This window comes from Cotesia glomerata, linkage group LG4 (genome assembly GCF_020080835.1).
Source record: "Cotesia glomerata isolate CgM1 linkage group LG4, MPM_Cglom_v2.3, whole genome shotgun sequence".
NCBI classification, from domain to species: Eukaryota; Metazoa; Arthropoda; class Insecta; order Hymenoptera; family Braconidae; genus Cotesia; species Cotesia glomerata.
Window position 1 is genome coordinate 17543189 of NC_058161.1, and position 576716 is coordinate 18119904.

Consider the following 576716-nt stretch of genomic DNA (forward strand, 5'->3'; position numbering starts at 1 on the left):
ATTTAAATCATCAGAATTTTTTGAGCTTATACATAGTGACATTAAATAAGCGGCAAAATTGATAGTCGTATATCCTGTATATAAATTACGAGTTTCCGGGAATGTATTGGATCGTGTCGAAACGAATTGAAGCCATTATCTTACACAGTATCATGAAAATAACTGAGCCACAGATCCGACATTACTGTCTCTCATAAAATCTCACGACACCCTTGTAGATTGAGGAAACCCATAATTTACTATTCTATCTATACGGCTTACTCCTACCGACTCTCAGTACAGAGCAATACAAGAAATCCCCATCTAATAAAAAAATTCACTTACCATTCTAAATCATATGACTCACTTCTGTCCCCTATCTCATCTCGAAACATTAATCTCAGCTATTTTTTATTGAAATCTTCTTTCTAGTTATTAAACTCTCATTTATTATAAATTTAAACTCGTTAATTCAGTTGAATTTCAATATCCGGTTCGCTGCTACATCCACCATATATATTTAAGAACCTGAGAGGTTTCTTACTTTCAATCTTTTAAAATCAAATATCAGTCGAGTGAGTACGAAAATATTTCTGGAATTTATACAATTACAAATGAATACTGTTAATTAGCTTCGTGTTATAGTTTTTAGTTTCAATTCGAATGTTCACTGAAAACAGAAACTTAACTCTATTGAAGTTTGTTACAATGCTTTGGCATATTAAATGTCAAACCTTTGTTGTGTTATTATTTCAGGGATCAAGGATGAAACACTGAAAAATTTTATGCTGCAAAAAATCTAATAATATTGGTTTTATTTGTATCACTTAATTTGCATTAAGCGTTTTAGAAAGTATGGTTCGCTTATTTTCCTTCCATTTTTTGCACGCCTCACAAGGGAAGCGGATGAGGTAGTGCTCTACTCTCGCCTTACAAAAATCAAGTGATTTTTTGAACTAAAATTGTCTCTATTTATTTTCTATCGCACTTGTAGAATAATATTTACACATAAGTGTCATGGGAAAACATCAGTTACAACACATAACATTTTTAAAAGACATTTTACTTTTCAAATAAATAAAAAAAATGTTTAAAAAGATTATTCCGTAGACGTCTGCACGGAAAAAAGTAAACTGTAATATTCACTCAGATTCTGGTTAATTTTTATAGTTTCAAACAGTAAAGCGGACATCGGGGTGGCAAAAATATAAATATTACAGAGCTTAATGTAGAAAGTATAAAAGCCACAATTTACAATTTAATATCCAAGATAAGTGATTAGTAGCTGTCACTATAATAAATAACGACTCTTTCATCTTAAAAAATTACAGTTTCAAACAGTAAAAATTGCCATTTCTATATATAGTCCATATTATGAGGAGAAGGGGAACTTAGATGAAAGAGAAGGGGGTCTCACTCTGGGAGAATTTAACATTTGAAACAGTAAAAATTATACTTTTAAAATATACATTTTACCAGTCCAAGCAAGTCAATAATTACAGTTTGATTTTTAGCGTTGCGCTTAAAATTTACCATTTTACTTAATAAATATTGACGCTGCTTGTATTAGAAATTTACTAACTTTATTTTATACTTTTTACATATCATAAGATCATTTTTTAGGTACAAAATGATAAATATCAAAGTTTGAATTCTTAATTATTATACGTTAACATTTTAGACATTTAAATAGCGAATATTACTGTTTGAAATAGTATTTTCTTCCACGTAAAGAGTAAATTGTAACGTTTAAATGGTAAATATTATATAGTGAATAGTAAAATCACGATTTTACTGTTTGAAATGGTAATTTTTAGCAGTTGATCATTACTTATTATAAATCGACTGTTATTTATTACAGTTTGCTTTTTTCCGTGTATGCGTCTGATGTATGTATGAAAACTGGCGTGGTCACGATAACTGCCGAAAAACTTAAGGTAGTACTACCGGTTTCAGAATTGACTTTTAGAATTTAATGAAATTTGGCATATTGGTACTTTATAATATCATAATTAAGCAGTAAAATTTTTGGAACCTGAGCAAGTCCTGATAAAAAGATATTAATATCTACATATTTTTGCTTTTACCATTGATCCTTATGGAGAATCACAAACTTTATTTTATTTTACAAAACTGGACGTTCAGATTCTTATAAAAATAAAGACAACGAGAGAAAATAACATCTAGAACATATTTAATAATAATCAGTATGATTTCCAAGAATATGAGAATATTTATTAATAAAAAACATTCAAAATTTATCTCTGTCTCTCTTTCTCCAACGTGATTTAGTATAGGGAAATCTACTACGTTAATCAAATAAGGTTAGGTTTTATAATTTGACTCTTGTGGTAACGGTAGTACTACCTTAACTAATCAAGTCCATTTTTTTATACGCTTCAGTATTATCCAAAACTGTCCTTTCGAAGATCACGGTCTAATTCAATATAGTTTAATTATGATTAGTAATAAACTAAAATCCACTTATGGTTTGTATATCTATATCTATACAAATAAGGTTTGTTTACAACACATGCGCAGTACCTTTCTTTTTTGGGTGGACAATGGCGCGAAAGATTTAAAAGTATTTGTATTTTATTTTAATTAATTTTATTATGGAAAATGAGATTATGAGGCGTGCACTTTTGGATTCTCCAAACTCTTTTTGCACGCCTCATAAGCGAAGCAGATGAGGTAGTGCTCTACTCTCGCCTTATAAAAATCAAGTGATTTTTTGAACTAAAATTGTCTCTATTTATTTTCTATCGCACTTGTAGAATAATATTTACACATAAATGTCATGGAAAAACACTAGTTTCAACACTTATGACATTTGTAAAAGACATTTTGCTTTTGAAATAAATAAAAAAAATGTTTAAAAAAATTATCCCGTGGACGTCCGTGTGTCTAATGAATGTATGAAAACTGGCGTGGTCACGATAACTGCCGAAAAACTTAACTGATCAAGTCCATTTTTTTTTATATGCTTCAGTATTATCCAAAACTAAGTCCTTTCGAAGATCACGGTCTAATTCAATGTACACGGAGAAAAAAATTTTGCTATAGGAACTCTATAGTAGTTAGTTAGTTGTAAAAAGTTCCAGTAGGTTAACGTTTTCTTATGGTAACAATACCGTTTGGCTCCTGCAACTCTACATCGTTGAGCTCTGAGAGCTAAACGTTATTTACCTCTCACAACTCTACAGGATCGTTCTGAGACTATAACAAATTTTTGGCAGTCTGTTTAATAATTTTTTTTACGATTTAGCATTGATAATTTAACAAATAAATGCGGCAGAATAAATTTATATTGCCAACAATAATTGTATATGACAAATAAGAATAGTATTATAATAGAAATAGAATAATAATAGAACTTATATTACAAATAAAAATTATTTGTAAAATAAAAATATGGTCGTCACAAAATTATCTTATTTTCTTAATTATATCAATAAATATTGGACATAAAATCACTACCGTATATGCACGAGAAAAGATAAATAAACGAAAACAAATTTTATTTTGTATTAAATGGGTTTTTTTTAATGTATTTCGATAACTTCTTACTTAATATCACAATATATTCAACTAATAAATTAAATTAACAGTCACTGCAAATGAACCTTGAAAAACCATAAATACAAAACTGTTCTAACGAAATTCAATTTGACAAAAAAAAAAAAAAAAAAAAAAACCTATTTCCTTAAATAAATAAACTGGAAACTTAATTGTCCTCATATATTTTTAATAATATGGATGAGTAACAAAATAATTCTGTTTGTCATTTTAGAAGGTTATAAAATATGTCAGCGCACTCCACTACTGCGCAACGTAGAGCGCTCCCAACTATACCGTTTGGCTCTGAGAACAATCCCATAGAGCTCTGAGAGCTCAACAACATTGAGTTATCAGAACTAAATAACATTTTGTTACTATAACTCTACAACGAACAGTAAACTGTGTATAGTTGTGGTAACTCTACAATTAGGTTACCAGAACGAAATTTTTTTTTCCGTGTAGTTTAATTATAATTAGAAATAAACTAAACTCTTCTTATCGTTTGTATATATATATATATATATATATATATATATATATATATATATATATATATATATATATATATATATATATATATATATATATATATATATATATATATATGTAAATAAGGTTCGTTTACAACTTATGCGCAGTACCTTTCTTTTTTGGGTGGACAATGGCGCGAAAGATTTAAAAGTATTTGTATTTTATTTTAATCAATTTTATTATGGAAAATGAAATTTTGAGGCGTGCACTTTTGGATTTTCAAACTTTTTTTGCAATTCGGTTCAGAATAAAATATTATACTTAAAGTAATTCCTCCAATGTCTCCCTGTAAAACACATATAACCTTGAAAATCCACAAATTCAGGTCAAGACCTTTCAAATGATATTAAATTAAATTAAATAAACTAACCTTATCTTAAATAAAATTTTCTTTACTCTCTTGATTAGATAGATTAAAAAATAAAACTTAATTTTTTTGTGAATGTCTATCAACTAATCTAATGTTAAAAAATATTCATTAAAGAATAGAATATTTAAAAATCATACAGTGTTGAAGCAAAAGTAAAATTTTGAAGTGAATATTTTTTTTTGAATTAAGTAATTTGTTTTTTTAATAATATATAATTTTTTATTACTTTGCTGGTTATTTTCAAGTAGATCAATGCGATTAGTTATAAAAAACTCCCCGACAATTTGGAGTAAACTGTAATTGCTAACGCAACAGCGAGACTTAATTTGTATAAACCAGTCGAAATGGGTGTTTTATGGGATTATAAACTGTAGCAAATAGAGTAATAGAGTAGAGTGTCAGAGAAGACCATTCAAACTGATCACTATCAATTAATACCGGCTTTATATAACCGACTACAATATATGGATACTCGGCGACTGGGGACCGTCATCTATTACATTTCAGATGTATTACGTTATTAGTTTATTACCCCAAGTAAACGTGTCAATTTTAATCTATACTAGGCCGGAGTTACTAGCCCTAGCTACTATAGAGAAATTTGCTTTCTATTCCGAATTCCACATTAGTTTGAACCTTTGAACCGTTATTCGCTACAAATTATAGGATTTTTCGAATTTTTTAGTAAGTATTTGACATTATATATAACATTCTGTGAAATTTTCGTTACATTAAATCGTACCTAACAGTGATATTGTACATATAAATGATACAAAAATCACACTGTTAAAAAGAAAAATGAATGCTAAACTTATAAAAATTTATTTTAAATCGATTAATTGCTATTTTTACATAAAAAAGTCATTTTGATGGCTGGTGTGAATTTATACCTATGGAAGGACAAACACGATAACTTTTGAAAAAATAAATTTTTCAACTCTATTTATTTTTTAATCTCTTCATTTGCCTTATGGGAAGTTGCGTATTGAAAATTGCAGCTTAATATTGTTTTGTTCAATTATAATTAATTATTTTTCGGCTGGCAGTTGGAGAAATTTTCTGTTTTTTGTGCAGCTATTTATAAAAATTTATTTATAAATACAGCTTGAAGACAGCTGATACTATACGCAATTGTGTTCGCTTGCTGACCAAGGGTAATGCAGTCTTTAATTAGTTCTTTTTTATGATTCACTTATCGGAACGAAAGGGGGCGTTCAATTCGTATGAAAAAAATACTATCCGCGGGAAAATTTAAACGAGCTTTAAAATTGAATTGTAAATAAAATTAATTTATTTGTAATTAACTTATTAAAATTATTTTCTTAATTTATTCTTGTAGTGTACAGTAGATAATTTTTTTTAACGACGGTTGATAAAAAATTTTTTAGAAAATCGAAAATAGTATTCAAATTATTAATAAAACTTTGTATATTAATACTTTACTCTAATCAATTTACATATAATACAAATGGTTATGGCCTGCAGATTTTATAACGAAAATATATGAGCAAAATAATTTTCGGCTCGCATTAGAAAATGTTATATTCAAAGTAGAACATTCAGATTCAAGAGTTATTCCGAGAATGTCTGTGTAGAAATTCCAATAGCTTCGTTATCCGAATCCAATAGATAGTATCGCAATTACATATCAGCCCTTAATTACACAATGCACTACAAGCCAGTATACACAGGTAATAAGCTCACACGTATCTTGAGATCCTCTTGTTCTACAGTGGGCTTACGAAGGAATGTCCCGGATTATTGTGTCAGATCAAACACCCAAGAAACCGTCCTATCTCCTTATAACTGATATGCTTTTAACTTTAACTTTAACGTTCCTACACGGGAAAAAATTTCTGGGAAAATTTACGATACAACTATTGTAAAGCTGGACTATACTTTTATTACTATTAAATGTCAAATATTTTAGAAGAAAAAATACTATTTATTCATGAAAAAATACGATATTACTATTGTAAAAATACGATATTACTATTGTAAAAAGTAAGAGATGAAAATTTCCAGTGCTGCCTCTGTATTTTTCCAATAGAACTATAACAAATTTTACAATAGTTGAATTGGAATGTTTCTCAATTAGTGTGAGTGATGGCCGTGCATAGCGCTAGACTCCGAGTTTATGTAAATGTTAAAGGATATGTGTCTTAGTTTACCTCAGGTAGCGTAGAGGGAGAGTCTCTGGCTGCCAACACAGAGTTCTGGGTTCGATTCCCAGATAGCACGAAAATGTCGGTTTCTTTTTTCGATTACTGTACAGGTACCAATTAGTACAACCTTCTATTTCTCTCATTCCCTAATATTTCTTTTAAAAAAACCAACTGTGAATTTTTACAATAGTTGAATTGTAAAGTTCATAAACACATATTGTATAATTTGCTCTATAGTATTCGACTTTTTAAGACTCTTGCTAGTCTTATTTGTTGGATAAAATTTACAATAGTAGATCGTAAAAATTACTAAATGAAAAGTATAGTCCACCGTTACTATTTTATTTAGTAAAGTGTTATGTAAGAATTATTAATTTAGGGAAATTAATTGATTTTACATTTAAATTATTTATTGTGTTTAAGTATTCGGTCCTAGCGTGTTAGGCTAATAGACCGGGAACTTCCGAGTTTCTATTTATTGAGAATGATAGGTTTGTTGAATAAATTGGACGTTGAATAATTTTAATACATATATTGTTTAAATCAAAAATTAATATCATTAGTTAAATTACAATAATTACAATTATTACACAGTAATTCAAAGTTAACTTTTTCTTTCATATAACGATTTTACGATATTATTAAATTCACAAATATTAGTTATTTAAAATGTACCTGATAAAAACGAACTTTGTTGATTTGACTTACTCTTTAGATTTGATTCACTTCATAATTATACTTTTAATTTTACAATCTTTTATTCGTTATTCGGTAAATTTAACACGTGGTCTATTCAGACTTATTAAAACTTTAGGTGATGTTAACACTAGGACGTTAGAACAACGAGAGAGATTTTCTTGTGAAAATTGTAAGGTGTCGAATTTTAGGGCGTTACTAATTTCCACTCATTGGGGGAACCAAATGTCCAATTATTTGTCTATTGTCTTGGGCCCTTACCCTCTCTCTTAAGTTGTTCAAAAATATCGCATGAGTCCCCGCTACTTGGGTCAAAGTGCAATATAGTTTTCTTACTTACTCTTATGTTCTATTAAACATCTATGTGTTTGTGTATACGTAAGCGCATTTACGTATAGACAAAAACAAAGGCAAAGATAAAGTACATTTGTACTGTTTAACAATAATTTATTTATTTAAATCGAATAAATAGATATGTACTTGATTCTAGCATCTCTTACGTTTTTTGAATTTAATTATTTATTTGTAGAAATACTTCTGTTTTATCATTTTATAAATTTGTGGCATTATTTTAGAATTTCATTATTTAATATTTGTTTATTTTAAATTGTTTAACTTTCAAGTTCTATTTTTTTTATCTGTTTCATATTCGTAAAGTTCATTTCTCATTTAATATTTAATTTTGATTATCTAAAAATTATTTAAAACTTGCAATATTAAAATTCATTTAGACATTTGTCTCAACACTCAAAATTCTGTACTTAAGTTACTCTAAAATCTTTTGGTTTAAAATAAATCTTTTTATCTAATATTCTTTGTCATTACTTAAGTATTTTTTGTTTTAAGTATAAGTGAGTTTGCTGACGTATAACAAAACTCCCATTTATCTATTTAATCTCTTAAATGTACCTGGGCCCAAACTAATTACGGGAAATTCCCTGGGCCTCTTACAGGAGTCGAACGAGACACTTAATGATCACACTCGAATTATATTTTACAATCGTTAAAAAATGCAATAAAATCATACTCGAATTTTTTATAATTAATAAATACGTAAAGAAAAATTCTTTTCATAACAAAAGATTACAATAGTAAAATTGTAAAAACTCCTTCAATTTTCTTTCCGTGTAGAAGAACCTACTTGATTCAAGAGCATGAAAATTTCCTCAGAATTTCAGTTTTGCTTTTAAGATGTTTGGTACTTTTGATTCAAGGATCAATTAATTAAAATTCTTGGATAAGCAGAAAGTTTAACAGATTAATTTTACTCTAACGAAGAGTGAGCGGAATTCAAAAGAGGTACACTTCTCATCCTTCGCCTAAGAATCTCTTCTTTTCAGGTTAAAGTATGTTTTAAGATTTCGTTAAAACTATGTAAAATTCATGAATAGTCACTTGTTTGTTTTAAAAAAAAAGTAATTAATATGTTTTAAAATATATGAATGATTTTTTTTATATTTCAAATAATTAAACTGCGATTTTTCCCGAAAATCAAACGTTCTTAAAAAAAATAAAATCATGTGAAGTTTCAGAAAACAATGCGAGTTTACCGAAATTTCTTACCGACTGAAAATCATTTACTCTTAAATCAGACAACCATAGTTACCGACTGACAGTAAAGATTTCTTCAACCAAGAAGTCAAAATTCAAGATAAAAATTAATTTATTAACGACATCTGGGTACTGAATAATTTTTTCATGCATAGAACAATTCTCAAATTAAAATAATTTTTTCCTGTTTGTCAAATTTTCTATATCTTTTAAGCGATATAACTCTTATTGAATTAATGTATTAAACTTTTAAAAAATAATTTAAACTTAAGGTCATCATTATCCTTTATTAAAAAGTTGATGTGACGTTTTCATTGGTGTCGCTTCTTGTTGCTATGGTGTCCACTTTGGCAACGGTTACCATAGCAACGGTTACTATAGCAACGGTTACTATAGCAACGGTGATCATGGCAACGGTTAAATATTAATAAATAAATTTTGTAAAAATATTGATTATTTAAATTGTCGATGATAAACATTTTGACAGAAGCGCGCAGAGCGCTCGATTTTGGTAATTGGAAAAAATAGACCCGGAAAAAATTTTTAAGTTGTGAAAAATTCATATTATTTCATTAAAATTATTATAAAATAAGAATTATAATATCCACCTCCACAATTTTCCTGAAAAACAAACACCCCCAGAATGATCGTTCCATTTTTTGTTACAAAAAAAAATATTATTATTATTATTATAATTTTTATTTTATAATAATTTTAATGAAATAATATGAATTTTTCAAAATTTAAAAATTTTTTCCGGAGTTCCTCGATTTTCTAGTTTTTTTATATTTTTGGAAAAAATAAAAAATTTTCCTATTCTTACAATTTTTGATTTTCTTTTTTCATATTAATCTGTGATATTTTCTGCAAGTCTTTAAATTTTCTCCGACCGGTGTTTTTTTTTTTTTTTTTTTTTTTCACTGGCTTTATTTATCATAGCACAATGTTGAAAATTTTTGAGTACTCATAGAACTTTTAAACTAAAAAAAAAAAAAACATTTTTTTTTTAATTAAAAATAGTAACTAACGAAAATAGTTATTTTCGATACATATGCGCAAAGGTAGGGATTTTGACGACTTAGTGACGTGACAAGTTTGAGGCTATGGGTGCATTATTATCAAGACCGTGTTATTTATCCGGACGAGCGTAGCGAGTCCGAACATAGTACGAGGTCTTGATGAGAATGTATCCATAGCTTCAAACGTGTGCCTTCATTTCAAGTTTCTCAGGGTCCCTACGTTTGAGTATAAAGTATCGAACATAACTTTTTGTCATATCAATTGCGGAAGTTGGATTTGAAAGAACAGTCAAGAATGTTCAATTACTATTTATTTTATTTAAAGGCACAAGAATTATGTCACACGAGATTAAATAGCGATGGATTAAACGCACGTATATGTTGAAGTTGTTTACAAGATTCAACTGTCGCTAAGATTCTTTTTGCGATTTTTACTCCACCCAGCGGACGTTTGTCAAATTAAAAGATAATTCGACTCATCTATTGCGTATTTTAGTGTAGTCGTGCAGAAATGTAGAGACAGATAGAGAGAGAATAGTTACTTTTCGATACTAGTGCGAGGTAAATTAACTATTGCTCGGTGGGTCTTATATACGTGACTGAATAAAGTAGTCAGTACTTGTCTCGGATAGCTTAACTGGTAGAGCCCTTGGCGCGTAACCGAGAGATCTGGGTTAGATTCCCAGTCTGGGCTGTCTGATTATTTTTTCAATTACGGAAAAATCCCCACTGAGTAGGTCCCCCCCTTTCCCCTATCCGTTCTTTCCCAACGCCCTTAAAATTTGCTTTGATATGGCAATATGGCAACTATAGGTTGCCAGAAATCGTATTTTTTGCGCCCTCTGTGTGTTGCTCGAAAATCCAACTTTCGCGGTTGTTATGTTAAAAAAAAATTTTTTCATCCGATAATTGATTTCTGTTATTTTCGCGTTAATTTAAAAAAAAATGTTCTTTTCGTGTATATACACAGAAGTGGAAGGAGAAGTAAGACTGAATTCAATAGTTATAGCTGTAGAGAAGATCAAGATTCAACAACTCAGGACCAGAACATACCCGACTTCTGCTACAGATCCTCCGCAACTGTTATAGATACAGATTAACGGGATTCAACATAACACACCCACACAGTACACACTCTTGACAGTCGACAGCCGAAGATGCACATTCAATTCCATACCCCTAGAGCCTGGATAGAAGCTCCGAATATCGTGGGTGGTTATGGTAACAAACTCCACGGAATTCAATAGAACAGAAGAGAAACAGACTTTGAGTAAACTGAAGACTACACAACATCCAACATGCAGCACATAAACATACAAGGCACTGCGTGAATGTGTGCTTACTCTGTACTCGGTACTCGGTACTCTACTTACCGGTAATACTCTGTTGGAGTAATGTCGTTTGTAAATCCTGGTCCATTAATATTAATGTGTTTGCTGTGTACTTACACCTCTTTTTGTGTTACTTATTAAATAATTTCCAGCATGTTAATCCGCGCCATGTATGCCAGGATTTGTTCCACGCCTCTAGTTATGAAAAGTTTTTATATTAATTACTAAATTTCTGGGTAATACTTTAATAGTATAAAAATGCTTTTATCGGTTCCGAATTTTTTTTCAAGAGATAATATTGAAAAATTTCACTTCTATCGGATAAAAAAAGAAAAAATTCGAGCTGTATTAATTTTATTTACAGGGGCATTCCATGCAAAATGGGAAAATGACTAAAATTTTTAAATTTCTCTAATTCATTCTAATTTAGTCCTAATTTATTATTAAAAGTATATTTTATTGATTTGTGAAGAAAATTTTTTTTAATCAATAAAATCAATTTTTCTCTCCTAGTAATTTTTCAGCCGTACTAACTTGTATCCGGGTCAAATGTTGTTTTAATAGTTTTAAGAAAAAATTCATTTTATGTTTTTTATTAATTAACATATTTAGTATTATAGTTTTAAGAACAAATTTTTTTATGTTCGTTATTAATTAACACCTAAGTTTATCAAGATCGTGTTGTCAGCATGCTAAATCCTTTATTTGAGTTTTTTAATTAGTTTTTTTTTTAATTATCCTAAATAATTTATAGTTAAATATATAAACAATAATGTTTCTAAGGTTGAAATAATATAAAAGTCTTTTTAATAAACAACTTCATGTACAAATTTTGTACTTGTCCCACCAGTCGCAAATGCCTGTCCCACCACTCACAGTAAAAAAAATTTTTTTAATTTTTTCTACGTAGGTAATCAGTCTAATTCTTCATAATATTGAATGTTTGTAGGATAAATTTTGTATTGGGAGGGAAGTATTTTTTAAAAGTTTAGTGGTCGAACTGAAAATAGACTTTAAGTATATCTTTGGTAAGAGAGAAGGATTTTTCGATGTCCCACCAGTCACACTCTGTTAAATGATAATTACGAGAAACTTAAAAAGTAATCGAGATTTTTGACAAAAGGATGTTGTAAATTAGTTATTTTTTTATATTACACGCTTTATATTAGCTTCACTTGTATGTCAGTTTGTTTGTTTGTCAGTTTGTCAGTATGTCAGTAACTCTCCGTGGGTAATCTGCGCGCCTGCGGCCTTCCTTGGTTCTGGTAGCCGTTTCTCAGGCTCGCTCTCCGAAATCGAACTCTGATTCCCCGTATTTATAATATTTATAAATAATTATTTTTTATTAGCTTCACTTGTATGTCAGTATGTCAGTATGTCAGTATGTAACTCTCCGTGGGTAATTTGCGCGCCTGAATATTTTTGATAATCAACAAATAATAGTTTAAAAAAACTAAAAAATCACACTTTTATAAATAAACCAAACTAAAAAGTAAAAAATAAATAATAGTTTAAAAAAACTAACAACACGCTTTTATAGAAAACCAAACTAAAAATAGAAAATAAAATTAAATTAAGAATAGTGTTAAAAATTTCAATAAAGATAAATTAATAATAGTGTAAATAAAAAAAAATGTATTTTATTTTAAAAAAAGCGTGGGGTGCTTTTTAAGATATTATCAAAATGATAATCACTCTACTCATATCTGTCAATAAAATATTTATAACTATTGACACCATGCACCTCACGCTTTTTTAAAAATAAAATACATTTTTTTTATTTACACTATTATTAATTTATATTTATTGAAATTTTTAACACTATTCTTAATTTAAATTTATTTTCTATTTTTTAGTTTAGTTTTCTATAAAAAGCGTGTTTTTAGTTTTTTTAAACTATTATTTATTATAAGATAAATTTTACTCTAGTATAAGTTTCAGCCACATAATTATAGCTTATAATTGATGGAATTCCAGAGTCAAATGTCCCACCAATCACTATGGAATGCCCCTACATAAATACTGAAAATAAAAGTATTTTTCCTTCAAAAACACAAAGTATAACTGAGCGAGTACTTTTTAAAGTAAAAATACAAATTCTTTTGGTAAGAAAATTAAGTTAAAATCCCCTATTATTGACACCCTATTTGATTTTATTATTTTATTATTAAAATCTGTTAATAATCACAATTGCTGACATTTCATGACAATTTTACATACTTTTAAAATTTAAAAATAATAAAATTTAATTCCAAGGTATAAACTATTTACCGCAAAAAAATTTCATTTTTTCAAGTACGCCAAAACTGCTTATACGTTTGTAATTTCTCAACAATATTGTTAAGAAAGACCTTATTTTCAAATCCAGATTTCTCAATGTTGTTTTTATGCACTTGCATTGTTTAAGTTTATTTTAGATTATTTATATTCTAAATAACCATGTAATCATTTATTTATACTTTATCGAGTCAAAATTAATTTTAAAATAGCGAATGTCAATGATGGGGACAAAAAAATTAACTTGCGTCAACTAACGACATAGGCCATAATGTAAGGTAACCTTACCTCTTCAACATACACATCAAGGTATTAATGTTTACAAACTGTCATGTGATTTTATAAGAATCAAAGTATTTGAGACTAGAAAAAATTGCTAAAGAAGAACCTGGTAAAAAATATAGAAAAGCTAGGTCTTGAACGAATTTTAAAATAATAAAAATTATTGATAGTTTTGCATTTGTTAGCAAAAATGATTATTGTTAATGTAAATTTAACTGTAATAAAAAACCTGTCAATAATAGGGCCAATGGTATGTCAATAATTGGCTCTTTGAATTTTTTGCGATTAAAGTTAATAAAGTTAATTAATTACGTTATATAAGTAAAAACAATGATTAAGGTGTCCTATAAAAAAAGTTGACAATATTGATTTGAAACACGACAAAACAATTCAAATATTCATGATCACTCTTATAGTGACAACAATGGGGGCTTTGACTTTAGTAATGTTAATAATTTTTTATTTTTAACGTCAGGATTTATTGCCAAGGCTTAAAAACAAAAAATCTTTATCAAAATTTATTTCAATGTTCCAAAAGTCAAATTTCAAAAAAATATATATAATATTTACAAATTTGAACTTGAGATAAATTGTTTAAAGTATTTGTTAGAAATTTTGAATTTGAGTTAATTAAAACTAGCAACTTTGCAGTCACTATGTGACTACCGTAACTTGTGAACTATACATAAAAAAATTTTGCTTTATTAAATAATGAATTTTGTGAAATTGGACTGTACCTTCTTAATTACTGACGTTTTTATATACATAAGCTCATCTCGATGTTACACTCATCAAGAGCTTTCATTTGATTACCCACATGCAATTTGATATATTTTTCATATATACATATATATGTATATATAAGTATAGATATATATATATATATATATATATATATATATATATATATATATATATATATATATATAAATAAATATATGAAAAATTGATGTGGGTACTCAAATGAAAGGTCTCGATGAGTGTAACATCGGGATGAGCTTATATCTTTAAAAATGTCAACAATTAAGAAATGACCTTAAATCTCGTGGATTATTGACATTTTTAAAGATATAAACTCATCCTGATGTTACACTAATCAAGAGCTTTCATTTGAGTACCCACATGCATTTTGATATATTTTTCATACATACATACATATATATATATATATATATATATATATATATATATATATATATATATATATATATATATATATATATATATATATATATAAATATATGAAAAATTGATGTGGGTACTCAAATGAAAGGTCTCGATTGAATGTAACACCGGGATGAACTTATATCTTTAAAAATGTCAATGGTTCACAAGATATAAGGTCATTTCTTAATTGTTGACATTTTTAAAGATATAAGCTCATCCTGATGTTACACTAATCAAGAGCTTTCATTTGAGTACCCACATGCAATTTGATATATTTTTCATATATACATATATATAATATATATAAATCTATGAAAAATTGATGTGGGTAGTCAAATGAAAGGTCTCGATGAGTGTAACATCGGGATGAGCTTATATCTTTAAAAATGTCAATATTTAACGAGATACAAGGTCATTTTTTAATTATCTATCAAAAGATAGAGTGTTTTCGAATGCAGCCTAAATACTTATCATCATAAATTGACTATTGATGAGAATTATATGAAACCATGAAAAGGCACAACTCCAGGTCAAGACTTTTTCAATGATACCAAATTTAACCATAGAAACCCATTTTATCATATAAAAACACTGGCCACAAAATTTTGCTTATTCTCTAAATAAAATAGATTAATTTTATTGTAAAAACTCTATACTCGAATTTTATTCAAATAAAAATTTATATTCGCTCGAAAAAATCATCGAAATTAACCGCTTTAAATCGATTATCACCATTCAAATTCAAATAACGCGCCTGCGCTCTTCCCAAGCCTGCGCTCTTTCCCCTCACATTTCTTAATTAATCTAGCTTTGTTTAAGAATCCCCCTCACTGTCTGTAATCCCTAAAAATTAAACAATTTTTTAATCAACCCTCCACAAAATTATTTTTCAATAATCTTCATAATTATCGTCAATATATAAATAAATAAATAATAAAACTTGTAAACTTTCGCGTCCCTGAAAATAGTCGGCTACACCAGAGAGCGCAGTCGTTTCTCCGACGTCGAACCGAATAGGTCGTCTCAGACTTTCTCCGTGTTTTTATCGAGCACACGCGTTCTCAATATTTATTTCTACAATAATTATTAGCAACGTTCCCAAATTATTGACAATTAATAATAATAATAATCAATAATTTTAATAAAAAATTATTTAGTGAGTGTAAGTGTGTGGAAATACTTTTAAAGTTTTAAATTAAAATTATTTAAAAGTTTTTTTATTATTGTGTGAGTGATTATTTATTATTTTATTTAATTATCTAATTAAAATATAAATAATGGAGTGCAAACGGGTTAAATTTATTTATTTATTTTCAATAATAAGTTTTATTTATTTCAATAATGCGGATGGTGCCTCGGTTGATTTAAAAATGCGCGAGGATGCCGATTTATCTGAGGTGAGATTTTTTTAAAATAAAATTTTCATTTTTAATTGGTCATTTAGTGTTGAGTGATTGTTTTTGTTAATTATTATAAAGCAGGATTTTTTTATTTTATTTTTGTTTTTACTCGAAAAAAAAAGTCGGAAAATTAAATCGCCGGAAGTTTAAAAATAAAAAGAAACTTTTTATTCTAATTCGATGTTATTTTGTTCCTGTTTTTGTTTCTTGTTTTCTATCCTATTGTTGGAATGTTGGCTGTTTCGAGGTCAGGGTAAAACGACAGGTAGATGCAGATCGAACTTTCAGAGTTTAGTCCTTGAATTTTTTTTATAGATTGTGCTAAAGTTATATAAGTTAGTTTGAGATTTGTTTATTTTGATTTTGGACTTGCAAGATTTTGGGAAGTTTCTGAAGAATTTTGTGATTTTTATAAAATCTGTCAGTGGGACAAAAAAATTGTTCAGGATTTTTTTTTTAGAGTATTTAATTTCCTATCAAATTTGTTTCAAGCAATTTTTTCGTAAGTCCGATAATTGACCCGTAAATTTAATTTTAAAAAATTTTTGATTAAAAATAAAAATTTTTTATTTTTTTATTAAACAAATTTAAATTGTGAACAAATTTCGGATATTTTGAAGAAGTTTTCTTGTAGAAAATAAAATTTTCTACAAAATTTGTCTAGTAGATTTTTGTCGTAAATATTATTTTAGTTGTAATTTTTATTTTTGAAAAAAATTTTTAAAGAAAAAAAAAGAATGTTGTTTGATTTTTAAATTAATTAATTTAAATTGCGAGTTAACTATTAATATTTCTAAAAAAAATTGTAGAGAATTTAATTTCCTATAGAATTTATTTCAAGCAATTTCTTGTAAGTCCGATAATTGACCCATAAATTTAATTTTAATAAACTTTTTATTAAAAATGAAAATTTTTTATTTTTAATTAAACAAATTTAAATTGTGAACAAACTTTCGATATTTTGAAAAAGTTGTTAGAAGTTTTTTTGTCGATAATAGAATTTCTTACAAAATTTGTCTCGTGAATTTTTGTCGTAAATGTAATATTTTAGCGGTAATTTTAATTTTTAGAGAAAAAAAGGAATTTAAATTGCGAGTTAACTATTGATACTTAAAAAAATTTGTAAACGACTTTTTTTAAGAGTCTAAAATTTTTTATAAAAATTATCGTGTGCCTTTAAGCCGTAATTTCAATTAAAAAAAAATTTTTTTATATTGAAAAAAAAATTCCTTTTTTTTGAAATGAATAAAGGGACATTCCATGCGAAATGAGAAAATGACTAAAAATTTTAAATTTCTCTAATTCATTCTAATTTAGTCCTAATTTATTATTAAAAGTTTATATTTCACTAATTTGTAAAGAAAATTTTTTTGAATCAATAAGAAACTCGATTTTTCTCTCCTAGTAATTTTTCAGCCGTATTAACTTGTATCCGGGTCAAATGTTGTTTTAATAGTTTTAAGAACAAATTCATTTTATGTTTGTTATTAACTAACATATTTAGTATTATAGTTTTAAGAACAAATTTTTTTATGTTCGTTATTAATTAACACCTAAGTTTATCAAGATCGTGTTGTCAGCATGCTAAATCCTTTATTTGTGTTTTTTAAATAGTTTTTTTTTTTTAATTATCCTAAATAATTTATAGTTAAATATATAAACAATAATGGTTCTAAGGTTGAAATAATATGAAAGTCTTTTTAATAAACAACTTCATGTACAAATTTTGTACTTGTCCCACCAGTCACAAATGCCTGTCCCACCAGTCACAATAAAAAAAATTTTTTTAATTGTTTCTACGTAGGTAATCAGTCTAATCCTTCATAATATTGAATGTTTGTAGGATAAATTTTGTATTGGGAGGGAAGTATTTTTTAAAAGTTTAGTGGTCGAACTGAAATATGACTTTAAGTATACCGCGGTAAGAGAGAAGGATTTTTCGATGTCCCACCAGTCACACTCAGTCAAATGATAATTACGAGAAACTTAAAATTGGATGTTGTTAATTAGTTATTCTTCTGTATTATAAGATAAATTTTACTATAGTATAAATTTCAGTCACATAATTATAGTTTATAATTGATGGAATTTCAGAGTCAAATGTCCCACCAGTCACTATGGAATGCCCTTAAAAAAATTTTGAACAAACTAAATATTTTGAAAAAAGTTGTCTGGATCTTTTTTGTACAAAATTAAATTTCTTACAAAATATTTCCAGTACATTTTTACGATGTCCAATATTTAAGCCGTAATTTGGATAGTAAGAAAATAATCACTAAATTTTTCATTTTTACGATAAAGAATTTTTAGTAATAACTGTATTTACCGTACGCATTACAAGCACAGTTTTTCAATGCATTACATAAACAATTACTAGCAATGAGCAATGACCAATGAGTAATTACTATCTCTTCGTAGATAACAAGTGAAAACTGAGTAATTATAAATCTATTATTCTTATTATTATCTTAATTATAATTTACGATTTATTAATAAAAAAAAAAGTACATCTATGATAATAATATTATGCTGAGTATGAACTTTATAAAGTGAGTCATACAATAGCAATTCAAGTGACTCGACTATCGTCGTAAAGTAGTATATACATACATGTATACTAAAGCGAGTATGTAAGATGTAAAGGAATTTTTTATAACGTCTAATGTATTCGTAAACATAAAAATTTTCTTACCTTTCGCCTTAAATTTGAAATTTCATCGAAAGACACCATCTGTGTGTTTTAAATAAAAAGGCGCAGGTGGCCGCCGTACTTTGACAGATGATACTTTAGACCTATAGACACTAAAGATTCTACTCTCTTTAATTCCGTCATTATTTTTTAATGATTTACACTCGGCTTTGGTTATTCTATTGGGATGGAATCAATACTGTCTAACTATACTTTACCTGTCTTTGTTGTAGAATATGGGAAATAGATAAGTAGACTATTCATAAGTTGATTTGTCTCGGTGCTTCGATAAATTTTTCAGACTCTTTGAAATTAGACAGAAAAAAAAAAATTTCTTGATTCAAAAAAATAATTTTGAAGAATTTTATTTTCTTGATTTGAATAGAAAAATTCTTAAACTAAGAAATTTTTCTTAGTTTAAGTAAATTTTACTCAATTCGAGAATTTTTTGTCTTTATTCAAGACAATGAAACTCTTCAAAATTATTTTCTGGTTCAAGAATTTTTCTCTTGATTCAAGTTAATTTTTTTTTTCAGTGTAGATACTGAAAAATTTGTGAATTAAGGGAGTCTAAAATATAATTAATCTGTAAGGTCAAAATTTTTACCGCAATTTTTAAATAAATGTTTAATATTACGGCGAAAATATTAGTCTTATAAAAAAATTTTTTTTAAAAAGTTGTTCAAAATTTAATTAAAAACAAATGTTTCTAATGATTTTTTTAAAAAACTAATATTTTCGTTGTCATTCCAAAATTAATATTCGCAATGAAAAGTTAAAATTTGTTAATAATTATAATTACAAATCTTATTTTTGAAATTACAGCTAGAATATTGGTTTTTAAAAAAAATCATAATTGACAGTTTTTTTTATAAAATTAAATTTTGAACTTTTGTTCGTAAACATTTTTAATGACTAATATTTTTGCCATAATATCGAAGATTTGAACCATTTATTATGAACTGTTATTCTTAATTTGCGGTAAAAATCTTGGTTTTATATAAAAAAAATTTTTCCGCTTAAGTTTTGTTGGATTAAATTTTTATGTCACATTTTTAGGAAGATTTATTCATAAATCTACACAGAGAGAAATTTATAGGAACCTTTCCAAAAATTATGGGAATGGTTCCTATAATAAAATGATCATTATAGGTATCAATCCTATGCTAATTATGGGAACTATACCCATAATTTATTGGAAACATTCCTATACAATAATGGAATAGCTTCAATATAATATGGGAATGGTTCCTATAATATTATAGGAATGGTCCCTCTATTATTAAAGGAATGGTTCCTATAACATTATAGGAATGGTTTCTATAATATAATAGGAATGGTTCCTATGATATTATGGGAATGACGCACATAATAATAGAAAAATTTTTATGTTCATAATAATGAAGCAATCACTTCAAAAATATAAAGTAATTATTATATATTTTTTTGCTAATAAATTTTTTTTTGTAAATAAAAATTAATCTTTTACTAGAGTGAAAAAATTTCTTTTTCATAATTTTTATTGACGTGTGTACTTAATCTTAAATTGTTTATTTCAACTCAGTTATTATTGTGTTAGATAATATTGAAAAATATTGTAGCAATTCTAAAGTTTCTCTAATAAAAGGGATATTTTCTCACTATACAATTAGAGGAGCAAAGCAGATATGGAAATTCATTGTTTATTTTTACAATTTCATTTTATTTTTAAAACAAATTATTTATTTACAATCCACACGTTGAATATTTATTAAATATACCACCGTTTGGGTATGTAACTTTTATTGTTTATATGAACAATATTACTTACTTTACATATTTAAAATGATGTTATTGGGAAGCAAGTAAAATGATCGAAATTACTAATAATTTCAAATGCTTCAAAGTGGTCATCGAAGTCACAAATAACTTGAGTTGTAATGATAAATATCTCAATATTATTAGGCATTATCACTATAATATTATGGGAATGGTTCCAGAATATTATAGGAATAGTTCCTATAATATTATAAGAATGGTTCCTATAATATTATAGAAACTATTCCTATATGTATACTATGGGAACCATTCCTATATATTATGGGAATCATGCCGACATTACAGTTATAATTATAGGTATCGTTCCTATAATGATAGGAACCATTCCCATAACTATAGTAACATTTCCCAAAAATTATGGGTACAATTCCCATAATTGAAGTAATCGCTCCTAAAATGGTATAGGAAAACATTTCATTAAAATTATAGGAATGATTTCCATATTTTTCTCTCCGTGTAGCTGTTGTAGCCGGAATTTAAAGGAAATTTTTTTATAATATGTTTTATTTTGTCGAGTTATGCCGAAAAATAGCATTGGCTCAAACATATTTGCAGATATATATGTATATAACGCGCGATGTCGCGTGAAAAAATATTCTGATTAGGCTTGATATGAGCTGATAAGGCCATATAAAAATTTTTGATATGTTCATATCTGGCCTGATATGATCTGATATGTTCATATTTAATTTTTGATATGTCCTGATATGGCCTGATATGAAAATTGGCCATATCAGGCCTGATCAAGCCTCATCAATTTGATATGTCTATATCATACTTGATATAGCTTGATATGCTCATATCTAATTTTACATTATTTTTTAATAGGTCCTGATATGCCCTGATATAACCTCATAAAGTTATATATACTTTGATAAACTTGAAAAAAAATTCCCTGATCAGGGTTGATATAAATTGATATGGATTCATATAGTCTGATATACTCATACCCTTACCAGCACATAAGTAGTCTTATGTACTCATATAAAAGCATACCCGAGTAAAAAAAACTATATATCATTATATATGATTCTTATCTAATTATATAGAAGCATATGTAATTCATTTATAATTATATAGATATATATATATAATTCGTATACAATTATATATGAATCATATAGAATTTTTTTTACTCCAGTGGGTATTTTGTGATTACCATAAAACATTCTCTTTTTCTATCTAAGAGTCTGTTTCTCCAATGATTAACAATCTTTTAATATATATTATTTTTCAGATGAAATAATAGGAACTTAAAAAAAAATTTAATTTCACAAAAATTATTAGTTTTGTCAAGTTCTAAAATTGTTAGCCAGGCCCTCCAGCAATATATAGTTCCATATACTAAACTAATTCCATATACTAAACTAATTCCATCAAAATTTAAGCTTTCAATCCTGATTTTACTTCGATTATTTTTCTAATTTCAAAGAAATTATAAATTCTAAAGTAACGAAGTACCTTAACAATATATCGTAGAATCATTTTTGCGATTTCATGTATACATAGATAATTTTATAAATCTATATATAGATACCATTATTATATATAAATATTGACAATTAATAATTAATAAATTAGATAAAAAATTTTGTTCACTACGAATTAATCATGTATACGATTTGCATTACTTGTAGTTATAATAAACTTCGTTCTACAAGTAAGTCTCTTAGGTAAACGGGTAGTGAATTAGTCTTTCAAGCGGTAGGTCCACGGTTCGATTCTCACTTGCGCTGATTTTTTTTTTCCCATGGAAATAATTATATATAATTATGCCTAATTATACATAATTATATAAGGCCATTTTTCATTTATAATTATGTAATTTAATGATGTATAATATTTTTTACCCGGGCGGGTACATAGTCTGATATACTTATATCAAGGCATATATAGTCTGATATGGCCAATTTCCATATCAGGCCTGATATGGACGGTTTATATCAGGCCTGATATAGTCTGATCAGAAAATTTTTTCACGGGTCGACAGGATTGCGCCCACAGTTCTTAACCGATCCTTATAAAATTTTATGGGTCTATTGATTCTATTTTCGAAAAATTTTTAGTTTTATCAATTTTATCAAAATAATATTTTTATCGTTAAAGATAGTTCAAATGTATTGATTTTATCTAAATCAATTATCTTTTATTTAAGCTATCATTCGTCTCACAGAAAAAAGCAAACAGGAATAATTACAGTACAGTATAAAATGTAAAATCGGTCCCGTCGTAATCAAAAACTAGAAAAATTACAGTTTGAAATAACATTTTTCGAAATTTAATTTTATAATTTAATATTCAGAGCTTTCAATGTAAATACTACATTTTACAATGTAATTCTTATAAAATCTGTAATAATTACAATCTGAAATTGTAATTTTTCCAGTTTTCATCACGAAGCGCCACGTTGCATTATATACTGTAATTTTTCGAGTTTTCTTTTTTCCGTATACTTTAGATGATTTTTTTCAATTTATTTAATGACTAGAAAAATTTTGAAAAATTAAATTAATTGTCAAATTTATACAATTATCTTTAATTTAAGCTTTTGAACTTTCGTTTTAATTTCTTCAATGGCTATAAAAATTAAAAAAATTTTTAATCATTGCCTTCTGTCACTTTCATCAAACTACGTTTTTTACTGTGGTAGATAGTTCGATTCTATAAAATTTATTTTAAAGTTCATGTCATTATCATTAATTTGAGCTATTATTTATCATGAATAAAAAAATACGCTCTAAATATTTTTTAATTAATATAACTTTTCAATTTTATTATTAACTATTCTGTGTTTGTTAAATAAATCCACCTTTAAATAAATCCATGTCGGGCTTGGTCGAATGGCGCTTTTTAATATAAAATGTGTCACTTTAATAACATTATATTAATAATCATAATTAGGTATCCTACATAAATGAAAAATTTTGAAACTCAAATTAAATAAAAGTAAATTTAACTAATAAATTAAATTCTAGCTACTTCTAAAATTGTACTGTATTTTGTATTTCGAGTTAACTGAAATAAAATTTTCCAGTTGAATAATAATTTTATTATTACTAATAAAATACTAGTTAAAATTTGAATTAATTACAACTTTAATTCAATAAATAAAGCGGAAGAGTTAAAAACTTTTTAATTGAGTAATTTGTTACAGTAATTGGATTTTCATTAAAGTTTATGTTGTTAAAAAATTTTCGATCTATTTTTAAAAATATTAATAACACTTGAACTATTTTTTGATAATTTTTACGAGGTAAAATTTCTTTTAAAAAATTTTAATTATTATTAATTGAATATTTTTTAACAAAATAAATTTAATTAATGTCAAAAAGACATATGATTAATTTTTTGGCATAAAAAATGATACTTTTAATAGTATTTGTAGTGTTACTTTAAAATCAACAAAAAATAAATGTTTAAAATAGCAAGTCGAGAACTATCAAGCAATTGAAGTAATATTAACATTGTAAATGTTTGTTTGATAGACAGTTCAATTATTTCTCCGACATTTTTATATTAAATATTGTTTAAATGAAATTTATGCACTTTCAATATAATGAAAAGCCAATTTGAAATAATTGGACAAATATTTTTAATAAAAATAAAGAAACTAACAATTTATTTTTATTTTAAATCTCTTGTTTGTTCGTGAACTAACTCGCTAGAATTGATAACACTTTAAATAGCTTTAGTCGCATTTTTTTTTATTTTTAATTAATTAATAGATGAAATAATTTTTAAAAAATTGAAAACATTTTTAAATTGAATTTTTCAAAAATAAATAAATAATAATAATAATAATAATAATAATAATAATAATAAAAATTAATATAAAAGTAAAATTTCTCATATTTGTTTCAAAAAAATGTAATTATTAAAAAGAAAACCTTATCAATTATTCCGTGATCCGAAGACCGTAGATTAGTTTTTTCCGGGATGCGTGAGTTGGCTAAAATAATAAACTTTTATAATTATCTAATGCACCATATGTTTATACAATATCTTGTTTTCATGAAAATAATAAATAAAAGCTAACACGTGAGTGTACGCACGTTGATTCATTAATCTCCGCACACTATTTATTACATTAAAAAATGTGTGTATAATGAGTGTGCAGTTGATTCTCTCGCATGACTCGGCGACTCAGTGTGTCACGAGCAAAAAATTCAGATCCCCGCCAACTTCCGGCCTCTACGTTAAACAACGTTGCAGTAAAATAGAGAGTAGTCTAAGGACAAAATACCACACCCAGTAACATCATTTTTCATTTTTTATCGGTCTGATTATTTACTCTAGAATAACTATTTTATTTATTATTTTCTTACTACCCGCAGATTAAAATATTAATTTACTCACCCGGATATTGACCGTAAGACTTCATTTATTTAATTAACCTCACGTAATAAATCGTAATTTAGATTCATTATTCTAAATTAAGATTTAAAAACATTTTTTCACTTCATTAAATAAATAACATTGTTTACAATTTTTTATTTTTAAATTTTGAGGTAAGGTAAAGTATTACGTAGTTGATTACGTTTCAAAGTAAAACGTATTTGACACTACTTTTAATATATAAAGATGTAATTATTCAAATAAGTGATTTTCATGAAAATATAAATAATTTTGAATTGATTGAAGCGCAAAATAATGCAGATAATTGAATATTTATATTTTGACAACGTTTGTAATATAGACTATGAAAGGAGTAGTAGTTGAACAATCAATTCTGACAAGCCGCAGTAGTTGAACACTCCGGGAGCAGTAGCTGAACTAACAAAATATATGGCAATAGGCACACCAAAAATTTTTAACGTCTTATTGAAATATCCAAAGATTTATATCATATTATTGAATAATATTAAAAATAATACTGTGAATATTTAATATGTTCATTTAAAAATGAGAAATATTTGTATTTAATTTTTTAATTACATTTTTTATAAATGACAAAGCAAATTTTCAATTATAAACAAAAAAAATTAGGAAAACGGTTGACCCTGAAGGCCATCCCTGCAACTTCCCGCTAATTCCATACTTAAGCGCTTAAAATTGCACCAATGACGTTTTTGAGCTCTTCGAGCTCAAAAATACAATTTATGGGTTACTTTGAGCTCCCCGAGCTCAAAGAGATTTGTTTCCTATGCTTTAAAGTTCTTCGAGCTCAAAAGTCTGATAGAGATTTGATAAGACACTATTTTTTTAATTTTTAAACCGCAATAGCTTTTGAATGAATAAACCGATTTTTACGCGGTTAGAAGCATTCGACGCAGTTTTTTAAGCCTCACAAAGAATCTTAAATTTTGAATTGATCGCGCTAGGAATTTTGGAGTTATTCCGAAAAAACACTTTTTTCGGTTTTCTTTCGTTCACGATATCTCTCGAACGAATCAACCGATTTTGACCGGACTGGTGGCGATCGACGTGGTTTTTTGAGGTTAAGAGCTGATTAGTTTTTGGAATTGAACCTTTAAGCCGTTTAAAAGTTATTCCAAAAAAACCACATTTGAAAAAAATTTTTTTTTTCAGTTTTTTTACGATTTCTCAAAATCTATTGATCTGAATCGGTCCAAATAGTTTTCAAAATCTAAGTTTGGTCAAGCCCTTTCGAATGGCACCAACCGCGATGAAATCGGTCAAGCCGTTCAAAAGTTATAAGCGGTTCACATACTTTCACACACACACACACACACACACACACACACACACACACACACACACACACACACACACACACACACACACACACACACACACACACATACATACAGACACCGTGACAACCTCGCGGGGATAGTCAGGGAAGCTTCCTGTGACCTTCAAACGTCGAGATCTGATGAAAACTCGATTTTTGCAAAACGGGGTGAAAACAATAACTTCCCGATTTTTGAAAATCTGAGATTTTCTTAGCGGGAAGTTAAAAACTCAATTCAAAACATTCAATCATTTTTAACTACACTAATTTTTAGCTAGAAAACTTATTTAACTCGCAGTAATTAATACAAATCACAATACTGATCACTAGTCTATAAACCTATTAGAGGTTAGTGCTGTTAAAATTATACGGCCCCAGCTTGTTCAAGTTCTGGGTACCGCTTTGAAAATTTGGAGGTATAGTTAGACGCTAAAATTTAATATGAAAATTTTAGTTTATGTCTTTGCAAAAAATATGTCTTATTTAGAAAAGACTATTTCATTGGATGGTACAATTTTTTTTTACTTAAAATGATGATATACCGTTTTTTCTACTGATTGTTCGGTTTACGATTTAGTACCTTATACCTTTATCATGCAAAAAATACCAGCTATCAGAGATTCTCGACATGTCAGCTTTTAAGTTAATAAAAATATAATTGTTTTGATTTCTAATTGAAAAAACTTATAGAAATCAATTACTGTATCTTTGAATAATTATAACATGCGCATAATACTCATAATAAATTTACGGATTTTGTATTATAACAATTCGAAAAGTCTGTTTAAGTATTGGTCCCATTTTTATAAGTGTTCAAGTACTGGATACTTTACCTTAAAATTTTTTTTAGATATTTTTGACCAGTCTGTTTTACCCCATTTGTTCCATTCAAGTGATAGATAATTTTATAAGGATTATTTTGAGCTTTTGGTGGCGTTAATCGCTCCACTAATTGCCGAGATATCGCTGAAATAATTATTCAGACGAAGATTAATATTGGAAAGTACGTCGCGGGTTCGAATCCCGGGCAAATTTTTTTTATGAAAAAATTATTGTATTATTTTAACAAATTTTAATTTTCTAATGAAAATAAAACAAATAAATTCCTGAAATAAATAACATAAATATCTGAGAAAAGCAGACGGCTGAACAAACCAATTAGTATTGTTAAAACTACGTCACGTTTAAGTCAGAGTCAATTGTCCCGAACTCGTTGATTGACCTGAATTACATTTTAAATTTTATCTTCATTTTTGTCTCCCATTTGGAATAATCTTACCCAATAGAAAACTACACTCTTCCTCTATTACTCATTACACCAACTAACATAAACTCCTCCTATAATTATCATCATATTGTTTATTTCTCTTTCCTCTCTTTTAACTCTTAATTATTTAACTCTCGAAAAGGTTTTATTACATCACTCAACCCATTTCATTCTAGTGTGCTTTTATTCTATTCAAAGATAAAAATAGGTTTTTATTTTATAACAAAATAAAAGCGTGTATTTTTAAATAAAAAAAAAAATATTATTTCACTGATGGTATTTTAAAAAAAATAATAAAAATTTATTCATCGTATATTTTACATGCTTTGTATTTTGGCTAAACCTGTATGTATGAACATGTTTTTTTACGAGTTGTATGTGTGAGTTTATAGTTTATATGAATGTGGGTGCATTGAATGTGTAACATATGAGACCGAAACAAGCTAAAGGAGGAAGCGAGGACAATGGGACGTGTGTGGTATTAAAGTTATATGCTGTATCGGCTTTGCTCAATCTGATATAAATATTTCCTTCAAATAAATATGGTTAAACTGTTTAGAACTTAATGAGATTTTTTTATTTTCAAAATTGAATTATAAAAAAAAAAACAACAAAATTGATCTGAAACCAAACGTTATCACTTATGATCATTATTTGTAACTAAATGTAATATCATAATATTATGAAGTAATCACAACATATTATTATTATTATTATTATTATTATTATTTATTTATTTATTTAATTGGCCATGAAGTCGAAACTCCTTGCGGCCATCCAAAATTGATACAAAAAATCTTAATATAATATATAAAGTAGTGTGTTAAGTAGTATATATAAAGTATATATATAAAGTAGTATATATAATGTAGTGTGTTAAACACTCAGTCACTCAATCACTCAATCATCACTAAATTCTAATACAATGAATACATATTATGATCTATCAGATTGTAAAAAATATTCATAACAAGCAGTTGGAAACTCCATAAACGTTGGTAACGTCGTACAATCAGCTGGTAATTGATTCCAGATTTTAACCGCAGATATCAAGAATGATTTTTCATACTTCGCTGAATGATAAACCGGTGACTCAAGATAGTCTTGACGAATATCTCCTCGGCGTAGGCGAGGCTCAAGAATTTCTGTCTCGCCTAATTAGAGGCTTTTGATTAAGATACAATGCTTTATAAATAAGGCACGATAAGAAAAATTTACGCCTAGAACTAAGTGTCAGCCATCGAAGCTCAGTATAATATTGAGTAACATGTTCATACTTTCATATTTTAAAAATGATATTTTAATTATAAAATTATAAAAAAATATTTTAACATATGATCATAAAGTATGCCCTGAATAAAAAAAAGTATTGAGACAAAGAAAAAAGTATTGAAAAGTATTGGATTGACTAGAAAACCAATACTTTTCAATGCTTTTTTCTTTGTCTCAATACTTTTTTTTATCAGGGTGCTCATATTTGATCATAATTATAGTCACGTTTGGTCATAATTAATAATTATTAATTATGATCAAGTTTAATCATAATTATGATCACATCATAATCATGGTCACGTTTGATCATAATCATGGTCACATTTGATCATAATCATAGTCAACTTTGATCATAATTATGATCACACTTGATCATATTTATGATCACACGATGATAATTATGATCACATCTGATCATAAATATGGTCACGTTTGATCATAATTGTGATCATATTTGAACATACACTTGATCATAATTATGATCACATCTGATCATAATCATGGTCACGTTTGATTATAATCATGGTCACATTTGATCGTAATTATGGTCAAGTTTGATCATATTTGAACATACACTTGATCATAATTATGATCACACTTGATCATAATTTCGATCACATTTTATCATAATTATGGTCACGTTTGATCATAATTTCGATCACATTTGATGATAATTATGGTCACGTTTTATCATAATTATGGTCACGTTTGATCATAATTTCGATCACATTTGATGATAATTATGGTCACATTTTATCATAATTATGGTCACGTTTGATTATAATTATGATCACATTTGAACATAATTGTGGTCACCTTTGATCATAACCATGATCACATATGATCATAACAATGATCACATTTGATGATAACTATGATCATATCTGATCATAACAATGATCACATCTGATGATAACTATGATCTCATCTGATCATAATTATGATCACATCTGATGATCATTATAAAAAAATATGATCACGTTTAATCAAATATGACCTTATCGGATCATATATGACTATTGTATTATCACCATATATGATCACTATATATCATCATATATGGTCACCATATATGATCAAATATGATCATATAGATGGAACATAGTCACGTGTGATCGCGAATGAACGTATATGATCATATACTATATGTGATGTGATCATAATTACACATGACAATGTCTTATTACAAATGACCGTATGTGATCACATGGCCATGCATAATCATCATATATGATCACAAATATATACAAAAAAAAATTTTTAATTATCAATAAATTTCGAAAAACTTATAAGCAAAGTTCGAAAGAATATACTGAAGTGTTGTTGTGGTTTATTGAAAGTCATGGATAATTAAAAGACTATTAATAATAATGAATAACGATCTTGAGTTTGTTTGATGGGCGTAGGAAAAAATATTAAGGGCATTGTGCTTCTAGTGTCTCGGAAATGACATCTGCTGGTCTACAAATACTTGACGCATTGTGTGTTTCTTTATTCAGTAGAGTACTGAGCATAGGATAACCGATACACTGAAAATGAACAGATATAAATGTATAAATAGGAATCAAATGGGTACCTGAATCGATTGCTACCAATTGTAACAATCTCTATTCTCCTCATACAATATAAAATGTGTGTATGTATGAAAGAGTGAATTTTTAACCGTGACTCGATATGATCCCGATGTACATCATATGCACACACGTCCTCTTTCAATTCTAATAAAATCCACAAGAAAAATCCGAATGTGAAAATTGTATATGAATTACAATAGATTGAATTGCGGGAGAGAAAAATTTGAATTTATGTAAATTGACTGCATCAAATCAATTTATTTTATTTTATTCACAGATTTTTCTTACAATATGAATTTATTTTTGCATTATTAATTTTTGGTAGAGAAAAATTATTGGTTTTTTTAATTTTAATTAAGCTTATTATTCAATTTTATTTCAATTTTTTGGAAATTTAATTTATTTGTAAAAATATTAATCCAATTTTTTTTTAAGTATTAAAATTTCTCACATTCTCTGTGTCTAGATACATAATGAAGAAATGACTTTTTATCTGGTAAACTATTGACATTTTTGAAGATATAAGCTCACTCCGACATTACACTCATCGACACCTTTCATTTGAGTACTCACATTAATTTTTCATATATTTTATATATCTCATAAATATCGTATATATAAAATATATGAAACATATAAAAAAAAAGTTTGGAAAATCCAAATGAGCATGCTTTAAGCGCTCATGTCATACATTAATTATTTAGATTATAACAAAAATTATTCGTTTTTAATTTGAATTTTCCCGCGAGTAGTATTATCCTCTCTGTAGGTCGAGCTAAAGAAAAATTTTAACAGATGATAAAACAGTTAGTAATTATACCATCATGTATGTATAGTTTCTGCTTGTTTATAGTTATTTCAATTTTGTTTATGAAAAATAATATATATGGCTGCCGAAATCGCAGAAAAAGTCACCGAACTGACAATCGAAAAAAATTAACTGTATCGAAACGGAATTATTTTGACACGCAATTTTCACAAGGGTTTTGATAAACTTCCTCAGGAATAAAACAAAAAAAAATTAAGTCGTGAAAGTGATTTTTGACAAAGTTGTGGTGTTATCAAGCCCAGTGCTCCCGTGAATATCACGCTCTTATTCATTTAATTCATCAGAAAAACGATTTTTTTCTGAGAAATCTTATTTAATCGATAAGAAAATTTTTTTAACGTGTTCTGTAGTTACTACTATTTATTTCAATATGCTTTTTATCCATAATTTTTTTCGTTTAAATTATGAAAATCACGTTTTAATCGAAATCACGATTTTTAGGCGAGAATAGAGCATACCTGCGCGCTTCGCGCTTAAGGCATGCAATATATCAAAATGCATGTGGGTACTCAAATGAAAGCTCTTGATGAGTGTAACATCAGGATCAGCTTATATCTTTAAGAACGTCAATATTTAAGAAAGTACAGTGCAATTTAAAAAAAGTCATTATTTAATCAAGCAAAAATTTATTTATAGTTCACAAGTCACGACAGTCACATAGTGACTGCAAGGTTGCTAGTCGAGATTAAATAAATAAAAAATAATACAATCTAAAATTCGTCCATAAAATAATTTTCTCTCTTAATAAACACCGACATTGCATTATAACACAATAGTTTTATTACCCACACATGATCGGTGTCATGACCTCTTCATTTCATGAGTACTGATGCATTAAAATTTTCGGATTAAGTAATTAACTGACAGCCGTAGATAACAAAATAATCCGAATGACGCTGTAAATTTTTTATATTAAATCCTCGGAATAAATGGTTGATGTTTTATGTTTAATGCTTAATATTCACTGCCCGGTACATTTACATCTACATCTATATCTGCATATCCACAGAACATACGGCGTACTTTACTAGAGAGGATGTCATTGAGCTACAATTCAAGTGGCAATCACGAGTATCATTACCAACTCATCCTCACCCACGGCTCTCCCATCGCACTTTGACAATATTTAATATTTTATCATTTAACGTTTCTCATTACTATTATTATTATTATCATCATCATCATTTTTGCTACTAAAGAGGCGATTACACAAATGTTTACAAACGATTAACTCCGCTCTATCCATCTGTGTTTTTAATTTACTGCTTTATTTGTGTCAAAACTAACGATAATATTTGCATATACATCGTATCATGATTATTATTATTATCAGTGCTCCGATATTGAAGTTGAATTCGATATGATACGGCTACACTAGTCAGAACGTTGTAGGTTCCAGTAAATAGTAATCTAAAAGTGGCTATATGCAGAGGAGTATCGATTTCCGGTAGCCAGTCGATATGATGGTGAAATCGTCTCGACGCCGGTGGTACAACTAGAGAAAACCTGATAAGCAGAGTTAATTACCCGTACTGATTGTCGTTTGATCAACAAACTATCCGATCGGACAAGATTTTTTTTTTTTACAATTATCTGCATTTTCTTGGACAATGATCTCAATATTAAGTTACTTTTTTGATTGGATTATAATTAAAATTAGCGTCATTTTTTATCATACACGGAGAGAAAAATATGGAAATCATTCCTATAATTTTAATTAAATGTTTTCCTATACCATTTTAGGAGCGATTACGTAAATTTTGGGAATTGTATCCATAATTTTTGGGAAATGTTATTATAATTATTTAAGGAATGGTTCCTATAATTATAGGAACGATACCTATAATTATAACTGTAATATATTACGATATATATCGACATTATTCCTATAATATATAGGAATGGTTCCCATAATATATAGGAATAGTTTTTACAATATTATAGGAACCATTACTATAATATTATAGGAACCATTCCCATAATATTATAGGAACCAAATATTCAGATAATTATCATTACAACTCAAGTTATTTGTGACTTCGATGACCACTTTGAAGCATTTGAAATTATTAGTAATTTCGAACATTTTACTTGCTTCCCCATAACATCATTTGAAATATGTAAAATAAGTAATATTGTTCATATAAACAATAAAAGTTACATACCCAAAAGGTGGATTTAATAAATATTCAACGTATGTATTGTAAATAAATGATTTTTTTTTTAAAATAAAATGAAATTGTAAAAATAAACAATGAATTTCCATATCTACTTTGCTCCTCTAATTGTATAGTAAGAAAATATCCCTTTTATTAGAGAAACTTTAGAATTGCTACAATATTTTTCAATATTATCTAACACAATAATAACTGAGTTGGAATAAACAATTTAAGATTAAGTACACACGTCAATAAAAATTATGAAAAAGAAATTTTTTCACTCTAGTAAAAGATTAATTTTTATTTACAAAAAAAAATTTATTAGCAAAAAAATATATAATAATTACTTTATATTTTTAAAGTGATTGCTTCATTATCATGAATATAAACATTTTTCTATTATTATGTGCGTTATTCCCATAATATTATAGGAACCATTCCTATAATATTATAGGAACCATTCCTTTAATAATATAGGGACCATTCCTATAATATTATAGGAACCATTCCCATAATTTTTGGAAAGGTTCCTATAAATTTCTCTCTGTGTAGGATGATACTAATCATCACTGATAGAAGGATTTACTAAACTGATTTAGTAACAAAATTTTTAGTCAAGGGACATTCCATGCGAAGTAGGAAAATGACTAAAATTTTAAAATTTCTCTGATTTATTCTAATTTAATCCTAATTTATTATTAAAAGTCTATATTTTACTAATTTGTAAAGAAAATTTTTTTTAATTAATAAGAAAATCAATTTTTCTATCCTAGTAACTTTTCAACCGCACTTACTTGTATCTAGGTCAAATGTTGTTTTAATAAATTTAAGATTAAATTCATTTTATGTTTGTTATTAACTAACATATTTATTATTATAGTTTTAGGAACAAATTTTTTTATGTTCGTTATTAATTAATACCTAAGTTTATCAAGATCGTGTTGTCAGCATACTAAATTCTTTATTTGTGTTTTTTAATTAGTTTTTATTAATTATTCTAAATAATTTATAATTAAATATATAAACAATAATGTTTCTGAGGTTGAAATAATATAAAAGTTTTTTTAATAAACAACTTCATGTACAAATTTTGTACTTGTCCTACCAGTCACAAATACCTGTCCCACCAGTCGCAATAAAAAAAATTTTTGTAATTGTTTCTACGCAGGTAATCAGTCTAATTCTTGATAGTATTGAATGTTTGTAGGATAAATTTTGTATTGAGAGGAAAGTATTTTTTAAAAGTTTAGTGGTCGACTTGAAATTGGACTTTAAGTATACCCCGTTAAGAGGGAAGGATTTATCGATGTCCCACCAGTCAGACTCAGTCAAATTATAATTACAAGAAACTTAAAAAGTAATTGAGGTTTTTGACAAATAGGTGTTGTTAATTAGTTATTCTTCCGTATTATAAGATAAATTTTACTATAATATAAGTTTCAGTCACATAATTATAGCTTATAATTGATGGAATTCCAGTCAAATGTCTCACCAGTCACTATGGAATGCCCCTCAATTGTTTGAGAGTAAAAAAATATTTTTTACCTATAAATAATATTTGTTACACACAGAAAGAAAAATTTCTTGACTGAAGAACAAAATTCTTAGCTTAAGGAAATTTTCGGGTGCCTGAAGGAAGACCGAAGTTGTGTTGGCCGAAGTAAAAATTTCTCTTTAAATTCCATTCTTGGTTGAAGTAATTTTTTCTTTATTCAAAATATCATAAATACTTGATACAATAAATTTTTATATTTGATCAAGATTTTTAGATACTTTAGGGAAGCAGCGCCACCTACTTCAGCTGAGAAAAAAATTTTCTCCTCTTGAGAAAATTTTTCTCTTGAATATTTGATAACCATTTTGTATTATTTTAGCGTGCAATTATACATATTGAATGAAAAAAAATAATGAAATATTATTTGAGCTTCCTATTTGACATGTTAATCAATAAAATATTAATGAAAATTTACTTCTATCTTTATATTTAATTTTTTGGAGCAAGGGAGGAATTTTCTCAAGAAAAGAAAATTAACTTTTATCAAGAGCTAAATTTTTTGGAGCAAGAGGCTGAATTATCTTAAAACAAGAAGATTTTCTTTACTTAAATAAATTTTCTTGGATCAAGATACATATTTCTTAAAGCAAGAGAATTAATTTTGTTGGAATAAGTAAAATTTTTTGTGTCAAAAAAAACTTTTTTTCGCTCAAGAAAATAATTAGGACGAAAAGATATCTTATGATTTTTTGATAAATTCACTTTTTTGATAGTTATTTTAAGTTAAAGGTGGGCATAAACGCCGAAAAGAAAAAAAAATTTAGGATATGCCCAGCTTTATTGTTGCATAACTTCTGAAAGAGTGAATTTGTCATAAAAATTGTAAGAGACTTTATTCGCAGATCATTCAATTTCCATCAAAAAATATTTGTCAAGTTTCTTTTGACGTCGCTTGTAAAACGAGCTATGAATTTCCAAAGATAAAAAATAAATTTTCTCATGTTATTTAAATGAGAAAAAATGTTTATTTGTAATCTTTAAAAAAAAAAAAATTCGTCAAATCATGACATCAAGGTTGCGTTCGCGTCTTACAAATTCGAATCGATACTTTAGTTGACTCCTCACTCGATTTAAATAAAACTAGCAATAAAATTATTTCTGAAACGCACATAAATTTCGATGCATAAAATATATAATAACTTACAGTGAAATATACACCGGGATGTCAAGATACGTAGTGACATATTTTCTACCTCAGAATCTTCGATCGGGGGAAAAAAAATGGAAGAAAAAAGCTCGCGATTTATATGGTAATGGAAACACTTCCTTCCTGTGTACTGCCACAAAAAATATTACCATAACATTGATTTTACAATGCCGATCGATCATTTGTACCATACTTGTACCAACAAAATTATAATTTTCAGTTATTCTCATCCCACGGTTCTCATCTTTGCTCTCTGCTCGCCGTTCATTTTTAATCTGAAAAAAGTATGATACTTTTTGTCTCTACTCCCGGTTATCCTGTGCTTATCATTATCATTATCAGCAAATTTATCTGTCTTCATTGTTTGCATTTAATTTCAAGCTACCGCAGCGTTAAACTTTGTATATGAATGAAATGAAGAAAATAAAGGAAAATAGTTAATACTTACCTTTTACCATATTCAATAATTCATGGCTCATTTTTCTCTTCATTTTTAGATTATCTACAAGACTTAATCTGTTCTTTACGTTTTAATAAATAATAATTCACTGTAGATATTTCGAGGGAATAATTATAATTGCATGCCTTTAGCTTGCTCTATTATCGCCTAAAACAAAGTATGTCGACCTTTAGTTACATTAAATCGTACCTGACAGTCATAAATAATACAAAAAGCATACTGTTAAAAAAAAAATTAATTGCTATTTTTACATAAAAAAAAGTCGGTTTAATGGCTGGTGTGGATTTTTAAAGTTTTTATGGAGGGGCAAACACGATAACTTTTGAAAAAATAAATTTTTCAACTCTATTTATTTTTTAATCTCCTCATCTGCCTTATGGAAAGTTGCGTATTGAAAATTGCAGCTTAATATTGTTTTGTTTAATTATAATTAATTTTTTTTGGCTGGCAGTTGAATAAATTTTCTGTCCTTTGAGCACCCATTTATTAAAATTTATTTGTAAATACAGCTTGAAGACAGCTGATACTATACTAAATTTTGTTCGCTGGCTGACCAAAGGTAATACAGTCTTTAATTGGTTCTTTTTTGTGATTCACTTATCGGAACGAAAGAGGGCGTACAATTTGTCTAAAAAAAATACTGTCCGCGGGAAAATTTAAACGAGCTTTAAAATCGAATTGTAAATAAAATTAATTTTTTGTAACTAAAATATTAAAATTATTTTTTTATTTATTCTTGTAGTGTACAGTAGATAATAATTTTTTCTATCGATTTTTTAAAAGAAAAATGATCGCTAAGCTTAACAATATTTTTTTTTATCGATTAATTGCTATTTTCACATAAAAAAAGTCGTTTTAATGGCTAGTGTAGATTTTTAAAGTTTTTATGGAGGGGCAAACACGATAACTTTTGAAAAAATAAATTTTTCAACTCTATTTCTTTTTTAATCTCCTCATCTGCCTTATGGAGAGTTGCGTATTGAAAATTGCAGCTTAATATTGTTTTGTTTAATTATAATTAATTTTTTTTGGCTGGCAGTTGAATAAATTTTCTGTCCTTTGAGCACCCATTTATAAAAATTTATTTGTAAATACAGCTTGAAGACAGCTGATACTATACTTAATTGTGTTCGCTGACTGACCAAAGGTAATACAGACTTTAATTGGTTCTTTTATATGATTCACTTATCGGAACGAAAGAGGGTGTTCAATTCGTCTGAAAAAAATACTATCCGCGGGAAAATTTAAACGAGCTTTAAAACAGAATTGTAAATAAAATTAATTTTTTGTAATTAACATATTAAAATTATTTTTTTATTTGTTCTTGTACACAGTAAAAAATTTTGCGTCATTGCGTCAAAAATTTTGTATTAAAAATTTTTGTGTTAAATATTTAACACTTTTATATGTAAATTTAACATTTATTGTGTTAAATTAACACAAAAAAGTGTTAAATTGACACAAAAAAAGTGTTAAATTGACACAAAAAAGTGTTAAATATTTAACATAAAAATTTTTAACACAAAATTTTTTGACGCATTGACGCAAAATTTTTTACTGTGTAGTGTACAATACACTGATAGAAGGATTTATTTGTATTAAAAAAATATTTGTTAATAGTTAACAAATCATTTATTAGAGACCATTTTTTAGTATCAAACAAATATTTCTTAGTATTTAAAATGATTTGTTTGTATTTAATAAATCAGATATTCATTTATTAAATATTAATAAATCTTTTTAAATACTAAGAAATATTTGTTAAGGACTAAAAAGTGGTCTCTTATAAATGATTTGTTAAATATTAACAAATATTTTTAACTATAAACAAATCCTTCTATCAGTGTAGATAATAATTTTATCAATGGTTGATATAAAATTTTCAGAAAATCGAAAATAGTATTCAAATTTCTAGTGAAAATTTGTATAGTAAAACTTTACAGTGATCAATTTACATATCATACGAATGCTTAAGTTATGCACATATCAATTTACCAAATTTTTTATGAATAATGATGCAACAAATTATAATTAGACCTTGATAAATCTACACGGAAAAAAATAGTAGGAAAATTTATATAAAATCTTAATTTAAGACCAGACTTTTAATATCTTCGCTTCAATAATTTGCATTAAAAATTCTCATAATAATTACTTTTATTTCCATTGTTTTTTAACTGTCCAATTAGTATATTATTGTTGACATAAGTATCAAATATTTGATATCTGAATTCAAAATATCAATTAGATATATATCAAACAGTAGGACACAATTCAATTATTTCCGTTAACTTTCCAGTCCTGGCGTAGCTTATTAACATATCCCCGAGAAAAAATATTTATATATAATTATATATATTTATATATAAATTGGTTATATATGATTATATATGAAAAATGGCCAAATATAATCATATCTAATTATATATAACAATATTTAATTATATATTTATTACATCTAATTAATTATTGGGTTAATTTTATGGATAGAATATTTAATATGGTCCTACGCAATTCTGTGTAACCAATTAAAATGCAAAAAAAAAATATCTAGACATAATTTTATAGCTATAACACCAGCGGTCACCCATCCAACTATTAACCCTGCTCAATGCTGCTTAACTTTGGTGATCTCCGTGCGTCTTGAAGTGTCTGTCTGCTGTACTGCTGTCTTAGATGATAATGATTCTATGATCTACATAATGTATCATATGAGTTTATCATAAATGGAATATAAAAATTGATTTTAATATATATTTGGATAGTCATTATTCATAATTTATTTATTTTACCGAATTTCATTATAATATAACACTTATTTAAATAATAAAATAAATAATGATTTTACTATTAGGTAGTAGCAGAGTAGACCAAAACATCTCATAGGAAATGTGACAAATTTTGTATTTCAGAATTATTTAAACGTAATTATAAACGTCATTTTACACTTTTTGTGATAACCAAAAAAAATTTTTTTTCAAAGAAAAAATTTTTATGTCTGTTAATTATATATAAGTATATATAGTTATATATACTTATATATAATTATATATGGGACTATATACAATCTTGCATGGCTGTATATTGCTCCATATATAGTCATATATAATTATATATAACCTCATATACAATTCCATATATAATCATGTATGATTATATATAATTATGTATGATCATATATAATTGTATATAATTATATATGTGATTCCATATATAATCATATATGATTACATACAATTATATATAATTATATAGGAACATTTTTTTTCGGATATTGCTCCATAAATAGTCATATATAATTATATATGATTATATATAACCTCATATACAATTCCATATATAATCATGTATGATTATATATAATTCTATATACTTATATATAATTGTATATGGAACTATATATAATCCTGTATGGTTGTATATTGCTCCATATATAGTCATATATATTTATATATGATAATATATAACCTCATATACAATTCCATATATAATCATGTATGATTATATATAATTATGTATGATCATATATAATTGTATATAATTATATATGTGATTCCATATATAATCATATATGATTATATACAATTATATATAATTATATAGAAACATTTTTTCTCGGGTCACGATTTGCAAATCCTCCTATTAATCAAAAAAAAAAACTATCCTGTCAACTGAAACAACAATTGCGAATTGGACAAATTAATAGTCAAAATCACTAAGCTGTAAGAGGTCAGTAATTTTGTTGTCCGCAAGCAAGCTTTGTGATTACATTAAATTGGGTATGTTTCCATGGGTTGGAGAATACGGAAATCTGATTGACGATGAGTATTCAATATTAGATAGACGTGTGTACCACAGGTCAGACAGTTAGTGCCAGAGTATAGTCAGAGTACAGAGATGGAGACAGTAATAATAATTCATCAATCAGTGGCAATAGCCATCGCAATAGCCAGAGCAACACCACCGAAATCGGTGCCTCAAGATCCACTGATCCGAATGCTAATCGATTAGCACGACCGAGTGAACGGCATTCGGTGGGTGCAACCTAAATCCTGGGTAAATCTAACACTGTAACGTTATACATGTTCCGGTTTGATAGTAACATCTCTAGCTTCGACGGCACATTGACGCGCTATGAAAGCTGGCTTCACTTGCCATCATGAAATCCAATGCTGTTTGAGCTGGATATATGTGCTGTATGCGTATATGATGAGTCCTAGATCAACGTCGGAAATTTCCTTCGGCAAATTTATTGACTCTAGAAAATATTCTTGAGAGGTATATTTTTCTTCTCAAATCGAGGAACAGAAATTTTAATTTTGGGAATTGCTATTACACGAAAATGACAGCAATAATGGAACATTCTGCAATTCTTGGAGAGCAAAATTCTTGGCTTAAGAAAATTTTCGGATGTCTGGAAGGAAGACCAAAGTTGTGTTGGTCGAAGTAAAAGTTTTTCTTGAAATTCTATTCTTGGTGAAAGTAATTTTTTCTTAATTCAAATTATCATAAACACTTGATACAATAAATTTTTATATTTGATCAAGATTTTTAGATACTTTAGGAAAGCAGCGCCGCCTACTTCAGCTAAGAAAAAAATTTTCTCACTTTGAGAAAATTTTTCTCTTGAATATTTGATACCCATTTTGTATTATTTTAGCGTGCAATTATAAATATTGAATGAAAAAACATAATGAAATATTATTTGAGCTTCCTATTTGACATGTTAATCAATAAAAATATTAATGAAAATTTACTTCTATCTTTATATTTAATTTTTTGGAGGAAGAGAGAAATTTTCTCAAGACAAGAAAATTTACTACTTCTATCAAGAACTAAATTTTTTGGAGCAAGAGGCTGAATTTTCTCAAAACAACAAGATTTTCTTGACTTAAATGAATTTTCTTGGATCAAGATACGTATTTCTTAAAGCAAGAGAATTAATTTTGTTGGAATAAGTGAAATTTCTTGTGTCAAAAAAAATTTTTTTTTTCGCTCAAGAAAATAATTAGGAAGAAAAATATTTTCTTAGCTCAAGTAAACCTTTTTTTTCTGTTTATGTAAAAAAACATTGAAAAGTACATTGAGATAATAGTGCGGTTATCTTAATTATAACGTTACAAGTATAAAAATATAGTTTTCTGAATTTTTTTTGTAGTTACTCGAACTATACATTAGTTCAATTAACTATTAATAAATAGTTGTATAGACTATATTTTATTTTTTCAATAGTAGTCTACTATTAAGACTTATTCATAGATTTGGAAGCTAATGATACTACTTGTAGAAGAGTTTTCAAGCGTCTGAATATAATTTTGATAAATTTTTTGAACCATAAGGAGCTTATTTATGACAATTTTAAAATTGGCGCCCAATAGATGACTTCAATTGTTATTTTTTCTACAATAATTCGGTGTTAAGAATAATTTATCGATTTGCTAGCTCAAATATAATTTATAGCAGAGTTTTCAAGCTTTTGAACAAAATTCCCGTGAAAAAATATTCTGATCAGGCTTGATATGAGCTGATAAGGCCATATAAAAATTTTTGATATGTTCATATCTGGCCTGATATGATCTGATATGTCCATATTTAATTTTTGATATGTCCTGATATGGCCTGATATGAAAATTGGCCATATCAGGCCTGATCAAGCCTTATCAATTTGATATGTCTATATCAGACTTGATATAGCTTGATATGCTCATATCTAATTTTACATTATTTTTTAATAGGTCCTGATATGCTCTGATATAACCTTATAAAGTTATATATACTTTGATAAACTTGAAAAAAAAATCCCTTATCAGGGTTGATATAACTTGATATGGATTCATATGGTCTGATATACTCATACCCTTATCAGCACATAAGTAGTCTTATGTACTCATATAAAGGCATACCCGAATAAAAAAAACTATTTATTATTATATATGATTCATATCTAATTATACAGAAGCATATGTAATTCATTTATGATTATATAGATGTATATATAATTCATATAAAATTATATATGAATCATATAGAATTCTATATAATTTTTTTTACTCCAGTGAGTATTTTGTGATTACCATAAAACATTCTCTTTTTCTATCTAAGAGTCTGTTACTCCAATGATTCACAATCTTTTAATATATAGTATTTTTCGGATGAAATAATAGGAATTAAAAACAAAATTTAATTTCACAAAAATTATTAGTTTTGTCAAGTTCAAAAATTGTTAGCCAAGCCCTCCAGCAATATATAGTTCCATATACTAAACAAATAATTCCATTAAAATTTAAGCTTTCAATTCTCATTTTATCTCGATTATTTTTTTAATTTCAAAGAAATTATAAATTTTAAAGCAACGAAGTACCTGAACAATATATCGTAGAATCATTTTTGCGATTTCATGTATACATAGATAATTTTATAAATCTACATATAGATACCATTATTATATATAAATATTGACAGTTAATAATTAATAAATTAGATAAAAAATTTTGTTCACTACGAATTAATCATGTATACGATTTGCATTACTTGTAGTTATAATAAACTTCGTTCTACAAGTAAGTCTCTTAGGTAAACGGGTAGTGAATTAGTCTTTCAAGCGGTAGGTCCCCGGTTCGATTCCCACTCGCGCCGATTTTTTTTTTCTTTTGGAAATAATTATATATAATTATATATAATTATACCTAATTATACATAATTATATAGGGCCATTTTTCATTTATAATTATGTAATATAATGATATATAATTTTTTTTACCGGGGCGGGTACATAGTCTGATATACTTATATCAAGGCATATATAGTCTGATATGGCCAATTTCCATATCAGGCCTGATATGGACGGTTTATATCAGGCCTGATATAGTCTGATCAGAAAATTTTTTCACGGGTTGTGTCCGATTTTTCTGGCTTATACGGTTCTAAATTATGACAACTGTGAAATTGGCGCCCAATTTAAGGCTTTAATCGTTATTTTTTCACCAGTAATTTACTATTGAAACTTATTGACCGACTCAGAAGCTACACTGAGAGAGAAGTTCATGATTGGTTGAATTTTAACGTCACAAGGATAAAAATGTAGTTTTCTGAACTTTTTTTTTGTATTTACACCAACTATGCATTAGTTTAAGTAACTATCGATTAATAGTTATATCAACTATATTTTAATAAATATTTTTCTGTTATCGTGTCAAACAAAAAATAATTAGCTGCCGGAAAGGTTGTTACGGACAATGTCTCGGATAGCTCAATCGGAAGAGTCCTTAGTGCCTAATCAAAATATCCAGGTTTGATTCCCGGTCCGGGCTGTTTGAATTGTTTTTTCTGTTTTCTGAGTTGAAGTTAATCAAGATTTCCATCAAATCCATATTTACTAAAAATAGTTCAAGTAATCTATGTATTAGAGTTCAATATAATAAATAATTTTAGATATAAGAACTTCAATTAATTAAATAGTGGTGATGCTATTTAACTAGATTTTCCTAATTCAGAGAATCAGATTTTTCTCTCAATGTACCATTCGTTTTTACTTTGGTATAATTATTTTTTACTATTGTAGTATTAAAAATTATAGTAAAATAAAATAATATATTTCCAAGTGAAATAACCTTTAAAAAAATTAATTAAACATCCAATTTTATTAAATTAAAATCTAGTTTTTCAAAAATAAGAAACCTATAAAATAAATGATAATAATATTCCATTCATAACAATTTGACCAATAATAATCATCCCCTTATCTGTGTGTAGTAAGCTGCATTAATTTTATGTTATTTTACTCGAGAGCTCGGTAAATTTTACTTCTTTGAACTTCGAAAAGTATTGCTGTTAAAAATAATTGATAAAACAGCTCCCTAGGTTACAATGTAGTCAAGTAATTTTTCTCTTGAATTAAACGGTGAATTTTAAAGAAAATTTCTTTCCGTAAAAAAACGCGAATTCCGAGCGTTCTCAAAAATTGATAAAGAAGAATTGACATTTAATATTTTTTCACTATTTAATTATTTATAGATCCAAAACGTACAAAAAAATGAAAATTACAAAAGTTACACACAGGTAAAATTTGTAAAAGGATATTTAGAAAAGGTTCAGACAAAATTTCAAGTAAATAACTCAATAAGAACTTGAGATGTCTTGGCAACCATATTGAAAAAAATATTTTTAATATTTCTAAATAATTAAAATTCTAAAAATATTTTCGGATCATTTTTAAATGTTTAAATTTTGTAAATATTAAAAAAATTTTTTTTTTTTTTATTTCTACACTAAAAAACCCTTTTAAATTTTATCTTGACTATTAAAAAAAAAATAATAACCAAAAAATGTTCGTGACACAAAAGTAATGAGAGCTCTAATGACACATTTAAATACAAAAAACCAAATATTTACCGACACGAAAAAGCGATAAAGAATACTTGACGTTTCTACAAATATACACGTCATACATTCATGTAAAAGGGTTGTAAGTAAGAGATATCATAAAAGCAGAAGCAATCAGGGTGAAATATCAGAGGGATGCTTTGACGCATTAACGTCGAAACGATACCGGAAGTGACGAGGAACGATATCAGCAGATAGTAGACAGTATATAGTGGGTAGTAGATAGCAGACCGTCGGCTGTCGAGAATGAAAGCCGCGCGAGTGAGTCAGTAAAAACAGCAATTCTGTTCCCAGAAGGGGTTGCTAAATTTCAAGCAAATATATAAGAGTCTTTGCCGGGTTCGGCTTCAGCTCGGCTGAATAAGACAACCTTCCTTATACTCATATATACCCACACCTATACCCATACCTATCCACGTACTTTATACTTCCTATATTATAGCTCGTTCCGAAGAACCAAGTGTGGATATAGATCGGTATGGTTATAGATAGATATAGATATAAATGTATAGGGCGCAGAAAAAGGTCTCAAGGGAGGGAGGATAATCCTTGCTGGAGGCGTCGTTGCGGAAATCTAGCCCAACGGTTTCTCGATGCTTCTTTACTTTCTTCCTTTTTTTATTTATCTTTTTATGTTTATTTTCTTCCGACTTCCGTGGATACCAACGTAAATTACTCTGCATTATTCCACTCGAACTGCCACGAAACAAACTTTTTTTTATTTACTTTGTATTTACGATTTTTAAATATTTACTTCTATATTCTGCATAACTTCAACATTAGTAATTACTGCTGTCGATTTATTGGACTCAAATATTAAAAAACTTTCGAGTTTTTATACTTTTAGATAGTAATAAAATCCGTTTATTTTTTTGTTGCAGGTGAGTTTTCGATAATTTTTCATCAACGTCAGCGGCATGGCCAATGAAGGGTCATTTAATTGGATAAACGATTGAATATTTGACACGACACAACACACGCAACAACCAGCGGCAATAGAGTATCAATAGATCTTCAAAGACTGTACACCTGTACAAAGAACGTTTGATTAACTGTCTACTCTCTTTACTCGCAATTACCATGACCCAATGATAACGCTATCTCATCCCCCAATATCAATCATACATTTGTGCAGTTAACATTACCAAGACTGAAGACGCTCGACGAGTTAAGGGACCAGGAAAACAGTCAAAGGACAAAGAGGAACCAATCGAACATAAACAATATTATCAGATTAACATAATTATCTTTTATGGGGAGCTTCGCCTCGAAAACTCCCACCGATATTTATCTCCAAAAAATCAAAATAAGAGATGTCTCTGTATGAGATCAGGTTTGTTGATTAGTCCTCTAGGAATTGCCGCATTTGAGTCCCCAGGCTGAGTCGGTGCAAGGAGTCGGTTCAGGATTGGGCGCCACGGATCGACTCTGTGATAACTGACCGGCGACTTTTGTCGCGGTTTGGGTAAGCGATATAAATTAGAGTCTCGGTGACTCGGTATCCTCGGTATCGCGATATTAATGTCGGGAAGAAAATAAAGTAATCGGGAAAAAATAAAGAAAAGCAACGGGGGTGGGTGTCCGACTCATCAGTCTCAATAGGTAATAAACTGAAACGCTAACGAGAATACTCAATAAACCCTCGTTTCAATAATCCCTAAACGATCGAGTCTAACATAAACCAGAGTTGCGGTGAGGGCGGCACCCTATTCACTATACCGGTTTCACTGGCACGAGCACCGGTGTAGCCTCTATGTAATATGCCGGAGAATTGAGGGTTCAGAATATATAGATTTGGGTTTACGGTTGCTTTGAGGATCATCCGACCCTTGGTGGCTGCGAGTGAACAAAATTACGGGAACCGTGACAAAATGCTCCTATTCGACCATGGAATTAAACCCATCTCGTTCAAAGTGTTCTTGCTTTTAAAGATTCAAACCCGTCGATATAATAGCTGTACCTCTGGTATACCTATATTCACCCCATTTACAAAGTTGGGTGACGTGTGACGTGAAATACATGACATGAATCTCAATCGGCCGATTCTGAATTTTTCCTACGTTTCACCCGCTTTTTAATCCGGAAGCACTGTTTTGAATCTGAAAATCAAATTATTTCCTGATTTTTTATACATTCAAAATTTTTTTGTTCGAGCTCTATCGAAGGGCTAATTTATCGCAAAATACGAGACCTTGTTATTTATCGATCATGTCACAACATGATATTGCACTTGAATTAATGAAAAGTTGAAAAAAAAAAATATCTCGCTATTAAAAATCTGTAGACATTTTAGTTCAATAAAATAAAAGTTTTAACGTCTTGAATTGGAAATAAAATGTTGGTATAAATAAAAAGAACGAATTTCCAGACAGTCTCTTAAAAAAATCCAATATTCGAAAAGAGGTCAACAATGACGCAATGTCAGACTGCACCAAAGTCAGGATGAAATCAATAGCTTGCAACCTTGAACCCAATCCCGCTACTGGCACGCTCTTTTTGTTATTCGCTGGCCAAAATAATTTCTCGGTGCATAATAAAATTGTCCGTGCAAGAGCTATTGAATTAATTGAAGGTTAGCAGTTAAATCGGATTAATTGCTTAAATCCTTCTTGGGAAGGTGTACTCTACATCGTGTACTTTGATTACTTTATCTGAGAATACACTACCATATTCATCCAAAGTACTAACAGCCAACACTAATAAACTCAAGCCGAAACTAAAACTAGAGCTCGAACTTTAAGATTTAAACCTTCGGAATTTAAGCCGACAAAGTTTGGTGAAACAATGGATTTATGCTACTACCTACAGTTTTCTTTAGATAAAGTTGACTTTTTTCAATTCTCGATGAAAACTATTTATTCTATCTTGTCGACAACTGAATTTTTGAATTTTTGATTTTTGATATTAGTTCCTTTAATTAAGTATAGAATTGTAACAATAGGTTCTTAAATTTAATGAAAACATTGCAATTTATTGGAGTTTTAGCTTAAATCAAGAAACTGTTCAATTGGATACAAGAAAAATAATTTAATAAAAATCAAACCAGAAATAAAAAAATAAATTTATTGTTTAAAGTATTTGTTACTGAAGAAAAGATTTTATTTTAAGCAAACTGATAGTAACAGTAATTCGAAAAGTATTCGCGATTTTATTTAATATTTTATTTATTTCAGTGAAACAAATTTTATCAAGAGTAAATAGTGTCCGCTTCAGTCGATAGGTGGCGAGAGGTAGTCCAAAGTTTTCCTGCTAAGACCGGTAGATCGAGTAATTAAGTACCATTCAATAGTTATATTCTTCCACTTGGAACACTTGACACATCTTCGAACATTCAACACGTCGATTCGATGTTATAGATTTATAAATCTTATTGTTGACTACTTTTAACAATATTAATCCGTCTAAATAATCCGGAACTTAAAAATAAATCCTCAGGTTATCTGATAGAAGATTTAGTCTCTTTCTAAATTGATATATAATTTTAAAACTGGATACGCCGAATTGAATTCAATTGAAAAATTTTTTGCTGTAAGAGCATTCCATATCGACTGGTGGGACATTTGACTCTAGAATTCCATCAATAATAAGCTATAATTATGTGACTGAATTTTATACTATAGTAAAATTTATCGTATAATATAGAAAAATAACTAATTAACAACATCCCTTTGTCAAAAACTTCGATTACTTTTTAAGTTTCTCGTAATTATCATTTGACTGAGTTCGACTGATGGGACATCGAAAAATCCTTCCCTCTCACCGCGGTATACTTAAAGTCCAATTTCAGTTCGACCACTAAACTTTTAAAAAATACTCCCCTCTCAATACAAAATTTATCCTACAAACATTCAATATTATGAAGAATTAGACTGATTACCTACGTAGAAGCAATTAAAAAAATTTTTTTTATTATAACTGGTGGGACAGGCATTTGGGACTGGTGGGACAAGTACAAAATTTGTCCATGAAGTTGTTTATTAAAAAGACTTTGATATTATTTCAACCTTAGAAACATTATTGTTTATATATTTAACTATAAATTATTTAGGATAATTAAAAAAAAAATAATTAAAAAACACAAATAAAGGATTAAATTAACCAAGCCAGGAATCGAACCTGAGAGTTGAGTATACCAAGAGAAAGTAAGTGGAGAATGACCCGGTAGTTTAATGGTAAAAGCATCCTGACATGTAATCGGGGAGATCCAGGTTCGATTCCTGGCTTGGTTAATTTTTCATGGATTTCTTCAAAAGTTGCTCTTCATTTTCAGTGGCTATCCATCGTTAATACTTAAAAATTAAATCGAACAGATACTAGCATTCACCAGCTAACTAGTGTTCAAGTTCGATGGTTACCCATCGACCTAACGCTCCGGGGACGATTTGTCCCAAAATGTTAGTGAAGATGGAATAGTACCATCCATTTGAATTAGATTTACACTAGCATAAAAAAAAAAATAATAATGACCGAAAGGCAAGAACGGGTTATAAAGAATTATTAAAACAACATTTGACCCGGATACAACTTAGTATGGCTGAAAAATTACTAGGAGAGAAAAATCGATTTTCTTATGAATTAAAAAAAATTTTCTTTACAAATTAGTAAAATATAAACTTTTAGTAATAAATTAGGACTAAATTAGAATGAATTAGAGAAATCTTTAAATTTTAGTCATTTTCACATTTTCTATGGAATGCCTCTGAAGCTATTTCATGAAAACAGTTGCAAGAATAATATCAATACTATAAAATTTATTCGTGAAAACTTATATATTTTTTTTTAATTAATCAATTAAGAGATTAACATATTTCTAGTAACTTTTTTAAAATTATCTCAATTTTTCCTCATTAATCATTAATGATATAAGACTATATAAAAATATCAGAAGCATTTAAAGTTTTTCAGGCCACCCAGTTTTGATATAGAATTTCAGTATCAAATCCTCTACAGGAAAGGATGAATAATAATGATATCACGCGAGGAAAAACAGGCCTCTAAAAAACTTAGCCTTTGGCATAAAAAAGAAAAAAACAAACTAAAAAAAGTATTCTTTTCCCCACAAAAGCGTTCATCTAAATTCATCCTGACACCAAAAGGGCCCATTTCGCCCCGGGGTCTATTTTACCCTCTTTGCACTCAATATAATACTTATGTAATAGAAGAATGTGGCAATACGGATGACTGTAATACGATCATAAGTGCTAATGCTGTTGTATTTGGAGAATTTTTTTCCCGCTCCGATGTCATGTGACAGACCCAGGGATATTACGTTACGTTTTAATGCATACCTTGAAGTACTAGTACATCTCTGTCTATAGTTATCAAGTTAATAAAATAAAGGGGATGTGGTTAGCAAATATATTAATACACAGCCATCTTCCGGTTTATTATTTTACGGGCAAAATTTTTAGGATGGTATATACTCCAAAGCTGGGTTCCAGCCGAAAAAGACTGCAGTCGTTGGGCGCCAGCTAACAGATGTCGATCGGTTGTAGGTTATTGTTAAAGTTTATCAGCAGCGGAAAGTAAACTTTTAATTGTAGATAAATATTATTTCGAATCTCGGATTGTTCGATGACTTTCTTTAAAACTTTTAGCTAAGTTTTACTTATGGAGCACCAAGAAACAACCTTATTGTTTGTTGTTTCAACAGTATGTTTTATCAGTTGAAGAACGCTAAATAACTGACCCGAAGACGATTAGACGCCCAAGTTTTACTCAATGACTTTGAAAAAAGTTTGGAAAATCCAAAAGTGCACGCCTTATAATCTCATTTTGCACAATAAAATTGATTAAAATAAAATACAAATACTTTCAAATCTTTCGTGCCATTGTCCACCCAGAAAAGAAAGGTACTGCGCAAGTGTTGTAAACGAACCTTATTTACATAGATATAGATTTACAAACGATAAGTAGATTTTAGTTTATTGCTAATTATAATTAAACTACATTGAATGAGACCGTGATCTTCGAAAGGACTTAGTTTTGGATAATACTGAAGCGTATAAAAAAATGGACTTGATCAGTTAAATTTTTCTGCAGTTATCGCGAACACGCCAGTTTCCATACATACATCAGACACACGGACGTCCACGGAATAATTTTTTTAAACATTTTTTTATTTATTTAAAAAGCAAAATGTCATAAGTGTTGAAACTAGCGTTTTTCCATGACATTTATGTGTAAATATTCTACAAATGCGATATAAAATAAATAGAGACAATTTTAGTTAAAAAAAATTAGAAAAACGGTTGACCCTGAAGGCCATCCTTGCAACTTTCCGCTAATTCCATAGTTAGGCGCTTAAAATTGCACCAATGACGTTTTTGAGCTCTTCGAGCTTAAAAATACAATTTATGGGTTAATTTGAGCTCTCCGAGCTCAAAAAGATTGCTTTCCTATGCTTTAAAGCTCTTTGAGCTCAAAAGTCTGATAGAGATTTGATAAGACACTATTTTTTGAATTTTTAAACCGCAATAACTTTTGAATGAATTAACCGATTTTCACGCGGTTGGCAGCATTCGACACAGTTTTTCAAGCCTCACAAAGAATTTTAAATTTTTAATTGATCGCGCTAGGAATTTCGGAGTTATTCCGAAAAAGACTTTTTTTGGTTTTCTTTCGTTCACGATATCTCTCGAACGAATCAACCGATTTTGACCGAACTGGTGGCGATCGACGTGGTTTTTTGAGGTTAAGAGCTGATTAGCTTTTGGAATTGAACCATCAAGCCGTTTAAAAGTTATTCCAAAAAAACCACATTTAAAAAAAAATTTTTTTTCAGTTTTTTGAAGATTTCTCAAAATCTATTGATCTGAATCGGTCCAAATAGTTTTCAAAATCTAAGTTTGGTCAAGCTCTTTTGAATGGCACCAACCGCGATGAAATCGGTCACGCCGTTCAAAAGTTATAAGCGGTTCACATACTTTCACACACACACACACACACACACACACATACACACATACAGACACCGTGACAACCTCGCGGGAAGAGTCAGGGAAGCTTCCTGTGATCTTCAAACGTCGAGATCTGATGAATACTCGATTTCTGTAAAACGGGGTGAAAACAATAACTTCCCGATTTTTGAAAATCTTCAATTTTCTTAGCGGGAAGTTAAAAATCACTTGATTTTTGTAAGGCGAGAGTAAAGCACTACCTCATCCGCTTCGCTTATGAGGCGTGCAATTGACCATATAAAAAATTTTTGCAAATAAAAAAAACTTTGCAGAAACTAAGTACAAGGATTATTGCAGCATAAATTTGATATTCAGCCAATGAAGGATTAGAATTGCCTGTCCTGTTGATATCAAGGAAGCGCAGTATAGATCGAGACACTTGGGGGTTATATCAACCGTTTAATATTGCGGAGTAGAAAGCATGTCCAGTGAAGCTCTGAGGTCGGACGGAAGTCTATGATTCATCGTAGTCCAAGCGGTCCATTGGTTATCCCATGACATAGCCCGAGGGCTTGCCATGCTACTCTTCCTGTCGCTATCTTACTACCTAGCTCGGCTTCCTCTCTCCACTCTCCACTCACCTCTTCACTCTACTGTATTCACCAAGCGATCCCCTAACTCAACTCAGGATCATCCTTTCCCTACTACCCTCTATTCGTCGTAAAACTGTATCACCTTCAACAACAGAATAAATTACTCGGACATATTGCAGCTGTGTTATTACGTGACACCCTATTTAGCAACTAATCGTTGAATTAAGCGCTCTAGTGGATAATTTGATCCTGATTCTGGAAAATGCTAATTTTTGGATCGATTTTTAGTTATTTTTTTTCCCAGAAAGTTCTTATATTTTTTAGAAATTTTCGACCTGACTGTTTTACCTTTCTTCTATGTTCCATGTAGTAGAAAATGAAATAAAGAACATTTTGAGCTTTTTTTGGATCAAATCAGCCGATTAGTTTTCGAGATGTTGCTAAAAACATTTTTTAATTATCGATTCTATCAGATTAGTATTAAAAACTACACAGAAAAAAACTACCTAATTATGTTATTGGGCAAAAAAAAATTTTTTTTTGACACAAGAAATTTTACTTATTCCAACAAAATTAATTTTCTTGCTTTAAGAAATACGTATCTTGATCCAAGAAAATTTATTTAAGTCAAGAAAATCTTGTTATTGTGAGAAAATTCAGCCTCCATCTCCAAAAAATTTAGTTCTTGATAGAAGTAAATTTTCTTGTCTTGAGAAAATTTTTCTCTTGCTCCAAAAAATTAAATATAAAGAAACAAGTAAATTTTTATTAATGTTTTTATTGTTTAACATGTCAAATGGGAAGATCAAATAATATTGAATCATTTTTTTCATTCAATACGTATAATTGCACGCTAAAATAATATAAAATGGGTATCAAATATTCAAGAGAAAAATTTTCTCAAGGTGAGAAAATTTTTTTCTCAGCTGAAGTAAGTGGCGCTGCTTCCTTAAAGTATCTAAAAATCTTGATCAAATATAAAAATTTATTGTATCAAGTATTTATGATAATTTGAATTAACAGGCGAGACCATCTTTTTCTCGCTTTGCTTTCACGGAATTTAACGGAACTATCTCTGTCGCACTTCCAACAGCAGAGCAAGTGCAGTTTCGATTGGTTTCACGAAACGAATGAAGTTTTTGAAAAAAACGCTTTGTGGTGAAATAGTTTATTAAATTATCTATTATCTCTAAAAAAGTTTTTTTAAAATTTCCATTCGTTTCGCTAAGCCGATTGAAACTGCAATCACTGGTCTCGGCTGTTAAGAAAAAATGACTTCCACCAAGAATAAAATTTCAAGAAAAGTTTTTACTTTAGCCAACACAACTTTGATCTTCCTTCAGGCACCCGAAAATTTTCTTGAGCCATGAATTTTGCACTCCAGTCAAGAAATTTTTCTTTTTGTGTAGGTCCCGTGTTCGATTCCCAGATAACTTTTTTTTTTTTTTTTTAATTTAATTAATAAATAATGTTTCTATTTTTTTCCGAATTTTCTCAAAATTTCTTTATTAAATTCATCAATTATCATTTTGTTTTTCGGAAATTTTTTGACCTGACCTTGTTGGCCTTATTTTGTATTTTACGTGAACGAGAATCAAATGAAGAGTATTTTGGGCTTGTAGCGTCGAAAATCAGCCGATTAATTCCGGAAATATTGCTAAAAACATTTGTATAAATATCGATAGTATTACCATAACTATTGAAAGAGAAGTCTAGGGTTCGAACCCCGAATACAGTTTTTTTTTTTTTTTTTTTTTTTTTTTTTCTCAATTAATTCTCTATAAAATTTATCTAAGCCAAATTACTAAAAGTGTTGTAAACTCTAATATGAGCTCGATTAAAGCTGCGTTAATCAATGGTTTATTTTCTTTGTAAACATATACATCGTTTTATAAATAACAAAGTTTAGTTACGGTTATAGTCGATATAAAACAGTATATTGCGTATTTAACTTTCAGAAATTCGATTTCTCGATTAAAGATTTTCCGAGGCTCAGTGGGCGGCTGTTTATACAAGAGCAACAACGTATTTTACTTTATCACCAGCGGGTCGTAAAAAAGGGTCGTTTCGCGAAATTAATATGACGTTATGATGGCTAAGTAATCTGGAAATCCAATACCGTTAAAATGGATACGGTGTACTTGAACTACGGTGTGTAAAATGATTAATAATAAACTTTTTATTCAGATGTCAAATATATTTTAGTTTTCTTAAATTTTTCGTAAAAACTGGGCCCATAACCTGTTAAATTTTTTTTTTATTTATTTTCCATGTAATATGTGCTTTAATTGTTATTATTAACGAAAATTTATTACGGTTTCATCCGAATTAATTAGCCAGTATGTTGCTAATAGAAACTAATTAAACAGGAAAATTTCAATAAGTTGGATTGAAACAAATATAGAATTTCAATATTACTTTGAATAAATTTGCGCTAATATTAATCGAGTAATTAATTACTATATAATACACAAACATTACTTGATATAACAAAGGTTCATATTCAGTACTGCATTTCATAAATATAAAAGGAAACTAATATATACTTTGATTTACGGAAATTAACGATCTCAAGCGTGGTTTAATAAAAAAATACTTTTACATACTTTTCAATGATTCAATTTTTTTCTCGAAAATTGATTGATATTACCATGAACCATAAATAATAACGAGGAATAAAATAATTTAAAATAAAAAATTTGTTTTATAGCTGAGATAAAAAACGGATGTGATCGACACTCGCTGACAGCTGGATATCGCGATAATATCCATTGTCCAAAAAAATATGAATAGCTAAATAAATAAAAAAAAACGCGCATCGTAAAATTCAATAGCAAAAAAATATGTCAGTTGTTTTTTTTTTTTTATTTATTTCTTTGCTCTGTTAAATTTTAATTTTTTTTTTTTCTATTTAAAATAAATATATCCAGACGATAGATGACAGAACGGGCGACAGATATCACAAATTACTGCTGATTCATCTGTACATCGATCTCTAAAAAAAAATTAAATAATAATTATAATAATAATAAATTAAAAAAAAAAATATGATCGAAAAAAAAATATTTTTTTTATTCCATCATTCAAGCGGATTGAAAATTCATATGAGTAGAGTAGAGTAGATAAAACGATTGCAGGGAGTAGAATATAGGATGAATATGTATAACCTACATTGACTTCGAAAAAGTTGTCAATATATTTTTTTTCTTTTTTATTATTTCCACTTTTTTTTTTCTTTTTATAATCTGAAAGCCTACGGATATTGACAGATTCATTTTCCGGGATTGTTTATCTATAACGAGCTATCCTGTCCGTGAACTTTTTTTTGTATGAATGCGGTGAAGAGTTGTAATTGCAATTTATTTTTGTATAAAACACACTAAAGTCTACTGTAAAAAATCTATTTTAGTAACATTAGACAGGTGTTGAGAATAAAAATTTTTACTTTGTAATATTTAAGTCTCTACATTTCTTCAATTAAACTTTATTAGTTAAAAATTTAAAGAGTACACGGAAAAAGAAAAATCGAAAAATTACATTATAAATAGTAATAAGCGTTGCTTCGTATAAAAAACTAGAGAAATTGCAGTTCGAAACAATATTTTTCTATATTCAAACTTTGAATATTAATTTTCAGAGCTTTCAATGTAATATTTACATTTTACAATGTAATTCTTACAAAATTTGTAATAATTACAATCTAAAACTGTAATTTTTCCAGTTTTTTATATGAAGCGCCGCGTTACATTATATAATGTAATTTTTCTATATTTCTTTTTTCTGTGTAGAATTTTTTGAAATTTGTGTAGGTTTGTTAAATTAAAAATTAAAAAAAAAAAATTAGAACTAGACCAAGCCTGGATTCGAACCTAGACCTTTCCAACTATGTGTTCGTGGCTCTAATACTATTTTAACAACGAGATTACATGTGCGATATTCGTTCCTAATATACATGCGACCTCATTTTCATATTTTTACAAAACTTTTTTCATATTTTTCAGTGAATTTATTTTACAACTTTCATTACTATTAGAACAAATTGCAAAAAATGTAAAACATTTTTGATAAAAGAATATTATCAGAATTTTCGAAAAATAACGTAAGGTCAAATGATTAAGCAGATGACTTTAATATTAGAAAAAAAATTTCGAAAATCCAAAATTTCACGCCTCATAATCTCATTTCCCATAATAAAATTGATTAAAATAAAATACAAATACTTTCAAATCTTTCGCACCATTGTCCAACCAGAAAAGAAAGGTACTGCGATATGTGTTGTAAACGAACCTTATTTACATAGATATAGATATACAAACGATAAGTGGATTTTAGTTTATTGCACGCCTCATAGCGTGAAGCGCGTGAGGTTGTGCTTTATACTCGACTCGTCAAGGTCAAGCAATTTTGTGATCTTTAAATGTCTCTATCACAACCATATTACACTTATACAATAATATAAGTAGATGTACACGGAGAAAACACTTAAATTAAACCATCTTTTACTTTCTAAAATCATTTCATGTTGCTATTTTGAAAAAAAAAACGTTTTGAAAAAAATTTTACGTGGATGTCCGGATGTCACCCCATTTTGGATGTACCAATGATTACTCCCGAACAAATTGATATTTCAAGACCGGACCTTTTTTATTAGTTTAGGAATGCGATGAACTGGGTCCGTATTTCATATCAGTAGCCTAGTTTACGTATTTTTTTTTTAAATTGAATTTTTATTAAAATTTATTACGATATAACCGTACAAAGACAAACGAATTTTTCTTATTTGTCACGTGAAAACTATGGCACCACTTGATAAAGCTAGATTTTTTTAGACTGCGTGCGCATATAACAAGAAAAAAGGGCGCTGATATTAAAAAAAAAAAAAAAACTCTGTAAGAAATTACTTAATTATAATTTTCTTTTTTTTATCAGTTACACAATTTATTTTTTCTTAAAAAATGAATGAGCGTTATGAGGCGTGCACTTTTGGATTTTCCAAACTTTTGCTAATTATAATTAAACTACATTGAATTAGACCGTGATCTTCAAAAAGACTTAGTTTTAGATAATACTGAAGCGTATAAAAAAAAATGGACTTGGTCAGTTAAGTTTTTCGGCAGTTATCGTGACCACACACTGATAGAAGGATTTGTTTATAGTTAAAAAGATTTGTTAATATTTAACAAATCATTTATTAGAAGCCATTTGTTAGTCCTTAACAAATATTTCTTAGTATTTATAAAGATTTATTAATATTTAATAAATGAATATCAGATTTATTAAATACAAACAAATCATTTTAAATGCTAAAAAATATTTGTTTAGTAGTAAAAAGTGGGCTCTAATAAATGATTTGTTAACTATTAACAAATATTATTTAATACAAATAAATCCTTCTATCAGTGCACCAGTTTCCATACATCAGACACACGGACGTCCACGGAATAATTTTTTTAAACATTTTTTTTATTTATTTGAAAAGCAAAATGTCTTTTAAAAATGTCATAAGTATTGAAACTAGTGTTTTTCCATGACATTTATGTGTAAATATTATTCTACAAGTGCGATAGAAATTAAAAAGAAACAATTTCAGTTCAAAAAATCACTTGATTTTTGTACGGCGAGATTAGATAACTACCTTATTCGCTTCGCTTATGAGGTGTGCAATATTTATTAAAAATATTTAACCAAAAGTATTTCAATATAGAGAATTGTCTATGATACGAAGAAGAACCCTTAGACACGAAAGACAAGGTTCGTTGCAAGTTAATTAGTCAGTCACCTCTTCGTCCAACCGACACTTTATAAATATATATAAATGTAATATATATAGAAAGCAGAACCCTGAGTATCTTCAGAAATAACACCAGCAAACGTGCTTGCGGGTTTTGTGTGAGTCTTGAGGTCTTTCCGCCATTCCTCCGAGACACCGGAACGTGCCGAGGATTTCTCTCGGTCTTTAACACTTTACACATTCGGGAATTTTACCACTCCAACTGTGCTCCTGAATCATAAATTCCATCTTAATCATAATAATAATTATAATAACAAACTTTAAACTTTCTTAACTACCTTTAGTTATTAAACTTATCCTTTTCACACCATTTATATGAATTTAAACTCGTTTCATCTATCTCAAACTAATTGATAACTTATAATCATGATACTCTCATCCCTGCCAGTCTCTCGTGGGATCGTTGAGAGTTCAAAGTGGTTTTACGGTGATTAATAATTATTTATGATGTTTAATAATATTCCAGACTGAAATGATAATCGATACACTTAAACACGGAACGATATTATCAGTACACAGAAAGAAAAATTTCTTGACTGGAGAAAAAAATTCTTGGCTCAAGAAAATTTTTGGGTGACTGAAGGAAAACCGAAGTTGTGTTGGCTAAAGTAAAAATTTTTCTTGAAATTTTATTCTTGATGGAAGTCATTGTTTCTTAATTTAAATTATCATAAATATTTGATACAATAAATTTCTATATTTGATCAATATTTTTAGATACTTTAGGGAAGCAGCGCCACCTACTTCAGCTGAGAAAAAAATTTTTTCACCTTGAGAAAATTTTTCTCTTGAATATTTGATACCCATTTTATATTATTTTAGCGTGCAATTATACATATTGAATGAAAAAAAATGATGAAATATTATTTGATCTTCCCATTTGAAATGTTAATAGATAAAAATATTGATGAAAATTTAATTCTATCTTTATATCTAATTTTTTGGAGCAAGAGAGAAATTTTCTCAAGACAAGAAAATTTACTAAATTTTTTGGAGCAAGAGGCTAAATTTTTTTAAAACAACAAGATTTTCTTGACTTAAATAAATTTTCTTGGATCAAGATACGTATTTCTTAAAGCAAGAAAATTAATTTTGTTGGAATAAATAAAATTTCTTGTGTCAAAAAAAAATTTTTTTTTTGCTCAATAAAATAATTAGGAAAAAATTAGGAAAACGGTTGACCCTGAAGGCCATCCCTGCAACTTCCCGCTAATTCATACTTAGGCGCTTAAAATTGCACCAATGACGTTTTTCAGCTCTTCGAGCTCAAAAATACAATTTATGGGTTATTTTGAGCTCTCCAAGCTCAAAGAGATTGTTGTCCTATGTATTTGAGCTCTTCGAGCTCAAAAGTCTGATAGGGATTTGATGACACTATTTTTTGAATTTTTAAACCGTAATAACTTTTGAATGAATAAACCGATTCACGCGGTTGGCAGCATTCGACGCAGTTTTTCAAGCCTCGCAAAGAATCTCAAATTTTGAATTGATCGCGCTAGAAATTTCGGAGTTATTCCGAAAAAACACTTTTTTCGGTTTTCTTTCGTTCATGATATCTCTCGAACGAATCAACCGATTTTGACCGGACTGATGGCGATCGACGTGGTTTTTTAAGGTTAAGAGCTGATTAGTTTTTGGAATTGAACCATCAAGCCGTTTAAAAGTTATTCCAAAAAAACCACATTTGAAAAAAATTTTTTTTTCAGTTTTTTGAAGATTTCTCAAAATCTATCGATCTGAATCGGTCCAAATAGTTTTTAAAATCTAAGTTTGGTCAAGCTCTTTCGAATGGCACCAACCACGATGAAATCGGTCAAGCCGTTCAAAAGTTATAAGCGGTTCACATACTTTCACACACATACACACACACACACACACACACACACACACACACACACACACACACACACACACACACACACACCCAGACACCGTGACAACCTCGCGGGGATAGTTAGGGAAGCTTACTGTGACCTTCAAACGTCGAGATCTGATGAAAACTCGGTTTTTGCAAAACGGGGTGAAAACAATAACTTCCCGATTTTTGAAAATCTTCGATTTTCGTAGCGGGAAGTTAAAAAAATATTTTCTTAGCTCAAGTGAACCTTTTTTTTCTGTGTAGGTATTTTTCCACCAAGTTAATTTCTAGCTTTAGTAAAGAAATTGGTATTCTTGTAGGAAAAATATCAAAGTTTAATCCCTACAGCAGTACATAAATTAGAAACAAACGAGCTTAACCTCAATTGATACGAATACATGTCTAGAGAATGTCGGCCTTTTTTATTTAATAAACTATCAAGAATTAAAGGTATTATTTGATAAATATTAACCAACCTTTTCGTAACTGTATAAAGGCTAATTTTTTAAACGTTTAACAATTTGTAAGCAAACAGCTCTCCTTCAAACAATTACCAATAGAGAATAAAAAGGAGAAAAATTATGGCATCCACCATTACTTTTGATATGCTTTAATAGCATAGGGTATAAGTCCCAGGATTAAACTTGGTATTGCTGTGGAGATTTTACTAATTTTCTTACAGTAAGAATACGTATTCTCCCTGTGAAAATACTCGGTCAATTATACTTTATATTCCTGGAGATAAAATACTTTTTTTTTCGTGTATTAATATCAATAAAATATTATTACTATTAATTTTATAAAAAAATTTTAATTAAATCAGAAATTGTGGGATTTTTCACGATCACTTTCATTTATTATTTGTGATAATTTTTACTATTTTAGTAAAAAATACTTTTTTTTTTTTTTTTTTCAGTGTGATTATATTTTTCAAAAAATTTGACTTTTGAAACATTGAACCAAATTTCTATATAAATCATTTCATATTTAAGCCTTGTTGATAAATCCTGACGTAAAAAATAAAAAATAATAAACTGTTAACATTATTACGGTTAATTAAATAAAATTAATTGCGTAAATGCTACTTATGGAAATTATAAATAAATATTAATGTAATTTTTTTTAAATATTAAAATTTATTAGTTGTATCAACTTAAAAAAAAATTTAATATTAATTTTCAAAATCTCGAAATAATTATTTTTTAATTTTTAAACAAATCACAATAATATTTTATTTTCTTTTAATTAAAAAAAAAAAATAAAGAATTAACATAAGAACATATAGAAAAATTTTTCATGCAGTAAATTTCCACTCTTGAGAGATTAAATCGATAAAAAATGATTTATTCCACGAATTTTTTACAGCGGAAAATTTTAATCACTTTTTTTCCATGTAAAATTTATTGTTTAATTCATGAAAAAAATTGCCAGAGTGAAATGTAATCTAAGGCGCTGCTTTACCATTCATTAGTAAGAGCAACTCCAGTGAAAAAAAAAAAAAAAACTGCTCTGAAATATCTGCAGATAATATAAAATTTAAAAAATCACTCAGAACTCTGACGAACTAGAAAAAAATCTCCAAATCTTTCGATAAAAACTCCACAACATAAATTATTACTATTTAATTTCTCGGCAGACTGATTTCCCAATAAAATATTCACCGCAATAGGACAGCGCGTTGTCTTACGTGGATCATGAAATAATAATGATAAAAAAATTTCAATCAACTAAACTAAAGCTTAAACTTTTTCTCTCTGGCGACGTGGAGCGACGTAATAATTGACGAACGAATTTCATCCGCCGATCCTCGAGTTTTCTTATTGTAGAAAAAAATAAAAAATTATATTGAGCCATCATAATAAAAATAGAAGAATAGAATGGAGAAAGCTTGCACGTACTTCTTAACTCAAACCTCAATATTTTTTCTCGATTCCTTTCTCCTTATATTTATTTTTACTTCCTTTATTCCTTTTAGCTCAACGTTTTTTTTTATTAAAAAAACATACATTTTTGCGTTGGTATTTCCGAAACACGTACGGGTTATTTTAATATTTACCGATGAAATTACGTGGGTTACATGATGTATGTTCAATCGGCTGATGCTCGAAGAACTTCACGCAACATTGTGAGTTAGAAGTTATTCAGAGAATCGTGGTTCGAATCCCGCTCGCGGTTCAGGACTTTTTATAATAGAATACTTATTTTATTTATCATGCCCAAAGCTTGAGCGTGAAGGTATGTTCTATTTTCGCCTTTAAATCAACATATCCACCTTTAAACCGTACCTAACAATCATAAATGATACAAAAAGCACACTTATAGAAGTAAAAGTGATTGCTGAACTCATCAAAATTTATTTTAAATCGATTAATTGCTATTTTTACACAAAAAAGTCGTATTAATAGCTGGTGTGAATTTTTAACGTTTTTATGAAGGGGCAAACACGATAACTTTTGAAAAAATAAATTTTTCAACTCTATTTATTTTTTAATCTTTTCATCCGCCTTATGGGAAGTTGCGTATTGAAAATTGCAGCTTAATGTTTTTTTTTTTAATTATAATTAATTTTTTCGGCTGGCAGTTGGAGAAATTTTCTGTCCTTTGAGCAGCCGTATATAAAAATTTATTTGTAAATACAGCTTGAAGACAGCTGATACTATACTAAATTTTATTCGCTGGCTGACCAAAGGTAATACAGTCTTTAATTGGTTCTTTTTTGTGATTCACTTATCGAAACGAAAGAGGGTGTACAATTTGTCTAAAAAAAATACTGTCCGCGGGAAAATTTAAACGAGCTTTAAAATCGAATTGTAAATAAAATTAATTTTTTGTAACTAACATATTAAAATTACTTTTTTTATTTATTCTTGTAGTGTACAGTAGATAATAATTTTTTCTATCGATTTTTTAAAAGAAAAATGATCGCTAAGCTTAACAATATTTTTTTTTTATCGATTAATTGCTATTTTTACATAAAAAAAGTCGTTTTAATGGCTAGTGTAGATTTTTAAAGTTTTTATGGAGGGGCAAACACGATAACTTTTGAAAAAATAAATTTTTCAACTCTACTTATTTTTTAATCTCTTCATCTGCCTTATGGGAAGTTGCGTATTGAAAATTGCAGCTTAATATTATTTTGTTTAATTATAATTAATTTTTTCGGCTGGCAGTTGGAGAAATTTTCTGTCCTTTGAGCAGCCGTATATAAAAATTTATTTGTAAATACAGCTTGAAGACAGCTGATACTATACTCAATTATGTTTGTTGGCTGACCAAAGGTAATACAATCTTTAATTGGTTCTTTTTTATAATTCGCTTATCGGAACGAAAGAGGGCGTTCACTTCGTATGAAAAAAATACTATCCGCGGAAAAATTTAAACGAGCTTTAAAATTGAATTGTAAATAAAATTAATTTCTTGTAATTTATTTGTAATTAACATATTAAAATTATTATCTTAATTTATCATTGTAGTGTACAGTAGATAATTTATTTTTCTATCGACGTTTGATATAAAATTATTAAAAAATTGCAAATAGTATTTAAGAATAATTATTAATATTTCAAAATGACACTAATAAATAAGTTGTAATATTTTTTTGAAAATAAAAAATTCTGAGAAAATAATAAAATTGAAATTGAAAGAAGTTTTATAATACAACTCGTTGGAAAAAAAAAAGAATAAAAAAACTAGAAAATTGACATAACGGGTACAAAATAGTTGACAAAACTGTAAAAAGTAAGTCATACGTATAAATTTGTCATTTTCACAGTTGCTTGAGTACAGAAATGTCAAAGAAATGTATAAGACGTTGAAGTGAATTGTGGCTTTACTTTTTTGCTCGATATTTCACATGTATAAAATTGAAGCCATTGAATACACACGATTGAGATCGAAAAATATGTGTCAAGTGAGGGAATAAAATAAAAAATAGTTTCAGGAAATGTTATAGGAAATGAAAGAGGTATGCTGGGTATGTGAATGATGAAAGTGAGTACGTGTTTGAAAGGACTCTTTCACTAAAATCCGCTATTTTCCTTTTTGCCCTCACAGTAGTCTTCACATTCTTTTGACAATCAACTATTTAAACTTATAATCAAAGGGACATATTTGCATTCTATTAAAGTTATTTGTACTGCTTTTTTTGTTGTTGGGTTAGTTCATTTTTAGAAAAAACTTGTTTCACGTGTTAAAACTGTCTATCGCAAAAAGTTACAACAAGAAAAAAAAGAGCAGTTTAATAATTACAGTTTCTATACAGTGATCGTTAAAAATATCATCAGTAGACAAAATACTATTTAATTTCTCAATTATTGACATTTTTAAAGATTTAAGCTCATCCTGATGTTACGCTCATCAAGACCTTTCATTTGAATATGCACATGATTTTTTTCATATATTTTACATATATGATATATGTAGAATATATGAAATATATAAAAAATTCATGTGAGTATTCAAATGAAAGGTCTCGATGAGTATATAACGTCAGGATGAGCTTATATCCTTAAAAATATCATCATTGGACAGAATACGATGTAATTTCTCAATCATTGACATTTTTAAACAGGAAAAAAGGTTCACTTGAGCTAAGAAAATATTTTGCTTCCTAATTATTTTCTTGAGCGAAAGAAATTTTTTTTTTTTGACACAAGAAATTTGACTTATTCCAACAAAATTAATTCTCTTGATTTAAGAAATACGTATATTGATCCGAGAAAATTTATTTAAGTCAAAAAAATCTTGTTGTTTTGAGAAAATTCAGCCTCTTGCTCCAAAAAATTTAGTTCTTGATAGAAGTAAATTTTCTTGTCTTGAGAAAATTTCTCTCTTACTCCAAAAAATTAAATATAAAGATAGAAGTAAATTTTCATTAATATTTTTATTGATTAACATGTCAAATAGGAAGATCAAATAATATTTCATCATTTTTCTTCATTCAATATGTATAATTGCATGCTAAAATAATATAAAATGGGTATCAAATATTCAAGAGAAAAATTTTCTCAAGGTGAAAAAATTTTTTTCTCAGCTGAAGTAGGTGGCGCTGCTTCCCTAAAGTATCTAAAAATCTTGATCAAATATAAAAATTTATTGCATCATGTATTTATGATAATTTGAATTAAGAAAAAACGACTTCCACCAAGAATAGAATTTCAAGAAAAATTTTTACTTCGGCCAATACAACTTCGGTCTTCTTTCAGGCACTCGAAAATTTTCTTGAGCCAAGAATTTTGTTCTCCAGTCAAGAAATTCTTCTTTCTGTGTAAAGATATAATCTCATCATTGTCATATTACGTAAGAAATATAATTAGCAAAGCAGTCTCTGTGCTATTGATAATTGTAATAAATACTTAAAATAAGTTTTTTGATCTAACTATTTTTTTTCTGTGAAGAAAAAATATTGTATTCGCAAACTCTAGCAAAAATGAATAAAAAGTAACTCATCCAGCAAATTTTTTACTATCGCGCAATGTTGATTTCACTTGCAGGTCAAGTAGTTTTTGATTTCCGACTCTCTGCAAGTTTAATTTTTTTCTTTTTCAAGTTGAGTGTTATTAAATGGGATGTAATTTTGTTGACAAATATAAATGGAGTAGGTGCAACTGGGGCGAGTTGCGACATGAGTGCCACGTAAAATAAAAAAAAAAAAAAAATGTAAACATGAGAAGTTTTAAGAAAAGTTGTACTGCCAAGAAAACTCAAGAGCCAACACGTTATTTTTATTTGAAATAACGATAAGTCGTCGCTGTATATCGGTAATTCTTAAAAATCGGTTACTACAACTTGAGCAACAACTGATCACGAAAGTGTAATTTTTTATAGAGCAGAGAAGACTTCAGCGATTGCAGCGCCGCCTGGAAGTCGGTGGACAATACCGGTACTTTATTGGAATTTTTATAATTAAAATAGTAAAAAATAATTATTAATTTTATTATTTTTTCACGTTTATTATTTTTTAATCAACATACTGAAGTAAAAATTAATGGTACTCTTCTCAATTTTTTTACATTGCACAAAGAAAAGAAAAATTACTTGAATCAAGTAAATAATTTTGAAGAACCATCTTCTTAATTTAAGTGAAAAAATTCTTAAACTAAGAAATTTTTCTTGATTTAAGGAGATCCACGCTAAGTAGTAAAATTTTTAAAACTTCCTGAAAATTTGTAAATTCAATCTACGTAGCCTAATAATAAATAAAAAATTAAAAAACAGTAGGTTTCCGAGATATTTAATCAAAAAATTAGGTTTGAAAATTGTAATTTTTACAAGTAGGTAAATGGAGATTCCACCAGCTGTGTATTTGGTTGAGAATTTAATGCAATTAACGATTTAAAAAAAAATTTATTTTCATTGAATTTGATTGAAAAAATAATAAGCTTTCGATTAAAACAATAAAAAAAAATAGGAAAACGGTTGACCCTAAAGGCCATTCCTGCAACTTCCCGCTACCTCCATACCTAAGTGCTCAACAATTCACTTATTTTTTATAAGCTCTCCGAGCTCAAATAAATCGCTGTTCTGTACTTTTGAGCTCTTCGAGCTCAAAAGGCTAATGGAAGTTTTATAGAACACTATTTTTGAATTTTCAAACCGCAATAACTTTTGAATGAATTAACCGATTTTCTCGCGGTTTACGGCATTCAACGCAGTTTTTTGAGTTCTTTAAAAAATCTTTAAGCGTAAACTGGTTAGACTAAAAATTTCATAGAAATTCTGAAAAAAAACATTTTTTTCAATTTTTTTCGACAACGATATCTCACGAACAAATCAACCGATTTTGACCGGGCTGGTGGCAATCGACGTGGTTTTTTGAAGTTAAGAGCTGATTAGTTTTTGGAATTGATCGGTTTAGCCGATTAAAAGATATTTAAAAAAAAAACGAATTTTTGGAAATTTTATTTTTGAGATTTCTCAAAATTGATCAATTGAAATTCTGTAAATTAGTATCAGAATTTTAGGGGCAAAGGAACTCTTCAGAACGCCGCTTATTTCGATCGAATCGGATGATCCGTTCAAAAGTTATGAGAGATTTACACACACACACACACACACACACACACACACACACACACACACACACACACACACACACACACACACACACACACACATACACGGTGACATCACCGCGGAAATAGTCAGGAAAGCTTTCTAGGTCCTCAAAACGTCGAGATCTGATGAAAACTCGATTTTCAAAAAACGGGGTGAAAACAATAACTTCCCGATTTTTGAAAATTTTCAATTTTCTTAGCGGAAAGTTAAAAAGTAGGTTTTCGAACGTATTGCGGAGATATTTTATATTTTTTATAAAAAATCACAAGGAACTTGCGTTCTTTAAAGTCTTCACGGAAAAAAGTAAACTGTAATAAATAACAGTTGATTTATAATAAGTAATGATCAACTGCTAAAAATTACCATTTCAAACAGTAAAATCGTGATTTTACTATTCACTTTATAATATTTACCATTTAAACGTTACAATTTACTCTTTACATGGAAGAAAATACTATTTCAAACAGTAATATTCGCTATGTGAATGTCTAAAATGTTAAAGTATAATAATTAAGAATTCAGACTTTGATATTTATCATTTCGTACCTAAAAAATGATCTTATGATATGTAAAAAGTATAAAATAAAGTTAGTAAATTTCTAATACAAGCAACGTCAATATTTACAATGTAAAACGGTAAATTTTAAACGCAACGTTAAAAATCAAACTGTAATTATTGACTTGTTCGGACTGATAAAATGTATATTTTAAAAGTATAATTTTTACTGTTTCAAACGTTAAATTCTCCCAGAGTGAGACCCCTTTCTCTTTCATCTGAGTTCCCCTTCTCCTCATAATATCGACTATATATTGAAATGGCAATTTTTACTGTTTGAAACTGTAATTTTTAAAGATGAAAGAGTCGTTATTTATTATATTGACAGCTACTAATCACTTATTTTGGATATTAAATTATAAATTGTGGCTTTTATACTTTCTACATTAAGTTCTGTAATATTTATATTTTGGCCACCCCGATATCCGCTTTACTGTTTGAAACTATAAAAATTAACTGAAATCCGAGTGAATATTACAGTTTACTTTTTTCCGTGTTGTATTTGACTTGGCAACACCGTTTGCGCAGTAACCCAAAGCATAAGTAACCGCGGTTTTTTAAATGCTAGAAGATCTTAGTCATTTTAGTTAGACAGTAAACATAAATAATTTGAAGGTCAGGGAACTCTTTTTGTGTTGTCAAGTGTATACCGGTAATTCAGAGTGCTATATTTTTTATTAGTCAATTAAATATTAATAATCATTTAATGAGGAAATTTTTCGGAGATTTCCTCAAAAATGTTATTAATTAATTAAAAAATTAATTTTAAGATGCATAACAAAAGTATTTCCACGTATTATTTTTTTATAGACATTCCTTACATTAGAAGGATACTTGGATCTCCTTAAACAAATTTAACTTAATTAAAGAATTTTTACTCTTGATTCAATTAATGAACCTTTGTCAAAATTATTTTCTTGACCCAAGAATTCTTCACTTGATTCAATTTAATTTTTTTTTCAGTGCAGTTGTGAATAATTCTTAAAAGAACTCTAATTAGATTTAAAATTACGGAGCATCCCATAATTACTGTCATTATTACGGTAATTAAAAAAAAAGATTCTCAAACATTGAGTGCGCTTTCAAATAGTCATCATACTACGTAGCCACAAAAAAGTAGCCATTATAAACGAAACAAGCTTGCATACTAACCGGTGGGTATTCAAGCGATATTAAATAATAATTTTTCATTCACGGGATTATGCAGAGGTCGTTACTTTTGATGCATCAGGTTTATTGACATTATAGGTAAGCTGTTCTAAAGGGGATTAATTGCCCGCACTAAGCCGTTTATATATTCATAAAGGAAGCTTTCAGTGGCATTCAAAATCATATCACCGTAAACACATTTTTATTTTGATCCAGATCGTTGTTAAAAAATCCCGCTAAAGTTATTATCAATAATAATATTTCCCCTTCTTCTCCCACTCTACATACAGTAAAAATGAAAGGTTGAAAATTATTGTTGCAGATGGGGAACGTTAAATAGTTTAATAACAAAAGTTATATATGTTTTTGCTCATGTATTTAAGTGATGTTAAACCAAGTAATAACATTGCGGTAACCTCATTGCTGTTGTTGTTACACTCAAGCCATTATCCACGCGAGCGAATTCGATGAGGGAACCATGTGTAGATCCCTATATATGTATATATATGATACCGACACTAATGTTATCTAAGTGTATGTGAATACACAGTGAAATGTACTTACAAAAGACTTAACATTTTGAAAAGTTTGAACCAAGTGTTCCTTGCTTATGTTTCCGGAAAACCCAACTTCTGCAATGTTAAAGTCTACCATAAGTTGTTTACTTTCAAACTCGTTATGACTACATCCATGTACATGGTGTATAACGTTAAGTTAATTAAGTTTTTTGAAAAATATTCGGTAATATTATTATAGAAACCCTAATCAAATAATGCTGAATAATAAACGTTGAAAGTTTTAGATAAAATGAAATAAGTTTGGAAAATCCAAAAGTGCATAATCTCATTTTCCATAATAAAATTGGTTAAAATAAAATACAAATAAGGTAAAAGCCCCAATAGATGATCATGTACCAGTATATGATCACTCCATGTATTTGTATACCTATATTTGTGAATATAGATATACAGATACATGGAGTGATCATATACTGGTACGTGATCATCTATTGGGGCTTTTACCTTACTTTTAAATCTTTTGCGCCATAGTCCACCCAGAAAAGAAAGGTACAGCGCATGTGTTGTAAACGAACTTTATTTACATAGATATAGATATACAAACGATAAGTGGATTTCAGTTTATTCCTAATTATAATTAAACCACATTGAATTAGACCGTGATCTTCGAAAAGACTTATTTTTGGATAATACTGAAGCGCATAAAAAATAATGGACTTGATCAGTTAACTTTTTCGGCAGTTATCGTGACCACGCCAGTTTCCATACATCAGACACACGGACGTCCACGAAATAATTTTTTTAAACATTTTTTTTATTTATTTAAAAAGCAAAATGTCTTTTAAAAATGTCATAAGTGTTGAAACTAGTGTTTTTCCATGACATTTATGTGTAAATATTATTCTACAAGTGCGATAGAAAATAAATAGAGACAATTTTAGTTCAAAAAATCACTTGATTTTTGTGAGTCGAGAGTACAGCACAACCTCATCCGCTTTGCTTATGAGGCGTGCAATAGTAGATCGTAAAAGTTATTAAATGAAAAATATAGTCCACTGCTACTATTTTATTTAATTAAAATTACGATTGTAAAATAGTAAAAATTCCTTCAATTTTCTTTCCGTGTCCACAATAAAAAATTTTGTGTCATTGCGTCAAAAAACTTTGTGTTTAAAATTTTTGTGTCAAATATTTAACACTTTTATGTGTAAATTTAACATTTATTCTGTCAAATCAACACAAAAAAGTGTTTAACACAAAAATTTTTAACACCAAATTTTTTGACGCAATGACGCAAAATTTTTTACTGTGTAGTTTCTCCGTGAAACGATTTTTTTAAAGCATCTAAAACTCTCTGACTACTTAAATATTCTCGGTTATATTAAAAAAGTTTGGAAAATCCAAATGAGCATGCCTTAAGCGCTCATATCATACATAAATTATTTAGATTATAACAAAAATTATTCGTTTTTAATTTGAATTTTCCCGCGAGTAGTATTATCCCCTCTGTAGGTCGAGCTAAAGAAAAATTTTTTCCCGGGTTGCTGACTATGAATTACATAGCAGCAATAATATTAAAAAAAATATTAAAATTAGATTTTAAATTTAATTGTTAATTCTTAATAATTCTAAAATTAGTTGGAACGTCACAAAACTTAATTTAGTAATTGAAGACTATTATGAGAACGGTTCGAATTAATAAAGATTTAAATATCGCAAATATGAAAAGGTAAAATGAAGCTTTAGAAATGATTAAAGTGGTGGGATTAAATATTTTCAGCGTATAACTCATAATTAAATAATGGATTGAAAAAGCTACGGAAATACGATGATAGCAATTAAAAGTAATAAATAATAAATAACTACTTATATTTATCATTTAATATAATAATCAATAACGAGTGAAGGAGTGACTAGTTTTGACAAATAGCCGGCATTATCTTTAATTTTGTTTTGATTCGCTATTTGTTATTTCGTAAAATAATTTTCCATGGATGCGACCGCGTAATGGAATAATTCAAAACGAATAGCCAGGTCATCGGCGAAATTGCTAGAGCGGCAGGGTAGTTGCTGAGTGCAGCTGGCACGTCCGATTAATTAGCTGGAAATAACCTCCGACGAAAAACCTCCACCAGATGGTTATAGCCAACACCCAATACTCTCACTGAAACCCTACGCCCTTTAATACTTATGTAACTCCTCCTTCTCTGCTTCGCTCCATTGATATTTATCCTATAATATTCTAATAAATTTATTTTAATTTATTTTGGATTCGTTGTTTGTAATTAATTTATATATTTGAGAGAATTAAGAAAATTCTTCTTATGGAGAGAATCTGGACAAATAATAATAAAAAATTTAAGCATAAAAATTTTTATTATTAATTTCACAGTTAATTATTGAAGAAAATTTATTTTCATACACAAAAATTAAATAATTTTCTGTTATTGCATTAAAAAAATCTTTGGTGTATAATTCATTAAGCGTTTACATGTATACACAGTAAAAAATTTTGCGATAATGCGCCAAAAAAAATTGTGTTAAATATTTAACACTTTTTTTTGTATTGATTTAAGAGACTTAAGGGATCATTCTTATTCCGGCGCTTGAAAAAAAGCCAATATTAACGATTTTTTTGCACAGAAACTATCAAAGATATTAATATTAAATTTATTTAGCTCAACAAATACACACTTAAATAACACAAAAAATATCTAACTTTATTTTTTTTAATATTTTTTATATGAATAAACAACGGGTGAACGGAACTCTGACAAAACGTTGGTATAAAACTGACGTACCTGATAACTTGATAACGGCTTATCTAAAACCCAAAAACCAAAATTATTCATCTTCAATATATAAGTAGCTATGGCCCGAACTACGGAGATTAATATTGATTAATAAATAACAAAATGGCTGAGAGTTAAAAAGAAAAACTGAAAAATGAGCCATTTTTTCACAGTTTTTAGTCCTAAAAAAAATAGTAAAAATCAAAATTTTGATTTGGTTGGAGTTCGGGCCATAGTTACTACTATGTAGAATATGTAGTTTGAATTTCATTAAGATCGAGTCAGTCGTTCTGGAAATATTATTTACGTAAACTAGAAAAACATAGGTCTGAGATAAACGCGTTTAAAAATTTTTTAATAAAAAAAAAAATCCCTTGAGCCTGTTTAAAAATTTGATTTTCTTTCACTCGAAAATCTACATAAGCCTCGTAAAATAATATAGTTGCAGCGGTTCAATTGCTAAAAAATTTTAACACAATACTTGTAATATGCATACTTTAAAAAAATATAAAAAAAAACAATTTTTTCAAAAGTTGATCGAAAATAAACTAGAAAATTTTTCTTCGTTTAGGTAAATTTCACTTCAATAAAAAATTTTCCGTGATTTAAGATAAATTCTTTATTGCACAGAAAGAAAAATTTCTTGACTGGAGAACAAAATTCTTGGCTCAAGAAAATTTTCGGTTGCCTAAAGGAAGACCGAAATTGTGTTGGCCGAAGTAAAAATTTTTCTTGAAATTCTATTCTTGGTGGAAGTAAATTTTTCTTAATTCAAATTATCATAAATACTTGATACAATAAATTTTTATATTTGATCAAGATATTTAGATACTTTAGGGAAGCAGCGCCACCTATTTCAGCTGAGAAAAAAATTTTTTCACCTTGAGAAAATTTTTCTCTTGAATATTTGATACCCATTTTATATTATTTTAGCGTGCAATTATACATATTGAATGAAAAAAAATGATGAAATATTATTTGATCTTCCCATTTGACATGTTAATCAATAAAAATATTAACGAAAATTTACTTCTATCTTTATATTTAATTTTTTGGAGCAAGAGAGAAATTTTCTCAAGACAAGAAAATGTACTTCTATCAAGAACTAAATTTTTTGGAGCAAGAGGCTGAATTTTCTCAAAACAACAAGATTTTCTTGACTTGAATAAATTTTCTCGGATCAAGATACGTATTTCTTAAAGCAAGAGAATTAATTTTGTTGGAATAAGTGAAATTTCTTGTGTCAAAAAAAAATTTTTTTTCGCTCAAGAAAATAGTTAGTAAAAAAAAATATTTTCTTAGCTTAAGTGAACCTTTTTTCTGTTTGAAAATGTCAATGATTAAGAAATTACATTGTATTTTGTCCAATGATGATATTTTTAAGGATATAAGCTCATCCTGACGTTATACTCATCGAGACCTTTCATTTGAATACCTACATGAATTTTTTGTATATTTAATATATTCTCCATATATATGTAAAATATATGAAAAAAATCATGTGCGTACTCAAATGAAAGGTCTTGATGAGCGTAACATCAGGATGAGCTTATATCTTTTAAAATGTCAATAATTGAGGTACATTTGTATGAGATAGTATTTTGTCTACTGATGATATTTTTAATGATCGTTATAGAAACTATAACTAGTAAACTGCTCTTTTTTTTTTGTATTGTAACTTTTCGCGTGAATTAAGAAAAATTCTTTATTACATAAAGTACAAAAAAAGAGTAAAATAAATTTAACTGGACAGGTAAAAAAATTTCCCAGCTAAAAGAAAAAAATCTTAAAACGGGCAATTACCTTAGAGATAAAACGGAGCTTTTGAAAATCCTTATCTTGATATGCCTGACAAAATACCAGTAGCAGCATCAGCATCAGGATCAGCGGTAGCATAGAAAGGCATTGGAGTTTGTTGGCAAGATTGTAAAGCTTAGAATGTGGAGCAACGTGCGTCAGTCTGGTTATAAGCTCCAGTGCCTCCTGTCGTGGATTCCCGATGTATTCCTCTTTCATCTTCCTCAGTGTGTTCTAGCGGGCCATCCTGCTTCCTTCCACCTAATACAGCTACACCCGTTGCCGGATATTTCACGCCACGTCTTATGTGTCGTACATCATCCCGGCCTATAACACATGGCACCGCAGCCCCAAGAGACGCATACGAGTTTACCAGAATTTAGAAAGAGAAGCTCATGAAAGAGCGAGACAGTTGTGGCCTGTACTACAGGTCTCTGCGCCACTAGAGAACTCTATCCCTAAATTTTCGGTTTCAACAACAAGGACGGTTATATAATTTACGACGACTTGTGGTCCAGGTCACTGCTTATATGTTTACTCGTTATTTTGAATAATGAATCAATATTCTATTCGGAACTTTGGTGCATCCACTTGAAGGAGTGATTGTTTATTGAATCCTCGATTAAAATTCCGCTCCCTGGAGTCTCCTGTCAGAATGTCTTCAACGTATCCCGAGATTCTGGCGTGAGTATGTGTGTAGGTGTGTGTTGAAGGCTTTTCTCCAGCTGTTACCACGATACCCAGCAATCCGAGATTATGCATGCAGATTTACACTCGGTCCAGTTGTCTTGACTCTCCAAAGCCGGATTATCGAACAGGATTGCAATATCCACCCGGGAAATTCTACCAGTATTTTGGTTCTCCGGGTCTTTGGCCAAACGCTCCATGGAGATTCCGCTCTTGAGCTTCATGGAGATCACATCATGATACAGAGCTATTGTTCCTACGGAGGATTCTCGTTACCTCGGATTTTATTATTAGTGACTACTTGAATTGAATAGTTGCTTTGCTTCAGATTGTTCTTTTATCAACTTCATTATTACATTTGGAAATCATGACGCTGCTCTCAAACATACAAACTACAGACAAATTTACCTTTTGGAGTTATTTTATTAAAATTCAATTTTATCGAACTAACATTGGAATTTTAGTTGTGGAACAAATGTTTAGAATCAACACCAGCTTGATGAATTTCATGGATTCGAGGATTCTCTTCGGATAAATTGATGGTTTCGAATTTTGCTAGTTCAGTAAACATTTTCATTAGTTTACTGAGAGAAAAGGGTATAGTAAGCTGAATTATAGCATCAAAAGTATAAAAACATAGTTTTCTGAACTTTTTTTTGTAGTTACTCGAACTATGCAGTAGTTTGGGTAACTATTGATGGATAGTCTTATGGGCTATTTTTTATTTTTTCGATAGTAGTCTACTATTAAGACTTATTCATAGACTTGGAAGCTAATGATACAACTTGTAGAAAAGTTTTTAAGCGTCTGACTATAATTTTAATAAATTTTGTAAACCATAAGAAGCTTATTTATAACAATTTTAAAATTGGCGCCCAATAGAGAGGACTTCAATTGTTATTTTTTCAACAATAGTTCAGTGTTAAGAATAGTTGATCGATTTGGGAGCTCAGATACAATTTATAGCAGAATTTTCAAGCTTTTGAACAAAATTGTGAGCAATTTTTGTGGCTAATAATATTATGACAACTTTAAAATTGACGCCCAATTTAGAGCTTTAATCGTTATTTTTTCAACAGTAGTTTACTATTAAAACTCATTGACTGACTCGGAAGCTACACTGAGAGAAAAGTGCATAGTTGGCTGAACTATAACTTCACAAGTATAAAAACTTAGTTTTCTGAACTTCATTTGGTAGTTACTCGAACAATACATTTGTTTAAGTAACTATCGATAAATAGTTGCATAGACTATTTTTTATTTTTTCGATAGTAGTCTACTATTAAGACTTTTTCATAGATTTGGAAGCTAATGATACAACTTGTAGAAGAGTTTTCAAGCGTCTGAATATAATTTTGATAAATTTTTTGAACCATGAGGAGCTTATTTATGACAATTTTAAAATTGGCGCCCAATGGAGGACTTCAATTGTTATTTATTCAACAATAGTTCAGTGTTAAGAATAATTTATCGATTTGGTAGCTCAGATACAATTTATAGCAGAGTTTTCAAGCTTTTGAACAAAATTATGACCAATTTTTTTGGCTAATAAGGCGCTAAATTATGACAACTTTAAAATTGGCGCCCAATTTAGGGCTTTAATCGTTATTTTTTCAACAGTAGTTTACTATTAAAATTAATTGACCGACTCGGAAGCTACACTGAGAGACAAGTGCATAGTTAGCTGAATTACAAATCCTATTTTTTATGTTGATATCTTTTTTAAAACTCATCCCAGAAAACTACGTTTTCATGTCGGGTATGGGTGAATGGTGCTTTTTTTTTTCTTAAAATAACAAACATAAAAATTTTTTTCAAAATGTGTGTTAGTTTTTTCGTCATCTCGAATCGTGGAGGACACTGCGGCTCCCCTGTAGGACGTTTGACTATTGCGTCAAAAGAGTGTTCCGGTTAATGGTTTATACAAACCCATCCCTACCGATGAATCACTCCCCAATATCTTCATCCCTGATTGTATTTCTCGAGAGTGGAATAAAGTAGAGCAGGGGATGGATTCGAGGGGGTTGAATATATGTTCGGGCTTTCAACTGATGGTGTGGCTTAGCGAGTACATATACATATATATAAGTAATACAAGCTTCTAGCTCTATAGACGACGGGGTAATGGGCACCACCCAGCATGCTACGGAATTCTCTCAACATGTATACGAGTAACAAATGTTATGTTTTTATACCTTTGTTTGATTGCTACCCAATAATTTGGTAAAGAACATGGCCGGCTAACTCTGGTTAGTACAATAGATTACTTTTCATCAATTTAAAATGTTTTTTTTTTTTTTTTTTTTTTTTTTTAACATTTCTGTATTGAGAAAAAAATTTTTTTTTTATAATGATCAATGTTGCAAAAAGAAATTTATTTTTGTTGAAAATTTCAAACAATTTTATTTCTTAACTAAAAAAATCAAAATTTTTCTCATTGTAATTTTATTTTTGAGAAATTTTTTAATAATCGGAATAATAATAATAATGTTGCAATAAAAAATTTATTTGTTAAAAAGTTCAAACAATTTTATTTCTTACACAGAAAAAAAGGTTCACTAGAGCCAAGAAACTATTTTTCTTCCTAATTATTTTATTGAGCGGAAAAAAAATTTTTTTTTGTCACAAGAAATTTCACTTATTCCAACAAAATTAATTCTTTTGCTTTAAGAAATACGTATCTAGATCCAAGAAAATTTATTTAAGTCAAGAAAATCTTGTTGTTTTGAGAAAATTCAGCCTCTTGCTCCAAAAAATTTAGTTCTTGATAGGAGTAAATTTTCTTGTCTTGAGAAAATTTCTCTCTTGCTCCAAAAAATTAAATATAAAGATAGAAGTAAATTTTCATTAATATTTTATTGATTAACATGTCAAATGGGAAGATCAAATAATATTTCATCATTTTTTTTCATTCAATATGTATAATTGCACGCTAAAATAATATAAAATGGGTATCAAATATTCAAGAGAAAAATTTTCTCAAGGTGAGAAAATTTTTTTCTCAACTGAAGTAGTGGCGCTGCTTCCCTAAAGTATCTAAAAATCTTGATCAAATGTAAAAATTTATTGTACCAAGTACTTACAATAATTTGAATTAAGAAAAATTTACTTCCACCAATAGAATTTAAAGAAAAAATTTTACTTCGGCCAACACAACTTCGGTCTTCCTTCAGGCACCCGAAAATTTTCTTGAGCCAAAAATTTTGTTCTCCAGTCAAGAAATTTTTCTTTCTGTGTAGGGTCAAATATGTTTTACTTTGAAACCTGTTCAACTACTGGGTACTTTACCTTACTAAAGTTGTAAATTTTTGTAGAAGAGAAAAAAAAATTACAACAGAGAACCTCCGAAAATTCACATTTAATCCAGCATTCTGCCGAAAACATTAACCATTCTCCATTTGACGTACCAAGCCATTTCACTGGCATTCCGCTTCCCTACACAAACAGCTTTCTATTTTAATTTCCATCAACACGACCGATGGCGTTGATAAAAATACCTCCAGCGTATCAATTAGAACCGAATTTGTTTATTGAATCAAAGAAACATTTATTGATATACATAAAAAGTGATATGGAATATACAAGGGCGCCAACAGAAACAAACACAGTCAATCCATTGGATAATAAGCGAGTCGCTTTGTCCCAGCGCCTGCGGCATTCATGAAAAACATCCGCATTCGAGATACAATGTTTTTGAATGAAGTTTAGTCATAGGCACTCTAACAACACCAGAGTTTATTTAATATTACTTTTTTTTTTTTTTTTTTTTTACAAGCCGATTCTAGCTCTCACTTTTAAATTTGTCAAAAAATGTCCCGCAATATTCTCGATAGTTTAATATGCTCCATTACTTCGAACATAGATACAGCCAAAACTATTCATTTGATTCCATGAATATGATATCCCTTTTTTATTGTAAGCTACCTTCAAAGCTGAATCGATCTTCAAAGCTGAATTTTTTTATTATTTAAAATAAAAGTTGGCACCCTGTTCGAGCCTTTGAAGTATTTCGGGGAGACAAACGAATTTTTTGTTATTTAGAGACAAAAGATTTGATCTTTACTGATCGAACATAAAAGAGAGATACTAGGAATAATTACAAAAAAAAAAAAAAGTGAAAATCGGCTTGTTACAAAAATTAAAATACATACTGTAAGTTTTTAATTGTATTTCCTTAAATTTTATTATTAAAAAATTTTTCAACAAGAAAATTTCTGTAAGAAAAATTTTGATTTTTTCTTGACACAAAAAATTTTTTTTTGACACTAAAATTTCACTTATTTCAACAAAATCAATTCTCTTGCTTTAAAAAATACGTATCTTGATCCAAGAAAATTTATTTAAGTCAAGAAAATTTTCTTGTTTTGAGAAAATTCAGCCTCTTGCTCGAAAAAATTTAGTTCTTAATAGAAGTTAATTTTCTTGTCGGGAAAATTTCTCTCTTGCTCTAAAAAATTAAATATAAAGATAGAAGCAAATTTTCATTAATATTTTTATTGATTAACATGTCAAATGGGAAGATCAAATAATATTTCATCATTATTTTTTTATTCAATACGTATAATTGCACCTATAATAATATAAAATGGGTATCAAATATTCAAGAGAAAAATTTTCTCAAGGTGAGAAAATTTTTTACTCAGCTGAAGTAGGTGGCGCTGCTTCTCTAAAGTATCTAAAAATCTTGATCAAATATCAAAATTTATAGTATCAAGTATTTATGGGTGATTCTTTGTAAGGACGTCCTAAGTATGTACGAAATTGTCCGACCAAATTATTTTTGATTATATTAGAAAAAAAATTAACAAGGGCTACAAATCTATCAGCTTAATCATAATAAATAAACAGCCGATTTAATTTTTGCTTTTTGGATATTTGTGTATCTTTTGCCATGTAACATAACAGGAGACTGTTTACCAGGGGACTGTTTTTTTTTATCAAATTGAGAAAAATCAAGCAAACTATTTCAATGCATTCAACTTTGCAAGTTCTCAATGAATGTTTACATTAATTAGAATAATATTAAGACTTATGGATCGAATTTTATAAATAAATTATAAATAAAAATAGTTGCCAGGGGACTGAGTTTTGAAGTGGCCCAGACACATATTTCCAGCACAAACGGTGCTTTGACACTAAATAAAATGGCGATAAAGCGCTAACAACCCTATGGTTATTAACTCAGGGCTAGTTAGGTCCTTATAAGCCTTACAAAAAGTAAAATAACACGCTGGACTTTTCTTTTTGGCTTTGAACTTCTGGCAGGGGACTGTTCTTAAAATGCCTGGGACAAACTTTGGTTTAATGAATTTAATGAAACAAATTAATTTCGGGACTTTTTATTGAAGAAGATTGTTAGTTAACTAGTTAAGTTTATTAACATTATGGACCAAATTATATATTATGGACGAATAACTTAAAATTTAATCTTAAAGTTTTAATTTTGGGAATGGGATAGCCCAGGGGACTGTTATTTCGGTTGTTTACGAATTTATAGTAAAAAAACCAAAATTTATTTCATTTTAGTTTTCAATGCTCCAAATAGAAATGTTTTTTTACTTTCGTAATAAATTTTTTTTAGTAACAAAATAACAATTTTTTTAATAAAAAAAATGTCTGGGACAGCAAAGAACATCCTTACAGAGAATCACCCTTATAATAATTTGAATTAAGTAAAAATTACTTCCACCAAGAATAGAATTTCAAGAAAAATTTTTACTTCGGCCAACACAATTTTGGTCTTCCATCAGGCACCTGAAAATTTTCTTGAGCCAAGAATTTTGTTCTCCAGTCAAGAAATTTTTTTTTCTGTGTAATAAATTTACGGATTTTCTATTGCAACAATTCGAAAAGTCTGTTCAAGTACTGGTCCTATTTTCATAAGTGTTCAAGTACTGAGTACTTTACCTTAATTGTGGTAAAATAAAGCTTAAATATTGTAATTTTTACCATAAATTAACTAGTGAATTTCACAGAAAATTCCTGCTCGTATGGCATTTACATTGGTTCTGCGAATAAATAATAAAAAAAAAAATAAATTAAAATAGTTGAAGAAAAAAGACCAAATAAATGTTTCCATAGTAGAAAACTGTCCAATGCTTTGCGTCGTAAGTCGTGAAATTTCAAATGAAAATCCATGTCAAAGGCTTGTTATTTAAACAAACAAAAAAAAATTCATGGCTCGTATGAGTAAATAAATTTCGTTTGATTTACTTGACATATAACTCTGAAAGGAACCCTCGACATAAATCCAAGGACCCTCGAACCTTTTTTATCCCCGATCCCAGCCCCCAACGGAGCTTTATTTAACGGTGCAATCTACATGAATCCCCATAGGTTCGCCGACAAACGCCAAACGCCGGAGTAAGTACGATAGTTACAGGTGGTCTTACTGAGCCAAAATTCCCCGATTCGTATTGGGCACAAATACATTTCTATTACTATTTTTTCCCGCCTCTTGTCTCTAGCCTCCAGTCTGCTCTGCTCTACAGACAAACTATAATGAAGTTATTCAGCACGGCCACCATTCCGACCACTGTGTAATTATATTTATGGCGAGCACCCCTGGGACGCCTTGTAATCTTTCGGATTTATAACGCCAAGTGATTTGTCACTATATTAATTTTATACTTCTATATTTCTATTTCTATTTTTATTTATTTTTAACCAAAAATTTTTTTCAATCAATTAATTGCTATTTTTACATACAAAAGTGGTTTTAATGGCTCACAGAAAGAAAGATTTCTTGACTGGAGAACAAAATTCTTGGCTCAAGTAAATTTTCGGTCGCCCGAAGGAAGACCGAAGTTGTCTTGGCCGAAGTAAAAATTTTTCTTGAAATTCTATTCTTGGTAAAGTAATTTTTTCTTAATTCAAATTATCATAAATACTTGATACAAGAAATTTTGATATTTGATCAAGATTTTTAGATACTTAAAAGAAGCAGCGCCACCTACTTCAGCTCAGAAAAAAATTTTCTCATCTTGAGAAAATTTTTCTTTTGAATATTTGATACCCATTTTAGATTATTTTAGCGCGCAATTATACATATTGAATGAAAAAAAATGATTCAATATTATTTGATCTTCCCATTTGACATGTTAGTCAATAGAAATATTAATGAAAATTTACTATCAAGATATTTAATTTTTTTGGAGCAAGAGAAAAATTTTCTCAAGACAAGAAAATTTACTTCTGTCAAGAACTTAATTTTTTGGAGCAAGAGAGAAATTTTCTCAAAACAAGAAAATTTTCTTGACTTAAATAAATTGTCTTGGATCAAGAAACGTACTTCTTGAAGCAAGGAAATTGATTTGTTGGAATAAGTGAAATTTCTTGTGTCAAAAAAAAATTTTTTTTCCGCCCAAGTAAATAATTATGAAGAAAAATATTTTATTGGCTTAAGTGAACCTTTCTTTCTGTGCTGGTGTGGATTTTTAAAATTTTTATGGAGGGGCAAACACGATAACTTTTGAAAAAATAAGTTTTTCAACACTATTTATTTTTTAATCTCCTCATCTGCCTTATGGGAAGTTGCGTATTGAAAATTACAGCTTAATATTGTTTTGTTTAATTATAATTAATTTTTTTCGACTGGCAGTTGGAGAAATTTTCTGTCCTTTGAGCAACGAATTATAAAAATTCATTTGTCAATGCAACTTGACGACAGCTGATACTATACTCAATTGTGTTCGCTAGCTGACCAAAGGTAATACAGTCTTTAATTGATTTTTTTTTTAAGATTCACTTATCGGAACGAAAGAGGGCGTTCAATTTGTATGAAAAAATACAAACGGGAAAATTTAAACGAGCTTTAAAATTGAATTGTAAATAAAATTAATTTCTTGTAATTAACATATTAAAATTATTTTTTTTATTTTTTCCTGTAGTATATAGTAGACAATTATTTTTTTTTATCGATTTGTTAAAAGAAAAATAATCGTTAAGCTTAACAATATTTTCTTTTAATCGATTAATTGCGATTTTTACATAAAAAAGTGGTTTTAATGGCTAGTGTGGATTTTTTAAATTTTTATAGAGGGGTAAACACGATAACTTTTGAAAAAATAAATTTTTCAACTCTATTTATTTTTTAATCCAGGATAAATTTGTATCCGGGTCAAATGTTGTTTTAATAATTTTAAGAAAAAATTCATTTCATGTTTGTTTTTAACTAACATATTTATTATTATAGTTTTAAGAACAAATTTTTTTATGTTCATTATTAATTAACACCTAAGTTTATCAAGATCGTGTTGTCAGCATGCTAAATCCTTTATTTGTGTTTTTTAATTCGTTTTTTTTAATTATCCTAAATAATTTAAAGTTAAATATATAAACAATAATATTTCTAAGGTTGAAATAATATAAGTCTTTTTAATAAACAACTTCATGTAGACATTTTGTACTTGTCCCACCAGTCGCAATAAAAAAAATTTTTTTAATTGTTTCTACGTAGGTAATCAGTCTAATTCTTCATAACATGTGAATGTTTGTAGGATAAATTTTGTATTGAGAGGGAAGTATTTTTTAAAAGTTTAGTGGTCGAACTGAAATTGGACTTTAAGTATGCCGCGGTAACAGAGAAGAATTTTTTGATGTCCCACCACTCAGACTCAGTCAAATGATAATTACGAGAAACTTAAAAAATAATGGAGGTTTTTGACAAAGGGATGTTGTTAATTAATTATTCTTCTATATTATAAGATAAATTTGACTATAGTATAAGTTTCAGTCACATAATTATAGCTCATCATATATGATACAAATGCTTATTATGGATTGCACATTTCAATTTACCAGATTTTTTTTGTGAATAATTATTCAAAAAATTGTAGTCAGATTAGAATTTACAAAACGTCCCACAATTACCCTTATTTCGATAGTAATTTTTAAAGGAAATTTTTTCCCATCCTATTAGAAAAATATAACAAACTAAAAAAAACACGTGTAATCACTGTTTACATTTTTAGAAGTAAATATTTAGTTGCGAATACTAGCGCCACAGTTGTCTTTTACTTCCACTCGAATGATTCTCCACTAGATCTAAACACAGAGAAATATCTAGCTGGAAATAACGTCCATTCATTTATTTATGATTGATTTCAATAATAAAGTATAATAACAGAAGACTGTGTACACATAGTAGAGGAAAGTATGTTAGATTGTCATAACAAACACGGACGACGTTTTTCCCAGTGAAACAACCATTAAAGTCTCGTAAGCTAGCTACTAAAAACAAACATTGTCCCATGCCAAAATAACTTTACTCCATTTAGTTGTGCCTTCGCTACTCTGGAAGCCCTCCTTTTTCTTCACTCCGACTGTGAACCCACACTCTGATCATTATAAGTAAGTTTAAGTCTAAGTCTGTGTGCTTTCCCGGTGAGCTATTTGTTGTCATTAGCCGATGCCGTGGAACTTTATGTTATTTGTAACAATACTAACTTAATTGTTTGTTTTGTTCGAACTAATCTGATGTCTCAGCGATATACAGTTATGAATAGTTAATCACCAGGATCGACACCCTTCAATCAATAAATTAAGATCTAAATAAAGTAATTGTTGTTCAGGATTAAGTGTAGTCGCAGGCACGGAAAAATAACTTATTTTAATCATTTTTTTATCGACACTTATTAAATTCATTTTATTAAATTGATAATACTGAGTTGTATTATAATTTAACTTGAATTGACCAAAATTAAAAAAAAAATATTTATTGGAAACAAAGTTATCGCCATTTTTGTCGGAGTCGGTTGCTCAAGCAGTGCTTCAAGGTGACCATTATAACTCTTTATCAGTTCAGTCAAAATAAATCAAACAAGAAATAATCATTTGTTCAATAGTTTATCTAGAAGAAAGATCAAAGCTTTTTTTTATTTTTAAAATTAAGAAAATGTCAGCCTCTAACAGTTAATTCGCGAATTTTGTAGAAAAAAGTAAGATTTTATTGTTAAAAAAGTCGAAAGTGAGAATAACTTTTGCTTTGAAATCAGCCCAATTATTCAAAAAAAAAGTAATCAATTCGGCCTAAAAAAAATTAGAAAAACGGTTGACCCTAAAGGCCATCCCTGCAACTTCCCGCTAATTCCGTTAATACCTGGCCGCTTTTTTGAGCTCTTCGAGCTCAAAAGTACAATCTGTGTGTTGTTTTAAGCTCTCCGAGCTCAAAAAGATACCTTTTCTATGCTTTTGAGCTCTTTGAGCTCAAAAGTCTGATAGAAGTTTCATAGAACACTATTTTTTGAATGTTCATACCGCAATAACTTTTGAATGAATGAACCGATTTTTACGCGGTTGGCGGCATTCTACGTAGTTTTTTAAGTCTTATAAATAATTTCTAAGTTTCAATTGGTCAAACTAGAAATTTCGGAGTAACTCTGAAAAAACACTTTTTTCGGTTTTCTTTCGTTCACGATATCTCTCGAACGAATCAACCGATTTTGACCGGATTGGCGGCGATCGACGTGGTTTTTCAAGGTTGAGAGCTGATTAGTTTTTGGAATCGATCGGTTGAGCCGTTTAAAAGTTATCCCAAAAAAACCACTTCAGAAAAAAATTTTTTTCCTACTTTTTTTTAGATTTCTCCAAATTTCTCAAAATCTATCGGTCCGAATCGGTTCAAATTAACAGGAAATCTAAGTTTGGCGAAGCCCTTTCGAATGGCACCAACCGCGATGAAATCGGTTCAACCGTTCAAAAGTTATAAGAGGTTTACATACTTACACACACACACACACACACACACATACATACAGACATAGTGACACCCTCGCGGGAATAGTCAGAAAAGCTTCCTAGGACCTCAAAACGTCGAGATCTGATGAAAACTCGATTTTCGAAGAACGGGGTAAAACCAATAACTTCCCGATTTTTGAAAATTTTCAATTTTCTTAGCGGAAAGTTAAAAATTATTGTTGGTTTCCTTGGAAATAATAGTGACTCGAGTAATGTATCTTTATAAAAATACCAATAAATAAAATTGTTTTAAAATAACCTCTCAACATAAAATGACGGCTCCCTCTTTCGTTGGTTTTATTGTTCTTAATATATTTATACGGTGGGTAAAGGTAACTATTTGTGGGCATCAACCACCCACATTTATTGTTTTATTTATAAATATATAGATTTTTATTACAAGTAAATACAGTCGACGATAAGTTTTCATCTTTAGTCGTTGTCTTTCACCGGAAGGTGGCGCAGCGGTCTACATGTGTGTACTATAATATACCGAAAAATGGCGTCTGTTGAGTAACAAACCGGGCTACGAGAAAATTTATTTTTTAAAACAGAAATAAAATACTATTTATCTAACGCTGCCGCTCAAAAACTTACACTTGCTCCTAAAATTACTTTTTTATCTAAAAATAATCCATTTTTATTTTTTAACCCCCCCCCCCCACCGTTTATATAATTCAATCCCTGTACAGTTTAATCATCAATCTTTAAGCTTCTTTGGATAATGTTGCGGCACAACACAATCATAAACTTATTCCATTGAAATTATCCATCGAATAAAGCTTGTCTCGAACCAAGAATGATAATTTACTTTAGAACCCTCCCTTATTTACAACCTTTCAGCATATATGATATATTTATCCAAAGGATCACACACATGTGTACAGATCTATATATTTATATATTCCGTGGATGATGTATCTACTATCTGGCCTACCTCTTCCTGTTTCCTGCACGTCTCTCACAGTTTGAAATACTCAGTATCAAGATACAAAGTGCAATACCGCGTTAGCTTGTTCATGTTTATGGATCCAAAAAAACTCACCCCTTTGCGCTCGCGTTCACTTTAGCCGTGTGGTATTTTCTCCATCATAATGTAAACACATCTAATATAAATTTCACCTACTACCAACTATCTACTATGCGAGTCATCCTTTATCATGCATACAAATATTTCACCCGGTAAAACAACGGAGCTTGAAAGCGCAGCCTCCAAAGCCAGCAATGGAAGAGCACAAAATTTTTAAATTATTTTCCACACTGCATTTTTTCAATTTTTAAACTAAAAGTATTTTTCCTACAAGTTAATTTTTAGCTGAAGTAAAAAAAAGTGGTATTTTTGCAGAAAAAGTACTAAAGTTTGATCCTCACGGCAATACATAAATTGAAATCAAACGAGCTTAACTTCACTTAATTGATACGAATGTATGTTCATAGAATGATGGCCTTTTTTATTTTTTATTTAATAAACTATGAAGGATTGAAGGTATTTTAAACAAATCGCGTGCCTAATGCCAAAAGGGCGTATTATAACAGGTAGATAGGGTTCCATGCCAAAAGAGCGTATAAAAAAAATTTTTTTTACCATTCTTTTTAGAATCGCTCGAAGCGTAAAGATCTGCAGAAAAAAAATTTTTGACGTACTAACGCCAAAAGGGCGTATAAAAAAAATCAGGATTTTTCATAATTTCGAACAACAGTCTTCAAAATTATCTGGAGAAAGTTTGTGAAAAAAAAAAATTTTGAAAAAGTCAACATTTTCGATAGTAGTAAATTTAAATTTTCATTATTTTGGACACTCCACACGCAGAAAAAAATTTTGTTAAAATAACCTAAGATATGTTTTAGTAACAAATGCATTTGTTAACATAGGGATAACAAATTATATGTTAAAATAACAAAATTTAGGTTGTAGCAAGTTATTGATTTGTTATAACAACAAAACAATTTGGTTACTATAGCAAAATATTTAAGTAGATTCGACAAAATAATTTAGTTAGTATAACAAATTTTTTTGTTGAAACAGCAGAATTATTCTATTAAAATAACAAATAAATTTACATTAAATGTGAAATTTAATTTTATAAGAATCCGTAATTTAAAAATATGCTATAATCAGTGATATCTGATTTGGAAAATATTTTAGCAACAAATTAGTTTTGTTATTGCAATAAAATGATTTCGTTACACAGATAGAAGAATTTATTTGTATTAAATAATATTTGTTAGTAGTTAACAAATCATTTATTAGAGACCACTTTTTAATATTAAACAAATATTTCTTAGTATTTAAAATGATTTGTTTGTATTTAATAAATCTGATATTCATTTATTAAATATTAATAAATCTTTTTAAATACTAAGAAATATTTATTAAGGACTAACAAATGGCTGATAATAAATGATTTGTTAAATATTAACAAATCTTTTTAACTATAAACAAATTCTTCTATCAGTGTAGGACAACAAATTGATTCGGTGATTTAACAGACTGGTTTGTTAGTACAACTTGAAACATTTTGTTAATGCGATTAATGGATTTGTTACTATAACTAAACTCATTTGTTACCAGAACATATTTTTCAGTTATCCCGTCTTTTGTTATTTCAACAAAATCATTTTTATGCGTGCAATGATTAAAGAAACATATGAATTAAAAATTTTTTCGCTTACGAAAATTTTATATTTTTTATAAATTTCCTTCTTATTCGTTGCATAAAATTGTAGTTAAAATCCATAATATGTATATATAGAATGAAAAACATCTTATTATAAGTAAGAAATTATTAACTAATCGTTAAAAAATTTTTTGAGCTGAGTATAGCTGAATATAGATCTGATGAAAACTCTATTTTCAAAAAAAAGGGGTAAAACCAATAACTTCCCGCTTTTCGAAAATTTTTAATTTTCTTAACGGGAAGTTAAAAATTATACGCCCTTTTGGCTTTAGATCACTAAATTTTCAGTGTTCTAAAGCCAAAAGGGCGTATAACTTGAGACATACGCCCTTTTGGCTTTAGAATTTTTTTTTTTCATTTTTAGGCTTAGAAAATGTTTACAAAACAATTGGCACCAAAAAAAAATTATACGCATTTTTGGTTCTGTAAAGCCAAAACGGCGTATAACTTTTATCCGCCCTTTAGGCATTAGGAACGCGAAATATCAACCAACCTTTTCTTAACTGTACACTGATAGAAGGATTAAGTATGGAGAACTAAACTGATTTAGTAACAAAATTTTTAGTCATTTATTTGGGAGAAAAAAATATTTTTTACCCATTAATATTATTTGTTACAATTTAATAAATGATTTTTTATTCCAAATAAATTATATTAATATAAACTAAGTCTTATTACATGGAAATAAATATTTGTTTCCACCAAATAATATTTAGTAGTAGGTACTAAATATTTATTTGGTAAGTATTGTCGGTAGATGGCTATGCTTTAATTCCAATGTGATACATAACCTATTCACTGACTCAGATTATTTTATTCAGTTCGATTTTATAAACGTCTCAAAGAAAAAATTATAATTCAATAAACGTCTCAAATAAAAAATTATAATTTAATGAGATTCTTTTCTTTATAATACCTTATATTTTTACTTAAAATTATTTATTTTAGTTAATTTGATTTATTTTGAGTAAAAAAGTTTGGTTATACGCTAAAATTAGTTTAAAAATTAATTTCTTTAACTAGTATACGTTGCGCGCGCAAGCGCGCGTGTGAATTTAGTATGGAGTTATCTATATTTTCATACTTATGATATATTTGACCAATCACGTTACGAATAGTTTGTCTTATTGTGTATATTTTCATATTTTTCATCTAAATTATAAGAGTGGATACCAACAAACGATTTATTGAGTAGCAATAGAAAATTGTTAAGTACTACTAAATATTTATTTGGTGGAAATAAATGGGCCTTAATAAATGATTTAGTAACTATTACTAAATCGTATTAAATAGAACTAAATCCTTCTATCAGCGTAAAAAAGCTAATTAAACGTTTAACAATTTGTAAACATCAAACAGCTGCTCTCCCTATAACAATTACCAACGGAGAATAAAAAAGAGGAAAATTATGGCGCCCACCATTACTTCTGGTATGCTTTAATAGCATAAGATATAAGTCCCAGGATTAAACTTGCTATTGCTGTAGAGATTTTACTAATTTTCTTACAGTAAGAATACGTGTTCTCCCTGCGAAAATACTCGGTCAATTATACTTCATATTCCTGGAGAAAAAATACTTTTTTTTTTTCCGTGTATTAATATCAATAAAATATTATTATAATTAATTTTATAAAAAAATTTTAATTAAATCAGAAATTGTGGAATTTTTCACGATCACTTTCATTTATTATTTGTGATAATTTTTACTATTTTAGTAAAAAATACTTTTTTTTTTTTTTTCAGTGTGATTATATTTTTCAAAAAATTTGACTTTTGAAACATTGAACCAAATTTCTATAAAAATCATTTCATATTTAAGTCTTGTTGATAAATCCTGACGTAAAAAATAAAAAATAATAAACTGTTAATATTACTACGGTTAATTAAATAAAATTAATTGCTTAAATATTACTTCTGGAAGTTATAAATAAATATTGATGTAATTTTTTTTAAATATTAAAATTTATTAGTTGTATCAACTTAAAAAAAAATTTAATATTAATTTTCAAAATCTCGAAATACTTATTTTGTAATTTTTAAACAAATCACAATTGTATTTTATTTTGGTTTAATTAAAAAAAAAATAAAAAATTAACATCCCGGAGTTTTTTATAACATAAAGAAAAATTTTTCACGCAGTAAATTTCTACTCTTGAGGGATTAAATCAATGAAAAATTATTAATTCCGCGAATTTTTTACAGTGGAAAATTTTAATCACTAAATAAAATAAAAATGGAATCGCTTGTAGGATTAAATCAACATAAAAAGAGGACTGAGACGCTTTGACGGTTAATATGAGCGGAAAGTAGGAAGCAAATCGATGAGCATTAATTTAAATATAAAATCTGAAGCAAAGGTCAAAGCCGATTTAATACCCGATTATTTGAGATCTTTTGGTCTAATAGCAACCACGTGAGAGGATTAACCTGCGAATTTATTCCTCTTCCTGTTCCTCTTCTTTTTCCTTGCTTTCCACTTTCCGCAGCACTTATTAATTTATTATTTTGAAACTTTTCTGTTGGTAAAGCCCGCGCAATAAAAATCCTAAGCTTGTAAATGGTTAACTTTTTTTGGTTTTTCTCGCTAAAATAAATTATTGAGCAAAGTATAAGTCCGTGCATTAAATAGTGTCGAGCGGAAAAAAAGAACGAAGTTTGCGGTTGACGATACTGAGGAATACACCCTGGGCTGTTGGGGGTCGAATGAAGGCTCTTACACGCTTTTGCTACGATCTTTGAAGCCGTTGACTGCAGCTGAGATAAAGAGTGGTTAGAGGCCACTGAGGCTTTGTATTAACGTTCACTCCGAGCAGAATTGGTGGAAGCTTAAAGGTTACCTAGAGACAACTTCGCTGTTAAGATGACGTAAGTGCACTCAGGACGGTGTCACTACCGCTACCACTTGAGTCACATTATTGTTATTATTATTATTATTATTATTATCCTCGTTGTTATTATTATTTTGTGGTTATTCTTGTTCATTGTCTTGTGTCTGCTTCTGTTGCAGTTCTTGTTCTTATTCAACTTGCTAATCTTGCTTTTTGTTCTCGTTCCTGTTGACTTTTTTGTTCCTATTGTTGTTCTTTTAGTTACTGTTCTTATTCTTGTTGTCCTTATCCATAATAATGTTCTTGTTCTTGTTAATACTGTTCTTATTGTTTTTCTGCTCTTGTTGTTCTTGTTCTCGTTCTTTTTTCTGTTCTTGTCCATATTATTGTTGTTGTTCTTATAGTTACTGTTCGTGTTTCTATGATTGTTCTTGTTGTCTCTGTCCCTGTTATTGTTCTTGTTCTTTTTGCTATTCTTGTTGTTCTTGTCCGTATTATTGTTCCTGTTCTTGTAGTTACTGTTCTTGTTCCTATGATTGGTCGTGTTGTTCTTCTCCATATTATTGTTCTTGTTGTTTATCTTCATATTATTGTTCTTGTTTTTGTTGATACTGTTCTTGTTCCTTTTGCTATTGTTGTTATTTTTATCCATATTATTGTTCTTGTTCTTGTAGTTACTGTGCTTGTTCCTATGATTTTTCTTGTTGTTCTTCTTCATATTATTATTCTTGTTGTTTTTCTTCACATTATTGTTCTTGTTCTTGTTGTTAATGTTCTTGTTCCTATAGTTATTTTATTTTTCGTCGCCGTTCTTGTTGTTTTTGTTTCTGCCACTATTACTATTTTTATTCTCATCATAGTTCTAGTACCTTTTGCTATTATTCTTTCGGCAAATATTGTTCTTGTTCCTACGGCTGTTCTTGTTGTTTTTCTCCATATTATTGTTTTTGTTGTTTTTCTTCATATTATTATTGTAGTTCTTGTAGCTACTGTTCGTGTTTTTATCATTGTTATTGTTGTCTTTGTCCCTGTTATTGTTCTAGTTCTTGTAGTTACTGTTCTTATTCCTATAGTTGCTCTTCTCCATATCATTGTTCTTGTTGTTTTTCTTCATATTATTGTTGTTCTTGTCCATATTATTGTTCTTGTTCTTATAGTTACTGTTCTTATTCTTATAGTTGTTCTTCTCCATATCATTGTTCTTGTTGTTTTTCTTCATATTATTGTTGTTCTTGTAAATACTGTTCGTATTTCTATGATTGTTATTGTTTTCTCTGTTCCTGTTATTGTTCTTGTTCTTGTAGTTACTGTTCTAGTTCCTATGGTTGTTCTTCTCCATATTATTGTTCTTGTTGTTTTTTTTCATATTAATGTTGTTCTTGCAGTTACTGTTCATATTTCTATAATTATTTTTATTGTTTTCCATATTACTGTTCTTGTTTTTTTTGCTATTCTTATTGTTGTTCTTATCCACATTATTGTTCTTGTTCTTGTAGTTACTGTTCTTATTCCTATGGTTCTCGATATTGTTGTTCTTCATATTATTGTGGTTCTTGTAGATACTGTTCGTATTTCTATGATTGTTATTATCTTCTCTGTTCCTATTATTGTTCTTGTTCTTGTAGTTTCTGTTCTAGTTCCAATGGTTGTTCTTCTCCATATTATTGTTCTTGTTCTTGTAGTTACTATTCTGGTTCCTATGGTTGTTCTTCTCCATATTATTGTTCTTGTCGTTTTTCTTCATATTAATGTTGTTGTTGCGGTTATTGTTCGAGTTTCTATAATTGTTTTTGTTATATCTGTTCCTGTTATTGTTCTTGTTATTATAGTTACTGTCCTTGTTTTTTTTTGTTATTCCTGTTGTTCTTATCCATATTATTGTTCTTGTTCTTGTAATTACTGTTTTTATTCCTATGGTTGTTCTCCATATTATTGTTCTCGTTGTTCTTCTTTACATTATTGTTCTTGTTCTTGTTTCTATGGTTGCTCTTCTGCATATTAATGTTCTTGTTTTTTTTCTTCATATTATTATTGTTGTTGTTCTTGCAGTTACTGTTCATGTTCTTATGGTTGTTTTTGTAGTCTTTATCCCTGTTATAGTTCTTGTTTTTGTTGTAACTGTTCTTGTTCTATTTACTATTTTTTTTGTTCTTGTCTATATTATTGTTCTTTTCCATATTATTGTTCTTGTTGTTTTTCTTCATATTATTGTTCTTGTTCGTGTTGTTTCCATTCCTATTATTGTTTTCGTTCTCGCTGCTGTTATTATTCTTCTCGTTTTGTTTGTTTTTGTTCCTATTATCATTTTTACTCTAATTATCATTATTCTTATTTTTATTGCTGCAATAATTTATTTTACTGTTCTTGTAGTTCTTGTTTCTTAATTTTTATATTATTTTTGTTCCACTGACTATTTTTGTTCTCGTTCTAATTTTTATCACAATTCCCATTATAATTTTCGTTATCTCCACTATTTTTTAATTTCCGTTCCTGTCCTTATTGTTGTGTACCTAACCGTTTTTTCTATTGATCCTTTTTTGTACGCTTCAATTTTATTCCTTCACAGTAGTCCTTTTTTTTACAATCACAAATTTCCATTCTATCAAAACAATAAAGAACAAAAACAAACTTAAATTCAGATATCTCCGAGCAAAAGGCGCTCAAGCCACCGTAGGTCGTATCTCGTCCCGTGTGTAAGATTTACCCTCAAGTCTTCTCTGATTGATGACACGTCTACCTTCATATCCCATACCTTCCGGGTAGCTTTTTCACAACACCACCAGACTGTTCACCAACACAATACACCGGTATCTACATCACACCCAGCAATCAAAGTCTATTTATCTCCCAGCCGGAGTAGGATCTCTCTACTGACCGATTTATTTCCTGGGTTCCTATTTTTTTCAATTGACCCGACAAGAGCTCGAAGCTTAGCGAAAAGAGAAACGAACCAAGTAGATTATTGGTATCAACAACTATCGATGATTTTCCTCTTCTCCGTAAGAGAGGTTGCTGGTTAGTCCAAAAACACGATTTTGGTCGAGTGGAATGGTGCGGTTGTGTTGGAGATCGACATGCTAACCGCACCACTGCAACCACAACCACAGTCAGAATTATTTCACATAAAAGTGTTTCCAACAGAGGGTAAACACGGAAAATTGTCTTTATCCATTAGCGGTAAGTGTTAATTTAATTTGTTTCATTTAACTTTCCTTGGGTTCAGTTAAATTAATAATTTTCCGACTATTAATCGATCTAGACAATAACTCTCGTGATTGATCACAAATTACTAAAATAGTTTACCACCTATCGTTTGATTGAAGCATATTTACATTCTTAGTGCTTCATTCCCAGCGAACTAGCGGCCATATTACTCCAAATAGCACTTACAACTTCTGGGAACAATAACTGCCGAGTTTATTATAAACTAACTTTTAATATGTTCTAACCACGTCAAAGGTTGCTTGCGATGCTAACTACTTATAAACTGCTAAACTAATTACTTTGGCGTTCGATCGCTCCAGAACTAAGCTTCAAATTTTATCAAAAATTCTCTTAAGCTCTGACTCAAGTTAACTTTGTCTATCTTGGTTTGATGTTAGAAACTTCTGGCTAGATTATTTTAAAGAAAGTTCGTTTCTCCTAACATTTTGGTGCCTTTTGAAATGGTCAGTAAGATAATTCTAGTGAATGCAAAGCTTAGCTTTGGTTTAAACTCAATAGAATTTGATATCTTATCACTTTAATTCGAAGGATCTATTCATTTCTCCAAGAAACTTGATGGACTTTGTTTTGCAAAGAAGAATACTTCATTGGACTTAATGCAGATAAGCTTAAAGTTAGAATTTAATATAGGTTCTAAACCGATTTGGAACGGAACATGATATAAACATTCTTTGGTACAATTGATAAATCACTCTTCAATGATAATTCGAAATATTTAATCTAGTTTAAAAGAAAGACGATTTAATGAAGATTTAAAATGATTCAATTTGATAGAATTCGATTCAGAAGTAAAATGTGTTTCATTGGAATAAAATGAATGATTCTGTATAAGAATACCTTAAAAAATCTTTTCTTAAATTAGAGATATCTGTCATTTTATGAAGAATTTTTGAACAAAGCTTATTCTGTTAGTTAAAAGCTTAAGATCAATTTTTAGTGTAATTTATCCCGTATATATTTAACACATTCTCTATCGACTTTTCATTTTAGTCTCATGAATTATCTAATTGATACCCATGTTTCTGTCAAATTGTCTGTAGTTCCAAATTTAGCGCATTTAGATTGTTCAAGAATTGTGTTAACCTTTATTATAGACGATATTTAGTATAGACCGGATAGCTCAAATGGTAGAGTAGCCTACATGTCTTCGGAAGGTTCTGGGTTCGAATCCCAGTCCGAGCTATCTAATAAAATTTTTTCCTCGCACATTCTATAAACTCACATTAAGATGATCCTCTCCACATTCCTTTCTCAATCCTTTCCTACCAATATCCTGTTACGTGAATGTGGAACGCTTCACGTAATAATTACCGTAACTCCTATTCTTTCCCGCTTCACAGCATTATTTATATTTGTATTAGCATTTTAATTAAAGCTCGTTTAAGGGGCATCCCATAGTGACTGGTGGGACATTTGACTCTGGAATTCCATCAATTATAAGCTATAATTATGTGGCTGAAACTTACACTATAGTAAAATTTATCTTATAATATAGAAGAATAACTAACTTACAACATCCTTTTGTCAAAAACCTCGATTACTTTTTAAGTTTCTCGTAATTATCGTTTGACGGAGTGTGACTGGTGGGACATCAAAAAATCCTTCTCTCTTACCGCGTTATACTTAAAGTCGAACTTCAGTTCGACTACTAAACTTTCAAAAAATACTTCCCTCTCAATACAAAATTTATCCTACAAACATTCAATTTTATGAAGAATTAGACTGATTATCTACGTAGAAACAATTAAAAAAATTTTTTTTATTGTAATTGGTGGGACAGGCATTTGTGACTGGAGGGAAAAGTACAAAATGTGTACATGAAGTTGTTTATTAAAAAGACTTTTATATTATTTCAACCTTAGAAACATTACTGTTTATATATTTAACTATAAATTATTTAGAATAATTAAAAAAAAACTAATTAAAAAACACAAATAAAGGATTTATCATACTGACAACACGATCTTGATAAACTTAAGTGTTAATTAATAACGAACATAAAAAAATTTGTTCTTAAAAGTATAATAATAAATATGTTAGTTAATAACAAACATAAAATGAATTTGTTCTTAATACTATTAAAACAACATTTGACCCGGATACAACTTAGTACGGTTGAAAAATTACTAGGAGAGAAAAATCGATTTTCTTATTGATTAAAAAAAATTTTCTCTACAAATTAATAAAATATAAACTTTTAATAATAAATTAGGACTAAATTAGAATAAATTAGATAAACTTTAAAATTTTAGTCATTTTCTCATTTTGCATGGAATGCCCCTTAAATTTTCCCGCTAGTATTTTTTTCATACGAATTAAACGCCCTCTTTCGTTCCGATAAGTGAATCATATAAAAGAACCAATTAAAGTCTGTATTACCTTTGGTCAGCCAGCGAACACAATTGAGTATAGTATCAGCTGTTTTCAAGCTGTATTTACAAATAAATTTTTATAAATGGCTGCTCAAAGGACAGAAAATTTCTCCAACTGTCAGCCGAAAAAAATTAATTATAATTAAACAAAACAATATTAAGCTGCAATTTTCAATACGCAACTTCCCATAAGGCAGATGGAGAGATTAAAAAATAAATAGAGTTGAAAAATTTATTTCTTCAAAAGTTATCGTGTTTGCCTCTCCATAAAAACTTTAAAAATCCACACCAGCCATTAAAACGACTTTTTTTATGTAAAACTAGCAATCAATTATTTTAAAAAAATTTTGACAAGTTCTGGAGTCATTTTTATTTCTAACAGTGTGCTTTTTGTATTATTTATGACTGGTAGGTACGATTTAAAATGACAGAAGGTGGAGATCTTAATTTTAAAGTAAAAAGCAAATATAGGTCATGTAAAAATCAAGAAAATTATTTCCAATATTTTGTACAAAATAAAACTTTATCCGTCCAGCAAAATTCCCCGATAGAAGTTCGTCAAAGCAGAGCAAATATCAAAACGAGTTAGTACATAACAGTATTTGTCAGATTGCAGAGTGGAGTAAGGAGCAGAGAGTGTGTAATGTAGAGAAAGTTAACTATTCTATGCAGAGTAAAATGGCAGCGTTGAAAGCAATCTATAGAGTAAATATACAGTGTAATAGTTTGGATGTAGAGAAGAGGGTCTGCTACAACTAGACTCTATATAGACTCTAGAGTCTGGCTATAACATCGAAACTCTAGCCTCTGTAAGGTAGAGAATCTGCAGTGAAACTAGGCGATTGGATAAAATATGTGAGGTAACAAATTTAAGGAAAGGATGAGGGTAGAAATCGGGGAGCAGGAAGAAAGAGATGCATGGCCGGCATGATACCCAGATCATCTGGTATGATGTAGGTTATATAGTTTGGGTTATAGCTGAGCAAACGTGACGACGTAGTAAACTAAATAAAACACGTGAGTGTGCTGACAATGCCGAACAATCTCAGTCCAGGACTGGCATTGTGTGCCCTGGCGCAGCTCAGAAGCTGTTACGTGGGTCGTGGGTTATAGGTTCGAGGTGAGAGTGTCTGGGTGCTGCATTCGACGACAAACATTTATATTATGAGACCAGTGTGCTGTTTGTCAGAGTTTGTTGCCTCGAGTTGATGGAAATCGATTCCGATGGAATATAATCTGGGAAGCCATTTAAATTGTTAAATGTACTTTTTTTGTGCTTTGCTATTTTCCGGAGTTGTATGGTCGTTGTTAACCTCTATTTTGTGTTCATTTTATTGGTTTCGAATTTACAGTATCTGGGAATTCACAGCTCAAGTTCATTGATTATTCTGGTGGATAAGTGCTGCGGGTCTGATGCTATTGGGGAGGTGTCATGACTTAGGTGATCAAAAGGCGTTGATTTCACGATACCATACACTGATAGAAGGATTTATTTGTATCAAAAAATATTTTTAATAGTTAACAAATCATTTATTGAGGTATTACTACCGTTACCACAAAAGTAAAATCCCAAAACCTAACCTTATTTGATTAACGTAGTAGATTTCCCTATACTAAATCACGTTGGAGAAAGAGACAAATTTTGAATTTTTTTTATTAATAAATATTCTCATATGCTCGGAAACCATACTGATCCATAGATTCGGTAGAATCTGGCGCCAAGTTCCGTTCAAATCCGTTGTAAACGGAGCGCCAGACTACCGAGTGTGTTTACCGTAAGCAGAACGGTATTTCGAGGTTACAAAATTTTATTTAATTCTACGGTACTTTTTGTTCCTAAATTTTATATTATAACAGTAATTCATAATTTATTTTACTGATATTAGTTCATTATATTCAATTATAACAATTAATCTACTTGAAATTATTAAATTTTATCAACGCAAACTATAGCAAGCTCAAAAATTTCGATCCTGACTTTTTTTCGATGTAAAAAGTGACATGCCACAGACTAAATAATTTGAGAATGCATGGTAATCCTCCAATAGATGGGAAACTACAGTTAAAAAAATACATTTCACAGCTTGCATCTATACCCGCCAGGGTGCGTTGGAATTATTTTTACATAAACTGTAGCTTCAAGGGGATAGTTTGCTATAAAAAAATGCAGCCAACGCGAGATTTAAGTTGGTACCAATTGTAAATTTTTATTATAATTACAAAAAAAACTAAAATCTGAACAAAAACAGTTCACTGTAAAAAAATCGTGCCAAGTCCACGTTCATAAGACTATTAAGAAAAAAGAAATTTTTTTTTTCTTTACAAAAAGATATAAAATAAAAAAATTAAAAAATCCATGTAACCGATATGATTGTATAAGATTTTCGGAAATTTTTTTTTTTTTTTCACATATTTATGATCATATTGATTATACTGATACATACAATAATTATTTTAAATATTCGTTACTAACTTAAAATTTGAAACTTAAAATTTTTTACAGTGTATAGTACTGCGAATTCGTAAAGTATTTATTAAACCACTCGTCAAAGTTTTTCAATTTTCATTCACTATAAAAAATTTAAAATGTACACACTCAACCCCATGAGAAACTAAAAACCTATTCACACCTCTGAGTATTTCTGTAAACATTTTTATGGGCCATATACTTTCTTCATCTTCATTGAATATTAAAACCACGTGAATAAAAAATTTTATTTTGAACTCAAGCTATAAAAATTAGATAAAAAAGTAACACCTGATGCTTTCTTTATATTTATTTTCTAAATTACCGTACTACATGCTATATAAAAGGTCACGAGTGCTGTGAAGTGAACGGCATGCGTCGCATATCAATTTTGTCGATACTTTTTTCCCTTGAAAAAATTTTTAGAAGTTAATATTTTTCCTCATAGAAAGGAAAATTTTGTGAGAAAATTTTATAAAATTTACGTAAGGTAAAGTACCCAGTAGTTGAAAAGGTTTTTAAGTCAAACGTATTTGACATAACTTTTAATATATAAAGATGTAATTATTAGTTCAAGTTAGTGATTTTCATGAAAATATAAACAATATTGAATTGATTGAAGCTATATAAATAACGCAAACAATTGAATATATATATTTTGACAAAGTTTTTAAGATAGACTATGAAAGGAGTAGTAGTTGAACAATCAATTCTGACAAGCCGCAGTAGTTGAACACTTCGGGAGCAGTAGTTGAACTAATAAAATATATGGCAATAGGCACACTAAAAATTTTCAATGTTTTATTGAAATATTCAAAGATTTATAACATATTATTGAATAATATTAAAAATAATACTGTGAATATTTAATATGTTCATTTAAAAATGAGAAATATTTGTATTTAATTTTTTAATTACATTTTTTATGAATGGCAATGCAAATTTTCAATTATAAATAAAAAAAATCAATTCAAAACGTTCAATAATATTTAACTACACTAATTTTTAGCTACAAAACTTGTTTAATTTGCAGTAATTAATACAAATCACAATGCTGATCACTAGTCTATAAACCTATTAGAGGTTAGAGTGCTGTTAAAATTATACGGCCCCAGCTTGTTCAAGTTCTGGGTACCGCTTTGAAAATTGGGAGGTATAGTTAGACGCTAAAATTTACTATAAAAATTATAGTTTATGTCTTTGCAAAAAATATGTGTTATTTAGAAAAGACTATTTCATTGGGTGGTACAATTTTTTTTACTTAAAATAATGATAAACCGTTTTTTTTGCTGATTGTTTGGTTTACGATTTAGTACACTTTTCATGAAAAAAATAGCATCTATCGGCGATTGTAGACATATCTACTTTTAAGTTAACAAAAATATAATTGTTTTGATCTATAATTGAAAAAACTTACAGAAATCAATTACTGTATCATTGAATAATTATAACATGCGCATATTACTCATAATAAATATACGAATTTTGTATTACAATAATTCGAAAAGTCTCTTCAAGTACTGGTCCCATTTTTATACCCGGGGAAAAAGGTTTAGATCTGACCAGATATAATTATATCTGATCAGATATGGGATTGGAGACATAATCAGATCTAGTCATATCTGATCAGATCTAAACAGATATAACTATATATGAGTGGAAAAATTCATCAGGCATGATCAGATCTAGTCATATCTGATCAGATCTAAACAGGCATAACTATATCTGAGTTTAAAAATACATCAGACATGATCAGATCTATTCATATCTGATCAGATCTAAACAGATATAACTATATCTGAGTTGAAAAATTTATCAGACATGATCAGATCTAGTCATATCTAATCAGATCTAAACAGATATAACTCTATCTGGGTTGAAAAATACATCAGACTTAGAAAGATTTTATTATATCTGGCCAGATATAACTATATTTGTTAACTATTAATAAATACTTATAATCTATTTTAATAAATATACTTTCCTCCCAAATAAATATTTATTGAATGTTAAAAAATATTTATTAGAATTTAATAAATTAAATAATTGTCTTCGAATAAATTAATTTGTTAATAGTTAATAAATCTCTCTATCAGCGTATATTGATAATTAATAATTTGCAAATTTGATAAAAAACTTTGTTCATTACGCATCGACCATGGACACGATTTACATTACTTGTAGTTATTACAAACTCTACTCTTCAAATAAGCCTCGTAGGTAAACAGGTAATGAATTAGTCTTTCAAGCGTCAGGTCCCAGGTTCGGTTCCCGCGTGCGCCGATTTTTTTTTTATGGAAATAATTCTATATAATTATATAGGGCCATTTTTCGTATATAATTATGTATGAGTATATATAATTATATATAATCTCTTTTACCCGGGCAATTTAAAGATCTGACTAGATCTGGTCAGATCTGATTATATCTGGCCAGATCTCGTTAGATAGAGACAATTTAAAGATCTGGCCAGATCTATTTATATATGGCCAGATCTAATCCGTTTTTCCCGGGTAAGTGTTCAAGTACTGGGTACTTTAGTTTAAAAAAAATTTTTTAGTAAGGTAAAGATTGGTTCGAAGTAAACTCTCTGATGCTTCGCTCCATGAGTCGTGCAAAATATAAAATTATCAAAGTGACCTTATTAAAAGTCTAGTCTTGGATATTGCAATTGTCATTTTTCCGAGAATTTTTTTTCCGTGAATTGCTGTTACTGATAAAAGTTAGTGACAAGAAACGTTTAATAAAAAAGTGATTATTGAGCAATAAAAATCAAAATTGCCATAAGGAAAGGATTCATTTTATGAATAATAAGACCATCACTCAGAACCTGACAGCGGAATCATTGAAATATCTGAGATTTATACCCAAGAAAGACACTGTCATGTTTAAAAGTCTTTATGTATATTTAATGGGTTCTCGGTGAATTTATCAACGGGGTTTGAAGCTTAAACGGAGCAACAAACGCCTGGGATCTGTACCGGGAACCTAACTGGTGATCGAAAGGAGCCGGAGCACGACAGTACATTTATAAAAAGAATCAAGGAGAGAGCGATTCTACCGTGAAGAGGAAGAGTGAGAGTGAGGGTTGAGGGCTGAGGGCTGAGGGTGATTTTAGTGCCATTTGTCTCATTCACGGGGCGCCAAAGCGACGAGGGTAATAAATATCCTACTCGTTCATCTCGAGGTCCCACCAAATGTCGATACGAGCCAGCCTACGGTTCTACTTCACTGACGATTAATCCTTGTTAGACATGCGCCCATAAATCCGCGGTTCTAATCCTTCTCTACCTTTTACCCCAATAATTATATTTTATTTCGTTTATTTATTCTACTCGATAATTAAGGTATCGACAGCTTCGATATTGCGCTATTTTCGCTTTAAGCGACTTTCGGTAGTGTGAATTAATCAGACGCGAGAGAAATTTGCGCAATAGGTCATTTTTTATTTTATTTAATCCCTATTAAGCGGAACTTACTCCGAGATTAATTTTAGTTATATACTGATAGGATTTAGTTTTATTTAATAAGATTTAGTAATAGTTACTGAATCATTTTTTAAAGCCCATTTATTTTCACCAAATAAATATTCAGTAGTATTTAACAAATTATTTATTGCTACTCAATAAATCGTTTATTGGTATTAAAGAAATTAATTTTTTAACTAATTTTAGCGTATAACCTAACTTTTTTACTCAAAATAAATCAAAATAATTAAAACAAGTAATTTTAATTAAAAATATAAGGTATTATAAAGAAAAGAATCTCATTAGATTGTAATTTTTTATTTGAGACATTTATAAAATTTAAAATTAAACAAGTTTTTAACGTATCAATAATAGACAAATTGAAAAATTTGAACTAAACTCCACTGAAAAATGGCATAGGCCATTTAGGAGTATGTCTGTTTTCAAAGGTTTAACAAATCTCCCAGACAAGAAAAAGGTTCACTTGAGCCAAAAAAATATTTTTCTTCCTAATTATTTTATTAAGCAAAACAAATTTTTTTTTGACCCAAGAAATTTCACTTATTCCAACAAAATTAATTCTCTTGCTTCAAGAAATACGTATCTTGATCCAAGAAAATTTATTTAAGTCAAGAAAATCTTGTTGTGTTGAGAAAATTCGGCCTCTTGCTCCAAAAAATTAAATAGAAAAATAGAAGTAAATTTTCATTAATATTTTTATTGATTAACATGTCAAATGGGAAGATCAAATAAGATTGAATCATTTTTTTTTCATTCAATATGTATAATTTCACGCTAAAATAAAATAAAATGGGTATCAAATATTCAAGAGAAAAATTTTCTCAAGGTGAGAAAATTTTTTTCTCAGCTGAAGTAGGTGGCGCTGCTTCCCAAAAATATCTAAAAATCTTGATCAAATATAAAAATTTATTGTATCAAGTATTTATGATAATTTGAATTAAGAAAAATTTACTTCTACCAAGAATAGAATTTCAAGAAAAATTTTAACTTCTGCCAACACAATTTCGGTCTTCCTTCAGGCACCCGACAAATTTTCTTGAGCCAAGAATTTTGTTCTCCAGTCAAGAAATTTTTTTTTCTGTGCAAAATCGAGCTGAATAAAATAATCTGAGTCAGTGAATAGGTTATGTATCACAATGGAATTAAAGCATAGCCATTTACCGACAATACTTACCAAAGAAATATTTAGTACCTACTATTAAATCTACAGACTCGGTAGAAGCCTCGCGCCAAGTACCGTTCAAACGCCAGCCTAACGAGTACTATACCGTAAGCAGAGCCTGATTTTAGGGTTAGAAAATTTTATATATTTATTATAATAATTATATTAAAAGTTATGTTTTTTAATAATAGACTACATCTTAATAAACTGTTAATCATTTACTATTTACGTACTTTTTAATGAATTCTATTTTTAATTAATCAATTTAAGCAGCACAAACTAGCAACGTAAATTTTTAGTTTTAAAACTTTTTTCGGTGCAAAATCTGACATTAATAGACTATAAAAAATGCTTATGTGCAGTAATTTCATAGATAGACCGGAAACTCTAGTCTAAAATTGAGTTTTAACAGTTTCTATTTCTACACACTAGAGTGCGACGCGAGAAATTTTACATACACTGTAAGGTAAAAGCCCCAATAGATGATCACATACCAGTATATGATCACTCCATGTATTTGTATATCTATATTCATAAATATAGGTATACAAATACATGAAGTGATCATATACTGGTACATGATCATCTATTGGGGCTTTTACCTTAGTAACTGGATAAGTAAACTTTAGGCGTAAAGTTTTAGAATGCCAGACGTAACTATGGGATTATCTGTTTCGGTCATTAAGGGCCAGATTTTTCTATACAGAATTAAAATTATTATATTTCATAAAAAATATATTTATAATAATAATTTAAGGATGTGTCCACGTTCATAAGACTCATTTGAATAACATTGGCACTTTACAAAAAAATGGGGAATCCGAACAAAAACAGTTTCACTGTAAAAGACCACGCCAAGTCCACGTTCATAAGACTTCGAAAAAAAATAATCGTTTTTTACAAAAAAATATGAAATCAAAAAAACTCCAAGTACTGTTTATAACTTTATGAAAAATATGAAAAAAAGTTAGTAGCAAGTTTAAAACTTAATGAAAATCTTTTTTAACGTACTTGGCGTACGTCATAGAGTACCCCAAATTTTTTCGTGGGCGATATTTAATTTCATGTGCACAAACATATAGAAAACGTTAACGTCTTAAGTTCTAAAAATTTGGGATACTCAATGATGCACGCCAAGTACGTTAAAAAAGATTTTCATCAAGTTTTAAACTTGCTACTAACTTTTTTTCATATTTTTAATAAAGTTATAAACAGTACTTGGAGTTTTTTTGATTTCATATTTTTTTGTAAAAAACGATTATTTTTTTTCGAAGTCTTATGAACGTGGACTTGGCGCGGTTTTTTACAGTGAAACTGTTTTTGTTCGGATATTATTTGGTGGAAACAAATATTTATTTTGATATAATAAGGCTTTGTTTATATTAATATAATTCATTTAGAATAAAAAAATTATTTATTAAACTATAACAAATAATATTGATGGGTAAGAAATATTTTTTTCTCCTAAATAAATGACTAAAAATTTTGTTACTAAATCAGTTTAGTACTCCGTACTGAGTCTTTTCATCACTGTGTTTTACGATCAAATAATTTTTTTCGCCTCATTTCGGCAACTATATTTTTATTATTATACTCTTGTTAGTTCATGGAATCAAATATTTTGCATACTATTGTCGAGATTATTTAATGAATATTAATTCCATGCTTTTCATAAATTTATTTAAGGTAAAAGCTCCAATTATTGACGCTATAAGAGACAAAGTTATGTTTTCATTTTTTTTAAGCAATCAAATATAAATATCGATGAATTTCGTTTGTGGTAATGTCTTCAGTAATGTTTTAACTAGTCAATTTCTTTTTTTAAAATGATAATCAGTGATATTTACTCATTAATTTTAAATAATTAAATATATGATCTGGATACACCAATTATTGACGGGTTAAAAAACTGATTGATCTAATTATTGACGTACCGTAACCCCAATTATTGACGCCCCTACTGCACATGCGTCGAATCATTTGGTTATATTGTTATTTATCAAAAACTTGATATAAAGTAATCAATATTATTAAAGTTAATTAATAATAATTTCTATGAATGAATAATTATTATGAAAAATATAACAATTTATTTAAAAACTTATTTAACACTAAAACACGCCGAGTTATTTGACAGTTAAAAGCCTTGAATATAATCGCGTATATAACGTATTTTATACTTAAAAAAAGGCGTCATAGCGCTGTTGACTGGCTGTCAATATGGGATTCACCATAAAATTATGAACTAGTTATTGACTCCCATTATTTAAATATCATAAAGCATACAATTAATTTCGATTATTTAATTTTATAAATATTTCATATATTGTTAATTAAAAAAAAAAATAGATCATATAATTACATGAAAAAATTAATTTAAACTCGGCAGTTAAAAAAAAATGCTTTTCTAACCAAAGTTGTTAAGAAAATAGACGCTCGTAAGCTGATTTGATGAACTGGTGCTAACTTTATTTTTTTTTTAATAATTAATATTTAATATTTTGAACTGAATGTGATTTTTTTCAATTTTTTAATTAATTAGAATTTAATAAAAATTTATTTGATCGTTATTCTTATTACAGATAATTTAATATATTTAAAAATAATTTAGGGTATCAATATTTAGACCCCCGTCAATAATTGGGGCTTTTACCTTAGTGCATTAAAAACGGAAAAAAACACACTGATAGAAGGATTTGTTTATAGTTAAAAATATTTGTTAATATTTAACAAATCATTTATTAGAGACCACTTTTTAGTCCTTAACAAATATTTCTTAGTATTTAAAAAGATTTATTAATATTTAATAAATGAATATCTGATTTATTAAATACAAACAAATCATTTTAAATACTAAGAAATATTTGTTTGATACTAAAAAATGGTCTCTAATAAATGATTTGTTAACTATTAACAAATATTTTTTTAATACAAATAAATCCTTCTATCAGTGCATAAAAAAATTTTTATAAAATTTTTATTTAAATCCTACAAAGATTTTTTTTTAAATCTATCTATTTTTTCAAAATAAAATGTTAAAAAAAATAGTTATCATTTTTGACATTTAATATTCCTTGTAATAAATAACACCTGAGAAACTGAAGGGGAAGGCTGATTGTGCGTGTAAGTTGCCTGGTACGTGACATATTCTGCGGTGCGTGTGCTTCATGCGTCAACGTGCTCTCATATAATTTATATTCATAGTTATAGTTATATTATACACACAGCAAACACAAAAGATATGTATTTACGATAATATTCTTCAGACCTCAATCACGAACGAAATATCAAATTACAATCTCGCTTTATTTTTTTGCTATAACTTTTAGTTTTACGAGCAAGTTTGTGGTTTTTTCTGTGAATATTTTCCATCCTTATTATATTTTATTTTGATGGATTACTGAGTAATTGATTATGATTAATGAATCATATATAATTTATAGAATAAGTAAAATTTTTTATGAGCACGTTTTTATTGTAAAAGTCATTTTTGTACAATAAATCAAATTTTATTTAAAAATTACCGTAAAATAACAATAATTATCGGACTTTCCGCAATTTTTGATCTAATTATAGTTCTGTTAAAAATTATTCAAAAAAACAAAAAATGTTAAAAAATTGAGAAAAGTATTATTGTAATTTTTACTGCACTTGCCGTTAAAAAATTAATAATCATTTCAATAAATATTTAATATGTAGTCTTACTGCAAGTTGAAATTGCACGCCTCATAAACGAAGCGTTGAGGTAGTGCTTTACTCTCGACAGGTCAAAAAAAGCAATTTTCTCGAAACTGAAATTGATATTATTTTTGCTTATATCGCACTTACAGGATAATATGAGTGCATTTTTATCAAGTCAAATAATCTTTCAGGCACATAAAATATATTTCAATAACAACTAGCAACCTTGCAGTCACTATGTGACTGTCGTGACTTGTAAAATATAAATAAATAAAATTTTGCTTTATTAATGACTTTTGTTAAATTGCACTATACTTTCTTAACTATTGACGTTTTTAAAGATATAAGCTCATCCCGATGTTACACTCATCAAGAGCTTTCATTTGAGTACCCACATGCATTTTGATCCACAGATTCGGTAGAATCTGGCGCCAAGTTCCGTTCAAATCCGTTGTAAACGGAGCGCCAGACTACCGACTGAGTTTACTGTAATCAGAACGGTATTTCGAGGTTGCAAAATTTTATTTAATGGTTCTCCTTTCCCCAAAATGATATATTATAAAAGTAATTTATACTTTATTTTACTGATATTAATTAATTATAATCAATTATAACACTTAATTCACTTAAAATTATTAAATTTTATCAGCACAAACTATAGTAAGCCCAGAAATTTCGATCCTGACTTTTTTTCGATGGGGAATATCAGCACCACAGCCTAGATAAAATAAAAATGTGTAGTAATCCTTCCTATAGACACGCAACTACAGTAAAAAAAAGTGATTCATAGCTTGCATCTATGGCCGCCAGGGTGCACTGGAATTACATCTACATAAACTATAGCTTCAAGGGGATAGTTTGCAGTAAAAAATGCAGTCAACACGAGATTTAAGTTGTTATCAATTGTAAATTTTCATTATAATTACAAAAAATACTAAAATCCGAACAAAAACAGTTTCACTGTAAAAAAGTCGCGCCAAGTCCACGTTCATAAGACTATTAGGAAAAAAAAATTTTTTTTTTCTTTACAAAAAGATACAAAATAAAAAAATTAAAAAATCCGAGTAAACGATATGATTGTTTATGATTTTCGGAAATTAAAAAAAATTTTATTGTAAATTTAAAAATTAAAAAAAAAATTTTAGAACGTACTTGGTATGCGTCATTGTGTATTTCAATTTTTTTAAAGTCCTAGTAAATAAATTTTACGAATTTCATTAAAAGTAAAATATTTTATAACCGCGCACACTAAATACGTTCTAAAATTTTTTTTTTAATTTTTAAATTTACAATAAAATTTTTTTTAATTTCCGAAAATCATAAACAATCATATCGGTTACACGGATATTTTAGTTTTTTTATTTTGTATCTTTTTGTAAAGAAAAAAAAAAATTTTTTTTCCTAATAGTCTTATGAACGTGGACTTGGCGCGACTTTTTTACAGTGAAACTGTTTTTGTTCGGATATATTTTTCATATATACATCTACATAATATATATAAATATATAAAATCTATGAAAAATTGATGTGGGTACTCAAATGTTAAGGTCTCGATGAATGTAATGTCGGGATGAGCTTATATTTTTAAAAATGTCAATAGTTCACAAGATACAAGGTCATTTCTTAATTATGTATCTAGAGATATTTTCGAATGCAGCCAAAATACTTATCATACACGGAGAAAAAAATTTTGCTATCGGAACTCTATAGTAGTTAGTTAGTTGTAAAAAGTTCCAGTAGGTTAACGTATTCTTATAGTAACAATACCGTTTGGCTCCTGCAACTCTACATCGTTGAGCTCTGAGAGCTAAACGTTATTTACCTCTCACAACTCTACAGGATCGTTCTGAGACTATAACAAATTTTTGGAAGTCTGCTTAGTAATTTTTTTTTACGATTTAGCATTGATAATTTAATAAATACATGCAGCAGAATGAATTTATATTTCCAGCAATAATTGTATATGACAAATAAGAATAGTATTATAATAGAAATAAAATAATAATAGAACTTATATTACAAATAAAAATTATTTGTAAAATAAAAATATGGTCGTCACAAAATTATCTTATTTTCTTAATTATATCAATAAATATTGGACATAAAATCATTACCGTATATGCACGAGAAAAGATAAATAAACGAAAACAAATTTTATTTTGTGTTAAATTGGGTCTTTTTAATGTATTCCGATAACTTATCACTTATCACAATATATTCAACTAATAAATTAAATTAACAGTCACTGCAAATGAACCTTGAAAAACCATAAATACAAAACTGTTCTAACGAAATTCAATTTGACAAAAAAAAATCTATTTCCTTAAATAAATAAATTGGGAACTTAATTGTCCTCATATATTTTTAATAATATAGATTAATAACAAAATAATTATGTTTGGCATTTTAGAAGGTTATGAAATATGTCAGCGCACTCCACTACTGCGCAACGTAGAGCGCTCTCAACTATACCGTTTGGCTCTGAGAGCTCAACAACATAGAGTTATCAGAACTAAATAACATTTTGTTACTGTAACTCTACAACGAACAGTAAACTGTGTATAGTTGTGGTAACTCTACAGTTACGTTACCAGAACGAAATTTTTTTTTCCGTGTAATAAATTGTCTATCGGTGAGAATGATATGAAACTTTGAAAAGGCACAAATTCAAGTCAAGACCTTCGCAATTATACTAAATTCCACTAAAAAAAACTGATTTTATCATATGACTATTTTAAATAATGACTTTTATTAAATTGCACTGTACTTTCTTAACTATTGACGTTTTTAAAGATATAAGCTCATCCCGATGTTACACACGTTAAGAGCTTTCATTTGAGTACTCACATGCATTTTGATATGTTTTTCATACATACATATATATAAATATATGAAAAATAGATGTGGGTACTCAAATGAAAGGTCTTGATGAGTGTGATGTCGGGGTGAGCTTATATCTTTAAAAATGTCAATAAGGTAATATGAGTGCACTTATGTCAAGTCAAATAATATATCAAGCACATAAAATGTATTTCAATAACAATTATTTTGTTTAACATAGTAAATAATAACATTAAAAATAATCTTTCCTGGACGTCCGTGTGTCTGTGTTTATGGATCCGTGTATGTGGCAGGGAAATTGCTCGAAAAAATAATCCTACCGGTATAATTTTTTTTTATCATCTAAAGTAACACACTAAGGACTTTCTCAATTAATATGACCGTTCAACTCACTGTCTTTTAATTATTAGTTATGAAAAACTAAGATACGACTGTGTATTTGTATATCTATACATACATTTTATTATAGTATTTTTTTCCTCACCGTAGAATTATCGCGCCACTAAACCATAGCAGAGTTTTCTGTTTTTTATTATTTTGTTTTTTGTATTTTATTTTAATCAATTTTATTGTGGAAAATGAGATTATGAGGCGTGCACTTTTGGATTTTCCAAGCTTTTTTTATAATTACTATTTATAATGAACACATAACCTCGAAGTATTTAAACATTTGTCTATTTTCCTTGATCTGGTCCAGTAACTCCTCAATTTATCTACGTCCTTCATTTGTTTTCTTTCCGTCCATTTTTAAACCGAATCCAATGTTGATTCCAATTTCTTCTATTTATCTTGGGCGCCCCCTTCCACGCTCGCCCTTTCCCAGCTCCGGTTGCAGCGTAGCAATGCGCGCCATTTTGTCCACTTTTTTCAACTGGTCAATTATTTGCTTAGGATCTTTTTCACTCAACAACACGGTTCGGAGTCCTCGTTGGCTTTTTTCACAACTTTGACGCTTCGCTTCGCCAATTCAAGAGTTGTCCGTTTTCAGCTTCTTTATTCCCTTCCGCTTTATTATTTATTTTAAGTGTTTTTCTGTCAAATGTTGACGCTCGTGTAGTTTCGACATCTGTTTTTTCCTTAAAATCTTAATCGATTTTTATAAAAAAAGAAAATAAATAATTACGAATTCGCCTACACTATCTAAAATTTGAGGATGATTTTACATGCCTCCGGAAAAAAAAATCCGGAAAGTGGATTTTTCATTATTTTTATAGGATACAAATATTTGTTTTTCCCACTGAAAAAAAAGTTTAAGTCCTATCGCTGTACGTTTAAGCGTATGACATACAGATGGCGCATTTAACATGGGTTTAAGCCATACACTTAAGATCTCGCTCCAAATTTTTTAAAATTTCAAAAATCGTCAAAAATCGAATTTTTTTTTTTTTTATTTTTTTTCTCGTTACGGGATAATTTTATAGACTAAAAAAAAACAAGTTTCAGAAAATTTCAGTTCAAAATTTGAATTTTGAAAAGTCGCTCATAATTTTTTTCAATTTATTAGTGCATTAGTTTAGATTTTTTCGAGCGACCTTTTACTATTCAAATTAAAATTCCATGCATTTTTTTTTTTATTTAGTACAATAATCGATAAAAATACATCACGAGATGAACTAAAAATCAAGCACAACATAGAAAATATAATTTTTTTTTAATTTAATAATTTTATTTAATCAACCGCCAGGCGTGGGTTCGAATCCCAAGCTGGTCTTAGAAACCAGCTTGGTTGAAATTTGACCTTGCCGCGTAGGTTAAGATTTTTTCATACCAAAAAGACCCCAACGTACCACTCCCAACACTTAAAGTCGGCGATATGACTAATTAAAGAAAAAAATAAAATTATGAGCGACCTTTCAAAATTTAAATTTTGAACTGAAACTTTCAGAAACTTATTTTTTTTTAGTCTATAAAATTATACCGTAACGAGAAAAAAAATTAAAGAAAAAAAAAATTCGATTTTTGACGATTTTTGAAATTTTAAAAAATTTGGAGTGACCTCTTAAAAATTTTTTTTTAAGCTGTCCTTTGGTGAGGGCTCTTGAAACATCAAATACTAACATTTTTTCACTCGAGACTCAAAAAATAAAAATAGTCGGTTTTTTTGCGCCACCCTAATATGTATATATGAAAAATATATCAAAATGCATGTGGGTACTCAAATGAAAGCTCTTAATGAGTGTAATATCATGATAAGCTTATACCTTTAAAAATGTCAATAATCAAGAAATTATGTTGTATTTTGTCAATTTATGATATTATTAAAGATATAAACTCATCATGATGTTACACTTATCAAGACCTATTATTTGATTATTCACATGCATTTTTGATATATTTTTCATATATACGTATATGTAATATATATATATATATATATATATATATATATATATATATATATATATATATATAATACATATAAATATATTAAATATATGAAAAATTGATGTGGGTACTCAAATGAAAGGTCTCGATGAGTGTAATGTCGGGGTGAGCTTATATCTTTAAAAATGTCAATAGTTAACGAGATACAAGGTAATTTCATAATCTCTTTATAATATAGATTTTTTATTTCAAAATTGATCAACAAGACTTAAAAAAAATAATATTTTTAAAAATTAAGTTCAACATTCCAAAAGTCAAATTTCATAAAAATATAATTAATATTTACAAAGTTAAATTTGAGATTAATTTTTTGAAGTATTTGTTAGTAATTTTGCAAACAAGACTTGTTGAAGCTAATCAAAATTTATTTTAATCTAAAAATTACGTACTTATCCACAAAAAACTCCACTCTAACTTACTCTGTATTAAGAGTATTTTCTTCTCAGTGAAAATTTCCAATTTTTTACAATGTATAATTGTAAAAATAGCATAAATAAAATTTATGAATTAATCAAAGTCTACAGAACATATGTGGCAAGTTTCAAATTAAAATTTAATTGAAATAAAATTTCATTTTTATTCGAATAAAACCAAATGAGTTATTCCCCTATCACATATAATTAATCAAAAAAGCAATTACTTTTATTATATTGTGGCCGGGTTTAAATTTCAATTGAATACAGAAATAATTTATACCGTGATTTAAAATTTTTTTTTTTTTATTTTGCCGACGCAAATATTCTCCATTCTATAGAAAAATTCCTGATAATTTCCCAAGACGCGCGCTCCGCATTTCAAAACCTCTTACGCTGAGACAGGATTTTTACTGAAATCCTCTCTCGCATTTTCGTGCATGGTATTTTACCTATAGCTGATGCTAAAGACTAAAAAACTAGATATCTTTATCTACTTATAATTTCTTCGGATTTTACTTATTATTATTCGCTTATTATTTACCTAGTGATTTCTTGTTCTAAGATAGTAGATAGTAAATGGGAAGTAAAAAAACCCGTAAGTATCCGATCTTTAGAGGTGATCTTTCGCTTCTATCTCGGCGACAAATACACCGTGATTGCCTCGTAAACTTTAGCAGAGACTAGCAGAGTTACAATTTTCAGTACGAGGATATTGAGAATCGGAACCCTCGTATAAAAATCGATACTGTTATTATTTTTTCCGTACTATCGGGTTTCCGAAATAAGCGGTCATTAAATTTTTATATTAGTGATAAATCTTTAGTGATTTCCTCCATTCTCTCACAATTATTCACTTTGTATTTACAATTTTCAAATATCAACTTCTATATTCTGCATAACTTCAACATTAGCAATTACTAAAGTCGATTTATTGGACTCAAATATTAAAAAACTTTCGAGTTTTTATACACGGAAAGAAAAATATGGAAATCGTTCCTATAATTTTAATGAAATGTTTTCCTATACCATTTTAGGAGCGATTACTTAAATTGTGGGAATTGTACTCATAATTTTTGGGAAATGTTACTATAATTATGGGAGTGGTTCCTATAATTATAGGAATGATTTCCATGATATATAGCAATGATTCTCATAATATATAGGAATAGTTTCTATAATATTATAGGAACCATTCCTATAATATTATGGGAACCATTCCCATTCCCATATTATAGTGATGATGCCTAATAATATTGAGAATTTTTTATTACAACTCAAGTTATTTGTGATTTCGATGACCACTTTGAAGCATTTGAAATTATTAGTAATTTCGATAATTTTACTAGCTTCCCAATAACATCATTTGAAATATCTAAAATAAATAATATTGTTCATATAAATAATAAAAGTTACATACCCAAAAGGTGGATTTAATAAATATTCAACGTATGTATTGTAAACAAATAATTTGTTTTAAAAATAAAATGAAATTGTAAAAGTAAACAATGAATTTCCATATCTACCTTGCTCCTCTAATTGTATAGTTAAAAAAGATCCCTTTTATTAGAGGAACTTTAGAATTGCTACGATATTTTTCAATATTATCTAACACAATAATAACTGAGTTGGAATAAATAATTTAAGATTAAATACACACGTCAATAAAAAGTATGAAAAAGATATTTTTTCACTCTAGTGAAAGATCAATTTTTATTTACAAAAAAAAAATTTATTAGCAAAAAAATGTATAATAATGGCTTTATATTTTTGATGTGATTGCTTCATTATGATGAACATAAACATATTTCTATTATTATGTGCATCATTCCCATAATATCATAGGAACCATTCCTATTATATTATAGGAACCATTCCCATAGTATATTGAAGCTATTCCATTATTGTATAGGAATGTTTCCAATAAATTATGGGTATGGTTCCCATTATGAGCATAGGATTGATACCTATAATGATCATTTTACTATGGGAATCATTCCTATAATTTTTGGAAAGGTTCCTATAAATTTCTCTCCGTGTACTTTTAGATAGTAATAAAATCCGTTTATTTTTATGTTGCAGGTGAGTTTCCGATAATTTTTCATCAACGTCAGCGGCATGGCCAAAGAAGCGTCAATTAATTGGATAAACGATTGAATATTTGACACGACACAACACACGCAACAACCAGCGGCAATAGAGTATCAATAGATCTTCAAAGACTGTACACCTGTACAAAGAACGTTTGATTAACTGTCTACTCTCTTTACTCACAATTACCATGACCCAATGATAACGCTATCTCGTCCCCAAATATCAATCATACATTTGTGCAGTTAACATTACCAAGACTGAAGACGCTCTACGAGTTAAGGGACCAGGAAAACAGTCAAAGGACAAAGAGGAACCAATCGAACATAAACAATATTATCAGATTAACATAATTATCTTTTATGGGGAGTTTCGCCTCGAAAACTCCCACCGATATTTATCTCTAAAAAATCAAAATAAGAGATGTCTCTGTATGAGATCAGGTTTGTTGATTAGTCCTCTAGGAATTGCCGCACTTGAGTCCCCAGGCTGAGTCGATGCAAGGAGTCGGTTCAGGATTGGGCGCCACGGATCGACTCTGTGATAACTGACCGGCAACTTTTGTCGCGATTTGGGTAAGCGATATAAATTAGAGTCTCGGTGACTCGGTATCCTCGGTATCGCGATATTAATGTCAGGAAGAAAATAAAGTAATCGGGAAAAAATAAAGAAAAGTAACGGGGGTGGGTGTCCGACTCATCAGTCTCAATAGGTAATAAACTGAAACGCTAACGAGAATACTCAATATACCCTCGTTTCAATAATCCCTAAACGATCGAGGGTAACATAAACCAGAGCTCAAAAGTTATTACTATATTTATCACGGTAAAGTGATAACAATATTCTATCTATTGTAGAAAAAAAAAATAAAACTTAACGAATAATCTAACAAAAAAAAGTTTTCATAAAAAAAAAAGCAATAACCTATTTTTTTTCAGTACAAACTTTAATTACTAGCAAAAGTATTAACTATCGATTGGAATATCCTAAAATAAAACCCATATTTTTTCCAATAAAAGCAACAAATACTGGTTGAGATTCACTGATAAAATTCAAGCTAAAAAATATACTTTTTTGACAGCTTCCTTCTAGCCCTTCTAGCCCTGTTCCAGTTGACACTTGGTGCATCAGCACAGAGCCGTCAGAAAAATTAAAGGCGTAAAAGTATGAAATCCTGACAGATTGAATGAAAATGACAGCAAAAGTTGAGTGCGGAATAGCATGAACTAAAAAAAAATGATAAGTATTGCATAAATAAAAATATAAAAAAAAAAAAAAAAGAAAAAACGGTTGAACATAGACAACCCGTAGATAGAAGGTAGACGGCGAGGAATGAACATGTCAGTGCAATAGCACGCGTGTGTTGCTTGCATGCTGAGTAGAACAGAGACCGAGATCCGAGCACGTCAACGAGAAACGTTATCGCAAAACCCACCCTCTTATCCACCGCCATCAGCATCGTATCACCACCTTGCCTCCTCTCACTCATCCCTCTATTCTCTTACTCATTCTCTTTATTCTTTATGCTCTTACACTAAGCCTTTCACCGTCAAGGAAGTCTTTTATTTTTTTAATTTCTCTTCAAGTCGGAAGAAATCCCCTGGGAATTATTCGCGTGGATTTAGCTATTGCGGCTACGTAATAAAGACTTGAGAGGTATGGACACGCGAATTTAGTGGTGATAGACTAGAAACTCAATTTGCTATAAGCGGACACATGAAAAATTTTGACTTTTATGTTGAAAAAATGTTTGGTAAGTTCAAATGTGTATTACGTCATTTTAAAGACTTTACTAACAAATTTAAGAATATGTTGAATTTTGATAATTTTGCATTAAATGGCGATGAAAAAAAAAAAATTATTTACTGAACACTACAAGAATAAATTTGAACAATAATTTTGATGAGTTAATTACAAGGAATTCATTTTATTTACAATTCAATTTTAAAGCTCGTTTAAATTTTCCCGTTTGTATTTTCTCATACAAATTGAACGCCCTCTTTCGTTCCGATAAGTGAATCATAAAAAAGAACCAATTAAAGACTGTATTACCTTTGGTTAGCCAGCGAACACAATTGAGTATAGTATCAGCTGTCTTCAAGCTGTATTTACAAATAAATTTTTATAAATGGCTGTTCAAAGGACAGAAAATTTCTCCAACTGCCAGCTGAAAAAAATTAATTATAATTAAACAAAACAATATTAAGCTGCAATTTTCAATACGCAACTTCTCATAAGGCAGATGAAGACATTAAAAAATAAATAGAGCTGAAAAATTTATTTTTTCAAAAGTTATCGTATTTGCACCTCCATAAAAACTTTAAAAATCCACACCAGCCATTAAAACGACTTTTTTTTTATGTAAAAATAGCAATTAATCGATTAAAAAAAATATTGTTAACCTTAGCGATCATTTTTCTTTTAACAAGTCGATAGACAAAATAATTATCTACTGTACACTACAAGAATAAATAAAAAAATAATTTTAATATGTTAATTACAAAAAAAAAATTTTATTTACGATTTAATTTTAAAGCTCGTTTAAATTTTCCCGCGAGTATCTTTTTTATACGAATTGAACGCCCTCTTTCGTTCCGATAAGTGAATCATAAAAAAGAACCAATTAAAGACTGTATTACCTTTGGTTAGCCAGCAAACACAATTGAGTATAGTATCAGCTGTCTTCAAACTGTATTTACAAATAAATTTTTCTAAATGGCTGCTCAAAGGACAGAAAATTTCTCCAACTGCCAGCTGAAAAAAATTAATTATAATTAAACAAAACAATATTAAGCTGCAATTTTTAATACGCAACTTCCCATAAGGCAGATGAAGACATTAAAAAATAAATAGAGCTGAAAAATTTATTTTTTCAAAAGTTATCGTGTTTGCACCTCCATAAAAACTTTAAAAATCCACACCAGTCATTAAAACCACTTTTTAATGTAAAAATAGCAATTAATCGATTATGTATCGCTTTTTTTATCATTTACATGCACATTTGGACTGTCAATTACGATTTAACGTGAAGTTTGATAACTAACTTATAATAGAAGTGATAGGATTCACTTCCGCGTATATTAGAGCGAAGATTGGCATGAAAATGAACTGATTATAAAAAAGATTGTTAGAAGTCAGAAGTTTGACTGTTAACGGAATTCTGATAGTTAAAAACTTAACGAAACTGTAAGTAAAGTTTAAAAATGATATTAGGATTTTTTTTTTTTTATTAAATTTGTATGAAGTATATAAAGTGAAGATAAGTGAATTTGAGTGTAAGGTGTGTATAGATGTATATCTCTGTATAACGTTGTAAAAGTTTAAGTTAAATTAAGTAAAGTCAATTAATCCCAAGTTCACTAATCCAAGTTCTTACTCTTTTGATTTTATCTTTTGTATTCTTTTTCTATTTTATTCGTTAAATTAAACTGCACAAGTTTAAGTGGAAAATTTATTTTTCTTTTACACTAATTAAATATGTACCTAACATCGGATATTCATTCCGTACCCGGAATTCTTTTTGTATCGAATTCAAACTTTTATTGTCTTTATTTTATTAAGAACATTTTATTCTTTCATCCCAGATGCTTTCTTAATCAGAACTCTATCTCTTTCTTTCCCTTAAAGGATTAAAATTACTTAGAAAAAATTCAGTTTTAAATTTGCTGATAAATCAATCAGAAAAATTATCGGACTGTATTGTAATCTAGGGCGCTGATTGTACCAACAATACTCTTTAAATTTTGTCTCAGTAAAACTTAGCGGAAAAAAATTAATGGTTCAATTTTTCTTTATTTTTAATTTTTGTAATACTCATTAAAATTCATTATTTTAATTTATAATAATCGATCATTTTTATTTATTTAATAAAACGAAGTAATAAAATGACTTCGCTATTTTTGACTCGTACGGTTAAATAAAAAAATTTGGCAACAGCAAGTTGTTGTGCCTTCATAGTCGGTATATATACAAATTACATTGAATAAAGAATTTAATGTAATAAATTATTATCGATAATAAATAATTTAAATTATTTTATGCATTTATTAAAGAACTAAAATTGTTCTTTTTAAAAAACATCAATTTTGAAAGTAAGGTTAGAAAATTAATTTCATATCTTTTCTCTCTTTCTAACAAAGTTTCTATCTCTTTATTTTTTCCCAGCTGTTCTTCTGACGTTGCCGAATCTTCGGTAATGTCAATCGCAATCGATAAACAAGATAAAAAATTAAAATTTAACTTTAATTATTTAGATAATTACATCGATAACTTAATATTGTTTGAATGTTATCATGTTTTAAATTTATTAAAGTTTATTGGATATAGTTTTTTATTCCCTAAAGATTGGGAGGTTAATATAGAAAAAAATAAAAAAAGACGTGACGAAAGCATGTCAGCCATAAGAGCTCATTGATAAGAATTTTAAAATAGTCATTTTTAAAACGTTTTTTTCTAAAAAACTAAATGGTAGATCATTTTCAAATTTTGACAATCAATAAAGTACTCATTTATATGTATACCAAGATTCAAAGCTTAAACTTGGAAAATTTATTGCACACCTTATAAGCAAAGCGGATGAGGTAGTGCTCTACTCTCGCCTTACAAAAATCAAGTGATTTTTTTAACTAAAATTGTCTCTGTTTATTTTCTATCGCACTTGTAGAATAATATTTACACATAAATGTCATGGAAAAACACTAGTTTCAACACTTATGACATTTTTAAAAGACATTTTTCTTTTTAAATAAATAAAAAAAATGTTTAAAAAAATTATTCCGTGTACGTCCGTGTGTCTGATGCATGTATGGAAACTGGCGTGGTCACGATAACTGCCGAAAAACTTAACTGATCAAGTCCATTTTTTTTTATATGCTTCAGTATTATCCAAAACTAAGTCCTTTCAAAGATCACGGTCTAATTCAATGTAGTTCAATTATAATTAGCAATAAACTAAAATCCACTTATCGTTTGTATATCTATATCTATGTAAGCAAGGTTCGTTTACAAAACATGCACAGTACCTTTCTTTTTTGGGTGGAGAATGACGCGAAAGATTTATAAGTATTTGTATTTTATTGCACGCCTCATAGCGCGAAGCGCGTGAGGTTGCGCTTTATACTCGACTCGTCAAGATTAAGCAATTTTGTGATCTTTAAATGCCTCTATCACAACCATATTACACTTATTCAATAATATAAGTAGATGTACACCGAAAAACACTTAAATTAAACCATCTTTTACTTTCTAAAATCATTTCATGTTGCTATTTTGAAAAAAAAAAACGTTTTGAAAAAAATTTTACGTGGACGTCCGGATGTCACCCCATTTTGGATGTACCAACGATTACTCCTGAACAAATTGATATTTCAAGACCGGACCTTTTTTATTAGTTTAAGAATTCAATGAACTGGGTCCGTATTTCATATCAGTGGCCTAGCTTATGTATTTTTTTTTTAAATTGAATTTTTATTAAAATTCACGGATACAACCGTACAAAGCCAAACGAACTTTTCTTATTTGTCAAGTGAAAACTTTGGCGCCACTTGATCAAGCTAGATTTTTTTAGACTGCGTGCACATATGACAAGAAAAAAGGGCGCCGATGTTTAAAAAAAAAAATTAGGAAAACGGTTGACCCTGAAGGCCATCCCTGCAACTTCCCGCTAATTCCATATTTAGGCGCTTAAAATTGCACCAATGACGTTTTTGAGCTCTTCGCGCTCAAAAATACAATTTATGGGTTATTTTGAGCTCTCCAAGCTCAAAGATATTGTTTTCCTATGCTTTTGAGCTCTTCGAGCTCAAAAGTCTGATAGGGGTTTGGTGACACTATTTTTTGAATTTTTAAACCGCAATAACTTTTGAATGAATAAACCGATTTTCACGCGGTTGGCAGCATTTGACGCAGTTTTTTAAGCCTCACGAAGAATCTTAAATTTTGAATTGATCGCGCTAGGAATTTTGGTGTTATTCCGAAATAACACTTTTTTCGGTTTTCTTTCGTTCACGATATCTCTCGAACGAATCAACCGATTTTGACCGGACTGGTGGCGATCGACGTGGTTTTTTGAGGTTAAGAGCTGATTAGTTTTTGGAATTGAACTATTAAGCCGTTTAAAAGTTATTCCAAAAAAACCACATTTGAAAAAATTTTTTTTTTCAGTTTTTTGAAGATTTCTCAAAATCTATTGATCTGAATCGGTCCAAATAGTTTTCAAAATCTAAGTTTGGTCAAGCCCTTTTGAATGGCATCAACCGCGATGAAATCGGTCAAGCCGTTCAAAAGTTATAAGCGGTTCACATACTTTCACACACACACACACACACACACACACACACACACATACATACAGACGCCGTGACAACCTCGCAGGGATAGTCAGGGAAGCTTCCTGTGACCTTCAAACGTCGAGATCTGATGAAAACTCGGTTTTTGCAAAACGGGGTGAAAACAATAACTTCCCGATTTTTGAAAATCTTCGATTTTCGTAGCGGAAAGTTAAAAATAAAAAATACTCTGTAAGAAATTAGTTAATTATAATTTTTTTTTTAAATTAATTATACAATTAATTTTTTTCTTAAAAAATGATTGAGCGTTATGAGGCGTGCACTTTTGGATTTTCCAAACTTTTTTAATCAATTTTATTATGGAAAATGAGATTATGGGGCGTGCTCTTTTGAATTTTCCAAACTTTTTATCATTTGTAACGCTTGAACCTTTTTGAATAAAAAATGCGTTAATGCGTGTAATAAATGGTTAATGATCTGTTACTCATTTCGTTATTTTTTCTTTGATCCATATCTTGAAATTAAAAGCCAAACTTTGGCAAAGATAACAGAGCAAAGTGCGTAACACAATATAACACTAACATTAAAGATGAAAAAGGAGAGGAAGAGGAAAAATTTGTAGTGAACTTCGAAATTGACAAGGCAGTTGGGCGGCTAGTTGGCTCGGCTCTTGAATCGCTAGAGGCTAATTTCGGCAATCAAGGCTATTGTGTCGCTGTCTGATCGGAACCCCTGGTAACGTCCTGGCTGAGGATGTCATCGAGTGCCCTCGGGCTATAAGAGCTGCTTCCTTTACATTAATAAGCCTAAACCAAATTGTCGCCCGCCTACTGAGTCCTTTTAAGAGCTGGAACCCTTTTTTATTTTGGCGTCGCCTGAGGTAGCGATTATTCTCCACCTCGTTTTTTGTCAGCTCAAATTTTTTAAAACTTATGGCAGACCGAAATTACAGCACGCGGTGAAAATTATTTTATCCTAAACTGGAGTCATTTTATAACCCGAAATAAAATTTGTAAATTAATTAGTGACCACATATGATTAGATATTGTACTGCATGCACAGAAAAAAAATAATAATTTTCAAGGAAATAAAAACTATTTTTTTTTTGTTTTTATTAACAAAAAATAATGAAGAATTTACGCCGCGAAAATTATTATCAATAATATGAATGAAATCATTCGATTGTGTCATTCATGTAACTATTATTCTTAATAACATTATTTAATTAACAAAATGTACACTGCATTTCAAATTCTGTTCGGTTTGCGTGAGCGTGAAAACAAGGAGTTTTAATTAAATTACTCATTAAGCGGTTGTTTTTATTTGGGAAGCGTGATACTGAAATGATGATTAAAATTTAAATAATAAATACAGATCGAAAATTTTGTTTGAGCGAACTCGAAAAAAATATGTTGATTGAATTTAATTAATTAACTATTTTAATTGCATTTGTTAATGTAGTATTCGGTTTTACACAATATATTATGCTATCATAATTTGTTATTTTTATTTTATTATTATACTCGTTATTTTTATATTTATTTTATACAAAAGTAACAATCGGCTTTCAAAAATTTCCAAATCCAAATTTTTATGCAAACTGTAAATGGATATAAAATATGAAAGAGTCAAAATTAAGGAACCGGATAAATTTTGCCTCAAAGCGAAGGCCTTTTACTTAAGCTACAATTTTTGTTTAGAAAGTTTTTTTTCTGAGACTAATAATTGCTAAGATATTAATTACAATACTCATGCACAGAAAAAAAAAGTTTCACTTGCGTCAAGAAAATATTTTTCTTCCTAGTTATTTTCTTGAGCGAAAAAAAAAATTTTTTTTGACACAAGAAATTTCACTTATTCCAACAAAATTAATTCTCTTGCTTTAAGAAATACGTATCTTGATCCAAGAAAATTTATTTAAGTCAAAAAAATTTTTTTGTTTCGAGAAAATTCAGCCTCTTGCTCCAAAAAATTTATTTCTTGATAGAAGTAAATTTTCTCATCTTGAGAAAATTTCTCTCTTGCTCCAAAAAATTAAATATAAAAATAGAAGTAAATTTTCATTAATATTTTTATTGATTAATATGTCAAATGAGAAGATCAAATAATATTTCATCACTTTTTTTTCATTCAATATGTATAATTGCACGCTACAATAATATAAAATGGGTATAAAATATTCAAGAGAAAAATTTTCTCAAGGTGAGAAAATTTTTTACTCAGCTGAAGTAGGTGGCACTGCTTCCCTAAAGTATCTAATAATCTTGATCAAATATAAAAATTTATTGTACACAGAGAGAAATTTATAGGAACCTTTCCGAAAATTATGGGAATGGTTCCTATAAAAAATGATCATTATAGGTATCAATCCTATGCTCATTATGGGAACCACATCCATAGTTTATTGGAAACATTCCTATACAATAATGGAACAGCTTCAATATATTATGGAAATGATTCCTATAATATTATATGAATGGTCCCTATATGATTAACGGAATGGTTCCTATAATATTATAGGGATGACTCCTATAATATTATTGGAATGGTTCCTATAATATTATGGGAATGCCGCACATAATAATAGAAAAATGTTTATGTTCATCATAATGAAGCAATCACATCAAAAATATAAAGTAATTATTATATATTTTTTTGCTAATAAATTTTTTTTTGTAAATCAAAATTGATCTTTCACTAGCGTGAAAAAATTTCTTTTTCATCATTTTTATTCACGCGTGTACTTAATCTTAAATTGTTTATTCCAACTCAGTTATTATTGTGTTAGATAATATTGAAAAATATTGTAGCAATTCTAAAGTTTCTCTAATAAAAGGGATATTTTCTCACTATACAATTAGACGAGCAAGGTAGATATAGAAATTCATTGTTTATTTTTACGATTTCATTTTATTTTTAAAACAAATTTTTTATTTACAATACATACGTTGAATATTTATTAAATCCACCTTTTGGGTATGTAACTTTTATTATTTATATGAACAATATTACTTATTTTAGATATTTCAAATGATGTTATTAGGAAGCAAGTAAAATTATCGAAATTAGTAATAATTTCAAATGCTTCAAAGTGGTCATCGAAGTCACAAATAACTTGAGTTGTAATAATAAATGTCTCAATATTATTAGGCATCATCACTATAATATTATGGGAATGGTTCCCATAATATTATAGGAATGGTTCCTATAATATTATAGAAATTATTCCTGTATATTATGGGAACCATTCCTATATATTATGGAAATCATACCGATATTACAGTTATAATTATAGGTATCTTTGTGGAGGGGTGTGCTATTCCTTATAGTAGCACTGTAAAATACCTTGGGGTGATTATAGATAGTACTCTCTCATGGGAGAATCAAGTAACAAATTTGTGCAATCGCGCTATGAGTATTCTAGTACAGCTAAAAATAAACAATAAAATATTTAGTGAAAGTTTACGTATTAAGCTAGTATCTACTTTAATAATTCCTCTCTTTGATTATTGTTGTGCGGCGTATACGAATATGTCAAACAAATTATTATTAAAGATGCAGCGTAAATTGAATTCATGTGTTAGATTTATCTATAAAGTACCAAAATATGAACATGTTACTCCATATTTCAAAAAGTTAGGTTGGCTAAAGCTTGCAGCGAGAAGAGATTATTTCATTGCTTGTCTGTTTTATAAGGAAATTCGACTAAATTATCGGCAGCTATTCGGCTCAAAACTAGACTTTTTGCCTGTAGCACTGCGTAGAGGTGATGTCCGACAAGACTATCTTCGTATACCGCAGGCTAATTGTGTCATGTATGATAATTCATTCTTAATTCATGGCATACGTATCTGGAATGCACTGCCTGCTGAGACTGTGGCTGTAGATAATTTGGTTGAATTTAAAAATGCTTGCTTCAATCACTTTTTTGAACATGACAATTAACAATTGCAATCTTTATTTTTTATCTTATTTAAATATTTTTTCTTGTAGAGTTATTATAACTTAAAATTAAGTTATTAGTTTGTATTAAATGATCTATTTGGATTTTATTACATTTGAAATTAAATCTAATTGTAAACCTTTAATTAGTTAAGTAATCTTGTAACATGTAAACCAATGTAATTTAAATATTGATAGCTTTGAGGGAGCTTAGGTTCCAGAGCCAAATAAAATTTTTATCTATCTATCTACACGGTGAGAAATTTCTGTAGAAATTTACTATGCATACATAATAAGACTGAACCTTAATGACTCAATTCAAAATATTACCATAAAAATTTAAGAATATCATATTGTACCAATCAATATTTACTAGGGACCATAGTAAATTTTACCATGAAACTGTTACATAAACATATATAAAAAATTTTTGTAAACTGACAGAACAAAAACTGTTAGTGTGCTTAAAACTTTTCATTATAGTTCCATAGTAAAATTTCTGTTGCTCAGTCGACAATAAAAATTTATAAAAAAGTTTCACATTTAGTCACGTATACTCGGTTTAAATTTAAAATTGTGACTATGAAATTTTCAAATGTCCCATAGTAAACGTATGCGCCTCAGTCGCGACGCGCGCTCTTTCATTTTTTCGTGCTGCTTTGTTTTGTCAACATAAGTCTACAGACGCTATCAGTAGTGGTTAACGGTGTTATGAAAATTGCAATAAACATTAAGTTTTAAATAAATATTAGTTTATAAATCCATCAACACATGAATAGTTAATGAAAATTTGTAAGATTCATAAATAATAAAATATTTAATAATTTACCGTGAAAAATTAAAATGAAAACAAACATTTGATGGTTAACCTGCAACCGACACTTCTAATAATAATAAAAAATAATTTAAAAGTTATATATTGTGTTTATAATTATTCATAATGAAATTAACTGCCAAAATAAATCCTACATTCATTGTTAAAAATGAAAAAAAAATAAAAAAAACTATATTTTAAAAAAATATTTTTAAAAATTATTGCAAACAAAAAAAATCTTGTTTGGTTTGATATTTTTTTGATTGCTAAAAACATTTTTTACTCTAAAATTTTTTATTTTTTACAAACGTTTTCTTATTTTTTTTGCTATAGTACATTCGGAAATTTAAATTATTGCATATTTCATTTTACTATGGTACATTTCAATTTCTACCATTTACTATGTCTGATTTCATTTGTTTCGGAAATTACTATGGGCCATTGTAAAATTTTATTCTGAGTCAATAAGATTCACTAGTAATATGCACCATTGTAATATCTAAAATCCATGCAGAATAAAAAATAATGGAAATTTCTCACCGTGTATCTATCGTTCCTATAATTACAGGAACCATCCCCATAACTATAGTAATATTTTCCAAAAATTATGGGTACAATTCCCATAATTTAAGTAATCGCCCTAAAAATGGTATAGGAAAACATTTCATTAAAATTATAGAAATGATTTCCATATTTTTCTCTCCGTGTATATCAAGTATTTACGATAATTTGAATTAAGAAAAAATGATTTCCACCAAGAATAAAATTTAAAGAAAAATTTTTACTTCGGCCAACACAACTTCAGTCTTCCTTCAGGCACCCGAAAATTTTCTTGAGCCAAGAATTTTCTTCTCCAGTAAAAAAATTTTTCTTTTTGTGTATAGTCCAGCATTACGATAATTTTATTGGAAAAATAAGTATTCTTAGTGTAAAAATTCCTGAATTATGACAGTATAGACATACCTGTATCATAAATTCAATTAATTGACGCTTATAGTTGGGCGCCATGAATATAAATTTGATGAGTCATCAACGAATTGATCACCACCAAAAATAAAGTAAACGTCCGGAATTTATGATAAAACAACTAAACACTTGACAAATAGTTACGAACACTATAAGGCATGCTTTAGTATCCTACATAAGCCTTATTCAATTTTCTTTGTGTGGGGAGTTATTATTATTCACATTGGGGCATTATACTCCTTGGCATATTAATGCTATCGCCATCACACATATAACCAACAACAACGACTGTTTACAGTATGCTAACCACGTAGTCCTTGTCGTATAACACCACCTAGCTAAATAGTTTTCAGAAACTCCTTACCTACCCTTTGTGTGTAAACACATAACCATACACAAAAACACCCACTCGTATTTAATTATTGTCTAACATAATATTTTATGCTACCATTATAACTAATTATCCATTAATTACGTGGTAATATGATAATGATAGGATTAGCGACTGAAACTGTCAATATTATTTAATGCTAAATTTTTTTTAATTTTTTTGGCATAATTTATTATTTTTATGAGAATTTATTTACATAAAATTTTGGTATAATTTATTACTGTACACTACTGTTAAAGTAAACCTTTTTATATTTTTTTACTTTGTATTTTTGAATAATTACACTGATAGAAGGATTTATTACGGAGTACTAAACTAATTTAGTAACAAAATTTTTAGTCATTCATTTGGGAGAAAAAAATATTTTTTACCCATCAATATTGTTTGTTACAGTTTAATAAATGATTTTTTTATTCTAAATAAATTATATCAATAGAAACAAAGCCTTATTATATCAAAATAAATATTTGTTTCCACCAAATAATATTTAGTAGTAGTTAATAAATATTTTTAACTTCCCGCTAAGAAAATCGAAGATTTTAAAAAATCGGGAAGTTATTGTTTTCACCCCGTTTTGCAAAAATCGAGTTTTCATCAGATCTCGACGTTTGAAGGTTGTCACGGTGTCTGTATGTGTGTGTGTGTGTGTGTGTGTGTGTGTGTGTGTGTGTGTGTGTGTGTGTGTGTGTGTGTGTGTGTGTGTGAAAGTATGTGAACCGCTTATAACTTTTGAACGGCTTGACCGATTTCATCGCGGTTGGTGCCATTCGAAAGGGCTTGACCAAACTTAGATTTTAAAAACTATTTGGACCGATTCAGATCAATAGATTTTGAGAAATCTTAAAAAAACTGAAAAAAAAATTTTTTTCAAATGTGGTTTTTTTGGAATAACTTTTAAACGGCTTAAAGGTTCAATTCCAAAAACTAATCAGCTCTTAACCTCAAAAAACCACGTCGATCGCCACCAGTCCGGTCAAAATCGGTTGATTCGTTCGAGAGATATCGTGAACGAAAGAAAACCGAAAAAAGTGTTTTTTCGGAATAACTCCAAAATTCCTAGCGCGATCAATTCAAAATTTGAGATTCTTTGTGAGGCTTGAAAAACTGCGTCGAATGCTTCCAACCGCGTAAAAATCAGTTTATTCAAAAGTTATTGCGGTTTAAAAATTCAAAAAATAGTGTCTTATCAAATCTCTATCAGACTTTTGAGCTCGAAGAGCTTTAAAGCATAGGAAAGCAATCTCTTTGAGCTCGGTCTTTGAGCTCATTGGTGCAATTTTAAGTGCCTAAGTATGGAATTAGCGGGAAGTTGCAGGGATGGCCTTCAGGGTCAACCGTTTTCCTAATTTTTTTGGTAAGTATTGTCGGTAGATGGCTATGCTTTAATACCAATGTGATACATAACCTATTCACTGACTTAGATTATTTTATTCAGCTCGATTTTGGGAGATTTATCTTCCCTTTGAAAACACACGTACTCCCAAATGGCTTATAGGGCATTCCATAGTGACTGGCCGGACATTTGGCTCTGGAATTCCATCAATTATAAACTATAATTATGTGACTGAAATTTATATTATAGTCAAATTTATCTTATAATATAGAAGAATAACTAATTAACAACATTTATTTATCAAAAACCTCGATTACTTTTTAAATTTCTCGTAATTATCATTTGACTGAGTGCGACTGGTGGGACATCGAAAAATCCTTCTCTCTTACCAAAGGTATACTTAAAGTCCAATTTCAGTTCGACCACTAAACTTTTAAAAAATACTTCCCTCTCAATACAAAATTTATCCTACAAAAATTCAATATTATGAAGAATTAGACTGATTACCTACGTAGAAATAATTAAAAAAATTTTTTTTTATTGCGACTGGTGGGACAGGCATTTGTGACTGGTGGGACAAGTACAAAATTTGTACATGAAGTTGTTTATGAAAAAGACTTTTATATTATTTCAACCTTAGAAACATTATTGTTTATATAATTGAGGTTATAATTGAGGATGGTTTTACTTGTATCACTGTAGAGTGTTTTACAAGGGAGGGTGGGGAATTATTGTCTCTCCACTTTTTTCTCCGCAATATAATCTCTCAACCCCGTCATTATAACTCTCAACCACTTTTTTGTCCCCACCCCCCTGCATGTCGGGATTTTTTCTTTCATGCCCGACACACATGTGCTGCGACTGTGGCCGACTTACGCGTTATAATCAGTACCTGCATTTGCATTACGGTCTTAAATAGTATGGAGGTACTTCTATAATGACATTTTACCTCCATAACTATATGGGAAAACCACAGAAAACCCGACCGGTACAGAGGCTGGCAATTAAACGCACATATTCTTAGTTTATAATCATTGAAAAATATTGGTGCGCGCCGGAATCGAACCCTGGTCCCACTCTTTCGAAATGCAGGTACCGAGCCGACTAGGCTATTGCCAACCTCTATTATTGTTTATATATTTAACTATAAATTATTTAGGATAATTAAAAAAAAACTAATTAAAAAACACAAATAAAGGATTTAGCATGCTGACAACACGATCTTGATAAACTTAGGTGTTAATTAATAACGAACATAAAAAAATTTGTTCTTAAAACTATAATAATAAATATGTTAGTTAATAACAAATATAAAATGAATTTGTTGTTAAAACTATTAAAACAACATTTGATCGGGATACAAGTCAGTACGACTGAAAAGTTACTAGGAGAAAAAATCGATTTTCTTATTGATTAAAAAAAATTATCTTTACAAATTAGTGAAATATAGACTTTTAATAATAAATTAGGACTAAATTAGAATAAATTAGAGAAAATTTTAAATTTTAGTCATTTTCCCATTTCGCATGGAATGTTCCTTATGTCATTTCTCAGCGGAGTTTAGTTTAAATTTTTCAATTTGTCTACTATCGATATGTTAAAAACTTGTTTAATTTTAAATTTTATAAATGTCTCAAATAAAAAATTATCATTTAATGAGATTATTTTCTCTATAATACCTTATATTTTTACTTAAAATTATTTATTTTGATTATTTTGATTTATTTTGAGTAAAAAAGTTAGGTTATACGCTAAAATTAGTTACAAAATTAATTTCTTTAATACCAATAAACGATTTATTGAGTAGTAATAAATAATTTGTTAAATACTACTAAATATTTATTTGGTAGAAATAAATGAGCTTTAATAAATGATTTAGTAACTATTACTAAATATTTGGTAATTAAAGGTTTGTTACTAAATCATTAGTAACTATTACTAAATCTTATTAAATAGAACTAAATTCTTTTATCACTGTACTAAACTCGGTGTTTATTATTTAAAGATACAATTTCGAATTTTTTTTCAATTTTTTCCGTGGATTAGTTAAAAAAAAGTAAGTGTAATTTCTTCACAGTTTTTAAAATTATAAAAATAATCAACATAAGTTAATATTAATAATTAATTTACAATATTTATTATCAAATATGTAATTACTCATAAAATTATTATTATATTTGAACGAAATACTATCTAGAATAATCAGAGTTTCTACCTTTCTACAGTAATTAAGAGTAGTAAATATTGAATGGTGCTTTTTTGTTGTAATAAGCTTGGATGCATGTTTAAGCTGTTTACCGAAAATTCAACATAGATTGATGAACCAAAATGGAAACATCAATATAACTTTGAACCACATAACTCAATGAAAATTACATAATTACATTCCTAAAACAGAATACTTAAAATGTAAAATCAGATGCCAAACTTTCGTGACTAACACATACGATAGTAACAAGAAAATTAAGCTTATCACATTGAATGATTAAACGTGAGCCAATTAAGCACAGCATGCTAAGCCCTCAGACTAGTCGTCATAGTTTAAGTTGTGTGCGTGAATCAAACGCCGACGAATACACGGGCAATTACACACACATGTTGGTCAGGTTTGTACTGATAAGCCCACAGCAACGTCATGCAGCCCTTCATTACTCACGTCGATTAATGTTTACCAACCTCCATCGACGCTTCGCATACTTTTTCATGTTTATACGCACGTCATATACCATAACCAAATTTATTTATTTACGGAAATCGAAAAATAAAATCCTACATTTTTTTTATGAAAACAAAATATTTGTTGAAAATAAAAATATCGTAAATATTTTTTTTATTTTAATTAATTAATTAATTATTAGTTACTAAAAATTCTACCATCAAAAATATTAAATAATTTCAATGATTTTGACGTGTCCATTTTACCCTATTTTTTGAGTCAATATGACAGATAATAAAACAAAGATCATTTTAAATTTTTACTGGCTCAAATCGGCACATTAGTTATTGAAATATCGCTAAGACAAGTTTAAAAATCAAAATTAATATTGAAAATTTGGCCGCGGATTCGAATCCTGAATAATTATTTTTTTTTTTAAATCTTCAATAACCTATACAAATTAAACAATTTTAATTCAACAAATTTTCAGCCACTATAAATTCTACCATAAGAAATATTAATACTTTTAATGTCAAATAGGAAATAAAACAAGGATCATATTGATTTTTTACTGGATTAATTCGGTCCATAAGTTCCCGAAATATCGCTAAGACAAGTTTAAAAATCAAAATTAATATTTAAAATTCGGTCGTGGGTTCGAATCCTGAATAAGTATTTTTTTTTTTTTTTTTAATCTTTATTGTACTTGTACTAATTTCTCAACTAATTCCGACAAATAATCCAGCAAATTAATTATATTCTGACAAACAAAGCTTCAAGAAAGTAAAGATTTAAAGTTTCAAAGTAATTTGAAGTACATAAGAAATATTGTGGCGATAAGAAGGTGAGAAATGCGGTGAAAATAAATAAAATAAATCCATATTATATATCCGACTATGTATATACATATATATAAATGAACAAGTTTAGAGAAGAGCTATTCAGCGGATTTATGAGGGTGCTTTTGTTGGTAGCGTTGCCACCAGCTATACAATTGTTGGCGTTATAAGGCGTAAGAATCCATCAGGATGCTCCTGATGCTGACGTTTTCCTTTTGAATTTAAATATATGTATATGGGTGGTTCGGGTATAAGATTGTATTATTTGCATTACACTATTATATTGTTATAGAATTGAGAATCCACATGAGTAAGTTAGGACTAAAGACTGAGTCTGGCATAGAAACTAGAACTATTCACTCCTTGATGTGATATATCATCACAACTTACTCACACAATCTCTAATCTTCACTATACCGTATAATACATCAACAGTGTATAATCTGCAACAGTTATTACGACGGTTGTCAGTATCTGTGACTGTATCAAACTATTAGTCTGGAATTTCGGAGTTTGTTATCACAGAAGGTATTTTAATCATCAAGTTTAAATACGCATCCAGTTGAGTTATCCTTTTCGGTTTATGTTACTGCATGACTTAACCGCAAGTGCGAAGATATGCTCTAATGTTGCCTAAAAATCAAAATCCCGATAGTTTGTTACTTTAAATCGTATCTGGAAGTCAGAAATAATACAAAAAGCACACTGGTAGAAATAAAAAAGATTCCTGAACTTGTTAAAATTTTTTTTAAATTTATTAATTGCTATTTTTACATAAAAAAGTAGTTTTAATGGCTGGTGTGGATTTTTAAAATTTTTATGGAGCGGCAAACACGATAACTTTTGAAAAAATAAATTTTTCAACTCTATTTATTTTTTAATCTCTTCATCTGCCTTATGGGAAGTTACGTATTGAAAATTGCAGCTTAATATTGTTTTGTTTAATTATAATTAATTTTTTTCGGCTGGCAGTTGGAGAAATTTTCTGTCCTTTGAGCAGTCATTAATAAAAATTTATTTGTAAATTCAGCTTGAAGACAGCGGATACTATATACTCAATTGTGTTCGCTGGCTGACCAAAGGTAATATAGCCTTTAATTGGTTCTTTTTTATAATTCACTTTTCGGAACAAAAGAGGGCGTTCAATCCGTATGAAAAAATACTCGTGGGAAAATTTAAACGAGCTTTAAAATTGAATTGTTAATGAAATTAATTTCTTGTAATTTATTTGTAATTTACTTACTACAATTCTTTTTACAATTCATTCTTTTAGTGTACAGTAGATAATTTTTTTTTTCTGTCGCGGTTTGATTTAAAATGATTGAAAATTTATTAATTTATGTATAACACCTTTGCTTAAAAAATATATAATCGGATTCACCAAACTTTTTATAATTTTTCAATATTGAACACTTCTCGATAATTTATGGAAAAAAAAATATTACTATAATAATATAGCGTTCGGCATATGACAAGTTAAAAGTATAGGTGGGCTCACATTAAAGAAATTCAGAGTACAGTAAAGACACGCGCGCCTACTCGACCAGACCGTTCCTGGATATGAGGGTTCAAATTTATAGCTTTGAATTATAAGATTATCGTAAATTCGATTGAAAAATCCTTCCCACATTCTTATTAAAGTCAATCTCGAAAGTAACATCTCGAATTTATCAGCTTTTTATTTTCTATAATGTGTAAATATAAAAGTAATTGTATTTGTTGAATAGAAGATAAATTATTAACTTCCCATTGAGTGTCATTGGTTTCATACAAACATATATATGAGCAGATGTAATGGTTCGACAATGAGTTAAGTTAGACATTTGTACAATGATAGAATTCGTCCAAGTCTTTTCTTGAAATTTAAAAAGTTAATGTGACATCTGGTCGGTTATCGCCGCCTGTCGATTTCCAATACTGTTCCAAACTCTACTTGACGACGACTTACTAACTTTACACCTCTGTGGATATTTCTATTCAAGGAGAGTTGATAATAATAATAATAATAATAATAATAATTGTAGAAGTACTAGTTATATTCGTTATAATAAGAAAAAGTTTTAAACTTACAGATTTAATCTGGTTATTTACTTTTTATTGAGTTTATGATATTTGTTTCCGTGATAATAGTATTAATGATTATTTTCACGTTCATGATTTCAATCTTTTCTGTAATAATTTTGATTATAATATTGATCGTGTATATGATAATGATAATATTCATCATGCCCACAATGGTATTGATATTCATCATGTCCACAATAACAATGATATTTATCATGTTGATGATATTGATAATATTTATCATATTATGATATTAGTGATATTCTTCATGTGCATGGTAGTGATGATGTTCATCATGTTCATGGTATTGATGATATTCATCATTTTGATTTTATTAGAGATATTGATCATATGCATGACAGCTAGGTTATTCATCATGTTCACAATAATAATGATATTTATCATGTTGATGATATTGATGATATTAATCGTATTATGATATTAGTGATATTTATCATGTTAATGATATTGATGATATTTATCATGTTATGATATAAGTGATATTCATCATGTGCATGATAGTGATGATATTCACCATGTTTATGGTATTGATGATTTTTATCATGTTGTTTTTATTAGAGATATTGATCATATGCATGGCAACTATGATATTGATCATATGCATGGCAACTATGATATTGATCATGTTCACAATAACAATGATATTTCTCATGTTGATGATATTTATCATTATTACGAAAATTAGTGATATTCATCATGTACATGATAGTGATAATATTAATCATATTTATAGTATTGATGATATTCATCATGTCCACAATAGCAATGATATTCATCATGTTTATGATATTGGTGGTATTTATCATGTTCATGATAATGATGATATTTACAATGTCTACAACAGTAATAACATTCATGATCTTGATGATAGTAATGATATTCGTCATGTTGATAATTTTGATGATATTCATCATGTTGATAATATTAGTGATATTCATCATGTCGATAATATTGGTGATATTTATCATTTTGATGATATTTATGATATTCATTATGTATGTTATATTAATGATATCTCTCATGTACATTATATTGACGATCTCCATCATGCATATGATAGTGGTGATACTCTTCATGCCTATAAGATTGATGATTTTATCATGTTCTCAACGATAATGAGTAAATTTCAATTTAATCACGATTCATCTATTATTGTTGTTTCTACTCTCTGACATTCCACTCATTTTACTGTCCCTTAATTACTTCTACTTCTATAACTTCAACTTTCCCCAAACCTCATTCATTTTTTCACAACTTTATTATTCAACTTTGACCTGCAGATATTTTCTCTACGGCTATTTCAACAGATAAATTTCAGTTTGTTATCAGATTAAAAGTCCGGGTACTTTTCCCAATAGTCCTGCGATATATTCATCAAGCTAAAGTAAATTTTCTAGACAATAAAAGCCTTTTTTAACAAGAAAATTTAATAACTTCTCAGAATTTGTAACCATTTCTCATTGGATTTATATTTTTATTTGGATTATTACGTCACGAATATACCGTGATGGTACTAACGACTTTTACGATTGCATTTTATACTTTTACAACTATTTTAACGAACGTCAATAGCCTCTCGATTGGACTTCTATGATTGGAAACGTGAAGAAAGAATAAAATAAATTTTTCGTTATTAAAATGAGATTCGTGATCGTGACAATTGGTCTTACTCAATCCAATGAATAAAGATTCATTTTATTAAGTCCTGGTTTATTCAAAATGAATTTTTCTTCCGCATTTATTTTTTTTATTCTATCAGGCAAAGTCTAATTACACTAAAAATAATCGAATTTTCATAATTTAATATAAATGAATCGTTTATTTGAGAAACCCGATAAGTCATATTTTTTTCAAAATTGGGTTTATTTCATTTTTCAGTTATTTGAATTTCCCCTCACTTATACCAGCACCAAAAAATACTAAATCCGTGTTCAAGACCTAATCAATCGGTCGATATAAATCTCGTTTAGTTGAGAAACCCCATAAGTCAATGACTTAAGGGGTTTTTCGAATAAACATTCAATTTTAAAATTCCAAAAATAAATTTCTTTTTATTTTTTCTTTTTCAAAAAAACTTCTTCTGAGAAGAAAAATTCAGTTCAATGCAAAATACTTAAATTTTAATAATTTACGCAGTATGGGTTTAAAAAAATTAAATTAAATTATTGTTTTATTGTTTGATGTGATTTCACTGACTTTAATTTTAAAATGATTGATTATTAGATAATTAGAAACTAAATTTACTGTTAAATACTTGAATTTTAATGAGTTTTAGAATATTCGCTTGATGGATTAAAATTAAAAATATATTGTTCTATTGTTGACTTTGATTTAACTGATTTAAATTCTGAAATTAATGATAACCAAATAAAAATATATTATATTTACTGTTAGTTTAGTTTAGTTTAGTTTATTAACAAAATTATGTCAAGGCAGTTGCCGAATGACAAAGAGTAAGTATACATATAATTTTACATTATTGTGCAGTTTAACTTATAAATATTTAGAGTGTTTTACACAATAATATTTTTAGATAGGTGATAATATTATATACTACATTAAAAATTAATATAAAAATTTAATTTATAAAGAAATAACTAATAATTTTAAGAATCTTTGATGTTACTAAAGAGACAGGTAGGAAACTTTAAATTAAAAAGAAGCTATATAAAGAAGGTTAACGAAGTTTGAAGATTAATAAAATAATGATAGAAGCATTTACAACAGTTTATGATCAAACATCTAAATTAAATAAATAATGAAAAATTTTATTTTTGAAAACCTCCAAGCTTGATGAATTTATAATGTCCTCTGGTAGTTCTTCCCATAATCGTATAACTGTAATTACGAAAGAAGACTCATAATGAGTGGTACTGAAATTTGGGAATTTAAAGAGAATATTATTTTTCTTGGCTGCTAGTCTCTCAGAGCGTCTTACAGTAAGGTCTTCTTGAAATAATTCGCGCAAATAGCTAGGTTTACCAATTTCTAATAATTTATAAAAGTAACAACAAGTAAATTAAATTCGACGACTCTTTATCGAGAGCCATCCCAGTTCACGTCTATAAGGCGAGACATGTTCATCTCGCTTTAAATTGAAGATGAAGCGAATTGCTGAATTTAAAGAACGCTGGAGTTTACAATCATTTTCATCAGTTGCATTTAATAATACTATAGAGCAATAATCAATTAACGGTAAAATAGTTGCCGATACAAGTAATTTTTTAATTGATGAAGTGTAAATATTTCTACGTAATTTCAGGCTATATAATGCCGAATTGATTTTACTTATAGTTTTTGATGTGTGTAAGTTCCACGATAAATTACACGTAATATGAACTCCAAGGCACTTGATGTTAAATACTTTGATTTAAATAATTTTTGCAATTTTAGTTTTATAAAGTTAGATTGTGATAAATTAAAATGTTGTTATGTTGTTGACTCTCAGTTCACTAATTTGAATTTAAAAATAGATGATTTATTATAATTTTCATTAACTTTAGTTCCAATACAAATTTTGTACTTTATTTTATAAATATAATAAATGATTGACGGAGAAAAATTAATATATTAATGATTTCATTACTATTTTGTTCGTTTTGGTGAGAAACCCCATAAGTCAATCAACTTCAAATCATTATTATGAATAGTAGGAATTGACAATTACATTTTTTCATGCTCGAATATTTTTTAGGGATACTAACATTATTATTATTCATCATTGGTTCATGATGTTAATGCAAACTTAACCGAGAAAAATGTTTTTTGCTTCTCCTGAAAACTTTAGTATTTTTGACTTGTGGGGTTTCTCAAATATAATTTATAATTTTAAAACCAACAACTATTTTTGTATTTTTATTAAATAAAAAAATAAAGAATTTTTTTTAATACCAATAAAATCCTCAGGGTGAATTTAACTCGAGAATTAATTAAATTAAAAATCTCCTGCTCTTAAAATTTATTACCTTGCAATAATACGAACACAATATTAATAAAAAAATCTCATTATCAAAACCACAAAAAGCAACCCTTATGCGTTAGATTTTTGCTTCCCGAGCCGACTGGGCGCCACGCGATAAAAATCTAGACGATCGCGTGTCATCCTAATGACTCATGTCGTCTGTCAGGTACAAGCCAATTGTTTGTGATACCGTACACCAGCTATATGTACATTCGCTACGAAATAATACTAAAATACAACTATACTGACTACAACTCACTCGTATTCTCTACAATTGTAACATCATGTTTGATGTTTGCGCTACATGTTACATGTTACATTCGATACTTCAACTTGCCAGCATATAACAAGAACCGACGCACACACTCACATATATACGTACATCTAACTCCATCCGTGAGCTTATCGATCACGTTAAATTTCCTTCGACGCTGATATTTGACTGTGATGTATGCTTTTTTGAACATCTGCTGAAATCAAGCACGTACGATATTGTTATTTTTCTTCATGTCCGATAGTCATTTTTATGCCTCATATTTATTCATATTATATTGTCAATACACATTCACGATAAATTTACCAGTCAAAATCAAGTTATCTATCTTCGTTTACTTTTATCAGAGTATTTTTATAGAATTTAATCTTTTTTCTGAGAGAAAAGTGCATAGTTAACTTAATTATAACGTTATAAGGATAAAAATATAGTTTTCTGAACTTTTTTTTGTAGTTACTCGAACTATGAAGTAGTTTAGGTAACTATTGATGAATAATTTTATGGATTATATTTTATTTTTTCAACAGTAGTTTACTATTAAGACTTATTCATAGATTTGGAAGCTAATGATACAACTTGTAGAAGAGTTTTCAAGCTTCTGAATATAATTTTGATGAATTTTTTGAACCATAAGGAGCTTATTTATGACAATTTTAAAATTGGCGCCCAAAGGAGGACTTAAATTGTTATTTTTTCAACAATAGTTCAGTGTTAAGAATAATTTATTGACTTGGTAGCTCAGATACAATTTATTGTAGAGTTTTCAAGCTTTTGAACAAAATTGTGACCAATTTTTTGGCTAATAAGGCGCTAAATTATGACAACTTTAAAATTGGCGCCCAATTTACGGCTTTAATCGTTATTTTTTCAACTTAATGTGAATGATCAAATGGTTATAATTACAATGATTCAATAAAGTTTAGTATCTGCTTTACACATACATCACTCCAAACAGTCGACTGAAAAACCGAAATTAACAGTTTCCTAACGTCAGGTCAGTAAATGATGACATAGGAAGCAAAATTGGGTCTCTTGCATCGTACAGTGTGCATGAACAGCTCTACTGACTATAAAAAAGGACAGGATCGCGTGCTGCAAAGCTAGCTGACTATTAATGAAATGGGCGAAACGGGCCGGCCCGTACGAATTATCCAGTTGATTTTTTATTCAACATGAAATATTCAGTGAGCCTACACCAGTAATTAACTTAAGGGTTGCCCAGCTATTAAACAACATTTCAAGGCTCATAAATACTCTATTATTTTTGTTAGATAGTATATTTGATCGATACTTTACTACCAGGTGCCGAAATGTTCCCCGGTTGGCTATTTTGATACGCACTTTTACAATTTAACATTTAAAAAAGTTTGGAAAATCCAAAAGTGCACGCCTCATAAACTTATTTTTCACAATCAAATTGATTAAAATGAAATACAAAAAACAGAAAACTCTGCTATGGTTTAGTGGCGCCATAATTCTAAGGTGAGGAAAACAAATACTATAATAAAATATATAGATAGATATTTTATAAATAATAATTAAACAACAGTGAATTGAACGTTCATATTAATTGAGAAAGTCTTTAGTGTGTTACTTTAGATGATAAAAAAAAATTATTCCGGTACGATTATTTTTTCGAGAAATTTTCCTCCCACATACACGGATCCATAAACACAGACACAAGGACGTCCATGAAAGGTTATTTTTAATGTTATTATTTACTATGTTAAACAAAATAATTGTTATTGAAATATATTTTATGTGCCTGACAGATTATTTGACTTGATATAAGTGCACTCATATTACCTTATTGACATTTTTAAAGATATAAGCTCACCCCGACATTACACTCATCGAGACCTTTCATTTGAGTACCCACATCAATTTTTCATATATTTATATATATGTATATATGAAAAATATATGAAAATGCATGTGGGTACTCAAATGAAAGCTCTTGATGAGTGTAACATCAGGATGAGCTTATATCTTTAAAAACGTCGATAGTTAAGAAAGTACATTGCAATTTAACGAAAGTCATTATTTAAAATAGTCATATGATAAGATCGGTTTTTTTTAGTGAAATTAAGCGTCATTTCAAAGGTATTGACTTGAATTTGTGCCTTTTCAAGGTTTCATATCATTCTCACCGACAGTCAATTTATTATGATAAATATTTAGGCTGCATTAAAAAATGCTCTATCTGTATACATAATTAATAAATAATCTTGTATCTTGTGAACTATTGACATTTTTAAAGATATAAGCTCATCCCGACAATATACTCATCGAGACCTTTCACTTGAGTACCCACATCAATTTTTCATATATTTTATATATTTATATATATTATATATATGTATACATGAAAAATATATCAAAAATGCGTGTGGTTATTTAAATGAAAGCTCTTGATCAGTGTAACATCGGGAGTTCACAAGTCACGACAATCACATAGTGACTGCAAGGTTGCTAGTTGTTATTGAAATATATTTTATGAGCCATATATATTTTATGTTACCATCGTAATTTTTCTCAAAATTTTTTATCCATGTACACAAAAAGTCGGAAAAATAAGTTGAACAAAATTAAAAAACTCACCAGCTATGTTATATAAAATTAATACCCGCATTAACTTTTCACCCCATTCAACTTCAGCTCGCTTTCATCTTTTCGTTCTTTTATTCGGTCGACAAAACTTTCCACACATATGCTATGAGGTACCTCACATTTTGTCTGTCCACAAAAGATAGTTTTTTTCGTATTTCATCCAACATTTTTAGCTTCCGTTACTTGAAGTATATTATAGTAACTAAGAACTGTCGTATGTATATTTACATACAATATATATTTCTTCAACTATCAATTTCATGAGATTCGAACTAAAAATGCACAACATAAATTTGTAAGAAGCATTTTAAAATAACCAAATCCTTTGGTATCATATTTATGTGTCATGTTTGAAATTTATATTGTATGAATATATATACATATATTCTTTGTGGCTTTTCTGGTTGTATCTATACCATTTGATACTGTTTGAGTTGTTTCGGTGGATGTGAGTTAGGGAGGTCAAATACAAAGAAGGGTAGAAATAAATAGAAGAAAATACCATTGACAGAGCCTTGAGCCTAGCTTTTTGTGGGTTTAAATTCCCAAGTTCACCTGGTACGCCCACCACTCATTGTGGTTAAGGAAGTCCTTTGTGTAAGTTATACCTATAAATATAAATATAAATATAAATATGAATGTACATAAAAATAAACAAATATCGATCCCCAGCGCTGAGTACTCCCCGAAAACTTGAGGACTGTCGACACAACCCTTCTACTTTTCTTTAAAAGTTCTTTGAAAATCTTGTCTGGAGACTTCTTGAGTATTCAATCCAATGTTGAGTTTAGGCGTAATTATAAAAAAAGTAGGATCATTAGGGGATGATAAATATAATTGTAAAGGTTTATTATTATTATTATCTATATTATGAAGTGAATAAGAAAAATTTTGTCTCCAGGATAGTCATATAATAAAATCGGTTTTTTAGTGAAATTTAATGTCATTGCAAAGGTCTAGACTTGAATTTGTGCCTTTTCAAGGTTTCATATCATTCTCACCGATAGTCAATTTATTATGATAAGTATTTAGGCTGCATTCGAAAATACTCTATTTCTAGATACATAATTAAGAAATGACGTAGTATCTTGTAAATTATTGACATTTTTAAAGATATAAGCTCATCCTGATGTTACACTCATCGGAACCTTTCATTTGAGTACCCACATCAATTTTTCATATATTTATATATGAATCGTTTATTTGAGAAATTCCATAAGTCAAAAATACTAAATTTTTCAAGAGAAGCAAAAAACATTTTTCTCGGTTAAGTTTGCATTAACATCATGAACTAATGATGAATAATAATAATAACAGCCAATAAAAAAAATTAGGAAAACGGTTGACCCTGAAGGCCATCCCTGCAACTTCCCGCTAATTCCATACTTAGGCGCTTAAAATTGCACCAATGACGTTTTTGAGCTCTTCGAGCTCAAAAATACAATTTATGGGTTATTTTGAGCTCTCCGAGCTCAAAGAGATTGCTTTCCTATGCTTTAAAGCTCTTCGAGCTCAAAAGTCTGATAGAGATTTGATAAGACACTATTTCTTGAATTTTTAAACCGCAATAACTTTTGAATGAATAAACCGATTTTTACGCGGTTAGAAGCATTCGACACAGTTTTTCAAGCTTCACAAAGAATCTTAAATTTTGAATTGATCGCGCTAGGAATTTTGGAGTTATTCCGAAAAAACACTTTTTTCGGTTTTCTTTCGTTCACGATATCTCTCGAACGAATCAACCGATTTTGACCGGACTGGTGGCGATCGACGTGGTTTTTTGAGGTTAATAGCTGATTAGTTTTTGGAATTGAACCTTTAAGCCGTTTTACAGTTATTCCAAAAAAACCACATTTGAAAAAATTTTTTTTTTCAGTTTTTTAAAGATTTCTCAAAATCTATTGATCTGAATCGGTTTAAATAGTTTTCAAAATCTAAGTTTGGTCAAGCCCTTTCGAATGGCACCAACCGCGATGAAATCGGTCAAGCCGTTCAAAAGTTATAAGCGGTTCACATACTTTCACACACACACACACACACACACACACACACACACACACACACACACACACATACATACAGACGCCGTGACAACCTCGCAGGGATAGTCAGGGAAGCTTCCTGTGACCTTCAAACGTCGAGATCTGATGAAAACTCGGTTTTTGCAAAACGGGGTGAAAACAATATCTTCCCGATTTTTTAAAATCTTCGATTTTCGTAGCGAGAAGTTAAAAATTCAGATTTATAGTATTAACCAGTCTACAGAAAATATATTGTATAAAAATAATAATAATGTTAGTATATCGAAAAAATATTCGAGCATGAAAAAATTTAATTGTTAATTACTACTATTCATAATAATGATTTGAAGTTGATTGACTTATGGGGTTTCTCATCAAAACGAACAAAATAGTAATAAAATCATTAATTTATTAATTTTTCTCCGTCAATCATTTATTATATTTATAAAATAAAGTACAAAATATTTATTGGAACTACAATCGACGAAAATTATAATAAATCATCTATTTTTAATTTCAAATTAGTGAACTGAGAGTCAACAATAAAACAACATTTTAATTTATCACAATCTAACTTTATAAAACTAAAATTGCAAAAATTATTGAAATCAAAGTATTTAAAGTAACTATAATATATTTTTATTTGGTTATCATTAATTTCAGAATTTAAATCAGTTAAATCAGAGTTAACAATAAAACAATGTATTTTTAATTTTAATCTATAAGACGAATATTGTAAAACATTAAAATTCAAGTACACTGTAAAAAACGCGGTGTTAAAATGGACTTATTTTTTACAGTGTATTTATTTTAATTAAAAATTTTTATCTACTTAACATTTTATTATTTTAAACTTTCTAAATTAAATATTAACTTTTTATGATTACTTATTTTTAATTATTAAACATAAAAAGTTTAATTATAAAAATTGTGTTAATTAAAATATTATCAACACTGAAAAATTTATAACAACGATTTAACACCGAAAAAAAAAATTTACACCGCGAACGGTGTTAGTGCTACACCGATTTCGGTGTTGAATTTAACACCGGAATTTTTAACACCGTACACCGCATAGACTCACACCGGTTTTTTTTACTGTGTATTTAACAGTAAATTTAATTTCTAATTATCTAATAATTAATCATTTTTAAATTAAAGTCAGTGAAATCACATCAAACAATAAAACAACAATTTAATTTAATTTTTTAAAATCCATACTGCGAAAATTATTAAAATTTAAATATTTTACATTGAAATTAACTTTTCTACTCAAAAGAAGTTTTTTTTTAAAAAAAAAAAAAAAAAAAAAAAACAAATATAAATTTATTTTTGAAATTTTGAAATTGAATGTTTATTTTAAAAAACCCCATAAGTCACTGAATTATGGGGTTTGTCAACTAAACGACATTTATATCGACCGATTGGTTAGGTCTTAAACACGGATTTAATATTGTTTGGTGCTGGTATAAGTGAGGGGAAATTAAAAGAACCGAAAAATGCAATAAACCCGATTACGAAAAAAAATATGACTTATGGGGTTTCTCAAATAAACGATTCATGTATTATATATGCGTACACGGGAAAAAATTTCTGGGAAAATTTACGATATAACTATTGTAAAGCTGGACTATACTTTTATTACTATTAATTGTCAAATATTTTAGAAGAAAAAATACTATTTATTCATGAAAAAATACGATATTACTATTGTAAAAAGTAAGAGATGAAAATTTCCAGTGCTGCCTCTGTATCTTTCCAATAGAACTATAGCAAATTTTACAATAGTTGAATTGGAATGTTTCTCAATTAGTGTGAGTGATGGCCGTGCACAGCGCTAGACTCCGAGTTTATGTAAATGTTAAAGGGTATGTGTCTTAGTTTACCTCAGATAGCGTAGAGGGAGAGTCTCTGGCTGCCAACACAGAGTTCTGGGTTCGATTCCCAGATAGCACGAAAATGTCGGTTTCTTTTTTCGATTACTGTACAGGTACCAATTAGTCCAGCCTTCTATCTCTCTCCTTCCGTAATATTTGTTTTAAAAAAACCAACTGTGAATTTTTACAATAGTTGAATTGTAAAGTTCACAAACACATATTGTATAATTTGCTCTATAGTATTCGACTTTTTAAGACTCTTGCTAGTCTTATTTGGTGGATAAAATTTACAATAGTAGATCGTAAAAATTACTAAATGAGAAGTATAGCCCACCGTTACTATTTTATTTAGTAAAAATTACAATAGTTAAACAGTAAAAACTCCTTCAATTTTCTTTCCGTGTATATATGAAAAATATCGGGATAAGCTTATATCTTTAAAAACGTCAATAGTTAAGAAAGCACAGTGCAATTTAACAAAAGTCATTATTTAATAAAGCAAAATTTTATTTATTTATAGTTCACAAATCACGGCAGTCACATACTGACTGCAAGGTTGCTAGTTATTATTATTAAAAAAATTATAAAATACTCTGTACATGCGAAGAACAAGATGACATTAGATATCATCCCAGTTTATACTCAGTGATATCTGTGGTGAAAAAAAAATTTCACATTGTAGCTAGAAAAATCCAGATTATACTGCGTGATAACTGGATTATTCTCATTGTAATCTGGATTATACTAGCTACTATCTGAAATTTTCTTTCACTCAGTAGAATTTGGGATGATATCCAGTGTCATCTTGCTCTTTCCGTGTAAGAAATTTCTTAATTTTTTTTTCTTTTAAAAATCAATTGTACAATTTAAGTTTTTCTTAAAAAGTAAATAAGCGTTATAAGGCGTGCATTATTGAATATTTTCTTTTTTTTAATTATTAACCAGTGAATTTTTACAATACTAATATCAATAAAACTGCAATATTCTTATAAATGAGACTATAAAAGCTGAATTGTCCATTTTCATCTACGCTATTCACTTCATGATAACCTAAAAGTTAAAAACCAAAACAATTTTCCTCATATTTAAATAATAAATTACCAATAAACTTGTTGGTTTCAATTCGATCGGTAATTCATCACTATATTCTATTAGCAACCTCTTGGGTGTAAATATATGCATGTATTAAGGCGAAGGCGACCTCTTGAGACGCCGTTGAATATCTAGTTATCTCCCTTGGCATCCATTGGCTCTTGAATCGCATCCTTGGTCTTTACTGCGACATATATCGTCACATATACGTGCACTTATGTATATACATATACTATAAGAGTAACGTAGGTATAACCGCAGGCTTCTCTAGTGCACTAATTACCATGGGAAATTAGCATTCGTACCTCGAGCCATCTCAGGCGACAAATTGTCCTCCATTTTCTCTTCTACGCGTTCTATTCATCTCTATCGCCACTCATTCATTTTAAAGCCGCATTCTTCATATATTTAGTTTGGTTTTTTGCTGTTACGCTCTTCACTAGCCCGAGGAATCCAATTGCGGGAAATGGTTAGTTCGGTACATTTTTGTTTAAACAGGGACACGATGGATGGGACGGAAGAAAAAATATTTGAAAATTGAATAGAATGTTGAATATTTCAGCTTTCATGTGTTTTTGGTTTCCACGCAGGCATGGAAATATTTGAACGGTTATGTGAGCGATTAATTTAAAGCCTAACATACTTGGAAGTTAATTAATGAAATTTGTAGGATGCAATTAATTCCGTATGGTCTACATATGTGGTTACATACATTACAAGAAATTAATTTTATTTACAATCCAATTCTAAAGCTCGTTTAAATTTTCCCGCATTTTTTTCATACGACTTGAACGCTCTCTTTCGTTTTGATAAGTGAATCATAAAAAAGAACCAATTAACGACTGTATTACCTTTGGTCAGTCAGCGAACACAATTGAGTATAGTATCAGCTGTCTTCAAGCTGTATTTACAAATAAATTTTTATAAATGGCTGCTTAAAGAACAGAAAATTTCTCTAACTGCCAGCCAAAAAGAATTAATTATAATTAAACAAAACAATATTAAGCTGCAATTTTCATTACACAACTTCCCATAAGGCAGACGAAGAGATTAAAAAATAAATAAAGTTGAAAAATTTATTTTTTCAAAAGTTATCGTGTTTGTCCCTCCATAAAAACTGAAAAAATCCACACCAGCCATTAAAACGACTTTTTTTATGTAAAAATAGCAATTAATCGATTCAAAAAAATATTGTTAAGCTTAGCGATCATTTTTCTTTTGGCTAGTCGATAGAAAAAATAATTATTGACTGTACACTACAAGTATAAATAAAAAAAATAATTTTAATATGTTAATTACAAGAAATTAATTTTATTTACAATTCAATTTTGAAGCTCGTTTAAATTTTCTCGCGAGTATTTTTTGCATACGAATTGAACGCCCTCTTTCGTTCCAATAAATGAATCATAAAAAAGAACCAATTAAAGACTGTATTACCTTTGGTCAGCCAGCGAACACAATTGAGTATAGTATCAGCTGTCTTCAAGCTGTATTTCCAAATAAATTTTTATAAATGGCTGCTCAAAGGACAGAAAATTTCTCCAACTGCCAGCCGAAAAGAATTAATTATAAATAAACAAAACAATATTAAGCTGCAATTTTCAATACACAGCTTCCCATAAGGCAGACGAAGAGATTAAAAAATAAATAGAGTTGAAAAATTTATTTTTTCAAAAGTTATCGTGTTAGCACCTCCATAAAAACGTTAAAAATCTACAACAGCCATTAAAACGACTTTTTTATGTAAAAATAGCAATTAATCATTTCAAAAAAAATTTTAACAAGTTCAGCGATCATTTTTCTATTTAATAGTGTGCTTTTTCGCGTAATTTATTTTCTCTCTATGACAAATAGATGTCATGATCCGTCACCTGAACAGCTTTTGCACCCCTAGACAGGCGATTATTCCCTCTCAATAATTAAATATCACACCAAACCACATCTAGATCTACAGTTCAAACCGCATCACCACTGATCTCGAAGATAATTAGACGCAACATCTATCGCGAGCATTATCCGTAATTATATAATTGAAATACCGTCAATGTAATTGATTAATAGAGCGTCAAGCCATTTAGCAACCTTCATCTTCCCTAAATCTCATTGAGCTAAAAGCAGTGTCATCATTGATCTCTTGCTTTCGGAGTCTGGTCGCCCAATTCAGATCAAATCTATATCTAACACACTTTCCTAAATTATCTTTCCAAACAGATGACTTCTGGGGAAGCACCAGAGACGGTTCTGGTTCTGGTTCTGGATCTTGTTCTTGGTCCACAATTCTGGTACGACTCCAACAATCGATCCATTAATAAATAGCCCGAGTTTATGCGGAGGTATAAAGACCGAATTAGACATTGGGTTTGTTTATTTTCCCGATCATTATCTCTATTATTTATTGGTTCCAAAGTCAAGATGTATATCTTTTTTATTGCGCCGCATAGTCGCAAATTATTCTGCCGATTCGAGGATTTAAGGACCCCAAGACTTTTCTTCTTGTAATTAATTGTTCCATTAAAAACTCGTGGACAAATAAAGGATAATCTAAACTTTTTACCCGCGAACAACTGCGCCTATTCGTAGAAAAATTTATTGATATGGCCTGATTTTGTTATATACGGCCATATCAGCTTACTGTTAGAAATTTCTAGGGTAATTTATTATAATATTCAGCCAAAATTTGAATCAGGTATTGGGGCATTTCATAGTGACTGGTGGGACATTTGACTCTAAAATTCCATCAATTATAAGCTATAATTATGTGACTGAAACTTATATTATAGTAAAATTTATCTTATAATACAAAAGAATTACTAATCAACAACATCCCTTTGTCAAAAACCTCGATTACTTTTTAAGTTTCTCGTAATTATCATTTGACTTTTCAATACAAAATTTATCCTACAAAAATTCAATATTATGAAGAATCCACAGATTCGGCAGAATCTGGCGCCAAGTTCCGTTGAAATCCGTTGTAAACGGAGCGCCAAACTACCGAGTGTGTTTACTGTAAGCAGAACGGTATTTCAAGGTTGCAAAATTTTATTTAATTCTACGGTACTTCTTGTCCCTAAATTTTATATTATATCAATAATTCATACTTTATTTTACTGATATCAATTAATTATATTCAATTATAACAATTAATCTACTTGAAATTATTAAATTTTATCAGCACAAACTATAGCAAGCTCAAAAATTTCGATCCTGACTTTTTTTCGATGTAAAAAGTGACATGCCACAGACTAAGTAATTCGAGAATGCATGGTAATCCTCCAATAGATGGGAAACTACAGTTAAAAAATAAATTTCACAGCTTGCATCTACACCCGCCAGGGTGCGCTGCAATTATTTTTACATAAACTGTAGCTTCAAGGGGATAGTTTGCTATAAAAAATGCAGCCAACTTGAGATTTAAGTTAGTACCAATTGCAAATTTTTATTATAATTACAAAAAATACTGAAATCCGAACAAAAGCAGTTTCACTGTAAAAAAATCGCGCCAAGTCCACGTTCATAAGACTATTAAGAAAAAAAAAATTTTTTTTTTCTTTACAAAAAGATATAAAATAGAAAAATTAAAAAATCCAAGTAACCGATATGATTGTATATGATTTTCGGAAATTAAAAAAAATTTTGTTGTAAATTTAAAAATTAAGAAAAAAATTTTGGAACGTACTTGGTGTGCGTCATTGTGTATTTCAATTTTTTTAAAGTCCTAGTAAATAGATTTTACGAATTCCATTAAAAGTAAAATATTTTGCAACCGCGCACACTAAATACCTTCTAAAATTTTTTTTTAATTTTTAAATTTACAATAAAATTTTTTTTAATTTCCGAAAATCATAAACAATCATATCGGTTACTCGGATTTTTTAATTTTTTTATTTTGTATCTTTTTGTAAAGAAAAAAAAATTTTTTTTTCCTAATAGTCTTATGAACGTGGACTTGGCGCGACTTTTTTACAGTGAAACTGTTTTTGTTCGGATTCTCAATACTCAGTCCTTAAATGTTTTGCAGTTTTACTTCGAAAAAATTTCTCCTCTGAAAAAAACTTCTGACTCTATCCTTCCGCGGAGTGTTTCATTTCTTCCCTCCATTACTCCAAGTGTTGAGAATAAAAATTCCTCCGGAATATTTCCAGTATACAGCCTTCTAATAAATTTTTTTTCCCGGATATGGCTTTCGTTGTCTTCTCATCCGATCCGAAAATAAGCAACTAAACATAAGTCAGTTATCTTTTTATCGTACAGCTCGGTTCACTTTTTCGCTCTTTTTTCGACAACTCTATTACCCATCTACAACGTTGTCATAGCTTCTCTTTCACTTTTCCTCCATCCTTATTCTTTTGCACCGGCATTTTCTCAAGGCATTCATTTTTATACGTATTGCTTTCTCCTGCCGGTTCCGAGGCCATAGTTCCAAATAAAACGAACACAATGGATAAAAAGTTTTTAGATTCCGGCGTAAGGAACCGGCAGATCCCAGATCCGCCTTAGCATCAAGGAAATCATTTGCTAAGTCCGGGCTCCGGTTAAGAAAATCTAAAGGGTAATAATAATATAAAGCGCAAACTTTTGTTTTATAGATCCACACTATGTGCTATATGTATAATCCGACTGAGATAGATAAAAGTACCGAAATAAAATGAGGGAGCTGGTGACAAAGAGTTGTTGGTAGATATGACGTAGATATGCCACCGCTCCTAGAAAATAAGGACCGTGGACTCGTGAGTTCCGGACGGAAAAGAGAAATAAGGGAAGTTTCATCCAGTGGAGTGGAGGGTTGTTTTTTGTGTGTGAGGGTGTGTGTCTAGTGTCTAGGTCTGGTGATGACACACCGAGAACGAACCAGTTGAGCCAATGAAGATCGAGTATAATGGAAGATGGTCTTTGGGAGTTACAGAAGAAAATAAAAGATCACCGGATCTACCAAGAAGGATTCTACTCTATTGAAAATGTCATCGGGACTCATTTTACGGTTGGAAAAGTTTATCCGCTCGTACTTGCGCCAGTTATTCAATGACACTAAGATTAATTCTGTCAATTTCTGATATCTTCTATGGAAGATTTTTTTTTTTTTTTTTTTTTTGATTAATAACGACGCTGCTTTTTTACAAATTTTTTGATTTTTCTTGACCTAAGTGTGTCACCTAGAGAAGAAATTCTTCTTAAAAAATGAATATTTTTCCACTCACAATATTTTTTATGCTGAGAAAAAAAAACTTGGTATTGCTCTATACACAGAAAGAAAAATTTCTTGATTGGAGAACAAAATTCTTGGCTCAAGAAAATTTTCGGATGCCTGAAGGAAGACCGAAGTTGTGTTGGTCGAAATAAAAATTTTTCGGGAAATTCTATTCTTAGTGGAAGAAATTTTTTCTTAATTCAAATTATCATAAATACTTGATACAATAAATTTTTATATTTGATAAAGATTTTTAGATACTTTAGGGAAGCAGCGCCACCTACTTCAGCTGAGAAAAAAATTTTCTCACCTTGAGAAAATTTTTCTCTTGAATATTTGATACCCTTTTTATATTATTTTAGCGTGCAATTATACATATTGAATGAAAAAAAAATGATTCAATATTATTTGATCTTCCCATTTGACATGTTAATCAATAAAAATATTAATGAAAATTACTTCTATCTTTATATTTAATTTCTTGGAGCAAGAGAGAAATTTTCTCAAGACAAGAAAATTTATTTCTATCAAGAACTGAATTTTTTGGAGCACGAGGCTGAATTTTCTCACAATAACTAGATTTTCTTGACTTAAATAAATTTTCTTGGATCAAGATACGTATTTCTTAAAGCAAGAGAATTAATTTTGTTGGAATAAGTGAAATTTCTTGTGTCAAAAAAAATTTTTCTTTCGCTCAAGAAAATAATGAGGAAGAAAAATATTTTCTTGGTTCAAGTGAACCTTTTTTTCGGTGTAGTCAGAATACCAAATAATTAAATAAATTGAGGCATCATTCTGGTTTGTAACTTTTGAAAAAATTATTTTTTTATATTTTTTTAAAGTACATATATCTACAAGTATTGTGTTGAAATTTCTAAATGATTAAACCGCTGCAACTATATTATTTTACGAGGCTTATGTAGATTTTCGAATGAAAGAAAATCAAATTTTTAAACAGGCTGAAGGGATTTTTTTTTTTTTTTTATTAAAAAAACTTTAAACGCGTTTATCTCAGAACTGTTTTTCTGGTTTACGTAAATGATATTTCTAGAACAACTGACCCGATTTTAATGAAATTCAAACTACATATTCTATATAGTAGTAGCTATGGCTCGAACTACAACCAAATCAAAATTTTGATTTTTACTATTTTTTTGGGACTAAAAACTGTGAAAAATGGCTTATTTTTCAGTTTTTCTTTTGAACTCTCAGCCATTTTGTTATTTATAAATAAATATAAATCTCCGTAGTTCGGGCCATTGCTACTTATATATTGAAGGTAAATAATTTTGATTCTTGGGTTTTAGATGAGCCGTTATCAAGTTATCATGTACGTCAGTTTTGTACCAACGTTTTGTCAGAGCTCCGTTCACCCGTTGTTTATTCATATAAAAAATATTAAAAAAAATAAAGTTAGATATTTTTTGTGTTATTCAAGAGTGTATTTGTTGAGCTAAATAAATTTATTATTAATATCTTTAATAATTTCTGTGCAAAAAAATTATTAATATTGGCTTTTTTTCGAGCGCCGGAACCAGAATGATCCCTTAAGTCTCTTAAATCAATACAAAAAAAGTGTTAAATATTTAACACAATTTTTTTCGGCGCATTATAGCAAAATTTTTATTGTGTATACTTGTAAACGCTTAATGAATTATACACCAAATATTTTTTTAACGCAATAACACAAAATTATTTAATTTTTATGCATGAAAATAAATTTTCTTCAAAATTGACTGTGAAATTAACGATAAAAATTTTTTATTATCTCACAACAATATCATGACAAACTTTATTTTTTTTTTTCCTGGACCATAAATAGCAGAAATAATTAAGCTGCGAATCAATGATTGAGAAGCACCTTTCCACTCAAAGCCAGCCAGTTCTCAAATCTAGCGTGAAAAATCCAAACAAACTCCTTCTTCCCCTCGACATAAACACAAAAACATTCTTATCCTTTGACAAAACGTCTGCCTGCGTGAAAGCTACCCCTAGAAACTGGATACAAACGTTTAGCACAACTTAATGCGTGGTTCACCGCATAATGCTCTAAAAGGGCTCTATTTCGTTCTATTCTTCTGTTGCGGAAGAGAGAAATGAATAGACACTATATAAATACGCGTATACATGTATACTATACATAAGGCTAGAAATTGTCTGTATAGCGTCGGCTGATTTGCATCACAGAAGTAAACAGGGGTAACGACGTAACGAGATTTAAAGGGTGAAGTACACAAGCTCGGTTTTGATGCTGCTGAGAAAGTAAAATTTATAACGTGGTTCAGATTTTGGGGTGTTGCCCAAACATGTTGCCGACAAATATATAATATAGAGCTTATACCACTAGCAGTCGCATACCTTTCTTAAAACAGTCTAACGTTGCTTTCATGTACGTACGTATGATTAATTTAATTCTTTGTTTTAATTTAAAAGGAATTTTATTTAAAATCAAAACCTGGAGCAGTGAAAAAAATTTTTTTTAATTAACTTTTTCTACTTTTTTCTACAAAAATATAAATATAAATGGTTGGAGGGTTAAAAAATAAAAATGGATTATTTTTAGATAAAAAAGTAATTTTAGGAGCGAGTGTAAGTTTTTGAGCGGCAACGTTAGGTAAATAGTATTTTATTTCTGTTTTAAAAAATAAATTTTCTCGTAGCCCGGTTTGTTACTCAACAGACGCCATTTTTTGGTATATTATAGCACACACATGTAGACCGCTGCGCCACCTTCCGATGAAAGACAACGGCTAAAGATGAAAACTTATCGTCGACTGTATTTACTTGTAATAACAATCTATATATTTATAAATATATCAATAAATGTGGGTGATTGATGCCCACAAATAGTTATCTTTACCCACCGTATAAATATCGCGTTACTAAAACCATAAGGGCGTATCTCAAAGTATACGCCCTTATGGTTCTGCAGAACCATAAGGGCGTATATTTTGAGATACGCCCTTATGGTTTTAGTAACGCGATATATTAAGAACAATAAAACCAACGAAAGAGAGAGCCGTCATTTTATAATCACTTTCAAGCATCAACAGTTGAGAGGTTATTTTAAAACAATTTTATTTATTGGTATTTTTATAAAGATACATTACTCGAGTCACTATTATTTCCAAGAAAACCAACAATAACTTTTCTTGCTCTTCTAGCCGAAAGTACGCTCTTCCTGGCAGCAATTTACTCCAGGAAGAGCAACTTTTATGGCCTGTTCTAACGCATGCGCGCTACGCATATTTTCTGGCTCGGCAGCACAGAGCCTCGCTTTCTTTCGCATTTTCGTGGCGCGACCGGCCTATACAGCGAGTTTCAACTGTATATATAACAGTCACAACATCGTCTGTATGTAACATGTCAGCGCATAAACTAACCAAAAAATGTCAAAAAAATAAAAATAATTTTTAACTAGATCATTGATAATGAACTATTTAATAATAATACTGCGCAAATAATTTATATGAAAAGTTTAAAAAATAAAACATAATAGTTTTGTGAATTTTATTTGCTTTTTTTTATATTTTGATAGTTAGTAAAGCAATGTTTATAAAACGATCCATGTACTCTACAAACTTGTAATAATTTAATTTCAATCTTTCTTAGCCGTCGAATTCTAATTAAAAACTAATTTTTAATCAACTTAAAAAAATAAATTCTGTAATTAGAATGAGTTTAAATATTTGTGACAAATTCTGTGCATGATATCACTCTTAATCAGAGCATTTGTTAGTAAAGTTTAAAATAACATTTTTTTTCAATTTATTAACTTTTATTTTTTTTTTTTTATACCCGCCCCGACCAGCAAAGCCTCGGCTTTGCAAAAGTCGGGCGGCGCCCCCCTCACGCCCGGCAAAACCTCGGCTTCGCCTCGGTTTTGCAAAACCCCTTTTACGGGGTTGCGTACTTTCGGCTGGAGAGCAAGAAAAATAGTATACAACCCATGACCAGAATGTTGGATATCCCATACGCCAGGAAATCCAACTTTCTGGCCTTGGGTTGTAATATACTATTTTTTGGGCCGAATTGATTACTTTTTTTTGAATATTTGGGCTGATTTCAAAGCAAAAGTTATTCTCAATTTCGATTTTTTTAACAATAAAATCCTACTTTTTTCTACTAAATTCGCGAATTAACTGTAAGAGGCTGACATTTTCTTAATTTTAAAAATAAAAAAAAGCTTTGATCTTCCTTGTAGATGAACTATTAAACAAATGATTATTTTTTGTTTGATTGATTTTGACGGAACTGATAAAGAGTTATAATGGTCACCTTGAAGCACTGCTTGAGCAACCGACTCCGACAAAAATGGCGATAACTTTGTTCCCAATGAATATTTTTTTTTTAATTTTGGTCAATTCAAGTTAAATTATAATACAACAACTCAGTATTATCAATTTAATAAAATGAATTTAATAAGTGTCGATAAAAAAATGATTAAAATAAGTTATTTTTCCGTGCCTGCGACTACACTTAATCCTGAACAACAATTACTTTATTTAGATCTTAATTTATTGATTGAAGGGTGTCGATCCTGGTGATTAATTATTCATAACTGTATATCGCTGAGACATCAGATTAGTTCGAACAAAACAAACAATTAAGTTAGTATTGTTACAAATAACATAAAGTTCCACGGCATCGGCTAATGACAACAAATAGCTCACCAGGAAAACACACAGACTTAGACTTAGACTTACTTATAATGACCAGAGTGTGGGTTCACAGTCGGAGTGAAGAAAAAAGAGGGCTTTCAGCGTAGCGGAGGCACAACTAAACCTTCTTAACCCAGATATTTTATCGGAAAATCTAATTTAATCACCTAGAAGTGTTAATTAATGATTTTTTTAAGTAAATAAAATAAATTAAATCATTAATCACTAGTTAATATTTATCTTAGAATAAATTGTTTACTTAATTTGAATGCCGGGGATTATAAATCTGAATGTAGTTGGTGGTCTATTGTTGACAGGATTTAGTTTAGCTCTTGTATGGTGTTTGTCTACAACTGCTACCTATTCTGTCTCCTGTCCTTTGATGCATGAATCTGCATGAGTGTACTTGTATGCGAGTGTGTGCAAGTATATGGAGGGAGGTATAATGAAGAATCTAAATATCACCACATGTGGTATTTTACACACACCCTATGGAATAATCCGAAGCATTCAACCCTTGCGACATGATCTAAAATTTAGTTTGAGATTATGCATTCTATTAAAATGGTAACGTACTTTTTACGTTTTTTCGGATACTTCAGTTCACCTAGAGGAATTTATTAAATTCATATAAATATTTATTTGAGTTAAAAAGCTGCCAAGCGCTTCTAGAAATTTACGTTATTTGTTGCGCATCTACGGGAGCTACTTTAGTACTGAAATTTGAATTCTTGTCATTTCAATTCGGTTTTTTTTGCACACATTGATTTTTAGAAGAACTTTGATTTTTTTGGATATTAAAATCCACTTAAACTATTTTAAGGGATCATTTCGGTTCCGGCGCTTGAAAAAAAGCCAATGTTAATGATTTTTTTGCACAAAAACCATTAAAGATATTATCATTAAATTTATTTAGCTCAACAAATACACTCTTGGGTAACACAAAAAATATCTAACTTTATTTTTTTATTAGATATTTATTTTAGATTTGTTGTTTGTAATTAATCTATATATTTGAAAGGATAAAAAAAATTCGGAGTAAAGAAATGAAATTTTCCGAGTATGGAGAGAATCTGGACAAAATAATAATAAAAATTTTTATCGTTAATTTCACAGTCAATTTTGAAGAAAATTTATTTTCATGCATAAAAATTAAATAATTTTCTGTTATTGCGTTAAAAAAATTTTTGGTGTATAATTCATTAAGCGTTTACAAGTATACACAGTAAAAATTTTGCTATAATGCGCCGAAAAAAATTGTGTTAAATATTTAACACTTTTTTTGTATTGATTTAAGAGACTTAAGGGATCATTCTGGTGCCGGCGCTCGAAAAAAAGCCAATATTAATGATTTTTTTGCACAAAAACTATTAAAGATATTAATAATAAATTTATTTAGCTCAACAAATACACTCTTGAATAACACAAAAAATATCTAACTTTATTTTTTTTAATATTTTTTATATGAATAAACAACGGGTGAACGGAGCTCTGACAAAACGTTGGTATAAAACTGACGTACATGATAACTTGATAACGGCTCATCTAAAACCCAAGAACCAAAATTATTTACCTTCAATATATAAGTAGCTATGGCCCGAACTACGGAGATTTATATTTATTTATAAATAACAAAATGGCTGAGAGTTCAAAATAAAAACTGAAAAATAAGCCATTTTTCACAGTTTTTAGTCCTAAAAAAATAGTAAAAATCAAAATTTTGATTTAGTTGTAGTTCGGGCCATAGCTACTACTATGTAAATAGGTAGTTTGAATTTCATTAAGATCGGGTCAGTCGTTCCGGAAATATCATTTACGTAAACCAGAAAAACATAGTTCTGAGATAAACGCGTTTAAAGTTTTTTTAATAAAAAAAAAAATCCCTGCAGCCTGTTTAAAAATTTAATTTTCTTTCACTCGAAAATCCACATAAGCCTCGTAAAATAATATAGTTGCAGCGGTCTAATCACTTAGAAATTTCAACATAATACTCGTCGTATACTGATAAAAAATTATCTTCATTCAAGAAAAATATTCTTGATCCAAGAAAATTATTTTGAAGAGAACCAGTCTTATTTCAAGAAAAATATTTATTAATACAGAGAAGAGCAAAAATACAAAAATTCATATGCTCAAAACAAGTAAAATAATATCTTAATTCTCAAGTCACGCCATACTTGGAACAAGTCGGTAATATTTTGAACCAATGTTACCGTCTATCTTAATCCTAGAGAAAGAAATTCTTGGGCGAAGTTGTATATGTCTTATTTTAAAACAACCAAGTTTCTTGATTCGAGAATCAATTTCTTAAGTTAAGAGAATTTAATTACTTAAAACAAGAATGACATTTTGAAGAATAGTATATTACACTATTAGGGCAGAAAGTTTGAGATTTCATCCGAGGCGTAGCCGAGGGCATCACGGCGCGCAGTTCAGAGCTCTCAAACTTCTGCCCGTGTATTGTGTACTATTTTTCTTTATAGCCGGTCGAAAGTACGTAAAATATTTCATGTACTGTATCGAAAAAAAATTGATGCCTGCCCCCGACATTTGCGGCACGAGCGAAGCGAGTGCTGCTTGTCGGAGGGGGGGGGGGCAGGCATCAAATAAAAAAAAATTAATGTAAAATCAAAAAAAAAAATAATTAAAAAACATTTTTTTTTTTTAATTTTTAAATTAAATAAAACTGAAATTTCTTGAATTCAACAAACATCATAAAGATTATTCTCGGTTAAAAATAGAAAAAACGAGCATATTATCTGAAAATTAACAATAATTAATAAAAATCAAATTAAATTGTTGTTACTGCGTACATTTTTCTAAATAATTCATTAATTAAATAAAGTTGATCCATTTTACACACTTCACTGTCAAACTGAATCTCAGTACAGTACAACCTGGTTATAAATTACATCGGATGATCTACTCACTCTTACGACAGTTATATTTTTATCTATATCTCTATCTATTTATGAAATATTTCATGTAAGTAGAGGAAAAGAAGAAATATAACCAAGTTGTATTGTACCATCAATCGTAAATAATCAGCGTTAACAAAACATAGTTAGTAACAAATGACTAATGTTAGTCGCGGTAGCGAAAGCATTTGCTCCCGCTGTTATAGAAGGCGAATGTGTAGCTTAATCAATGTACGAATCTTTAACTGTCTGCCTCGAAATAGGTGCAAAAGATGCGTACTTTCGACCGAGGTATAAAGAAAAAAATTTTTTTGCTCGACGGGCAGAAAGCGTCAACTTTTCTCCCGCTGCGCTAAACGAAAATGCCGCTTTCCGCCTCCGTCGAGGAGAAAAATAGTATACACACCACGGGCAGTAAATAAGAAAGCCTCAGATCACATGTTTATTGACCTCGGCTTCGCCTCGGACAACAATTACATGTGATCTGAGACATTTCTTATTTTACTGCCCTAGATGTGTAATATACTATTTTTGCTCGACGGGCAGAAAGCGTCAACTTTCGGCCTGCTGCGCTAAACGAAGTTGCCCCTTTCTGCCTTCGTCGAGCAAAAAAATAGTATACACTCCACGGGAAGTAAATAAGAAAGCCTCAGATCACATGTTTGTTGACCTCGGCTTCGCCTCGGCATTACATGTGATCTGAGACATTTCTTACTTTACTTCCCTAGGTGCACTGATAGAAGGATTTGTTTATAGTTAAAAATATTTGTTAATATTTAACAAATCATTTATTAGAGACCACTTTTTAGTCCTTAACAAATATTTCTTAGTATTTAAAAAGATTTATTAATATTTAATAAATGAATATCTGATTTATTAAATACAAACAAATCATTTTAAATACTAAGAAATATTTGTTTGATACTAAAAAATGGTCTCTAATAAATGATTTGTTAACTATTAACAAATATTTTTTTAATACAAATAAATCCTTCTATCAGTGTGTGTAATATACTATTTCTTGAAAAAAAAAAAATAATTTTCACTCTGTATTCGATCCAAATTTGTTTCCGATTTTATACAGTATAGTCTTGTCCAGTTTATATCTTCCAAATCTCAGTTCCTCTTCTGGATTATTATTATTATATATTCCCCTCACAAACGATCTCGTTCATAAACAAAGAAGTCGTCGACTCTACTCTCGGGTTATATTTTTAGCCTAATCATAACAGTATCCTTTCGCTCCGCTATTCTTACACCAATGTCAGTTAAGTGTCCAAAGGTCGTTGGAAGAAACCTTTCACGTCAAAACTATCTACTCTTCCGAAATGACCTCATCACTTTATTTTATAGAGAGCACCCAGACCCATATCCATAAAAAAACTCCGGGCTCGAGAAATTAACAGCTCAAAAAGCTTTATTATTTTAATTAATGCAAGAAATAAATTTTTATAATTTTTTTATAAATATTATACATTATATAAATTTTTTTCTCATACGTATAAGCTCCCTCGAGACGTCTCGAGTATCAAAAGAAACCTCAAGTGTCTCGCTAACAAGATGTAATCACCTAAATTGGATGAAATGACGATATCCTTTTTTTTATATCTCATTATGGTTTATTACATTATTTAACTTGCATTATTATTATTATTATTATTCATAGTAAGAAGTTCGGTGAAAAATTATTGAGTGTTAAAAACTGCATGAAAAAAATTTGTTTAAGCAATAATGTGTTGTTTTATCTAATTTAAATAAAATATAATTTAAATGGAAAATTTTATATTTTATTTCTCGACTTTTGTACAGATTAATTTTTTTATCTTTATATAAAAGCTAAAATTTATAATTTAAAATTAAATAAAGTGTTTTGTAGCGTTTAATATCGTAAATATCAGAATGTCACTCGTTAAAAAGTTTCAAACAGTAAAAAGTACTGAGTCAATAATAAAATAGTTCAGTTTTTAACGTTGCGGTTAAAATTTATTATTTCTCTTAGTAAATATTAATATTGGTCACATTAAATTTTAAACTCTTGCTATAGAAATTTAGAGTGCTTTTTTGATAATTTTTACATCCCTATCAAAAAAATCCACATGAGTTTATACAGTCGAACCTCAATACGTCGAAAACCTCTGCAACTCGAAGAAATGTTTCATCCCCTTCCCTTCAAGCCGTAAAACCTCCGCTGCTCGAAATTTTTACCCTCTATAAGTTGAAATAATTAGTGAGTCCCTACAAGCTGTTTCTGTACATTTTTACCCTCCATAACTTGAATACATACACTTGGACCTCTTTATCTCGAATTAAAAATTATTACCGTATGTAAATATCTTATTTGGATTATTAGTTCTACGAAATGGTAATAGAATTCATAGCTGACGTCAAGTTTTCTGTTGGCAATTGTAAAATTATCATACCGTTTACTGAGAAAAAAAATACTTTTACTCAATTAACAATTTCTTGGTTCAAGAAATTCGATGACGACCAAATATTCTATTATTACTAATTATTGATTTCTGAAGATTTCCGAAGAGAAGAGCATCAATATTTATCTTTGAGTAATAGATAAACAAGAGAATAGCTTTATTTAAATTAAGTAATAATTATTTCAATCAATTTAACAAGTCCTTGAGTTAAGAATATGCATTCTTGAAAATTTTCAAGAACATTAATTCTTGTATAAGAAAATTTTCTTAATAAAAGTATTGAATAGTGAAGCAGTGAAGATGAGTCAAAAAAAAAAGGATGTTGCGAAACAGTTTGATGAAACCAGTTACTGCCTAACTTGAAACCCTCTATAACTCGAAAACTCTATAACTCGAATTTTTTTGTCTCTCCCTTCAAGTTCGAGTTATAGAGGTTCTACTGTATATGAATTCACATAGGAAGTATGGATTCCTACACAGAAAAGAAGGCTCGCTTGAGCCAAGAAAATATTTTTAACTTCCCGCTAAGAAAATTGAAAATTTTCAAAAATCGGGCAGTTATTGGTTTTACCCCGTTTTTCGAAAATCGAGTTTTCATCAGATCTCGACGTTTTGAGGTCCTAGGAAGCTTTCCTGACTATTCCCGCGAGGGTGTCACTATGTCTGTATGTGTGTGTGTGTGTGTATGTGTGTGTGTAAGTATGTAAACCTCTTATAACTTTTGAACGGTTGAACCGATATTATCGCGGTTGGTGCCATTCGAAAGGGCTTCGCCAAACTTAGATTTCCTGTTAATTTGAACCGATTCGGACCGATAGATTTTGAGAAATTTGGAGAAATCTAAAAAAAAATAGGAAAAAAAATTTTTTCTGAAGTGGTTTTTTGGGATAACTTTTAAACGGCTTAACCGATCAATTCCAAAAACTAATCAGCTCTCAAACTTGAAAAACCACGTCGATCGCCGCCAATCCGGTCAAAATCGGTTAATTCGTTCGAGAGATATCGTGAACGAAAGAAAACCGAAAAAAGTGTTTTTTCAGAGTTACTCCGAAATTTCTAGTTTGACCAATTGAAACTTAGAAATTATTTATAAGGCTTAAAAAACTACATAGAATGCCGCCAACCCCGTAAAAATCGGTTCATTCATTCAAAAGTTATTGCGGTATGAACATTCAAAAAATAGTGTTCTATGAAACTTCTATCAGACTTTTGAGCTCAAAGAGCTCAAAAGCATAGAAAAGGTATCTTTTTGAGCTCGGAGAGCTTAAAACAACACACAGATTGTACTTTTGAGCTCGAAGAGCTCAAAAAAGCGGCCAGGTATTAACGGAATTAGCGGGAAGTTGCAGGGATGGCCTTTAGGGTCAACCGTTTTCCTAATTTTTTTTCCTAATTATTTTTTTGAGCGAAGAAAGATTTTTTTTTGACACAAGAAATTTCACTTATTCCAACAAAATTAATTCTCTTGCTTTAAGAAATACGTATCTTGATCCCAGAAAATTTATTTAAGTCAAGAAAATCTTGTTGTTTTAAAAAAATTCAGCCTCTTGCTCCAAAAAATTTAGTTCTTGAAAGAAGTTGATTTCTTTGTCTTGAGAAAATTTTTCTCTTGCTCCAAAAAATTAAATATACAGATAGAAGTAAATTTTCATTAATGTTTTTATTCATAAACATGCCATATGAGATGATCAAATAATATTGAATCATTTTTTTTCATTCAATATGTACAATTGCACGCTAAAATAATAGAAAATGGGTATCAAATATTCAAGAGAAAAATTTTCTCAAAGTGAGAAAATTTTTTTCTCAGCTGAAGTAGGTGGCGCTGCTTCCCTAAAGTATCTAAAAATCTTGACCAAATATAAAAATTTATTTTATCAAATATTTATGATAATTTGAATTAAGAAAAAATTACTTTCATCGGGAATAGAAATTCAAGAAAAATTTTTACTTCGGCCAACACAACTTCGGTCTTCCTTCAAGCACCCGAAAATTTTTTTGAGCCAAGAATTTTGTTCTCCAGTCGAGAAATTTTTTTTTCTCTGTACAGTGAATTTATATAAGTGGAATAAACATAGACCTTGCAAGAACGTGACTTAGGCCAGTGAGTATCGTAGAAGACTGTCAACCATGAGGTACTGGGTTCAGGTCCATCAGACGCGAGCAGTTTTTTCATTAGATAAAATTACAAAATTCCTTTTTCAGAATTAATTGTAATTAATAATTAATTAATAGCAATTACTTCATAATTATTTATAATTTTTTAAATAAATTTTTTTCGCCTGATTAATATGAGAATCTATGTAGGATCCTAGCCTGGATTCCTAGGAAATGATGCTCTGCATCATGAGTCGTGCAAAAAGATGAAATTTTTCCTAAACTAGATTACAAAATATAGAAGCGTTGAATGTTCTAAATTTATAAGCTTGGGGTTTAGTATAATTGATAATTCTGACGGTGTTGATTAACATGGAGTGAAAACATAATTAATCACGCTACTAGATGGAAACTGTGAAATATAATTGGATGTGAAATCTCTTTCCGGAGAAGGGGAGGTGTGTTTAAAATTTAATTAAATATTCAAATGAAAATAAATATGTGACTAGAGAAAGAAAAATTAGTTGGATTGGTCGTTTGGATGAGTTATTATTAATAATCCAAACAACACGACATCTGCTAGTTTAACTAGAGTTTCAGAGACTAGTGTTTGTAAAGCTGGAAATACAAGTGGATTTACATGTTTACTTTCGAACTTTAAATGTTCCCTATTTTCATGTAATTTATTTATCAGCATAAATTTTACAGTTTTAAATATTAAGTTCATCATTTATACCTCTGCACGGAAAAAACTACACAAAAAAAAAGGTTCACTTGAGCCAAGAAAATATTTTTCTTCTTAATTATTTTCTTGAGCAAAAAAAAAATTTTTTTTTGACATAAGAAATTTCACTTATCCCAACAAAATTGATTCTCTTGTTTTAAGAAATACGTATCTTGATCCAAGAAAATTTATTTAAGTCAAGAAAATCTTGTTGTTTTAAGAAAATTCAGCATCTTGCTCCAAAAAATTTACTTCTTGATAAAAGTAAATTTTCTTGTCTTGAGAAAATTTCTCTCTTGCTCCAAAAAATTAAAGATGAAGATAGAAGTAAATTTTCATTAATATTTTTATTGCTTAACGTGTCTAATGGAAAGATCAAATAATATTTCATCACTTTTTTTTCATTCAATATGTATAATTGCACGCTAAAATAATATTAAATGGGTATCAAATATTCAAGAGAAAAATTTTCTCAAGGTGACAAAATTTTTTTCTCAACTAAAGTAGGTGGCGCTGCTTCCCTAAAGTATCTAGAAATCTTGATCAAATATAAAAATTTATTATATCAAGTACTTATGATAATTTGAATTAAGAAAAAATTACTTCTACCAAGAATATAATTCCAAGAAAAATTTTTACTCCGACCAACACAACTTTGGTCTCCCTTCAGGCACCCGAAAATTTTCTTGAGCCAAGAATTTTGTTCTCCAGTCAAGAAATTTTTCTTTCTGTGTTGATTCAAGAAAAGCTTTTTATTTAAAATGTCAGTCTTGTTTAAAGTAGTTCAATTCTCTTAACTTAAGAAATTGATTCTCGATCAAGAAACTTGGCTGTCTTAAAATAAGATAAATAAATGATTCTTTGTTAGGATGTTTTTTGCTGTTCCAGGCATTTTTTTATTAGAAAAATTGTTATTTTGTTACTGAAAATAATTTATTACGAACTTAAAAAATATTTCTATTTGGAGCATTGAAAACTAAAATGAAATAAATTTTGGTTTTTTTGCTATAAATTCGTAAACCACCGAAATAACAGTCCCCTGGGCTGTCCCATTCCCAAAATTATAACTTTAAGATTAAATTTCAAGTTATTCGTCCATAATATATAATTTGGTCCATAATGTTTACAAATTTAATTAGTTAACTAACAATCTTCTTCAATAAAAAGTACCGAAAATTAATTTGTTTCATTAAATTCATTAAACCAAAATTTGTCCCAGGCATTTTAAGATCAGTCTCCTGCCAGAAGTTCAAAGCCAAAAAAAAAATCCAGCGTGTTATTTTACCTTTTGTAAGGTTTATAAGGATCTAACTAGCCTTGAGTTAATAACCATAGGGCTGTTAGCGCTTTATCGGCATTTTATTTAGTGGCAAAGCACCGTTTGTGCTGGAAATATGTGTCTGGGCCACTTCAAAACTCAGTACCCTAGCAACTATTTTTATTTATAATTTATTTATAAAATTGGATCCATAAGTCTTAATATCATTCTAATTAATGTAAACATTCATTGAGAACTTGAAAAGTTGAATGCATTGAAATAGTTTGCTTGATTTTTCTTTGAAAAAAAAAAAAAAAAACATTCCCCTGTCATGTTATATGGCAAAAGATACGCAAATATCGAAAAAGCAAAAATTTAATCGGCTGTTTATTTATTCTGATTATGCTGATAGTTTTGTAGCCCTTGTTAATTTTTTTTCTAATAAAATCAAAAGTAATTTGGTCGGACAATTTTATACAGATTTAAGACGTCCTTACAGAGAATCACCCATAACATATACAACTTTGCCCAAGAATTTCTTTCTCTAAGATTAAGATAGACGGTAACATTGGTTCAAAATATTACCGACTTGTTCCAAGTATGGCGCGACTTGAAAATTAAGATATTATTTTACTTGTTTTAAACATATAAATTTTTGTATTTTTGCTATTCCCCGTATTAATAAATATTTTTCGGCATATAGAGAAATACAAATTTTTTTTATTTCAAAGTTTTTTTCTGACTTCAACTTATAACATTATAAATAAAAAAATTTGTTCTTGAATCAACAATCAATAATTCTTGAAATGAAATAAAATTATTCTTTATTGAAGAGAATCGTTTTTGAATAAAGAATTCACTTGTATCGATCGAAGATAATATAGTCTTGAACCAAGTAAAAATGTTATCGATCGGAGTGATTAGATCTCTCACTTCAAGAAACATGAGATCCAGACAAGAATTTGTTGAAATAAGATAACTAGTTCTCTTAAAAATAATTTTCTTGGAGCAAGAATATTTTTCTTGAATGAAAATTTTTTTTTATTAGTGTATTTACCTTCAAAACAAACACTCTCAAGCAAATTAAATGTACATTGCAGTGCTTAGCTTCCTTGAATTCCTTACTTTGTTTATTATTCGTATCAACAGAAATAACAAACCCTCACCGAGGTATTATTTGTCGTCAACACTAGATTATAGAAAATCACAACATTTTATAATGATATATCGAAATATCTCGTGCTCTGATTTAAAATATTGTTTTTCATCCATTAAATATTCCACAAGCTAAAGCCAAAGCTTTAGCTTGAATATCAGATTGAAAATATTTTCACTCGGCAATTAAAATTCATTAAAGTTTGAGAATGGGTCTTCGGAATTTTTCATAAAACCGATGGCATGTTTTAATATTCTCGAAGTAGACAATAAAAACAAATATCGAGGTTCCAAACAAAGTAGAAATACTGACGGGATGACGGGATAAAATATGGAATGGGAGATAAATAACAGGAAAGTTGGGTTGTTGGTTAGGGGGTGTATGAAAGTAAAAGAGCTGAAATAGTGGCTAGAGAGCACCGGGTGGCCTTAGGGGTACACGCGAGGTGGATTAAAAAGACAGGATACAAATGAGAAGAGCCTTAGGCTGTAGAGAATGAAACTCATCTGATGGCTACTTGTCTCTATCCCTCTTGTATTTTCTATTATTGTTATTGTTATTATTATTAGAATTTATGAAAAATTTCATATTTTGTAATAATTATAATATTAAATTTCAAAAAAAATCTTGATGTTATTATTTATATTATTAAGAGAATAAAAAAAATTTGGTGTCCAGGATAGTCATATGGAAAATCGGTTTTTTTAGTGAAATTTAGTGACATTGCAAAGGTCTTAACTTGAATTAGTGCCTTTTCTAGGTGACCTTTTCAATGACCTTGTATCTTGTGAACTATTGACATTTTTAAAAATATAAGCTTGCCCCAACATTACACTCTTCGAGACCTTTCATTTGAGTACCCACATCAATTTTTCATATATTTATATATATATATATATATATATATATATATATATATATATATATATATATATATATATATATATATATATATATATATATATATTATATATGTATATATGTATATATGTACATATGTAAATATGTATATATGAAAAATATATCAAAAATGCATGTGGGTACTCAAATGAAAGCTCTTGATGAGTGTAACATCGGGATGAGCTTATTTCTTTAACAACGTCAATAGTTAAAAAAGTACAGTACAATTTAACATAACTAAGAAACGACCTTGTATCTTGTGAACTATTGACATTTTTAAAGATTTAAGCTCATCCTGACATCACACTCATTGAGACCTTTCATTTGAGTACCCACATCATTTTTTCATATATTTATATATATTATATATATGTATATATGAAAAATATATCAAAACGCATGTGGGTACTCAAATGAAAGCTCTTGATGAGTGTAACATCGGGATGAGCTTATATCTTTAAAAATGTCAATAGTTAAGAAAGTACAGTGGAATTTAACAAAAGTCATTATTTAAAATAATCATATGATAAAATTGGTTTTTTTTTTATTGATATTTAGTACGATTGCAAAGGTCTTGACTTGAATTTGTGCCTCTCAAGGTTTCATATCATTCTCACTGATAGTCAATTTATTATGATAAGTATTTAGGCTGCATTCGAAAATGCTTTATCTCTAGGTACATAATTAAGAAATTACCTTGTATCTTGTGAACTATTGACATTATTAAAGATATAAGCTCACTCTGACATTGCACTCATCAAGAACTTTCATTTAAGTACCCACATCAATTTTTCATATATTTATATATACATAGTCAAAACCGTTTACAGCGACTTCGCTTAAAGCGACGTGTCGGTTATTACGACGAAATTTTTTAGTCCCGTCTCTATTACATATAAAATTCTCAAGCCAAAAGCCGCTTATAACAACATTGTTTATAGCGACAAATCGTTTATTGCAACCGAATTCACAGTACTTATTGTAGTAAACTCATAGTAAAATACATTGGTTATAGCGCCTGATAAATACTTTCGTTCGTTTTGCAATGAACATACTTATGATGTCATCAAATTTTTTTGCAGCTTCAAATTAATGAGAATCATAATTTTCATTTTAGTTAATGGTCTTACAAGTTGTAAAAACAATTTCGTTACAATCTTAGTATAATTCTCCGACAAAGTAACTGATTATTTTCAAAAATAATTATGTTATTAAATCTATATTATTAAATGTAGTATTGAAATTTATACGTGGTTTTATTAAAAACCATTTTATTAAAGTTTTGAATAAATTAATTTATGTGTAGTTTAATAAATATTAAATAAAATTTCATCAAGTATTGTTTTTTAATTTAATCCGTGCATTTTTGTTTTCGAATATAATCTATGCATTGCTAATTTTTACTTATAACGACTGTCGGCTATAACGACTATTAACAGGAGGTCCCTTCAATGTCGTTATAAACGGTTTTCACTGTATTATATATATATATATATATATATATATATATATACGTATATATGAAAAATATATCAAAATGCATGTGGGTACTCAAATGAAAGCTCTTGATGAGTGTAACATCGGAATGAGCTTTGTAACGGGGTGTTTATTAATCCCGTTCAATAGCAGCCTTATTTATTAATTAGATGTTAATTACCAATACCATGAGATTATTTAGATATTAAAATTTTAAGGGCGCCACCAGGTTGTTATAACGTTGTCCTGGAAACCAGAAGAAACATGAGAGATAATCTGCAGGGTAGAGAAAATTAGGAAATTATCAGGAAATAATAAAATTAATCATTCGTGGTACCAATTATTTATTTTATATTAATCACTCACGCACGCATACTATAAATTCAATTGCCAAAATTTCCATAAAATAATTCCTTAATTAATACCCGTAAAACAGAGGGGAAACCGTACCTTAATTCGCTGGTATGTAGACCGCGTGACCTCCAAAATTCCTTTACTAATATTCCGTATTACCAAATGACCAATTTTATTGTAAACTTCTGATATAGAGGGAAAACCGTACCATTCACCAGAAGCTACTCGTCAACTTTCTTAACCTATTACCAAAATTTGGGAAACTTCTGATATAGAGGGGAAACCGTACCATTTATCAGAAGCTTCTTGTCAAAATCTCACTCTCTATTACTCATAACCCAAACCGAATTAATTAAAATAAAATATTAACTTTATCTAACCGAAATATCAATTTTAACCAATGACTAGAATTGAATATTGCGCGCGCAAGCGCGCGCCTGACTATAGAGTTTGCATATATTTTCATGCTTATGATATATTCGACCAATCACGTTACGAATAGTTTGATGCCACATACATTTCATCTCAATTTTATAATAAGATTCTTTCTACCACAATAGATTTAGTGTCGCTAGTAAACGTGACTTTGGATTTTCAGACGCGCAGTTAAAATGTACTGCGTAGTAACAATATTCACAATCTCCTTCTTATAAAATTTCAAACTAACGATCAATAAATTAAATTTTACTTAACCGAAAATTACCAATAATTAATTAAATTAATTTATTAAAATTAATTGTAAAAATGACACGTAAAATAACTTAGCACAAAATCCGCCTCAAGGTCAAACTAATAATTTCTGGGTATCGGACCACAGAATTTCCTGGCAATTATATTTTAATCACTAATTATTTTAATTTAATCCATTTCTTTTAAACAAATAAAATCTTGCCCAGAAGAGGAAATTAGACTGGGTACTAACCACAGTAAAATTTTCGCCCACGAGACATAACCGAGTACCTTGTAAATCGACAAACTACAGCTACTCCTTTGCTCTGCTAGCGTCCTCGTCGTCACTGGTTACTCTCGGGGATGTATCCACTGTTTTCCCAACCGCAATAATATTCCTAGACGTACTAATTGGATTAGTATTTTATAATTTATTAATTAGAAATAATTAACAAATATTTAACATCGCTTGCGTTCCAAATTAAGTGAACGCGCGACTGAATAAAATACCTGTAACTTCCAACTGTGTCCGGTACGTTCGGTGGTACAACCTCTTCTGTTGTCTCGCCGGTCGCCCCTCGCTTGCACTCGGCTCCCGGCCCATCGTCCCTCTCCCCACTACCTAAAAAGCCTGAAGATCGAGACGCGCCAGTGCTGCGTCGCACAATTATCGATATCTGGTGACTTATCGATGCAGGGTATATTTTACCCTGTTACAGCTTATATCTTCAAAAATGCCAATAGTTAAGAAAGTACAGTGCATTTTAACAAAAGTCATTATTTAAAATAGTCATATGATAAAATCGGTGTTTGAATTTGAATTTGTGCCTTTTCAAGGTCTCATATCATTCTCACTAATAGTTAATATATTATGATAACTATTTAGGCTGCATTCGAAAAAACTCTATTTCTAGATACATAATTAAGAAATTACCTTGTATTTTGTGAACTATTGACATTTTTAAAGAAATAAGCTCACCCCGACATTAGACTCATTGAGACCTTTCATTTGAGTACCCACATCAATTTTTCATATATTTATATATATTATATATATGTATATATAAAAAAATATATCAAAAATGCATCTGGGTACTCAAATGAAAGCTCTTGATGAGTATAACATCGGGATGAGCTCATATCTTTAAAAATGTCAATAGTGAAGAAAATACAGTGTAATTTTACTTAATTAAGAAATGACCTTGAATCTTCTGAAATATTGACATTTTTTAAGATATAAGCTCATCCCGATGTTACATTCATCGATACCTTTCATTTAAGTACCCACATCAATTTTTCGTATATTTATATACATTATATATATGTATATATGAAAAATATATCAAAATTGCATGTGGGTACTCAAATGAAAGCTCTTGATGAGTATAACATCGGGATGAGCTTATATCTTTAAAAATGTCAATATTTAAGAAAGTACAGTGCAATTTAACAAAAGTCATTATTCAATAAAGCAAAATTTTTGTTATTCATAGTTCCCAAGTCACGGCAGTCACATGGTGACTGCAAGGTTGCTTATTATATTATTATTTTCTTTTTTTTTTTTTGGCTTTGAGATTAACAAGCTAAATTAAAATGATTAATTAGACCTTTTCCCAATTTCATGCTAACTAATCAGTTAATTATTAATGTATAATCACGGTACTTTGAGATTTAAGGTTACTAACGCGGTACATCAAGCGAGAATTTCATTTGATTACTATTGACGTAATGATTCGTCGCGGGGCACTACGGAGCGTAAGTACGTTAATAATCCGTAGAGAATAATGTGGCGCGATACCGTTGGAGTAATAGTACGGAGTAATAGTAGCGTCATGTACTATTTCAAAGGATATACTGAACATTAGAGATGCGTTATACCAAGTGTGTTACAACCGGGTAATGGCTCTGTACATTTGTTTCAGATGATAACGATGATAATGATGATGATGATTATCATGATGCGGATAGCGAAACAACCCTTGGTTCGGTTATGTTCGGTATTAATCAACGTCTGTACTCATTTTTATGGAAATCTTGATACCATAGGGTGATTCCCTCAACTAATGACAAATGATGGTCGAGAAATCCTTATTGATTAAGTTATATTATTAAGAGTATAAGAAAAATTTTGTGTTCAAGATAGACATATGATAAAATCGGATTTTTAATTAAATTTAGTGTTATTGCAACGGTCTTGACTTGAATTTATGCATTTTCAAGGTTTCATATCATTCTCACCGATATTCAATTTATATGATAAGTATTTAGACTACACGGAAAAAAAATCCTATGAAAAATTACTATGGTAACATCGTAATCCAGGACTAGACTTTCAGTATCTCGATTTTTACGATGCTGCCGTCTACAGAATACAATTTGAATTATTGAAAATTACCATGTTATTTAGTAAATTTTTTTTCCGTAAGAGCAAGTGAATAAGGACGCATACTATATGTTTTAATAAAAGAGAGACAGAGTCTAGTAGTTTGCGACGCCACCACCGAAAGATAACCAACTACTGTATCGAGGGTCTTATTATGTGACTGAACAGAAACTTTAGTTAATCCCTCCGATAGCGTGAGGGAATAAACCTTGGACTTGAGGCGGAGAGGACACCGGGTTCGATTCCTGGATTACAGAATTATTTTTTCGGTGACCTAAACTTCTTTTTAATTTGAGTGATAGAAATTTACGATGTTGCATCGTATAAATTACGATGTTTGAGTTCTGGTCCGGCACTGCAATATCCGATACTAAAAATTACGATGTTTTCATTGTAATTTTTCGTACAATTTTCTTTCCGTGTACATTCGAAAATACTCTATCTCTAGACACATAATTAAGAAATGACCTTGTATCTAGTGAACTATTGACATTTTTAAAGATATAAGCTCACCCTGGCATTGCACTCATCGAGACCTTTCATTTGATTACCCAAATCAATTTTTCATATATTTATATATATTATATATATGTATATATGAAAAATATATGAAAATGTATGTGGGTACTCAAATGAAAGCTCTTGATGAGTGTAACATCGGGATGAGCTTATATCGTTAAAAACGTCAATAGTTAAGAAAGTACAGTGCAATTTAACAGAAGTCATTATTTAATACAGCAAATTTTTTTATTGTTTTTATTTATTAATTGTTTCCAAGTCACGGCAGTCACATAGTGACTGCAAGGTTGCTAGTTTTTTTTATTCGTGAATTTTTTTTTATATTGTACTTGTCAATAATTGTTGAAAAAATTTTTATTAGATCGGGAATTGTTTTAGGATTACTGTCAATTTAAAAAGCAAATTTTTTTCCTTGCGGTAAATTATATGCTTTATCCTATTAAACATGAAAGTGGATTATTATTCTGTCGACATTTTATCCTTCCTGACATTTAATTTTATGAAAACAATAAAAATAATATCAGAAAAATAACTTCTGTTACATTTTAAATGCACCAAGGATTCAAAGGATAAAATGATGTAATTGTAAAAGTTTATAATTTAAAACAGTAAAAATGTACAAACGGCAAACAGAGTAAACTTTAAATGCTATGTCTTTTATTAAAGTTTAAAATTTGTCGCTAAAATAGTTTGGCGGGGTGATGTCGAGAACACTCTGATAGCCTGCGCTGAGCTGTCGCGTCACTAGTGTCGGTCTGCTCAGGAAAACTAGTAGAGTAGAGTCTCAATTTCGTTTGCAATTTCATTCTGTTCGCAATTTTCTTCTCCAACGCGCTCAGCGGCCTTTGTTGCTGTTGTTATTATTCCCATTCTTATTCCTGTTTTTATCATTTCTATTTCTACTGTTATTGTAATCATTACTGTTTTTTCGAGTGTTAGACTTTGAATAAGCTTCTTAGATAGCAGCTTTAATTAGAACTTTGTATTTCGATAGCGACAATTAGGAATAACATGAAAGGCTAAAGTCTACACGCATAAAAACGATCTTGTTAAAATAACTGAAAAATATGATGCAGTAAAAAATTAGTACACTTATAGCAACAAATCCATTATTAGTTTATCTAACAAAATTAGTCAAATTGTGAAAACAAACCAGTTTGTTACACTGAGAGAAAAATCTGGTTCTGTAAGGAGATCCAAAATTTGTAAATTCAATCTACGTAGCCTAATAATTAATAAAAAAATTAAAAAACAGAAGGTTTCCGTGATATTTGATCAAATAATTAGGTTTGAAAATTGTAATTTTTACATGTAGGTAAATGGAGATTCCACCAGACGTGTATTTGGTTAAGAATTTGATGCAATTAACGATTTTAAAAAAATTTTATTTTCATTGAATTTGATTGAAAAAATAATAAGCTTTCGATTAAAAAAATAAATAAAGTAGCTTTCCGAACGTATTACGGAGATATTTTATATTTTTTATGAATAATTACTCGGAACTTGCGTTCTTTAAAGTCTTGTATTTGACTTGGCAACACCGCTTGCGCAGTTACCCAAAGCATAAGTAACCGCGGTTTTTTAAATGCTAGAAGATCTTAGTCATTTTAGTTAGGCAGTAAACATAATCCGAACAAAAACAGTTTCACTGTAAAAAAAAAAAAAAGGCCATTCGGCAGCCGAAATGGAAGTAGATTTTTCAAATAAAAAAAATTGATTTTTAATAAAATAATATAATAACACTGATAATGTATAACTTAATTCATGAATTAAAAACAAAATTCAATAATAAATTTAAAACTATTTACAACAAATTTTGGAAAAAAAATTATCTTGTGAAGAAAAAGTTTCTCAAATATTTACCAAAGAATTGCACAGATTATAAGATTTGAATTATAAATGTCCAAATTTTAAGTAACTGCTTAGAAACAACAGTTTTCAAGTTAATCAGAATGTTGCAACCGGATAAAATTTTAGTTGAAGAAAACAATGGTTAGAACTAATTTGTGACATATTTACTGACAACCTACCCGAAAACATTACACGAAAAACTGATCAATATCGTAATTATTGAATTTACATCATGGTTAAGCTATGATGTAGACAATAATTCTAAAACGGCTGCAACAGTAAAACTGTTTCATTAAACGAACTCTAAAAGGAGTAATATTGAGGCTACTACCACTTCTAAGTAGTGAAAATTGAAGCTTATTAAAAGAGCTTTACAATGCATATTACCGAATTTCAATATCTTGTCTAGTTCAGTAATTATACCAAGTTGAAGTAGTAAAAACATCAATTTTTACGATTTTCAAAATTTCAAAATCCTGTCATTTCCAAATTACTCGCCCGATTAAGCTCATCTTCGAACTTAACCTTGGTCTTGATCGATAGATAAAGCATGCTGAGTTTGAGAAGAATCGGTCCTAAATTGAAAACGCTATCGTGCTGACAAGCCGCGTTATATCGTATAAATATATATATATATATAAATACATACATATATAAACTTTTGAACTATATATATTTTCTGACTCAGCTCGACAAACTAAGTCAGAAAATGGCTAAATTTTTTAAAAGTTGCGCCACGAGGACGGCTGCAATGGTTAGATTTTTATAAAATCTACTAAAAATCACGCCAAGTCCACGTTCATAAGACTATTAGGAAAAAAAAAAGTTTTTTTTCTTTACAAAAAGATAAAAAATTAAAAAATTCAAGTAACCGATATGATTGTTTATGATTTTTGGAAATTAAAAAAAATCTTATTGTAAATTTAAAAATTAAAAAAAAAATTTTAGAACGTATTTAGTGTGCGTGGTTGCAAAATATTTTACTTTTAATGAAATTCGTAAAATCTATTTACTAGGACTTTAAAAAAATTGAAATACACAATGACGCACACCAAGTACGTTTTAAAATTTTTTTTTTAATTTTTAAATTTACAATAAGATTTTTTTTAATTTCCGAAAATCATAAACAATCATATCGGTTACTTGGATTTTTTATTTTTTTTATTTTGTATCTTTTTGTAAAGAAAAAAAAAATTTTTTTTTTCCTAATAGTCTTATGAACGTGGACTTGGCGTGATTTTTTTTACAGTGAAACTGTTTTTGTTCGGATTTTAGTATTTTTTGTAATTATATATAATAAAAATTCACAATTGGTACCAACTTAAATCTCGCGTTGACAGCCTTTTTTACTGTAAACTATCCCCTTGAAGCTACAGTTCATGTAGATATAATTCCAGTGTACCCTGGGGGCCGTAAATGTAAGCTGTGAATTACTTTTTTTAACTGTAGTTGCGTATCTATAGGAGGATTACTACACATTTTTATTTTATCTAGTCTGTGGCGCTGACCTTTCTCCATAAAAAAAAAGTCAAGATCGAAATTTGTGAGCAAGCTATAGTATGTGCTGATAAAATTTAATAATTTCAAGTAAATAAATTGTTATGAGTGAATATAATTAATTAATACGGTGAAATAAATTATGAATTACTGTTATGATAAACAAATTGGGTAAAAAAAGTACCATATAATTAAATAAAATTTTGCAACCTCAAAAAACCGTTCTGCTTACAGTAAACATAGTCGGTAGTCTAGCACTCCGTTTACAACGGATTTAAACGGAACTTGGCGCCAGATTCTACCGAATCTGTGGATCAATTTTAAGGTTAGGGAACTCTTGCGGTGTTGTCAAGTGTATACCGGTAATTCAGAGTGCAATATTTTTCATTAGTCAATTAAATGTTAATAATTATTTAATAAGTAAACTTTTCGGAAATTTCCTCAAAAATGTTATTAATTAATTTAAAAATTAATTTTAAGATACATAACAAAAGTATTTCTACTTATTATTTTTTTACAGACATTCTTTACACTAGGAAGGTACTTGGATTTCCTTAAATTAGGAAAATATAGTTAAATAGATTTACAACTATTTTATTGAAGTTCTTATAACTACAATTATTTATTATATTGAACCCCAATATATAGTTACATAACTATTTTTAGTTAAATATGCGCTTAGTAGTCATCTCGATTAACTTTAACTTAGAAAACAGAAAAAATAATTCGGACCACCCGGACCGGAAATCGAACCCGGATTTTTTGATTACGCACCAAGCGCTCTTCCAGCTAAACTATCTGAGACATCGTCCATAACAACTTTTCAATCATCAGTCAGATAATAATTTTTTATCACGATAATAGAAAAAAAGTTTGGAAGATTCAAAAGTGCACGCCTCATAATTTCATTTTCTACAGTAAAATTGATTAAAATAAAATACAAAAAACAAAATAATAAAAAACAGAAAACTCTGCTATGGTTTAGTGGCACCATAATTCTAAAGTGAGGAAAAAAAACACTAATAAAATGTATGTATAGATATACAAATACACAGTCGTATCTTAGTTTTTTATAAATAATAATTAAACGACAGTGAATTGAACGGTCATATTAATTAAAAAAGTCCTTAGTGTGTTAGGGGGCGTCCATTAATTATGTGAGGTGTTCTAGGGGGGGGAGTGGATCATGCTAAATCTTACCAAATCTCACTTAGGGGGAAGGGGGGATCTTAAAAAATATCACGTAATTTTTTCTCTAGCAGAAAACAGTGTAAAATTGCGTGAAAAAGTATTTCTATAATAAAATATGGCCAAATTTGACACAATAGTGTTTGTCGTATTCGTCTGAACCCTGCAGAGCAGCAAAGTAGCGCTCGATTGTTTAATTTGATTATTGATCGATAGGATTCACTAATTTTTTAGGTATAGATTTCTTTAGAAATCTATCGGTGATAGCCGGTCTCATGTCGTAATTTTAATACAATTTTGTCATAATATGTTTAATTATCTTCAATTTAAACTATTGTTCGTCGACTTTTAATACTTTTTTCAATTTATTTCGTAGTTGAGAAATTTCAAAAAAAAATCAATAATAAATTAAATTTTAGCTTTTATCATCAAATGACTTTTATATGTAAAAAATCCTATTTTTTAGGTAGATGTCTTTAAATATCTATTTGCTGTAGTCAGTCTCATATCGTTATTTGCAAAAATATAATAAAAAATAAATTTTAGGACATTACGGCCTTTTAATAACGTGTTTTTTTCAATATTCAAACAAGAAATCTACCTATCCATGTCGGGTGTGGCTGAATGGCACTTTTTTTCTCAATAATCCAACCCGTTTACAGCCAAAACATAAATTTTGAATAATCTCGCGTGAGATTAGGGGAGGGGGGAGGGAGTTGAGAAAATCTTACGAAATCTTATCAAGGGGGGAGGGGGGGTTAAAAAATTCTCAAAAATGCCTCACGTAATTCATGGACGCCCCCTTACTTTAGATGATAAAAAAAAATTATCCCGGTACGATTATTTTTTCGAGCAATTTCCCTGCCACATACGCGGATCCATGAACACAGACACACGGACGTCCAGGAAAGATTATTTTTAATGTTATTATTTACTATGTTAAACAAAATAATTGTTATTGAAATATATTTTATGTGCCTGACAGATTATTTGACTTGATATAAGTGCACTCATATTACCTTATTGACATTTTTAAAGATATAAGCTCACCCCGACATTACACTCGTCCAGACCTTTCATTTGAGTACCCACATCAATTTTTCATATATTTATCTATATGTATATATGAAAATATATCAAAATGCATGTGGGTACTCAAATGAAAGCCCTTGATGAGTGTAACATAGAGATGAGCTTATATCTTTAAAAACGTCAATATTTAAGAAAGTACAGTGCAATTTAACAAAAGTCATTATTTAATCAAGCAAAATTTTATTTATTTATAATGCACAAGCCACGGCAGTCACGTAGTGACTGCCAGGTTGCTAGTTGTTATTGAAATATATTTTATGTGCCTGGCAGATTATTTGACTTGATATAAGTGCACTCATATTAACCTGTAAGTGCGATATAAGTAAAAAAAAATCAATTTGTTATTATAACAAAACTTTTTTGTTGTTATAACATACATACTACTTGTTACAACCTAGAAGATAACATATGATTTGGTTCCCTTAGTTAACATATTCATTTGTTACCACACATGTTTATAATGATGTTCCAACAAAACTTATTTTTGCGTGTAAAAACTTAAATTCTAACTATCGTCGTAAGTAAATAGTTAGAATATTGAAAACCGTGAATTAATTAATTAAGTTCAACCAAATATTTATGCGCAAATATATAAATACACATGTCATATTCTAGAAATTGTGCATGTTTCAGTGAAATTAACTCCATTGCTCGATTATGCAAGCATTTAAATATCCAATCTGTGAATCAGATGATCTAAATACTCAAACATTAACTTCACTCGCAATCCAACACATTAAGCCACAGCACCTCGTTTGAGTATGTATATGGAAACCATTTAATTGGAAATCATTTCTGTGTACAAAGACTTTGTTTATAATAACAGGAATGCACGTAATATTTCGCTCCGATGATAGCATTGGGCGTTGATTCGTTCAAGACTACATTTTTAACATAGTAATGAAAGAGGATTTTTTGTTCGATTGTTACTAATGTTAAGTAAATTTTCTAGATTTAAGCTTTTAAATTTGGTATGCATGTAAATAAGTACTTTATTGATTGTCAAAATTTAAAAATGATCCACCATTAAGTTTCTAAGAAAAAAACGTTTTAAAAATGACTATTTTAAAAGTCTTATCAACGGGCTCTTATGGCTGACATGCTTTCGTCACGTCTTTTTTTATTTTTTTTTTTTTATATTAACCTCCCAATCTTTAAGGAATAAAAAACTATATGCAATAAACTTTAATAAATTTAAAACATGATAACATTCAAACAATATTAAGTTATCGATGTAATTATCTAAATAATTAAAGTTAAATTTTAATTTTTTATCTTGTTTATCGATTGCGATTGACATTACCGAAGATTCGGCAACGTCAGAAGAACAGCTGAGAAAAAAAAGAGATAGAAACTTTGTTAGAAAGAGAGAAAAGATATGAAATTAATTTTCTAATCTTACTTTCAAAATTGATGTTTTTTAAAAAGAACAATTTTAGTTCTTTAATAAATACATAAAATAATTTATATTATTTATTAAAAATAATGATTTATTACATTAAATTCTTTATTCAATATAATTTGTATATATACCGACTATGAAAGCACAACAACTTGCTGTTGCCAAATTTTTTTATTTAACCGTACGCGTCAAAAATAGCGAAGTCATTTTATTACTTCGTTTTATTAAATTAATAAAAACTAGCAACCTTGCAGTCACTATGTGACTGCCGTGACTTGTGAACTATAAATAAATAAAATTTTGCTTTATTAAATAATGAATTTTGTTGAATTGCACTGTACTTTCTCAACTATTGACGTTTTTAAAGATATAAGCTCTTCCCGATGTTACACTCATCAAGAGCTTTCATTTGAGTACCCACATGCATTTTGACATATTTTTCATATATACATATATATAATATATATGAATATATGAAAAATTGATGTGGGTACTCAAATGAAAGGTCTTGATGACTGTAATGTCGGGGTGAGCTTATATCTCTAAAAATGTCAATAGTTCACAAGATACATGGTCATTTCTTAATTATATGTCTAGAGATAGAGTATTTTCGAATGCAGCCTAAATACTTATCACATAAATTGACTATCGGTGAGAATATGAAACCTTGAAAAGGCACAAATTCAAATCAAGATACTAAATTTCACTAAAAAAACCGATTTTATCTTATGACTATCTTGGAAACAAATTTTTTCTTATTCTCTTAATAATATAGATCGATTATTATGCTTGTTATATTATAAATAATATGAATTTCGATAAGCATTGCAACGATCGAAAATAAAGAAAAATTCAAACTTTAGCTCAAAGATAACTAAAAACTCTGAATTAGGCAAATCAGAGTTCCAAAATATCAAGCTTATGCTTCTGCTAATAATTCATCAAAATGAAACAACTCGGTAACTGAATAACATTCTGTACCAGAAAGATATATATATATATATATATATTCACGCATCAGAAACAAGCAAAACTAATGTACTAGCTACCGTGTAGAGTGTTTATTATACACATAAGTTTAATGCATTTCCTGAATATAGTATTTCGTAAAATCTCGCGACGAGAACTAAACTAATTCCCGAGTAAATTTTCAAACCGGTAAAACGACATGGACGATAAATCACCGAGAGCGAGTACCACCAAAACCAACAAGATATTCCTCCTATCCACTTTTATTCCAGCCCACTTCCGATATTTCACTTTTAAATCAATCCTCCAATAAATTCAATTCCCTCCTCTTTGATATAAAATTTAACCTGCATGCTTCTTCGTATTACCAAACATCGGACAAATATGAATTCCCAGTCATAAGAAGTACTGTCACTGGGGACGTATGAATATCCATGGAACATTAACGCACCAGTTAAGTGGGTGTTAGACTCCTAGAGCAGGCATAAGAAATTGCCCTTGCCCTCTCACTTCTTGCTCCTTACTCTTGTTCTTGTTCTTGGTCTTGTTGTCGTCTGGTTTCGCTCCGACTAGTTCAGAAACTACAAGCTAGCACACCTCCAAGACCAAGACCTACACTTACATCTACATCTGGATCCGCATCTATTATACAGCTATAACTGTGTACGTCTATTTATCTGCAGGCATGCTATATCCCAGCAGCTGTCTATGTACATCCGAATGTACACATAAACATCGAGAAGTCAGCAAGTAAAGCATGGAAAGGATCCTCAGTATTATATGTATTGGGGAAGTACAGCAAGAGTAGTATGTAGAGCCTTCATTCTGCTCATGGCTTGGTGCCAAGTGCCATGCCATGATGCCGTGCCATTGTTCGCCCTCTTTGCTCTTTACTCTATACCATATCAAGTTAAGACCAAGTACTAGAACAAGCCCCAGACTTTAAGACCAAGACTAAGACTCCGGCCAAACATCCCTATAAACACGGGCTTTAATCATTTGTGATTTTACATTGCCTTTTTTTAACTCTAACTAATGAGCAAATTTATCTTTATGTTGCAGGTGAGTTTTCGATAATTTTTCATCAACGTCAGCGGCCTGGCCAAAGAAGCGACAATTAATTGGATAAACGATTGAATATTTGACACGACACAACACATGCAACAACCAGCGGCAATAGAGCATCAATAGATCTTTGAAGACTGTACACCTGTACAAAGAACGTTTGATTAACTGTCTACTCTCTTTACTCACAATTACCATGACCCAATGATAACGCTATCTCATCCCCCAATATCAATCATACATTTGTGCAGTTAACATTACCAAGACTGAAGACGCTCGAGGAGTTAAGGGACCAGAAAAACAGTCAAAGGACAAAGAGGAACCAATCGAACATAAACAATATTATCAGATTAACATAATTATCTTTTATGGGGAGCTTCGCCTCGAAAACTCCCACCGATATTTATCTCCAAAAAATCAAAATAAGAGATGTCTCTGTATGAGATCAGGTTTGTTAATTAGTCCTCTAGGAATTGCCGCACTTGAGTCCCCAGGCTGAGTCGGTGCAAGGAGTCGGTTCAGGATTGGGCGCCACGGATCGACTCTGTGATAACTGACCGGCGACTTTTGTCGCGGTTTGGGTAAGCGATATAAATTAGAGTCTCGGTGACTCGGTATCCTCGGTATTGCGATATTAATGTCGGGAAGAAAATAAAGTAATCGGGAAAAAATAAAGAAAAGTAACGGGGGTGGGTGTCCGACTCATCAGTCTCAATAGGTAATAAACTGAAACGCTAACGAGAATACTCAATATACCCTCGTTTCAATAATCTCTAAACGATCGAGGTTAACATAAACCAGAGTTCAAAAGTTGTTACCATTTTTATTACGGTAAAGTGATAACAATATCCTAATCGTGGTTGGGGTAAGCGATGTAAATGATAGTCTTAGTTACTCGGGATTCTCAGTATCGCGATTTGAAGCCGGGAAAATATAAAGTAATTGGGAAAAATATCTCTGATATCGCCAATTTTCACATTGGCGCATGGAAAAAAGTAAATTGTAAAATTCACTCAGATTCCAGTTAATTTTTATAGTTTCAAACAGTACAGCGGATATCAGGGTGGCACAATTCTAAATAATACAAAACTTAATGTAGAAAATGTAAAAGCCACTCTCTTAAATCGAAATAGTGACTTTCGACTATGAAATAGTGACTATTCACTATTTAGTAGTGAAAAGTATACCACTATTTGAATCAGTGATCTACTCTGCACTGCAAAAATAGTGAATAGTCACTATAGTCACTATTTCGATTTAAGAGAGCACAATTTATAATTTAATATCAAAAATGTGATTAGTAGCTGTCACTATAATAAATACCCGTGTAAAAAAAAGTTTCCTGAAAAGTTCCGGAATAGTTCCTGGTCCGGAACGTTCCTATGATAAGACAATTCGGAACATCCCCGGAATACTTTTGCAATGTTCTCGAAATAGTTCTGTAACATTCATGGAACACTTCCGGAACATTTCCGGAAAATCTCCGACAGACTTATAAAACATCGCTGGAATACTTTCCGAATAAATTGGGAATACTTACGGAACATAATCCAAACGTTTACCGGAAATGTTCCAGAAGCATTCGAGGATTTTTCCAGGGATATTTTAAACATATCCCCGATGTATTCCCAATATATTTTGTAACTATTCCCGATTTGTTCCGAAAGTATTTCGGGAATATTCCAGGAGTGTACTGGAGATGTTCCGGAAGTATTCCCAATTTATTCTGGAAGTATTCCAGCGATATTCTATAAATCAGCCGGAGATTTTTCGGAAATGTTCCGGAAGTGTTCCACGGATGTTCCAGAACTATTTCGAGAACATTGCAGAAGTATTCCGGGGATGTTCCGGATTGTCTCATCATAGGAACGTTCCGGATCAGGAACTTTTCCGGAACTTTTCAGGAAACTTTTTTTTACACGGGTAACGACTCTCTCATCTTAAAAAATTACAGTTTCAAACAGTGAAAATTGCCGTTTCAATATATAGTCTATACTATGAGAAGGATAAGGTCTCACACTCGAAGAATTTAACATTTGAATCAGTAAAAATTCTACTCTTAAAATATATATTTTACCAGTCCAAGAAAATCAATAAATATAGTTTGATTTTTAGCGTTGCTTTTTAAATTTAACATTTTACTTTGTAAATATTGACGTTGCTTGTATAGAAATTTACTTAACCGTAGTTTGTATTTTTCACATATCATGCGATCATTTTTTAGGTACGAAATAATAAATATCAAAGTCAAAATTCTAAATTATTATACTTTAACACATTCGACTTTCACATAGCGCATATTACTGTTTGAAATAGTATTTTCTTCCGTGTAAATAATAAATTGTAGCATTTGAATAATAAATATTATAAAGTGATTGTTAAAATCACGATTTTACGGTTTGAAATGATAATTTTTTCCAGTTTATCATTACACAGAAAAAAAGATTCACTTGAGCTAAGAAAATATTTTCTTCCTAATTATTTTCTTGAGCGAAAAAAAAAATTTTTTAACACAAAAAATTTAACTTATTCCAACTAAATTAATTCTCTTGCTTTAAGAAATACTTATCTTGATCCAAGAAAATTTATTTAAGTCAAGAAAATCTTGTTGTTTTGAGAAAATTCAGCCTCTTGCTCCAAAAAATTTAGTTCTTGATAGAAGTAAATTTTCTTGTCTTGAGAAAATTTCTCTCTTACTCCAAAAAATTAAATATAAAGATAGAAGTTACTTTTCATTAATATTTTTATTGATTAACATGTCAAATGGGAAGATCAAATAATATTTCATAATTTTTTTTCATTCAATATGTATAACTGCACGATAAAATAATATAAAATGGGTATTAAATATTCAAGAGAAAAATTTTCTCAAAGTGAGAAAATTTTTTTCTCAGCTGAAGTAGGTGGCGCTGCTTCCTTAAAGTATCTAAAAATCTTGATCAAATATAAAAATTTATTGTATCAAGTATTTATGATAATTTGAATTAAGAAAAAATGACTTCTACCAAGAAGAGAATTTCAAGAAAAATTTTAACTTCGGCCAACACAACTTCGGTTTTCTTTCAGGCACTCGAAAATTTTCTTAAGCCAAGAAAATATTTTCTTTCTAATTATTTTCTTGAACGAAAAAAAAAATTTTTTTTAACACAAAAAATTTAACTTATTTCAACTAAATTAATTCTCTTGCTTTAAGAAATACGTGTCTTGATCCAAGAAAATTTATTTAAGTCAAGAAAATCTTGTTGTTTTAAAAAAATTCAGCCTCTTGCTCCAAAAAATTTAGTTCTTGATAGAAGTAAATTTTCTTGTCTTGAGAAAATTTCTCTCTTGCTCCAACAAATTAAATATAAAGATAGAAGTAAATTTTCATTAATATTTTTATTGATTAACATGTCAAATAAGAATATCAAATAATATTTCATTTTTTTTCATTCAATATGTATAACTGCACGCTAAAATAATATAAAATGGGTATCAAATATTCAAGAGAAAAATTTTTTCAAAGTGAGAAAATTTTTTTCTCAGCTGAAGTAGGTGGCGCTGCTTCCCTAAAGTATCTAAAAATCTTGATCAATTATAAAAATTTATTGTATCAAGTATTTATGATATTTTGAATTAAGAAAAAATGACTTCTACCAAGAAGAGAATTTCAAGAAAAATTTTAATTTCGGCCAACACAACTTCGGTCTTCCTTCAGACACCCGAAAATTTTCTTGAGCCAAGAATTTTGTTCTCCAGTCAAGAAATTTTTCTTTCCGTGTATAAATCAACTATTATTCATCACAGCGGAAAAATAAAATCTTCATCAAATCAGCACAATAAAAATCTTTAAAAATGAGCCAGTCTCAAGGCGGCTTTATAAAATCTGTATGACAGTCACTCTCAATCTAGGGTACTCTTCACTTCATATCCTACCCTAACGATATTACGTGAACTGGGTTAACGTAATTGTGACGTCAGCGGACGAATGCGGTAACCCAGTTGTCCTCCTCGGGGTCACCATATTCGGCACTGCGGTAAAAGCTCTCTCCTATTTTACTTAAACTTATACTTACGGATAAAAGTAATAAGAGCAAATATGAAATAACTCCATTAACCTTTTAGCTGTAATATTATATCAAAGGTGGAATATTATTGATAATAATGAAACTAACCACGTAATATGTTACGTTGGAAACCTGTAAAGTATAATCCAATTTACTCTAGCTTTCATGATTATTTAATAAAATCAGCCAGTCGTAAAACCGTCTATTAACTTGAAATTGATAAGTCTGGTAAATTATTAAACCCTCATAAATAAATATTTCAGTATTGATTTTCTCAACAAAAATACGTGGGTATGTTTAAGAGTACTCTGAGCGGATTTTTCTCAACATTTACTTTTTTTTTTATTCTTAAAACCTTGATGCGGAAAGCTTTGCTTTACGCTGGTTTCTTAATGCTTCGATGGGTACAAATGCGGTCAACTGTTGGAAAAAGTGTCCCGACTACAGAATCAGACTAAAAACTTACCAAGAAATCATTCGAAAAAAAATATTTCTTCAACAAAATCAAATATCTTTTTTTATACATTTACTTAGCGCTGATAAATATATAAGGAAAATTTTTCTTATCCTGTAAGTAATTGTAAAACTTTTTCCGGGAGATCAGAGAGAAAACTTTAAATTTTTGAGATAAAAAAATAATCAGATTATTTATTTTTTTAAACTTTTTTGTTTATAATATTTTTAGTAAAAAATTTTTAATACTTAAACAAAAAATGCATCGATTTTTTTTTTAATTCCTGCAAGTAGCATTTTTTTTATAAATTCTTTCTATAATAATTTATTATCAAAAATTGCTAGAGAAAAGTTGATTTCAAAAAGATTAAAGCAATTAATTTCATTAAATTAAACTTAGGAGTGCTAATAATTTATTATTTTTCATATTTAAGAATTTATCAACAAGACTTAAAAATAAAAGATTTTCTTAGAGCAAGAATATTTTTCTTAAATGAAGATATTTTTCTTATCAGTGTTCAAATAACAAGTACAAGTCTTGAAGCTAAATAAAAGTTTCCGTTAAAAAAAAGTTTAACTCTACACGGAAAAAATTTCTGGGAAAATTGACGATACAACTATTGTAAAGCTGGACTATACTTTTATTACTATTAATTTTCAAATATTTTAGAAGAAAATTTACTATTTATTCATGAAATTTTACATTCATGAAAACTCTGATTTCTTTTTTCGGTTACTGTATAGGTACCAATTAGTCCAACCTCCTATCTTTCTCCCTTCCTAAAATTTCTTTTAAAAAAACCAACTTTCAATTTTTACAATAGTTGAATTGTAAAGTTTACAAACACATACACAGTAAAAAATTTTGCGTCATTGCGTCAAAAAATTTTGTGTTAAAAATTTTTATGTTAAATATTTTACACTTTTTTGTGTTAATTTAACATTTTTCTGTGTTAATTTAATACAATTAATGTTAAATTTACACATAAAAGTGTTAAATATTTAACACAAAAATTTTTAACACAAAATTTTTTGACGCAATGACGCAAAATTTTTTACTGTGTATCCACAGATTCGGTAGAATCTGGCGTCAAGGTCCGTTCAAAAATCCCGTTGTAAACGGAGCGCCAGACTACCGACTGTGTTTACTGTAAGCAGAACGGTATTTCGAGGTTGCAAAATTTTATTTAATTATATGGTTCTCCTTTTTCCAAAATGATATATTATAAAAGTAATTTATACTTTATTTTACTGATATTAATTAATTATAATCAATTATAACACTTAATTCACTTAAAATTATTAAATTTTATCAGCACAAACTATAGTAAGCCCAGAAATTTCGATCCTGACTTTTTTTCGATGGGGAATATCAGCGCCACAGACTAGATAAAATAAAAATGTGTAGTAATACTTCCTATAGACACGCAACTACAGTAAAAAAAAAGTGATTCATAGCTTGCATCTATGGCCGCCAGTGTGCACTGGAATTACATCTACATAAACTGTAGCTTCAAGGGGATAGTTTGCAGTAAAAAATGCAGTCAACACGAGATTTAAGTTGTTATCAATTGTAAATTTTCACTATAATTACAAAAAATACTAAAATCCGAACAAAAACAGTTTCACTGTAAAAAAGTCGCGCCAAGTCCACGTTCATAAGACTATTAGGAAAAAAAAATTTTTTTTTTCTTTACAAAAAGATACAAAATAAAAAAATTAAAAAATCCGAGTAACCGATATGATTGTTTATGATTTTCGGAAATTAAAAAAAATTTTATTGTAAATTTAAAAATTAAAAAAAAAAATTTTAGAACGTACGCGAACGTACTTGGCGTCTTGGCGTCTTGGTGTGCGTCGTTGTGTGTTTTTCAATTTTTTTAAAGTGATTAAATACCCGAGTTTTTTTTAAATAGATTTTACGAATTTCATTAAAAGTAAAATATTTTGCAACCGCGCACACTAAATACGTTTAAAAATTTTTTTTTTAATTTTTAAATTTACAATAAAATTTTTTTTAATTTCCGAAAATCATAAACAATCATATCGGTTTCTCAGATTTTTTAATTTTTTTATTTTGTATCTTTTTGTAAAGAAAAAAAAAAAATTTTTTTCCTAATAGTCTTATGAACGTGGACTTGGCGCGACTTTTTTACAGTGAAACTGTTTATATTATTCGACTTTTTAAGTTTCTTGCTAGCCTCGTTTGTTGGATAAAATTTACAATAGTAGATCATAAAAATTACTAAATAAGGAGTATAGTCCACCATTACTATTCAATTTAATAAAAATGACGATGGTGAAATAGTAAAGATTCTTTCAATTTTCTTTCCGTGTAATTTATCGATTTGGTAACACTGATAGAAAAAATGACTTGATTCAAGAAAAATTTTCTCTTCAAAATGTCATTCTTGTTTTAAGTAGTTCAATCTTCTTAACTTGAGAAATTGATTCTCGAATCAAGAAACTTGGTTGTTTTAAAATAAGATATGTGCAACTTCGCCCAAAAATTTCTTTCTCTTGGATTAAGATAGACGGTAACATTGGTTCTAGATATTACCGACTTGTTCCAAGTATGGCGCGACTCGAAAATTAAGATATTTTACTTGTTTTAAGCATATAAATTTTTGTATTTTTGCTATTCTCTGTATTAATAAATATTTTTCGGCACATAGAGAAATACAAATTTTTTTACTTCAAAGTTTTTTTCTGACTTAAAATTATAACTTTATAAAAAAAAATTTGTTCTTGAATCAATAATCAATAATTCTTGAAATGAAATAAAATTATTCTTTATTGAAGAGAATCGTTTTTGAATAAAGAATTCACTTGTATCGATCGAAGATAATATAGTCTTGAACCAATTAAAAATATTATCGATCGGAGTTATTAGATCTCTCACTCCAAGAAATATGAAATCAAGACAAGAATTTCTTGAAATAAGACAACTAGTTCTCTTCAAAATAATTTTCTTGGAGCAAGAATGTTTCTCGTGAATGAAGATATTTGAATCGTTTATTTGAGAAACCCCATAAGTCAGAGACTTAAGGGGTTTTTCGAATAAGCATTCAATTTCAAAATTCCAAAAATAAATTTCTTTTTGTTTTTTTTTTTTTTTTTTTTTTCAAAAAAAACTTCTTCTGAGAAGAAAAATTCAGTTCAATGCAAAATACTTTAATTTTCATAATTTTCGCAGTATGGATTTAAAAAAATTAAATTAAATTATTGTTTCATTGTTTGATGTGATTTCACTGACTTTAATTTTAAAATGATTGATTATTAGATAATTAGAAACTAAATTTACTGTTAAATACTTGAATTTTAATGAGTTTTACAATATTCGCTTGATGGATTAAAATTAAAAATATTTTGTTTTATTGTTGACTCTGATTTAACTGATTTAAATTCTGAAATTAATGATGACCAAATAAAAATATATTATATTTACTGTTAAATACTTTGATTTAAATAATTTTTGCAATTTTAGTTTTATAAAGTTAGATTGTGATAAATTAAAATGTTGTTATATTGTTGACTCTCAGTTCACTAATTTGAAATTAAAAGTAGATGATTTATTATAATTTTCGTTAATTGTAGTTCCAATAAAAATTTTGTACTTTATTTTATAAATATAATAAATGATTGACGGAGAAAAATTAATAAATTAATGATTTTATTACTATTTTGTTCGTTTTGGTGAGAAACCCCATAAGTCTATCAACTTAAAATTATTATTATATATAGTAGTAATTAACAATTAAATTTTTTTATGCTCGAATATTTTTTCGGGATACTAACATTATTATTATTCATCATTAGTTCATGATGTTAATGCAAACTTAACCGAGAAAAATGTTTTTTTGCTTCTACTGAAAAATTTAGTATTTTTGACTTATGGAATTTCTCAAATAAACGATTCATTTCTTTATCACTGTACAAGTAACAAAGACGAGTCTTGAAGCTAAATAAAAGTTTCCGTTGAAAAAAATTTAGTTCTAATTTATCGATTTGGTATTAGTTATAATACTAAACTTGAATATTTTTTGGTGCATTTTTTAATTTCTTCTTCTGCTAAAAAAAATAATTTTTTCTTTCTAATCTCAGACAAACATCCGAATTCCTGTCAATCAACAATAGCCCCCTAAAAAAAAAAAAAAAAATAAATAAAGAAGATATATTAAAATGATCATTAAATTCTTCAAATAAATATACTTCATTATATCTATATATGTATACATATATATGTATAGATTTGTCACGAGACCATATTTCATACTCATTATTGTTACAAAAATAGTAACGAATATTTGTGGGGCTGATGGTAAACCAGCGGGTGGCATAAAATGAAAAGGGAATGAATTTTATCCGAGGGAGGTTTTTTGAATTGTATAAATCAAAGCTCGGTGACAACCCAGCCCATCAGGAAGCACCGCATATATGCGAGTCAAATAATTTAAGGTATGACAAAACGTTTTGTTTGGAACGACACTTGAGATATTGACGGTATACATTATCATTATTATTATTATTATTATTATTATTATTATTATTATTATTATTATTATTATTATTCATTATTTATGGGATATACTACACGATATAGCTTTGTTTTATATTTATTTTTGTTTTTATGACAGTTTAACGAGCGTTTAAATAACCTTCATGAGAATTTGATGGAGAAACTTTTGTTTTTTTTTATTTTGTTCTTCTAGCGCCAGAAAACACAAAAGTTATAGAGTTTACTGAAGAAATAAAAATGAAAATGAGCAAGAGATAATAAGTAAGTGGAAAAATAGCTGTAAAAGTTTTAATAGCTGAAGAATATAAATGCTCTGGATAGAATAAATAGGTTGATCGTATCAGGAAAATTAATAAAAAAAAAAAAAAAATTTATTTTTATTTGGATCAACTGCTGTGGGATGTAATTTTTAGTCGAAAGTTTTTTATTAGAAAAAAAAAAATTTTTTTATTATTATTGTTTACATGATAATTTATTGATGAACACATTTTTTTATCCGTCTATAAAAATTCTTCTAATAGACAGAAAAAAAGTTTGGAAAATCCAAAAGTGCACGCCTCATAATCTTATTTTTCACAATAAAATTGATTAAAATAAAATACAAAAAACAAAATAATAAAAAACAGAAAACTCTGCTATGGTTTAGTGACGCCATAATTCTGAGGTGAAGAAAAAAAATACTATAATAAAATGTATGTATAGATATACAAATACACAGTCGTATCTTAGTTTTTTATAAATAATAATTAAACGACAGTGAATTGAACGGTCATATTAATTGAGAACGTCCTTAGTGTGTTACTTTAGATGATAAAAAAAAATTATTCCGGTACGATTATTTTTTCGAGCAATTTCCCTGCCTCGTACGCGGATCCATGAACACAGACACACGGACGTCCAGGAAAGATTATTTTTAATGTTATTATTTACTATGTTAAACAAAATAATTGTTATTGAAATATATTTTATGTGCCTGACAGATTATTTGACTTGATATAAGTATACTCATATTACCTTATTGACATTTTTAAAGATATAAGCTCACCCCGACATTACACTCATCGAGACCTTTCATTTGAGTACCCACATCAATTTTTCATATATTTATATATATGTATATATGAAAAATATATCAAAATTCATGTAGGTACTCAAATAAAAGCTCTTGATGAGTGTAACATCGGGATGAGCTTATATCTTTAAAAACGTCAATAGTTAAGAAAGTACAGTGCAATTTAACAAAAGTCATTATTTGATAAACCAAAATTTTATTTATTTATAGTTCACAAGTCACGACAGTCACATAATGACTGCAAGGTTGCTAGTTGTTATTGAAATATATTTTATGCGCCTGACAGATTATTTGACTTGATATAAATGCACTCATATAATCCTGTAAGTGCGTTATAATTAGAAAAAAAACAATTACGGTTTCAAGAAAACTGCTTTTTTTGACACGTCAAGAGTACAGCACTACCTCAACGCTTCGCTTATGAGGCGTGCAAAAAAATTAAATTAATTCAAGAAAATTATTCTTGAATTAAGAAAGTTCGTAGGAACCAAATTTTTTTTCTTGGTTTCTAATTCTTGCTTAAAAATCTATGTTTGATAAAAAAAAAAGTATAAATTTTTAATTCAATATAGTTTTCTAACCAACAAAAATAATTTCTTGGGATAAATAAAAATTTCAACACCAGATGGCGCGTCAGCAAATAGCCGTATTACTGATGACGTCATTTTTTTCGGTTAGTTGTAAGTTTTTATTTTTTAAATCTAAAGACCGTCTTCCCGTTTAATTATTATTGTAATGCATAAATAAATACAATTTTTATTAGAACAAAATCGAATATTATTAATAACTGCTGGGTGCAGAGATTTATCCAACGAACGTTGTAAAAACCTAATTGAAGATTTTTATTTACTAGATAACCTAAAAGCTTCTATCGTTGATCATTTAGTCATAAAATATTAAAGATATTAAACAATAACTAGTTTCTTATAATTGTAAAATTGTTTATTAAATAAAATGATCCCGACATCATCACAGAAAAATTATTTTTATAAGAAAAATAATCTACTGTGTATAATTGTAACTACATGCAATCTCTAATATTTGTAAACAAAAATTTTTATAAATAAAAAAAATGTATTTAGTTTTATAATCAGGATTTGATATGAGTATTGTAGAAATTAACTGGTTAATAATTAAAAAATAAATAGATATATTTTTGAAGCAAGTAAAATAATAGCCTGATTGAAAAAATGCGGTATTCTTAAAAAAAGTATGGTATTATCTTGAATCAATTTTACCGGCCTCAGACCAAGAGAAAAAAATGAGGAAAACGGTTGACCCTAAAGGCCATCCCTGCAACTTCCCGCTAATTCCGTTAATACCTGGCCGCTTTTTTGAGCTCTTCGAGCTCAAAAGTACAATCTGTATGTTGTTTTAAGCTCTCCGAGCTCAAAAAGATACCTTTTCTATGCTTTTGAGCTCTTTGAGCTCAAAAGTCTGATAGAAGTTTCATAGAACACTATTTTTTGAATGTTCATACCGCAATAACTTTTGAATGAATGAACCGATTTTTACGCGGTTGGCGGCATTCTATGTAGTTTTTTAAGCCTTATAAATAATTTCTAAGTTTCAATTGGTCAAACTAGAAATTTTGGAGTAACTCTGAAAAAACACTTTATTCGGTTTTCTTTCGTTCACGATATCTCTCGAATGAATCAACCGATTTTGACCGGATTGGCGGCGATCGACGTGGTTTTTCAAGGTTGAAAGCTGATTAGTTTTTGGAATCGATCGGTTGAGCCGTTTAAAAGTTATCCCAAAAAAACCGCTTCAGAAAAAAATTTTTTTCCTACTTTTTTTTAGATTTCTCCAAATTTCTCAAAATCTATCGGTCTAAATCGGTTCAAATTAACAGGAAATCTAAGTTTGGCGAAGCCCTTTCGAATAGCACCAACCGCGATGAAATCGGTTCAACCGTTCAAAAGTTATAAGAGGTTTACATACTTACACACACACACACACACACACACACACACACACACATACATACATACAGACACAGTGACACCCTCGCGGGAATAGTCAGGAAAGCTTCCTAGGACCTCAAAACGTCGAGATCTGATGAAAACTCGATTTTCGAAAAACGGGGTAAAACCAATAACTTCCCGATTTTTGAAAATTTTCAATTTTCTTAGCGGGAAGTTAAAAATAGTTGGGTAAAATATATATGTACCTCGTTTGAAAATAATAAAATTCTCGGCCGAAGAATTAAATTCTCTAAAAGAAATTTTTTCAATCTCTATCGAAGAGTTATAATTTTTTTTAATTAAGAGATTTAAATATTTTGAAACAAGACTAAAATATTCTGTTTTTTTTTTTTTTTTTTTTTTTTTTTTATATGACTGTATCAAAATAATTTATTAAAAAGAAATTGATTTGAAAAAATACGAAATAATAAAAATCTTCGAATCAAGACAATGTAATATGCAATAATGTAAGTAGAGAAAGCAATGATTTAAGATCGAGGCGAAGTGAGTCACGTTAGGGTGGCTCGGGTAAATAAATTACCGAGTCAAGAAGTGAGATAATGTTATTTGATTCTTGTACATTCAACTCATACTGTCGATTTATGCTTGATACTTTATTCATCGAGGGTAAAGATGAGAAATAAATAATAGCCTACCGTGTCATTACGTAAGCCGATGCACTTACACTAAGTAGAAAGTAGAATAGCAAAAGTTAGCTCATCGCTCATCCCTCATAGCTTGTAAGGAAAAAAATCTACCCCTGCAATTCACTATTTCTGCAATCCGGAAATAAAACTGACACTGAGTTTATCTTTGGGCTTTAGCGCTACTTTTGATCTCTCCGGAACAAGGAGATTTCAAATCTTCAGGAGGATAATTTTATATTTCATGGCTCTAGTACCAGAGTTATGTAAAAGTTGATAGAGTCCTTTGTTGTCAGGAATTTAATTTACCACTGAAACTTTAAATCTATTCGTCCCATCTTTCAACAATTTGATCCGCTGCCCGCTTTGAAAGAGTATTAGAATTTATGGAATATTTATTTATAAGATCACTGAATTTTCATTAACGTTTTTTTTTATTAATAAATTATTTGAAAGTTATCTCAAAAAAACGATTATTTAGAAATTTTTAAATAGCTATAATTTTAGAAAGCACACTCATAGAAGGATTTGGTACGGAGTACTAAATTGATTTAGTAACAAACTTTTTAGTCATTTATTTGGGAGAAAAAAATATTTTTTAACCATCATTATTATTTGTTACAGTTTAATAAATAATTTTTTTTGTTTAAATTAATTATGTTAATATAAACAAAGCCTTATTAACATGCACAGAAAGAAAAATTTCTTGCCTGGAGAACAAAATTCTTGGCTCAAGAAAATTTTCGGGTGCTTGGAGGAAATTCGAAGTTGTGCTAGCTGAAGTAAAAATTTTTTGAGAAATTTTATTCTTAGTGGAAGTAATTTTTTCTTAATTCAAATTATCATAAATACTTGATACAATAAATTTTTATATTTGATCAAGATTTTTAGATACTTTAGGGAAGCAGCGCCATCTACTTCAGCTGAGAAAAAAATTTTCTCACCTTGAGAAAATTTTTCTTTTGAATATTTGATACCCATTTTATATTATTTTAGCGTGCAATTATACATATTGAATGAAAAAAATGATGAAATATTATTTAATCTTCCCATTTGACATGTTAATCAATAAAAATATTAATGAAAATTTACTTCTATCTTCATATTTAATTTTTTGGAGCAAGAGAGAAATTTTCTCAAGACAAGAAAATTTACTTCTATCAAGAACTAAATTTTTTGGAGCAAGAGGCTGAATTTTCTCAAAACAACAAGATTTTCTTGACTTAAATAAATTTTTCTTGCTCTCCTAGCCGAAAGTACGCTCTTCCTGGCAGCAATTTACTCCAGGAAGAGCAACTTTTATGGCCTACTTTAACGCATGCGCTTCGCATATTTTCTGGCTCGGCAGCACAGAACCTCGCTTTCTTTCGCATTTTCGTGGTGCGACCGGCCTATACAGCGAGTTTCAGCTGTATATATAACAGTCACAACATCATCTGTATGTAACATGTCAGCGCATAAACTAACCAAAAAATGTCAAAAAAATAAAAATAATTTTTAACTAGATCATTGTTAATGAACTATTTAATAATAATACTGCACAAATAATTTATATAAAAAGTTTAAAAAATAAAACATAATAGTTTTGTGAATTTTATTTGCTTTTTTTTATATTTTGATAGTTAGTAAAGCAATGTTTATAAAACGATCCATGTACTCTACAAACTTGTAATAATTTAATTTCAGTCTTTCTTAGCCGTCGATTACTAATTAAAAACTAATTTTTAATCAACTTAAAAAAAAAAATTCTGTAATTAGAATGAGTTTAAATATTTGTGACAAATTTTGTGCATGATATCACTCTTCATCAGAGCATTTGTTAGTAAAGTTTAAAATAACATTTTTTTTCAATTTATTAACTTTTATTTTTTTTTTTTTATTCCCGCCCCGACCAACAAAGCCTCGGCTTCACCTCGGCTTTGCAAAAGTCGGGCGGCGCCCCCCTTACACCCGGCAAAACCTCGGCTTCGCCTCGGTTCTGCAAAACCCCTTCCACAGAGTTGCGTACTTTCGACTGGAGAGCAAGAAAAATAGTATACAACCCATGACCAGAATGTTGGATACCCTGACGTATGTGATATGATGGCCGAGGCGTAGCCGAGGCCATCATATCCCATACGCCAGGAAATCCAACTTTCTGGCCTAGGGTTGTAATATACTATAGTAGTAATTACTAAATATTTATTTGGTAAGTATTGTCAGTAGAGGGCCATGCTTTAATTCCAATGTGATACATAACCTATTCACTGACTCAGATTATTTTATTCAGCTCGATTTTGGGAGATTTATCTTCCCTTTGAAGACACACATGCTCCCAAATGGCTTATGTTATTTCTCAGCGGAGTTTATTTTAAATTTTTAAATTTGTCTATTATTGATACGTTAAAAACTTGTTTAATTATAAATTTTATCAACGTCTCAAATAAAAAATTATAATTTAATGAGATTATTTTCTTAATAATACCTTGTATTTGTACTTAAAATTATTTATTTTAATTATTTTAATTTATTTTGAGTAAAAGAGTTAGACTATACGCTAAAATTAGTTAAGAAATGAATTTCTTTAATACCAATAAACGATTTATTGAGTAGCAATAAATAATTTGTTAAATACTACTAAATATTTATTTGGTGGAAATAAATGGGCTTTAATAAATGATTTAGTAACTATTACTAAGCCTTATTAAATAGAACTAAATTCTTCTATAAGTGCATCATTCGATTTTCACTTGCTTTGCCGTATTCGATGCACTAATGAACTAAAAAGTTATTATTATAAATAAATATCGATATTTCATGAATGGGCCGTATTATTTTGACAACTAATAATTTACTGCAGAGAAAAAGACGGACCGTGATTTTAATGATCCTTTTAAGAGAAAGGTCTAGCCTAGTCAGAATCAAAGTTTATGTTGAAGCACGTGAATTTAAGGGCTCCGAGGGACGTAAAGTTAGTAGACTCAAAGACTTACTTCAGCAGCGTCAACTATTACTTGAACGGGATTTTACAGTCGACTGGGCTGGTTGTCAAGCGTTCAATTTTTATATTTTTCCCTATAAATTTATTTCGTTATTAAATATCATTTATTTATTGCCGTTCTCTTTTAGTTCGTGTACTTGGGTTGATATTTATTAATTAAATTTCAAGTACCTACCAATCAAAGTTTCCCACTAATATATGAATCGTTTATTTGAGAAACCCCGTAAGTCAAAAATACTAAATTTTTCAGGAGAAGCAAAAAAACATTTTTCTCGGTTAAGTTTGCATCAACATTATGAACCAATGATGAATAATAATAATGTTGGTATCCCGGAAAAATATTCGAGCATGAAAAAATTTAATTGTTAATTATTACTATTCATGATAATGATTTGAAGTTGATTGACTTATGGGGTTTCTCACCAAAACGAACAAAATAGTAATAAAATCATTAATTTATTAATTTTTCTCCGTCAATCATTTATTGTATTTATAAAATAAAGTACAAAATTTTGATTGGAACTACAATTAACGAAAATTATAATAAATCATCTACTTTTAATTTCAAATTAGTGAACTGAGAGTCAACAATATAACAACATTTTAATTTATCACAATCTAACTTTATAAAACTAAAATTGCAAAAATTATTTAAATCAAAGTATTTAACAGTAAATATAATATATTTTTATTTGGTCATCATTAATTTCAGAATTTAAATCAGTTAAATCAGAGTCAACAATAAAACAAAATATTTTTAATTTTAATCCATCAAAAGAATATTGTAAAACTCATTAAAATTCAAGTATTTAACAGTAAATTCAGTTTCTAATTATCTAATAATTAATCATTTTAAAATTAAAGTCAGTGAAATCACATCAAACAATAAAACAATAATTTAATTTAATTTTTTTAAACCCATACTGCGAAAATTATTAAAATTAAAGTATTTTGCATTGGACTGAATTTTTCTTCTCAGAAGAAGTTTTTTTGAAAAAAAAAAAAAAAAAAAACAAAAAGAAATTTATTTTTGGAATTTTGAAATTGAATGTTTATTCAAAAAACCCCATATGTCACTGACTTATGGAGTTTCTCAACTAAACGAGATTTATATTGAACGATTGGTGAGGTCTTGAACACGGATTTAATATTTTTTAGTGCTGGTATAAGTGAGGAGAAATTCGAAGAACCGAAAAATGCAATAAACCCGATTTCGATAAAAAATATGACTTATGGGGTTTCTCAAATAAACGATTCATGTAACAAGTTAAAAAAAAAAATTTATCAATGATTCAATAATTCAAATTTAGTACTCAATAATGTTTAAAATCATCTATACCACTTACTTCAATTTCTGTTTAAGCCACATAAGTCATATTTTTTTCTAAATTTTTCTTCTACGCAATAGCTGTCCTTGTCTTGATGATTCCTACATTCTGTTTCCATGATCGAGAAATCCGGATCAAAGCCTTCATCAGTTAACAATTTAAAAGGATTGTCTTTCAATACGAAATAGTCAACTAGAAATTTAGCATGTTTTATATCGCGCACGAAGATATTATATTTCAGAAGATCATGCATCAGTATAAACAGATGGTCGTCGACGTAGTCACTTCTTTTGCTCCAAATGATTTTGCATTTGTTGTAAAAGTCTATAGCGTCTTCACTTTCATAAATTGCATCAGACGAAATTGAAGTTATGTTGTGTCTATCAAAATAGGAAGTTTAACGTAAAACGATTGTTTAGATACATAAGCCGCGCAGAACTCTTTTATGATAGTTTTGTTTCCGAGCCTAAACCCAGTGAAATCAATTATTACACTCGTCATTTTCTCTCTTCTAATATAAGCTGATTATTTTAAAAATTTTTAGTTTTTTTGCAGCCTGAATTTTATAAGTTGCTTTTACTTCCCAAGTAACATGTGCTTGAGCAAGATTTATGTGCCAGTGTCTTCGCGAAACCCCCAGTTGCTAGTGTCTTTTTCTACATATGGGTCTTGCTCAAGTTCATGTAGAAAGTGGTTCAGATTTATATAAAACTAGCTCAAGACATCTTGTGCAAGAATATGAGACAAATCTAATGCAAGGTGCATTGAAAAACTTTCTGACGTATTTTTTGAATCAGAATTTGAATCAGAAACTCACAATAGACACTTACCCATGACTTGCTCAAGATTTGCTCAAGATCCGTAATCCTTAGTAATTTTTTCATTTCTAAAGCTTTTATGAACCAAAAACTAACAGCAAATGTTCAAGCGTGACTTGCTCACACAGTAAAAAATTTTGTGTAAAATCAACACAATCCTAGTGTTAGAATCCGTAGACACAATTTTAGTGTTAATTTTCAACACAAAAAATAGTGTTGAATTTTTAACACAAATATTGTGTCAAAATTAACAGTAATTTTGTGTCAACTGTATCTAACACTAAAATTGTGTTGATTTTACACAAAATAAGTGTTAACTTACTTATTATTTGAGTTTGAATATAAAGGTTAGGGAATTATTTAAAAATAAATAAATTTTTCATGGTTATTAAGAAAATTAGTTTATTTCATTTATTTAAATTTGAGTCAAGTACCAATAGTCTTCAACTTAAATATATGATTTACTCATCTTAAACTTACTTAATGCTTAATTTATTTTTTATAAATTAATAACAATAATTAGAAATCATCACAGAATTTTCGGCATCCAATTCGTGCAATTCCCAGCTTTTAATGTATGGTAAATCTAAAACATTGATGACAAATGTCTGACATGTTTGTTCAGTAGCGTAACCAAAACATAAACATAATATTTCCTTGTGAACTATCAGTCATCTTTATAAAAAATAAAACTAGTGTCAGAAAATATAAAATAAAAATGCAAAAGAAAAACATAAAATCAATAAATTTTTTGATATTTTTTTTTATGAATTTGTTAAATTAACAGAGAAATTGTTCAAAGTCTGTCATTTTTAATAACTATTATAAATTTTATCGTTAAATAATATTTTATTTAGTAAATTTATTATAGGAAAGTGAGGTTAGTTGAGCATTTTATATGATTATAAATACAGTAAACTTTTACTTACTTTAATGAATATCAAATTTACTTTTTTTTATTGAAAACAACCTGATGCTTTTATCAAATATATTTAAATAAACTATTTTTTACAATATTTAACACTTTAATTTATACGCACGCGTGGTTAAATAGCTGTCCGGTAATACAATGCGTTTGGTGCGTAAACTGAAGAAAGAACGCGCTAACAACACAAACTTAATGTTAATATTTCTCGCTTAGCACTAATTTTGTATCATTTTATCTAGTAACATACAAAAAGTGTTGATATCGTGAAAACAACACTATTTTAATGTTAAAATTCAGGTAACACAAAAAAAGTGTCAAATTAACACACAAAAATCAACACACAATTTTTCAACACAGACCGTTTTTGACGCAAATACACAATATTTTTTACTGTGCAAGATTTGCTCAAGATGCATGATGCATTATATATTTTATAGCACTTTTTCCCCTCCACTACTTGAAAATGTAATGATTCAGTGGTGCTTATTTTAAAATAATTTTGTCTTGATCGATAAAACAGTATGTCTATACTCTACAAGGTTAAGCTGAATGAGATCCACTGATCCTATAATAAATATAGGAGGGGTAGAATGATGCGAACGGTCATTCGAAAACATTTGACCTTGAGCAGATCTTGAGCAAGTCTTGCACAAGTATATTCAGCATGCTTCTGGTGTCAGTCTTTCTCAAGAATTGATATAGTTAGTTTATCGATAAGCATCTTCAGATTTTCTCAATTTTCATACACAATTCTTGAGCTATAATCTGGCCCAAAGTTCTTGTAGAAGGCTTGTTCAAGACTTGTCAATTGAATTTGCTACAAGTATCTGGAGCAAGACCCGTAGATAGAAAAAGACACTAACAACTATTGAAATTGAGACCAGACTTAATAAAGCCTTGAAAAAGATTGCTATATGGAAGAAACTCACAATAGACACTTACCCATGACTTGCTCAAGATTTTCTCAAGATTCGTAATCCTCAGTAATTTTTTCATTTTTAAAGCTTTTGTGAATCAAAAACTAACAGGAAATTTTGAAGCGTCACTTGCTCAAGATTTGCTCAAGATGCATGATGCATTATATATTTTATAGCACTTTTTCCCCTCCACTACTTGAAAATGTAATGACTCAGTGGTGCTTATTTTAAAATAATTTTGTCTTGATCGATAAAACAGTATGTCTATACTCTACAAGGTTAAGCTGAATGAGATCCACTGATCCTATAATAAATATAGGAGGGGTAGAATGATGCGAACGGTCATTCGAAAACATTTGACCTTGAGCAGATCTTGAGCAAGTCTTGCACAAGTATATTCAGCATGCTTCTGGTGTCATTCTTTCTCAAGAATTAATATAGTTAGTTTATCGATAAGCATCTTCAGATTTTCTCAATTTTCTTACACAATTCTTGAGCTATAATCTGGCCCAAAGTTCTTGTAGAAGGCTTGTTCACGACTTGTCAATTGAATTTGCTACAAGTATCTGGAGCAAGACCCATAGATAGAAAAAGACACTAACAACTATTGAAATTGAGACCAGACTTGCTCAAGCCTTGAAAAAGATTGCTATATGGGAATGAACGATTTATTGAGTAGCAATAAATAATTTGGTGAATACTACTAAATATATATCTGGTGGAAATAAATGGGCTTTAATAAATAATTTAGTAACTATTACTAAATCTTATTAAATAGAACCAAATCTTTCTATCAGTGTGGTTGGTCAAAAAATCATATTCGTCAATGATTCAAATGTCTTTCATCATCATCACAACTGATATCAGGACTAACAATCAGTGAAAGCTAGCCCTCATAAAGTTTCTGCTGAAGGACCCAACGGACCATATTCCTAACTCTTTCTTCACAAGACTCATCTGCCCTTTCTGCATAATCATAATCATCTAGAACAACGACTCTAAACGACGAGCCAATAACAGCATGAATAAAGTCTTTATGTCCAGAACTTTTCACAAAGACGAATTCAATCGAATATTCACGCAAAATATTATTCAATATACTTTTAATTCCCGCAATTTTGAGATCGTGCTCATTCCATGCAACTCCACGTACAGCTTGATAACTTCTCTTGTACGAATCAGTGACATTGCTACTGTCATAAACCGTGACCGGAGCAATAGCTTTGTTGTTAACAACGATGCCTCTGGGATCAAAACAACAAACGCGCACTTCATTGATTCCAAATTCAGACATTTCGAAGTTTATAACCGCAAGATTGGTTTTGCTATTCGATAATTTATCCAATTTTCTTTTCAACCAACGTGCCATGCACCTGACATTGTCTCCGATACAGTAGCTGTTTCTGTCCCGATGGTTACGGCACCTTGTTTCTAAGATCTGTTCATTGGGATTGAAGTATGTCAGTTAATAATTTGAATGGATTTAACTCTAAATTCAAATACCGGGTGAGAAAATCCGCGTGTGAGGCATCGCGGACGTAAACATTGCCTCGAAGAAGACTCTGTACTTTTGATGCTAGATCAGCTGCTGTGTGGCTAGCTGGCCCGCCAAATCTCATTCTGCACTTTTCGTAAAAATCACGGAAATTTCTGCTATCTGAAAGTAATTCAAGGATAATTGTTGATGAATTTGTGCTTATTACCATCGGATCTTCGACGTGTATCGAGTTGTCTAGTAAATGAGCTACACCAAATTCTTTTATTATAAGAATATCTCCTAATTGAAAACCCGTGAAATCCAACACTGTAATCTCCATCTCGATTTTTTTCTAATGTTATCGAATTATTTTTTTTTGTCACGATACTCGCTTCTAATATAAGCAGTCTCTATTCGAAAAAATTATTCATCGATGATTAAATAATTGTAAATTTGTAACGCTGATAGAAGGATTTAGTTCTATTTGATAAGATTGAGTAATAGTTACTAACTGATTTAGTAACAAACCTTTTATTACCAAATATTTAGTAATAGTTACTAAATCATTTATTAAAGCCCATTTATTTCCACCAAATAAATATTTAGTACGTATTTAACAAATTATTTATTGCTACTCAATAAATCGTTTATTGGTATTAAAGAAATTATTTTTTAACTAATTTTAGCGTATAGTCTAACTTTTTTACTCAAAATAAATCAAAATAATTAAAATAAATAATTTTAAGTAAGAATATAAGGTATTATAAGGAAAAAATTCTCATTAAATTATAATTTTTTATTTGAGACATTTATAAAATTTAAAATTAAACAAGTTTTTAACATATCAATAATAGACAAATTGAAAAATTTAAACTAAACTCCACTGAGAAATGACAAGCCATTTGGGAGTATGTGTGTTTTCAAAGGGAAGATAAATCTCCCAAAATCAAGCTGAATGAAATTGAGTCAATGAATAGGTTATATATCACATTGAAATTAAAACATACAGAGAAAGAAAAATTTCTTAACTGGAGAACAAAATTCTTGGCTCAAAAAAATTTTCGAGTTCCTGAAGGAAGACCGAAGTTGTGTTGGCCGAAGTAAAAATTTTCAGGAAGTTTTAAAAATTTGACTGCTTCATGTGGATCTCCTTAAGTGGATAACTATTGCAATCGCTCTTACTCAATTAACTCTGCAAACAAAAGTCTTACTCATAAACAATATTTTTAACAAAAATGAAACCTAGATCCCCGGGTCGAAAAATTTTAACTGATTTTAAGCTAAATGATCTGCATTTGAACTTATCGATCTGTATTTGAACTTTTAAAAACATTTTCATCTGTATTTGATCTACTATTTAAATTATTTTTGATCTGTTTTAAGTCTAAATAACTTTTTAGTAAAATAATTGAGCAGCTATGAATATTTTATGCTGTTTCTAATCTAATGAGACTAAAAAGTTTTAAAAGTTTGATCGGTTTTTAGTCTAGTTAATTTGTAGATGGACTTTATGTATTGTTTTCAAATTCAATATGAAATCTTATACTGTTTTTGATCTACAATTTTCACTCTAAATGTTCGAAGGCCAAAAGTCGACTAAGATAGTGACTTATAATTTTTTGGACACAAGTATCTCATTAAAAATTATAAGTCGGATTTATTTGAAAAAATAAATTAATTTATAATATATTCATGCGCTCTCTTGTTTTATGAACTGAAGGTCGATTATAACCTTACATTTGTCATATTTATTTGTCATAGCTTAACATTTCATAGATTATAAGTTTTGTAACTGCGAATATTAGTTGCAGAGATAACTAATAAATTTGTATTAACATACGTATATAAAATAGTTCTCATCGTTTGATTATGGATCTAAATTTAGAGTTTTCTAATTATCGTTATTAAACACAATGTGAATACATCGACAAGATTAAAATGTTGACAAGATGACAAGATTAATGTTAAATTTTATACTTTCACGCATCATTTAATGAGCGATATTCACTATTTGGTAGTGCGAAGAATACCGCTTGGTATACATTGCACTATGAAATAGTGAATAGTCACTATTTAAATTTCAGAGAATGAAAAGCTGTGCCCTGTAGAGGATCTTCGAGGACATGAATAAAATAATAATAAATAAATAAATATATTATTATTATTTTTATTATTATTATTACTACCTAATTCGTAACAGGTCTGTTTTTGATCTACAGGCGATCAAAAACCGACTAAAAATTATGCAACGTTTTAGTCTGTTTTTGACCTTGATGCGATCAAAACCAGTTAAATGATTGTGACAAAAAAAGTCTGATTTTGGTCTTGAAACAATAGAAAACAATTTTATTATAATATTAAAAATGATCTGAAATTGGTCGGAATTGGGAATAGTATGGGCAAAAACAGATTGAATTCTTATATAAAATAGATGCACATAATACAATTAAATTGAATGAAAAATATTAAAAATTTTTATTAATCATAAAACAGACTAAATTTTTTGACCCGGGTTGTCATGTTTCACCGTTAAATTTACACTCGATTTAACGCGTACACTTAACGATGGGCAAATAAAGAATGCACACCCTCGTAAATTATAATCCCTCTGTATCTGAGCTTGAAAAAGCCCAAGGCCGTCTTTCAAAGTTATTACAATCCACTGGTTTTTAAACATGAACAAATACTCAACAATGTTATTATCCATGAAAATTTAATTTATTTTTTCATGAATATATTTATTTATTTTTATTTAATTACACATTAAATATTCATCCGAAATTAATTAGAATAAGTTACTTTCACCTATTTTTATTCGAAAGATTTTAAAATTTAACAGCTACTACTTTAATCAAACACTCAATTTATTTTGTAATTGTAATAATATTTTTTTTTTAATTTAATAAAAACATTGCAATTTATTGGAGTATCAGCTTAAATCATGAAACTGTTAAATTAGATACAAGAAAATGAATTTAAGAAAAATTAAACCAGAAATAAAAAAATAAATTTATTGTTTAAAGTATTTGTTACTAAAGAAAAGATTTTATTTTAAGCATACTGATAGTAACAGTAATTTGAAGAGTATTCGCGATTTTATTTAATATTTTATTTATTTCAGTGAAACAAATTTTATCAAGAGTAAATAGTGTCCGCTTCAGTCGATAGGTGGCAAGAGGTAGTCAAAAGTTTTCCTACTTAGACCGGTAGATCGAGTAATTAAGTACCATTCAATAGTTATATATTCTTCCACTTGGAACACTTGACACATCTTCGAACATTCAACACGTCGATTCGTTGTTATAGATTTATAAATCTTATTATTGACTACTTTTAACAATATTAATCCGTCTAAATAGTCTGGAACTTAAATATAAATCCTCAGGTTATCTGATAGAAATTTTAGTCTCTTTCTAAATTAACATATAATTTTAAAACTGGACACGCCGAATTGAATTCAGTTGAAAAATTTTTTGCTGAAGCTACTTCAGGAAAATAGATGCAATAATAATAATAATAATAATAATAATAATAATAATAATAATAATAATAATATCAATAATATACGTACTTTTTGCCGTAAACATATTCTTATTTGACTTGAATTAAGGAGATCCACGTGAAGTAGTAAAATTTTTAACTTCCTGGAAATTTCTAAATTCAATCTACGTAGCCTAATAATTAATAAAAAAATTAGGAAAACGGTTGACACTAAAGGCCATCCCTGCAACTTCCTGCTAATTCCGTTAATACCTGGCCGCTTTTTTGAGCTCTTCGAGCTCAAAAGTAGAATCTGTGTGTTTTTTTAAGCTCTCCGAGCTCAAAAAGATACCTTTTCTATGCTTTTGAGCTCTTTGAGCTCAAAAGTCTGATAGAAGTTTCATAGAACACTATTTTTTGAATGTTCATACCGCAATAACTTTTGAATGAATGAACCGATTTTTACGCGGTTGGCGGCATTCTACGTAGTTTTTTAAGCTTTGTAAATAATTTCTAAGTTTCAATTGGTCAAACTAGAAATTTCGGAGTAACTCTGAAAAAACACTTTTTTCGGTTTTCTTTCGTTCACGATATCTCTCGAACGAATCAACCGATTTTGACCGGATTGGCGGCGATCGACGTGGTTTTTCAAGGTTGAGAGCTGATTAGTTTTTGGAATCGATCGGTTGAGCCGTTTAAAAGTTATCCCAAAAAAACCACTTCAGAAAAAATTTTTTTTCCTACTTTTTTTTAGATTTCTCCAAATTTCTCAAAATCTATCGGTCCGAATCGGTTCAAATTAACAGGAAATTTAAGTTTGACGAAGCCCTTTCGAATAGCACCAAACGCGATGAAATCGGTTCAACCGTTCAAAAGTTATAAGAGGTTTACATACTTACACACACACACAAACACACACACACACACACACACACACACACACACACACACACACACACATACAGACATAGTGACACCCTCGCGGGAATAGTCAGGAAAGCTTCCTAGGACCTCAAAACGTCGAGATCTGATGAAAACTCGATTTTCGAAAAACGGGGTAAAACCAATAACTTCCCGATTATTGAAAATTTTCAATTTTCTTAGCGGGAAGTTAAAAATTAGATAACAGAAGGTTTTCAGGATATTTAATTAAATAATTAGGTTTTAAAATTGTAATTTTTGCATGTAGGTAAATGGAGATTCCACCAGCCGTGTATTTGGTTAAGAATTTAATGCAATTAACGAGTTAAAAAAAATTTTATTTTCCTTGAATTTGATTGAAAAAATAATAAGCTTTCGATTAAAACAATAAAAAAGTAGCTATCCGAACGTATTACGGAGATATTTTATATTTTTTATGAAAAATCACTCGGAACTTGCGTTCTTTAAAGTCTTGTATTTGACTTGGCAACACTGCTTGCGCAGTTACCCGGCGCATAAGTAACCGCGGTTATTTAAATGCTAGAAGATCTTAGTCATTTTAGCTAAACAGTAAACATAAATAAATTTTAAGGTTTGGGAACTCTTGTAGTGTTGTCAAGTGTAAACCGGTATTTTAGAGTGCTATATTTTTTATTAGTCAATTAAATGTTAATAATTATTTAATGAGTAAATTTTTCGGAAATTTCCTCAAAAATGTTATTAATTAATTTAAAAATTAATTTTAAGATAACAAAAGTATTTCAACGTATTATTTTCTTATAGACATTCTTTACACTAGGAGGATACTCGGATCTCTATAAAATTTGTTAAATGTCGGCAATTCTAATTACTAAATTCAAATTTTTGATATTATTTTATCGAGAGATTGCTTTTAATAGAAAATTATTATTCTCGGTTTATGAAAATAAAGTAGCATAAATTTTAATATCTTTCCGAGTGATTTCAATTGTGACCTTAGACATATGATTTAAAAGGTGACGAATGATCACAAATGAAATACAAAAATGAAGTGCGGGTAAATGGTTGTAGAATGTTTAAAAAAAAGTCGGATGCTCGGTTCGGTGGTTAAATAAAGGCGGGTGGTTTTACGATGATTTACGAGAGCTTTTCGCCACTTTGAATATTTTCCCCAGTGTGTTCTGTTCTTGGGTGCACAAAAGACCCGATACGAGACCAGGAGAGCGAAGCAAAGAGGAAGAGAGAAATGGACGTTGAAAGGTCACTTTACCCTTTACTTTTACGCCCACATACTCTCGGGATATATTATTTTTCGGATGTAAACATTTTTATGCGTCAACGCTCCTCGGGCTTTTAAGCCGCCGCTTTTTACTGCCGAGAGCTTTTATTTATTTTAAGAGAAAAGAGACAACGAGTAAAATCGCCGCTTCGATTATCGCCCGGAACCCGGAGGTGTACAAGTTCTCTGTAGTATCTATTAAAGAGACCAGAGTCTTATATAGGATTTAATCTACTCCTTGGACAGTTAACAGCTTGCACGAAATAATAAATTTTTTCCAGAAAAAAATTTAATTTAAGCTCATTGTAATATTAAAGCACTACTAGCAACCTTTATTAAATAATTACTTTTGTTAAATTGCACTGTACTTTTTTAACTGTTGAAGTTTTTTAAAATATAAGCTCATCCCGATGTTAGACTAATCAAGAGTTTTTACTTGAGTACCCACATGCATTTTCATATATATATATATATATATAATATATATTTTAAAGATATAAGCTCATCTCGATGTTACACTCATCAAGAGCTTTCATTTGAGTACCCACATGCATTTTGATATATTTTTCATATGTACATATATATAATATATATAAATATACGAAAAATTGATGTAAGTACTCAAATGAAAGGTCTCGATGAGTGTAACATCGGGATGAGCTTATATCCTTAAAAATGTCAATAGTTCACAAGATACAAGGTCATTTCTTAATTATGTATCTAGAGACAGTGTATTTTCGAATGCAGCCTAAGTACGTATCATCATAAATTGACTATTGGTGAGAATATGAAACTTTGAAAAGGCACAAATTCAAATCAAGACCTTTGCAATCGTACTAAATTTCACCAAAAAAAAAACCGATTTTGTCATATGACTATTATTAAATAATGACTTTTGTTAAATTGCACTGTAATTTCTCAACTATTGACATTTATAAAGATTTAAGCTTATCCCGATGTTACACATCAAGAGCTTTCATTTGAGTACCCACATGCATTTTGATATATTTTTCATATATACATATATATAATACTAGCTGTTACTCGCCCGCTCCGCTGGGCGCTTTATAGAATTGCATTTTTAGATCTAGACTTGAAATTTAATTAGAGTATTGTTTTGATTTGCACAGATTCCAAATTTTGTCGAATTAGCATGCACCTTTTATCCATGTAATTATTCTAGCTAATATTCAATGGGCAATCATTATAACATTTTCGTGTCTTTCTTACAAAAATGAATAATAATTGATATGAAAAAAAAATTTTTTAATGAACATTGAAAGTGTCAGTTTAAGAAATTGCAGGTCTCATAAGTGAAGAAATCTGCCTAGTATATAAACATAACCAATAGAACTAAAAAATTTATTTTAAACAAATGACAATCGAATAGAATAAATTTAGTTGCAATAAAAATTTATTATGTCTTAGTAAAAAAAAATATAGGTTCCGGATAAGTAATCACCAACAAATCATATACTAAAACCTTTTCCGAAGGCTCCGACACGCTGCATCTTATGGTATTAGTATTATTCCGATCGGTTCAGTACTTTTCGCAGTATAACCGGACAAAAAAACCGGCTCTCCATTCATTAGTATAGATAAAATATATAAATATACGAAAAATTGATGTGGGTACTCAAATGAAAGGTCTCGATAAGTGTAACATCGGGATGAGCTTATATCTTTAAAAATATCAATAGTTCACAAGATACAAGGTCATTTCTTAATTATGTAACTAGAAATAGAGCATTTTCGAATATAGCCTAAATACTTACTATCGGTGAGAATAACATAAAACCTTGAAAAGGCACAACTCCAGCTCAAGACGTTTCCAACGATACTAAATTTAACCATAAACACCCATTTTATCATATAAATACACTGGCTACAAAATTTTGCTTTATTAAATAATGACTTTTGTTAAATTGCACTGTAATTTCGTAACTATTGACGTTTCCAAAGCCACATGCATTTTCATATATTGTGTTTTGTCGAAACCTCGTCAAAGCGCCGAGATTTCGTGCTTCAGTTTTTCAGAATTTGATTTTGATTATTAGTGTAGATGGATAGGAAATTTAAATAAATTACACTCGATGTTTGGGACAACAGGAAGAAATTTATTGTCCCAGAGGAGGAAAAATCTGATGATCAGATAAAAAAAACCTCCTCGATGATAATTACAAGAAATAAATGTGTGTGAATGTGTAATTGTTGTTTAGTCAGGATCTGGCCTGAGCTATTGTTATTTCGTCAGGATAGGACCTGAGCTATTGTTGTTTCGTCAGGAGCTGGCCTGAGCTAGTGTTATTTTGTCAGGAAGGACCTGAGCTATTGTTGTTTCGTCAGGAGCTGGCCTGAGCTAGTGTTATTTTGTCAGGAGCTGGCCTGAGCTATTGTTATTTCGTCAGGAAGGACCTGAGCTATTGTTATTTCGTCAGGAAGGACCTGAGCTATTGTAATAATAACTATCTCTTGGTGAGAATAGCTTAATGCGTATTGCCAAATGTAGGCGAATACTGATGACTCTTCTGGAGAGTGCTATTAGATTGTATGTGTGTGAGAGAGAAACGATCAAAGCCAAGGAGGCACGATCAAAACCACGGGCCGTCAATACCCAAAAGAATGAGAGAGAGCTCGGATGTATGGCGTTAGTTCTAATTACCGTGTTATTTCTATAAAATTGCGTTTTACCGAAAATAATTGAATTCGTGAATATGATTCGAATGATAGTAAATAAAATGATGTTAAACGATGTGATTTTTGAGAATGTCTCAATTGTACTGTATGATGCGTAATATGCGAGAACGATTGCGTGAAATTTACTTCTGATTCAAGGGCCTCAGAGCAACTGGTGGTACTGGCCACCGCACGAGCAAATTTGGTTTTTCCTATACGGCCCCGATCGGCGCTATACCGTTCTGCGCATCCGCCGCAACTTGTCGCTTACGATGTCTCCCGAAATTGTTCGAGAAAATTCTCGTTGAAGCTAGAGCTAATATATATATATATATATATATATATATATATATATATATATATATATATATATATATAGTCATCTGATTTCGTACGCCCACGCTCTCTCTCAACAGATATAGATGTAATTGTATAGTACAATACATGCATGATTCTACTCTACACACACACACGTTCATGGTCTATCGTATAGGTACGACTCGACTCGACATATTGTTCATATATACATATATATAATATATACAAATATATGAAAAATTGATGTGGGTACTCAAATGAAAGGTCTCGATGAGTGTGATATCGGGATGAGCTAATATCTTTAAAAATGTCAATGGCTTACAAGATACAAGATCATTTCTTAATTATGTATCTAGAGATGAAGCATTTTCGAATGTATCCTAAATACTTATCATCATAAATTGACTATTGGTGACAATGATATGAAACCTTGAAAAGGCACACCTTTAGCTCAAGACTTTTCCTACGTTACAAAATTTTACTTATTTTCTTAATAATACAGATAAGTAACATAAAAAGGTTGTATACTCTTCTAATAGTTCGGCAGTGTTAAAAGAATGCATTTAGAAAAAATTAGTACATTAATTTTTTATCAACAAAAAAAATATCAAACTAAAACAAAAGGGTGAAAGCAGATATGTGTATTATCCCTTGATTTACCCATTAAATTTTTATCTGACAATAAAAAGTGAAATAAAGAAAAAAAGTAGCTGACTTTTTACCCTCGATATTCTCGTAGAGTTTTTCCACTCACCCCAGCACTCTCCGCAATATTCTTCCGTATCCATGGAGAAAAATATTAAGCGAGCGAGACCGAGAAAGTTAAAATAAAAAAATTACAGGATAGAAAAGTTATCGAGTTTCACTCGGTCTCAGAAACCGAGCGAGGGTGTAAGAAAGTACCGGAGCTAACGATAAAGATGTCTGATGTCTCTGGAAAAATTTTTTAAACATTACTTCTTTGCTACCCTCCATGCAACACCTCGCATTATTTTATTTATTTAACGGTATGCTGGATAAATAAAACTTTCAACTTTTATTCACTTAGTGCTCTGCTTTTTTTTTTTTTTTTATTTTTTACATCCGGGTTGTAAGTTTATGGAAATAGAATCAATTGACTTTTTTGCGAGTTATTTGGATTATTGTTAGTATTGCATGGATAAAGCTTGAGCGCAGATGCTATATTGTGGACTGGAAATCGAGATCCCGACGTTTTGTCACATTAAGACGTGCCTGACAGTCATAACGTATATATAAATTATACCAAAAGCACACTGTTAGAAAGAAAAATGATCGCTGAAACTTATTAAAAATTTTTTGAAATGATTAATTGCTATTTTTACATAAAAAAGTCATTTTAATGGCTGGTGTGGATTTTTAAAGTTTTTGTGAAGGGGCAAACACGATAACTTTTGAAAAAATAAATTTTTCAACTCTATTTATTTTTTAATCTCTTCATCTGCCTTATGGGAAGTTGCGTATTGAAAATTGCAGCATAAAATTGTTTTGTTGAATTATAATTAATTTTTTTCGGCTGGCAGTTGGAGAAATTTTCTGTCCTTTGAGCAGCTATTTATAAAAATTTATTTGTAAATACAGCTTGAAGACAGCTGATACTATACTCAATTATGTTTGCTGGCTGACTAAAGGTAATACAGTCTTTAATTGGTTCTTTTTTATGATTCACTTATCGGAAGGAAAGAGGGCGTTCAATTCGTATGAAAAAAATACTCGCGAGAAAATTTAAACGAGCTTTAAAATTTAATTTCTTGTAATTAACATATTAAAATTATTTTTTTATTTATACTTGTAGTATATTTAAATCAAAAGCCTTTGAATTATTCTATGAGCTTGAACTCAGGGAGGCCTAGGGATCAAAGTCTGCAAATTTTCTAAAATAATTTATATTATATATTGATATGTACAATACAAAATTACACTGCTCTGATCTATGATTGTTTATATTGTTAACTTTCCGCTAAGAAAATCGAAGATTTTCAAAAATCGGGAAGTTATTGGTTTTACCCCGTTTTTCGAAAATCGAGTTTTCATCAGATCTCGACGTTTTGAGGTCCTAGGAAGCTTCCCTGACTACTCCCGCGAGGTTGTCACTATGTCTGTATGTATGCGCGTGCGCGCGCGTGTGTGTGGGTGTGTGTGTGTGTGTGTGTGTGTGTGTGAAAGTATGTGAACCGTTTATAACTTTTGAACGGCTGATTCGATTTTATCGCAGTTGGTGCCATTTGAAAGGGCTTGGCCAAACTTAGATTTTGAGTATAATTTGGACCGATTCGGATCAGTAGATTTTGAGAAATCTTAAAAAAACTAAGAAAAAAATTTTTTTCAAATGCGGTTTTTTTTTTGATAACTTTTGAACGGCTCCACCGATAAATTCCAAAAACTATTCAGCTCTAGACAATAAAAAACCACGTCGATCGCCACCAAGCTGGTGGAAATCGGTTGATTCGTTCGAGAGATATCGTGAACGAAAGAAAACCGAAAAAAGTGTTTTTTCGGAATTACTCCGAAATTTTTGGTTCGATCAATTAAAACCTGAAAATTACTTATGAAGATAATAATACTGCGTCGAATGCCGCCAACCGCGTGAAAATTGGTTGATCCATTCAAAAGTTATTGCGGTTTGAAAATTCCAAAAATAGTGTTCTATAAAACTTCTATCAAACTTTTGAGCTGGGAGAACTCAAATTTTTAAAGTTTTTTTTTTTAAAGGATTTTTAAAGTTTTTATGGCGATGCAAACACGATAATTTTTGAAAAAATAAATTTTTCAACTCTATTTATTTTTTAATTTCCTCATCTGTCTTATGGAAAGTTGCGTATTGAAAATTGCAGCTTAATATTGTTTTGTTTAATTATAATTGATTTTTTTCGGCTGGCAGTTGGAAAAAATTTTCTGTCCTTTGAGCAGCCATTTATAAGAATTTATTTGTTAATACAGCTTGAAGACAGATGATACTAAACTCAATTGTGCTTAATAGCTGACCTCCGGTAATACAGTCTTTAATTAGATCTTTTTTTATGGTTTACTTATCGGAACGAAAGAGAGCGTTCAATTCGCATGAAAAAAATACTATCCGCGGGAAAATTTAAAGGAGCTTTAAAATAAAATCATTAATAAAACTGATTTCTTGTAATCAATTCATTAAAATTATTTTTCAAATTTATTCTTGCAGTGTACAGAAGAAGAATAATTTTTTTAGTTTGATATAAAATTATAAAAATTCAAAAATAGCATTAAACTTATTAAAAAAATTTTTACTTTGATCAATTTACATTTGAAACAAGCGCTTAATTAAGGCTTGCACATTTGTATTTATTAAACTCTTATAATTATTATAATTGTTAATTAAAAAAAATCTCTAGGTCTGAACTTTTTACCAGATCAAAAGCAAGAAATTATAACTTGAACAGAAACAAAAAGTTATATTTTCTATTTCTTTCAATCAAAAGTTTTATTTAATTCGAAATGAGCTCTAATTCCTTTGAAGCTAAAGAATAATTTGCATTGCATTTTTCTTACAATGATTACACACTCTTTCAATTGCAAACTCATAACTAACTTCTGTATAAAGAAAACTGAAATTCTCATTTTTTATTTGTTCACTTTTTATTATCCAAAGGTGAATAAAAATAATAATATTATAATTGAAGGACCCTCGAGTGAGACTTGTCGCAGGGTGCTTTCTTATCCGCGTTGAAAATTCAAAAATTTCTCATTATAAATTCCTTAAGAAGGCGCATTTCTTGCTCTATCTATATCTACGCCGACAAGAGGGTCTTGATAATTCGATACGACGTTTAAAATCCCTTTACATCGCATGCAATAGCGTCAGCTACAGCTTTATTATTATCATTGTTTATTTTTTTTATTTATTTTGGTTCGAGTTGATATTTAAATTGAGGTGACTTTTTGAAAGTTAAGTTTATTTTAAAGGATATGTACTACTGTATTTAATAAATATAAAGTATCTTAGTCTGTCTACTAATAGTTATTATTTTCAATTGAAACTATCGATTTTTAGTGGAAAAGTTAAAATAAAATAGAATTTTAAATAATTGGATAAGCTTCTTTAAATCATAATTAATACTCTGTGAACTGCACAGAAAAAAAGGTTTACTTGAGCCAAGACAATATTTTTCTTTCTAATTATTTTTTTGAGCGAAAATAGTATATTACACACCTAGGGAAGTAAAGTAAGAAATGTCTCAGATCACATGTAATTGTTGGCCGAGGCGAAGCCGAGGTCAACAAACATGTGATCTGAGGCTTTCTTATTTACTTCCCGTGGAGTGTATACAATTTTTTGTCCGACGAAGGCGGAAAGCGGCAACTTAGTTTAGCGCAGCGGGACGAAAGTTGTCACTTTCCGCCCGGAGGGCAAAAAAAAAATTTTTTTTTGACACAAGAAATTTCACTTATTCCAACAAAATTAATTCTCTTGCTTTAAAAAATACTTATCTTGATCCAAGAAAATTTATTTAAGTCAAGAAAATCTTGTTGTTTTGAGAAAATTCAGCCTCTTGCTCCAAAAAATTTAGTTCTTGATAGAAGTAAATTTTCTTGTCTTGAGAAAATTTCTCTCTTGCTCCAAAAAATTAAATATACAGATAGAAGTAAATTTTCATTAATATTTTTATTGATTAACATGTCAAATAAGAAGATCAAATAATATTTCATCATTTTTTTTCATTCAATATGTATAACTGCACGGTAAAATAATATAAAATGGGTATTAAATATTCAAGAGAAAAATTTTCTCAAGGTGAGAAAATTTTTTTCTCAGCTGAAGTAGGTGGCGCTGCTTCCCTAAAGTATCTAAAAATCTTAATCAAATATAAAAATTTATTGTATCATGTATTTATGATAATTTGAATTAAGAAAAAATTACTTTCACCAAGAATAGAATTTCAAGAAAAATTTTTACTCCGGCCAACACAACTTCGGTCTTCCTTCAGACACCCGAAAATTTTCTTCAGCCAAGAATTTTGTTCTCCAGTCAAGAAATTTTTCTTTCTGTGTGATAAATTATAAATAATCTGGAATTGTTTTTGAAATCAGTTTTATTAAATGGAATTTGTTTAATTCATTTCGCTGGTTTATCTTTAAATTTGTGGAAATTTTTAAATACAGATTTATTACCCGAGTTTCTAAAATTATACATTCACTGTTTGGCTTGAGGGACTAAAATGTACTACGTAGCGTGACTCAAGTTTTGGTTATTTCATAAACCGTTAGTAATTGCCCGAGAAAAAACATTTATATATAATTATATATATTTATATATAAATTGGTTATATATGATTAATTGATTATATATGAAAAATAGCCAAATACAATCATATCTAATTATATATAATTATATATAACAATATTTAATTATATATTTATTACATCTAATTAATTATTGGGTTAATTTTATGGATAAAATATTTAATATGGTCCTACGCAATTCTGTGTAACCAATTTAAATGCAAAAAAAAAATATCTAGATATAATTTTATAGCTATAACACCAGCGGTCACCCATCCAACTATTAACCCTGCTCAGGATTGCTTAACTTTGGTGATCTCCGTGCGTCTTGAAGTGTCTGTCTGCTGTGCTGCTGTCTCAGATGATAATGATTCTATGATCTACATAATGTATCATATGAGTTTATCATAAATGGAATATAAAAATTGATTTTAATATATATTTGGATAGTCATTATTCATAATTTATTTATTTTACCGAATTTCATTATAATATAACACTTATTTAAATAATAAAATAAATAATGATTTTACTATTAGGTAGTAGCAAAGCAGACCAAAACATCTCATAGGAAATGTGACAAATTTTTGTATTTCAGAATTATTTAAACGTAATTATAAACATCATTTTACACTTTTTGTGATAACCAAAAAAAATTTTTTTTCAAAGAAAAAATTTTTATGTCTGTTAATTATATATAAGCATATATAGTTATATATACTTATATATAATTATATATAGGACTATATACAATCTTGCATGGCTGTATATTGCTCCATATATAGGCATATATAATTATATATAACCTCATATACAATTCCATTTATAATCATGTATGATTATATATAATTATGTATGATCATATATAATTGTATATAATTATATATTTGATTCCATATATAATCATATATGATTATATACAATTATATAGAAACATTTTTTCTCGGGTGTTTATTTGTATTGATAAGAAATAAGATTTAGGGATGATAAAAGTTCACGCTAACTCAGTTCGGAAAACTGATACAACAAGTTTGGAAAATCCAAAAATCCACGACTCCTAATGCTCATAGATTTTTTAATAAAAAATACAGTACATTGCTCATTGATTAGAGTAAACTGGAAAATAAGGAATAGTATATTACAACCCAAGGCCAGAAAGTTGGATTTCCTGGCGTATGGGATATGATGGCCGAGGCGTAGCCGAGGCCATCATATCACATACGTCAGGGTATCCAACATTCTGGTCATGGGTTGTATACTATTTTTCTTGCTCTCCAGCCGAAAGTACGCAACCCCGTGGAAGGAGTTTTGCAAAACCGAGGCGAAGCCGAGGCTTTGCCGGGCGTGAGGGGGGCGCCGCCCGACTTTTGCAAAGCCGAGGCGAAGCCGAGGTTTTGCTGGTTGGGGCGGGTATAAAAAAAAAAAAATAAAAGTTAATTAATTGAAAAATAAATGTTATTTTAAACTTTACTACCAAATACTCTGATTAAGAGTGATATCATGCACAGAATTTGTCACAAATATTTAAACTCATTCTAATTACAGAATTTATTTTTTTAAGTTGATTAAAAATTAGTTTTTAATTAGTAATCGACGGCTAAGAAAGATTGAAATTAAATTATTACAAGTTTGTAGAGTACATGGATCGTTTTATAAACATTGTTTTACTAACTATCAAAATATAAAAAAAAAGCAAATAAAATTCACAAAACTATTATGTTTTATTTTTTAAACTTTTTATATAAATTATTTGTGCAGTGTTATTATTAAATAGTTCATTAACAATGGTCTAATTAAAAATTATTTTTATTTTTTTGGTTAGTTTATGCGCTGACATGTTACATACAGACGATGCTGTGACTGTTATATATACAGTTGAAACTCGCTGTATAGGCCAGTCGCGCCACGAAAATACGAAAGAAAGCGAGGTTCTGTGCTGCCGAGCCAGAAAATATGCCTAGCGCGCATGCGTTAGAGCAGGCCATAAAAGTTGCTCTTCCTGGAGTAAATTGCTGCCAGGAAGAGCGTACTTTCGGCTAGGAGAGCAAGAAAATTTATTACTGTCAATTATTGACGTTATTTATATTTAAAAAATTTCGCGGGTTTTCTCTTACTCAACTCAGCTCCAGCTGTTATTATTACGCGCATGCGTTTAGGGAACTAAATTAAAATTTATTTTAGTGTAAAAATTCCGCAATCGGATATTTTTCCGATGGAAAAAATTTTTTGAAAATCCAAAAATTCACGACTCATAATGCTCATTTAATTATGAAATAATAATAAAATAAAAAATCCGCACAAGGGACTAAATTTTTAAATGAATAATAAAGTGCTACAATCTATGAAAAATTTATTAGTGCATTGAAAGGAAAGTAATTTTCCTCCAATAATACAAAATATAATTGAGCGAGTATTCTTATTGTAAGAAAATTAGTAAAATTCCTACAGCAATATCAAGTTTAATCCTAGGAATAATATTCTATGCTATTAAAGCGTACCAAAAGTAGTGGTGGGCGCCATCATTTTCCTCCTTTTTACCTTCTATTGGTAATTGTTATATGGAGGGCAGCTGGTTGTTTATAAATTAAGAAATTTTTATTTATTATAAAATAATAATAAAATAAAAAATGTATAATAGCAGTAATAACAAAAATACTTGCCAAAATGAAGCAAAAAAAATTTTTCGATCGTCAAGCGATCGTCAAGCGCTTCGCATCATTAGTCGTGCAATAAATTCCAGTTTCTCAATAACTAGATTCAATAAGCGATGATTAATCTTCCAAGAAATCTCAACTCTTAATAGAAGACTGGGAAATTAATCACAACGAAGCATTTTGTTACCATTTGTCTTCTCGATTAACATAACAATCTAAAACAGGAAGCGATCATCAGCCCTTGAATATAATGTCTACGTAACGTAGATCGATGGTCTGAGCCCACGGGCAGCTAATATGAGAGACAAAATAAACATGTATACTTTTTTCCTTTAAATTTACATAACCGGACGCATTTTTTCATTGTCTTCCCACAAAAACTTTATAAATATTTATTAATTTATTTCCATTCATCATTTTAATTATTTTTTCATTCAGAGATCAGAGCCGTGTCTGATTTAGATGAGGAGGTGAAACAACTAGAAAAAGAATTGGGGAAATCCAAAAGTGCATGCCTTATAATCTCATTTTCCATAATAAAATTGATTAAAATAAAATACAAATACTTTTAAATCTTTCGCGCCATTGTCCACCCAGAAAAGAAAGGTACTGCGCATGTGTTGTAAGCAAACCTTATTTACATAGATATAGATATACAAACGATAAGTGGATTTTAGTTTATTGCTAATTATAATTAAACTACATTGAATTAGACCGTGATCTTCGAAAGGACAGTTTTGGATAATACTGAAGCGTATAAAAACAAAAAATGGACTTGATCAGTTAAGTTTTTCGGCAGTTATCGTGACCACGCTAGTTTCCATACATGCATCAGACACACGGACGTACACGGAATAATTTTTTTAAACATTTTTTTTATTTATTTAAAAAGCAAAATGTCTTTTAAGAATGTCATAAGTGTTGAAACTAGTTTTTCCATGATATTTATATGTAAATATTATTCTACAAGTGCGATAGAAAATAAATAGAGACAATTTTAGTTAAAAAAATCACTCAAATTTTGTAAGACGAGAGTAAAGCACTATCTCATCCGCTTCGCTTATGAGGCGTGCAAAAAAAGTTTGGAATATCCAAAAGTGCACGCCTCATCATCTCATTTTCTATAATAAAATTGATTAAAATAAAATATAAATACTTTTTAATCTTTCGCGCCATTATCTACCCAGAAAAGTAAGGTACTGCGCATGTGTTGTAAACGAACTTTATTTACATAGATATAGGTATACAAACGATAAGTGGATTTTAGTTTATTGCTAATTATAATTAAACTACATTGAATTCAATGCACTAATAAATTTTTCATAGATTGTAGCACTTTATTATTCATTTAAAAATTTAGTCCCTTGTGCGGATTTTTTATTTTATTATTATTTCATAATTAAATGAGCATTATGAGTCGTGAATTTTTGGATTTTCAAAAAATTTTTTCCATCGGAAAAATATCCGATTGCGGAATTTTTACACTAAAATAAATTTTAATTTAGTTCCCTAAACGCATGCGCGTAATAATAACAGCTGGAGCTGAGTTGAGTAAGAGAAAACCCGCGAAAGTTTTTAAATATAAATAACGTCAATAATTGACAGTAATAAATTTCCTTATTTTCCAGTTTACTCTAATCAATTAGCAATGTACTGTATTTTTTATTAAAAAATCTATGAGCATTAGGAGTCGTGGACTTTTGGATTTTCCAAACTTGTTGTATCAGTTTCCCGAACTGAGTTAGCGTGAACCTTTATCACCCCTAAATCTTATTTCTTATCAATACAAATAAAAAATTACTAACGGTTTGTGAAATAACCAAAACTTGAGTCACGCTACGTAGTACATTTTAGTCCCTCAAGCCAAACAGTGAATGTATAATTTTAGAAACTCGGGTAATAAATCTGTATTTAAAAATTTCCACAAATTCAAAGATAAACCAACGAAATAAATTAAACAAATTCCGTTTAATAAAACTGATTTCAAAAACAATTCCAGATTATTTATAATTTATCACACAGAAAAAAAAATTTCTTGACTGGAGAACAAAATTCTTGGCTCAAGAAAATTTTCGGATGCCTGAAAGAAGACCGAAGTTGTGTTGGCCGAAGTAAAAATTTTTCTTTAAATTCTATTCTTGGTGGAAGTCATTTTTTCTTAATTCAAATTATTATAAATACTTGATACAATAAATTTTTATATTTGATCAAGATTTTTAGATACTTTAGGGGAGCAACGCCACCTACACGGAAAGAACAATAATCCACTGTACATCCTCGTATAGTATACTCCATGGTATTTGTAGTGAAAAAAAATTTCAGACTATAGTCAATATCCTTCAAAGTATACTAAATTATTTTTGGACTGTACTCAGTGAAGTCTCCGATTTAATCGATTAATTTTTCTGGTTATATCGCGTAAAATTTCACGGGATATAATCTGAAAAATTATTTCGTGTAAATTAAATTATACTCTGTTGAAATTTGGATCATGCCCACGGTGACTCCGCCAATTTTTTTTATAGCGCCTGCGCACTTAGCATTATCATAACTATTATGTATTTTTAATATTAGGTTAGTCAAATATTGTTTCCTAAATTGTATATTATAACAGTAATTCATACTTTATTTGACTGTTATTAATTAATTATATTCACTTATAACAATTAATCTACTTGAAATTATTAAATTTAATCAGCACAAACTATAGCAACGCAAAAATTTCGATCCTGACTTTTTTTTCGATGGGCAAAGTGATCTGCCACAGACTAAATAATTCGAGAATGCATAGTAATCCTTCATTAGATGAAAAACTACAGTTAAAAATAGATATTTCACAGCTTGCATCTACACCCGCCAGGGTGCGCTGGAATTATTTTTACATAAACTGTAGTTTCAAGAGGATAGTTTGCTATAAAAAATGCAACCAACGCAAGATTTAATTAAGTTGGTACCAATTGTAATTTTTTATTATAATTACAAAAAATACTAAAATCCGAACAAAAACAGTTTCACTGTAAAAAAATCGCGCCAAGTCCACGTTCATAAGACTATTAAGAAAAAAAAATTTGATTTTTTCTTTACAAAAATATATAAAATAAAAAAATTAAAAAATCCATGTAACCGATATGATTGTTTATGATTTTCGGAAATTAAAAAAAATTTTGTCATAAATTTAAAAATTAAGAAAAAAATTTTGGAACGTACTTGGTGTGCGTCATTGTGTATTTCAATTTTTTTTAATTTTGCAACCGCGCACACTAAATACGTTCCAAACTTTTTTTTTAATTTTTAAATTTGTAACAAAATTTTTTTTAATTTCCGAAAATCATAAACAATCATATCGGTTACTTGGATTTTTTAATTTTTTTATTTTATATATTTTTGTAAAGAAAAATACAAATTTTTTTTTCTTAATAGTCTTATGAACGTGGACTTGGCGCGATTTTTTTACAGTGAAACTGTTTTTGTTCTGATTTAATTTACACGAAATAATTTTTCAGATTATATCCCGTGAAGTTTTACGCGATATAACCAGAAAAATTAATCGATTAAATCGGAGACTTCACTGAGTACAGTCCAAAAATAATTTAGTATATTTTGAAGGATATTGACTATAGTCTTAAATTTTTTTTCACTACAAATACCACGGAGTATACTATACGAGGATGTACAGTGGGTTATTGTTCTTTCCGTGTACTTCAGCTGAGAAAAAAATTTTCTCACCTTGAGAAAATTTTTCTCTTGAATATTTGATACCCATTTTATATTATTTTACCGTGCAATTATACATATTGAATGAAAAAAAAATGATAAAATTTTATTTAATCTTCCCATTTGACATGTTAATCAATAAAAATATTAAATAAAATTTACTTCTATCTTTATATTTAATTTTTTGGAGTAAGAGAGAAATTTTCTCAAGACTAGAAAATTTAGTCCTATCAAGAACTAAATTTTTTGAAGCAAGAGGCTGAATTTTCTCAAAACAACAAGATTTGCTTGACTTAAATAAATTTTCTTGGATCAAGATACGTATTTCTTAAATCAAGAGAATTAATTTTGTGGGAATAAGTGAAATTTCTTGTGTCAAAAAAAAAATTTTTTTTTGCTCAAGAAAATAATTAAAAAGAAAAATATTTTCTTGACTCAAGTGAACCTTTTTTTCTGTGTATACATACATCAGACACACGGACATCCACGGAATAATTTTTTTAAACATTTTTTTATTTATTTAAAAAGCAAAATGTCTTTTAAAAATGTCATGAGTGTTGAAAGTAGTGTTTTTCCATGAGATTTATGTGTAAATATTATTCTACAATTGCGATAGAAAATAAATAGAGAATTTTAGTTAAAAAAATCACTCAATTTTTGTAAGGCGAGAGTAAAGCACTACCTCATCCCCTTCACTTATGAGGCGTGCAATAAGTACTTTTGATAAAGTTGTATGAGGGATGAGAATGTCAGGAGCATTCTCAGGATGCGTGGTAAGATTAGGGGCAAGACATGCTCTGCTTAGGATATTTATTCAATGTTACGAGGGTAAAGTATGTGATGCGGGAGTGGGAAATCAAACAGAGATTGGGATTGTTTTGGGATTGATTGAATTTATATTACGGCTTGTATGTTGCATGTTACTCTTGAGGATTTCAAATCTAATTACGAGTTTTCTTCTTCATGATTAATGATAAATAATAAATGCAGGGGGAAAAAATGTTTTTCGTGATTTAGTATGAAAATAAATTCATTTAAATTTATTTGAATTTGAAATTTATTTATATTTTCAATATTGAAATATTTTAGTGTTCGGAAATGGTTTGAATTAAACGGAAGTTGAATTCATTTGTGGGATTTCAATCGCCGCAGGCTAAAATATAAATTAATGCTCAAGGGGTAAATACAATGATAATAATAATATTGATGATGATAACAATAAAAGCTGCCATGTATAAACGAAATCGTTACTACTTTTATGGTTCTGATGCTCAATTTAGTTAACAATTGATAAATAAATGTTTACACGGAGATAAATTTTTTTTTATTATCGGAGATATGACAGTAATTGTGAGATATTCTATAATTCTTGATATAATTACAGTTTTTTTAATACACAGAACAAAAATTAAAAGAATTTTTACAATTTTTTTATCGTAATTTATCATATACAGAATTTTAGTAATGAATAATACTACACGAAGAGAGAAATGTGGAAATCATTCCTATAATTTTAATGAAATGTTTTCCTATAAAGTCTGTCGTTCTCGAACGAATATTGTGGAAAATAGCTAGGAGCTTGGCGACACCTGGACTTGGAGGTACTCCTCGTCGGAACACCTAGGGGGAGATACGGCTGGGTGTCGAGGTAGTTGACATATCCCGGTATCTCTATATTTGGACAACCGAGCCTCCCTTGGTTGATAGAGGGAACTGGGGACAGTTTAGATAGACCCGCGGACGCGACGCGAAGTCCCCAGTAGGCTGCAAGTAGGTTACGCACTGAAAAAAAAGTTTTTTCTTTATTCACGGCCGAAAGCACGTACTTGCTACTTCTGTTGGGAATCAGAAAGACCGACATTTTGCTCCAAAAAATTAAATATCTTAATAATAAATTTTCATTAATATTTTTATTGACGAACATGTCAAATGGGAAGATCAAATAATATTGAATCATTTTTTTTCATTCATTATTAGTAATTTTTATAATTCTTATAGTTCATGTACTGGTAATAGTTGTGATGAAAAAGAAAATATGCAATAATTAATTAAAAATAGTTGACAAATTACTCGAAATAATTAAAATTCTGATAAAATTAATGATTTTAATGTATTTGAGTAATCAAAAATTAATAAAAATAAGACTATTCAATTGAATTAATTTAATTTTAAAAAGTTACTATTATTTTTGTCTATTTAGATGAAGTCGATGTCCGCCCCCGACCAGCCGCACTCGCTTCGCTCGTGCCGCAAATGTCGGGCGGGCATCGACAACATACTAAGAACATTTAACTGTAACGTTAATTGATTTGTAAGTCAGCGTACTTTCGGCCGAAAATAAAGAAAAATAGTATACACCACACGGGCAGAAAGTTTGAGAGCCCTGAACTGCGCGCCATGATGCCCTCGGCTTCGCCTCGGGCATCATGGCGCACAGTGCAGGAATCTCAAACTTTCTGCCCTTGTAGTGTAATATACTATTTTCCACCTAGAAAATTTTTCCCTCCCGTAAAGAACCTGGTATTCTAGTTATTAAAATACCAAAGTTTTTTTCCCATACTAATAAGTATTCTGATTGCTAAAAAACTCGGTTTCCTTCTCAGCAAAATACCAAAATAAAAAATATGGCTGACTTAACCTCACTCAGTTGACACATATTTAAGTAATGTTTATTTTACTACGAGCCTTTTTTTAATAATATTAAATTAACTACTAATTTTAAAAGTTGTATTTATAATAAAATTACTGGAAAATTTAATTTCTATAAAATGTAGTGATTAGGATGTAATTATAATTACCTTGAATAAAGTTAGTAGCCACTTGATAATTTTTTAATTATATTTAACAAATAAATTTTTTCTGAAAAATTATTTTCAAAAATTGTACTATTAATTTTTTTTAATTTCTACAATTCAATTTTTTTTTCTCATTTTTTTGCCATAATTTATTTGTTAAAAAAATTCTAAAAATTATTAAACTTCTACTATTATTAAACAGCTTGATTTCTATATTTATTTTATTACAGTAAATTTAAATATTGAATACCCATTAAAAACTTACAAATTCTTATTAATGTCAATATTTTTACTAACAAAATTACTATTATGACAATTTATTATAAGATAAGAATGTATTAATAATAAAAAAACTATAAATTTCTGATTAAAACAAGTAATATATTTTTATGAAATAATTTACACAGAGTCAAAACAGAAAATTTGAATTAAAATTTCATTTTTATAAACAATGACGCAATATTATATAATATTTTTCAATTTTTAATGTTAAACTTAAAGGCTTAAAATAAAATAAATCATTATAGCTAATAATAAATTTTAATAAAATAATTTTTTAACTGAAAAACTTTTCGAGTGTAAACAAACACCAGCACTGTGGAATTGGAGGGAAATCAGAGAATTGGTGGCGCCACCACTGCGGTTGCTATGGTAACGCAGCATTAAGTTTTAGCTCTAGAAAAAACTTAGGTATTCTCAGGGGAAAAATACCAGTTTTTTAATATTAAGAAACTTATACTGGATATTAAAATACTCGGATAAAAATATTTTGTATCCTGGGAGGAAAAAAACTTTTTTTTCAGTGCGGCTTGTCAGAAGTATTTGTAAATGTGTATATTAGATTTTGGGGTAAAAGTTAAGATAATACGTATGTTTATTGTTTGTAATATATTGATTATTGTGTATTGAATAGTTGTTTCTTGGTTTGCAATAACGAATTTGAGTTGATTATTATTTTTATGAAATTTGATGAATAAATTAACCTTATATTTGGAATCTGTGTTATTATTTGGTTAATATTAGTTAGTTGTAAGTTTATCTGTGTTGCGTGATCCCCATCCCGACCCTGGACACGGCAAGCTAGAGCACGGGGAAGTCGTGTTCATCACGACGAGGTTTTAAAACCTTCCGTAACGTCACATATTGTAATAGTAATTTTAATCATCCATAGTTCAAACAATGCAATTCGACAGACCGAACAATTATCATCCCTAAATTATATAAATTTGTAAGAGAATTTCCAACTAATTGTAAAACTTTTATTATAATTTGAATATCAATTTACGCTTCCAAATATCGTGCTTTGTATTTTATTCCTTTGAATGAATGTTTTATTAATATTTATTATTTAACATAAATCGAATCAATGGAGAATTTCATTCAATACTTCAATTTAAGCTCTGATTATCACTGTTGTCCAAATGAAACCTCTCATAATAATATAATAACATAAATCGATCTGAACCTCTCATCTCTCCATCGGATATTTTTGATATAAATTAACGAGTTAATTTTTAATAATTTAATCATTCGGGTGTATATAATCTTGATCATTACTAGTTTTAAATAAATTAACCAAGTTTAAGCTTTTAAATTTGGTATGCATGTAAATGAGTACTTTATTGATTGACAAAATTTAAAAATGATCTATTGTTTAGTTTCTTAGAAAAAAACGTTTTAAAAATAACTATTTTAAAAGTCTTATAAGCGGGCTCTTATGGCTGACATACTTTCGTCACGTCTTTTTTTATTTTTTTTTATATTAACCTCCCAATTTTTAAGGAATAAAAAACTATATGCAATAAACTTTAATAAATTTAAAACATGATAACATTCAAACAATATTAAGTTATCGATGTAATTATCTAAATAATTAAAGTTAAATTTTAATTTTTTATCTAGTTTATCGATTGCGATTCATATTACCGAAGATTCGGCAACATCAGAAAAACAGCTGGGAAAAAATAAAGAGATAAAAATTTTGTTAGAAAGAGAGAAAAGATATGAAATTAATTTTCTAAACTTACTTTCAAAATTGATGTTTTTTAAAAAGAACAATTTTAGTTCTTTAATAAATACATAAAATAATTTAAATTATTTATTAACAATAATGACTTATTACATTAAATTCTTTATTCAATGTAATTTGTATATATACCGACTATGAAGGCACAACAACTTGCTGTTGCCAAATTTTTAACTTCCCGCTAATAAAATTGAAAATTTTCAAAAATCGGGAAGTTATTGGTTTTACCCCGTTTTTCGAAAATCGAGTTTTCATCAGATCTCGACGTTTTGAGGTCCTAGGAAGCTTTCCTGACTATTCCCGCGAGGGTGTCACTATGTCTGTATGTATGTATGTGTGTGTGTGTGTGTGTGTGTGTGTGTGTGTGTGTGTGTGTGTGTGGGTGTGTGTGTGTGTAAATATGTAAACCTCTTATAACTTTTGAACGGTTGAACCGATTTCATCGCGGTTGGTGCCATTCGAAAGGGCTTCGCCAAACTTAGATTTCCTGTTAATTTGAACCGATTCGAACAGATAGATTTTGAGAAATTTGGAGAAATCTAAAAAAAAGTAGGAAAAAAAATTTTTTCTGAAGTGGTTTTTTTGGGATAACTTTTAAACGGCTCAACCGATCGATTCCAAAAACCAATCAGCTCTCAACCTTGAAAAACCACGTCGATCACTGCCAATCCGGTCAAAATCGGTTGATTCGTTCGAGAGATATCGTGAACGAAAGAAAACCGAATAAAGTGTTTTTTCAGAGTTACTCCAAAATTTCTAGTTTGACCAATTGAAACTTAGAAATTATTCATAAGGCTTAAAAAACTACGTAGAATGCCGCCAACCGCGTAAAAATCGGTTCATTCATTCAAAAGTTATTGCGGTATGAACATTCAAAAAATAGTGTTCTATGAAACTTCTATCAGACTTTTGAGCTCAAAGAGCTCAAAAGCATAGAAAAGGTATCTTTTTGAGCTCGGAGAGCTTAAAACAACACACAGATTGTACTTTTGAGCTCGAAGAGCTCAAAAAAGCGGCCAGGTATTAACGGAATTAGCGGGAAGTTGCAGGGATGGCCTTTAGGGTCAACCGTTTTCCTAATTTTTTTATTTAACCGTACGAGTCAAAAATAGCGGAGTCATTTTATTACTTATAAAATAAAATATTTATATATTTATTATATTATAAATTAAAATAATGAATTTTAATGAGTATTACAAGAATTGAAAATAAAAAAAAATTTAATCACTATCATTAATTATTTAAGCTTTCTGTATTATTATTAATTTTAACTTCGATTAATTCTATTGATGTGTGTAAAAATTGTTTGAAAACTAAAATCAATCATTTAGTGAATTAAAGTACCATCACAATTTTCGTAAAAAATGTTAAAAGGGAAAAAAAATCTTTAGAATTGCCTGGTGTCGCACTCGACATCGTTCTACCGGTGTATATACTTCACAGAAACTCTTTTGCGTCTTTTATTTTCGACTTTACTTATTCTCATCTGTGTGTACCATTCGCTCGAATAGACTCGAAGCTGCTGGTATAGTACAGAACTTCCCATTCTATTCCCTTTGTTCTTTATCGCAGAGTTCCTGTGCCACGTCTTTGTAACGACAATGTCGGTTTCAGTTCTACTTAATACTCTTCAATATAAAAGAATTGTTTGCAGTAGTAAGCGCCACTCAAAATCGATAGATTATTTAAATAAAAAATTCTTTTTCACAACTTTTCAACGAAATTTTATCACTGACAATTTTTTTAAACTAATAAAAGTTTTTATTTATTTTACATTACAAGAAAATAAAATTTTTTTTAAATGAGCAAAGACACCAAATATTCACGAGGCAGCATAACAATTTTATGTAAAAAAAAATCTAGTAATTTAATTTTATATTCAGTACGTAATTATCAATTTTTTATTTAAAATTAAAAATAATTTAAAAAAAAAATTGGAAAATCCAAAAGTGCATGCCTCATAATCTTATTTTCCACAATAAAATTGATTAAAATAAAATACAAAAAACAAAATAATAAAAAACAGAAAACTCTGATATGGTTTAGTGGCGCTATAATTCTAAGGTAAGGAAAAAAATACTACAATAAAATGTATGTATAGATATACAAATACACAGTCGTATCTTAGTTTTTTATAAATAATAATTAAACGACAGTGAATTGAACGGTCATATTAAATGAGAAAGTCCTTAGTATGTTACTTTAGATGATAAAAAAAAATTATTCCGGTACGATTATTTTTTCGAGCAATTTTCCTGCCACATACACGGATCCATAAACACAGACACACGGACGTTCAGGAAAGATTATTTTAGTAGATTTTATAAAAATCTAACTATTGCAGCCGTCCTCATGGCGCAACTTTTGAAAAATTTAGCCATTTTCTGACTTAGTTTGTCGAGCTGAGTCAGAAAATATATATAATTCAAAAGTTTATATATGTATGTATTTATATATATATATATATATTTATTTATACGATATAACGCGGCTTGTCAGCACGATAGCGTTTTCAATTTATGACCGATTCTTCTCAAACTCAGCATGCTTTATCTATCGATCAAGACCAAGGTTAAGTTCGAAGATGAGCTTAATCGGGCGAGTAATTTGGAAATGACAGGATTTTGAAATTTTGAAAATCGTAAAAATTGATGTTTTTACTACTTCAACTTGATGTAATTACTGGTCGAGACAAGATATTAAAATTCGGTAAAATGCATCGTAAAGCTCTTCTAATAAGCTTCAATTTTAACTACTTAGAAGTGGTAGTAGCCTCAATATTACTCCTTTTAGTGTTCGTTTAATGAAACAGTTTTACTGTTGCAGCCGTTTTAGAATTATTGTCTACATCATAGCTTAATCATGATGTAAATTCAATAATTACGATATTGATCAGTCTTGTGTGTAATGTTTTCGGGTAGGTTGTCAGTAAATATGTCACAAATTAATTCTAACCATTGTTTTCTTCAACTAAAATTTTATCCGGTTGCAACATTCTGATTAACTTGAAAACTGTTGTTTCTAAGCAGTTACTTAAAATTTGGACATTTATAATTCAAATCTTATAATCTGTGCAATTCTTTGGTAAATATTTGAGAAACTTTTTCTTCACAAGATAATTTTTTTTCCAAAATTTGTTGTAAATAGTTTTAAATTTATTATTGAATTTTGTTTTTAATTCATGAATTAAGTTATACATTATCAGTGTTATTATATTATTTTATTAAAAATCAATTTTTTTTATTTGAAAAATCTACTTCCATTTCGGCTGCCGAATGGCCTTTTTAATGTTATTATTTACTATGTTAAACAAAATAATTGTTATTGAAAAATATTTTATGTGCCTGACAGATTATTTGACTTGATATAAGTGCACTCATATTACCTTATTGACACTTTTAAAGATATAAGCTCACCCCGACATTACACTCATCGAGACCTTTCATTTGAGTACCCATATCAATTTTTCATATATTTATATATATGTATAGATGAAAAATATATCAAAATGCATGTGGGTACTCAAATGAAAGCTCTTGATGAGTGTAACATCGAGATGAGCTTATATCTTTAAAAATATCATATGTTGACAAAATACAATATAATTTCTTAACTATTGACATTTTTAAAGATACAAGCTCACCCCGACATTACACTCATCGAGACCTTTCATTTAAGTACCCACATCAATTTTTCATATATTTATATATATGTATAGATGAAAAATATATCAAAAATGCATGTGGGTACTCAAATGAAAGCTTTTGAAGAGTGTAACATCGAGACGAGCTTATATCTTCAAAAATATCATATGTTGACAAAATACAATATAATTTCTCAACTATTGACATTTTTCACGATATAAACTTACCCTGACATTACACTCATCAAGACCTTTCATTTGAGAACCCACATCAATTTTTCATATATTTTATATATTTATATATATGATTATATGAAAAATATATAAAAATGCATGTGGGTACTCTAATGAAAGCTCTTGATGAGTGTAACATCGGGATGAGCTTATATCTTTAAAAACGTCAATAGTTAAGAACTTACAGCGCAATTTAACAAAAGTCATTATTCAATAAAGCAGAATTCTATTTATTTATAGTTCACAAATCACGATAGTCACATACACGGAAAAAAAAGTGTTTTTTATAACAAATTCTTAATTAATAAAAAAATACATACGACACAAAACATCAACAACAAATATAACCTATACGATATTCAGGCACATGCGTGTAGCGCAATCATAATTTACTTCACTGTGATGTGGAATCTACATCACGGTGATACAATATTTGTATCACCTCAAACAAAAACTAACGCCACTCGTACAATCGGATTTTTACATCATTAGTGATGCAATTTTTGAATCATCTTTTTTTTCTGTGTAGTGACTGCAAGGTTGCTAGTTGTTATTGAAGTATATTTTATGTGCCTGACAGATTATTTGACTTGATATAAGTGCACTCATATTATCCTGTAAGCGCGATATAAGTAAAAAAAAATTAATTTTAGTTTCGAGAATACTGCTTTTTTTGACTTGTCGAGAGTAGAGCACTATTTCAACGCTTCGCTTATGAGGCGTGCAATAAACAACTTGCGAATTGTAATCCAAAATTATTTTTTTCTAAATTTAAAAAACTTTTTTTCAACAAGAAAATTACTGATAAGAAATAAAATTGTTTAAAATATGCAACAAATTAATTTCTTGTCATAACTATGTCCATTTTTTTTACCAAGTAATTTTTTCTCTCAGTGTAACTCACGAGCAATGAAAAATTTTTAAATACAGATAAAAAAAATTTTATTTAAAATAAAATTTTTCTGTTTCCGGTTTGTATATATAGATTCAAATGTGAGTCACGAATTCAATAAGAAATTCCTTTAGTACAGTTCTCTATTGCTCTGTCAACCCTATTTTATCGGTACCTTTATATTTTCTTATTTATTATATCGTACAAATATATAAAAATAAAACTCTTGCAGACAAATATTTACTGTACGTTGTTTTTCAACCCAATATTATTGCTTATTTTATATTTTTCATTCCATTTTTATGCCTGCACATCGAAGGAGACTGTAAAACTATCGATAAGAAGTTTGTAAATCAAAAAAAGCATTATTCAGGCACATCCTGAAAAAATTGTTTAAATTTTTAATCAAAATATTAAGATCCAAGTAAATAAAAAGTCGTTTCGATAATTCATACCGTCGATTTCTTTTAAAATAATGTTGACTCGAATTCAGTATCTTCGAATTTATCTGATGTCTCAGCGATATACACACTGTAAAAAAAGCGGTGTTAAAAATGGACTCATTTTAACACCGTTATGTAACACCTGTGTATCAACACCGGTGTAGCGGTGCTCTTTTGCGGTGTTAAAAATCCGGTGTTAAACCGGTGTAATACCAGTGTAAAAGTAAAATAAATTTACACTGTATCGGAGTATGAGTATTACATGGTCCATAAAACACAATTAATATTCAATATTTATCAAAATGGGACAAGTAACATTTATTTAAGAATTTTCAATTTATAAAATAACGCAAAAATCGATTTAATGAATGTTATTTAACAATGACTTTTGTTAAATTGCACTATACTTTCTTAACTATTGACGTTTTTAAAGATATAAGCTCATCCCGATGTTACACTCATCAAGAGCTTTCATTTGAGTACCCACATGCATTTTGATATATTTTTCATATATACATATATATAATATATATAAATATATGAAAAAATGATGTGGGTACTCAAACGAAAGGTCTCAATGAGTGTGATGTCAGGATGAGCTTAAATCTTTAAAAATATCAATAGTTCACAAGATACAAGGTCGTTTCTTAGTTATGTTAAATTGTACTGTACTTTTTTACTATTGACGTTGTTAAAGAAATAAGCTCATCCCGATGTTACACTCATCAAGAGCTTTCATTTGAGTACCCACATGCATTTTGATATATTTTTCATATATACATATATATAATATATACAAATATATAAAAAATTGATATGGGTACTCAAATGAAAGGTCTCGATGAGTGTTAAGTCGGGGTGAGCTTATATCTTTAAAAATGTCAATGGTTCACAAGATGCAAGGTCATTTCTTAATTATGTATCTAGAGATAGAGCATTTTCGAAAGCAGCCTAAATACTTATCAGAATAAATTGACTATCGGTGAGAATGATATGAAAAAGCACAATTCCAAGTCAAGACTTTTCCAACGATACCAAATTTAACCATAAAAACCCATTTTATCATATAAATACACTGGGCACAAAATTTTGCTTATTCTCTTAATAATATAGATTATTTTAACTTCCTAAATTAAATATTAACTTTTTTTAATTATTTATTGTTAATTATTAAACATAAAAAGTTTAATTGTAAAAATTGTGTTTGTTAACATATTATCAACACCGGAAAATTTATAACACCGATTTAACACTGAAAAAAAATATTTACACCGTAAACGGTGTTACTGCTACACCGATTTCGGTGTTGAATTTAACACCGGAATTTTTAACACCGTACACCGCATGGACTCACACCGGTTTTTTTTTTTACAGTGTAGTAATGAATAATGACCCTCCCGCTATTTATATAATTCATTCAAATAAATTAATACTAAGTACTTCATTATTTTGATGATTGATATTTAATTTTATTAAATTGATACATTTGTGGTCAATTAGTGGATATTTGTTATCTATTTACCCCCCACTCAGTTCTTCCATTCCTCTCGAATCAATATATATATATCTATATATATATAGATATATATATGTATATATATATATATATATCCATGTATGTATACTTACATATAATAACAACAAGCTTATTAATTAATATCTCCGATAATTACTCCTTCAATAATCAATACTCGATATTATGCGAATCAAAAAAGACCAATCAAATTATCGTACAAATGCCAAAAGGGCGTATTACGGCAGTTATTAGTATTTTGAGCCAAAATATTTTTATTTTTTTTTTTCATTTTTCGAATGTATACACAGAGAGAAAAATTTCTTAACTGGAGAACAAAATTCTTGGCTCAAGAAAATTTTCGGGTGCCTGAAGGAAGACCGAAGTTGTGTTGGCCGAAGTAAAAATTTTTCTTTAAGGTAGTTTGATCGTCGCATTCCGAAGTCAAATTAATAGATATTTTTTTTTTCTTATTTGCAAGAGATCACTCGAAAAATAGTATAAAATATAAAATTATTTCTAATCAGAATTTCATTGATTAAATTCAATTCATAATTATGGTCAAATAATTATAAAAATATAACTATTAAAATATCAACTGACAAGTACTGGGCTGTCACAAAACAATAACAACTGTTATAGGTTATGTAAAGTCGGTACTCAAAATAGTTGCTCACAGTGTTCATTTATTGTTTAAATTTGCAAATATCACTTCAATATATTAAATTTGCTATAATTTACGTGAACTTTTAATGTATGTTTAATAACAATTTATTTTAATGCAAAAATACTTTATGATTATATTTCAATTTCAAATTTGCCACGCACCGAGAAGTCGCCATTTTTTCCCTAATAAAGATGGGGGAGTAATGTCTCCGACAAACAACAAAGATAGAAACCAATTTTTGATATTAGAAAATTAAATTAAAACTATGTGGTAAATCGTTATCAAATTTTGATAGAATATGTATGAAATATTGTTCTATCTATTGGAAAGTGTTTTTATTGGGTCAAGTTGGCCGATTTTCTATAAATCCTCTATTTCCAGAGTTAATGAACAAGGACACTCATAAGAGACCGTGTATTTTTGAAAAACTTTAATTAATTATATCTCTTAAACGGTGTGGTAAAAAAATCTAATTTTTTTTTTCTATAGATGTATTAAATCATAATCTTTCGAATAAATATAAAAAAAATATGGGGTCAAGTTGAAGTCATTTGGAGCCCAAACTACCTTAAATTCTATTCTTGGTGGAAGTCATTTTTTCTTAATTCAAATTATCATAAATACTTGATACAATAAATTTTTATATTTGATCAAGATTTTCAGATACTTTAGGGAAGCAGTGCCACCTACTTCAGCTGAGAAAAAAATTTTCTCACCTTGAGAAAATTTTTCTCTAGAATATTTGATACCCATTTTATATTATTTTACCGTGCAATTATACATGTTGAATGAAAAAAAAATGATGAAATATTATTTGATCTTCCCATTTGACATGTTAATCAATAAAAATATTAATGAAAATTTATTTCTATCTTTATATTTAATTTTTTGGAGCAAGAGAGAAATTTTCTCAAAACAAGAAAATTAACTTCTATCAAGATCTAAATTTTTTGGAGCAAGAGGCTGAATTTTCTCAAAACAAAAAGATTTTCTTGACTTAAATAAATTTTCTTGAATCAAGATACGTATTTCTTAAAGCAAGAGAATTAATTTTGTTGGAATAAGTGAAATTTCTTGTCAAAAAAATAATTAAAAAGAAAAATATTTTCTTGGCTCAAGTGAATCTTTTAGGTAGATTTCGTAGAAATCTATCTATTGCATTGGTCCTTGTGTCGCAATTCACACGGAATTTTGTCATTTTATCTCTTAAGTAGTCGAGTAAAGCTCAAAATTAGCATTGGTTCAAAAGTTTATATATTTGTGTATATATATATATATATATATATATATATATATATATATATATATATATATATATATATATATATATGTAATATAACGCGGCTTGTAGACACGATAGCGTCTACAATTCTCAACGGACTTAGATGAAACTCGGTACACATATTCTTTGGGTAGTGACCTTGAACGAGTTCGAAGATGAGCAAAATCGATCAATTAGTTTAGAAATGGCGGCCATTTAAAATTTTCAAAATAGTGAAAATCACGTTTTTGGTCACTTCATTGATGTACAACTTTTGATTGAAAAGAGATAGCTGATTTTTGAAAAATTCATGAGATTGCTCATAAAATTACCTTTAATTTGACGTATATGACATTGACATTCTGACCATTTTTAGTTATTTTATCAAAGTTAAGAGTTCTATTGAACCATTTTCAGGCAATGTATAGTACAACCGACTTATGAATGTTATTCTATCGAGAATTCTTAACAGATCCTAACGAAATTTAGTATATAGATTCCTTAAACAATTAGCTTGCATGAGCCTTAAAATGAGCGAGATTCGTCAATAAGTTTAGAAATGGTAGCTCCTTAAAATTATCAAAATAGTAAAAATCATGTTTTTGGTGACTTCATTGATGTATGAAAAGAGATTGCTAAGTTTTGATAAATTCATGTGAAAGCTCATGAAATTGCCTTCAATTTGACGTTTATAACATTGACATTTTGACCATTTTTAGTTATTTTTTCAAATTTAAGAGTGTAATTGAACCATTTTTAGGCAATGTGTAGTACAACCGACTTATATACGTCATTCTATCAAGAATTTCATTCAGTAAAATCTACCTTCCATTTCGGGTGTGGCCGAATGGCGTTTTTTAGGTAGATTTCATAGAAATCAATCTTCTGCATTGGTCCTCATGTTGGAATTTACTCGGAATTTTGTCGTAATATCTCTTAACTAGTCGAGTAAAGCTCAAATATAACGTTAGTTAAAAAATTTATATATGTATGTATATATATATATATATATATATATATATATATATATATATATATATATGTAATATAACGCAGGATGTTGCCGCGATTGTGTCTACAGTTCTTGACAGATCTAGATGAAATTTGTTACACATATTCTATAGATAATAACCTTGGATGAGTTCGAAGATGAGTGAAATCCATCAATAAGTTTAGAAATGGCAGCTCTTTAAAATTATCAAAATAGTGAAAATCACGTTTTCGGTGACTTCATTGATGTATAACTTTTGATTGAAAGGAGATACCTAATTTGTGACAAATTCATGTGAAAGCTCATGAAATTACCTTTAATTTGACGTATATAACATTGACATTTTGACCATTTTTAGTTATTTTATCAAAGTTAAGAGTTCTATTGAACCATTTTCAGGCAATGTGTAGTGCAACCGACTTATGAATGTTATTCTGTTGAGAATTCTCAACAGATCCTAATGAAATTTAGTATGCAAATTCTTTACACAATTAGCTTGCATGAGCATTAAAATGAGTGAAATCCTTCGTTTAGTTTAGAAATAGTAGCTCTTCAAAATAATCAAAATAGTAAAAATTACGTTTCCGGTGACTTTATTTATGTATAACTTTTAATAGCAACAAGATAGCTGATTTTTGATAAATTCATGTAAAAGCTTACAAAATTACTTCTAATTTGACGTATACAACGTTAACTTTTTGACAATTATTAGTTATTTTATCGAAGTTATTCACCACAAAAAAATTATTAAAATTACAAAAATTATAATAATTGTGATTTTTGTAATTTTACTTCTGAACAACTTTAAATTGAAAAACGATAGCTCAATTTTAAAACTTTCACTTTAAAGTTGACACACAAAAATAACGAAAAATATGAAAACATACGATGGTTCGATTTGAAAATAATTAAAAGAAACTATACTTTCATTAATAAAAGTTTAAGTAATAATTATTCGACAAATTTTTTTTATAATTATTTATAATTACAAAAAATTGAAATCTACCTTCCATCTCGGGCGGAGCCGAATGGCTTACTTTTTTTTCTGTGTGGCATTCCGTTTGAGTACGAATTTTGTGCAAAAAACTAAAAAAAAAGTTCATTTTTGTAATTGAAGATTTTATTTATCATCTCTAACAACTTTTATAAGCATATCTTTCATAGAAAGCTCACAAGAAATTCCCAAAAATCGCCTATTTTTTTTTGCCGACAAACTAGACTACTAAGTTTGTAATTTGTTCGCAAAAATAAATGTTATCCACCCTTTCGGCATTTGTCACGCGTTATTAAAGATCCATTAATAATTTCTTTCAAAAAATTTTCATTTTGCTTAAATTAAAATTTATATTTTCTTGACTGAAATAATTCATGACACAATACTGGAATTAAAATAAAGGATGCTAGAGCTAGATCTTTAGAATTTGCCTCGTCAAATAAAAAAACAAAAATAATACTTAAGCCAAAAAATAAAAATAAAACAAAGTAAACAATTAATATTCCGCATTCATCTGTGCTGGTATAACGTAGAACCTTGTGGCTGTCATTGTTGTTACGTTTTACAAATTACTGCTTTCCCATTCATTCCTCACCTTAACTCATTGTTGAAACTCGCACTCATCCCTCAAACAAAAATAGTAAAATAAAAAAAAAACACACCTCATTCCTGTTAATTTTCCCTCTTGCCATTTTTTTATTTTATCTTGCAATTCAACGCTATTTCCTTTTCTGCTTTTCGTGCTTCATTAACCCTTCGATCGTTTTATTTCATTTTATTTTATTTTTTTTATTTATGATTATTTAACATACAATCATAATATCACTTTGTATTTCCTCTATCTTTATCACGCACTTTTTATCATTATATTTAATTTAAAATAAAAATTTTTATTGTTACAGTTCTACCATCTGCTAGAGGACAATCAAGTGGCAAACAATACATTGATGTATCGACATGTTACCGTATTCGCACCGACAAATCGTGCATTTCAAGATTATGTTCCCCAAAACAAAGACGCGCTAGTTCTCTATCATATGTGTGAGTATTATTTTATATTTATTTTTATTAATTTTATGTAATCTATTAGATTGTCGGAGGACAAAGTCTTTTTAGGAAAATAAGGTAATGTCAAATAAAAAATTTAATACAGAGTTAATGAAAAAAAAAAAAAAAGTTGAAAACTAATCTGTATAAAGTAAAAAGAAGATAATCCTCTATAAAATATGTACTAAAAAAAAATTAATTAATTAAAAACAAATATTTTTTATTAGAATAAAATTATTAAGAGAACTTTTTATGGAAAGAAATTTTTTATAATATTGACAGTAATTGCACTTGTAGAAGGATTTAGTTCTATTTAATACGATTTAGTAATAGTTACTAAATGATTCAGTAACAAAGCTCCCGGGAAAAAAAGTTTAGATCTGCTCTGATCAAATCAGATCAAATTCATTAGATCTGAGCAGATCTGCATTTTGGCCAGATCTGTTCAGATCTGGTTCGATTGAAACAGAATCAATTTATAAAAAAGTTTATAAAATAAAAATAATAGTAAAATTTATATTATTTTTACTTACAAATTATAAATTATGTATTTTATATCAATTTTCCGTGATTTAAAGTCGAGCTATCGTTGAAAAACAATTTGCGATGTTGGGGATTCGAACCTGGATCCTCATGCATGTCAGTCCCAGAGTGTACCATTCAGCTACTAGAAGTACCTGACTGAGTTACTCTTCAGATAATAGTGTAGGTACTGTATTATCTTTTCGTAAAATTTTGAGGTCGGTGTACAAAATATGCTGACTTTATGTATTTTAACCCGCTGAAACCGAATATCACAGTCATTTTTGCGAAATCCCGGGCCATCTATTGTTTATAGCCATTTGTTTAAACAATTATTTGAGAAATAATTTTTTTTTTGGATCAGATTTTTTTTTTCAATATTTTAGGCAATTTTAAGATGAAAATTACTCTTATAAAATTTGCCGTAAGTTAATAGTTTCTGAGTTATAAATTTTTGAAAATTGAAAATTCTTGATCTTCAACAATTTTGATGATTAATTACAAATAAACAAATTACTTATCACCAGGTTTCATTTCATGCACGTGATTGTAAAGAAGAATACTCAAAGTTTCTATTGAAACAATAACATCCGGTTATAATTTGTATTAAATAAAAAAACGTGATCAAAGTTAGTGCATTTGTAAGAGCTATCCGAACAAAAACAGTTTCACTGTAAAAAAATCACGCCAAGTCCACGTTTATAAGACTATTAAGAAAAAAAAATTTTATTTCTTTACAAAAAGATATGAAATAAAAAATTAAAAAATCCAAGTAACCGATATGGTTGTATATGATTTTCGGAAATTAAAAAAAATTTTGCTGTAAAATTAAAAATTAAAAGAAACAATTTTGGAACGTATTTAGTGTGCTTGGTTACGAAAAATTTCACTATTTATGAAATTCCTAAAATCTATCTACTAGGACTTTTAAAAAAAATTGAAATACACAATGATGCACACCAAGTACGTTCCAAAATTGTTTCTTTTAATTTTTAAATTTACAGCAAAATTTTTTTTAATTTCCGAAAATCATATACAACTATATCGGTTACTTGGATTTTTTAATTTTTTATTTCATATCTTTTTGTAAAGAAATAAAATTTTTTTTTCTTAATAGTCTTATGAACGTGGACTTGGCGTGATTTTTTTACAGTGAAACTGTTTTTATTCGGATTTCAGTATTTTTTGTAATTATAATAAAAATTGACAATTTTAATTTAATACATTTCCGGTGGCAAACTATCCCCTTTAAGCTATAGTTCATGTAAAAGTTATTCTTGCGCCGCCTGGCGTGTGTAATTGCAAGCTGTCAAATATCTTTTTTTCACTGTAGTTTCCCATCTATTATAAGATTAGCATGCATCCTTATATTATTTAGTCTCTGGCCGTCCGCTTTTTACATAAGAAAAAAGTTAAAATCTAAAAATCTGGGTCGCTATAGTTTGTGCTGATTATTTTTAATAATTTTAAATAGAAATTATAAAGATAATTGATAATAATCAAGTAATACGCGTAATAAAAAGCATGAACTACTATTATAAAATATCATATAAAAAAAAATCAAAATAAATTTGAAAAAAAATTTGTAACCTCAAAAAACCGTTCTGCTTACGGTATATACACACTCGGTAGTCTGGCTTGAGAACGGAACTTGGCGCCAAACTCTATCGAGTCTGTTGATTTATTAGAATATAAAGTATAAAAAGTCGTACCTAAGTAGATCTGCTCTGATCAGAGCAGATCTAATTAGATCTATCTATATCACCTTTATGATTACATATATTCATCAAGCTTGATTTGATTTGATCTAACTTGATCTGATCATATCTAAACTTTTTTTTCCGCGTAATAATCAGGTTAAATTAGATCTGCATAGATCAAGTCAGATCTATTTATATCTAATTTTCAATTTAATTTTAATCAAACTTGATCTGAATTGGTCTAATTTGATCTGATCGGATCTAGTTTGATCAGAACAGATCTCTATTCATATCTACTTTTTAATTTCATTTTGATCAAACTTGATCTGGATTGATCTAATTTGATCAGAGTGGATCTAGTTTGATCAGAACAGATCTATTCATATCTATGTTTCAATTTCATTTTGATCAAACTTGATCTCGTTTGATCTAAGCAGATCAAATTAGATCTGTCCATATCTACTTAGATCTAAATTTAGATCAAATCTGATCTGCTCAGATCAAATTTGATCAGAGTAGATCTAAACCTTTTTTCCCGGGCTTTCATTACCAAATATTTTGTAATAGTTACTAAATCATTCATTAAAGCCCATTCATTTCCACTAAATAAATATTTAGTAGTATTTAACAAATTATTTATTACTACTCAATAAATCGTTTATTGGTATTAAAGAAATTAATTTTTTAACTAATTTTAGCATATAACCTAACTTTTTTACTCAAAATAAATCAAAATAATTAAAATAAATAATTTTAAGTAAGAATATAAGGTATTATAAGGAAAAGAATCTCATTAAATTATAATTTTTTATTTGAGACATTTATAAAATTAAAAATTAAACAAGTTTTTAACGTATCAATAATAGACAAATTGAAAAATTTGAACTAAACCCCACTGACATAAGCCATTTGGGAGTATGTCTGTTTTAAAAGGGAAGATAAATCCTCCAAAATCGAGCTGAATAAAATAATCTGATTCAGTGAATAGATTATGTATCACATTAGAATTAAAGCATAGCTATCTACCGACAATACTTACCAAAGAAACATTTAGTACCTACTACTAAATATTTTTTGGTGGAAACAAAAATTTATTTAGAATAAAACAATGATTTATTAAACTGTAACTAAAATAATATTGATGGGTAAAAAATATTTTTTTCTCCCAAATAAATGACTAAAAATTTTGTTACTAAATCAGTTTATTACTCCGTACTAAATCTTTCTATCAGTACGTGCATAAAAAAAAAGTATTTTTCTTTTATAAATGATGTCGATTGAAAAGTCAATTGCACGACTCATGATGCGAAGCATCAGAGAGTGCTTTACGATCGAAAAATTTTTTTCGCTTCATTTTGGCAACTATTTTTAGTATTATAGCCTTGTTAGTTCGCGGAATCAAGATATTTTGCATACTATTGTCGAGATAATTTAATGGAGCTTAATTCTATACACTCTAAAAATTGATTTAGTGTAATAGAAACAGAAAAAAACATTAAAATAGGTCAAAAAATTTTCCTGTCCGTCATGTATGAAACTCCGGAAACACTGTAACTTGTGAAAAAATCAATTATTTGAGTAAAATTTTTTTTTTTAAATTCTATTCGACAATTGCAGGTCACTGAATGCGAATGGCTAATTAATTCAGCGTCGTTTAGTTACAATTAATAAAAAACGAAAACTACAAGGCTGTATATCTATATATATCCATGTAAAATTAACATGGATGGTGATATATCTATATCTGTAGATATTATGTACATTTATACCACCAGGGACGCTTGTGCAGTACCTTCCTAGTACAGCCGTTTTTTTGGCAACTAATTTTGAACGACTTATGTTTTTTTTTTTTTTTTTTTTTTTTTTAATATTTCATAATTAAATGAGCATTATGAGTCGTGCACTTTTGGATTTTCTAAAATTTTTTTTGACAATTATTTTTAGTAAAAACAAACAACTAAAAGTTTATTTTTATTTTAAATTTTTTGATTGTTAATGACCTAACTTGCTGGATTTGATAACAATTTAACTAGCTTTAATCGTACTATTTTCTTGGTTATTTTTAACGGATGAAATATTTTTTAAATTACAATACTTCACTACTAAAATACCTGAAGAATATGTAAGTAAGTAGATTTAATCGTTAAAAAGGGTTACCAACCAGCTTATAGTGGGATCAAGTATGAGAGGCAAGCGAATAGTTAATCTCAGTATCTCAGTATCTGTAGAACAGAGGTTCTATATAGTCCTTAGAGAAGCAGGGTGTATAATACCCCCATGGACCTTTGACCCAATCCTGTGGCTCCTGTACTCTGGCACAACAATATTACGGGAATTCAAACGTTAGATTAACTAACTAGGATCGTCAGATCTTGAGTACATTGTCTTCGTCTAAGCTTCTGCAACCTCGGAATTTGCCTAGTAAATTAATTAAATTTATCCTTAATAAAAAATTATATTCTTGATAATTTATAGCGATAACAATAATAATAATAATAATAATAATAATAATAATAAATGCATAAATGAAAAAGATTCGGTGGGAAATGGTAGCGAAGCTACTACCAGCGAAAAGCTGTCGTGGTAGAATACTCAGAAGTCCGGTGGTTCCGAAGCAATTTTGTATATCGCTGGGAAAACTTTGACAATTAGTCTGGAAACTTTAATAATTTTGTGGCTTAAGCACCGTTGTTTTGCAGGAGGGGGAACGGATGAGCAAGGTACCACCTTGCTGCCCGCTTATTTATCATTCAAATATCTTTCGTTGGATTGTTAAATTAGTTGGCTAGTTTTTATTATGAGAGTTATGAGAATTTTATGTAGCAATCTTTCGGTATCATGCTTTTCTACTAATGGTTAGGATTCATTTTAGGGAAATTAAGTTTCTTAGAATCGAAATTGAGTAATTAACAACAGCTTTTATAATTTTACGAAAACATTGCAATTCATTGGAGTTTCATTTTAAATCAAGAAACTGTTTAATTAGAAACAAGAAAAATAATTTAATAAAAATTAAACCAGAAATAAAAAAATAAATTTATTGTTTAAAGGATTTATTACTGAAGAAAAGATTTTATTTTAAGCAAACTGATAGTAACAGTAATTCGAAGAGTATTCGAGATTTTATTTAATCTTTTATCAAGAGTAAATAGTGTCCGCTTCAGTCGATAGGTGGCGAGAGGTAGTCCAAAGTTTTCCTGCTTAGACCGGTAGATCGAGTAATTAAGTACCATTCAATAGTTATATTCTTCCACTTGGAACACTTGACACATCTTCGAATATTCAACACGCCGATTCAATGTTAAAGATTTATAAATCTTATTGTTGACTACTTTTAACAATATTAATCCGTCTAAATAGTCCGGAACTTAAAAATAAATCCTCAGGTTATCTGATAAAAGTTTTAGTCTCTTTCTAAATTGACGTATAATTTTAAAACTGGACACGCCGAATTGAATTCAATTGAAAAATTTTTTGCTGAAGCTATTTCAGGAAAATAGTTGCAAGAATAATAATAATACTGTCAGCTAGCAATCTTGCAGTCACTATGTGACTGTCGTGACTTGTGAACTATAAATAAATAAAAGTTTGCTTCATTAAATAATGACTTTTGTTAAATTGCACTGTACTTTCTTAACTATTGACGTTTTTAAAGATATAAGCTCATCCCGATGTTACACTCATCAAGAGCTTTCATTTGAGTACCCACATGCATTTTTATATATTTTTTATATATAAATATATATGATATATATATAAATATACGAAAAATTGATGTAGGTACTTAAATGAAAGGTCTCGATGAGTGTAACATCGGGATGAGCTTATATCCTTAAAAATGTCAATAGTTCACAAGATACTAGGTCATTTCTTAATTATGTGTCTAGAGCTAGAGCATTTTCGAATGCAGCCTAAATATTTATCATAATAAATTGACTATCGCTGAGAATGATATGAAACCTTGAAAATGCACAAATTCAGGTCAAGACCTTTTCAATGACACTAAATTTCACTATTAAAAAAAAACCGATTTTATCATATGACTATCCTGGACACAAAATTTTTCTTATTCTCTTAAGGAGGTTCGAGCGAATCTAATGTGAAAAATAATTTCCAATTTTGAGCTTTGAAATTAAGTATACGTATAAATAAATACGTCATTTATCTAATCCCAAAATTTTAAAAAGATTCACCGTTTAATTACTTAGATATTAAATTTCAAAAATCACAGTTTTTATCTCCTTATACACGGGCTCTTATGGCGGACAAACTTTAGTCGAGACTTTAATTATTTTTTTCAATATTAACCTCCCAACTTTAACGAATAAAAAACTATACACAAGAAACTTGGATTATTGTAAAATATAAAAAAAAATTTAATAATAATACCCCGGGTCAAAAAATTTAGTCTGTTTTATGATTAATAAAAATTTTTAATATTTTTCATTCAATTTAATTTTATTATGTGTATCTATTTTATATACACAGTAAAAAAATTTTCGTAAAATTTAACATAAAATTTTGTGTAGATGATTTTTTTACACAAAATTTATGTTAATTCTACACATGCTGTTTGTATTGATGAAATCAACATAATTCTGTGTTAAAAGTAAGACAAAAATATGTTAAAACTTTCATTGGCTGATTCTCGGATTTCTACACACTTAAATGTTATCCATAACACAAATAAAGTGTTGATTGTAACTTTTTCTTTGTGTTACTCAGATCAGCTGTCAAATATGTGAGTTTTACTAATAATTTAAATATATATATATTTTGTGATTAAAAAAAATACATGAGCAATTGAAAATAATAAATTAAAGGAAAAATGCACATGTAGAAAATTAAAAAAAACTGTAAGTTTATTTTCTAATAATTTATTAATTTCAATTATTTATTTTTTTGTCTAATTCAAAAAAATAAATGAAAATTAAGTTAGCCGACATCTGAAAATTTTTACCATTTTTTTTAATGAAAAAATTATTACAAAAAAATTAAAAAAAAAAAATTTCACTTGTAGAAAATTTGAAGAATTATTCGTGTAATTTTTTTTAAGTATTTTTTAACTTGTAAATAATTTGTCAAAAAAAATCAACATGTCTGCTAGATTCATAATCATAAAATTTATAATTATTCTTATTTCATTTATTTCCTCATAATTTAAAATTTATTCTGTCTTCTAGATTCACACTAGAAAGGACATTAACCTTGTAATCCCTCATGGTTTTGGAAATGCCGTAAAGATTCGGTATTTATACGATATAAATGCTGTATTTTTACCGTAATACTTCAGTTATTTTAGCCAGTTTTTTTGTCGAATTATTATGAAAAAATTACGAAATAAATTCAGAATATTTATGGCAATACAATAGAAAAGTTACGGTATATTTACAGCATTTAAACCGTAAATATACTGCATATTTACTGTATATCTGCGGCATTATTGCAGCAAAAAACCGGAAAAGAAGATCCCTACTTTCTATTACCGGCAAAATACCAAAAATATGCTGCTTTACTACTATTATTCAATAGCTTGAAATTTTTTTTTATAATATTATAAATTATCGTGAATTATTTTTAAGAGGTTGATAAACTAATTTCTCGATTGTTATTATTATTAATAATTTTTTTTAGTCTAGACCGGGATTCGAACTCAGATCATTTAGTTACGCGCCGAAGGCTCTACCAGTTGAGCTATCAGAGACACTATCCATATCTAATTACTCAGTCACCTAATAAGACTCACCGAGTAATAAACACAGCCGTCCATCTTACGGTAGAAAGCATTATATCTTTAATTATATCAGTATAAATGCGGCAAAATTATAATATATTTTTGGTATTTTTACCGTAGAAATACGATTTTATTACTTTAAAATTATAGTTATATTATAGTTAATACATAGATTTTTTACGGTAAAAGTTCTAGAGTTTTACAGTAATTTTATAGTATTATTTCTGAACTTTGCAGCAAAAGTACGGTAGAAATGCTGCATAACTATAGTAAAAAAACTGGCCAAAATGACCACAGAAATACCGTATTATTTCAGAATTATAACGGTAAATTTACAGTAAACGCATTAATACCGAAAATTTACGGTATTTCAAAAACCGCGAGGGATGAATTTTAAGGTTACAATTCTGTTATCGGACGTTTTAATATAAATTACCCTTTATTTACTTAGTTTTTAATTGCTATACACTACAATTGTATATTTATTAGTTGCATTTAAGTATTTTACGTAATGACACAAATCAAAATCCACCAAATTAAAATGACGTTGAGGCTATCACATTTACATGTCTATCTTGTGTGGCATACGTGACTATATATGAAGAATTCTTTAACATAAATTTTGTGTTGGTTGGCCAGTAACATTAAAAAAGTGTAGTTTTACTTTGAATTAACACTTGAGTGTGTTAAAAAATGGATGGATTGATCAATACAAACCGTTTGTGTAGAATTAACATAAATTTTATGTAAAAAAAAACATCTACACAAAATTTTATGTTAAATTTTACGAAAATTTTTTTACTGTGTAAGAATTTTATCTGTTTTTGCCTGTACTATTCTCAATTCAGGCTCAAAATTATCAATTTTAGATAATTTTTAATGTTATAATAAAATTATTTTCTATTGTTTCAAGACCAAAATCAGACTTTTTTTGTCACAATCATTTAACTGGTTTTGATCGCATCAAGGTCAAAAATAGACCAAAACGTTGCATAATTTTTAGTCGGTTTTTGATCGCCTGTAGATCAAAAACAGACCTTTTACGAATTAGATAGTAATAATAATAATAAAAATAATAATACTATGTTTATTTATTTATTATTATTTTATTCATGTCCTCGAAGATCCTCTACAGGGCACAGCTTTTCATTCTCTGAAATTGAAATAGTGATTATTCACTATTTCGTAGTGCAATGTATATCAAGCGGTATTCTTCGCACTAACAAATAGTGAATACCGCTCATTAAATGATGCGTGAAAGTATAAAATTTAATATTAATCTTGTCATTTTGTCAACATTTTAATCTTGTCGATGTATTCACATTGTGTTTAATATCGATAATTAGAAAACTCTAAATTTAGATCCAATCAAACGATGAGAACTATTTTATATACGTAAGTTAATACAAATTTATTAGTTATTTCTGCAACTAATATTCGCAGTTACAAAACTTTATAATCCATGAAATGTTAAGCTATGACAAATAAATATGACAGATGTAAGGTTATAATCGACGTTCAGTTCATAAAACAAGAGAGCGCATGAATATATTATAAATTAATTTATTTTTTCAAATAAATGCGACTTATAACTTTTAATGAGATACTTTTGAGTCAAAAAAATTATAAGTCACCATCTTAGTCGACTTTTGGCCTTCGAACATTTAGAGTAAAAATTATAGATCAAAAACAGAATAAGATTTCATATTGAATTTAAAAACAAAACATTAAGTCCATTTACAAATTAACTAGACTAAAAACCGATCAAACTTTTAAAACTTTTTAGTCTCATCAGATTAGAAACAGCATAAAATATTCATAGCTGCTCAATTATTTTACTAAAAGGTTATTGAGACTTAAAACAGATCAAAAATAATTTGAATAGTAGATCAAATACAGATGAAAATGTTTTTAAAAGTTCAAATACAGATCAATAAGTTCAAATGCAGATCATTTAGCTTAAAATCAGTTAAAATTTTTCGACCCGGGACATTACCGATATAATTTTTGAAATATTTAAAGTTTAATTTAATGTTTTTGACTCGTTTATCGTCAGCTATTTATTCGAATAAAAATTTGGCAACGTCGCGTTAACAGCTGAGAAAAAAGAAAAGGATAGAAATATAGTTACAGAGAGAGAAATATTTAACTCACACACTCATCCACGTCTCTGTAAGGAGTATAATCAAACGCGCTGTTGCCAAATCTGTTTATTTAATCCGTCAATTAATAAATACCAAAGTCATTTTATTACTTTATTTTATTAAATAAGTAAAAATCATCAATTATTAAATTGTTCAAATTATTTTAAATTCAAATAAAGAATTTTGACGAATATTGGAAAGACTGGAATTAAAAAAGAATTTAAACATTATTTTGACTCATAAGTTAAGCTCAAACCTCCTTAATAATATAGATAATATACGTATTTTTTGCCGTAAACATATTTTTAACTAATTTAAATTAAAATTCGTTAAATGTCGGCAACTCTAATTACTAAATTCAAATTTTTTATATTTTTTTATCAAGAGATTACTTTTACTAGAAAGTTATTTTTCTCCGTTCATAAAAATAACTATTTTTTTTTTGGAACCAATCACGGTTTATTTTTATTGCATACACTCCAAATAATACATTGAGCTTTGACCAGTCAAAATACCTAGATAAACAAAATAAACGTAGGTCTCGCAAACATCGAGAGATAAAAAACAGAGGTCAAAGCGGCGAGTTAATTTCTATTCGGTTTTCAGTGATACAGAGATGTAATGATATCACCCACAAAAGTACGTATGCGCATCAATATGAATAAATGCACCGAGCCGATGTAGGATCTACAGGACTATCGGATTATTGATAAGCTATGATAACGAACACCGCTTACGCGTACATACGCGTGGACAGGGTACTTTGACATTAACAAAATTGAAGCCTGGCGCGTATCATTCAATCCATTTGCTTTGTGTATCATATTCCACCGTTTATTTTTTATACATTATATATTATTTAATGAATACGATGTATATTTTGTTTGATTATTTGATACTTCGGGATTCGCAATAGATATTAATTACAGTTGGTTAACAAATAGTAACTGAGCGTACACAGTTTAAAAAAAGCGGTGTTCAAAAAAGGACTCATTTTAACACCGCTATGTAACACCTGTGTATCAACACCGGTGTAGCGGTGCTCTTTTGCGGTGTTAAAAATCCGGTGTTAAACCGGTGTAACAGTAAAATAAATTTAGACCGTATCGGAATATGAGTATTACATGATCCATAAAACACAATTAATATTCAATATTTATCAAAATGGGACAAGTAACATTTATTTAAGAATTTTCAATTTATAAAATAACGCAAAAATCGATTTAATGAATGTTATTTAACAATTACTTTCGTTAAATTGCACTATACTTTCTTAACTATTGACGTTTTTAAAGATATAAGCTCATCCCGATGTTACACTCATCAAGAGCTTTCATTTGAGTACCCACATGCATTTTGATATATATTTCATATATACTTATATATAAATATATGAAAAAATGATGTGGGTACTCAAATGAAAGGTCTCAATGAGTGTGATGTCAGGATGAGCTTAAATCTTTAAAAATGTCAATAGTTCACAAGATACAAGGTCGTTTCTTAGTTATGTTGAATTGTACTGTACTTTTTTAACTATTGACATTGTTAAAGAAATAAGCTCATCCCGATATTACACTCATCAAGAGCTTTCATTTGAGTACCCACATGCATTTTGATATATATTTCATATATACATATATATAATATATATAAATATATGAAAAAATGATGTGGGTACTCAAATGAAAGGTCTCGATGAGTGTAAAGTCGGGGTGAGCTTATATCTTTAAAAATGTCAATAGTTCACAAGATACAAGGTCGTTTCTTAGTTATGTTAAATTGTACTGTACTTTTTTAACTATTGACGTTCTTAAAGAAATAAGCTCATCCCGATGTTACACTCATCAAGAGCTTTCATTTGAGTACCCACATGCATTTTGATATATTTTTCATATATACATATATATAATATATATAAATATATGAAAAATTGATATGGGTACTCAAATGAAAGGTCTCGATGAGTGTTAAGTCGGGGTGAGCTTATATCTTTAAAAATGTCAATAGTTCACAAGATACAAGGTCATTTCTTAATTATGTATCTAGAGATAGAGTATTTTCGAAAGCAGCCTAAATACTTATCAGAATAAATTGACTATCGGTGAGAATGATATGAAAAAGCACAATTCCAAGTCAAGACTTTTCCAACGATACCAAATTTAACCATAAAAACCTATTTTATCATATAAATACACTGGGCACAAAATTTTGCTTATTCTCTTAATAATATAGATTATTTTAAACTTCCTAAATTAAATATTAACTTTTTTTAATTATTTATTGTTAATTATTATCGAAGATTCGGCAACGTCAGAAGAACAGCTGGGAAAAAATAAAGAGATAGAAACTTTGTTAGAAAGAGAAAAAAGATATGAAATTAATTTTCTGACCTTACTTTCAAAATTGATGTTTTTTAAAAAGAACAATTTTAGTTCTTTAATAAATACATAAAATAATTTAAATTATTTATTAACAATGATGAATTATTACATTAAATTCTTTATTCAATGTAATTTGTATATATACCGACTATGAAGGCACAACAACTTGCTGTTGCCAAATTTTTTTATTTAACCGTACGAGTCAAAAATATCGAAGTCATTTTCTTACTTCGTTTTATTAAATTAATAAAAATAATCTATTATTATAAATTAAAATAATGAATTTTAATGAGTATTACAAGAATTGAAAACAAAAAAAAATTCAATTGCTGTCGTTAATTATTTAAGAAAAATATCTTGACTTAAGAACAAAATTCTTGGCTCAAGAAAATTTTCGGGTGCCTGAAGGAACATCGAAGTTGTCTTGGCTGAAGTAAAACTTTTTCTTGAAATTCTATTCTTGGTGGAAGTAATTTTTTCTTAATTCAAATTATCATAAATACTTGATACAATCAATTTTTATATTTGATCAAGATTTTTAGATACTTTAGGGAAGCAGCGCCACCTACTTCAGCTGAGAAAAAAATTTTTCTTTATTCACGGCCGAAAGCACGTACTTGCTACTTCTGTTGGGAATCAGAAAGACCGACATTTATGCTTTGGTAGGGGCGCGCATGCGCGCTGCTCTAGTGCGCTGGAAGAAACTAGTTGTGCACTGAATTGATGTACGAGGCAGCGAAAAAAAAGTATTCACCAGAGCTGACGCGGTTTATTGTGCACTCAGGCCTAACCTTAAAATTGCTTTTGTGGGTTCTTATGTCGTTGTGTGTTGAAATTTATAATCTAAAAAATTATATCGAGTGAAAAATAATAAAAATTTTAAAAAATGAATGCGTTATCATCATCAAAAGGAAATTTTAAGGAATTTCGATACGGAAGCAAATCTAATTATAAGAACAGATACGTTACCTAAAAAGTCTGCAGATAAATATTTACACAGAAAGAAAGGTTCACTTGAACCAAGAAAATATTTTTCTTCCTAATTATTTTCTTGACACAAGAAATTTCACTTATTCCAACAAAATTAATTCCCTTGCTTCAAGAAATACGTGTCTTGATCCAAGACAATTTATTTAAATCAAGAAAATTTTCTTGTTTTGAGAAAATTTCTCTCTTGTTCCAAAAATTAAGTTCTTGACAGAAGTAAATTTTCTTGTCTTGAGAAAATTTTTCTTTTGCTCCAAAAAATTAAATATCTTAATAATAAATTTTCATTAATATTTTTATTGACGAACATGTCCAATGGGAAGATCAAATAATATTGAATCATTTTTTTTCATTCATTATTAATAATTTTTATAATTCTTATAGTTCATGTACTGGTAATAGTTGTGATGAAAAAGAAAATATGCAATAATTAATTAAAAATAGTTGACAAATTACTCGAAATAATTAAAATTCTGATAAAATTAATGATTTTAATGTATTTGAGTAATCAAAAATTAATAAAAATAAGACTATTCAATTGAATTAATTTAATTTTAAAAAGCTACTATTATTTTTGTCTGTTTAGATGAAGTCGATGCCCGCCCCCGACCAGCCGCACTCGCTTCGCTCGTGCCGCAAATATCGGGCGGGCATCGACAACATACTAAGAACATTTAACTGTAACGTTAATTGATTTGTAAGTCAGCGTACTTTCGGCCGAAAATAAAGAAAAATAGTATACACCACACGGGCAGAAAGTTTGAGAGCCCTGAACTGCGCGCCATGATGCCCTCGGCTTCGCCTCGGGCATCATGGCGCACAATGCAGGAATCTCAAACTTTCTGCCCTTGTAGTGTAATATACTATTCTCACCTCGAGAAAATTTTTCTCTTGAATATTTGATACCCATTTTATATTATTTTAGCGTGCAATTATACATGTTGAATGAAAAGAAATGATGAAATATTATTTGATCTTCCTATTTGACATGTTAATCAATAAAAATATTAATGAAAATTTATTTCTATCTTTATATTTAATTTTTTGGAGCAAGAGAGAAATTTTCTCAAGACAAGAAAATTTACTTCTATCAAGAACTAAATTATTTGGAGCAAGAGGCTGAATTTCCTCAAAACAACATGATTTTCTTGACTTAAATAAATTTTCTTGGATCAAGATACGTATTTCTTAAAGCAAGAGAATTAATTTTGTTGGAATAAGTGAAATTTCTTGTGTCAAAAAAAAATTTTTTTTTCGCTCAAGAAAATAATTACAAAGAAAAATATTTTCTTGGCTCAAGTGAACCTTTTTTTCTGTGTATATATACCATCTATGGAGGCCCAACAACTTACTGTTGCCAAATTTTATTAAATTAATAAAAATGATTTATTATTGTAAATTAAAATAATGAATTTTAATGAGTATTACAATAATTGAAAATAAAAAAAAACATTCCGAAATTATTCTAACAATTGACATTTTTAAAATAAAAAAGTATATTAAACTTCTAGAAGAGTCATTTTGAGACATTATTACTTAATACAAGTCACTTGAGGATGCAGAGGAAAATCAGAGAAAAACCCAAAATAAAAGACAAAGGTACGGCTTAGATTGAAGGAATTCCCAGCTCTGAATGTCCAGCTCGATCAAGAAACTGGAAAAGACGAGACGTTTCCTACATTTCCCAAGGGTGAAGGATTTCAATCTTCATCTCGTTTTTTTTTCTCTAATATACTTTTTTGCTTTTGTCTGTGATGTCTCTTAAGCCGAGTGTCCTTTTGCGATGACATGACACACAAGATGTGGAAATCAATCTCAGTACACTCGAGTGGTCGTCTTAGAGCCACCTGAAACTTGCAAATTAAAAAAGAATCTTACACCCTACCTTGTACTTTTTTTTACACGCTTTCAAATATGGAAAATTCAATTTTTAAAATTGAATCTATACATCACTGATTTTTTACGACTCGTTCTTTTCATAAAAGCAACATCTGAGGTTTTTTCGGGTAATAACATTGAGGGAAAATATTTTATTACATTTTATCCGAGTGCGCTACACCATTTTGTTCCGAATAGAAATATTTTTAGATAAATATCTTATTCCATCACATAAAATTCATAACCTTGTTATAATTTTTTAAAGATATTCAAAAAATAAAAACTTTCTTCTTGAGTTCTTTTCTAAATAACTTTCAAAACATTTGACTAATTAACTCCAGCCATCAAAGATACTTTTTTAATTCTAAAAACTGCGCCGAATGCCGCCAAGTAAGTCAGAATAGAATGACTTGTTCAAGAGTTATAGTAATTTAAAGAAAGTTTGGAAAATCCAAAAGTACATGCCTCATAATCTTATTTTCCATAATAAAATTGATTGAAATAAAATACAAATACTTTTAAATCTTTCGCGCCATTGTCCACCCAGAAAGGAAAGGTCCCGACTATAAATTTCAGTGAGGCAGTGATTTGGCGCAAGTAAGGCATGCCGAATTCCAAACTTGCAGTAAGTGAGGCATCCAAACCAGGCCGAAGTTTGGGACGTAACGCAGTTGCGAGGCTCAGCCTAACTTTACTTGCTGATTAGGTTGCAGTTTGGAAACCAAGTTCGCAACGAAGAATCCAAATCTAATTCTTTCTTGATTTTTAGCTTTTTTATTATCAAGCGAAAATTCATAATAATAAATGCTTATTTTTTTATCTTCTTTTACTATTTTAAGTATAAATATTAAATTTAGGACTACATTTTTTTAATTATTTCATGAAAAAAAAAAAACAAATTCTTTGTTGCTTTTATTTAATACTATTTTTATTATTTAATTTTATTTTTTCTGTAATTTTTTTTTTTTTGTTTTTTGGAGCGTTTTTTAATGTGAAGAGGTTTTTTTGATTGGTAGATTTGATAAGTCAAGGGGGAAGGAGATGATGGAGGAGTTAGATACACTAATCACACATAACACTTAACTTTACTTCACATTCGCCTTAATAGTAATTATAATTAGTAATTATTAATTATTAAAAATCGTACATGTCGAACGCGAGACTCGAACACGGTACCCGACGCACGAGGGCCCTATACCATACCGCGACGCTACGCCGATGATGAGCGACCTCTTACTTCAAGATACTTATAAGCACAACCAATGTTCGGCTTGCCTAATTTAAAAAAAATAAGATTCGAATTGGGCTAGCCTAAGTTCGGAAAGCCAAGTTCGCTCCAAACTAGCAAAACTCAGGTTATCGTTACTTGAAACCAGTTCGACGTTCCCATATGATATATCAGACTTAAGGGATCCATGAAACTTTTCTAGTTACGTTCAAATATGGCAAGCCAAACATTTCGTTCTGCCTACCTTGGTTTTTATGAGGTACAACCTAGGCAAGCCTAAGTTAGGCAAGCCAAGTTTGCCCCGAATTGGTTCTTCGGCATATGCCTCACTGAAATTTCTAGTCTGGTACATGAGACACCATGTTTATATGTACAATACACCAATACTTTCATGAATACACACTTTTATATGTATAGAACTAAAAAGCTTAACCTTGGAAAGACTTAAAGTCAAATATCTTCTCCCACTCCGTTTTAGAGTACTTTGGCAAGAAACGCCGAAGTTCGTCAAACGTTTGGAATGCTTAACTTGCGGAAAATTATAAAATCCAAAGGTCTACGGAAGTTCGGTTTGCCAAACTTGAAAGTAATTGGGGCCATCTATGGTAAGACGAAGTTTGGCGAATGTTTGGAATACCTAACTTGCAGGAAATTATAAAATCCAAAGGCTTACGAAAGTTCGGTTTACCAAACTTAAAGGTAATTAGGGACATTTATGGCAAGCCAAACTTCGGCAAATCTTTGGTTATCGTTACTTCCAGCTAGTCAGGCATTCCAAAGGTTCGCCGAAGTTCGGCTTGCCATAGATGTCCCAAATTACATGCAAATTTGGCATGCCAATCTTCGTTTTGCCTAACGTGGATTTAAGAAGGCGCAAATTAGGCTTGCCTAACTTAGGCAAGCCAAACTTGCCCCTCACTAATTCTTCGGCATTCCTCACTACAATTTCTAGTCGGGGTATTGCGCATGTGTTGTAAACAAACCTTATTTACATAGATATAGATGTACAAAGGACAAGTGGATTTTATTTTATGGCTAATTATAATTAAACTACATTGAATTAGACTGTGATCGGCGAAAGGACTTAATTTTGGATAATACTGTAGCGTATAAAAAAAAATGGACTTGATCAGTTAAGTTTTTCGGCAGTTATCGTGACCACGCCAGTTTCCATACATACATCAGACACACGGACGTCCACGGAATAATTTTTTTAAACATTTTTTTTATTTATTTTAAAAGCGAAATATCTTTTAAAAATATCGTGAGTGTTGAAACTAGTGTTTTTCCATGACATTTATGTTCAAATATTATTCTACAAGTGCGATAGAAAATAAATAGAGACAATTTTAGTTCAAAAAATCACTCGATTTTTGTAAGGCGAGAGTAGAGCACTACCTCATCCGCTTTGCTTCTGAGGCGTGCAATTTCTAAATTTGTAGAAGTGATTAATGGCAAAAATAAAAAAATAATGATTAATTCATTCCACTTGATCTGGTTTATACTTAATGCATTATTCATTATCGAATTCTCTTACAAGTTGCCGTAGAAGAGTTTAAATACTTGGCAACTTGAAACTTTTCAACTATAGTACAGAGAGCAATTAACAGTTTCATTATAAATTTATTGTGGAAGTTAAGATTCGATTAAAATATATCCGATTTTACTGAAAAAAAAAAATCAACAAATTTTTGCTAAAACTTGATATTTAAATCTTAATTTAGTAAATTTTATTCTTAATTTAAAGAGGTTCGAGCGAATCTAATGTGAAAAAGTTTGGAAAATCCAAAAGTGCACGCCTCATAACGCTCAATCATTTTTTAAGAAAAAAATTAATTTTATAATTAATTAAAAAAAAAAATTATAATTAAGTAATTTCTTACAGAGTATTTTTTATTTTTTTTTTAAATATCGGCGCCCTTTTTTCTTGTCATATGCGCACGCAGTCTAAAAAAGCTAGCTTGATCAAGTGGCGCCAAAGTTTTCACGTGACAAATAAGAAAAGTTCGTTTGGCTTTGTACGGTTGTATCCGTGAATTTTAATAAAAATTCAATTTAAAAAAAAAATACATAAGCTAGGCCACTGATATGAAATACGGACCCAGTTCATCGAATTCTTAAACTAATAAAAAAGGTCCGGTCTTGAAATATCAATTTGTTCGGGAGTAATCGTTGGTACATCCAAAATGGGGTGACATGCGGACGTCCACGGAAAATTATTTTCAAAACGTTTTTTTTTTTCAAAATAGCAGCATGAAATGATTTTAGAAAGTAAAAGATGGTTTAATTTAAGTGTTTTTCGGTGTACATCTACTTATATTATTGAATAAGTGTAATATGGTTGTGATATAGGCATTTAAAGATCACAAAATTGCTTGATCTTGACGAGTCGAGTATAAAGCACAACCTCACGCGCTTCGCACTATGAGGTGTGCAAAATAATTTCCAACTTTAAACTTTGAAATTAAGTATACGTATAAATAAATACGTCATTTATCTAATCCGAAAATTTTAAAAAGATTCACCGTTCAGTTACTTAGATATTAAATTTCGAAAATCACATTTTTATCTCCTTATACACGGGCTCTTATGGCGGACAAACTTTAGTCGAGACTTTAATTATTTTTTTCAATATTAACCTCCCAACTTTAACGAATAAAAAACTATACACAAGAAACTTGGATCATTGTAAAATATAAAAATATTTAAAATTTAATTTAATGTTTTTGACTCATTTATCGTCAGCTATTTATTCGATTAAGATTTGGCAACGTCGCGTCAACAGCTGAGAAAAAAGAAAAAGATAGAAATATAGTTACAGAGAGAGAAATATTTAACTCACACACTCATCCACGTCTCTGTAAGGAGTATAATCGAACGCGCTGTTGCCAAATCTGTTTATTTAATCCGGCAATTAATAAATACGAAAGTCATTTTATTACTTTATTTTATTAAATAAATAGAAATTATCAATTATTAAATTATTAAAATTATTTTAAATTAAAATAAAGAATTTTTACGAATATTGGGAAGACTGAAAGTAAAAAAAAATTCAAACATTATTTTGACTCATAAGTTACGCTCGAACCTCCTTAAGAGATTTCGATTCTTTATGAAGAATAAATATTTATTTATTACTTTAAAATTATTGAATTTCTATCAATTATTTTATTTCATTCAATAATTTTTTAGTGTTCCTACGGAACACTAAAACAATTTATTGGACTGAGAATAACTTTTTTTAAAATGTTTGAATCTTTTACCGTGATTTTTTTTTTTTAATCATTTCTAGAGTCGTATTAATCAACATAATTAACTCACAATAAATTCAATAGTACAGAATACGGTGATATCTCGATTAATACGCTCGGAAATTATTGACAGATATTTCACCGCGATTAAAGATCATGGTACACTAATTTTAATTATTATTCAATAAATCAAATTAAACGTGCACTCAATATATATTTTTTTTTTTGCAGAAAAAAAATAATAATATTTAAATGGATGTTTGAGTTGTAGAAATGTGAGGTTTAAAAAAGAAAAATCGAGAATGTAATAGCGAATTGATAAAAGATTCGCAATAAAAAGATTTTTAACAATTGATAAAAAAATGAAGAGGAGGATGAGAATGAACAAGAATGAGGATGAGGTAAATCAGCATCAGATGGTCGAGAGTCGAATTCTAGATTCGCGGAAATCATATGGAGAATTCGCGCTTCAAGATACTCTGAATGTTGAATATTCCCCCGCATTCTATAGGTATATATGTTCATACGAATCGAGATTCTTCCCTTCATGTCTGTTATCATTGATTATAGATTCCACCCGGTAAAAGCCGTCGCTTGTTCTGATTTTTAAATAGTTTTGGATCGATTGAATTATAAACGGAATTTTTTTTAGTTATTCCAAAGCTTCAGAGTGAAAACTTACTAACAAATATTGGAAACTGCAGATGCGTAGAAAAAATTTTACAATTGACTAATTTTCGAATATTTACAAAGTTAATAAAAAAAAAAAAAAATAAATGTTTTTCTTTACAATTTCAAAAATATTTATATCTCTTAAGGAAATCCACGCGAAGTAGTAAAATTTTTAAAACTTCCTGAAAATTTGTAAATTCAATCTACGTAGCCTAATAATTAATAAAAAATTAAAAAACAGTAGGTTTCCGAGATATTTAATGAAATAATTAGGTTTGAAAATTGTAATTTTTACATGTGAGTGGAGATACCACCAGCCGTGTATTTGGTTAAGAATTTAATGCAATTAACGATTTAAAAAAAATTTTATTTTTATTGAATTTGATTGAAAAAATAATAAGCTTTCGATTAAAACAATAAAAAAAGTAGGTTTCAGAACGTATTACGGAGATATTTTATATTTTTTATGAAAAATCGCAAGGAACTTCCGTTCTTTACACGGAAAAAAGTAAACTGTAATAAATAACAGTCGATTTATAATAAATAATGATCAACTGCTAAAAATTACCGTTTCAAACAGTAAAATCGTGATTTTACTATTCACTTTATAATATTTACCATTTAAACGTTACAATTTACTATTTACATGGAAGAAAATACTATTTCAAACAATAATATTCGCTATGTAAATGTCTAAAATGTTAAAGTATAAGTAAGTATTCAGACTTTGATATTTATCATTTCGTACCTAAAAAATGATTTTATGATATGTAAAAAGTATAAAATAAAGTTAGTAAATTTCTAATACAAGCAACGTCAATATTTACAAAGTAAAATGGTAAATTTTAAATGCAACGCTAAAAATCAAACTGTAATTATTGACTTGCTTGGACTGGTAAAATGTATATTTTAAAAGTATAATTTTTACTGTTTCAAATGTTGAATTCTCCCAGAGTGAGACTCCCTTCTCTTTCATCTGAGCTCCCCTTCTCCTCATAATATGGACTGTATATTGAAATGGCAATTTTTACTGTTTGAAACTGTAATTTTTTAAGATGAAAGAGTGGTTATTTACTATAGTGACAGCTACTAATCACTTATTTTGGATATTAAATTATAAATTGTGGCTTTTATACTTTCTACATTAAGTTCTGTAATATTTATATTTTTGCCACCCCGATGTCCGCTTTACTGTTTGAAACCATAAAAATTAACCGGAATCCGAGTGAATATTACAGTTTACTTTTTTCCGTGAAGGAACTTCCGTTCTTTAAAGTCTTGTATTTGACTTGGCAACACCGCCAAGTGCAGTTGCAAGGGCAGTTGCCCAAAGCAAAAGTAACCGCGGTTTTTTAAATGTTAGAAGATCTTAGTCATTATAGTTAGACAGTAAACATAAATAAATTTTAAGGTTAAGGAACTCTTGCGGTATTGTCAAGTGTATACCGGTAATTCAGAGTCCTATATTTTTTATTAGTCAATTAAATGTTAATAATTATTGAATGAGTAAATTTTTTGGATATTTCCTCAAAAATGTTATTAATCAATTTAAAAATTAATTTTAAAATGCATAACAACAGTATCTCTACGTATTATTTTTTTATTAACATTCTTTACACTAGGAGGGTACTTGGATCTCCTTAATTTAAAAAAATTATAATTCTTGGATGGAGATCGAAAAAATCTCTATTAGAAAATTTAATTCTTCGACCGAGAATTTTATTATTTTTAAACTAGGTATATATATATATATTTTACCCAAAAATTTTTTGTCTTGGTCTGAGGCCGGTAAAATTGATTCAAGATAATACCAACTTTTTGTAAGAATACCGCATTTTTTCAATCAGGCTATTATTTTACTTGCTTCAAAAATATATCTAAGGTAAAAGCCCCAATTATTGACGGGGGTCTAAATATTGACACCCTAAATTATTTTTAAATATATTAAATTATCTGTAATAAGAATAACGATCAAATAAATTTTTATCAAATTCTAATTAATTAAAAAATTGAAAAAAATCACATTCAGTTCAAAATATTAAATATTAATTATTAAAAAAAAATAAAGTTAGTACCAGTTCATCAAATCAGCTTACGAGCGTCTATTTTCTTAACAACTTGGTTAGAAAAGCATTTTTTTTAACTGCCGAGTTTAAATTAATTTTTTCATGTAATTATATGATCTATTTTTTTTTTTAATTAACAATATATGAAATATTTATAAAATTAAATAATCGAAATTAATTGTATGCTTTATGATATTTAAATAATGGGAGTCAATAACTAGTTCACAATTTTTATGGTGAATCCCATATTGACAGCCAGTCGACAGCGCTATAGGGACCGAGCCCTAACTGTAGAGGCAGCACATCTGTCGGAAGTGGCGCACTCTGGTGTTAAATTTACACAAAAAACGGGCAAAAATATTGCAATTGTTAATGAAATAATAATGAAAAATAGGAAAAAATAATTAATTACAGTTTTTAACGGGTAACAACCGATCGTATTCAAAGCAGAAATGATTGAAATTGTGAAAAAACTTTTGAACCTAGATATTTATGGAATCTAGTTGAAGAAAAACATTTAAATACCTGAGAAAACATGAGCGCTAGGTTATGTCCCACTCCAGTTGCACTTCTATCGAGGTTATTTGTCTACCATTTTTCGAGCGCGAACCACAGCCAGTCAGAGAAAAACATCAAAATTTCAGTGGTTAATTTATTTTACACTTTCAGTCCAGTGTAATTATATACTTTAAAGTATAACTAAATTATATTGATAAAAATACTGCCAAAAATCTATCAATTTATTAAGATAAAAATTAATAAAAAGTGAAACTCATGTTAAAATTCAAAACTTTTGCCCGTAATTTGTACATTTAAGTCACCAGTTGGCGTGACAGTCTAGAGGCTCGGTCCCTATGACGCCTTTTTTTTTTAAGTATAAAATACGTTATATACGCGATTATATTCAAGGCTTTTAACTGTCAAATAACTCGGCGTGTTTTAGTGTTAAATAAGTTTTTAAATAAATTGTTATATTTTTCATAATAATTATTCATTCATAGAAATTATTATTAATTAACTTTAATAATATTGATTACTTTATATCAAGTTTTTGATAAATAACAATATAACCAAATGATTCGACGCATGTGCAGTAGGGGCGTCAATAATTGGGGTTACGGTACGTCAATAATTAGATCAATCAGTTTTTTAACCCGTCAATAATTGGTATATCCAGATCATATATTTAATTATTTAAAATTAATTAGTAAATATCACTGATTATCATTTTAAAAAAAGAAATTGATTAGTTAAAACATTACTGAAGACATTACCACAAACAAAATTCATCGATATTTATATTTGATTGCTTAAAAAAAAATGTAATCATAACTTTGTCTCTTATAGCGTCAATAATTGGGGCTTTTACCTTATTTATTTTTTAATTATTAACCAGTTAATTTCTACAATACTCATATCAAATTCTGATTATAAAATTAAATACATTTTTTTTATTTATAAAAATTTTTGTTTACAAATATTAGAGATTACATGTAGTTACAATTATACACTGTAGATTATTTTTCTTATAAAAATAATTTTTCTGTGATGATGTCGGGATCATTTTATTCAATAAACAATTTTACAAGTATAAGAAACTAGTTATTGTTTAATATCTTTAATATTTTATGACTAAATTATCAACGACAGAAACTTTTAGGTCATCTAGTAAATAAAAATCTTCAATTAGATACGTTCGTTGGATAAATCTCTGCACCCACTGGTTATTAATTATATTCGACTTTGTTCTAATAAAAATTGTATTTATTTATGTATTACAATAATAATTAAACGTGAAGACGGTATTCAGATTTAAAAAATAAAAACTTACAACTAACCGAAAAAAATGACGTCATCAGTAATACGACTATTTGCTGATGCGCTGTCTAGTGTTAAAATTTTTATTTATCAGAATTATATTCAGTTCTTACGATGGTAAAATACTTGTGATTTTTAAATCAATGTATTTTGGAACTTATCAATTATTTATAAAAAATAATAGAGCCCAGCTGCAGTGATAAACTAAAATTTATATTCTTCTGATTGACAAAAAAAAAACATGGGAAAAGTAGTCACGCATACTAAACGGATAATTTAAAAGAGCTCGCATTGAATATTGATGACCGGAATAAATAAAAAAATATAATGTATATTAATTTCCATAGCGAATATATGTGGGCACGAGACTATTGACAGAATACTAATTTAAGCTTATCCGGTTTTTTCTTTGATTTTCTGGTGATTTTTATTTCTATATTTAATTTATTTTATTTACAGTAGACAATGGAATAGAAAAATTTTTAATTCCTATAAAACGATCAAGTACTTCAAAAATATATCTCAAACGACTTTTTGCTAACTTAAATGAAAAGACAACTCATTAAACCAAAAATCTAAAGTTCTTGAATGAAAATGGAATAATTTCAATTTTTAGAGAACTTTTTACGGTTTTAAAATTTTTTTTTACTTACCGACTGAAGATAATTTTCCCTTGAATTAAGTGACAATATTTATCGACCGAGGTTCAGGTGTCTTGAGCCAAGAAATCAGAATTCAAGAGAAAAAATTCTTGACGACAATCGGTTACTAAAAAATTATCTTGGAAAGAACATTTATTTTGAATAAAAAATTAATGATCAGATCTTAACTTTTTTTTCTCGAAATCAGTATAAAAAAATAAAAATCTTGGTGTGTAATTAAAAATGAGGGCAATTTTATAAAAATTTTAATATTTAAAATTTTGAATATTTTTCTTCTATTCTATTCTATTTCTATGAAAAAATTTATCAAAAACATGCTAAAAAATTTTTATAAACATAAAATTCTAAAAAAAAAATGAAATAAAAAAAAGTTTGAGTATTTGAGTATAGATTTGTAGAAGCGTTATGGATCTTAATTAAATAAACGAGTAATAAACAAAAAAGTCTTTCTCCTGATTAAAGCTCCTCTGTTAGATTAAAATAGACAACAATTTTTTTTTCTTTGAAAAACTAAAATTTATTTAATTTTTTATGATTATGATCAATTGAAAAAATATCTTTACCGACTGAAGATAAAATTATCTTGTATACATTGATAATAATTGCCGACCGAAGGTGAAAATTTCTGAACCAAGAATTTAAAATTTAAGGCAAGAAAATTTTATAACTAAATAATTGTATTCTGAGAAAGAATTTACGATTAAATACCAAAAAAGCGTACACAGAAAGAAAAATTTCTTGAAGTAAAAATTTTTCTTGAAATTCTATTCTTGATGGAAGTCATTTTTTCTTAATTCAAGTTATCATAAATACTGGATACAATAAATTTTTATATTTGATCAAAATTTTTAGATACTTTAGGGAAGCAGCGCCACCTACTTCAGCTGAAAAAAAAATTTTCTCACCTCGAGAAAATTTTTCTCTTGAATATTTGATACCCATTTTATATTATTTTAGCGTACAATTAGACATTTTGAATAAAAAAAATGATGAAATATTATTTGATCTTCCCATTTGACATGTTGATCAATAAAAATATTAATGAAAATTTACTTCTATCGAGATATTTAATTTTTTGGAGCAAGAGAGAAATTTTCTTAAGATAAGAAAATTTACTTCTTCCAAGAACTAAATTTTTTCGAGCAAGAGGCTAAATTTTCTCAAAACAACAAGATTTTCTTAACTTAAATAAATTTTCTTGGATCAAGATACGTATTTCTTAAAGCAAGAAAATTAATTTTAGGGGGCGTCCATAAATTACGTGAGGCATTTTTGAGAATTTTTTAACCCCCCCTCCGCCCTTGATGAGATTTCGTAAGATTTTCCTCAACTCCCTCCCCCCTCCCCTAATCTCACGCGAAATTATTCAAAATTTATGTTTTGGCTGTAAACGGGTTGGATTATTGAGAAAAAAAGTGCCATTCGGCTACACCCGAAATGGATAGGTAGATTTCTTGTTTGAATATTGAAAAAAACACGTTATTAAAAGGCCGTAATGTCCTAAAATTTATTTTTTATTATATTTTTGCAAATAACGATATGAGACTGACTACAGCAAATAGATATTTAAAGACATCTACCTAAAAAATAGGATTTTTTACATATAAAAGTCATTTGATGATAAAAGCTAAAATTTAATTTATTATTGATTTTTTTTGAATTTTCTCAACTACGAAATAAATTGAAAAAAGTATTAAAAGTCGACGAACAATAGTTTAAATTGAAGATAATTAAACATATTATGACAAAATTGTATTAAAATTACGACATGAGACCGGCTACCACCGATAGATTTCTAAAGAAATCTATACCTAAAAAAATAGTGAATCCTATCGATCAATAATCAAATTAAACAATCGAGCGCTACTTTGCTGCTCTGCAGGGTTCAGAAGAATACGACAAACACTATTGTGTCAAATTTGGCCATATTTTATTATAGAAATATTTTTTCACGCAATTTTACACTGTTTTCTGCTAGAGAAAAAATTACGTGATATTTGTTAAGATCCCCCCCTTCCCCCTAAGTGAGATTTGGTAAGATTTAGCATGATCCACTCCCCCCCTAGAACACCTCACATAATTAATGGACGCCCCCTTATTGGAATAAGTGAAATTTCTTGTGCCAAAAAAAATTTTTTTTTTCGCTCAAGAAAATAATTAGGAAGAAAAATATTTTCTTGGCTCACTGATAGAAGGATTTGTTTATAGTTAAAAATATTTTTTAATATTTAACAAATCATTTATTAGAAGCCATTTTTTAGTCCTTAACAAATATTTCTTAGTATTTAAAAAGATTTATTAATATTTAATAAATGAATATCAGATTTATTAAATACAAGCAAATCGTTTTAAATATTAAGAAATATTTGTTTAATACCAAAAAGTGGTCTCTAATAAATGATTTGTTAACTATTAACAAGTATTATTTAATACAAATAAATCCTTCTATCAGTGCTCAAGTGAACCTTTTTTTTCTGTGGAGTAGTTGAATTTAATCTGGAATTGATCCCAAATTAATCTAAAATAACTCCGCTCAAAAAACTTCGGATTCACTTTACACGTAAATTGTTTAATTACTTTACACCAAAACTCCGAGTAAAGGGATTAAATTTTAATTTGGATTAAGATTTACTCCGAATTCATTCCGATTTTTTACAATGTATTTTTAATCTCGTAATATTAAATTTTTCAAAATATATGCATATATTGAATGAAAAAAAAAATGATGAAATATTATTTGATCCTCCCATTTGACATGTTAATCAATAAAAATATTAATGAAAATTTACTTCTTTCTTTATATTTGATTTTTTGGAGCAATAGAGAAATTTTATCACGACAAGAAAATTTACTTCTATCAAGAACTAAATTTTTTGGAGCAAGAGGCTGAATTTTCTCAAAACAACAAGATTTTCTTGACTTAAATAAATTTTCTTAAGAATCAATTTTGTTGGAATAAGTAAAATTTCTTGTGTCAAAAAAAAATTTTTTTTTGCTCAAGAAAATAATTAGGAAAAAAAATATTTCCTTGGCTCCTTTTTTTTTGTGAAGAATAGAACAAAATCTATAATATTACTGAACTTTTATATTTGAGCATAAATATCAGCTCAAGTTGAATTAGCAAGACATTTTATTACTCATTAAGAAGTTATTACTTACAATACAACTTATCTGTACTTAATTACTGTACAAGGGGAGGAATAATAATTATAATAATCATACTAATAATAATAATTTGTAGTAAGTAACGGAATATTTGACTGCTGTGTCTAAGAAGGTCATGAATTAATTAAATATCTTCAGGCTAAACCTTTGAGACATGTCTTCATTTACATTCGCATATATATGTTTAATATTGAACTTCAAATTTGCATTACATTCGTATACATTACTATTATTAATGTTTAATATCAACGTTATTCTGTGCAGAAAAGTTCGCTTTATTTCAATGGGTTTTATAAAAAAGTTACAAAAAATATCTGAAGATTAGAATAGTATAGTAAGATAGTTTCATACTCATGTGAGTCGTTTTACGTGGTCTGTTTTCTTCCGAGACGTTTTTATGAAGCCGAGAAACTGGAGCTCGGCAACGGCTCGAGTGAAACGCGCTCTGATTTATTTGTTAAGAAAATTAATCGTTATATTTGGTTAGCTGTCATTTTCAGTTTTAGTTTTTTTTTTTGTAAAAGGATACTGTATTTCTGGATCCACTTCTGTTTGTTCTGATTCGTGGTTAGGATTCACGACCATTAAAAATGCCTGGAAAATAGTTTTTGCATAAATTAGTATATTAAAAATATCTTGATGAAAAAAATAGGAAAAATTTTCATCAACAATCTTAATGCTATTTTAATTCTTTATAAATTTGATATCAAACTTAGATAGAAAAAAAATTATTTACTGTACACTACAAGAGTAAATAAAAAAATAATTTTAATTTGTTAATTACAAGAAATTAATTTTATTTAGAATTAAATTTTAAAGCTCGTTTAAATTTTCCCGCGAGTATTTTTTTTCATACTAATTGAACGCCCTCTTTCGTTCCGATAAGTGAATCATAAAAAAGAACCAATTAAAGACTGTATTACTTTTGGTCAGCCAGCGAACACAATTGAGTATAGTATCTGTTTTTAAGATATATTTACAAATAAATTTTTATAAATGGCTGCTCAAAGGACAAAAAATTTCTCCAACTGCCAGCCGAAAAAAATTAATTATAATTAAAAAAAACAATATTAAGCTGCAATTTTCAATACGCAACTTTCTATAAGGCAGATGAAGAGATTAAAAAATAAATAGAGCTGAAAAATTTATTTTTTCAAAAGTTATCGTGTTTGCTCCTCCATAAAAATTTTAAAAATCCACACCAGCCATTAAAACGACTTTTTTTATGTAAAAATAGCAATTAATCGATTAAAAAAAAATATTGTTAAGCTTAGCGATAATTTTCCTTTTAACACGTCGATAGAAAAAATAATTATCTACTGTACACTATCAGAATAAATAGAAAAATAATTTTAATATGTTAATTACAAGAAATTTATTTTATTTACACTTCAATTTTAAAGCTCGTTTAAATTTTTCCGCGAGTATTCTTTTCATACGAATTGAACGCCCTCTTTCGTTCCGATAAGTGAATCATAAAAAAGAACCAATTAAAGACTGTATTACTTTTGGTCAGCCAGCGAACATAATTGAGTATAGTATCAGTTGTTTTTAAGCTATATTTACAAATAAATTTTTATAAATGGCTGCTCAAAGGACAGAAAATTTCTCCAACTGCCAGCCGAAAAAAATTAATTATAATTTAAAAAAACAATATTAAGCTGCAATTTTCAATACGCAACTTTCTATAAGGCAGATGAAGAGATTAAAAAATAAATAGAGCTGAAAAATTTATTTTTTCAAAAGTTATCGTGTTTGCCTCTCCATAAAAACTTTAAAAATCCACACCAGCCATTAAAACGACTTTTTTATGTAAAAATAGCAATTAATCGATTTAAAAACAATTTTAATAAGTTCAGCGATCATTTTTCTTTCTAACAGAGTACTTTTTGTGTAAATACTTAAATTATTTCATTGAGAAAAAAAATCAAATAAAGTTCCAAGTTAATGAATGTTTAAAATCATGTATAAGAATAATACAAATATAATTGTATAATTTCATTTAATGATAGGAAACTTTTTTAATTATATATATTATAGCGGTGCAATAAAGTATCTCGTAACTATTAAGCAAGCTAATAACCTCGAAATTACTGACCAAACTCTTCTGTTTTATAATTACCGTACATAATTTTAATTACATTCGAATGATACCTCGATTATTCAAACACAGAATAACTTTTACAATTATAATTATAATTAACAAAATAATGAGTCAATTAAAATAAAAGCACACAATCGTTGGAACTCATTTTCAGCAAAACTTCACGCTTATTTAATTATTCTATCCAACTCATTCGAAACTAATAATTTTCTGTCTAACTATCGGGTTTATCGATTTTATTAATCAACGAAAAATAATTTACTTTATTGAAATATTACGAGTAATAAGTAATGAAACTCATTATTCATTACATTCGAGGTTATGAACGCGAAATTAAATACCGGCCAAAATGTAGGATTGGTTTATTAAAAAATTGTAAATTTAATGAAGGTTAAAATTTTTTTTAAATTTTAGTCTTCCCAATATTCGTCAAAATTCTTTATTTTAATTTAATATAATTTAAACAATTTAATGATTGATGATTTTTACTTATTTAATAAAGTAAAGTAATAAAATGACTTTCGTATTCATTAATTGCCGGATTAAATAAACAGATTTGGCAACAGCGCGTTTGATTATCCACAGATTCGGTAGAATCTGGCGCCAAGTTCCGTTCAAATCCGTTGTAAACGGAGCGCCAGACTACCGACTTTTGAGGTTGCGAAATTTTATTTAATTCTACGGTACTTTTTTTCCCTAATTGTTTATTATAACAGTAATTCATAATTTATTTCACCGTATTAATTAATTATATTCACTTACTAGCAGTTACCCGCCCGCTTCGCGTGGCGTACAATATACGTGTATTTGTATATCTATATTCACAAATGTAGGTATACAAATACATAGAGTGATCATATAATGGTACATGATCATCTATTAGGGCTTTTACCTTATATAAAAATTTTTAATTTTTTTTATATTTAATGCCTTCTTATTATCCTTTAGGAATTGAATTTTATAATTTTTTAATTAACGCCCACGCAAGGATTTGTGAGGGTGGCATTTCATAAAATTCATTCTTTACAGCTCAAAAACTCCAAAAAAATCAATCTGGCTACGTTTCAATCCTTTAGCTGCTATAGATTAAAAGGTACAATTTCTTTTAATTTTACGCCCACGCACGGACATGTGGGGGTAGAATTTAATGAAATTTATTCTTAACAGCTCAAAAATGCCAAAAAAGCATTCTGGCCATGTTTCAAAGTATTAATAGCTATAGATTGAAATTTACGAATTTTTTCTTAATTTGACGCCCACGCACGGGCACGCCAGGGGGGTGGAATGTCACAGAATTCGTTTTTAAAAAATTTCTAAATGTAATTTGAAACATTCTGACCAAGTTTTGAACTATTAAAAGCCATAATTGAAAAATATGAATTTTTTTTCGTGAACACCCCCGCAACCCCTCCTTGTGGGTGGAATTCCGTGAAATCCGTTCTTAGCTGACCTCTACTTGGCAAAAGGAATATTCCTGCCAAATTTCAAGTCTCTAGGTCTTATAGTTCCAGAGATATCGTGATGAGTGACTATCTATATCTATAGAAAGTCTCCTATATATATATATAGATAACAGTATGGTTTTCTAAGAAATAAAAGCACGAAAGATGCTATTGTAGCTATCACTAATTTTATTTATATGAATCTTGATATCAATAATCCGACAGTAATAGCTTTTTTGGATTTAGCGAAAGCTTTTGACACGGTAGATCACGTTATATTGCTTGATAAATTATATAAGTATGGAATTAGAGGTGTTGCTGCTGAGTTAATCAGTAACTATCTTACAAATAGGTTTTAGGCTGTCAAACTTAATAAAATAGGGAAATGGATGTGCAATAACTATCTAACTTTGAATATAGAGAAAACTAATTACATAACTTTCGGCTCATACAAAGACAGCATTCCAGATAATTTTGTATGAAAGATTTATGATAAGGTTATTAATCGGTCTGACACTTGTAAATATCTGGGTTTAATTTTTGATAGTCATATGAGATGGGATAAACATGTCAAAGAAGTTCTGAGAAAGACCAGATATTTCATGTTTATTTTCTACAAGCTAAAGAATGTTATGAATAAAAAAGCCTTAAAAATGATTTACTATGCTTTATTTAAAAGTATTGTAACGTATGGTATTATTGCCTGGGGGGGTAGTTATAAAAATGTAATGAAAGTGCTAATAAATACTCAAAATAAATTAATCCGATTTTTACATGATAAAGATGATAAAACTCCGATAATGGGAATTAAAAATAAGTTTATTGCAGAGTCTCTATGTTATCATTATTCTTACTGTAAAGAAAAATATAATGATTATAAGGGTAAAACTAGAGCTAAATCCTTACAATTACCAAAGATTAATAAAAATATTTCGCGCAAAAATTCTAAATATATAGCAATTAAGTATTTTAATAAACTACCTCAGACTTTAAAGTCGTTAAATATAAAAAATAAGCCTAATAAAAAAAAAGTATTTCAGTGGATAGCATCAATTGATATCTAATTTCATGATTACATCTTTGTAATCATAATATGCTCTCTTGTTTATTCTTTTTTCATTTTAAAATGATACTTTATATATTAATATTGAGTCTTTTTATTGATAAGTTTTTGTTTCTCCAGGTCTATGTACAGGTGTTTTTTATAACACCTCTATAGGTGCATATTTTGTTATGTATATACTAATTTTGTATCCTGGTAATAATAAATAAAAATAATAATAATTACTTGAAATTATTAAATTTTATCAGCACATACTATAGCTCGCTCACAAATTTCGATCCTGACTTTTTTTTTTGATGGAGAAAAGTCAGCGCCACAGACTAGATAAAATAAAAATGTGTAGTAATCCTCCTATAGATACGCAACTACAGTTAAAAAAAGTAATTCACAGCTTACATTTACGGCCGCCAGGGTGCACTGGAATTATATCTACATAAACTGTAGCTTCAAGGGGATAGTTTGCAGTAAAAAATGCTGCCAACGCGAGATTTAAGTTGGTACCAATTGTAAATTTTCTTTATAATTACAAAAAATTCTAAAATCCGAACAAAAACAGTTTCACTGTAAAAAAATCGCGCCAAGTCCACGTTCATAAGACTATTAGGAAAAAAAAATTTTTTTTTCTTTACAAAAACATACAAAATTAAAAAATCCAAGTAACCGATATGATTGTTTATGATTTTCGGAAATTAAAAAAAATCTTATTGTAAATTTAAAAATTAAAAAAAAAAATTTAGAACGTACTTGGTGTGCGTCATTGTGTATTTCAATTTTTTTAAAGTCCTAGTAAATAGATTTTACGAATTTCATTAAAAGTAAAATATTTTGCAACCACGCACACTAAATACGTTCTAAAATTTTTTTTTAATTTTTAAATTTACAATAAGATTTTTTTTAATTTCCGAAAATCATAAACAATCATATCGGTTACTTGGATTTTTTAATTTTTTAATTTTGTATGTTTTTGTAAAGAAAAAAAAATTTTTTTTTCCGAATAGTCTTATGAACGTGGACTTGGCGCGATTTTTTTACAGTGAAACTGTTTTTGTTCGGATACCCATTACAGAGACGTGGATGAGTGTGTGGGTTACATATTTCTCTCTCTGTAATTATATCTCTATCCTTTTCTTTTTTCTCAGCTGTTGACGCGACGTTGCCAAATTTTTATTCGAATAAATAGCTGACGATAAACGAGTCAAAAACATTAAATTAAACTTTAATTATTTCAAAAATTATATCGGTAATGTATTATTATTAAATTTTTTTCATATTTTACAATAATCCAAGTTTACTAAGTATAGTTTTTAATTTGTTAAAGTTGGGAGGTTAATATTGAAAAAAATAATTAAAGTCTCGACTAAAATTTGTCCGCCATAAGAGCCCGTGTATAAGGAGATAAAAAATGTGATTTTTGAAATTTAATATCTAAGTAGCTAAACGGTTAATCTTTTTAAAGTTTTTGGATTAGATAAATGACGTATTTATTTATACGTATACTTAATTTCAAAGCTCAAAGTTGGAAATTATTTTTTACATTAGATTCGCTCGAACCTCTTTAACGAGTAACTCATAGAATATTTGTACGGACTGGATAGACGAATAAGTAGTTGTAGATGTAGATGTAGATGGCACCGTAGATGTTGATGGCGACGAAACAAGGTGATTTTAGTCGAGGGAACATAATTCATAATTCATGCGCTGCCACGCTACGCTATCAGTCATTATATGTACCCAATGAGTCCCTGGAAGCTTTTCCATAGTTATTTAGCACTTGTGCAGAGCATACATTTTAAAAGCGATAATTAAACTTGGAAAGTCGCAACACTAAAACACTTCACCTGGGCAGAGTGATCTTAAAATAGCTTGGAAAAATTATCTCAATCGCTTGAATAAAAACTACTCTACCCCGAGAATAGTATAGTGCTCGTTAAAAATCCACTCGTTGAATATTTTATTTTTTTCCGCAATATCTAGATAAGCTTACTGTATACCACGGACTTAAAAACATTTTTATTTTGAATGCCCGCGTATAACTGTTGGCTAATAATTTAACTACGCTGAATTGTATAAGCTTTAAATCGTAATTACACCGTGTACTGATAAATTATAAATAATCTGGAATGTTTTTAAAATCTGTTTTATTAAACGGAATTTGTTTTATTTATTTCGTTGGTTTATCTTTGAATTTATGGAAATTTTCAAATACAGATTTATTACCCGAGTTTTTTAAATTATACATTCACTATCCGGCTTGAGGGACTAAAATGTACTACGTAGCATGACTCAAGTTTTGGTTATTTCACAAACCGTTAGTAATTGTTTATTTGTATTGATAAGAAATAAGATTTAGGGATGATAAAGGTTCACGCTAACTCAGTTCGGAAAACTGATACAACAAGTTTGGAAAATCCAAAAGTCCACGGCTCATAATGCTCATAGAATTTTTAATAAAAAATATATTGTATTGTTAATTGATAGAGTAAACTGGAAAATAAGGAAATTTATTATTGTCAATTATTGAAGTTATTTATATTTCAAAAATTTCCCGGGTTTTATCTTACTCAACTCAGCTCTAGCTGTTATTATTACGTGCATGCGCTTAGGGAATTAAATTATAATTAATTTTAGTGTAAAAATTCCGTAATCGGATATTTTTCCGATGAAAAAAAATTTTTGAAAATCCAAAAATTCACGACTCATTATGCTCATTTAATTATGAAATAATAATAAAATAGAAAATCCGCTCAAGAGACTAAATTTTTAAATGAATAATAAAGTGCTACAATCTATGAAAAATTTATTAGTGCATTGAAAAGAAAGTATTTTTCCTCCATAAATACAAAGTATAATTGAGCGAGTATTCTTATTGTAAGAAAATTAGTAAAATTCTCACAGCAATATCAAGTTTAATCCTGAGAATAATACTCTGTGCTATTGAAGCATACCAAAAGTAATGGTGGGCGCCATCATATCCCTCCTTTTTAACTTCTAGTGGTAATTGTTATATTGAGAGCAGCTGTTTGTTTACAAATTGTTGAATGGTAAGAAATTAGTCTTTATACAGTTACAAAAAGGTTCATTAATATTTATTAAATAATACCGTTAATTCTTGATAGTTTATTAAATAAAAAATAAAAAAGACCGTCATTCTATAGATAAATACTTGTATGAATTAAATGAAGTTAAGTTGGTTTGATTTTGGTGAGAGTGAAAGCAAGTTCTGATACAGTCAAAATTCATATTGTTTTGTGGATTAAACTCTGGTATTTTTCCCGCAAAAATACCACTTTCTTTACTTCAGCTTAAATTTACTTGGAGGAAAAATACTTTTTTGCACGCCTCATAAGCGAAGCGTTGAGGTAGTGCTCTACTCTTCACATGTCAAAAAAAGGAGTTTTCTAGAAATTGAAATTGATTTTTTTTCACTTATATCGCACTTACAGGATAATATGAGTGCACTTATATTAAATCAAATAATCTATCAGGCACATAAAATATATTTCAATAACAACTAGCAACTTAACAGTCACGTAGTGACTGCCGCGACTTGTGAACTATAAATAAATAAAAATTTGCTTTATTAAATAATGACTTTTGTTAAATTGCACTGTACTTTCTTAACTATTGACGTTTTTAAAGATATAAGCTCATCCTGATGTTACACTCATCAAGAGCTTCCATTTGAGTACCTACATGCATTTTGATATATTTTTCATATATACATACATATATATATATATATATATATATATATATATATATGAAAAATTGATGTGGGTACTCAAATGAAAGGTCTCGATGAGCGTAATGTCAGGTTGAGCTTATATCTTTAAAAATGTCAATAAGGTAATATGAGTGCACTTATATCAAGTCGAATAATCTGTCAGGCACATAAAATATATTTCAATAACAATTATTTTGTTTAACATAGTAAATAATAACATTAAAAATTATCTTTCCTGGACGTCCGTGTGTCTGTGTTTATGGATCCGAGTATGTGGCAGGGAAATTGCTCGAAAAAATAAGAAAAACGGTAGACCCTGAAGGCCATCCCTGCAACTTCCCGCTAATTCCATACTTAGGCGCTTAAAATTGCACCAATGACGTTTTTGAGCTCTTCGAGCTCAAAAATACAATTTATGGCTTATTTTGAGCTCTCCAAGCTCAAAGAAATTGTTTTCCTATGCTTTTGAGCTCTTCGAGCTCAAAAGTCTGATAGGGATTTGATGACACTATTTTTTGAATTTTTAAACCGCAATAACTTTTGAATGAATAAACCGATTTTCACGCGGTTGGCAGCATTCGACGCAGTTTTTCAAGCCTCACAAAGAATCTTAAATTTTGAATTGATCGCGCTAGAAGTTTCGGAGTTATTCCGAAAAAATACTTTTTTTGGTTTTCTTTCGTTCACGATATCTCTCGAACGAATCAACCGATTTTGACCGGACTGGTGGCGATCGACGTGGTTTTTTGGGGTTAAGAGCTGATTAGTTTTTAGAATTGAACCATCAAGCTGTTTAAAAGTTATTCCAAAAAAACCACATTTGAAAACAATTTTTTTTTCAGTTTTTTGAAGATTTCTCAAAATCTATTGATCTGAATCGGTCCAAATAGTTTTCAAAATCTAAGTTTGGTCAAGCCCTTTCGAATGTCACCAACCGCGATGAAATCGGTCAAGCCGTTCAAAAGTTATAAGCGGTTCACATACTTTCACACACACACACACACAGACACACACACACACACACACACACACACACACACACACACACACACACACATACATACATACAGACACCGTGACAACCTCGCGGGGATAGTCAGGGAAGCTTCCTGTGACCTTCAAACGTCGAGATCTGATGAAAACTCGGTTTTTGCAAAATGGGTTGAAAACAATAACTTCCCGATTTTTGAAAATCTTTGATTTTTTTACCGGGAAGTTAAAAATAATCATACCAGAATAATTTTTTTTTTTCATCTAAAGTAACACACTAAAGACTTTCTTAATTAATATGACCGTTCAATTCACTGTCGTTTAGTTATTATTTATAAAAAACTAAGATACGACTGTGTATTTGTATATCTATACATACATTTTATTATAGTTTTTTTTCCTCACCTTATAATTATGGCGCCACTAAACCATAGCAGAGTTTTCTGTTTTTTATTGTTTTGTTTTTTGTATTTTATTTTAATCAATTTTATTGTGAAAAATGAGATTATGAGGCGTGCACTTTTGGATTTTCCAAACTTTTTTTTCAGTGTTTGTTAATAGAAAGAAAAAAAACTTACTTGTAACCAATCATACATATTGATCAATTTCCTTGACTCCAAATGCAGCTTGTAAATAATGCTGAGGTCGGGTAACGTCGGTAGGATCGTTTGCTCGGTTTCGAATTTGCAGCAGCCGCACTGTAGTTTAGAAAATTAATAGAATAGACCAGTGGCAATGCCAATACAATATACATTTTAAACGGATGGCTCTACTGCGGAACAACCAGTTTAGTGTGTATAATAAAGAGCTATGCCACGAGACAAAGCGTGTGGAATGGGCCGGGAGGTAAATAGAGATAGAGACAAATATAGATAGAGGAATAGGAACATTTTAGGACATTTGCAATTCATTGGATAGTAAACGGATGAATGCTGCTGGTGGATTATTCCGACATACTAAATTTCATACATCCCCTTCATATTTTAATGCTACATATTTATATCTATATACATGCATGATGGATAAAGAGGAAATTTGAAATTCTAAAGAGTTTTCAAATTCTTCATTTTATTGTTTTTAATGTTTTTGATTAACGAAAATTATTAAGGCTATAAAGAAAACTTAATAGAGTAAAAACTAATGCTAAAGTTTAATTTCATCAAATTGATCGGGAAATATTAAATTTTTTATTTTTTTAAGTATATAGATAGATTAATAAGAGCCTATTTGATAAGCTTTCAGATGGAGTTTAAAAGAAGTTAATAAGTTATCGAATTGAATAGTAATTGCGCCAAGAACCACCAAAATTCACAATTTTAAAAAATTTTTTAAATATTTAATTGATGTAATTTTGAAACTTATTGATCTAGCAAAATATATAGCTATGTAAATTGAAGCTTATTTAATGAGCTTTCAGATAAAATTTACAGTAATTTAGTAAATTATCTTATTTAGTAGCTATTGCGGGGAGAGACAGTAAAAGTTTAAATTTTTCGCTGTAATTAATAATTTTTTTAAATTTATAATTGCTGTAATTTGTTAACTAACCGACCGATTTAGTTTATCTTCGAACTTAAGCTTGGAAATTTTTCAAAAAATAAGTATTCTAAGTTTTATGGAGATCTGACAAGAATTGTGTGAGTTTTAGTAGAGACAAGATCGGTTATATTCTATACGTATAGATACATATGTAAGGTAAAATACCCAGTACTTGAACACTTATAAAAATGGGACCAGTATTTGAACAGATTTTTCGAATTTTTATAATATATAATCCGTAAATTTATTATGAGTAATATGCGCATATTATAATTATTAAATGATACAGTTATTGATTTCTGTAAGTTTTTTCAATTATAAATCAAAACAATTTTATTTTTGTTAACTTAAAGTTGACATGTCGAGAATCGCCGATAGATGCTATTTTTTTCATGAAAAAGGTACTAAATCGTAAACCGAACAATCAGTTAAAAAAACGGTATATCATCATTTTATGTAAAAAAAAATTAGGAAAACGGTTGACCCTGAAGGCCATCCCTGCAACTTCCCGCTAATTCCATACTTAGGCGCTTAAAATTGCACCAATGACGTTTTTGAGCTCTTCGAGCTCAAAAGTCTGATACGGATTTGATGACACTATTTTTTGAATTTTTAAACCGCAATAACTTTTGAATGAATAAACCGATTTTTACGCGGTTAGAAGCATTCGACGCAGTTTTTTAAGCCTCACAAAGAATCTCAAATTTTGAATTGATCGCGCTAGGAATTTTGGAGTTATTCCGAAAAAACACTTTTTTCGGTTTTCTTTCGTTCACGATATCTCTCGAACGAATCAACCGATTTTGACCGGACTGGTGGCGATCGACGTGGTTTTTTGAGGTTAAAAGCTAATTAGTTTTTGGAATTGAACCTTTGAGCCGTTTAAAAGTTATTCCAAAAAAACCACATTTGAAAAAAAATTTTTTTTTCAGTTTTTTGAAGATTTCTCAAAATCTATTGATCTGAATCGGTCCAAATAGTTTTCAAAATCTAAGTTTAGTCAAGCCCTTTCGAATGGCACCAACCGCGATGAAATCGGTCAAGCCGTTCAAAAGTTATAAGCGGTTCACATACTTTCACATACTTTCAGATACATACAGACACCGTGACAACCTCGCGGGGATAGTCAGGGAAGCTTTTTGTGACCTTCAAACGTCGAGATCTGATGAAAACTCGATTTTTGCAAAACGGGGTGAAAACAATAACTTCCCGATTTTTGAAAATCTTTGATTTTCTTAGCGGGAAGTTAAAAATTGTACCATCCAATGAAATAGTCTTTTCTAAATAACATATTTTTTGCAAAAACATAAACAATAATTCTTATATTAAATTTTAGCGTCTAACTATACCTCCAAATTTTCAAAGCGGTACCCAGAACTTGAACAAGCTGAGGCCGTATAATTTTAACAGCACTCTAACCTCTAATAGATTTATAGACTAGTGATCAGTAATGTGATTTGTATTAATTACTGCAAATTAAAAAAGTTTTATAGCTAAAAATTAGTGTAGTTAAAAATTATTGAACATTTTGGATTGATTTTTTTCTATTTATAATTGAAAATTTGCTTTGTCATTCATAAAAAATGTAATTAAAAAATTAAAAACAAATATTTTTCAGTTATAAATGAACATATTAAATATTGACAGTATTATTTTTAATATTATTCAATAATATGTTATAAATCTTTGAATATTTCAATTAAAAATTGAAAATTTTTAGTGTGCCTATTGCCATATATTTTATTAGTTCAACTACTGCTCCCGTAGAGTTCAACTACTGCAGCTTGTCAGAATTGATTGTTTAACTACTACTCCTTTCATAGTCTATCTTAAAAACGTTGTCAAAATATAAATATTCAATTGTCTGCGTTATTTTGCACTTCAATCAATTCAAAATTGTTTATATTTTCATGAAAATCACTTATTTGAACTAATAATTACATCTTTATATATTAAAAGTAGGGTCAAATACGTTTTACTTTGAAACCTGTTTAACTACTGGGTATTATACCTATATAAACTTTTGAGTTGAAGGTATGATCTTAACCAGCTCGACGAGGTGAGTCAGGAAATAGCAAAATTTTTGAAAAGTTCCGTGAGGACAAATACAATATTTAGATTTCGATTAAATTTAGGAAAAATTAGTCAGACAAAATATTTTTTTTTGTAGAAAAAAAAATTTGAAATTTTATAAATAAAAATAAGTGACAAAATTACTTACATTTAAATAAATCGATGGATAATTCAATCCCGTGTGAATAACCGCCCGCAATGAACCTCGTAAATGATGTTTCCCGGCATTTGCGTCGCTGAAGCAAAATATTTCACTGCAGGGCAAACGGTTTGGATTTTTTAAATACTCCATAAACAGATCATCATTTAAATAATTCATCAAATTCAATTGCGCTTGTTTAAATTCAGACTTTGAAGACTTTTGCGCTTTATTCAATAAATTCTAAAAATTAATTATTAAGAATATATAATAATCATAATCAATAATCAATAATAATAGTGATTTTTTATCACGAATTATACTAAGTAAATTACTTCTCTAAATGAAGTCCGACTTATTTTCAAAGTCGGAGTTGCAACTGGAGTGACTTCTAATGAAATTTCCAAACTGGCTTCTTTTATTTTTTCTAAATGAATTTTTAAATTTTCTATAACTCCATTGAAATTTATTTCTTCGGTGTTGTTATCTTCTATTATTTTGATTATCTTCTCTAATTTTGTTACTAATTCGGATTTCGAAAGAAAATTTAGTAGTTTTATACATTCTTTGTATTCTTGAGTTTCTGTTAAATCACATGTCACTGCTGTTGCATATATTTCACGTAGCTTGAAAAAAACAAAAAACGAAATAATAATAATTATAATAATCAAAATGCCGTTACTTGTGAATCATAAATAAAATTTTGCTTTATTAAATAATGACTTTTGTTAAATTACACTGTACTTTCTTAAATATTAACGTTTTTAAAGATATATACTCATCCTAATGCTACACTAATCAAGAGCTTTCATTTGAATACCCACATGCATTTTTCATATATACATATATATAATATATATTTTAAAGATATAAGTTCATCTCGATGTTACACTCGTCAAGAGCTTTCATTTGAGTACCAACATGCATTTTTGATATATATATATATATATATAGTATATATATATATATATATATATATATATATATATATAAATATATGAAAAATTGATGTGGGTACTCAAATGAAAAGTCTCAATGAGTGTAATGTTAGGGTGAGCTTATATCTTTAAAAATGTCAATAGTTCACCAGATACAAGGTCATTTCTTAATTATGTATCTAGAGATAGAGCATTTTTGAATGCAGCCTAAGTACTTATCATAATAAATTGACTATCAGTGAAAATGATATGAAACATTGAAAAGACACAAATTCAAGTCAAAACCTTTGCAATTGTACTAAATTTCACTAAAAAAAAAAAACCGATTTTATCATATGACTATTTTAAATCATGACTTTTGTTAAATTGCACTGTACTTTCTTAACTATTGACATTATTGAAGATATAAGACCATCCCAATGTTACACTCATGAAGAGCTTTCATTTGAGTACTTACATACATTTTTGATATATTTTTTATATATACATATATATAATATATATAAATATATGAAAAAATGATGTGGATACTCAAATGAAAGGTCTCGATGAGTGTAATGTCGAAGTGAGCTTATATCATTAAAAATATCAATACTTCACAAGATATTTTTTAAATTTCAATGTACTTTCTTAACTATCCACATTTTTGAAGATATAAGCTCATCCCGACGTTACACTTATCAAGAGCTTTCATTTGAGTACCCATATGCATTCTGATATATTTGTCATATATACATATATGTAATATATATAAATATATATGAAAAATTGATGTGGGTACTCAAATGACAGGTCTCGATGAGTGTTATGTCGGGGTGAGCTTATATTATTAAAAGTGTCAATAGTTCACAAGATACAAGGTCATTTTCTAATTATATATCTAGAGATAGAGCATTTTTGAATGCAGCCTAAATACTTATCATAAAAAATTGACTATCGGTGAGAATAAAATGAAATCTTGAAAAGGCATAAATTCAAGTCAAGACCTTTGTAAAAACACTAAATTTCACTAATAAAACCGATTTTATTATATGACTGTCCTGGAGACAAAATTTTTATTATTCTCCTAATAATATAGATTTTGTTATTATTATCTCATAATAACAATAAATTTTCGTTTAAGTGATAACATAATTTTAATAATGAAATGTCTCTAATAAAAGAACTAAAAATAATTCATATTTATCATATACACTTTTAATTAAACTGAATGTCAGAGTGTACAAACTCTTATTAATTAAAGCCAGTAAAATATTCAGAGAAATAAATAAGTAAATAAATAACTTAGAACCGTACCTGTTTACCCAGCGGCGATCCGGGAAGAGAAGAAACCAAATAATGCAAGCACTTGAGAATAATAAAAAATCCAGTGGTAGAGTCGTGAAATTGTTGTAGAAACTTTCCAACCAGCCATTTTAAGCTTTCGTCGTCCATGTCGTCTTTTCCTTTTATTTTATGATTCTCCGTGTATTTTACGACTGAGGGCAAGCTTCTGATGTCATCTAAATCTTCGGTTGATAATTTTCCAATCGCTTGATCGATAGTTTTACGGCTGCAGCACAATGAGGTCAGGTTGTTGCCGAAAAAGTGTTGGAACATACATAACTACAAAACAAAGCTCTTAATGTTAATAGAAGAAATTTTGTCGATAGAAAAAAAAATATTTATCAACTGTATACTACAAGAATAAATTTAAAAACGGATTTTGATAAGTTAATTACAAATAAACTACAAAAAATTAATTTTATTTACAATTCAATTTTAAAGCTCGTTTAAATTTTCCCGCGAGTATTATTTTCATACGAATCGAACGCCCTCTTTCGTTCCGATAAGTGAATCATAAAAAAGAACCAATTAAAGACTGTATTACCTTTAGTCAGCCAGCAAACATAATTGAGTATAGTATCAGCTGTCTTCAAGCTGTATTTACAAATAAATTTTTATAAATGGCCGCTCAAAGGACAGAAAATTTCTCCAACTGCCAGCCGAAAAAAATTAATTATAATTAAACAAAACAATATTAAGCTGCAATTTTCAATACGCAACTTCCGATAAAGCAGATGAAGAGATTAAAAAATAAATAGAGTTGGAAAATTTATTTTTTCAAAAGTTATCGTGTTTGCCCCTCTATAAAAACTTTGAAAATTCACACCAGCCATTACAACGACTTTTTTATTTAAAAATAGCAATTAATCGATTAAAAAAAAATAACTATAAGTTCAGCGATCATTTTTCTTTCTAACAGTGTGTTTTTTTTATGATTTATATATGGTTGATTCTCTGTTAGGACGTCTTAAATTTGTACAAAATTGTCCGACCAAATTATTTTTGATTTTATTAGAAAAAAAATTAACAATGGTTACAAAACTATCAGCTTAATCATAATAAATAAACAGCCGAATTAATTTTTGCTTTTTCTATATTTGTGTATCTTTTGCCATATAACATGATAGGGGACTGCTTGCCAGGGGACTATTTTTTATTTGTCAAATTGAGAAAAATCAAGCAAACTATTTCAATGCATTCAACTTTTTAAGTTCTCAATGAATGTTTACATTAATTAGAATAAAATTAAGACTTATGGATCCAATTTTATAAATAAATTATAAATAAAAATAGTTGCCAGGGGACTGAGTTTTGAAGTGGCCCAGACACATATTTCCAGCACAAACGGTGCTTTGACACTAAATAAAATGCCGATAAAGCGCTAACAGCCCTATGGTTATTAACTCAAGGTTAATTAGATCCTTATAAACCTTACAAAAGATAAAATAACACGCTGGATTTTTTTTTTGGCTTTGAACTTCTGGTAGGGGACTGTTCTTAAAATGCCTGAGACAAACTTTGGTTTAATGAATTTAATGAAACAAATTGATTTTCGGTACTTTTTATTGAAGAAGATTGTTAGTTAACTAATTAAGTTTATAAACATTATGGACCAAATTATATATTATTGACGAATAACTTAAAATGTAATCTTAAAGTTTGAATTTTGGGAATGGGACAGCCCAGAGGACTGATATTTCGGTGGTTTACGAACTTATAGCAAAAAAACCAAAATTTATTTCATTTTATTTTTCAATGCTCCAAATAGAAATGTTTTTTTACTTTCGTAATAAATTTTTTTTAGTAACAAAATAACAATTTTTCTAATAAAAAAATGCCTGAAACAGCAAAAAACATCCTTATAGAGAATCACCCATATGCATTATAATTGTCAGGTACGATTTAATGTGACAAAACCTTAGAATCTTAATATTTAGGCGATACTAGATTATATTTTCGCGCCTAAATTTGAGGTATGTAATAATAATATCAATATCATACCTTGTAGCCTTGCAAAAAAGAGTCGACGGAAAAATCATAAAACAGAAAAATATCCGTCAATAATTGAAACGCGCGTCCTGTTAGCATAAAAGGGGTTTTTCCGGAGAAGACAGTGCCCTCCAAAATGTCCGACAAACTTTTAACTTGCGTTTGGGTGTAAAAAACCTGTAAAAATAAATAAATAAATACACAAGTATAAAAAACAAATTAGAAATTCATGTTTTTAAATTTTAACAGAGTTACAATATATATTTAGCGAAGTAGAAAGAACATAAATAGCGGAATATCAGGAGGAAAATAAAATAGAGAAGCTTTAAGTTTATTCAGTATTTAGTTTGTTTTATTTTTGTTCCTCATCGCTATTTACAACAACCGTGAATTAAATGCCAGGCGTATTATACTTATCTAAAGTTTTTACTTGCTTTAAAAATAATTGCATATGAAAATTTTATTCTGTTTATTTTTGTTTTTGTTTACCTGAACTCGAAGTTTGGACGTCGCGTCGTATGGTAATGATCTGTGAACTGCGTGGAGAGTTGTTGCAACTCCGAAAATTAGTACGAATTTAATTGTTCGCCTATATGAGCTGAAATTTTTTCATTTTAAAATAAATTATTTTTTCATATAACCTGCATTGAAAATGTGAGTTTCAATGCCTGTTGAGCCAACCGAAACTAGACAATTTCAGACCAATGCGACTGTGCCGGGCAGGTATCAATTATTTCTTCCCGGTGGACAGAAAATGACGATTTTCTGTCCGCGAGGTGAAGTTGCAGCTTTATTTTCAATCCTATCAATTGTTTGTTTATTTTATACCTTTATAATTGTCATTTTAACCGTTAAACTGTACTGACATATTATAATTCTGTTATTAAGCATAAATAAGAATGATAAAAGAAAACTTGTCAATTTACGAATAATGTTTGGTAAAAAATAAACTATTACTTTCTATTTTATTATAAGTTTCATAATAAAATGGTATTTTCGCTGTTCGTCTGAAACTATCTAGTTCTGGTTGGCACCAGACATTGAAACTAGCATTTTTAATGCAACTTATATGAAAAATATAATGTGTGACGCGGTATGAAACACGATTTCAGACCGAGTGATGCCAGCCCTCGCTTCGCTCGGGCAGGCAACTTCACTCTGGTCTGAAATCGTCTTGTTTCATCCCTAGTCACACAATATACTATTTTTTTCAAAAATCTATGAATGTAAAAGTGAATAGTTATTTGGGTAATTCTCTGTAAGGATGTTTTTTGCTGTTTCAGGCATTTTTTTATTAGAAAAATTGTTATTTTGTTACTAAAAAAAATTTATTACCAAAGTAAAAAAACATTTCTATTTGGAGCATTGAAAACTAAAATGAAATAAATTTTGGTTTTTTTGCTATAAATTCGTAAACCACCAAAATAACAGTTCCCTGGGCTGTCCCATTCCCAAAATTCAAACTTTAAGATTAAATTTTAAGTTATTCGTCCATAATATATAATTTGGTTCATAATGTTTATGAACTTAATTAGTTAACTAACAATCTTCTTCAATAAAAAGTACCGAAAATTAATTTGTTTCATTAAATTCATTAAACCAAAGTTTGTCCCAGGCATTTTAAGAACAGTCCCCTGCCAGAAGTTCAAAACCAAAAAAAAAATCCAGCGTGTTATTTTATCTTTTGTAAGGTTTATAAGGATCTAACTAGCCTTGAGTTAATAACCATAGGGCTGTTAGCGCTTTATCGGCATTTTATTTAGTGTCAAAGCACCGTTTGTGCTGGAAATATGTGTCTGGGCCACTTCAAAACTCAGTCCTCTGGCAACTATTTTTATTTATAATTTATTTATAAAATTCGATCCATAAGTCTTAATATTATTTTAATTAATGTAAATATTAATTGAGAACTTGAAAAGTTGAATGCATTGAAATAGTTTGCTTGATTTTTCTCAATTTGATAAAAAAAAACAGTCCCCTGGCAAGCAGTCCCCTGTGATGTTATATGGCAAAATATACACAAATATCGAAAAAGCAAAAATTAAATCAGCTATTTATTTATTATTATTAAGCTAAGTTTTGTAGCCCTTGTTAATTTTTTTTCTAATAAAATCAAAAATAATTTGGTCGGACAATTTTGTACAGATTTAAGACGTCCTTACAGAGAATCATCCCTTTAAATAACAGTTATCATCTCGTTCAATATTTATATAATAAATAATTATATTTGGTCGGATTTAAATTTTTCTTCCTAGAATGTTCAATCTTCTAACCTGCAAAACATTTAAATTGACGCCCATATATTTACCTCAACACCAATATAAAGTCATGTAGTATAATCGGATTAAAACTTTCGAAATCCGGGATTACAATAACCAGCGGAGTGTCCGTACATTGTTCTTTGTACCAAGCTTCTAATACTCTCAAAGTACACTGGCTTTTTTTGACACTCGGGACCTTTAACACAAATATATTTCTAGTTAAAAACGTATTTATCTCGCTCTAAAAATAATAAACTGACTTTTTTAATGTTTAAGTCTCTTTTGAAAATATTTTAGTAAATTAAATTAAGAAAGTCAGATCAAGAAAGTATTTTAGAGGTCACTCGAAATTTTTTAAAATTTTGAACGACTTCAAAAAAAATTTTTTTAAGCTGCTGTTTTTGCCTTAATTTCAAAATTAAGATTCAAAATTAATGATTCAAATTTTTTCTAACATCAAAAATTTCAATTTAAAAATTACAGCTTGCCTATTGGTCGTTAGTAAAAATTATAAGAGATTTTTTTTTTTTTTAATTTAATTTTGAACAAATTTTATTCGAACAATTTTTGTATACGACCAATATTTTTATCATTATTTCAAAATTAAGATTCATAATGAAAGAATCGAATTTTTTCTACACTGATAAAAAAACTATCTCCATTCAAGAAAAATATTCTAGCTCCAAGAAAATTATTTTGAAGAGAACTAGTTGTCTTATTTCAAGAAATTCTCGTCTTGATTTTATGTTTCTTGGAGTGAGAGATCTAATCACTCCGATTGATAACATTTTTACGAGGTTCAAGACTACATTATCTTCGATCGATACAAGTGAATTCTTTATTCAAAAACGATTCTCTTCAATAAAGAATAATTTTATTTCATTTCAAGAATTATTGATTGTTGATTCAAGAACAAATTTTTTTATTTATAATGTTATAAGTTTAAGTCAGAAAAAAACTTTGAAGTAAAAAAATTTGTATTTCTCTATATGCCGAAAAATATTTATTATTACAGAGAATGGCAAAAATACAAAAATTTATATGCTTAAAACAAGTAAAATAATATCTTAATTTTCAAGTCGCGCCATACTTAGAGCAAGTCAGTAATATCGTGAACCAATGACACCGTTTATTTTAATCTAAGAGAAAGAAATTCTTGGGCGAAGTTGTATATATCTTATTTTAAAACAACCAAGTTTTTTGATTCAAAAATCAATTTCTTAAGTTAAGAAAATTGAATTATTTAAAACAAGAATGACATTTTGAAGAAAAATTTTTTCTTAAATCAAGTCATTTTTTCTATCAGTTTAACAAAAAAAATTTTAATTGCACGCCTCATAGCGCGAAGCGCGTGAGGTTGTGCTTTATACTTGACTCGTCAAGGTCAAGCAATTTTGTGATCTTTAAATGTCTCTATCACAACCATATTACACTTATACAATAATATAAGTAGATATATAAGTACACGGAGAAAACACTTAAATTAAACCATCTTTTACTTTCTAAAATCATTTCATGTTGCTATTTTGAAAAAAAAAGGTTTTGAAAAAAATTTTACGTGGACGTCCGGATGTCACCCCATTTTGGATGTACCAACGATTACTCCCGAACAAATTGATATTTCAAGACCGGACCTTTTTTATTAGTTTACGAATGCGATGAAATGGGTCCGTATTTCATATCAGTAGCCTAGTTTACGTATTTTTTTTTTAAATTGAATTTTTATTAAAATTTATTACGATATAACCGTACAAAGACAAACGAATTTTTCTTATTTGTCACGTGAAAACTATGGCGCCACTTGATAAAGCTAGATTTTTTTAGACTGCGTGCGCATATAACAAGAAAAAAGGGCGCTGATATTAAAAAAAAAAAAAAAATACTCTGTAAGAAATTACTTAATTATAATTTTCTTTTTTTTTATCAGTTACACAATTTATTTTTTCTTAAAAAATGAATGAGCCTTATGAGGCGTGCACTTTTGGATTTTCCAAACTTTTTTGAAATTACGGCTTTCCTATTGGTCGTAAGAAAAATTTTTTTCACTTCAACTTTCATTCAAACAATTTTTTTATACGACCAATATTTTGATCGTAATTATCGATTATTAATTGTTATTTTGAAATTAAAGCAAAAATTCTGGCTTTAAATTGATCACCGTATATTTACATATAACTCGAAATATAATAAAGTCGTTTTTTTGAGTTATATATATATAAAAAACAATATAAATTGAAATTAATTAAATTTTTACCTCATCGGATCCATTTATTAACTGAAAAACCATATCCTCCGTCAACGATTTTATGCTTCCCGAGTCCCTGGACTGGACAACGGCAATATAATTGGTGATGCCAGATATTTGTAACGCCAATTTACGAAATAACTCCTCATGATCCGGAAGGTTGATGCCTACATTAATTTAATTAATCAGTAAAATCCTACTACTATCCTATTATTTCACTATTAATTAATAATACTCATTATTTGATAACCTGTTAACAATATAGCGGTGGGAATTTCGTTCAAAAAATCACTTCTATTGTTTTCCTTGATATCGCTGATGTACTCCTTTATGTCAGTCAATATTTGTTTGAACATGTCGGTGTTTATTTTCTGTTATTGATCAAAATTTACATTTAATCACTCTACTTTTATTAGTGCAAATAATTTTTTACGTTTTACTTCAATTTTTAATTAACGCGTTTTTTAGTTTTTTTAACTACTAATTTTTTTATTTTTTTTATTAATACCTCAGCGCAATTTTTAATTGTCGACCAAACTTGTTCGTACGCTAGATACCAAGGCTCTGAAATTTTACAATTTGATATTGATTTTGGCTTCATGCGATTCCTGCCGATTTTGTAACTTCCCTGGTGAGCAAAAACTCCCTAAAAAAAAAAAAATTATACATAGATACGTTTTATGAGAAAAAAATTTTTTTTTATATATTTATTACAGTTCTTCTTACAAATTAAACAATTTAAAAAAAAAAAAAAAAAAAAAAAAAAAAAGAAGAAATCTATATTATTAAGAAAATAAGCGAAATTTTGTGGCCAGTGTATTTATAATAAAATGGATTTTTGTGGTTAAATTTAGAATCGTTGAAAAAGTCTTCACCTGAAGTTGTGCCTTTTCAATGTTTTATATAATATTTTTAAAATAGTTAATTGATTATGATAAGTATTTAGACTGCATTCTAAAATCTTCTATCTCTCTAGATACATAATTAAGAAATGACCTTGTATCTTGTGAACTATTGACATCTTTAAATACATAAGCTCATCCCGATGTTATACTCATCGAGACTTTTCATTTGAGTACCCACATCAATTGTTCATATATTTTATATATTTATATATATTGTAAATATGTATATATGAAAAATATATCAAAAATGCATGTAGGTACTCAAATGAAAGCTGTTGATGAGTGTAACATCGTAATGAGCATATATATTTAAAAACGTCAATATTTAACAAATTACCTTGTATCTCGAGAACTATTGACATTTTTAAAGATATAAGCTCACCCTGACATTACACTCATCGATACCTTTCATTTGAGTACCCACATCAATTTTTCATATATTTTATATATTTATAAATCAGAAATACCATATATATAAAATATATAAAAAATTGATGTGGGTACTTAAATAAAAGGTCTCGATGAGTGTAACATCGGGATAAGATTATATCTTTAAAAATGTCAATAATTAAGAAATTACATTGTATCTTGTGAAATATTGTCATTTTTGAAGATAAAGCTCATCCCGATGTTACACTCATCAAGACCTTTCATTTAAGTACCCACATCAATTTTTTATATATTTATATATATTATATATATGTATATTAGGGTGGCGGAAAAAAACCGACTATTTTTTTTTTTGAGTCTCGAGTGAAAAAAATGTTAGTTTTTGATATTTTAAGAGCTTTCACCAAAGAACAGCTCAAAAAAAATTTTTTAAGAGGCCACTCCAAATTTTTTAAAATTTCAAAAATCGTCAAAAATCGAATTTTTTCATTCTTAATTTTTTTTCTCGTTACGGTATAATTTTATAGACCAAAAAAAAATAAGTTTCTGAAAGTTTCAGTTCATAATTTAAATTTTGAAAGGTCGCTCATAATTTTTTTTTTTTTCTTTAATTAGTCATATCGCCGACTTCAAGTGTTAAGAGTGGTACGTTGGGGTCTTTTTGGTTTGAAAAAATCTTAACCTACGCGGCAAGGTCAAATCTCAACCAAGCTGGTTTCTAAGACCAGCTTGGGATTCGAACCCACGCCTGGCAGTTGATTTAATAAAATTATTAAATTAAAAAAAAAATATATTTTCTATGTTGTGCTTGATTTTTAGTTCATCTCGTGATGTATTTTTATCGATTATTGTACTAAATAAAAAAAAAAAAATGCATGGAATTTTAATTTGAATAGTAAAAGGTCGCTCGAAAAAAATCTAAACTAATGCACTAATAAATTGAAAAAAATTATGAGCGACCTTTCAAAATTCAAATTTTGAACTTAAATTTTCAGAAACTTTTTTTTTTTTTTTTTTTTTTTTTAATTTGTTTAAAGTCGCATAAACTACTAAGGTCATGAGCGACTACGGTAGGGGGTAAACTTTTGAGATTGGAACTCGTTTTATTTTTTTTGGCTGAGCACAAAAATACACTTAAATATTGAAAATATTCATTGGTGTACGCCGGACTCGAACCCGGTCCAATGCTTTGGTAAGCAAGGGCCAGATCCGATAGGGCTGCTGCGCGCCTATGTCAGAAACTTATTTTTTTTTTAGTCTATAAAATGAAAAATATTAAAAATATTTATAAGTATTGAAAAAAATTCAAATTTCGTTATTTTCAATACTTTTTAATTCGTTTTTTTAATCAGGGATATTAATTCTTCTTAATAATCTTAGAATATATAAACGAAAAATGTTCAATATTTTTATAATAATTTCAAGATCGTAATTACATATTGACGTATAAGCTAACAAAAATTACTAATACCAATATTTTATTATTTTTTAACCGTCAATTAAATATTTCGGCGAACCATTAACTATTGAGAAATAATTCGAATAATGTGAATTCGAAGTTTTAAATAATTTTTTAATCATGTTAAATTTAATAACTATATTCTTGTTGAAATAATATTCCTAACTTAGCTAAATAATATTTCATTGAAATTTAATTCCAGAATAGATGTTATTTGGTCTAGATATGAATGTAAACATATAAATTGAAGCTTATTTTCTCAGCTTTAAGATGCACTTTACAGAAATCAAACATCTCGGCGCGTTCAAAAGTTATTTATAGGAGAAGGACTAAAAATATAAAATTTTCAATTTTTCAAAATTTTGAAATGCTGTAATTTCTATTAAACTAATTGACCGATTCAGCTCAAATTTGAACTCGACCTTTGTAATCGTCCATAAAATGAGTATGTTAAGTTTCATTAAGATCTTTTGAGAATTGTAGACGTTATCGTGCTGACAAGCCGCGTTATATCGTATATATCGTATATAATATATATATATAGTATATATATATATATATATATATATATATATATATATATATAGCAGCATATATATATATATATATCTATATATATACTAGCTGTTACCCGCCCGCTTCGCTGGGCGCTTTATAGAATTGCATTTTTAGATCTAGACTTGAAATTTAATTAGAGTATTGTTTTGACTTGCACAGATTCCAAATGAGTATTGAAAGTTTTAGTTAATGTCATTGCAAGTCTCATAAGTAAAGTTGAAGTCTGTCTAGCTTCAAGTGCGAAGAATTTTTTGTCATTTAAAATTTTCTCAGCGACATCAATTTTTCATAGAAAATAAACTACACATGTTATTTACATACCCCGTGTTTGAAAAATGCATTCATTTTAATCAGTAACATTCCCTCGATCCCGTAATAAGAACAATTTATAAGTTATGTAATCAGCAAAAATAACATGTATGTAAAATTCTAAGTTCGTTGACCGAATTACTACATATAATGTTAAGTTTTGTAAACCTTACAATGACTTTTTTCCCGCTGGTAAAGAGACGTTTGTTGCAAGGAAATTTTTAGCAAATGTTATTGAAACTCAATAGACAGGGTCTAAATTTTATGTTTCAAAAAGTCCTAGTTGATAAACAACAACATTTTCAGTAGATTTCATAGATATCTAACTATTTTAATTCTTGAAACCAATTTTACCATAACCAAACATACGATCAGCATATAAATATAAATTTTCAACACTTAGTTCACCAGACATAATTAGCTTCTTTCTTTAACTTTTTTTTTTAAATGACGTGAAATCAATCAAATATTAAGGTTATGTAATAAAAACAAAAGAAAATCGTATTAAAAACAAATGAATGAAAAATGAGTCTTTTGTTTTTATTAGCGGGAAAAAATGTATATAAAAATTAATCGTAAAAAAAAGGGTTGATAAAATCCAAAAATAAGTAGCCTATAACCATATATGAAAAATTCTGCGTCGAAAGGTAGCAATCCCATTCCGATAGCTTCAGTAGTTTTGACGTCAACTTTTATCAAAGGAACCCTATTTCGTCATATATGTATATTTTCCACCCACGCATTCGCCCACGCGTAGGTATATATGGAACTAAATTCTCAAAAAAGTAACGTAATAAAAATTATTTTCTTTTATGCCGATAAAAAAAACAAATAAATTGAAGAAAAATGCTCGTCTTTTGTTTTTATCGGCGGGAAAAAATGTTTATTAAAGTTAAATAGAAATAAAATGGTGAAGGATTGATGGAATTCGAAAAATAAGTAGCCTATAACCATCTACAATTCATTTCGCATCGAATGGTCCTAGTCCCATGTCAATACGTTCAGTAGTTTTTGCGTGATTGACGGTCTACGAAACCCACTTTCATTATATATATATATATATATATATATATATATATATATATATATATATATATATATATATATATATACATAAACTTTTGAACTATATGTATTTTCTGACTCAGCTCATCGAGTTAGGTCGGAATATAGCAAAATTTTTCAAAAGTTGCGGCATGAGAACGGCTATAATAGTTAGATTTTTATGAAATCTATTAAAAAAATCATTGAGCCAAAGTTTTCTTATTCATAATTCGTAAATCTCGGCAGTCACATAGTGACTGCAGGTTGCTAGTTATTTTTATTTAAATTAAATTTAGCGCTCAAAAAAATTTGAATTTTCCCGCCATTATAAAGTAAACAGTGAAACTATAACTAAGATAAGCATGCCGGCATGCAACAGGTTACAATCAATAACTATTATTATTATCTAGATATTAAACATGAAATAATGAATAAATTACCTTCGAAACTGATACATCGTCCATTGTAGTAATTATCCGTTAAATATTAATCATTAAATCTCTATAACACCGCACTTAAATTTTAATACTCGTTATATTTTCCGCAACACTGAAATATATTAAATATAAATTATATTTTAGTTTCAGTATAACAATACTTTGATTATTAAAGCTATTTACACACTAGTTTATATTATTAATTACTAATTGTACGTTATAAATTATAAATCGTGGGTATTACTCCAAAGTTTGGTTAGTTTGTTGTTGTTAGAGCAAGCAGAGGGAAATAACAGAACAGAGAATGTATTCTTACAAGTGTATTGTGTGTAAGTGTGTAAGTGTATTACTCACCACTAATGTGAAGACGACAGCTGTCTGTATAACTTGCCAGGCAGCTGCTGCCACCAGTAGCAACTCGACTGCGTCGTTTCAAGCTATTCAAGGTTTAGACGGTTTAGTTGAACGGTTGGGATATTAGTCATCGGTTATCAAAAAAATTAGGCGGAATTTTTCTTCTTCAAAAATTAAAATTATATGAATACTTTAATTTTTTTTTAATTGTAAGAATAGCTTCTTTTATTTAAATTTATGAAAACATTGCAACTTATAGGAGTTTCAGCTTAAATTAAAAAATTTTTTAAGGAGATCCAAGTACCCTTCTAGTGTAAAGAATGTCTATAAAAAAATAATACGTGGAAATACTTTTGTTATCTTAAAATTAATTTTTAAATTAATTAATAAAATTTCTGAGGAAATTTCCGATAAATTTACTCATTAAATAATTATTAACATTTAATTGACTAATAAAAAATATAGCACTCTGAATTACCGGTATACACTTGACAACACAAAAAGAGTTTCCTAGCCGTAAAATTTATTTATGTTTACTGTCTAACTAAAATGACTAAGATCTTCTAGTATTTAAAAAACCGCGGTTACTTTTGCTTTGGGCTACTGCGCAAGCGGTGTTGCCAAGTCAAATTCAAGACTTTAAAGAACGCAAGTTCAGAGTGATTTTTCACAAAAAATATATAATATCTCCGCAATACGTTCTGAAACCTACTTTTTTTATTATTTTAAACGAAAGCTTATGATTTTTTCAATCAAATTCAACAAAAATAAATTTTTTTTTAAATCGTTAATTGCATTAAATTCTTAACCAAATACACGGCTGGTGGTATCTCCATTCACATGTAAAAATTACAATTTTCAAACCTAATTATGGGATTAAATATCCCTGAAACCTACTGTTCTTTAATTTGTTTATTAATTATTAGGCTACGTAGATTGAATTTACAAATTTTTAGAAAGTTTTAAAAATTTAACTACTTTGCGTGGATCTCCTTAAAAAGAACAAAGTACCCTAATAGTATAAAGAATATCTATAAAAAAATAATATGTAGAAATACTTTTGTTATGCATCTTAAAATTAATTTTTAAATTAATTAATAACATTTTTGAGGACATATCCGATAAATTTACTCATTAAATAATTATTAACATTTAATTGACTAATAAAAAATATAGCACTCTGAATTACCGGTATACACTTGACAACACAAAAAGAGTTTCCTAGCCGTAAAATTTATTTATGTTTACTGTCTAACTAAAATGACTAAGATCTTCTAGCATTTAAAAAACCACGGTTACTTATGATTTGGTTAACTGCGCAAGCGGTGTTGCCAAGTCAAATTCAAGACTTTAAAGAACGCAAGTTCCGAGTGATTTTTCACAAAAAATATATAATATCTCCGCAATACGTTCTGAAGCCTACTTTTTTTATTGTTTTAATCGAAAGCTTATGATTTTTTCAATCAAATTCAATGAAAAAAAATTTTTTTTTAATCGTTAATTGCATTAAATTCTTAACCAAATACACGGCTGGTGGAATCTCCATTTACCTACTTGTAAAAATTACAATTTTCAAACCTAATTATTCCATTAAATATCCTGGAAATCTACTGTTTCTTAATTTTTTTATTAACTATTAGGCTACGTAGATTGAATCTACAAACTTTCAGGAAGTTTGACTTCAAATTTAAAAATTTGACTCCATCGCGCGGATCTCCTTAATTAGATACAAGAAAAAGAATCCACAGATTTGGTAGAATCTGGCGTCAAGTTCCGTTCAAAAATCCCGTTGTAAACGGAGCGCCAGACTACCGACTATGTTTACTGTAAGCAGAACGGTATTTTGAGGTTGCGAAATTTTATTTAATTCTACGGTACTTTTTCCCCTAATTTGTTTATTATAACAGTAATTTATAATTTATTTTACCGTATTAGTTAATTATATCCATTTGAGAAAAATTTAACCAGAAATAAAAAAATAAAATTTACTGTTTAAAGGATTTGTTACTGTGAAGAAAAGATTTTATTTTAAGCAAACTGGTAGTAACAGTAATTCGAAGAGTATTCGCGATTTTATTTATTTCAGTGAAAGAAATTTCATCAAGAGTAAATAGTGTCCGCTTCAGTCGATAGGTGGCGAGAGGTAGTCCAAAGTTTTCCTGCTTAGACCGGTAGATCGAGTAATTAAGTACCATTCAATAGTTATATTCTTCCACTTGGAACACTTGACACATCTTCGAACATTCAACACGTCGATTCGATGTTAAAGATTTATAAATCTTATTTTTGACTACTTTAACAATATTAATCCGTCTAAATAGTCCGGAACTTAAAAATAAATTCTCAGGTTATCTGATAAAAGTTTTAGTCTCTTTCTAAATTGACATATATTTTCAAAACTGGACACGCCGAATTGAATTCAATTGAAAAATTTTTTGCTGAAGCTATTTCAGGAAAATAGTTGCAAGATGAATAATAATACTATCAACTAGAAATCTTGCAGTCACTAAGTGACTGCCGTGACTTGTGAACTATAAATAAATAAAAGTTTGCTTTATTAAATAATGACTTTTGTTAGTTTGCACTGTACTTTCTTAACTATTGACGTTTTTAAAGATATAAGCTCATTCCGATGTTACACGCATTAAGAGCTTTCATTTGAATACCCACATAAATTTTTGACATATTTTTCATATATACATATATATAATATATATAAATATATGAAAAATTGATGTGGGTACTCAAATGAAAGGTGTCGACCTTAATAAGAGTAACAACAGAATGAGCTTATATCGTTAAAAATATCATCAGTTGACAGAAAACAATGTATTTTCTCAATCATTGACATTTTTGAAGATATAAGCTCATCATGATGTTACAATGATCAAGAGCTTTCATATGAGTACCCACATGCATTTTCACATATTTTTCATATATACATATATGTAATACATATAAATATATTAAAAAATGATGTAGGTAGTCAAATGAAAGGTCTCCAGGAGAGTAACAACTGAATGAGCTTATATAACTATTTTAAATAGTGACTTTTGTTAAATCGCACTGTACTTCCTTAACTATTGACATTTTTAAAGATATAAGCTCATTCCGATGTTACACTCATCAAGAGCTTTCATTTGAGTACCCACATGCATTTTGACATATTTTTCATATATACATATATAATATATATAAATATGTGAAAAATTGATGTGGGTACTCAAATGAATGGTCTCGATGAATGTAACATCGGGATGAGCTTATATCTTTAAAAATGTCAATAGCTCACAAGATACAAGGTCATTTCTTAATTATCTATCTAGAGATATAGCATATTCGAATGCAGTCTAAATACATCATAATAAATTGCCTATCAATGAGAATGATAAAAAACCTTGAATAGGCACTAATTCAAATCAAGACCGTTGCAATGACACTAAATTTCACTTAAAAAAAACCGATTTTATCATATGACTATTCTGGACACAAAATTTTTTATTCTTTTAATAATATAGATAATACACATATTTTTTGCCGTAAATATATTCTTGTTTAACTTGAATTAAAATTTGTTAAATGTCGGCAATTTCAATTACTAAGTTAGAATTTTTGATATTATTTTATCAAGAGATTTTTTTTTACTTAAGAAAATTACTTTTTTACATTTAAAAAAATAAAATAAAGGTAATTTTCTTTGAAATTATTAATTATTTTTCTAAGCGTTAATTGAGACTCCGTGTTCACAAAAAAAAACTTTTTTTTCTCATTAAATAATTCATAATTTTCCATTAAATAAATAAATTATTTTATATAAATTGACTTCTAAATAATCTAATTTTCAAATTATTGTATTGATTGGCGGTATTTTAATTTATGTCTTAAACTATAGAATTGGAATTAATTGTTTTTTTAACTCTCTGCAGTTCCTCAGGAGTAAGATCTATACTTTTTGTTTTCTCTATCATTTTAATCATCATCTTATTAGCAGGATGCACATTATAAAGATCCAAATTAATCTCAATATAATTTTTCAACAAATAATCAAGCGCATCGTAAATAGTGAACCGTCCGTGATTTTGTACGTCTTCAATATTAAAGTGATTAACAATCGGTGACCCGTGAGAGCTGTACTCACTTTTAATGATACTGTATTCAACGGGGACGCAAACAATGTTAGGATCGGACAATCTAATAGTTAGCGCGTCGAAAATTAGCGTTGGAAATGTTGTGCTAGGACAGTCAAACTCATTGAGTGCGTTCAAAACATAGCACTGACCATTGATCGCCCAGAAGGCCCATTCGTAAGGCCTCATTACAATCAATCTGTTGCATTCTGATCGAGTCGACTGCTCGTAAATCTCCACAAACGTCGGCTGGAAATTAAAATCCGATGACACTTTCTCGAAGATTTTTTCCGCCGTAGCGTCTGAGTATTTTAATAAAATTACCTTCGCGCACAGGAGCAGTATCATGCTGACGTACACCGAAACTAATAAGTAAGGATCCATTTTTAATATTAGTAATTTTCTCTTTGTCTAATAGAAGGTGATAAGCGATAAAAAAAATAATTAATAAGATGTGATTAATGTGAGGTAATACTGAGTCACTCACATGACAGAAGTGTGATTTATGAAGACATTTATGAATTTGTTGCTGAATTTTTTATTGTAACGTGAGAGTTTAATTATTTTTTTATTAATATTGTCTTTTAAAGTAGTTAAAAAAAAACTGAAAGTTTGGAAAATCCAAAAGAAACGCCTCATAATCTGGTTTTCTATAATAAAATTGATTAAAATAAAATACAAATACTTTTAAATTTTTCGCGCCATTGTCCACCCAGAAAAGAAAGGTACTGCGCATGTGTTGTAAACGAACCTTATTTACATAGATATAGATGTACAAACTATAAGTGGATTTTAGTTTATTACTAATTATAATTAAACTACATTGAATTAGACCGTGATCTTCGAAAGGACAGTTTTGGATAATACCGAAGCGTATAAAAAAAAAAATGGACTTGATCAGTTAAGTATTTCGGCAGTTATTGTGACCACGCCAGTTTCCATATATACATCAGACACACGGACGTCCACGGAATAATTTTCTTAAACATTTTTTTTATTTATTTAAAAAGCAAAATGTCTTTTAAAAATGTCATAAGTGTTGAAAATAGTGTTTTTCCGTGACATTTATGTGTAAATATTGTTCTACAAGTGCGATAGAAAATAAATAGAGACAATTTTAGTTTACGTGAGCCGAGAAAATATTTTTCTTCTAATTTATTTTCTTGAGCGAAAAAAAAAATTTTTTTTGACACAAGAAATTTCACTTATTCCAACAAAATTAATTTTCTTGTTTTAAGAAATACATATCTTGATCCAAAAAAATTTATTTAAGTCAAGAAAATCTTTTTGTTTTGAGAAAATTCAGCCTCTTGCTCCAAAAAATTTAGTTCTTGATAGAAGTTAATTTTCTTGTCTTGAAAAAATTTCTCTCTTGCTCCAAAAAATTAAATATAAAGATAGAAGTAAATTTTCATTAATATTTTTATTGATTAACATGTCAAATAGGAAGATCAAATAATATTTCATCATTTTTTTTCATTCAATATGTATAATTATTTCAATATGTATAAAGGCCGGGCTTATGAAAATAACTTTGAAATAAATTATCAAAAGACCAAAGTAATGATTCTGGGTAGTAAACATAAATTAAAACTCCTAGAAGATTGTCTATTGCCGGAGATTATCGTTGATGGAAATATTATACCATATGTAAGCTTCACTAAACATCTAGGGGTCCATGTTTCGAGAACTCTTTCCTGGGACATGCATATTTCGCAGCTGTCACGTACAGTGTATGGTGCACTAAATAGTTTAAAATACAGAAAGAATATCTTATCATTAACATCTCGTAAATTACTAGCATCCGCCACTATTCTTCCTATAATTGATTATTGTTCGGTAGTGTTGCTTGGCCTAACTACTCAACTTGATTGTAAACTTCAGCGTCTTGTAAATAGTATTATTCGATTCATTTTTAATTTAAAACGGGATGAACATATTACACCATATCGACGTCAACTAAATTGGTTAACTGTTAAGTCGCGCAGGTTGTATTATTTGGGCTGCTTATTCTACAAACTATTATCTACAGGTGAACCTAAATTTCTGAGAAGCCTATTTGTTGATGAAGACCCTGAAATTAGACGATCAGACAGATTAACAGCAAAAAATAACGTTATGTTCAAAATTCCCAAATTTTCGAGTACCATTTATGAATATTCTTTTGTTGTTTCTGCTATCAGGTTCTGGCAAGATTTGCCACCTGAAATCCCAAACTCTCTTAGCTTAGAATCATTCAAATCGAAGCTATTTGATTTTCTTTTAAGTTTAGATTAGCTAGATTTCTATTTACAATTATTGTACTATACTAGTAAAGTAAAAATTGTGTATATTAAGATACTAAAAACTGTAATCATTCTTCTCTTTCTGAATGCACTTAAATATTACGTTTAGTTACGATATACTTCTAATTTAAATTATATTGTTTATAAATATTACAAAATTTTATATGTAACCAATACTTCGAATCTCATTTTATTACTTATGTGAAACTAAATTATATGTATTTTACTTTTTGCTATTTGGCTCTATGCCTTGGCATTTAAATTTCAATAAATAAATAAATAAATAAATAATTGCACGCTAAAATAATATAAAATGGGTATCAAATATTCAAGAGAAAAATTTTCTTAAGATGAGAAAATTTTTTTCTCAACTGAAGTCGGTGGCGCTGCTTCCCTAAAGTATCTAAAAATCTTGATCAAATATAAAAATTTATTGTATCAAGTATTTATGATAATTTGAATTAAGGAAAAATGACCACCAAGAATAGAATTTAAAGAAAAATTTTTACTTCGGCCAACACAATTTCGGTCTTCCTTCAGGCACCCGACAAATTTTCTTGAGCCCAGAATTTTGTTCTCCAGTCAAGAAATTTTTCTTTCTATGTACAGTTTACTTTTTTCCGTATATCTTTATAGCTACTCCAAATTAAAAAAAATCGCTTTATTACTATTTTCTAGACATGTTAGGCAAGCAATTTATAAAAAAAAAAAAGTTATTTAAACTCATCATACGGAAGAACCTTTTTAACCATTATAGTTTTGATGAGGTAGGTTAAGCGTGAGTGAAGTATGAAATCAAGAATAAAAGAAAAAAAAGAACACTAAAATACAGCAAATAGGTATTCTAGTTGATCTTCTGCTTAGAAATGGAATTGTAGAAGCTGCAACTGAACCGTGTATAGTATATGCTCGGGTCATGATCAAACGAGCTTTAAAGTTCATTCCGAGTTTGTACCCCACACTTGTCTAACAATTGTTCCGTTGTTCTCTGTACGTACCAGCGACGTCTACTGTCTACAGTCTGGAGTCTGTCGCCTGTCTTCATCTGGTGCTGGTGCAGTATCAGAACCACTATAGTACACACAGTATATATATATATATATAAAGCCCGTATGCCGACGCTTATTGTAATGCTATCACACATGTGAGAGTGCAATCAGCGGTAACGACAATGACTACGGCTACAATCTCCTCATTCCGTGTTACTGTCCTCGACATCTCTACTTATGTATATGACACTTTCTGAACCCGACAAATTTCTATATCATTATCATTACCATTTTTTTTTTTTATTCTTTTACTTCTCTGTAGATCAAGATGTATATGTGCTTTGTTTTATGTGCTTTCAGCGAATTTGCCCAAGACCACTGACGAACTTGGAGACACCATTTCGTCGGAACTCGAAGGTAACCCTCCACTTTGGGTGACAAGAAAACGTGGGTATCCCCAAGATGAAATTTATATCAACAATGCCAAAATTCTTGAAGGAAGCAACTATAGGTCAAAAATTCATACGTCAAATGGAGAAAAAATTCAGGTAATTTACTCTAATTTAATATATTGAACACTAATGATGCAATATAACCATGGAAAGTTTAATATTTAATGTACACTGAGAGAATAGTGCGTAGTTAGCTGAATTATAACGTCACAAGTATGAAAATATAGTTTTTGAAACTTTTTTTTTGTAATTACTCGAATTATGTATTAGTTTAAATTAATATTGATAAATAGTTATATCAACAATATTATAATAAATATTTTTCTATCGTGTTAAGCAAACAATTATAAGCTAACAGAAAGGTTAACGATGTCTCAGATAGCTTAGCTGGAAGAGCGCTTGGTGCATAACCAAAAGATCTGGTTTCGATCCCCGGTCCGGGCTGACCGAATTATTTTTTCTGACTTAAAAGTAATTGAAATGACTTTTAAACCTATTAAGGAGATCCAAGTACCCTCCTAATTTAAAGAATGTCTATAAAAAAAATAAGACGTAGAAATACTTTTGTTATGCATCTTAAAATTAATTTTGAAATTAATTAATAATATTTTTGAAGAAATTTTCGAAAAATTTACTCATCAAATAATTATTAATATTTAATTGACTGATAAAAAATATAGCACTATGAATTACCGGTATACACTTGACAACACCGCAAGAGTTCCCTAACCTTAAAATTTATTTATGTTTACTGTCTAACTATAATGAGTCATTATTAATCATTATTAATGACTAAGATCTTCTAGCATTTGAAAAACCGCGATTACTTATGCTATGGGTAACAGCGCAAGCGGTGTTGCCAAGTCAAATACAAGACTTTAAAGAACGGAAGTTCCTTCACGGAAAAAAGTAAACTGTAATATTCACTCGGATTCCGGTTAATTTTTATGGTTTCAAACAGTAAAGCGGACATCGGGGTGGCAAAAATATAAATATTACAGAACTTAATGTAGAAAGTATAAAAGCCACAATTTATAATTTAATATCCAAAATAAGTGATTAGTAGCTGTCACTATAGTAAATAACGACTCTTTCATCTCAAAAAATTACAGTTTCAAACAGTAAAAATTGCCATTTCAATATATAGTCCATATTATGAGGAGAAAGGGAGCTCAGATCCCGAGTAAAAATGAAATTATTATTTTTTACGGAAAAATAATAAATTTCGTTCGACCGCCGCACCACCGCTGCACCACCGCCGCACCATACCGCCGCACCACCGCTGCACGACCGCCGTTTGGCGGACTATTACGCCGCACGCTAAAAATTTACTCCCCCTAGCATCGCCGCACTACCGCTGCACCACCGCCGCACCAATGCTATATCATACCTACAATTTCACAAAAAATGGTATCATAATTAATTTATCACGCAATAATTAATTAATAAATAGTGCGACTAGAAATCTTTATGTAAGACCTATTGATCAACCTCCTTTTAATCGAATGCCTAATATTAAAAAAAAAAATTTTTTTTTAATCAGGCCAAAGCACCGCGAAATTATTGATTTTTTTAGTCGTATTGTTGATGTAGATTTTTAATTTCGTCCTCGGGTTGCACAGAAGCGGTACGCCTATCGAAATACTCTGAAAGAATTTTAAAAATTGAACTGTGATGGGATTCGAACCTGGATCGTCTGCATGGAAGTCTCGAACATTGCCAACTGCACTGCAAGCCATACTTAACTTAAAAAATTTAGTTAAGCTATTTGAATGATCAACGAATATATTATTTCAATGTATATACCATCAAACAGTGGTATGGTGCGGCGGTGGTGCAGCGGTGGTGCGGCGGTCGAACGAAATTTATTATTTTTTCGTAAAAATTAATAATTTTATTTTTACCCGGGCGCGTCACAGCTGTGGTGCGGCGCTGGTGCGGCGGTAGTGCGGCGAATAGATAAATTCTTTAGTTGTCATGGCGGTGGTGCGGCGGTGATACGGCACTTGTAAAATAACCAAAATTTTCACGGCTGTAGTGCAGCGGTGGTGCGGCGCTTAAAAAGCCGTGCAGTGGTGTTGCGGCGGTGGTGCGGCGGAATTCTGTTTTTACTCGGGATGAAAGAGAAGGGGGTCTCACTCTGGGAGAATTTAACATTTGAAACAGTAAAAATTATACTTTTAAAATATACATTTTACCAGTCCAAGCAAGTCAATAATTACAGTTTGATTTTTAGCGTTGCATTTGAAATTTACCATTTTACTTTGTAAATATTGACGTTGCTTGTATTAGAAATTTGCTAACTTTATTTTATACTTTTTACATATCATAAAATCATTTTTTAGGTACCAAATGATAAATATCAAAGTCTGAATTCTTAATTATTATACTTTAACATTTTAGACATTTACATAGCGAATATTATTGTTTGAAATAGTATTTTTTTCCATGTAAAGAGTAAATTGTAACGTTTAAATGGTAAATATTATAAAGTGAATAGTAAAATCACGATTTTACTGTTTGAAACGGTAATTTTTAGCAGTTGATCATTACTTATTATAAATCGACTGTTATTTATTACAGTTTACTTTTTTCCGTGTTGTGATTTTTCATAAAAAGTATAAAATATCTCCGTAATACGTTCGGAAAGCTACTTTTTTATTGTTTTAATCAAAGCTTATTTTTTTTTCAATCAAATTTAATGAAAATAAAATTTTTTTTTAATCATTAATTACATTAAATTCTTAACCAAATACACGGCTGGTGGAATCTCCATTTACCTACATGTAAAAATTACAATTTTCAAACCTAATTATTTCATTAAATATCCCGGATACCTATTGTTTTTTAATTTTTTTATTTATTATTAGCCTACGTAAATTGAATTTACAAATTTTCAGGAAATTTAGAAAATTTAACTACTTCGCGTGGATCTCCTTAAAATGGTTTCAATTACTATACTGTATACGGACACTGTTATGCATTCATGTGTTAAGTGCTATGGAAATTCTATGTACTTAACACACTATTGCATAACAGAGTCCAATATAGTCCCTATTTTCTAACCTTAGAGGCGTTAATTAGATACCTTCTCATTGGCCTACTTTAATTAGTTATAATTAATATTGTAGTGCAAATTTTTTTAAATCGTCCAGGTACTTATGATTCGAAATTCTCAATTCCTATGCCCCTATAAAAGCTCTTACAGTAATTTTCGGACATCCTGTATATTGGGATTCAATATAATAATTTATTATTAATAAATAATTTTAGGTATAAGAACTTCAATTAAATAGTGGTGATGATAATTAACTAGATTTTCCTAGCGCAGAGAACCAGATTTTTCTCGGTGTACTAAATCAATTTTTAAAAAGTATAGAATTAATCTCTGTTAAATTATCTTGACAATAGTTTGCAAAATAAATTTTTCACGCTCAATATTTATAACTTGTGCACTAAAATAAAAATTAATAATACTTTCTGAAATTTTTTTACATTATACTTGCGAATAATTATTAAAAGAATTGTAATTATATTAGAAATTGCAAAATTTTCCACAATTACTGTCATTTTTAACGAAAATTTTTTTTCATAAGTTTATATAAAAAATTATATACAGGCTCCAACAAATTGTTTTAACATTTAGCGAATTTTTATTTCCGTTTACGATTTCTCATTCGCCGTATGCACGCGAATGATATTAACACAATATAAATTATAAAGTTTAATACTCACATGAACGTAGTATATACCAGAGCAAACTTTCTCTCGAAAATTCACGGGAATTGCCCGAAAACTCACTCTTGCTAAAATAACCTGGAAATTAATACATAGTATTAGTACTACATAATATACTCTAACTGGGATATTAGGCACTGCCTCGTCATTGTAACGAGCTTTTAATAAGCTTACTGAAGCCTTTAAGTCTTTTCGCAACTCATTTCCATGAGTTTTGATGAACTCGATTTATTGCGTAATACCTCCAGCTTTATTAATTAACTATTTCATTTAAGCTTATTGAATTATTACTTTTTTTTTATTTCATCAATTTATCTTTCCATCAACTTTAATTATACATGCTTTAGCTTTTAGTCAAATCTATTAATGTTTTTTATTAAATTACTTTGGAATTTAATTTTATAATTTATGTTTAGCACGCCTCATACCGCGAAGCACATAGAGTAGTGCTTTACTCTCGCTTTATCAAATCAAGCAATTTTCTGGAGTTAAAATGTCTCTATTTTATTCATATTACTCTTATAGATTAATATAAGTATAGTATTAGGTATATTTATGTATACGGAGAGAAATTTATAGGAACCTTTCCAAAAATTATGGGAATGGTTCCTATAATAAAATGATCATTATAGGTATCAATCCTATGCTCATTATGGGAACCATACCCATAGTTTATTGGAAACATTCCTATACAATAATGGATTAGCTTTAATATATTATGGGAATGGTTCCTATAAAATTATAGGAAAATTTCCTATATTATTAACGAAATGGTTCCTATAATATTATAGGAATGGTTCCTATATTATTAAAGGAATGGTTCCTATAAAATTATAGGAACATTCCCTATATTATTAACGAAATGATTCCTATAATATCATAGGAATGGTTCCTATATTATTAAAGGAATGGTTCCTATAATATTATAGGAATGGTTCCTATATTATTAAAGGAATGGTTCCTATAATATTATAGAAATGGTTCCTATACACGGAGAGAAAAATATGGAAATCATTCCTATAGTTTTAATGAATTGTTTTCCTATAACATTTTAGGAGCGACTACTTAAACTATGGGAATTGTACCCATAATTTTTAGGAAATGTTACTATAATTATGGGAATGGTTCCTATAATTATAGCAACGATACCTGTAATTATAACTGTAATATCGACATCATTCCCATAATATATAGGAATGGTTCCCATAATATATAGGAATAGTTTATATATTATAGGAACCATTCCTGTAATATTATAGGAACCATTCTCATAATATTATAGTGATGATGCCTAATAATATTGAGATATTTATCATTACAACTCAAATTATTTGTGACTTCGATGACCACTTTGAAGCATTTGAAATTATTAGTAATTTCGATAATTTTACTTGTTTCCCAATAACATCATTTGAAATATGTAAAATAAGTAAAATTGTTCATATAAATAATGAAAGTTACATACCCAAAAGATGGATTTAATAAATATTCAACGTATGTATTGTAAATAAATAATTTGTTTTAAAAATAAAATGAACTTGAAAAAATAAACAATGAATTTCCATATCTACTTTGCTCCTCTAATTGTATAGTGAGAAAATATCTCTTTTATTAGAGAAACTTTAGAATTGCCACAATATTTTTCAATATTATCTAACACAATAATAACTGAGTTGGAGTAAACCATTTAAGATTAAGTACATACGTGAATAAAAATTATGAAAAAGAAATTTTTTCACCCTAGTGAAAGATTAATTTTTATCTACAAAAAAAAATTTATTAGCAAAAAAATATATAATAATAATTACTTTATATTTTTGAAGTGATTGCTTCATTATTATGAACATGAACATTTTTTTATTATTATGTGCGTCATTCCCATAATATTATAGGGACCATTCCCATAATATATTGAAGCTATTCCATTGTTGTATAGAAACGTTTCCAATAAACTATGGGTATGGTTAGATACTTATAATGATAATTTTATTATAGGAACCATTCCCATAATTTTTGGAAAGGTTCCTACAAATTTTTCTCCGTGTACTATTAAAAGAGTGGTTCCTATAATATTATGGGAATGACGAACATAATAATAGAAAAATGTTTATGTTCATAATAATGAAGCAATCACTTTGAAAATATAAAGCAATTTATATATATTTTTTTGCTAATAAATTTTTTTTTGTAAATAAAAATTAATCTTTCACTAGAGTGAAAAAATTTCTTTTTCATCATTTTTATTCACGTGTTTACTTAATCTTAAATTGTTCATTCCAACTCAGTTATTATTGTGTTAGATAATATTGAAAAATATTGTAGCAATTCCAAAGTTTCTCTAATAAAAGGGATATTTTCTCACTATACAATTAGAGGAGTAAAATAGATACGAAATGTCATTGTTTTTAAAACAAATTATTTATTTACAATACATACGTTGGATATTTAATAAATCCACCTTTTGGGTATGTAACTTTTATTATTTGTATGAACAATTTTACTTATTTTATATATTTCAAATGATGTTATTGGGAAGCAAGTAAAATTATCGAAATTACTAATAATTTCAAATGCTTCAAAGTGGTCATCGAAGTCACAAATAACTTGAGTTGTAATGATAAATATCTTAATATTATTAGGCATCATCATTATAGTATTATAGGAATGGTTTCCATAATATTATAGGACTGGCTCCTATAATATTATAGAAAATATTCCTATATATTATGGGAACCATTCCTATATATTATGAGAATCATGCCGATATTACCGTTACAATTATAGGTATCGTTCCTATAATTATAGGAACAACTCCCATAATTATAGTAATATTTCCCAAAAATTAGAGTTACGATTCCCATAATTTAAGTAATCGCTCCTAAAATGGTATAGGAAAACATAAAATTAAAATTGTAGGAATGATTTCCATATTTTTCTCTCCGTGTGTGTGTAAATAGAGACCGACTAAATTTATCCTTCTGCTTATATTATACAGAGCTAAAATTATTATTTTATTCTGATAATAATTTTAAATTAGATATACTCGTAAATTTCTATTAATAATTGACGTGAGGTGATTTAAATTTAAAGTTAAAGCTAAATTAACTTTCGGAAAACTTGATTATTATTTTCGAACCTGTCGTTCTTATCATCACTCATTACTACACAGAAAAAAAGGTTCACTTGAGCCAAGAAAATATTATTCTTCCTAATTATTTTCTTGAGCAAAAAAAACAATTTTTTTTGACAAGAAATTTTACTTATTCCAACAAAATTAAGTCTCTTGCTTTAAGGGGTTATACGCAGTTGCAAAGCTAAAGGACAACAACATTTTTTTATGAATTTTTTCTAGACACAGTTTTTAATTATCAATTACAAGTGATGGTTATTTAAATAGAGCCTACTTTCAAGAATACAATAGCGCGTCAATCATATAAAAATATAAATGTGCACCGCTCCTCTAGAAGATGTTCTGAACGACCTCTAAAAAAAAGGCGCTTGGCGGTGATCTCCATTTCGGTGGTTTGGATTATCTGAAATCAAAAAATATGGTGAATTCTTTCACAGGATAGATTAATGCAGGTATTGGACGAAGGAATAAGAAAAATTTTGGTTTTTGACAAAATGGCGTCTATTTGTAAAAAATTTTTCGTTTTTGTTGAAAAACAATTTTCCAAATTGTTAAAAAAAAAATAGTAATAATTTTTTTGAATCTTATTCCTTCGTCTAATACCTGCATTAATCTATCCTGTAAAAGAATTCACCATATTTTTTGATTTCAGATAATCCAAACCACCGAAATGGAGATCACCGCCAAGCGCCTTTTTTTTAGAGATCGTTCAGAACATCTTCTACAGGAGCGGTACACATTTATATTTTTACATGATTGACGCACTATTGTATTCTTGAAAGTAGGCTATTTAAATAACCATCACTTGTAATTGATAATTAAAAACTGTGTCTAGAAAAAATTCATAAAAAAAATGTTTTTTTAGCTTTGCAACTGCGTATAACCCCTTAAGAAATACGTATCTTGATGCAAGAAAATTTATTTAAGTCAAGAAAATCTTGTTGTTTTGAGAAAATTCAGCCTCTTGCTACAAAAAATTTAGTTTTTGATAGAAGTAAATTTTCTTGTCTTGAGAAAATTTCTCTCTTGCTCTAAAAAATTAAATATAAAGATAGAAGTAAATTTTCATTAATATTTTTATTGATTAACATGTCAAATAGGAAGAACAAATAATATTTCGTCATTTTTTTTCATTCAATATGTATAATTGCACGCTAAAATAATATAAAATGGGTATCAAATATTCAAGAGAAAAATTCTCTCAAGGTAAGAAAATTTTTTTCTCAGCTGAAGTAGGTGGCACTGCTTCCCTAAAGTATCTAAAAATCTTGATCAAATATAAAAATTTATTGTATCAAGTATTTATGATAATTTGAATTAAGGTAACATGACTTCCACCAAGAATAGAATTTAAAGAAAAATTTTTACTTTGGCCAATACAATTTCGGTCTTCCTTCAGGCACCCGAAAATTTTCTTTAGTCAAGAATTTTGTTCTTCAGTAAAGAAATTTTTCTTTCTGTGTAATTTTTTCGATTCATCTAACCAATATTTAAAATAAACCCATTGTAGTTAAATTTTTGCCCATTGTTGTTAAATTTTTCTGAATAGAGGTTGCTTCATTTGAAAATACCGGAACATTTTAAAAAAATTGAGGTTAAAAACTCGACACCGTAATTAAATAGGAACTTACTCTTGTACGGTGAAATAATAACGCGATAAGTAAGTGAGACGTGAAAATAACTAACGGTTAGTGTAATCTTTGAAGCGGCGGAAAGATTAAAGTTTTCTGACAATGTATTAAAACATAAAAGTATATGTATAACGCCATTAATTTGTGCCTCAAGTAGTGAATATATATATTTATATATAAGATGAGTAAAGTTACCTTCTTACTAAGCTTCCTAATTAAATTATTTCACTATGTCCTGTATACATGTATATTTATTATACACCTTTCGAAACACCACGCTTCAGGTTATATGTATTATAATTAAGCTTAATTAGTAATTAGTGATTAAATTTTCAATTTAAGTTTTTCAGTTACACGCGAAAACGGTTCGCTATTCGTTTAGAATTAAACACCTAAGTTTGTTGTCGCTGCAAAGTGATGAATCGTTGTTGCTAGATTTTTAGCTCATTAAAACTTGCATACGGTGTGTGTCATGTATCAGTTGACTAGGTTATTTAATGAAATTGATTAAGCGGTACTATGTTTAAGAATCATTTCATATCAAATCGGCAAAAATAGAATCGTGCTCGATTTGAACACCGAAAGAAAAATTTTTTGATTAGAAAACAAAATTCTTGGCTCAAGAAAATTTTCAGGTGCCTGAAGGAAGACCGAAGTTATGTTGGCCGAAGTAAAAATTTTTCTTTAAATTCTATTCTTGGTGAAAGTGATTTTTTCTTAATTCAAATTATCATAAGTACTTGATACAATAAATTTTTATATTTGATCAAGATTTTTAGATACTTTAGGGAAGCAGCGCCACCTACTTCAGCTGAGAAAAAAATTTTCTCACCTTGAGAAAATTTTTCTCTTGAATATTTGATACCCATTTTATATTATTTTAGCGTGCAATTATACATATTGAATGAAAAAAAATGATGGAATATTATTTGATCTTCCCATTTGACATGTTAATCAATAAAAATATTAATGAAAATTTACTTCTTTCTTTATATTTAATTTTTTGGAGCAAGAGAGAAATTTTCTCAAGACAAGAAAATTTACTTCTATCAAGAACTAAATTTTTTGAAGCAAGAGGCTGAATTTTCTCAAAACAACAAGATTTTCTTGACTTAAATAAATTTTCTTGCATCAAGATACGTATTTCTTAAAGCAAGAGAATTAATTTTGTTGGAATAAGGGGCATTCCATAGTGATTGGTGGGACATTTGAATCTGGAATTCCATCAATTATAAGCTATAATTATGTGACTAAAAATAAAAGCGGCATGATGGCCGAGCGGACTAAGTCATTATCCCGTTAGTTCGTTCGTGCATCATGTCGTGAGGCGAGGGTTCGAGCCCCGACGGTTGTTCGAATAGTTCCAATACCAACCGTCGGGGGTCGCTCCGGTAGCCAAACTGTACTGGCATGGGTTTTCTCTGTGGTTTCCTCATCGCCACTATTCCAACACCGACAGAAAGGGGTGAGGAATAGGGTGAATACAGTACAGAAAGCACAAGTCGGTCCACAGCCGCATTGAGAATAAAGTTATGTGCGAAATTATATGTTGATTATAAAAAGTGGAGAACATGTTGTTGATTATAAAAAGAGTGGAGAATATGTTGATAATAAAAGAGTTGAAAGATTGTGTTAATAATATAGAGCGAAGCATATATTGATAATAAAGAGTTGAAAAAAAAGAATACATGCGGAGATGCTGAGACAATTAGCCTTGTAAAAACCATATATCGGTATACAAGTAAAACTCATAATAATAATAATAATATGTGACTAAAAATCATACTATAGTAAAATTTATCTTTAATATAGAAGAATAACCAATTAAAAATATCCCTTTGTCAAAAATCTCGATTACTTTTTAAGCTTCTCGTAATTATCATTTGACTGAGTGTGACTAGTGAGACATCGAAAAGTCCTTCTTTATCACCAAAGGTATACTCAAAGTCCAATTTCAGTTCGACCACTAAAATTTTAAAAATACTTACCTCTCAATACAAAATTTATCCTACAAACATTGAATATTATGAAGAATTAGACTGATTACCTACGTAGAAACAATTAAAAAAATTTTTTTTATTGTGACTGGTGGGACAGGCATTTGCGACTGGTGGAACAAGTACAAAATTTGTACATCAAGCTGTTTATTAAAAAGACTTTTATATTATTTCAACCTTAGAAACATTATTGTTTATATATTTAACTATAAATTATTTAGGATAATTAAAAAAAACTAATTAAAAAACACAAATAAAGGATTTAGCATGCTGACAACACGATCTTGATAAACTTAGGTGTTAATTAATAACGGACATAAAAAAATTTGTTCTTAAAACTATAATAATAAATATTTTAGTTAATAACGAACATAAAATGAATTTGTTTTCTAAACTATTAAAACACCATTTTAGCCGGATATAAGTTAGTACGACTGAAAAGCTACTAGGAGAGAAAAAATATTTTCTTGACTCAAGTGAACCTTTTTTTCTGTGAATGAATTTTGGTCAGAAGTTTTTTTTCTTACAACACAAAATTTTATTGAAGAAAAAAATTAAGAAAATTGGTTAAATTTTTTGCTAAAAAATAAATTAAATTAAAAAAAAGGCCATTCGGCAGCCGAAATGGAAGTAGATTTTTCAAATAAAGAAAATCGATTTTTAATAAAATAATATAAATACTAATAACATATAACTTAGTTTATGATTTATAAACAAAATTCAATAATAAGTTTAAAACTATTTAGAACAAATTTTGGAAAAAAAATTATCGTGTGAAGAAAAAGTTTCTCAAATATTTATCAAGCAATTGCAAAGATTATAAGATTTGAATTATAAATGTCCAAATTTTAAGTAATCGCTTAGGAACAACAGTTTCCAAGTTAATCAGAATTTTAAAACTGGACAAGATTTTAATTGAAGAAAACAATATTTAGAACTAATTTGTGACATATTTACTGACGACCTACCCAAAAACATTACACGAAAGACTAATCAATATCGTAACTATTGAATTTACATCATGATTAAGCTATGATGCAGACAATAATTCTAAAACGGCTGCAACAGTAAAACTGTTTCATTAAACGAACTCTAAAAGGAGTAATATTGAGGCTATTACCCTTTCTGAGTAGTGAAAATTGAAGCTTATTAAAAGACCTTTACGATGCATTTTACCGAATTTTAATATCTTGTCTCGACCAGTAATTATATCAAGTTGAAGTGGTAAAAACATCAATTTTTACGATTTTCAAAATTTCAAAATCCTGTCATTTCCAAATTACTCGTCCGATTAAGCTCATCTTCGAACTTAACCTTGGTCTTGATCGATAGATAAAGCATGTTGAGTTTGAGAAGAATCGGTTATAAATTGAAAACGCTATCGTGCTGACAAGCCGCGTTATATCGTATAAATATATATATATATATATATATATATATATATATATATAAATATATATATATATATATATATATATTAGAGTGGTCCAAAAAAAAAAAGTTTTTTGCCTATCATCTTAAAAGCTTCTCTAAGGTATAAAAAAAATTCCCTTCAAAGCGCAGCTTGATATCTCAATTCTTCATGAAGCTCAATGAATTTTTATTTTCCCATTTAAATAACACGTAAAAAAATTTTATTTACGTTTTTATCCGGCAATAATACGAAAAAAAATTTTTTTGTATTTTTCGTCAATTATTCTTGTAGGAAATTTAATTCTCTACAAAAAAGTACTGAGGTAGTTTCTTCGTAATCTTAACGAGTAAAAAGTTATTGAGCTTTAAATACTTGCACAAAAAAAATTTGAACGAAGATAGTTTCAAAGCAACTTTTCGAAAACTTTTCGGTAACTGCATGTATTTATTTCAAAATTTATCAAACTAGACTGTTTCTAATATAATTAACACATGTCTTTTGGTGAAGTATTAACTGTGAATGATGAATAATTTCTCTCATTACAATTTGGATATTTTTTCCTATGAGCAGTGATTTATTAAAATTGAACTTGAATTTCATTACGGAATCTGAATCAAGAGCAAGCTAGTACTTCCGGATGTATACCGAATTTAATTTTTTTATTTAAGAAGATGTAGGACAGGTAGAACAGGTGAATATTTAAATTTTGAACATGATGCTGGGACGCTTTTTGACCGAATGAAAAATCACGAAACTTTGCCGGAGTACGTAAATAGAAGTCCTTCGTGAATTGATTCTTTTATTTTTAAATTTAATCATTGAAAAAAAAAAAATGATAAATAAACAGGTAGAGTTAGTGCGGAAAACTGCCTTATCTCAGGAGTCATCACATATTTAAGTAAATAAGCTTGACTATAAAAAAATTGCTAATAAACATACAACCAATATAATCTTTGAGACTGATTTAATTTTTTGGTTATTTCTTATTTTAGTTTATATGACTTATAAGACATAATTATTAAAATGCAGCTAGGTTGAGGTAAAAAACTAATTGTCAACAAAAAATTTAATTTACTATATATCTTCATGTAGGCCGCAAGAGAGTGCTAAAAGTAAATTATCTAGTTTAATTTTTTTAAGCAGTGGTTAGAGTATTTACAAAGTCTGGTAATCTCCTTCGGTGCATTTAACATGTGGTTCAAATAAACAAACCGATATATTGAATTGTCATTTGTTATCACTGGTCCAGACTGAATGACCGATATCAGACTGTATACTATGTTTTTAAGAAAAAAATATAAATTACTTAATCAAATACTTTAAAACAGAAAATGTGATACAACATGGATTCTAAAATCATATCTGATTAAATTTTCTTTTATTGCGAGTATTTAAAGCTTAATAACTTTTTACTTGTTAGGATTACGAAAAAACTACCTTAGTACTTTTTTATAGAGAATTAAATTTCCTACAAGAATAATTGACGAAAAATACAAAAAAAAATTTTTTTCGTAGTTTTACCGGATGAAAACGTAAATAAAATTTTTTGATGTGTTATTTAAATGGGAAAATAAAAATTCATTGAGCTTCATGAACAATTGAGATATCAAGCTGCGCTTTGGAGAGAATTTTTTTTATACCTTAGAGAAGTTTTTGAAACAGCAGCACTTGAAAAAAAAAATAAAAATGTTTTTTTTGGACCACTCTAATATATATATATATATATATATAGCCATATTAAAGCAAATTTTTAAGGGAGTTGGGAAAGAACGGATAGGGGAAAGGGGGGACCTACTCAGTGGGAATTTTTCCGTAATTGAAAAAATAATCAGACAGCCCAGATTGGGAATCGAACCCAGATCTCTCGGTTACGCGCCAAGGGCTCTACCAGTTAAGCTATCCGAGACAAGTACTGACTACTTTATTCAGTCACGTATATAAGACCCACCGAGCAAACAACGCCACCGTCCATCTTACGGTAAAGAGCCATATTAAAGCAAATTTTAAGGGAGTTGGGAAAGAACGGATAGGGGAAAGGGGAGGACCTACTCAGTGGGTATTATATATATATATATATATATATATATATATATATATATATATATATATATATATATATATAAATATATATATAAACTTTTGAACTATATGTATTTTCTGACTCAGCTCGACAAACTGAGTCAGAAAATGGCTAAATTTTTTAAAAGTTGCGCCATGAGGACGGCTGTAATAGTTAGATTTTTATAAAATCTACTAAAAATTTATTTAACATATCAATGATATTAAATTAAAATCTAGTTTCTAAAAAATATAAATACCTATAAAAGTTGGCAATCCTTAAAAATTAAATGAATTAAGTAAACTTTGCAGTTTAAGCCAAACAATAACAAAATAAAACCGAAATTCAAGCTGCGTCCACCCCCATATTCCGTATTTATATTTCTCATCAAAGAAGAGGCTTCTAGGTAAATAGCAGAAATGACTAAAGCACAAAAGACACAAAGAGTACGTCGCGACGCCGGGCTGTCGCGACGTCGTGGCCCAGCCGCTTACTCACTGAACAATACTTTTATTTACGGATATACTGTCCTAAGAAATAAACCACTTTCTCTAATTGATTGTGCAAATTTAACGGCTCAAATTATTTAATTTTTCTCGTCTCCATTAATTCCACGATACCATCAAGCAATAATAATAGTAATGAAAGTTTCGAAAATCCAAAAGTGCACGCCTCATAATTTCATTTTCCATAATTAAATTGATTAAAGTAAAATACAAATACTTTTAAATCTTTCGCGCCATTGTCCACCAAGAAAAGAAAGATACTGCGCATGTGTTGTAAACGAACCTTATTTATATAGATATAGATATACAAATGATAAATGAATTGTTTATTTGAGAAACCCCATAAGTCAGATATTTTTTTCGAAATCGAGTTTATTGCATTTTTCGGTTCTTTGAATTTCCCCTCACTTATACCAGCACCAAAAAATATTAAATCCGTGTTCAAGACCTAACCAATCAGTCGATATAAATCTCGTTTAGTTTAGTAACCTCATAAGTCAATGACTTAAGGGGTTTTTCGAATAAAAATTCAATTTCAAAATTCCAAAAATAAATTTCTTTTTCTCCTGCCTAAGCCGAAAGTTCAAATACCTTCCGCTTGCAGCCGGAATAAAGCAGCAGTTTCTATCCTCGGAATAAATGAACGCGCACGCGCAATAGTGCCTACATCGGCTCTCACGCATTGTACATTCTTCTCTTTAACACATACTTTTTCCGTCAGCACTTCATGTTGCGTCATTAGTGCAATATACTATAATTATAATAAGAATAAGGTAATTTAGTGATAATGTGATTTATGATAATGTTTAGTGATAATTTAGTGATAATGTTATAGTTTGAAAATTTCAAAAATTATCATATTGTACCAAAAAAAGGTTGATTTACATAAAATATGTTAAATCACCAAGTCACTAGAATTATTCTTATATTAAAATTATCATCTAATATTATTATTAAGATTATCCATAATTATTATGAAATGAATACTTATAATTACTATTAATATTTATCAATATGAATATTTGAAGTTATAACACAAAATTAATTTTTTTAATATCTTTACTTAAATAATAATTTTAAATTATTAGTTATGATAATTTTAAATTAAGTCACTAAAATTATTCTTATATTAAAATTATCATCTAATATTATCATTAAGATTATCCATAATTATTATTAAATGAATGCTTATAATTACTATTAATATTTATCAAAATGATTATTTAAAGTTATAATAAAAATTATTCTGTTATTTTCATAACACTAATTATTTTTTTTAATATCTTTACTTAAATAATAATTTTAAATTGTATTTTTTCTTGACTGGGGGGGCTCCGCTCCCCCAACCCCCCGCCGGGGCTTCGCCCCTGGACCCCACCGGGGCTTCGCCCCTGGACCCCTTCCGTGATTACCTACGATGCTATTGCATTAAAAGATTCGCGAACTTTCGGCTTGGCAGGAGAAAAAATAGTATGTGTGACACGGGACGAAAGTACTACATCCTCACCCGCGTGTTTGCCACCCTCGCCTTCGGCTCGGGTGGCAATCACACACGCGGGACAGAATGTAGTACTTTCGTCCCTTGTGGCACAATATACTATTTTGTTTTTTTTTTTTTTTTTTTTTCAAAAAAACTTATTCTAAGAAGAAAAATTCAGTTCAATGCAAGATTTTTTAATTTTCATATTTTTCGCAGGATGGGTTTAAAAAAATTAAATTAAATTATTGTTTTATTGTTTGATGTGATTTAACTGACTTTAATTTTAAAATGATTGATTATTAGATAATTAGAAACTAAATTTACTGTTAAATACTTGAATTTTAATGAGTTTTACAATATTCGCTTGATGGATTAATATTAAAAATATTTTGTTTTATTGTTGACTCTGATTTAACTGATTTAAATTCTGAAATTAATGATGACCAAATAAAAATATATTATATTTACTGTTAAATACTTTGATTTAAATCATTTTTTCAATTTTAGTTTTATAAAGTTAGGTTGTGATTAATTAGAATGTTGTTTTATTGTTGACTCTCAGTTCACTAATTTGTATTTAAAAATAGATGATTTATTATAATTTTTGTTAATTATAGTTCCAATACATATTTTGTATTTTATTTCATAAATATAATAAATGATTCACGAAGAAAAATTAATATATTAATGATTTTATTACTATTTTATTGGTTTTGGTGAGAAACCCCATAAGTCAATCAACTTCAAATCATTATTATGAATAGTAGTAATTAATAATCAAATTTTTTCATGCTCGAATATTTTTTCGGGATACTAACATTATTATTATTCATCATTGGTTCATGATGTTAATGCAAACTTAACTGAGAAAAATTTTTTTTGCTTCTCCTGAAAAATTTAGTATTTTTTACTTATGGGGTTTCTCAAATAAACGATTTAAGTGGATGTTAGGTTATTGCTTATTACAATTAAACTACATTGAATTAGATCGTGATCTTCGAAAGGACTTAATTTTGGATAATACTGAAGCGTATTAAAAAAAATGGTCTTGATCAGTTAAGATTTTCGGCAGTTATCGTGACCCCGACTAGAAATTTCAGTGAGGCAGTGATTTGGCGCAAGTAAGGCATGCCGAATTCCAAACTTGCAGTAAGTGAGGCATCCAAACCAGGCCGAAGTTTGGGATGTAACGCAGTTGCGAGGCTCAGCCTAACTTGGCTTCCTGATTAGGTTGCAATTTGGAAACCAAATTCGCAACGAAGAATCCAAATCTAATTCTTTCTTGATTTTTAGCTTTTTTATTATCAAGCGAAAATTAATAAATATTAAATTTAGGACTAAATTTTTTAAATATTTCATGAATAAAAAAAAAAACGAATTCTTTGTTGCTTTAATTTAATAATATTTTTATTATTTAATTTTATTTTTTCTGTAATTTTTTTTTGTTTTTTGGAGCGTTTTTTAATGTGAAGAGGTTTTTTTGATTGGTAGATTTGATAAGTCAAGGGGGAAGGAGATGATGGAGGAGTTAGATACACTAATCACACATAACACTTAACTTTACTTCACACTCGCCTTAATAGTAATTATAATCAGTAATTATTAATTATTAAAAATCGTACATGTCGAACGCGAGACTCGAACACGGTATGCGACGCACGAGGGCCCTATACCATACCGCGACGCTACGCCGATGATGAGCGACCTCTTACTTCAAGATACTTATAAGCACAACCAATGTTCAGCTTGCCTAATTTAAAACAAATAAGATTCGAATTGGGCTAGCCTAAGTTCGGAAAGCCAAGTTCGCTCCAAACTAGCAAAACTCAGGTTATCGTTACTTGAAACCAGTTCGGCGTTCCCATGATATATCAGACTTAAGGAATCCATGAAACTTTCCTAGTTACGTTCAAATATGGCAAGCCAAACATTTCGTTCTGCCTACCTTGGTTTTTATGAGGTACAACCTAGGCAAGCCTAAGTTAGGCAAGCCAAATTTGCCCCGAATTGGTTCTTCGGCATATGCCTCAATGAAATTTCTAGTCTGGTACATGAGACACCATGTTTATATGTACAATACACAAATACTCTCATAAATACACACTTTTATATGTATAGAACTAAAAGGCTTAACCTTGGAAAGACTTGAAGCCAAATATCTTCTCCCATTCCGTTTTAGAGTACTTTGGCAAGAAACGCCGAAATTCGTCAAACGTTTGGAATGCCCAACTTGCAGGAAATTATAAAATCCAAAGGTCTACGGAAGTTCGGTTCACCAAACTTAAAGGTAATTAGGGACATTTATGGCAAGCTAAACTTCGGCAAATCTTTGGTTATCGTTACTTCCAGCTAGTCAGGCATTCCAAAGGTTCGCCGAAGTTCGGCTTGCCATAGATGTCCCAAATTACATGCAAATTTGGCATCCCAATCTTCGTTTTGCCTAACGTGGATTTAAGAAGGCGCAAATTAGAATTGCCTAAGTTAGGTAAGCCAAACTTGCCCCTCACTAATTCTTCGGCATTCCTCACTACAATTTCTAGTCGGGACCACGTCAGTTTCCATACATACATCAGTCACACGGACGTCCACGGCATAATTTTTTTAAACATTATTTTTATTTATTTAAAAAGTAAAATGTCTTTTAAAAATGTCTTTTAAAAATGTCATAAGTGTTGAAACTAGTGTTTTTTCCATGACATTAATGTGTAAATATTATTCTACAAGTGCGATAGAAAATAAATAAAAACTATTTTAGTTCAAAAAATCACTTGATTTTTGTAAAGCGAGAATAGAGCACTACCTCATCCGCTTCGCTTATGAGGTGTGCAATAATAATAATTTATGTTAATCTCCGCCAGTTAAAAGAAGCACTAAAAAAAAGTTCATTAAATTGAAAATAAAAGGTGGAGTTTTAAATTTTTAAGGCTCATAATTACTCAAAGAAAAATTTAATTAAGCATTAAAAGTAAATCCAAAAGTAAGAAACAGGGCTGAGGTTAATCAGGAAAATTCTCATTATAAACACCAGCACCAGGAGCCAGTTAAGAATAAAGTGCACGGCCGTTCCCGGGTCTCGGTACACACTTGGTTTCCCGGTTTCATGACCCGCAAGGATTTTATCGTCGGGTTAATTTAAAAGATAAACCTGATACACAATATCTTGTTCTCTATTCTTTTCATCTTTATTTTATTTTCCTCCTCTAATTAATTTAAACTTTTTTTACTTCTTTTATCTTCCATTCCTTTAGATTTCACTCGGTGCAATAACCGTCTTTGGAATAGCTATTGCACACTCAAGCTCTACTAATTGAATGCCACAAAAAAGTTCATAAAAAATAATCATCCTCATTTATACTCTTATTTTCCTTTTTTTTCTTCTTCTCCTTATTTTTCTTCCTTCAGTTTCTTCAAATCGAAATCTAGTGACTCTCTTAATGATGATAATCATGATTCAAGAGTTTTCCTTTAGTTGATAACGATCTACGCTAATTTGAAGATAAGGTAAAAGCCCCAATTATTGACGGGGGTCTAAATATTGACACCTTAAATTATTTTTAATTATATTAAATTATCTGTAATAAGAATAACAATCAAATAAATTTTTATTAAATTCTAATTAATTAAAAAATTGAAAAAAAATCACTTTTAGTCCAAAATATTAAATATTAATTATTAAAAAAAAAAAAAAAAAAAAGTTTGCACCAGTTCATCAAATCAGCTTACGAGTGTCTATTTTCTTAACAACTTTGGTTAGAAAAGCATTTTTTTTAACTGCCGAGTTTAAATTAATTTTTTCATGTAATTATATGATCTATTTTTCTTTTTTAATTAACAATATATGAAATATTTATAAAATTAAATAATCGGAATTAATTGTATGCTTTATAATATTTAAATAATGGGAGTCAATAACTAGTTCATAATTTTTATGGTGAATCCCATATTGACAGCCAGTCGACAGCGCTATGACGCCTTTTTTTTTAAGTATAAAATACGTTACGCGATTATATACAAGGCACTTTTAACTGTCAAATAACTCGGCGTGTTTTGGTGTTAAATAAGTTTTAAAATAAGTTTTTGAATAAATTGTTATATTTTTAATAATAATTAATCATTCATGGAAATTATTATTAATTAACTTTAATAATATTGATTACTTTATATCAAGTTTTGATAAATAAGAATATAACCAAATGATTCGACGCATGCGCAGTAGGGGCGTCAATAATCAACAGACTCGATAGAGTCTGGCGCCAAGTTCAGTTCTCAAGCCAGACTACCGAGTGTGTATATACCGTAAGCAGAACGGTTTTTTGAGGTTACAAATTTTTTTCAAATTTATTTTGATTTTTTTTTTTATATGATATTTTATAATAGTAGTTCATGCTTTTTATTACGCGTATTACTTGATTATTATCAATTATCTTTATAATTTCTATTTAAAATTATTGAAAATAATCAGCACAAACTATAGCGACCCAGATTTTTAGATTTTAACTTTTTTCTTATGTAAAAAGCGGACGGCCAGAGACTAAATAATATAAGGATGCATGCTAATCTTATAATAGATGGAAAACTACAGTGAAAAAAAGATATTTGACAGCTTGCAATTACACACGCCAGGCAGCGCAAGAATAACTTTTACATGAACTATAGCTTAAAGAGGATAGTTTGCCACCGGAAATGTATTAAATTAAAATTGTCAATTTTTATTATAATTACAAAAAATACTGAAATCCGTACAAAAACAGTTTCACTGTAAAAAAATCGCGCCAAGTCCACGTTCATAAGACTATTAAGAAAAAAAAAATTTATTTCTTTACAAAAAGATATAAAATAAAAAATTAAAAAATCCAAGTAACCAATATGGTTGTATATGATTTTTGGAAATTAAAAAAAATTTTGTTGTTAATTTAAAAACTAAAAGAAACAATTTTGAAACGTACTTGGTGTGCGTCATTGTGTACTTCAATTTTTTTTAAAAGTCCTAGAAGACAGATTTTAGGAATTTAATAAAAAGTGAAATATTTCTTAACCACGCACACTAAATACGTTCCAAAATTGGTTCTTTTAATTTTTAAATTTACAACAAAATTTTTTTTAATTTCCGAAAATCACATACAACCATATCGGTTACTTGGATTTTTTAATTTTTTATTTTATATCTTTTTGTAAAGAAATAAAATTTTTTTTTCTTAATAGTCTTATGAACGTGGACTTGGCGCGATTTTTTTACAGTGAAACTGTTTTTGTACGGATTGGGGTTACGGTACGTCAATAATTAGATCAATCAGTTTTTTAACCCGTCAATAATTGGTGTATCCAGATCATCTATTTAATTATTTAAAATTAATTAGTAAATATCACTGATTATCATTTTAAAAAAAGAAATTTATTAGTTAAAACATTACTTAAGACATTACCGCAAACAAAATTCAACGATATTTATATTTGATTGCTTAAAAAAAATGAAATCATAACTTTGTCTCTTATAGCGTCAATAATTGGGGCTTATACCTTACACTGATAGAAGGATTTAATTCTATTTAATAAGATTTAGTAATAGTTACTAAATCATTTATTAATGTCCATTTATTTCCACCAAATAAATATTTAGTAGTATTTAACAAATTATTTATTGCTACTCAATAAATCGTTTATTGGGATTAAAGAAATTAATTTTTTAACTTTTAGCGTAAAACCTAACTTTTTTACTCAAAATAAATCAAAATAATTAAAATAAATAATTTTAAGTAGAAATATAAGGTATTATATAGAAAAGAATCTCATTGAATTATAATTTTTTATTTAAGACATTTATAAAACTGAAAATTAAACAAGTTTTTAGCATATCAATAATAGACAAATTGAATAATTTTTACCAAACTTCACTGAGAAATGTCATAAGCCATTTGGGAGTATGTGTGTTTTCAAAGGGAAGATAAATCTCCCAAAATCGAGCTGAATAAAATAATCTAAGTCAGTGAATAGGTTATGTATCACATTGGAATTAAAGCATAGCCATCTACCGACAATACTTACCAAATAAATATTTAGTAAATACTACTAAATATTATTTGGTGGAAACAAATATCTATTGCACGCCTCATAGCGCGAAGCGTGTGAGGTTGTGCTTTATACTCGACTCGTCAAGGTCAAGCAATTTTGTGATCCTTAAATGCCTCTATCACAACCATATTACCCTTATACAATGATATAAGTAGATGTACACCGAAAAAACACTTAAATTAAACCATCTTTTACTTTCTAAAATCATTTTATGTTGCTATTTTGAAAAAAAAAATTTTTTGAAAAAATTTTACTATAAAACTATTAAACTTTTAAACTATAATACTATTAAACTATAACAAATAATATTAATGGGCAAAAAATATTTTTTTCTCCCAAATAAATGACCAAAAATTTTGTTACTAAAACAGTTTAGTACTCTGTATTAAATCCATCTAAAGTTAAAATTAATCGTTTTATAAATAAACAAAATTACTGTTTAGTTTAGCTTCTGTTAGATTTAATAAATTTTTTTTGAAGCGTTAAAAACGACAATGAGTAGTTTTGGGAATTGTAATCGTATCGAGCACAATTTGCGGTGAAATTCCCATTGGAAGTGGTAAATTTTGCGGGTTAAACAGAGGAGAACAATGGATAATTTCTCATCCGCATTTCTCAGTTCTCTTTTGCCCTCATTCAAACTTTCCCGTAGTGTGCCACCTCTTCGGCCTTTTTTTATCTCCTATCATTGCATATCGCGGTCTAACTCATGCTCGCGTGATATCTACGCAAGTAATAATTCATTGGAGCTCACCTCAATTAGTTTTACTTTAATGACATTCGTAACTTTTTTTTACTATTTGCAATTATTATGTGTATATTTTCAAGTGAAATAACGTTCAAAAATAAATAAAATTAAAAAAATTAATTAATGTTATTAAATGATAATCTATTTTTTTTTTCAAAATATAAAACCTATCAAATTTATAATCTATATTATTAAGAGAATAAGAAAATTTTGTCTCCAGGATAATTATATGATAAAATTGATTTTTTAAGTAAAATTTAGTGTCATTGCAAAGATCTAAACTAGAATTTATGCTTTTTTAAGGTTTCATATCATTCTCACCGATATTCAATTTATTATGATAAGTATTTAGGCTGCATTCGAAAATACTCTATCTCTAGACACATGATTAAGAAATGGCCTTGTATCTTGTGAACTATTGACATTTTTAAAGATATAAGCTCATCCCGATGTTACACTCATCAAAACTTTTCATTTGAGTACCCAGTGGGTACTACCCACATCAATTTTTCATATATTTATATATATATATATATATATATATATATATATATATATATATATATTATCCACAGATTCGGTAGAATCTGGCGCCAAGTTCCGTTCAAATCTGCTATAAACGGAGCGCCAGACTACCGACTGTGTTTACTGTAAACAGAATGGTATTTTGAGGTTGCAAAATTTTATTTAATTCTACGGTACTTTTTTTTTCTAAATTGTATATTTTAACAGTAATTCATACTTTATTTGACTGTTATTAATTAATTATATTCACTTATAACAATTAATCTACTTTAAATTATTAAATTTAATCAGCACAAACTATAGCAACGCAAAAATTTCGATCCTGACTTTTTTTTCGATGGTCAAAGTGATCTGCCACAGACTAAATAATTCGAGAATGCATAGTAATCCTTCATTAGATGGGAAACTACAGTTAAAAATAGATATTTCACAGCTTGCATCTACACCCGCCAGGGTGCGCTGGAATTATTTTTACATAAACTGTAGTTTCAAGGGGATAATTTGCTATAAAAAATGCAACCAACGCGAGATTTAATTAAGTTGGTACCAATTGTAAATTTTTATTATAATTACAAAAAATACTAAAATCCGAACAAAAACAGTTTCACTGTAAAAAAAATCGCGCCAAGTCCACGTTCATAAGACTATTAAGAAAAAAAAATTTGTTTTCTTTAAAAAAATATATAAAATAAAAAATTAAAAATCCAAGTAACCGATATGATTGTTTATGATTTTCGGAAATTAAAAAAAATTTTGTTATAAATTTAAAAATTAAGAAAAAAATTTTGGAACGTACTTGGTGTGCATCATTGTGTATTTCAATTCCTTTTAATTTAGCAACCGCCCACACTAAATACGTTCCAAACTTTTTTTTTAAATTTGTAACAAAATTTTTTTTAATTTCCGAAAATCATAAACAATCATATCGGTTACTTGGATTTTTTAATTTTTTTATTTTATATATTTTTGTAAAGAAATAAACAAATTTTTTTTTTCTTAATAGTCTTATGAACGTGGACTTGGCGCGATTTTTTTTACAGTGAAACTGTTTTTGTTCGGATATATATTAGGGTGAGCCAAAAAAAACTTTTAATTTTTTTTTCTTTAGCTACCGCGAAAATATCTTCCAAGATGACGAAAAAAAAATTCTGGTAGAGTTTGAGCTCTTAATATCAATATCTAGAGGTGTCACATGGTGATTTTTGATTTCTTATTTAAATAACACGGGAATTTTTTTTTTTTTTTTGGAATTTTGATGTATCTCAACGAGTTATTTTGTGGTAAAAATAAATAGATACTTTTGTAGGAAATTGAACGGCCTACAAAAAAGGTTTGATATAATTTTTCGCTAAGTCAACTCGATTAAAAGTTATTTGCAGTTAAAGTTCAACTTAAAATAATATACGATGAATTTCACAATTTTTTATACTTTTTAACAATAAAACGGCTTAAAATCATAAAACAACATATTTTTCGTGATTTTTCTCGTTTTTACTTCGCAAAATATCGAGAAAAACTTATGCCATACAGCACACAATTCGAATAAAAGCGTTGAAAACTGATTTCAATGTAGTCGGAAGTACTGTAAAGATTTTTGATGCGATTATATATATTATTTATTAATTTGCTGTTACCCGCTTGCTTCGCTGAGCACTTTGTAGAATTGCATTTTTAGATCTGGACTTGAAATTTAATTGGAGTATTGTTTTGATTTGCACAAATTCTAAATGGAGCATTGAAAGTTTTAGTTGAAGTCATTGCAAGTCTCATAAGTGAAGTTGAAATCTAACTAGCTTCGAATGCGAAGAATTTTTCTGTCATTTAAAATTTTTTCAGTGACATAGATAAATAGTCTGTATATAAATATTAAATATTACAATACATAAAAATAAACAAAGATATACATACTTAAACCTAAAATATATTAGGTGACTGAATGGTAGTTACGGACAATGTCTCGGATAGCTTAACTGGTAGAGCCTTTAGCGCGTAACCAAACGATCCGGGTTCGAGTCCCGGTCTGGGCTGTCTGAATTATTTTTTCGGTTACCGAAAAAAAAAAAAAAAAAAAAATTCCTACTGAGTAAGGTCTCTCCTCCCCCCTTTATCCTTTATTTCCCCAGTTCCCAAATTTGTCTTTAATGACAAATTTAGCTATAAATTATGGCTGTAAATATTATTAGCTATAAATTTAACATGTTTTTTACAAATTCTATTTAAATAATTAGCCAAATTTATTTTTTATATATCAAATGTTTGGAAAATTCATTCATTTTCATCTGTTACAAACCCGCGATCTCGCAATAAGAAAAATTTATCGGTTATATGATCAGCAAAAATAACATGTTATTTCCATGCATTTATGTAAAATTCTTAGTCCGTTGACTGAATAACTATCATTAATATTAAGTTTTGAAAACCTTACAATGACTTTTCCCCTGCTGCCAGAGAGACGATTTTTGTAAGGAAATTTTTAGAAAATTCCATTGAAACCCAATAGACTTATCCTAAATTTCATGTCTCAAAAAGTCCTAGTTTATAAACAACAACATTTTTTCTATTCTACATATCTCTCTGACACAGTCAGCATATGAAGTCAATTATCGCGAAATTTGTTTTTAGCTGATATCTAATTATTAAGAAAAAAAAATATTCAAATCGGTTGACTCTGGAGGCCATTTCTGGAATTTCCTGTTTCTCTTGAGGTTCTATCAAATTTTATTTCTGTACACAGAAAAGGAAGTAGAATTTATTGAAATCCGTATTGAGATGATTTCTACATGACCAATAAAAGACTACTACCAAATTAAGTCTGTAGGAACTATAGCTAGTAAATTTAAGATTTTCATTGTTAACACCCACTCCCGCAATCCGTATTGGGAGTAGGTTATCATATAACATAAGTTTTTCTCAATAAATTTGGGAAGTAAAAACGAGAAAAATCACGAAAAATATGTTGTTTTATGATTTTAAGTCGTTTTATTGTTAAAAAATATAAAAAATTGTGAAAGTCATCGTATATTATTTTAAGTTGAACTTTAACTGCGAATAACTTTTAACCGAGTTGACTTAGCGAAAAATTATATCAGACCTTTTTTGTAGGCCGTTCAATTTCCTACAAAAATATTTATTTATTTTTACCACACAATAACTCGTTAAGATACATCAAAATAAAAAAAAAAAAAAAAAAAAAAAAAATTCCCGTCTTATTTAAATGTGAAATCAAAAATCACCATGTGACACCTCTAGATACGGATATTAAGAGCTCACACTCTACCAGAATTTTTTTTTCGTCATCTTGGAAGATATTTACGCGGTAGCTAAAGACAAAAAATTAAGTTTTTTTGGCCCACCCTAATGTATATATGAAAAATATATGAAAATGCATGTGGGTAGTCAAATGAGAGCTCTCGATGAGTGTAACATCAGGATGAGCTTGTATCTCCAAAATATATATTACATAATTAAGAAATATCCTTGCATCTTCTGAACTATTGATATTTTTGAAGATATGAGCTCACCCCGACATTACACTCATCGAGACATTTCATTTGAATACCCACATCAATTTTTCATATATTTTGTATATTTATATATATTATATATATGTATATATGAAAAATATATCAAAAATGCACGTGGGTACTCAAATGAAAGCTCTCGATGAGTGTAATATCAGGATGAGCTTATATCTTCAAAATATATATTACATAATTAAGAAATGACCTTGTATCTTGTAAACGATCGACATTTTTAAAGGTATAAGCTCACCTTGACATTACACTCATCAAGACCTTTTATTTGAGTACCCACATTAATTTTTCATATATTTCGTATATATGCATATATATATATATATATATATATATGCATATATATATATATATATATATATGCATATATATATATATATATATATATATTAGGGTGTGCCAAAATGTAACTTCCGTGGAGAACCTTTTAAAATTGGAATTTTAAGTTCCGCTTTTAACAGAGGCTGCGTTTGGGCATTTCCTGAGATATTTTGGTGTGAGACGATGTATTTGATTTTCATAGAATTTTTTAACATGAGATTTAATTGGGTACTTCCGGCCAAATTTTGAATTTTCACCGGAAATGCCCAAACTAAGCTTCTGTTAAAAAATTCTATGAAAATCAAATACATCGTCTCACACCAAAATATCTCAGGAAATGCTCAAACGCAGCCCCTGTTAAAAGCGGAACTCAAAATTCCAATTTTAAAAAGTTCTCCACGGAAGTTACATTTTGGCACACCCTAATATATATATATATATATATATATATATATATACATATATATATGAAAAATATATATATATATACATATATATATGAAAAATATATCAAAAATGCACGTGGGTACTCAAATGAAAGCTCTCGATGAGTGTAACATCAGGATGAGCTTATATCTTAAAAATATATATTACATATATTACATAATTAAGAAATGACCTTGTATCTTGTAAACTATCGACATTTTTAAAGATATAAGTTCACCCTGACATAACACTCATCAAGACCTTTCATTTGTGTACCCACATCAATTTTTCTTATATTTATATATATTATATAAATGTATATATGAAAAATGTATCAAAATGTATGTGGGTACTCAAATGAAAGCTCTTGATAAGTGTAACGACGGGATGAGCTTATATCTTTAAAAACGTCAATAGTTAAGAAAGTACAGTGCAATTTATCAAGAGTCATTATTTAATAAAGCAAAATTTTATTTATTTATAGCTCATAAGTAACGGCAGTCACATAGTGACTGCAAGGTTGCTAGTAATATTTAATTATAAAAAAAATTTCTCCATTACTAATTATATTTTAATGGGTGCGATAAGCTGCATTAAATTTTTTTTATTTCACTGGAGAATCCAGTAAATTAAACTTTTGGATCAGTTTTATAGAGGACTAATGCATCTAATAAATATTAAATTAGTTAATTTAAAAGAAAATTTTTTCACTATTAAAAAATAGTTTTTTTTTTTCGGTGGAAAAAAACACCCTGGACCAATTATTAAACAGAGAGGAGTATTTTATTTTTCCAAATTAAAGAAACAGCGTAAAATAATTCAAGAGCTACAAGGCATGAGAACTTTCATTTCAACTCAAGAGCTCGAAAGCTTCGCTAACAATTCTGCTATTACGTTTTGTATTTAGTATAATATATATATATATATATATATATATATATATATATACTGCATATATATATATATATATATATATATATATATATATATTATATATATATTATGTTGCTTCGCACAATATGAAAGTTGAGATTCAAGATTCCATCTTCATCTCCGTCTCTTCAACAAGTTATTCATACAATTTATTTATATCTATATATTTAGTTTTTACCTTAGACCTCTTGAACTCTTATAAACACAAAAACGACCTGGAAAAACGCTTCTATTTAATTTTGTACATATATACTTGTGCTATTCTTAAAGACAGCGTAAATGCGAATGACGGAATAAATTGCATTGTTGTATAAGAGTTATGAATCACATCAAAAGCATACTATGTACTATAAATATAGTATATTCTCATTGTTTTTAGTAATTTGATTTTAGAATTTTAGTTCCGCCTTTAGTCTCAAAGATGTCTAGGGAAATTACATTCCTTTCTTTATTTGAATTATTATTAAAATATTTAATAATAAAAAAGTATTTCAATAAACAGCCGATCAATTTTCTCAGCGCAAGATTGCCCGGAAAGAAAATTAAAGGAATTTTTACTATTTTACTACAGTAATCTATATTATTGAGAAATAAGAAAAATTTTGTCTCCAGAGTAGTCATATGATAAAATCGGCTTTTTTATATAACTTTTATACGCCCTTTTGGCATTTGGCACGCGAAATTTCAAATCGAAACAAACATACAGACATAACATAATAATTATTTTCATTTGTTTCAGGTTCTGCACAAAATATCGGAAGTACTGGAGCCAGTTCTATCAAACTCACCCGACTCATTAATTTCCAACCCAAATGCATTTCAATTTTTGAACCAAAGCGACAGTATTAACCTCGGTCAATTTAGAATAAGGTAATTTATTTTTTTATCATACTTAAAAGAATTAAATAATTGCCTGTACAACGTTAAATTTTCGTGTACTGAAATAATAAACTTTGCTTACAGAACCTTCCGTCAAAGAGTATTATTAAATAATAAAGAAGACATATTCAAAGCCGAGGGTGGTTACACATTTTTCATCCCCGACGAGGAAGGATTCAAGGTATTTTTAAATAAATAAGAGTTATTTTATTTTGCAACTTTTAAAGTTTACCCAAACTTACAAGCGTGTTTTTTTTCACACAAAATATAACATACGAGGAAATTTATTTAAAGTCTTGTTACGCAGACGTGGAAAATGCAACTTGGTAACTTGTAACTCGCATATAGAAAAATTTCATGTCAACGCTAGGAAATAAATACGTGAGGTGAATTCTGATGCGAATGTCAAAGTTATTTTTCAATCTCTTTTCATATAAATTCTTATAAATTTGTAATAAAATAAAGCAGTAAATTGTCGAATTTTTTTTTATCCTGACAGTAATAATTGATTTTTTAACGACTAAATTGTTAAAATTAAAAATACGAAGAATTAAAAACTTTTTAAAGCTCAACGTTAAAAAGAAATTAATTTTGACTGAGATTAATTGGATTTATTTTTATAAACTGTCTCATAACAATTAAATTATTTGTTTTTATTTTTACAGTTGACGATTAAATTTACTTTTATTATTTTACAAAAAATAAAACCAATTTCGTTAAAACTAGGACAAATCTTTAGTAAAAAAAAATCCCAACAGAGGGCGCACAGTCGCTGAATTTTCTCGCTAGAGTAAGGTTTAAAAAAATTTTTGAAGCCGAATAAGTGACTCAAAAATTAATATCAATATTAAGATCCTGTTTTGTCACATTAAATCATACTTGCCAACTATAATGCAAATATAAATAATACAAAAAACATACTGTTAGAAAGAAAAATGATTGTTGAACTTATCAAAATTTTTTTTGAATCGATTAATTGCTATTCTTACATAATAAAGTCGTTTTAATGGCTGTTGTGGATTTTTTAAGTTTTTATGGAGGGGCAAACACGATAACTTTTGAAAAAATAAATTTTTAAACTCTATTTATTTTTTAATCTCTTCGTCTGCCTTATGGGAAGTTGCGTATTGAAAATTGCAGCTTAATATTATTTTGTTTAATTATAATTAATTTTTTTCGGCCGGCAGTTGGAGAAATTTTCTGTCCTTTGAGCAGCCATTTATAAAAATTTATTCGTAAATACAGCTATACTCAACTGTGTTCGCTGGCTGACCAAAGGTAAAACAGTCTCTAATTGGTTCTTTTTTATGATTCACTCATCGGAACGAAAAAGGGCGTTCAATTCGTATGAAAAAAATACAATCCGCGGGAAAATTTAAACGAGTTTTAAAATTGAATTTTAAATAAAATTAATTTTTTGTAATTAACATATTAAAATTATTTTTAACTTCCCGCTAAGAAAATCGAAGATTTTCAAAAATTGGGAAGTTATTGTTTTCACCCCGTTTTGCAAAAATCGAGTTTTCATCAGATCTCAACGTTTAAAGATCACTGGAAGCTTCCCTGACTATCCCCGTGAGGTTGTCACGGTGTCTGTATGTGTGTGTGTGTGTGTGTGTGTATGTGTGTGTGTGTGTGTGTGTGTGTGTGTGTGTATGTGTGTGTGTGTGTGTGTGTGTGTGTGTGTGTGTGAAAGTACGTGAACCGCTTATAACTTTTGAACGGCTTGACCGATTTCATCGCGGTTGGTGCCATTCGAAAGGTCTTAACTAAACTTAGATTTTGAAAACTATTTGGACTGATTCAGATCAATAGATTTTGAGAAATCTTCAAAAAACTGAAAAAAAAATTTTTTTCAAATGTGGTTTTTTTGGAATAACTTTTAAACGGCTTGATGGTTCAATTCCAAAAACTAATCAGCTCTTAACCTCAAAAAACCACGTCGATCACCACCAGTCCGGTCAAAATCGGTTGATTCGTTCGAGAGATATCGTGAACAAAAGAAAACCAAAAAAAGTGTTTTTTCGGAATAACTCCGAAATTTCTAGCGCGATCAATTCAAAATTTAAGATTCTTTGTGAGGCTTGAAAAACTGCGTCGAATGCTGCCAACCGCGTGAAAATCGGTTTATTCATTCAAAAGTTATTGCGGTTTAAAAATTCAAAAAATAGTGTCTTATCAAATCTCTATCACTTTTGAGTTCGAAGAGCTCAAAAGCATAGGAAAGCAATTTCTTTGAGCTCGGAGAGCTCAAAATAACCCTTAAATTGTATTTTTGAGCTCGAAGAGCTCAAAAACGTCATTGGTGCAATTTTAAGCGCCTAAGTATGGAATTAGCGGGAAGTTGCAGGGATGGCCTTCAGGGTCAACCGTTTTTCTAATTTTTTTATTTATTCTTGTAGCATACAGCAGATAATTATTTTTCTATTTTATTTAAAACAAAGAAATTTTAAAAATTGATTTTATCAGTGAAAGAAAATTCTATCTTTTTATTCAAGTTAATTTTTTAACCGTGTAGATAAGAGGAAAAAAATATTTAATAACAACAAGCGGCATGATGGCCGAGCGGACTGTCATTATTCCGTTAGTTCGTTCGTGCATCTTGTCGTGAGGCGAGGGTTCGAGCCCCGACGGTTGTTCGAATAGTTCCAACACCAACCGTCGGAGATCGCTCCGGTAGCCGACTGTACTGGCATGGGTTTTTTTTCTATGGTTTCCCCGTCGCCACTATTCCAACAGCCGATAGAAAGGGGTGAGGAATAGGGTAGATACAGTACAGAAAGCACAAGTCGGTCCACAGCCACATTGAGAATAGAGTTATGTGCAAAATTATATGTCGATTATAAAAAAGCGGATAACATGTTGATAATAAAAAGTGGATAACATGTTGATTATAAAAAGAGTTGAACGCAAAAGAAACAAGTGTTAGCGAAAGGGGCGAAAGCCAGGTATAACATTATGAATGTTATATGATAACAAAAGAGGCACTTGAGTGGTATTACTTTGGTAATAGCAAAAATGTGGAGAATATAGGTTTCAGTATTGTAAAAACCAAAATAGGTATACAAGTAAAAATGATATAATAATAATATTTAATAACAACAATCATTAGTCTAGTTTCCGTCGCAGACAGTAGACAGTTGAGCAAAGAAAAAGCTTTTAAATGGTGAGTAATTAATGTGAGTGGGTAATTAAATATTTGGCTTTTTACGAGTTAGAGTAATACCGCGTATAAAATGTGAGTAAAGATAGTCAGGGTACAGCAGAAACAGGAGTAAGCCGCTGAATTCACAGAGAGAGTGTGGCTTATATTAGTAGTTAAAGTTTATATAAAGGCAGACGTCGGAAAAGAGTGCGCGGACGTCGACAGTACAAGGATTACCAGTAAAAGCTTACTGTGCTATATTTGAAATAAACCTTCCCATTAAACTCCCGCTGTTCTCTTGTTAATTTTCTCTGTTTCTGTTTTTTCAAGATGATACTTGCACTTTTATGTAATTTTATTAATTATTATATTCTGTTTTTCTTTCTTACAGCCTTCGGTCAGACCCACCAAGATAGACCACCAAGTTATCGACGGTCACGTTATTCCAAACCATGTATTATTCACCGCACCGACGCCTAATGACAGACCTTACAATACCTTGGCTAATACTGATAATTTTAAAGTAACTATTAGCTTCGTACGTGATCCGGATAATTCCAAAAAAAGTAAGTCATTTTTATTGTACTAACAACTACAACAAAAAAATTAATTTGGTTCAAATAAATATTTTTCTGCAAAATTGCACACCTCATAAGCGAAGCATTGAGGTAGTGCTCTACTCTCGACAAAAAAAAGCAGTTTTCTCGAAACTGAAATTGATTTTTTTTACTTATATCGCACTTACAGGATAATATGAGTGCACTTATATCAAGTCAAATAATCTGTCAGGCACATAATAGTATATTACACTACAAGGACAGAAAGTTGAGATTCCTGCATCGGCTTCGCTTCGGTTCGCCTCGGCTTCGCCTCGGGCATCATGGCGCGCAGTTCAGGGCTCTCAAATTTCTGCCCGTGTAGTGTATACTAGTTTTCTTGCTATCCGGTCGAAAGTACGCAAAAAATTGCTTTGAAAACAAATTGATGCCTGCCCCCGACATTTGCGGCACGAGCGAAGCGAGTGCTGCTGGTCGGGGGGGGGGGGGCAGGCATCAAATACACCTTTCAATAAAGATACTAATTTATAAACTATCATATTACTGCTTTCTTCTGAGAAAAGATCTTAATTTAATTAAATAAAATTAAAGTTATAAATATATTATAAATTAACTCTGATTTTGAGAATAAAAAAAAAAAAACAGAAAAATGAAATAATAGTCGTAAAATGCATAGAAAAAAAAATTAAGAAAAAAATCTGTTTGTGTACACTGATAGAAGGATTTGTTTATAGTTAAAAATATTTGTTAATATTTAACAAGTCATTTATTAGAGACCACTTTTTAGTCCTTAACAAATATTTCTTAGTATTTAAAAAGATTTATTAATAATTAATAAATGAATACCAGATTTATTAAATACAAATAAATCATATTAAATACTAAGAAATATTTGTTTAATACTAAAAAGTGGTCTCTAATAAATGATTTGTTAACTATTAACAAATATTTTTTAATATAAATAAACCCTTCTATCAGTGTATTTTTTCAAATAATTATTTGTTCAATAATTAATTTATTTATTTGAGAATATCTGTCAGAATAAAAAATATTTCTCGTTTCTTCATGTAATTTAAATATTAAAAAAGTCTCATTTCATTAAAATAAATATTTATTATCTATAATTAACTTAGTTTTAACCTAAAATTATTGACACATAACAAAACAGATACATTCATAACAATCACAAGTAAGGTTAGGCTTATAAACATAAGTTATAAAGAGAGCGCGACTACCGACTTTCAGACTTTCTGCCGCCTCGTGTCTCGTTGTCAGTGCATGAATTCATTATTTCGGCTCCCCGTCGTAGAGCGCATGCGCGACTCAGCCACGGCATCAAAGCGGGGCTTTCTGCCGTGAAATCGCAGCGGGAACCCCGTACTTTCGACCGGCGTAGTAAGAAATAGTATATTTCTTACCTAAGGCAGGAAAATAAATGTCTCAGATTACATGTAGTTCTTGACCGAGGCGAAGCCGAGGTCGACAAACATGTGATCTGAGGCTTTCTTATTTCCTGCCCGTGGTGAGTACTATTTTTCTCCTCCACGGAGGCGGAAAGCGGCATTTTCATTTAGCGCAGCGGGCGGAAAATTGACGCTTTCCGTCCGGAGGGGAGAAAAATATATTTCAATAACAACTAGCAACTTGGCAGTCACTACGCACAGAAAAAAAAGTCATCTTGACTCAAGAAAATCATTTTCTTCAAAATTTACTTCTTGTTTCAAGTTATTCTGCTATTTTAGTTGAAAAAATTTATTCTTGAACTAATAATGTCATATACTTATCCCAAGTAAATCTTTCTCTTGGCTTAAGAAAGTAGCGCCAACGTTGGCGACGTGATTTTTTGGAACTAAATCGAGATTTTTTTAATAAGGAATAAAATTTAAAAAAATAACCTTATGCATGATTTTTATTTTTTGTGTTCATTTAATTAGACATTTATAATTAATTTTTAACGTGCTGATTTCCCATTATATTACTGCTTTACAGTTAAGTGTGTAGTGACAAAAATATATGTATATACAAGTATTTGCTCGACTCATACAAAGTACACGGTTAGAAATTTGTTGCGTTAATAACTCAATAACTATAAGTGATATCCACAATCAGAAAAAAGATCCTTAAAGAGGAGGAAATTTCTGAAAAAAGTCTCGACTCCCGGAACTCTAGCTCCATAAACAATAATTTTTATTTAATGTTGAAAATGGGTTTCCGCGCGGCTCGTAAAGCTGGATTAAGAAATTTTTTTCTTCACTTAAGTTGGTAAGCCTGTTGGAACTAGGGAATATTTGCTTAAACCAAGATTGACCAATACAAGAAAAAAATTTACTTAACTCAAGAATATATTTTATCTTCAGTTGAATATACTTGGATCAAGTAAATATTACTTGACTCAAGATGACTTTTTTTTTTTGTGCGTGACTGCCGTAACTTGTAAACTATAAATAAATAAAATTTTGCTTTATTGAATAATGACTTTTGTTAAATTGCACTGTACTTTCTTTCTTAACTATTGACGTTTTTACAGATATAAGCTCATCCCGATGTTACACTCATCAAGAGCTTTCATTTGAGTACCCACATACATTTTGATATATTTTTCATATGTACATATATATAATAAATATATGAAAAATTGATGTGGGTACTCAAATGAAAGGTCTCGATGAGTGTAATGTCGGGGTGAGCTTATATCTTTAAAAATGTCAATAAGGTAATATGAGTGCACTTATATCAAGTCAAATAATCTGTCAGGTACATAAAATATATTTCAATAACAATTATTTTGTTTAACATAGTAAATAATAACATTAAAAATAATCTTTCCTGGACATCCGTGTGTCTGTGTTTATGGATCCGTGTATGTGGCAGGGAAATTGCTCGAAAAAATAATCGTACCGGAATAATATTTTTTTTATCATCTAAAGTAACATACTAAGGACTTTCTCAATTTATATGACCGTTCAATTCACTATCGTTTAATTATTATTTATGAAAAACTAAGATACGACTGTGTATTTGTACATATATCCATACATTTTATTATAGTATTTTTTTTCCCAACCTTAGAATTATGGCGCCACTAAACCATAGCAGAGTTTTCTGTTTTTTATTATTTTGTTTTTTTGTATTTTATTTTAATCAATTTTATTGTGGAAAATGAAATTATGAGGCGTGCACTTTTGGATTTTTCAAACTTTTTTAAGCTTGTTTCAGAATATTTATATCTCTTAAATAAAGTAAATCACAACTCTTGTATGGAGATCGAAAAAAATCTCCATTTAAGAATTTAATCCTTCGACCGCGTATTTTATTGTTTTCAAACGAGGTGCATATATATTTTACCCAACTAATTTTTTCTTTCGGTCTGAGGTCGGTAAAATTGATTCAAGACAATACCAACTTTTTTTAAGAATACCGAATTTTTTCAATCAGGCTATTATTTTACTTGCCTCAAAAATATATCTACTTATTTTTTAATTATTAACCAGTTAATTTCTACAATACTCATATCAAATCCTGATTATAAAATTAAATACATTTCTTTATTTATAAAAATTTTTATTTACAAATATTAGAGATTACATGTAGTTACAATTACACACTGTAGATTATTTTTTTTATAAAAATGATTTTTCTGTGATGATGTCGGGATCACTTTATTTAATAAACAATTTTACAATTATAAGAAACTAGTTATTGTTTAATATCTTTAATATTTTATGACTAAATTATCAACGACAGAAACTCTTAGGTTATCTAGTAAATAAAAATCTTCAATTAGATACGTTCATTAGATAAATCTCTGCACCCAGTAGTTATTAATTATATTCGATTTTGTTCTAATAAAAATTGTTTTTATTTATGCATTACAATAATAATTAAACGCGAAGACAGTCTTCAGATTTAAAAAATGAAAACTTACAACTAACCGAAAATAATGACGTCATCAGTAATACGGCTATTTACTGACGCGCCATCTAGTGTTTAAATTTTTATTAATTCTAAACATCATAACACGCGTCTCATGTTTACGATCCAGGTTTCATTGTTATTGAAAATATCATTCATGAGTAAGACTTTTGTTGGCAGAGTTAATTGAGTAAGAGCCACTGCAATAATTATCCACTTAAAATACAAACGAGTTTCTCAAGCCAAGAAAACGTTTAAGTCAGACCTCAAAACAAGAATTCTTGAAGCAAAACAATCGGCTGCATTAAAAGCATCTGCTTTCATTTCTAATAACAAAAACTCAAGCTTACAAAATATTTATCTAATTTATCTTGCTTATTTATAGTAAATTTATCAATAAAACTAAATTTATCAAATAAAATTTAGTCTAAAAAAATTTTTTAAAATAATTATCTAATATTAGAAGAGAGAAATGAAAGTCGCAGTAATCGACTTCACCGGGTTTAGGCTCAGAGGTGAGACTATTATAAAAGAGTTTTGCGTAGCTTATGCAACCGCTCGATCACTACAAGTCGAATTTCCGATCTTGGTAGACACATCACATATTGAAATTTCTGCGGAATGCATTTTTAACAGTAAAGCCTTTAGAAAATTTCACAGAATATGCAGAATAATGTGGAATCAGAAAAGTAAGTACGTTGACGACCATATGTTGATAAAAATGTATGATCTTCTTAAGTATGACGTCTACGTGCGCGATAAAAAACGCGCTAAATTTCTAATTGAACATTTCAAGTTGGATGGAAATCCATTTAAATTATTAACCGATCTAGGTTATGATCCAAAATCACGGATCATGAAAACAACATGCAGGAATCATGAAAGCAGAAACAGCTATTGTGCCAACAACAATGTTATGGATATGGCGGCGTGGATTAGTAAAAAGTTATATGAGTCAGAATCTTAGACAGTTATTGAATCATTGATAAAAAAGAAATTGTTTTCTTTTTTAATAATTACCGCTTACATTCTATGCGATTCGCTTTCTAAAATAGTTTATGTTACCAGTGAACTTTATTTCTCTACTGTTACACCCTACAATATGGAGCATCGTAATTTCAGTTTTAAGTGAAGTAAGCTGTAGTACACGACAAAAAGTAGAATCTACCGTCGTAAATTTTTGTCTTCACTTAAGCAAGTGGTATTTTTGTGGAAAAATACCCAAGTTTAATCTGCAAAGCAATATGGACTTTGACAGTGACAAAACTTGGTTTCACTCTCACTAAAACACTTAAATTAAAATCAAACGAGCGTAACCTCACTTAATTGATACTAATATATGTCTAGAGAATGACGGCCTTTTTTAATTTTTATTTAAGGGGTTAGGGGTAGTCAGAGGCACGAAAAAATGAGAATTTTCAGTATTTTTTTTTTGCTATTAAATCATGTTATTTTACAAAAGTAGTAATATGGCATTATTATACAATGTTTTGACTTGAAATTACGAAAATTTCAAAAAAAAAATTTTATTTCCAAAGTTATAGCTGTCTGTGTTGACCCAGTTCTAAAAAAAGGTCCTTGCGGTGACAATCATAAGTCCTTGGAGATTCATCTAAAATCAATCGGATTAAAAAAATTAGTTTTATAAATAGATAATCCTGGGCCTGATCGAAGGATTTTTTTTTTTTCAAAAATTAACAAAATGGCGGCCTCAGGAAATTTTTGTCTAGATTTTTGGGAAAAAATCAGCAGTTAATTGGTCTTAAAAAATCGAAATTTTTGAAAAAAAAAAAAATCTTTCGATCAGGCCTGAGTTTATTATGTATTCTAAAAGCTGTATAAATTTTATTAAAATCTACTGAGCGGCTTTCGAGTTACAGTTGTCACCAGTTTAAAAAACATAGTTTTAAGAAAAACGCGTTTAAAGTTTCACACTAGATTCACGTACAGAAATACGAATTATTAAATTACTTACATCGAGTCATCTATTCCTGGGCCATATAATAGTTCTTCAGCCATTGTGGAAGTTTCCAAAACATCAATTTGCTGTTGCCTACGATGCATTCTGCCTTCCCGAGTGTTGTCGTTGGCGCGCTGATCTGCCACTTTCACACGTGCAGCATCCAATTTTTCAGCATACCGATGGGAATTAGACCCACAATTGAGTCCTAGGGTATCCATAATCATTAATAATGAATTTGTACCTTCATTAAATATACAAGTAGCTATGTATGCAGCAATTTGTACGATAGTAGAACTAGTATTCACGGTTTTTGGGCATATTTTCCACACTAGTTGGTTGAAGCTCTCATTATTATTCTGATTGAATCCACCTACACATCTTAATTCATGGATGACAATAGAACCCTAAAAGGGGGTTTCTTGAAGCTGCCGCTAGCTATCTGCTCCCGAGCGCTTTGAAGTACCCGAGCTCTCTTTGTTATTTGTCGAATAACTCAAAAACTAATTATCGGATCGACTTGAAATTTTCAGAGAATATTTTTAAGATATTACACATAACGAAAATGCAAAAAAAAAATTAGGAAAACGGTTGACCCTAAAGGCCATCCCTGCAACTTCCCGCTAATTCCGTTAATACCTGACCGCTTTTTTGAGCTCTTCGAGCTCAAAAGTACAATCTGTGTGTTGTTTTAAGCTCTCCGAGCTCAAAAAAGTACCTTTTCTATGCTTTTGAGCTCTTTGAGCTCAAAAGTCTGATAGAAGTTTCATAGAACACTATTTTTTGAATGTTCGTACCACAATAACTTTTGAATGAATGAACCGATTTTTACGCGGTTGGCGGCATTCTACGCAATTTTTTAAGCCTCATAGAGAATTTCTAAGTTTCAATTGGTCAAACTAGAAATTTCGAAGTAACTCCGAAAAAACACTTTTTTCGGTTTTCTTTCGTTCACGATATCTCTCGAACGAATCTACCGATTTTGACCGGATTGGCGGCGATCGAGTGGTTTTTTAAGGTTAAGAGCTGATTAGTTTTTGGAATCGATCGGTTGAGCCGTTTAAAAGTTATCCCAAAAAAACCACTTCAGAAAAAATTTTTTTTCCTACTTTTTTTTAGATTTCTCCAAATTTCTCAAAATCTATCGGTCCGAATCGGTTCAAATTAACAGGAAATCTAAGTTTGGCGAAGCCCTTTCGAATGGCACCAACCGCGATGAAATCGGTTCAACCGTTCAAAAGTTATAAGAGGTTTACATACTTACACACACACACACACACACACACACACACACACACACACACACACACACACACACACACACACACACACACACACACACACACACACACACACACACAGCCACCAGAAGGAAGAGCGGCAGCTAATTCCTCCCCCCGCGAAGAAATGCCTTACGGCGGTACCATGGGGGATCAGAGGATAGAAGAGAAAGGGGTTTAGGGTTTAGTGGGTAGGGGCGTTAGTGTCGAGTTAGTATGACGCTGCGTCGAGTCGCCACATATCCAGGCCAAACAGCTATGCCTAGAATCCGTAAAAAGGATTCCCCCCCCTACAAACACACACACACACACACACACACACACACACACACACACACATACAGACATAGTGATACCCTTGCGGGAATAGTCAGGAAAGCTTCCTAGGACCTCAAAACGTCGAGATCTGATGGAAATTCGATTTTCGAAAAACGGGGTAAAACCAATAACTTCCCGATTTTTGAAAATTTTCAATTTTCTTAGCGGGAAGTTTAAAATAATTGATTTTTTGAAAATTCTGACTACCCCTAACCCCTTAATAAACTAAAAAAAAATTTAAAGTATTATTTGATAAATATTAACCAACCTTTTTGTAACTGTATAAAGGCTTATTTTATACTGTTTAATAATTTGTAAACAAATAGCTGCTTTTATAACAATTACCAATAGAGGATAAAAGGGAGGAAGATGATGGCGCCCATTATTACATATGGTGTGCTTTAATAGCATAGGTTATTAGTCCCAGGATCAAATTTGGTATTACTGGGAGGGCGGGGGGTGTTGCTAACTTTTTTGACAGTAACAATCCATATTCTTACTGTAAAAATACTCGTTCAATTATACTTTGTATTTTTGCAGGAAAAATACTTTTTTTTTAATATCAATATCGTTGAATTTTTTTTGTGGTAATGCCTCAAGTAATGTTTTTACTAATCAATTTCTTTTTTTAAAATGATAATCAGTGATATTTACTAATTAATTTTAAATAATTAAATCGAGTATCCGGATACACAAATTATTGACAGGTTAAAAAACTGATTGATCTAATTATTGACATACCTTAGCCCCAATTATTGACACCTATACTGCGCATGCGTCGAATCATCTGCTTATTCTTATTTATCGAAACTTATTATTAAGTAATAAATATAATCAAAGCTTATTAATAATAATTTCCATAAATGATTAATTATTATTAAAAATATAAAAATTAATTTAAAAATAATTTATTGAATCAGAAGAGTTCAAACTCTTACAGAAAATTTTTTAGGTTATAGTAAAAAAAAAGGCGTCATAGCGCTGTCGACTTAGACTGGTTTTCAATATGAGACTCAACTTAAAAATTATCAACTAGTTATTGACACCCATTATTTAAATATTATAAAGCATACAATTAATTTCAATTATTCGATTTTATAAATTTTTCATATATTGTTTATTAAAAAAAAAAAAAGATCATATAATTAGATGAAGAAATTAATTTAAACTCGGCATTTAAAAAATATGCTTCTCAAACCAAAGTTGTTAAGAAAATAGACGCTCGTAAGCTGGTTTGATCAACTGGTGCTAACTTTATTTTTTTTTTTAATAATTAATATTTAATATTTGGAACTGACAGTAATTTTTTTTCAATTTTTTCATTAATTAGAATTTAATAAAAATTTATATTGATGTTATTTTTATTACAGATAATTAAATATATTTAAAAAAAAAGCCATTCGGCAGCCGAAAGGGAAGTAGATTTTTCAAATAAAGAAAATTGATTTTTAATAAAATAATATAATAACACTAATAATGTATAACTTAATTTATGAATTAAAAACAAAATTCAATAATAAATTTAAAACTATTTAGAACAAATTTTGGAAAAAAAATTAACTTTTGAAGAAAAAATTTTTCAAAGAATTGCAAAGATTATAAAATTTGAATTATAAACGACCAAATTTTAAATAACTGCTTAGGAACAACAATTTGCAAATCAATCAGATGTTTGAAACCGGATAAAATTTTAATTGAAGAAAACAATATATAGAACTAATTTGTGACATATTTACTGACGAATTACCTGAAAACATTACACGAAAGACTAATCATTATCGTAATTATTGAATTTACATCATGATTAAGCTATGATGTAGACAATAATTCTAAAACGGCTGCAACAGTAAAACTGTCTCATTAAACGAACTCTAAACGGAGTAATATTGAGGCTATTACCACTTCTGAGTAGTGAAAATTGAAGCTTATTAAAAGAGCTTTACGATGCATTTTACCGAATTTTGATATCTTATCTCGATCAGTAATTATATCAAGTTGAAGTAGTAAAAACATCAATTTTTACGATTTTCAAAATTTCAAAATCCTGTCATTTCCAAATTACTCGCCCGATTAAGCTCATCTTCGAACTTAACCTTGGTCTTGATCGATAGATAAAGCATGTTAAGTTTGAGAAGAATCGGTTATAAATTGAAAACGCTATCGTGCTGACAAGCCGCGTTATATCGTATAAATATATATATATATAGGAGACTTTCTATAGATATAGATAGTCCCTCATCACGATATCTCTGGAACTATAAGACCTAGAGACTTGAAATTTGGCAGGAATATTCCTTTTGCTAAGTAGAGGTCAGCTAAGAACGGATTTCACGAAATTCCACCCACAAGGGGGGCTGCGGGGGCGTTGACAATGAAAAATTCCCATTTTTAACCTATAGCTCCTATCTACTCTAAATTTAGTAGGAATCTCCTATATGTGATGTACAAATGATCTATGAGCGGATTTTATGATCCCCAATAAAGATTGCGGGGTAGGGGTTAACAATGAAAATTTTAAATTTCCAAGCTATAGGTCCTAAATGCTCCAAATTAAATAGCTATCTTCTATATGTGATGTAGAAATAATTCATGAACGAATTTTACGATATCCCGCCCCGATAAAGATTGCGGCGGTGTTAACAATGAAAAATTCCTGATTTTAAACTATAGCTCTGTAGGCTCCTGATTGGGTAGAAATTTTCTGTGAGACATGGAGAAATAATATACGAACGAATTTTACGATAGCTAACCTTACAAGGGTTCGCGGGGGTGGGTGTTAACTATTAAAATTTTCAATTTCCAAGCTATAGCTCCTATTGTCGCCAAATTTGGTAGGAGTTTTCTCTTTTCTATATGAGATACAGAAATGATCTAAGAGCAGATTTTATGACGAACTATAAAATTCGATTATGACGAACGATAAAATATTAAGAGATACAGTAAAATTACAGGGATGGCCTTCAAGGTCAACCGATTTAAATATTTTTTTCTTCATGTCAATTATTATTCATTTTTGGAAAATAGCTACGGGAATGATAAAGTGATTGCACATTGAAAGTTACAATAAATATTAGCTAGAATAATGACATAAATAAAAGGTACAGGCCAATCCGATGGAATTTGAAATATGTGTAAGTCAAAACAATACTCCAATTAAATTACAAGTCTAGATCTAAAAATACAATTCTATTCAATTCTCTGCCCAGCGGAGCGGGCGGGTAACAGCTAGTATATATATATATATAAATGCATACATATATAAACTTTTGAACTATATACATTTTCTGACTCAGCTCGACAAACTGAGTCAGAAAACGACTAAATTTTTTCAAAGTTGCGCCATGAGGACGACTGCAATAGTTAGATTTTTATAAAATCTACTAATAATTTAGGGTGTCAATATTTAGACATCTGTCAATAATTGGGGCTTTTTACCTTATTCGTTTGAAATTATCAAGTTCTGGTTGGCTCCAAACGTTGAAACTAGCATTTTTAATGCAACTTATATGAAAAATCTAATGTGTGACATATTACCAGTGTAATATTTTAACTAAAACAAGACTGAAATTATCAGAAAAAAAAATTCCCAAGAAAAGAATTACATTTTTTTTGTGTAATTAATGTTTGAAATAATTAACATAAAAATACCGTTTAATTGATTCCATCTGTGTGAATGACTTAATTGAAAATACCTAAAAGCAATATAATATAATATTAATTAATTAATTCCAGTGTACGTGAAGTCCAACACCCTTGTCGGGGACGCGACACATCCAACTGGAGTGGTGCTAGCGGAAATAGTGAAAGCCAACATTCCTGTTAAAAATGGCGTCGTCCATTTAATCCAGCGACCGCTGATGGTAGTCGACACCACTGTCCAGCAATTCCTCGCGGTCAGTACTAATTTATTATTTACCAGTCTGACTAATTATTTATCATCGATACTCTGTTTGTCGATTAACAATTATAAATTACATGTGCACAGCCGATCTCTGGATAATTTGATTAGAGGGATATCATTCTATTGAATCTCTAAATTTTATTCAATTACGCAATCTTCTATATCACTAACTAATATTCAGTATAAATAAACAAACCAAACTAAACAAAATGCAACAACGCTGCATTACTGCACCGCCTTTGTACTTTGTTACAGTGATATATGTTTATTTATTTACTTAATTATATTTAAGTAAATCAATAAATGTATGTTCGTAATTATCAGCAGCAAAATATTAATAAATGTCTGCATCTTTGCTAGTGAAATGTATACTATCTACTTTCTTTTCTTTACCACTGAATTATTTGTTTTTCAGGATAATAATATTTATATATCAGAGTCCGCTAGTCGTTTTTTTAATTAATATTTGAGTCTAATAATAAATAATTGATTAATTAGTTAGTCGCTTTAAAAAGAGTTTATTAGATAAGTTTTTGTATAAGGAAAAAAAGGAGAAAATTTTTTTCTCAGCTGAAGTAGGGGGCGCTGCTTCCCTAAAGTATCTAAAAATCTTGATCAAATATAAAAATTTATTGTATCAAGTATTTATGATAATTTGAATTAAGAAAAAATAACTTCCATCAAGAATAAAATTTCAAGAAAAATTTTTACTTCGGCCAACATAACTTCGGTCCTCCTTCAGGCGCCCGAAAATTTTCTTGAGCCAAAAATTTTGTTCTCCAATCAAGAAATTTTTCTTTCTGTGTAATATGAAAAATAATTTAAAACATTAAGCTTTGAAATTAAGCATACGTACAAATAAATACGTCATTTATCTAATCCCAAAATTTAAAAAAAATTCACCGTTTAGTTACTCAGATATTAAATTTCAAAAATCACATTTTTTATCTCCTTATACACCGGATCTTATGGCGGACAAACTTTAGTCGAGACTTTAATTATTTTTTTCAATATTAACCTCCCAACTTTAACGAATAAAAAACTATACACAAGAAACTTGGATTGTTTTATAATATAAAAAAAATTTAATAATAATACATTACCGATATAATTTTTGAAATATTTAAAGTTTCATTTAATGTTTTTGACTCGTGTATCGTCAGCTATTTATTCGAATAAAGATTTGGCAACGTCGCGTCAACAGCTGAGAAAAAAGAAAAGGATAGAAATATAGTTACAGAGAGAGGAATATTTAACTCACACACTCTTCCACGTCTCTATAATGGGTACACTAATAAAAAAATTGACTCGATTCAAGAAAAACTTTTTCTTCAAAATGTCATTCTTGTTTCTAGTAATTTAATTCTCTTAACTTAAGAAATTGATTCTCGAATCAAGAAACTTGGTTGTTTTAAAATAATATATATACAACTTAGCCCAAGAATTTCATTCTTTTGGATTAAGATAGACGGTAACTTTGGTTCAAGATATTACCGACTTGTTCCAAGTATGGCGCGACTCGAGAATTAAGATATTATTTTACTTGTTTTAAGCATATAAATTTTAGTATTTTTGCTATTCTCTGTATTAATATAGTATATTACACACCTGTGGCAAGAAAATGAGAAATGTCTCAGAACACATATATGTTGCCCGAGGCGAAGCCGAGGTCGACATATATGTGATCTGAGATATTTATTATTTTCCTGCCATAGGTTTGTATACTATTTTTCTGTCCGACAGAGGCGGAAAGCGGCAATTTCGTTTAGCGCAGCGGGCCGAAAGTTGCCACTTTCCGCCTGGAGGGCAGAAAAATATTTTTCGGAATATAGAGAAATACAAATTTTTTAACTTCAAAGTTTTTTTCTGACTTAAACTTATAACATTATAAATAAAAAAATTTGTTCTTGAATCAACAATCAATAATTCTTGAAATGAAATAAAAGTATTCTTTATTGAAGAGAATCGTTTTTGAATAAAGAATTCACTTGTATCGATCGAAGATAATATAGTCTTGAACCAAGTAAAAATGTTATCGATCGGAGTGATTAGATCTCTCACTCCAAGAAACATGAAATCAAGACAAGAATTTCTTGAAATAAGACAACTAGTTCTCCTCAAAATAATTTTCTTGGAGCAAGAATATTTTTCTTGAATGAAAATCAGTGTAAGTTTTTGTACCTCTAATTATAATAAAAAAAATATTCACTAATTTAATTTTAAAAAGTCAGGACCAATTTTCCGGAAAAATACAATTAATATTTATAAGAAGTAAATTAAAATTTAATTTAATGGAAAAATTTTATTGAGTGTTTTTCGTATTTAAATTCATATTTTCTCGATTTCTAAAAAAAATTGACATCTATTATAATTGTTCAATAAATAACAACGTGGTATTTAAAACATTAATTTTGTGTTGATTCTAAAGTATCCTTTTTATATACAGAGAATTTAAAAAATAATTTCTAATTATACTTATAAAAATAGTATGATACGGAAGAACCCCGAGGAATAGTTAGTATATATTTATGTGTATAAAGTAAGCTCCCTGAGGCATTAGTCATTTCTGAAAGTCACTCTTCTTTGCTCAACAGGGTAACTTTAAATGTCTTTAACGATTCCCCTGCGGACGAGGCCAGTAAAAGCCTGGAGCTCCCTATAGGAGCAAGCGGTCCTCTTTTCCTCCCAGTAAAGACTCTTCTTATTTTATTTTTAGTTTATAAACACCGGGGAGTTGTCACTCCTTATTCTTTGCTTTATGAGCTTTTAGAAATTATTAATAACGTCTATTTCATGGAAAGGTGTTTATTTGGAAGTCATTTAACACTTCTTTCCATCGTGTTAATTAATATTGTTATATTATTATTATTACTATTATTTCTTCAGTATTAATGGAAAAATTTTTAATTTTGAAATGAAGAAATAATAATAATTATAACTAGCAACCTTGCAGTCACTACGTGACTGCCGTGACTTGTGAATTATAAATAAATAAAATTTTGCTTTATTGAATAATGATTTTGTTAAATTGTACTGTATTTCCTAAACTATTCATGTTTTTAAAGATATAAGCTCATCCCGATGTTACACTCATCAAGAGCTTTCATTTGAGTACCCACATGCATTTTGACATATATTTCATATATACATATATATAATATATAAAAAAATTGATGTGGGTACTCAAATGAAAGGTCTCAATGAGTGTAACATCAAGATGAGCTTAAATCTTTAAAAACGTCAATAATTAAGAAATGATGTTGTATCTTGTCACCTAATTATGTTATTGAAGATATAAGCTCATCTTGATGTTACACTCATGAAGGCCTTTCATTTGAGTACCCACTTGCATTTTTGATATATTTTTCATATATTATATATATATGATATTTATGAAATATATAAAATATATAAAAAATTGATGTGGGTACTCAAATGAAAGGTCTCAATAATTATTGCATCACAATAAGCTTATATCTTTAAAAATATCAACACTGATAAAAAAATTGACTTGACTCAAGAGCCAAAGTCTTGAACCAAGAATACCATTTCGAAGAAAATGATTTTCTTGAGTCAAGAGAATAAATTCTTGACTCAAGAAAAGTTTCTTAGACCAAGAATAATTTCTTAGCCCAAGAATTTATTCTCTTGACTCAAGAAAATCATTTTCTTCAAATGGTATTCTTGGTTCAAGACTTTGGCTCTTGAGTCAAGTCAATTTTTTTATCAGTGAATAATTAAGAAATGATGTTACATCTTGTCACCTAATGATGTTATTGAAGATATAAGCTCATCTTGATGTTACACTCATTAAGGCCTTTCATTTGAGTACCCACTTGCATTTTTGATATATTTTTCATATATTATATATATATATGATATTTATCAAATATATAAAATATATGAAAAAATTGATGTGGGTACTTAAATGAAAGGTCTCGATAAGTGTAATCTCGGAGTGAACTTATATTTTTAAAAATGTCAATAGTTCTCAAGATACAAGGTCATTTTTTTAATTATGTATCTAGAGATAGATTATTTTCGAATGCAGCTTTAATATTTATCAATGTCACTAAATTTCACTAAAAAAACCGATTTTATCATAAGACTATCCTGGATACAAAATTTTTTTTATTCTCTAAATAATATAGAAAATTTCGAGATTTTTTGAAATTTTATTATTATTATTTTTTTTTTTTTTAAACAAATTTCATAAAAAAAGTAATTGAATTAAATTTTAATGATAAAGCGTTTAAATTTAATTTAAATATCAATGTCTTTATCAATATATATAACAAATATTTAACATATAATGTTTGACGTTTTAAATGTAAACATATATATTATTTTAGTTATTCAAATTTAAATATCAATAATCGATTGTAGCTATACAAAATTAAATACTATGGATAAATATTTAACGAAAATCGTATACTGTTTGGGGAAAACAGATTTTCTGTTGTGGTTTATTTTATGTTGCCCATTACTTCAGTCATTCGATAATCGACTCCCTTGGTAATTTCCTTCGTTTAATATTTACTAAACTACATTTCTACCGGAATATACGAGCAGCCTCTACTACTGGCATTAACTATGTTACTGCTGAGATTTACAAATTATGAATAAAAACGATTTGGGTTAATGATTTTTCAATATTTTTGATCACAATTTAAATTGTTTATTATTAATCTAAATTTTAAAGATAATATTATTATCGATAAATTTTACGTAAAAAATTTATAGAACCAGACACTGTTTGAAGTTTTTACAAAAACTCAACATAAAAAATAATTGCAACAAAAAAAAATATATAAAGTTATTTTAATTATGCAAATTTGGAATTTTTTCAAGAGAGTAAAAATAAATTTTTATCCGAAAAAACATCCTAGTAAAAAATTTTACACTAAAATTAATTTTAATCACCTTCAAAAAATTTCATAAACAAAATTACTGATAAATACTTCAAACAATTTATCTCAAATTTAATTTTGCAAATATTGATTATATTTTTTCAAAATTTAAGCAAATTTTTATAAATATGATTTTTTTTATAAATTTTGTTGATAAATTCTGATTTGACTTGTTAATCAATAATAATATTAATGAAAATTTACTCCTATCTTTATATTTAATTTTTTGGAGCAAGAGAGAAATTTTCTCAAAACAAGAAAATTTACTTTTATCAAGAACTAAATTTTTTGAAGCAAAAGGGTGAATTTTCTCAAAACAACTAGATTTTCTTGACTTAAGGGGTCTACCCTCTTTAGAATTTTGAAAAAATCGAATTTTTTTTTTTTGTATTTTTCGAAAGTATACATATTTAAAAGTATCATACTGAAAATTTATAAAAATCCGAGCAGTCTAACTGTACTTTTGGACGACGTTTACGTAGCTATCTGAGCGCGCTAATATGCGGACCGCTCGGAGCGGTACGGCCTACCTGCCTTTGTATTCATTAGCAGCTGCAACCTTTTTCAGGTATACTGACAAATGTACAATATTATAATATAAGGTAAAAGCCCCAATATATGATCATGTACCAGTATATGATCACTCCATGTATTTGTATACCTATATTTGCGAATATAGATATGCAAATACATGGAGTGATCATATACTGGTACATGATCATATACTGGGGCTTTTACCTTACTATCCATACTGAAAATTTTCATTTATGATAGGTTATTCTCGAAGGATACCGTTCCATTAGAATTTCTCCCTATATTAGTCGTGTTTGAAATTTTCAACCGTCAGTATCTGTGCTCGTGATTACCGAAATGGACAAGAAAAGTGTAAATCAAACTGCCAAGTGGAGACGTCCAGGTTCGAAGCCGAAAAAGCGGAAATTTCATGGAGTGCTTCCACATGACCACGAGGCAAATACAAGTTATGCTAGTGCATCTGCGTCGAAGTTACAATAATCGGAAGATACCAGTTTCGACGTACACGTGGATCAAACGTCGGGATACAGTATTATACAGTTTTTCCTGGTTTTCTCTACGTTGCAAGAGTATTTAAAGTGTAAAACTTGTGATAAAGATATTTCTTTTACAAAGTATGGACAGCGAGGACTCGGTTTTAAAGTTTGTGTTACATGTGAGTGTGGCGAAAGGTACATTGATTCGTGTCACATGATTTCTACTGGATACGAAATTAATCGTCGTCTAGTGTATATTATGCGTTTGATTGGTGTTGGATTAAGTGGTATTAATAAGTTTTGTGGCCTTATGGAACTTGGAACTGGGATAAGCTCCTCTATTTATTATAAAATTATCGATTCGATCTCTATCGCGGTGAAAAGTGTGTATGATGTAGTGATGCTGAAGGCTGTTAGAGAAGAGAAACTCTTGAATGCTCAGCACGGAGAACCAGAAGATATTTTAACCGTTTCGGTTCTCTTGTGTAATCAAATAGTGTATTTTTTAGGCCTAACACTTTTTATGTCCATATTTATGACGTATACCGGTCAAAAAAATTCGTGAAAATAGCCTTATCTTTGCCCGTCTAAAGAGGGTAGACCCCTTAATCAGTTTTTATACATAAAAATGAGGGAGAAGACTGGTCCAAAAAAAAAGATGAGTGTGCGCTGTTGATGAAATATCTGGAATGGATGATCTGAAAAAAAAAAAAAAAAAAATAGTTTTAGATTCAGTAAGTAAATGGCTATAGTGCATATCATACGATTTTTTTTTTTCAAAAATGACAAAATGGCAGGCATTTTTCGAAAAAGTACGAAAAATCACGTTTTTTCCGTCGTTCTTTGCCAAAAATAAATAGTTAAACTCAAAATTTCAAAAATCGTATGATATGCGCGATAGCTATAGTCATCAAGAACATGTGGTTAAATTTTGGTAAGGTTCGGTTGAATAGTTTCGGAGATTTTATCAACAAGCCGTCCAAAAACGTCATTCCGAGAAAAACGCGTTTAAAGTTTTCTGTAACGAAAAATCGTGAAAAAATCTTACTTACGTCTAATCAGCGATGCCTGCACCATACATTATGCCTTCATCTTCTTCATAGTGCTCATTTTCATCCAAAATAGCCTGCCTTCGTTTCGTTCTGGCTTCCTTAGAGGCATCGGTGCTGCGGCGGTTTGCAACTCGTATGCGCGTTCTGTCACAGTCAGCAGCAAACTGTGCGGCGATCGGGCCGATTTTGACGCCCATTACTTCCAAGATTTTTAATACTGGATGAAATCCCTCGTTAAAAATACAAGCAGCTGTTTGACAAGCTATTTCAACAATTTTTTTTTCCGCAAAAGATGTGTTTGGGAGCCATTGACCAGACACAGTTGTTGAAAGATTCGTTATTATTCTGCGTGTTGCCATCGAGGCATCTTTCAAGCAGTTCTTGTTTTGTCAAATCGTCATAGATCGGTTTTAAAACTTCTTGAACATCTTGAGCAAGGGCAGGAGGATGTTTGAATTTATGAACGGAGTTATCTTTTATAGCTATCTTGTATTTACACCAGGATTCAGAACAGTATGAATGCTGTGGATTGCTGTCAGTTGAAATCTTATGAAAAAATCCTGCCCAGATCTCTTTGCGCATTTCTTCCACGGAATCGGGATGTCTTCGAATCGCTAAAAGATAGTTTCTTGATAGTTCTTTCATCAATTTTATCGTTAAATCCTGAGTTTTTACAGCAGGAATTTTTTTTACGACGATTCTTCTTTTTTTCACGACAACTGTTTTTGCTGCACTTTTTTTCACTGGGCTTTTTTCTCGTCCTTCTTTGCAGCTTTCCTTGCCTGTGTGAGAATTTTTTTAGCCTCACTAGCGCGCTTGAAGACTCTTTTTGCGACGTGTAAGACGCACTCCAACTTTTTTACTATAAAATCTTCGCCATACGGTTGTGTATTGAGCAGCATTTTGAAAGTCTTCGTGTCGCCATCTCCGATGTAAAAACCATAACGCACAGAAAATTTTTCTAAAGATTGCAAAAACATTTCACATACACCGTCAACTTCCATTTTTCCAGCACTACCAGAGTGATTAGCACTACAGTCTCTTTTGTGCGTTTCGTACCACGCTGTATATTCAATCGTTTTCTCAGTTCCTTTCTTTTTCTCGCATGCTTTGCAGTGACTTGATCTGATAGCGACGTTCGCGATTTTTTTACTGCGTTTATATATCAAAGAAATTATGCCAATAAGAGAAGAAAATCCTCTTTTTTGCCAGGAACCGTCTCCCGAAACGGTTAAAATATCTTCTGGTTCTCCGTGCTGAGCATTCAAGAGTTTCTCTTCTCTAACAGCCTTCAGCATCACTACATCATACACACTTTTCACCGCGATAGAGATCGAATCGATAATTTTATAATAAATAGAGGAGCTTATCCCAGTTCCAAGTTCCATAAGGCCACAAAACTTATTAATACCACTCAATCCAACACCAATCAAACGCATAATATACACTAGACGACGATTAATTTCGTATCCAGTAGAAATCATGTGACACGAATTAATGTACCTTTCGCCACACTCACATGTAACACAAACTTTAAAACCGAGTCCTCGCTGTCCATACTTTGTAAAAGAAATATCTTTATCACAAGTTTTACACATTAAATACTCTTGCAACGTAGAGAAAACCAGGAAAAACTGTATAATACTGTATCCCGACGTTTGATCCACGTGTACGTCGAAACTGGTATCTTCCGATTGTTGTAACTTCGACGCAGATGCACTAGCATAACTTGTATTTGCCTCGTGGTCATGTGGAAGCACTCCATGAAATTTCCGCTTTTTCGGCTTCGAACCTGGACGTCTCCACTAGGCAGTTTGATTTACACTTTTCTTGTCCATTTCGGTAATCACGAGCACAGATACTGACGGTTGAAAATTTCAAACACGACTAATATAGGGAGAAATTCTAATGGAACGGTATCCTTCGAGAATAACCTATCATAAATGAAAATTTTCAGTATGGATAGTATATTATAGTATTGTACATTTGTCAGTATACCTGAAAAAGGTTGCAGCTGCTAATGAATACAAAGGCAGGTAGGCCGTACCGCTCCGAGCGGTCCGCATATTAGCGCGCTCAGGTAGCTACGTAAACATCGTCCAAAAGTACAGTTAGGCTGCTCGGATCTTTATAAATTTTCAGTATGATACTTTTAAATATGTATACTTTCGAAAAATACAAAAAAAAAAAAATTCGATTTTTTCAAAATTCTAAAGAGGGTAGACCCCTTAAAATAAATATAAAAAAAATTCTCTTGTGTAATCAAATAGTGTATTTTTTAGGCCTAACACTTTTTATGTCCATATTTATGACGTATACCGGTCAAAAAAATTCGTGAAAATAGCCTTATCTTTGCCCGTCTAAAGAGGGTAGACCCCTTAAAGCAAGAGAATTAATTTTGTTGGAATAAGTGAAATTTCTTGTCAAAAAAAATTTTTTTTTCGCTCAAGAAAATAATTAAAAAGAAAATATTTTCTTGGCTCAAGTGAACCTTTTTTTCTGTGTAGCAATTATTAAGATTTATTCATCATCAAAAATTATACTCTGATAAAAAAAATATCTTCATTCAAGAAAAATATTCTTGCTCCAAGAAAATTATTTTGAAGAGAACTAGTTGTCTTATTTCAAGAAATTCTTGTCTTGATTTCATGTTTCTTGGAGTGAAAGATCTAATCACTCCGATCGATAACATTTTTACTTGGTTCAAGACTATATTATCTTCGATCGATACAAGTGAATTCTTTATTCAAAAACGATTCTCTTCAATAAAGAATACTTTTATTTCATTTCAAGAATTATTGATTGTTGATTCAAGAACAAATTTTTTTATTTATAATGTTATAAGTTTAAGTCAGAAAAAAACTTTGAAGTTAAAAAATTTGTATTTCTCTATATTCCGAAAAATATTTATTAATACAGACAATAGCAAAAATACTAAAATTTATATGCTTAAAACAAGTGAAATAATATCTTAATTTTTGAGTCGCGCCATACTTGGAAAAAGTCGGTAATATCTTGAACCAATGTTACCGTCTATCTTAATCCAAGAGAAAGAAATTCTTGGGCGAAGTTATATATATCTTATTTTAAAACAACCAAGTTTTTTTGATTCGAAAATCAATTTCTTAAGTTAAGAGAATTGAATTACTTAAAACAAGAATGACATTTTGAAGAAAAAGTTTTATTTTTATCAGTGTACACGGAAAGAAAATTGTACGAAAAATTACAATGAAAACATCGTAATTTTTAGTATAGGACATTGTAGCGCCGGACCAGAACTCAAACACCATAATTTTTACGATGCAACATCGTAAATTTCTATCACTCAAATTAAAAAGAAGTTAAGGTCACTGAAAAAATAATTCTGCATCACCGAGGAATCGAACCCGGTGTCCTCTCCGCCTCAAGTCCAAGGCTTATCCCCTTACGTTATCAGAGGGACGGTCTAAATTTACTGTTCAGTCACATAATAAGATCCTCCATACAGTAGTTGGTCATCTTTCGGTGGTAGCGTCGCAAACTACTGGTCTCTCTTTTATTAAGGTTGTTCGGACACTAATGCACTTGTAAAGATCAAAAGCTAATTTTTTGATATGTTATGAATTACTATTTCATACGTCTAAATTAATTTTTTGGAATAGATCTGACAAAGGGTTATCGTTTAATAAATTATTAAAAAATTTAAATTTAACATGTAGCCTATAGAGACTATTGGCGCATTGCACATATATCGATTTATGTAACTATCTCATAGGAATATTAAAAAACAAAAAACTTCTCTTTCAGTCAATCAACTTTCGTAGAATACGTCAAAAATAAAATGAAAATTTTCTGACGAAGGCTTTTAAAGATATTTTAATGCAAAAGATGAGAAATTCACGAAAATTTCAGTCCGACATATTTAAAAATAAATAAACCACGTGATTTAGCGCAGTGTGGCAACGTTGCACAGAATATAACGCGCGAATTTTGAATTTTAATAATTCCTTTGTATTTTTGCGGGTTATGTTTTTCAACTTAACACTACACGGTGGGATAAATATAAACAGCTGTTAAGCGCAGTGTTGCCAGGTCCACATTTTGTGAAAAAATACTTGACTCAAACGTTGACTATTTATTGTTTTTGTTAATTAAATTATTAAATTATTTTAATTAATAATAATGTTAAATAACTGTTAATTAGATAACGGTTTAATTATTCACTGTAAAAAAAGCGGTGTTAAAATGGACTCATTTTAACACCGCTATGTAACACCTGTGTATTAACACTGGTGTAGCGGTGCTCTTTTGCGGTGTTAAAAATCCGGTGTTAAACCGGTGTAATATCAGTGTAACCGGTGTAATACCGGTGTAACAGTAGAATAAATTTACACCGTATCGGAATATGAATATTACATGATCCATAAAACACAATTAATATTCAATATTTATCAAAATGAGACAAGTAACATTTATTTAAGAATTTTCAACTTATAAAATTACGCAGAAATCGATTTAATGATGGTTATACAACAAGTTAAATAGTAATTACAATATTAAATGTTTAGGAACAATATAATAATTATTTTCATCGTAACCATCATGATGTTTCTCATAATATAATGGATGTTTTAAACATGACGAATCTACAGCTGTGCAAAAATAAATTATCTATATGAAAATCATTTAAAAAACGTTCAAAATTGTCGTAAAATTGTTCCAAAAATGTTTCAAATTTGTTGTAAAAATACCATATTAAAGCAAATTTTAAGGGAGTTGGGAAAGAACGGATAGGGGAAAGGGGGGACCTACTCAGTGGGAATTTTTCCGTAATTGAAAAAATAATCAGACAGCCCAGACTGGGAATCGAACCCAGATCTTTCGGTTACGCGCCAAGGGCTCTACCAGTTAAGCTATCCGAGACAATAATTGTTGTAAAAATTGGACTAAAACTGTCCAAAAAATGTTCCAAAATTGTCTCAAAAATATCCGAAAAATGTCCCAAATTTATTCAAAATTTGTTCTCAAATAGTTAAAAAAATGTTTTAAGATTATTCAAAAGTATTAAGTACAAAATTTCAACTAAATTGCTTCAAATAAATTGCATTGATTCTAAAATTATCTTAGAAGTATTCCGAAAATCTTAAAAAAAATACTTAAAAGTTATGAAATAATTACTAAAATCCACTATTTTAGAGTTTCCGATTATCTATATGATGTCCTAAAATTGTCCTTTAATAATGGTGTTAAAGTAACACGGATCGAAAATTTACACCGAGAGAATTTCACACCACACGGCCATGTAAAGTGCTCTGGGTCCATTTTTACATCGAAATTTTTCACAGTGTATTTATTTTAATCAAAAACTTTTATCTTTTTTATATTGTATTATTTTAAACTTTCTAAATTAAATATTAACTTTTTTTTGATTATTAATCTTTAATTATTAAACATAAAAAGTTTAATTATAAAAATTGTGTTAGTTAAAATATTATCAACACCGGAAAATTTATAACACCGATTTAACACCGAAAAAAAAATATTTACACCGCGACCGGTGTTACTGCTACACCGATTTCGGTGTTGAATTTAACACCGGAATTTTTAACACCGTACACCGCACGGACTCACACCGGTTTTTTTTTACAGTGTTGTAATGAATTTTCGTATTCAAATTTTTAATTTTAATGAAAAAAATATTTAGATTCTATTATGACTTACGTGGTACTGTCCCTTTGCTTTTACGGAAAAAAAATTTACTAAATAACATCGTAATTTTCAATAATTCAAATTGTATTCTTTAGACGGCAGCATCGTAAAAATCAACATACTGAAAGTTTTGTCCTGGATTACGATGTTACCATTGTAATTTTTCATAGGATTTTTTTTCCCGTGTATACTTTACAAATTTTTAGTGTGATAAAAATTTTTTTTTCCAAAAAAAAAAACACTTTATTCTCAATAATTAAAAAGTGTTTCGAATTAGCACCAGCAATTTCCTATCTGTATGAATAATTGCCTATAAAACAATTACCGATAAAAAAAATTTAATTAACCAACTTTGAGCATTGAAACAAAAAAAAAAAGTTATCAAATAAACTCTGGACGAAAGTTTCTCGAAAAAATATTAATATGCAAATATAAACATATAAAAAAAGTTTAAAAAAGAAAAAAATTCCACACACCAAGGTAAAATCGGTGTAGGGCGGGTTTCATGAATTTATATTAGCGCCATGCGTCAGAGCCCAAAATGTACTTAAATGTATTCCGTAACAGTGTCTGTGAATTTATATCTGCATAGACTCACATATTACTCACCGAAGGACGAATAAAAGAGAGCAAAAAGCATAAAATAATAATAAAAATAGGTAACACGAGATAATAAGCCTTCCGTCCTGACGTAATCGTAACAATGAATAAATAAGTGTGTGTCCGGTTGACAATTTATATTTTATTTTACTTTACTTTTTTTATTGTTATTCTCAGTTGCGGATACAAATAAAAGACAAATAAAATAAAAAGTAATGTAAATAAAAAAAGGGGTAGGAAGTAGAGTAGTGTAGAGTAGAAAGAAAAGAAGGAAATAGGATACTAAAAAAAAGGAGCTACAAAATTCAACGTCACAATTTGTTTTTTTTTTCTGTTTTCTGTTCGCTTCTTGTATGTTACGGATCGAACCCTCATTCTGGTTTCTCTGGTTTCTCTGAGCAGTCCTTCAAGGTAATTTTTTTTCATCACATTCATCTTTTTTGTTGTTTATTTTTTTTTTTTTTTTAAATCTTTTTTTCACGGTCATTTATCATTTTTGTGAACAGTGTGTCCGTGATTTGTTTGTAAAAGATTTTCCACCCGAAATTTTACTAATTAAGTAATTTTTCGTAAAGTCAATTTAAGAAACTCAAATTTATACGATTTTTATATGAAATTTATTGTTTTTTTAGAATGAAAATATTTTTTGGATAAAAATTTACATTTTTAACAAAAATTTTGAAAAAAAAATTAATCAGAAAGTTTTAAGTAATTTTAAAAATAAAAATAAAAAAAAAAGCGGACATACTTTGATCACAATATTAATTTCATTTATTTCAAATTTTAACTTCATTTATCAACTATTTCGAATGGTTTATCATTTTTCGTACATCTACGATATAATATTCGGCATAACTTCCGTTTCCTTCATTTCCCGAATAGAAATTAGAAACCCAAAATCATTAACAACGCGTTGATTTCATTTCATTTATTACATACTGCTTGATATACTTTTTAACTAAATTATTGTGCACAGAAAAAAAGAATTATTTGTCTCAAATAAATCAATTTATCCGAACAAAAACAGTTTCACTGTAAAAAAATCGCGCCAAGTCCACGTTCATAAGACTATTAAGAAAAAAAAATTTGTTTTTTTCTTTACAAAAATATATAAAATAATAAAATTAAAAAATCCAAGTAACCGATATGATTGTTTATGATTTTCGGAAATTAAAAAAAATTTTGTTATAAATTTAAAAATTAAGAAAAAAAGTTTGGAACGTATTTAGTGTGCGCAGTTGCAAAATTTGAAAAATTGAAATACAATGACGCACACCAAGTACGTTCCAAAATTTTTTCTTAATTTTTAAATTTATAACAAATTTTTAATTTCGAAAATCATAAACAATCATATCGGTTACTTGATTTAATTTTATTATTTTATATATTTTTGTAAAAAAAACAAATTTTTTTCTTAATAGTCTTATGGACTTTCAGCGCGATTTTTACAGTGAAAACTGTTTTGTTCGGATTTTTAGTATTTTTGTAATTATAATAAAATTTACAATTGGTACCAACTTAATTAAATCTCGCGTTGGTTGCATTTTTTATAGCAAACTATCCCCTTGAAACTACAGTTTATGTAAAAATAATTCCAGCGCAACCTGGCGGGCGTAGATGCAAGCTGTGAAATATCTATTTTTAACTGTAGTTTCCCATCTAATGAAGGATTACTATGCATTCTCGAATTATTTAGTCTGTGGCAGATCACTTTGCCCATCGAAAAAAAAGTCAGGATCGAAATTTTTGCGTTGCTATAGTTTGTGCTGATTAAATTTAATAATTTCAAGTAGATTAATTGTTATAAGTGAATATAATTAATTAATAACAGTCAAATAAAGTATGAATTACTGTTATAATATACAATTTAGGAAAAAAAAAGTACCGTAGAATTAAATAAAATTTTGCAACCTCAAAATACCGTTCTGCTTACAGTAAACACAGTCGGTAGTCTGGCGCTCCGTTTACAGCAGATTTGAACGGAACTTGGCGCCAGATTCTACCGAATCTGTAGATTTGAGTCGTTTTTTAAAATATTTCTTTATGACAACCATATATATTTGGTACAAGTAAATATAACAGTTGACTCGAATTATTTTATTATTTGTCAGAAATATATCATTTATTTGTGGTAAAGATGCTAAGTTTGTCCGAAACAACGACATCTTTGGCATTAAAACTCTCAGCTTTCAAAAAATAGTTTATTTGCATACATAACAGTGTTTGCATAAATAATATTAACTAATAACTATTCATTAATTGGAGATTAAAAAAAGTCATACCTAACCTATATGATAAGGTGCTTAAAATATCCACAGATTCGGTAGAATCTGGCGCCAAGTTCCGTTCAAAAATCCCGTTGTAAACGGAGCGCCAGACTACCGACTGTGTTTACTGTAAGCAGAACGGTATTTCGAGGTTGCAAAATTTTATTTAATTATATGGTTCTCCTTTTTCCAAAATGATATATTATAAAAGTAATTTATACTTTATTTTACTGATATTAATTAATTATAATCAATTATAACACTTAATTCACTTAAAATTATTAAATTTTATCAGCACAAACTATAGTAAGCCCAGAAATTTCGATCCTGACTTTTTTTCGATGGGGAATATCAGCGCCACAGACTAGATAAAATGAATATGTGTAGTAATCCTTCCTATAGACACGCAACTACAATAAAAAAAAGATTCATAGCTTGCATCTATGGCCGCCAGGGTGCACTGGAATTACATCTACATAAACTGTAGCTTCAAGGGGATAGTTTGCAGTAAAAAATGCAGTCAACACGAGATTTAAGTTGTTATCAATTTTAAATTTTCATTATAATTACAAAAAATACTAAAATCCGAACAAAAACAGTTTCACTGTAAAAAAGTCGCACCAAGTCCACGTTCATAAGACTATTAGGAAAAAAAATTTTTTTTTTCTTTACAAAAAGATACAAAATAAAAAAATTCAAGTAACCGATATGATTGTTTATGATTTTCGGAAATTAAAAAAAAATATAATTGTAAATTTAAAAATTAAAAAATTTTAGAACGTACTTGGTGTGCGTCATTGTGTATTTCAATTTTTTTAAAGTCCTAGTAAATAGATTTTACGAATTTCATTAAAAGTAAAATATTTTGCAACCACGCACACTAAATACGTTCTAAAATTTTTTTTTTAATTTTTAAATTTACAATAAAATTTTTTTTTTTCCGAAAATCATAAACAATCATATCGGTTACTTGGATTTTTTAATTTTTTTATTTTGTATCTTTTTGTAAAGAAAAAAAAAAATTTTTTTTTCCTAATAGTCTTATGAACGTGGACTTGGCGCGACTTTTTTACAGTGAAACTGTTTTTGTTCGGATTATATTTTACGAAAACAAATCTAAATTATCCTTAACCTACAATTCACACTTTCATTCAATAGAAGACACGGAAAATATTTCGTTATTCAACTAAAAGAATAAAAAATAATTTTTTTTTCATTTTAAAGCCATTATAATTTCTGAAAATTGATAAAAATAATTTAGCAGATATTTAATAATTTGTAGAACTTTTGTTAACAAATAAATTATGGCAAAAAAAATAAGAGAAAAAAGTTGACATGTAGAAATTTTAAAAAATTAAAATGCAATTTTTAAAAAATAATTTTTTAGAATTAATTTATTTGTTAAATAAAATTAAAAATTGGTCAAGTGACAGCTAACTTTAATGTTACAATAAATTTTAAAAGTTTATTATTGTCGTCAACTATGATTTATTTACCACAAATAAACCATATCTTTACCATGAATAAACTATTTATTTGACGCAACTAAATCGCTCAAATATATTATATATTTACTAGAAATAAATATTTATTTGGCCATATCCAACTATCTTATATATTTGGCTCAAATAAATCTTATTTCGATCAAATATTTCTTTTTTTCTGTGTGTATTTTTCATTTTTCAGTATTCATTTTTTAAAAGCATCTATTATCTATTCATAATTAAACTAATTTTATCTATTTATCGCCTAAATGTGTCGCTTTTGATGTAATTTTACGCATGCTTTGAATTATATCACTACTCACACAAACACTAATCACTAACTATTTATTCTGTAAATTAATGCACGAAAAAAATTTTTTCTAAAATACAAATTTTACTTATATAGTGTTTTAAGTGTTGTGCTCAAATTTTTATAACAATATTTTAATTAAAAAATTAAATTTATTGACAAAAAAAACATCTTAAACTAAAAATTAGAACTCAATATACTTTTTAATATTTTAACTAACAATTATTGATTTCTAAGAAGATCTAGAAAATTGAAGATGCCGATAAAATTCTTGAAGGATAGAATTTTATTTCTGTTATAACAAATAGACTTTAAAAAAAGTATTTTTCCTGCAAAAATACAAAGTATAATTGAACGATTATTTTTACTGTAAGTATATAGATTCTTGCTGTAAAAAAGTTAGTAACATCTCCACAGTAATACCAAGTTTAATCCTGGGAATAAAACCCTATGCTATTAAAGCATACCGTAAGTAATATTGGGCGCCATCATTTTCTTTCTTTTTATCGTATATTGGCAATTGTTATAAGAACAGCTGTTTGTTTACAAATTGTTAAACGGTAAAAAAGTAGCCTTTATACCCGTGTAAAAAAAAATTGTCCAAAAAATGTTCCGAAAATGCCCCGAAAATGTTCCAAAAATGTCCTAAAATTGTCCCAAAAATTTCCCAAAAATGTCCTAAAATTGTCCCAAAAATTTCCTAAAATTGTCCTAAAATTTTTCATTCATTAATTTTACGATGTATCTGCAACCGTGAAAAAAGCAATTGTCTTTCTTAAAATCATTTGAAAAACGTTCAAAATTGTCCTAAAAATAATTAAAAACGTCCAAAAAATGTTTTGAAAATGTCCAAAAAATGTTTCGAAAATGTCCCAAAATTGTCCTAAAATTTTTCATTCATTAATTTTATGATGTATCTGCAACCGTGCAAAAAACAATTGTCTTTCTTAAAATTATTTGAAAAACGTTCAAAATTGTCCTAAAAATATTAAAAAACGTCCAAAAAATGTTCCGAAAATGTCCTAAAATTGTCCCAAAAATGTCCCAAAATTGTCCTAAAAATGTTCCAAAATTATCCTAAAAATTTTCATCCATTAATCTTACGATAAATCTATAATTGTGCAATGATAAATTATCTTTCTTAAAATCATTTGAAAAACGTTCAAAATTGTCTTAAAAATATTTAAAAAAAGTTCTAAAAATATTTTTGAAATGTCCAAATAATGTTCCGAAAATGTCCTAAAATTGTCCCAAAATTATCCTTAAATTGTTCCAAAAATGGTTAATAAATGTTTTATTCATCAATTTCTCGACAAATTTACAGCTGTGCAAAAATAAATTATTTTTTCTTAAATCATTTAATAAACGTTTAAAATTGTCATAAAATTGACGACGTTCTCTGAAAATCTTTAAAAAAATACGTAAAATTGACAAAAAATTACTTAAATGCACTATTTTAAAATTTCTGTTTATTTCTAAGATGTCCCAAAATTGTCCCAAAAAGTGTCACGTTTGGATGTCCCAAGCTTGGGACAATTTTTTTTTTACAGGGGTACAGTTACGAAAAGATTGGTTAATATTTTTATCAAATAATAGGTACCTTTAATTCTTGATAATTTATTAAATAATAAATAACAAATTCCGTCATTCTATGGAAATATATTTGTATCAATTAAATGAGGTTAAGTTCATTTGATTTTAATTTAGGCATTTTAGTGAGAGTGGGACCAAGTTTTGCTATAGTTAAAGTCCGTACTGCAGTAGAGATTAGTGTACAAATTATTATTACCGTGAATTTAAGATATCTATTTTCCTTACAAATTTTAGCTCTAAAATTATAAATATTTTGAATTTTAAAATAAATTTAGACTTTTGAATTCTTCATGAAGCGTGAACGAGACAATGAATCTTAATTTTAAATTAATATTGATATTCATCTTCTCAATTTTGTTACATGAGTTTATTATCTTAAATTATCATCTTTTTGTATTCGCATCACTGATTTTAAGTCTTTAATTCTTATATTCAAATTAAGACTTTTCTTGTATTTATCATAATTAAATTTAAAATTAAAAAAAAAAAAAGAATTTTTCTTAATAGGGTAAATACCCCAATAGATGGACGGTTAAGCAAACTCTCGTATTCTATTAAAAAAATAATATAGGAATATACAGATAAGTTGTGATAAAGTAAATTATATTTATGTAAAAATATATAATTAACCAGGAAAAAATAAGTAAAACCTCGTAAAACTTTGTAGTAATTAATAAAAAAAGAAAAATGTAAGAAAAAGTCCAAAACCCCAGTAGATGGACAGTCAATACCAATAGATGGACACTACTTACAAGCGATATTTTCGATTAATTATTTATATCAGAAATTATTAATTTATTAATTTTTTCCACTAAAAAATAAAGTTTAATAAAATTAAAGAGAAAAGGTGATAAATCGGATGGTAATTTTCAAAATACATCATAAAGTAATTTTATTAATTTTGAACACGTAATGCTTTCTCATGTAAAGTAACATACAAAATATATTAAGGAGGTCCTTTCGCCGCCAATGTAAAATAAAAAAAATTAGATTATGAGTAAATTTAATTTTTTTCTAATAGTTAAGGTCCTTATTTATCTTATAGTGAGGTTTAAATGATACTTTACCGGACAAATTTTTGAAAAAATAAAATTTTTAAATGTTAGTATTTGTTCAGAGTCTTACAAGAAAATCAGACGTTTGCAGTATTTCTCGAATTATACTATCAGTCATGGATTAGATGAAGTAAAAAAAAACTAAAAATCAGATTTTCGAAATATTCAGGTTTCTTTTTTTGCAATAAAATATATCAGTTACCGAGATATTTATTGAGAAATTAATATTTAAAAATCACAAAAAATTCTCAAGTTACCTACAATAAAATGGAGTCAAAAGATTTGGCAACGTTGCGTAGCGCGCGAGCTTCAGACCATTCAATAAATTCAAACTAAACTTTAACGCGCTTATGTTTTTCATGCATACTTATTAGTTAATTTATTGTTAACAAATTTTCATAATTCATAATTGAAAAATAAAACAATAATTAAAAATTACTAGCATTCCTGCCATGAGACATTAGAATGTTATGGTTTTGTGACTAAACATTTTTAATTAATTTATTTATTTACACTGACTGCAAAAAGTTAAACACGGTTAAGGTTATATTGTGCAAATAAAAATGTAAACAACCGAAATTAAGCGTTGCCAAATCACGGACAGGTTACTAACAGCTGATTTACAACAGTCAAATTAATTTTTGTATTTAGCTATTTTTTTTTTTAATTTTCAAAATTTCAACGATTAATGCCTCATGTACTATTTATTTTTTAATTTAAGGAATTTTTATGGGTTTTGTATTTTAATTTATTGAAAATTTACTACTACAGTTGTTATGACTCAACTGGAGCGAAAGGACTTCCTTAATATAAAGAATACTAATGATTAATAAATTATCAATATAAATTTATAAAACACAACGTTAAAAACGTTATGTTGTCTTCTTCTTCCTTTTAATAGGTCTGTTCTCTTTTGCTTTTAAATTTCCTTCTCTCAATTTTCTCTTTTATTCAGCGTTTTCTTTTTTATCTTCAATTTCTTCAATAATCATAATAATACTTTCATTTCCAGTACATGTCTGTTTGCTATAATCTTTACTCTTATTCTCACATTGATCCACCAATAAAATTAAAAAGTTTGGAAAATCCAAAAGTGCACGCCTCATGACGCTCATTCATTTTTTAAGAAAAAAATTAATTGTGTAATTGATTAAAAAAAAAAAAATTATAATTAAGTAGTTTCTTACAGAGTATTTTATATATATTTTTTTTAAATATCGGCGCCCTTTTTTCTTGTCATATGCGCACGCAGTCTAAAAAAATCTAGCTTGATCAAGTGGCGCCATAATTTCCACGTGACAAATAAGTAAAGCTCGTTTGGCTTTGTACGGTTGTATCGCGTAGTGAATTTTAATAAAAATTCAATTTAAAAAAAAATACGTAAACTAGACCACTGATATGAAATACGGATCTAGTTAATCGAATTCTTAAACTAATAAAAAAGGTCCGGACTTGAAATATCAATTTGTTCGGGAGTAATCGTTGGTACATCCAAAATGGGGTGACATCCGGACGTCCACGTAAAATTTTTTTCAAAACGTTTTTTTTTCCAAAATAGCAACATGAAATGATTTTAGAAAGTAAAAGATGGTTTAATTTAAATGTTTTTTCCGGTATACATCTACTTATATCATTGTACAAGTGTAATATGATTGGGATAGAGGCATTTAAAGATCACAAAATTGCTTGATCTTGACTAGTCGAGTATAAAGCACAACCTCACGCGCTTCGCGCTATGAGGCGTGCAAAAAAAAAATAAGAAAATTCATCATATAAACTCAATGTCCATCTATTGGATAAAGGTTAGAAAAGTGTCACCAATAGATGGACACTAAATTCTATTATTTCTTTTCGATTTTATCATTAAAATATTATATTTCTAGCTTTGTTAGTGAAATATAAACGTAATTATATGTACAAATCTTACTTTTTTTATTATTTTTAATAATAATAATAATAATAACAAATAATGTCCACCAGATATCTGTCACACGCTTACTAGTGGCGGCGCTCTCGGAGCAAAACCTCGAGACATCCAATTTAAATAATTTTTTAAAACTATTATTATAAATAAAAAGTTAAAAAAAAATTACTTTTCGATCTCAGAACTATTTGTAAACATAAAAAAATATAACGACTTGAGATTTTTGTTCTTAAAACTAATGTAATTGCTTCTAGAAATAATATCTGTCCATCTATTGGGGTATTTACCCTATTTAAAATTTGAAATTTTATCATTCATACGTGTACTTTATTATAATATTTTCTTGTATACTTTTGCCATTTAGCTATACAACCTTGGCATTGAAATTAAATAATAAATAAATAAATAAAATTTTATTAAATTACTCAATTAAGTTAAATAATTCTCGCACGTGGCACGGAGTGGGAAGCTCTGACGTCAGACGGGCCACAAAGTGGGGATGGCGCCCAACCAGAACTGACCTAGCTTACAGTCGGAGTTATAAAACGATTGCAAAAATTAATAAAATTATTAATTAAACAATGCATGCATGAATGTCGCATGATTGCACCTCTTTACCATAAATACAATCAACATCATTTATAATATTTATTCAAATAAATAAACAAATACATCAGTCAATAAATCATTTTCAATAGTCATCAAAAATTTTCAATTTTCCACATTTTATAATTATTAATTATTAATTACAATAATTATCGATAATAACGCGTAATGATTTCTCCTATTTAGGGTTTTTTTTATTATTATTTTTCTTTAGTTAGTGCTCTTGTGGTATTAATATAAATATATTACTGTTGTTATTATTATAAATTATTAATTATTATGTATATTGTAAAAAAAAAAGTTATTTTTATTAATTTAAACTAATTAATAAATTTATTTGTTTACTTTTTTGTGGTGCTTTGCATGTCTCTATTGGACTGCATGTCGTATAGGGCATCGTAAGTACTTGAAATAAAATTTTATTTTGCAAAGGAGAAAATATTTTTTTTTCCTTCCTTTTAAGATTTAAAGTTTATTTTTATAAAGACGATCCCGGATAAGCCCCACCCGCAAATACCTAGCTAATGTCCAGTTAATTGCTGCCGTGATAATAAAAATAATAAATTACTTTTGTTACTTTACCGTGATTAAAAATTCCTGGTTTAATTAATTTAGTTTATTATTTTTATGGACTTTAATTATTTTTTTTCTTTTTTTTTATGGATTCTGTTATTTTTTAATGGATTGAACGCTCTTTTAAATAATAAATTTATTATGATATTCAAACGTTTTTAATTAATTAAAAAACAATTAATTTAATAAATCCAATTAATGAAAATTTTTTGTTTTAATTGAATTTTTTTTGGGTAACAGATTTTTTTTTCAATTTGGAAATTTTTTCAAAATTTTTAATTTATTCAAAACTAAATTTTTCAAAATTTTTGATTGTTTCAAAATTTTAAATTCTCCTAAAATTTTGAATATTTAAAAATTTTTGATTTTTTCAAAATTGTGATTGTTTTAAAATTTTGAATTTCTTCAAAATTTTGAATTTTCTCAAAATGTCGAATTCTTCAAAATTTTCTTAAAATTTTGAATGTTTCAGTTTTTGATTTTTTAAGATTTTTATTTTTTTCTTAAATTTTGAAATTTCATCAAAACTTTTAATTTTTTCATAATTTTTAATTTTTTCCAAATTTTTAATTTTCTTAAAATTTTGAATTTTCAAAAATTTCGAATTTTTCAAAATTCTCTTAAAATTTTGAATGTTTCAAAATTAAAAATTTTTTTTTAAAATTTGAATTTCATCAAAACTTTTAATTCTTTCAAAATTTTTAATTTTCTCCAAATTTTGAATATTCCAAAATTTTTGATTTTTTCAAAATTTTTAATTTTTCAAAATAAAAATTTTTAATTTTTCAAAATTAAAATTTTTTTTTGAATTTTTGATTTTGTCAAAATTTTTAATTTTTCAAAATTAAAATTTTTTTTTGAATTTTTGATTTTGTCAAAATTTTAAATTTTTCCAGTTTCAATTATTTTTTTTTATTTTCTATACTGAAAAAAAAAATCAATTAATTTTTTTCTAAAAGTAAAAATATTTTTACAATATTTGAAATTATTTTGAAAATTTGAACTTCTGCGAAATTTTATTTTCTGTTCAAATTTATAAATTTTCCAAATTTTGATTGATCTAAAAAAATTTTTATTTATAAAAAAAGAGCGTTCAACATTTGCATACATATTTCACAAAAGTAAAAAATTCCACTAATTAATAAAATCAAATTATTTTCCAAACAAAAAAAAACAGGACAAAGAAGACGGACCTGTGTACAAGTTCTACCAGGCGATTCGTGACTACGGAGATGATTTTATGGACATCATTACCCGGTTGCAAGACATAACTCTATTTGCGCCAAGTAACGCCGCTTGGGATGAAGAGGGCGTGAAACATATCCTCCAGGACAAAAAACGGTTCAAAGAAATACTAAATTTGCACTACGTGCGCGAAAAGCTTCCACTCGACAAAATCAAACAGAAGAGCTTGAATCAGGTAAAACACTTTTTTGTTTATTACTCGTCTATCTAATTAAGACTAATAACACTTCTACAAATCTATACTCAAATACTCAAACTACTTTTTATTTTATTTTTTTTCTCAATAATAAAACTAATTTTTCGACGTATAAAAACACATATTTTCTTTTTTTATTTTGTTCTTAAGATGCCACTCGATGGAAAGGGATTTTATGGGGTAAAATATTTTATTTAAACAAAAAAATTTTTAGTTTCATTTTTTTTTTTAGAATTTTATTTTTAAAAAATTTTTTTAGCATGTTTTTGATAAATTTTTTCATAGAAATAGAATAGAATAGAAGAAAAATATTAAAAATTTTAAATATTTAAATTTTTATAAAATTGCCCTCATTTTTAATTACACACCAAGATTTTTATTTTTTTATACTAATTCCGAGAAAAAAAAGTTAAGATCTGATCATTAATTTTTTATTCAGAATAAATGTTCTTTCCAAGATAATTTTTTAGTAACTGATTGTCGTCAAGAATTTTTTGTCTTGATTTCTGATTTCTTGGCTCAAGACATCAGAACCTTCGGTCGATAAATATTGTCACTTAATTCAAGGGAAAATTATCTTCAGTCGGTAAATAAAAAAATTTTAAAACCGTAAAAAGTTCCGTAAAATTTAAAATAATTCTATTTTCATTCAAGAACTTTGGATTTTTGGTGTAATGAGTTGTCTTTTCATTTAAATTAGCAAGAAGTCGTTGGAGATAAATTTTAAAAGTACTTGATCGTTTTATAGAAATTAAAAACTTTTCTGTTCCACTATTCACTGTGAATAAAAGAAATTGAATATATAAATAAAAACCACCAAAAATCAAAGAAAAAACTGGATAAGCTTTAATTAGTATTCTGTCAATATCCTCGTGTCCACATATATTATTAAAAATTAATATACACTAGCAACCATGCAGTCACGATGTGACTGCCGGGACTCGTAAACTATAAATAAATGAAATTTTGCTTTATTAAATAATGACCTTTGTTAAATTGCGCTGTACTTTCTTAAATATTGACGTTTTTGAAGATATAAGCTCATCCCGATGTTACGCTCATCAAGAGATTTCATTTGAGTACCCACATGCATTTTTGATATATTTTTCATACATACAAATATATGATATATATATATAAATATATGAAATATATGAAAAATTGATGTGGGTACTCAAATGAAAGGTCTCGATGGATGTAATGTCAGGGTGAGGTTACATCTTTAAAAATGTCATTAGTTGACAAAATAGCAATGTCAATCCTTAATTATTGTCATTTTTAAAGATATAAGCTCATCCCAATGTTATATTCGTCAAGAGCTTTCATTTGAGTACCCACATGCATTTTTGATATATTTTTCATATATACATATATATATAAAATATATAAATATATGAAAAATTGATGTGGGTACTCAAATGAAAGGTCTTGAAGAGTGTAATGTCGGGATGAGTTTATATCTTTAAAAATGTCAATGATTCACATGATAGAAGGTGATTTCTAAATTGTTGATATTTTTATAGATATAAGCTCATCCCGATGTTACGCTCATCAAGAGCTTTCATTTGAGTACCCACATGCATTTTTGATATATTTTTCATATATACAAATATATGATACATATATAAATTTATGAAATATATGAAAAATTGATGAGGGTACTCAAATGAAAGGTCTCGATGGATGTAATGTCAGGGTGAGGTTACATCTTTAAAAATGTCATTAGTTGACAAAATAGCAATGTCAATCTTTAATTATTGTCATTTTTGAAGATATAAGCTCATCCCGATGTTATATTCGTCAAGAGCTTTCATTTGAGTACCCACATGCATTTTTGATATATTTTTCATATATACATATATATAAAATATATAAATATATGAAAAATTGATGTGGGTACTCAAATGAAAGGTCTTGAAGAGTGTAATGTCGGGATGAGTTTATATCTTTAAAAATGTCAATGGTTCACAAGATAGAAGGTCATTTCTAAATTGTTGATATTTTTATAGATATAAGCTCATCCCGATGTTACGCTCATTAAAAGCTTTCATTTGAGTACCCACTTGCATTTTTTCTGTATTTTTCATATATACAAATATATGATAAATATAAATATATAAAATATATGAAAAATTGATGTGAGTACTCAAATGAAAGGTCTCGATGAATCTAATGTCAATATGAGCTTATATCTTTAAAAATGTCAATAGTTCACAAGATATAAGGTAATTTCTTAGTTAATTATGTATCTCATGATAGAGCATTTTTGAATGCAGCCTAAATACTTATCATAATAAATTGACTATCGGTGAGAATGATATAAAATCCTGAAAAAGCACAGATTCAAGTCAAGACCTTTGCAATGATACTAAATTTAACTAAAAAAACCGAATTTATCATATGACTATCCTGGACACAACATTTTTCTTAATATAGATTATATTATTTTCATTTATTCCAAAATATTTAATTTAGTAATTTGCAAAAGAATTTTTTGAATAAATTTTTAAAACGAGTTTAAAAATCAATATAAAGTATCGGTATTCAGTTTTTTTTAGATTGCGTGATCAGATCTAATCTTCTTTCCTCGGAAATACATAACCCCAAATGTATGAAATGAATTTGTCTAGTACTAACAGTAACAAAAAAACGACAAAGCAATGTAATGTAAAAATAAGACTGGCAAAAAGATAATGGAATGATAGAAAAATAGAGTAGTATAGGGAAGAGTCTAAGACGCTTCAGAGCGATTTAACTCGGAATTTATCTGGTGCGCAGCGTACCGAGTTAAAAGGCGAGAAAGTGCCAACCGAGTTTGAGTTGCTTTGAGAACCTACGTTACACATATACACTCACATAGACAAGCTTACAACACGGAGAAGAAATCATTCGGATGGATAGACTTGACATTAAATCGACGTTTTTGACGTAAGATCGTTTGACTCAACGTTTTATTGCCACTTATAATACTCTTATTTTATTACATCCGACTCAACATGTAAATTATCTGTCTGTTATAATAATTTTAACTTTTTTCCCTAACGGATTTTTAGGAGCAAGTATGCTGAGTGATTGTTACCAGCAAGCATAAAAAATTATAATATTCAAGCCAAATATGGATGTAGAGATAAAAAGAATTCAGCGATTATTTCTTCTTTTAAACATTCATTGCAATAAATTCGATTACCGATCATTTATTTATCTTTTAATTTATTATTTATAAATTAATTTATTTATTTTTGAACGAACAGGGTTATTTAAAGTTATTATATTTATGTGTGAATTATATATATCAATGTATTAATAATTTTAATCCAAACAAGAGTAAGTTATTTATTTAATAATTAAATTCAATTATTTATTATAGTTTTTATTTATCCACTGTACGATATATCTTTCTGTTGAATTTTATAAATTCTTCGGTTTTCTTTTTTTAGACATTAATATAATAGTTATTATTATATATTTATTACATATTTCACTAGTTTTATTTTTCCTTTTTCAACTATCATTTTCATTTCGTTTATTATTTTTTGATGATACTTTGTTTCATTGCCTTATTTTCACTGATGCAAATAAATAATTGAACTATTTTTAATTACATGAAACTTATTAGAAAATTTATTTTACTTCGGGACATTGTTATTACCCGCTATTTCATTTTTCCGGCAATATCGATCGTTATTAACAGCTTAATATCAATCTGCAAGATAAATAATCATAAATTGGGTGAAAGTCGTGAAGTTTCAATGCAAGATCACTCAATATTGTTTTGAAGAAATCAAATTTATTAAACTCAATCATTTTTTCCGTGACAATAATCAATCAATTAATCATTAATCCATACATTGTATAACCTACCAATAATTATATCATGTAACCAAAATTGTTTCAAGATAATTTTATTTGTTAAACTCAAATTCTAAAATCATACAAAATTTTTTCTTCTTACAAAATATTGTACTTAACCTCATAAAAAATCATAACCTAAAACTACGACAAAAACAAACTTGAAACCATGCACTTAACCTTAAAAAAAAAAATCTCATCAATTTTTCGATTTATTTTTCTTCAATTACTAATTAATCAGTTATTGAACTCGAAAAGTCCATCAACTTCCAAAAATTTCTGTTTATATATCTCTTATTAATTTATCCAAAACTTTCTTAATATTTTTCTGCAATACCTCGGCAGTTTACAGATATTGATATACTCTTACACTATTACATCATCAAATATTTTTCATGTACCAATAATTAATAATTAATAATAATTATCGTAATTATTTAATCAATTATTTTTTTATCTGTATTTTCAATAATTATTTACTTATACAACTATTATTATAAATAAATTTTTCATCATAAATAATTAATCGACTTATTGATAATAATGACACACATTATTCATCAATTAATCATTAATTAATAACGCATTATTCAGTTAATTAATAATTAATCTACGAGTATTGTATCTGAACAATTGAACGAAAATCTCTCCACTCATTAAAATATTAATTATGTATTTTACTTAATTATAAATTATTTGGTATAATTATTTAATTATTCAACCATTGTTTGTTTTAAAAAATCTATTTCACTGTTTCATAAATAAAGTAACCACAGGATATATCAATTATTTGCAGCCTTTATATTATTTAACTCTTCACAAATATTAACTATCAATAATTAACTAATATTAATAATTAAAATTAACAATACATTTTTATTTTTTATTTTTAAGGTCAGTAGACCTAGTTCACGAGTATAGTTCATTAATATAAATTAATCTAATAAATGATTGCTCCGTCAAAATGATTCACCAGATAGTTAATTACTGAATCCGATATATTACAATAATAATTCCGGTGAATTATTAGCATATAAATGTTGAACAAGTGGATAGAATATAGAATACAAATAATAATGTAGTCGAGAATGGAGGCAGAGGGTCCATATTAAATTAGCGTTTAGACATATCGATTATTTAAATTAATTAATATTTCCGCGTACACATGTACCGTAATTCGGTACATCGTAATCGATTCAATAATGCAAAAGTACACTACACTGCTTCCTAACAACTTTACCGAAATTCACGGTACATACTCTATTATTTATTAATTAAACAGTTGATATTATCATTCTATCGATAAATATGTTCCTAATAATTGATAATATTAATTATGACATTAATTATTTAAGTTAACAATAACAATTAAAATAATAATAGCAATACTAATAATAATTGCCGTGAGGTATTAGTGTTTTGGATTTCGTCGGTTTAGTGCTCGGCGAACTAGTAACAAGCTCATAATTAGCGTATTAATGTACTCGGTATCTAATCATGGACACCAATGGCCGTTTTCTCTTTTCGCCATTATCTATTAATACATTTATCAATTTGCTTACTCAATGATAAATAAATGCTTTCAATTGGTGTTATTAACGATTGTTTACACGGCTGCTACACTGTAAAAAAAAACCGGTGTGAGTCCATGCGGTGTACGGTGTTAAAAATTCCGGTGTTAAATTCAACACCGAAATCGGTGTAGCAGTAACACCGGTCGCGGTGTAAATATTTTTTTTTCGGTGTTAAATCGGTGTTATAAATTTTCCGGTGTTGATAATATTTTAACTAACACAATTTTTATAATTAAACTTTTTATGTTTAATAATAAAAGATAAATAATCAAAAAAAAGTTAATATTTAATTTAGAAAGTTTAAAATAATAAAATATAAAAAGATAAAAGTTTTTGATTAAAATAAATACACTGTAAAAAATTTCGATGTTAAAATGGACCCAGAGCACTTTACATGGCCGTGTGGTGTGAAATTCTCTCGGTGTAAATTTTCGATCCGCGTTACTTTAACACCATTATTAAAGGACAATTTTAGGACATCATATAGATAATCGGAAACTCTAAAATAGTGGATTTTAGTAATTATTTCATAACTTTTAAGTATTTTTTTTAAGATTTTCGGAATACTTCTAAGATAATTTTAGAATCAATGCAATTTATTTGAAGCAATTTAGTTGAAATTTTGTACTTAATACTTTTGAATAATCTTAAAACATTTTTTTAACTATTTGAGAACAAATTTTGAATAAATTTGGGACATTTTTCGGATATTTTTGAGACAATTTTGGAACATTTTTTGGGCAGTTTTAGAGTGTTCTTACAACAAATTTGAAACATTTTTAGAACAATTTTACGACAATTTTGAACGTTTTTTAAATGATTTTCATATAGATAATTTATTTTTGCACAGCTGTAGATTTGTCATGTTTAAAACATCCATTATATTATGAGAAACATCATGATGGTTACGATGAAAATAATTATTATATTGTTCCTAAACATTTAATATTGTAATTACTATTTAACTTGTTGTATAACCATCATTAAATCGATTTCTGCGTAATTTTATATGTTGAAAATTCTTAAATAAATGTTACTTGTCTCATTTTGATAAATATTGAATATTAATTGTGTTTTATGGATCATGTAATATTCATACTCCGATACGGTGTAAATTTATTCTACTGTTACACCGGTATTACACCGGGTACACTGATATTACACCGGTTTAACACCGGATTTTTGACACCGCAAAAGAGCACCGCTACACCGGTGTTAATACACAGGTGTTACATAGCGGTGTTAAAATGAGTCTATTTTAACACCGCTTTTTTTACAGTGTAGGATCTCAATGGAGTTAGAATATTGAAAACAGATCGTTATGTTACTTTTGTTATAATATAGTTATGATTAATTAATAATGATTAAACTAGGTCTACTGACCTTAAAAATAAAAAATAAAAATTTATTGTTAATTTGAATTATTAATATTAGTTAATTATTGATAGTTAATATTTGTGAAGAGTTAAATAATGTAAAGGCTGCAAATAATTGATATATCCTGTGGTTACTTTATTTATGAAACAGTGAAATGGATTTTTTAAAACAAACAATGGTTGAATTATTAAATCATTATACCAAATAATTTATAATTAAGTAAAATACATAATTAATATTTTAATGAGTGGAGAGATTTTCGTTCAATTGTTCAGATACAATACTCGTAGATTAATTATTAATTAACTGAATAATGCGTTATTAATTAATGATTAATTGATGAATAATGTGTGTCATAATTATCAATAAGTCGATTAATTATTTATGATGAAAAATTTATTTATAATAATAGTTATATAAGTAATAATTATTGAAAATACAGATAAAAAAATAATTGATTAAATAATTACGATAATTATTATTAATTATTAATTATTGGTACATGAAAAATATTTGATGATGTAATAGTGTAAGAGTATATCAATATCTGTAAACTGCCGAGGTATTGCAGAAAAATATTAAGAAAGTTTTGGATAAATTAATAAGAGATATATAAACAGAAATTTTTGGAAGTTGATGGACTTTTCGAGTTCAATAACTGATTAATTAGTAATTGAAGAAAAATAAATCGAAAAATTGATGAGATTTTTTTTAAGGTTAAATGTATGGTTTCGTTTGTTTTTGACGTAGTTTTAGGTTATGATTTTTTATGAGGTTAAGTACAATATTTTATAAGAAGAAAAAATTTTGTATGATTTTAGATTTGAGTTGAACAAATAAAATTATCTTGAAACAATTTTGGTTACATGATATAATTATTGGTAGGTTATACAATGTATGGATTAATGATTAATTTATTGATTATTGTCACGGAAAAAATGATTGGGTTTAATAAATTTGATTTCTTCACAACAATATTGAGTGATCTTGCATTGAAACTTCACGACTTTTACCCAATTTATGATTATTCATCTTGCAGATTGACATTAAGCTGTTAATAACGATCGATATTGCCGGAAAAATAAAATAGCGGGTAATAACAATGTCCCGAAGTAAAATGAATTTTCTAATGAGTTTCATGTAATTAAAAATAGTTCAATTATTTACTTGCATCAGTAAAAATAAGGCAATGAAACAAAGTATCATAAAAAAATAATAAACGAAATGAAAATGATAGTTGAAAAAGGAAAAATAAAACTAGTGAAATATGTAATAAATATATAATAATAAATATTATATCAATGTCTAAATAAAGAAAACCAAAGAATTTATAAAATTCAACAGAAAGATATATCGTACAGTGGATAAATAAAAACTATAATAAATAATTGAATTTAATTATTAAATAAATAACTTACTCTTGTTGGGATTAATATTATCGATATATTGAGATATATAATTCACACATAAATAAAATAACCCTGTTCGTTCAAAAATAAATAAATTAATTTATAAATAATAAATTAAAAGATAAATAAATGATCGGTAATCGAATTTATTGTACTCAATGTTTAAAAGAAGAAATAATCGCTGAATTCTTTTCATCTCTACATACATATTTGGCTTGAATTTTATAATTTTTTATGCTTGCTCTTAAGAATCACTCAGTACGTACCTATCAAAAAACCGGCATCTAAAAGTAAATAAGTAAATTTCTTCAATGCGAGAGAATGTAATACTTTGATATTAACTTTTTTTTATCCACAACCTCTCAAAATATTCGGGATCTAATTCCTGAGCGTAAAAGTTTAGATTTAGCTTTGAAGTATCATTTTGAAACTAGATCTAGCTTTTTATCTCTACCACAAGACACCACACTGGAATTTCGGTGGCTTTTTTCGACTGCGACTGCAATAGCAACGCTCAAGAAATTTTCTTGTGTCAGCTCATAAAAAATTCACCATATATTTATGTCGACATTTTATCATTACACGTCTATATATATATTCGTTCTGCAGACACTGTCGCACATCGTTCTCGACTTTATATCCAGAAAAATCTTTGGAATATAAAAATTTATTTCACTATTTCATCTTTCATATTTATTTATGTCGACATCAAACGAATCCTTGCTCTTTTTATCCATTTTTTGTTTTACTATTTATTAAACTTATTTATTTTTTACTCAATTTTTCCATTTTCGTCACTTTGAGTAACATTCTACTTTCATAAAAAAAAAGTGTGTTTAAAATTTACAAATGAATTTACTAAAAAATATATTAAGGACGTTTCCAAATAAATCAGTTTTATTTTATAAAATTACCTTCGGTAATTTTATAGACCCGCTATTTATTAGTTTCTGTCAAAAGGTTAAGGAGGTTCGAGTGAATCTAATGTGAAAAATAATTTCCATCTTTGAGCTTTAAAATTGAGTATACGTATAAATAAATACGTAATTCATCTAGTCCATGAATTTTGAAAAGATTTACTCTTTAGTTACTTAGATATTAAATTTCAAAAATCACATTTTTTATCTCCTTATACACGGGCTCTTATAGCGGACAAACTTTAGTCGAGACTTTAATTATTTTTTTCAATATTAACCTCCCAACTTTAACGAATAAAAAACTATACACAAGAAACTTGAATTATTGTAAAATATAAAAAAAATTTAATAATAATACATTACCGATATAATTTTTGAAATATTTAAAGTTTAATTTAATGTTTTTGACTCGTTTATCGTCAGCTATTTATTCGAATAAAGATTTGGCAACGTCGCGTCAACAGCTGAGAAAAAAGAAAAGGATAGAAATATAGTTACAGAGAGAGAAATATTTAACTCACACACTCATCCACGTCTCTATAATTGGTATAATCAAACGCGCTGTTGCCAAATCTGTTTATTTAATCCGGCAATTAATAAATACGAGTCATTTTATTACTTTATTTTATTAAATAAGTAAAAATCATCAATTATTAAATTGTTTAAATTAGTTTAAACTAAAATAAAGAATTTTGACGAATATTGGGAAGACTAAACGTAAAAAAAAATTTAAACATTATTTTGACTCATTTACGCTCGAACCTTCTTAACAAACCTATTTTTTACTGCAAATTCATTAGTTATCAACTGTTAAAGCTCACAATGCAAAGGTAACCTTAAAAATTCTTCCGAAACATTAAAACTCGCCCTAAACAACTCGCGCCAGTCAGAGTGGGGACGTGTGACGTCACTAGGTCAAACAAGCGGCGCAGTAAGACTATTTTCATCCATATACACATGTGGTGGGGCGAAAGAGCGCTCCGTTAACAAACTAATTTTTTTTTTTTTTTATGATACTGGTTTACATGAGAAAAACATTTCCTAAAATTAAGCACTACTCTTGGGAACGTCCTTAATCTGTTTATATCGAAAGGTTTTTTCCAGACTACTAATTAAAGAACTGCATGATTATTTGCATGTATATGGAATAAATAATAGTCTTCCGCAATGGGATTGAATGTTAAATAAACTAAATTAATTAAAGGTACCGACAGCAGCATCATGGAAAAGTTTGTACTTTAATGTAGTCGAAGGTTCAAATGGCAGCCAAATGGTAACAGTCGAAGGCGGCGGTGTCAACGCAACAGTAATTACTGCTAACATTGCAGCGACCAATGGAATTATTCACATTATCGATCGAGTACTCGGGATTCCTTACACAACTGTATTAGATAAACTACGAACTGATCCAATGCTCAAGTAAGTTTTTTATTTTTTTTTTTTTTTTTTTGGAGACTTTGGGGAATTTAGGATCACATTTCGCACTCACTAGCTTTGATTTTAAAATAAACTGACGCTAAAAACAAAAAGGTCACGAGGGTGTGGATAACTCTAGTGTATTCATCTTCGATAATTGGATTTTTCATTAATAAATAATCCGATTTAGTTTCCATCACAATTCTTTAATCTTCTTAACTATTCATGTTTTTTAATCTGTTCTATGTACGTGAATAGAAGGTAAAGTGAGGAGTAATTTTTAATTAAAAAATTACCGAGATATGAATTTCAACTCGCGAGCTTTAGTTTAGTTTTCGCGATTTTATTAATTTTCAATAATAATCGGAAAATAATTAAACGATTTTTATAGCTTTCATCATAAAAATAATTAGTTAAGAATTTATCCAATAAATTTTTTTTTTTTTTTTCAAATAATAATTAATAATTGATTTTTTTTAAATGAGTTTTAAGGATTTAATTTTGTAGTTAATAAAATAAAAAAAAAAAATGTTTTTTAACTGTATCAGGATTCGAACCCGCGACTTTTAGTTTAATTAATTTATTATTGGTTTTGTTGCTATTTCAATAATGATTTAAGACATTTTTTTGTGCTAATTAAGGAGATCCACGCGAAGTGGAAATTTTTATAACTTCCTGAAAATTTGTAAATTCAATCTACGTAGCCTAATAATTAATAACAAAATTAAAAAACAGTAGGTTTCCGGGATATTTAATAAATTAACCAGGTTTGAAAATTGTAATTTTTACATGTAGGTAAATGGATATTCCACCAGCCGTGTATTCGGTTAAGAATTTAATGCAATTAACGATTTTAAAAAAATTTTATTTTCATTGAATTTGATTGAAAAAATAATGAGCTTTTGATTAAAACAATAAAAAAAATTAGGAAAACGGTTGACCCTAAAGGCCATCCCTGCAACTTCCCGCTAATTCCGTTAATACCTGGCCGCTTTTTTGAGCTCTTTGAGCTTAAAAGTACAATCTGTGTGTTGTTTTAAGCTCTCCGAGCTCAAAAAGATACCTTTTCTATGCTTTGGAGCTCTTTGAGCTCAAAAGTCTGATAGAAGTTTCATAGAACACTATTTTTTGAATGTTCATACCGCAATAACTTTTGAATGAATCAACCGATTTTTACGCGGTTGGCGGCATTCTACGTAGTTTTTTAAGCCTTATGAATAATTTCTAAGTTTCAATTGGTCAAACTAGAAATTTCGGAGTAACTCTGAAAAAACACTTTTTTCGGTTTTCTTTCGTTCACGATATCTCTCGAACGAATCAACCGATTTTGACCGGATTGGCGGCGATCGACGTGGTTTTTCAAGGTTGAGAGCTGATTAGTTTTTGGAATCGATCGGTTGAGCCGTTTAAAAGTTATCCCAAAAAAACCACTTCAGAAAAAAATTTTTTTCCTACTTTTTTTTAGATTTCTCCAAATTTCTCAAAATCTATCGGTCCGAATCGGTTTAAATTAACATGAAATCTAAGTTTGGCGAAGCCCTTTCGAATGGCACCAACCGCGATGAAATCGGTTCAACCGTTCAAAAGTTATAAGAGGTTTACATACTTACACACACACACACACATACATACAGAAATAGTGACACCGTCGCGGGAATAGTCAGGAAAGCTTCCTAGGACCTCAAAACGTCGAGATCTGATGAAAACTCGATTTTCGAAAAACGGGGTAAAACCAATAACTTCCCGATTTTTGAAAATTTTCAATTTTCTTAGCGGGAAGTTAAAAAGTAGATTTCCTAACGTATTACGGAGATATTTCATATTTATTATGAAAAATTACTTGGAAATTCCGTTCTTTAAAGTCTTGTATTTGACTTGGCAACACCGCTTGCGCAGTTACCCAAAACATAAATAACCGCGGTTTTTTTAAATGCTAGAAGATCTTAGTCATTTTAGTTAGACAGTAAACATAAATAAATTTTAAGGTTAGGGAAATCTTGCGGTGTTGTCAAGTGTATACCGGTAATTCAGAGTGCTGTATTTTTTGATAGTCAATTAAATGTTAATAATTATTTAATGAGTAAATTTTTCAGAAATTTCCTCAAAAATGTTATTAATTAATTTAATTAAAATAATTAATTTTACGATGCATAACAAAAATATTACAACGTATTATTTTTTTAAAGACATTCTTTACACTAGGAGGGTACTTGGATCTCCTTAAATGAAGATGAAAATTTTTTTTGCATTATACTAGTTAACAAAAAATGAATGAAATTTAAATTTTAAATTCGTAGATTAATAAGCTTGTATAAATTTTAATTAAAATAAAAAATAAGATTTTTAATTTAAACAGAAAAATATATATATCTAAATTTTATAACTTCAAATATTAAAGATTTCATTTTCCATTAAAGTTGGTAACTAAACAGGAAATTGTTCACTTTGGATGTTTAAATAGATTGACACGTTCAAAGGAAGTATATATATACTGCGAGTGATGATGGTAGGTGTAGATAGTAAAAATGAATTATTCGAAAAAAAAAAAAAATATAACTAGTATCAGAGAAAGAGGAGGGTGATAAAGAGTAAAGAGATAAGGCCGAGGAATGGAAGTGTTGAGAGAGGGTGAAAGGTATTTAATATTGTCTTTCTATTGAATTTAAAAGACGCCGCGAGCTATTTTATGTTAGAAATAATGAAAAATTCGTCTAGTGCTGGAAATAGTGTAATTTTATTCTCGATTAAATATTTTTGGTTTTTTTTTACGGTATAAATAAATTATCGATTTGACTATGTCTGAATTTCTGTCTGTAATTGATTTATAAGAAGTTGAAAGGGCCAAAAAAAATTTTTTTCTGAGACATTTTATTTAACAAATACATAAATAACAAGTAAATGTAGTAAATTTTTTATATTTTAAAACCCGGTTGTCTGTTTTTAAAATTATTATGTTGTACTTCTCCAGTAGACGATCTCCAAGAGGTTCTCCACAAAAAATTGTCAGGCGGTGAGCAAGATATCTCTGCTTTGGATTATATCAAATGGAAAATTCCGAAAAATTTATTTAGTGGATAGATGAATGCAGGTATTGATCGAAGGAATAGTCAAAATTTTTATTTTTGACAAATTGGCGGGTTCCCAAAGAAAAGTTACCATTTTCGAAAAAATTTCTAACTTTAAGTGGTTTAAAAAATCGAAATAATTGTCAGAAATCTTATTCCTTCGATAAATACCTGGGGAATATGTCTAAGAAAGTTGTGTAAAAATTTTAAACCGATCGGTCAAGCCGTTTTGGAGAAATCGTGCTCACCGACTTTGAAAATACTGTTTTGAGAAAAACGCGTTTTTATACGCCCCGCCTACTTTCGAACGCTCGGAGACGTCCTTACGAATATGCATTTATCTTCAAGAATATTTGCCGGATCAATTTGAAATTTTCAGAGAATATACTCAAATATATTAACACTCCGAAAATCCAAAATTAATTTTTTGAAAATTCTTACTAGGTATAACCCCTTAATCAGATTAACAATTAACGAGTTCAATTATGTTCTTATCATTGTAAAGATTTTCCACACGAAATTTCAATACTTGCGCAGCTGAAATAAAACTTGGTACTTGGAATTCCCAACAGGGGGCGCACAATAACTGAACTTTCTCGGTCCAGAAGTGTTGAGTCAGACGCTTCAAGATCTTTTAAAGCTTTACAACAGTATTTTTAATTTGTAAATTAGTTTTGTGGATACTTTTTGCGATAATTTGTTATCCTATCTATTACTTTGTAACTTTTCATCGACAGAAACAAAATTTATTCCAAATTGATGTTATTGTTGAGTTTTTAAAATTGGATATTCTGATTTTATAGTGACAAAATTTAACTTGAGATTGAATAATTGTGGAAGTAAGAAAATTTTAACAAAAAATTCGAATAGTTGTACACTCATAGAAAAAATGACTTAATTCAAGAAAAATTTTTTCTTCAAAATGTCATTCTTGTTTCAAGTAGTTCAATCTTAACTTAAGGAAATTCGAGCGAATCTAATGTAAAAAATAATTTCAAACTTTGAGCTTTGAAATTAAGCATACGTATAAATAAATACGTAATTTATCTAATCCAAAAATTAAAAAAAAATTCACCGTTCAGTTACTTAGATATTAAATTTCAAAAATCACATTTTTCATCTCCTTATACACGGGTTCTTATGACGGACAAACTTTAGTCGAAACTTTAATTATTTTTTTCAATATTAACCTCCCAACTTTAACGAATAAAAAACTATACACAAGAAACTTGGATTATTGTAAAATATAAAAAAAATGTAATAGTAATACATTACCGATATAATTTTTGAAATATTTAAAGTTTAATTTAATGTTTTTGACTCGTTTATCGTCAGCTATTTATTCGAATAAAGATTTGGCAACGTCGCATCAACAGCTAAGAAAAAAGAAAGGATAGAAATATAGTTACAGAGAGAGAAATATTTAACTCACACACTGATCCACGTCTCTGTAATGTGTATAATCAAACGCGCTGTAGCCAAATCTGTTTATTTAATCCGGCAATTAATAAATACGAAAGTCATTTTATTACTTTATTTTATTAAATAAGTAAAAATCATCAATTATCAAATTGTTTAAATTATTTTAAATTATAATAAAGGATTTTGACGAATATTGGGAAGACTGAAAGTAAAAAAAAATTTAAACATTATTGTGACTCATAAATTACGCTCTAACTTCCTTATGAAAATGATTCTTGAATTAAGAAACTTGGTTGTTTTAAAATAAATATAATAAAACTTAATACTTGGAATTCCTAACAGAGGGCGAACAATAGTTGAACTTTCTCGCTTCAGAAGAGTTGAGTCAAATGCTTTAAGGTCTTTCAAAGCTTCACAGCAGTATTATTGATTTGTAAATTAGTTTTTTGGATACTTTTTGCAATTTGGTTCAGATCTGGTTATTTCAAAAATGCAAAATCGATTTTTTGATAATTTTAAACACTTATGACCTCCTTAATGAAAAAATTTAATAAAAAATGGTGAAAAAGAGGAAATAAAAATTGGACATTCGAGAAACGGTATACCATTAAGCGAAATAAGTAAAAATGAAAATAAAAATACTGGAAGGTAGTAGATTGGTTTGACTGAAGAATAAAGCTTGAATGCAAATTGGCTATTTTCTCGAGCACGTCGTCTACTTAACTATTATATAGACTTTTCACATTCTCTAAACGGGTAACTTTAAAACCAGTCGGTTTCCGGTCCTTTTTTTTTCCCTTTCAGCCAACGTAATAAGGGTAGTAAGAATAAGAGTGAGAGTACGTGCAATTACCAACGGCTCAATACTCCTTTGAGCCGTTGACTAGATTTTATTCCTTTCCAATCCTTTGATATTTTTTAAAAGTTTTTTCCAATCATTATACCATTAATATTGATTACAGTTCAACATACATGTTGGGTCAGCGACGCAATTTCAATGACCGTTTGAGCGAGCCTAAAAAACGGTACACATACTTCGTGCCAAGGAACTCTGCATGGGAAAAAGCCAAAAATATATTCCCGTCTGCTTACAAGAAAATTTTCATGCCTGAATTCAGTTACCATGTGAGTATTTGATTAATTATGCTCATACTATTTGCACTGTACGCAGAAGGAAATTTTTTTCATAAATTTAGTGGTCAATTCTATAAAATACTGTAAGAAATTTTTGTGTGAACAATGGATCCTTGTAATAAGGTTTGATTTTTTTACACCACTCTATGGCGTTTAGGATTACTGGTGCTGTTATTTTTGCGCAACCTAGTGAGCTTAATTGAGTTACATAAATAATTAATTAAATTAAAATAAAATAAAAGAAAAATTAGAAAATCGGTTGACCTTAAAGGCCATCCCTGCAACTTCCCGCTACCTCCATACCTAAGTGCTCAACAATTCACTTATTTTTTAAGCTCTTCGAGTTCAAAAATATAATTTTTGTGTAATTTTGAGCTCTCCGAGCTCAAATAAATCGCTGTTCTGTGCTTTTGAGCTCTTCGAGCTCAAAAGGCTAATGGAGGTTTTATAGAACACTATTTTTTGAATTTTTAAACCGCAATAACTTTTGAATGAATTAACCGATTTTCTCGAAGTTTACGGCATTCAACGCAGTTTTTTGAGTTCTTTGAAAAATCTTTAAGCGTAAACTGGTCAGACTAAAAATTTCATAGATATTCTGAAAAAAACATTTTTTTCAATTTTTTTCGACTACGATATCTCACGAACAAATCAACCGATTTTGACCGGGCTGGTGGCAATCGACGTGGTTTCTTGAGGTTAAGAGATGATTAGTTTTTAGAATTGATCGGTTCAGCCGTTTCAAAGATATTTCAAAAAAACGAATTTTTGAAAATTTTATTTTTGAGATTTTTCAAAATTGATCGACTCAAATTCTGTAAATTAGTATCAGAATTCTAGGAGCAAAGGAACTCTTCAGAACGCCGCTTATTTCGATCAAATCGGATGATCCGTTCAAAAGTTATGAGAGATTTACACACACACACACACACACACACACACACACACACACACACACACACACACACACACACACACACACACACACACACACACACACACACACACACACACACACACACACACACATACATACATACATACATACATACACGGTGACATCACCGCGGAAATAGTTAGGAAAGCTTCCTAAGACCTCAAAACGTCGAGATCTGATGAAAACTTGATTTTCGAAAAACGGGGTGAAAACAATAACTTCCCGATTTTTGAAAATTTTCAATTTTCTTAGCGGGAAGTTAAAAAAATTAAAACAATAATAATAATAATTTTTCAGACAAGACAAATATTGGAACGTCATTTAATAGAGGCAAGCCAGGCATACACAATGGCAGAACTTAAAAAACTAACAGGCAATGAATCGGTAATGTTGGCACCAATTAGAGATCACTTAAAATTACGTGTCCGGGAATACGATGGAAGTAAGTAAAATTTTCTTATTTTCTTCCCTTTCTACATTATTTCTTTTTCCTTCCTCTATATATATATTCTCTTCTTCGTACTTATCCTTCATGTCATTTAATATCTTTTGTGTCACCATTATTTTTATCTTCATTCTTATATTTTTTTTTTTTTAACACTTTACTTTTATCTACAACATTTAGATTTTTTTTAGTCGAGTATCAGCTTAAGATTTTTTTATTTTCCGTCATAAAAACCAATGACTACATAGAATATACTTTATAAATATATATATATATATATATATATATATATATATATATATATATATATATATATATATATATATATATATAAAGTGTGTTGAAGGTTTTATCAGTAATAATGTAGAATTTAAAATTTTTACCGCTTTAATTTTTTAATTTATTAAGTTAGAAACTAACAATATTAATTTTAATTATAATTAAAAAATTTAGACGATCAGAGGTATGACGAAAATGCAATTCATCTGCCTAGTAGTAATAACTACGGTGAGTTTTAATTACTAGAGTGAGAAGAAATAGATTTTTTTACCTTTATTTATTAAAAATTATTTGCTTATTGCAATTAAACTGCGTCATGCTTGTTTAATTGAGGCAATATGGCGGCAAGGGTGCACTGAAAAAAAAGTTTAAGTCCTATCGCAATACGTTTAACCATATGACTTATACAGATGGCGCATTTAACATGGGTATAAGCTATACACTTAAACGTATTGCGATATGACTTATACTTTTTTTTCAGTGTGTGTTGCAAGAGATTAATTGACCTGACGTGCCTTGCTAATCGAAAAAATATAAAATAGAAACAGCGTAGGCCACTCGAGTGTAATTGAGTCAACAAGATGGCGGGCTAGGCGCGAGTAATGAGCGCGCGAGGACTTAACCTCTTAATTTAAGTTTCTGGCGATTTCCCGACAAGATGGCTGTTAGTGGGCGAGATTTGCAGAGGAAAAAAAATTAACTTGATTCAAGAGAAAAATTCTTGAACCAAGAATATAATTTTGAAGAGGGTAATTGTCTTGAATCAAGACGAAAAATTCTTGAATTAAGTAAAATTTCCTTAAATCAAGAAAAATTTTCTTAAATCAAGAATTTTACTACTCAAACCAAGAATATTGAGCTCTTCAAAAATATAAACTTGATTCAAGAAAATTTTTTTTTCTGTGTGTGAGTAAATTTAGAAGCGGGGATTTTATTGTTAAATTGGAATAAATTTATTAAATTTTTAAAGCCAATGAGGTAAAAGAAGAAATTTAATTTAAATTTCATGAAATTTTTATAATTTCTTTGTCTACACGGAAAAAAGTAAACTGTAATAAATAACAGTCGATTTATAATAAGTAATGATCAACAATTAATTATAAATTAAAGTTACATTTAATTAATAGAATTATTATATGAGTAATTTATTCGTTGAGAGGTGAATATACTACCCAATGCTGCCATAATACCTCAATAAATTTTATACTACACTCTAGAGCAGTCTCGATCATTATCGTCCACGAATTAGAATTTCAAATTAATTTATAAATTATTTATTCAATTGGATTAATTCGTCAACAATTCATAGATCAATGAATCCTAAAATAAAGAAGTTAGATCTATGATATATGTCAAGTGCTTTTAACACATGCGATCGTTATCCTAAAAGGACATGAGCCATAAAACGGGTATTTATCGTCTCATAAATTTATATCTTTATTCATAACATAAATTCACAACTTATCGGGTTTTATATTATGCAATAATACTTATAATACCGTAATATATGTAGTTGCATTTGCAATTGCATATCAGGCGCATTATTATCATACTTTTATATAATATATTATTATTGCAAAAATTTGACGGATTTAATAATGAAGAAATAATAATAATAATTATTATTATTATTTTACTTTCGTTAAATTGTGCTGTACTTTCTTAACTATTGACATTTTTAACTAGATAAGTTCAGATAAGATATGATACTTTTAACGATATAAGCTTATTCCGATGTTACAATCATCAAGAGCTTTCATTTGAGTACTCACATGAATTTTTTTTATATATTATATATATATATATATATATATATATATATATATATATATATGATATTTGTCATATATATAATATATAAAATATATAAAAAATTCATGTGGGTATTCAAATGAAAGGGCTTGATAAGTATATTATCAGAATGAGCTTATATCGTTAAAAATATCATCAGTAGACAAAATACAAAGTAATTTCTTAACTATTGACATTTTTGAAGATATAAGCTCATCCTGATGTTACCCTCATCAAAACCTTTCATTTGAATACCCACAAGATTTTTTTATATATTTTATATATATCACAAATATCATATATATAAAATATATAAAAAAATCTTGTGGGTATTCAAATGAAAGGTCTCCATGAGAGTAACAACAGAATGAGCTTATATCAGTAGAAATATCATCAGTTGACGAAAAACAGTTAATTTCTTAATCATTGAGATTTTTAAAGAGATAAGCTCATTCTGATGTAATAAAGATCAAGAGCTTTCATTTGAGTACCGCCATGCATTTTTATACATTTTTCATATATATATCTATATAATATATATAAATATATGAAAAAATGATGTGGGTATTCAAATGAAAGCTCTTGATCATTTTAACATCATGATAAGCTTATATCGTTAAAAATATCATCAGTCGACAAAATACAAAGTAATTTCTTAACTATTGACGTTTTTAAAGATATAAGCTCATTCCGATGTTACACTCATCAAGAGCTTTCATTTGAGTACCCACATGTATTTTTGATATATTTTTCATATATTTATATATATAAAATATATAAATATATGAAAAATTGATGTGGGTATTTAAATGAAAAGTCTTGATGAATTTAACATCGGGATGAGCTTATATCTTTAAAAATGTCAGTGATTAACAAGATACAAAGTCATTTGTTAATTATTGAGATATTCAAAGATATAAGCTCATCCCGATATTACATTCTTCAAGAGCTGTCATTTGAGTACCCACATGCATTTTTCATATATTTTTCATATATAAAATATCTAAATGTATGAAAAAATGATGTGGGTATTCAAATGAAAGCTCTTGATCATTGTAACATCATGATAAGCTTATATCGTTAAAAATATCATCAGTCGACAAAATACAAAGTAATTTCTTAACTATTGACGTTTTTAAAGATATAAGCTCATTCCGATGTTACACTCATCAAGAGCTTTCATTTGAGTACCCACATGTATTTTTGATATATTTTTCATATATTTATATATATAAAATATATAAACATATGAAAAATTGATGTGGGTACTCAAATGAAAAGTCTTGATGAATTTAACATCGAGATGAGCTTATATCTTTAAAAATGTCAGTGGTTGACATGATACAAAGTCATTTTTTAACTATTGAAATTTTCAAAGATATAAGCTCATCCCGATATTATATTCTTCAAGAGCTGTCATTTGAGTACCCACATGCATTTTTCATATATTTTTCATATATAAAATATATAAATGTATGGAAAATTGATGTGGGTACTCAAATGAAACGTCTTGATGACTGTAACATCGGGGTGAGCTTATATCATTAAAAATGTCAATAGTTCACAAGATACGAGGTCATTTCTTAATTATTGAAATTTTTAATGAAATAAGCTCATCTCGACATTACACTCATTAAGAGCTTTCATTTGAGTGCCCACATGCATTTTTGATATATTTTTCATATATACATATATTTATCATATATAAATATATAAAATATATGAAAAATTGATGTGGGTACTCAAATGAAAGGTCTTGATGAGTGTAACATCGGGATGAGCTTATATCTTTAAAAATGTCAATATTTTACAAGGTCATTTCTTAATTATGTATCTTAAGATAGGGCATTTTCGATAGCAGCCTAAATACTTATCATAAATTGACTATTCGTAAGAATAATATGAAACCTTGAAAAGGGAGAAATTCAAATCAAGACCTTTCTAACGATACTAAATTTAACTATAAAAACCCATTTTATCACATTAATACACTGGCCACAAAATTTTTCTCATTTTCTTAATAATATAAATAATAATAATAAAATTTTTAAACTTTAAAAAAGAAATATAGCGATGACATGTCGACCTTTTTACGAGGCATGTATATCGGTTATGTAACGACCGATTTATTGAGAAAGTAATAAAATAGGAAACTACGTCTGCATTAATTTAAACTTTTCTGAGTCTACTCTAGTTTTATTTTTATTTTCACATTTTTTTTTATTCTTTGTCAACTAGCGAGTTTATTTTCATTCCTTTTTTTTTCTCTTATTTTCACGGTACTCAGAACTACTTTTATAATACTTTCATATAGTTTCCTTCGTATATGAAATTTTTTTTACGTATCGAAGTAATAAATTTAAAATAAGATGACATCGACCTTTGAGAATTACTTTATAACGATTTATTCTCCTTCGTTAAAAAAAAAAAAAAAAAAGAAATACTCTAAACTTATAAAAATGTCTTTTTTTATCATTTATCATAAGTCATAATTCATGATATGAGCTTCTGTGCTTCTTTTTTCTCTCCAGTGGAAATATTTCTGTAAAAATGCACCTGAAAATCTGATTCAATTCTTGACTCAACTATTGCGGGTACAGAAATTACTAAAAAGTTAACCAAAAAACAATTTTTGAACCAATAATTTACAATTTATGTGTTTGATTATTGTATTAATGATTTACAGCTTTAATTTCTAAAGAGTAATAAGGTTGTAAACACAATAAATTTTTAAAAATCCAATTTTTGACCTCGTTTTTTTGTTCCATTTCTTCATATGATTGATATGGAGGACCCTTTAGAAAATCGAAGCTCAATATTATGTTGTTCAATTATAATTAATATATTTCTAAGGCAGTCTCACCAAATTTTCTACCCTCCGATCTTCCGCAGCTTATTTTTAAGGAAGTTTGAACGTAACTTATGAGTCAAAATAATGTTTAAATTTTTTTTTACTTTCAGTCTTTCCAATATTCGTCAAAATTGTTTATTTTAATTTAATAATTACTAATTAGATATTAAAATAATTCGAACAATTTAATAATTGATGATTTTTACTTATTTAATTAAATAAAGTAATAAAATGACTTTCGTATTTATTATTTACCGGATTAAATAAACAGATTTGGCAACAGCGCGTTTGATTATACCAATTATAGAGACGTGGATGAGTGTGTGAGTTAAATATTTCTCTCTCTGTAACTATATTTCTATCCTTTTCTTTTTTCTCAGCTGTTGACGCGACGTTGCCAAATCTTTATTCGGATAAATAGCTGACGATAAACGAGTCAAAAAAATAAAAAAGTTTGGAAAATCCAAAAGTGCACGCCTAATAACGCTCAATCATTTTTTAAGAAAAAAATTAATTGTGTAATTGATTAAAAAAAAAATTAGGAAAACGGTTGACCCTGAAGGCCATCCCTGCAACTTCCCGCTAATTCCATACTTAGGCGCTTAAAATTGCACCAATGACGTATTTGAGCTCTTCGAGCTCAAAAATACAATTTATGGGTTATTTTGAGCTCTCTGAGCTCGAAGAGATTGCTTTCCTATCCTTTAAAGCTCTTCGAGCTCAAAAGTCTGATAGAGATTTGATAAGACACTATTTTTTGAATTTTTAAACCACAATAACTTTTGAATGAATATACCGATTTTTACGCGGTTAAAAGCATTCGACGCATTTTTTCATGCCTCACAAAGAATCTCAAATTTTGAATTGATCGCGCTAGGAATTTTGGAGTTATTCCGAAAAAACACTTTTTTCGGTTTTCTTTCGTTCACGATATCTCTCGAATGAATCAACCGATTTTGACCGGACTGGTGGCAATCAACGTGGTTTTTTGAGTTTAAGAGCTGATTATTTTTTGGAATTGACCTTTTAAGCCGTTTAAAAGTTATTCCAAAAAAACCACATTTGAAAAAAAAATTTTTTTCAGTTTTTTTAAGATTTCTCAAAATCTATTGATCTGAATCGGTCCAAATAGATTTCAAAATCTAAGCTTGGTCAAGTTCTTATGAATGGCACCAACCGCAATGAAATCGGTCAAGCCGTTCAAAAGTTATAAGCGGTTCAGATACTTTCACACACACACACACACACACACACACACATACATACAGACATAGTGACACCCTCGCGGGAATAGTCAGGAAAGCTTCCTAGGACCTCAAAACGTCGAGATCTGATGAAAACTCGATTTTCGAAAAACGGGGTAAAACCAATAACTTCCCGATTTTTGAAAATTTTCAATTTTCTTAGCGGGAAGTAAATAAATTGTAATTAAGTAATTTCTTAGAGTCTTTTTTATTTTTTTTTAAAAATATCGGCGCCCTTTTTTCTTGTCATATGCGCACGCAGTCTAAAAAAATCTAGCTTGATCAAGTGGCGCCATAGTTTTCACGTGACAAATAAGAAAAGTTCGTTTGGCTTTGTACGGTTGTATCCGTGAATTTTAATAAAAATTCAATTTAAAAAAAAATACGTAAGCTAGGCCACTGATATGAAATACGGACCCAGTTCATCGAATTCTTAAACTAATAAAAAAGGCCCGGTCTTGAAATATCAATTTGTTCGAGAGTAATCGTTGGTACATCCAAAATGGGGTGACATCCGGACGTCCACGTAAAATTTTTTTCAAAACGTTTTTTTTTTCAAAATAGCAACATGAAATGATTTTAGAAAGTAAAAGATGGTTTAATTTAAGTGTTTTTCGGTGTACATCTACTTATATTATTGAATAAGTGTAATATGGTTGTGATAGAGGCATTTAAAGATCACAAAATTGCTTGACCTTGACGAGTCGAGTATAAAGCACAACCTCACGCGCTTTGCGCTATGAGGCGTGCAATTAAACTTTAAATATTACAAAAATTATATCGGTAATGTATTACTATTACATTTTTTGTATATTTTACAATAATCCAAGTTTCTTGTGTATAGTTTTTTATTCGTTAAAGTTGGGAGGTTAATATTGAAAAAAATAATTAAAGTCTCGACTAAAGTTTGTCCGCCATAAGAGCCCGTGTATAAGGAGATAAAAATTGTGATTGTTGAAATTTAATATCTAAGTAACTAAACGGTGAATCTTTTCAAAATTCATGGACTAGATGAATTACGTATTTATTTATACGTATACTTAATTTTAAAGCTCAAAGTTGGAAATTATTTTTCACATAAGATTCGCTCGAACCTCCTTAAAAACCTCCATTTATTTAAGAAGCTAACTCAACTAAGATTGTACTTAATCTAGTGTATTTTCTTTTATTGTTCAACATTACCAGAAGGTGGCGCGGTAGTATAGTTCTACCAGACTGTCTAGTGTCTCTCAAGTAAAGGCGGGCTTTTCAAAAAACCAACTTTCGAAAATATAAATGAAAAATGATAGTATTTATTGTAAACTTGAACACATTAAAATTCCTACCACTTTCATAAATTTAATTTCAATTTTCTATTTAATTTTATTTCTTCAATATTCATTCCAACTCTTTACTTTTTTCTACTGTAATTTTCAATTTTATCTAATTAATTATATTATGTTAACAGCCGAGACCAGTGATTACAGTTTCAATCGGCTTAGCGAAATGAATGGAAATTTTGAAAAAACGTTTTTAGAGATAATAGATAATTTAATAAACTATTTCACCACAAAGCGTTTTTTTCAAAAATTTCATTCCTTTCGTGAAAACAATCGAAACTGCAATTGCTCTGCTGTTGGGAGTGCGAAAGAAATAGTTCCGTTGAACTCCGTGAGAGCAAAGCAAGAAAAAGATGGTCTCTCCTGTTAACTAAAAACAAAGGAAAAATTTTTCATTCTATAGTTGAGTCTAGAATTCAAATTTTTAGGTGGCAATTTTAAAAATTCTTACTAAATTTTTTATAAAATTAAACTGTATAAAATAAAATGTAAACAATTAATAACAGTAATTATTAACCATATTATAGGTTATCAAATAGAATGGATGGGAAAATGGATCCGAGTATACCGTCCAGATGTCGCTTGCACCAACGGAATAATTCATGTTATTGACGACGTTCTCTTAATGCCGGAAGATGTCACCGTGAGCGGAGCTTCATTACTGACGATCACTCCTCATATTTTAACAATTATAATTGCTAAATGGTTTTTATAAATTGACAACCAATTTACTGATTAAGTACTGGTAATAAAGTTAATGACCCAGTTGATTGATTGGGAAGATTTTAAATTAAACCAGGTCTACTGACCTTAAAAATAAAAATAAAAATGTATGGTTAATTTGAATTATTAATATTAATTAATTATTGATAGTTGATATTTATGAATAATTAAATAATGTAAAGGCTGTAAATGATTGATATAGCCTGTGATTATTTATTTATGAAACAAAGTGAAATGGATTTTTTAAAACAAACAATGGTTGAATAATTAAATAATTATACCAAATAATTTATAATTAAGTAAAATACATAATTAATATTTTAATGAGTGGATAGATTTTTGTTCAATTATTCAGATAAAATACTCCTAGATTAATTATTAATTAATTGATTAATGCGTTATTAATTAATGATTAATTGATGAATAATGTGTGTCATAATTATTAATAAGTCGATTAATTATTTAAGATAAAATTTATTTATAATAATAGTTGTAAAAGTAAATAATTATTGAAAATACAGATGAAAAAATTATTGATTAAATAATTACGATAATTATTATTAATTATTAATTATTGGTACATGAAAAATATTTGATGATGTAATAGTGTAAGAGTATATCAATATCTGTAAACTGCCGAGGTATTGCAGAAAAATATTAAGAAAGTTTTGGATAAATTAATAAGAGATATATAAACAGAAATTTTTGGAAGTTGATGGACTTTTCGAGTTCAATAACTGATTAATTAGTAATTGAAGAAAAATAAATCGAAAAATTGATGAGATTTTTTTTTTTAAGGTTAAGTGCATGGTTTCAAGTTTGTTTTTGTCGTAGTTTTAGGTTATGATTTTTTATGAGGTTAAGTACAATATTTTATAAGAAGAAAAAATTTTGGATGATTTTAGAATTTGAGTTTAACAAATAAAATTATCTTGAAACAATTTTGGTTACACGATATAATTATTGGTAGGTTATACAACGTATGGATTAATGATTAATCGATTGATTATTGTCACAGAATAAATGATTAAGTTTTATAAATTTGATTTCTTCACAACAATATTGAGTGTTCTTGCATTGAAACTTCATGACTTTCACCCAATTTATGATTATTTATCTTGCAGATTGACATTAAGCTGTTAATAACGATCGATATTGCCGGAAAAATAAAATAGCGTGTAATAACAATGTCCCGAAGTAAAATGAATTTTCTAATGAGTTTCATGTAATTAAAAATAGTTCAATTATTTATTTGCATCAGTAAAAATAAGGCAATAAAACAAAGTTTCATCAAAAAATAATAAACGAAATGAAAATGATAGTTGAAAAAGGAAAAATAAAACTAGTGAAATATGTAATAAATATATAATTATAAATATTATATTAATGTCTAAATAAAGAAAACCAAAGAATTTATAAAATTCAACAGAAAGATATATCGTACAGTGGATAAATAAAAACTATAATAAATAATTGAATTTAATTATTAAATAAATAACTTACTCTTGTTGGGATTAATATTATTGATATATTGATATATATAATTCACACAAATATAATAACTTTAAATAACCCTGTTTGTTCAAAAATAAATAAATTAATTATTAAATAATAAATTAAAAGATAAATAAATAATAGGTAATTGAATTTATTGTAATGAATGTTTAAAAGAAAAAATAATCGCTGAATTCTTTTTATCTCTACATGAATATTCGAGTTTAACTTTTGAATTTTTTCATGCTCACTAGAAATAATCACTCATTAATTCTCGCTAAATAGTCACCTAATTACAAATTTTAAGTGTCAAAATCGCAGTGTCGATTACTTCTGGGCATGAAATTATTCGAAAATTTTAAGGATTGATACATATGTAATAAAAATTTAGCTTGCTACCGATCGCTTTGCAATTGAAAAAAAAAAAAAAAAAAATAAGTGACTTTTTATTAAAAAAAAAAATAATAAATAAATAAATAATCGAAGAGTAATTTATCAAATTAATTTTAAAATGATTAACACAAGATTTTTTCGATCTCCTCGGCCATAAAAATTAAGAATCATTATTACGATCATTATAATTATAATTATAATTATTATTATTATTATTATTACCAATGAGTAAATACAGATTAGTTAATAAAAAATTACAAATAATTGATAATTAATAATTTAATAAATTTATTATATAAGTAAGAGGAATGAATTAAAATAACAATAAATATAAAAAATAAACTCGGTCATTGTCACATCATTATTTGTACATTTTGTAGATAAATATAAGTAATAAATAAATCGCTTTCATCTGCTAAAATTTATTTTTTTTTATTCTTTTTCTTTTGTCTCACAAGATCAAATTTTATTTCTCTAGAAAATTAATGCGCAACAATTTTATTTTTTTATCAGAAGACAATTCTAATAATGTCTCGGTGACAATTTTTAGTTCCGTGATCGATATTTCTTGTATATTACATTTTTTCATTTAATGTTAATCAGTGTAACAGAATAGATCACAAATTTTAAGTTAAAAATTTTTTTAATTACTTTTTTCTGTTTAATTTTGTAAATTTAATAAAAAAAAAAAAAAAAATGCCGATCTTAAAGTTGCGCACCCTCGACGGAAGAATCTACAGAGTTGATTCTGATTTGGTGAAATATTCGATAAATTTAAAAAAAGAATTAGAGAAAGTCGACATCGATAACTTGCAAGAAGGCGAAATAATAAATTTGCCTTACAGCGACCCAAAATTGATAAACAGGTGCATCAATTTTGTAAAGTTACAAGCCAAGTATTTAGAACCAACTCGCAAATATTTATCAACTGATTCAGATGTCTCAAACGATGGGTTTGTTAGGTCAAATAGCTCTCAGGTATTTATTGATTCTATTGATGAACTTATTTTTTCACCCTTCCACCATTGCTATAACTCAATACAACTTCACTAATAGAAGGATTTAGTTCTATTTAATAAGATTGACTAATAGTTACTAAATCATTTATTAAAGCCCATTTATTTCCACTAAATAAATATTTAGTAGTATTTAAAAAATTATTTATTGCTAACTCAATAAACCGTTTATTGGTACACGGAAAGAAATTTATAGGAACCTTTCCAAAAATTTTGGGAATGATTCCTATAATAAAATGATCATCATAGGTATCAATCCTATGCTCATTATGGGAACCATATCCATAGTTTATTGGAAACATTCCTATACAATAATGGAATAGCTTCAATATATTATGGGAATAGTTTCTATAATATTATAGGAATGGTCCCTATATTATTAAAGGAATGGTTCCTATAATATTATAAGAATTGTTCCTATAATATTATAGGAATGGTTCCTATGATATTATAGAAATGACGCGCATAATAATAGAAAAATGTTTATGTTCATAATAATGGAGCAATCACATCAAAAATATAAAGTAATTATTATTTATTTATTTATTATTTAATTTCAATACCAAGGCAGTATAGCCAAATGGCAAAAGTATACAAAAAGAGTTACAATAAAAGTACACGTATGACTAATGAAAATATAAAATTTCAAAAATATTAGATATTAAGAATTGATCGTTTTTCTTTACTTTACTTTGGAATACAATTATGACAAATACAAGAAAAAAAATAAATTTAAGTATAAAAATTGAGCATTAAAAATTTAAGAGTTAAACTCAGTGGTACAAATTATACAAATTATAGAAGATGATAATTTGAGATGATCTAGAACGATAAACTCATGTAACAGAAATCCGAACAAAAACAGTTTCACTGTAAAAAAATCACGCCAAGTCCACGTTCATAAGACTATTAAGAAAAAAAAATTTTATTTCTTTACAAAAAGATATAAAATAAAAAATTAAAAAATCCAAGTAACCGATATGGTTGTATATGATTTTCGGAAATTAAAAAAAATTTTGTTGTAAATTTAAAAATTTAAAGAAACAATTTTGGAACGTATTTAGTGTGCGTGGTTACGAAAAATTTCACTTTTTATGAAATTCCTAAAATCTATCTACTAGGACTTTTAAAAAAAATTGAAGTACACAATGACGCACACCAAGTACGTTCCAAAATTGTTTCTTTTAATTTTTAAATTTACAACAAAATTTTTTTTAATTTCCGAAAATCATATACAATCATATCGGTTACTTGGATTTTTTAATTTTTTATTTTATATCTTTTTGTAAAGAAATAAAATTTTTTTTCTTAATAGTCTTATGAACGTGGACTTGGCGTGATTTTTTTACAGTGAAACTGTTTTTGTTCGGATTTCAGTATTTTTTGTAATTATAATAAAAATTGACAATTTTAATTTAATACATTTCCGGTGGCAAACTATCCCCTTTAAGCTATAGTTCATGTAAAAGTTATTCTTGCGCCGCCTGGCGTGTGTAATTGCAATCTGTCAAATATCTTTTTTTCACTGTAGTTTCCCATCTACTATAAGATTAGCATGCATCTTTATATTATTTAGTCTCTGGCCGTCCGCTTTTTACTTAAGAAAAAAATTAAAATCTAAAAATCCGGGTCGCTATAGTTTGTGCTGATTATTTTTAATAATTTTAAATAGAAATTATAAAGATAATTGATAATAATCAAGTAATACGCGTAATAAAAAGCATGAACTACTATTATAAAATATCGTATAAAAAAAAAATCAAAATAAATTTGAAAAAAAATTTGTAACCTCAAAAAACCGTTCTGCTTACGGTATATACACACTCGGTAGTCTGGCTTGAGAACGGAACTTGGCGCCAGACTCTATCGAGTCTGTTGATATGTAAATGAATATTAAAGGTTTGAAAATTAGGATTCATTGTCTTCTTTAAAAATTTGAAATTAAGATTCATTATCTCGTTCACGTTTCATGAAGAATTCAAAAGTACTAGTTTTAAAAGAATTTAAACTAAGTGAATTTGTGACTTCAAATGGTAATTCCCTCCAAATTCGGATCGCAGATTATAAATTTTTTTTTGTAAATAATAATTGATCTTTCACTAGAGTGAAAAAATTTTTTTTTCATCATTTTTATTCACGTATTTACTTGATTTTAAATTGTTTATTCCAACTCAGTTATTATTGTGTTAGATAATATTGAAAAATATTGTAGCAATTCTAAAGTTTCTCTAATAAAAGGGATATTTTCTCACTATACAATTAGAGGAGCAAGGTAGATATGGAAATTCATTGTTTATTTTTACAATTTCATTTTATTTTTAAAACAAATTATTTATTTACAATACATACATTGAATATTTATTAAATCCACCTTTTGGGTATGTAACTTTTATTATTTATATGAACAATATTACTTATTTTACATATTTTAAATGATGTTATTGGGAAGCAAGTAAAATGATCAAAATTACTAATAATTTCAAATGCTTGAAAGTGGTCATCGAAGTCACAAATAACTTGAGTTGTAATGATAAATATCTCAATATTATTAGGCATCATCACTATAATATTATGGAAATGGTTCCTATAATATTACAGGAATGGTTTCTATAATATTATAAAACCTATTCCTATATATTATGGGAAACATTCCTATATATTATGGGAATGATGTCGATATTACAGTTATAATTATAGGTATCGTTCCTATAATTATAGGAACCATTCCCATAATTATAGTAACATTTCCTAAAAATTATGGGTACAATTCCCATAGTTTAAGTAGTCGCTCCTAAAATGGTATGGGAAAACAATTCATTAAAACTATAGGAATGATTTCCATATTTTTCCCTCCGTGTATAGGAACCATTTCTATAATATTATAGGAACCATTCCTTTAATAATATAGGAACCATTCCTATAATATTATAGGAACCATTTCGTTAATAATATAGGAAATGTTGATGCCGATATTACAGTTATAATTATAGGTATCGTTCCTATAATAATACACGGAAAAAAGTAAACTGTAATATTCACTCGGATTCCAGTTAATTTTTATAGTTTCAAACAGTAAAGCGGACATCGGGGTGGCAAAAATATAAATATTACAGAACTTAATGTAGAAAGTATAAAAGCCACAATTTATAATTTAATATCCAAAATAAGTGATTAGTAGCTGTCACTATAGTAAATAACGACTCTTTCATCTTAAAAAATTACAGTTTCAAACAGTAAAAATTACCATTTCAATATATAGTCCATATTATGAGGAGAAGGGGAGCTCAGATGAAAGAGAAGGGGGTCTCACTCTGGGAGAGTTTAACATTTGAAACAGTAAAAATTATACTTTTAAAATATTGACGTTGCTTGTATTAGAAATTTACTAACTTTATTTTATACTTTTTACATATCATAAGATCATTTTTTAGGTACGAATTAATAAATATCAAAGTGTGAATTCTTAATTATTATACTTCAACATTTTAGACATTTACATAGCGATTATTACTGTTTGAAATAGTATTTTCTTCCATTTAAGAGTGTTCATACCGTAACTCAAATATATATTTTATAAATATAAATAATGCAATGAAGCGGGAAAGAATAGGAGTTACGGTAATTATTACGTGAAGCGTTCCACATTCACGTAACAGGATATTGGTAGGAAAGGATTGAGAAAGGAATGTGGAGAGGATCATCTTAATGTGAGTTTATAGAATATGCGAGAAAAAATTATTAGATAGCTCGGACTGGGATTCGAACCCAGAACCTTCCAAAGACATGTCGGATACTCTACCATTTTTTAAAAATATAAATAATGCTGTGAAGCGGGAAAGAATAGGAGTTATGGTAATTATTACGTGAATTATTACATTAAAGAGTGAATTGTAACGTTTAAATGGTAAATATTATAAAGTGAATAGTAAAATCACGATTTTACTGTTTGAAATGGTAATTTTTAGCAGTTGATCATTACTTATTATAAATCGACTGTTATTTATTACAGTTTACTTTTTTTCGTGTAAGAACCATTCTCATAATTATAGTAACATTTCCCAAAAATTATGAGTACAATTCCCATAATTTAAGTAATCGCTCTTAAAATGGTATAGGAAAACATTTTATTAAAATTATAGGAATGATTTCCATATTTTTCTCTCCGTGTATTAAAGAAATGAATTTTTTAACTAATTTTAGCGTATAACCTAATTTTTTTACTCAAAATAATTAAAATAAATAATTTTAACTAAAAATATAAGGTATTATGAAGGTTGGCAATAGCCTAATCGGCTCGGTACCTGCATTTCGAAAGAGTGGGACCAGGGTTCGATTCCGGCGCGCACCAATATTTTTCAATGATTATAAACTAAGAATATGTGCGTTTCATTGCCAGCCTCTGTACCGGTCGGGTTTTTTGTGGTTTTCCCGTATAGTTATGGAGGTAAAATGTCATTATAGAAGTACCTCCATACTATTTAAGACCGTAATGCAAATGCAGGTACTGATTATAACGCGTAAGTCGGCCACAGTCGCAGCACATGTGTGTCGGGCATGAAAGAAAAAATCCCGACATGCAGGGGGGTGGGGACGAAAAAGTGGTTGAGAGTTATAATGACGGGGTTGAGAGATTATATTGCGGAGAAAAAAGTGGAGAGACAATAATTCCCCACCCTCCCTTGTAAAACACTCTACAGTGATACAAGTAAAACCATCCTCAATTATAACCTCAATTATAAGGTATTATGACGAAAAGAATCTCATTAAATTATAATTTTCTATTTGAGACAAATAAGTTTTTAACGTATCAATAATAGACAAATTAGAAAATTTAAACTAAACTCCACTGAGAAATGACATAAGCCATTTGGGAGTATGTATGTTTCAAAAGGGAAGATAAATCTGCCAAAATCGAGCTGAACAAAATAATCTGAATCAGTGAACAGGTTATGTACCACATTGGAATTAAAGCATCGCCACCTACCGACAATACTTACCAAATAAATATTTAGTAACTACAACTAAATATTATTTGGTGAAAACAAATCTTCATTTTGATATAATAAGAATTTGCTTATATTAATATAATTTATTTAGAATAAAAAAATCATTTTTTAAACTATAACAAATAGTGTTTAGTGGGTAAAAATATTTTTTTCTCCCAAAGAAATTACTAAAAAATTTTGTTATTAAATCAGTTTAATACTTCGTACTAAATCCTTCTATCAGTGTATGAAGCTTAATTATTAAACATTAAAAGTCTTTTAAGTATCAATTAACAGATCAATGAGATAAATAAATTATTCCAGGCGCGAGAAAAGTTCTACTTAGAATCATCCGATGGAATCCAATTCTTAGTTGGCCGTGAAGTTATTGAAGAATCAGCAGTATTAAAAGATATGCTTGAAATGACTCCAGACGATCCATCTTCTATCATACCTTTACCAAATGTTCATTCAAAACACATGAGGATGATTATAGATTTGGTAAAGATAAAGCATAACCATGAAGATGAAGATTCGCTTGACCGAGAGAAGAATATTTATAATTACATGCAGGTAATATAATAATAATTACCAATTAATTTTATTTTATTTTTATGATATCCTTCGAAGTACACTGGGGGTCATTTTGACCCCAGATTTTTTTTTATCCTAAAATTATTTCAACATTAAAAACTATTTAACCTTCCCGTGTAAAAAAAATTTGTTCCTAAGGGATGCCTCAGGAATCCCGCATCAGGAACGTCCCGCTCGTGAGACGGACAGGAACTACCCGAGTAAAAATAAAATGATTATTTTTTACGGAAAAATAATAAATTTCGTTCGACCGCCGCACCACCGCTGCACCACCGCCGCACCATACCGCCGCATCACCGCTGCACGACCGCCGTTTGGCGGACTATTACGCCGCACGCAAAAAATTTACCCCCCCCCCCCCTAGCATCGCCGCACTACCGCTGCACCACCGCCGCACCAATGCTAAATCATACCTACAATTTCACAAAAAATGGTATCATAATTAATTTATCACGCAATAATTAATTAATAAATAATGCGACTCGAAATCTTTATGTAAGACCTATTGATCAACCTCCTTTTAATCGAATGCCTAATATTAAAAAAAAAAATTTTTTTTAAATCAGGCCAAAGCACCGCGAAATTATTGATTTTTTTAGTCGTATTGTTGATGTAGATTTTTAATTTCGTCCTCGGGTTGCACAGAAGCGGTACGCCTATTGAAATACTCTGAAAGAATTTTAAAAATTGAACTGTGATGGGATTCGAACCTGGATCGTCTGCATGGAAGTCTCGAACATTGCCAACTGCACTGCAAGCCATACTTAACTTAAAAAATTTAGTTAAGCTATTTGAATGATCAACGAATATATTATTTCAATGTATATACCATCAAACAGTGGTATGGTGCGGCGGTGGTGCGGCGGTCGAACGAAATTTATTATTCTTTCGTCAAAATTAATAATTTTATTTTTACCCGGGCGCGTCACAGCTGTGGTGCGGCGGTGATACGGCACTTGTAAAATAACCAAAATTTTCACGGCTGTAGTGCAGCGGTGGTGCGGCGCTTAAAAAGCCGTGCAGCGGTGTTGCGGCGGTGGTGCGGCGGAATTCTGTTTTTACTCGGGTATGAACGGAAGATTGACGGGACATATTAAAATATTGAAAGTAGCCGAACGAGTCTTGAAAACCTGAAAATGATCTACGAGAAAATTCAGAGTAGTTTCAGGTGTTTTTTCGGAATATAAAAAATTATAAAAGTGCCGCGGAAATTCCTACAAATAACTCTAAGTAAAATTGAGGATAGTTACCGGTTCATCTCTGGTATAAATAAAAATAACTTAAGTTATAATTTTAGCGACACTTTTATAATTTTTTATAGTCCGAAGGAAAACCCGAAACTCCTTTAAATTATCCCACAGGTTATTTCCAGGTTTTTCAACGGTACTTTTATCATTTTTGTATCCCGCAAAAGAACCTGAAACTCCCCTAAATTATCCCCGAGATCATCTGCAAGAATGGTAGCGGTACTTTACTTATTTTTTTTATACTACAGATGAACCGGCAACTATCCTGAATTTTTCTTCAGGTCATTTACAGGACTTTCAGCGGTACTTCTATAATTTCTTATATTCCGAAGAAGAACCTGAAACTTCCTTTAATTATTCCACAGGTCATTTGCAGGACTTTCAGCGGTACTTTTATCGTTTTTGTATCTCGCAAAAGAACCTGAAACTACCTCGAATTAGTCCTTTGGTCATTTACAGGGATTTCAGCGGTGCTATTATTAATTTTGTATTCTGCAAAATTATTTGAAACTATCCTAAACTCAACCTCAGGTTATTTGCAGGAATTTCCGCGGCACTTTTATAATTTTTTATATTCTGAAGAAAAACCTGAAACTACCCTGAATTATCTCGTAGATCATTTTCAGGTTTTCAAGGCTTTTTCGGCTACTTCCGATATTTTAATATGTCCCGTCAATCGTCCGCTCATAGTTCCTGTCCGTCTCACGAGCGGGACGTTCCTGATGCGGGATTCCTGAGGCATTCCTTAGGAGTAAATTTTTTTTACACGGGTTATTAAGGAGATCCAAGTACCCTCCTCGTGTAAAGAATGTCTATAAAAAAATAATACGTAGAAATACCTTTGTTAATAGTAAGTATCTTAAAATTAATTTTTTAATTAATTAATTACATTTTTGAGGAAATTTCCGAAAAATTTACTCATTAAATAATTATTAACATTTAATTGACTAATAAAAAATATAGCACTCTGAATTACCAGCACTAAGAAAACAGTTCATTTAAATGAAATGAGGCTCGTTAACTGTAAATAAATCTCTTATTTAAATATCACAAGAAATATTTATTTGATACAAATAAATTGATTTATTTGAGACAAAGTTACAGTATATTTGAATGAAATCCAGATTTGTTTATAGTTAACAAATATTTCTTTGGTGCAAACAATGATTTATTTCAACCAAATCAGATTTGTTAACTATAAATAAATGGTATGTTTGAATATACTCAAAGCAATGATTTTTAGTTTTAGGTCAGGAAAGTAGTAAAATTAGACATATCGAACGTTTGGGGTTAAATGGGCAATTTTTTTGGAATTATTAATTATACTGAAATTAACAATAATACTATAAAGTTAGTCGACGTTTTTAATTTTTTTTTTTTTTTATTTATTAAATTAGATCTAGAAAATATTTTTTTAAAATTGCACTTATAATTTTTCAAGTTTTTTACGAATGGTTTTTTAAAAAAATTTCTTTTGTAACAATTTTTTCAATAAAAAAAATTCTAAAAATTTTTAGATGACGGCTAACTTAATTTTCATAAATTAACAGACATCTGTCAATTTTTAGGACTTTTATAATAATAAAATTATCACGAAAAAATTTTAATTAAAAAGTTCCACGCCTAAAAATTAAAAAAAAATTACAAGTGCATTAAAATATGTTTTTTATCGTTGATCTGTAATAAAAATAAAAAAAATTGACAGCTGTCTGCTAACTTCAGCATCATAATTATTAATGTCTATTATAGTTAACTATTTCAATACATATTTGTCTAAGCATATATATATATATTTTTTTTTATTTTATTTATTTCTACAAAAATTAAACAAAATATATTTGTAAACTGAGTTAATTTTCATTATTTATTTTTTACAAATCACGTCGAGAAATAACAGTGGCGACCGTAGCGACACCAAGCGTAATTTACTTAAAGTGAGATTTGTTAATAGTTAACAAATCTTTATTTAAATGAAATAAATGAGTCGATTCAGTTAAATAAACCAAAACGAGGTAGTATTTGATTCAAAGTAATATATATTTGAATAAAAGAAATTTGTTAACATTAAATATATATTTTTAATTTATTTCAAATAAATCTGCGCATTTGAGCCAAACAAACTGTTTTCTCAGTGAGTATACACTTGACAACACCGCAAGAGTTCCCTAACCTTCAAATTTATTTATGTTTACTGTCTAACTAAAATGACTAAGATCTTCTAGCATTTAAAAGAACCGCGGTTACTTATGCTTTGGGTAACTGCGCAAGCGGTGTTGCCAAGTCAAATACAAGACTCTAAAGAACGGAAGTTCCGAGTGATTTTCCATAAAAAGTCTAAAATATCTCCGTAATACGTTCGGAAAGCTACTTTATTTATTGTTTTAATCGAAAGCTTATTATTTTTTCAATCAAATTCAATGAAAATAAAATTTTTTTTTAATCGTTAATTGCATTAAATTCTTAACCAAATACACGGCTGGTGGAATCTCCATTTACCTACATGTAAAAATTACAATTTTCAAACCAAATTATTTCACTAAATATTCCGGAAACCAAATATTTTTTAATTTTTTTTATTAATTTTTAAGCTACGTAGATTGAATTTACAAATTTTCAGAAAGTTTTAAAAATTTAACTACTTTGCATGGATCTTCTTAATTTAGAATAATAATTATTATATTCAAAAGCCCGACTAGAAATTGTAGTGAGGAATGCCGAAGAATTAGTGAGGGGCAAGTTTGGCTTACCTAACTTAGGCAAGTCTAATTTGCGCCTTCTTAAATCCACGTTAGGCAAAACGAAGATTGGCATGCCAAATTTGCATGTAATTTGGGACATCTATGGCAAGCCGAACTTCGGCGAACCTTTGGAATGCCTGACTAGCTGGAAGTAAAGATAACCAAAGATTTGCCGAAGTTTGGCTTGCCATAAATGTCCCTAATTACCTTTAAGTTTGGTAAACCGAACTTTCGTAAGCCTTTGGATTTTATAATTTCCTGCAAGTTAGGTATTCCAAACATTCGCCAAACTTCGTCTTACCATAGATGGCCCCAATTACTTTCAAGTTTGGCAAACCGAACTTCCGTAGACCTTTGGATTTTATAATTTCCTGCAAGTTAGGCATTCCAAACGTTTGACGAACTTCGGCGTTTCTTGCCAAAGTACTCTAAAACGGAATGGGAGAAGATATTTGGCTTCAAGTCTTTCCAAGGTTAAGCCTTTTAGTTCTATACATATAAAAGTGTGTATTTATGAGAGTATTTGTGTATTGTACATATAAACATGGTGTCTCATGTACCCGACTAGAAATTTCAGTGAGGCATATGCTGAAGAACCAATTCGGGGCAAGTTTGGCTTGCCTAACTTAGGCTTGCCTAGATTATACCTCATAAAAACCAAGGTAGGCAGAACGAAATGTTTTGCTTGCCATATTTGAACGTAACTAGGAAAGTTTCATGGATTCCTTAAGTCTGATATATCATGGGAACGCCGAACTGGTTTCAAGTAACGATAACCTGAGTTTTGCTAGTTTGGAGCGAACTTGGCTTTCCGAACTTAGGCTAGCCCAATTCGAATCTTATTTGTTTTAAATTAGGCAAGCCGAACATTGGTTGTGCTTATAAGTATCTTGAAGTAAGAGGTCGCTCATCATCGGCGTAGCGTCGCGGTATGGTATAGGGCCCTCGTGCGTCGGGTACCGTGTTCGAGTCTCGCGTTCGACATGTACGATTTTTAATAATTAATAATTACTGATTATAATTACTATTAAGGCAAGTGTGAAGTAAAGTTAAGTGTTATGTGTGATTAGTGTATCTAACTCCTCCATCATCTCCTTCTCCCTTGACTTATTAAATCTACCAATCAAAAAAACCTCTTCACATTAAAAAACGCTCCAAAAAACAAAAAAAAATTACAGAAAAAATAAAATTAAATAATAAAAATAATATTAAATAAAAGCAACAAGGAATTTGTTTTTTTTTTTTTTATTCATGAAATATTTAAAAAATGCATTCCTAAATTTAATATTTATACTTAAAATAGTAAAAGAAGATAAAAAAATTAGCATTTGTTATTATTAATTTTCGCTTGATAATAAAAAAGCTAAAAATCAAGAAAGAATTAGATTTGGATTCTTCGTTGCGAATTTGGTTTCCAAACTGCAACCTAATCAGGAAGCCAAGTTAGACTGAGCCTCGCAACTGCGTTACATCCCAAACTTCGGCCTGGTTTGGATGCCTCACTTACTGCAAGTTTGGAATTCAGCATACCTTACTTGCGCCAAATTATTGCCTCACTGAAATTTCTAGTCGGGAGACTATTGTTTTCCGACAAAAAATGTTATTACCTGAATTCCTATAAAATGCATATTTTCTGAGCTATAATTCTTCGAACGTCAAGTGGAGTCAAAATTTAATCCCGTATGTACTCTAAAGTTCTGTTCGGAGGTGTTTACTCCAAGGGATACTTATCGAACCAAATATATTTGATTATTTCTTAAAATCGCTTCAAATTGTTTGTTTCAGAGGTTCGGACTAAAAGAAGCGGTTGAAATACTGCAAATAGCAACTTATCTCCAAATGCATTTGCTAATTGCCGCAGCAGCACCTACAGTTAGTAAGTTTTTGTCCACAAACCGTCATCGTCCAAACTTTATTCGGGGATTTCTTAAACTTGAAGATGATTTGACCGAAGAAATGAAAGAAGAATTAATTAAAGACCAAATGAATTATTTTTAAAATCAAAGAATCAAAATATTATTGTATTTCATTTCATTGTTTATTATACACAATGTTCGTAAAGTAAAAAAAAAAATAGAACTCAGTATACTTTTGCACGCCTCATAGCGCGAAGCGCGTGAGGTTGTGCTTTATATTCGATTCATCAAGGTCAAGCAATTTTGTGATCTTTAAATGCCTCTGTCACAACCATATTACACTTATACAATAATATCGCGTTCCAGATGCCATAAGGGCGTATACCGGCAAAAGGTCCAGGTGAAAAGCCATAAGGGCGTATAAAAAATTTTTTTTCGGGAATCAACGTAGTTTCGTCCGAAATGTACAAAAATGCAAAAAAAAAATTATACGCCTTTATGGCTCCCGGAACCCACCTCGGATGTCATAAGGGCGTATAATAAAAATTCTGTATTTTTTTTCTAAGTCCAAGAAAATTTTTAGTTTGACGAAAAATTTTTTTTTTGCATTTCTACACGTTTCATACAAAAATACGTCGGTTCCCAAAGAAAATTTTTTTTTGAAGGCCCTTATGGCATCCGAGGTGGGTTCCGGGAGCCATAAGGGCGTATAAAAAAAATTTTTTTCGGGAATCGATGTATTTTCGTCTGAAATCTGCAGAAATGCAAACATAAAATTTTATACGCCCTTATGGTTCACGGGTGCCATAAGGGCGTATAATTTTTATACGCCCTTATGGCATCTGTAACGCGATATAAGTAGATGTACACCGAAAAAACACTTAAATTGAACCATATTTTACTTTCTAAAATCATTTCATGTTGCTATTTTGAAAAAAAAAAAAACATTTTGAAAAAAATTTTACGTGGACGTCCGGATGTCACCCCATTTTGGATGTACCAACGATTACTCCCAAAAAAATTGATATTTCATGACCGAACCTTTTTTATTAGTTTAAGAATTCGATGAACTGGGTCCGTATTTCATATCAATGGCCTAGTTTACGTATTTTTTTTTTAAATTGAATTTTTATTAAAATTCACTACGATACAACCGTATAAAGCCAAGCGAACTTTTCTTATTTGTCACGTGAAAACTATGGCGCCACTTGATCAAGCTAGATTTTTTTAGACTGCGTGCGCATTAGGGTGCTTCATTTTTAAGCGATATTTTTAACTTCCCGCTATGAAAATCGAAGATTTTCAAAAATCGGGAAGTTATTGTTTTCACCCCGTTTTGCAAAAACCGAGTTTTCATCAGATCTCGACGTTTGAAGGTCACAGGAAGCTTCCCTGACTATCCCCGCGAGGTTGTCACGGTGTCTGTATGTATGTGTGTGTGTGTGTGTGTGAAAGTATGTGAACCGCTTATAACTTTTGAACGGTTTGACCGATTTCATCGCGGTTGGTGCCATTCAAAAGGGCTTGACTAAACTTAGATTTTGAAAACTATTTGAATTGATTCAGATCAATAGATTTTGAGAAATCTTCAAAAAACTGAAAAAAAAAAAAATTTTTCAAATGTGGTTTTTTTGGAATAACTTCTAAACGGCTTGATGGTTCAGTTCCAAAAACTAATCAGCTCTTAACCTTAAAAAACCACGTCGATCGCCACCAGTCCGGTCAAAATCGGTTGATTCGTTCGAGAGATATCGTGAACGAAAGAAAACCGAAAAAAGTGTTTTTTCGGAATAACTCCGAAATTTTTAGCGCGATCAATTCAAAATTTAAGATTCTTTGTGAGGCTTGAAAAACTGCGTCGAATGCTGCCAACCGCGTGAAAATCGGTTTATTCATTCAAAAGTTATTGCGGTTTAAAAATTCAAAAAATAGTGTCATCAAATCCCTATCAGACTTTTGAGCTCAAAAGCTCAAAAGCATAGGAAAAAAATCTCTTTGAGCTTGGAGAGCTCAAAATAACCCATAAATTGTATTTTTGAGCTCGAAGAGCTCAAAAACGTCATTGGTGCAATTTTAAGCGCCTAAGTATGAAATTAGCGGGAAGTTGCAGGGATGGCCTTCAAGGTCAATCGTTTTCCTATTTTTTTTTTCTCTGAGCTACCTGAAAATCTGATACTTTATAAAAAATAAAAAATTATGCCACCGGGTAAAAGGCTTTAAGTGCAATAACAGCTTAGCTCATTTAAAAATTCAATTTCCTATTTAAATAACACAGAAAAATTTTTTTTATCGGTTTCAACTTGATTTTTTGACGTGAAAAAAATTTTTTTGGGAAAAACGCGTGTAGAGCTTTTGTAGAGCATAAAATTTGCTACAAAAAGTTTCTTTACGTAAATCCCCTCCGACCAACAGCTTTTGAGTTATACAGCTGCGAAGATAAATGTTTATTATATTTTACATCAAATCATTTCTAAATCAAGATTTATTATTTTTACATCAAATAATCTATATATATATATATATATATATATATATATATATATATATATATATATATATATATATATATATATATATATATATATATAGTAGCTACATAAGGACTTTAACTATTAGATAAAAATTAATTTTTTGTTAATTAATACCAAAATTAATACCAACCGCGAAACTTGTTGATTTTCGAGCTATAGTTTTGAGGGGTAAAATGAATGATATCTGGTCATCTATAGTTGAGTCTACTTTTCACGCACACGTAAGGATAAGTGACATCTCTCTCTCTATCTGTCTCTACATTCCCGCATAGATGCTAAAAAGTACTATAGGATATTTAGTTTCGTTTATTTCTACAATCATCTACCAGGGAGAGTATGAATCGAAAAAAAAAATCTTAGCGACAAGTCGATTCTTGTAAACAATTTTACTAATATTTTAGTTTGTCATTTATTTACGTGTGACAGTTCATAAATGAATAAAATTTTATTTGCATCCTCTCAAATCCGAGTTTCGCCGTTGATATTACAAAAAATTTTATTCGATACAAATCCGCAAAGGTTGGTATTTTGGTAATAAACTTGAAGTGATGACACTCGTCTGAGATTATAAATGCATTCTCAACAAAACCTCGTACGTTTTATCTGGTCTCGCTTCGCTCGACCGATAACAACGTACTCAGTTTTGTTAAGAATGCACTCATAATCTCAGCCTCGTGACGTCACTTCAAGCTTACCAAAATACCTACCATTGCGCATACGTATCGAAAATAACTATTATGCATGATCTAATATTTTTTATTTAACATTGATGGCGAAAGGACCTCCTTAATTATATTTTTTTTTTTTTTTAATCAATTACACAATTAATTTTTTTCTTAAAAAATGAACGAGCATCATGAGGCGTGCACTTTTGGATTTTCCAAACTTTTTAATATTTTAATAACTAACAGTTATTGATTTATAAGAAAATATGATATGGTTGTAATAGAAGCATTGCTTGTCCTTTATATATTGAGAATAAAGCACTACCTCAACTACTTTACGTTATGGGGCGTACGATTCTAGTTACAACCTTTCTAATGATACCAAATTTAACTGTATAATTTTATTTTACAATAAAAATATACCCATCGCAAAAATTTACTTATTCTCTTAATCGTATGAATTAATATTTAACAAAATAAGTGGAAAAAAAAAATTTTCTTTTCTTAATCATGCACTGATAAAACAAATATCTTCATTCAAGAAAAATATTCTTGCTCCAAGAAAATTATTTTGAAGAGAACTAGTTGTCTTATTTCAAGAAATTCTTGTCTTGATTTCATGTTTCTTGAAGTGAGAGATCTAATCACTCCGATCGATAACGTTTTTACTTGGTTCAAGACTATATTATCTTCGATCGATACAAGTGAATTCTTTATTCAAAAGCGATTTTCTTCAATAAAGAATAATTTTATTTCATTTCAAGAATTATTGATTGTTGATTCAAGAACAAATTTTGCACGACTCATGATGCGAAGCATCAGAGAGTGCTTTACGATCGAAAAATTTTTTTCGCCTCATTTTAGCAACTATTTTTAGTATTAAAGCCTTGTTAGTTCACGGAATCAAGATATTTTGCATACTATTGTCGAGATAATTTAATCCCACAAAAAACAGTTTCACTGTAAACCGCCGCGCCAAGTACACGTCCAACTATTGTTACAAACTATAATAATTCAATTTTTACAAAAAACTATTGAATCGAAAAAAACAAAACGAAGTACAAAAAATTTTTTAGATTAAAAAAACATTAAAGACAGTAAATATTAAGGAAAAAAATTTAATGTATTTGGTGAGCATCATTCGAATACTTTCATTATCCACAGTTTTTAAAATTGATACTTGTAGTGTGAATTGTATAGCACACCAAGTACACTAAATTTTTTTCCTTAGTATTTACTGTCTTTAATGTTTTTTTAATCTAAAAAATTTTTTTTACTTCGTTTTTTTTTCGATTCGATAGTTTTTTGTAAAAATTGAATTATTATAGTTTGTAACAATAGTTGGACGTGTATTTGGCGCGGCGGTTTACAGTTAAACTGTTTTTTGTGGGATATATCTTTTTTTTGTAAAGAGTATATTAAGTGACATAATCAAATATTTTATAAATATTTTAAAATTCCAAATATGTACTTCTCAAGTAATTCAGCTGATTCTTTATGCATGAATTTTTGTAATAATTTAATTACAAACAAAATTACTACAATACTTTAAATGACGCGCGTGACTAACCAATGTGACATCTAAAATATAGCGGTAATGATTTTGTGGCTCCACCTACTGTCATATATTGAAATGTTAAACTAAAGACCAACTACTCATATCGGCGCTAAGTTCAGTACTTAGTATATTAACTACATGGTAGAATAACAGGGTTAAGTGGTGCCAACTTGGAAATAAGAAAATTCGCCCTAAATTTGTAAAATCTCTCGTAGAATCGAAAACAGGCGCAAGCAAAAGTTTTCAAACTGGCGATATATTAAATAATTGTTAAGATCCAATAATTTTTTGTAATATATGCATAATTGGTAAAAAGAAACTTATTAACAATGATGTCAAGTGTTAGTGTCTTAGCAATAATAAAAAAATATAGAGCTAAATATGTGAGGAGGTTATATTGACATATGATGAGAGAATAGAGACACGTTGTCTCACGCCATATATTGGACGTGTACTTGGCGCGAGACACTATCGTGTCTCCGGATGGAGATTAATTCCATACTTTCTAAAAATTGATTTACTGCAATAGAAACGGAAAAAAACATCAAAATAGGTCAAAAAATTTTCCTGTCCGTCATGTATGAAACCCCGGAAACACTGTAACTTGTGAAAAAATCAATTATTTGAGTAAAATTTTTGTTTTTTTAAATTCTAATCGACGATTGTAGGTCACTGAATGCGAATCGTTAATTAATTCAGTGTCGTTTAATCACAATTAATAAAAAACGAAAACTACAAGACTGTATATCTATATATATCTATGTAAAATTAACATGGATGGTGATATATCTATATCTATAGATATTATGTACATTTTATTCCACCAGGGGCGCTTGTGCAGTACCTTCCTACTATAGCTGTTTTTTCGGCAATTAATTTTGAACGACTTAAGTTTTTTTTTTTTTTTTATATTTCATAATTAAATTAGCATTATGAGTCGTGCACTTTTGGATTTTCCAAAATTTTTTTATTTATAATGTTATAAGTTTAAGTCAGAAAAAAGCTTTGAAGTAAAAAAATTTGTATTTCTCTATATGCCGAAAAATATTGATTAGTACAGAGACTAGCAAAAATACAAAAATTTATATGCTTAAAACAAGTAAAATAATATCTTAATTTTCGAGTCGCGCCATACTTGGAACAAGTCGGTAATATCTTTAACCAATGTTACCGTCTATCTTAAGGGGTTAGGGGTAGTCAGAGGCACGAAAAAATGAGAATTTTCAGTATTTTTTTTTTGCTATTAAATCATGTTATTTTACAAAAGTAGTAATATGGCATTATTATACAATGTTTTGACTTGAAGTCACGAAAATTTCAAAAAAAAAAAAATTTAATTTCCAAGTTATAGCTGTCTGTGTTGACCCAGTTCCAAAAAAAGGTCCTTGCGGTGACAATCATAAGTCCTTGGAGATTCATCTAAAATCAATCGGATGAAAAAAATTAGTTTTATAAATAGATAATCCTGGGCCTGATCGAAGGATTTTTTTTTTCAAAAATTAACAAAATGGCGGCCTCAGGAAATTTTTGTCTAGATTTTTGGGAAAAAATCAACAGTTAATTGGTCTTAAAAAATCGAAATTTTTGAAAAAAAAAAAATCCTTCGATCAGGCCCGAGTTTATTATGTATTATGTATTCTAAAAGCTGTATAAATTTTATTAAAATCTACTGAGCGGCTTTCGAGTTACAGTTGTCACCAGTTCAAAAAACATAGTTTTGAGAAAAACGCGTTTAAAGTTTCACACTAGATTCACGTACAGAAATACGAATTATTAAATTACTTACATCGAGTCATCTATTCCTGGGCCATATAATAGTTCTTCAGCCATTGTGGAAGTTTCCAAAACATCAATTTGCTGTTGCCTACGAAGCATTCTGCCTTCCCGAGTGTTGTCGTTGGCGCGCTGATCTGCCACTTTCACACGTGCAGCATCCAATTTTTCAGCATACCGATGGGAATTAGACCCACAATTAAGTCCTAGGGTATCCATAATCATTAATAATGAATTTGTACCTTCATTAAATATACAAGTAGCTATGTATGCAGCAATTTGTACGATAGTAGAACTAGTATTCACGGTTTTTGGGCATATTTTCCACACTAGTTGGTTGAAGCTCTCATTATTATTCTGATTGAATCCACCTACACATCTTAGTTCATGGATGACAATAGAACCCTAAAAGGGGGTTTCTTGAAGCTGCCGCTAGCTATCTGCTCCCGAGCGCTTTGAAGTACCTGAGCTCTCTTTGTTGTTTGTCGAATAACTCAAAAACTAATTATCGGATCGACTTGAAATTTTCAGAGAATATTTTTAAGATATTACACATAACGAAAATGCAAAAAAAAAATAATTGATTTTTTGAAAATTCTGACTACCCCTAACCCCTTAATCCAAGAGAAAGAAATTCTTGGGCGAAGTTGTATATATCTTATTGTAAAACAACCAAGTTTCTTTGTTCAAGAGTCAATTTCTTAAGTTAAAAGAATTGAATTACTTAAAACAAGAATGACATTTTGAAGAAAAAGTTTTTCTTCAATCAAGTCATTTTTTTTATCAATGTGTAGATATATATTTATATTGTAACAGACAAATTTTTATCGAAATAGACGAATACTCTCAGTATTATGTGGTACAGTCTAGAAAATCTAAGATTTATTCTCAAAAGTATTTAAGAAACGCCAAAAGAAGTGAATTATTTATTTATTCGCATTCTTTGTAACTCAACGAGCATAAAAATGGCTGACCTGGAGCTAATATCAGCGGACGGTACGATTTTCCTGGTCGATAAAGACGTTGTCAACAATTGGTCGACAGTGACGGAAATGCTGGAATTGTTTCAAGAAGAGTCTGATTCTCAAGTACCTCTGCCTGCTGTTAACAAATCTGAACTAAAAAAAATAATCGACTGGTCGAGAGCAAATGGCGGAAATTTTCCCCGACCGAATGCTGAGGGTGATTCGGTGACAGTCCAATTAACAGAAGCTGATCAATTTTACTTCGGGGTAAGTCATTTATTCACAGTCATGTCACGTTATCAGCTCTTTGAGTGTCTCTCTCATACACGGAAAAAAGAAAGCAGGAGTAATTACAGTATAAAATGTAAAATCGGTCCTGTCATAATCAAAACTATAAAAATTACAGTTTGAAATAACATTTTTCTAAATTTAATTTTTGAATTTAATTTTCAGAGCTTTCAATATAAATATTACATTCTACAATGTAATTCGTATAAAATCTGTAATAATTACAATCTGAAACTGTAATTTTTCCAGTTTTCATCACAAAGCACCACATTATATACTGTAATTTTTCGAGTTTTCTTTTTTCCGTGTATTAACGCGAGTCTGGTTAAAAGAAAAAGGAAAAAAACCGGGCTCATAACGCGACTCGACTGTATTTAGATAGTTAATAACCTGGCGCATAATGAAGCGAAAATTTTAGAATATAGAAAATGATGAACTAATCAACGTAATCAATGCTGCCAACTACTTGGGAATCGAGCGTCTTCTAGATGTCACTACTCAGCTATTGGCGGACATAATTCGTGTAAAAGAACCCCATGAAATACGCGCGGAATTCAATTTGATCAACGACCTTCACGAAAAAGATGAAGCTGTACTCCGCGAAGAATATGAATTGATTAACAATGAATTATGAATTTTTAATGTTATTAATCTATATTATTAAGAGAATAAGCAAAATTTTGTGACCAGTGTATTTATATAATAAAATTGATTTTTTTAGTGAAATTTAGTGTCATCGCAAAGGTCTTGACTTGAATTTGTGCCTTTTCAAGGCTTTATTTCATTCTCACTAATAGTAAATTTGTTATGATAAGTATTTAGGCTGCATTCAAAAATACTCTATCTCTAGATATATAATTAAGAAATGACCCTGTATCTTGTAAATTGTTGACATTTTTAAAGATATAAGCTCATCCCGACATTACACTCATCGATACCTTTCATTCGAGTACCCACATCAATTTTTCATATATTTATGTATATTATATATATGTATATATGAAAAATATATCAAAAATGCATGTGGGTACTCAAATGAAAGCTCTCGATCATTGTAACATCGGGATGAGCTTATATATCTTTAAAAATGTCAATAATTGAGAAATTACATTGTTTTTTGTCAACTGATGATATTTTTAACGATATAAGCTCATTATGTTGTTACTCTCATGGAGACCTTTCATTTGAATACCCACACGAATTTTTTATATATTTTATATATATCACAAATATCATAGATATAAAATATATGAAAAATTGATGTGGGTATTCAAATGAAAGGTCTCAATGAGCGTAACATCAGAATGAGCTTATATCTTCAAAAATGTCAATAATTAAGACATTACTTCATATTTTGTCCACTGATGGTATTTTTAAAAATATAAGCTCACCCCAACATTACACCCATCGAGACCTTTCATTCGAGTACCCACATCAATTTTTCATATATTTATGTATATATGAAAAATATATCAAAAATGCATGTGGGTACTCAAATGAAAGCTCTCGAACATTGTAACATCGGGATGAGCTTATATATCTTTAAAAATGTCAATAATTGAGAAATTACATCGTTTTTTGTCAACTGATGATATTTTTAACGATATAAGCTCATTATGTTGATACTCTCATGGAGACCTTTCATTTGAATACCCACACGAATATTTTATATATTTTATATATATCACAAATATCATATATATAAAATATATGAATAATTGATGTGGGTATTCAAATGAAAGGTCTCAATGAGCGTAACATCAGGATGAGCTTATATCTTCAAAAATGTCAATAATTAAGAAATTACTTCATATTTTGTCCACTGATGGTATTTTTAAAAATATAAGCTCACCCCAACATTACACTCATCGAGAACTTTTATTCGAGTACCCACATCAATTTCTCATATATTTATATATATTATATATATGTATATATGAAAAATATATCAAAAATGCATGTGGGTACTCAAATGAATGCTCTTGATGAGTATAACATCGGAATGAGCTTATATATCTTCAATAAATGTCAATGATTGAGAAATTACATTGTTTTTAGTCAACTGATGATATTTTTAACGATATAAGCTCATTCTGTTGTTACTCTCATGGAGACCTTTTATTTGAATACCCACACGAATATTTTATATATTTTATATATATCACAAATATCATATATATAAAATATATGAATAATTGATGTGGGTATTCAAATGAAAGGTCTCAATGAGCGTAACATTAGGATGAGCTTATATCTTCAAAAATGTCAATAATTAAGAAAATACTTAATATTTTTTCCACAAGTCTCGGCAGTCACATAGTGACTGCAAGGTTACTATTTATTAATATATACTTTATATAATTATGCACTAAAGCGTGATGATCATATCACTGATTACAAAGATTTACACTCACTATAGATATTCTTTTTATTATAAAATTTTTCTAAATCAATTTTTAAGTCAAATAAAATAATTATTTTTAATTATATATGTTGTCTATGATAAAATTTTTAATTTTTTCAATAATAAATTATTATTAATTTTTAAAGATCGATATTTTATTTTAGAGAATATTATTTCTATTTAAAAGGATAAAATAATATTTGTTTATAGATTAGGAATTTTATTTGATAAGAAAATTAATAAAATGTCACGGATGCTGATTAATGATAATTGTTACGCTGACGATAGACAATTTTTAAAAGACATTTTTTTGATACGTCTAGAAAATTCGAGTATTAACTGTTCTTAGATATAGAATGTAGATGTATAAAAAAAGTCATTGTTTCATTTTTGTTAGTGTTTTTTAGAAGATTAAAAATTTTTTCTAATTAGAAATTGATCTGAAGGTATTAAAAATAAAAAAACTATTAGTTTTTTTAAGAGAAAAATTCTTGAGCCCAGAAAATAATTTTGAAGAGTTTCATTGTCAATATTGATTATTGTCAAGACGAAAAATTTTTGAATTAGATAAAATTTACTTTAAGAATAATTTCTTAGTTTAAGAATTTTTCTACTCTATTCAAAAGGACGAAATTCTTAAAAATTGTTATTGTTGTTGCTATATTTTAAGCCGCTTTTAATAAGGTTTTAACAATTTCTTTAAAACTTTTTACTCGATTCAAGTAAATTTTTTTTTTGTGTGTAATAATTGAATGTTTGCCTTTTAGATGAATAACATAGTAGTTTCCACAAGAGATCAAAAACAGATTGTGATCCATCAGAATTCCATTAAAAATTTGTGTACCAGGAAATTAATGTCAGCGGTTTATGGTGCTCCAGTAGAATTGAAAGAAGTCGATTCGTCGGAATTAAATTTAATTTTAAAGTGGTGCGCTGAAAATGATCAGGAAACCAGAAAATTGGTTGATGATGATGAAGATTGTTGGCCAAAAGAAATAAAACTTACTGATATTGATAAAAATCACTTTGGGGTAATTAGACATTGAAATTAAAAATAAGATAGTGTTGTAGATTTGTAAATAAAATAAAAAAAATTTGCTTATTCTGTTAAAGGACATAGAAATTAACCAACTTTTCAAAGTAATAAAAGCTGCTGATTATTTAGAAATACCAACTCTAGTTGAGGTTACTACTCAAATAATGGCGGATAGAATGTCAGGAAAAGATCCGGAAGAATTGCGTGTTATGTTGGATGTGACTAATGATTTGTCGCCAGATGTCGAAGATCGATTACGCGAAGAATATGATTCCATCACCACGGAATTGTGAATGCCTTATATTTTATTCTTATTATTAATACAATAATATTGTTAATGGGGCATTCTATAATGACTGGTGGGACATTTGGAATTCCATCAATTATAAGCTATAATTATGTAACTGAAACTTATATTATAGTAAAATTAGTCTTATAATACAGAAGAATAACTAATTAATAACATCCCTTTGTCAAAAACCTCGATTCCCGGGTCAAAAAATTTAGTCTGTTTTATGATTAATAAAAATTTTTAATATTTATCATTCAATTTAATTTTATTATGTGTATCTATTTTATATAAGAATTTAATCTGTTTTTGCCCGTACTATTCCCAATTCAGACCAATTTCAGATCATTTTTAATGTTATAATAAAGTTGTTTTCTATTGTTTCAAGACCAAAATCAGACTTTTTTTGTCACAATCATTTAACTGGTTTTGATCGCATCAAGGTCAAAAATAGACCAAAACGTTGCATAATTTTTAGTCGGTTTTTGATCGCCTGTAGATCAAAAACAGATCTTTTACGAATTAGATAGTAATAGTAATACACTGTAAAAAAAGCGGTGTTAAAAATGGACTCATTTTCAGACAGCTATGTAACACCTATGTATCAACACCGGTGTAGCGGTGCTCTTTTGCGGTGTTAAAAATCCGGTGTTAAACCGGTGTAATACCGGTGTAACAGTAAAATAAATTTACACCGTATCGGTGTGGCTTAATTTATATAGAATAAGTGAAAGGAAATTTAGTATGGACCGGATAGCTTAAATGGTACACGGAAAAAAGTAAACTGTAATAAATAACAGTCGATTTATAATAAGTAATGATCAACTGCTAAAAATTACCATTTAAAACAGTAAAATCGTAATTTTACTATTCACATTGTAATATTTACAATTTAAACGTTACAATTTACTCTTTACATGGAAGAAAATACTATTTCAAACAGTAATATTCGCTAGGCAAATGTCTAAAATGTTAAAGTATAATAATTAAGAATTCAGACTTTAATATTTATCATTTCGTACCTAAAAAATGATGTTATGATATGTAAAAAGTATAAAATAAAGTTAGTAAATTTTTAATACAAGCAACGTCAATATTTACAAAGTAAAATGGTAAATTTTAAACGCAACGCCAAAAGTCAAACTGTAATTATTGACTTGCTTAGACTGGTAAAATGTATATTTTGAAAGTATAATTTTTACTGTTTGAAATGTTAAATTCTCCCAGAGTGAGACCCTTTTCTCTTTCATCTAAGTTCCCCTTCTTTTCATAATATGGACTATTTATTGAAATGGCATTTTTTACTGTTTGAAACTGTAATTTTAAAGATGAAAGAGTCGTTATTTACTATAGTGAAAACTACTAATCACTTATTTTGGATATTAAATTATAAACTGTGGCTTTTATACTTTCTACATTAAGTTCTGTAATATTTACATTTTTGCCACCCCGATGTCCGCTTTACTGTTTGAAATTATAAAAACTAACCGGAATCCGAGTGAATATTACAGTTTACTTTTTTCCGTGTAGAGTAGCCGACATGTCTTCGGAAGGTTCTGGGTTTGAATCCCAGTCCGAGCTATCTAATAATTTTTTCTCGCATATTCTATAAACTCACATTAAGATGATCCTCTCCACATTCCTTTCTCAATCCTTTCCTACCAATATCCTGTTACGTGAATGTGGAACGCTTTACGTAATAATTACCGTAACTCCTATTCTTTCCCGCTTCACAGCATTATTTATATTTGTAAAAATGTGGAACGCTTCACGATTTTGCGTGTCATCCGTACAGAATTATCTGCACAAAAATACAATTTTTTAAAGTTGAAAAAGAAAATATATGAATGATTTTCTGGAAGGATGTTTTCTGCTGTCCCAGGGATTTTTTTATTAGAAAAATTGTTATTTTATTACAAAAAAAATTTATTACGAAAGTAAAAAAACATTTCTATTTGGAGCATTGAAAACTAAAATGAAATAAATTTTGGTTTTTTTATTATAAATTCGTAAACTACCGAAATAACAGTCCCCTGGGCTGTCCCATTCCCAAAATTATAACTTTAAGATTAAATTTTAAGTTATTCGTCCATAATATATAATTTGATCCATAATGTTTATAAATTTAATTAGTTAACTAACAATCTTCTTCAATAAAAAGTCCCGAAAATTAATTTGTTTCATTAAATTCATTAAACCAAAGTTTGTCCCAGGCATTTTAAGATCAGTCCCCTGCCAGAAGTTCAAAGCCAAAAAAAAAATCCAGCGTGTTATTTTACCTTTTGTAAGGTTTATAAGGATCTAACTAGCCTTGAGTTAATAACCATAGGGCTGTTAGCGCTTTATTGGCATTTTATTTAGTGTCAAAGCACCGTTTGTGCTGGAAATATGTGTCTGGGCCACTTCAAAACTCAGTCCCCTGGCAACTATTTTTATTTATAATTTATTTATAAAATTGGATCCATAAGTCTTAATATTATTCTAATTAATGTAAACATTCATTGAGAACTTAAAAAGTTGAATGCATTGAAATAGTTTGCTTGATTTTTCTCAATTTGATGAAAAAAAAAACAGTCCCCTGGCAAACAGTCCCCTGTCATGCACTGTAAAAAAAAATCGGGGTAAGGTAAAAGCCCCCATTATTGACGCTATAAGAGACAAAGTTATGATTTCATTTTTTTTAAGCAATCAAATATAAATATCGATGAATTTTGTTTGTGGTAATGTCTTCAGTAATGTTTTAACTAATCAATTTCTTTTTTTAAAATGATAATCAGTGATATTTACTAATTAATTTTAAATAATTAAATATATGATCTGGATACACCAATTATTGACGGGTTAAAAAACTGATTGATCTAATTATTGACGTACCGTAACCCCAATTATTGACGCCCCTACTGCACATGCGTCGAATCATTTGGTTATATTGTTATTTATCAAAAACTTGATATAAAGTAATCAATATTATTAAAGTTAATTAATAATAATTTCTATGAATGAATAATTATTATGAAAAATATAACAATTTATTTAAAAACTTATTTAACACTAAAACACGCCGAGTTATTTGACAGTTAAAAGCCTTGAATATAATCGCGTATATAACGTATTTTATACTTAAAAAAAGGCGTCATAGCGCTGTCGACTGGCTGTCAGTATGGGATTCACCATAAAAATTATGAACTAGTTATTGACTCCCATTATTTAAATATCATAAAGCATACAATTAATTTCGATTATTTAATTTTATAAATATTTCATATATTGTTAATTAAAAAAAAAATAGATCATATAATTACATGAAAAAATTAATTTAAACTCGGCAGTTAAAAAAAATGCTTTTCTAACCAAAGTTGTTAAGAAAATAGACGCTCGTAAGCTGATTTGATGAACTGGTGCTAACTTTATTTTTTTTTAATAATTAATATTTAATATTTTGAACTGAATGTGATTTTTTTTCAATTTTTTAATTAATTAGAATTTAATAAAAATTTATTTGATCGTTATTCTTATTACAGATAATTTAATATATTTAAAAATAATTTAGGGTGTCAATATTTAGACCCCCGTCAATAATTGGGGCTTTTACCTTAAGTCCAAAGCGGTGTAGGTGTTAAAATTTGCGGTGTTAAATTCCATCACCCAAGGCGGTGTTAAAATAACACCGCTGCCGGTGTAAATAATTTTTTTCGGTGTTAAAGCGGTGTTCAAATATTTTTTGATGTTGAAGATATTTTACTCTGTGAATACTTTTATTCACTAAATTACTACTATTGGGCAGTATATTCATTAATTCATAAAACTATTAATTATTGAAATGGTAGGTATAAAATTCTATAATTTTTAAGCAAAGTCTTATGACCCAAATTTTACTTTTTGTATTTGAGTATTTTAGTTTATTTTTAGTTAATTACTTAAAAATTAATAGAAACAATTATTGTTTAATTATTGTATTTATTTAGTTAATAATTTTATATTATTGTTACCGAAGGTATGATTAAATTAAGAAATTAAGCATGTGAGAAATTATTGCGAAGCCGAGCGAATTAATTGTAAAAGAAATTAAAAGACTGGGCAATTTATTCTAAGTTCCGAACAAGATTTAGTATGGGAAAGTGATGAATGGATATAAAATGAAAGAAATGACGATTAGAAATAATAAATAATTATTTTTGAATGCTAGTTCGAGAACACCGGACAGGTGTCTAAAACGACTCTTCCTTTTCGTTACAAGAGAGTTAGGCAAAAAATGATAAACGCCAAAATTTGGCTCGATAAAGGAAGCAGTTCTTTCTCGGGAGAATTACTCGGGCGAATACTCTTCACCAAGTAATTCCAGAGGATGATACTCTACCTGGAGTCTGACCAAGACTCAGGTAAGTATCATGAACCGACCGGATGAAAGTGCTTCTCCCCGTGCCAAAGCCTTCAGCTGAGGTAGGATCATAAGCCGTGTAGGTGGGGGCGAAGAGGACACTCTCCATTCGCTCTCGGGGTAGAGGTTTAGGCCCAGGGGTGACGACTAGTTTCCTGGGGAAGCGGGGAATCAGCTTTTGAAGTTTAGTTCGCGATTTTGACGCTCACGGCGAGTGAGAGTATGTGTGAGAAGAGTGTTCTAATATATCGTTTATATTGCTTAATTTGTTTATATTGTTTATATCGTTTATTAACATGTTCAGGCCAATAAAGAGGTTTTCTTTTTTTCTTTGATTGATTTAAAATAAAGTGTTTTGTTTATTATTTTGTTATTGATAATGTAATCCCCGTTTATGACCCTGGACTCCGGCGAGCAAATTTCAAGCCGGGGACAAATAAATTATTTTTATTTATTATAATTTTTTTTGGAAAACGTGGACGTTACAGTCTGTATTACATAGGTAACAATTTAAATAACTACAAACCGAAATTAAAATTTGTTCTGGATGATAGTCATAGACTTTATATATTTTTTTATGTCACACATTTTTTTCTTAACTTTTATAGGCACAATTTTGTTTATTTCAGTAAAAATCATAAAAATTACACCGGCCCACAAAAAAAAAAGTGGTCTGTACTTTTGACCGGACCTACCTATCTTTATGTATTTTGACGTGCTGAATCCGAATCTGAAGTCAGTTTTGCCCGCACACCCTCAAATGTATGAGTAAAATGCAAAAAACCCAAAAAAAAAAAAAGGCAAAAAATTGCGAAAAACTGCAGTCATCGTTCTCTTCATTCTACTTATACTTCATTTTTTATAGATTTTAAAATTTTGTGAATATTTCAATTCTAAGATCATATTTCATCCATTAAAATGCACCTGAGTCATTAACAATCGTGATTAATAGATTTTTTCTCATATTTAAAACTGCAATTTTCTCGATTTTTTTTATTTTTTGAGATTTTTTTTAAATTTTAAAACGTCAATAGGACAAGAAAACTTCAGATTCAAATTCAGTGGAACAAAGTACATAAAAATCATACTCAATCTGAATCCAAAAAATTTTTTTCATCTCGATAATTTCGATTTTGCATGATTTCTTGCCTTTTTTTCGGTTTTTTGCAATTTTTTCAAATTTTGACGGATCAAGGGGCTACTTAACGTTTAGATTTAGATTCAGTGAATTGACGTATATGAAAATCATACTTGATCTGGGTTCACAAAAATTTATTCATCGCTGTGACTGCAGTTTTTCGCAATTTTTTGCTTTTTTTTGGGTTTTTTTTTTTTGCATTTTATTCATAATTTTGAGGATGCACGGGCAAAACTGACTTCAGATTCCCGACTAGAAATTTCAGTGAGGCAGTGATTTGGCGCAAGTAAGGCATGCCGAATTCCAAACTTGCAGTAAGTGAGGCATCCAAACCAAGCCGAAGTTTGGGATGTAACGCAGTTGCGAGGCTCAGCCTAACTTGGCTTCCTGATTAGGTTGCAGTTTGGAAACCAAATTCGCAACGAAAAATCCAAATCTAATTCTTTCTTGATTTTTAGCTTTTTTATTATCAAGCGAAAATTAATAATAACAAATGCTTATTTTTTTATCTTCTTTTACTATTTTAAGTATAAATATTAAATTTAGGGCTGAATTTTTTAAATATTTCATGAATAAAAAAAAAAACAAATTCTTTGTTGCTTTTATTTAATATTATTTTTATTATTTAATTTTATTTTTTCTGTAATTTTTTTTTGTTTTTTGGAGCGTTTTTTAATGTGAAGAGGTTTTTTTGATTGGTAGATTTGATAAGTCAAGGGGGAAGGAGATGATGGAGGAGTTAGATACACTAATCACATATAACACTTAACTTTACTTCACACTCGCCTTAATAGTAATTATAATCAGTAATTATTAATTATTAAAAATCGTACATGTCGAACGCGAGACTCGAACACGGTACCCGACGCACGAGGGCCCTATACCATATCGCGACGCTACGCCGATGATGAGCGACCCCTTACTTCAAGATACTTATAAGCACAACCAATGTTCGGCTTGCCTAATTTAAAACAAATAAGATTCGAATTGGGCTAGCCTAAGTTCGGAAAGCCAAGTTCGCTCCAAACTAGCAAAACTCAGGTTATCGTTACTTGAAACCAGTTCGGCGTTCCCATGATATATCAGACTTAAGGAATCCATGAAACTTTCCTAGTTACGTTCAAATATGGCAAGCTAAACATTTCGTTCTGCCTACCTTGGTTTTTATGAGGTACAACCTAGGAAAGCCTAAGTTAGGCAAGCCAAACTTGCCCCGAATTGGTTCTTCGGCATATGCCTCAATGAAATTTCTAGTCGGGTACATGAGACACCATGTTTATATGTACAATACACAAATACTCTCATAAATACACACTTTTATATGTATAGAACTAAAAGGCTTAACCTTGGAAAGACTTGAAGCTAAATATCTTCTCCCACTCCGTTTTAGAGTACTTTGGCAAGAAACGCCGAAGTTCGTCAAACGTTTGGAATTCCTAACTTGCAGGAAATTATAAAATCCAAAGTTCTACGGAAGTTCGGTTTGCCAAACTTAAAAGTAATTAGGGCCATTTATGGCAAGCTAAACTTCGGCAAATCTTTGGTTATCGTTACTTCCAGCTAGTCAGGCATTCCAAAGATTCGCCAAAGTTCGGCTTGCCATAGATGTCCCAAATTACATGCAAATTTGGCATGCCAATCTTCGTTTTGCCTAACGAGGATTTAAGAAGGCGCAAATTAGGCTTGCCTAAGTTAGGCAAGCCAAACTTGCCCCTCACTAATTCTTCGGCATTCCTCACTACAATTTCTAGTCGGGTTCGGATTTAGCGCGTCAAAATACATAAAGTTATGTCTGGTTAAAAGTACAGACTACTTTTTTTTGTGGGCCAGTGTAATGAATACTACTTTAATATATTTTCTATTTATTTTTTTAATTTAAAAACTAAATTTTATTATGTTTTATAGATTTTCAATCTTGATATTTTAAATAGAATGGTTACTCCTCTTTTACACTGGTATTACTCCGTTTTACACCGATTTAACACCGGTATTTTAACACCGGAAAAGTTACGCCGGTGTTATTTTATTTTAATACCGCGTGGTGTTAAAATAAGTCCATTTTTAACACCGCTCTTTTTACAGTGTGTTATATGGCAAAAGACACACAAATATCGAAAAAGCAAAAATTAATTCGGCTGTTTATTTATTATGACTAAGCTGATAGTTTTGTAGCCTTTGTTAATTTTTTTTCTAATAAAATCAAAAATAATTTGGTTGGACAATTTTGTACAGATTTAAGACGTCCTTACAGAGAATCACCCATATAAAGATTAAATAATAATTATCTCATGATTTATTGTGATAAGAAGTGACTAAGGAATAGAATAATTTCAAATTTGTTTCACACAATAATAATCCATATATCGTACGATAACTCACGTATTGATAATGATAATTAACGATAATATTAATCATAAGTCCAAGAAGCTATTTAATGGATGTACCAATCATCACTTCATTATTTTTATCCTTGAAGTTTATCAGTAAAAAAATTTTTAATAACGACAAAACTTCCAAAAAAATGGATGTTGATTCAAAAAATGATTTCTGTAATGTTTTAACAAGTGACGGAAAATTGCACAGAGTTGGAAGATCTATGGTCACTAGGTGGCAAACAATAAGTGACTTGTTGGAGTTTTCAGACGACACCAGTGATGATATCCCTCTGCCGAATGTTTCTTCGGAAATATTTGAGCTACTTAAAAAATGGGATAATGAGCATAGTTATGTGAAAAAAGGAAAAGAGATACCAATAAAAAATAATTATGGGTACGAATGTTTCGACTTAGAAGAGGAGCCTAGAGCGTTTTTTAAGGTAACTTTTCAATTTTTTTTTTTTTTTACAGAACTTTATAAATTACGCAAGCAATTGAAGTTAAATAAAAAATATTAGATTATGCATAAAATTAAGTTTTATCTAATAGTTAAAGTCCTTGTTTATCTACTAGTAAAGTTTAATTTATTTTTCACCGTGGAAATTTTTGAAAGAAAAATTTCTAAAAATGTTTGTATTTTTTCCGAGTCTTACGAGAAAGTCAGACCTTAACAACTTTTTCGAATTATGGCATTAACCACCGATTAGATGGAGTAAAAAAAAAACTCAAAATAAGGTATTCAAAATATTCAGGTTTGATTTTTTGCAATAAAATATATAGGTTGCCGTGGAACCTACATTTAAATGGCGTGAGAACATTTGGCAACGTTGCGTAGCGCGCGAGCTTCAGACCATTCAATAAATTCAAACTAAACTTTAACGCGCTTATGTTTTTCATACATACTTATTAATTAATTTATTGTTAACAAATTTTTATATTTCATAATTGAAAAATAAAACAATAATTAAAAAATACTAGTATTCTTGCCATGAGACATTAGAATGTTATGGTTTTGTGACTACACTGTAAAAAAAGCGGTGTTAAAAATGGACTCATTTTAACACCGCTATGTAACACCTGTGTATCAACACCGGTGTAGCGGTGCTCTTTTGCGGTGTTAAACCGGTGTAATACCGGTGTAACAGTAAAATAAATTTACACCGTATCGGAGTATGAGTATTACATGATCCATAAAACACAATTAATATTCAATATTTATCAAAATGGGACAAGTAACATTTATTTAAGAATTTTCAATTTATAAAATAACGCAAAAATCGATTTAATGAATGTTATTTAACAATGACTTTTGTTAAATTGCACTATACTTTCTTAACTATTGACGTTTTTAAAGATATAAGCTCATCCCGATGTTACACTACTCATCAAGAGTTTTCATTTGAGTACCCACATGCATTTTGATATATTTTTCATATATACATATATATAATATATACAAATATATAAAAAATTGATATGGGTACTCAAATGAAAGGTCTCGATAAGTGTAAAGTCGGGGTGAGCTTATATCTTTAAAAATGTCAATAGTTCACAAGATACAAGGTTATTTCTTAATTATGTATCTAGAGTATTTTCGAAAGCAGCCTAAATACTTATCAGAATAAATTGACTATCGGTGAGAATGATATGAAAAAGCACAATTCCAAGTCAAGACTTTTCCAACGATACCAAATTTAACCGTAAAAACCCATTTTCCCATGCAGGAAACCCCCAGAGTTGACAAAGGGGCCAGGCTTGGGCCAGTACTGGGAAACCTAGCTTCGGCGTACCTGTATTGGCCCATGCGTGGGCCAGGCTGTTTAACCCAGCCTCGGTCAAGCCAATGATTACCCAATCTTGGGCCAAGACTGGCTAACTCAGCCTTGGCCATTCATTGGCGACCCAAGCGTGGGCCAAAACTAGTTAACCCAGCCTCAGCCATGCCAATAATTATCCAAGCTTGTGCCAAGACTGGCTAACCTAGCCTTGGCGATTCATCGGTGACCCAAGCTTGGACCAAGACTGGGCAACCACGCCTTGGTCAGCCCAATTATTACCCGAGCCTGGGCCAGAACTGGGTCACCCAGTCACGGCCACAATGATTACCCAAGGGTTAGCCAAGATTGGGAAACCTACACTGAAAAAAAAAATTAACTTAATTCAAGAGAAAAATTCTTGAACCAAGAAAATAACTTTGAAGAGTTTAATTGTCTTCAATCAAAACGAAAAATTCTTTAATTGAATAAAATTTACTTAAATCGAGAAAAATTTCTTAGTTTAAGAATTTTTCTACTCAAATCAAGAAGATGAAATTCTTAAAAATTATTTACTTGATTTAAGTAAATTTTTTTTTCTTTGTAGCCATGGGCATTGAATGGCAACCAAGACTTGAGCCAGAATTGGGTAACCTAGCCTTAGCCATTCAATGGGAAATTCAAACTTAATAAATCATTAAGTAATAGAATTTTAAACAGTAAACATTTATTGTTTAACGAATATTTGCTAACAAATTCTAAAATTTAAAATTTATTATTTAACCAAGACAATTGCATATCGTCAAAATTGATGTAGTCTTAAAAAAATTAAAATATAATAATTTACAGTTGAATTTTTAATATTGATAATTTTAAACATGAAAATTTATCATAAGATATTAAAAATATACAGAACGATGTACAAAGTTTAAAGTAATATAACAACTTGACTCTTTCATTTTTTTTAACTATAATAAACATTTGTAAAAAATAGTTAATTTTCATCGAAACACAATATTAAATAACATAAATTATATAAATAATAAACCGTCACACTTCGTCACTATATAGATTTAGCTTATCAGAATAATAAGATGTGCATCAACTTATCGGTCGTACGGTGTAAGGGTTAGTTATCGGTCTGGCAAGCGTGCGGCTCGGGTTCGAATCTCGATTAGAAGAACGGATACGATTTTCACACTTTATTTCTTATAATTAGCAACAGTTAGGTTTGAATTTACTTTACTTACAAAATAAAATAAAAAAATAACATTCCAATAATTCTTTTTTATCATTTTTTATCAAATGGCATGGGCCAGACTTGAAAATTAACTATGGCTCAGCCCTGGTAACCAGGCTTGGCCCATCGTTATCATCCCAGACTTCAACCAGGACTGGGCCAAGCCTGGCTTATAAGCTTGGCCCAGAGTTTTACATAGTTGAGCCAAGGCTGGGCCAAGCTAGGCCCCGTGATACTTTCCTCTATGGGTTATCATATAAATACACTGGGCACAAAATTTTGCTTATTCTCTTAATAATATAGATTATTTTGAACTTCCTAAATTAAATATTAACTTTTTTTAATTATTTATTGTTAATTATTAAACATAAAAAGTTTAATTGTAAAAATTGTGTTTGTTAAAATATTATCAACACCGGAAAATTTATAACACCGATTTAACACCGAAGAAAAATATTTACACCGGAAACGGTGTTACTGCTACACCGATTTCTGTGTTGAATTTAAGACCGGAATTTTCAACACCGTACACCACATGGACTCACACCGGTTTTTTTTTACAGTGTAAACATTTTTATTTAATTTATTTATTTACACTGACTGCAAAAAGTTAAACATGGTTAAGGTTATATTGTGCAAATAAAAATGTAAACAACCGAAATAAAGCGTTGCCAAATCACGGACAGGTTACTAACAGCTGATTTACAAGAATCAAATTAATTTTTGTATTTAATTTTTTTTTTTTTTTTTTAATTTTAAAAATTTCAACAATCAAAGCTCATATACTATTTATTTTTTAATTTTAGGAATTTCTATGAGTTTTTTATTTTAATTTATCGAATATTCACTACTACAGTTGTTGCGACTCAACTGGAGCGAAAGCACTGCCTTAAAATCATTTTTTGTCAAGTACAATAGATGATTATTTATTTTAGTCTTTCATTTACTGAAAATTTTATTTTTTTTCACTCGATAATTAATTCTTCTGTTTTTGTATTTTTTAGAATATCCACCAAAAAAATAAACATACAATTTTTGAATTAATAAAAGCGGCAAATTATCTAAATATATCGGACTTATACCGAGCAGCATGTCGATTTGTCGCTATTATATTAAAAGAGAAAAGAACATCAGATAGCATAAGACAGTATTTAGAATTTCCAACGCCAACTCCAAGAAGTGGATTAGCAATTGTTAAATATCATAATAAATGGTGTGAAAAGTTATAAAATTACTGGATATAACATGCTCGCTTCGCTCACCTTCATTCTTTCAAAAATCCCGCCACTATGTCAGTCGACCAATCAACAACCGAATAAAAAGATTTCAGAAGTGACGTAAGGGGACTATACACCCGCAATCAATTTTCTATAGAAAAGGACTAAACATTTTAATTTAATATCTTCTTTCTTGAGCAGAAAAAATAAATATTAATGCTAAAAAATTTGACGTCTTTTTCTTTTAAGTATTTAATTTGTCCCTTAAATTTCATAACAAATTTTATATAAAATTTAAGTGATTCTGAAATTGAAGAAAATTTAATAAATTTCATAATAATTAAATTAAAACAATGAAAAAAAAAATTTTTTTTTTTTAATTCGTAGGTAGAAATTGTAAAATAAATACTGTAAAATAAATACTATGAGTGAAATTTTTTTAAAATAATTTATTAGTAATGATTTATATATTAAGGGGGAACACCACTGTGACGATCGAAAAAAAGAGGTGATTTTCGGGAATTTTTTTGACAGGGAAAAAAAAAGAATTTGGGAATCGGGTTATTTTCATTTTATTAAGGGTATATTAAAGATTATTACCCTAAATTTTTATTAAAAAATATTTAATTATTACAAAGTTATTAACAATCTCGTAGAGCACTAGAAAAAATTTCCCCCTCCACCCGTGTAAAAAAAAATCGTCTTAAAATTGTCGTTCGTGTAAGATCTTAAACGTGACACAAACCAAGACTATTTTAAGACTCTTTTAAGACGCAAAAAAAAAAAAATTAGGAAAACGGTTGACCCTGAAGGCCATCCCTGCAACTTCCCGCTAATTCCATACTTAGGCGCTTAAAATTGCACCAGTGACGTTTTTGAGCTCTTCGAGCTTAAAAATACAATTTATGGGTTATTTTGAGCTCTACGAGCTCAAAGAGATTGCTTTCCTATGCTTTTGAGCTCTTCGAGCTCAAAAGTCTGATAGAGATTTGATAAGACACTATTTTTTGAATTTTTAAACCGCAATAACTTTTGAATAAATAAACCGATTTTCACGCGGTTGGCAGCATTCGACGCAGTTTTTCAAGCCTCACAAAGAATCTTAAATTTTGAATTGATCGCGCTAGGAATTTCGGAGTTATTCCGAAAAAACACTTTTTTCGATTTTCTTTCGTTCACGATATCTCTCGAACGAATGAACCGATTTTGACCGGACTGGTGGCGATCGACGTGGTTTTTTGAGGTTAAGAGCTGATTATTTTTTGGAATTGAACCATCAAGCCGTTTAAAAGTTATTCCAAAAAAACCACATTTGAAAAAATTTTTCCAAGTTATTTGAAGATTTCTCAAAATCTATTGATCTGAATCGGTCCAAATAGTTTTCAAAATCTAAGTTTGGTCAAGCCCTTTCGAATGGCACCAACCACGATGAAATCGGTCAAGCCGTTCAAAAGTTATAAGCGGTTCACATACTTTCACACACACACACACACACACACACACACACACACACACACACACACACACACACACACACACACACACACACACACACACACACACACACATACAGACACCGTGACTACCTCGCGGGGATAGTCAGGGAAGCTTCCTGTGACCTTCAAACGTCGAGATCTGATGAAAACTCGATTTTTGCAAAACGGGGTGAAAACAATAACTTCCCGATTTTTGAAAATCTTCGATTTTCTTAGCGGGAAGTTAAAAATTCCGAGAGCAGATTTTTGAAATTTTGGTTCTCGAATTTGTTGTGAAAATTAATTTTTAGACATTTTTTAGACGATTTTACGACTTTCTAACCGCAATATTTTTGAGTAAGATGTTTTATTATTGAATTTAAAATTGTTAAAAAATTATCATCCGACAATTTTAAGACTTTTTTAAGACGTTCCGTTTTAATATTCCGGGGCTCTATTGCTGTTAACTCATCTTAAAATAGTCTCTAAATTTTTTTTAAGACTAATTTAAGATGATTTTAAGACAATTTAAAGACGCTTCTTAATAATTTTCCGAAACTGTCATTGTGATATCATCTTAAAATAACCTGGAAATTTTTTAATAATTTTTTTAAGACTATTTGAAGATTTTTTAAAGACGATTTCAAGATTTTTTTAAGACTATTTTAAGATTTTTTAAAGAAAATTTAAAGACGCTCCATAATTATGTTCTGGAGCTTTGTCGTTGTAAGATTTTTTCTAAGACTATTTTAAGATTTTTTTAAGACTATTTGATAATTATTTTAAGACTAAAATCTTGAAATAGTCTTAAAAAAATCATCAAAAAATTTTCAGACTATTTCAAGATATCACAGCGACAGCTCCGGAAAATTATTAAGAAGCGTCTTTAAATTGTCTTAAAATGATTTTAAATGAGTCTTAAAAAAAAATTTAGAGACTATTTTAAGATGAGTTAACAGCGACAGAGCCCCGGAACATTAAAACGGAACGTCTTAAAAGTCTTAAAATTGTCGGATGATAATTTTTTAACAATTTTAAATTCAATTTAAAAACATCTTACTCAAAAATATTGCGGTTAGAAAGTCGTAAAATGGTCTAAAAAATGTCTAAAAATTAATTTTCACAACAAATTCGAGAACCAAAATTTCAAAAATCTGCTCTCAGAATTTTTAACTTCCCGCTAAGAAAATCGAAGATTTTCAAAAATCGGGAAGTTATTGTTTTCACCCCGTTTTGCAAAAATCGAGTTTTCATCAGATCATCACAGTGGTGTTCCTCCTTAAATTAAATCCAAATTACTATTATTATTATTATTATTTTATTAAAATAAAATAAATATTGCGTCAATTTTTGAACTCCTGAAAATAATGTTGCTCAAATATATAATTTGAAAAAAAATTCAAACTGTAAGCGAGAAAAAAAGTACATGATGCAAACTCTAGCGGAGAAACTTCGAAACTCATCAAAAAATCGCCGAGAATTTTCTCTATTACCAGCAGACAACATTTGCGCATACGTATGACGTTTTGTGTGTTAAAGACTCAAGACTTGGAGGTTATTGTGTTATCAACAAATATTAGGTCAGAGGTATAAAACATAAGGGGTTTTTTTATAAAATAATAAACATAAGGTGGATAAGTTAAATTTTTTTTATAAAAAAAAAAAAAAAGTTGTTTAATTATTAGTAGTATTAATATTGTTTCTTTTTTTCTTTAGATGACTAAGTTAATGGAATGGGTGTTTTGCTTGACTCTCTTTTTGGGACCGTGGACAGCCGCAGTAACCGGCACAATAAAATCGCCTTGGATAAATGAACATTGGACATTACTGTTAATATTGCCGATTGTTTTAGTTATTACCTTTGGAATTTACGCTTTGTCTGTTGTTTTGTACCGCACTTTTACGTTCAATAATTGCGAAGAGGCTGCGAAGCAGCTTCAACAAGTAAGAGTAGAATTTTTATTGATGAGCACATCAGGATGAGCTTATATCATAAAAATGTCAATAATTTAAGAAAACACATTGTATTTTGTCTCCTGATGATATTTTTAATGATATAAGCTCATCCTGACTTAATACTCATCGAGACCTTTCATTTGAATACCCACATGAATTTTTTATATATTTTATATATATTATATATATCACAAATATCATATATATATATATATATATATATATATATATATATATATATATATATATATATATATATATATATATGAAAAAATCGTGTGGGTATTCAAATGAAAGGTCTCGATGAACGTAATATCAAGATGAGCTTATGTATTTGAAAATATCAATGATTGAGAAATGAGATAGTATTTTGTCTATCGATGATATTTTTAACGATATAAGCTCATTTTGATAATATACTTGTCAAGCCCTTTCATTTGAATACCCACATAAATTTTTTTATATATTTTATATATATATATATCACAAATATCATATATATAAAATATATGAAAAAATCGTGTGGGTATTTAAATGAAAGGTCTCAATGAGCGTAACATCAGGATGAGCTTACATCTTCAAAAATGTCAATGATTGAGAAATTACATTGTATTTTGTCTGCTAATGATATTTTCAACTATATAAGCTCATTCTGACGTTATACTCATCGAGACCTTTCATTTGAATACCCACATCAATTTTTTATATATTTTATACATTTATATATACATATATATATATATATATATATATATATATATATATATATATATAGCATATATATATATATATATAGCAGCATATATATATGCATATATATACATATATATATATATATATGTATATATATATATATATATATATATATATATATATATATATATGTTAGGGTGAGCCAAAAAAACTAACCTATCGAATTTATGGGTTAAAATGAACCTATATATCGAAAAAAAAATTTCCCTGCAAGGCAAGATTTTTAGCTCAATTTTGAAAGGTGTCCGTGAGCATTCAAAGTTTCCCATATAAATAACACGTAAAAAAATCTTTTTTCATTAAAAATAATGTAACTTTTGAACCGCTTGAGATAAAAATTTTTTGACGGCGAATTCTCGAAGGGCATTAAATTTTCTACAAAATCATGCCTGGTTTCATTTTTTAAAGTCAAAAATTCATATATTTACTGGTCATGAAAATTGAGCAAAAAATCAAAATAAGCAATTTTAGGCATTTATTGTTAGAAATTTTTATATTTAAGGAAGTAAATTACTTTGAAACGAGATAAGTAGGGGGGGGGGGGGTATACAAGTATTATTTGTGTAAAAGCGTGGTTTAAAGCTCCTTGTCCGATAAGCGCTCCAGCTCAAGACTTAGATTTCTTGAAAAAGTTTATTAATTATAAAAATATTAATAAAAAAATTTCGAATGCTACTGTATCAACATTTTTGCGACATTTATGGTATCTGACAGAAAAACTTGCTGCTATGTCATTTTTCGAGTTTAGTATTAGTTTATAAGTTGAAAAAAAATTGTAAACGCGATTAAAAAGGAAGAGAACACAATTTATGAAGAAAGAATATTATCTAAAAATTACCTCGACACAATTTCTTTCATAAATATCATATATATATATATATATATATATATATATATATATATATATATATATATATATATATATATATATATATATATAAAAAAAATCATGTGCGTACTCAAATAAAAGGTCTTGAAGAGCATAACATCGGGATGAGCTTATATCATTAAAAATGTTAATAATTAAGAAATTACATCGTATTTTGTCTACTGATGATATTTTTAACGATATAAGCTCATTCTGACATTATACCCATGGATACCTTTCATTTGAATACCCACACGCATTTTTTCATATATATTATATATTTCATATATATAGAATATATAAAAAAATCATTTGCGTACTCAAATGAACGGTCTTGATGAGCGTAACATCAGGATAAGCTTATATCATTAAAAAAATATTTTTTTTTTTCCAGCAAATCGCACAAGCGCAAGCAGAATTAAGAATAAAAGGAATTTTACCCCGGGACCCAAAAGGATCTGAACTAATGTAAATTAACTTATATATAATAAATAAAAAAATTTATTAATTACAAAATATGATCTCATCAATTACGACTTATCAATCACCGGCTCGGTGTCATAACTTTTTGGTAACCCATGGCGACCTTTAACAGCTGTCGTAATTTCAGTCTCTCCTAGCTTTTGTTCAAGTCCTTGCCAGGAACGATTAAGAAGAAAATCTGCGCCAGCTTTGCCGATTGCGACAGTTCCGTCATTTTTGCACACCAAAGTCTTCATTTTTTCCGCGTCAGTAGGCTCGCTTTCGGATGAGCAATTGCGCAATTGCCCGGTAATTAAAGACACATCAGACTCAGCTGTTGGTTTGAAGTCCACGTGGTTTATTCCTCCAGGAAGTAGCTGTCGGAAATCCAAGCAGTAATTTGTGGAGAACTTTCTTGAGTCATTGAAGGCCAGTTCTAGTTCAAAGGGTGTACAGAGTGGCTTCCAGTACTCGCTTGAGTCAAAGATCTCATTTTCTGGACAGGCTATCACCACAAATGCATCCACCTGTTCAATTATTATTTTATTAATTTTACTAATTTATTTTTGATAATATTTTTGAGGAGGTTCGAGCGTAAATATGTCAAAGTGATGTTGAAATTTTTTTTTACTTTCAGTCGTCCCAATATTCGTCAAAATTATTTATTCTAATCTATATTCTTAAAAAAATAAGAAAAATTTTGTGTCCGGGATAGTCATATGATAAAATCGGTTTTTTTAGTGAAATATAGTGTCATTACAAAGGTCTTGATTTGAATTTGTGCCTTTTCAAGGTTTCATATCATTCTCACCGATAGTCAATTTATTATGATAAGTATTTAGGCAGCATTTGAAAATGTTCTATCTCTAGATACATAATTAAGAAATTACCTTGTTTCTTGTGAACTATTGACAATTTTAAAGATTTAAGCTCATCATGACATTATTACACTCATCGAGACCTTTCATTTGACTACCCACATCAATTTTTTATATATTTTATATATATATATATATATATATATATATATATATATATATATATATATATATATATATATATATATATGAAAAATATATCAAAAATGCATGTGGGTACTCAAATTAAAGGTTTTGATGAGTGTAACATCAGGATGAGCTAATATCTTTAAATATATAATTTATATATTATATAATTAAGAACAGTCAACGCTCTTTGTATTTGACTCGCCCGTACAGGACCATTCTCTGTATTTGACTCGTCCTTGTCCATAAGAGCTGTGTAAAATCGTCAAATACAGAGGAAGAATGTGGTCAAATACAGAGAGCGGTCAAATACAGAGAGGTCCAATACAGAGAGTGTCGACTGAAATGACCTTGTTTCTTGTGAACTATTGACATTTTAAAAGATATAAGCTCACCCCGACATTACTCTCATCGAGACCTTTCATTTGAGTACCCACATCAATTTTTTATATATTTTATATATAGATATATATGAAAAGAATATCAAAATGCATGTGGGTACTCAAATGAAAGCTATTGATCATTGTAACATCGGGATGAGTTTATGTCTTTAAAAATGTCAATGATTGAGAAATTACATTGTTTTTTCGTCAACTGATGATATTTTTAACGATATAAGCTCATTCGGTTGTCTCATGGAGACCTTTCATTTGAATACCCACACGGATTTTTCATATATTTTATATATATCACAAATATTATATATATAAAATATATGAAAAAATCGTGTGGGGATTCAAATGAAAGGTCTCAATAAGCGTAACATCAGGATGAGCTTATATCTTTAAAAATGTTAATAATTAAGAAATTTCTTTGTATTTTGTCCACTGATGATATAATATTGTTAACGATATAAGCTCATTCTGAGAATATACTTATCAAACCCTTTCATTTGAATACCCACATGAATTTTTTATATATTTTATATATTATATATATATATATATATATATATAAAATATAAAAAAAAATGCATGTGGGTAGTCAAATGAAAGCTCTTGATGATTGTAACGGTAATGTATCATTATTAAATTTTTTCTATATTTTACAATAATCCAAGTTTCTTATGTATAGTTTTTTATTCGTTAGAGTTGGGAGGTTAATATTGAAAAAAATAATTAAAGTCTCGACTAAAGTTTGTCTGCTATAAGAGCCCGTGTATAAGGAGATAAAAAATGCGATTTTTGAAATTTAATATCTAAGTAATTAAACGGTGAATCTTTTTAAAATTTTTGGATTAGATAAATGACGCATTTATTTATACGTATACTTAATTTCAAAGCTCAAAGTTGAAAATTATTTTTCACATTAGATTCGCTCGAACCTCCTTAAATTATAGAAAAAAATTCTTACCTCTGCAAAATTTGCCAGTTTCGCCGGATTTGGTTTTCCGACACTGAAAATATACGATTTGATATTCTTGCTCTTGAGGATACTTTTTACCATATCAAGCACGTCCAAATAATTCTGAATTCCCAGGGTAGCAACTACGATACCAACCACTTTGGCATCTTTCAACTTTTCCACCAAAAATCGGCGCCTTCTCAGCCAAGGATTCCTCGCAACTTCAAACTCCTTGACCTCCATTTTCTTATTATCACAACCAGAAATTTTCCCCGTGCAGTAGAACCAATTTTTGACTGGGATACTTAGCGCTAAGGATGCTAAAGTTTTGTTGTCATCTCCTAGATAGAATCCTACGTATTCTTCTAATTTTTCAACCTCCAACAATTCACGACCAGTTATTAACGTTCTCTGGTTATCATTTTTTCTATCTGTATACTTGATGTTGGATTCACAATTTAAGAATGTTAAGTTTATGTTTAACTTTTTTTCTTGTACTTTTTTATAGATTTTTTCTGCAATTAAAAAATATTTATGATTAATGATTATTTATTTTATTCAAATATTATTTATTTTTTGTGAATAATTTTAATAATAGAAATTTTTTATTATTTTATATAAAGTATAATTTTGACAATTAATTCAATAATAATTATTTGAAAGCTTAATGATAAAATTAAAAAAAAGATAGATAATAAATTAATACTAAACTAACAATCTTGCAGTCACTACGTGACTGCAATGACTTGTGATCTGTAAGTAAATAAAATGTTGGTTTATCAAATAATGACTTTTGTTAAATTGCACTGTACTTTCTTAACTATTGACATTTATAAAGATATAAGCTCATCCTGATGTTACAATCATCATGAGCTTTCATTTGAGTACCCACATGCATTTTTATTATATATTTTATATATATAATATATAAAATATATAAAAAATTCATGTAGGTATTCAAATAGAAGGGCTCGATAAGAATATTATCAGAATGAGCTTATATCGTTAAAAATATCATTAGTTGAAAAAAAATAATGTAATTTCTTAATCATTGACATTTTTAAAGATATAACCTCATCCTGATGTTACACTTTTCAAGAGCTTTCATTTGAGTACCCGCATGCATTTTTTTATGTACTGTATATATATGATATTTGTGATATATATAATATATAAAATATAAAAAAAAACTCATGTAGGTATTCAAATGAAAGGGCTCGATAAGAATATTATCAGAATGAGCTTATATCGTTAAAAATATCATCAGTGGACAAAATACAAAGTAATTTCTTAATTATTAACATTTTAAAAGATATAAGCTCATTTTCATGTTACGCTCATTAAGACCTTTCATTTGAATGCCCACACGATTTTTTCATATATTTTATATATATGATATTAGTGATATATATAAAATATATGAAAAATTCGTGTGGGTACTCAAATGAAAGGTCTCCATGAGAGTAACAACAGAATGAGCTTATATTGTTAAAAATATCATCAGTTAACAAAAAACAATGTAATTTCTCAATCATTGATATTTTTAAAGATATAAGCTCATCCTGATGTTACACTTTTCAAGAGCTTTCATTTGAGTACCCGCATGCATTTTTTTATATATTGTATATATATGATATTTGTGATATATATAATATATAAAATATAAAAAAAACTCATGTAGGTATTCAAATGAAAGGGCTCGATAAGAATATTATCAGAGTGAGCTTATATCGTTAAAAATATCATCAGTGGACAAAATACAAAGTAACTTCTTAATTATTAATATTTTTAAAGATATAAGCTCATCCTGATCTTACACTCATTAAGACCTTTCATTTGAATACCCACACGATTTTTTCATATATTTTATATATATGATATTTGTGATATATATAAAATATATGAAAAATTCGTGTGGGTACTCAAATGAAAGGTTTCCATGAGAGTAACAATAGAATGAGCTTATATCGTTAAAAGTATCATCAGTTAACAAAAAACAATGTAATTTCTCAATCATTGATATTTTTAAAGATATAAGCTCATCCCGATGTTGCACTCATCAAAAGCTTTCATTTGAGTACCCACATGCATTTTGATATATTTTTCATATATAGATATATATAATATATACAAATATATAAAAAATTGATGTGGGTACTCAAATGAAAGGTCTCGATGAGTATAATGTCGGGGTGAGCTTATATCTTTCAAAATGTCAATAGTTCACAAGATACACGGTTATTTTTTAATTATGTGTCTAGAAATAGAGTATTTTCGAATGCAGCCTAAATACTTATCATAATAAATTGAATAAAAAAATTAATTCTGGCTATATAAATAAATATTAAATAAAATTACCAATTGTATGTGCAAAAGAAACATCGTAGAAAAATATAATATTTTTATCACAGTCGAAGTAGCTACTAAATGTATCAACAAAAACATCAACATCTAAGCTAGTTGCTGGCAGAACATGAAAAACTGGCAATTTTACGGTCGGATTAAGGCAAGCATGTCCAAAATGAATTATTCCATCTGCCTGAATGTGGTTGGCTGTTACTTCGTCTACACAACAGCTCCCACATGTTGTATCTCCAAGTATGTAAACTTTTTTGTTTAAATAGTTTTCTAGCTCCACTGCTACTATTGCTGAATCTTTTAGAAGAGAGTCAGGAAATTGCAAACATACCTAAAAAAAAATATTTAAATTAATTATTTATTTATTTCATTATTCAATACCATTTGTATAGATAACTGATAAAATACATTTTTTTTTAATTATCAGAAAAAAAATTTATCAAAATTATTCTACAAGATAATAATAGAATATATTTAAATTACATAAAAAAATAAATTTGAGAATTTACTTATTTTTTGTGACATTTAAATTAATCTGATAATTTTTAAAACAAATAAATTGTAACAAAAAAAAATTATCTAAAAATTTAGCAGACACTTGACAATTTTTTGTTTTTATTTAAAAATTAACTAAATCTAAAAAATTGTTTTTAAAAAATTGAATTTAAAATTTCTTTTTTTTTTTTAAGTGAAATTTTTAAAATAAATTTCTCTTACTATAATTTATTTACTAAAAAAAAAATAAAAATTATCAGATGTGTTTTTTAATTTCAAAATTATAAATGAAATTTTTAAAAAATAATTTTTTAGATTTAATTTATTTAAAAAATAACCAAAAATAAAAAAATTTTCAAGTGTCTTATATACTTTTTTTCTTAAAATTACAAATGTTCATTTATTTTCTTGGAAAAAAAATTATTTAAAAAAATTTAATTTATTTGAAAAAAAAATGTAAATTAATTTAGCAGATAATTGATAATTTTTTAAATTTTTGTAACAAATAAATTATGACAAGAAAAAAATTACTAAAAAAATTGACATTTAGAAATAAAAAAAAAAAAAAAAATGCAATTTTACTAAAATAATTTTTTGGAATAAATTTTTTTGTTAAATAAAATTAAAAAATTGTCAAGTGACGGTTAACTTTAATGTCATAAAAAAAAAAATAAAAAAATTTTCAGTGTCTTAATTACTTTTTTTTTTTTTTTAATTACAAATTTCAATTAATTTTGTTAAAAAAAAAATTATTTAAATAAATTTTATTAAATTGTGGCGTACGTGAATTTTGTCAGAGAGTGAATGGCGCCTTGTCATTAAAAAAAAAAAAAAAAAAAAAAAAATTGAATTTAATCTTCAAGTTAAAAATAAAAAATTTTAAGAAAAGTAATTTTAAAACTGAAAAATTTAGAAATTTTTTATTTAAAAAAAAAAACAAAATTAAGAAAATAAATTAAATATACATACTTTTTCTAGACCACGTGCTTTTATCCACTGGACACAATCATTTATATAATATTTATTTAACCTGTTAGAAGTATCTAAATTAGAACTGTTAGTTTGATTTTTATCAAGACGATTCGAAGGTGTCATTATTAAATGATGACAATTTTATTTTGTAAAAAAATATTTATTGTTTGTGCATTTTTTAACAATGACAATGACAGGTCTCAATATTTTCATATCATATGGAGACCCAGGACTAGAAAATTTCAAGAAGCGACTATTACTGTTGGGAGTTGGCGCGCTCTTGCGGCGATAGTAGTAACTATTTTGAAAATTTTAAATGGCTGAATTTGAATACTACAATTTTTTTGATAATACTAATATTAATGAAAATTAAGTTAGTTGACATTTGAAAATTTTTAGAATGTTTTTTTTTTTATTGAGAATTTGTTAAATAAAAAATGAAAAAAAATTTTTATTTGTAAATAACTTGAAAAACTGTTGGTGCAAATTTAAAATAGTATATTACATACCTAGGCCAGTAAAATAAGAAAAGTCTCAGACCACATGTAATTGTTGGCCCTCCGGCCGAAAAGTGGCAACTTTCTGGCCACTGCGCTAAACAAAGTTGCCACATTCCGGCTACGTCGAGCAGAAAAATAGTATACACACCTTGGCCAGTAAATAAGAAAGCCTCAGATCACATGTTTGTCAACCTCGGCTTCGCCTCGGCCACCAATTACATGTGATCTGAGACTTTTCTTATTTTACTGGCCTAGGTATGTAATATACTATTTCTTGCTCTCCTAGCCGAAAGTACGCTCTTCCTGACAGCAATTTACTCCGGGAAGAGCAACTTTTATGGCCTGCTCTAACGCATGCGCGCTACGCATATTTTCTGACTCGGCAGCACAGAACCTCGCTTTCTTTCGTATTTTCGTGGCGCGACCGGCCTATACAGCGAGTTTCAACTGTATATCCGAACAAAAACAGTTTCACTGTAAAAAAATCACGCCAAGTCCACGTTCATAAGACTATTAAGAAAAAAAAATTTTATTTCTTTACAAAAAGATATAAAATAAAAAATTAAAAAATCCAAGTAACCGATATGGTTGTTTATGATTTTCGGAAATTAAAAAAAATTTTGTTGTAAATTTAAAAATTAAAAGAAACAATTTTGGAACGTATTTAGTGTGCGTGGTTACGAAAAATTTCACTTTTTATGAAATTCCTAAAATCTATCTATTAGGACTTTTAAAAAAAATTGAAGTACACAATGACGCACACCAAGTACGTTCCAAAGTTGTTTCTTTTAATTTTTAAATTTACAACAAAATTTTTCTTAATTTCCGAAAATCACATACAACCATATCGGTTACTTGGATTTTTTAATTTTTTATTTTATATCTTTTTGTAAAGAAATAAAATTTTTTTTTCGAATTAACCGTGGATAATTTTTCGTGAATTTATTTTATATTGAGACAAATTGTTTTATTAATTATTTATAAATCGAAAAATTCCACGTGGTCATTAATACATTGAACTATCGAAGACTAAAATTATTATTTTATTGGAATTATTTATAAAAACTATTTGTCAGTGTGGATTACGTCCGAGTAAAAATTTAGTTAATTTTATAAAGAATGTTCTTCGAAAGAATTTAAGTTAATGCGCAGAGTTAAGCTCGTGTTAAATTTGGAATAAAAGAAGCGTCGGTTTTAAGCCGGAAATTTTAAGAAGTAAATTTGTTAATTCGTGAGAATAATTTATGGTCTTATTGCGAGCTAATGACTGATAAATTTTTAGTGAAAATCAACGTTGTAAATTTTTGGAGTTAATTTTGTAAAATTTTAATTAGTCAAAAATAAAGTAGAGTCAGTGTGTGTGGAGAAGAGTGGGTTGTGAGTGGGTGAGTGCTACCAGCGTTCCTTCGCATACGATTAGTCTCTTTGCGAGGTGTTTCGCTGGCGTAGAAGCCGTTGTATAGACGCCAAGTGGGGTACAGCGGTAGTAAGGTAGAAACCACAGTATAGTCGCTCCATAAGAGGGTACTGTGGGATTAAGTAAATTTTTTTGTAAGCTCGCGGGAGGACATCGGTCTACGTTTAGTCACTGGGTCGACTACTTTCGTGAGCCAAGTTAACGAGCCTTTGCATACGATTAGTCTCTTTGCGGGGTGACAAAGCGGTAGCGTGGAGTTGAGGAGAGTAGTAATAAGTTGTAGCATTAAGTGAGTTAGTTGTAAGTGAGTGTGTGTACGTGCAAGCGCACGAGTTGTTAAATTCTTTTGTTAATAAATTTTGGTACCGTTGTTAAATAAAAATGTATTGATTTTCAGAACCACCTTCCCCAACTCTCTCTTCCCTGTAGATTAATAGAATCAGCTCTGGTATCCGGTTCCAGGAACCGAGAAAATAATCCTGGTGGCGCCCTGGTAAATCTTAGAGTCAATTGTTGAATATATTGTTGTTGTTAAATTTTACTAAGGGCCAAATGAGCGGGAATTAAAACACCCGTTACAAACGGCTTGACCGATTTGATCACGGTTGGTGCCATTCGAAAGTGTTCGACTAAACTTAGATTTTAAATACAAGTTGGATTGATTCGGACTGATAAATTTTGAGAAATCTTAAAAAAACTGCGAAAAAAATTTTTTTCAAATGTGGTTTTTTTTTAATAACTTTTAAACGGCTTGACCGATCAATTCCAAAAACTAATCAGCTCTAAACATCGAAAAACCACGTCGATCGCCACCAAGCCGGTCATAATCGGTTAATTCGTTCGTGAGTTATCGTTGACGAAAGAAATAGAAAAAAAGTGTTTTTTTCGAATTACACCGAAATTTCCGGTCTGATCACTTTGTGTTTAAAAATATATCATAGAATTTGAAAAACTGCGTCGAATGGCGCCAACCGTGTGAAAATCGGTACATTTATCCAAAAGTTATTGCGGTTTGAAAATTCAAAAAATAATGTTTTATTAAACTTCTATCAGACTTTTGAGCTCGGAGAGCTCAAAACTACACGAAAATTATATTTTTGAGCTCGAAGAGCTCAAAAAAGTAATAAGTGCAATTTTGAGCGCTTAATTACGAAAGTAGCGGGAAGTTGCAGGGATGGCCCTCCGGGTCAACCGTTTTCCTAATTTTTTTTTTGGTAATCACGAAAAGTGTAAAATGATGTTTATAATTACGTTTAAATAATTCTGAAATACAAAATTTGTTACATTTCCTATGAGATGTTTTGGTCTGCTCTGCTACTACCTAATAGTAAAATCATTATTTATTTTATTATTTAAATAAGTGTCATATTATAATGAGATTCGGTAAAATAAATAAATTATGAATTATGACCATCCAAATATATTATAAAATCAATTTTTATATTATATTTATGATAAACTCATATGATACATTAAGTAGATCATAGAATCGTTATTGTCTAAGACAGCAGCACAGCATTCAGAATTTAATTCCGCATCGATTGAGTAATTGTTCATATTTTAATCACAATTTCTAAGATTTTTATTAGCAAATTTACAGAGGGTTCTCACAAAAATTTTCGTTACTATGTAGCATGGTAATGGTTATCATTCTAACATAGGAATAAGTTCTATTGGTTAAGAATTAAATGCAATTAATGATTTTAAAAAAATTTTATTTTCATTGAATTTGATTGCAGTGCTGGTGATTTTTATTGAATAATAATATTTACTTTTATTTTGGCTTGCATTACATATTTTCAAACAGATAATAAAACAAGCTGTACTGTTGATGATGATTCGGGTTCGTGAGATGCTGAAACAGATAAAAGTAATTCGAGTTATGCAATAAAAACAACCAAATATTTAAATAAAGCTGTATGACTTCACCTGCCAAAACCCTTCGTAGCAATCTATAAACATGGACGTATTTTTATTAATATGAGCAAGTATATAACACCATAAAAAACCGCTGTCAACTCCTTTAGCATAGTATCGAACAAGAATAGTGTATTTTTTATTTTTGCCTTTAACTTGTACTTGTGCTTTGATAAGACCAACGGAACCCCTTTCGATTGCATTTCTACCCCTGCCTTCTGAAACTAATTTGCTCCAACCATCATCGATAAGCTTCTGTACTTCAGGATCACTAAAATGGAGTCTTGACTGTTTAATCACTGCCCCATCTTGAAAATTTTCGACGAAAGTCGCCGACGTTGTGAGAATAATAATAATAATCAATGAAATTTTGCACATGATTTTTTTTCTGACAATTGAATCACACTGGAGTATCGAGTGATGGTTTACCTGATGTTAATTTTTATAGTATTGTAGATAAAAAATATTAATCTATGATTGGTTAATTGTTACAAATTTAAGAACTAACGACTTTAATGAAAGATAAGAATATATTCTATTAAGCTATTATAAGTTTATTACTGTTAGAAGTCTAATTTTAAAGAATTTTAAGTAATTAAAGTTAACCGTAAAAGTGTTTTTTTTTTTTTTTTTTAAAGGTAAGCGGGTTTTATTTTTGGAAAAAAATATCGAGTTTTTATTAGTTCCCGGGAAAAAAAGTTTAGATCTTCTCTGATCTAATTTGATATCAGCCGATCAGATTTGATCTGAGCAGATCAGATTTGGTCTAAATTTAGATCTAAGTAGATATGGACAGATCTAATTTGATCTGCTTAGATCAAACCAGATCAAGTTTGATCAAAATGAAATTGAAAAGTAGATATGAATAGATATGTTTTGATCAAATTAGATCCACTCTGATCAAATTAGATCAATCCAGATCAAGTTTGATCGAAATGAAATTAAAAAGTAGATATGAATAGATCTGTTCTGATCAAACTAGATCTGATCAGATCAAATTAGACTAATCCAGATCAAGTTTGATCAAAATTAAATTAAAAATTAGATATAAATAGATCTGACTTAAATAGATCTAATTTAATTTTAAGACTTAAAATAGATCTAATTTAATCTGCATATTACTAGAAATTTGAATAGCGCGCTACGCGCGAGCCTAAATTTTAACCAATAATGAATCGTGGCCGGTTTTTTGCGAGTTTCGACCTTTGCCTAACTTCAAGACTTTCATGTATTTTAATTTAAAGGATTACGAGGGAAAAAAAGTTTAGATATGATCAGATCAAGTTAGATCAAATCAGATCAAGCTTGATGAATTTATGTAATCATAAAGGTGATATGGATAGATCTAATTAGATCGGCTCTGATCAGAGCAGATCTACTTAGGTACGATTTTTTATACTTTATGTTCTAATAAATAGCTCTTACAAATGCACTAACTTTGATCACGTTTTTTTTTATTTAATACAAATTATAACCGGATGTTATTATTTCAATAGAAACTTTGAGTATTCTTCTTTACAATTACATGCATGAAACCTGGTGTTAAGTAATTTATTTATTTGTAATTAATCATCAAAATTTTTGAAGATCAAGAATTTTCAATTTTAAAAAATTTATAACTCAGAAACTATCAACTTACGGAAAATTTTATAAGAGTAATTTTCATCTTAAAATTGCCTAAAATATTGAAAAAAAAATATCCGATCTCAAAAAAAATTATTTCTTAAATAATTGTTTAAACAAATGGCTATAAACAATAGATGGCCCGGGATTTCACAAAAATGACTGTGATATTCGGTTTCAGCGGGTTAAAATACATAAAGTAAGCATATTTTGTACACCGACCTCAAAATTTTACGTAAAGATAATACAGCGCCTACACTATTATCTGAAGCGTAAATCAGTAAGTTACTTCTAGTAGCTGAATGGTACGCTCTGGGACTGACATGCAGGAGGAACCAGGTTCGAATCCTCAACATCGCAAATTGTTTTTCAACGATAATTCGACTTCAAATCAAGGAAAATTGATATAAAATACAAAATTTCTAATTTGCAAGTAGAAATAAAATAAATTTTACTAAGGTAAAAGCCCCAATTATTGACGGGGGTCTAAATATTGACACCCTAAATTATTTTTAAATATATTAAATTATCTGTAATAAGAATAACGGTCAAATAAATTTTTATTAAATTCTAATTAATTAAAAAATTGAAAAAAATCACATTCAGTTCAAAATATTAAATATTAATTATTAAAAAAAAAATAAAGCACCAGTTCATCAAATCAGCTTACGAGCATCTATTTTCTTAACAACTTTGATTAGAAAAGCATTTTTTTTAACTGCCGAGTTTAAATTAATTTTTTCATGTAATTATATGATCTATTTTTTTTTTAATTAACAATATATGAAATATTTATAAAATTAAATAATCGAAATTAATTGTATGCTTTATGATATTTAAATAATGGGAGTCAATAACTAGTTCATAATTTTTATGGTGAATCCCATATTGACAGCCAGTTGACAGCGCTATGACGCCTTTTTTTTTTAAGTATAAAATACGTTATATACGCGATTATATTCAAGGCTATTAACTGTCAAATAACTCGGCGTGTTTTAGTGTTAAATAAGTTTTTAAATAAATTGTTATATTTTTCATAATAATTATTCATTCATAGAAATTATTATTAATTAACGTTAATAATATTGATTACTTTATATCAAGTTTTTGATAAATAACAATACAACCAAATGATTCGACGCATGTGTAGTAGGGGCGTCAATAATTGGGGTAAAGGTACGTCAATAATTAGATCAATCAGTTTTTTAACCCGTCAATAATTGGTGTATCCAGATCATATATTTAATTATTTAAAATTAATTAGTAAATATCACTGATTATCATTTTAAAAAAAGAAATTGATTAGTTAAAACATTACTGAAGACATTACCACAAACAAAATTCATCAATATTTATATTTGATTGCTTAAAAAAAATGAAATCATAACTTTGTCTTTTATAGCGTCAATAATTGGGGCTTTTACCTTATTATTTTTATTTTATAAACTTTTTTATAAATTGATTCTGTTTCAAACTAACCAGATCTGAACAGATCAGATTTGATCTAATCAGATCAAATTTGATCTGGACAGATCTGGCCAAAATGCAAATCTGCTCAGATCTGATGAATTTGATCTGAGTTGATCAGAGCAGATCTAAACTCTTTTTCCCGGGTTTGTTTTCGACTTAAAATGAAAAATTTCCGTTTTTATGGAAAAAAAAAATAAATCTTTTTTTAGCTTCGAATAAAATTCATATGTGTAACATAAAAATAAGCTTATATGGTTAAAAATATCATCATTAGACAAAATACAATCTAATTTCTTAGTTATTAACATTTTTAAAGATATAAGATCGTTTTGATGTTACAATCATCAAGAACTTTCATTTGAGTATGCACATGAATTTTTTATATATTTTATATTTATGATATTTTTGAAATATATAAAAAATTTTGGGGGTATTCAAATGAAAGGTCTCCATGAGTGTAACACCAAAATGAGTTTATATCCTTAAAAATATCATCAGTAGACAAAATACTATCTCATTTCTTAATTATTGACTTTTTTTAATAACAATTAGTACTTTTTTAACAATCTTTTAGATTTTAATCAAAGTTAACTAAATATTTTTCTCAATACTTAATTTAATATATTGAAAAAAATATATTTTTTCATTGTATAAAGTGCATTTTTTATTTATTAAACATCAAGTTTTACATTTATTATTTAAATATTAATTTTTCTACTAAAATTATAAATCATTAATATAAACCATAAATATACACGTTTAAAAAGCTAATAATAATAATTAAAATCACATTTTATTCCAAACTCAAGGAGACTATTTAAAAAAGAAATTAAATTAATTTTCAATTATAAATAAAAATTTGATTGTCAATTCAATATAATTATTTTTCTTACCCAAAATTATTACAATTGTCTCCTTAAATATCTACTCATTAATAACAATAAATAATCTTGGCAGTACTTTGTAACTAATTAACATATAAAATTAAAGTAATCATTGAATTAAAATTCAACTTTGCGTTAAATGCAAAATTGGCTTAATTAATTTAATACTAATTTTTTTAATTGATGATTAATTTATGTAATAATATTAATCACAGAGTCCAGCTTATAAATAATAACTTTTGAGAACATAATTACTAAAATCAAATTTTTTTTATTTTTAGAAAGGGTAAATTGACTTACACACGTTTATAGGCACAATAAAGGCTTTTTTTTAATTAAATAATCTGTAGGATTGTTTTAATTGTTTATTTTTTTTTTTAATTTTAAAAAAAGTTTTTCAAATTTTTTTTATTTCAAAAATTTTTTTTTGACTTTTTCAAAGTTTAAATTTATTGTAAAAAAATATAAAATAATTAAATTAAATTTTTTAATTTAAAAAAATTATTTTAATTTAAAAAAAAAATTTGGTTAAATTTTTTTTTTTTGAAAATTAAATTTTCTACAAAATTTAAAAATTTTTTCGTCAATTTTAAAAACAAAAAAAAATAATTTATAAATCCTACAGATTATTTTCGCCAGCATGAACGAATACGAATAGCAACAGCCCGTGTAATTTTTATTATTTATTATTATTATTACTTATAAATAATAATTAAATTTCATTTATTATATTCTATTCAACACTTAAAATTTCACTTTTAAATTTTTTCCTTTATAAAAAAGTGAAATTAAAAATCGACGAATTATATTGACCTTTTTAATTATTTGTGCGAGTGATTTTAATAATTATTGTGTTCAAGCTTACTTAAATATCACCATTTAAGTTACATTTTTTCGCTGTAAAAGTGAAAAAATTAAAAAAAAAATTATCTTTTTCTACTAGTACAATTTTACTACATTTTTCTAATTTTTTCCATTATAATTATTATTGTTGTCATTAGTATTTTTAATAATACTATCATATTACCACAGTGCGATATATAAATACGCGTATATTTTATAAATTAATTTTATCAATAATTATTCATTCGAATTAATTAAAAAACCTTCGATTTCCTTCATTTCTTCTTTAATAATTATCATATCATTATTTTGTTATTTCTTTAAACATCAGTCAGACTATATTTATATTTACATAAATAAGTGACTCAATTAATTCGTTAAATAAATTAAATACAGTTATTAACATAGGTAAAATAAATTTTATGGTCCACAATTTTTTATTCAAATCAAGTTTTAGGCCTTTTTTAATAAATTAAAATTAAAATATTTTTTGTAAAAAAATTTTTACACCAAACACTTTTCATCCAATTAGGGTTTAAAATTTTGAACATAATTTAAAAATTATTTAAAAAATAAGAGCTTGAAATTTTTAATAATTAAATATTAAAAAAATCAATTTTTTTTTTTACGGAAAAAATTACCTGTAAAAATTACATAGAGGGTAATGGAAAATTTACATTTTTAAATAATATTATAATTATAAAAAAAAAAACTGTCAAATTTACAGGTGTAAATTTGTAAAAATTATATAATTAGATAATAAAATATTGACAGAAGAATTATGTTTATTCTTGAGGAGTAAAAATTACTAAGGAAAAATATTTCTTAAAAATACTAAAAAAAATAATTATATCTCATGTTTCGTTCTCGAGATCACATTGTAGTACTGCCTCGCACACCAATTGTCACCACAAAGTTAAGCTGTAAATAAAATGAAGTTAGCTACGTTGTAACACCGTCATATGTCCAACCTCATTCTGTTTTTTGTGCGCCTCTTGTCACTACGTACTATTTTATTTCTCTCAATATTAATTTGGAAAAATTAAATTAATATTTAATAAAAAATATTATGAGCAAGCGACAAGCTGATTCACCTTTGGATCTTGATTTTCTAAAAAGAAAATTAATGAAATATCAAAATTTAATCGATGAATTGTCAACCGACAAACATGAAAGTGACATATCTGTCAGATCAGATGACGAAGGTATATGTCTATGCCAATAGGCTAATTTTTTATAATTATTTTCATGATTATTTTTATTCACTAATTATTTATTATGATTAATTTAATTTTTCATAATAAATTCGGGCGATTATTTTATAATAATTCGCACCATTGGGTTAACCCAAAATAAATGAATGAATAAAATATAAATAACCAAAATTAAATTGCTTGTTATAGCAATTTGGGCAATTTTGTACCTTTTTTTTTTTCGGTTACAAATTGTACCATTCGACTGGGTTATACATCAAAAATAATTTTTTTATTTGTGTCAAAGAATTTATTTCTTTGATAACATATATAACCCAGATCATTATTGTCTTGTAGGTTCAGATCATGATGAATTATCTGAGTCTGATCTTGAAAAGAAGACCGTTCCCAAAACGGATTCTGGTAACAAGATTTCTCGTACTCCACAAGACAATGACACCAATAATTCTGAAATTATTGAACTACCGGAGAAGGCTCGAGATCTTCTTGGGGTTGAAAAGCGTCGACAGAAAGACCTAAGTTTCGAGTTCCATCCTGAGCTTGTCGCGTGTTGGAAGGAGACTCTCTCAAAGGGGATGGAAACCTCTACAAAAAAGGAAATTTTAGAAAAATATCCTGATAAAGGTAATATTAACATAAAAGCTCCGATTTTGAATCCAGAGCTTTTGCCGTTGCTTCACAAGTCTGCTGTTGGCAGAGATAAGCATCTCGCGTCGAACCAAAATCTCTGTGGCCTTTCCTTGGTTAGTCTCGGGAAAGCGCTGTGCGCTATGTTCTCCGATGATGAAGAACCATTGGAGAAGGATGACATTTTAGAGTTGCTGTGTGACTCCAGTAACATTATGTGTGAATTAATGTTTCAACTGGAAAAGGCTCGTAAAACTCATGTTTACCAGTACGTGGAGTCTAAACGCAAGACTGTTTTAGAAGAATCTGTCACTGACGAGTTTTTATTCGGCAAGGATCTTTCTAAAAGGATCAAAGATTCTTCTACGGTTGAAAAAGCAGGTTTAACCTTGAAATCCCAACCCGAGCAGAAGACTTTTGTTTCACGGAAGCGTTTTTTAAACTGGAAGAGCCCGGCTACGTCGCGAGGTGGCCCGTCTCAGTCGGGCTTCAACCGGAAACCATTCCAAAAATTTGGCCAGTTCAATCGATCGACACCACCACAAACTCGATCTCTGACCAAATCCAAGGGCCATCAGTCCCAATCAAACAACACAAAGTAGAGGTTAGTTCTATAGCTGGTCGACTACAATTCTTTTTACGAGCTTGGTCACAAATAACTTCAGATAGTTTTATTTTAGAAACAATATCTGGTTATAAAATACCTTTTTTGACTACTCCAATACAGCATAAAGAACCTCGTAATGATTTATTGTCCGATAATAATGCAATGCAAGAAGCTATTGATGATCTTTTAGTTTTAGGAGCTGTTCAGAAATGTAGTGACGTTAAGGGTCAATTTCTCTCCAGTATTTTTCTTATTCCTAAAAGTAATGGAAAAATGAGATTTATTTTAAATTTAAAAAAATTAAATTCTTTTATTGATGTCACTCATTTCAAAATGGAGGATATTAGAACAGCTTTAAAATTAACTACTCCAAGATGTTTTATGGCTAATATTGACTTACAAGATGCATATTTAATGATTCCTATTCATAAAAATTTTTGGAAATATCTTAGATTTCGTTGGAACGGTCAACTTTATGAGTTTATTTGCATGCCATTTGGATTGAACACTGCTCCGTGGGTATTTACGAAAATCTTAAAACCAGTTATAAGTATTTTGAGAAGTCAAGGTTGGACATCAGTAGTCTACTTAGATGATTGGTGGTTAGTAGCTCCGTCAGAAGAACTGTGCTTAAAAAACATTAGTATGACTATTGAATTATTAGAATCTCTTGGATTTATAATAAATCGATCTAAGAGTAATTTGATTCCTTCTCAACCTTGTCAGTTTTTAGGGTTCATTCTTAATTCAAATTCTATGACTATAGAAATAACTCAAAATAAAAGAGACCACATTTTTGAGTTAATTTCTAAATTTGAAAATATTAAAATTTGTTCCATAAGGGAATTTGCTCAATTTGTAGGCAAAATAACTGCTGCTTGTCCGGGAATAAATTATGGTTGGTTTCATTCTAAACCGTTCGAACGAAATAAGTATTTAGTTTTATTAAAAGCTGGCGATAATTACGAAGCATCGATGTACCTATCTCCCTCTTTGAAAAAAGAATTTGTTTGGTGGAAACAAAATATTTTAACATCCAAAAATATCATCAAACAATCTGCCTTTCATTTGACTATTTTTTCGGACGCATCTTTGATGGGTTGGGGTGCTTACTGCAATGGTAAAGTTGCTTATGGCAAGTGGTCTATTGAAGAAAAACGTTTTCATATTAACAGTTTAGAACTTTTGGCGGCATTCAATGGCTTAAAATCATTTGCTTTTGATTTAACAAACTGTGAAATTCTTCTGAAAATTGACAATTCGACGGCGATTGCATATTTAAACAAGATGGGAGGTACTAAATTTCAGGACTTAAATAACATTTCATACGACATTTGGTCTTGGTGTGAGCAAAGACGTTTGTGGCTTTTTGCATCTTATATTCCCTCTCAAGAAAATACGGAAGCTGATTTAGCTTCAAGAGTAGATAATGTCGACACAGAATGGGCCTTGGCCACATGGGCTTATGATAAAATTACCAGAAAATTAGGTATTCCGGAAATAGATCTGTTTGCATCAAAAATAAATACTAAATGTAGTCTGTATTGTTCCTGGCATCAAGAACCAGATGCATTTTGTATTGATGCATTCACTTTAAGTTGGACAGATTTTTATTTTTTTGCTTTTCCTCCTTTTTCTCTAATTTTGAAAGTTTTACAAAAAATTCAAGTTGACCAAGCTTGTGGAATTGTAGTGGTTCCTGATTGGCATGCGCAACCATGGTATCCTCTGTGGTTGTCATTATTGGAATCTCCTCCATTATTTTTTCAACCTTCAAATAATCTTTTGTTTGGTCTTGACAGGAAAATGCAACATCCATTAGCCGCGAAATTAACCCTGATGGCAGGAAGATTATCTGCGAAGCATTCAAGTTGAAAGGAGTAAAAGAAGAGTCTGTTAGTCTTCTCCTCAACTCGATTACTGAATCTACTCTTAAACAATACACTAAACCTATTGTAGATTGGTATTATTTTTGCAAATCTCAAGACTTGAACTTATACAGGCCAACTGAGGGTCAAGTTGCGGACTGGTTGTCTGGAAAATTTCATCAAGGTGCTTCTTATAGTTCTCTGAATACTTGTCGTTCGGCTCTTTCGTTAATTTGTGGAGAATATATTGGACAGAGTCCTTTATTATCTCGTCTGTTAAAAGGGATTTATAAAGAGAAACCCAGTAAACCTAAGTACAATAAAATTTACAGTCTTGATCCGGTTATTAATAAATTAGAACAAATGAGTCCGCTCAGTGTTCTTAGTTTACCAGAATTAACTAACAAGTTATTAATGTCAATGGCCTTAATTACGGCGCATCGTAAACAAACTCTATCCCTTATTAAACGATCAAATATTAAAAAAGTTCAGAACGATTATGAAATTCAAATTCCGGATTTTATTAAGACGTCAAGACGTGGTCATCATCAACCTCTCCTTATTCTTCCTCGGTTTCCTGAATATAAAAATTTGTGTGTTGCTTCAATGTTAGAAGCTTATTTAAAAGTTACATCTGATTTGTTGATCAATAACAAAATAGAAGCTTTATTTATTACAACAAGACAACCTTTTAGAGCAGCTTCAAAAGATTCTTTGAGCAGATGGTTGAAAATGTTTCTATTTAACTGTGGTATATCAAGTGAATATACTCCTCACAGCATCAGACATGCTTCTACATCATCAGCTTTAGCTAAAGGAGTCGATCTCTCCGTTATCAAGAATCTTGCTGGCTGGTCAGAAAACTCAAAGGTTTTTGAAAAATTTTATAATAGACCTATTGTACAAGATCTGAGTACATTTGCTAAAAGTGTGTTATTATAAAAAAAAAAAAAAAAAAAAAGAAAAAATGTATTGTTCAATTAAAGAATTGTTAAATTAATAAAAATAATTATATTTTTTTTCAAATGATACTCTGAACATCCTACAATGTGATCTCGAGAACGAAACATGAGATATAATTATGTGATCGAGCGAGCCTGCCGAAGGCAGGCGATGCTCGATCGTAATTATATTGATTGTTTCGTTCGAAGAGATCACACCCCACCCTCTAATTATTGTTAATTATTATTTAAAAATTATTGTATTATCCCTCCCGTGATCTCTTCTAGAAACAACTACTTTAAACTGCATGAGGTTGGACATATGACGGTGTTACAACGTAGCTAACTTCATTTTATTTACAGCTTAACTTTGTGGTGACAATTGGTGTGCGAGGCAGTACTACAATGTGATCTCTTCGAACGAAACAATCAATATAATTACGATCGAGCATCGCCTGCCTTCGGCAGGCTCGCTCGATCATATAATATTACTTAAAAAGAAAAATATTAGTTAAAAAAAAAAAATTTTTTTTTCTGCCTAAAAGTGCAATATGATTGTAATAGAAGCATTGCTTGTCCTTTACATATTCAGAATAAAGCACTACCTCAACTGCTTTGAGTTATGGGGCGTGTAATTCTAGTTACGACCTTTCTGATGATACCAAATTTAATTGTAGAGTTCCATTTTACAATAAAAATATACCCATCGCAAAAATGTACTCATTTTTTCATTTATATAGGTTAATATTTGACAAAATAAGTAAAAAGAAATTTTTCTTTTCTTAAGGAGGTTCGAGCGTAACTTATGAGTCAAATTAATGTTTAAATTTTTTTTACTTTCAGTCTTCCCAATATTCGTCAAAATTCTTTATTTCAATCAAAAATAATTTGAACAATTTAATAATTGATGATTTTTACTCATTTAATGAAAAAAAGTAATAAAATGACTTTGATATTTACTAATTGCCGGATTAAATAAACAGATTTGGCAACAGCGCGTTTGGTTTTACCCATTACAGAGACGCGGATGAGTGTGTGTTAAATATTTCTCTCTCTGTAACTATATTTCTATCCTTTTCTTTTTTCTTAGCTGTTGACACGACGTTGCCAAATTTTTATTCAAATAAATAGCTGACGATAAACAAGTCAAAAACATTACATTAAACTTTAAATATTTCAAAAATTATATCGGTAATGTATTATTATTAAATTTTTTTTATATTTTACAATAATCCAAGCTTTTTATGTATAGTTTTTTATTCGTTAAAGTTGGGAGGTTAATATTGAAAAAAATAATTAAAGTCTCGACTAAAGTTTGTCCGCCATAAGAGCCCGTGTATAAGGAGATAAAAATTTTATTTTTGAAATTTAATATCTAAGTAATTAAACGGTGGATCTTTTTAAAATTTTGGGATTAGATAAATGACGTATTTATCTATACGTGTACTTAATTTCAAAGCTCAAAGTTGGAAATTATTTTTCACATTAGATTCGCTCGAACCTCCTTAATTATACACTGTAAAAAAAAACCGATGTGAGTCCATGTGGTGTACGGTGTTAAAAATTCCGGTGTTAAATTCAACACCGAAATCAGTGTAGCAGTAACACCGTTTCCGGTGTAAATATTTTTTTTCGGTGTTAAATCGGTGTTATAAATTTTCCGGTATTGATAATATTTTAACAAACACAATTTTTACAATTAAACATTTTATGTTTAATAATTAACAATAAATAATTAAAAAAAGTTAATATTTAATTTAGGAAGTTTAAAATAATCTATATTATTAAGAGAATAAGCAAAATTTTGTGCCCAGTGTATTTATATGATAAAATGGGTTTTTATGGTTAAATTTGGTATCGTTGGAAAAGTCTTGACTTGGAATTGTGCTTTTTCATATCATTCTCACCGATAGACAATTTATTCTGATAAGTATTTAGGCTGCTTTCGAAAATACTCTATCTCTAGATACATAATTAAGAAATGACCTTGTATCTTGTGAACTATTGACATTTTTAAAGATATAAGCTCACCCCGACTTTACACTCATCGAGACCTTTCATTTGAGTACCCATATCAATTTTTTATATATTTGTATATATTATATATATGTATATATGAAAAATATATCAAAATGCATGTGGGTACTCAAATGAAAGCTCTTGATGAGTGTAACATCGAGATGAGCTTATTTCTTTAACAACGTCAATAGTTAAAAAAGTACAGTACAATTTAACAACTAAGAAACGACCTTGTATCTTGTGAACTATTGACATCTTTAAAAATTTAAGCTCATCCTGACATTATACTCATTGAGACCTTTCATTTGAGTACCTACATCATTTTTTCATATATTTATACATATTATATATATGTATATATGAAAAATATATCAAAATGCATGTGGGTACTCAAATGAAAGCTCTTGATGAGTGTAACATCGGGATGAGCTTATATCTTTAAAAACGTCAATAGTTAAGAAAGTATAGTGCAATTTAACAAAAGTCATTGTTAAATAACATTCATTAAATCGATTTTTGCGTTATTTTATAAATTGAAAATTCTTAAATAAATGTTACTTGTCCAATTTTGATAAATATTGAATATTAATTGTGTTTTATGGATCATGTAATACTCATACTCCGATACGGTGTAAATTTATTTTACTGTTACACCGGTATTACACCGGTTTAACACCGCAAAAGAGCACCGCTACACCGGTGTTGATACACAGGTGTTACATAGCGGTGTTAAAATGAGTCCATTTTTAACACCGCTTTTTTACAGTATATATATATCTTTATTTTAATAGACAAGTTCTTGAAATAGGCAAATATTGCTTTAAAGATTAAACTTTGGTATTTTTTCCTCAAGAACACTACTTTATTTCAGCTAAAAATTTACTTGAAAAAAAAAAATTTTTTTTTATTATAAAATATAAAAATAACATTTTAAGAAATTGTAAATTTTCTAGTTTTTACCGTAATTTAAACAGGACTTTTTTTTCCGTCGAAGCTAAGAGCTAAAAATTTTTTTAGACCTTCCTTTTTAACTAAAATAATAAGAAAATTTTAAATGAAGTAAATTTAATATACTTAAAGTGATTAATTGGCTAACATGAACACCTCCAAGCATCTCCTTGCTGCGAGGGCGACTGAGCTTTTATGATACTATCAGCACCTTCACGTTCGGATGCTTCGAATAAACTGGCCTATAAAGTAAAATAAAATAAAATTAATAAATCAATTATTCAGCTTACTGAGTATTCAATTGAATGTAATTTAATAGTTATTTTAATTAAAAAAAAATTATCTCACCCTTCGGCCTCGTTGTTCCCGTATTCTCCGTGCGAGAGTCAAAAAAGCATCCTCAATATTTATATTTTCTTTGCAGGAAACTTCGAAGAAGGGCATGTCGAAATTATCTGCTATTTTTTGACCCCGCTCTGCATCTACGGCGCGATTATTTGTCGCGTCGCATTTGTTTGCCGTCAGTACTTTGACAACATCTGGTGACGCATTCTATAAATTTTATTCAATTTAATTGTTATTATTATTATTATTATTATTATTATTTTTATTTTCAAATAATTAAATAAAAAAAAATGTTAATAAACACCTCTTGTATGTTCCGCAGCCAATAGGACAAGTGATTAAAACTGTCGAGACTTGTCACGTCATACATTAATAATATTCCCATTGCACCTCGATAATAAGCTGTCGTTAATGTGCGAAATCTTTCTTGACCAGCAGTGTCCCTGCAATAAACATTATTGCGTTGTTAATAATCAATAATTATTACATTATTTAAAAATTTTGGTGTAAAAATTACGTCAAAAATCGTATTAAATTTAGGTGGTGTTAATTTAAAATTTTCACACCGTTATTATGTATATTTGATAGTAATCTTGCGTTAAGAGATAGAATTAAATCTTTTAGATTTTGTATGTTTAAAAATAAAATTGAAATTTTGAAATAATTTGTCAGTATGAAATTTCGGAAATTTTTTTTTTCGTCAGAGTAAAAATATTGAATTCGAAAAGGCAATTATACATTGTATTTTGTCCTGATAATTTTTTTAAGGATATAAGCTCATTTTGGTGTTACACTCATGGAGACCTTTCATTTGAATACCCACACGAATTTTTGATATATTTTATATATTTCACAAATATCATATATATAAAATATATGAAAAAATCATGTGTGTACTCAAACGACAAATCTTGATGAGCGTAACATCAAGATGCTCTTATATCATTAAAAATGTCAATAATTAAGAAATTACATTGTATTTTGTCCACTGATGATATTTCTAACAATATAAGCTCATCCTGACGTTGTATTTATGGAGACCTTTCATTTGAATACCCACACGAATTTTTTATATATTTTATGTATTTAACAAATATCATATATATAAAATATATGAAAAAATCATATGCGTATTCAAATGAAAGGTCTCGATGAGTGTAACATCAGGATGAGTTTATATCTTTGGAAATATCAATAATTTAAGAAAAGACAGCGTATTTTGTCTACCGATGATATTTTTAACGATATAAGCTCATTCTAATAATATACGAATCGAGCCCTTTCATTTGAATACCCACATGAATTTTTCATATATTTTATATATTTTACAAATATCATATATTTAAAATATATGAAAAAATTATGTGCGTACTCATTTGAAAGGTCTAGATGAGTGTAAACATCAGGATGAGCTTATATCTTTAAGGAAGTTCGAGCGTAACTAATTAGTCAAAATAATGTTAAAATTTTTTTTTAATTTTAATCTTCCCAATATTGGTCAAAATTCTTTATTTTAATTTAAAATAATTTAAACAATTTAATAATTGATAATTTTTAATTATTTGATAAAGTAAAGTAATAAAATAACTTTCGTATTTATTACTTGCCGGAATAAATAAACAGATTTGGCAATAGCGCGCTTAATTATACCCATAACAGAGACGCGGATGAGTGTGTGAGTTAACTTAAACATTTCTCTCTCTGTAACTATATTTCTATCCTTTTCTTTTTTCTCAGCTGTTGACGCGATGTTGTCAAATCTTTATTCGAATAAATAGCTGACGATAAACGAGTCACAAACATAAAATTTGACTTTAAATATTTCAAAAATTATATCGGTAATGTATTATTATTAAATTTTTTTTATATTTTACAATAATCCAAGCTTTTTGTGTATAGTTTTTTATTCGTTAAAGTTGGGAGGTTAATATTGAAAAAAATAATTAAAGTTTCGACAAAAGTTTGTCCGCCATAAGAGCCCGTGTATAAGAAGATAAAATATGTGATTTTTAAAATCTAATATCTAAATAACTAAACGGTGAATCTTTTTAAAATTTTGGGATTAAGTAAATGACGTATTTATCTATACGTGTACTTAATTTCAAAGCTCAAAGTTGGAAATTATTTTTTACATTAAATTCGCTCGAACCTCCTTAAAAATGTCAATAATTAAAAAATGACAATGTATTTTGTCTACTGATGATGTATTTAACACTATAAGCTCGTTCTGTTGTTACACTTACAGAGATCTTTTATTTGAGTACCCACATGAATTTTTCATATATTTTATATATTTTACAAATATGAGAAATATCATATAGATGAAATGTATAAAAAAAATCGTGTGCGTACTCAAATAAAAGGTTTCGATGAGTGTAACATCAGGATGAGCTTATATCTTTAAAAATGTCAACAATTAAGAAATTACGCTGTATTTTGTCTACTGATGATATTTTTGAAGATATAAGCTCATTCTGATAATATACTTATTGAGCCCTTTCATTTAAATACCCACACGAATTTTTTCATATATTTTATATATTCTACAAATATGAGAAATATCATATATATATATATATATATATATATATATATATATATATATATATATATATATATAGATATATATATATAAAATAGATGAAAAATTGATGTGGGTACTCAAATGAAAGGTCTCGATGAGTGTAACATCGGGATGAGCTTATATCTTTAAAAATGTCAATAGTTTTCAAGATACAAGGTCATTTCTTCATTATGTATCTAGAGATACAAAATTTTCGAATGCAGCTTAAATATTTATCATAATAAATTGACTATCGGTGAGAATGAAACCTTGAAAAGGCACAAAAACCTTTGCAATGACACTCAATTTCACTAAAATAACCGATTTTATATAAATATACACTAGCAAAAAAATTTCGCTTATTCTCTTAATAATATAGATAATTATCATAAATAATTACAAATATATTTAAATGTTCAAAGTACTATTTAAAGTCTAAGTAACATTAATGTAGTTATTAAAAAAGTACTTAAAAATTTTCGATAATCTATTTTTGCTCATAAAACAAAAATACAAGTGCCAAAAATTCACTAAAGAAGATTAAAATTCCGATGGATAATTTACACCGTTATTTTACACCACACGGCCATGTATATTTATTTGGTACTATTTTTTACATAAAAATTGAACATTGATCATTAAATAAAAAATGTATTTGCATACCAAATTTGTAACTTTATCGGAGTGCCATCTAAATTAATAATTTTCTGTTTGAAATCGATTCCTGCAAAACAGAACAATAAAATTATAAATAATTATTTAAAAGCCTTTAATATATAAATAAACTCACCAATAGTTGATATATATGTATCGTAATAACGTTCGTCACAGTATCTATGAACAATACAAGTTTTTCCGACATTAGAATCACCGAGAACTAACACTTTGTACGTAGCTGCAAAATCTAATGCCATTTTATTTTTTTACTATTATTATTTTTGGTATAATGTCTAATAATTTAACCACTGATTTATTACTTATTTAAATATAGAATTTATCTTAAGCAAAATATATTATTGACGACTGTTGTTTTGTTAATGAAGTTATTAATAGTACAGAAGTGGTTTGTTGTTAAGTCGTCGGATGCTTTGTCTCGACCAGGGGTTGAAATACTTGGACTTATTATTTTTATCTCTTTCTTTCTTTGCATCAAACTACACAGACTCACACCGAGCAAAGGTTCAAAGACTTGCTGTTACTGTACTTGCATTGTCGATGTAAGTGTACAAGGGTTGCAGGGCGCCTTCGCTGTCTACGAATACGAATTACTGGAGGGATGAAAGATCGATTTCACGCATGCGTTCTTTATTATTATATTCAAGTTTATTTATTTATTCATTTGAAAAAAAATAATATTTTTAAAATGAAAATTTATTCATTTTTTTGAGAAAAAATTTTGTAAAAAAAAAATTATTATTAATTTAAAATTTCGTATTTAGTTAAAAAATTCTCAACAGATGGCGTACAGTCGCTGAATTTTCTCGCTAGAGAAAAGTTCAAAAAAATATTTAAGGAGACCCACGCGAAGTAGTAAAATTTTTAAAACTTCCTGAAAATTTGTAAACTTAATCTACGTACACGGAGAGAACAATATGGGAATCATTCCTATAATTTTAATAAAATGTTTTCCTATACCATTTTAGGAGCGATTACTTAAATTATGGGAATTGTACCTATAATTTTTGGGAAATGTTACTATAATTATGGGAATGGTTCCTATAATTATAACTGTAATATCGGCATGGTTCCCATAATATCTCGGGGAAAAAGGTTTAGATCTGACCAGATATAATTATATCTGGTCAGATCTATTTATATCTGATCAGATATGGGATTGGAGACATAATCAGATCTAGTCATATCTGATCAGATCTAAACAGATATAACTATATCTGAGTTTAAAAATACATCAGACATGATCAGATCTAGTCATATCTGATCAGCTCTAAACAGATATAACTCTATCTGGGTTGAAAAATACATTAGACTTAAAAAGATTTTATTATATCTGGCCAGATATAACTATATTTGTTAACTATTAATAAATACTTATAATCTATTTTAATAAATATACTTTGCTCCCAAATAAATATTTATTGAATGTTAAAAAATATTTATTAGAATTTAATAAATTAAATAATTGTCTTCGAATAAATTAATTTGTTAATAGTTAATAAATCTTTCTATCAGCGTATATTGATAATTAATAATTTGCAAATTTGATAAAAAACTTTGTTCATTACGCATCAACCATGGACACGATTCACAGTACTTGTAGTTATTACAAACACTACTTTTCAAATAAGCCTCGTAGGTAAACAGGTAATGAATTAGTCTTTCAAGCGTCAGGTCCCAGGTTCGGTTCCCGCGCGCGCCGACTTTTTTTTTATGGAAATAATCTATATAATTATATAGGGCCATTTTTCATATATAATTATGTATGAGTATATATAATTATATATAATCTTTTTTTACCCGGGCAATTTAAAGATCTGACCAGATCTGATCAGATCTGATTATATCTGGCCAGATCTCGTCAGATAGAGACAATTTAAAGATCTGGCCAAATCTGCTAAGGCAGATCTGGCCAGATCTGTTTATATATGGCCAGATCTAATCCGTTTTTCCCGGGATATAGGAATGGTTCTCATAATATATAGGAATAGTTTCTATAATAATATAGGAACTGTTTCTATAATACTATAGGAACCATTCCTATAATATTATAGGAACCATTTCCATAACATTATAGTGATGATGCCTAATAATATTGAGATATTTATCATTACAACTCAAATTATTTGTGACTTCGATGACCACTTTGAAGCATTTGAAATTATTATAGTAATTTCGATAATTTTACTTGCTTCCCAATAACATCATTTGAATTATGTAAAATAAGTAATATTGTTCATATAAACAATAAAAGTTACATACCCAAAAGGTGGATTTAATAAATATTCAACGTATGTATTGTAAATAAATAATTTGTTTTAAAAATAAAATGAAATTGTAAAAATAAACAATGAATTTCCATATCTATATTGCTCCTCTAATTGTATAGTGAGAAAATATCTCTTTTATTAGAGAAACTTTAGAATTGCTACAATATTTTTTAATATTATGTAACACAACAATAACTGAGTTAGAATAAATAATTTAAGATGAAGTACAGATGTGAATAAAAATTATGAAAAAGAAATTTTTCACTCTAGTGAAAGATCAATTTTCATTTACAAAAAAAAAAATTTATTAGCAAAAAAATATATAATAATTACTTTATATTTTTAAAGTGATCGCTTCATTATTATGACCATAAACATATTTCCATTATTATGTGCGTCATTCCCATAATATTATAAGAACCATTCCTTTAATAGTATAGAAACCATTCCTTTAATAGTATAGGAACCATTCCCATAATATATTGAAGCGATTCCATTATTGTATAGAAACGTTTCCAATAAACTATGGGTATGGTTCCCATAATGAGCATAGGATTGATACCTATAATGATAATTTTATTATAGAAACCATTCCCATAATTTTTGGAAAGGTTCCTACAAATTTCTCTCCGTGTAGCTTAATAATTAATAAATAAAAAAAAAACAATAGGTTTCCGGGATATTTAATGAAATAATTAGGTTCCCTAGCGGTTTTACCGCCACGGTTATAATATGGTCAATTCACGGTCAAACGTTAGTCAAACATTAGTGTATATAAAGTGGTTTGACGGTCTATATCAGGTGTCATTGTGAACAATTTTGACGATTGATTTACCGACTGTAGATCCGAGAAATACCTTTTTTTGCGGGTGAACTTACGGTGATTTGACCGACATTTGACCATCAATTCACCTGCATATAACTGGCAAACAACTAGCTCATTGCGGTCGATTCACCGTGTCATCGTAGGAATCCGATGAAAGAAAATAGGTGCATGGTGCATTCGCCCAGAAAAATCGATATTAAGCTCGTAAAATGTTCGCGTATATGATAATATTAAAAAAAAAAAAAAAAATCAATGTAAAATCACTTCGCCCAGACCGGGGATCGAACTCGGATCATCTGATTAAAAGTCAAGGGCTTTTCCTATAATGCTATCCCATACGTGTATTAAAGATGTATTTTAATCACCATATATTTAACGGATACTTAATTTAGTTTTGATAATTATATTCTATTCCATGAATTCTAAATAATAAATCATTCTATGAATTTGTCATCCAAAATAAATGCATTAAATTTTATTAATCAAAAAAAAATTTTTTTTTTTTAATTTCATGAGCCTACGTTAAATTTAAAATTTCATAAAAAAAAATCCTGAAATTTTACAAAAATTTATAAAAGGTGTTTTTTTTTTTTTTATAATGTCAAGAATTATAGTGACTGAATCCTTTTTCAATTTATTTTTATTAACTATTTATTTATATTTTATTAGCCCCATATATTATTTTATGAAATTTTTTCCCATTTACAAATAAAACTTCCCCAGGAATTTATCAATGGATCGATGGTATAAAATTTCTACTTTACCGTTACTATCTTCTTTACCGCCATTTGACTTGAAATTCACTCGCAGACTACCGTGGATTCACCACCGAAATACTCTTTATTCACCGAATTTTTACGAGTCATTCACCGTTGTATCTATGTCTGAAGACGATCAAGGGGTCGGAAAATCATAGTTATTAAGTGGGAAAAAAATGGAAAAAATCTTGTGAATGCTCACTGTATGAACCATGCAATCACCGTCAGAACATTTCACAACTTCACTTATTTTTCACCGTCGAACGACGGTTGTTCGACCACCAATATATTTTCTTTCATCGGTAAAGTGAATTCACGGTGAATACACCGTCGTTTGACCGTAGTTTGGCCGTCACCCGGAATCCGCTAGAGTTTGAAAATTGTCATTTTTACATGTAGGTAAATGGAGATTCCACCAGCCGTGTATTTAGTTAAGAATTTAATGCAATTAAAGATTTAAAAAAAATTTTATTTTCATTGAATTTGATTGAAACAATAATAAGCTTTCGATTAAAACAATAAAAAAAGTAGCTGTACGAACGTATTACGAAGATATTTTATATTTTTTATGAAAAATCACTCGGAAGTTGCGTTTTTTAAAGTCTTGTATTTGACTTGGCAACACCGGCTTGCGCAGTTACCCAAAGCATAAGTAACCGCGGTTTTTTAAATGCTAGAAGATCTTAGTCATTTTAGTTAGACAGTAAACATAAATAAATTTTAAGGTTAGGGAAATCTTGCGGTGTTGTCAAGTGTATACCGGTAATTCAGAGTGCTGTATTTTTTGATAGTCAATTAAATGTTAATAATTATTTAATGAGTAAATTTTTCAGAAATTTCCTCAAAAATGTTATTAATTAATTCAAAAATTAATTTTAAGATGCATAACAAAAGCATTTCTACGTATTATTTTTTTATAGACATTCTTTACACTAGGAGGGTACTTGGATCTCCTTATACCCAAATAAGTTTCTCGAAAATTTATCTCAACATTAAGATCCTGTTTTGTCACAAATCGTCCTTGAAAATTATAATGTACATATAAATGATACAAAAAACACACTGTTAGAAAGAAAAATGATCGCTGAACTTATCAAAATTTTTTTTAAATCGATTAATTGCTATTTTTACATAAAAAAGTCGTTTTAATGGCTGGTGTGGATTTTTAAAGTTTTTATGTAGGGGCAAACACGATAACTTTTGAAAAAATAAATTTTTCAACTCTATTTATTTTTTAATCTTTTCATCTGCCTTAAGGGAAGTTGCGTATTGAAAATTGTAGCTCAATATTGTTTTGTTTAGTTATAATAAATTTTTTTCGGCTGGCAGTTGGAGAAATTTTCTGTCCTTTGAGCTGCCATTTATAAAAATTTATTTATAAATACAGCTTGAAGACAGCTTATACTATACTCAATTGTGTTCGCTGGCGGACCAAAGGTAGTACAGTCTTTAATTGGTTCTTTTTTATGATTCACTTATCGGAACGAAAGAGGGCGTTAAATTCGTATGAAAAAAATACTCGCGAAAAGATTTAAACGAGCTTTAAAATTGAATTGTAAATAAAATTAATTTCTTGTAGTTTATTTGTAGTTAACTTATTAAAATTATTTTTTTAATTTATTCTTGTAGTGTACAGTAGATAATTTTATATCATCAATAAAAGTAAGGTTAATAAATTAATCAATACAACATATTTTTTCTTATATATAACAATTTTATTTTCATTAATTGTAAATTAACTTTACATACTTATAAAACATCACAATAAAATAAAGTAAGTTAATTAAATAAATATACAAATATATAAATCGAGGTAAAAATTATTTTCAATTGTAAAATCATTCAATCCAAAATTTTCGTTCATGTTTTAAAAATTTATTTTAATTTAAAAAAAAATCTCAAATTTTCACAAAAAAACATTAATCAAATGTTTTAATCTCAAATCACGATGTATAATTTATAAATGTTGATTTTTACTACAAGGTACGGTTGGATATGTATCATTTTCTAATATATATGTTAAACATTTCTATATCTTAAACTTAAATCTTTGATTAACTCATTTGATATGGATTACATAAGTCTATCAACGGCACAATAAATATTATTAATTTATTTTGATTAATATAATAAAAATTTAACCGAGTAAAATATTTATATCAAAATACACTATACATAACAATTTTAATAATTTGCGGTAATAAAAACCCCCAGTCTTTATTTAAATTACATTAAAAATAATTAAAATAACGGGGTTCAAGTTCGAGGCTCATAAGTCATTGATTGAGTTTGTAATTAATATTAATAAAATATGTACATTAATAATTTCATCAAGAATCTCAAAAATTATCGATAAAATTTTTCGCTAAATAAATCTAATGTTTGGTGTTATTCATTAATTATTAATTAAATTAATTTCAATGTAACTATAAAATCGAACACATGCAGAGGCCGACAACTATCAATCCTAGCATATAAGTTAAGTCTCTTTTAATACTTAATGATAAATGTTTGTTACTTTTTTTCGATAACAAACTTTTAGAATTTGAATCTGGAAGTACGTTTGGGTCTCGCCAGGTTACTAGGCAAAGCGGTATCATCACGTGTAAAATGTCTGGGATCATGAATCCTAAATCTCGTATCACCTGAAATGTTAATTTGATAATTAGTTAATTAATTAAATCAAAAATAGTCACATTAAAAAAATCACATTAATTCTTTACTAGCAACCTGGCAGTCACTACGTGACTGCAATGACTTGTTAACAATAAAAACTTATAATTTTTCTTTATTAAACGACGTTTGTTAAATTGGACTGTACTTTCTTAAATATTGACGTTTTTGAAGATATAAGCTCATCCCGATGTTACAGTCATCAAGAGCTTTCATTTAAGTACCCACATGCATTTTGATATATTTTTCATATATTCATATATATAAATATATAAAATATATGAAAAATTGATGTAGGTACTCAAATGAAAGGTCTCGATGAGTGTGACATCGGGATGAGCTTATATCTTTAAAAATGTCAATAGTTCAAGAGATACAAGGTCATTTCTTAATTATTGACATTTTTGAAGATATAAGCTCATCCCGATGTTACACTCATCAAGAGCTTTCATTTGAGTAGCCACATACATTTTTTTTATATATTTTATATATATGATATTTGTCATCTATATATTATATATATATATAGGAGACTTTCTATAGATATAGTTACTCATCACGATATCTCTGGAACTATAAGACCTAGAGACTTGAAATTTGGCAGGAATATTCCTTTCGCCAAATATAGGTCAGCTAAGAACGGATTTTACGAAATTCCACCTACAAGGGGGGTTGCGGGGGCGTTAACAATGAAAAATTCCCGTTTTTAAACTATAGCTCCTATCGACTCCAAATTTGGTAGGAATCTTTTGTAAGAGATGTACAAATAATTTATAAACGAATTTTACGATATCTCACCCCACAGAGGGTTGCGGGGGTGGGTATTAACAACGAAAATTATTAATTTTCAAGCTATAGCTCCTACAGACTCCAAATTTTGTAGGAACTTTTTGTAAGTGATGAAAAAATAATTTATGAACGAATTTTACGATATCCTACCCCAAAGAGGATTGCGAGGGCGTTAACAATGAAAAATTCCCGTTTTTAAACTATAGCTCCCATAGACTCCAAATCGGGTAGGAATTTTCTGTAAGAGATGTAGAAATAATATACGAATAAATTTTACGATAGCTTACCTCACAGGGGTTTGCGGGGGTGGGTGTTAACAATTATAAAATTTTTTATTTTCAAGCTATAGCTCCTATAGTCTCTAAATTTGGTAGAAATCTTCTATATGTGATGTAGAAATAATCTAAGAGCGGATTTTACGACGAACCACCCCCAATAAGGATTGCGGGGGTAGGTGTTAACAATAAAAAATCTTAATTTTCAAAACATAGCTTCTAAAAGCTGTAAATTTGGTAGAAATCTTTTATTTGTCATGAGAAGATCAACTCGAAACAGATTTCAAAAAATTCTACTTCCGATAGGGATTGCGGGGTCGGGTTTTAAAATCTAAAATTTTAATTTCCAAACTGTAACTTCTGCAGACTCTAAATTTGGTAGGAATCTTCGCGTATGATGTCAAGTTCAGCTAAGAATGGATTTTCTCGATTTCTCATCCCAAAAGGGATTGCGGGAGCGTTAACAATGAAAATCTCTCATTTCCAAACAGTAGTTTCTATGGACTCGAAGTTTTGTAGGAACCTTTTATTTATAATGTAGAAATTATCTCCAATAGGATTTTACGAAATTCCTCCCCCACATAGGAGTGTGGGAGTGATAATTGTCAAACAATTCATATTCTTCAAATACAGTTCCTACAGATATAAAATTTGATAGAATCTCAAGAGAAATAAGAAATTACAGGGATTAAAAATTTGATCATAAAAAACAGAGCCTTGAAGAATTCCCTACCTGATGAGCGTATCCTTCTCCGCGTAGAACATTAGCGACAAACTGATCCCAGCTGCCGGCAAAAATATGCATCAGTGCAATGCCAGCAATAATGAACGCCTTTCTGTGTGACACCGGGTACTTATTATCCGCTAATATTATTACAAAAATAGTTGAAATCAGCTCGGTAACAGTAAAGAACAGCTGGTGGTACCACTGGGAGTAGAAGTCGTCGTTCAGGTAATTAATGTAGACCCACCAGGAGTAGTAGTGCGAAAAGGTCGAGGTTATGAATAGTACCAGCATTCCGTACCTCAATCTACAGTGGAACGCCAGTCTCGCCAAGTACTTTGTCGTTTCGTAGAAGGTCACTACACCGATCACTACAATCACCCATATTTTAATCGTGTTTGAGGTAGCATTGAAGTACATGTGCTTGTAAGAAGCTATTCCTGATTCGTATGACCCTAAAAATAACAAATTTAATCAGTTTGTATCCTCTAAGGTGATAGAAGAATTTAGTAACAAAATTTTTGGTCATTTATTTGGGAGAAAAAAATATTTTTTACCCATCAATATTATTTGTTACAGTTTAAGGAGATCCACGCGAAGTAGTAAAATTTTTAAAACTTCCTGAAAATTTGTAAATTCAATCTACGTAGCCTAACAATTAATAAAAAAATTTAAAAAAAAGTAGGTTCCCGGGATATTTAATCAAATAATTAAGTTGGAAAATTGTAATTTTTACATGTAGGTGAATGGAGACTCTATCAGCCGTGTATTGGTTAAAAATTTAATGCAATTAACGATTTTAAAAAAATTTTTATTTTCATTGAATTTCATTGAAAAAATAATAAGCTTTCGATTAAAACTATAAAAAAAGTAGATTTCCGAACGTATTACGGAGATATTTTATATTTTTTATGAAAAATCACTCGGAACTTGCGTTCTTTAAAGTCTTGTATTTGACTTGGCAACACCGCTTGCGCAGTTACCCGAAGCATAAGTAACCGCAGTTTTTTAAATGCTAGAAGATCTTAGTCATTTTAGTCAAACACACTGTAAAAAAATCGGTGTTAAAAATGGACTCATTTTAACACCGTTATGTAACACCTATGTATCAACACCGGTGTAGCGGTGCTCTTTTGCGGTGTTAAAAATCCGGTGTTAAACCCGTGTAATACCGGTGGAACAGTAAAATAAATTTACACCGTATCGGATCATGAGTATTACATGATCCATAAAACACAATTAATATTCAATATTTATCAAAATGGGACAAGTAACATTTATTTAAGAATTTTCAATTTATAAAATAACGCAAAAATCGATTTAATGAATGTTATTTAACAATGACTTTTGTTAAATTGCACTATACTTTCTTAACTATTGACGTTTTTAAAGATATAAGCTCATCCCGATGTTACACTCATCAAGAGCTTTCATTTGAGTACCCACATGCATTTTGATATATTTTTCATATATACATATATATAATATATATAAATATATAAAAAAATGATGTAGGTACTCAAATGAAAGGTCTCAATGAGTATAATGTCAGGATGAGCTTAAATATTTAAAAATGTCAATAGTTCACAAGATACAAGGTCGTTTCTTAGTTATGTTAAATTGTACTGTACTTTTTTAACTATTGACGTTGTTAAAGAAATAAGCTCATCCCGATGTTACACTCATCAAGAGCTTTCATTTGAGTACCCACATGCATTTTGATATATTTTTCATATATACATATATATAATATATACAAATATATAAAAAATTGATATGGGTACTCAAATGAAAGGTCTCGATGAGTGTAAAGTCGGGGTGAGCTTATATCTTTAAAAATGTCAATAGTTCACAAGATACAAGGTCATTTCTTAATTATGTATCTAGAGATAGAGTATTTTCGAAAGCAGCCTAAATACTTATCAGAATAAATTGACTATCGGTGAGAATGATATGAAAAAACACAATTCCAAGTCAAGACTTTCCCAACGATACCAAATTTAACCATAAAATCCCATTTTATCATATAAATACACTGGGCACAAAATTTTGCTTATTCTCTTAATAATATAGATTATTTTAAACTTCCTAAATTAAATATTAACTTTTTTTAATTATTTATTGTTAATTATTAAACATAAAAAGTTTAATTGTAAAAATTGTGTTTGTTAAAATATTATCAACAGCGGAAAATTTATAACACCGATTTAACACCGAAAAAAAATATTTACACCGGAAACGATGTAACTGCTACACCGATTTCGGTGTTGAATTTAACACCGGAATTTTTAACACCGTACACCGCATGAACTCACACCGGTTTTTTTTTACAGTGCAGTAAACACAAATAAATTTTAAGGTTAGGGAACTCTTGCGGTGTTGTCAAGTGTATACCGGTAATTCAGAGTGCTATATTTTTTATTAGTCAATTAAATGTTAATAATTATTTAATGAGTAATTTTTTCAAAAATTTCCTCAAAAATTTTATTAATTAATTTAAAAATTAATTTTAAGATACATAACAAAAGTATTTATACATATCATTTTATTAGACATTATTTACAATAGAAGGGTACTTGGATCTCCTTAAGGAGATCCACGCGAAGTAGTCAAATTTTTAAAACTTCTTGAAAATTTTTAAATTCAATCTACGTAGCCTAGTAATTGATAAAAAAATTAAAAAACAGTTGTTTTCCGGGATATTTAATCAAATAATTAGATTTGAAAATTATAATTTTTATTTGTAGGTAAATGGAGATTCCACCAGCCGTGTATTTGGTTAAGAATTTAATGCAATTAACGATTTTAAAAAAATTTTTATTTTCATTGAATTTCATTAAAAAAATAATAAGCTTTCGATTAAAACAATAAAAAAGTAGGTTTCTAAAAGTATTACGGAGATATTTTATATTTTTTCGGTCACAAGGACCTTCCGTTCTTTAAAGCCGTCTATTTGACTTGGCAACACTGCTTGCGCAGTTATCCAAAGCATAAGTAACCGCGGTTTTTTAAATGCTAGAAGATCTTAGTCATTTTAGTTAGACAGTAAACATAAATAAATTTTAAGGTTAAGGAACTCTTGCGGTGTTGTCAAGTATATACCGGTAATTCATAGTACTATTTTTTTATTAGTCAATTAAATGTTAATAATTATTTAATTAGTAAATTTTTCGGAAATTTCCTCAAAAATGTTATTTATTAATTTTAAAATTAATTTTAAGATGCATAACAAAAGTATTTCTACATATCATTTTATTATAGGCATTCTTCACACTAAGAGAGTACTTGGATCTCCTTAAGTCGGGTTTACATTTTCTCTCTCTCTCGCTCTCTATTGGACAAACGAAAGTATCTCTGTCACACTTGTACAACAAATGGAATCTTAAAACGCATTTTATGCATAAATAAATGAAAATATTCCAAAAAAGCGTTTTGCTCTTCGATAGATAATTAAATTATCTATCGAAGAACGAAGCGTTTTTTTTCGAAATTTTATCACATACATGAGAAAAACACGTTTTAAAATCAACTATCAACCGCTCTTAATAAATGATTTTTTTATCTAAATAAATTATCTTAATATAAACAAAGCCTTATTACGTCAAAATAAATATTTGCTTCCACCAAATAATATTTAGAACTCGTTACTAAATATTTATTTGGTAAGTATTGTCGGTAGATGGCTATGATTCAATTCCAATGTGATACATAATCTATTAACTGACTTAGATTATTTAATTCCGCTCGATTTTAGGAGATTTATTCTCCCTTTGAAAACACACATCCTCCCGAATGGCTTGTGTCATTTCTCAGTGGAGTTTAGTTTAAATTTTTCAATTTGTCTATTATTGATACATTAAAAACTTGTTTAATTTTAAATTTTATAAATGTCTCAAATAAAAAATTATAATTTAAAGAGATTATTTTCTTTATAATACCTTATATTTTTACTTAAAATTATTTATTTTAATTATTTTGAGTAAAAAAGTTAGGTTATACGCTAAAATTAGTTAAGAAATTAATTTCTTTAATACCAATAAACAATTTATTGAGTAGCAATAAATAATTTGTTAAATACTACTAAATATTTATTTGGTGGAAATAAATGGGCTTTAATAAATGATTTAGTAACTATTACTAAATTTTATTAAATAGAATTAAATCCTTCTATCAGTGAAGCGAAAATTACCTTTGAACACAGTGTCCCAACAACTGCACGAACAATACTGCTTATCGACATCTCTTGCGAATTCTTGCCAGAAATAATAAAGAAATAAGATATGCAATGGAGGTACCAGCAGTGGTGCCAGCATTCCTATTATTTTCGAGCCATAATTTACAAAATTAGAGCAAATAACACGCCTCAGAATTCTCACAACCATTTTTACAAATTAATTTATGATTTTACGGCAAATAACAACAACAAACACGCCTTACTCTCGACGACTTCATAAATGAACACTTGTTATTAATGACTAAGTACGCAAATTAGAAATTTATTCATAAACTTGACTCATTGCAGTTCTAATTCCACATACACTACGTACTGTGTAATCTAATCTGAGAACTTTTATTCGTATCTAATTACTTTTAAAAATCGAGTTAAGACATCACTGAGCTTATCACTGCTTTTAAAACAATAAAACAATTATCAAATAACCTAATTTTTGGGAAAAATAATAAATTTTATAATTATACTATCCAAAGGTATTCTATACATATTTAAATCTTTGATGTTTGTTTTGGCGTAAATAAGAAACACTCGGTTGACAGTCTTAAGAACGGGGATCGATACCACGTGTGTGTATTAGGTACATGATTATTTGCTTTAATTTTTTTGGAACTAAGTGTCACTTTTTTTAGAGACTATAATTAATTTATCCGTTGAGTTGGTACGAAAAAAATTTATTCTTGCGGTCGGCGGTAAAATAGACGAAGATAATGAAGATATTTATTGTTAGAATCGGTAGGGAAGACAGTTGTACCGTCAATCGGTCAAATAAAAATTTATTTTTGGTAAATTGCAACATGTTGGGGTTCAATGCTTAAATATTCGCCTGGAAAATATAAATGTTGAAACTAATTAAAGATATATTTTTTTTTTTTTTTTGTTAATCTTGGAGGAAATTTTGGGACCGATTTTATTCAGTTAAAAAAGAAAGATAAATTTGTTTGATTTAGAAGAATTAATTTAAATAATATAAATCACTTTTAATGTGCAGAATAAGCGATGCATGCAATCGATCCATTAATCATTTCGATAATTAAAAACGTGAATAATTTATTGATTAACCGCGATTATATTCTGATTTATAAAGTATTGATTATAGAGGAATAAATATCGTGGTACATCTAAAAGTCTTTGTTGAAAGAATGGAATTTTTGTCGCAAAACTAAAAAAAGGCGTGTGGAAGAAATTTAAATTACTCTTACTTAAATTTTATTAAATAAAATTTGGAAAAATTTATCTACTGCAGTAGATAATGCATTTATTTGTCCCATTAAAAGTGAAGTTAAGAGTTTATACCTTAAATCCTTGTTTTTGATAATTATTCACTAAGTGAATATCGATGTAGTTGTAAACCAAATTTATCTAAAATATTCTTACTTTATATAGTTGTATTATGTACTTACAGCTCTATGTTTTTTTATGTGATAAATGTACTTGAAATTTGCAACTGGGCCTAAGCATTAATAAACGAAATTCTAAAATCAAAATTCTATTAGGAAGATTTTATGAGAATTTCGCTTTTGTATCTCAAGAAATAGAATAGGTTTCAAAAATTTCGTGTATTTATCCGCTGAGAAATTAAAAGAATAAAAAAAATTATAATAATTTAAGAAGGTTTGATGATTATTAAGGAAGTATTCTACTGTAGAATTTTGAAAAAATCGAAAGTTTTTTTTTTTCATATTTTCAAAGTTTAGATAAGGTAAAAGCCCCAATTATTGACGGGGGTCTAAATATTGACACCCTAAATTATTTTTAAATATATTAAATTATCTGTAATAAGAATAACGATCAAATAAATTTTTATTAAATTCTAATTAATTAAAAAATTGAAAAAAATCACATTCAGTTCAAAATATTAAATATTAATTATTAAAAAAAAATAAAGTTAGCACCAGTTCATCAAATCAGCTTACGAGCGTCTATTTTCTTAAAAAATTTGGTTAGAAAAGCATTTTTTTTAACTGCCGAGTTTAAATTAATTTTTTCATGTAATTATATGATCTATTTTTTTTAACTTCCCGCTAAGAAAATCGAAGATTTTTAAAAATCGGGAAGTTATTGTTTTCACCCCGTTTTGCAAAAATCGAGTTTTCATCAGATCTCGACGTTTGAAGGTTACAGGAAGCTTCCCTGACTATCCCCGCGAGGTTGTCACGGTGTCTGTATGTGTGTGTGTGTGTGTGTGTGTGTGTGTGTGTGTGTGAAAGTATGTGAACCGCTTATAACTTTTGAACGGCTTGACCGATTTCATCGCGGTTGGTTCCATTCGAAAGAGCTTGACCAAACTCAGATTTTGAAAACTATTTGGACCGATTCAGATCAATAGATTTTGAGAAATCTTAAAAAAACTGAAAAAAAATTTTTTTTCAAATGTGGTTTTTTTGGAATAACTTTTAAACGGCTTAAAGGTTCAATTCCAAAAACTAATCAGCTCTTAAACTCAAAAAACCACGTCGATCGCCACCAGTCCGGTCAAAATCGGTTGATTCATTCGAGAGATATCGTGAACGAAAGAAAACCGAAAAAAGTGTTTTTTCGGAATAACTCCAAAATTCCTAGCGCGATCAATTCAAAATTTAAGATTCTTTGTGAGGCTTGAAAAACTGCGTCGAATGCTTTTAACCGCGTAAAAATCGGTTTATTCATTCAAAAGTTATTGTGGTTTAAAAATTCAAAAAATAGTGTCTTATCAAATCTCTATCAGACTTTTGAGCTCGAAGAGCTTTAAAGGATAGGAAAGCAATCTCTTTGAGCTCGGAGAGCTCAAAATAACCCATAAATTGTATCGAAGAGCTCAAAAACGTCATTGGTGCAGTTTTAAGCGCCTAAGTATGGAATTAGCGGGAAGTTGCAGGGATGGCCTTCAGGGTCAACCGTTTTCCTAATTTTTTTTAATTAACAACATATGAAATATTTATAACATTAAATAATCGAAATTAATTGTATGCTTTATGATATTTAAATAATGGGAGTCAATAACTAGTTCATAATTTTTATGGTGAATCCCATATTGACAGCCAGTCGACAGCGCTATGACGCCTTTTTTTTTTAAGTATAAAATACGTTATATACGCGATTATATTCAAGGCTCTTAACTGTCAAATAACTCGGCGTGTTTTAGTGTTAAATAAGTTTTTAAATAAATTGTTATATTTTTCATAATAATTATTCATTCATAGAAATTATTATTAATTAACTTTAATAATATTGATTACTTTATATCAAGTTTTTGATAAATAACAATATAACCAAATGATTCGACGCATGTGCAGTAGGGGCGTCAATAATTGGGGTTACGGTACGTCAATAATTAAATCAATCAGTTTTTTAACCCGTTAATAATTGGTGTATCCAGATCATATATTTAATTATTTAAAATTAATTAGTAAACATCACTGATTATCATTTAAAAAAAAGAAATTGATTAGTTAAAACATTACTGAAGACATTACCACAAACAAAATTCATCGATATTTATATTTGATTGCTTAAAAAAAATGAAATCATAACTTTGTCTCTTATAGCGTCAATAATTGGGGCTTTTACTTTATTCAAAAATATGTCATTAAAAGAATTTTTTCAAAATTCCTATTATTTCATGAGTTATAGCCGTTTTAGTGACGTGGCATCGGTTCCGGTCCGACCGCTACAAGTTAACAAAAGACGGTAGGCGTGCCCGAGTCCCTACTTATGTCCCTTTCTATTGTATATCTATTGTATATTAACCCCTACAATGATAACCCGGTAGTAGAAAAAAAGGAGTGTGTTGGGCATGTTCAAAAACGCATGGGTTCACGGTTACGTAAAGCAAAAAAAGATAATAAAGGTATTGGTGGCAAAGGCGCTGGTAAACTCACTGATAAGCTTATCAATGAATTGTCTTTATATTATGGTTTGGCAATTCGTCGAAATCCAGATTCTGTCGAAGACATGAAGAGAGATGTGTGGGCAACCTACTTTCATAAAATTTCAACTAACGAAAATCCTCAGCACATGAATTGTTCATCTAGTTGGTGCAAGTATCAGAAGGCAATATAAGACGGCACTATTGACGAATTTGACCACAAAAATCCTCCTCTAAATGACAAAGTTTTAGAAGTAATAGAGCCAATTTATGAAAGTTTATCAGCTGATTCTTTATTGGAACGATGTTTGGGTTCTGAAACCCAAAATAATAACGAATCTTTGAATTCGTTAATTTGGACTTTTGCTCCGAAGTACATTCACGCTGGACCGAAGACAAGTGAAATTGCCACTTTCTTCGCAGTTAGTATTTTTAATGTAGGTTTTATATCTATATTAAAAATCTTAGATGTTTTGGGAATCACGATTGGCCCAGAAGCTAATGCTTTTGCAGCGAGACGGGACGAAGCGCGTATCGAGCGCTCGGAACTCCGGACTTCAGAGGCGTCAAAGGAGGGTAGAACTGCACGTCTTCACAAGAGAACATCGGAGAATGAGCATTTTGAAGTAGAGGAAGGATTCTTATATGGAGCAGGAATCGCCGATTAAAAATATGTAAATATTCTGTACCATTCTACAAGTAAAATTGTCGAAAACTTGTCTCAAAACTTTGAACGCGTTTTTCTCGGAACTACTTTTTTCGAGCTGGCGGTAAGGATATCTCGAGTTCTAATGAACTGATTTACTTCAAATTTGAAGAGGATGTTCTCTATACGTCGCTTCATCTCGTGAACCCTGCCCAAAACTATAACTTCTCATTTAGTATTTTTAAAAAATTCGGAATTGTTAAAAAAATATGAAAAAAAAAAATTTTTTTTTCAAACTGCCGCCATTTTATTGGTTTCACCCCGTTTTGCGAAAATTAAGTTTTCATCAGATCTCGACGTTTTAAGGTAACAGGAAGCTTTCCTGACTATTCCCGCGATGGTGTCCATGCGGCTGTATGTGTGTGTGTGTGTGTGTATGTAAACTTCTTATAACTTTTGAACGGCTTGACCGATCGGATCAAAATAGGTGGCGATCCAAAGAGTATCATTGCTATTAAATTTCGTAAAAATTTGAATCAATTCGGTTCGCTAGATTTTGAGAAATCTCAAAAATTAAATTTTCAAAAAATCGTTTTTTTGGAATAATTTCTAAATGGTTGCATCGATCAATTCCAAAAACTATTTCGCTCTTTAGTTTAAAAAACCACGTCGATTGCCACCAGTCCCGTCAAAATCGGTCAAAATCAGTTATCGAAAACGAAAAATTTCAAAAAAAATGTTTTTTTGGGATTACTTCGAAATTTCTTGTTCGATCGATTAAAACTTAAAAATTCGTTATGACGTTTCAAAAACTGCGTCGAATGCCACCAACCGTGTAAAAATCGGTTCATTCATTCAAAAGTTATTGCGGTTTGAAAATTCAAAAAATAGTGTTTTATCAAACTTTCATTAGACTTTTGAGCTCGAAGAGCTCAAATGCATAAAGAAGCTATCTCTTTGAGCTCAGAGAACTCAAAATAACACAGAAATTGTACTTTTGAGCTCGAAGAGCTCAAAAACAAAATAAGTGAAATGTTGAGCGTTTAGGTATGGAGTTAGCGGGAAGTTGCAGGGATGGCCTTTAGGGTCAACCGTTTTCCTAATTTTTTTACTTGTTTTAAGCATGTAAATTTTTGTATTTTTGCTATTCTCTGTATTAATAAATATTTTTCGGTAAATAGAGAAATCCAAATTTTTTTACTTCAAAGTTTTTTTCTGACAAACTTATAACATTATAAATAAAAAAATTTGTTCTTGAATCAATAATCAATAATTCTTGAAATGAAATAAAATTATTCTTTATTGAAGAGAATCGTTTTTGAATAAAGAATTCAATTGTGTCGATCGAAGATAATATAGTCTTGAACCAAGTAAAAATGTTATCGATCAGAGTTATTAGATCTCTTAATCCAAGAAACATAAATTCAAGACAAGAATTTCTTGAAATAAGACAGCTATAGTTATCTTCAAAATAATTTTCTTGGAGCAAGAATATTTTTTTTGAATCGATAGTTTTTTTATCAGTGTACTAATAAATCTATCGACCAGCCTTTTTTAAAATTTGTCTTTGCATTTTAGATTGAAAATAATCGTTGATCATCGATGATATTCATAATAATCCTCGAACAAAATTGATTTGGTATTTGCGTTGGCTTTCACAAGCGTAATTAAATATTTAATGTAATCGAATTTAGTTAAAAAAACAAGCGCTCGTTTGAAGGATAATATGCTCGGTAATATGCGCATTGAAAGCGATTAATTAAAATTAATAATGATTAACTCACGTGCATGATTAGCGATTGTCCATATCGGTTACTATACATGTAATTATCTAATATTTGTTATATAACAACACACATGCTGTATAAATAAAATATATGTACATTACAATCCACAGAAATATAACTTTCAACTTTTAATATAAAAAACACTATAAAAATAGTGGGTAATCTCTTCAACGTATAGTATATTATTTATTTTTTGAGGTCGCCTTAATATTAACGACACGACGATAAATAATATCATATAGGTTTTTAAGTGTATCTAGTAAACGGTGTGTAATATATGACTCATGAATAACGTTTCGCCTACGCAGTTGTCGAGGTCCGGGATCAATGAGTTTTTAATAATCGTCCAATGATGTTCTCGTACTGATCAATGGGTTAAACCGGTATTTAATATTATTTTTTTTTTTTAACTTTCCGCTAAGAAAATCTCAGATTTTAAAAAATCGGGAAGTTATTGGTTTTACCCCGTTTTGCAAAAATCGAGTTTTCATCAGATCTCGACGTTTGAAGGTCACAGGAAGCTTCCCTGACTATCCCCGTGAGGGTGTCACTATGTCTGTATGTGTGTGTGTATGTGTGTGTGTGTGTGTGTGTGTGTGTGTGTGTGTGTGTGTGTGTGTGTGTGTGTGTGTGTGTGTGTGTGTGTGTGTGTGTGTGTGTGTGTGTGTGTGTGTGTGTGTGTGTGTGTGTGTATGTAAGTATGTAAACCTCTCATAACTTTTGAATGGCTTGACCGATTGGCGCGGTTGGCGCCATTCGAAAGGGCTTGTCCAAACTTAGATTTTAGATATAATTTGGACCGATAGATTTCGAGAAATCTAAAAAAAACTGTAAAAAAAATTTTTTTCAAGTGGTTTTTTAAGAATAACTTTCGAACGGCTTTATCGATCAACTCTAAAAACTAATCAGCTCTTAACCTTGAAAAACCACGTCGATCGCCGCTAATCCGGTCAAAATCGGTTGATTTATTCGAGAGATATCGTGCAGGAAAGAAAACCCAAAAAAGTGTTTTTTCGGAATAACTCCGAAATTTCTAGTTTGATCAATTTAAACTTAAAGATTTTTCAAAAGGCTTAAAAAACTGCGTCGAATGCCGCCAACGGCGTAAAAATCGGTTCATTCATTCAAAAGTTATTGCGTTTTGAAAACTCAAAAAATAGTGTTTTATCAAAATTTTATTAGACTTCTAAGCTCGAAGAGCTCAAAAGCATAGAAATGTTATCTGTTTGAGCTCGGAGAGCTCAAAACAACACATAAACTGTATTTTTGAGCTCGAAGAGCGCTCAAAAACGGCATAAGTGCAATTTTAAGCATCCAGGTATGGGATAAGCGGGAAGTTGCAGGGATGGCCTTCAAGGTCAACCGTTTTCCTAATTTTTTTTTTTATTTATAGGATTGAACCGTCATTTTTTTGGTGGATTTCCTTATAAATCCGTTGCAAAGATACTCATGTTAAATTTCGTATTAAATTTTGTAATAATGTCCTTTTATTCTTTTTAATTATGCCGAAAAATAGCAGCAGCTCAAGTTTATGTATGAATGTGATAAAACCTGCCGTGTAAACACAATTACTTCCGCAATTCTTGACCGATCTTAACCCGTCAGAACTCACGTGAATTTTAGTTTCTCACTTGCACTACAGCGCCGCTCTATAAGTCGGATGTTGTTGCGTGAGCAAAATGCTCATAACGTGAGTGCTGACGGGTTAATGAAACTCGACATTTTTGTTCTATGAACAAAAATCTTGGTCAAGTTTGAAAATGGGCCGAATTGGTTCATTATTTCCAAAGTTGTGGTTAAAAATTTTTTTCATTTTTTATGAAAATAAAAGTTTTACAAGATTTTTCCTTAATTAACTTTGAAACTATGATTGATAATTAAGTTTTGACAATTTAATCTTGAAGTTTATATAATTAGACTATTTATTTTACCTTATTCTAATTTCTTTTTTAATCAATTTTTTCTTCAACTTCTAAAATCACCAAAAATATGAAAAATAATTATTGAATTACTTTTATGTACTTATCTTTAAATAACTTCGATAAAATTCATTGTCTCGCAATTTTGTGAAAGGCAAGTTATAGTTCGTAAAATAAGCTTCAATTTACACTATTAAATGTAGAATTTTGCTAGAGTCTATAAATTTTATAAAAGTTTCTAAAGAAAGGATAAAAAATTTTAACTATTTTCAAGCGCTTAAATTGAGAAATTTACCTTTTTATATTGAGTCTAGCTGAATAGTGCTTTTTTGTATTGCACGTCTCATAAGCGAAGCGTGCCTTACTCTCGACATGCCAAAAAAGCAATTTTCTTGAAACTGAAATTGATTTTTTTCTACTTATATCGCACTTACAGGATAATATAAGTCCACTTATATCAAGTCGAATAATCTGTCAGGCACATAAAATATATTTCAATAACAACTAGCAAGCTTGCAGTCACTATGTGACTGCCGTGACTTGTTAAATATAAATAAATAGAATTTTGCTCTATTAAATAATGACTTTTGTTAAATCGCACTGTACTTTCTTAACTATTGACGTTTTTGAAGATATAAGCTCATCCCGATGTTACACTCATCAAGAGTTTTCATTTGAGTACCCACATGCATTTTAATATATTTTTCATATATACATGTATATAAATATATGAAAAATTGATGTGGGTACTCAAATGAAAGGTCTCGATGAGTGTAATGTCGGGGTGAGCTTATATCTTTAAAAATGTCAATAAGGTAATATGAGTGCACTTATATCAAGTCAAATAATCTGTCAGGCGCATAAAATATATTTCAATAACAATTATTTTGTTTAACATAGTAAATAATAACATTGAAAATAATCTTTCCTGGACGTCCGTGTGTCTGTGTTTATGGATCTGTGTATGTGGCAGGGAAATTGCTCGAAAAAATAATCGTACCGGAATAATTTTTTTTTATCATCTAAAGTAACATACTACACGGAGAAAAAAGTATTGTTATTATAGCGATCCAGTGGATCGTGAACGAAGTATCGTGATTAGCTCAAAACAGTATTGTCATATTCACCATACGAATACAGTTATGCTCGAAATAGTGAATACTGAATACCACGCTCAACTGTATAGTGAATATCTCAAAACGTTTTCTTACTACAGCGAAACGGATCGTGATTATCACTATCCACGACGCGTTCAGCGCCACCACACATAACCAAGTCTCAAACTTACGAGTTTATTTATTTACAATTTTGGTGATGAAATAGCGATAATTGCACCAATTTATATTAACAGCGATATGGACAATTGGGTTATTGATAAATTACTCGAGTGGAATCTTGAAAAACTCGTGTCGTTTTTTGAAGGTCTAGTAAAGAAATAAATCTTCCTATGTTAACTATATTAATGCTGTATCCGTGGTTATTGTATATAATTCTACTGCGTTGATAAAGAAAAACAATGAACATTATATACCTATTGTATTAAATAAATAACATTTGTGTTTTCATAAAAGGTTTTTTTAGCATAAATAATTTGATCCCATACTACTTTACGCAAAAATATGTTATTTTTTTTATAAAGTACATGGAGTAATAAAGAAGTAAAAATTCCATTGAAAAATATTTTTCTTATGATAAAAATAATTGCGTATTTTTAATGAATATATCAATAATACAAATTTCTAGGCTAATATTTTTAAAAATCAAAAAAAAAAGTCATATAAAATAAATTCCAACTGCTGTCAGTCATTATTTAAACATTTTTAAACCTAACCTAATTCTTGACTGTCATATAAACTACACAAAAATTTTAAACTAATCAAGCTATACAAGGAATTCGTATTTGTGTTTATAACAATAATATACGAAAAAACTAAAAAAAAAATAATCTGCAATAACATATAATTAACATTTAATCAAAAATAACTAATAATCATCTATAAACCATAGCAATATAGACATTTGATATCCGAATCCATGTGGATCGTGATCATCACTATACTGTATCGTGATAATAGCAACACTTTTTTCTCCGTGTAAGGACTTTCTCAATTAATATGACCATTCAATTCACTGTCGTTTAATTATTATTTATAAAAAACTAAGGTACGACTGTGTATTTGTATGTCTATACATACATTTTATTATAGTATTTTTTTTCCTCACCTTAGAATTATGGCGCCACTAAACCATAGCAGAGTTTTCTGTTTTTTATTATTTTGTTTTTTGTATTTTATTTTAATCAATTTTATTGTGGAAAATGAGATTATGAGGCGTGTACTTTTGGATTTTCCAACCTTTTAAAAAAATGGTTAAAGGATCTTCTGTACCGACAGAAGATACGTATTGGATCAAGAATATCATAACCAAGAAAAAAAACAAACAAAAATAGCGGGCTTAGTTTTAACCATATAAATATTTCTTTAATATCTTAAATAAATATTTTGCATTGTAAAAGTTTAGAAATAAAATTTAAAATTTTAATAAAAACACACACGTGTTGGCACATAAAATATGAAGCAATTCATAAAATAAATTCTTAGAAAATTGAAGTTGATTTTAAATGATAAAATAGTTTCAATAAGAATAACCTAAAAAATTTCAAGAATAAATGATATGAAAAAAACAAAAAAACCGGTTCGGAATATAAAATGAAACGATATCAGAATTTTTAGCATAAAAAATAACTTGTCTCTTGTGAAACTGGGCCAGGTTTATATAAATATATATATGTATATATTTAATCGTATTTCCTGTTGTATGTACTTTAGATTAAATACTTAGGTGACTAGCGTGTTATTTATTTTTGTTAGGAAAAAATAATCGTAAAAAGTTTTTTTTTCTCTTTTTAGTAAATAAATATGGGGGCAGGTGAAGCGAATGTCGAGTAAAATAATGAGAAGGTGTGAATTTAAATAGGTGATTGTTTTTTTGCTTGATATAATGTATATTAAAAGAACTTTGATTATCGAAGAGAATTTTTTGGGAGCAAATGGGGGTAGAATAACAAAAAATGCAAATAAATTTACTCGAATAGAAAAATTGTTGACCTTCAAGCCGACGCAATAGTGCTTGAAGTTAAAAATAATTTTTTTTTTTGAATGACGGAACTGAAAATTCCCCAACGTTAAGTTTAAGTAGAAAAATGAAAAACAATTGTAAGGGGTTAAATTTAGCTCCAAGCCCAAAAAACGCATTTTTTATGAATTTTTTTTGAACAGACATTTTATTTATCAAATAGATATATAATAAGTAAATGTAGTGAATTTTTTATATTTTAAAGCCTCGTTGTCTGTATTTAAAAATATTCTGTTGTACTTCTCCAGTAGACGATCTTCTCAAGGTTCTCCACAAAAAAGTGTCAGGCGGTGAGCAAGATATCTCAGCTTTGGATTATATCAAATGGAAAATTCTGAAAAATTTATTTAGTGGATGGATGAATGCAGGTATTGATCGAAGGAATAGTCAAAATTTTTATTTTTGCCAAATGCGGGTTCCCAAAGAAAAGTTGCCATTTTCGAAAAAATTTCCAACTTCAAGTGGTCTAAAAAATCGAAATAATTGTCAGAAATCTTATTCCTTCGATTAATACTTGGGGAATATGTCTAAGAAGATTGTGTCGAAATTTTAAACCGATCGGTCAAGCTGTTTTGGAGAAATCGTGCTCACCAACTTTGAAAATACTGTTTTGAGAAAAACGCGTTTTTATACGCTCCGCCTACTTTCGAACGCTCGTAGACATCCTTACGAATATGCATTTATCTTCAAGAATATTTGCCGGATCAATTCGAAATTTTCAGAGAATATACTCAAATATATTAACACTCCGAAAATCCAAAATTAATTTTTTGAAAATTCTTACTAGGTATAACCCCTTAATCAGATTAACAATTAACGAGTTTAATTATGTTCTTGTCATTGTAAAGATTTTCCACACAAAATTTCAATACTTGCGCAGCTGTAATAAAACTTAGTACTTGGAATTCCCAACAGAGGGCGCACAATAGCTGAACTTTTTCGCTCCAGAAGAGTTGAGTCAGACGCTTTAAGGTCTTTTAAAGCTTTACAGCAGCATTATTGATTTGTAAATTAGTTTTGTAAATACTTTTTCCGATAATTTGTTATCCTATATATTACTTTGTAAATTTTCATCGACAGAAACAAAATTTATTCCAAATTAATGGTATCGTTAATTTCTCAAAAGTGGATTTTCTGATTTTTTAGTGACAAAATTCAACTTGAGATTGAATAATCGTGCAAGTAAGACAATTTTAACAAAAAATTTGAGTAGATATATTTTTGGGTTCAGAACAGTTTAATACTTTTCAACTATTCTTTTCAAGATTAGTGTTCATTGTATATGAAATCATCTATATTATTATAACAATAAGGAAAATTTTGTGTCCAGGATAGTCATATGATAAAATCGGTTTTTTCAGTAAAATTCAGTGTCATTGCAAAGGTCTTGACTTGAATTTGTGCCTTTTCAAGATTTCATATCATTCTCACCGATAGTCAATTTATTATGATAAGTACTTAGGCTGCATTCGAAAATGCTCTATCTTTAGATACATAATTAAGAAATTACCTTTTATCTTGTGAAATATTGACATTTTTAAAGATATAAGCTCACCCCGACGTCACACTCATCGAAACCTTTCATTTGAGTACTCACATCAATTTTTCATATATTTATATACTAGCTGTTACTCGCCCCCTCCGCTGGGCGCTTTATAGACTTGCATTTTTAGTTCTAGACTTGAAATTTAATTAAAGTATTGTTTTGACTTCCACAGATTCCAAATTTTATCGAATTGGCATACACCTTTTATCCATGTAATTATTATAGCTAATTTTCATTGTAACTTTCAATGTACAATCATTATAATATTCCCGTGTCTTTCTTACAAAAATGAATAATAATTTATATGAAAAAAAAAATTTGTAATGAGCATTGAAAGTTTCAGTTAAAGAAATTGCAGGTCTTATAAGTGAAGAAATCTTCCTAGTATATAAACAGAACCAATAGAATTACAAAATTTATTTTAAACAAATGACAATCGAATAGAATAAATTTAGTTACAAAAAAAATTCATTATTTCTCAGTCAAAAAAATTTAGCTTCCGGATAAGTAATCACCAACTTATCATATACTAAAACCTTCTCCGAAACACGCAGCATCTTATGGTATAAGTATTATTCCGATCGGTTTAGTAGTTTTCGCAGTATAACCGGACGAAAAAACCGGCTCTCCATTTATTAGTATAGATTAGGGTGCTTTTTTTTTCAGTCCCATCGTGAAATTTTGTTGCAAGTACTCAAAAAAAATACCCTGAAAGTTTGGGCCCTCAATATTAATATTAAGAACTCGACCCAGGCGTTTAAAGATTTCTCCTTAAAAAAACACAGAAACTCTGATTTTTTTATGTTTAAATTTCTATAGCTCAGTGGCATTTCATAGCGTCGCTTTGACCATGGACGGGTTTTTTAACTTCCCGCTAAGAAAATTGAAAATTTTCAAAAATCGGGAAGTTATTGGTTTTACCCCGTTTTTCGGAAATCGAGTTTTCATCAGATCTCGACGTTTTGAGGTCCTAGGAAGCTTTCCTGACTATTCCCGCGAGGGTGTCACTATGTCTGTATGTATGTATGTATGTGTGTGTGTGTGTGTGTGTGTGTGTGTGTGTGTGTGTGTGTGTGTGTGTGTGTGTGTGTGTGTGTGTGTGTGTGTGTGTGTGTGTGTGTGTGTGTGTGTGTGTGTGTGTGTGTGTGTGTGTGTGTGTGTGTGTGTGAAAGTATGTAAACCTCTTATAACCTTTGAACGGTTGAACCGATTTCATCGCGGTTGGTGCCATTCGAAAGGGCTTCGCCAAACTTAGATTTCCTGTTAATTTGAACCGATTTGGACCGATAGATTTTGAGAAATTTGGAGAAATCTAAAAAAAAGTACGAAAAAAAATTTTTTCTGAAGTGGTTTTTTTGGGATAACTTTTAAACGGCTCAACCGATCAATTCCAAAAACTAATCAGCTCTCAACCTTGAAAAACCACGTCGATCGCCACCAATCCGGTCAAAATCGATTAATTCGTTCGATAGATATCGTGAACAAAAGAAAACCGAAAAAAGTGTTTTTTCAGAGTTACTCCGAAATTTCTAGTTTGACCAATTGAAACTTAGAAGGTATTTATAAGGCTTAAAAAACTACGTAGAATGCCGCCAACTGCGTAAAAATCGGTTCATTCATTCAAAAGTTATTGCGGTATGAACATTCAAAAAATAGTGTTCTATGAAACTTCTATCAGACTTTTGAGCTCAAAGAGCTCAAAAGCATAGAAAAGGTATCTTTTTGAGCTCGGAGAGCTTAAAACAACACACAGATTGTACTTTTGAGCTCGAAGAGCTCAAAAAAGCGGCCAGGTATTAACGGAATTAGCGGGAAGTTGCAGGGATGGCCTTTAGGGTCAACCGTTTTCCTAATTTTTTTAGGAATGAACGCTCTACAAAAGTGTCCATTGCGGCCAAACCGTAACTCGAACCGACGAGGTAGTACAGGCCTCTAAACTCGATTTTTTCATGAAGTTCGCGTTTTTTTGCATTTATTTCGTGAATTACAAGAGCTACAGAAAAAATGTGAACGACAAATTTGTAGAAAATTTAATTTTCTATAAAAAAGGTCTTCAGCACCAAGTCGTTAAAATCAATATTTTCGGAAATACTTAATGATGAATTTTTAGTAGTTTCAAATGTTTATCGAAAATTGCGTCAAATTATAAAAAATATCTTTTAAAAATATCATTAAATATTTCCGAAAATATTGATTTTAGCGACTTGGTCTTTAGGACTTTTTTTTGTAGGAAATTAAATTTTCTACAAGTTTCTTTCTCACATTTTTTCTGTAGCTCTTGTCATTCACGAGATTAATGCGAAAAAACGCGAATTTCATAGAAAAATCGAGTTTAGAGGCCTGTACTACCTCGCCGGTTCGAGTTACGATTTCGCCGCAATGGACACTTTTGTACAGCGTTCAATTCTGAAAAAAAAAAAAAAAAACCGTCTATGGTCGAGGCGATGCTATGAAATGCCACTGAGCTATAGAAATTTAAACATAAAAAAATCAGAGTTTCTGTTTTTTTAAGGGGTAATTTTTAAACGCCTGGGTCGAGGTTTTAATATTAATATTAAGGGCCCAAACTTTCAGGGTATTTTTTTTTTGAGTACTTGCAACAAAATTTCACGATGGGACTGAAAAAAAAAAAATTAGAAAAACGGTAGACTTTGAAGGCCATCCGTGCAACTTCCCGCTAATTCCATACCTACACTGATAGAAGGATTTATTTGTATTAAAAAAATATTTGTTAATAGTTAACAAATCATTTATTAGAGACCATTTTTTAGTATCAAACAAATATTTCTTAGTATTTAAAATGATTTGTTTGTATTTAATAAATCAGATATTCATTTATTAAATATTAATAAATCTTTTTAAATACTAAGAAATATTTGTTAAGGACTAAAAAGTGGTCTCTAATAAATGATTTGTTAAATATTAACAAATATTTTTAACTATAAACAAATCCTTCTATCAGTGTAGGTGCATAAAACTGCACTAATGACGTTTTTGAGCTCTTCGAGCTCAAAAATACAAATTCTGTCTTATTTTGAGCCCTTAGAGCTCAAACGTCTGATAGAAGTATCATAGAACAATATTTTTTTAATTTTCAAACCGCACTAACTTTTAAATGAATCAACCAATTTTCACACGGTTGGCAGTATTTGACGCAATTTTTTTAGTTTCATGAAGAATCTTCAAGTTTGAATTGATAAAACTAGGAAATTTGGAGTAATTCCAAAAAAAAACACTTTTTTTTGTTTTCTTTCGTTCATGATGTTTCTTGAACGAATTGACCAATTTTGACCGGCTTGACGTCGATCGACGTAATTTTTTCATGCTAATAGGTGATTAGTTTTTGAAATTGATCAGTACATCCGTTTAAAAGTTATTCCAACAAATGTCGGAGTTATGTTAAAAAAACACTTGTTTCCAAATATTTCGTCGAGAATATCTCTCGAACCAATCAACCGATTTCCACGTTTTTGGCAGCGATCGACGTGGTTTTTTAAGCTCTGAAATTATTCTTCGTAATCAAAAACGATCCGAGAAAAAATGACGAAGTTATGTCAAAAAAACACTTTTTTCGGTTTTCTTTCGTTCTCGATATCTCTCGAACGAATCAACCGATTTTGACCGGATTAGCGACGATCGGCGTGGTTTTTCAAGCTTAAGGGCAAATTAATTTTTGAAGTTGATCAATAGAGCCGTTTAAAAGATATTCCAAAAAAACCACTTTCAAAAATGATTTTTTTCTTATTTTTTTTGAGATTTTTCAAAATTTCTCAAAATCTATCGGTTCGAATCGGTTCAAATTCTCAGGAAATCTAAGTTTAAGGGAACTTTTTAGAACGCCGTTTAGTACGTTCCGATCGGTTCAGTCGTTCAAAAGTTATAAGCGAGTCACATAGTCACACACACACACACACACACACACACACACACACACACACACACACACACACACACACACACACACACACACACACACACACACACACACACACACACACATACAGACATAGCGACAACCTCGCGGGGATAGTCAGGGAAGCTTCCTGTGACCTTCAAACGTCGAGATCTGATGAAAACTCGATTTTTGCAAAACGGGGTGAAAACAATAACTTCCCAATTTTTGAAAATCTTCGATTTTCTTAGCGGAAAATTAAAAATAGTTGGAAAAAAAAAGCACCCTACTATAGATATACGTATATATAAAAAATATATGAAAATGCATGTGGGTACTCAAATGAAAGCTCTTGATGAGTGTAACATTGGGATGAGCTTATATCTTTCAAAGCCTCAATATTTAAAAAAGTACAGTGCAATTTAACAAAAGTCATTATTGAATAAAGCAAAATTTTATTTATTTATAATTCACAAGTCACGGCAGTTACAGTGACTGCACGGTTGTTAGTATTTATATTAAACTCAATCTCAAAAACTATATTATTAATTTCCAGCTTGAGAAGATGCAATAACTTTAATTACTGACCATCATTCACAAAAAATGTTTGTATTTTAAAATTCTCATTATACAAGTGATGAATAACTAAAACTAACGATGGACCGAAATGAATAGACTCAACAAGAATATTTGATCGGTGTCGCGCAGGCGCATATTTTTCGCGACAATAAAAAAACGTTGGCGCGCGATGCTCTCTTACGAAAACGTTTGCTTATAAGTTCAGTTTACCGTCAAGTTTCGCGGCGCGTACAATTAGAGGATCTAACAAGCATCATTCAATCTCACGAGAATAAGCACTTCATTAGTTATAACTTATAACAGAATAAATTAAGCACCTGATTATCATGACATGATTTATTCAATGTTTCTTGGCAAGATTAAGTTTGTTAATTATCACCGCAAATGATTAAAAATTATTTAGCCGCTAATTTTGTTGTTTAAAAATGATTTTTGAAGTTCATCATAAGAGAGTGAAAATGTGACTTTTGGTTTAAAAAAATTTGCGTAATAATTTTGTGGTTTTTGGTTTTCATTTTTTGTTACTGTAGTTAGGAACTAATTTTTTTTATGGTAAGAATTAAATTATAAAAATTATTCAAAAATTTTTTCTTTATTAAATATTATTCAAGCTTGAATTTTATAAAAATTGCATGAATTTTTAATTAAATTAAACACGTGCAAGACTTACTTAATTAATTAATAATTCTAAGAACAAATTTTTTATTAAATAAATATTAAAGTAAAAACAAAATTTTATATTAATTAAAAAATGAAGAATATTTTTTTTGTGGTAAAATTTTTTAGAATAATAAAATTAACGTTTGAGCTTCTGATCAACAGTTGTCTGCCGAAAGATCAGAAATAAAAAATATTTAAGCACAAGAATCTTGAGAAACTTTGATTATAAAAAAGTAAAAATACTTTTATTAATTAATTCCATTTATTAGGTTTAAATGAAAATAAAAATTGAATAAATTATAGTTTAAAAAACATAAAATATGCGTTTTAATAAAAAACAAAACTAAAAAGTGGAAAACAATTTTTTTAATTATTAACAAGTGGGGTCAATCCTATTTTTAGCCATGAAAAATGAATAAATTGTTGAATTATCATACTTTATTTTTAAATTCTTTGTTTTTACGGCGGATTTATGGTGATGATAACAAAAATATTAAAAAATTAATATTTCAATTGAAAAATCAACTTTTTAAGTTCAAAAAATCGTTATTTTAGCAAATAATCTCAAATAACTTTTATTCTCAAGATTATTGAAGACTTTTGTCTTCAAGATTATTGCTATTTCTTTTGCAATTTAGATGTGTATTGGTTAATATTTCACCTAGATTTGGCGAAAAATAGAGTTGACCACACTTGTAATTAATTACTATAACTTTCAATAAGTTTAGAATCAAATTAGAGTGATTATCAAAAAATTCATTTTTAATTTATTATTTTATTTTCCGGAGCTTGATGAAGTCTTAAGAATAAAGACGAAACGTTGCTAATCAATGATTGTTAAAATTGATTTAACTGTGTTTTTCCAACTACCCGTGATCCTGATATTATTCAATAATAATAATTATTGTTATTATCAAAAAAGTGTATTTTGTTGTAAAAAAGCGTAGAGTGCTTGTTATCAATTGTTATAAATATTTTATTGACAAATATTGGGAAAAGTAGAGTTACTATATCAAAATCTCTTAAAAAGCACCCCCCGCTTTTTTACAATAAAATAAATTTTTTTTTTCAATCACTCTAATTTTATTTTAAACTTATTGAAAATCATTTTCAATTTTTTAGTTTTGTTTTTTATTAAAGCATGTTTTGTACTTTTTTAAACTATTATTTATTTTTTTAATGTTAGTTCGACTTACCATCAAAGCGTGTTTTTTTAGTATTTTAAACTATATAATTTATTAAGTTTGTAACTATATAGCTCCCTGTATTGAGAGTGGGTAATTTGGGCGCCAGCTGCCGTCTTTGAATGTACTAACCGCTTCTCAAGGTCATTCCCCGGTAAACTTAAAATCGCTAATTCTGACGGTATTAGGATTCTTGATACCCCGACAAAATATCTCGGACAAAATAAATATCTCCGGACGAAATGTCCCCGAGACTAAATATCAATGCGACAGAATATTTAAATATATAAATATTAATCTTTTTTAGATTAATAATGTTGAATAAACTCACACGAAAAACCATGATAGAAGGGCACAATACAGTAACGAGCTTATGATTCGGCGTATTTTTTTAGATAAACACACATAAAATCACGTTTAAATAAGTAAGTTTTTACATATTTTTTTAGAATTTTTTTATTGAAAAATTTAATTATTTAAGATATTTTGTTCACACAGAAAAAAAGGTTCACTTGAGCCAAGAAAATATTTTTTTTTCCTACTTATTTTCTTGAGCGAAAAATAAATTTTTTTTTGACACAAGAAATTTCACTTATTCCAACAAAATTAATTCTCTTGCTTTAAAAAATACGTATCTTGATCCAAGAAAAATTATTTAAGTCAAGAAAATCTTGTTGTTTTGAGAAAATTCAGCCTCTTGCTCCAAAAAATTTAGTTTTTGATAAAAGAAAATTTTCTTGTCTTGAGAAAATTTCTCTCTTACGCCAAAAAAATAAATATAAAGATAGAAGTAAATTTTCATTAATATTTTTATTGATTAACATGTCAAATGGAAAGATCAAATAATATTTCATTCAATATGTATAATTGCACGCTAAAATAATATAAAATAGGTATCAAATATTAAAGAGAAAAATTTTCTAGGTGAGAAAATTTTTTTCTTAGCTGAAGTAGGTGGCGCTGCTTCCCTACACTGATAGAAGGATTTCTTAGCATTTAAGAAGATTTCTTTGTATTTAAGAAATCATTTCTTAAACATCATTTCTTAGCATTTAAAAAATATTTCTTAGTATTTAAGAAATATTTCTTTGTATTTAAGAAATATTTCTTAGTAGTTATAATTCTTTATATTTAAGAAATATTTCTTTGTATTTAAGAAATAGTTTTTAAATACTAAGAAATGATGTTTAAGAAATGATTTCTTAAATACAAAGAAATCTTTTTAAATACTAAGAAATCCTTCTGTCAGTGTAAAGTATCTAAAAATCTTGATCAAATATAAAAATTTATTGTATCAAGTATTTATGATAATTTGAATTAAGAAAAAATGACTTCCACCAAGAATAGAATTTCAAGAAAAATTTTCACTTCGGCCAATACAACTTCGGTCTTCCTTCAGGCACCCGACAAATTTTCTTGAGCCAAGAATTTTGTTCTCCAGTCAAGAAATTTTTCTTTCTGTCCAGGGATATTTTGTCGGGGGGTCAAGAATTATGGGACTATCCTTACGATCCCGATCAGAATAATGAGTTAAACTTATTAAATTATTATATTATCATCGGTCCTTAATAAGTGTGCAAAGTTTAAATATAGTCTGACGTTTTACTGAGTGGAAATTACGTTCAAAGATTCCGTTACATGGGTGATTTTTACATGGGTTACATGGATTCTCTGTAAGAACGTCTTAAATCTGTACAAAATTGTTCGACCAAATTATTTTTGATTTTATTAGAAAAAAAATTAACAAGGGCTACAAAACTATCAGCTTAATGATAATAAATAAACAGCCAATTTAATTTTTGTTTTTTCGATATTTGTGTGTCTTTTGACACATAACATGACAGAGGACTGTTTGCCAGGAGACTGTTTTTTTTTTTATAAAATTGAGAAAAATCAAGCAAACTATTTCAATGCATTCAACTTTTCAAGTTCTCAATGAATGTTTACGTTAATTAGAATAATATTAAGACTATGGATCCAATTTTATAAATAAATTATAAACAAAAATTAGGAAAACGGTTGACCCTGAAGGCTATCCCTGCAACTTCCCGCTAATTCCATACTTAGGGGCTTAAAATTGCACCAATGACGTTTTGAGCTCTTCGAGCTCAAAAATACAATTTATGGGTTATTTTGGGCTCTCCAAGCTCAAGGAGATTGTTTCCCTATGCTTTTGAGCTCTTCAAGCTCAAAAGTCTGATAGGGATTTGATGACACTATTTTTTGAATTTTTAAACCGCAATAACTTTTGAATGAATAAACCGATTTTCACGCGGTTGGCAGCATTCGACGCAGTTTTTCAAGCCTCATAAAGAATCTCAAATTTTGAATTGATCGCGCTAGGAATTTCGGAGTTATTCCGAATAAACACTTTTTTCGGTTTTCTTTCGTTCACGATATCTCTCGAACGAATCAACCGATTTTGACTGGACTGGTGGCGATCGACGTTATTTTTTGAGGTTAAGAGCTGATTAGTTTTTGGAATTGAACCATCAAGCCGTTTAAAAGTTATTCCAAAAAAACCACATTTGAAAAAATTTTTTTTTTCAGTTTTTTGAAGATTTCTCAAAATCTATTGATCTGAATCGGTCCAAATAGTTTTCAAAATCTAAGTTTAGTCAAGCCCTTTCGAATGGCACCAACCGCGATGAAATCGGTCAAGCCGTTCAAAAGTTATAAGCGGTTCACATACTTTCACACACACACACACACACACACACACACACACACACACACACACACACACACACACACACACACACACACACACACACACACACATACAGACACCGTGACAACCTCGCGGGGATAGTCAGGGAAGCTTCCTGTAACCTTCAAACGTCGAGATCTGATGAAAACTCGGTTTTTGCAAAACAGGGTGATAACAATAACTTCCCGATTTTTGAAAATCTTTCGAAAGGGCTTGACCAAACTTAGCTTTTGAAAACTATTTCGACCGATTCAGATCAATAGATTTTGAGAAATCTTCAAAAAACTGAAAAAAAAATTTTTTTTAAATGTGGTTTTTTTGGAATAACTTTTAAACGGCTTGATCGTTAAATTCTTAACAGCTCTTAACCTCAAAAAACCACGTCGATCGCCACCAGTCCGGTCAAAATCGGTTGATTCATTCGAGAGATATCGTGAACGACAGAAAACCGAAAAAAGTGTTTTTTCGGAATAACTCCAAAATTCCTAGCGCGATCAATTCAAAATTTAAAATTCTTTGTGAGGCTTGAAAAACTGCGTCGAATGCTTCTAACCGCGTAAAAATCGGTTTATTCATTTAAAAGTTATTGCGGTTTAAAAATTCAAAAAATCGTGTCTTATCAAATCTCTATCAGACTTTTGAGCTCGAAGAGCTTTGAAGCATAGGAAAGCAATCTCTTTGAGCTCGGAGAGCTCAAAATAACCCATAAATTGTATTTTTGAGCTCGAAGAGCTCAAACCGTCATTGGTGCAATTTTAAGCGCCTAAGTATGGAATTAGCGGGAAGTTGCAGGGATGGCCTTCAGGGTCAACCGTTTTCCTAATTTTTTTTTTTGGCTTTGAACCTCTGGCAGGGGACTGTTCTTAAAATGCCTGGGACAAACTTTGGTTTAATGAATTTAATGAAACAAATTAATTTTCGGTACTTTTCATTGAAGAAGATTGTTAGTTAACTAATTAAGTTTATAAACATTATGGACCAAATTATGTATTATGGACGAATAACTTAAAATTTAAACTTAAAGTTTCAATTTTGGGAATGGGACAGCCCAGGGGACTGTTATTTCGGTGGTTTACGAATTTATAGCAAAAAAACCAAAATTTATTTCATTTTAGTTTTCAATGCTCTAAGTAGAATTGTTTTTTTACTTTCGTAATAAATTTTTTTTAGTAACAAAATAACAATTTTTCTAGTAAAAAAATGCCTGGGACAGCAAAAAATCCTTACAGAGAATCACCCACATACATACGAAGCCAATAAAAAATTTTTCGGTCTCTTAAAAATTTCCATTGAACTCATAATTACGGTCAAAAGAATGGAACTATCTAACTTATATAACACTTGATTACAAAATCATTAATCACGGTTATAATTTATCAATTACAAATTATTTTAACTTTATTAGTATACATCCGACCGAAACACGATCAAACGAAATGCAATAACAAAGTAACTGACTACCAGAAGTGTTATCAGTTGTCATTTATCTCATAAATCATAAATAATTTCATAATTGCTTGCATTAATAATTACGCAACTCTTTACACTTGTCGTATGATTCATACTTTGTAAACATATATGTTAAATACCGATATTTTTTTTTTTTTCAGATTTACGGTTCTGCAAAAAATGGAGCTCAGAAAAATTGATACTTTCTCAACATGACAACCGCCGAGCTTAAATTATTTACAATTAATAAAATAAAATCTTACTATGAATTTAATTATTTTTATTGCACTAATAATGGTGAAAAAAAGTTATGAAATATTTATTACAAACTGCAAAATAAATATGATTTGTGAAATAGTGATTATTAAAATACCAAAAGAAAAATTTAATTGTTATACTATTAAAAAAATATTAGTTGATATTTAATATAAATAATTCCAGTTAAGTGATTTAAATTTATTATATTAAAATGACGTATTTAGTATCAATATTATTTTATCTCCTTAAAAATCGTTGACAATAATACCAATTTATTGTTGAGTATTAAAAATGTTAACGACTGTATCGGTGCCGGCTTTTGAGCTGAATTCATCTTTTTACACTACGGCGTTTGGTAGCAGCAGTACGTTAGAAGGATTTTCAGGTAAATAAAAAAAATATAATATTTTTTCCACAACTCGGCTTTTTAATTCTGTCGTTGATAATAAATTTTTCCTTAAAAGTTTCAGTAATTGAACCAGATAACAGCACTGCTGCGTCAACGCCTTATATGTTACCCGAATATATAAGAGCAACATCGATGGTAGTTTGTATAACTGTAATGGTGCTTGGAATCATTGGAAATTTAATGGTGATTATGTTTATTGCTTCATCAGTTTTTTACGTATAAGTATATCCTTATATAAGAAAGGTATTGGCGCGTAATAAGGTTTAGTTAAAGGATACTTGTAATAAAATTTAAAATATACGATTTAATTAACAAGTTTTTAGGTTAATCATCATTCAATTGAATTTTCTCATGAAAATAAACAACAAAATGGTTACTTTTACTGTGAACAAAATTAAAATAACGCAACAATTACGCCTTATTTTATTATAGTAGAATAAAAAGGCCTATAAATAATTTCAACACTGATAAAAAAAATTAGGAAAACGGTTGACCCTAAAGGCCATCCCTGCAACTTCCCGCTAATTCCATACTTAGTCGCTTAAAATTGCACCAATGACGTTTTTGAGCTCTTCGAGATTAAAAATACAATTTATGGGTTATTTTGAGCTCTCCGAGCTCAAAGAGATTGCTTTCCTACGCTTTTGAGCTCTTCGAGCTCAAAAGTCTGATAGAGATTTGATAAGACACTATTTTTTGAATTTTTAAACCGCAATAACTTTTGAATGAATAAATCGATTTTCACACAGTTGGCAGCATTCGACGCAATTTTTTAAGCCCCACAAAGAAACTTAAATTTTGAATTGATCGCGCTAGAAATTTCGGAGTTATTCCGAAAAAACACTTTTTTCGGTTTTCTTTCGTTCACGATATCTCTCGAACGAATCAACCGATTTTGACCGGAATGGTGGCGATCGACGTGGTTTTTCGAGGTTAAGAGCTGATTAGTTTTTGGAATTGAACCATAAAGCCGTTTAAAAGTTATTCCTAAAAAACCACATTTGAAAAAAATTTTTTTTTCAGTTTTTTGAAGACTTCTCAAAATCTATTGATCTGAATCGGTCCAAATAAATTTCAAAATCTAAGTTTGGTCAAGCCCTTTCGAATGGCACCAACCACGATGAAATCGGTCAAGCCGTTCAAAAGTTATAAGCGGTTCACATACTTTCACACACACACACACACACACACACACACACACACACACACACACACACACACACACACACACACACACACACACACACACACACACACACACATACAGACACCGTGACAACCTCACGGGGATAGTCAGGGAAGCTTCCTGTGACCTTCAAACGTCGAGATCTGATGAAAACTCGATTTTTGTAAAACGGGGTGAAAACAATAACTTCCCGATTTTTGAAAATCTTCGATTTTCTTAGCGGGAAGTTAAAAATGATTTGATTCAAGAAAAACTTTTTCTTCAAAATGTAATTCTTGTTTTAAGTAATTCAATTCTCTTAACTTAAGAAATTGATTCTCGAATCAAGAAGCTTGTTTTAAAATAAGATATGTACAACTTCGCCCAAGAATTTCTTTTTCTTGGTAAAGATAGACGGTAACATTGGTTCAAGATATTACCGACTTGTTCCAAGTATGGCGCGACTCGAAAATTAAGATATTATTTTACTTGTTTTAAGCATATAAATTTTTGTATTTTTGCTATTCTCTGTATTAATCCAGGTTCGATTCCTGGTCTGGGCCGTCCGAATTATTTTTTCAGTCAAATTTACCTTTAATGACAAATTTATATACGAATTTTAAAATCGTTCATGCCTGTAGGGAATACAGACGAACGATATTATAAATTATTAGATAAATAATTAGTTAAAAAAATTCGTGCAATATACTGGACAGCCAATAAAAAAATTCAGATTTATAGTATTAACCAGTCTACAGAAAATATATTGTATTATTTTTAATGTTATTATTTACTATGTTAAACAAATTAAATGTTATTGAAATATATTTTATGTGCCTGACAGATTATTTGACTTGATATAAGTGCACTCATATTATCTTGTAAGTTCGATATAAATAAAAAAAATCAATTTCAGTTCCGAAAAAACTGCTTTTTTTGACATGTCGAGAATAGAGCGCTACCTCAACGCTTTGCTTATAAGGCGTGCAATTGAGATTGTCTAATTATTGCTAACAGTAAAATTTTGAAAATGTAAAAGCTACAAAAAGCACATAAGAGTAGGAAGAAAAAAAAATAGTGATGCGACTAGGGAGTTCCCGGGGTGTCAGATGCCAATAAGTGGTACATTTGAGTAATCCTTCAGAATGAAAAGCTTTTAACTCATTAAAAAATGCTCTGCAGTCACTGTAAATTCGATTGATCCAATTACTCAAAGGACAGAGAAAAAGAATCGATGTAATGCACAGAGTACGATTTATGGAGAAGAAAAATAAATTTATTTATTTGATTTGCAAATTATTAATTTCTATGATAATACAGTTAAATTTTTACAATAATATAGAAATTTCACTGTGAAAAATCGTAAATAAGTCTGAAGTTTTTTTGGGGGAAAAAAGGGGAAAAATTTTTTTTTTGCATTTCTGCATATTTCATGAAAAAATACGATAGTTCCCAAAGAAAAATTTTTCTTATACGCCCTTATAGCATCTATACACTGGAAAAAAATTAACTTGACTCAAGAAAAAAATCCTTGAACCAAGAATATAATTTTGAAATTTCTAAAATAAGTTTTTAAAATTTCCTTAAATCAAATAAAAATTTTCTTAAATCAAGAATTTTTCTACTCAAATCAAGAACGTTAAGTTCTTCAAAATTATATACTTGATTGAAAAATATTTTTAACTTCCCGCTACGAAAATCGAAGATTTTCAAAAATCGGGAAGTTATTGTTTTCACCCCGTTTTGCAAAAACCGAGTTTTCATCAGATCTCGACGCTTGAAGGTCACAGGAAGCTTCCCTGACTATCCCCGCGAGGTTTTCACGGCGTCTGTATGTGTGTGTGTGTGTGTGTGTGTGTGAAAGTATGTGAACCGCTTATAACTTTTGAACGGCTTGACCGATTTCATCGCGGTTGGTGCCATTCGAAAGGGCTTGACTAAACTTAGATTTTGAAAACTATTTCGACCGATTCAGATCAATAGATTTTGAGAAATCTTCAAAAAACTGAAAAAAAAATTTTTTTCAAATGTGGTTTTTTTGGAATAACTTTAAAACGGCTTAAAAGTTCAATTCCAAAAACTAATCAGCTCTTAACCTCATAAAACAACGTCGATCGCTACCAGTCCGGTCAAAATCGGTTGATTCGTTCGAGAGATATCGTGAACGAAAGAAAACCGAAAAAAGTGTTTTTTCGGAATAACTCCAAAATTCCTAGCGCGATCAATTCAAAATTTGAGATTGTTTGTGAGGCTTGAAAAACTGTGTCGAATGCTTCTAATCGCGTAAAAATCGGTTTATTCATTCAAAAGTTATTACGGTTTAAAAATTCAAGAAATAGTGTCTTATCAAATCTCTATCATGCTTTTGAGCTCGAAGTGCTTTAAAGCATAGAAAAGCAATCTATTTGAGCTCGGAGAGCTCAAAATAACCCATAAATTGTATTTTTGAGCTCGACGAGCTCAAAAACGTCATTGGTGCAATTTTAAGCGCCTAAGTATGGAATTAGCGATAAGTTGCAGGGATGGCCTTCAGGGTCAACCGTTTTCCTAATTTTTTTTCTGTGTAACGCGATATTAAATCAATTAAAAATCATCCATTAAATTTTTAGTGTGAATCAGAAAAAATAATCCTTATTTTATCAAATTCACTCTATAAGATCAAACTTTTTTTTCCTCAACTTAAAGTTGACATCTTCATTCACAAAAACTTTTTCGCTTACTTTTTTAGGTTCCACTGGTCGTATTTCGTGGGAAGGACATGAGGAATAGTACAAATATCTTTCTAGTGAATTTGAGTGCAGCTGATTTGTGTGTTTTGTTAATTTGTGCCCCGACTGTTCTTGTTGAAGTTAATTCCGGACCTCAAGTGTGGCCGTTGGGAGAACATATGTGTGAGTATAAATCAAATCATATACATAAATATAGCTTGCAAAAACTAATCCGATGAATCAATCTAATTGAATTGATAGTCCATCGCACTGCTTGAAGGATTGAATCACTATAATCTATAACTTGTAACCACGCGATCGATACCTTACATGTTAATCTGACGTAAGCCTCTTCATCTAATGGTACCCGAGATATTAGCATATCAATGCATGGTACTTACGTCCGTCGACTCGAAGGTAGAGGCCGCGTAACCTTGAAAGTGGGTGGCCAGAGTTCGTAAATCAGATGGACATAATGCATCTAATTATCGAAGTGAATTTATCGCGATCGAGATCAAACAATCCTTAGATTGTTGTTGATTAAAGTCGCGCGTCAATTTTATTTTTCATTCCGATCTTCTCTTCCCTTTGATCTTCTATTCCCTCTTCTCTTTCATCATTCACTCTGCTCTGTTCATTCAGTTCATCGAGGTCGGCGATAATGTATGTTGTTTGCTACATACTTAAGATACGATGAGTTGTCAATGATTATTTATTTCTTCTGGTTAATATGTAGTCATCGTTACTCTACTGATTTGGTGATTTCTATCTATTCAATTATGAGATCATAATATATATTTACAAAAAATAAAAACGTTGAAAATAATTTTGAATAAATGGAACATTCCATGCGAAATGGGAAAATTACTAAAATTGCACGCCTCATAGCGCGAAGCGCGTGAGGTTGTGCTTTATACTCGACTCGTTAAGGTCAAGCAATTTTGTGATCTTTTAATGCCTCTATCACAAACATATTACACTTATACAATGATATAAGTAGATGTACACCGAAAAAACACTTAAATTAAACCATCTTTTACTTTCTAAAATCATTTCATGTTGCTATTTTGAAACAAAAAACGTTTTGAAAACAATTTTACGTGGACGTCCGGATGTCACTCCATTTTGGATGTACCAACGATTACTCCCGAACAAATTGATATTTCAAGACCGGACCTTTTTTATTAGTTTAAAAATCCGATAAACTGAGTCCGTATTTCATATCAGTTGCCTAGTTTACGTATTTTTTTTTTAATTTAACTTTTATTAAAATTCACTACGATACAACCGTACAAAGCCAAACGAACTTTTCTTATTTGTCACGTGAAAACTATGGCGCCACTTGATCAAGCTAGATTTTTGTAGACTGCGTGCGCATATGACAAGAAAAAAGGGCGCTGATATTTAAAAAAAAAATAAAAAATATTCTGTAAGAAATTACTTAATTATAATTTTTTTTAACTTCCCGCTAAGAAAATTGAAAATTTTCAAAAATCGGGAAATTATTGGTTTTACCCCGTTTTTCGAAAATCGAGTTTTCATCAGATCTCGACGTTTTGAGGTCCTAGGAAGCTTACCTGACTATTCCCGCGAGGGTGTCACTATGTCTGTATGTGTGTGTGTGTGTGTGTGTGTGTGTGTGTGTGTGTGTGTGTGTGTGTGTATGTGTGTGTGTGTGTGTGTGTGTGTGTAAGTATGTAAACCTCTTATAACTTTTGAACGGTTGAACCGATTTCATCGCGGTTGGTGCCATTCGAAAGGGCTTCGCCAAACTTAGATTACCTGTTAATTTGAACCGATTCGGACCGATAGATTTTGAGAACTTTGGAGAAATCTAAAAAAAAGTAGGAAAAAAAATTTTTTCTGAAGTGGTTTCTTTGGGATAACTTTTAAACGGCTTAACCGATCGATTCCAAAAACTAATCAGCTCTCAACCTTGAAAAACCACGTCGATCGCTGCCAATCCGGTCAAAATCGGTTGATTCATTCAAAAGTTGGTGCCGCTAAACCATAGCAGAGTTTTCTGTTTTTTATTATTTGGTTTTTTTATTTTATTTTAATCAATTTTACTGTGGAAAACGAGATTATGAGGCGTGCACTTTTGAATTTTCCAAATGTTTTTATTCTATAAGTTTATTGAAAGCTGTTTTCAACTTTCTACTGCTTTGCAAGTGAAAACGGTCGGCTTCCTTTCGCCACCTACCGGCTGTCGCGGAACTAATCACTCAGATACCTATGGGACGTACAAAATTACAATATTAAATAAATATGAGTGACAGCACGATCGAGTAGTTACTTCACACAAAACAGTAATGGAAGAATAAAAATTAACTAAAAAGTAGTGAGGAACTAAAATAAAATTAAAATCTTTTCAACAGCTACTCTATATTCTTTAAAAACAAATGTTTATGAATTATGACATATTTATTTGTATTTATTAGCCGTGTATATACTGAAGTTTAAATTTAGCCGGTGAATTTAGAATTAACATTAGACGATTAAATTCAAATTTTCAGCGCAGATGTTGCCATGAGTAATATTGTAGCATAAATTTAAACGGTTCCACAAGTAAAATAATGCTACTCTTATGCTTTCTTCTTGAGGCACTGCTAAGTAATGGCAGGATTCCAAACAACTTAATGTCACTTTAAAGTTATTTAAGGTAAAAATTATTAAAAGTATAATAATATCTGCACAGAAAAATTAATATTCGTGACTCAACAATTTTGTTTTTTTTTTAAATTATTTTCATTATTTTCTAACGTAAGTATTTGTTATATATTTTGCAGTATTTCTGGTTAAAAATCTTTTTAAATTATATTTATCCTTACTTGTTCACGCAGATATCTTCTATACAATCGATAATTACATAGCTGCGGCTAAAATTTTTTTTATCCTTATTACATTGTTGCGGTCAATATATTGTAATTCGGCCATGGAATGGCAAAATTAAAAAAAAAAAAAAGAAAAATTATTTACTAAAAAATTCCATGTTCAATTTACTTGTGTTTTGAATTTTCTATTGAAAATTTTGAACTGTAATTTATTAATAAAAATTCTTATTTTTAATTTTTGAAAAATATTATTACGAAAAACTACTACAAAAACAATTTTTTAAAAATTTCATTGTAATTTTACACTTTTTTTATCATTTTTAACTTCCCGCTACGAAAATCGAAGATTTTCAAAAATCGGGAAGTTATTGTTTTCACCCCGTTTTGCAAAAACCAAGTTTTCATTAGATCTCGACGTTTGAAGGTCACAGGAAGCTTCCCTGACTATCCCCGCGAGGTTGTCACGGCGTCTGTATGTGTGTGTGTGTGTGTGTGTGTGAAAGTATGTGAACCGCTTATAACTTTTGAACGGCTTGACCGATTTCATCGCGGTTGGTGCCATTCGAAAGGGCTTGACCAAACTTAGATTTTGAAAACTATTTGGACCGTTTCAGATCAATAGATTTTGAGAAATCTTCAAAAAACTGAAAAAAAAATTTTTTTCAAATGTGGTTTTTTTGGAATAACTTTTAAACGGCTTAAAGGTTCAATTCCAAAAACTAATCAGCTCTTAACCTCAAAAAACCACGTCGATCGCCACCAGTCCGGTCAAAATCGGTTGATTCGTTCGAGAGATATCGTGAACGAAAGAAAACCGAAAAAAGTGTTTTTTCGGAATAACTCCGAAATTTCTAGCGCGATCAATTCAAAATTTAAAATTCTTTGTGAGGATTAAAAAACTGCGTCGAATACTGCCAACCGCGTGAAAATCGGTTTATTCATTCAAAAGTTATTGCGGTTTAAAAATTCAAAAAATAGTGTCTTATCAAATCTCTATCAGACTTTTGAGCTCGAAGAGCTCAAAAGCATAGGAAATCAATCTCTTTGAGCTTGGAGAGCTCAAAATAACCCATAAATTGTATTTTCGAGCTCGAAGAGCTCAAAAACGCCATTGGTGCAATTTTAAGCGCCTAAGTATGAAATTAGCGGAAAGTTGCAGGGATGGCCTTCAGGGTCAACCGTTTTCCTAATTTTTTATAGAAATTTCAAATATATAAAAGTTTATTGTAAAAAGTTTATAAAATCTAAAAGTGCCAGTGATCGGCAAAAAAAAAAAATTTTAGATTTCTAATTTTTCTTTATTTATAAAATTAACATTTCTATTTGTCACACTAATAAATATTTCAATAACTAGTAATTAGACTACCGTTTAATTACTAATTATTCCAATAATGAGTAATTTGAATAGTTTTTCGAGTTATTATTCAGACAAATAGTAATCAAGTCACTCATATTATTAATTATTTGAACAATTAGTAATTGAATAATTTCAAATACTAATTATTCAAATAATTAGTAATTGAACTTATATAAGTACTAATTATTCGAATAATTAGTAATTAATATTCTTCAATTATTAATTATTAGAATAATTAGTAGTTATATAAGTTCAGTGCACGCCTCATAATCTCATTTTCCACAATAGAATTGATTAAAATAAAATACAAAGAACAAAATAATAAAAAACAGAAACCCCTGCTATGGTTTAGTGGCGCAATAATTCTAAGGTGAGGAAAAAAAAAATACTATAATAAAATGTATGTATAAATATACAAATACACACTGAGAAAAAAGTATTTTGATAATCAGAATATAAGTCAGTTCAAGACCTATACTCTGCGCAGTAATTTATAATATATGCTCTGTCACTGCCATCGACGTTTTAACACTAACAGTTAGTTTATTTATGCACTGGTAAAAATAGAATTCAACTAATATTTATTATATTAGCTTGAAAAAAATTTATTATTACACTTTTAATTTTAATTTTAATTTGTTTTGTTAGCTTTATAAGTCAATTGATTTGTGCCAGTAAAGTGAGGTTATAAACATCTAATAGTCTGTTACATTGGTATACTGATAATCAGTATACCTAGGTATTGTGAAAATCAGTATACTTATTGTGATAATCAAAATACCACGTATTCTTAGTAGCACAATACCAAGTATTCTGATTATCAAAAGAAATATCCTTAGTAGCAAAATACTTTTTTCTCAGTGCACAGTCGTATCTTAGTTTTTTATAAATAATAATTCAACGACAGTGAATTGAACGGTCATATTAATTGAAAAAGTCCTTAGTGTGTTATTTTAGATGATAAAAAAAAAATTATTCCGGTAGGATTATTTTTTCGAGCAATTTCCCTGCCACATACACGGATCCATAAACACAGACATACGGACGTCCAGGAAAGATTATTTTTAATGTTATTATTTACTCTGTTAAACAAAATAATTTTTATTGAAATATATTTTATGTGCCTGGCAGATTATTTGACTTGATATAAGTGCACTCATATTACCTTATTTACATTTTTAAAGATATAAGCTCACCCCGACATTACCCTAGCGGTTTTGTAAATGCCGAAAAAATGTCGCAATTATACAGTATTAATGCGGTATTTTTTCAGCATTTTTTCGGTTGTTTTGGTCAGTTTTTTTATCGAAAAATTACGGAACATTTACCGTAAAAAAAAAAACCGTAAAACCATATTTAAAAAATGGTGTCAAATTAAATAACGCTCGGACTGGGATTCGAACCCAGAACCTCCTGGGGACATGTCATCTACTCTACCATTTGAGCTACCCGGTCTATACCATATTGTTTTTTTTTTGCTTATTCTATATACATTAAGCCGTCCATCTTACGATAAGCATATTTAAAATTAAATAATATAATTATATATGTGAAACAATATAACTTTTCGATTTTAGAAAATTTGCAATTTTCTAAGTGAGAAATTAAAAATTGAAATTGAAATTAGAATATATTTACTTAACATATGTATTATTTTATATTAATTATCGCTAAATACCTAATTAAAAAATAATATTCTACATATTTTTTATTCAAAAACAGTATTTGTTTTTGCAAAGTAGCGATGGAGAATAAAACGCAAAATTTGAAATTTTTCATTTTATTCATTTCTTACATAGAAGTGAACTAAAAATTAAACTAAATCTTTAATAACTGTCCATTATATCAGAAAATATTCGGCAATATTACTGTATTATTACGGTAATTATTTGGAATTTTTTGAGTAAAATTTGGGCATTAATGCGGTAATTGTATAGTATATTTTTGGTAACTGTACAGCATAAGTGCAGTATATATACTGGATAACTACAGTATAAAAACTGGCCAAAACAACTATAGTTTAACCGCATTATTACCGAATTATAACGGTAAATATACGTCATGAACATAAATGCCGAAAAATTACGGTATTTTTACGGCATTATCGAAACCGCGAGGGTACACTCATCGAGACCTTTCATTTGAGTACCCACATCAATTTTTCATATATTTATATATATGTATATATGAAAAATATATCAAAATGCATGTGGGTACTCAAATGAAAGCTCTTGATGAGTGTAACATCGGGATGAGCTTATATCTTTAAAAACGTCAATAGTTAAGAAAGTACAGTGTAACTTAACAAAAGACATTATTTAATAAAGCAAAATTTTATTTATTTATAGTTCACAGTCACGAAAGTCACATAGTGACTGCAAGGTTGCTAGTTGTTATTGAAATATATTTTATGTGCCTGACAGATTATTTGACTTGATATAAATGCACTCATATTATCCTGTAAGTGCGATATAAGCAAAAAAAATTAGGAAAACGGTTGACCTTAAAGGCCATCCCTGCAACTTCCCGCTAATTCCGTTAATACCTGGCCGCTTTTTTGAGCTCTTCGAGCTCAAAAGTACAATCTGTGTGTTGTTTTAAGCTCTCCAAGCTCAAGAAGATACCTTTTCTATGCTTTTGAGCTCTTTGAGCTCAAAAGTCTGATAGAAGTTTCATAGAACACTATTTTTTGAATGTTCATACCGCAATAACTTTTGAATGAATGAACCGATTTTTACGCGGTTGGCGGTATTCTACGTAGTTTTTTAAGCCTTATAAATAATTTTTAAGTTTCAATTGGTCAAACTAGAAATTTCGGAGTAACTCTGAAAAAACACTTTTTTCGGTTTTCTTTCGTTCACGATATCTCTCGAACGAATCAATCGATTTTGACCGGATTGGCGGCGATCGACGTGGTTTTTCAAGGTTGAGAGCTGATTAGTTTTTGGAATCGATCGGTTGAGCCGTTTAAAAGTTATCCCAAAAAAACCACTTCAGAAAAAATTTTTTTTCCTACTTTTTTTTAGATTTCTCCAAAGTTCTCAAAATCTATCGGTCCGAATCGGTTCAAATTAACAAAAAATCTAAGTTTGGCGAAGCCCTTTCGAATGGCACCAACCGCGATGAAATCGGTTCAACCGTTCAAAAATTATAAGAGGTTTAAGAAAGAAAAAGAGCAAATAGCAGAAGATAGAAGGAAGGTAGTTAACACCTTAGCCACCAGAAGGAAGAGCAGTAGCTAGATCCTCCCTTCACGAAGTAATGCCTGACGGCGGTTTCCATGAGGGATTAGAGGAAAGAAGGAAAAGGGGTTTAGGGTTTAGTGGGTAGGGGCGTTAGTGTCGAGTTTTAGTATGACGCTGCGTCGAGTCGCCACATATCCAGGCCAAACAGCTATGCCTAGAATCCGTAAAAAGGATTCCCCCCCATAAAAAAAAAAAAAAAAAAAAAAAAAACACACACACACACACACACACATATACACATACAGACATAGTGACACCCTCGCGGGAATAGTCAGGAAAGCTTCCTGGGACCTCAAAACGTCGAGATCTGGTGAAAACTCGATTTTCGAAAAACGGGGTAAAACCAATAACTTCCCAATTTTTGAAAATTTTCAATTTTCTTAGCGGGAAGTTAAAAATCAATTTCAGTTTCGAGAAAACTGCTTTTTTTGACATGTCGAGAATAGAGCACTACCTCAACGCTTCGCTTATGAGGCGTGCAATAAAAAACTAATAAAAAAATATGTCTTCACACTATTATCACATTTTTGTCTAGATTCTCTTTTTCCGGCCGATCAATTCTCCGGAAATTTAAACAATAATCACACCCATAATCATAAACACTTTACTACCTACTATTATTATTCAAAACAGATTAATGATGCGAAAGTTGCCCGAATTTAAAGCAAAACATGAAGTAGCAAATTATAAAACAATCTAAATTTATCCATACGTACACGTATGAACCTGTAGCTGATGTAAAGAGAAATTGATGGTTTGTAAGCATATAAGGGTCGTGTAAAATATGAGGGTGTTTGGTGTGTTAGATAACGATTGAGCGTCTGGCTTTTATGAAACGCGAATAATTTATTTTGAATTTTCGTAAATAGGAAAACTTTTTTTTGAATAAAATTGTATAAACCTCATACGAAATTTTTTTATTTTCAATCTTGTGAGTTCAATTAAGAGTTGCTTTATTTTTATTTAGCCACTTAAGTTAAAGCTTTCAAAGATGCACTCTCAAGCAAGTCATGAGATGACATACAGCCGTTGTATAATTGAATGCATTCTGCATTTAACTGAGACTTTTGACAGTTAACGTTTGCTTCGCACGTACTTAATAGTAATTTATGTTTTTACGCCTTGAAGTACTTAAATAACTTACATTATAACAAGACTTTTTTTAGAACATATCAAGCTTGGAAATATTAAATCAGAAATATTATCACGATAAACAATAAACTTAAGTGGGTGATAATTGACGCAATCCACACTGCGCAAGCTTTCAAAGTCTGTAATGTCCACGTTTTCAAAATATAATTAGCTAATTAGTCCCCAGCTCGAAATTTGCTCGCCGGAGTCCAGGGTCATAAACGGGGATCACATTATCAATAACAAAATCTAAACAAAACACTTCATTTTAAATAAATCAAAGAAAAAGGAAACCTCTTTATTGGCCTGATCATGTTAATAAACGATATAAACAATATAAGCAAATTAAACAATATAAACAATACATTAGAACACTCTTTTCACACATATTCGCGGTTCAAAATCATTAACGCGGTTCAAAATCAAGAAACAATATAAGCAATATACACTAATACAATAGAAACTTTCTATCCAAACATACACGACGGTATTCACGGTTCAAACTCAAAAAAACGCGGTCTACAAAATACTAACTAGTTTTCCAGTAACACCCCCTCCCCCCTCAGGGCGACTAGCCATCATCCCTGTGGGGTCCTAAACTCTACCCTGAGAGCAAGTGGAGAGTATCCTCCTCGCTCCCACCTACACGGCTTATGATCACCTACCGTACCTCAGCTGAAGGCTTCGGCACGGGGAGTAGCACTTTCATCCGGTCGGTTCACGATACTTACCTGGGCCTTGGTCAGACTCCAGGTAGAGTATCATCCTCTAGAATTACTTGGTGATGAGTATTCGTCCGAGTAATTCTCCCGAGAAAGAATTGCATCTCCGTGCCAAAATTTTGGACTTTATCATATTTAAAATTTTTACTTAAAGCGAACGAAATTGGAAATTTATCGCCATCGATCCGGCGTCATCGAACGAGCATTTAAAAATAATTATTTATTATTTTAATCGTAATTTCCTTCATTTTCTATCCATTCGTCTCGCCAAATTCTAAGTTTTTATTTTCGAAACTCAATTCTTTATTATTTTAATCGTAATTTCCTTCATTTTCTATCCATTCGTTTCGTCAAATTCACAATTCTTTATTATTTTAATCGCAATTTCTTTCATTATATATCCATTCGTTGATTTTGCATACTAAATTGTCCTTGGGACTTATAAAATCTTCGCTTACCTAAATTATTTCTTACAAAATAATAATCGTCATTTCTTTCATTTTATATCCATTCATCGCTTTCCCATACTAAATCTTGTTCGGAACTTAGAATAATTTTCCCAGTCTTTTAACTTCTTTTACAATTAATTTCTTTTTTAATCATACCTCCGGTAACAATAATATAATATTATTAACTAAATAAATACAATAATTAAATAATAATCGCCGCACTAATAACAATAATTGTTTCTATTAATTTTTAAGTAATTAATCAAAATAAACTAAAATACTCAAATACAAAAAATAAAATCTGGGTCATAAGTCTCGCTGCAATTACTAATTCAAACTTTATAAATTGAACTTTGATTACTCCGTAAAATAGCAAGTGTTTAAAGCATGTGTGCTTGGATCCATAAAACTTTTTTTTAATAATGAATTTACACAAAAAAAAAGGCTAAGAGAAGTTGATTCTTTAATTAATAATTTATTTATTTTTAAGGAGATCCAAAATTTGCAAACCTGAAAATTTGTAAATTCAATCTACGTAGCCTAATAATTAATAAAAAAATAAAAAAAGCAGTAAGTTTCCGGGATCTTTAGTAAAATAATTAGGTTTGAAAATTGTAATTTTTACATGTAGGTAAATGGAGATTCCACCAGCCGTGTATTTGGTTAAGAATTTAATGCAATTAACAATTTAAAAAAAAATTTATTTTCGATGAATTTAATTGAGAAAATAATAAGCTTTCGATTAAAACAATAAATAAAGTAGCTTTCCGAACGTATTACGGAGCTATTTTATACTTTTTATGAAAAATCACTCGGAACTTGCGTTCTTTAAAGTCTTGTATTTGACTTGGCAACATCGCTTGCGCAGTTACCCAAAGCATAAGTAACCGCGGTTTTTTTAATCCTAGAAGATCTTGGTCATTTTAGTTAAACAGTAAACAAAAATAAATTTGAAGGTTAGGGAACTCTTGCGGTGTTGTCAAGTGTATACCGGCAATTCAGAGTGCTGTATTTTTTATTCGTCAATTAAATGTTAATAATTATTTCATGCGTAAATTTTTCGGAAATTTCCTCAAAAATGTTATTGATTAATTTAAAAATTAATTTTAAGATAACAAAAGTATTTTTACGTATGATTTTTTTATAGTCATTCTTTACAATAGAAGGGTACTTGGATCTCCTTCAGAAGATCCACCCAAAGTAGACAAATTTTTTAACCTTTCTGAAAATTTGTGAATTCAATCTACGTAGCCTAATAATTAATAAAATAATTAAAAAACAGTAGGTTTCTGGGATATTTAATTAAATAATTAAGTTCGAAAATTGTAATTTTTATGTGTAGGTAAATGGAGATTTCACCAGCCGTGTATTTGGTTAAGAATTTAATGCAATTAACGATTTTAAAAAAATTTTATTATCATTGAATTTGATTGAAAAAATAATAAGCTTTCGATTAAAACAATAAATAAAGTAGCTTTCCGAACGTATTACGGAGATATTTTATATTTTTTATGAAAAATCACTCGGAACTTGCGTTCTTTAAAGTCTTGTGTTTGACTTGGCAACACCGCTTACGCAGTTACCCAAAGCATAAGTAACCGCAGTTTTTTAAATGCTAGAAGATCTTAGTTATTTTAGTTGGACAGTAAATATAAATAAATTTGAAGGTTAGGGAACTCTTGTGGTGTTGTCAAGTGTATACCGGTAATTCAGAGTGTTATATTTTTTATTAGTCAATTAAATGTTAATAATTATTTAATGAGTAAATTTTTCGGAAATTTCCTCAAAAATGTTATTAATTAATTTAAAAATTATATTTAAGATGCATAACAAAAGTATTTCTACACATTATTTTTTTATAGACATTCTTAAGACTAGGAGGATACTTGGATCTTTCTAACAAAAAATTTTTTTTAAATAAATATTAGGGCTCTAAATAATAACCAGTTTAGATGAAATGAGTGAAAGTACATTATTTTAAAAAATTTATTGCAATAAAGATGTTTTTTGGTACGCAATAAAATAATCAAAACATTTTTAAGTTAGATTTAGATTTTTTATCTCTGCTTCGTGTCACGTAGGCCTTTGTAACAAATGCTTTTAATTAAAATACCACTCTTGGGTCGCCGACTTTATATTAAAGAAACACAAAATAAAGAAAAGGAGTAGCAGGCACACCCATTTCTTATTCACAGGGATTAAAAATGCATTTGATAACTAATTGACGTATTTAAATTGAAATTAGTGTGGTGGAATAATTTTATTAAGGACTGTTTATTAAAAAAAGAGTCACACGCTTAATCAAATAGATTGAGTGAATAGGTTGTCTATTCAAAAAGATCTTTTCTTGAAATTCGGCTTCTTGATTTGAAAAATTCGGAATTTTCGATGAAAAGTATGTTATCTTCGTGAGATACAATCAAATTCGACATTGAACAAACATTATTTTTCATAACTAACAATTATTTTGTTTTCTTCTAGGAGTTTTGTATTCTCAGGTCAAGAACAAGTTTCTTCATTAAAAATACCATTAAACGCTTTAGAAGATCAAATTTTCTACTTAAAGTCATTCTAAAACGCATTAGAGACTTATTTTTGATGAAATAGTAAATAGCAGAAATTCAAGGATTGTTGGTATTGTTGAAACAAGTCAGTAATATCTTGAACCAACGATACCAAGAATCTCAATTCTTGAAGAAACAAATTGTTGGTCGAATTATAGGTTATTTTGTTTGAGAATATCAAAGTGCTTCGTTGAATTAATAAAATTCTTTAATGGCGAACTTTTTCTTCCTTATCCGTGAATTTTATTTTCTTGATTTTGTTCGTTAATTTCTTGAATTAATTCGAGCTGAATATCTCCAAGCAAGAGTTAAATTTTCAAGATAATATTTTTCTTGAACCAAGTCATTTTTTTTTCAGGCTACGAATAATACTAAAAAATTGTTGTTTTTATTTTAGAATCTTGTAACTCATTAATGGATTGTCATACTGGTAACAATAGAACATATTCTTATAGGGAATTGAACGTTGTACAAGAAAGGTCATTGTACCATTTCGATAGCCCTGCTCCTTCAAAAGTTACTTAAGTTCTAAGTTGAAACTATGAGAAATTTGATGATTTTTCACTTTTTTGGAGAAATTATCTTTTAGATTGCAAAATTTTGCTCTAAATTATCTTTTTTGAATTTCTTAGAGTATCTTAAGTAAATTATAGTTGGATTTTTATTAAAAAAGATTGTTTTAGACACTTCTTTGAATAAAATTAAATATTTTTTGTTGAAATTTGTTAGAAAACCGTAAAGTGTTTCAACTTTATAAATTCAAACTAAAAATTTCGAAGTAAAAATAAAATTTTTAACTAAATTAAAATTAATTAATTATTTTTAATAACTTATTATTTTTCTAAATTGAACAACCTTTTTATTCCGATAAATTTACCTTTTCCCAGATATTGATTCAAAATTTTAACAATAAATTACATCAATTAATTATAAAAACAGCTTTTCCGAAACTTAAACCGAAAAGTTATAATTTATTGACCGGATTTCCCCGAGGGAGACATATTTATACGAAACTAGAGTCCACACCTGTTGCTTCGACGCAAACTCACTAAATTTCCCCTAAAAGTCATTAAAAAAATCGACATAAAAAATAATTATATCAAAACTATTATAATTTTTATATGATTTTATCGTTCAATAAAAAATTATAATATAAGTACATTCACCCGAAAAAATAAATATTCAGATAAAATAATGAATCAGAATTGTAATTTGAGAATATAATTCCTTCATGAAATAAAAATGAAGAAAAAAAAAAAAAGCTAGGTTAACCAGTCGGGTTTTGGAGGAATGCCAGCATCCATTATCGCGCATCCTAACAATTTTCCGTCTCTTCCTTAAGACTTATATTATATAGATCTATATTACTATACCTTCTACGTTTTTTTTTTTTTTTTACTTACTTCTACTCTTATTTAATTTATTTCTACTAACTTAATAATAATATACTCCTTCTATTAAATTTTACACACTATTTTGTGCATTGCCACTCTTGTCCACTCAGATAAGTGATGTATTGTCAAGTAACATTTTGCTAGACGTCAGTTATTGTCGTTGTCGGTTTCAAAGCATTCTACAGAATTAATAGAAACAGAGTTTAAGTTAACTTAACGTGATTGTTGTTGATGATATTAAAAAAAAAAAAAAAATGTTAAGATCTTAGTTTATTTCTCAAGAAACGGAAGTACGGATTGTCTTTTTTGTTAGATTTTTAAGTGCTCGAGTAAAAGCTCTTAAATTGAAAGAAAAACCAACGACCGAGAGTTTTTTAACAAACAAACTTAAAAGTCTGTTTACACTAAAGAGATTTGTTTACACACATTACCAGTGATAATATGTGTTTTTTTGATCAAATATTTACTTTGTTAACAATTAGAGGGTTTTACATTTTATTTTGTTAATGTTATAGAATTATTTCAAGGAAAATACTCTCGGAAAAATTTTAAGATAATAAGGTAGAATTTTTAAAGGAAAAATATTCAGTTAAAAATTTTATTTTTAATAAATTTAAGAAATTAAATACTTTTTAGCTTTCGAACAAATTTCAACAAAAAATATTGAATTTTATTCAGAGAAGTGTCTAAAACAATATTTCTTGATAAAAATCCAACTATAATTTCCTCAAGATACTCTAATAAATTCAAAAAAGATAATTTAGAGCAAAATTTTGCAATCTAAAAGATAATTTCTCCAAAAAAGTGAAAAAACCTCAAATTTCTCATAGTTTCAACTTAGACCTTAAGTAACTTTTGAAGGAGCAGGGCTATCGAAATGGTGCAATGAACTTTCTTGTTCAACGTTCAATTCCCTATAACAATATGTTCTATTGTTACCAGTATGACAATCCATTAATGAGTTACAAGATTCTAAAATAAAAACAACAATTTTTTAGTATTATTCGTACACTGATAAAAAATGACTTGGTTCAAGAAAAATATTATCTTGAAAATTTAACTCTTGCTTGGATATACTCAGCTCGAATTAATTCAAGAAATTAACGAACAAAATCAAGAAAATAAAATTCACGGATAAGGAAGAAAAAGTTCGCCATTAAAGAATTTTATTAATTCAACGAAGCACTTTAATATTCTCAAACAAGATAACCTATACTTCGACCAACAATTTGTTTCTTCGAGAATTGAGATTCTTGGTATCGTTGGTTCAAGATATTACTGACTTGTTTCAACAATATCAACAATCCTTGAATTTCTGCTATTTACTATGTCATCAAAAATAAGTCTCTAATGCGTTTTAGAATGAGTTTAAGTAGAAAATTTGATCTTCTAAAGACCCGACTAGAAATTGTAGTGAAGAATGCCGAAGAATTAGTGAGGGGCAAGTTTGGCTTGCCTAACTTGGGCAAGCCTAATTTGCGCCTTCTTAAATCCACGTTAGGCAAAACGAAGATTGGGATGCCAAATTTGCATGTAATTTGGGACATCTATGGCAAGCCGAACTTCGGCGAACCTTTGGAATGCCTGACTAGCTGGAAGTAACGATAACCAAAGATTTGCCGAAGTTTGGCTGGCCATAAATGTCCCTAATTACATTTAAGTTTGGTGAACCGAACTTCCGTAGACCTTTAGATTTTATAATTTCCTGCAAGTTAGGCATTCCAAACATTCGCCAAACTTCGTCTTACCATAAATGTCCCTAATTACATTTAAGTTTGGTGAACCGAACTTCCGTAGACCTTTAGATTTTATAATTTCCTGCAAGTTAGGCATTCCAAACGTTTGACGAACTTCGGCGTTTCTTGCCAAAGTACTCTAAAACGGAATGGGAGAAGATATTTGGCTTCAATTCTTTCCAAGGTTAAGCCTTTTAGTTCTATACATATAAAAGTGTGTATTTATGAGAGTATTTGTGTATTGTACATATAAACATGGTGTCTCATGTACCAGACTAGAAATTTCATTGAGGCATATGCCGAAGAACCAATTCGGGGCAAGTTTGGCTTGCCTAACTTAGGCTTGCCTAGGTTGTACCTCGTAAAAACCAAGGTAGGCAGAACGATATGTTTGGCTTGCCATATTTGAACGTAACTAGGAAAGTTTCATGGATTCCTTAAGTCTGATATATCATGGGAACGCCGAACTGGTTTCAAGTAACGATAACCTGAGTTTTGCTAGTTTGGAGCGAACTTGGCTTTCCGAACTTAGGCTAGCCCAATTCGAATCTTACTTGTTTTAAATTAGGCAAGCTGAACATTTGTTGTGCTTATAAGTATCTTGAAGTAAGAGGTCGCTCATCATCGGCGTAGCGTCGCGGTATGGTATAGGGCCCTCGTGCGTCGCGTACCGTGTTCGAGTCTTGCGTTCGACATGTACGATTTTTAATAATTAATAATTACTAATTATAATTGTTATTAAGGCGAGTGTGAAGTAAAGTTAAGTGTTATGTGTGATTAGTGTATCTAACTCCTCCATCATCTCCTTCCCCCTTGACTTATCAAATCTACCAATCAAAAAAAACCTCTTCACATTAAAAAACGCTCCAAAAAACAAAAAAAAAATTACAGAAAAAATAAAATTAAATAATAAAAATATTATTAAATTAAAGCAACAAAGAATTTGTTTTTTTTTTTATTCATGAAATATTTAAAAAATTTAGTCCTAAATTTAATATTTATACTTAAAATAGTAAAAGAAGATAAAAAAATAAGCATTTGTTATTATTAATTTTCGCTTGATAATAAAAAAGCTAAGAATCAAGAAAGAATTAGATTTGGATTCTTCGTTGCGAATTTGGTTTCCAAACTGCAACCTAATCAGGAAGCCAAGTTAGGCTGAGCCTCGCAACTGCGTTACATCCCAAACTTCGGCCTGGTTTGGATGCCTCACTTACTGCAAGTTTAGAATTCGGCATGCCTTACTTGCGCCAAATCACTGCCTCACTGAAATTTCTAGTCGAGGAGTTTAATGGTATTTTTAATGAAGAAACTTGTTCTTGACCCGAGAATACAAAACTCCTAGAAGAAAACAAAATAATTGTTAGTTATGAAAAATAATGTTTGTTCAATGTCGAATTTGATTGTATCTCACGAAGATAACTTACTTTTGATCGAAAATTCCGAATTTTCCAAACCAAGAAGCTAAGTTTCAAGGAAAGAAATTCTTAAATAGACAACCGATTCTCTTCAAAACAATTTTTTTTTTCGGGTCAAGAATATTTCTCTTCAATGGTTTAATTATTGTAAATTATATTCCTCGGGTGTTAAATAAAAGTATTAGGATGATTGATATGAGTGCAATACGAGCACACAACCCTTCGCGTTTAAGATGTGCAATTAAAATAACTTGGATATAATAATAACTATAGTATTGTCTTATTGTCTATCAGAAAACCGTTTAAGAAATGGGTCAAATAAAGCGTTAATTCTTCTGTGGATATTACACTATTGCATCAAATGATTATTGCTTGCAATATTAAATATATCCGGAAATTACTTGCAATATTAAATTATGAGGATATTACTCCAGTTCAACAATCCACGTTAAAAATATGACAATCAATCTTTTAAAGGTTGCTTGGAATACACTGAGAAAAAAAATACTTTTATTAAAAAAAATTTCTTGATACAAGAATTCATGTTCTTAAAATTTTTCAAGAATACATATTCTTAGCTCAAGAACTTGTTTTAAATTGATTGAAATAATTTTTACTCATCCACAGATTCGGTAGAATCTGGCGCCAAGTTCCGTTCAAATCCGTTGTAAACGGAGCGCCAGACTACCGAGTGTGTTTACTGTAAGCAGAACTGTATTTCGAGGTTGCAAAATTTTATTTAATTCTAAGGTACTTCTTGTTCCTAAATTTTATATTATATCAGTAATTCATACTTTATTTTACTGATATCAATGAATTATATTCAATTATAACAATTAATCTACTTGAAATTATTAAATTTTATCAGCACAAACTATAGCAAGCTCAAAAATTTCGATCCTGACTTTTTTTCGATGTAAAAAGTGACATGCCACAGACTAAGTAATTCGACAATGCATGGTAATAGTCCAATAGATGGGAAACTACAGTTAAAAAAATAAATTTCACAGCTTGCATCTACACCCGCCAGGGTGCGCTGCAATTATTTTTACATAAACTATAGCTTCAAGGGGATAGTTTGCTATAAAAAATGCAGCCAACTTGAGATTTAAGTTGGTACCAATTGCAAATTTTTATTATAATTACAAAAAATACTGAAATCCAAACAAAAACAGTTTCACTGTAAAAAAAAATCGCGCCAAGTCCACGTTCATAAGACTATTAAGAAAAAAAATTTTTATTTCTTTACAAAAAGATATAAAATAAAAAATTAAAAAATCCAAGTAACCGATATGGTTGTATATGATTTTCGGAAATTAAAAAAATTTTGTTGTAAATTTAAAAATTAAGAAAAAAATTTTGGAACGTACTTGGTGTGCGTCATTGTGTATTTCAATTTTTTTAAAGTCCTTGTAAATAGATTTTACGAATTTCATTAAAAGTAAAATATTTTGCAACCACGCACACTAAATACGTTCCAAAATTTTTTTCTTAATTTTTAAATTTACAACAAAATTTTTTTTAATTTCCGAAAATCATATACAATCATATCGGTTACTTGGATTTTTTAATTTTTCTATTTTATATCTTTTTGTAAAGAAAAAAAAAATTTTTTTTTTTCTTAATAGTCTTATGAACGTGGACTTGGCGCGATTTTTTTACAGGGAAACTGTTTTTGTTCGGATAATTTAAATAAAGCTATTCTCTTGTTTATCTATTATCCAAAGATAAAGATTGATGCTCTTCTCTTCAGAAATTAATAATTAATAATAATAGAATATTTGATTGTCATCGAATTTCTTGAACCAAGAAATTGTTAATTGAGTAAAAGTATTTTTTTTTCTCAGTGTAGTTTGTAATTATACAAAAATTTAATTAAGCAACAAAAAATCGGTATTTAAGTAGTTTCAAATTTGTATTTTATGGGGAACAATAAGGAAATAATGAAAAATGTTTAATGCCAGTTTAATTGACTGTTTGATTTCTTAAATCCGTTGGCTCTTAATTATAGTACACTGATTTATAACTTAATCACTTGGAATGGAATTTATATCCTACTTTGCTAAAGATTAACTCCCCCAATGCGTACAATATATATATATATTAAGATGTTGATAAAAAAAAAAAATAGTTTCGTATAGTTGTTACATGTTTACGACATTCTTGTAATTAAATTAAAAAATAATAATAATAATTCGTGCAAAATTTATGTTTCTAATAAATGCTATCCTAATATTTTGACAAAGATATTTTGTCTACTATAATAACAAGTATAACGTTGAGAAATGTCGTTAATTATTTTTAGATGCAGTACAGAAGTAGCGATCCGAGATTAAAGGAGTAATAAATTAAATACCTCAAACGTATTGAGTTAACTAAATTCATCTCTTTATATTTATTGTACTCTTTCAACAATAAACAAAAAACAATTAATCTCTATTTGACTCTAAATGAATAGTACTCTATTCATCAGCCGAAATTAAATTTCTGTACTTAATATGATTTATAAAATTAAATATTTTCATTTAATAATATTGTATTTTTTTATTTTCTGGTTTTTATGAACAGGTGTAATTCAGTTCTATAAAATTTATATCCAGAAGTAAATAAATAAATAAATAGATCGATAAATGTAGACGGGAATTGACAGCTGTTAAAGCGTCTCGTTTAGCCTACGCCAAAATTGCAATATATGCAATTGCGGAGGCAACTCATGAAGCCAAAAAAGGAATACATTTTTTTAGCATTATAAAATATCTGGCTATGACTAAACATAATTATATATATAAGAAGTGTCATATTGCACGCCTCATAGCGCGAAGCACGTGAGGTTGTGCTTTATACTCGACTCGTCAAGGTCAAGCAATTTTGTGATCTTTAAATGTCTCTATCACAACCATATTACACTTATACAATAATATAAGTAGATGTACACGGAGAAAACACTTAAATTAAACCATCTTTTACTTTCTAAAATCATTTCATGTTGCTATTTTGAAAAAAAAAACGTTTTGAAAAAAATTTTACGTGGACGTCCGGATGTCACCCCATTTTGGATGTACCAATGATTACTCCCGAACAAATTGATATTTCAAGACCGGACTTTTTTTATTAGTTTACGAATGCGATGAACTGGGTCCGTATTTCATATCAGTAGCCTAGTTTACGTATTTTTTTTTTAAATTGAATTTTTATTAAAATTTATTACGATATAACCGTACAAAGACAAACGAATTTTTCTTATTTGTCACGTGAAAACTATGGCGCCACTTGATAAAGCTAGATTTTTTTAGACTGCGTGCGCATATAACAAGAAAAAAGGCCATTCGGCAGGCAAAATGGAAGTAAATTTCATAACTTCTCTCTCGCAACTTGTAAGAAGTAATCAAACCGACATCAAATGGACAAAAAAATATAATATTTTCAATTTTATTATGAAATCTACTAATAAACTGTTTCTTTTAAGTGAACTAAAATGAGTAATATTAATTAAAGCTATTTCCACTTCTAGCTAGTGGAAATTAAAGCTTAATAAAAGAACTTCAAGATGCATTTTACCGAATTTCGATATCTTGTCTAGTTCAGTAATTATATCAAGTTAAAGTAGTGTAAACATCAATTTTTACGATTTTCAAAATTTCAAAATCCTGTCATTTCCAAACTACTCGACCGATTAAGCTCATCTTCGAACTTAACCTTGGTATTTATCGATAGATAAAGCATGTTGAGTTTGAGAACAATCGGATATAAATTGAGAACGCTATCGTGCTGACAAGCCGCGTTATATCGTATAAATATATATATATATATATATATATATATATATATATATATATATATATATATATATATATTTATATATATATAAATACATACATATATAAACTTTTGAACTATATATATTTTCTGACTCAGCTCGACAAACAGAGTCAGAAAATGACTAAATTTTTTAAAAGTTGCGCCATGAGGACGGCTGTAATAGTTAGATTTTTATGAAATCTACTAAAAAGGGCGCTGATATTAAAAAAAAAAAAATACTCTGTAAGAAATTACTTAATTATAATTTTTTTTTTTATCAGTTACACAATTTATTTTTTCTTAAAAAATGAATGAGCGTTATGAGGTGTGCACTTTTGGATTTTCCAAACTTTATTTTTGATAGTTTTTTTTGTAACCTACAAAACTGCACTGGTAGGAGGATTTATTTATATTAAAAAATATTTGTTAATAGTTAACAAATCATTTATTAGAGACCACTTTTTAGTATTAAATAAATATTTCTTAATATTTAAAATGATTTGATTGTATTTAATAAATCTGATATTCATTTATTAAATATTAATAAATCTTTTTAAATACTAAAAAATATTTGTTAAGGACTAAAAAGTGATCTCTAATAAATGATTTGTTAAATATTAACAAATATTTTTAACTATCAACAAATCCTTCTATCAGTGTGTATATATTTTTGTTTCTTTATTATTGTTTCTTTTGCAATTTTTTTTAAATAAAAGTAATACGACCAATTAATTGAACCATATAAATATCGAGTGGTAAAATAAAAGTCCTGATCGTAAAATAATTTTATTTAAAACGAATGCATAAAAATAAAATTAGAGTATATATTATATTAATTTGCATACGAATGGAAGTATATAAAAGTATATTATTTATGTTAATAGTTCGGTGACAAAAAATTAGATTTGCTACTTTCACTTGTTAAAATCTTAAACACATATCATGTACTGAGAGAAAAAATTTATTTTGAAAAATATGAGCAATGTTGTAATAAAAAATTAATTTGTTAAAAATTTAAAACAATTTTATTTCTTAGCACAGTAACTTTCTTGTTAAAAAAACTTTTTTTTTTATTTGGAAAAAAAAATAATAATTTTAGACAAACAACTTGCGAATTTTCAGCCAAAATTTTTTTTTCCAAATCAAAACAAAATTTTTTTTAAAAGAAAATTACTGTGCTAAGAAATCAAATTGTTTTAAATTTTAAACAAATTAATTTTTTATTACAAAACATAGTTCATTTTTTTTTCAAAATAAATTTTTTTTCTCAGTGTATATACCTTGATTTTTTACAATAAAAATAACGCTGTAAAAAATGACAAAAATTTTGAAAATTCAAAATTGCGAAATTCATAATTTTCATTAAATTTTTAATAAAAATTACATCATATTGCTTATTGATTTCGATAAAATATGATGAAGAAAATATAATAATAAACAGCTTAGTATTGACTATATTTTAAAAATAATTGTCGATTTCTCAGAGAAAAATGATCAATAAATCTGAGCATATAAATATCATCGATGATCAGCTCATTCATGGAGTAGAGCCATAAGAAATTATTATTTATACGCATCGAAGCTCTTTAGGCCGCTCAAAAAAACATTATTCTTTAGTACAATGGTCTATCCACGGTTGGAAAGTATTTTTAGTGGAATAAATCACTCGCGGCTGAGAAGATTTACTCCAAATAAAATTCCAGCCAACTTGATATGATATAAATGATGAAATAAATGAGAAAAAAATATGGCTACATTGCTTCTGTCAAGACCGCTGTTCAGGATCAACGACAACGTGGATTTGTTCTGTCTAAATGCTATAACCGACTTTCTTGCATTTGTTTTTTTCTTCTCAACAATTAGAGATTACAAGACCTTATTATATTGATAATGAAAATCAAAATTTCATTTACTGCACTAAAACTTTTTTCTAAATTTGCGTTTAAAATTTTTAACTTCCCGCTAAGAGAATTGAAAATTTTCAAAAATCGGGAAGTTATTGTTTTCACCCCGTTTTTCGAAAATCGAGTTTTCATCAGATCTCGACGTACTAAGGTCCTAGAAAGCTTTCCTGACTATTTCCGCGGTGATGTCACCGTGTCTGTATGTATGTATGTATGTGTGTGTGTGTGTGTGTGTGTGTGTGTATGTATGTAAATCTCTCATAACTTTTGAACGGATCATCCGATTCGATCGAAATAAGCGGCATTCTGAAGAGTTCTTTTGCACTTAGAATTTTGATACTAATTTACAAAATTTAAGTCGATCAATTTTGAGAAATCTCAAAAATAAAATTTCCAAAAATTCGTTTTTTTGTAATATCTTTTAAACGGCTTAACCGATCAATTCCAAAAACTAATCAGCTCTTAACCTCAAAAAACCACGTCGATTGCCACCAGCCCGGTCAAAATCGGTTGATTTTTTCGTGAGATATCGTTGTCGAAAAAAATTGAAAAAAATGTTTTTTTCAGAATATCTATAAAATTTTTAGTCTGACTACACTGATAGAAGGATTTCTTACTATTTAAAAAGATTTCTTTGTATTTAAGAAATCATTTCTTAAACATCATTTTTTAATATTTAAAAAATATTTCTTAAATACAAAGAAATATTTTTTAAATATTAAGAAATATAAAGACTAAAAAATATTTCTTAAATACAAAGAAATATTTCTTAAATACTAAGAAATATTTTTTAAATGCTAAGAAATGATGTTTAAGAAATGATTTCTTAAATACAAAGAAATCTTCTTAAATGCTAAGAAATCCTTCTATCAGTGTAGTTTACGCTTGAAGATTTTTCAAAGAACTCAAAAAACTGCGTTGAATGCCGTAAACCGCGGGAAAATCGGTTGATTCATTCAAAAGTTATTGCGGATTGAAAATTCAAAAAATTGTGTTCTATAAAACTTCCATTAGCCTTTTGAGCTCGAAGAGCTCAAAAGCACAGAACAGCGTTTTATTTGAGCTCGGAGAGCTCAAAATTACACAAAAATTATATTTTAGAGCTTGAAGAGCTTAAAAAATAAGTGAATTGTTGAGCACTTAGGCATGGAGGTAGCGGGAAGTTGCAAGGATGGCCTTTAGGGTCAACCGTTTTCCTAATTTTTTTGGTTGTCTTTATGATTAGTAACAGAAGTTAGGTTTGTTTGAATTAGAATTAAAATGATAATTAATATTATTAACTATCCTTTTATTAGTAAAAATGAAATTTCAACAAAAGGTCTAGTTTAAAGTAAATGTAGAAAATTTTAATCCAAAATATGTATAATAATAATAATTATGGATCTATTTATTATCAATTTAAATTTACAGTAAAATATGATCCACTTGTTTATGATATATAATACAAAGTTATTGCACGCCTCATAAGCGAAGCGTTGAGATAGCTATACTCTCGACATGCCAAAAAAGCAGTTTTCTCGAAACTGAAATTGATTTTTTTTTACTTATATCGAACTTACAGGATAATATGAGTGCACTTATATCAAGTCAAATAATCTTTCAGACCATAAAATATATTTCAATAACAATTAGCAACCTTGCAGTCACTATGTGACTGCCGTGATTTGTGAACTATAAATAAATAAAATTTTGCTTCATTAAATAATGACTTTTGTTCAATTGCACTGTACTTTCTTAACTATTGACGTTTTTAAAGATATAAGCTCATCCTGATGTTACACTCATCAAGAGCTTTCATTTGATTACCCACATGCATTTTGATATATTTTTCATATATACATATATATAAATATATGAAAAATTGATGTGGGTACTCAAATGAAAGGTCTCGATGAGTGTAATGTCGGGGTGAGCTTATATCTTTAAAAATGTCAATAAGGTAATATGAGTGCACTTATATCAAGTCAAATAATTTGTCAGGCGCATAAAATATATTTCAATAACAATTATTTTGTTTAACATAGTAAATAATAACATTAAAAATAATCTTTCCAGGACATCCGTGTGTCTGTGTTTATGGATCCGTGTATGTGGCAGGGAAATTGCTTGAAAAAATAATCGTGCCGGAATAATTTTTTTTTATCATCTAAAGTAACACACTAAGGACTTTCTCAATTAATATGACCGTTCAATTCACTGTCGTTGAATTATTATTTATAAAAAACTAAGATATGACTGTGCACTGAGAAAAAAGTATTTTGCTACTAAGGATATTTTTTTTTGATAATCAGAATACTTGGTATTGTGCTACTAAGAATACGTGGTATTTTGAATATAACAATAAGTATACTGATTTTCACAATACCTAGTGGCATACTGATTATCAGTATACCAATGTAACAGACTATTAGATGTTTATAACCTCACTTTACTGGCACAAATCAATTGACTTATAAAGCTAACAAAACAAATTAAAATTAAAATTAAAAGTGCAATAATAAATTTTTTTCAAGCTAATATAATAAATATTAGTTGAATTCTATTTTTACCAGTGCATAAATAAACTAACTGTTATTGTTAAAACGTCGATGGCAGTGACAGAGCATATATTATAGTTTACTGCGCAGAGTATAGGTCTTGAACTGACTTATATTCTGATTATCAAAATACTTTTTTCTCAGTGTGTAATTGTTTGTTTAATTGTTTGTTGTCGTTTAATTGTTTATAAAAAACTAAGATACAACTGTGTATTTGTATATCTGTACATACATTTTATTACAGTATTTTTTTTCCTCACCTTAGAATTATGGCGCCACTAAACCATAGCAAAGTTTTCTATTTTTTGTATTTTATTTTAATCAATTTTATTGTGGAAAATAAGATTATGAGGCGTGCACTTTTGAATTTTTCAAACTTTTTGTTCCTTTATTAATATTTTACACGCAGAGTAAAATTGTAGATTTTTTTTTTAATATTTTTAAAAAACATTTACAAAAGTAATTTCTCTATTTTTAACCCGTCTATTTAATAATTGACAGAGGCGACGAAATTTACAAAAGTAATTTTAGAGTTGAAAAAACTTACGCGTGGGAGTATACAGGAAAAATAAAAGGAGGAAACAGGGTATATAGAAAGTAAAAAGAGAAAAATAATAATAATAATAATAATAAGGGTGGGTGAAAATGAGTAGGTGAACTCAAGTGCCCCCCGCAACGAATTACCGCAGCTCTTAGGCTATACGTGTCCGAGCATTTAATGCGTATTCCACATTTTTATTTTCCTCTGAGTAAAGAATAGAATGGTGCTCGGTTCTATCCAATTCTCTTTAACCTTCAAGCAGGAAATATTGTTTTGTTTGAGGAGCGAGAATCCTAGACTACGACTGCTAACAGTAAGACTCCCACTTAGGTGGTTAAAAATTAAAGAACGTGTATTTGTTGGTTGAAAGAAAAAATAGTAGGAAGCGCAGATAAAATTTATAAATAGTTACGAGTTTGAAATGTCGTTATCATGCTACTTTCGACCCTCAAAACGATTTAGGGTTACTGGATACATGAGTAAAGTGTGTGTAATGTCATATGATATTTTATCCCTCAGCCTTTTGCCTGGAAAATTATACCGAAAAAGTTATTGACATCAAACTTTATGTATTATAGATTGCAATGAGAATTATATTTAGTAAAACTTTTTGAATTTATTTATTTTAAAAATAAAAATTACACACTGATTAAAAAATATCTTCATTCAAGAAAAATATTCTTGATCCAAGAAAATTTTTTTGAAGAGAACTAATTGTCTAATTTCAAGAAATTCTTGTCTTGAATTCATGTTTCTTGGATTGAGAGATCTAATCACTCCGATCGATAACATTTTTACTTGGTTCAAGACTATATTATCTTCGATCGATACAAGTGAATTCTTTATTCAAAAACGATTCTCTTCAATAATGAATAATTTCATTTCATTTCAAGAATTATTGATTGTTGATTCAAGAACAAATTTTTTTATTTACAATGTTATAAGTTTGTCAGAAAAAAACTTTGAAGTAAAAAAATTTGTATTTCTCTATATGCCGAAAAATATTTATTAATACAGAGAATAGCAAAAATACAAAAATTTATATGCTTAAAACAAGTAAAATAATATCTTAATTCTCGAGTCGCGCCATACTTGGAACAAGTCGGTAATATCTTGAACCAATGTTAACATTTATCTTAATCCAAGAGAAAGAAATTTTTGGGCGAAGTTGTATGTATCTTATTTTAAAACAACAAAGTTTCTTGATTCGAGAATCAATTTCTTAAGTTAAGAGAATTGAATTACTTAAAACAAAAATGACAATTTAAGGAAAAACTTTTTCTTGAATCAAGTCATTTTTTTGTCAGTGCACAAAAAAAAACACTTCTTCAATGAAAATAAATATTCTTAATCTGAAAAAAAAATTATTTTTAAGAGGATCGGTCGTCTATTCAAAAATTTCTTTCTTTTAAATTCGGCTTCTTGGTTTAGGAAATTCGGAATTTTCGATCAAAAGTAAGTTATCTTCGTGAGATACAATCAAATTCGACATTGAACAAACATTATTTTTCATAACTAACAATTATTTTTTTTTCTTCTAGGAGTTTTGTATTCTCGGGTCAAAAACAAGTTTCTTCATTAAAAATACCATTAAACTCTTTAGAAGATCAAATTTTCTACTTAAACTCATTCTAAAACGCATTAGAGACTTATTTTTGATGACATAGTAAATAGCAGAAATTCAAGGATTGTTGATATTGTTGAAACAAGTCAGTAATATCTTGAACCAACGATACCAAGAATCTCAATTCTCGAAGAAACAAATTGTTGGTCGAAGTATAGGTTATCTTGTTTGAGAATATTAATGTGCTTCGTTGAATTAATAAAATTCTTTAATGGCGAACTTTTTCTTCCTTATCCTCGAATTTTATTTTCTTGATTTTGTTCGTTAATTTCTTGAATTAATTCGAGCTGAGTATATCCAAGCAAGAGTTAAATTTTCAAGATAATATTTTTCTTGAACCAAGTCATTTTTTATCAGTGTACGAATAATACTAAAAAATTGTTGTTTTTATTTTAGAATCTTGTAACTCATTAATGGATTGTCATACTGGTAACAATAGAACATATTTTTATAGGGAATTGAACGTTGGACAAGAAAGGTCATTGCACCATTTCGATAGCCCTGCTCCTTCAAAAGTTACTTAAGGTCTAAGTTGAAACTATGAGAAATTTGATGATTTTTCAATTTTTTGGAGAAATTATCTTTTAGATTGCAAAATTTTGCTCTAAATTATCTTTTTTGAATTTCTTAGAGTATCTTAAGTAAATTATAGTTGGATTTTTATCAAGAAACATTGTTTTAGACACTTTTCTAGAATAAAAAATGAAAATTTTGAAGCGAATATTATTTTTAAATCAACAATTTTTTTTTTTACAGTAGAAAAATATTTTTTCTTCGATCTAATTATTGAACTAATAAGAAAAATAAACTCTATAATTTTTTTTTTGTTACAGGTAAGGCAGTGCCTTTTGTAGAACTGACAGTAGCTCACGCATCAGTACTTACAATACTTGCAATTAGTTTCGAGCGTTATTACGCTATTTGTGAACCGTTGCGTGCAGGGTAAGTTCATTTAACTTCTCAATAATTTATCTTTCTAATTTTTCCTTTTAATTATTTGTTTTTTATTTTTATTTTTATCTTTAACTGATAAATTTTAAATGAATATACGTGTACGTACGGAAGGGGCATACTCATTAGTAAGCCCCTTAACTCAATTGTTTTTAACGAACAATTTTTCTAGGATTACGTGCCTAGAAAACAAATTACCATAAAGAAAACAAACTTGCGCTCTTATCAGAAATAAAAGTTTGATAAATGAAAAAATATCACCGAGTATCTAGTGAAATAATTTTACCTTTTAATTTTTTTAACCATCGAAGAACTTTTCTAGGAAAAACTAATTTTAATTGAACGAAGGATAATTAGTCATAATGTAGAAGCACAATAATAATAAAGAGAAAAAAAGACAGTGAGAAAAGAAAAAATTAAAATAAAAACTTTATGGATTGGAAAGCAAAGGACTTTCTTGATAACCCTTAATATTAAAGAGTCACTTGTCACTTTATCGCGATATTTCACTTTTAAAGATTTTTTAAGTCCCTTCAAACCATCTACTACTGTACAGCTCTTAATTAGAATTCCGCGAGAAGCAAATTTTGTGACGCCGACCATTTATGACATGTAATAATTCATATTCTATTAATTTTTTTATTCTTCTAAAAATTTTTTGGATATTAATTATGAAAAATTAATAAATTTATTAATTGAGAAATTCATTAATATACTCACGGAAAAAATTTTATAAAAATAAATAATAATCGATTTATACACGGAGAGAAATTTATAGGAACCTTTTTTAAAATTATGGGAATGATTCCTATAATAAAATGATCATTATAGGTATCAATCCTATGCTCATTATGAGAACCATACCCATAGTTTATTAACATTCCTATACCATAATGAAATAGCTTCAATATATTATGGGAATGGTTCCTATAATATTATGGAAATGACGCACATAATAATAGAAAAATGTTTATGTTCATAATAATGAAGCAATCACATCAAAAATATAAAGTAATTATTATATATTTTTTTGCTAATAAATTTTTTTTTGTAAATAAAAATTGATCTTTCACTAGAGTGAAAAAATTTCTTTTTCATAATTTTTATTCACGTGTGTACTTAATCTTAAATTGTTTATTCCAACTCAGTTACTATTGTGTTAGATAATATTGAAAAATATTGTAGCAATTCTAAAGTTTCTCTAATAAAAGGGATGTTTTCTCACTATACAATTATAGGAGCAAAGTAGATATGGCAATTCATTGTTTATTTTTACAATTTCATTTTATTTTTAAAACAAATTATTTATTTACAATACATACGTTGAATATTTATTGAATCCACCTTTTGGGTATGTAACTTTTATTATTTATATGAACAATATTACTTATTTTACATATTTCAAATGATGTTATTGGGAAGCAAGTAAAATTATCAAAATTAGTAATAATTTCAAATGCTTCAAAGGTCATCGAAGTAACAAATAACTTGAGTTTTAATGATAAATATCTCAATATTATTGGACATCATCACTATAATATTATGGGAATGATTCCCATAATATTATAGGAATGTTTCCTATAATATTATAGAAACTATTCCTATATATTATGGGAACCATTCCTATATATTATGGGAATCATGCCGATATAACGGTTATAATTATAGGTATCGTTCCTATAATTATAGGAACCATTCCCATAATTATAGTAACATTTCCCAAAAATTATAGGTACAATTCCCATAATTTAAGTAATCGCTCCTAAAATGGTATAGGAAAACATTTCATTAAAAGTATAGCAATGATTTCCATATTTATCTCTCGGTGTAAGAAATATAATAATTAAATAATAAAAAAGTTTGGAAAATTCAAAAGTGCACGCCTCATAATCTTTTTTTTCACAATAAAATTGATTAAAATAAAATACAAAAAAAAAAATAATAAAAAACAGAAAACTCTGCTACGGTTTAGTGGCGCCATAATTCTAAGGTGAGGAAAAAAAATACTGTAATAAAATGTATGGATAGATATACAAATACACAGTCGTATCTTAGTTTTTTTTATAAATAATAATTAAACGACAGTGAATTGAACGGTTATATTAATTGAGAAAGTCCTTAGTGTGTTACTTTAGATGATAAAAAAAAATTATTCCGGTACGATTATTTTTTCAAGCAATTTCCCTGCCACATACACGGATCCATAAACACAGACACACGGATGTCCAGGAAAGATTATTTTTAGTGTTATTATTTACTATTTTAAACAAAATAATTGTTATTGAAATATATTTTATGTGCCTGACAGATTATTTGACTTGATTTAAGTGCACTCATATTACCTTATTGACATTTTTAAAGATATAAGCTCACCCCGACATTACACTCATCGAGACCTTTCATTTGAGTACCCACATCAATTTTTCATATACTTATATATATATATATATATATATATATATATTAGGGTGGCGCAAAAAAACCGACTATTTTTATTTTTTGAGTCTCGAGTGAAAAAATGTTAGTATTTGATGTTTTAAGAGCCCTCACCAAAGGACAGCTTAAAAAAAAACTTTTAAGAGGTCACTCCAAATTTTTTAAAATTTCAAAAATCGTCAAAAATCGAATTTTTTTTTTTTTTAATTTTTTTTTTCGTTACGGTATAATTTTATAGACTAAAAAAAAAATAAGTTTCTGAAAGTTTCAGTTCAAAATTTAAATTTTGAAAGGTTGCTCATAATTTTTTTATTTTTTCTTTAATTAGTCATATCGCCGACTTAAAGTGTCGGGAGTGGTACGTTGGGGTCTTTTTGGTTTGAAAAAATCTTAACCTACGCGGCAAGGTCAAATTTCAACCAAGCTGGTTTCTAAGACCAGCTTGGGATTCGAACCCACGCCTGGCAGTTGATTAAATAAAATTATTAAATTAAAAAAAAATTATATTCTCTATGTTGTGCTTGATTTTTAGTTCATCTCGTGATGTATTTTTATTGATTATTGTACTAAATAAAAAAAAAAATGCATGGAATTTTAATTTGAATAGTAAAAGGTCGCTCGAAAAAATCTAAACTAATGCACTAATAAATTGAAAAAAATTATGAGCGACTTTTCAAAATTCAAATTTTGAACTGAAATTTTCAGAAACTTGTTTTTTTTTTAATCTATAAAATTATCCCGTAACGAGAAAAAAAAAAAAAAATTCGATTTTTGACGAGTTTTGAAATTTAAAAAAATTTGGGGCGACATCTTAAAAAATTTTTTTTAAGCTGTCCTCTGGAGAGAGCTCTTAAAACATCAAAACTAACATTTTTCACTCGAGACTAAAAAAAAAATAGTCGGTTTTTGCGCCACCCTAATATATATATATATATATATATATATATATATATATATATATATATATATATATATATATATATATATATACATATATATGTATGTATATATGAAAAATATATCAAAATGCATGTGGTTACTCAAATGAAAGCTCTTGATGAGTGTAACATCGGGATGAGCTTATATCTTTAAAAACGTCAATAGTTAAGAAAGTACAGTGCAATTTAACAAAAGTCATTATTTAATAATGCAGAATTTTATTTATTTATAGATCACAAGTCACGATAGTCACATAGTGATTGCAAGGTTTTTTTCGACATGTTGAGAGTAGAGTACTCCACCCCAAGTCTTCGGTTATAAGGCTGCAAAATTAAATAAAATAACACGACGTTGTATCTATAATTAGATCTGCAATAATTGGTGCTTCCTTAAAAATTTATTAATGACGTCTAACATTAACGGATTGAACTCATAAAATGAATGTTTATTCACGACATTAATTTGACGTTGATGCAAGCAATAAGTTCACTAGCGACTGATGACATGAATTTATCTTGATATTTTTACCTGCGATGAATAATTTATTTTATTCAATTTTTCATCCTTATTAAATGAGTTTTATTTTTTTTTATAATAAATAGAATTATTTAAAAAAAAAAAAAAAACAATAATAATAATTTTTAATGGCAATATAAATAGTATGGATATTTTTCAAATGAATTTTATAAAAAATATTACTGTGAAAAGATAATTAATCAATTATTTAATGAACAAATGTTACGTATAAAATTTATAGAAACTTCAAACTATTTAAAACTCCTTCAAAAATTTCACAAAAAAAAATGGACTTTTACCAAAAAAAATATAATTCTTGCATCTAGTTCCGCCGGAGAATAAATTTTCCTTTTCTTTTCATGTAATAACAATTATAATTGCATAATTAATTTTATTTAGATAATAATAATATTTTTTTATCTTTCAGATACATTTGTACAAAAGCTCGAGCTACATTTCTCTGCTTTCTGGCGTGGGTTTTTGCAGCCGTCTGTACTAGGTAAGAATATAATTTCAAATTCATAAGTTATAAAGAAAAACCAATTTCCCCATAAATTAACCGCTAGTTTAATGCACTTCCTTGTGATAATTATTTATTCACTACACGGCGTGTGGTGAATAATTCTAACCAGTAACCATAAATATAAAAGCAACTAGAAAAAAATGGGTATAATAAAGAAATCAAGACGAAGGTTGATATTGCATTCATTTTACTCTATTGTTGTTTCTCTCCGTTATGTTGAATTCAAACGCTGACGAGACCTAGAAAAATTGTTAACTCGATATATCGAGTTTACCAATACTGTGACACACGCAACAATGTGACGTCACAAGTTTTATACCAGAATCTTCGGGATTCCCCGGTACAGTTATATCATGCTTGTAGTATTCGCAGCGAACATTCTTCGCGGTTTTATTAAATTATCCTTTATGTTCCATCTATTGGTCGTACTATTATCTTCTTCGATATTGCAAAACATCAAGTAGTTCAAAGTTGGGAAAGATACTTCTAACGGGTATATTAAAATAAAATGGGTGCTTTGTGGCAATAAATTTGATATTAGCGAGCAAACTATAGTCAAATATTTAACTTTGAGGTTATCGCGTCATAAGTAACATAGATAATGGTACTGGAGTATATCCTGCAGTCTTATTATAAAGCGAAATATAGAGCTAATGGTGTGCAATGCACAATTTCTGCTGTTCCTGTCAAAAAGCGATTTGTTAAGGAGGTTCGAGCGAATCTAATGTGAAAAATAATTTCCAACTTTGAGCTTTGAAATTAAGTATAGGTATAAATAAATACGTAATTTATCTAATCCAAAATTTTAAAAAGATTCACCGTTTAGTTACTTAGATATTAAATTTCAAAAATCACATTTTTTATCTCCTTATACACGGGCTCTTGTGGCGGACAAAATTTAGTCGAGACTTTAATTATTTTTTTTCAATATTAACCTCCCAACTTTAACGAATAAAAAACTATACCCAAGAAACTTGGATTATTGTAAAATATTAAAAAAATTTAATAATAATACATTACCGATAAAATTTTTGAAATATTTAAAGTTTAATTTAATGTTTTTGACTCATTTATCGTCAGCTATTTATTCGAATAAAGATTTGGCAACGTCGCGTCAACGGCTGAGAAAAAAGAAAAGGATAGAAATATAGTTACAGAGAGAGAAATATTTAATTCACACACTCATCCACGTCTCTGTAATGGGTATAATCAAACGTGCTGTTGCCAAATCTGTTTATTTAATCCGGCAACTAATAAATACGAAGGTTATTTTATTATTTTATTTTATTGAATGAGTAAATAACATCAATTATATCAACAAATCCTTCTATCATTGCGAATATCATATGTATATAAAATATATGAAAAAATCATGTGTGTACTCAAATGAAAGGTCTCGATGAGTGTAACATTAAGATGAGCTTATATTTTTGGAAATGTCAATAATTAAGAAATGACATTGTATTTTGTCTACTGATGATATTTTTAACGAAATAAGCTCATTCTGATAATATACTTATCGAGCCCTTACATTTGAATACCCACATGAGTTTTTTATATATTTCATATATTTCACAAATATCAGATATATAAAATATATTAAAAAATCATGTGCGTACTTAAATAAAAAGTCTTGATGAGCGTAACGTCAGAATGAGCTTACACAGAAAGAAAACTTTCTTGACTGGAGAATAAAATTCTTGGCTCAAGAAAATCTGTCGGGTGCCTGAAGGAAGACCGAAGTTGTGTTGGCCGAAGTAAAAATTTTTCTTTAAATTGTATTCTTGGTGGAAGTAATTTTTTCTTTATTCAAAATATCATAAATACTTGATACAATAAATTTTTATATTTGATCAAAATTTTTAGATATTTTAGGGAAGCAGCGCCACCTACTTCAGCTGAGAAAAAAATTTTCTCACCTTGAGAAAATTTTTCTCTTGAATGTTTGATACCCATTTTATATTATTTTAGCGTGCAATTATACATATTGAATGAAAAAAAAAATGATGAAATATTATTTGATCTTGCCATTTGACATGTTAATCAATAAAAATATTAATGAAAATTTACTTCTATCTTTATATTTAATTTTTTGGAGCAAGAGAGAAATTTTCTCAAGACAAGAAAATTAACTTCTATCAAGAACTAAATTTTTTGGAGCAAGAGGCTGAATTTTCTCAAAACAACAAGATTTTCTTGACTTAAATAAATTTTTTTGGATCAAGATACGTATTTCTTAAAGCAAGAGAATTAATTTTGTTGGAATAAGTAAAATTTCTTCTCAAAAAAAAATTTTTTTCGCTCAAGAAAATAATTAGGAAGAAAAATATTTTCTTGGCTCAAGTGAACCTTTTTTTCCGTGTACTAAATAAGATAGCTTACTAAAGAGCTGTAAATTTGATCTGAAAGCTCATATTAAATAAGCTTTTATTTATATCCACGGAAAAAAGTAAACTGTAATAAATAACAGTCAATTTATAGTAAGTAATGATCAACTGCTAAAAATTACCATTTCATGACTTTACTATTCACTTTATAATATTTACCATTTAAACGTTACAATTTACTCTTTGCATGGTAGAAAATACTATTTCAAACAGTAATATTCGCTATGTGAATGTCTAAAATGTTAAAGTATAATAACTAAGAATTCAGACTTTGATATTTATCATTTCGTACCTAAAAAATGATCTTATGATATGTAAAAAGTATAAAATAAAGTTAGTAAATTTCTAATACAAGCAACGTCAATATTTACAAAGTAAAATGGTAAATTTTAAACGCAACGCTAAAAATCAAACTGTAATTATTGACTTGCTTGGACTGGTAAAATGTATATTTTAAAAGTATAATTTTTACTGTTTGCAATGTTAAATTCTCCCAGAGTTAGACCCCCTTCTCTTTCATCTGAGTTCCCCTTCTCTTCATAATATGAACTATATATTGAAATGACAATTTTTACTGTTTGAAACTGTAATTTTTTAAGATGAAAGAGTCGTTATTTACTATAGTGACAGCTACTAATCACTTATTTCGGATATTAAATTGTAAATTGTGGCTTTTATACTTTCTACATTAAGTTCTGTAATATTTATATTTTTGCCACCCCGATGTCTGCTTTACTGTTTGAAACTATAAAAATTAACCGGTATCCGAGTGAATATTACAGTTAACTTTTTTCTCTGTAAGTTTCAAAATTACATCAATTAAAGTTTTGAATTTTTAAAAAATTGTAAGTTTTGGTGGTTCTTGGCGCAATTAGTATTCAATTTGATAACTTATTAACTTCCTTTAAACTCCATCTGAAAGCTTATCAAATAGGCTCTTATTAATCTATCTATATCCTTAAAAAAATAAAAAATTTAATATTTTCCTTTCGATTTGATGAAATTAAACTTTAGCATTAGTTTTAACATTTTATTAAATAAATTAATCTATGTATTTCCTCAATTACTTCAGTGTTAATTTAATTGAATAGGAAGTCTACTTCCATTTTCTTCCGTAAAACCTCGATAGCAAAATACTCTATTAACGTAACTCATTCACTAATCCACGCCCCTATAATCTATTACAGCCATTACCTGTCAACGAACCAGTTTATTTTATTGGAGATTTTAGTTGAAAGGGGTAGTCGTAATAAAAAAATCAAATCGATTGCAGGTATTGTCTGTGAGTAGAGGGTTTTTTGACTCCATATTGATGACAAAAGCTGTTTCCCAGTGTACACAATAAAAATACAGTAAAGAATAGCAGCGAAGTGGGAGGCAGGAAAGGAAAAAAGGAAGTGGTGTGAGGAGGTGACAGTAATAGGGGTTGCTAGAAAAGACACCGGAAAAAAACTAAATAAAAGTAAAGTGGAATAAACGAAGAGGGTGGAAAACAAGAAGAAGATTGTGGCAATCTTGAGCCATCTGTTTCTCGTCAACCTAAAATACTTTTTCGGTTACCCGCTAAATATATAATAAATTTATACAATTTTCGCTTTATAAATTTTGTTTACCTGCGAAGCCTTTAATTGAAATAGTTTTGGATAATAAAATACGCATAAACATAACTTATAATAAAGAGAGTTTCTAACAGATGAATCCTTATTAGTTATACGAAAGTTGTTTCAATTAAATGTTTATTTGAATTCAGAAACTGCAAATGCAGAAAATTATTTAGCCTTTCAAAGTTCCAAAACAAAAAATATTCAAACGAACAATAGATGCTTCATGTTTTGCTATTGTTTGTTATTATTATTTTCTGAATGGAAAGTAATTGCTGGAAATAAACTAAAAGACAATATAATTTGTTGTTTTTTGCACCGAGCTGTTTTTTTTTCATTGAAATTCAAGCCGTGTTTCTTTCATGAGTACGGGTTCACGAACTTTTAAAATGTCTCTATTAGTTTTTATGGCGTTTATTTTCTGTGAGTTTTTCCAATATCTCGCGGGATACCTCAAACATCTAGGGCTTTTGTCGAACAACAGAACGTGTAAATAATGCGAATGTAAAAAAGGAAACTGATTATTGTCTTTAAAGGTTATATTTATGGGAAAATTTTTGTGTAAAAATGAAACCAGATTTAGTGTGAAATACTTTTATTTTTGTTTAATGAGCAAGAATAGATTATCGAAAATTTAAGATATAAACTCATCCTAAGGTTACGCTCATCAAGACCTTTCATTTGAGTACGCACATGATTTTTTCAAATATTATATATATATATATGTATATATATATATATATATATTAGGGTGGCGCAAAAAAACCGACTATTTTTATTTTTTGAGTCTCGAGTGAAAAAATGTTAGTATTTGATGTTTTAAGAGCCCTCACCAAAGGACAGCTTAAAAAAAAATTTTTAAGAGGTCACTCCAAATTTTTTAAAATTTCAAAAATCGTCAAAAATCGAATTTTTTTTTTTTTTAATTTTTTTTCTCGTTACGGTATAATTTTATAGACTAAAAAAAAAATAAGTTTCTGAAAGTTTCAGTTCAAAATTTAAATTTTGAAAGGTCGCTCATAATTTTTTTTTTTTTTTTTCTTTAATTAGTCATATCGCCGACTTTAAGTGTCGGGAGTGGTACGTTGGGGTCTTTTTGGTTTGAAAAAATCTTAACCTACGCGGCAAGGTCAAATTTCAACCAAGCTGGTTTCTAAGACCAGCTTGGGATTCGAACCCACGCCTGGCAGTTGATTAAATAAAATTATTAAATTAAAAAAAAATTATATTTTCTATGTTGTGCTTGATTTTTAGTTCATCTCGTGATGTATTTTTATCGATTATTGTACTAAATAAAAAAAAAAATGCATGGAATTTTAATTTGAATAGTAAAAGGTCGCTCGAAAAAATCTAAACTAATGCACTAATAAATTGAAAAAATTATGAGCGACTTTTCAAAATTCAAATTTTGAACTGAAATTTTCAGAAACTTATTTTTAGTCTATAAAATTATCCCGTAACGAGAAAAAAAAAAAAAAAATTCGATTTTTGACGATTTTTGAAATTTAAAAATTTGGAGCGACATCTTAAAATTTTTTAAGCTGTCCTCTGGAGAGAGCTCTTAAAACATCAAAAACTAACATTTTTTCACTCGAGACTAAAAAAAAAAAAATAGTCGGTTTTTTTGCGCCACCCTAATATATATATATATATATTAGGTATATATATATATATATTATATATATATATATATATATATATATAGCATATATATATATATATATATATATAACATATATATATATATATGTATATATATTAGGGTGCGCCAAAATGTAACTCCCGTGGAAAACCTTTTAAAATTGGAATTTTTAATTCCGCTTTTAACAGGGGCTGCGTTTGGGCATTTCCTGATATATTTTGGTATGAAATAATGTATTTGATTTTCATAGAATTTTTTAACAGAAGCTTAGTTTGGGTATTTCTGGTGAAAATTAAAAATTTGGCCGGAAGTGCCCAATTAAATCTCCTGTTAAAAATCCTATAAATAATCAAATGAATTCTCTCAACCCGAAATATCTCAGAAAATGCCCAAACACAGCTGCTGTTAAAAGTGGAACTCAAAATTCCAATTTTAAAAGGTTCTCCACGGAAGTTACATTTTGGCACACCCTAATATATATAATATATATCAGAATGAGCTTATATCGTTAAAAATATCATCAGTGGACAAAACACAATGTCTTTTCTTAATTATTGACATTTCCAAAAATATAAGCTCATCTTGATGTTGCATTCATCAAGACTTTTCATTTGAGTACACTCATGATTTTTTCATATATTTTTTATATATGATATTTGTGAAATACATGAAATATATAAAAAATTCATGTGGGTATTCAAATGAAAGGGCTCGATAAGTACATTATCAGAATGAGCTTATATCGTTAAAAATATCACCAGTACGCGGAAAAAAGTAAACTGTAATAAATAACAGTCGATTTATAATAAGTAATCATCAACTGCTAAAAATTACCATTTTAAACAGTAAAATCGTGATTTTACTATTCACTTTATAATATTTACTATTTAAACGTTACAATTTACTCTTTGCATGGAAAAAAATACTATTTCCAACAGTAATATTCGCTATGTAAATGTCTAAAATGTTAAAGTATAATAACTAAGAATTCAGACTTTGATATTTATCATTTCGTACCTAAAAAATGATCTTATGATATGTGAAAAGTATAAAATAAAGTTAGTAAATTTCTGATACAAGCAACGTCAATATTTACAAAGTAAAATGGTAAATTTCAAACGCAACGCTAAATTCAAACTGTAATTATTGACTTGCTTGGACTGGTAAAATGTATATTTTAAAAGTATAATTTTTACTGTTTCAAATTTTAAATTCTCCCAGAGTGAGACCCCCTTCTCTTTCATCTGAGTTCCCCTTCTCTTCATAATATGAACTATATATTGAAATGGTAATTTTTACTGTTTGAAACTGTAATTTTTTAAGATGAAAGAGTCGTTATTTACTATAGTGACAGCTACTAATCACTTATTTTGGATATTAAATTATAAATTGTGGCTTTTATACTTTGTACATTAAGTTCTGTAATATTTATATTTTTGCCACCCCGATGTCTGCTTTACTGTTTGAAACCATAAAAATTAACCGGAATCCGAGTGAATATTACAGTTTACTTTTTTCCGTGTAAACAAAGTACAATGTAATTGTCTTTTTTAGATTCAATATTTTTATTCTGACGAAAAAAAAAATTCCAAAATTTCATACTGACAAATTTTTTTTCAAAATTCGTAAATTATATTCAAATATGCAAAATTCAAAAGATTTAATTTCATTTTTCAACAAAAAAATTAGTACAAAATAAACGTTTAATGATAAGTAAAAATTTAAGTTTACACCTCGTAAATTTAACACGAACTTTGATGTAATTTTGACAGCAAAATTTTTACATCAAGTCATTCACATTATACGACCACTCAAATCCGACTGTTACAAATTGGCGCGACTATTTGCTTGTAAAGAAACAAGAATAAATATTCCATTTAAATTTACATCTTATCAATCAAATTATTGTCAATCCACAGTAAACATTCATCCCTGCCATAAACTTTTCTCTGTAACGTAAAGCCCCAAAAAATTCAAATAACTTTTAGTAATAATAATAAAGTAATGACTTTGTTTGCGTTGATACTGAAAATGGATCAAAGTATTTTAAAAATTGGGTTAATGTCCTCCGTGTTTTATGGGATAAAAGTGAAAGCTTTTTTTTTGACGATTCGCGATCAAGCGGATTTATCTCCTTATGCTAACCAGACGATCATAAATTCTAAAAAAACCACTTACTTGATTTAACATCTGTTATCTTCTCATAAACTTTTTGAATTATTTATTATTTATTCATTTATTTATTCACCATTTAATACTTCCGCTTTTAGTATCTATAATAAATAACTAACTTTTATCTCGCGTGAAAATATTTTTCCCCAGATTTATTATTCATTTATCTTTGTTTTAAACAAACTTTAATTATTTTATTTTATTTTCCTGATACGGATCGTTAAGGAGATCCACGTGAAGTAGTCAAATTTTTAAAACTTCCTGAAAATTTGTAAATTCAATCTACGTAGCCTAATAATTAATAAAAAAATTAAAAAACAGTAGGTTTCCGGGATATTTAATAAAATAATTAGGTTTGAAAATTGTAATTTTTACATCTAGGTAAATGGAAATTCCACCAGCCGTGTATTTGGTTAAGAATTTAATGCAATTAACGATTTAAAAAAAAATTTTTATTTCATTGAATTTGATTGAAAAAATAATAAGCTTTCGATTAAAACAATAAGCAAAGTAGGTTTCCGAACGTATTACGGATATATTTTATATTTTTTATGAAAAATCACAAGGAACTTCCTCTCTTTTAAGTCTTGTATTTGACTTGGCAACACCGCTTGCGCAGTTACCCAAAGCATAAGTAACCGCGGTTTTTTAAATGCTAGAAGATCTTAGTCATTTTAGTTAGACAGTAAACATAAATAAATTTTAAGGTTAGGGAACTCTTGCGCTGTTGTCAAGTGTATACCGGTAATTCAGAGTCCTATATTTTTTATTTGTCAATTAAATGTTAATAATTATTTAATGAGTAAATTTTTCGGAAATTTTCTCAAAATGTTATTAATTAATTTAAAAATTAAATTTAAGATGCATAACAAAAGTATTTCTACACATTATTAACTTCCCGCTAAGAAAATCGAAGATTTTCAAAAATTGGGAAGTTATTGTTTTCACCCCGTTTTGCAAAAATCGAGTTTTCATCAGATCTCGACGTTAAAAGATCACTGGAAGCTTCCCTGACTATCCCCGCGAGGTTGTCATGGTGTCTGTATGTGTGTGTGTGTGTGTGTGTGAAAGTATGTGGACCGCTTATAACTTTTGAACGGCTTGACCGATTTCATCGCGGTTGGTGCCATTCGAAAGGACTTAACTAAACTTAGATTTTGAAAACTATTTGGACCGATTTAGATTAATAGATTTTGAGAAATCTTCAAAAAACTGAAAAAAAAATTTTTTTCAAATGTGGTTTTTTTGGAATAACTTTTAAACGGCTTGATGGTTCAATTCCAAAAACTATTCAGCTCTTAACCTCAAAAAACCACGTCGATCACCACCAGTTCGGTCAAAATCGGTTGATTCGTTCGAGAGATATCGTGAACGAAAGAAAACCGAAAAAAGTGTTTTTTCGGAATCACTCCGAAATTTCTAGCGCGATCAATTTAAAATTTAAGATTCTTTGTGAGGCTTAAAAAACTGCGTCGAATGCTGCCAACCGCGTGAAAATCGGTTTATTCATTCAAAAGTTATTGCGGTTTAAAAATTCAAAAAATAGTGTCTCATCAAATCTCTATCAGACTTTTGAGTTCGAAGAGCTCAAAAGCATAGGAAAGCAATTTCTTTGAGCTCGGAGAGCTCAAAATAACCCTTAAATTGTATTTTTGAGCTCGAAGAGCTCAAAAACGTCATTGGTGCAATTTTAAGCGCCTAAGTATGGAATTAGCGGGAAGTTGCAGGGATGGCCTTCAGGGTCAACCGTTTTTCTAATTTTTTTTTTATAGACATTTTTAAGACTAGGAGGATACTTGGATCGGAACCAACCAAACGGCGTTCTAAAGAGTTCCTTCAAACTTAGATTTCCTGAGAATTTGAACCGATTCGGACCGATAGATTTTGAGAAATTTTGAAAAATCTCAAAAAAAATAAAAAAAAAATCATTTTTGAAAATGGTTTTTTTGGAATAACTTTTAAACGGCTTGATCGATCAACTCTAAAAACTAATCTGCCCTTAACCTTTAAAAACCACGTCGATCGCCGCCAATCCGGTCAAAATCGATTGATTCATTCGAGAGATAGCGTGAACGAAAGAAAACCGAAAAAAGTGTTTTTTTCACATAACTTCAACATTTTTTATCGGATCGTTTTTGATGAAATAGAATAATTTTTAGAACTTAAAAACTGCGTCGATCGATGCCTAAAACGTAAAAATCGGTTGATTGGTTCGAGAGATATCCTCGACGAAATATTTGGAAACAAGTGTTTTCAATCAGCTCTTAACATAAAAAAACCACGTCGATCGCCGCCAACTGCGTAAAAATCGGTTCATTCATTCAAAAGTTATTGCGGCTCAAAAATTTGAAAAATTGTGTTTTATCAAACTTCTATCAGACCTTTGAGCTCGAAGAGCTCAAAAGCATAAAAAGTTATCTCTTTAAGTGCCGATCCCATCTTTTTCTCGCGTCGCACTCACGGCGAGAAACGGTACTATCCTTGTTGCACTCGTGATGATAAAGCTAATTGCAGTTTTATGTTTTTCTCTTAAACAAATGAGAATTTAAAAAAAAAACGCTCAGCTATAAAATAGATAATTAAAAAATCTATTACGTAGCTGAGCGTTTTTTTCGAAAATCTTCTTTGTTCAGACGAGAAATGAAAAGCTGCAATCATAGGGACCGGCTCCCTATGGAGAGCTCAAAAACATCATTAGTGCAATTTTAAGCAACTAGGTATGAAATGAGCGGGAAGTTTCACGGATGGACTTCAGGGTCTACCATTTTTCTAATTTTTTTTCTAATAAAATCAAAAATAATTTGATCGGACAATTTTGTACAGATTTAAGACGTCCTTACAGAGAATCACTCATTTTAAAAAAAATAGGAAAACGGTTGACCCTAAAGGCCATCCCTGCAACTTCCCGCTAATTCCGTTAATACCTGGCCGCTTTTTGAGCTCTTCGAGCTCAAAAGTACAATCTGTGTATTGTTTTAAGCTCTCCGAGCTCAAAAGATACCTTTTCTATGCGTTTGAGCTCTTTGAGCTCAAAAGTCTGATAGAAGTTTCATAGAACACTATTTTTTAATGTTCATACCGCAATAACTTTTGAATGAATGAACCGATTTTCACGCGGTTGGCGGCATTCTGCGTAGTTTTTAAGCCTTATAAATAATTTCTAAGTTTCAATTGGTCAAACTAGAAATTTCGGAGTAACTCTGAAAAAAAACTTTTTTTGGTTTTCTTTCGTTCACGATATCTCTCGAACGAATCAACCGATTTTGACCGGATTGGCAACGATCGACGTGGTTTTTCAAGGTTGAGAGCTGATGAGTTCTTGGAATCGCTCCGTTGAGCCGCTTAAAAGTTATCCCAAAAACCACTTCAGAAAAAAAATTTTTTTCTACTTTTTTAGATTTCTCCAAATTTTTAAAATCTATCTGTCTGAATCGGTGTAAATTCACAGGAAATTTAAGTTTGGCGAAACCTTTTCGAATGGCACCAACCGCGATGAAATCGGTTCAACCGTTCAAAAGTTATGAGAGGTTTACATACTTACACACACACACACACACACACACACACACACACACACACACACACACACACACACACACACACACACACACACACACACACACACACTCGGGGCAGAAGAGATACTGCTACCGGGCGCGTCTCCCCGAGCGGATGGGAGAACGCTCGCTGTCCTTGGATGACACTTAATCTCTTAGTTGATGAGGTACAGCGGGTAGGAGCCAAGCAAAATAACCAAACAAAATACGCTCCCGTGGACAAAACTCCCCTTTAATGGGTTGGTCGCACTAACTGACCTAACAAGACGATCGTTCCCTGCTGTGACCCACTGGGAGTGACCGGAACCTCGTGTCGTAGTTTCCGACGATGCAGGCCACGGCTGATGTGAGCTTGCTCTGCCGAGGTGTAAGTTGCAGCAGTGGATCAGGAGCCAGCCACTTCGGGCCTTGATCAGGAAGTACGCAGTGAGTGGTAGAGATCGGAATCTTCACCGCTCCGAGCGAGTCTAGTCCGTCCGTGTATTCCGGGGCTGGCTAAGTGTCGGCTAGGCCTCAGGGAACTGGGGTAGGAGTACTATCTCCGAGGGTACACCCGTTCCTAGTTATGACAACCCGCTCCACTCCGTACGATGCGCTGGTAAATTTAAAAGTATGAGTAAAATTCAGGAAAACAACAATAGTGAAAACGGGCCTCATGCCCAACAAGCAGCGATTGAAGCAAGCGCTGAAATGAAGCGGTCGCAAGCGTTTGAACGCCTTGAAAAGCTGACCAGTGAGCTAAATGACTTCATCCAATCTAAGGTCAATATCCACAAGGAGATTAAGACCAAGACGACCAGCGTAGCCAATGCCCTCCAGAGATTCAACAAACTTGATGAAGAATGGTGTTTAACAGTACGACGCACTTCTCGCACTACACCGGAGAGAAGCATTCAAGCAACTATCGTGAATGAAGAAGCAATGGACACTGGAGCCGAAGGTGACGGTGAATCAGTCGCGGAAGACAGAATCAGAACTAGCAGCAAGTCAACTAAGAGAAAAGATCGATCTTCTCCCGACCCAACGATCTGCCAAGTTGTGAAGAAAAAGGACCTGAAACCAAGCCCTCCGAAAAACACGGCAGTGCAGAACGCCGGAAAAAAGAGGTGACTGAATGGCAGAAGGTCCAATCCAAGAAGGAGAAGAAGGAGCAAGCGAGAGAGCGGTTACCAAAACAACCGGTGAACAAATCTCGGCCGGAGCCTAAGCGGGAAAAACCGCGAAAATTCACCAAACCAGATGCCTTAATTATTCGACCCGTTGAGAAGGCAAAATATGCCGAGATACTGCGTCGGATTAAAAAAGATGTCCCACCAGATCAGACCCGTGACGTCGTTGACAAGGTTCAAAAGACGAATAATGGAAAAATGCTCATTACGCTTTCCAGAAAGAAGAAGCGCAAGTCCTTAAAGAAGAAGCGCAAGTCATCTGTAAAGGCCCAGAGGAACAGCTTGAAATCCGGGACATTGACGACGAAACAACTAAAGACGATGTCCGGAAGGCCTTACAAGAGGCAGCTGGAAATGACTACGAAATACCTGAAGATGTCATTAAAATTCGTCCGGCCTACAGAGGTACTCAAACTGCTTCGGTACGATTGCCAGCAGCAATAGTGCAGAAGATACTTGGAAAGACAGGCAAAATAAGGATTGGCTGGGTAAATTGCCGTGTCAGAGCAATTAAGACACCATTACGATGCTATAAGTGCTGGCACTTTGGGCACACTACTGCCCAATGTAAAAGCGAAGTCGACCGATCTGGGCTTTGCATCAAATGTGGGCAAACAGGTCATCAAGCTGCTCAATGCCAAAATAAAGTGAAATGTGCGTTATGTGCGGAAAAACCTGGCTCTCAGGACACTGCTCACTGGTCTGGTTCTGGCCGATGTCTAGTCTTCCAAGAAGCACTCCAGAAGCTGACAAATAAACGAACATGAGGATACCGCAGCTTAACATCAATCACTGCGAAGCTGCGCATGACCTGCTTATGCAGACAGTACGGGAATTAAAGCTCGACGTTGTGCTTTTATCGGAGCCATATAAACATTTAGCTGGACAACCTTGGGAGACGGATATCACCACGAAAGCTGTGATCTGGGCTTGTGGTAAGCTCCCTTTCCAGAGTGTAGCTACCAATGGCAGCGCTGGCTTTGTAGCAGCATCAGTAGATGGCATCCGTTTTACAGCTGCTACGCACCACCTAGCCTTCCAGTTGCTGTGTTTACTGACTTCTTGGATCGACTGACCGAGGACGCGAAGCAACATCATCCAGTGGCGATAGCCGGGGACTTTAACGCCTGGGCAGTGGACTGGGGCAGTAAGCAGACTAATGCACGAGGAAGAGAGCTGCTAGAAGCTCTTTCTACACTAGATGTAGTCTTGCTCAACAGTGGTGACACGCCGACCTACACCAAAGGTGACGCAAGCTCGATTGTAGACGTCACTTTTGTCAGTACCAGCCCTGCTAAAGGTAACACTAACTGGAAGGTACTGGACATCTACACTGCCAGTGACCATCATGCGATACTCTGGGAAACGTCAAACGACCAGAACCTCCGGGGGCCTATCAAGCAATTTAACACCGTCGGTTGGAAGGTGAAATCTCTTGACCCAGAAGTATTGCTAACAGCCCTCGATAGTGATCCGATAGAGACTGGATGTGCAGAAGAACATACTAAGGCTCTGATGATGCGAGTAACACAAGCTTGTGATGCCAGTATGCCTCGCAAACGTGTTATGAATTCAAGACCTGCGGTACACTGGTGGAATGATCATATCAGCAACCTCCGTAAAGAGTGTCATCGAAAGAGAAGAATATCACAGCGTGGCTATCAACGACCTTACTCTGCAGTGTTGATCGCAGAGTACAAAAAAGCTCGTCGTGAACTTAATAAGGCCATAAAAGAGAGCAAAAGAAGATGCTGGAAAGAGCTCATATACGAGGTCGACAAAGACGTGTGGGGTCGGCCGTATAAGGTGGTCATGACGCACCTGAAGAAACAACAAATGCCGTCAACTACGTGTCCCCAACTCCTTCAGAAAATCGTCACTGTGCTGTTTCCACAGCAACACAGTCTCAATTATCAGTCAACGCAAGATGAACTGGACGACATTCCACCTGTCACTGAAGAAGAATTGTTGGAGGCCTGTAATCGGGTAGGAAATAATAAAGCGCCGGGATTGGACGGAATCCCTAATATAGCCTTGAAAACCATCATAAAGGCAGCACCAACATTATTTCTAGACGCTTACAACGCATGCCTCAAGGAGGGGACTTTTCCTCGTAAGTTGAAACAGCAACGGTTAGTACTTTTACCTAAAGGAAAGAAACCGCCAGAAGAACCGTCATCTTACCGACCACTCTGCATGCTAGATACGGCGGGTAAAATATTTGAGCGTATCATCCATCAGCGAATAGATGCAGTAGTCGACCCACTCTTGGCAGACAACCAGTATGGATTCCGGAAAGGACGATCAACCCTGGACGCGATCAACCTGGTTGTTAATACGGCCAAAGAGGCAATCGCAGGAACTAGATGGAAGGGTGGAACGAAGAAGTACTGCCTGGTGGCTGCCTTGGACATCAAAAATGCTTTCAATTCCGCTAATTGGGACTGCATCATGCAAGCTCTCGACGAGAAGAACGTGCCAACATATCTTCGCAGACTAGTGATTAGCTATTTTACAGATAGAGTGCTGAAATACGATACAAAGAATGGTCCAAAAGAGTATGATATAACCGGTGGTGTGCCACAGGGCTCTGTTCTTGGTCCACTTCTGTGGAATATCATGTATGACGGGCTCCTGAGACTGAAGCTTCCAAGATGTGTCAAACTGGTAGCGTATGCGGATGATGTTGCCGCAGTGATCGTCGCCAAATACCTCGACGAGATTCAACATCTGTTTGACATCACTTTTGAGAAGATCAACCAGTGGATGGATACAGTGAACCTACAACTGGCCAAGCAGAAGACCGAAGCAGTGCTTATTACCAGCCGAAAAGAAGTTGAAACAATTAAGATTAATGTCGGTGACCGAGAAATCACATCACAACCATTTATCCGTTATCTGGGAGTGATGCTGGATGCACGACTCAACTTCAAACAGCAGGTGGAACATGTCAGTGCCAAAGCGTCAGTAGTGAGGGCTAGTCTCGCACGGCTGATGCCTAACATCGGAGGCCCAATGCAGAGCAGGAGGCTACTATTGTCATCAGTAGTCACATCAGTGCTCACTTACGAAATATCCATTTGGGCTGATGCACTGGAAACCCAAGAATCATGGAGAAAAGCTGGACCAATATACCGACTGAGTGCCCTACGAGTAGCTAGTGCCTTCCGCACTATATCAGAAGAAGCAGTGTGCGTCATTGCTGGAACCCTACCTCTTAGAGTTCTAGCAGAGGAAAGACGGGCCCTTTACCAACGAAAAAGGTCAACTGCACTGAGCCCGGAAGAACTTAGAATTGAAGAACGGCAGAAGAGCATAGGCCGATGGCAACTACAATGGGATGCTGCAGAGAAGGGTAGGTGGACGCACCGTCTCATACCTCGGGTCGACATTTGGCTTAACCGGAATCACGGTGAGGTCAATTACTATCTTACGCAGATGTTGTCGGGACATGGGTGTTTTCGAGAGTATCTACACCGCTTTAAGCACGATGACTCTTCGGAGTGCCCGTCCTGCCCAGGAGCTGCTGAAGACGCGGAGCACGTCTTCTTTGTATGTCCTCGTTTCGATCCACAGCGTGAAGAACTGGAGAGGATCCTGAACCAGAGAATGCAACCAGATTCACTAGTAGAAGCAATGTTGTCATCAGAAGCTGCCTGGAACGCTACCAACACGTTTGCAACAGAAGTCCTTAAAGACTTGCGTTCCACCGAAAGAAAAAGAGCAAATAGCAGAAGATAGAAAGAAGATAGTTAACACCTTAGCCACCAGAAGGAAGAGCAGTAGCTAGATCCTCCCTTCACGAAGTAATGCCTGACGGCGGTTTCCATGAGGGATTAGAGGAAAGAAGGAAAAGGGGTTTAGGGTTTAGTGGGTAGGGGCGTTAGTGTCGAGTTAGTATGACGCTGCGTCGAGTCGCCACATATCCAGGCCAAACAGCTATGCCTAGAATCCGTAAAAGGATTCCCCCTACAAAAAAAACACACACACACACACACACACACACACACATACAGACACCGGAAGATGGGCCGGAAGATGGGCGGCAGAGTTAACGATACCGGTGTCTTTTGAAGATCTTTTTTCGTACCTCTTTATAAAAAAAAAAAAAAAAAAAAAAAAAAAAACATACAGACACCGTGACAACCTCGCGGGGATAGTCAGGAAAGCTTCCTAGGACCTCAAAACGTCGAGATCTGATGAAAACTCGATTTTCGAAAAAGGGGGTAAAACCAATAACTTCCCGATTTTTGAAAATTTTCAATTTTCTTAGCGGGAAGTTAAAAATTTACCTTAAGATAAAATTTTACTATTTTGATCAGAAAAAATTTTTAGTTTTTTTTTTTGAACCTTCAAAAAATGCATGAATTTTTTAACATAATTTTTTTTCAATTAAAAATCCGCTTATTATCAAACAAATTATTCAATTGGTTGCAGTTTTTAAATTTGCTTTAATAAATTATTATTATTATTTTTAATTTTAGTTTGAATTATTTAAGAAAAAAAAAAACAACCTAGATCATTGAACTGCAGCCAATAGAACTCTAAAAAAAAATCTAAATAATATCCTGAAAATTGATTATTTTATTTTTTGTTTTTGGATTGCAGTCCAATGATTTGGGTATCGCAGTATCATGAAATGAGGATGAACACGACGGTAAACAGTGAAGAAGAAATGAGCGAAGCTGTTATAACAGTTTGCTTAATGCAAGCAGATTCATTACTGACGATGATATTTTTTTTATTATTAATATTTATATTCTTCGTAATACCATTATTTATTCTGCTGTTACTGTATTTAATAATAATACGGCAGTTGATAAATGACCGCTCGGCGTCAACAGCGGAAAATTACCATGCGCGCGCACGCAAACAAGTGGTGTTCATGTTGCTGACAGTGGTGTTTAGTTTCTTCATTTGTCTCGCGCCATTTAAAATTCTCACGTTTTACATCGTCTTGGCGCCCAATGAGTCCGTCGAAGCCATAGATCACGACACCTTTTACAACATTTTGTATTTCAGCCGAATTATGTTTTACTTAAACAGCGCGGTTAATCCGATTCTTTATAACTTGATGAGCAGCAGATTTAGGTTAGGATTTAGAAAAATTTTTCGGGTGATTAAGCGCACCAGAACTGACCGAAGCACTGTCAGAAGTTCTACCACTGGAACAAGACTGTCGCGTAGAACTATTACCAGTAGTGATCAGCAGGAAATTTTTTTATGATTCTTATTTTTATTATAATTTTCGTTATTAATGTATTTTATAGAAAAAACTGGTTTAAATAAATGTTATATATACATGCATATTTGTTATTTTAGAACATCCCGAAAACAACAGAAATTAAGAAAGTTCGAGCGAATCTAATGTGAAAAATAATTTCCAACTTTGAGCTTTGAAATTAAGTATACTTATAAATAAATACGTCATTTATCTAATCCAAAAATTTCAAAAAGATTCACCGTTTAGTTACTTAGATATTAAATTTTAAAAATCACATTTTTTATCTCCTTTTACACGGGCTCTTATGGCGGACAAACTTTAGTCGAGACTTTAATTATTTTTTTCAATATTAACCTCCCAACTTTAACGAATAAAAAACTATACACAAGAAACTTGGATTATTGTAAAATATAAAAAAAAATTTAATAATAATACATTACCGATATAATTTTAGAAATATTTAAAGTGTAATTTTATGTTTTTGACTCGTTTACCGTCAGCTATTTATTCGAATAAAGATTTGGCAACGTTGCGTCGACAGCTGAGAAAAAAAAGGAGAGAAATTTAGTTACAGAGAGAGAAATATATAACTCACACACTCATCCACGTCTCTGTAATGGGTATAATCAAACGCGCTGTTGCCAAATCTGTTTATTAAATCTGGCAATTAATAAATACGAAAGTCGTTTTATTATTTTATTTTATTAAATAAGTAAAAATCATCAATATTAAATTGGTCAAATTATATAAAATTAAAATGAAGAATTTTGATGAATATTGGGAAGATTGAAAGTAAAAAAAAATTTAAACATTATTTTGAGTCAAAAGTTACGCTTGAACCTCCTTAAGGAGGTTCGAGAGAATCTAATGTGAAAAATAATTTCCAACTTTGAGCTTTAAAATTAAGTATACGTATGAATAAATACGTAATGTATCTAATCCAAAAATTTAAAAAGATTCACTGGTTACTTAGATATTAAATTTCAAAAATCACATTTTTATCTCCTTTTACACGGGCTCTTATGGCGGACAAACTTTAGTCGAGACTTTAATTATTTTTTTCAATATTAACCTCCCAACTTTAACGAATAAAAAACTATACACAAGAAACTTGAATTATTGTAAAATATTAAAAAAATTTAATAATAATACATGACCGATATAATTTTTGAAATATTTAAAGTGTAATTTTATGTTTTTGACTCGTTTACCGTCAGCTATTTATTCGAATAAAGATTTGGCAACGTCGCGTCAACGGCTGAGAAAAAAGAAAAGGAGAGAAATATAGTTACAGAGAGAGAAATATTTAACTCACACTCTCATCCACGTCTCTGTAATGGGTATAATCAAACGCGCTGTTGCCAAATCTGTTTATTTAATCCGGCAATTAACAAATACGAAAGTCATTTTATTACTTTATTTTATAAAATAAGTAAAAATTATTAATTATTAAACTGTTCAAATTATTTTTAATTAAAATAAAGAATTTTGACGAATATTGAGAAGACTGACAGTAAAAATAAATTTAAACTTTATTTTGGCTCATAAGTTACGCTCGAAGCTCCTTAAATAAATTTATATTGTTTAAATTAAACGAGTGTCTTATTATCGCACGCCTCATAAGCGAAGCATTGATTATCAGATAAATCTTCTGTACTACTAAAGTTCAATTCTTGCTCTTTTTTCCATTGCAATTACGTTGAGTTTTAAATTCTAACAAGCTATCGATAACAGTGTATTTTATTTCTCCAATTTACTTATTTTTTATTATTGTCGTTGGTATTTAAAATAAATTGAAATGACTTTTAAATAATTTCCTCCTTAAGAAATAATAATAGTAATAATAATAATATCAATAATAACACTAAAGCTACTATACACAAAGCGAAAGAAGAAAAATTCTTTTTCATTGAATAGGTTTTCCTCTTCTTAGTTGATTGATAAATACTGACTTTATTCGTCCCTGCAGAGTGAAGGAATCACGTTCGCTTGGATGATTGTAGAAATGAGTATATCCCTCGAGGAAAATATAAAATAAATATCTTCCCATTTTCTGCATTACATCACTGGTAGCATCACACTCAAGCCCTTTTCAGTTCACTTTCTTTTCCTGCTTTATCTAATACAACCGATCATCTGTAGATTCCCTTAATAGTGCCACCTTATAGATAAAGTACATACTTAATTCTGCTAAAATCAAGGAGTTATGAGTAGTTAGGATTAAAAAAAATTATTTTTGCACGCCTCATAAGCGAAGCGTTAAGGTAGTGCTCTACTCTCGACACGTCAAAAAAAGCATTTTACTCGAAACTGAAATTGATTTTTTTTTACTTATATCGCACTTACAGGATAATATGAGTGCACTTATATCAAGTCAAATAATCTGTCAGGCACGTAAAATATATTTCAATAACAACTAGCAATCTTGCAGTCACTATGTGACTTTCGTGACTTATGAATGACAAATAAATAAAATTTTGCTTTATTAAATAATGACTTTTGTCAAATTGCACTGTACTTTCTTAACTATTGACGTTTTTAAAGATATAAGCTCATCCCGATGTTACACTCATCAAGAGCTTTCATTTTGAGTACCCACATGCATTTTGATATATTTTTCATACATACATAAATGGGTGATTCTCTGTAAGGATGTTTTTTGCTGTCCCAGGCATTTTTTTATTAGAAAAATTGTTATTTTGTTACTAAAAAAAATTTATTACGAAAGTAAAAAAAACATTTCTATTTGGAGCATTGAAAACTAAGATGAAATAAATTTTGGTTTTTTTATTATAAATTCGTAAACTACCGAAATAACAGTCCCCTGGGCTGTCCCATTCCCAAAATTAAAACATTAAGATTAAATTTGAAGTTATTCGTCCATAATATATAATTTGGTCCATAATGTTTATAAACTTAATTAGTTAACTAACAATCTTCTTCAATGAAAAGTACCGAAAATTAATTTGTTTCATTAAATTCATTAAACCAAAGTTTGTCCCAAGCATTTTAAGAACAGTCCCCTGCCAGAAGTTCAAAGCTAAAAAAAAATCCAGCGTTTTATTTTACCTTTTGTAAGGTTTATAAGGATCTAACTAGCCTTGAATTAATAACCATAGGGCTGTTAGCGCTTTATCGCCATTTTATTTAGTGTCAAAGCACCGTTTGTGCTGGAAATATGTGTCTGGGCGACTTCAAAACTCAGTCCCCTGGCAACTATTTTTATTTATAATTTATTTATAAAATTGGATCCGTAAGTCTTAATATTATTCTAATTAATGTAAATATTCATTGAGAACTTGAAAAGTTGAATGCATTGAAATAGTTTGCTTGATTTTCTCAATTTTATAAAAAAAAACAGTCCCCTGGCAAACAGTCCCCTGTCATGTTATATAGCAAAATATATACAAATATCGAAAAAGCAAATTTTAAATCAGCTGTTTATTTATTATGATTAATTAAGCTGATAGTTTAGTAGCTCTTGTTAATTTTTTTAACTTCCCGCTAAGAAAATTGAAAATTTTCAAAAATCGGGAAGTTATTGGTTTTACCCCGTTTTTCGAAAATCGAGTTTTCATCAGATCTCGACGTTTTGAGATCCTAGGAAGCTTTCCTGACTATTCCCGCGAGGGTGTCACTATGTCTGTATGTATGTGTGTGTGTGTGTGTGTGTGTGTGTGTGTGTGTGTGTGTGTGTGTGTGTGTGTGTGTGTGTGTGTAAGTATGTAAACCTCTTATAACTTTTGAACGGTTGAACCGATTTTATTGCGGTTGGTGCCATTCGAAAGGGCTTCGCCAAACTTAGATTTCCTGTTCATTTGAACCGATTCGGACCGATAGATTTTGAGAAATTTGGAGAAATATAAAAAAAAGTAGGAAAAAAAATTTTTTTTTGAAGTGGTTTTTTTGGGATAACTTTTAAACGGCTCAACCGATTGATTCCAAAAACTAATCAGCTCTCAACCTTGAAAAACCACGTCGATCGCCGCCAATCCGGTCAAAATCGGTTGATTCGTTCGAGAGATATCGTGAACGAAAGAAAACCGAAAAAAGTGTTTTTTCAGAGTTACTCCGAAATTTCTAGTTTGACCAATTGAAACTTAGAAATTATTTATAAGGCTTAAAAAACTACGTAGAATGCCGCCAACCGCGTAAAAATCGGTTCATTCATTCAAAAGTTATTGCGGTATGAACATTCAAAAAATAGTATTCTATGAAACTTCTATCAGACTTTTGAGCTCAAAGAGCTCAAAAGCATAGAAAAGGTATCTTTTTGAGCTCGGAGAGCTTAAAAAAACACATAGATTGTACTTTTGAGCTCGAAGAGCTCAAAAAAGCGGCCAGGTATTAACGGAATTAGCGGGAAGTTGCAGGGATGGCCTTTAGGGTCAACCGTTTTCCTAATTTTTTCTAATAAGATCAAAAATAATTTGGTCGGACAATTTTGTACAGATTTAAGACGTCCTTACAGAGAATCACCCATATATAAATATATGAAAAATTGATGTGGGTACTCAAATGAAAGGTCTCGATGAGTGTAATGTCGGGGTGAGCTTATATCTTTAAAAATGTCAATAAGGTAATATGAGTGCACTTATATCAAGTCAAATAATTTGTCAGGCGCATAAAATATATTTCAATAACAATTATTTTGTTTAACATAGTAAATAATAACATTAAAAATAATCTTTCTAGAACGTCCGTGTGTCTGTGTTTATGGATCCGTATATGTGGCAGGGAAATTGCTCGAAGAAATAATCGTACCGGAATAATTTTTTTTTATCATCTAAAGTAACACACTAAGGACTTTCTCAATTAATATGACCGTTCAATTCACTGTCGTTTAATTATTATTTATAAAAAACTAAGATACGACTGTGTATTTGTATATCTATACATACATTTTATAATAGTATTTTTTTTCCTCACCTTAGAATTATGCGCCACTAAACCATAGCAGAGTTTTCTGTTTTTTATTATTTTGTTTTTTGTATTTTATTTTAATCAATTTTATTGTGAAAAATAATATTATGAGGCGTGCACTTTTAGATTCCCTAATCTTACCTTCTTTATAATTAAAAATTATCAAGCTTATAAATTCTACACTTAACTTATTAATATAATATTTTATTTTTCAGTCCGATAATAACAATGACAGTATACTCAATGGAAAAAGACGATGACGGAAGTGAACTACCAGCCTGTTCAACATCTGTAAAGTCAATATGGCCAATGATATTTTTCTTAACAACAATAATAATATTTTTTATAATTCCATTAGTGATACTGGTAGTGCTGTACACAGTGATCGCGAGACATTTAATGAAGAACCCAGCGATAACGCGAGGCCCAGCTAATAATTTGCTAAAGTACCGGAAGCAAGTGGTACTGATGCTGGGAACAGTTGTAATTAGTTTTTTCATTTGCTTATTGCCCTTTCGTGCGTTTACACTCTGGGTAATAGTGTCGCCGCTGACAGCAATAATAAATCTCGGCGTCGATGGGTACTTTATATTACTGTACATAAGCCGCGTAATGCTCTACCTTAATTCAGCGATAAATCCACTTCTGTATAATTTGATGTCGACGAAATTTCGCGAGGGATTTCTACGATTGTGCGGACTGTCGCGCAAACAGAGCAAAGACATTCCAACATCTGGACGCACTGGCACAACCACCAGCAGTAATCACTCGGATTTCTGGCGCAGACAGAGCAACTCTAGTAAAAGCTGCAGTGTTAAGGTCTCCAATGCCAGCACTGATAATAATAAGCCTTTTAATTTAACAATTATTACCAATCCTAATAATGCGAACAAGAATGATAAAGTTAGTTTTGTTTAAATAAGATAATATTATTTCCAGTTGCGTGAAATTAGTGGATTAAAATAATAACTAGAAGGGGTTATAGACTGATAAAAAACTATCGATTCAAGAAAAATATTCTTACTCCAAGAAAATTATTTTGAAGAGAACTAGTTGTCTTACTTCAAGAAATTCTTGTCTTGAATTCATATTTCTCGCACGGAAAAAGGTAAACTGTAATAAATAACAGCCGATTTATAATAAGTAATGGTCAACTGCTAAAAATTACCATTTCAAACAGTAGAATCGTGATTTTACTATTCACTTTATAATATTTACCATTTTAACGTTGAAATTTACTCTTTACATGGAAGAAAATACTATTTTAAACAGTAATATTCACTATGTAAATGTCTAAAATGTTAAATTATAATAATTAAGAATTCAGACTTTGATATTTATCATTTCGTACCTAAAAAATGATCTTATGATATGTAAAAAGTATAAAATAAAGTTAGTAAATTTCTAATACAAGCAACGTCAATATTTACAAAGTAAAATGGTAAATTTTAAACGCAACGCTAAAAATCAAACTGTAATTATTGACTTGCTTGGACTGGTAAAATGTATATTTTAAAAGTATAATTTTTACTGTTTCAAATGTTAAATTCTCCCAGAGTGAGACTCCCTTCTCTTTCATCTGAGTTCCCCTTCTTCTCATAATATGGACTATATATTGAAATGGCAATTTTTACTGTTTGAAACTGTAATTTTTTAAGATGAAAGAGTCGTTATTTACTATAGTGACAGCTACTAATCACTTATTATGGATATTAAATTATAAATTGTGGCTTTTATACTTTCTACATTAAATTCTGTAATATTTATATTTTTGTCACCCCGATGTCCGCTTTACTGTTTGAAACTATAAAAATTAACCGGAATTCGAGTGAATATTACAGTTTACTTTTTTCCGTGTGGATTGAGAGATCTAATCACTCCGATCGATAACATTTTTACTTGGTTCAAGACTATATTATCTTCGATTGATACAAGTGAATTCTTTATTCAAAAACGATTCTCTTCAATAAAGAATAATTTTATTTCATTTCAAGAATTATTGATTGTTGATTCAAGAACGAGTTTTTTTATTTATAATGTTATAAGTTTAAGTCAGAAAAAAACTTTAAAGTAAAAAAATTTGTATTTCTTTATAGGGCGATAAATATGATTAATACAGAGAATAGCAAAAATACAAAAATTTATATGCTTAAAACAAGTAAAATAATATTTTAATTAAAGAGTTGCGCTATACTTGGAACAAGTCGGTAATATCTTGAACCAATGTTACCGTCTATCTTAATCCAAGAAAAAGAAATTCTTGGGCGAAGTTGTATACATCTTATTTTAAAACAACCAAGTTTCTTGATTCGAACATTAATTTCTTAAGTTAAGAGAATTGATTTACTTAAAACAAGAATTACATTTTTAAGAAAAAATTTTTTTTGAATCAAGTCATTATTTCTATGAGTGTATAACTATTCGAATTTTTTGTTTAAATTGTCTTACTTCCACAATTATTCAATCTCAAGTTAAATTTTGTCACCATAAAATCAAAAAATCCAATTTTGAAAAATTAACGATACCATCAATTTGGAATAAATTTTGTTTCTGTCGGTGAAAAGTTACAAAGTAATATATAGAATAACATATTATCGAAAAAAGTATCCACAAAACTAATTTACTAATAAATAATACTGCTGTAAAGCTTGAAAAGACCTTAAAGCGTCTGACTCAACTCTTCTGGAGCGAGAAAATTCAGCTATTGTGCGCCCTCTGTTGGGAATTCCAAGTACCAAGTTTTATTTCAGCTGCGCAAGTATTGAAATTTCGTGTGGAAAATCTTTACAATGGTAAGAACATAATTGAACTCGTTAATTGTTAATCTGATTAAGGGGTTATACCTAGTAAGAATTTTCAAAAAATCAATTTTCGATTTTCGGAGTGTAAATATATTTGAGTATATTCTCTGAAAATTTCAAATTGATCCGGCTAATATTCTTGAAGATAAATGTATATTCGTAAGGACGTCTACGAGCGTTCGAAAGTAGGCGGAGCGTATAAAAACGCGTTTTTCTCAAAACAGTATTTTCAAAGTCGATGAGCACGATTTCTCCCAAACGGCTTGACCAATCGGTTTCAAATTTTTACACAACCTTTTTAGACATATTCCCCAGGTATTAATCGAAGGAATAAGATTTCTGACAATTATTTCGATTTTTTAGACCACTTGAAGTTGAAAATTTTTTCGAAAATGGTAACTTTTATTTGGGAACCCGCCAATTTGTCAAAAATAAAAATTTTGACTATTCCTTCGATCAATACCTGCATTCATCTATCCACTAAATAAATTTTTCGGAATTTTCCATTTGATATAATTCAAAGCAGAGATATCTTGCTCACCGCCTGACACTTTTTTGTGGAGGACCTCCAGGAGATTATCTACTGGAGAAGTGCAACATAATATTTTTAAAAACAGACAACAAGGTTTTAAAATATAAAAAATTCACTACATATACTTGTTATTTATATATTTGTTAAATAAAATGTCTCTTCAGAAAAAATTCGTTTTTTCGGCTGTCATTAGCTACCAGCACCACCAAAAAAAGCATAGTTTATTTAGCAATGTATCTTTTTCCAGAATTCGGTCATTGATTAATCATTAATTTAGTGTATTTAGGTTCACTTAACAAAGGGTAAAAATCTCCTAGATTGCGCCCCGTCCTTTCTTGCAGCTTTCCTATCTGACTATTTTTTCGGTCCACAACAACCAGAGATTTATGACGTCCCGTTTTGACCTAGTGATTTATATCGTAGGTATTTTCATCTCTATTCCCTTCTTCCGTGGTCTTATTTTATGTACCGTAGGCACATACACTAGATCTCTCATGTCTTCTTCACTTTATTAAGTATAAGACTATAGTCTTATAAGACAGATATTATTTTATTCTCTAAAGATAGTCCGCGATTTCAAGAGTCTACCGGGATTTATTCTACTTACCTATCCGAATGATTTTCCTCGCTACTTTATGTATATCCGATCACTTCTTCGGGTATTAACTTGGCTATTAACTTCACGCAACTGGAAATAATTTTTATTTCAAATAAATCACAAGTCAGAAAGATTATACACATTGATTCAAATAAAGTTAACTTTAAATCTTTTTAAAAGATTTTAAATGTAAAAATTTTGTACTTGTAAAACACGCACTGATAAAAAAAATATCTTGATTCAAGAAAAATATTCTTGATCCAAGAAAATTGTTTTGAAGAGAACTAGTTGTTTTATTTCAAGAAATTCTTGTCTTGATTTCATGTTTCTTGGAGTGAGAGATCTAATCACTCAGATCGATAACATTTTTACGAGGTTCAAAACTAAGGTAAAGTACCCAGTATTTGAACACATAAAAATGGGACCAGTACTTCTTGAACAGACTTTTTGAATAGTTATAACACAAAATCCGTAAATTTATTATGAGTAATATGCGTATATTATAATTATTAAATGATACAATTATTGATTTCTGTAATTTTTTTCAATTATAAATCAAAACAATTATATTTTTATTAACTTAAAAGTTGACATAAAGAGAATCGCCGATAGATGCTATTTTTTTCATGAAAAAGGTACTAAATCGTAAACCAAACAATCACGGGTCAAAAAATTTAGTCTGTTTTATGATTAATGAAAATTTTTAATATTTTTCATTCAATTTAATTTTATTATGTGTATCTATTTTATATAAGAATTTAATCTGTTTTTGCCCGTACTATTCCCAATTCAGACCAATTTCAGATCATTTTTGATGTTATAATAAAATTGTTTTCTATTGTTTCAAGACCAAAATCAGACTTTTTTTGTCACAATCATTTAACTGGTTTTGATCGCATCAAGGTCAAAAACAGACCAAAACGTTCCATAATTTTTAGTCGGTTTTTGATCGCCTGTAGATCAAAAACAGACCTTTTACGAATTAGATAATAATAATAATAATAATATATTTATTTATTATTATTTTATTCATGTCCTCGAAGATTCTCTACAGGGCACAGCTTTTCATTCTCTGAAATTGAAATAGTGACTATTCACTATTTCGTAGGGCAATGTATACCAAACAGTATTCTTCGCACTACCAAATAGTGAATACCGTTCATTAAATGATGCGTGAAAGTATAAAATTTAATATTAATCTTGTCATCTTGTCAACATTTTAATCTTGTCGATGTATTCACATTGTGTTTAATATCGATAATTAGAAAACTCTAGATTTAGATCCATAATCAAATGATGAGAACTATTTTATATACGTATGTTAATACAAATTTATTAGTTATCACTGCAACTAATATTCGCAGTTACAAAACTTTTATAATCCATGAAATGTTAAGCTATGACAAATAAATATGACAGATGTAAGTTTATAATCGACGTTCAGTTCATAAAAAAAGAGAGCGCATGAATATATTATAAATTTATTTATTTTTTCAAATAAATGCGACTTATAATTTTTAATGAGATACTTTTGAGTCCAAAAAATTATAAGTCACCATCTTAGTCGACTTTTGGCCTTCGAACATTTAGAGTGAAAATTGTAGAACAAAAACAGTATAAGATTTCATATTGAATTTGGAAACAATACATAAAGTCCATCTACAAATTAATTAGACTAAAAACCGATCAAACTTTTAAAATTTTTTAGTCTTATTAGATTAGAAACAGCATAAAATATTCATCAGGTAAAAGCCCCAATTATTGACGCTATAAGAGACAAAGTTATGATTTGATTTTTTTTAATCAATCAAATATAAATATCGTTGAATTTTGTTTGCGGTAATGTCTTAAGTAATGTTTTAACTAATCAATTTCTTTTTTTAAAATGATAATCAGTGATATTTACTAATTAATTTTAAATAATTAAATAGATAATCTGGATACACCAATTATTGACGGGTTAAAAAACTGATTGATCTAAATATTGACGTACCGTAACCCCAATTATTGACGCCCCTACTGCGCATGCGTCGAATCATTTGGGGTTATATTTTTATTTATCAAAACTTGATATAAAGTAATCAATATTATTAAAGTTAATTAATAATAATTTCTATGAATGAATAATTATTATGAAAAATATAACAATTTATTCAAAAACTTATTTAACACCAAAACACGCCGAGTTATTTGACAGTTAAAAGCCTTGTATATAATCGCGTAACGTATTTTATACTTAAAAAAAAAGGCGTCATAGCGCTGTTGACTGGCTGTCAATATGGGATTCACCATAAAAATTATGAACTAGTTATTGACTCCCATTATTTAAATATTATAAAGCATACAATTAATTTCGATTATTCAATTTTATAAATATTTCATGTACTGTTAATTAAAAAAAAAAAATAGGTCATATAATTACATGAAAAAATTAATTTAAACTCGGCAGTTAAAAAAAATGCTTTTCTAACCAAAGTTGTTAAGAAAATAGACGCTCGTAAGCTGATTTGATGAACTGGTGGTAACTTTATTTTTTTTTAATAATTAATATTTAATATTTTGAACTGAAAGTGATTTCTTTTCAATTTTTTAATTAATTAGAATTTGATAAAAATTTATTTGATCGTTATTCTTATTACAGATAATTTAATATATTTAAAGATAATTTAGGGTGTCAATATTTAGACCCCCGTCAATAATTGGGGCTTTTACCTTAGCTGCTCAATTATTTTACTGGAAGGTTATTAAAACTTAAAATAGATCAAAAATAATTTTAATAGTAGATCAAATACGGATAAAAATGTTTTTTAAAGTTCAAATACAGATCAATAAGTTCAAATGCAGATCATTTAGCTTAAAATCAGTTTAAATTTTTCGACCCGGGATCAGTAAAAAAATCGGTATATCATCATTTTAAGTAAAAAAAATTGTACCATCTAATGAAAAATCTTTTCTAAATAACATATATTTTTTGCAAAGACATAAACTATAATTTTCATATTAAATTTTAGCGTTCAACTATACACGGAGAAAATTTTATAGTAGAGTTTATTATCTAGTTATATTAAAATTTATTAACTGAATTCGATAATAGTAAATATTATTTAAATAGTTGAAGAAACCATCTGAATTGTAATATTTACCATCCTTATGGTAACTTCTACTATTATGATGGTAATCAGTAATAATAACTGTTATTATTTTAATTAGTTACTACTATTATCAAAATCGTAATTCCTAATATAACCTGATGGTTGCAGCTACCTTCAGTAATAATAATAACTACTATCTAAGCTAGTAAAAAATATTTAAAAAATTAGGAATCTACGTTACCGTGGATGCATTTTTGAATAAACTAAAAGCAGCTGTAGTGCAGTGTAGTGCACAAAAAATCGGGATTAAATTCGGATTGAAATTATATTTTTATAAATTTTTATTTGTCTAAAACAAGTTTCAACGCCACATTTTTCAAAAAGAATTTGAAATTTCCAAAAAAATCAAAATTTTCAATAAAATTCAAATTAAAAAAAAAAAATTAAAATTTCAAAAAAAAATTTTAAATCAAATTTTCAAAAAAAAATTTTGAAGGGAATTTAAAATATTCTAATATTTCAAAGAAAAAAATGTACATTAGCTAAAATATGGATTTAAATAAAGGATTTAATAAAGTAAATTTATATTATTTTTTCTATCAGAATTTTTACAATCTGAGATGGTTACAGTTACTATCTTTGATTGTAACAGTTATAATTTATAATAATTACAATTATTATTTTCGATAGTAATCGTTACCATTATTAATAGTAACTATTACAATTGTCAATGATACCACCTATTATTTTGTTACTAATTAATTTTATTACCATTTTAGATAGTAGGAGTTACTATTTTTGTATAGTAGATAGTATAATTAATTTTTCTCCGCGTATCTCCAAATTTTCAAAGCGGTACCCATAACTTGAACAGGCTGCGGCCGTATAATTTTAACAGCAATCTAATCTCTAATAGGCTTATAGACTAGTGATCAGCATTGTGATTTGCATTAATTACTGCAATTTAAATAAGTTTTATGACTAAAAATTAGTGTAGTTAAAAATTATTGAACGTTTTGAATTGAGTTTTTTTGATTTATAATTGAAAATTTGCTTTGTCATTCATAAAAAATGTAATTAAAAAATTAAATACAAATATTTATCATTTTTAAATGAACATATTAAATATTCACAGTATTATTTTTAATATTGTTCAATAATATGTCATAAATCTTTAGATATTTCAATAAAACGTTGAAAATTTTTGGTGTGCCTGTTGCCATATATTTTATTAGTTCAACTACTGCTCCCGGAGTGTTCAACTACTGCGGCTTGTCAGAATTGATTGTTCAACTACTACTCCTTTCATAGTCTATCTTAAAAACGTTGTCAAAATATAAATAATCAATCATCTTTGTTATTTTGCGCTTCAATCAATTCAAAGTTATTTATATTTTCATGAAAATCACTAATTTGAACTAATAATTACATCTTTATATATTAAAAGTAGGGTCAAATAAGTTTTACGTTATAACCTGTTCAACTACTGGGTACTTTACTTTATATTATCTTCGATCGATACAAGTTAATTCTTTATTCAAAAACGATTCTCTTCAATAAAGAATAATTTTATTTCATTTCAAGAATTATTGATTGATGATTCAAGAACAAATTTTTTTATTTATAATGTTATAACTTTAAGTCATAAAAAATTTTGAAGTAAAAAAATTTGTATTTCTCTATTTGCCGAAAAATATTTATTAATACAGAGAATTGTAAAAATACTAAAATTTATATGCTTAAAACAAGTAAATTAATATCTTAATTAAAGAGTCGCGCCATACTTGGAACAAATCGGTAATATCTTGAACCAATGTTACCGTCTATCTTAATCCAAGAGAAAGGAAATTCTTGAGCAAAGTTTTATATATTTTATTTAAAAACAACCAAGTTCCTTCATTCAAGAATCAATTTCTTAAGTTAAGAGAATTAAATTACCTAAAACAAGAATGACATTTTGAAGAAAAAATTTTTCTTTAATTAATAAGCCGAAAAATATTTATTAATACAAAGAATAGCAAAAATACCAAAATTTATTTTTTTAAGGAGATCTACGCGAAGTAGTCAAATTTTTGAAACTTCCTAAAAATTTGTAAATTCAATCTACGTAGCCAAATAATTAATAAAAAAATTAAAAAACAGTAAGTTTTCGAGATATTTAATCAAATAATTAGGTTTGAAAATTGTAATTTTTACATCTAGGTAAATGGAGATTCCACCAGCCGTGTATTTGGTTAAGAATTTAATGCAATTAACGATTTAAAAAAAAATTTATTTTCATTGAATTTGATTGAAAAAATAATAAGCTTTCGATTAAAACAATAAAAAAGTAGCTTTCCGTACGTATTACGAAGATATTATATATTTTTTATGTAAAAATCACTCGGAACTTGCGTTCTTTAAAGTCTTGTATTTGACTTGGCAACACCGCTTGCGCAGTTACCCAAAGCATAAGTAACCACGGTTTTTTTAATTCTAGAAGATCTTGGTCATTTTAGTTAGACAGTAAACAAAAATAAATTTGAAGGTTAGGGAACTCTTGCGGTGTTGTCAAGTGTATACCGGTAATTCAGAGTGCTGTATTTTTTATTAGTCAATCAAATGTTAATAATTATTTAAGGAGTAAAGTTTTCGGAAATTTCCTCAAAAATGTTATTGATTAGTTTAAAAATTAATTTTAAGATAACAAAAAGTATTTTTACGTATTATTTTTTATAGTCATTCTTTACAATAGAAGGGTACTTGGATCTCCTTCAGAAGATCCACCCAAAGTAGACAAATTTTTTAACCTTTCTGAAAATTTGTAAATTCAATCTACGTAGCCTAATAATTAATAAAATAATTAAAAACAGTAGGTTTCTGGGATATTTAATTTAATAATTGTTCGAAAATTGTAATTTTTACGTGTAGGTAAATGGAGATTTCACCAGCCGTGTATTTGGTTAAGAATTTAATGCAATTTAATGCAACGATTTTAAAAAAAATTTATTTTCATTGAATTTGATTGAAAAAATAATAAGCTTTCGATTAAAACAATAAAAAGTAGATTTCCGAACGTATTACGACGGTATTTTATATTTTTATGAAAAATCACAAGGTACTTCCGTTCTTTAAAGTCTTGTATTTGACTTGGCAACACCGCTAGCGCAGTTACCCAAAGCATAAGTAACCGCGGTTTTTTAAATGCAAGATCTTGGTCATTTTAGTTAGACAGTAAACAAAAATAAATTTGAAGGTTAGGGAACTCTTGCGGTGTTGTCAAGTGTATACCGGTAATTCAGAGTGCTGTATTTTTTATTAGTCAATCAAATGTTAATAATTATTTAATGAGTAAATTTTTCGGAAATTTCCTCCAAAATGTCATTAATTAATTTAAAAATTAATTTTAAGATAACAAAAGTATTTCTACGTATTATTTTCTTATAGACATTCTTTACACTAAGTGGGTACTTGGATTTCCTTAAAACAAGTAAAATAATATCTTAATTCAAGAGTCGCGCCATACTTTAAACATGTCGGTAATATCTTGAACCAATGTTACCGTCTTAATCCAAAAAAAAAGAAATTCTTAGGCCAAATTGTATATATAACACAATTGTATGTATAAAATAATCAAGTTTCTTGTTTCGAAAATCAATTTCTTAAGTTAAGAGAATTGAATTACTTAAATCAAAAATGACATTTTGAAAAAAAACTTTTTCTTGAATCTAGTCATTTTTTCATCAGTGCGTCTTTAAATGTATATATGTGTGTATTAATCGTTATTGTTATTAAAAAAAAAAGAGAAAGGAAAAATAGGTTTTAAAACTGCGAAAAAACTTGCAACGCTGATACGCGAATAGCAAGTGCTCTCTAGTGAGATATTTTTTTTTTAACTGCCATGACAACAATAGAAAAAATCCAAACTTATTTCAATTTTTAACTGTTATGAGATAATCCTTTCGTTAGAATTTTTTTATTGATATTTCACGAGTGGAAGGTTTGATAAAAAAAAAAAAAAAAAAATTAGTATTGTTTTTATTGTTAAATTTGAGAAATGTTTTTTTTTTACTTTTATACTTTTCTACCCTCAGTAGCTAACGTTCAATTTGCTTTTAATTATCTGCGTAAATCTAATAAGCAGTAATTGAATAGAGTGGAATGTTCAAACTGATTCCAAGGGGTTGAAATGGAATGATCGGAAGAAAAAGTATTGAGACACTAAAAAATAAAAGAGACACATGGAAAATTACAATGTAAAAAGCTTTGTAAGTTGGTATGCATGTGAATGAGTACTTTATTGAATGTCAAAATTTGAAAATGATCTATCATTTAGTTTATTAGAAAAAAACTTTCTAAAAATGACTATTTTAAAAATCTTATCAACGGGCTCTTATGGCTGACATGCTTTCGTCACGTCTTTTTTTATTTTTTTCTATACTAACCTCCCAATCTTTACAGAATAAAAAACTATATGCAATAAACTTTAATAAATTTAAAACATGATAACATTCAAACAATATTAAGTTATCGATGTAATTATCTAAATAATTAAAGTTAAATTTTAATTTTTTATCTTGTTTATCGATTGCGATTCACATTACCTAAGATTCGGCATTGTCAGAAGAACAGCTGGGAAAAAATAAAGAGATAGAAACTTTGTTACAAAGAGAGAAAAGATATGAAATTAATTTTCTATCCTTAATTTCAAAATTGATGTTTTTTAAAAAGAACAGTTTTAGTTCTTTAATAAATACATACAATAATCTACATTATTATAAGAATAAGAAAAATTTTGTGTCCAGGATAGTCGTATGATAAAATCGGGTTTTTTAGTTAAATTTAGTGTCATTGCAAAGGTCTTTACTTGAATGTGTGCCTTTTTAAGGTTTCATATCATTCTCATCGATAGTCAATTGATTATGATAAGTATTTAGGTTGCATTCGGAAATTCTCTATCTCCAGATACATAATTAAGAAATGACCTTATATCTTGAGAACTATTGCCATTTTTAAAGATATAAGCTCATCCCGATGTTACACTCATCGAGACCTTTCATTTGAGTACCCACATCAATTTTTCATATATTTATATATATTATATATATCTATATATATTAATATATGAAAAATATATCAAAATGCATGTAGGTACTCAAATGAAAGCTCTTGATGAGAGTAACATCGAGATGAGTTTATATCTTTAAAAATGTTAATAATTGAGAAATGACCTTGTATTTTGAGAACTATTGACATTTTTAAAAATATAAGTTCACCCCGATATTACACTCATCAAGACCTTTCATTTAAGTACCCAAATCAATTTTTCATATATATATATTATATATATGTATATATGAAAAATATTACAAAAATGCATGTGGGTACTCAAATAAAAGCTCTTGATGAGTGTAACAACGGAATGAGCTTATATCTTTAAAAACGTCAATAGTTAAGAATGTACAATGCAATTTAACAAAAATCATTATTTAATAAAGCAAAATTTTATTTTAGTCGTGACTGCAAGATTGCTAGTTTGAATTATTTATTAACAATAATGATTTATTAAATTAAATTTTTTATTCTATATAATTTGTACTTATACCGACTATGGAAGCACAACAATTTGCGGTTGTCAAATTTTTTTATTTAACCGTACGAGTCAAAAATAGCGAAGTCATTTTATTACTTCA

General features: G+C 29.0%; 11 protein-coding genes and 3 long non-coding RNA genes across 26 annotated transcripts; 9 read left to right on the forward strand and 5 right to left on the reverse strand.

Moving 5' to 3' along the window:
• Positions 1-15908: 15908 nt before the first annotated feature.
• On the forward strand, positions 15909-398315 carry LOC123264090 (fasciclin-1). 9 transcript variants are annotated; one of them, XM_044727161.1, is made up of 16 exons: positions 15909-16326; positions 239984-240122; positions 303387-303574; positions 332728-332858; positions 332952-333048; positions 336404-336578; positions 347772-347932; positions 361603-361611; positions 370832-370837; positions 372190-372432; positions 372604-372633; positions 382784-382998; positions 388445-388607; positions 389851-389995; positions 390452-390505; positions 398010-398315. In XM_044727161.1, the coding sequence occupies exons 1-16, from the start codon at positions 16207-16209 to the stop codon at positions 398195-398197; spliced, it is 2064 nt and encodes a 687-aa protein (XP_044583096.1). In that variant the 5' UTR covers positions 15909-16206; the 3' UTR covers positions 398198-398315. The 9 variants fall into 9 exon arrangements, with proteins under 9 accessions (XP_044583096.1, XP_044583102.1, XP_044583100.1 ...); XM_044727169.1 differs by lacking the exon at positions 15909-16326 and adding an exon at positions 233721-233725; XM_044727167.1 differs by lacking the exon at positions 390452-390505.
• Positions 25532-45701, forward strand: LOC123264094. Its single transcript, XR_006509270.1, has 3 exons — positions 25532-25726; positions 37995-37999; positions 45689-45701. It is a non-coding gene; the product is annotated as an uncharacterized LOC123264094 (long non-coding RNA).
• On the reverse strand, positions 268611-295592 carry LOC123264092 (origin recognition complex subunit 3). Of its 2 annotated transcripts, XM_044727172.1 has the most exons (14): positions 295459-295590; positions 295275-295383; positions 290678-290815; positions 290420-290540; positions 290179-290336; positions 287972-288120; positions 286153-286261; positions 285676-285840; positions 283645-283953; positions 281746-282036; positions 281420-281653; positions 278238-278357; positions 268866-268930; positions 268611-268781 (listed from the first exon to the last, which is right to left on the reverse strand). In XM_044727172.1, exons 2-14 carry the CDS (start codon positions 295296-295298, stop codon positions 268688-268690), a joined length of 1977 nt encoding a protein of 658 aa, XP_044583107.1. In that variant the 5' UTR covers positions 295299-295383; positions 295459-295590; the 3' UTR covers positions 268611-268687. The 2 variants fall into 2 exon arrangements, with proteins under 2 accessions (XP_044583107.1, XP_044583106.1); XM_044727171.1 differs by having other exon boundaries at positions 295275-295592.
• Positions 398316-400743: 2428 nt separating the features above from the next.
• Positions 400744-412708, forward strand: LOC123263487 (SKP1-like protein 5). Its single transcript, XM_044726278.1, has 3 exons — positions 400744-401070; positions 406418-406666; positions 412458-412708. The coding sequence occupies exons 1-3, from the start codon at positions 400789-400791 to the stop codon at positions 412668-412670; spliced, it is 744 nt and encodes a 247-aa protein (XP_044582213.1). The 5' UTR covers positions 400744-400788; the 3' UTR covers positions 412671-412708.
• A 7262-nt stretch (positions 412709-419970) lies between these two features.
• LOC123263488 (E3 ubiquitin ligase complex SCF subunit sconC-like) lies at positions 419971-422678 on the forward strand. Its single transcript, XM_044726279.1, has 3 exons — positions 419971-420287; positions 420727-420951; positions 422639-422678. The coding sequence occupies exons 1-2, from the start codon at positions 420021-420023 to the stop codon at positions 420940-420942; spliced, it is 483 nt and encodes a 160-aa protein (XP_044582214.1). The 5' UTR covers positions 419971-420020; the 3' UTR covers positions 420943-420951; positions 422639-422678.
• Positions 422679-423457: 779 nt separating this feature from the next.
• Positions 423458-424081, forward strand: LOC123263010 (E3 ubiquitin ligase complex SCF subunit sconC-like). Its single transcript, XM_044725524.1, has 2 exons — positions 423458-423743; positions 423826-424081. Exons 1-2 carry the CDS (start codon positions 423480-423482, stop codon positions 424039-424041), a joined length of 480 nt encoding a protein of 159 aa, XP_044581459.1. The 5' UTR covers positions 423458-423479; the 3' UTR covers positions 424042-424081.
• A 15051-nt stretch (positions 424082-439132) lies between these two features.
• Positions 439133-441707, forward strand: LOC123262927 (dolichol-phosphate mannosyltransferase subunit 3). Of its 3 annotated transcripts, none has more exons than XM_044725420.1 (3): positions 439133-439244; positions 439331-439558; positions 441586-441707. In XM_044725420.1, exons 2-3 carry the CDS (start codon positions 439331-439333, stop codon positions 441661-441663), a joined length of 306 nt encoding a protein of 101 aa, XP_044581355.1. In that variant the 5' UTR covers positions 439133-439244; the 3' UTR covers positions 441664-441707. The 3 variants fall into 3 exon arrangements, with proteins under 3 accessions (XP_044581355.1, XP_044581356.1, XP_044581357.1); XM_044725421.1 differs by having other exon boundaries at positions 439142-439210; XM_044725422.1 differs by having other exon boundaries at positions 439145-439237; positions 439329-439558.
• LOC123262924 (2-(3-amino-3-carboxypropyl)histidine synthase subunit 2) lies at positions 441675-448062 on the reverse strand. Its single transcript, XM_044725416.1, has 4 exons — positions 447824-448062; positions 446360-446690; positions 444011-444516; positions 441675-442180 (listed from the first exon to the last, which is right to left on the reverse strand). Exons 1-4 carry the CDS (start codon positions 447947-447949, stop codon positions 441722-441724), a joined length of 1422 nt encoding a protein of 473 aa, XP_044581351.1. The 5' UTR covers positions 447950-448062; the 3' UTR covers positions 441675-441721.
• A 10304-nt stretch (positions 448063-458366) lies between these two features.
• Positions 458367-461248, forward strand: LOC123262926. Its single transcript, XM_044725419.1, has 2 exons — positions 458367-458925; positions 460731-461248. Exon 1 carries the CDS (start codon positions 458465-458467, stop codon positions 458921-458923), a length of 459 nt encoding a protein of 152 aa, XP_044581354.1. The 5' UTR covers positions 458367-458464; the 3' UTR covers positions 458924-458925; positions 460731-461248.
• A 3232-nt stretch (positions 461249-464480) lies between these two features.
• LOC123262925 (ras-related protein Rab-8A) lies at positions 464481-468855 on the reverse strand. Its single transcript, XM_044725418.1, has 5 exons — positions 468403-468855; positions 468276-468336; positions 465354-465492; positions 465053-465256; positions 464481-464946 (listed from the first exon to the last, which is right to left on the reverse strand). The coding sequence occupies exons 1-5, from the start codon at positions 468524-468526 to the stop codon at positions 464848-464850; spliced, it is 627 nt and encodes a 208-aa protein (XP_044581353.1). The 5' UTR covers positions 468527-468855; the 3' UTR covers positions 464481-464847.
• Positions 468856-474059: 5204 nt separating this feature from the next.
• Positions 474060-481462, reverse strand: LOC123262891. The gene is made up of 3 exons (XM_044725376.1): positions 480792-481462; positions 476612-477057; positions 474060-474786 (listed from the first exon to the last, which is right to left on the reverse strand). The coding sequence occupies exons 1-3, from the start codon at positions 480982-480984 to the stop codon at positions 474568-474570; spliced, it is 858 nt and encodes a 285-aa protein (XP_044581311.1). The 5' UTR covers positions 480985-481462; the 3' UTR covers positions 474060-474567.
• A 16715-nt stretch (positions 481463-498177) lies between these two features.
• On the forward strand, positions 498178-504481 carry LOC123262898. Its single transcript, XR_006509056.1, has 3 exons — positions 498178-498736; positions 500336-500453; positions 504349-504481. It is a non-coding gene; the product is annotated as an uncharacterized LOC123262898 (long non-coding RNA).
• A 142-nt stretch (positions 504482-504623) lies between these two features.
• On the forward strand, positions 504624-565195 carry LOC123262886 (growth hormone secretagogue receptor type 1-like). 2 transcript variants are annotated; one of them, XM_044725368.1, is made up of 6 exons: positions 504624-504830; positions 504910-505037; positions 508748-508910; positions 536815-536923; positions 541251-541322; positions 564237-565195. In XM_044725368.1, the coding sequence occupies exons 1-6, from the start codon at positions 504737-504739 to the stop codon at positions 564937-564939; spliced, it is 1269 nt and encodes a 422-aa protein (XP_044581303.1). In that variant the 5' UTR covers positions 504624-504736; the 3' UTR covers positions 564940-565195. The 2 variants fall into 2 exon arrangements, with proteins under 2 accessions (XP_044581303.1, XP_044581304.1); XM_044725369.1 differs by lacking the exon at positions 564237-565195 and adding an exon at positions 558483-559155.
• Positions 551571-566222, reverse strand: LOC123262899. The gene is made up of 3 exons (XR_006509057.1): positions 566178-566222; positions 552150-552154; positions 551571-551815 (listed from the first exon to the last, which is right to left on the reverse strand). It is a non-coding gene; the product is annotated as an uncharacterized LOC123262899 (long non-coding RNA).
• Positions 566223-576716: the final 10494 nt, after the last annotated feature.

What these genes read in the sequence shown, in the direction of transcription:
- LOC123264090 (XM_044727161.1), top strand. Translation starts at nt 16,207, where the DNA reads ATGGAGTGCAAACGGGTTAAATTTATTTATTTATTTTCAATAATAAGT. An exon ending in ATGGAAAGGGATTTTATGGG is followed by an intron (nt 372,634 to 382,783) that starts GTAAAATATTTT and finishes AATTAATTAAAG; the next exon opens with GTACCGACAGCAGCATCATG. An exon ending in GCCTAGTAGTAATAACTACG is followed by an intron (nt 390,506 to 398,009) that starts GTGAGTTTTAAT and finishes ACCATATTATAG; the next exon opens with GTTATCAAATAGAATGGATG.
- LOC123262886 (XM_044725368.1), top strand. Translation starts at nt 504,737, where the DNA reads ATGTTAACGACTGTATCGGTGCCGGCTTTTGAGCTGAATTCATCTTTT. An exon ending in TACGTTAGAAGGATTTTCAG is followed by an intron (nt 504,831 to 504,909) that starts GTAAATAAAAAA and finishes TTTCCTTAAAAG; the next exon opens with TTTCAGTAATTGAACCAGAT. An exon ending in TTTGCAGCCGTCTGTACTAG is followed by an intron (nt 541,323 to 564,236) that starts GTAAGAATATAA and finishes TTTATTTTTCAG; the next exon opens with TCCGATAATAACAATGACAG.
- LOC123262924 (XM_044725416.1), bottom strand. Translation starts at nt 447,949, where the DNA reads ATGACACCTTCGAATCGTCTTGATAAAAATCAAACTAACAGTTCTAAT. An exon ending in AAGCACGTGGTCTAGAAAAA is followed by an intron (nt 446,691 to 447,823) that starts GTATGTATATTT and finishes ATTTTTTTTTAG; the next exon opens with GTATGTTTGCAATTTCCTGA. An exon ending in TTCTTTTGCACATACAATTG is followed by an intron (nt 444,517 to 446,359) that starts GTAATTTTATTT and finishes TTTTAATTGCAG; the next exon opens with AAAAAATCTATAAAAAAGTA.
- LOC123263487 (XM_044726278.1), top strand. Translation starts at nt 400,789, where the DNA reads ATGCCGATCTTAAAGTTGCGCACCCTCGACGGAAGAATCTACAGAGTT. An exon ending in TTAGGTCAAATAGCTCTCAG is followed by an intron (nt 401,071 to 406,417) that starts GTATTTATTGAT and finishes AAATTATTCCAG; the next exon opens with GCGCGAGAAAAGTTCTACTT. An exon ending in ATATTTATAATTACATGCAG is followed by an intron (nt 406,667 to 412,457) that starts GTAATATAATAA and finishes TGTTTGTTTCAG; the next exon opens with AGGTTCGGACTAAAAGAAGC.
- LOC123262927 (XM_044725420.1), top strand. Translation starts at nt 439,331, where the DNA reads ATGACTAAGTTAATGGAATGGGTGTTTTGCTTGACTCTCTTTTTGGGA. An exon ending in CTGCGAAGCAGCTTCAACAA is followed by an intron (nt 439,559 to 441,585) that starts GTAAGAGTAGAA and finishes TTTTTTTTCCAG; the next exon opens with CAAATCGCACAAGCGCAAGC.
- LOC123264092 (XM_044727171.1), bottom strand. Translation starts at nt 295,298, where the DNA reads ATGGACGATGTATCAGTTTCGAAG. An exon ending in GTCGGACTTCATTTAGAGAA is followed by an intron (nt 281,654 to 281,745) that starts GTAATTTACTTA and finishes ATTAATTTTTAG; the next exon opens with AATTTATTGAATAAAGCGCA. An exon ending in GAAGTGGATCCAGAAATACA is followed by an intron (nt 268,782 to 268,865) that starts GTATCCTTTTAC and finishes CAAATAAATCAG; the next exon opens with AGCGCGTTTCACTCGAGCCG.
- LOC123263488 (XM_044726279.1), top strand. Translation starts at nt 420,021, where the DNA reads ATGGCTGACCTGGAGCTAATATCAGCGGACGGTACGATTTTCCTGGTC. An exon ending in CTGATCAATTTTACTTCGGG is followed by an intron (nt 420,288 to 420,726) that starts GTAAGTCATTTA and finishes CGAAAATTTTAG; the next exon opens with AATATAGAAAATGATGAACT.
- LOC123263010 (XM_044725524.1), top strand. Translation starts at nt 423,480, where the DNA reads ATGAATAACATAGTAGTTTCCACAAGAGATCAAAAACAGATTGTGATC. An exon ending in TTGATAAAAATCACTTTGGG is followed by an intron (nt 423,744 to 423,825) that starts GTAATTAGACAT and finishes ATTCTGTTAAAG; the next exon opens with GACATAGAAATTAACCAACT.
- LOC123262926 (XM_044725419.1), top strand. Translation starts at nt 458,465, where the DNA reads ATGTTCTCCGATGATGAAGAACCATTGGAGAAGGATGACATTTTAGAG.
- LOC123262891 (XM_044725376.1), bottom strand. Translation starts at nt 480,984, where the DNA reads ATGGTTGTGAGAATTCTGAGGCGTGTTATTTGCTCTAATTTTGTAAAT. An exon ending in TTGGGACACTGTGTTCAAAG is followed by an intron (nt 477,058 to 480,791) that starts GTAATTTTCGCT and finishes TGTTATTTTTAG; the next exon opens with GGTCATACGAATCAGGAATA. An exon ending in GAGAAGGATACGCTCATCAG is followed by an intron (nt 474,787 to 476,611) that starts GTAGGGAATTCT and finishes TTAACATTTCAG; the next exon opens with GTGATACGAGATTTAGGATT.
- LOC123262925 (XM_044725418.1), bottom strand. Translation starts at nt 468,526, where the DNA reads ATGGCATTAGATTTTGCAGCTACGTACAAAGTGTTAGTTCTCGGTGAT. An exon ending in GGCTGCGGAACATACAAGAG is followed by an intron (nt 465,257 to 465,353) that starts GTGTTTATTAAC and finishes TAAAATTTATAG; the next exon opens with AATGCGTCACCAGATGTTGT. An exon ending in GGGAACAACGAGGCCGAAGG is followed by an intron (nt 464,947 to 465,052) that starts GTGAGATAATTT and finishes TTTACTTTATAG; the next exon opens with GCCAGTTTATTCGAAGCATC.